This window comes from Thermobia domestica, chromosome 2 (assembly GCF_964235325.1).
Source record: "Thermobia domestica chromosome 2, izTheDome1.hap1.1, whole genome shotgun sequence".
In the NCBI taxonomy this organism is placed as follows: domain Eukaryota; kingdom Metazoa; phylum Arthropoda; class Insecta; order Zygentoma; family Lepismatidae; genus Thermobia; species Thermobia domestica.
This window is the reverse complement of record NC_137455.1, coordinates 387,036,927-387,599,099: the sequence shown is the minus strand read 5'-3', so window position 1 is coordinate 387,599,099 and position 562,173 is coordinate 387,036,927. Positions and strand designations below refer to the sequence as shown.

The 562,173-nt window shown below is 36.2% G+C and overlaps 9 protein-coding genes across 27 annotated transcripts in view; 5 read left to right on the top strand and 4 right to left on the bottom strand.

Annotated features, from left to right (window-relative positions):
- The first annotated feature begins 5,595 nt into the window (after positions 1-5,595).
- On the top strand, positions 5,596-41,674 carry LOC145678904 (carboxypeptidase B-like). The gene is made up of 10 exons (XM_081749511.1): positions 5,596-5,732; positions 14,640-14,849; positions 16,746-16,836; positions 19,667-19,814; positions 29,681-29,838; positions 31,279-31,366; positions 32,501-32,646; positions 34,085-34,141; positions 35,867-35,951; positions 41,337-41,674. The coding sequence occupies exons 1-10, from the start codon at positions 5,668-5,670 to the stop codon at positions 41,537-41,539; spliced, it is 1,251 nt and encodes a 416-aa protein (XP_081605637.1). The 5' UTR covers positions 5,596-5,667; the 3' UTR covers positions 41,540-41,674.
- Positions 41,675-44,375: 2,701 nt separating this feature from the next.
- On the bottom strand, positions 44,376-58,500 carry LOC145678903 (putative caffeoyl-CoA O-methyltransferase 2). Its single transcript, XM_081749510.1, has 5 exons — positions 58,371-58,500; positions 55,692-55,792; positions 50,133-50,371; positions 46,781-46,912; positions 44,376-45,404 (listed from the first exon to the last, which is right to left on the bottom strand). The coding sequence occupies exons 1-5, from the start codon at positions 58,440-58,442 to the stop codon at positions 45,175-45,177; spliced, it is 774 nt and encodes a 257-aa protein (XP_081605636.1). The 5' UTR covers positions 58,443-58,500; the 3' UTR covers positions 44,376-45,174.
- A 90,749-nt stretch (positions 58,501-149,249) lies between these two features.
- On the top strand, positions 149,250-228,662 carry LOC145678902 (uncharacterized). Of its 2 annotated transcripts, XM_081749508.1 has the most exons (12): positions 149,250-149,407; positions 157,433-157,575; positions 172,495-172,654; positions 181,772-181,903; positions 190,118-190,334; positions 194,680-194,841; positions 198,837-198,964; positions 202,633-202,751; positions 210,513-211,143; positions 212,433-212,577; positions 224,348-224,518; positions 228,482-228,662. In XM_081749508.1, exons 1-12 carry the CDS (start codon positions 149,279-149,281, stop codon positions 228,559-228,561), a joined length of 2,217 nt encoding a protein of 738 aa, XP_081605634.1. In that variant the 5' UTR covers positions 149,250-149,278; the 3' UTR covers positions 228,562-228,662. The 2 variants fall into 2 exon arrangements, with proteins under 2 accessions (XP_081605634.1, XP_081605635.1); XM_081749509.1 differs by lacking the exon at positions 149,250-149,407 and having other exon boundaries at positions 157,440-157,575; positions 172,500-172,654.
- Positions 228,663-235,121: 6,459 nt separating this feature from the next.
- On the bottom strand, positions 235,122-300,251 carry Nemp (Nuclear envelope integral membrane protein). Its single transcript, XM_081749507.1, has 8 exons — positions 300,092-300,251; positions 266,035-266,159; positions 264,177-264,390; positions 259,541-259,707; positions 255,021-255,236; positions 249,848-249,972; positions 245,363-245,524; positions 235,122-236,378 (listed from the first exon to the last, which is right to left on the bottom strand). Exons 1-8 carry the CDS (start codon positions 300,183-300,185, stop codon positions 236,255-236,257), a joined length of 1,227 nt encoding a protein of 408 aa, XP_081605633.1. The 5' UTR covers positions 300,186-300,251; the 3' UTR covers positions 235,122-236,254.
- A 2,365-nt stretch (positions 300,252-302,616) lies between these two features.
- Positions 302,617-357,584, top strand: LOC145678900 (tubulin epsilon chain-like). Of its 4 annotated transcripts, none has more exons than XM_081749504.1 (11): positions 302,617-302,749; positions 307,504-307,578; positions 315,276-315,514; positions 317,970-318,085; positions 323,434-323,622; positions 324,978-325,098; positions 327,117-327,268; positions 327,821-327,961; positions 336,321-336,461; positions 352,700-352,874; positions 357,057-357,584. In XM_081749504.1, the coding sequence occupies exons 2-11, from the start codon at positions 307,554-307,556 to the stop codon at positions 357,201-357,203; spliced, it is 1,446 nt and encodes a 481-aa protein (XP_081605630.1). In that variant the 5' UTR covers positions 302,617-302,749; positions 307,504-307,553; the 3' UTR covers positions 357,204-357,584. The 4 variants fall into 4 exon arrangements, with proteins under 4 accessions (XP_081605630.1, XP_081605632.1, XP_081605631.1 ...); XM_081749506.1 differs by having other exon boundaries at positions 302,629-302,698; XM_081749505.1 differs by having other exon boundaries at positions 302,667-302,783.
- Positions 357,585-359,818: 2,234 nt separating this feature from the next.
- On the bottom strand, positions 359,819-360,199 carry LOC145679641 (protein FAM200C-like). Its single transcript, XM_081750215.1, has one exon. The coding sequence runs from the start codon at positions 360,197-360,199 to the stop codon at positions 359,819-359,821; it is 381 nt and encodes a 126-aa protein (XP_081606341.1).
- Positions 360,200-365,485: 5,286 nt separating this feature from the next.
- Positions 365,486-404,323, bottom strand: ics (ras suppressor protein 1). The gene is made up of 8 exons (XM_081749502.1): positions 404,080-404,323; positions 396,654-396,704; positions 387,124-387,244; positions 381,881-381,999; positions 376,986-377,068; positions 374,035-374,149; positions 370,752-370,884; positions 365,486-367,406 (listed from the first exon to the last, which is right to left on the bottom strand). Exons 1-8 carry the CDS (start codon positions 404,225-404,227, stop codon positions 367,319-367,321), a joined length of 858 nt encoding a protein of 285 aa, XP_081605628.1. The 5' UTR covers positions 404,228-404,323; the 3' UTR covers positions 365,486-367,318.
- Positions 404,324-429,685: 25,362 nt separating this feature from the next.
- Positions 429,686-464,928, top strand: Rab27 (RAS oncogene family member Rab27). Of its 3 annotated transcripts, none has more exons than XM_081749500.1 (6): positions 429,686-429,805; positions 434,090-434,270; positions 436,963-437,048; positions 446,221-446,335; positions 451,443-451,555; positions 453,015-464,928. In XM_081749500.1, the coding sequence occupies exons 2-6, from the start codon at positions 434,127-434,129 to the stop codon at positions 453,214-453,216; spliced, it is 660 nt and encodes a 219-aa protein (XP_081605626.1). In that variant the 5' UTR covers positions 429,686-429,805; positions 434,090-434,126; the 3' UTR covers positions 453,217-464,928. The 3 variants fall into 3 exon arrangements, with proteins under 3 accessions (XP_081605626.1, XP_081605627.1, XP_081605625.1); XM_081749501.1 differs by lacking the exon at positions 429,686-429,805 and adding an exon at positions 430,031-430,154; XM_081749499.1 differs by lacking the exon at positions 429,686-429,805 and having other exon boundaries at positions 434,084-434,270.
- Positions 464,929-507,642: 42,714 nt separating this feature from the next.
- pHCl-1 (pH-sensitive chloride channel 1) overlaps positions 507,643-562,173 on the top strand; it is an 839,505-nt gene continuing 784,974 nt past the window's right edge. For 11 of the 13 annotated variants that reach the window (XM_081749495.1, XM_081749485.1, XM_081749494.1 and 8 more), the window contains exon 1: positions 507,643-508,101. The gene's annotated coding sequence lies outside the window, so the exon portion shown is untranslated. The remainder of the gene's footprint in view (positions 508,102-562,173) is intronic. The other 2 variants (XM_081749497.1, XM_081749496.1) reach the window with 1 other exon arrangement.

The window sequence follows — 562,173 nt, the reverse complement described above, 5'->3', positions numbered from 1 at the left end:
AACGATCGTGACCATTCATCATTTTCACGACAGTGTTTTGGGCATACAACAAACTTCAAAGTTTTTCCAGATCACTAGCTGACATGATGTGACCTATTGTTCCTAGAAAAGACATAAGCAAGTGAAATCTTCCCAAGCGCATCACTAGTTTTCGATAATGCATTGTCGTCGTTCGCTGCAGAACAATTTCTCCGCTTTCCAATATAGTGGTTGATCGAATGTGACAAGACAGGTGTTCTGTACTAGTTTTTCACATTCATTTAAACCATAGAGTAGAGTGAATATTGTGTTAATATTTCATGCGGTATTATTAAAGAAAGAGACTAGAAATACACTGCTTGTGTGACAACAAGTAGTTCACTCTTGTAGATAAGATGCTTAAAGCCATTTAGTGATGGTTTAGGTGACTCTCTTACCAAATATTGCGTGGGTTTTCTCGGGGTTCTCCCGTTTCCTCCCACATTCTTCACTCCACCATTTCATTCATTTCTCAACCTCACTGTCTCCTTTAGCCTAGCCTAGTTCTTGCAGAGTAAAACGGTGCCTTCTAAATTGAAATATCCTTATTGGTTTGGAAGATACAGAATGAAATAGAAAATCAGACGCGCATGGATGGCGGCCATCTTTGACCGCCATTTTGAGGATGAAGCTCACATGGGATATTTTGGGACTTTCGAGGTTTCATTGTATTTGGCACAAGGAGCAAATCCTGAAAATTTCAGCTGTTTTAGAATTATTCCACTCCAGCCCCTTTTTGGGTCTTTGTTTACTGTGCTATTCTCATCATCACTGTTTCCTTTAGCCTAGCCGGTATAATCGTGGGACGTAAACTGAAATATTTCATTTTCCAGTTTCTTTTTATTTGCATAACAGACATTTTATTCCCTACATCATGCTAGGAAATTTGTAACCTCAATTTTGTCCCGGTTACAATTTGTTCAGCATGAAATAAGTTTTTGTGTTTTTGCTATGCCAGATCGTAAAAACTGTCCACTGTGCAATGGCCTGTGAACTCAAAACCAATTTTTGAAAGAACATTGCGAAGTGAACATTTGCAGTCAGGTAATACTAGAGGCCACTTTTGATAGCACATCTTTAATGGGTTAAAGAAAACAACGTGGGTACGACAAGTCGTGTCTTCTCTACTAAAATGATTCAAGGCATCGAATGCACCGAACATATAATAAAATATTTCATAGCAATGTGGGGACGTTGGTTCAAGCTAGAGAAAGTTCTGTGAATGCATAAAGGTATTCTTCCTACCATTATTTAGATCCAATTATATAGATCAGGAAGTAATTGCCCCCATTTGGTGGAGAAACACGTGCATTTTAAGAAGTGGCAAAGCGCAAACCCTCAAGTAGGGTAGGCCCGATAAACTAATAACCCAAATAATATTTAATGTTTCATAAAATGTTTAAAATTTAAAATTATAGTCAGAATTCTATTTTCCTTATTGAGTTAAACAAAAGAAACTACCAAATATATTTTTTAAAGAACTTTCTCAGCTATATTTCTAGCACTATTACAGTTGAATTTATTTGCATGCATACATACTAGTTTTCTGTTGTTTAACAAGAAAGAATGAATATTTATATAAGCAAATGTAGACGGAAAGAGTATTATTATTATTATTATTATTATTATTATTATTAGTAGTAGTAGTAGTAGTAGTAGTAGTAGTAGTAGTAGTAGTAGTAGTAGTAATATCAATAAATATTTACATGGAGGAAAACAGAAAACACGTAATGTGTATTAAGGTTGCTTTAAAGGGACAAGCTTTGTCGATAGATGTCACTACAGTCTTCGTATCATCTTTTTTACCTTTGACGAAAATTCACGATTTCTCTTAGAAATTTCAACCTAGAGACTTTAAATTTTTAGAGAAGGAACTTCATAACCTATTGAAGGTAACAATCCGTGCCAATTTTTTATTTGGAATTTTCTTCATTGTTGAAAAGACTTGATTGTTGAAATGGATATCCGAAATGGATATCCGAACCATTAACAATATAACTGTTTCAACAATTAATAAATTGTAGATAAGAAATCGGCACGGATTGTTGCCTTCGATATATTATGAAGTTCCTTCTCCAAAAATTTGAAGTCTGTAGGTTGAAATTTGTAAGAGAAGTTATAAATTTTCGTGAAAGGTAAAAAAAATACCTAAGAGAGATACGAAGAATGTAGTGACATCTATTGGCCAAACTTGTCCCTTTACACCAACCTTATGGAATATTCCCGTTTAATTCCACCACAAATATTGTGAAGTGCAGCTCATATTTTTTTCTGTCTGCGATTTCTTTCTCACTTATTATTTTCAAAATGGAGGGAGAGAAAAATTAAGTACGTTCTTACTGGTAGTTGTCAAATTTCTTTGATAAGCGTTTGTTACTTTTATCTTCCACTTTAAAATAAGTACAATACTGCATTTAATTAATACATCACGTGATAATGACTTCACTAGAAATGTTAATGCTCAGAAGGAACTTCATTTGAATCAACGCAAGATATTTAATGTTGCATTCTATGCAATGACATATTTAAGGAGGTAACTTCCGGGCTTGAGCACTCATCGAAATTTTATCGCAACATTTTATTGTTTTATATATATATTGCAGAATATTCACATTTTCAGGAATAAAGTTAGCAAAGCCCCTCCCGAAACAAGTAAAGTACCCCGAAATAAAATCGTAAATATCCCCACTGATTCTATGAAATGGAAAACTCAACTAAAATTGCTCAGAAATATTATTTTATCCTGTACGGTAGCCTTTGGCAAATTTATATGTTTAATGTATGAGACTTACATTCTACAAGGTTTTATGGTCGAAGCCCCATGTAGGAAAAAAAACAGCTACTCTGAGTAACTCCTGAGAGTATATGTCACTAATAGAAACACATAATTCTACACAGAAACTTCTTACTCTGTGTTAAGGAAATCATTTTATAACATATTAGCATTGACAGATGCGTTCAACGCTAAAACTAAACTCGCAGAGGCGAGCCTTCGCACCTTCCCAACAATGCGTGCAATCCCAAGCGATAATAGCTTCCCTACCTGAGCAGCATAGCTCGTAAACCTGTCTAGTGAGCTGCTGAGGCTCAGACGGAAGGGTCTCCAAGTGTTTCCAACCGACTATTTTGTTACCGAAAAAAACCGAAATGTTGAAGTATTGACTATTTTATAAGAAACTAAAGATAAAGAAAATATACGGTAGAAGGAAACACTTGGAGACCCTTCCGTCTGAAGACACCCCCTCAGCAGCCTCATAGAAGGTTTACGAGCTATCTACTTACAGATAACGGGAAACTTTTATGTCGCTGGATAATCTTGCCCCCCTGGCAAAATCTGAAGTGACGCTACTGACACAGCTGTATGTAAAATTGATACATCGTGTTTATTAGGACATTCGCATTGCTCATATGTTGCAATTTCAAACTTCACGACGAATATAAATTGGACACCATCTTCCAAAGTGACAACTGCCGCGTTATCAGGTCTTAAAGCGCTTGTATATGGTTCGTAGGACATTCAGGCCTGTCCTCCCGCAAACTTCTCACAAGGGACCATTCCGATTCTGTGAATTCAATTGCTGAAAATGATGCTAGCACTGGATTCAGCATCAAAAGAAACAGAGAAAAAGAAGGTGTTTAGTGGGAGACCGAATACAGAGTTGGAGATAAATGAGGGCAAAGTGCGAGTCTAGAAATGCCAAGTTAATTTTGAAACGAGTAGAGGGATTGAGGTCAAAGGTTGAATATGAGGAATGCATGTAGAGTTCCACTGAATGGGCGTAATGTGAACAACGTTTTAACTGCCAATTGTATGTAACTGGTTTTGAGAAGAGTCACCAGTGTTACAACAGGCACGTTCTATTGGAGGGGATCTACGCCATTAATATATCAGAGCCCTGAATGAGACAGGTGTCTCTGTGTAAGGCACCACGCCAGCATTCGTCCAATAGAACTACTTCTCATTCCGTTACACGTTGCAAACATTATTCTTGATGTTCCAGGATTGGATTCTTCTCTTTCTACCCCTCGTGAATACAACGTGCTCATGGGCCGTACAACAGGGTCTCTAGTTCCTCGTTCGTGTCACCTTTCCGACAGTATTAATACATTGCCATAGTGTGGAACGCCTCCTGTTACAGAGGTCTCCAACCGTATTGGCCACCATTGATTTCAATAGACGATGTTTGTCAAGAGCCATATGGCACGTAACCCCTTTCCCGTATATTCTTCTTGCGCTAATTCCAACATGGCGGCTTTTCATATGTCCCCCACATTACGCCTATTCAATGAAGCTCTACATGTATTTCTTATATCTAACCTTTGACCTCAACCCCTCTACTTGTTTCAAAATTAACTTGGGATTTATATACATTTTCTACGTTCTATTTTCGCACGTTGCCCTCATTTACCTCCTGTCTCAGATCTGCCACTAAACACTCCCTTTTTCTCTGTTTCTTTCGGTGCTGAATCCAGTGCTAGCAATCATTTTCAGCAATTGAATTCACAAAATTGGAATGGTCCCTTGTCAGATTTAAATCCAATTACAGTGCGTAAAACTATTTGGAGAAGCGGGTGAAATACTCCTACTTTGCTGGAATTACGAGATTGATTGATGAGCTAGTGATGTGACATTTGTACCTGCAACACCTTGTAGAATCACTTTCAATCACAATCCAGGTTATCTAGGTCAGAAGCGGTGTTACCATTAAGGAAGTTTCATGGAAGGTGAGTTTATTAGACAATATCGTAATATAAATAATAGAAGGGAAATATATAACATTTTAATTAATAATCCATTAAATTCATCATGAAATTCGTTATCTGTTGTTTCAACTTCAGAGCACGATGTTCCGAGAAACAATGCATTAGGCCTACGTAAAGTTTAAATAAGAGCATGACCTAGATGTAGACAAGAAGCATGAATCACGTGCAGACATGGAATGTGTTACAGGCAACACTCTTATCATAAAAATGAGTTATAAATGTGCAAAATAGATTTTTAACAATAAATGAAAAGTAAGGCCTGATAATAGAAATACACATGTGCACTGTTTGTTATTATTTGCCTTTGTAATGTGAAATGTACGGCGTTCATGTGAGACTGTGTGTATCCAAGGACGCCGATCCTGGGGGAGTCGGGAGGCCCCGGGCTCCCCAAAGCTCATGTGGGCCCTCTGTATTTTATGAATATGTATTTTTATGTATTTTTCTTGTTATATGTATTTTTTATGAATGCTACTCCCAAATTACAGAGAAATCGGCGCCCTTTGTGTATCAAAAACAATATCTTATTCATTTACATCTTAGTTAAACCAATTATAAAATGGAGATAATGCTTGTCGTATGACAGAATTATTTCCAAACGATCTTCTAGGAGTAGTATATATTGGGACTTCCCTAGCACTTGAGATGTCTACATACGTAACGTTGTAAAAAAAAAAAATGTTTTCGTTGCTCGCAAGTGGATATAGACGTTGGCTCTTGACATAAATAATAATCATACACTTGATGAAGAATCTGGTATCGATAAATCACAATGCAATAAATTAGCGACAAAGATAAGAAAACAATGGTCATCAGAGCTAGAAAAAAAATCGTCGTTATCTTTAAAAGGGCAAGTAACAGCCTTCTCGTTCGCAATCGTGAACAATGAGGCTTCTAGTTGTTGTGTTGCTGTCCACTCTCCTCGGTGTCTTCGGCACCAACAAAGTTGGGTAAGAAAGATTTCTTTCTTGCTTGTTATTAAAATTTTGGTAGAGTATTTGCAAAGCGTATACCCATTGAAATATGTTGATGAACTTAAATGGCTTTCCGTAATCATAATATGAAATGCATAAGTGCACTTGAGGCCCAACGTGGGTGAATGTTTAGCAGATGGGGTCCAGAAGTACGTAAAAAAATACAAAATTTACGGGAGAAATGGAAGATGCAAGTGCTTAGACCTAACATAACCTAACCAAATCTAACCTAACCTAAACTAAACTAACTTAAAGTCACCTGAACTAACCGAAACTAACCTAATGTTAATAGAAATAAGCAAAAATGTATATATATTTTTGAAAATTATGCCGGACTATTACGCTAATATAATCTAACGTAAAGTAACCAAACGTAACCGAAACTAATCTAACCTAACCTGAACTAACCTAATGTGAACAGAAACTACCGAAATTCTAACATTTTTTAGAAAAAAAATAGCTGGACCCCTTCTGCTAAATATTGTCTCCAACGTGTGCTATATAAATATTTCTTTGAATAGGTAAACCTTTTCAATAGAACTGTAGGTTCCATTCTAGATACAAGTGCACGGAATTTGCAATCCCACACACAATACCCCCCTGAAATTGTTTTCCCTCCACTTGTACATATAAAGGAAAATTAAACCAGATGTTTCACTCATAAATTGGCCATAACTGATTAAATTACTTGCAGAAGCAATAGATATTCAGGTTGAACGAGAGGAACGTATATTATATACAGTGTGCGAATTGAAAATTTTTCCCAGAGGGGGATGAATTTCACCCAAATGCGCACCCAGTCCTCCCCCATATATATATATATATATATATATATATATATATATATATATATATATATATATATATATATATATATATATATATATATATATATACAGGGTGGTTCAGTAATGTTGGACAGCCCTGAATAAATCGGAAACCAGAAGAGATATTAGCAAGAGTGTGGTGGATCCAGATACTTGAGGAAGGGGGACGTCTTTTGAGGTACCACACAATGTTACCAGGTCAACAGTGTTGCCAGCTCAGTACAAAGTTTTATTTTTTTAAATGGAACATATAGAAGTTTATGCCATCAAAAGAATTAGTACGGAATGTGAATACCAACAAGCGAAACCGCACCTGTCAGTGTTGCCAAATAAGGAAGTTATAAAGCTTCAAAGGTCAAGAAATTAAAGTGTCCGTAGAGCAAAACTGGCAAAAAGGCAAGAAAAATAATACTACGGAATGAAAAGGAGTAACCGAAAGAGTAAACCAAAGAACGCACAACATCCAGTGAGTAACAGGGTTGCCACAGCAAAGGGGAAAAAATTGAAAAGTTTGCAGTTGCTATAGGAGGAAAAGTGCCCATATGACATAATGCTGGAAACACCATAGAAAGTCTATGTAAGATTCAGGAATTCTAATAGCGTTTGTTCGAAAGCGATATCTCTAACCGTTTTCGAGATACACCAAAGGTGTGCGGGGTTTGCAACACTGCATAATTGATTTGACGATTAGACCCGTGCAGTTCTTACATTTTGTTGGGCGTATCATTTTCATTACTCGTTCCTGTAGTTTGGAGGGCGAGGGAATTATTATGCAGTGTTGCAAACTCCGCACACCTTTGGTGTATCTCGGAAACGGTTAGAGATATCGCTTTCGAACAAACACTATTAGGATTCCTGAATCTTACATAGACTTTCTATGGTGTTTCCAGCATTATGTCATATGGGCACTTTTCCTCCTATAGCAACTGCAAAATTTTCAATTTTTTCCCCTTTGCTGTGGCAACCCTGTTACTCACTGGATGCTGTGCGTTCTTTGGTTTACTCTTTCGGTTACTTCTTTTCATTCCGTAGTATTATTTTTCTTGCCTTTTTGCTAGTTTTGCTCTACGGACACTTTAATTTCTTGACCTTTGAAGCTTTATAACTTCCTTATTTGGCAACACTGACAGGTGCGGTTTCGCTTGTTGGTATTCACATTCTGTACTAATTCTTTTGATGGCATAAACTTCTATATGTTCCATTTAAAAAAATAAAACTTTGTACTGAGCTGGCAACACTGTTGACCAGGTAACAATATCTGGTACCTCAAAAGACGTCCCCCTTCCACAAGTATCTGGATCCACCAAACTCTTGCTAATATCTTTTCTGGTTTCCGATTTATTCAGGGCTGTCCAACATTACTGAACCACCCTGTATATATATATATACGTTGGGGGAATAAAAATATGGAATTTTAATTTTCGATTGGAGTAAAGTTATTCATAGTTCGCTTATTATCAATTCTTTCTCGTCTTTTAAAACTCACGAAATTGCAACACCTGAATGCTCATCATTGTTTCTCAGACTGTAGATTGTAGAACAGGACGAGGCTACCCACCGAATATCAAAACTACGACCAATTTTTTTGTAATTCAAAATAAAGTTTCTCTGCAACAACTTCTAAATGTCGTTAATTCTTTGGACTTGCTGAGAAAAGGGTGTATAATGAATCCATAAAGGACTTAAAATGAAGAGAAGTTGATTGTTTGTTCATTACGTCATGAACGACGAGCTCTAACTTGTGATTTAGGCAGTGCATTACAATTAAATTATAATTAAATCTGTTCTTGAGAATTGATGCAGCGCCCCTATAGTGTCCCCAAAGATTTGCTGCACCATCAGAAACAAAAGCAACTAACTGTTTTTTTTAAAGATTTCTTCAGAAAGTCCATGTCGCCCTAAGCACAAAATGATAGCATCTGTTATTGAATTACCTGTAAGAGAGGGTAGTTCCAATATATCGAAGAAGTAATTGCATGCTTTCCCGTCAAACTGAGTACGAGCATACATTATTAGCCAAGATTTGTTCGAAATTGTAGTACTTTCGTCTATTTAAATGCTAAAAATATTGCCTGAGTGTACAATATGGTTAAAGTTTCCTGCATTTTCTTAGCTGTGAAATTAATTATATTTGCGCAAGAATGTTCTGAAATGTAGCATTTGTTCCATATTAGCCCCGTTAAGGCGTTGTAAAGTGCATACATCTTTAAAGAGTTTAAAAGATTCATTTCGCTTACACAACAAATAGGCAATGCGGAAATTATGTGAAGCCACTTCCACCTTCGATTTATTTTGCTCCTCCTACAAAGACATACTGTTAGACAACAATGATTTTAGCTTTTTTGTCTCTTTTCCAAGATACTCGCGCAATCTATGTGATAGATTTTGCATGGTTTGATATTTTATAATTTAATTTTTTACTGTTTTTTTGCAACAACTCCGTTCACAAATGCAAGTTCCACTCGCGTATTGCTGTTCTTGAGAATTCCGGGCTTTTGCACATCAGTACAATACAAACAAATCACTTCCCCACTATGTTTTGCATTCAACCAGGGTCGACTTTGCTTCCATTTGTCAAATCTTTGCTTCTCAACACAACCAGCAATAACTGTACAAGTTTCATTTTTATCTTCATTTAAATTAACACTTTCTGAATTTTCTGAATTAATCGCACACTCATCACCTTGGGTCGGCACAGCCACACTTTTCGCTTCCGTTTTCCGGTTACTACTTTCTGAATTATTTGAAAAATCGATTTTGCTTTTTTTTTTTTTTTTTTTCTCGAAACAATCTAAAATTGTTTTTTGACGCTTCATTGTTTCCCGAGCAATGACACCACGACTTCGAAACACTTGATGCTCTTATGGGTCCGATAACAATACTTCGTTACAAGCTCATCCGAGATGGTTATGAATCAGTAGCTTAACATTCATTAGAACGGGGAAGGGGATATAGATACAAACAATTATTAAGCTTCTGTGAAAGTAATTATTTCCGTAAATACAATTTCTCTTAAAGCTAGATTTATCATCCTTATAATGAAATCGTATTGGATTGTCTTAATCTATGTTATCAAACACATACACAACTTAACTAAAAACTACTCGATATTGAAATTTCTTCTTAATATAAATATGTTTGTAGGTGAAACTAGATCATCATACGTTTGACTAAACCTGGTGACACGGGTTCTTTTCCAGTAAATGCGGACTCAAATATTTGGTAAAAATCGTGTGCGTGGGTTTTCTAGGGGTTCTCCCGTTTCCTCCCACTTTTTTCATTCCACCATTTCATTCATTACTCATCATCACCGTCTCCTTTAGCCTAACCGGCATAACCGTGGGACGTAAAACTCAAAGATTTTCATTTTTTTTTTCAAATATTTGGTGACCTTTCCATCCTCTTCGAGTTTCCTTGCATACTTCGGACCCACCCCCGCCGCCCTCTTGCGCAGGAAACCATCCCTTTGCTTGGGGGAAGAAGTAATTGACCTCGGCTGTATTGCCAATTTGTCATTCAGTCGGTTGTTCTTAGCGAGTGAAGATCGTAAGATACTTAGAATGGCTAAAGTGCACAGCGAAACCCGCGAAATAATTCAATGTGACAATCTGTCTGCATCAAACTATTGAAGTATCTCAATCACAGAAACTTGTCCCTCGCCCTTTCGAGTCAGATACGGGGAAACACACATCGGCATAACACCAGTAGGGACACACTTGAAATATATATATATATATATTACTAACAAGTACAAAACAGTTGAGATGTGAAATGTTTCATAAATTTTCACTCAAGCAATATTTAGGTTAGCTACACAAAGTAAGAATTGTTCCCTTTTTCTATCTTCATGTCCATTCAAAAATACTCCAGAGGGGGGGGAAATGTTATCCCTGCCAGGGATAAAATTTTTCTTCTCTAGAGGGGGAAAGATTTTTGTCAGGGGGGAAATCCCTGGCATCCCCCCCGCCAATTCGCACCCTGATTATATATATAAATGACATATAATGGTGACAAATACTTTATTCATGATTTAACACGGCAAGTCTTAAAACGAAATAATCAATTTAACAAATAGATTTAAGAAAAGTACGTTATGGTTTGATTTCCATTCTTTCTTCTAATCGTCTGCTGTTAAATGATTTCACTTTTTTTTTTTTTATTGTTAATGAGTTAAGTTAAAATTTCTTTGTTTTTATACTTTTCAGTTAACCTTTCATTTTCCAAGCAACTCTATATAAATATCTTCAAGTAAGGGACAATTTCCCAAATATCTATATGTACTAGCTATTTTGCATTGACAATATCTTATAAAGTTTTTGAGATATTACGAGAGGCACGCCCTCAAGAATTTTTCAATAAAGGATAAGGGCAAAACACCAACACAAACACAGTCGCTAATACACACACACACACTTTGATGCACTCGTTCACATAAAACCTGTTATTCATAATCAAATATTGTGTCAAATGTTTCAGCAAAATGGAATTTGAATGTGTATGAAGTGGTATGCAACTTTTGATAGAAATGTTCTAAAATAAAACATGTTCTCCTCCTATTCAACATTGCTTCAAAGGACACAAACGGAAATCATTGTGTGGCGGCGCTAAACGTGGACGCGGGAAGCAATTGAAATGCTTATGCTACAAGCAGCATCCTGTTTTGTATAAGTTTAAATTTAAAGAAAATTACAATAAATACAAACATAAAGAAACATTGGGAAAAAATGTGGCTGAAGTTAGGCTGACAAGGCCAGAGAAAGCGTTCACATTTCACTTCACGGCTTATATTTCCAATTGTTAGTTTATTTTAAGAGTTACGATTTAAACAGCTTACTCTTAAATTACTGCTTCAAGTGAGTACAGCGTTGCTCTCTGTGCTTTCCAACAAATGTAAAAATTGAATGAAGAAATATAAACAAATAAACAACAAAATTAAGTTTTGTATTTGATCATTTATAGTGCATGTAAAAGTTTTAGCCCATTTATTCCACCAAATGACTATCAAAGGTAAGTTTGATACAACATTTGATGGAAAATTATGACCATGCATAAAAGGCTTAATGTATCATATAAAACAACAATACGCACATTTCCTTATTAACTACAATAAATAAACTATAGTGGTATAGTATCTCATAAATATGTTAAGTACTATGTAAGTAAACAAATTAGTATGTCTTGAATTGGCATGTACTTCCAAGAACTGAACACGTTTGGAGAATCCAGGGGCAACTGCTTCTGCTGCAGGCGCCCATGTATTACGACTTTCACGATAGTTTTATTAGAATCACAAAGTGGGACTTCATAATAATTTAATGTTAGTACGTTTGTCTGTTACTGCACACGTTAATTCTTCAACTGAAGAAAACGTTTACGTTCTTTTTTAAGAACAGGTAGCTAGAGTGAACATCTCGACCGAATTCATTAACAGAGCTAATCGATTTACACCTTGAGTAACGGCGACTTACGTCCTTTCATTAATCCACAGGATAAGTTACAAACGAAAGTGGTTTTTTGCAATAGACAGCTTGAGCAATTACCTCGACCCAGTTCGTTAATGAAGTCAACCCATTAATACCTCAGTGGTTAACGGTAACGTATGTCTTCCGTTGCTTCACAGAATAACTCTTGAATAAAGCAACTTTTTAAATTATTCTTTTTTGCAAAAGCAGTAACGTTACACATTTTGCCGTCCACCCAACACAAGTACATGCTAAGTATTTATAAAGAATATTCCTTGAGGTACATTGGAATACGAGTATATATGATTGGTACTTGAATAGAGAAATCACGTGAAAATCACATGAAGGCAATAAGGTTACTTCGGCCCTAAAGTACATACCTGACATATAACGAGGATGTACCTGCTATGTGCATATCATGTACCGCGTATCTACTTGACATTTACTAGCCCGTGCCAGAACTGTACTAGGCATGTGTCAGCAACTCTACTAGTTGTGACCAAAACTAGAGCGAAGACAAGCCGCAGGCTAATTATATTATAATCCATAACAATTATACATAATTTGATATTTTCTTCTATTGTAATATGCAAAAGTTTGAATGTGTAAGTAGTATGGAGAACATGGGAAATGAAAACACGTTACGTACATACATTGCCAAATATATAAAATAATAGTCGTTGGACTTTCATACGTAACTTATCTCAAAGAAACAGAAATTTTGTGGACGACGTTCTAATTTATTTTATATTAATTAAACACAATCAGTACACACTTCACGACAAACTACCGCCTTCTTTCAAACCGCCTTTTTCCTTGACTCACTGCGTCTGCGTGGGAGTAGATAAATGAATGTCGCAATGCAAAGCAACGTACGTGCGACTGGGACGTGGTACAAAAGGAATGTGCTGTTGACGTTTCTCACATCCCAGTAAAGCATGTAAAATACCTTTCAAGTGTCAGAAATTCCACGAAGAGTACTTACCAGCGACACATGCTGGGAGCATGAAATGTACATTCCTCAAGTACTGGGTACGTAGATGATTGGTATGGAAGTTAAATGGTACCTGCCTAGCATGTACACTCATATCCAAAATTATTGTCGCATGTCTATAAGTATGTTGTTGTAGGAATATAATTTGATAACAAATTCACCCGGTATTTCTTTTAATGTTAGTATGTGTATAATCAGCAAAGACATGTATGTGGCAAATTTCATGTCAAAAGAGCAGTAAATAAGAACAATAAAACGAAAATAAAACTTTCTTGTCCATTTAGCAACATTTTGTTTTACTCATTATAGTTTTCGTATTTATAATTCTTTTCCTATGAAATTTACCATAAATATACATTTCCCACTTATAGTATCAGTATTAAAAGTACTCTGCAAAATCATTATCAAATTATATTCTTACAAGAAAATAGTTATAGATATGCGACAATAATTTTGGACATGAGTGTACCTGGTTGGGTGGGTGGTAGATGGCAGCAAACGCTCTGCATGGGCTGACATCTAACAAACGAAATTGAAAATTCAGTGTATGATCAAGGTGACCAGACGTCCCGTTTTAGCCGGGACAGTCCCTTATTTTCAACCCTTGTCCCGTTTTATCTGATTCTCAAACGGGACATCTAAATGTCCCGTTTTTAAGCAAAAATGACCCAGATGTCCCGTAATTATAATTCAAAATATAAATGGTCAATGCAAATTCTACGCTCTTCCGTACCAACACTCATTGGGAAGGTTCAGCCGTGCCTAGAACTTCTGAATATTCAAATGAAAATAGAGTGCTCTGTGGTTCAAGTGGGAATTGAGTGGGAATTCTGAGTGTTCAAGTAGTTAAAAGTATTGTTTGGTAATACTTAAGTTAGAAACACTGTGTTATCATTCTTACTTGTGTATTTTGTAAATTGAAAACACTGCTGAGTCCCAAAATGCAATGTGGAAGTCACTCCCCCCACCCACCCACCGTCGCCGATTCGTATGCGTCCCGTTTTTGAAAGTAAAAGTTCTGGTCACCTTGTGTATGATCCTTTTGAATATCTACCAGAGTCAATTTTCTTAATATATTTCTTTTGATGTATTGAATTCTTTTGACATTAGGTACAGTGTTTCTTCCAGGGACACATAGGTGGTCTTTGCCTTCCCTTCCCCCCTAGAGCTAAGAAAAATAATCAGATATATCACTATATCCCATGAGAGCGTGCCAGTGCTGCCCCTTCATTTTTTGATTCTAATTCCCGGCTTAACTGGAAAAAAGCTTGATTGTGTACATAATACAATGATATGGGACATGTCATTTGCCAGTATATAGTTGTCTTTATTTGATGTTTCTAGAGCAGTTTGTGTATGTTCTCGGGTAATAGAAAAACAAATTATGTGACTTGCTTCAGTAAGAAATGTGGAACACTAAGGGATAGTTGCGACACAAGCATGCCTGCTAAACTGAAGGTTAATAATGATCTTTACCTTTTTTAAAATCTTATTTTTGTGATTAGCTTTTTTTTTATTTCCTAACCTCACGTGTTGATTTATTGAATTCTCCTCTACGAATGAAACTGGAATTAGTTGTAATATAACATTCTTCCTGCAGGTACAAAGTCCTCCGATTGCCTGTAAAAGATGAAGAAACGAAAGAGCTCCTCAAGCCCTTCTTTGGAGCCGTGGGATTCGACTTTTGGACCCTGCCACAGGTAGGCAAGGAAGCGGAGATCATGGTTGCTCCTCAAAATATGGATAGCTTCCTCACTTACCTGAAGGAATACGAGATCCCTTACAAAGTTCATATTCCTGATGTTCATAAGTAAGTAACATTTTATATCTCTTTATGCTTTTTCTTTTATGAGTTCGGTTGAAACCAATTAATTTCGGTCAATGATAATTTGCCTGACTTTTTTTTTTTTTAATATTTTCAAAGTGTACAACATTAGTATATTTTTACTTACTTCTTTCAACAACAACAACAACTTAAATTGGTTGTTCTCTTCTCAGATTCTAACGTTCATCCATAAATGCCACGGAGAACATGCACAAAAATAAATATATAAATAAACTTCATAGAAATATTTGTTTAGAAAAAAATCATGCAGAAAAATATATTATTAAACAAAAATGAAATTAAATGAAATCTTACAGTATTACGTCCCATGTTTATGCCGGCTAGCAGTGGCGGATCTAGCCCTGGGCCGGGGGGCCTAGCCCCCCTCCCCCAGTTTTCAGAGTGACGAAAATCATTTAAGCTATTATTTATATATTTTTGAAAGTTTATAGTAAACCCATGATATACCTATCATAGCCTGGACTTTGGCAGACTCCCCCAGTTCTTACCTTCTAGATCCGCCACTCCCGGCTAGGTTAAAGGAGACGGTGATAATAAGTGGTAAATGGAAAAATGTTAATTTAATTCAAGATTTATTTCAAAATTCACTAGAAGCACATGACTCTTAATAAGGAATTACCAATGAATTGTGTTAGAAAATCATGGTACTATCCTGGGTAGACCAACTTCCGTAGCGGAATTTAGAACTAGCCTAATGGAATTGTTCTTATTTACGACAATTACAAAGAATTCTTTAAGTTGCATGTAACACTAAAAAATAAAGAATGTACATTTAGAAAAATAAATGAATATGCCTATGTCTTTTCCGAATCATGAATTCGATATGTATCTAGAGGGTCGTATCCAGAAGTAGTAGGACGGATTTTTAAAAAAATATTGAACATTTTGGTACATTGACTTAATACTCTTCAAAATAGGTCCCTTGGGCATTCACACATTTCTGGTAGCGAGCCTTCCAGGTCGTGAAGGCCTTCTGGAAGTCGTTTTCCGAGATGCCGTTCAGCGCCCTCGTCGTCGCCGCTTGGACTGCTTCCACCGAGTCTAAACGATGCCCCTTGAGCTGCCTCTTGATACGGGGGAATTGGAAGAAGTCCGGCGGTGCCACATCAGGGCTATAGGGGGGTGAGGCAACGTGGAAACGCCGAATTTGGTCAGGAGATCCCTCACAATCCATGCGCTGTGCACGGCGCGTTGTCATGGTGGAGCTTCCATTTCCCCACCAGGTCTGGTCACACGCGTGTGATCCGATTTTGCAGCCGTGTGAGCACTTCTTGCATTTACACTCTGTCCAGGAGGTACAAACTCCTTATGGACAATGCCACGACGGTCAAAAAATGCAATCAACATCGATTTCACTTTCGATTTCGACATTCTGGCCTTCTTTTTACGGGGTGATTGTGCGGCTCATGGTATCTTCCTTGTAGACCAACGTAAACATGTCCTTGATTTCGGTCGCTGATTTTCCCAGTTTGACGCAAAACTTGATGGCGTACGGCTGCTCCAAATTTCGCTCCATCGCAACTGACGACGAGGCGTCAGAACAGGTCGTCACTAATACAGTGGTCCACACTCAACTAACGCATGCAGGTGACTGCCGGCGGTCGACACCTGTTCCCAAGGCTCCCCTTCATAACATCCAGCCTTGCAGCCCCCCCCTCTTACATTGCTCCGCGCGCGCAGGAAAAATCAGTCCTACTACTTCTGGATACGACCCTGTATTCAGACTGATGAGGCTGAATTAGAATTCGTTGTTTCATGAAAATGTAACTGGTCATTCCATTTCACACCTTAAATTCCAAACATATTAATACTGATCATTGCTCATAATTATTTGGTGTTAATTAATTTCTATTCTTTTAGGTGGCAAGAAACTTACCGGCGACAGTATTCATTGCGAAAGTCCGCTTCTACAAAAGCACTCTCGTTCGACCAATATTACACACACAGTGAGGTGAGAAGTTATTCTTAAGCATGTAATAAATAAAGTTATTTTACCTGTGTCTACAAAAACACGAAAGTGAACACAGTGTATTTAATATTAAGAATCCTAAATACCGTATATTTCTAAATGCAAGACGATTGCAAGCATCACTATTGTGATATAACTATTGTGATTTTCCTAAAAGGGTGGTAGGCCTATGTCCCCTTACATCTGAAAATTCAAAGAACCTTTCAACGGCCAGCCTGTGATCTAATGGTGTTCTTGGGGTAAATAGTGTTCCAAGGGGACCTGACTTCCTCCCTAATTACGCATATGCTCATTACTTTAGCAACAAACAGGAAGCAATACTTGATTTCATTGTTATACGCTAGATAGACATGATATGGCGTAACGGGAATTAAACTTTCGTAAACGTAAAAACGAGAACTTGGATACGTTGTGAATGTAAGAACATTGAAGAGGCTTTAAAAATTGAAAAAAAAAGCGGGAAAACAAATGCAGGAACGTAAAAGCGGGTAATAGTATATAGAAAAAACATATATGGAAAAGGAAGAAAGAGAATATTTTCAGTGTTATAGTATATCTCTTTGTTATGAAAAAATAATCCTTACGAATCGCGAGACTTTTGACGAATCATCAATTGACAAGAAATCTTATGGAATGGATATTTGAAAATTCAATGGAAGAGTGAAAGATTGAGAAGGAGAAAAAAATGCATACAAAAAGAGAAGACAAATCAATTGTATAAACTTTATTATCACGTAGGATAATTTTCTGGACTGTGATAAGATTTGGTGAGATAAAGAGGTTCTCATGATCTCCATAATAACTAACCCCGTTATGGAGTTTTTATTATTATCACATGTTCCCTTTGAACTGTTAGTTGTACAGATAAATTTGGTAAATATGGTAAGCTTCTGCCCAGGCCGGTAGCCAGCCCAAAAATGTTGGGGGGCCCTATCCAATCATAGTATAGTTCATTTGCAAGCCTAGCGTGAAAATTTTAGGGAGACCGGTAAAATTTTAGGGGGGCCCGGGCCCCCAGACCCCCCTTGGATACGGGCCTTCTTCTGCTCCATAATACGAATGATTTAGCCAGTTAGACAAGTTCTGAAAATTCCAACTCAAGAGGGAGAAGATCCAATCCATGTTTCTCTTGAACCATTAAATAGGTTATAAAGAATCAAAATTTCATATGTTGGAGATGTTTGCTTCGGAGGGAGTGAATAGGCCTATATAACGCTCAGGATAACACCGAGGAAAGGGGAGGGAGAATGAGGAAATGTTCCTGTTAGTATTTCCTTTGCATTGCTATAATTGGGGCCATGAAATCAGGTATAGAGGGCTCTCTCTTACACATAATATGATTATCTAATTCACTTGAAGAATTCTGGTGATCCCAACACAAGAGAAGGTAGGAAATTTTAACCATTATTCCACGTTTCTTTTAATCTATTAGAACATAACGACATGACATTTTGTATCTTTGGACCTTGCATTTCAGCGAATATGTATCTATTATTCAATGTGTATTACAGGAGGTCGCAGATGTGAAATGCAAATTAGCTTATTTTGATTAACGATTTGCATTAAATTGGGTGGATCTACATTATATAGAGTCAAAAAGCAATTTACTTAGATCTCAATTTTTAGCGGATGTTTAGGGACAAATACACATTATTTATACGGAGACGACTATTTTGCCTAAGATTGTAGCATACACATACAATTAAATATTGTGGTCCCAGTTCGTTTAATATTACTTTAATAATCACGAAAATTTACCACGATAATTATTTCAATAAATTAAACTATTTTCATTCCTTTTAAACTTTGTATTTCCTTAATACTTATCATTCATTTCGCAGAAATTAAAAGTACACTTCAATCAGCTATGGCTTCCTCATTTATTATATTTTTAACAACATAAATAAAACAAGTTTAAACAAGTCTAGACACAAGATTTGTTATCATCAGGTACCAGACTATTATCCTTGTTGTCCTATAACTAAATATACATACCCTATTTTACGGAATATAAGACGCTTTTTTCTCCGAAAAATTGCCTCCAAAATTCAGGTGTGTCTTATACTCGAAATTTATATAAAAATGTCCAGTGTTTGATTTAAAATTCCCGCCAGTCTTAAAAATAGCCATATATTCGATGCCGTGGGAAACCTATCTCTATCTGGCAACATTGGATTCAACTGGCAGCAGCAGTGCACCGATGCGACGAACAAGAGTTGCAGGGATTCACAAGCTTGCTAAACCTTGCTAATAAAAAAATGGTAAAAATGTACGGTATTTAAAAAGGTGTGTCTTACAGTCCGTAAAATACGGTAAACGTTATCGTTGTAAGATTTGAGTGAAACTGAGTGGATATAAAGTTTACTAATTGGAGAGGGTAATACAGATAATTGTCGAATAGAGGAAAAGTAATTTAGAGGCGAATTTTGGGAAGTTCATTTCTCAGGAGGATGGGGATGGTAACAAATCTGCTTAACAATTCTAATGGGAAAAGGTAGCTAGCCGTACTTTGTCGAGAGAAAACGATACAGTTGTGTTTCGACTCCGGGGGAAATGTATTTTCGCTAATTAGGAAGCTAAGAATTTTGTCTAATAACTACCAGTTTCAGGTAACAAGAAAGCAATTTACATTCATGTAAACTAAACTCATTTACGAACAGGTCCGTGAGACCTTTAGTGTCAACTTGAATCCGAGAATCATTTTGGATGTTGTTGCTAAGTAATTTCCTTCATATGCATTATAAGAAAGAAATGAAAACGAAATTATTACCGACTAATTGTCAGTCTTTCTCATTGTCTTTTCTTTTTCTAGATTAACGACTACCTGAACAGACTCGCACAATTGTACCCTGACCTTGTGTCAGTGGTGTCCATAGGGCAGACCTACGAGGGCCGTGACACAAGGCTAATTAAGATATCTTCAGGAAACGGAACAAAGCCTGGATTTTTCATTGATGCAGGTACGATCAATTTCAATGAGTTGTTCAAATTGAAAATATCAAGTGTTGGGCATTAAATAATCAGGGGTGGCCAATGGTCGACCGGTAGCCAGCCCAAAAATGTGGGAGGGGCCGGCTGAAGTAAGGGGGGACCCGACCCAACTATATTATAGTTCATTTGCAGCTTGGCATGAAAATTTTAGGGGCATGCAAAAATTTAGGGGGCGCCCCCTAGACCCTCTGGAAATGGACCTGGGTCTACTACTCGACCAGTTCGTGAGAGCTAGCCATATTGTTTGTATCTATCATTTTAATTGCTTTATGATTCACTCTAGCAGGCTAGTTCCGTGCTATTCAAGCGGGGGTACGCGTATTTCCAATCCTAAAATAAGCGTATTTCCAATATTTATCGAATGATCATTCATAGAGAAAATCAGTAGAACTGGATGTCTTGCACATGGTTTGAAATTTCCAATGTTATATTTTTATGTTCTCTTTATCCCCCGGTTGGCACACTTATTGCCCTTTTGTTCGTTTCTATTTCTCCCACTGTTTATTCAACTGAACACGTGTATTAAGTTTAATAAGTTCATTACGATTCCTTTAAACAACTTCGGGGCTACACATGTGGCTGGCGAACTGTGTCTAGGGGTACGCAAAAAGAGGTTGAATAGCACTGGGCTAGTGAATAGATAAGTAGAACGCCAGTAAAATATGGGCCACCTATGATATAAATGATTCTGAGACTTTTCAAAGATAGAAAAATGTTTATACCAATGGTTTTCTGCTTTAATATTTTTATCTACTCACTTATTACTTGTGAATAGTGTTTAGAAACAGAGAGAAAGTTTATTACGGAAAGCATGAAATAAAAGGAATAACAATTTCATGCCGAAAGGAACTTTCAGGAAGAAGAAAATGCTCCTTCGTGGACCATTGAATAAAAAATTTTCAAAATGATTTATGTACACAAATGTGTAAGTGCATAAGTATAAATTGTAATTCAAATAAAATTATAAAACACCAATAAATAAACAATAGCAAAATGTAGAAAAATAAAATTTCAAACTTAACAAAGAAATAGGCTACATAAACATCAATATCTGCTGTTTTACTAGCTTGAAGATGAAAATTATTGTGGATTTGCGTGAGCTGTCATGTAAGATACGTTAAAGGCAAGAAACACTCATAAAGGTTGAATAAATTCGATTTACTAGTTACTAAATTACGTAATGGCCCATACCTTTGGTTCGGTCTTACTTGTTAGCTCTAAACTGCATGCGTCTCGATTCGGTTTTTTGCCTTTTCTACTTGTGCTCAAGAATTAAAAATGGTTCTGCGCGGAATCGATCTGTGGACTACAAGATCTTCAGACCACCTTGCTATCGAATACTCTACGAGGGGGATGGCCAGAGCAGAGAAACTGATTTCTGTGTTCAAGAGACATACGCACATTACTTTGTCTTCGTTACCTCGATCTGTGTGCGAATTTACACAAATAAATCGGTCTTCAAATTTTACACGTGATTTCGTCAATAAGTTATTATTAAATTTAATGCTACATGCAACGTTCATAAAGAATTAAAGAAATAACACAAATTACAAATAGTGATCGAACTTACAACTCTAGTCACAAGAACGATTCTAATCAAGGTGTCACCTGACCTTCCTATCTAGAAAAAGATCCGAGTTCGATTCCCGGCAGGAGCTCATGTGTTTCAGATTCTACGTTAATCAGTAGGTCCCGTCTCATATAGCCTTGCTGCTGTAAGGGACGTTAAACTCAAAATCAACTCAACCAATCTAGAAGAAGAGTGAAACAAAATTCATTACTGCTACCAGCTAGCAAATATTTATACTCCATTTCTTGTTTTCATAAAATAATAATTCTATCTGTCAATCCATAAGTGTAATAATATTATTACATTCATGTGTAAACCTAAAAAGAATTTGATATAAAGTATATCTCTTTTGTTCCTATCAACAGCTTCGACTATTTATATTTTTCCTTCTTTTGTCATTCTAATAATAATAATAATAATAATAATAATAATAATAACTGGACACTGTTTTCCTCAGAAACTTGCGACTTTAAGGTCTACAGTGTAGAGCTCTGCCGACGACAACACACTGGACATTGTTTATAAAAAGACCGAAAAACATTATTCACTAACTTATTGTCTACGCAAGTTTGAACTGCAAGAAATGATCATATTTCTTCGTGATAATGTGAATACAAAAGTAAAATGTTGTGTTTCTACACAATTTTCTTTTCTCGGAAGACTGGATAAGTAAAAAAAAACTATTGTTGTAAAGAAAATAAAAAGTATGTCTTCAGGGGAAATCGATCTGAGGACCCCGTGAACTTGAGCCCACGGTGTTACTGATTACACCATTAAGACCTGTTTGCAAGGAAAGCGTTACATTGAGTGATTTGTCGAAAGAGTCCAAGCATTTTACATCGCATTGTATTTTTCCTTGTTTCGTTTTTATTGCGTTCACTCTTTGTGTTTTTGTGCAATGCACGAAAAGGCAAATACATTTTTCGTTACGATGCCCAGGAATACTGTTTTAACAGATCAGCAAATAGGAAGCTACTGGCAAAATGATATGGGGTAATGTGTAGTATTTTATTTTCATAGCAGCAAGGGACAAGATACTATCCCGCGGAAAACATGCATTTATTTGTTTGACAGACAACACATAATGACATAGCTCGGAGATATGTGGTTAACAAACAAGTCTTCGCCATAGGATAACAGGGTTCGAGTCCCAGTAAGAGCACGTGCGATTCAGATTCTACTTAACAGCAGGTCCTCGCCTTAGTGCTGAAAATGAATGATTGAATGAGTTATTCATTTGTTTGAGAAACGATCGAAATAGAATACATTCTTCAATTTCAATGCATTATGAAAGTATTATCGTGTCCCTATTCTGCACGTTCAAATTAATAAATATAAATATATGAGAAGTGAAGTTAGTCAACTTGTGACAATAACTTAGGGTTACGTAGATTCTATTATCAATTTCAAATTCACTCTTAAGGTCACTACCCGGAAGTCAGTACATATTTTAGCTCATTCCCTTAACTACTGCGCAATCAAGCGTTACATATTATAAATATTGTACTATAAGATAGAGTAATGTTTCAACTACAGCGCAAGACACAGATTCATTTGGTTGTATCTTCTGACATCGAAAAAGGGAACAAATAAAAGAAAATACTTGATTCGTTTCATAATGAGCACACAAGATAGCACTTGCTGTTACTAGAAGTGCTCAATTTTATGAAATGTTTATTTATATGTGTAAAGTATGTTAAAGTAACGATCTTATTACGACGGAGATATATTGTTTGACCGTTTTTCGTGTTATGTTTCAGATTTTATTTCAATATTAATTTACATTTAAGGAAATAGATTTTGAGACGAAAGTTCCGCAGAACGCCATAATGCGTTGGTGCCAAATTTGAACGTTTAATTCCTGGATTTTAGCGTTGCAGTTCGAGAAGCGGAATTTAGCCGTGAATTGCGGTAAGGGTCGAGAACTAATTTCTCCAGTAAGTATCCAAACCGAATTCCATGATTACTTATTTTATTATCTGGCACCAGTAAGCACTCGACACTACCTGGCAACGCAGCACTATTCAAGCAGCGTTTAGCATAGCACCGTGAAAACCTAGTGGCCCACCTTAATAAGTATAGGGTAGATTAAAGAATTTGTAACCGAATCATTTTTACAGAGTTGATTAAGAAGCTCAAATCGAAGAAATAGGTTGAACAGTGTTGGCGACATCAATTATTTTCCAATTCTTGAATAGTTTCAATTCTTTGTGCTGTGTGAAGTATTTAAAATTATGTTCAATAAGTCTATGTAAGACGTATACTCAATATGTGATTATACAATTCGTTATTAATAATCCTGTAATATTTGAACCTCCCATCAGAATTTAAAGAATGTCTACAAAGTGAAATATCACTAGAAGCCCCCAATCTGTAAGAAGGAGAGGAAAAGTCTATTTCGCTGTTGTTGCTGATGTGACTTCTTCCCTTTTATAGAACTGTGGAGACGCTATATTTCGCCATATTTCTTCGTAACAGTTAAACCAACACAACTATCGCTTGCGTTGCAAAATAAACGGATAATGACATTCTGTTAGGCAGGTGTTATTCTTCAACAGACAATTTGTGTATATTACAGACCAATTTGTAATGAGTTTATTCTAAATATTCCACGAAAAAAAAAACGTAATGAAGAAAGTGAATGAAGTGAAATGAAATGTTTAAGTTTTACGTCTCACGTTTATGCCGGTTAGGCTAAAAGAGACGGTGATTATGAGAAATGAATGAAACGGTGGAATGAAGAAAGTGAGAACCCCCTGAAAACCCACGAACACGGTGTTTGTCCACCACAAAACTCACTTGGCACATCGAGTGAGATCGAACCAAGAACCCCATGCACCAGAACTGAACGCTGTACCACTGAACCACCTCTGCCCGTAGATGAAGAACAGAAAAAATAGAATTTTGCAGAACATTCTAAGAACCCTGTTATTTTGGTATGTATTGGATTACTGGTGTACGCAAGTGAAATCATCTTGGAGCAAACTGTTATAGAAAAATGAACATTTTCTATTTTATGATATACAGAGTGGCCCATTCATCTTGATATGCGCTTGTAACTTTTAAACAAATGGACCAAAAAAAAAAAAACACTTAAATCCCACCCTCTGATGAAATTTTGCATACGCCACTATATTGAGCTATTAACTGCAGAAAATGTAAAAAATCAAGAGAATGATCCCTGCGACAGTAAATATCCCTCTCTTGGAAGGATGGGTGAAACAGAAATTCCTGTTTCGCCCATATTTAAGTTGAGATGTAGATAAATTATATAAATTGGCAAGCAGGGCTGTAGACAAAAGAGGAGGACACAAAAAGCCTCCAAAAACAATTATCTGCCTCGCCTCTTGTCCCCTCAATAAATTAAAGCTGACGTCGTCACTGATAGAGCCTCCTCTTTCCTTGAATAATGTTGCCCTTACATCACCTTCGAGTAAAATGTTGCTTTTATTTGTTTGCAGAGTTATATAATAGTCCTTGTCTGCATGATAATAAGAACAATACACATTGTATAGATTGTGGTTCCATTATCTAAAATAGTTCTGAATTTTCCATCAACTGACGTTAAAACAATAGTTATCCATTTATCTGACCATTAGATAAGCAAAACAAACATTTTCAAACAACTTATCATATCACTTTTGAAATTCTTATTTCTTGAAAAATCAGATTTAGCAAAAGCACAACTTTTAATTAACTAAATATAAAATGAATTTTTAACGGAGATAATATCTCTTATAAAAATTAAATAAACGATGTTGAAACTATTTGGGTTCTGTTTACTAGTTTTTACGGCAATTAGAAGCCAAAATTGATCAGTAGTATAAAAGGTCTCTGATCCTTGTAATTCTTTATGGTTAATTATTACGGCTTTAATCCCTACTCTACATGAAGAGATTACAAAAGGGAACATTTCCACTTTTTCTTCTAAATTCAGGTTTCAACGGATTTTGAATGTTTCTGATGAGTTCTGTAGGATTATGCAAAAGGGAATTTTTTAAATAGAAATCACAATGTAAAGATAGTCGTTTGTACCACAAGGGAACCAGGGGCGTCATTTGGGAGGACAGGAGGGGGCAACTGCCCCCCAAGAGTTTGAGGGATACATATGCTTTGAACGATTGTCTACTAATATACACCCTCCATTCCAAAAGAAACCGAACGTTTTAAAAAAAACAAAAAAGCAATGCACATTTTGGAACAAATCATTTTTGTTAATCAATGTATTCCCCTTCTGCATCGATACACATATTTGCACGCTCCAACAAGTTGTCAAACGACTTCTCCATGTCCTTTATTGGAATGGTCTTTAGGACGGCGGTCGTCGCCTTCTCAATGGTATCAATCGATGCGTGCCCCTTTCCTTTCATCGCCAAATGCAGTTTCGGGAACAGATAGAAATCGCACGGAGCGAGATCTGGTGAATAGGGCGGATGATGCAACCGAATAATGTGATTTTTGACCAAAAATTCAGTTACAAGTCGCGAACGATGTGATGGTGCATTATCGTCCAAAAGAGTCCAACTGCCGATTTCGAGATATCCGGGCCGAATACGACGAATTCTTGCCAGCAAACGCTTCATGACGCCCAAGTAAAACTCTCCAGTGACTGTCTGGCCGGGCTGAACAAATTCTTTGTGGATAATTCCTTTTGAATCGTAAAAACAAATCAGCATCACCTTAACTTTTGACTTCACCAAGCGACTTTTTTTGGGTGTTCCTTCATCCGGCGCTCTCCATTCAGCACTTTGCCGCTTTGTTTCGGGCTCATATTCAAAACACCACGTCTCGTCACCAGTTACAATCGATTTCAAGAAGTTTCGATCCTGCCGAGCACTTTTAACGATGTCTTTGCAATGCGCAATTCGATCAACTTTTTAGTCTTCGGTGAGTTTGTGTGGTACAAACCGCGAATTAACCTTCTTAAGGCCCAAAACTTCGGTCAAAATGCGGTATGCGGTTGTTTGAGGAATGCCTAATTCCATTTCAATAACTTTCACCGACGATTTTTTGTTATGTTTGATGAATTCACGCACTTTTTCGATGTTTTCTTCCGATAATCCGGTTCTGGGACGGCCTGATCTTTCGTCATCATCCAGCGTCTCTCTACCCGATTTCAATCGCCTGAACCACTCGTAAACTTGCGTACGGGATAGACACTCATCACCATATGCATTTTGTAGCATTTGGTGCGTTTCACTAAAAGTTTTACCCAGTTTAACACAAAACTCAATTGCAGCTCGTTGTTTGAAACTCATTTTCCGACCGATGTACACAACACACTGACAGTTGAAACGCAATAACTTTGTTGCCGTGCATCCAAATGTCATGACATTTATACCAGTTGTCAATGAGGGACTACGCCATCTACCGGTAAAATATTACAACAGATGGCACTAGTGGTACTATTTGTTTTCAAAAGTTCGGTTTTTTTCGGAATGGAGGGTGTACTAGTACAAGACGTGAAAGTCTTTTGTCGGTGGTGCTCTTGCTCCCCGCAACCGAAGCCTGAAATGACGCCCCTGAAGGGAACATAGCCACCTTGTCCATTCATTTTTTATTTGTTATTTTATTTTATTTTTATTTTTATTTTATTTATGTATTTATTTTATTTTATTTATTTATTTTTTTTACTTCTACTGTACAGTTAGTAATACTGGAAATGTTCCCTTTTGAAAGTAAGCTCCTCATATGCACGGAGAAAAACGCTTTGCCTTGACGGGCTGGAGAGAACAGTTATATACAGACATAGTAGGATTTCTGATTGTTTTCGGTACACAGATCACTACCGTATACACTTATGTGTCAAATGCTAGACATGCCTTACCCTCTTTACAGCGCCGTTTTCCCTTAGCAAGTGTTTCTTAGTCTATCTCTCGATATATAAAATGTTATCCTTAATTACTAGCTTCCTTGTTTCGCTCAGAGTGGTCCGCGGTGGCTCAGTGGTAGAATGCAAACCTCTGGCAGTTGGAGTCCTTTATTCGATCCCACCAACCAGTTTTCTTATATATAGCGTCCTACTGTACGTAGGAGAAAGTCGGACAAAACCGGGACCCAAAATGTTTTTGCTTGTTCCTCAGCATCTATGTGGATAGTATAGCTTGAATTAGTTTTCAAATGTGAAATAGATTTGTTATTGACACAAAAATGTTTATTTCAGTGGAAAAGGCTGGTAAATTTCGAGAGCAAAACCATTTTTTAAAGAGTGTGCAAAAACCCGGGTCGGACAAAACCGGGTACATATAAAATAATTATAAAAATCTTCTCTTTTACAAGAAAAATATGTAATTACTCCAAGAACTAGTACAGTAAAAATCAATACAACTGAAAAAAATGTGAACTTAAAAAGTACAGAAAATATATAGGGCTATACTATATTAGACCAATGACATAGAAAAATTAACTTTAGGTCACGATTTTGTTAAATTTAAGAACAAAAATCACAAATAAAAGTTTCATCATATTCGTCCACATTGCTACAAGCTTTGTGTGCCCATCCTTTACAGTTAAGACATTGTATCTAACCTTCTCAGATTTACACTGTACTACCCGGTTCTCTCCGACTGTTGATGTCCCGGTTTTATCCTACTATGTCATTATCCAGAACTACAGGCCTAGCACCTCTCAAAGAGCACAAAAATCCTGATTCAAGGCATGAAATAACAGCAGAAAGAGGTGTTATTATTATATGTTGTACACTTACATAAGTCAATCTTCCAGTGGTTAGGAACAACAGCATATTATCGATGGGAGACAAATCAAAACTTTTCTACACATCGCCAAAGACAAAGGAGCCACTTACTCAGCTTTCCCTTAAACTAAGAATGACATGGCGGTTGTTTGCAACTAATTCCATGCGTTGGCCGACAGATAGTGCCACTAATATAGCCAGAAAACCCAGGTCTCCGTTTTATCCGACTTTCCCCTAGAGTATACACCGTCCAGTTTCCACCAGATGGCAGTCTATTTTCTGCAGTCGTGAATACAGATGCTACGTTCGCTGCATGGTGGATGCGAAGGTCGCCCGCTTAATTCAGCAGCGCACCTCCAAATTACAGGGTATTTATTCTTTTCTTTCCATGTGTCCAGAACCTCGATCTTTTGGCCTCACCTTAGCTATAAGAACTATCCTCCTCGACGTTAAAAAGTTTTTCAATGTGTTTTATATTAAAGATTCATACAAGTTGTAAGAAATTGCCCCATGTAGCAATATATATAATATTTGAGAAATACCTTACTTGCTATGTTCAAATTCAAAACAATAGTAACAATTTCCGAAAACAAGTAATTACTTTTATCTTTACATAAGAGGACAAAACTTCAAGTCAACATCATAGTACAATATGTTTTCAATTCTAAGGTACTTGTTGGTGGATGATTCAGGTTTAAGGAGGATAATTTGTTCCCACCATGAAGTTTTAAATTATTACCACCATATTTCTTTCCACAGTTGGATGTGTATACAAGAATATTTGAAATGATCCAAAATTATGCATCAAAAGATTTTGATCTTAGTATTTGAATCAGAGCTCACAAAATATTTGAACATTCCTTATATCGAGTTTTCGTATTTTTTACGGAATAAGCACATCATACTGAGTTAAGTGACAACTTGGGTTTGGTTGCATTATATGTAGTTTTCTAGATAAGGCCTACAAGAAAATTCTTGTCGGATATATATTGGATCTTTTGATCCAAAAATGAATAATATATTTTATAATTATTGTGATTCCTTTGTGTGTATCTTTGGACATGGGCGTCCGAAGAAGGTTTTCTAGAGAAGGGGGCTCAAATCCGTGGTTGGTATATTAGGTTTGGTATTTTTATTTGTATTAAGAAAATCTTAAGAAATTTAATATATTTTCGTGAGCCGGGGCGGGGGCTCGAGCCCCACCCTGCCCTTCCCTTCAGGCGCCAATGCCTTTGAACGAGGCCCATAACTGTCCCGAGACCTTGAAGATTGAGGTAAATCTTTAAGGATAATGGAAATACCCACTACATTTTCCCTCAGTTTCATCGGGGTGTTCCTCTCACAGAACAATACTTGGGTGTTTAAACGTTGTCCTGTGATCATTCTGCACAGAAGTCCAGAAGTGTACTTCAACATGTCTAAGGAACGTCCACTGGCTTAAATGGGACATTCTGATGTCCCAAGACATAGTTATGCCATGTGCCAAGTTAGCTAATTCTAATTTTTCAACCCTGATTGTCTTGCACTCTCAGTCTTCCTCATGTGATGGCCTTTTAATACTTGTTTCTCAGGTATCCATGCAAGAGAGTGGATTGCTCCAGCGACGGCGTTGTATATCATCTCCCAATTGGTGGAGAACACAGCAGCCAATCAAGAGCTCGTAGACAACGTGGATTGGTATATTCTTCCAGTTCTGAACCCCGATGGATACGATTACACATTTACTACGGTAAGAAAAGGAAACTTGTGTTGCAATTTCTCTCATTGCAATAATAAATGCCTTACAGAGTACCAAAGGATAAACGCAAAGCAATTGTACTGAGCTTTCCAGCGAAGTCATGTACTTTACATATCAAATAACTTTGTTTAAAACTGCCTTCAATTATATGTAAACATGTAGCACATACACTACCGCTCAAAAGTTTTCGAACACGCCGTATTTTTGTAAGCATTTACTGTGATCCTGTGTTTTATTTTGGCACAGCAACTTTACCGTCTTGCAGCAGAGGTACTTCTGCCTAAAGCATGACGACAGTTGAATTGAGGTCTGCAGATGATACGTCAAATTATAATTCTTAAAATTGAAACCAAAGAAAGACAATTTGATATATATATATATATATTGCATAGTATAAACAACAGTGTGAAAATGAAATCTTTGAGTTTTACGTCCCACGGTTATGCCGGTTAGACTAAAGGAGACGGTGATGATGAGAGATAAGTGAAATGGTGGAATGAAGAAAGTGGGAGGAAACGGGAGAACCTCGAGAAAACCCACGAGCACGGTGTTTGTCCACCACAAAGTTCACTTGGCGAGGGCTGGGATCGAACCCGGAACCCCAAGCACCAGAGGTGAACGCTCTACCACTGAGCCACCGCGCCCCCCAAACCACAGTGTGGAAGGTGAGGCAAGATAGTTTTATTTCGAAAGTGTAGACATAGAGGGCCAATGTAGTGACAAAAATTTGACAGAGAAAGTAGTTTTCCAAATTTTTCCGTTATCTACACCTTATAGATATGCTGGCTTTTTAAAAAAAAAAAAAAAAAAAAGCTAAAAACGCTATTCTTTGAAAAATGTTTACGGCGGTCAATATACATCCTTCCCTGCTCAATTGTCGCTCAGTAGAAGCGTATATGTAATGTTCATCGTTACTATTTCAACGATCAACAATAAAGCATACGAAACCATCGTAAGCACTTTTCAAAGTATGGTATTTTTGGCCTTTTAAAGGTCAGCATATCAACAAGCTATAAATAACTGCAAAATTTGGAAAACTACTTTCTCTTTCAAACTTTTTCATTACATTGACCCTCTATGTCCACATTTTCCAAACAAAACTAATATCTTGCCTCATCTTCCACACTGTTGTTTATACTATGCAATATCTATATCAAATTGTCTTTTTTTTTTTTTGTTTCAATTTTAAGAATTATAATTTGACGTATCATCTGCAGTATCTTTCAGACCTCGATTCAACGTCAAATTTGATGCTATAGGCAGGAGTACCTCTGATACACGACAGTAAAGTTCGCGTGCCAAAATAGTAGAATCAAGTAGATGCTTACAAAAATCCTGAGTGTTCGAAAACTTTTGAATGGTACTGCATAATGAAAAATAAATCAATTTACGACTAGAGTTATATTACACTTACTCTGAAATTGGTTTCAGGACCGTAGCTGGAGGAAAACTCGATCCAGACAAAATATCCTCTGCCATGGAGTGGACGCCAACAGAAATTTTGACTTCCACTGGATGGGTACGTATACCTCAACCAGATCATATAGCTATATTTTAATATTAAATATTTTTTTTTAAAAAAATGATAACGAATTTTATAAGGATTCGACACAGTATTAAAATGTTATTTTTATTTACCTGGACTGGCCGTTTACTGTTCTAAATTATATCATAATAGCAAAACAAATAAGTTTTAACGTTAACAATATAGAGTGAATATACACAGGTGGATCACTTACTATGACACATCTAAGTAACAATAGCTAAAAAAAAAAAAAAAAACGCTGGAATTCTTCTACGATGCAACAGGGATATTGTCTGATATACTCCACAATAGTACTAGATTGACAGTATTACCAACCCGACATAAAGTTGCATCTTCTTCAAATCGCACTACGACCGATTATTACACATTTCAGATCTACTCTTAAACGAAAACATACAATACCACATTAATTATTCCGTCTTGTAAACTACGAACGCTAGAGTATCATAAACATCCAAACTTTGAAAGCTCCTATAACATAATAATCGAAGCGAGACCAATAGAATAGTGAACTTCCAAACTACCTTACTGTCGAATACTATGATCATGATCTGATGTATTTCGAATGAATAGGAACAAAGTTACACTATATTGAAAACTTTGACTCTTATTAAAAGGTTTTATTCCGGAAAACTTTATTTCGGCATCGCGTATTATAGATCTTCAATTTACAAGTCAATTAATATTCCTACCATCAAAAGTATCCAGATATTCAATTGTACACGTCAATTAACATTCTTACCATAAAGAGTATTCAGATATTCAGTTGTACATGTCAATTAACATTCACACCATAAAAAGTATTCAGATACTCAATTGTGTACGTCAATGAACATTTTTACCATGAAAAGTATTCAGATATTCAGTCGTACAAGTCAATTAACATCTTGCGTTAGAAAGTATATAGTCAGACTGTCTTATAATAACACTAAAAAACAAGAAGATAAAACCACATACATTTACGGAGTATGTTCACTATATAATCTATGTACCGTGCTATTTCCAACCACTCACAACTGTAATAACTCAGTGCGTAGTGATACATAGCGTACAAGCTGTTCATATCACTCAATGAAACAATCGTTAACAGTATGATTTATATTCCAGAGGGTGGAGCCAGCAGCCAGCCATGCTCTGAGACTTACGCTGGACCTGAGGCATTTTCTGAAGTCGAATCCACAAACGTTCGAGACTTCATTCTCGAGAATAGCGACAACATCCAGATGTACCTTTCCTTCCACAGTGCAGCAGAGGTAAATCAAACTGTTCTATTTATTAATAATCTCAATATATTCTAAAAATTCTGCATTGCGCATACTGTGTACCTACGTAAATTATAAAGATCTATGGTATATAAAAACTGAAAAGTACATATTACAATTATAATAACAAATTGTAGGTCTACATTATAATTCAGAGAATATAATAATCTTAAAGACATAATAAAATATCACATAAATAAAATTATTGCAGAGTTGTACAGGACCCTAAGGTTTTTAATAAAGAGTACAAGAGACCTACATAATCCCAAGGTTTAAAACACCTCTTTATAGCAATGATTAGGAGTAAGTTGGAATACTGTTGTGTTCTTTGGGATCCTATTCATAAATTACAAGCAAATAACATAGAACGAGTCCAATTTAAATTTTTGAAACATCTTTATTTCAAATTGTATCATATATTAGCAACTAAAAGTAGGATCTCTAACTCTTCTCTTTTACCTAAATTTGTTATGCACTCTCTTTTCAGTAGACGTTTTCTTGTTCAACAAATATATTTGTACAGAAGAGTAAACTCAGTGACAGATAATTGTAATTTACTTCATTATATTAATTTCAATATACCAAAACGATAATTGCTTAAGAATTTAGTATTTAACATAACGAGATCTCATATTACAATTCACCAGGAGTCATTCGTATTTAGAGCTTCTAAAAATTTCAATCAGCTGTTTCATCAGATTTGGGAAATGAAATGAAAATGAAATATTTGAGTTTTACGTCCCACGATTATGCCGGTTAGCCTAAAGGAGACGGTGATGATGAGTAATGAAGAAAATGATGGAATGAAGAAAGTGGGAGAAAACGGGAGAACCCCGAGGAAACCCTCGCACACGGTGTTTGTCCACCACAAGGTTCACTTGGGGGCTGGGATCGAACCCGGGACACCAAGCACCAGAGGTGAACGCTCTACCACTGAGCCACCGCGGCCCCCCTTCATCAGATTTGGGTCTCGACTTCTGTTATCCTATCTCAGTATATTTGCGTATTCTCAAAAATAATATTTTGAATAGAAATTATGTATGGAATAACAATTAAGTAAGAAGTGTTATCTTTATGGATTTTGAACCTATACTGGAGACTATTTTTAATTTTTCATATTTTTCTTTTTTTTTAATATTATACTACTAATATTTTAATTTTGTTTTTAGTATTTAACTTTTTTCTTCTTTACATGTATAATCTTTTCTTTTCTTTCTTACAATATATATTTATTTCATATGCAATTATATGATTATACCTGTGTTCCTCTGCAAATGGAGTTTGGCTCTGTAGAGGATTAATGTTTTGTGTGCTAGTGCATCATCATAATAATTTTATAAATTCAGAAAATAGTGAACTTACTGAAAAGAAAGAAAGAAAGAAACTGACTGCGTAGCTTTCTTTTCAATATGCGTTTCCTCCATTTCAGATGCTGTTCCATCCATGGGCATACACCTACACTCTTCCTTCGGATGTACAAGAGCTGGTAAGCTACATTTCCTAATTTAAGTTTAGACATTTGGTAAACATCTTGTATTGCCAATTCTTCCAAGTTTTTATGGGTGTACAGCCTATTTCTTTAGGAAGGAAAATATAAATGAAGATATTATGTATGGAACCCCATATCAGATCATATTGCACTATCATTTTGAGGTTCAATAAAAAAAAAAGTGCTTATTTTCTTTTCATTAATTCCTTACGTGTTTTAGTTTTTCTTTTAAAATAGGCAACTGGTTGGCTAGAGCCCTTCGGGTTACTTTAATTTTAACTGTTTTCCTGCGGAAGTGAGTTCAAATGCAACGAATATTTGAAGTAATGTAGTTCAACTGAGAAGGCGACCACTGAAATTGCACGTTTCAACACATTATTGCATTCACCTTTCCACGCAACCAGCCAGACCCAAACTATAGTTACTCTTTCCGAACTCGGATGCTGCATTAAATTATAATTCTATGATTTTGATAACTATCATATGCAGAACACTATGTTAATACACTTGCGCGAGAATGTTCATCGAATTCTACACGATAGCTTAACCTGGTCGAAAATTTTACAGGTTAAGCTATAATATTAAAAAGGTTTCATTGAAAGGAGGCGGATAAGATAAGCCTTTTTCTACCTATGATAGTCATAAAAAGAAAACTGTTTATAAAAGTCAGTATATCGTGTGAAATTCAAACATTAAACGTTACATCTATGTAAGATGCATATGTAACATATTGTAGCAATTCACACAAAGAACCCCACAGACCAAGCATGGTTGTTGATATTCTACCAGTTTAGACGTTTTTTTCGAACTTGCAACAATAAATTTAGTATGAGGCGCTTCAAGAACCATTATACTTCTTGTTTTCGTGAAGATCAGAGCATTAAACTTATCAACAAGCATTCGAATAGTGTGGTTAGTGAAAGATAAAGCACACGCCTGCAGAGGAAAGACGGTAATCCTTTATATATATATATATATATATATATATATATATATATATATATATATATAGCTCAATATCGAGCTTCGATCTCATTATATCAGTTTGCAATTGCAGTCCAACTAGCTCTTTTATCTTTATTTCTTGATTTTCCTTCCACATCTGTTAAATTTAAAATAAAATAAAATAAAAGGTTTCCTTCTTCAAAGATAAGGGTCTTGTTTGTGATAAAGATAAGACTATTTTTCATATCAAAAACTTGATAACTAATTAAATGGAACAGTTGTTCGCTACTGTCCGAGAATTGAGTTCTCGTATTTGACATCAAGCAATTCATGCTGGGATTTGTTTCACCATTTGCTTTAACACTGTCCATGTGACCTTAAATTAATGCGACCTAAACATGATTTATGAATGTTGTATTCAAATAGAAGATTAGGTTAGTAAATTTAACGACCATCATCATGAAGTCTGTTTCTAAATATTTATAATGTTTATTTTAAATAATATACTGAAGTTATGACAGATTTTGTCGCCCATCGAAAACTACCACCAGGTGCAAATGCATGTGTTTCACATATGGTAGAGTATACGTCAATTCTGGCTTCAAATGCATTGGTGATGCATTGTTTAAAAAGAAAAATAAATTCCACATTTTTAATTGATGTCTCACTGTTGAAGGGTTAAGGTAATGTCTAACTTCCAAATACAGCATATGTTCCAAGATACATTGAAAATTGTAATAAGTGTTATGTAATTCAATTGTTTTCTTTCTCAACTAGGCCAGTTTAGCCAATGAAGCCTCCGCCGCCATTTATAACGCTGGTGGAACAGATTACGTAGTTGGAACTCCACCAGACCTTCTGTGTAAGTATTGATGATCACAAATTTCGATTTTTTTAGGACAGGATTGAAGTTGTTTGCATAGACATTCTAGTTATCATGAGTAATATAAACTTCATGACTGCATCATGAAAGGAAATACTTTTAAAATTAACTTAAGACCAAACAAAAGATTTAGCAATCTTCTCGTGGGAAATTGACTTAGAACAAATTTCTTTCAAGTGATTAAGAGTACCGATGCGCATAAAGCTCAGATTTATCTTTTCTTTTTCCTCCTTACTATGTCATTGTAGTTTATTGAAAGACGACATACTCCTGTGGCCAGTGTGCGAATTAGACTATTGATATCGGGGAGGATAAAATGAAGCGATACAGGACACAAAGGTCTGAAGATACAATAACTCAAAACGAGGCAATGAACCCTCACCCCTCCTCCAACACCCAATACATATGCAACTATATTACATTATTCAACAAAGAACCTACCCGATTGCAATGATGTAAACAGACTTTGGGGGAGATGCCTGAAATTCAGCTCAAATGTAGATTCTATATTTACAAAACCAAATTGTCCTCGAGAGGAGCCAGCAAGAGGTCTCGGACAGCTCGCAGCGGCCTTGCTGCTACTCACGTGTCAAGGCCTTTTTCGGTATATTCATATTGCCAATTTAATTAGTGGTGTAAGAAAGAGTGACCGTTGTTGATAACACTAGCACCAAATAAAGGTTGCATTGTCCCTCCACATGTGGTAGGAGATTTCAGAGACCATCTCATGTTGACCCTGTTATAAAATGGATAGAACATAGTCAAAAATTGCACGAAACATTAACACTAATGTCAATGAAAATAATTCCTTCCTTATCTCAAAAACCAAAAAAGAGCGATGGCTGAAATTCAGCTTAAATATAGAACAGACTATGCAGGTTCTACACTCAAAAAAGAAATTGTCTTAAAATGGACGGAACATAGCAAAAACACACAAAACATTAATTTCAATAAAAAATCAATGAATAAAAATGAATTCGTCCACATATCTCAAAAGCTATAATAATTGAGAGCTTATTGCAAAGACATAATGAAGAGCTTAAAAACGATGTATAGCACGTAAGATAAATATGGATAGAACATTGTCAAAAGTTAAGTTCTTTGAATAAAATAAATAATAATAATAATTGACCTCCTTCGAATTACCCAGGGCACCCCACGCGATGATTACGTGCTTGATATTATATATATATATATATATATATATATATATATATATATATATATATATATATATATCAAATCTGGATTTGGAATAATCCAGACTTGATTTAGGAAGCAACTTGACTTTTGACCTGATCACGTGACACAGTCTGGTCCTTATGGCAAACCGGATAGACACTTTGATCGAAGGTGCGTTAATTCTTTAATTTTACGATTTTTACATTCATTTGAGCATGGTATGACATAATTGGGTAATAAAAGTATAGACCTTGCAAATAGCCCTTGTACGTAAGTTGCTAGTTGAAGTTCTTGACATTTACAGACAATTTAAAAAATAATATACAAGATAACAATTAACATTGCTGTAATGACAATTCAGTACTAACCTTTAGAAAAATATACATATACAAATACCTCTTTTTTTTTCTATACACAAGTACGATGACCAAGAAATAATATTGATATAGTGAAATAAGGACTCACATATGATATACATAAAACCCAGAAGTTTGACAAGAAGAAAATACAATGTAATTTAAAAGTTCATATCAGCTACGACTCATCAATCTAGGCAAAAGTTGAAACCCCTTGTACATGGTAGATTCCTGTTGGGTTCATTTTGAGCGTTTTCGCTTAGCTTGCCTTTTCTAGGTTACATCTAGGAGCAATAGTCCAACAGTAGTCAGCCAACATACTAAGATTTCACTTTCCTTCATAGCTGCAATATCTTAATGAAAACACTCGTCATGTTCATCACTTACTGCTCCACAATCCTCAGAAAAGAAATCTAGGTGTAATTGACAAAATGCAGTTTTATCGGCATACTGCAACCAAGTTTGTCGCAGTATGGCAACAACTTAGTCATAAATTCCAATTTGTTGCTCGACGTCTTCCCAAGAACTGTGAACAAATATATTAAAAACTTGCCAACGTAGTTTTCTCATTACCTTCTAGTATTTCATCGATCTGTTGATCTATGAATAACTGTCGAATCTGTGGGCCTATGAAGATGCCCTGCTTAACTTTAGCATCATTTAATCGAGGGAATTTTTCCTTAAATACTTATAAGCCTTCCCCCTAGTAGTTCACACTCTTAACTAAGCATTTCATAAGAACTAACTTCATATGTAGCGGGGAAAGCAGAATTCGTTTAGGATCTAGAAGTGGGTTATGTTGCATGTTTTTCACGCCTGGCTGAAAAGTTTCTCTAATACACCAGTCACCTCCATAATAGTGAGAGGCACGATCTCGAGTTCCATTCACAAATAAAGCTTTAATATTTTGTATAATTTAACTGCATACCTAGCAATACAGCAATTACTTTAAGGTCACCAGAAATGAGCTACTGAAAGTCATAATATTTAATGATTCGCAGTAAGCGTTTCATGTTTTCACAAGATTCCTTCATATGAACTGCATGACCAACTGAATGGAAGGCAACTCGTTTCCAATATGTAAAAGCACGGTTATTAAATTCGCTTTTGAAGAATCTATGAAAAGCCTTCACTCCGTATGATCGTAATTAATTTTGAGAGCCTTCATGAGGCCATTTATGTCTACACATACCACAAGTGTGTATGTTTTGCATGTGAAATTATTCTCCCTATTCCAATACACTCTAATATTAACTTCTCCCTGCAGTAAATTCCATTGTTGTAAACATGATGCTAAAATTTCGGCTTTGCCTTTTGAGAAGTCTAATTTCCCAAAGAGATCACTCAGTTCTTCTATGTGGTTCACTTGAAGATACGTTTACAACAAATTCATAGTCTTTCGAAGTACTTAGTTCAGGAGACTCAACTTCTTGACACCGTCATCGGACGAAAGGGCGTATTCTTTGGGTGGACGAAGGATAGGTAGTCCTCCTTGTAGAATTGGGTGCATTGCAGATGGAATGGCCGCTTCTTCCTTCTAGAAATTCCCTTCTGAACAGAAGGAACCATACAAAATGAAATCTTTAGGTTTTACGTCCCACGATTATGCTGGCTGGGCTAAAGAAGACGGTGATGATGAGAAATGAATGAAATGGTGGAATGAAGAAAGTGAAAGAAAACGGGAGAACCCCGAGAAAACCCAAGAGCACGGTGTTTGTCCACCATAAAGTTCACACAGCGCGAGCAGCGATCGAACCAGGTAACCATACAAAAGTAGCAATCACTGATGTGGTCGCTTGGTCCTATCCGAATCATGGGCACTGAAAAAGGCTTTGAACGTTTCTTCACTTAGCCAATTTCTTAGATAGCTGGCAAAATAATTTTAAATTATAACCGTTGTACTACATAATCGTTATCACTTTTGGATCACTCCTTGCATGATACTTTTACGAAGAAAATGCCACTTCTTCATACACATAGCAGAAATTGTCCGCACTGTTTACACAACGTCGCGGCATTTTTGGCTATTTAAACACTTTTCGAGAAATTTTGAGGAACTTTCACAAATATACATGTATTTTTATGTGCAGCCCTTCACGAAAACACATCGAGAACTGGTGAATGTTTAGTAAGTTCTTGTTTTGCACAGTTGCGGAACACAACTGAGATAAGGAACGGAAAGAAACCGAGTGTTGATATAGTTCTTCCAGTACTGTCACGTCAGCATTATATTGTACCCCAAACGTGACGAATATGTTTATTACTTTATTATTAGACTAGGGTGTAAAACAAAAACGAGAGCTAATTTTGGACTTTTGAAATTAGTTTTCAGTAATACAAAATCCTTAAGAATTGGGTGAGTTCAACTCTCACTTCCAAACTATTAATAGTGTTTGTTGGTTGCACCTGACGTGACGTCATTGTGTATATTGTGGTAGCTGTGAGCATAAAATTAGAAAAGACCTGTCTTTCATTTCGGAAACAGATTAAAATTACATAAAAGAATAAAAACCAGTGAAATTTGACAATATCATTAAAAATGGCTTGGAGGAAACAAACCAGCATTCCTAGCGCAGGGATACATCAATTATTTTCTTTGAAATTGATCAAAGTGAGTGTGAAGAGTAAAATCTCTCTCATTCTCCTCGCCCTGCTAATTCGCACCCTGCATGCAACACTCAAATTCCTCATCTACCTAACTCCAGAACACATAACCCATGGATCACAATTTCTGCATAAGCTTCCGGAAAATCCTGCCCCTGACTCCTCCACACCTTTCAAAAAGAGACGAGAAAAACCTTACATTACATCTGCAAACTGTTTCCCAATCTTAAACATTTATCATTCACTCCGTTCCTCATACATATATTTTCCATTATTTTTCTACAAAAAGTATTCCTACATAATATTAATACACTGTTATGTCTTCGTTACGGTTTCGCATTTTTTTTTCTCTTTCTATTCTTTACTTTGCCTTCTTTCTATTATTTTACACAAATATAAATTTCTCTTCATAAAATTTCCCCTCTTCCTCCTGTACTTCTATTGGGTAACCGTCTCATTAGTTATATCTTCATTCACTGCTCATTCAGCTTTCAACTTGTGAATTGTGCCGTGCCGTGAAAATGAACGCCCGGGGCGAGAGTATACGACGGCGCCCCCGTAGCTTATAGACGGGTGGGGCGTTTTTAGTAAGTGTCAAGGGACGCAAAAAGTATAAATCTGACCTTGGTCAAATTAAATATTATATTGAAAATTACTGCTGTTGATCAAAAATATTCCAAGTAAATTTTCCTCCCGAATTTTTCGCCCCCCTTACTTTGGCGCCCGGGGCCGTCGCCTCCTCCCCTCACAGCACGACACTGCTTGGGAATACTATTACATGATTATATTCCAATACGGTGCCCAATTACGCTTCACAACTTCAGAAAGTGAACTAGATGGTGTAATGATCGGCACACCGGCACGGCAAAGTGGATATCTGAGTTCGATCCTCGTGTCGTTTCCGGACTTCTTTTTTGAATTTTCATTGAATTCGCATTTACAATGTATGGCGTAAGGAAAAATGATTCCTCCCATTTACCTATCTACTTTTTCTGTTATTTTAATTTTATCCCCTACATCTTCCCTTCTCCATCTGATGAAGCATTTAACGAAATCGCTTACAGTATATCCTTTTGTCCTGTTCTACTGTTATGTAATTTCACTGTTCCTTTCGTATTTTGTATCAACTGTCTCGAAAATATAGACATAGAAAAGAAGAAATATACTAAAATCTTAAGTTTGTGTTTCATTATAATATAAAACTTATCTCAATTCTTTACAGACGTTGCCTCCGGCGGTACCTTCGATTGGGCCAAAGGAGTAGCTGGAATCAAATACGCGTACACATTGGAAGTGACAGGTCTTGGCTACAGCTTTTATCTGCCCGAACAATATATTGAACCTGTCGTTTCAGACGTCTACCAAGGAGTAAAAGTATTTGGAAACTTTTTGGCTCAAAATGGACGAAAGTTGAAGAAACAGTAAAAGAAATCTCACATTCTGTTAAAATATAGAAAATTTCCCAGAAATGACCAACGTGATATTAAAAGATTAGATTAGAGAACTCCAAATTTTATGTCAGATAAAAAATGTAAATAATCAATAAAAATAATAAAATAATGATACTTGTTTTTTTTATTGATGTCTTAATCCAAAATCTTAATTTAAAATCAAAAACATGGCAGCATGAAATCATGTTGTCTTTATGTGCAGTCGTTTTACGAATTTGGAAAGTAAAGCAAGTCAACGAAATTAAAGTATTAAGGTGGCCAAAGGAACTATTATGGTTACTGCGGAGGGCAAAGGATACCGAAATAATAACCAAGCTCAGGAATCGAACTTGGAATCCGTCCAGCGCCCGTGCATTGATAGCTTCGAGAACAACAACCTGAATGCATACAAAGCTATTCGCACAAAAGCGCTGTTGCCAATGCAAATTGCGATGTGATTCAAACAAAACGAAGGCTTGCTCCAACCTCATCACAAACAACCGCAACAAACCAAAATATTAGGAGCTATATTGAAAGCAATATACTTCAGCAATTCAATTCTATAATAGAGAACATAGTATAAAGAAACTTATCCTAGCCGGACAATGCATATAATGATCCCAAGGAAAATATTGAAGAGAAATTACATATATGATTCAATTCAATGTTTTGTATACTTTTATACGTAAGATTCTATATACTTACACAAAGGTTATAAAAAATAAAGAAAAATGTTCCTAAATATTTGAGCACAAAAGTTATACAGGTCTCACTGCATCGTGTCTATCTTGAACACTGCTGCGTCATTCTTCATACTTCTCAGACGAAGCCCCGCCCATGGTTCTAGGAACCCAGACGTAAAATGAAATCTCGGAACCTTCATATCATACGAACTTTTATTCATTTCGTCTACACATTAGTGATGTCAATCAGCTCAGCTCGAGCTCCGGCTCGGTAGTAGTTCCCACACAGATGTGAATAAAGTCTATTGTAATGTAAAATGAATGAAAACGCAGAAATGAAACGAAATGCACTTCTTTAAGTCCATTGCAGAAAATAAAATGAATGTTCTAAAAATTTGTTCATAGTAAAGATCACTATAAAAAAATGAAATTAAACAGTTGATCTTATCACCACTGGCTGTACTTTTCACTTTTTCCAGCATTATGTAATCTATTGGTAGACTCGATTGGAATTTAGCGTCTCTCCAGCAGTAAGGCTATATGAGAAGTACGATTTGAACCACATGCACTCCCACCGGAATTCGAACCCAGGTCTTCCACGCTAAAGGCTCGTACTCGAACTGTACAGCTACGACGAACCTCTAAGATTATCTGAGAAATGACAAAATAATACAGGTTGATTCAAAATAAATTGTACAAAAAATGAAGTTCTTTATGACTATTGTAATGAACTTTAAGGTTTTTTACGGACACAAACACTCACCTACAGATATACACATATATTAGATGTAGGCCCACTCTGTGACGCAGCAGATGTCTTTCCATACATGTTCTTGCTTGTGCCTTTTTCCTTGCACAGTACGAGGGGCGTCCAATAAGTTATCTACCTAAACAGAAAGGGAGGGGCGGAGCGTAATGACGCCTGACATGCACGCCAAGGCCAATGTGAGGAACCCCGCTGCGCAATTTGAGGTCAGTCGGAGCAACGCAGTAGCTGTGATGAGTATTTGGTTACGCCGCGTAGGGAATGTTCGTGTGATGCCATGAACAGGTTCAGGTTGCCATTGCTCACTGTGGTTTCCAAGTATTCAATCATCCTCCATACAGTGCGGACTTGGCCCCTAATGACTATTTCCTCTTCCGAGACCTGAAGAAACACCTGCGGGACAACGTTTTTCGTCAGACAATGAGGTCCAACAGATTGTTTCCCAGTGGTTTGCAGGCCATAATAAAGACTTCTCTGGGATTTCTTCGTTGCCCACAAAATGGCAACGGTGCATACACCTACATGGGGACGGCATCGAAAAACAGTGATGACCAGGTGAGCCTATCTACATTCCTTCCTGTCTAGGTAGATAACTTAATAGACGACCCTCGTATCTTCCTTCAAGCTACTTTATCCACCGCACCAAACAAGATTTATGCTGTTCTGTTGCGAATCTTGTTTACCAAATTTTGTTGTTTCCTCTGAACAACGACCATGGACCAAGTTTTAACATGTCATTAATTTCACTAATTTGTATTTCAAATAATAGGGTAGACCATTTGTTTTGAAACGACTTCTAAACTAATAGGGAACATAGGTAGCTGAAACTGCACAGTTGCCAACCCCATGTATTAAAATTACCGCACACTACTCATTCTTTTATAGCAGACGAAACTCCAGAAATATCGGCCTTGTGATCTTAGTTTCTGATCCTCCCTCGTAGAAAGTTATTGTATAAACTGAGAAAACATGAACTTTACATGATATATTACTGTTCATAATATTGTCATTAGGAACTTGTACATGAAAATGTGTTTACACGTGAACTCTTTACTCGGCAGCTCACTACAAAACTCGCTCTTTTAGCAGCATCCCATACCAAGTGTAAATATCTTTCTCTGTCTACGCAGCGGCCTACCAGCAAGTTATGTAGCAGCTATCAGCAAAAGAGAACTTTACAGTGAAAAGTTGTTTCATCAAATTAATATATTTATGTAAATATACAAACAGTAATTTAACAAAACTTCCAGATACAATCTGTCAGGCTAATAAATACTGGAATTATTAGCAATAGTAACAACAATGACAAAAGTAATTTAGTTGCCAGGGTCTTTAGAGAATACATTCCGCTTCGCCTGGTAGAACTAAAGAAAAACATTGGGAAACTTGTAAAATTTTATTTACAGTATTTTCATTTATTTACAGAATGCTCTACATCCTTATATGAAATAATTTCCACTTTAAATGAATTATAATAATAAACACACACACATATATATATATATATACATATAGAAAACCCATCCTTAGAAAAATAATGCGCCTTTCAATCAAGTGATTATATATACATTCATAAAAAACTATGTATAGTTCGTAAGAAAACACCTATTGTTTCTCACTTTAACAATGGACTATTTCAAAAATAGTACCTGTTATAAAATATTTCTCCTCCCTGTCTCTCTGTTCAAGGAAGAGATCTTTTACATTTAATTCTCTCAAAAATGAAATATAGTCTATTTTATGGCGGAGAAAATCTTCATGTGATTCACTACTTCATTGACACGTTGAAAAGCAAATCACAACTACACAAAATGTCATTCTACAAGTTTCGACCAAAGGAATGTTCTAGTGTACTTAAGCACGGCTATAGCAGTAGAGCAGAGATACAGTGGTCAGTTCATTTTCTCTGTGGCTCAAACAAGGATATGACAAACTGGAATTGAGGAATAGGCTGAGAATTAAGATTAGCGATACCAAGTATACAAGTGTTTAAATATCGCCTCATTATACAGGTAGTCACGTGCATGTACGAATCAACTAGTACTTCTCTGACACAAAGTTGCCTAATCTCGTGTAGTGCCAAGGAGCTACAACCTCCATTGTTACAATTTTGCACATCATAGTACTATATCATTACACTACTAACAATTAGATACAAAATACGTAAAGTTCACATGAAACCTACTTTTTGTAAGCAACTGTCAAACCATCTCCTATATTTAGAAAGGATACATGCACAAGTGGATCGTCGCGTAACTTTTCGTTAAGTGTCTGAAGGGCAACTGTACTGGATTCCGTGGAATGGGTGTTGAGAACACTTTCATACCACAATACGTTGTCCATAGAGATGATGCCACCAGGTCGAAGAAGCGTAAAGCATCTTTCGAAGTAGTTAACATAGTTCTGTTTGTCTGGAAAGAAGAGTAAAAATGTAATTTTCATATTGGATAGAATCATGTTGCTCCAATGTTTTTAATGTTAAGGGGTTAGAGTGAACTACCTTTCGATAACAGAATTAAGGAAGGTGACATCAAGAGCAGAAAATATTCTTAACCAGTGCTTTTGTCTGGAAGCAAAAAATGAAAAATGAAATAAAATATTTAAGTTTTATGTCCCACGGTTATGCTGGCTAGGCTAAAGGAGACGGTGATGATGAGAAATCAACAAAATGGTGGAATCAAGAGAGGAGAAAAGGAGAACCCGGAGAAAATCCACGCACACGGTGTTTGTCCACCACAAAGCTCACTTGGTGCGAGCTGGTATCGAACCGACGACCCCATGCACCAGAGGTAAACGCTGTTACCACTGAGCCACCGCGGCCCCTTTTACCTAGAAGAAAAGGTTCCGTAATCATTATGAATATCTTATTACAACTACATCAAAAATAAAGGCAACTTTTAATATATCGTCGGACACACTCTCGTCGTTTCTAGATCCTTTCTTTCTTTTGGTATCAGCTGCAGATTGATGACCTCTCAGCAGCCATCAGTCCACATATTTGTTAGGGTTAAACTGTAACAAGCGGTCCTACTATCCTGATGAATATCAGTGCAGATGACGTAGATGAAGTTAATCTGAAACATTTGGCCAAAGTGTTCTTTAGAAGAAGTAGTATGAGTAAAGAGTACTTTCCTGAAGATGCACAAGCCACGAACTGCTTCTATTTGATTAAAGCAGAATTTTAATGGCTGCGAGGCCAAACGTCAAGATCTACACAAGTCGAAGAAATTAGCAAGTGCTGCTGTAGCGATCGAGTTACCTTTTATATTCATATAATATACTGGTTTTCGTCTTTAAATAGATTTAAAACTAAAAATTTTTCATGATTACATTTTTCAAAACATGGCTAGAGAAATCGCGTTTTCTTTAACTTAAAAAAAAAAAATCGTTGTGTACAACCACAAAAGAAGCACTGAAGTAAAAAATTTAATGTATGTTCCATGCCTTTTGCATAACAAAAACTGCTTGGGAAGTAAATGATTACAGATGTGTAAGGAAACATGAGAACCCCAAACAATTCATACATACATCTTATCCACAATTATCAAGGTACCGCCCAACAACCGTGCAGGGACGTAACTTTTAATCAAGGATTTCTATTACATAGATCTGCACATATTAACGTAAAAAGGTCTATCAAAAAGTAACACACAATACAATAAAGAAAGAAAAGGTCATTTTCATTTAAGAACTCAGTTTCAACACAATTCACGGTAAGTTTATAGAGACATGACAACAACAATCTGCCTGTTTGGAAAAGGAGTACCAGCGAAGGATTAGAACTTACCAGCATCAATGAAGGCAAAATCAAAAGTTCCTTCCTGGCCATCAGCTATTAGTTCATCCAAAGTCTGTAAAGCAGGTTGAATTCTTAAGTCTAGTTTATGGTATACTTTGGCTTCTTCGAAAAATGGGCGACCTATAAATGAAATTTAAAAATAAATAAATAAATAAATAAATAAATAAATAAATAAATAAATAAATAATAATAATAATAATAATAATAATAATAATAATAATAATAATAATAATAATAATAATACATAGTACAAGACAATAAGAGAGAGAATTGCAAGATGCTTGTTACAGGAATCTACAGCATATACGAAACATTGATTTTTATTTTTGAGACCAATTCAAAGTACACACAAAAACCGAAAATTAATTTGCTTCGGGGTCCAACGGTCATATTTTTATTATGATTACTGTCAGGCATTTCGCCAGTGACGAATACTGAGAAATAATCATAACTACAGAACTATTAACAGGCGTGAATAAACTTTTAAGTGAAGTGAGACCAAGTCTTATCACTATTGCCATTGAATGAAGGATTAGCAAATCATAATTTATTGCCACCATTTTAATAAATTCTACATTATCAGCGTCCAACAAAGAGAAAGATGTCCAAAGATGATACATATATACCAATCAATAAATCTTTTGCGGAAGTCTTCGTGCATACTTTTGAGAAAAGACACACACACACACACAAAAATCATGTAAACCTAAAAATTGATAACCGTGCCACCTAATAAGATAAAACTGAGACTGAAGTCTACCCTAGTTAAGACAATAGTACACAGTTAATGAGATATATCCAAAAATCTAATGACATGTAATGCCTCCAAGCTCACTACGTTGCCAATAGTAATGCAAACATTCTGAACTATTTGCCATTAATGCACTGATGTTTAAGCTATAGAATGTCACTTGTTTCACCTTTTTATCTCTTTTTGCTCCAGAGTAATGGAGCAATCTATGGCATTCTCTGGTGACGCCTGGTTGAAGCACTAGGATGTCATTGAATTTCTGACTGAAGAAGGTTATGCGCCCAAGAACATTCATCGCCGGTGACGAGTCATGGATACAACATTACGACTAGGAAATAAAGCGTTAATCGATGGAGTACCGCCACACGTCCTCTCCTCCGCCGGAAGGTTGTCCCATCTGCTAGCAAAGTATTGCTGACATTCTTCCTTATCCGGATCTTGCGCCCTGCGACTTTTGACTTTTCCCCAAACTTCCCCAAACTTAACGGCCAACGCTACAGTTGTGACACGGAGGTAAAAGCAGCAGTTCGGCACTGGTGTCACCAGCACCCACCAGAATTCTTCGCCGGAGGTGAAAAGCCTTGCTTCACGTTGGCGCAAGTGTGTTCCCCGTAATGGGGATTATATTGCAAAATGATGCCACCATTTGTAGCTGGCAATGCAAGCTTTCCACTGCTTAGTGTATCGGTGCTATCTGCCAAACACAAATAAAGGTATCACATTGGAGGCATTTTGTTCTGAATTACACTCTTATATCTCTGAAAATTTTAACTTTCGTTTAATTGTAATATTATCCAAAAACGATATATCCATAATAATAATAATAATAATAATAATAATAATAATAATAATAATAAAGCTGAGAAGAAATTCTAATGTTTGTTTTCGAGAAAAGTTAATAGTACGTCCTTCGTTGGCAATACTTAATACTTTAGCTTGTTGAAACACTTTAATAATTTTATACTATACATAAAAAATTCCTCTATTAAATAGTGGATTCTATCTATTGTTTCTTTTCTCCTAAGAATGATAAACACATATTGTTTGTAATGTATGATATTATGATCAATTTCTGATACTGAAATCTTAAGAATTACAATTTATCCATTAATCTGAATTACTAATTGAAATTTCTTTAAAGCAATCCCTATGCCAAGAGGAATGCAAAGCATCACGCTTACAAGTGTTTGGAGGTTCGTGGTTTGCAGATTGAGCATCACTTATTGTAACTCCACCAACTTTTCCCCTTGTATTCTTATCACACTTATAATAATATAGCAGGTATTCTATTTTAAAGTCTGTATAACATTATTTTAAACAACCAGATATTGTCATAAAAGAAGAAATGAATATAGGTGAGGCAGGCAGAAAGAACATTTTTTAATTAGACGCATTGAAGGAACAATACTATTGGCTGGGTTGGATTGGAGTTTAGCATCGCATTAAGCAACGAAACTATATGAGACATGCACCTAAAGTTTAATGTGGGATCCACCACACGAGCTCCCAGCAGGAATCGAAACTGGGTCTTTCATATTGCCACGATGCAACTGAAGTATGAGAAAGGTAACTACCGAAAAATATGACAAAGACAAAATGCTGACAGAGAGAAAGAGAGAGAGAAGAGAGACAGGGTGAAAAAGCACATAAGAAAAATGTCTTACATAAAAAGGAACGGACTAGTTGAAGCTTATGCACAATCGTAAAAATCGCTTTTTTTTTTTTTTTTTTTTTTTTTTTTAATGTATACCTTGGGAACCAAAGGTCTCCACATCATAACATTTTACAAACTAGTATAGCACGTCAAGGTCAACCATCATGATTAAGTCTGATCTAGATCGAATAAGTTCCGTTGAATTCATATCACATATAGTACCCTTCTGATTGATTTTACTGGGAAAAGTCAAATATCAAAAGATTAGAAAGAAAGAGAAAAAGGAAGCAAAAAAGCATAGATAAAGCAAAAAGAATTAAAATAAGATTGATTAGGAAGTAAAATGTACGGAAAAGAAATGGACATACTAAGGATATGCAGCACGATAAAACGGAAATGAAATCTTTGACTTTTACGTCCCACGATTATGCCGGCTAGGCTAAAAAGGAGACTGTAAGGATGAGAAATGAATGAACTGGTGGAATGAAGAAAGTGGGAGGAAACGGGAGAACCCCGAGAAAACCCATACACATAGTGTTTGTCCACCACAAAGTTCACTAGAAGCGAGCTAAGATCGAACCAGGGACCCCATGCATCAGAGGTGAACGCTCTACCACTGAGCCACCGCGGCCCCAGAAGACAAAAAGAGAAAGTAGATAAGCATATGAAGATAAACACGCGAGAAGTGAAAAATAAAGCAAACGACATAAAAAAGAAAGGCTGTCTAAATGATACGGTGCATAAGGGAAGAACTACTCCTAGGTTTTCAGGAGGGAGTTCAGTCAGAGGAACGTAGTATTAAAATGTCGGAACGTAAGAAATGTTGCACATTTTTATTGTCTACAAGTCTCATCTTAGTGCAACCCAATCAGAAGGTGAAAGCAAGGCGATATACTGTATATAACTATTCTAATACTCCACAGTCAACACATTACCTATGGATTGTAGACACTCGTCTGATAGATCACAAGCAACTATTTTTCCATCTTCTGGGATACAGAACGCAGCAGCCAATGAACTGACACCTGTATATACACCAATATCCAGAACTCTCTTCGCTCCAATGGCCTGCATCAATGTCATGTTCAAATTGACAACATCCCTCCGGCTTAACATGTAATGGTACTTATGTCTCAATGAGGCTTCGTATAGTTTCTCAAGGGCTGCTGGGAATCTGAAAGGACACGAAACAAATGGTTAAAATATAGCCCATCGAAGCTGTTTTTAATTGGAAATCAACAAGAAACACACGTATTCCTAAAGGTAAGAGAAAACGATAAGGATATGATAAACGAAACAATTTACGTAAAATGTGTTCGCTTTAGAAACGTTTATGTTGTTGTTCAATTTTAAAAGAATCCATACACATTACAGGAAATCATGATAATACTACGTTTTGCATATAATATTCACCCACACCGTGAACAGCAAGAGCAGCGTTTCTTTTCTTTAATTTACTCTGAGGAGACATTCCTGCGTTATATTTTCAGCTGGCGTTACATCGATTACAGTTTGACATTGTCCCGGACAAGTTGTATAAACATTTTTTCCTTTCTTTTTACCTTAACGACCTCTAAGGAACGGTATTTTCCTACTATGCGGTGAAAACGTTAATCTACATTCTCCTTCGAATATCGTGTATTTCATGCTTCCATATTTGCTGCATTTTTTAAATTCTTTTCTTCCAGTTGATTTAGCTTCATATACCGTATTATTTTAGGACTTCTATCTTCAGCCATTCCTGTATATCTCCGAATCATTTTAATTTGTTTTTGATTATTTTTGTATTAATTGTCTTATCTCTTCTCCCTCTAGTCGTGTTCGTACTAATTACCTCTCTCAAAGTTTTACCTTCTAATAATTCATCTAACAGCTGGTGCCTTCCATTTCAATTCAGGCAAAAAAATAAAATAAAATAAAAATAAAAAGTAAAATTGAACCATCACCATCTCAGATATTGTTGAAACTTTTTTTTTTTACTGCAACTAGATTATTTTTTGTTTTGTCGAAAAAAAAAAAAAAAACTTTCCCGCCAAGTAATGGGGTATCAAAGACGGGGAGTACAATTTATGAATTGTAGAAGACATGGAAAATGGTCAACTTCGGAGCCCCACCATTCAGCTATGGAGACAGGTAGAGTTATAATTCTTATTATGGCATGTAGATAGGGATGGATATAAACAAACTATATTTTATTATAATTTGGTTTGCGCATGCGTATCTTTTTGTACATAACTTAACAAATGAACGTCAGTTTATCTGAAAAGTCGAAGTTTGCGAATTTTTTCCGAGCACTTCCGGTTCGAATTTTAAAATTCTGTTTTCACGGTTGGCAAGACCTAGTTACCCGCTTTCAGAAAAAAAAAATGTATCGCTTCTGTGTGCAACCATTTCGTCGCAAAAAATTCGAGAAATTGTAAAGTTCAAAAATCGCCATTTTCTCGAAAACACCATATTTTAAAATTCTGAAATTTTATAAGATGGTTTAACTTTACATGAATAATAAATATATCAAACATCATTCTCGACCAATGCTTCATAAATTAACTACAGATTTTTGAAGTTAGCGAAGTTTCGTTACCCTTGATGTTACAGTTGGCAACACTGGAAACAATAAAAGTGCAACGATATGATGATGTTTGTGGTTCACATCCATTAAATGAAGAATAAAAGGTTTTCCTGACTTTTTTTTTTATTATTATTTTGATCAAAAAAGCTCTCTGAAATAGTAAAATGAGTCTCCCCCTACTCCTCCGTTTTCTTCAACCGAAGTAATCTGAGATGGAAATTACGATTACGAAACACTCAAATTTTAAGTCCACTTACCTAAAATGGTCTTCGGAAACAAAATTTCACCGATTGTTTTTCCCCACATGAACCAATCATTTGCTAGCTTGGTGTCTTCTTCGCTAACAGCATGTAACCGTGCAGATGCTCCAATAGGTGTTCGTGCACTCAACTCGTAGCACACTGTCGATAGTCACAAGACACTTATTTTCACTTCTCTTATGCTCTTCTGGAAACCCGTACCCTGTTGAAGGTCCATGTGGAAGCATAAACAGCATTTCAACTTCACGTAATTCATGATTTATTCATAATATTTCCGTTACTCACTACTAGTTATCATATAAGTATGTAAAAAAAAGTTGCTTTTTGCAGCTTCTTAAATCTACACTTTGAATTGCAGAAGCTCGATCTTGGGGGAAGCATGAAGTTAATTTATGGTGACCCGTTACTGATAAAAACTTCGCCATTTTCCGAAAGCCAAAGGTGACTTCGTTGAATACTAGTCGCACACTTTCCCATTCTTTCATTTTTATTATTTCCGGAAATTGTCGAATTCAGTTCCGGGCAACAAAACGAGAGTAATACCCGGAGTTTGTACTTGCACTATATTCACGAATTCTTCTGCAGTTTTAATAATGTGTATCTGTTTTTGTCTAAGGTTATGCCGCGTTACCACATTTTTTTCAACCCCCTCCCCCTTCCCCAATACCGTCGCAGATACTCTTGCATGGCCGGTTTCACTGAAAAACCACTGTTTTATCGGACCTGTCTGCGTCTCGAACATCCGAAAGCGATTTTCAAAGTGGGATGCAGCACCATCAGAAATCATTGACACGGTTTGGGAAATTGTAGACACTTATTTTCACGTATTCGAACCTTTTTCTATAAAATTTATTTTCGCTTTTCTTCGAGTATTTTTAGAATCTTGTCTATGGCTATGAGTACATGTGCCGAATCGTGTGTTTGTCGTCGCTTATTACAACAAAACTGACAGTTATTGATAATAATAACTGCTGTAAATTTGCTCGTTTTCCCGGTGATAACTATGAATTTTACTTTGCACAATAACAGTCCAGTTTTCAACGAATTTCACATGAAGTAAAATAAAATTTGTATCTTGAAATTTTATACGATGCTTTTCGGTAGCAATTAATTCCGCTTGGATTTTCTTAATGTAGTCATGATTACAATTCTTACAGATAAACCAGTAACGTACGATACGAAAACAGAAAGTGGCACAGTTTTTTAACGAGATCATTGTTTTCCCACATGGCATACGTAACACTTTCATTTTTACCAGGATCAATAAAGATTCCACACTTATTCCTTCTACTCCAGGACATTTACCACATTCTTGAAGACAGCTATCATTTTCTACGGATCATACTACTAAAGAAAACAGGTCACTCATGACAGCTTCAATACAGGCTGCACCTTTGATTTGTTGCAACGCAGTAGCAGCTAACTTAAAATTTGCAAAATACGCACCAAAAATCCCTCGCAGGTTGCGGACTGACCCACTTTAGTAGAATACTATAAAATTCCGAGTGACCCATTTTTATGCTGAGATTGTTCTATTTAAAAAGTCCGTAAATTTCTTTCATTAAACGTGCCAGAAAAATGTTTCGATTTTTTAACTGTTTGTCCATTTTCGATCACTGTAATGACATCGCACTTAATCGAGACTTTGTGTGGAGCATTCCGAATCATCACTGAGGTAATAGTTCAGGCTTTTTACAGATCATCTGAATTTATTGGATGGCCATTTCAAGTAAACTTAAAATTTGTGTGTTTCGTAATCGTAATTTCCATTTCAATTACTTTGGTTTAAGAAAACGAAGCAGTAGGAGGAGGCTCATTTTACTATTTCAGAGCTTTTTTGATCAAAATAATAAAAAGAAGTCAGGAAATCCTTTTATTCTTCATTTAATGAATGTGAACCACAAACATCATCAAATTGTTGCACTTTTATTGTTTCCAGTGTTGCCAACTGTAACATCAAAGTTAACGAAACTTCGCTAACTTCAAAAGGCTGTAGTTAATTCATGAAGCATTGGTCGAGAATGATGTTTGATATATTTATTATTCATGTAAAGTTGAACCATCTTACAAAATTTCAGAATTTTAAAATATGGTGTTTTCGAGAAAATGTCGCCCAAAAATGGCAACTTTTGAAAATTTTACAATTTCTTGAACTTATTTGCGACGAAACGGTTGCACACAGAAGCGTTACAATTTTTTTTATATACGATTACAAACAAAATATATACCAGAAGAAATAGCGCATGTGAGTGCTTGTCAAGAGTTGAATTCAGCGGTTTAACCTCATGTAATTTGAGATAACCTTGGTTCACTCACGATTAGACAATTCTCTGTTGAAAGACCAATGCAACTTCAATAAATTCAAAAAACTTAATTTACTCTCTTTAGTGTTACATATTCGCATACTGCTGTCAACATTGTTAAGACACAGATATTCTGCTTCTGTTATGCTTGGTGACAACGTTTAAGGTGTCAATGATGTTACCCTAGCTTTTGTCCCTGTACGATCCAGTGGCTTGATCCTACAAACTAGGTTTCTTGAAGGCGAAATAATGCGATGGGGAACACCTCAAATTACAACTAGTGATGTTCTTCATCAATCTTTCTTCCAATATGTCGATTTTAACATTCGAATACTCATCTACAGGACACACAATGGCTTATTTCTTTTTCACAACACGATTTTCACATTTCTTTTTGTATTTCAGCAGTTGTAATTTATGAATATTGCGTAAATTTTATCGATACTTACGGAGACGGAACAGTCTCTATTGCCGAACAGATCCTGTTCCCTGGTTGAGCTCAGCCATCAAATAAAGCGATCTTTATTCCTTAAATGGCGTGCTACTTGCCCACCAAATTTGGTTCAGTTCCGATCAGTACATACCGAAAAATGACTCATTACATACAAGCCAAACCAAGTCTGTCCCTGGCTGAATGTGGCTTCCCAATATACTAGCGATTATTATTCCCTACACGATCGGCTATTTCTTCACCAAATTTGAATTAGATTCCCCAGTATTACTGAGAAATAAACACTTAAAAACGAAAACAAACACTCACATTCTCTCTCTCTCTCTTTGGAGTGAAACTATAAGCTCCTGCTTACACCTATATGTAATATATGCGTGTAGCCCGGATATGCGTGTAACGACAGGCTTCTCTTAACTTCTGGTATACCTTAAATAACGTAGGAAGATACTTCTGTTCCCTAACACTTTGTTTGTAGTTATAGGTTTCCAATGTGTCTTCGCAATTTATAATGAAGTTTTTTTTTTTTTTTTTTTTTTTTTTTTTTTTTTTTTTTTTTTTTTTTTTTTTAAATATATATAGATTCATATGAGGAACCATTCTTTACACGAAGAGTTTTGAATACTACTTTTTATTGGAAGAATAGTGTGTATATTTTCTCAGCAAATATGAATTTTTATTGTTCAGGATAAAATTATCCATTTTAAATACTAGAAATAAATACCATACCCACACGTTGGTTAATCACATCGAAAGTAGGTGGCTTCCATTAAGATTAATTTATAATCATTAACCAATAAGATGTAATAGACAACGTGACTTATATCCGCCCTCCACCAATTGAATGAGAAAAGACAGTTAAACAAGGAATACAGGAAATGAACCTATTTCTTACAATATTGAAAAATACGCACTTGGAACAATGTTGAATAGCATATTGCCTCGCCTTATCCCCTTCTCTGGCAGCAATCACCTCGTCAATAGAGTTTCTGCTCGCTTGGGACATCCTTTTCACCTGAAACGACAATAAGCAAGCCTCTGGTAAATATCGAGATGTTCTCATTTGTATTCTTCAGTATACCTTCGATCTATGTATCAAACTACAATTCTAAAGAAACAATTGTGTAACTTCTTTAATACTCAATCTGCTTCTACGGGTGCACCCACGAGCGGCCCTCCAACTTCGCTTTGCCCTTGCCTTTCAATATATCCAAAGCTGGCCTGTACCTAGCACAGATTGGTGCGTGGAGACATTGCATTTATGGCATATACGTTCGGACGCATATTTTAAATCTGTACAGAAGTCGTGTATAAAATCTTACCAACACACGGAAAACAGTTCTTTTAACAAAGAGTCGAATTTCGGGTGGAAAAAAGCCATAAAATTATGCTCATCTAAAATTAAGGCCTTACTACTGTATCGCCAGGCCACAGGAAAAAAAAAATATTATTTAGTTTCTCTCCCCAAATACTAGGTTGTAGCCATGGCTCACTAGGTAGCGACTATTATTCGAAATATAGAGTGGACGTATGGTATAAAAACTAGTGCATAAAACACGAATCAGCTTATGCAAGGTGGCCACTAAAAAGCACGAATGCTACCTAACCGAGTCTGGGCAGGAGAACAACAGGGAGAACCGCGCGGCAGCGAAAGGGTGTGTCCGTAAGGAGCAGATGTGTCAGCGGCGGTGGGTATACGCATAAACGAGGATACTGGAGAAACAGTTTATTTATCTTAAAATACATGGCTTTGTATGTTGCAAAGTTTCGTAAATGCCATCCAAAATGTACAAAATTAGGTTACATTAGATTACGTTTGGTTAGATGTTCCTCTTTTTTTCTATAGTCTCAATTCGTTTCTACACTTACGCCAACAAACGGTTTGTTTGTTTAGTAATCCATGCCTTTTACAAAATTTTAACAACTGACACTCCATATTTTTGTACAACTCGATAAAATTCAAACACGATACGTCACAATCTTGTCATTGACGCACCATTTCCACACTGCCTTTCCCATAAATTACAATAAGCGTACCTCTCCGCCAAATAGCCCCTTCCGCTTATATATATATAGTGCAGCTTATAACATCAAATACAAATAATAACAGCAAGCATTTTCTTAACTTCAACTAATCCCCTCACCTGACTTTCACTCACTCTTCCTCACAAACCAAAATAAATTCTGCAATTCATCTGGTAAATTTTCTAAAATTGATCCGACGATACAGAAGTTAACCCAAAATTAACCTACACCAATGTATGCCAAGTTGCCTGTAAAATACGATTGTTAGAGATACTAAGACTGGATTTTGTGAAAAAGACCAAAGTAATGTCAACATCCCACGATTATACGCCGACACAAACGGAGACTATGATAATGAGATGGATTACAATGGTTAAATGTAGAAAGGGGAGGACAAGGGAAAATCCCGAGAAAACCCGCATACACTGTATTTGTACGTCACAAAGTTCCATTTAGCTGTATATATGTAATGAGTATTTACTTAGGCCGCTATTCACAATTTGCCCCCTGAAACAATTGTGCTTATTGTATCTTATTTTGAATTCGTGTTTGGAAGTATGTGAAGTTTAGGTACACTAAATTTTGCAAAATTTAACACACTGCATTGAAATATATGTTTATAACGAACTCATTTTTGCACTTGACAAGTTTAAATTCTAAATAACACACACCTATGTATTTTATGTTTACAAGTTTAAATTTACATACATATTTTCACTACTTTTGCATACTCACCGTCGCTAACGCGCTTAGTCGGCAAGGTTCTAGAATACAGGTCCCCTTTCTCAATCAGCTACAAGATAGAAAACAATGTGCCCTCAGGGGCTCTACCCGCCATCACTCGGTAACGCTCGCTCGGCAATACTATGTGAATTAAATATTAAACTTTGGTACAGAAAGGAACCAACCTAGCAACTATTCTATACGGGAGCATGTGTTCTAGAACCTTCCCCGCTTGCTCCCTACGGACGCAACCACCTTGTTGTGTAATTTTTATGACGTATGTCCGAAAGCTGTACTTATACAAAAATCTTGAATCAATTGCCATTTTTCAACATTTTGGAAGCCCCCTTGAATGTCATTACTAAGAGGAAAATTGCCATATACCAAGTGCGAATCTCTCGGAGGACAATAAGGAAAACAGCGCAATTATAATATTTCAATAATTATTTTAGGTGCTGTACCCATATTACAAATATTTATGCACTTGCTAAGTAGACGCATGAAAGAAAAAGAGTTGTGAATGCATACGTACTATTTTGAGCAACAAAAGTGAATTATCCTAATTATCTGAATGGCACGCGTATTCTTAAACTACATTTTGAACTAAACTTCTTTTCATATACGTTACGGTTATAGTTAAGGAGCCGTACTTCCCATTTAGGGAAGGACGAGAAACGCCATACTTTCAGGAATTATTCATTGACTATCTAGGATGTTAAAAAGTAGGTAATAAACTGAGTTCTTGCCCTTGTACTTTGGGTGTTTAGGTAGTGCAACAGTAAGATGTATCCTCGTGCACGGAAGATGAGAAGTAGCTGTTCTTAACTATTACCTATGTTACTTACAATACATATTTCACTACAAGTATTCTTATTGAATATATGGGTCAAAAGACCAAGGACCGGTATTCTTTGCATAAGCTTAGCAGACGAACTCTTCAATTTAACACTACGCAATTCGTAATACTTTTGTTTCACCTATTGACCCAGTATATAAGTGCCATAGTGTTTAAGTGTACAAAATTTTGTGAATAAAATTTCAAACTTACCCTAAAATTAATTTACTTCAGAACAGATTGAACGTCACCAAGATTTTGACCTATTTTAGATTTCAATGCTCTTCAAAGTATAAAAATCACATCACATGCTTTTACCGCGATGCGTGTTTACTTTTTCCTACGGACCTGCGCAGTGCGCAGCCCGGCTCCTCCTCTCAGTGTGGCTAACCTTCTTGTTAGAAAGTCCCCGAAAAATCATGTTTGCCTAACATTCCAGTCAGATGAATTATCAGGTGAAAAAATAATCTGTTTTCGTATGTGAAAGCAACATATATCCAGCAGTCTCCTTTCGTTTGAAAAAGATCGTCCTTTCAATTACTTTCTTGTGTTTGGGTGTATAAACGTATAATAATAATAATAATAATAATAATAATAATAATAATAATAATAATAATAATAATAATAATAATAATAATAATAATAATAATAATAATAATAAGCGAGTTTCTTTTCACAATATGAAGATACTTTAGACGTCCAACCTACAGGAATTCAATACTTAAACTTGAAGTAGTAGGGGAAAGTGGGGTACAATGACGTTTTTTGAATTTGAATTCTTTGAGTTTTACGTCCCACGGTTATGCCGGCTAGGCTAAAGGAGACGGTGATATGAGAAATGAATGAAATGGTGGAATGAAGAAAGTGGGAGGAAACGGGAGAACCCCGAGAAAACCCGTGCACACGGTGTTTGTCCACCACAAAGTTCACTTGGCGGGAGCAGGGTTTGAACCCGTGACCCCATAGTGACGTTTTTCCCAAAGGTATTACGTCTTGTACAGCGGCGTGCCGTCAAGGGGACTAGGGGACTAGGCTAGTCCCCTGGAATTTTAATTAAAGTATTTTGTGATAAATATATACCAAAGAAAACGAAAACATTGTTTGTATTTCTCTATTTTTGTAAAATAACGCTATTTCAATTGTTCTGACACAACTATAGTCAGCGCCCGTGTGCTGGGTGCGACAGCGAAGTGGAGATCGGAAACGCTCGGGTTTTAATCGGCTTTTCTCGGGGAAGGGAACAGGGTCCAGTCAGCTAGTCCTCATATTATGTTGTCTAAGCTCTAAGCATGGGCGTTCTGTCGTAAGCGAATTTAATGCTCGTTTGCTTTTTACAGTTAATAGTCTTAACGCTATTAAATTTACAGTATTAACCTTGACACTTTAAGAAATCTAGTGAAGTGTGAACTTTTTAGATTATCAATATATTTTGAAAATGACTCAAAGAATAAAGTATGGAAGGGGACTCGTTTGAGAAAGCGAGTCCCTTGCAGCAAAGCGATGGCGCAAGCAGTGATATTACTTCAATTGGTATAGGGGACAGTAGGGGCGGGGATCGGCCGTTTCAGTCTTGTATTCTGGACCATTGAATTCCTTAATTTTCAAGAAATGCAGCAAATAATAACCAGTAGTAGAACAGCTCCAAGCATTTCCATTTAGACAAAAATGAAAGATTATATACATAATATCAAAACGGATTATTTTGCTTCTTCAAAATAGTTAACTGCATGTAAGACAAGAAACAAACTGTATTGCTGGCCTTGTACTCTGTTCCACATAGAAAAGAACGTGTGGAATAATGATGGCTTTTGTGACATGAACAATTTTCACAAACCCAAGTTGCGCCAAGAAAAATGTTATTCACACCTGTCCACAATAACTAAATTGAAAACTTTCGGGAAACCAGAATTGATTTTTAATTGAGTAAGCAATGCAGAAGTTGATTCAAACCGAGAACTAATGAACCGATTGATTTATTCCTCTTGTTTTATGGCTAAACAAGAGCTATCATTTAGAAGTCATAACAAACAGGAAGATTCTGTCAATTAGGGAAATTATATTGAAGTAATTCCGTTACTTTCTAAGTGCGACACGAAATGGACTTGCAGAGGCGCCTGAAGAAAATTTTCTAGGGAGGGGCCCATCTCCATGGTTGCTATGTTGCGTCTGGTATTTCTGGTATTTAATATACGTGGTTTGCTATATTACGTATACATTTTCGTGAGCCAGAGGAAGGTCCGGGCCCCACCCTACCCTCTCGTTCGGGCGCCCATGTTGACTTGTCATCTTCACAGCATGGGAGTGTTTAAAGGAACGTCAAACAGAATTCAGAATTATATTATTAAATGTGTTTGGTGAGTAATTCTGGATAAAATTAAGTCAGAAATAAACAATACACTTCTTACAGCAATAATGTTGGACAAAACTACGGACATCGCAAAGATCTCTCAACATTCAATCGGTACGTGGCAGACGGCAATTCATGAAAGACATTTGGTTTGCAGATGTTACTAGTGATTGCACTGCGACTGCTCTAAGTGAGCATGCTTTCCAAATTCTCTCTCATTTTAACTGTAAGCAAAAGCTTGTAGCACTAGGCTACGGATGGAGCTGCCACATTTTCTGGACATTTGAACGGTTTACAATCTTTTGTGAAAAGGTGTTTGAGTGCACTCACCATATACTGCTATCATCACAGACTCAATCTCGTTGTTCCACAGTATGTTAATCACATCAAGGAATGTAAAATATTTTTTTAGAATAAATGGCATTCCAAATTTCTTTTCATATTCATCGAAACGCTATAACGCGCTTGCTGAATCAGAAGTAACTAAGCGATTTCCAACGGTTGCCACTATAAGATGGAATTACAATTCCAAAATTGTGAATACAGTAAATGAGAATCAAATAGAACTCTTACGGTGTCTTGAGAACATTCTAGAAGATTCAGATAATTGCGACACCGAAGCTTTCATGGCTACAAAAAAGAAAAAAAGAAAAAAATGTGAGAGTTATCATTGAAGGATTTCGATTTTGCATTTCTCCGCACGGATATACTATTCAACATTCTTTAAAGTAAAACCTTGGATGTGAAATATTGCATCCAAAAAGTACAAAAGATGGTATCTCAACTTAGAAATGCAAGAAACGATTTTGAAGACTTATAGAAAAGTAGAATTGGATGACAACGGGAACCTTCTAATAAAAGACGTAAAGTAGATGACTCAACAGATTCAGAAATTAAATATGTGCGTATCTTCAATGACATTATTGATACTGTGATTTCAAGATCTCAGTGAGTTACAATTTCTTGAGTTGTTAGATTTAAAGAATTTTCAGTGCTTGAAATCTCGATTTCCTGATTGCTTATTTTTGACCCTTAAATCAATTTACGGGAGTTTTCTTTTTAATTTTAACAATTTGCGGAGTGAATTAATATAGGTTTACAGACTCTTAGATTTTTCAAATAAAACTGTAACTGAAATTATCCATTTCTTGAAAGAAAGAGGCTTGGTAGAAGAAGCGTTTACAGAAACATATAAATCGTGTTATTTGGTGTCAACAATACTACTCAGGACCTCCACTCTACAGCACACATTCTCTTCGAACCTAGTCCCCTGTGAGAAAAGTCACGGCACGCCACTGGTCTTGTATTATATAAGATATTAAAATGAAAGATTGGAGGGTTGGCTGTGTACAATATTGGTTATTTTGGTTTAATGTTAATCACTTCTGGCCTACTTACTCACAAACAAAACATGAGAATTTGTCTCACTGTACCTTACTATTGGGGTACAGTGAGACATACGCATACTTAATGTTTCGATCTCTATTACCAAGTTCAACGCACATCCAAAAGACGAAAGTCAACAGAAAATGATAAGTACGACATTTAACGTTTGGTTTTCCCATGTGTTAACGGTTGTGGCATGAGCATCTCTGGCATGTTAAAATGGGGGGGGGGGGCGACTAAAATACTACGAGTAAACTGAGACCAAATACCTTCAACATTGATCCATTTCATAACTACACAAAATATTGGGGTGATGCGTCCCCCTGTCCCCTCGTCAGAGACGCCAATGGGTTGTGGTAACTTCAGTTTAATGTCATTTCCATTTACAGTTGCAATACCCTGAAAAACTGGAAAAATAAATTTTTCGTAATATTTTCGATAAGTACAAGCTTTGCTTTGTACGGGAAGGTACATACTTAAACATAAACAATTTGCTGAGCAAAACAATATATCCACATTTATAAATTATATACGTGTTACAGTTTCGCCACAGACACTATCTAGATAGTATCTGATGAAGCCGAAGTGTTAGTTGGTGAAAGTGTAACACGTATATAGTTTTTAATGTGAATATATTGTTTTCCTCAGCAAATTTTTCGTACGTTTTCCCACTTTTTGGCAGAAAGCTAACTGTATAGTTATTGTTATCAGTATCCAGTTTCAGAACCTTCCCAATATAATAAACGTTCTTTTTACAGTGAAATTCCACCAGAACATAATCCTCTACATTTATGGTTCAATGGTAGTCTTCAAAATCAACTTCGGCTAATAATTCAATTTCTTCATTTGATGAGGACAATTCGATCAATTCTTCCTCTACATCTGGATCGACTTCATAGTCAAAAAGACGTCTTTTTTTTCTTTTGTATTCGTTTCCTCTATGCTGTTTTCTTGATTTTTCTTTTCTTAGCCAATAACTTCTTCTCTGGAGTATGTGTTCCTATTAAACTTCTCCCTTTCTGTCTCTTTTTTTAAAATTTTCTTTGGTCTTTGGATAAGGACGACATTCTTCTGGGGTAACTATTTGAAGATACTAAGTTATATTGTGGCGAATTGGTTTCATTGCAGGCTTCAAATTAAGTTTGCTCTGTTCTATTGTTGGAAGCCGTTTCTTCATTGCTTACACCTGAAGCGTCGATTTCTTTTGAACTCGTCTCTAATGCTACCTATCTAGGAAGGAAATTGTCATCTGAAAAAGCACGTCTATAACAATCTTTCGGAACGTTGTCACTATATTTCCAATAGTCATAGCCTCTTGACAGTAGCGTAGCCAGGATGTGTGTTTGGGGGGGGAACAAGTGCTGTTATAGGTACATATAGAATAATTACAAACAAAAAAATATATAAACATAAAAATGTATAAAAAATTACAAACATCAAAGTACCAAAGTACATTGTCGTACCTGTTTGGGGAGGCGGCACCTGTGACCCCCCTTCCCTACGCCACTGCCTCTTGATAACCAATGTCAACGCAGGAAGCGACCATATAAATGGAAAAACTTTGTCCAGGATGTTGTACCATCCAAGAATCTACGGTATAACTGTAAAATGTTTGAAATGACTTAAAAACTTCAACATCCAACGGTTGTAAACGATGAGTTGTGTGTAGGAGGATTGCAATGACAGATACTTCAGAAGCTTTGGCTAATTCCAACACTTCCAGAGATAAGCAGATAAGCTAAAACTGCAAAATATCTTGAGTATACATCAATCTAACTTTCAATTAGGCCTATAGTTAAACGGAAATATGACTAGGACAACTAAATGAGTTGTAGATCTTACAAATGCAATTAATAATCGAATAAAGGTTTACGAAAGCTGCCAATATTTATAAACACAAAACAACTCCAAAATTATGATAATTATTACAATAAGAATTCAGAAAAGAAGTATGTTGTCATCAAACAACAACTGGGGTACAGTGAGACACATCTCTATTTTGTTTGAGGGAAGTGTCTCACTGTATCCCAATAGCATATTATCAATGTCAAAGCTATTTCCTCGGAATCACAAAAAACAATAACTATTAACAATATTATGCTAAACATGGACAAATAATAAAGCATCTCATGTTCTGAAATTAATCTCCAATTATTTGATTACTTTGATTTCTTCAGACATAAAAGAAATATAGAAAATTTACTTTACTTACCAGAAAATTATTGAACTCTTTCACAGCGTGTATCCTTTGCGTCAGTCATTTGCCTACTAAGGTGACAGAGGAAGGTCAACAGCTGCATGCCTCTACATCCATCGTTTTCAACTCCTTGCAACAAATAATCAAGAAAAGCTCTTGTCTTACTGTACCCCTGTGTCTCACTATGCCCTACTTTACCCTAGATCAGTAGCGGATTCAGGGGGGCGATTGTCTCCTCAGAAGAGGAAACTTTTATTTTATATATAAATAAAACCCATTCCAGAGTCTGGAGCTCTTAAAAGTAGCTCTAAGTAGCAATATCACAACCCACCGCTTCCCCAGAAGTCCGTCCTGGATCCGCCCCTGCCCTAGATACCTCTATAACTACTGTTTGAATTAGATTAATAAGATAGAACTTTTTTCCTCGGATCTGAATTCATTGCTCGCTTTACCTTACTATTTTCGTTCTATGGCGATAAAGATTGAAACCGAAAAAAAAAAAAAAATCATTAGATTGAACAGATTGTTAAAGGAGATAGAACCTACTTTTGGGAAACTGAATCGATTGCAGAAAACTCGATATCTGTATGGAAATCAGTTGAAACTGAAGTACTGTAGTAGTAAATTTCAGCCACTTTAGTTTCTGGTAGTGTGTTGCGGATTGTGATGGTACAAGACCCTTAAATCGATTGCAGAAAACCGCTTGTCGATATCTAATACAATTTTATTTTACGGAGGTAAGGGTTGAAATTTGTACCACTTCTGGTTTGAATAGAGAGTTAACGAAGAAAATAGAAACTGCATCTCGATTCGATATCTCTTACCAGAGGCGACGGAACCGCCCGGGCTATATATTTAGGGAAGTATTAATTTAAAAAGTCACCATTTATTATTAATAATAATAGAAATCATGTAATGAATAACTATTCTCAGTTTTCTGTGGAATTAATTATTGACAATAGTGTAACAGTAAAAGAACGTTCTGCTTCCAAAGATCATGTGTGCTGCGTTTATTTTTCAGCCATCATCCCTACATTCCAATAGTTTTCTTTTTCTTTCTTCCAGTTTTATCTACGACGCAAACACTGTAGAGATAACATTCTCTCAAATAAACTAGAGTAGAATAAGAGGAACATGCACAATGTTGTTTCGTTTTCGCTTTGTCGCTTCTCTGCTTCTCCCCCAACCTCCCCAACTCAGTGACCATGCATAGATTACATAAATGAACAACAAACAAAAAACTTGATTTTTCGACATCCGATTTTTGATCTTTAAAGTAAAGTATACTCCAGAACAGAGCTGCTGCTTACTTCACAAGCTTCTGATCCTCTCTCCTGCATTTTGTGTATGTTGATCAGAGACCCTCCTGCTTTGGATTAATTAAAAGAAAAAAAGAAAAAGAAAAAAACTGGAGAACACTCAAAGCGATAAATCTATTGCTGATGAAATACTTTCTTATTATTCCTCACTCATTCATATCACAAGAACGGCCAACGAGAACGAGAAAAAAGCAATAACAAGTATGCGTGTTATTTTCGTATTTTTCTTGATAGAGCATTGTTCCAAACAATTACAGAAAAGCAATATCAGCGCTAAAGTGATAAATAAACCAGCAGAAGTAATGAAGTATCCCCTTCAGTCGAAACTTCATGATTTCGATTAAGTTTATGATCAAGGTTTGGAGAATGCAGTGAATTTAACTTTGAGCCATACATTATCACGGCAGAAAAGAATCCCTAAAAAACTTGATACGGCAAAATCCGCACTGGTCGTGTGTTCCAAAATCCGAAAGAATATTACCAAGAAAAATACTTTGAAACATACGACGTTTTTTAAACACCATAACCAGAAGATTTGAGAGCTATACTTTCTCCGTGCTGAAGAATATTGAATAGTTGCTTATTAGTAGTGCTAATGGAATATTTGTTCACATATCCGCAGTTTTTATCGAAATGTATTCAAAACACATATAGGTTTATTTTGATAACTTAAAAACAGAGTTAAAGATGCTTTCCTCGCTTCACTGGTTCTTTCAACTATTCAACATAATTCAAGTTGTTCGAGATCTGGTTGTCTTATTGAAATCTAGACCAAAAGAGAGAACTTATTATTTGTTTTCGGAAGTTAATAAGCTAACCCGCCGTTTTTGTGACATCAGTGACAGCAGAAAGATTATTTTCGGTTCTACGAAGAATGAACTCTTGTCTTCGGAGTACCATGATCTAACATATACTAAACCTCTTGATGATTCTTCACTCCCGAAAAGATCTTCCCGAAGGAAGTTAGAATTAAGCCAGTGCCATTACCGAAGAGCTCATATCAGTAAATGAGAGAAGAAAGCATATTATGGGAATTTCAGTGCAAACAACTAAGTACAACGACTGGTGTAGGGATGGCCAATTAAGAAATTTTCACTTTCCGGAATCCAGAAAGTAAAATCGGAAAAGAATTACGGAATTTAAAATATTTTGTTTACGGAAAAATTGCGGAATTTAGAAAAATCTGAAATTTAAAAAAATCCGATTTCGGAGAACTTCCGAAATTTTTCCGGCATGGAATTTTCCCGAATTCCGGAATTTTTCCGTAATCGAAATTTTTTAAATTCCGGATTTTTTCGAAAACCGGAAAGTGAAATTTCTGTTTCCGGAAAATTTTTGCCATCCCTAGACTAGTGAATGAATGTTTTTTATCTTGAGTATATTGTGATAATGGTCAATTTTAATTTGATAATGCTACGTTTTAAAAATAAGATTTCCTTTCCTGTAAATCACTAGAGATTAAAAGTTAAATCTCACACAGTGTGTGTGTGTAGAGACTGAGAGGGATTACAATGTACGATGGACTTTGCTTCCTATCCAATGAAGATTTTTTTTTTCTTTACTCCAGCCCGGGCAAAGTTTTCCATTTTCCGCTGCTACTGTCTCTTACCGTTTTTGCTCTGATATCTGTTCACAGACGGGCAAAGCTTTTCTATAAGACTTCCGATACTTATGCCTAGCTTAGTTTGGAGGTGTAATAATAATAATAAAAAACGTAAATAGGTGTCCCAATACATTATTAATCATAAAAGAATACATAGATGGAAAAAGTTACAAAGATAAGACTTCAAAAATAAATAACTAGCTGGTGTTACACGTATTAACTTGCAGTTCTTCACAGAATTAGATTTAATGATTATTACATTTATGTCCTCACGTAGAAATGAAGTATTAATAAACGTTAAAACATGTATTTAGTTATTTTAAATTAAAAATCCAAATATCAAATTTTATGTTTCTGATCTTCCATGTAATCTGGGTTCCTGTCACCACGGTAAGGCGGGTCTTCGGGTTGTGGAACGAGGAGAAGGCCTCTAGATATAGAGGTTAGCGACGAATCTATTCAATAAGTAATTGCGGACAGACAACAAGGGGTGGTCCTTCAGCTTAGGGGTTTAGCGTGAAGCTAACAACCTCATCCTGAAAAAAAAAAACAAAACGAACTTGTTGAGAAACGTTAACAGAAATCTCGCATTAGGACTGATAGCACGATCTCAGCAAAGTAAAACGGACATGAGATTTGGAGCATGAAATATAAGAAGTCTCTATAGAGCAGACGTGTTAAAATCTGTTAGAGAAATACAGAATGGACCTACTAGGAATTCAGGAAATTCAGGAATTCAGGACCCACTAGGAATTAAGTGGGAAGGAAATACAACTCTGACGTCCGGAAATTTTACGTTCTTTTACGGAGAAGGAAATAAAAATCACCAATTAGGAATAGGGTTTTTTGTTTACAAACGAATAATATCAGTAATTAAACGGGTTAAATTTGTTAATGATAGACTTGCTTTTAATACCCTTAAGGGTTGGTAGTGTGATATTATGGTTTTAAATATGCATACTCCAACAGAACTAGAGACGAGAGAATTTTCTCAGTTGGATTTAGCCTGGAGCAACGATTGAAGAGACGGGTGCGTAATCGGAAGAATGACAAATGTGTCGAGTCCACAGTTTGGGTTCATCAAGCTATTAGGTTAGAATCGTGACCACAGGCGCCGACTTGAAGAAAATATTTGGGGAGGGGACTATGAACATCATCATATTCAGCCGTTTTCTATGAACTGTTTGATGAGGCCCCTCTTCTCCCCCCTCCCGATCTCGCTCCGCTACTCCGCTTCATCCGCTCCGCTGCGAAATCACGACCTAAGTTAAATTTGCATAAAGCCAATAAAACAAATTCAAGTTCAAAATTTCTTGATTTCTTTATTCATATCAATTTGATTAAAGGGTATTTTACGGGGATAGGGTAACTTAATATTTATGCCAAAAGTAGAGTATCTTCTGTATTTCTATCATTATGCTTTTTCCCCATAAACCTATTCTCACCGTGAGAGGAAAGGGTATTTCAGGTAGTTGTAAATAAACTACTGTAAACAGTTGTTTTTTTTTTTTTTTTTTTTTTTTTTTTTTACAAACAGTTGTATTATGTCTAACATTACAAACATAACAAAGAAAATACATAAGTACAGCAAGGAACATTGAGAAAAATAGACATATTAAATACGTATTTGATGCTTGATACAAAGGTTTTTCATTATTTAACAATTATTACTATTTTAAAAACAAGATAGCGTATGTCTAAGTCATCAAAGCAATTCAAAGTCCATCGCCAATATTAAGCAGGCTGATTGTAGTTCTGTAATCGTTGCGTAACTTTTCATTAAGCGCCTTCATATGTTTACCCCAGCGAGGAGGGTCCGGCAGCGTCACATTCCCACTTGACAGCACATTGTCAAACGACAGGATTCCTTCGTGACGTAGCAGCTGCAAACATTTCTAGTAGTAGATGTAGTAATTCTCTTTATCTAAAAAGAAAAGAAACGCTAATTATCTATAGAATTTTTGACTATTACAAACGCGCATTAAACTAATACTTCACCAAACTTAAAATTACTGGATGTTTTAATTGAAGGCGGACTGGAATGGAAAGGAAGGCGGACACCTGCAATCAAGTATGGTTATTAACATTATACCTAGGTATATAGTTATTAATAGTATTAATAACTACATGTGGTTATTAATAGTATTATATATAGCAACCGTTGATAAAAGATGGAAACGTTTTAACTGTGTGATAATTAACAACCAATTAGTCACATACTGCATACAGGTCCGACAAAACTAGGAGAAGGGAGGGGAGATGCTGCTGCAGCAACGGGGTCCATAATGCTAATAGGGCCTGTGTATGGTGTTGCCCACGAGAGGAGAACTAATGTTTTCTCGTTTCGTCTCTTAAAGTTTGTAGAACTCTTGTCTCATCTCAATTCAAGAATAATTCTTTCTTGGTGCATCTCGATACCTTTCTCGTCTCATTTTCTAAATTTATATACAAAATGTATCCTCTGATTCTTTTACTTAATTTAATCTAGAAATTACCAGAATCTTTCCACTACACGAGAGACCCACGAAGGGTGTGGCATAGTAACAACTATGTCATACTTATTATCAAAATATGTCCAATAATCGCGTATCATTAAACGTTGATAAATACTCTTCACTGTGTTCGTGCAATCACTTCATCATTTTATACTTCTAATATATGGATCGTGTAACGCTAAAACAGTGTATGAGATCTAAGTCTTAGAGGAACTAATGTGAAATTTCTTGTCTCGTCTCGGAAAAGGGACGAGAATTGTCATGATTCTCGTCTCGTCTGGATTTTTAAAAAGTACTTTCTCGTCTCTTTTTTGACACGAGAGGAGGAATTTCTGTTTCGTGGACAACACTGGGCCGTATTCAGAATCGTACGTTAGTCGAACCCTTAGTAAGACACTAATCACAAGTAAGAACGCGTCTGAATATGGCTCCTTGTATGTAAGTCAGCTCCAGACTCCGCATATAGTATATATATACATATAAATGATTAATCTCATCCTGGGTCCTTTACGTTCCTCTGCTACTGGAACCATCTCAATATTTAAGATGATCATTAGCTACACAACCATTGGATATTATAACAATACATCTATTAATGTCAATGTTAGCGTTGGGGCCTACCACTATGCATATATTGTGAAGTATTGCCAATATTAAATTTTCTACAGGCCTTACTTTACTACTACTACTACTACTACTACTACTACTACTACTTTTTCTTCTTCTTCTCCTCCTCCTTCTTCTTCTTCTTCTTTAGACTAAAGGGCATAATCGTTGGACGTTAAACTGAAAGATTTCATTTCATTTGTTTTAATGAAATGATTCAATATTTTTTTGATTACTTGACCATTTGTCATTCTTTTTATTTTTTAATGTACTATTATCATATCCATTTGCAGCATAAAACTGGTTTTAAAACATTTTAATTCCAACCCGTTGGCTAACATTTTTCGTGAGCAGTGCGTCGCAATGAGTAACTTTGTGACGTTAGCGTAAACTTGTATATCTCAGGCAGCGGCGCAAATCTGTCTTCAATATTGGAGGGGACGGAAAAGACCGTTCCCATAATCTTTTTTTTTTTTTTTTTTTTTTTTATGTCCAAAACATTTATGAAGTTGAAAGACAATTTTTTGGAGGATCAGAGCAACAGACAACTACTTTCCTTCGTTGGTCATTTCATTTGATTTGCTAGTTCCTTGACCAGGTTTGAAATATTATCGCCTTATATAATGAAATATTCACATTTATCTGTAGATTCGCACAACTCAAGAAAAAAAAAACTAAGAACGAGAATTTCTCAAGTCCAGAAGGATCTTCGTCGATGAGAGCACGATTTATCAAGGTGAAAACACTGGTTGAATTTCAGGATTTGTACAGGAGGGATGGAATTAAATGTAATTCTATAATAGGATTTCAGTTTACTGAGGATCGATTTGGTAATAAATTGAGATTACGCCGACCTGCCTTAAACTCATGCTACATGCGGTTAGTGTAGTACTAATAATGTTAGTTTTTACATATGTTATTAGAGAATAAAACACAGATCGAAAAGAATATACAACATGCGGCGGTATTTGCAATAGTTACACTTCACATTTATCGGATATTTCACGACCGTGGCAACCAAGAACCGTTCGGGGTAAGGTACCAAGACCCTTTGCACATATATTCATTTACTCAATTCAATATTATACATTTTACTTCAATAATATATAGATATAAATGTAACTAAACATATTGACAATACTTTTGGGCCCAAATAACTACAACAATATGCACACTCAGAATTATCAGTGGAAACAAAAGTGGGATTAGATAATAACTTAATGAAAGATTCTAATTGGATATTGATAGAGGGAAAACACAAGTGACATTTAATCATAGATCGGACCATCGCTTGCTACCGCAATCCGTTAATATGGCGGAAACCGTTTACTTTAAACTTCACACCAATGAATACCTCTACGAAAAATGTCTTGCGACGTCTCAGCTGGTAATTTAAGTTCAAAAACTAAATATTACCTGGTCGATATTTGTAAAGTTCAAAATTCGTGGGGGGGGGGAGGTTAAAATTTTTAAAAAAATCTTGAAGAAGAGAGTAGAGGAATAGATACGGAAGAGAGAGAGAACAAAGCGGCGCCAAAGGGATAAGCTAGGACACTAAAACTACAAAAATAAGGGGTCTAATTTCAACATACAACAATCCACAGCCAAATATACTTATATATGCCGAAAAAAGTGGCCTACTCAAATGCGTGGCCCAAAATAAATGTCCCCAAAGCAACAGTAAGTCCGTGCTCACTTGTTGAATTCCATGAATAAACCTCCCCGAACTAGTTTGGTGAGACATTCCTGCCAGATGATGAAACTTCTAATTCCACGATATACAAATTTTATTTGTCCTAGAATTGTTGTTCAAGGTGCTTGGTGAACATTCAAAGTGACTGGGGGATATACAAGGTAGAGAAGTGCATTGTATAAACGAATATTCCCTAAGTATTTGTTTTCCTCGATGCACATCTCCTACGGGAAGAAATGCCAATCCGTTCATTTTCCCGCAAAATAGACGAAAATTTTCATTGCTCTTGTACCGTTCTGTGAGTCCAGGCTGTTGGACCTTCCTCCCCGTTGACAAAAAGCAATGCTGTACACAAGTTGAATTCCTAACATTCATAACATCCTAACGAGTTGTGTTTGTTTTACTAACATCCAATAACTATTTGCCAATATTTACTCAGAGTTGAAATATAATATTATTCTTTCAATGGTTCCTAAAAAACAAAGTCGCTCTCACCTGACGGAGGAAGGTCCTAGAGCTTGGGCTCAGGGAACAGTGCAAGAACGATGAAAATTTTCGTCTATTTTGTGGGAAAATGAACAAATTGACATATCTCCCTGTATTTGTTTGCTATTTTGTGGTCTGAAATTTTGATATTGGCGAAACCTAATATTTGTAAATAGTGATATATAAACCCATTAGGACCCCACGTTAAATGCACTTTTAAAATTTACTGAAGCTGGCATTATTTTCTTCTACTAGTGTTTGTTCTTGCGTTGAGTACCCGAAACTTCGATTTTGCAGAGTTCTACATCAACTTCCAAGTTTGATTAAGATAACGTAATCTGTTTTGGTCGTTTGCTTTGTCTCTATTTAGTTCAACAAAGGTGAAAAATAACTATGACAAAATTTCCTGTGATAGAACTACCGGAAACTTTTGATCTTATCTCAAATAAAATACCTAAAATATGTAAGCTTTATTTAATAATCTACGTAATATATTTATTTCGGTTATGCTACATAGTTTTGCTTCAGTTGATCAAGAAAAGCAATTTCAAAATTTATTTTTCGAGTTCATACATTGTACTTGTATTATGTTCTAAAAGACACTGGTGATGAAATTACCTACCTTCTAATATTTTGGTGACAAAATTACCGGTGACGAAATTACCGTGACAAATCTTTCGGTGACAAAATTACCGCCGCCCGTAACAAACTGCTCAGCTGACAACCATGAGTCATATCAAAATCATTAAAAAAAAGTCGCCTCAGAACAAGCATGAAGGACACTTGATTAAATAATTTACTAATTTTAAGTACAAGACTGAAATGTGAACGAATTATCATATGAGGACATTATTGATCAGCTTTCCTTGACCAGTAAACAAAAACAAAGGTTTATGTTGAAACCTAAGATTCATTAAGTTCAATGCTTTTGTTATTAATTTTTACTTGTGTAACTTAATGTAATTTTTGCACCTTAGAATTTCTGGAATTATGCATTTTTTCTGTATCTTTAAGAAAATATGTCTTTACATTTTACCATGGCCATGCTTTTCGTTAATGGTTGTCAAAATAAAAATAACATTATGCCTAAATAAAGTCTAATTTTAACATAAATATGGGTGTAAACAATAAAGCAGTAAAATACTGATTATAAGCGAATATCAAGGTGTATAGGGAATTTTACGTCAATTAAAAAGTAAAATAAAACTAATTTTTAGTTAAGTGTACCGGAGAAAGCAGAATTGCTCTGATAAAATCTAAAAGTTTAAAGTCAGAGACGAACAACATATTTCTTGATAAGGATAGTCGAGCATCATAGAAAAGTCGTCGCCAAGCGAACAACAGAAGGGGTTACATCGTTCAAAGTCGATTAGTATAATACATATTTAGCCTACCATTCTATCTATTAATCTTAGTGTCTATAGTACTCGCGCCGAGTCGTGAAGCTTGGGCTCTAAACCAATCAATGCTTGAGCTCTGATACATCGGAAAACTTCTGTACAATTCGTGCAGCCGCTTCCCGAGTGCACACTTGGGGAAAATCAAAAAGCTTAAATTCGCCAACAATGTTGCCAAATTTTAAAGACAGTGTAAAATAGTATTTCAAGAAAAACATTTAAAATTACCAATAATAACATTGCACAACATTAACCACAATAACAATTATTCTAAAACGGTAACAAAAACACGAATAGTAACAACGAGAATATAATGCAACAAAAAAAAAAAAAAAACGGAACTTGGCGCCAATCCAACAACACAGTACTCTCGGGAGATGTTTTCCGTGTAGCGCGAGAGACGACTGACAAAATGTGATGGGTGGGGGTTGACGACCGGAACACACCCTCGCGTTGTATTGGGTGGTGAAATTGGTAGATCTAGGTCAAGCATCACGACTCGGCGCGAATACTATAGTTTTAGTATTATTTTAAGTTTGTGATGTCTAGTTTTACAAATAAAAGTAATTAACATTGAAAAATCGTGTTTTTGCCTACTTTTACAAAACTGATTAAAGTGTGCAACCTCTAAAAATTATCCAATCTTCTTGAAATTTGTTATATAGCCTAAATCTTTTACATCACTGAGATTCGAGGCATAAGAAAAGTCTGCAAAAATTTTACATTTTTGTTTTTGCCTTACAAAATGGAATATCTTAAAGTGTACAATGATTATAATTTTACATTGAAATAAACTACATTTATATTTAGTTTATGTGATGAGTATTGAATCTTTTTTTTTAACCAATGATTTCATGTATTGTGATAGGAAAGATGTAAAATTAAATGTGAAGGGGATACTTTGTTAATTTGGGGAGATTGGCGTCACAGCCTTTGGGGGGAATGGCACCCCTGGTTGCCAATGAATTATTTCACGGACTTTACCGTGCACTGTCTTGTTAGAAATTCTAAGTAGCCTACGATCTTCAATTGTCAAGACCAAACGACTGAATGACAAATTGGCAACACAGCTGAGGTCATTCACTTCTTTTCCCTAAGCAAAGGGAGAATTTCCTCCGTCAGAGGATGGCGGGGGTGGAGGCGAAGTATGTTTCTCATATTTTCCGAGGGCACACCTGAGATAGACAGGCTCTACTATTTGGTCATTATTACACATATTTTGTATATAATTTTTATCACTATGATGATGATTATTATTATTATTACTAATAATAAAAGGTCAGTGATAGCTCATGCCGTCAAACCAGTACACATCGCTGAACACGGTGGATTCTGTTAAAAAGACATCTCCAACATCGCCCTCACTGGTTTATGGAAAACCTGCAAGGTGGAAGGAGATGGAATCCCTATGCCTATGGTTCAACATAGTTTGTTGCAGTGGAAATATATTGGGCGATAGTCCACAATGTGGGTGATCAGATAGAATACAAGCGATACGGATTTACGTAGGGTAAGTTCATTTTATAAATTGATTGAATATAGCCCGATCAAATTTTTGTGTAATTAATTTGTGCATTAATAGTTTCTTTGTCACTTGTAGAAAGTTCCTTCATAACTACTTCTTGCATAATTCGATATTTAAGGTGGGTCATTAGATGTTCTCGGTGCTATACTAAACGCTGCTTGAATAGTGCGGCGTTGCCAGACAGTGTCGAGTGTTTACTGATGCCAGATAATAAAGGGAGTAATCACGGAATTCTGCTTGGATACTTAATGTAAAAATTAGTTTTCTACCCTTACCACAATCTCGCTTCTCGAACTGCAACACTGGAATAAAGGAATTTTCTCACTGTGACTACTACAGTGAACGTACAAATTTGGCAACAACGCATTATGGCGTTCTGCGCAAGTTTCATCTCAAAATCGATTTCCTTAAATGTAAATAATATTTAAACAAAATATGAAACAGAACACGAGAAACGGTCAAACATTATATCCATTTCGTAATAAGATCGTTACTTTAAAATACTTTACACATACAAATAAACATTTCATAAAACGGGGCACTTCTAGTAAGATCTAACAGCAAGTGCCATCTTGTGTGCTCATCGTAAAACGAATCAAAATTTTTCTTTTATTTGTTACATTTTTCGATATCAGGAGACACAACCAAATGAACCAGTGTCTTGTGCTGTAGCTGAAACATTACTCTATCTTAAAGTACAATATTTATAATATATAAATGTTTCATTGCGTAGTAGTTAAGGGAATAAGCTAAAATATGTAGTGACTCCCGGGTGGTGATTCACCTTAAAATATGATTTTCCTATTATTTAAGATAATTTTAAAATATTATTATTTTATAAAATTAAAATGTTATTATTCCTATTATTTATAATAATAATAATAATAGTTTACAATATTTATAATAAATTTATTAAGCTTTACATTTGTTTAATAAAAATGTTAAAAATAATTGAATATAAAATAAATGTTTTAAAAATAAAGCACGATACACAATACATTCTAAGATTCCGCTATTTTGATCTCAGATCTGAAATCTCGCGTGTTAATCTCTCAAATCTCGAATTAAGTTCAGGGAAAAGAAATCGAGCACTGCGTTTAGTGGACTGTTATTTCTGAAAATTTCGCTGGTGTTTAACCTTGAGGTGTTGTTGTAACTGAATAACAGGTAATAATTCAATTTATTTACGACAACGTCAATTGAATGGACAGCAGACAGGATATGAAAACTTTGATTTGGCCTTGAATGTGACGTAACGTTGATGAATGGGAAAGTAAAAACCATTTTATGAGAGCTGCAAAACACGAACTTCTTGTGCTTCTTTCATCTTAACTAGAAATATGTTGTAACATAAAGAGATCCAGCTCTATTTTATTTTGAACTTTGTATATGTAAATGTTTGAAAGTAAAAATCTTTCATGAAGTAGATTGATTTTGAATATACAGCATATTTAAAAAAGAATTATCCGAGTTAAAAAGCAAATAGTATTCATAGTATAGAACATAGATACTTCAGATTAATTTTATATTACAAAGCTAATCATTTTTTTTTTTTTTTTTTTTTACACGGCAAATCGTGTTTGCTGAATATGCCTTGTGATGCACGAATATGACCATATTGTAGTTAAATTCATTCCAAACTTTTACGATCGCTTCCACGGCTGGTGTTGTGCGTTCCCGCTGTTGAACTACTGTAGTTGGAAGGGGTGGCACATAAACGCAGTCCACACTTTATTAGGGGGGGGGGAAATATTGAATAACTATCTAAATATAAGAATACTTTTTATTCATTATGATTTGCAAGAGAAAAGGGAGATATTAACAAATAAGAAGAGATAAGCATTGATTAAACAAAATCTGATTTGGAGGGGACAACAGAATACGTTATGGGCCATGGGAGAGGTCGGAACCGCTGGACAGTAAGTAAATAAAATAAAGAGAAAAAGACTCAATTTGAAAAATTGGTCCCCAGCAAATTTCCGTATCCAAAGGAAAGGAAAGCTTTATCTAATATGTATCCCTCCCACGCGTCCAAATTTCAAGAAATAACTTTTGAGATTTAATGCAACTTTCGAAATGAACAAAGGAAATCAGGAAAGAACCAAAGAAGAAAATAGAATGAACTGAATCCATAGTTTGTAAAATGTCAAAAAGTTGTAGATGAATGCCTATCTATCGAAAGTTACATGCATTAGTGTTATGATGTTATTATTGTGCAGAGAAGTATTGTATATTGATTCTATCATGGATGTTAGCGTGTGACTAAAGAGTTAAAATACGTATGATATCAATCATCTGATAGTCTTGAATATATATATATATATATGTCTCTGTTGAAACACTTTGTAGAAAATGCTATTGTTGTATTGTTACCGATAAGAAATAGTTTCGCTCAGAGGCGTATTTAGGAAGGGGAGGCTTCCGGGCTTAAGCCCCTCCTTACTTACTATAGTAAAGTATATGAAATATCTTGCAGAATTTTCACATTTTCAGGCAAAGTTCCCCCGAAAGTTAGCAAAGCCCCCCGAAACAAAATCGTAAATACGCCACTGGTTTCACTCAATGTTAAAAGGTGGCCTCTTTCCTGCAATTGTCTCAAAAGCAGCGGGGCACGCAGAAGTTCTTCAAATTCCCTTACCATTGGCGTAACTAGGATATTTTCCTAGGAGGGGCCATGGCCCCTTAGTTCTGAAAATTGGAAGAATCTTTTAGGAGACCTTGTTACAATGTTTTACTTCTGAGTCCCCTTACCCCGCACTCATCTCTTCAAGTTGTTTAGTTCTCTTAACACGACACTGTCATATAACAGTTCAGTGAAAATCTATTACATTGCGAATAAAGAAATACAATAATCTTTTATACATAAAACATTTTTAACAAAAAAGAAATGATATGTAAAAATACCAAATCGGAGAAATATAGTTGGCTAAACTTCCTGTATAACTTAAATATTTAAAAAAAAAATGCAATTAGAAAAGAAGCACGTCAATAATACGGGAGAAGACTTGTAGACGGACTTGAGGGACTCGTTTTTCTAAAAGAAAGATGTTTGTTTTCCATTATCTTTTCAATGAAATTACACATCTTACAATTTTAAATTTTCGGGAGGACCTATGATAAGTGGCCATCATTGACAAGCAGAAGTGATTGTAAAATTCGAAACAACAAATATTTAATGAAACAAAGATTTAACCAGCAGAATTGATTGATAATAATGTTGATCGCAATATTTTAAAAGAGAGAGAAAGAAAGCGAATAAATGGTATTAAGGCACTTTTATTTTAAATCATTAAATGAGATTTTATAAGCAATTTATTCAACGTTTTGGAGCATATATGACAACTTTTGTAATATTCCTGAATTACATATGAGCTTCTTAGCGTACTGTTGTAGTTGCATCGTTAGTATCAACCGTTGGGAAATATGCTTACAGCCAGGGGGCACCCCCCGAGGGGTCCATCGGATCCAGACCCTGAAAAAATCTTATTTTTAAAAAGTGATTGTGTTTTGTTTGTACCAGGGTGCACTCATGGAAAGTCCATCCGATCTGGACTACATGCAATGTTAGTGACTTGATAGACATCTGTGCACTTTCTTAATAAACTATACTTAGTTTAACAAATAAAATATTAATGTGCCTTAAAGATTTGATCTTACACTATATCTGCATTCTTTCCTTTCTTACAAAAACAATCTAGTTCTTTAATTTTTCCTGTAAACACAGGCGCAAACCCGGGGGGACGAGGGGGACATGCCCCCAATCTTGGACCTGGGGGGACTGTCCCCCCAATAATCTGACTTAAAAAGTGCTTTTTGGGATAAGTGTGATGATTTGTGTCCGACTGCCACAAAGAAATGTAACATGAAATTGATTTCCCTTGGCTTTTCCGTTTTTTTTAAAAAAAAAGAATCGTGTTCTGTAGTATTTCAAACTGAACTTCGTGCTGTAGTGCGTTTAGTAGTCTCATCAATATGTACTAATTCCACTTTCGCTACTTGGGCACAAATTGCAATAAATGCCAGAGGAGGATATACCCCTCTCCTCATGCTGGAAAGTTGTCTCAGCTGTAGGTACGGGCACAAATTCCGGAGAAATGGGGAGACATGTCCCCCTTAACATTGGAACTGGAGGCTCTCCCAATAATCCGATTTGAAAGGTGCTTTTTGCAGATAAGTGTGATGATTTGTGTCCGACTGCAATAAAGGAAAGTAAGATGAAATTTGTTTCTATTGGCTTTTCCATTTTTAATGAAAATGAAGGCGTGCAACTGTGCGTGACGTAACCTGATATGAAATCTTATCTCCTCCTCTCCCCTAGGCCCTAGCACACGAAGAGTATGTAGACTATCCAATGTCAGTAGAACCCATCTTTTCAGTAAATGCGCATTTACGGTAATCTATTTGTAGTATCAGCCTAGACATCTACTCATGTTTCGTAAGCTAACTCACTCTATAGCCTATGGAATCCGGAGGTTCAATGCCGTGTTCACAAAAGCTCTTCACTGACTTCTATCCTTAGCCAACTGGATCCAGTTTTTACTTTGTATTCCTATTTTTGCGAGATCCATCTTAATATTGTCTTCCCATCTGCGTCTAGGTCTTCCCAATGGTCGTTTACCGATTGGTCTTACCTTAACACTTTGAAAGCGTTTCTACTTTCTTCCATCCTGGCTATATGTCCTGCCCACGTAAGCCTCCTAGACTTGATGACCCTAACAATGTTTGATAAGCCGTATAATTTACGTAGTTCCTCGTTATGAAGTTTCCACCATTCCCCATTGCCGTTCCTCTTGGGTCCGAATATTCGTCTCAGGATCTTGTTCTCAAATACTTTCAGTCTATGTCCTTCCCTCAGAATAAGCGACCATGTTTCGAAACCATACAGAACAACAGGTATGATTATCGTTTTATATATTTTAAGCTTCAAATTCCTCGACAGAATTCGCGACGACAAGAGATTTTGAACTGAATAATAACACGAATTCCGTTTTTAGTCGACATTTAATTTCTTCGTGAACCTGATTTTCGTTTGTTAATATTGATCCTAGATATTTGAAACTATCCACTTTATCAAAAGTATTATTTAATATTTTAACGCATCCATAATTTGTTGTATTCCGGTCCCGACGCACTTCCATGTATTTAGTTTTCTCTGCATTTACTTCTAAACCCATGTCCTTGCAAGCGTTTAATAAGACCTCTGCATTTCTTTCTATTGTTCTTCTATCATCTCCTATTAAATTTACATCATCAGCATACGCATAACCTAGTGAACACCGTTCAACTCTAGGCCCTGGTTGCTATCTTTGATTTTCCTTATAGCGTATTCCAGAACAAAGTTAAATAATAATGTCGACAATGCATCTCCTTGTTTCAGGCCATTCTCAACGTGAAAGCTTGTGACCAAAAATTTTCCTACCCGGACTTTACTTTGGGATTCATTTAAACATATCTTAATTGATCTAATTAGCTTTTTCGGTATTCCAAATTCTGTAAGAACGTTGTACAATGTTTCTCTCCTAACCGAATCGTAAGCCTTTCTAAAATCAATAAATAGTTGATGTACCGGGCTACTGTATTCCCACTTCTTTTCGAGTATTTGGCGAATGGTAAATATTTGATCGATAGTTGATCGATTTCGTCTAAATCCGCACTGATAATCTCCAATAATTTCATCTGCGTATGAAGTCAATCTTGCTAATAGAATGTTTGAAAGGATTTTATAGGATGTTGACAGAAGAGAGATGCCTCGATAATTAATACAGCCAGTTTTGTCGCCTTTCTTATGGATTGGAATAATGATTGATTCTTTCCACTCTTGTGGCAATTCTTCCTTGTTGTAGATAAGGAGAATGAGTTTGTGTATCTTGTTCCACACGTTTTCGCCTCCAGCTAAAATTAACTCAGCCGGAATTTCGTCTACACCCGGAGATTTGTGTTTCTTTAATTTCTTTATAGCGATTTCTACTTCTATTCGATTGGGTTCTGGAATATACGGTTCTGCGATGAGTATCTCCCTTTCTCCACGCACATTAGTTTTTGACTGCGTGTTAAGCAAATCGTCAAAGAAATCTTTCCATCTATTTAAAATGCTATCTGTATCAGTGAAAACTGTTCCATCAGCTTTCTTTAATATAAGCACGAGGTTGATAGCCTTCCTTAAATTCGTTGATCCCTTTATAACATGTCCCGAATGTTTTTATTTTTTACTATTATCTTCAAGTTCCTAAGTTTTAGCTTTCAAAAAATCGCGTTTTTTTCGTTCTAGAAGTTTCGGAAGTTTCCTGCCTGATGTCTACGAAATTTTGTGTAGTTATTTCATTCGGATTTTGTAGCCAACGTTATTTTGCCTGTTTTCTCTTCTCTGCTAGTTCGAACCACGGTTTGTTCCTACGTATTTCCGCGTGTCCCAATTTTTCTTTTGAGAGAGGATGCTTCGTAAGCAAAGAAAAGAATTCAATTGCTGGAATATTTTTCACCATAATCTTAAGGTTACATCTGTTAACTAAAGAGTATATGACATGCGTCAGGTTTCTGTAATGATTCCTGTAATGTTATTGAGATTATCATCATTTTGCTCAAAGAGTATTGTTGCGTCATACATAATTTATATTCTATCTTTATAGTTTTGGGGAAGTCATTGTTTATATTATTATAAAATAATTTTTAACGTGGATCTTTGTGGATGCCGAATTAGAAACACCAATTATAAATATGCATATATTCAGATTTCAGAGTGTGTTCACGGCAGTGGTTTTAAATACTTATATGTACTACTACTTCATCTACATCACCTAATATATAATATACTCTACAACTAGTTCTCTCAACGGGTCGGGTCGGGTCGGGTTGAAGACCGACCCGACCCGACCTGTGACCCGAATTGACTGACCCGGCCCGTGATCCGACCTGATTGACCCGACCAGACAACCTGACCCGAGCTGATCCGACCCGAGTCGGGTTGGGTCGGGTCAACCCGAACCGTTTGAGAGCACTACGTCACGACACTGGATGAACGCCCAAAATGAACTCCCATTGGGAATTAAACCGGGACCACGTGTACCGAAGTCTTACACGTTAACCACTAGCTAGATCAAGCGGGGTATTTGTATATGCATCTTAGGGAATATTTGGCACTTTTGAGGTTTGGTTATTTCTTTTTATAACTGATACCAATGTCCGACGTGGGAGAAATTTATTTTTCTTTCTTGCTTTAGTTCTATGTGACGAAATTTTTCTTCAAGGTCAGTGTTCTCACCTGCTCGGAAGGCAGGGGGTCTTCTCGGAAGGCAGTAGCAAGAGTCTCTTGGCGGAGACTAAAGGAAATCGTTTAACTACAATGATAAGGGTTGAGGAGACGGGAGAACACCTGCGATTCTTTACAACCCTTCACCTTTCATTCCTAAATAGGTTCTTATGATTCCGGGACCCGCGCCACTTTGATTTTTCTTTCTCTGTAATTAAAACGTATTTGACAGTATATATAGTTGCAAGTAAGAAGATACATAATATGAATTTTGTAATTTAAAATTTAAAAATACAGTATGATAATTAATTATGAAGTACTAATTTTATTTAATCACTTTCAGCCTAACAAATGAAATTCAAACAATTCGCACCCTGGGTCTTTGTCATCAATACTGCGTCTTATTCTTTGTCTTGCACAGTCAAATCTTGATCCTGCATTTCGTAGTCTTGGTGGTCTTTCATGCTATACATGAGCCAAGAATGCTAGCCTTATCGGTAAAAATGAAGACCAAGTGTGATTTTGATTATAGTCTTTCATACTATACAGAAAGCAAGAAAATATGCTCATCGCTACTTGGTGATCACCAAAACAAGGCGAAGAGCAAGATTACTATGCACTTCCTCTTGTATATCCAATCTTTATCTTGTTCTTATATAGATGTTCTTGGGCTTGGTGAAATGAAATGAAATATTCAGTTTAAGGTCCCTCGATTCTGCACCGAGGCTAAGGGAGATGGTGACTATGAGAAATGAATGAAATGGTGGAATGAAGAAAGTGGGAGGAAACAGGAGAGCTCCGAGAAAACCCACTACACGGCGTTTCTCCACCACAAAGCCCACTTAGCACAAGCTGGGATCGAACCATGGACACCACGCACCAGAGATGAATTCTCTACCAGTGAGCCAACGTGGCTCCGCTTGGTCTTGGTCGTCCATATCCAATCTTTCTTTTGGCCTTGCTTAAACAACTTCTAGTTTTGTTCTAAGTCCAGACTCTATATTGGCGTAGATATTAATATTACAGTCGATTGGTAAAATCAATCTTCCACATTTAAAAATTACACACAAGTACAAAAATAAGCATTTACCATAAAAACACTAGCTGCCAGTGTTCAAAATAGATTTATGGTTTCTATAAAATCAATTGAAAATTGCTATTTTTAATTAGGCAGCTAGTGAAAAACAGCAGCTTTCGACTCCAGCCGAGTTTAAGCTCAACCTAAACTCAGTTGACCAAAGTGAACTGACCCGAGTGACCCGACCCGACAACCCGACCAAGCTGACTCGACTGATCCGACCCTGTAACCCTACCCGAGCTGACTCTACTGACCCGACCCGATAACCCGACCCGACCCGACCCGTTTGAGAGCACTATCTACAACAGTTGATCAGATTCATTTACCGTATTATGAGTTTCATCTCCCATCTCTAGAATAAGGCGTATTTAGGATTTTGTTTCGAGGGGCTATGCCCAACACAAGGAAGGAAGTGGGCAATTGCCCATCTGAGTTTGAGAATTAAATATATTTTAATTTATGCATAAATTGAAGTTATAATGGCAAGAATTGCAGACCGATAAATCCTACATGATATGATACAAAAATTTAGGAGTGAATCTAACCCTTTATTCTATTCATACAAGAAAAAGGAAGCATCCTCTTGGCCTTCCTAATTTCCCGGGCTAATTATTCCCCCGTTTTGAGTGTCTTTAATTCAAATATTTCCTTCTTTTAAAAATAACTAAACGATATAATTCTTCCTTTGTTATAATATACTAAAGTCCTGTCATGTTGATATCCGCGCAAGTTGGTGTGGAACACCAGTTTCTCTTATCAATTCCTCTTAGATTTGGTATTACTGATGACGGCCGAATTGAATCACAACTGACAACGGTCGATAAAGTATGATAGGCGAAATGAAAGAAAGTAACGTCAAGAAAAAAAATTGACAAATACAGTATTATTTCTAAACAAAAAGCATAAGAAAATTGAAAGTAAATTACATTCTTAGAAATGGTAAGAAGGATTATTGTTGTACGTGGAATGCGAAAAACTAACAAATTTATTTCGGGAGGAGGACCTTGAGCCCGATAGCCTCCTAAATACGCCACTGAAGACAATTCTGCTCCCCTGATCGATCCTTCACAGCATTGTTGTTCAGCTTCATAAATATTTTAGAACATCGCTTATATATATATATATATATATATATATATATATATATATATATATATATATATATATATATATATATATATATATATATATATATATATGTGTATATATATATATATATATATATATATATATATATATATATATATATATATATATATATATATACAGGGTGTTTCAAAACAACACCAACAACGTTTGGGGGGGTGATTCCTGACACCAAGACACCAGATACACCAGACACTAAGATAAAAAGTATAGACCAACCTGGGTGCATGTTTCAGAATACTGTGATACTTCTGCAACAAGTTTTATAGAGGTCGTTTGTGAGTACTTCAAAATATATCCCTGTAGCCAAACTCCCTCTATAAAAATTGTTGCGGAAGTATCAAAGGATTCTGAAACATTTATTTTTGGATAGGACACATAGTTCCTAGGTGAAGTCTTGACCCAACTACGGTAGATCCCATAGTTTTGGAACTATGGATCTTTAAAATTTGTTTTTTCATGTTTTCGGCAGCCCATAACTCCGAAAGGAAGCATTGTGCACCCAGGTTGATCTATACTTTTTGTTTTATCTTAGTGTCAAGAATCACCTCCCAAATGTTGTCGGTGTTGTTTTGAAACACCCTGTATATATATTCTTGATAGTCTTCAAGTCTTCAAACCTTCAAGTTGAAGAAAAGGCTTATAAAAGAAGACCTCAAGGGAAGCAACGTATTAGTTGACAGTTGGTCATTCTTTCTCCTGAGTCTGTGGAGAGTCCCTTTAATACCATCTTCTGAGGCTGCTATGAGCATAGTTGATATCCCATAATCACTTTTTTCCATGACTGCTATGAGCTACAAAGAACTTTGACTGTCTTCCGAGGCTGCCATGAGCAAAGGAGACATCCTTTAATCATCCACTCCTGAGGTTGCACTGAGCGAAGGAGTTACTCTCATTACCTGTCTGAGGATATTTCAAGCTAATGACAATTGAACCTTTCCTCAGGCCACTTTTGTGAGCCGAGGACTTTATAGAACTCTGAAAACATTTAGAGATTTACAAGAATTTTTAAAGATTGTTATAAAATTTTAATAAAAGATGAAGGGTTTAAATCCCAGACTTATTATTTAAGACTCTACCGAACAAAACATTGCAATATACTTATCTAAACAAATGACATTTGTGTCTCGAATCCCATACTGTAGGTCCATGTCTCATATAGCCCCACTGTCGAAAAAGGACACTAACTCCACTCAAATAATCAACCAACTAAACAAACAAGTTAAAGTTTCAGAGGTAGCTGCAAGTAACCGAAGAAGTCAGAGAACGTGGTTACTACGATGTATCTGGTGGACTTTGGATCTGTATCCGGTCCCACGGCTTTCGTGATTCTCATTGTGCAACAATAATGTATACTTAAGTTTGAAATTGTTTGAATGACAATATGCCAATTGGAGATGTTCCGAAAATATAGCGAAAAACATCATTTTACGAACAAAATTAAATAAAAAAGACTTTTAGGTTGTATTTAATTTGGTAATAAAAGTTGCAAGAATTTAAAGTTCGAAGCTTGGTTTTAATTTCAAAATTCTCTCCAACGTCCTGTTTGAGGTACTGGTAAAAAAAATAATTTAGAGAGGGAACTGCCGGCTCTAGCCCGTATGCATCCGTGACTACGGGCTTCTTTTAGAGTTCTCTTCCACAAAAATGTTTAGCAAAAATTTAATAATGTCATTAATAACTGTTCTACTGTTTCTTGGAGCTAAGTACATTTTATGTTGGAGGTTACGCAGTTGGCCGTATGGAGTTTATGCATAAATTAAATTTTAGTTCAATGTCTTTATTACCAAACACATTCTATGTTGGAGGTTATATAGAAATTTTTTAATCTATCTATCCACAGACCGACTGGAATTTCGACCTACTTCTTGAAGGGAGTTATTTTGCAACAGATTTGGAACAAATATGCTCCCTTCCCTTGAATCTGGGATTGCATGAAACTGAAACCCCAAACGCGTTTCGTAGTTAGGTTCAATGTATTGAGTTAACATCAGGTACTGTGAACTTTTAGTGGCCAGATGTTTTTTTGATTTTGAGGTGATAAATGTGTCATGGAGAGAGAGAGAAAGAAGGTTGAAGTTGAAGGTGCATTCTTCCGTACCTCCTGATATCTCCCAATAAAAATCTGAAATTATATTTGTGAGTGAAGCATATTTGAGTCTTGATGTAGGAATTCAGACTTAAACGTCACTCGCTTTCATAATTAGTAGAGATATTACGGTCAAGTTCGATTAAGAATCAATGAACATAATGAATTTTGAGGTTCAGTGTGAGTACCTTTGGCTAATGAGTGTCCTTTTTGAACACAAAGTGAAAGAGAATCCGAAATCTTACTTTAAATAGTAGATCTAGGCTATACCCTCGCTGCTGACAAAGGATATAAATTCAAATCCATCAATTAAACTGTAGGTCTTGTCCTGTATAGCCTCGCTGTGACAAATGATGTAAATACAAACCAATCAATTGAACTGTAGGTCTCTTGTAATATAACCTCTCTGCTGACAAAGAATGTAAATACAAGTCTATTAAACTGTAGGTCTCGTCCTATATACTCGGTGCTGGTAAAGAACGTAATAAATCAATCGAAGTTGCGCGTGTACGTAATTGCTTACCAGGAAACATAAAGGTTTACAAAGGAAGTTTTTCTCTGATATAAAACAGTTAATAAACAAAGGACTTCGAGAGTCTTCTGCGTTATGAAAATAATATACGTTGATGTTTCATAATTACATGCTTTCATGTTTATTCTATAGGAATAGTCTTAGCACATTTATTTATTCTTGGTCTGTCACCAATCATATTCTAGTTTTGTAGGCATGTATTTGCTTATCTCCTAATCAAAATGGGTAGTGGTAACATAATACTCTTAATTGCAATTCGAACTTATTTGCGTATTGATACAAATTTTGTTACTATTGTTTCGTCAATTTACTGCTTGTCTGACGATATGTATACAAGAGTTTCAGTTATTTGACATTTGATAACATCGAACTTGTTTCCAAATAGAGCAAAATTTCTTTCTTATGTTTGTTAACGCTTTTGTTGAATAAAAAAATGCGACATAAAAGTGTTTATGTGTAGTTTGCACTATTCAAGAAGACAATGGTATGAAGTAATTACTTAGTTTTTGGTAGCTGCACAAAACTTATCTTCGTCTGAATAACTTATTCAATGTATATGACTTATATTATTCCAACGATGACAAGGTTAGTACTTTCTATAAAGGAAACTGAATATTATTTCATGTTATGAAGAAGTATTAAGAGCCTGACATACTAAAAATAATACAAAATTTACCATTTTTCTTTTCCTTGTTTTTCATATGTGAAAAAAGATAATGAAATGCAACTTACCGCAATCAGATAATGTTAATCTACAACAGAAAATATGAACCTGAAGAATTTTTAGTGTTGGCATCCATAGACATTACAATGTTGCCAGAATAACATTTTCTCCCAAAATCTAAGTTAAGGCAGAGATTAGAGGAACGAACTCAACTGTATTTCTATACGTATCATGTTGTCTTGGAATCCTGTGAACTACTTCTTAAATAATAGTTGTACTTAGTTTGTAATAAACAAAATAGTTTTAACATGCAGTTATTAAAACTAAATAATAGTGTTATTTATAAAGTAGTTCACAGGATTCCAACACAACATGATACGTAGTCAAGTGAAGTTGAGTTCGTTCGTTTAGTCTCTGCCTTTACTTAGATTTTGGGAGAATTGTTATTCTGACAACACTGTAATTTCTATGCATAGCAACACTGAAAATTCTCTAGGTTCATATTTTCTGTTTTAGAATAACATTATCCATGATTCTGGTAAGTTGCATTTCATTATCTCCTTTCACTTGAGAAAAACAGCAAAAGAAAAATGGTAAATTTTGTATTATTTTTTAGTATATCAGACTCTTAACTATTAATCTGATGCTTAAAGGCCCACAAACGCTCAATGAAAAGTTTCACCAGATATTTAAATTCATAGCAATATTTGTTTCTGGTTTGTATCTCAACCCCTTTTAAACAATGAGATAATATGAGGTATGAACCAAAAGTTTAGCATGAAAAGGAAACTGAAATGAAGTTTCTTGTTTGAGGTCCAATGCTTATGCCTTACAGACTAAAGGAGTCCAATGATCAATGAAATTGAATGGTATGAAGTAATTGATGAAATTATATTGGAGAAAACGGGAAAGCCTGATTAGAATACTCGCTGACACGTTACTATCCACCAAAAGCCACGTAAGATTGGAACTAGTTTATACAGTACATTTTTTTAAATGAAAAATCGAACTCAAGAGACTTCATCAAGGAAGAGATACCTATTTTTTATGATTGATTGTGTTAATCTTCAGATTTTCCATTAGGAGCTAGTGGTGGAATTATGCATATCAATCATTAAAATTCAGAGCAAACTATATGGGACGGTGCTCAAGAAGAGAATAATTTTAGAAAGCATCGACATGTGCAGTGTATTGCATTGTGAGCTAAAGCAGAATGATGTCATATATAGGTCACACGGGATTAGATTTTAAGATTGTATAAATATGTGAAATATAGTACATTATGAGGTGAAGCAGAGTTATGCCATGAATGGATTACACGAAATTAAAAGAATGAAAACAAAACTTAATGTATAATATACAGAGTGATATTAAAAAAAAACTCGGATTTCATTTGGGTGTAGAATTTCTAACTGAAATTCGATTTTCGTGCGATTTGTAGCAAATGATCAAGGAAGGATGGGAGATTTTATGAGATTATGTTTACTGATTTAAATTCATCCGGGGTAATATTGACCACGCCTCAAGAAAAACAGCAAATATTCGCCTGTGTACCTTACAATTGAAATGAGATTTTGGATTTTTGTTATGAAATTGCAGAATACAAATTAAGTGTTAGTGATAACACCCATAAATCACATGTTTAATAGCTATAGCCGGTTTCTTGCAACAAACGACGAAGCGATTTTTTGGGCGACCAAAGGTGTCGATAACTAACATATTCCACAACACCGCCTGCGGAGTTCGACTCTTCCTAGTTTCATTCAGAAGCGGTCCTATTTCTTCCGATTTATCCACTAGTGATCATATTATGTTCCTGTCTGGGGCAGAACATGAGGCAAATTGGTTTCTAAATACCCTTTACTTTGCAACAAAAGACTCCGTTCTCTAAAAACTTCTAACGATAATCTTCCGTTGCTCCAAAGAGCACACTATTTTCACCGCGTCCTAATCATACTCACACAGTAGCACAAAACTGATCAGCACAATTCCCACTACAACGGCAAAGTTTTGTGTTTCTTATTGATCTTGGCAAAGTTGTCATCTAATGAAGAACAATCAAATCTTCACACCATACCACACCCCATTCCAACTGTAAGGTACACTGGCGAATATTTGCTGTTTTTCTTGACGCGTGGCCGATATTACCCCGAATGAATTTTAACCAGTAAACATGGTTCCACAAATTTCCCATCCTTCCTTGATTATTTGCCACAAGCCTCATGAAAATCGGAGTACAGTTAGAAATTTCAGACCCAAATGGAGTCAGTGAGTTTTTTTTAAAAAAACACCCTGTATTTCATTGTGAAGTTAATCAAAACAAAGTGATATCAAACATAGATTACGGAAGGAAACTTCTAGTGGATGTATACACAGTAGCAAAGGAGTTATAATAGAATAGTTTCAGATATTGAAATTATAGAAAACTTTTCGAGGCTTCTCGTGTAGTCGTGAGTGTTACATAACTTAAAACTTGTCAACAAAAATCGCCGTCTGGAAGTGTACAACTCTCTGAGTCACGGAATAACCGGGGAAGGTTTCTTATGTCGGGTTTCCTTCTGATGAAAAGTACATCTCTTTTGGTAATCGTAAACGGTTAGAACAGTAGTTGGTTTGTAATCAATCTTCAGGATGTTTCTCAAAACCAATCTCCTCTCACAAAAGATTATGTCGCAGGTGAGATCTATCATATTTATGGTAGGGATGATTCATGATATCTCTGTCCGTCCAGAGGAAACTGTTATTGAGGGTTGTTACAGTTCTGAACTTCATGAAATGCATTTTAAACGTGTCAGCTGGTGAACAGATGTGACGCACTCCAGTTACACGCTCACACGTTCCACAAAGGACGGTACAGGCTCCCCATGTGCTGCAGTATAAAAGCATTCCTCATCTATCGCATTCTTCTTACTTCTCTCCCACCGGCTACCATCTCTACCGGTACCTTGATCGCTTCTTGGGAAGGAGAAAATCCCTGAAGGGTTCAACGTGCAATTCAGGATCTCTTTGCATCCCAGACTACAGATTCTTCGCTGAGCGATCACAAAAGTAGATCGCTGCAGCAGCCGGGGATACTTTGACAAACAGGGTTTTGTATTTTCCATTTTTTCCATTTTTAAGAAACACTGTATTAGTAGTTAGATTCAATCGCACCAAGCAATTATATTCTTTCGGGTATTCTGAAGCATATATGACGTTGATTATGTCCTCTATACGTTTTATCGGGCTCTGATTCAATACAAAATAGGCTTGATCACTGCGATGGATATATTTAATGGGATTCGTAAATCCAAACATATGAATATTTTATTCACTTTTAAAAATACGGTACTAAACTATAAGTTCTTTTTTTGCTACGACCATGGATTCAACATTACACATTTTGTTTATACTCTGAAAACTATGATTATAGACATCCGTATTTACGTACGGGCTTTAGGTATCCGAACCAAGGGCGGCATTCCAGAGACGGTATGTTAAAAAATCGAGAATGAAATATGATATGAGGAAGAAAGAAGCTATTCAAGAGATAAAAAATTAAGTGAGATACATACTAAAATCAATGTTGACATCATAGCGTGTCCCACTTTTCTCTTTAGGACGCTACTGGCGCTAGAAGGAGCTGAGGCTATCCTTTATTTGCTGCCAGCATAATTCTTGCATTTCGTTTTCTGTACACCCCTTACCATTGGTTGTGACTTAATGTAAAAGGAAGGGACCGTATTGTTTAGGCTAGTATTGAACATGGACGATTAAAGGAGAATGGGCGCAACATTTTCTTGGATACAGGTACGTGTAAAATTCCTAAATACGGACCTGGACATTGAAAACGTAATTTTATGTAAACGGCTCTACCCTCAAGACTGAGAATGCATTCGAGACGCTATAAATGTTACTTCCTTTCAATGTTAATGGTATGTATATCTGTAACAGACCAGGGCGCATCATGGGCTCCGCCATGTAAGGGTGCTAGGAGATGCATTTCCTTTAATGGGATTTTACTTTAGTCTAAGTAAAATAAATAACTATTAACATCTTACACTGAACTTTACAATGTATTTTAGAGTCCTTTTTAAAACAATGTTTTCACATTAAATATAAGGTTATAACTGTTAACGCAACTGAAATGCAGTATTATTACAATATTTTTTTTTTTTTAAGTGCTGTGCCATTTGTTGGAAATTTTATTACTGACAAAATAAAAAGTCTAGAAAATCTTGCAGAAAACGACTTTAAGTGAAAATGATAGATGTTACAGATGTTCCCAATGGATATAAATCTAAGCATCAACAGTTGATAATATTTAAGAATTTGTATACACTTGATTTTGAAAGCAGAGATAGTGTAACAAATATGTGCAAAATTGCAGGAATATCTTAAGCAAATTTCGGTTTGGGCTTAATTAGTTTGGTATCAAAACCAAAATAAAACTGAGCTCTTGAAAAGGCTGAAAGAATAAATAACAAAATAGTATAGAAATAAACAAATCTTAAAAAAAGGATAATAGTAATTATAAAAAAGGAAAGAGTTAACATAGAAGCATTACAAAAAGTTAACTACAGTAAAAGCTCCTTATTTGCGCTTCCTTCATTCGCGTTTTCACTATTCGCGGATTTAAAAAATGCGACCCAATTCCTATATTCGCGGCTAAAGATTTCTTTATTCGCGGATCTAATCAGTACGTACATACATAATAATAAAAAGGATTCCAATAGGTATCCAACCCAATATCCTTTGTAAATACCGTCATATGGACTAATAAAATGTAAAATAGACCTTATTACAACTTTGCCTAAAGTATGTTGTTAAATGATATTGCCGCTGTATTGGTTCGGACTTTGACATAAGCCGCCTTCGCCGCGATCGGTGTTTTTGAAAATGTAAACAGAATGGAAACAACCTTATTACTCAATGAATAAGGTATATTTTTAAATGCCGCCACATTATTAGACGTTCCGTCCTTTGGTAAGAGTCGCTTTGCGTGTTTTATTGTTTCGTCTTTCCATTCGTTACAAAAATTGTGATCGAGTAATACGTCTCTACCGCTGTCTTCCTAATTTATACAGTAATGTCAACTAAAAAAATGAGAAACGAGTTTCGACACGAAAAGAATCTGTGTTACCGCTTAAAGTGAAAATAGAAATGCTTGATCGTTTACACCTTGGAGAGTCGTTTGCATCCATATCACGCTCATTCAATGTCAACAAATCAACTGTACGATCGATAAAAAAAATCCGAAGATAAAATAAGGTCGTCTGTAGCTTCAACTTCACTGTCAGCGAAAATTGTTCGTGATCCAGCAATAGAAAAAATGGAAGTGGCGTTGTCATTATGGATCGAAGACTGCAACCAAAAAAGGGCGCCCCTGAGTGGTCCAATGATCCGGGAGAAGGCAAAGCGTCTTTACGCTCATTTTAAAGAACCTGATGGTAGTTGTAGTGGTGAATGTACAGATGGAGGATTTCAAGCATCGGAAGGTTGGTTCAATAAATTTAAGGTGAGACAATCATTGGATAACATTAAAATCGTTGGAGAAGCTGCATCTGCATACACTGCTGCAGCAGAACGATATCCAGAAGAATTTGCAAACTTAGTAGCTGATGGAGGATACAAACCGGAGCAAGTACTTAATGCAGACGAAACTGCACTGTTTTGGAAGAGAATGCCAAACAAAACATTCATTTCTAAAAGCGAAAAGTCTGCTCTTGGATTTAAGGCAGCAAAGGATAGAGTTACACTGCTGCTATGTTCTAATGCATCTAGAGATTGTGTCATTAAACCACTGATGCTTTACATATTGTTAAATCCTCGGGCTTTAAAAAATCAAAACAAGGACGACCTGCCAGTGTTTTGGCGTGCTAATAAGAAAGCGTGGGTTACAAGCGCTATTTTTTGTGACTGGTTCCGGAATTGTTTTGTTTCTGAAGTTAAAACTTATTTAAAAATACAGAATTAAGACTTTAAAGCAGTTCTAGTTTTGGACAATGCACCAGGTCATGCTCGCGAACTTGAAACTACGCATCCAAATACAAAAGTGACATATTTGCCTCCCAACACGACGGCTTTGCTTCAACCTATGGACCAAGGAATAATCCAGGCCTTTAAACTCTATTACATTAGACGAACCTTCAAAATCGTATTGGATAATATGGAATGTAATCCTGATATGAATGTTATGGAATGCTGGAAGAAATTTGACATAAAAAAATGCATCGTAAACATAAAAGAATGATTGGAAGAACTGAAGCCACACACATTGAAGTCATGCTGAAAAAACTGTGGCCTGCTCTGACTGCGGAAAATGACGAAGAATGTGTGCAAATTCAAACTTTGACTGCAAACATAGCCGAAATTGCGAATGGAATAGGACAAGATGGGTTCGAACAGATAGAATCAAGTGACATTCAGGAACTGCTTGAATCGCAAGATGAAGATTTGACTGAAACCGACTTGGAGGAAATGTTAAATTCACAGCCCATTGAAGAAGAGGCTTCAACAAGCACTGGAAACGTGACATTTAATTTGAAAAATCTTAGTGAAGGTTTAAGAATGACAAATGAGCTTTGTGATTTCTTTATGAAAATTGATCCGTCTATGGAACGAAGTCTTATTTTTAAGAGGCAAATTGCTAATGCCACAGTCTGAATTGAAGGAGCTTTTAAAAACTGACAAGCAAGAAAAAATTACAAAATTCTTCAAACCATTGCCTAAGCCTGAAGATAATAATTAATCAATATGGTCAAAAACTTCAATTACAGTAAATTGATTTTTTTTATACTGTATATGTATTTCTTTTTTTATTATTATTATTTTGTCACCTAGGAACGTATCCCCTATAATCCCATATAAATTACCATTCTGTATTCACGGTTTCTGTATTCGTGGTATATTTATGGAACATGTACCCCGCGAATAAAGAGCTTTTACCGTATTTTAATTGTGCGAATAAAACAAAGAACCCTGTCACTGAAAATATAATTATTACCCAAAACCAGAATAAGATTATTATGCAGTTCTTAACATTGTTTAAGAATATGACGAATACTCTTCAGTGTAATGCAGTCTTTACATTACGAACCTTAGAGGTCACAAGCTAAATATGAATATGTGAGGTGAGGTTGTCGGGAGCACAAGCGGACCAGAAAAACTTCATCTTGGTTATTAGTACGTGAAAACGTCTGCCAATTGCCCGAAACAGGTTTTATACCGTGCTGGCCTGGACCCAATGTACTTGGCAGTGAGAGCATTTCCGTTGGACGAAATAGCTACATAAATTGAAACACCAAAGAAAGTGATTCAGTGTCTAGGTGTCAACGCGGCATGCTTGATTGCTGTGTCAGAACACTTCTTTAGCCCAATGTCAATATGTTGCGGCACCAAATAGACAAGGATGGCACAGCCCTATTGTTGTAGCAGATATCTTACAGGAATGACTTGTACAAGGTTGTATTCACTTAGAACATTCAGTAGGTTTCTAATAACGTTTAGGAGTCAATGCAGATAAGCACATGGTAAAAGATAAAGCATATAGTCGAGAGCAAGCTTAACACATAGTTAAGAAATTGTTACTAAACACAAAAGAAGCCAACAGAACCCTGAGCAGCGGCGCAAATCTGTCTTCAACATTGGGGAGTACAAGCAAGACAGTGTTTGCTTTTTTGTTTGTTTGTTTGTTAAGCGATGCTCAAGATATTTGTGAAGTTGAAAAACAATCCTATAGAGGATCAGGGAGCAGAGTTGTCTTCAACATTGAGAGGCAGATAGATTTGAGGCTTATTCTGGGGGGACATCAATTTCATCTCACTTTCCTTTGTGGCAATCGGACACAAATAATCACATTTATCCCCAAAAAACACATTTCAAATCGGATTATTGGGGGGACAGTCCACCTAGTTCCAAGACTGGAGGAGATGTGTCCTCATTCACCCAGGATTTGTGCCTGTGACCCTGAGATGTCCTCGTCCGTGCTTTTGACTATCATATATTAAAAAAAAAAAACTATGTATTTAATCTTCGGAAAATTGTTGATAGCATAATTGTTTTATTGTCCATTTCCAGTGTTCGTCTTCTAGATGTCTTTACCTACCCTACAGTCTTTAATCACTCTTATTATGGTTTCGTTTTTATGTGGCATTCTGTAATTTTCAGCTTTGAACAAATTTTCTTTTATTTTCATCATGCATTCTTCCAATCAAATACTCAAATTAAACCTGACTATGATGTAAAACAGATTCCATACGATTAGACTCGTCAGGGAGGAATGAAGTGTGTTTCAAATTGCTGTATCTAGGACATACAACAATACTTCAAAAGTGCAATCAGGAAGAGATTGACTTTCCTTAGTAGTGCTTTCTTTATTTTGTATTGTACGAAACACCAGATTAGCAAGACTGGACATTAGGGTGGATCGAAAAAAACTTTTTTTCAGTTTCCGAGTTGCTATACCGCGGAAAAGTTGTGGTTAGTGATGACTTGAAAAATAAAAAATAAAAAAAGTCTAAATCGGTTAATATCTTCCGATCGCGCAAAGCGTCTGAAAAGTTTTAAAAAGCACGAAAAATGTAATGTTTTCGTACTTCTTATGAAAACAAAATACTCTGGTATTTTTAATACTGTAGTGATTAAACGTTACAACTAGTAATATTTAATAAGGAAAACACATGTTGCATGTTTTTGGGGAGTATCTTCCGATCGCGCACGTGTGAGAAACCTGACAAGATTCCTGTCATTGAGCGAAAATTCTTATATCTTCAGAGGAAGCATGGGTTAGGAAAAATGAGTGCTTTGGATCGAAAGGAGACATCAAAGTTGAAACGTGGACTTGAAAGAAGAAGCTATACTTTAAATAGAGATGACCCTGATTGTTTACTTGAAGAAGAGCCAAGTTGTTCAGCCGAAGTGTGTTCTGAAATTCAACCTGAATACAAACCAAATGACTCTGAGAAAAAGGAATCTCCATCTCCATGGCAGATGAGAATTAAACTAGGAGCTACAGCATTAACCTGCGATCGATATGGAGACAGTGATCGTGCAGGTTCTGCTATAGCACCCAGTGTGCTAGAAGACTTTGGTATAATAATCAAAGCAGATACGTCTATGGTTATTGAAGGTGTAAAATTAGAAGGGAAAGGAGCAAAATTAGAAGTGACTTGCAAAACAACAGTGAAAATGATTTAGATAAATTGCGTGGTCTTTATTTTGATGGACGAAAGGATGACACCTTGGTTATAGATAAGATTGAATCCAAACAATTTCGTCGTACTATTAAGGTTTACCATTACTTGCTCATCAAAGAACCTGGTTCTGTATACATTGGCCATGTGTCGCCGAGCTCTGGATCTGCTAAAGACATTGTGTTGTAACGTTCCTCTTTGAGCGTTACATTTTCTCAAAGAGAATATTTGCGGAAATGTTCAATCAGCTCTCAGCTAATATTATTTCTTTTTATTTTCTCAATTCTCGACTCTCATGAAGGATTCAAGATGGTCGACAATTGGACTAGTGCATGTAGATGTAGTATGCTACTTTCCTTTGTACGTCTATGGTTTGCGTTGAGCGGCTTTTGAGAGTAGCTCGGATCGTTTGAAATAATTTAAATTTTTGTGTTTCATGTAAAACGGAAGGATTATTATGAATCTGCATATATAAATGCTTGTTTATATAATTTTTATTCTCCTTTAGTTATATTTGTTTTATTATAAAATTTGTTATTTCCATTCTACGTTCTGATGCGTAGTATGGAATGACCAATCCGGAAGCGAGAGGGCTGCGGAGAGCCCCCTCTGGTTCACCTTTTCTTTCTACTACGAACTGCGAACATGGCCGTGGTGAGGTGAAAGCACGATTGTCCATATTTTCGGATGTTAATTTACAGTGAATTATGCAATGAGTGGCCGTTCTTTAATATAAATATTTAAAGAAGCTGTTTAGTCGAACGGTATGCTAGGCCAGCAGGTATAAACAAGAATCACAAGAGAACTTACTCAAATATTCGACCTGTGCGTTTTGGAATATGGCTGGGATTGGTTAGATATTTCCTAACTGCTAATGTGATGAAAGCTGAAGTTCAGAAATCCCTTTTGTGCTGTCTCCGAGACTGAACTCGATTGATGTGTGGCTTCCTTCTCTTGACGTTGTAAATTTCCGTCCACCCTTACTACGTTTTTTCTTGGCAAGGGACTTCGTCCTATATTACTTGTTGTCAGCTCAGCCTGCCTCTCCGGAATTTAATGTGTTTAACTGTGGTCGCTGTTGAGAGGATGAACATTGCAGCAGCTTTGCAGTGATTGTTTGTCTACCTGGTGGAGATAGCAGTGGAACGTATGCTTTGCTGTTAACCGAGGAGGGGGTGTGATCAATCCACGCCGAGGTTATGGCTGTACACATGGTGAGATGTTGGAGGAGTCGTCAGGACCGGTCGCCACCCTGGAGTGCTGTTTCACAGTGTTTCCTCAGTGTCCCTATTCGTAAAGTGAAACCACGGTCGGGTGAGCTTTGGTAACTGTCTACTAGGTAAATATGTCTATTTCTTTTATTCCGTTTTGTGAAGAAACTGGTATCATCCGGGAAGTTGCGGAAGAAATTGTCCACCGTTTATAGTTGTCCAAATTGTCTTAAATATAACGTCTAACGTCATATTAATGTCTTCGTGTGTTCATTATCTTACTGCAGATTACTTATGAACAAACAATAATATACGTTCGATAATTCTGTTTTCTTGGTGTATACATATATATATATTATCCGAGTCAGTTTATAATGTCCATAATATTGTCCGAAATGAGTTTTGTCCGTAACATGTCCGAGTAAACGAGAGTGAGTCTCTATCCAGTAAGTTGAATCATACGCCGGCGGGGTAGTCTGGTATCAAAGCCGTTTCTCTCTTGCTCTGAATAAAATCATCTCTTAGAGTTGTCTAGATGTATAATATATTACTCGCTGCCATCTAGCACATGTATGTTAGCAACAGGTATTCCGTATTGTTTGTTCTCTCAGGTATTCTATTTGATAAATTGAGGATTGATTAGCGATGGCTAGTTTACGTCTGTCTAGCAGCGGGCATTCCGTATTGTTCATCAATAACTATATACATAAGTATATCTATATAATTTACAATCTAAGCATTAAGTCGCCGTACCCCAAGTTTGCATTCTTGAGTTGTCCTGTTACATTTGATTGTGATGTTGCTCACTAGATCAGTGAGGCACGTTAAGACGGTGGGTGTACGATACCACTCGTACTTCAATGCGGGAGTGTCAGAAGTCGAGTCTAATTTCATTGGCTGGTTTTGTGTTCCCCATAATGTGCTACAGAGTTTAATGTTATTACCGCCGCTGCTAATAGTAAATGTCGAGGGAAATGCCCTCTTAGCAGTTGGATGCGGGTGAAGTGGAGAAGTTATGTACTAAAAGGGGGAAGGTTAATCGACGCAGCCGTAGGTCTCTCTCTTTGCAAGGAGATGGTTACGAGTGGTAATGTAATTGGTAAATTTCCTTTGGTGAAGTAGCCTACCAAGGACTTTGTGCTATTGTCTAGAAATGTAAACAACTCTCTTACTGTTAGTACAGTGTGGCTTAATTTATATTGTTATTTACCTTTGAGTTGTGTTGGCGTTAAAAGGTTTGAGAAACTTAAACGGAATACAAAGATTTTTTTTTCTTTCTTCCTGAATCTAGCTATCCACGATCATAAATGTCAATGAGAGTCTTTTGTTATACGTTTATTACAAGGAAAGTTAAATAAACAGAGATGCAAGATATATGGTGTTATCTTAAATGATTTTTTTCTTTCCTCGTCTTTTCCTTAGCATTGACAACGCAAGTAGTGTACAAGAATCTGGAGTAAGTAGCGTTGTGTTTACTGGTCTATAAATTATAGTGTAAGAAGGAATAACGGCGACCCAATGTTTTTTTTTCTTTTCTTTTCCTTCGTTTCCTTAATGTCAGCTACGGATACAAATTCAAGGTAATATAAGACGCAAGGTAGCGCTTTTCAGGTTTGGTTCCCATAGCCAGAAATCTAATTATTGGAAAAGGTGACGCCGCAAGTTCGGCTGTCAAGCCATGGAATCGAACTAGCGTAACCAGCGCTTTTCAAGTTTGGCGAACCCAGCTGTAGGATTATTTTATTGTCTAAAATGTTACACTATTTTTGTCGTGTCATGCGGGAAGAAACGAGTGATACGGACTGTCGCGTTGGTGTTGATGAGATATACTGGATAGAGCTCACATATGTTTATGTTTATTAGACTTATAAGTCAGTAAGTAAGAATGTCGGCTGAGTCGAGGAATCTTCCTCCTAATGGAGATGATATTATTTGTGTTTGTTGTAGTGAACCTCTTGCTGCCGCGGAACAAATTGATTCTGATAAGAAACGTGCTATATCTTGTGACAAGTGTCACGAATGGTCACATTTTGTTTGTGTTAAGTTAAAAGATACTTCTAGTGTTTTTGAAGCTGTTAGCTCAGATTCTTTTGTTTGGGTTTGTCCTAAATGCGACGTGCATGTTTCTCCTGAAATGTCGGAGCGTGAGAACGAATCACCTCCCAAGCATTTTTCTTCGCCTAAGTCCCCGCAAGGTAGCGAAAAAGGGACGGAGCACGTTAGTGAACTTGCTGAAATGTTCGCTCTTGTATTGAGCAAGATAGAAGAAAGTAATGCTAATACTAATAGAAAGATAGAAGAAAGTAATGCTAATACTAATAGTAAAATAGAAAGTATAAAAGAAAGTAACGACGCTAACAATGCTAGAATTCAGGAATGCATTGTTGAAAATGTACATAGCCTTTCCACTACTATGCAAAAGATAGATGAAAGAATAGGTAGTGTAGAAAATCTTTGCGGTTCTTTAACTGTTAATCAAAAAGATTTGCAAGTGCAGTTAGATAACATTAAATTAGAAGTTGATAGTAATAAGTCGTATATTGAAGATAATAAGTCATGTATTGAAAGTAATAAGTTACAGATTGAGTCTGTGAAAACGGAAGTTGAAAATAATAAGTTGTGTATTGACTCCGTGGAATCTCGTGTTGATTCTATTGAAAATGAGGCTGAATCTCATCATAAAGCATTAAAGGTTGTTTTTGATAGAATAAAGAAACTTGAAAATGAGAATGAGGAAGTGAAAATTGAACTAGAAGGATGTAATACTAGTCAATCTAAGCTTTTCTCTGAAGTGTTGACTCTAACTAATAAAGTGGATAAATTGCAGAAACCTAAATTTACGTCAGTTGAGTGTGGGAGCCTGAGTAAAGAAGGTGTTCCCTGTAAACGTCCTTGTACTAGTGAAAATTCTCTTGTGTCGTTTTCTGAGTCAAGGGATAATTTGCCTGTTAATACTATTGTTAGTACGTCTGCTGAATGCAATGCGTCTGTTACTAGTTCTGTTAGTTATTTAAGTAAACCTGTGTTTGTGCAATCAGAACCTGATATTAGATATGAGTTTCCAGCTAGTCCTAGTGAAACCAAAGTAATTGCTAGTGCTTTAAATGTTTTTCCAAATGTTAATTCCTCTGTTTATTACGGCAATAATGTAAGTAATAGTACTCGTACTACTGACACTGTCACATGGTCAATGTCGAGAGGGATCACTTCTCATGTTGGGAATAGCCCACCAGTGTTTAATACTAGTTATTTAAAGCCTAGTTATGATTCTAGTATTTTTCACACTACTATTGTGCCGAATAATCCGGTACCGCGAAACAGTGTTGCCACCTTTAGTGGTATAGCACCGCATTCATTGCCTTTTGCGATTAAGCAGAAAGATTTACAATCTTTTCCTTCGTATTCTGGGGATATCAAACCTGGAGCCCCAAGGAAGTTTTTGAGGGATCTTGAGAAATGTTTAAGTATGTATTCACTTACTGATGGAGATAAACTACGGGTCGTAGAACATTGTATGGTGCGAGCCGCGTTTGCTTGGTATAGTTCAGTAGCTCCTGAAATCAAAACTTATCAAGATTTTGTGCGTCTTTTTAAGAATCAGTATTGTTCGCCTCAGATAGAGCGTGCACAGAAGAAGTCGTTGCAATCTTTGCGCTATGATAAGACGAAATTTGCTTCATTGTTAGATTACGTTTGGTTTGTAGTTGAAAGTTACTACAATATATGCGAAACCCCGAGTACTTCGGAACTTGTGGAATTAATTTTGAATTGTTTACCGCCTAGGGACATGCGTTTGTTGTCCGTTCAGCAGTATAATAGTGTTGATGAATTAATGAGCAAAGTAGCGTTATTATCTGGGATTGAGGATACTTCTATGCATGAAGTTAGGCCTCCGACAAAGAAAGTATTCGCTAAGCAAGCTAAAATCATTAATCGTAATTCAGAACATGTTGACAGTAGCTGTCAAACTGAATTTTTAAGCTATGCTCAGACTGAAAATAGGAATAACAATAACAGTAACAATAATGGTAATAATTATCAGTATAATAATCGATATCGAGGAAATGGTAGAAACCGTTATCGTGGAAGAAATCGAGGACGTAACGGAAGATATCAAAATAATGATAGGAGACGAGATGAAGCATCTTCCAATCCAAGGGAAGATCAACCTTCATCTACTTCGGAAAACTAAGGTTGCAGTCTTTTCCGAACACGGGGGGAAACGACTGCTGTATTTCTCCGGTCCCCGTAGATAATGATTCAGAAACTAATGTCAAAACTTATAATGTCTTGGTGGAGTCATTATCTGGAGATGTAAATAATAACGAGAGTAATAATGTCATATCATTTAACGTAAACTTTGTAGTTGAGGAGGATGAAGAAAAAGAAAAGCCCGACTATTATTTTTCTTCTTCCCCCGTTGTCAAAGGAAACATTGGCGGAGTCCAATTAACCTGTACTATTGACTGTGGATCAGATTTATGCCTTTTGGACTGGAATATTTGGAAGCAGTTAAAATTAAAATTTTCATCTGCTAAATTGCGACCATATACTGGTTTGTCGTTAGGTGCCTTTGCTGGTACAGAGAAGTTTTCGGTTCAAGGTGTCCAGATATTTAGTTTAAATATTCAGGGTCATTTATTTGATATTCCGTTGTTTGTTATAAAATATCTTCGAACAGATCTTATTTTGGGTTGTCCATTTTTAGACAAATTCAAAGCTGTTATTGACAGGGAGAGAAAAGAAATCCGATTGCGTGATAATGCTGGTAGTCATGTCGTAATTCCGACTAATCAACCTAGTATTCTTATGGTAGCTTTGTCTTCGAACAAGGTTGAGATCGGGAGGACTGAATGGCCGTCCGATGAGCAGGAATCGCTTCCTTCCGAACTTTTGTGTTCTGATGTCAACATTTTAGAGGTTCCTCCTTCAGTAGAAAATCCAGTTACCTTTTCTGTGTCAGATGTGCATATAGTTCCTGAATCTAACCTTTCAGATACTAAAATTCAGAATTATATCTCATCTCGAGAAGATTTAGATACTAACGTTAAGCAACGTTTATATAATTTGTTACTCCGATATCGTAATATTTTCTGCGAGTATCCTCGTAGGATACGAACGCCTTTGTACAAGATAGAATTAACTGACGAAGAACCTGTCGTAGGACCGTGTTATTCTGTGCCAAAATCCATGGAAATGGAATTTGAGGCAGAATTACAAAAATGGATTGAATTAGGCATAGCTCGTGAACAGACCTCACCGTACCGGAACCCCATGCATTGTGTTCGCAAGGCGTCTGGTGCTGTTAGACCTGTAATTGATTTTCGCCTACTGAAGCACCGTGTCCGAGCTCCTAAGGCTCAGGTGGAACCAATAGGTGATATATTGAACCGTGTAGCGAAAGCGCAATACTTTTCGAAGTTTGACTGTTCGTCAGGATATTATGGCGTAGGTCTTCATCCTTCGTCATACCCCTGTACGAGTTTTGTTTATAAAGGGCGACAATACGTAATGATGGTCTTACCTCAAGGAATCAAGAGTGCGCCCGCTATTTTCCAGAGCGTCATGCATAGTTACTTCGATCAAAGTACTAAAGATTTTGTCACTTTGTTTCTGGACGATATTTTAATATCCAGCATTTCTCTAGACGAACACTTCGCCCATCTGGAGCGTGTGTTCGAAATTTTTGAACGTGGGAATTTTCCCCTGAATTTCCGGAAGTGTCGTTTCCTTCTGACGGAAGTGAACTTCTTGGGACATATCATTAGTGGTCAGACTGTTAAAGTTGACCCACGTCATAATGAGCCAATCCGTTGCTATCCCATCCCGAAAACCAAGAAAAAGATGCGTCAGTTTCTAGGATTATTGGGATGGCGACAGCGGTTCATTCCTAATTATTCGACTCTTACTTCTCCATTATACGATCTTATTAAGAAAGATGTTAAGTACAAACTCACTCCTGAAGTTTTGGATCTCTTTTATAAATTGCGGGAAATCGTCAGTAATCCACCTGCGTTGGGACAACCAGATTTCAATTTGCCATTTCACATCCATTCGGATGCTTGTTCTGAGAATTTGGCTGGTTTTCTGGCACAGTACCCTGATGGGTCCGATCATCCAAATGTCATCGCCTACGCTAGTCGTAGAGTTAAACCTCACGAACTTTCATTGTCTTCTTTTCAGTTGGAATTGCTCTCTGTTTTATTTTTGTGTGAACGTTTTTCACAGTATATTCTTGGGAGAACTGCGTATATCCATACGGATAATGCTGCAGTCACTCATTCTTTTTCTATGAAGAACTTAGATACTAGGACGACTCGTATGCTTCTTAAATTACAAAGGTTTGACCTTGTCTTCGAGCATTGTCCTGGGAGTTTGAATTTTGTCGCGGATACATTGAGTAGAAATCCACCGGAAGTGCCTTCGAAGTTAGAAGAGTATCATGTCAATTTCTTGTCTGTTCAAGATTCGTCTCTTTTTAACCTGGAGAAAGTCAGGGAAAAGCAGAAGTATGACGACTTCTGTATTAAGTTAAGGTCTTTATTGGATAGTTCCTCGGAACATGTCACTTGTTATCAAGGTTTGTTATATTTCAAGCATAGGAATTCGAACCAATGGCTTTTGGTTATTCCTCAAGAGTTAATAAAAGAAATAATTGGAATAGTCCATTCACGTGGTCATTTTGGAGCTAGGAAATGTATGTCTTTATGTCGTTCTTTATTTTATTGGAAGAAACAAAGACTGTCAATTCGACAGTATATTAGAGATTGTCTTGATTGTGCTGAGACAAAGTTCGCCAATCAGGTAATACTTAAAGAAGAAATTCATATAGAAGCTAGTCGACCTCACGACCGCCTAGCGGTGGATCTCGTTGGGAGGCTCCCAGTTAGTAATGGTTATTATTATATTTTATCTATTATTGATGTTTATTCTAGGTTTGTTTGTTTCTTTCCTTTAAAGACTGCTCATGTTAAAGGTATAATTTCAGTGTTGGAAAAGAATTATTTTTATTTGTTCCCTTATCCTAATGCCATTGTCTCGGATAAAGGTTCACAGTTTATTTCGCGCCTCTGGCAGGACTATTGTAAGGAGCATAATATGAAATCCGTATTAACGTCTAGTTATTCCCCGTCTTCGAATGGTTTGGCAGAAAGGAGCCATAAAGAACTCAACCGAATTATTCGTTTAGAGTGTCATAGTAATCATTCTAAGTGGAGTACTGTACTGAAGCGATGTCAGGAACTCCTAAATTATTCATTATGTAGTAGTATTGATTGTACGCCTGCAGAGATATTTTTATCTTATTCTGCTATTGAAGCATTTAAAAAGAATTTTCCTTGGCCTGGTGTTCTAGAGAAGACACCTACCCAAGATCGTCATATTACATTGTATCCTAAAGTTACTAATAAAACTAAGAAATCTTTAAAACGAACAGGAAGGGAGGTTAAGTTAGAAGAAGGAGACCTAGTAATGGTTAAACTTCACCATCTTTCCTCTTCAGTTAAAGGAGAATTTGCTAAATATATGAAATGTTTCTCGGGCCCTTTCTTGGCTAGAAGGGTTCTGAAAAACTCAGTGATTTTGCATACCCTCACTGGGGAAAGTGTGGGAACGCAGAATTTTCATAATTTGAAGAAATTCAACTGTTCCAAAGAACGAAGAGATGAACTTCTTCGAAATTATCCATATAAATAACTTCTAATTAATATATATAGGGTAAAAAAAAAGAGAATTTTTTTTTCTTGTCCTCTGGGTGGATGTAACGTTCCTCTTTGAGCGTTACATTTTCTCAAAGAGAATATTTGCGGAAATGTTCAATCAGCTTTCAGCTAATATTATTTCTTTTTATTTTCTCAATTCTCGACTCTCATGAAGGATTCAAGATGGTCGACAATTGGACTAGTGCATGTAGATGTAGTATGCTACTTTCCTTTGTACGTCTATGGTTTGCGTTGAGCGGCTTTTGAGAGTAGCTCGGATCGTTTGAAATAATTTAAATTTTTGTGTTTCATGTAAAACGGAAGGATTATTATGAATCTGCATATATAAATGCTTGTTTATATAATTTTTATTCTCCTTTAGTTATATTTGTTTTATTATAAAATTTGTTATTTCCATTCTACGTTCTGATGCGTAGTATGGAATGACCAATCCGGAAGCGAGAGGGCTGCGGAGAGCCCCCTCTGGTTCACCTTTTCTTTCTACTACGAACTGCGAACATGGCCGTGGTGAGGTGAAAGCACGATTGTCCATATTTTCGGATGTTAATTTACAGTGAATTATGCAATGAGTGGCCGTTCTTTAATATAAATATTTAAAGAAGCTGTTTAGTTGAACGGTATGCTAGGCCAGCAGGTATAAACAAGAATCACAAGAGAACTTACTCAAATATTCGACCTGTGCGTTTTGGAATATGGCTGGGATTGGTTAGATATTTCCTAACTGCTAATGTGATGAAAGCTGAAGTTCAGAAATCCCTTTTGTGCTGTCTCCGAGACTGAACTCGATTGATGTGTGGCTTCCTTCTCTTGACGTTGTAAATTTCCGTCCACCCTTACTACGTTTTTTCTTGGCAAGGGACTTCGTCCTATATTACTTGTTGTCAGCTCAGCCTGCCTCTCCGGAATTTAATGTGTTTAACTGTGGTCGCTGTTGTGAGGATGAACATTGCAGCAGCTTTGCAGTGATTGTTTGTCTACCTGGTGGAGATAGCAGTGGAACGTATGCTTTGCTGTTAACCAAGGAGGGGGTGTGATCAATCCACGCCGAGGTTATGGCTGTACACATGGTGAGATGTTGGAGGAGTCGTCAGGACCGGTCGCCACCCTGGAGTGCTGTTTCACAGTGTTTCCTCAGTGTCCCTATTCGTAAAGTGAAACCACGGTCGGGTGAGCTTTGGTAACTGTCTACTAGGTAAATATGTCTATTTCTTTTATTCCGTTTTGTGAAGAAACTGGTATCATCCGGGAAGTTGCGGAAGAAATTGTCCACCGTTTATAGTTGTCCAAATTGTCTTAAATATAACGTCTAACGTCATATTAATGTCTTCGTGTGTTCATTATCTTACTGCAGATTACTTATGAACAAACAATAATATACGTTCGATAATTCTGTTTTCTTGGTGTATACATATATATATATTATCCGAGTCAGTTTATAATGTCCATAATATTGTCCGAAATGAGTTTTGTCCGTAACATGTCCGAGTAAACGAGAGTGAGTCTCTATCCAGTAAGTTGAATCATACGCCGGCGGGGTAGTCTGGTATCAAAGCCGTTTCTCTCTTGCTCTGAATAAAATCATCTCTTAGAGTTGTCTAGATGTATAATATATTACTCGCTGCCATCTAGCACATGTATGTTAGCAACAGGTATTCCGTATTGTTTGTTCTCTCAGGTATTCTATTTGATAAATTGAGGATTGATTAGCGATGGCTAGTTTACGTCTGTCTAGCAGCGGGCATTCCGTATTGTTCATCAATAACTATATACATAAGTATATCTATATAATTTACAATCTAAGCATTAAGTCGCCGTACCCCAAGTTTGCATTCTTGAGTTGTCCTGTTACATTTGATTGTGATGTTGCTCACTAGATCAGTGAGGCACGTTAAGACGGTGGGTGTACGATACCACTCGTACTTCAATGCGGGAGTGTCAGAAGTCGAGTCTAATTTCATTGGCTGGTTTTGTGTTCCCCATAATGTGCTACAGAGTTTAATGTTATTACCGCCGCTGCTAATAGTAAATGTCGAGGGAAATGCCCTCTTAGCAGTTGGATGCGGGTGAAGTGGAGAAGTTATGTACTAAAAGGGGGAAGGTTAATCGACGCAGCCGTAGGTCTCTCTCTTTGCAAGGAGATGGTTACGAGTGGTAATGTAATTGGTAAATTTCCTTTGGTGAAGTAGCCTACCAAGGACTTTGTGCTATTGTCTAGAAATGTAAACAACTCTCTTACTGTTAGTACAGTGTGGCTTAATTTATATTGTTATTTACCTTTGAGTTGTGTTGGCGTTAAAAGGTTTGAGAAACTTAAACGGAATACAAAGATTTTTTTCTTTCTTCCTGAATCTAGCTATCCACGATCATAAATGTCAATGAGAGTCTTTTGTTATACGTTTATTACAAGGAAAGTTAAATAAACAGAGATGCAAGATATATGGTGTTATCTTAAATGATTTTTTTTTCTTTCCTCGTCTTTTCCTTAGCATTGACAACGCAAGTAGTGTACAAGAATCTGGAGTAAGTAGCGTTGTGTTTACTGGTCTATAAATTATAGTGTAAGAAGGAATAACGGCGACCCAATGTTTTTTTTTCTTTTCTTTTCCTTCGTTTCCTTAATGTCAGCTACGGATACAAATTCAAGGTAATATAAGACGCAAGGTAGCGCTTTTCAGGTTTGGTTCCCATAGCCAGAAATCTAATTATTGGAAAAGGTGACGCCGCAAGTTCGGCTGTCAAGCCATGGAATCGAACTAGCGTAACCAGCGCTTTTCAGTGTCTTGCCTTAATGAACAAGGAATTTCAGTGGAAGACTTTGATATCATCGGTTGTGATGGTACTAATACAAATACTGGCTGAAAAAATGGTGTTATTCGTCATCTTGAGATCCATGTTGGGCGACCTCTGCAATGGCCTATTTGCCTACTCGATTTCAATGAATTACCTTTCCGTCATCTTTTTCAACATTTGGATAGAGGAACAGTTGGCCCCACATTTTCTGGACCAATTGGAAAGAATCTAAGCGGGTGTGAGAAACTGGCAGTGATAGATTTTCAACCAATAAATTGTGTAATTCCAGAAGTTGACAGAAATTCTTTGAGTAAAGACCAGAGATGTCTTTTAGATATGTGTCAGGCGGTCAAAAGTGGCATATGTGCAAGTGATTTATCAATTCGTGATCCCGGACCACTTTCACATTCCAGATGGCTCACTTGTGCAAATAGAGTTCTCAGACTATACATAAGTAAAGCAAATCCTTCAAATGAGTTAAAAACCATAGTGACTTTCATTTTGAAATCTTACATGCCAGTGTGGTTTGAAATTAAAAACAGCAATACCTTCATAAGTGGACCCATTCATGTATATAGAACAATTGAAACATCTCGATACTTGCCTGACAATTTGAAGCAAGTTGTTTTCCCCGTCATTGAAAGGAATTCGTTCTTTGCCCACCCCGAAAATCTTTTAATAGCCATGATTTTTTATGAGAGGAAGCACATTAGAGAACTAGGGCTTAGAAGAGTGTTGAAAGCCAAGCAGTCTGATTCGAAAGGAAAAACCATCAGAACCTTTCTTACTCCAACTGTAGATTTTGAAGCCCCAGATTACATTGACATGATTGACTGGAGTGAAGCCAAGTATTCTTCTCCACCTCTTCTTCGAAAAGTTTCAAACGACGACATCAACTCTTTCATTCAACGAGGTGAAATACCAGATTTGGATATCAAGAAGTTCCCCTGCCATACGCAAGCCGTGGAGCGATGCGTGAAGCTAGTTACAGAAGCTTCGCTCAAAGTATGCGGATCCACATCAAGAGATGGCTACATCAGAGCAACGTTGAAATCCAGATCTTTGATGCCTGAGTTCAGAACAAAATCTGACTATAAAGTCGCTTCAATTTTGTAAGTCTTTCAAAAAAGAAAAACAAATGTAAATATGTAAATATTGTAAATAGTACACACCTTTTATAGCTGGGTGGATGGGAAGAGTGTGGTTGGAACTCGAAGTGCGAGGCTATATGAGACGTGGACCTACTGATTAACGTGGAATCCGAACCACATGAGCTCCCGCCGAGAGACCCGGGTTCCATTCCCGGCGGGAGCTCATGTAGTTCGGATTCCACGTTAATCAGTAGGTCCACGTCTCATATAGCCTCGCTGCTGAACGGGACGTTAAACTCAAAATCAACTTAACTCGAAGTGCAGCCTCCTCCTCTGGGTTGTTTTTATATATAAAAACAAGCGAAGAGCTGCACATTTGTGTTAGCTTTGAAAATTATATGTCATAACCTTGCAACTCTCTCATTAAAACATTAAACATTATAAAACATATTAGAACGCATGTTATTACACACCACTATAAGGCATTAAAAATATCGCAGTTTATAATTTTTGATTTAAAAAAAAATACGAACAACAGACAATTTTCTTAAACTTCATGGGCTTTGTGCGATTGGAAGATATTCTCTAAAATCAAAAAACAACTGTTTTTATTATTAAATAAGGCATGTTGTAACGTTTTATCATTATAGCGTAAAAATACGAGTGTATTTTATTTTAATAAAGAGTACGAGAAAATAAAGTTTTTCGTGTTTTTAAAAATTTTTCAGACGCTTTGCGCGATCGGAAGATATGAACCGATTTAGACACTTTTCTTTTTTATTATTCAAGTCATCACTAACCACAACTTTTCCGCGGTATAGCAACTCGGAATCTAAAAAGAAAGTTTTTTTCGATCCACCCTACTGGACATATTGATATCTACTGCAATTAATTCTTTCTCGACATGCGAGGAACATATCCGTTATGACGAGTGATAGGGATATTTGACATTCGATGTTCTTTCTCTTTTTATGAAGCGCAGGTATATTTAAACTGAATTTCAAGTTTTAAAATCTATTTTCTCATGATTAAAAAAATATCGAACTGACTTAATTTACAAGGTAAATTAATGCATTATCAAGTCAGTTCGGAAAGTGTTATAAATGAATCTCTATGTATTAATATTTACCTACTGTATATACACTATTATAATATTCTTATTTGTATTACAGGAAACAAGCTACGGGATGAAGACATTACTCATTCTTATTCTGTGCCTCACCTCAAAGTTTGGTTATGCGTTGCAGGTCTTGGAACTCCGTACTCACAACACCTTTCTTCATGCTTTAAAAAATATACTATTTCATCAATTATACCACAAAACCTGTACAATTATCCTCAAGGAGACAAGTTCACCAGAAGGGTTATTCTACTTAACAGACAAGAAATATTTACCTTACGTAGTATACGAAACAATAAATGGAACAATTAAATCCCAAACTGCAAAAGAAGATCTAATTAGGATACTAAATCTCAGTTGCGATAAAGTGATTCTACCATCTATAAATATTTGCAATGCATTTCTTTCTATCTATGAAGCAAGGAAAGTAGCTATTCAGAAGAAGGTTAGGAAGTTTATTATACTTCTATCGAAAAGTAAAAAGAACCAATGTGAATGGTTGTTGAGTTGCCCAATAATGAAGTACTTCCCAAACACATATATTTTAAATCCTGGAATTAATACAAACACATCTCAAGAATATTACTTGTTTACAGTTAAATTTGGAGATGACTTAATTCCTAAAGGGTTAGAGAAAATTGATACATTGATGGATAATAGTTTGATTGGTAAAGTTCAGAAAAAACGCTTATCAAATTTGAAAGGAATAAAAATCACTGTAATATTTCATCCGTACAGACCTTTCACTATTGTGAATGAGTATTCATATGATGGATTAGGATACCGAATAATGATGGAATTTTCAAAGAAATTGAACTTTTCCTTGTCAGTACTCTTGGTTGATACAACTTGGGGGGAAGTGACAGACAACGAAACATCAGACTCATACCTTGGTGTTTTGCAAAGACCTAAGTACCATGTAGGTATACCAGGAATGTTTCTAATTGAATATCATTCTAAATTTTTTGATTTATCTATTCCACATATCTATTCTCAAATTATATTTCTGACACCACGTCCTAAGAGGAAAAAATATCTATGGTCAATATTTTCACCTTTATCATACGAAGTATGGATAACTGTATTTGCATACATTATATTAACATCAGTTCTATTGTATTCTTGCTCGAAGATGGAAAATCGTCTTCTTTTTAAGGTTGGCAATCCGTACGTAAATTATAGCTATTCTCTTATTTATGCAATTGGCATATATGTTAATGCCGGTGTCCATAACTTTGGGCACACTGCTGTCAGACACTTAATAATATGGTCCTTTGTTACATCAATCTTGATTATCACTGCCTACAATTCCAACCTTGTTTCTTATCTAACACGTCCTTTGTATGAAACACCTATAGACACATTGGAACAATTTGAAGAAGCGAAATTGGTTTGGGGCACTCATCATTTGGACTGGAAAGACAGTATATTTACTTCTCCAAACTCTATAATTAGAGCTATAGGTGAGAGGTACTTCTTCACTCGTAACCTTGAAGAACTTGATACTTTGGCAAAGGAGGAAAAGATAGCACTCATGTCGGAACACTTTTCTTCTGGCTACTTTGGTAACTTAGACTACATTTCAAAAGATACATTGAAAAATTATCGACCTTTAGAAGAGTATGTTCTGAGTGCATATACATCCATTTTATTCCACCAAAATTCACCTCTTGTAGAAACATTTAACATTGTTCTCATGTACATTCGAGATTCAGGTATAATTAATCAGTGGGAAGCTGAAATTTGTCGTGAACTAAAGATGCCGAGGGAAAATTTGGTGCCAAGCTACGAATCAGTTTCGGCTCTCAAAATGGACGATATTGTTGGTTCATTCATTGTTTTAATGGCTGGTTTAGGTTTGTCATTATTTACATTTCTTGCTGAAAATGCTATCCAAGAACGCGTATATGGATCAAAGAATTTTAGAATAACATGTTAATTAATATGATTCTTATTCTATGAGAGGATGTCCGTATCTTAGTGACTAATTTCTAATCTGTCTTTTCAAACCTTCCTTTAATTCTAAAAGTAAGGAGATTGATAGTAGAACATACATATTCTCTGCCCTGGTTTTGGTGCATATATTCATCGTGTGAAGCGAAGACTCCGTTTTGACTTCCGAGACCTGATAGCAGAGATGCTGTCAGCATCTCTATGGACGCATTTTCTCTCCATTTTATTTGAGATCCATATGAACAGAAGTTTGCATTACCTTGAGTAACAGTAGGCTGAAAATGAAGCTCATCTTCATCGGAAATAGAGTATAATCCGTCTGCATAGCAATTAGCGTCTTAACAACTATACAGGGTGTCCCAGGAGGAAAGGGCAATATTTTGCGAAGTGATAGTATGGGTGATTCTAAGCAAAAAAATTTCATATGAACATAGGTTCTAATTTCAACGGTTTCAGAGGTACAAGTTGTGAACCATTTTTTACTTTATATTGCGTATTGCTAGTCCTGTAGCTATTCCATAGAAGTGGTACATTGCGGATTTGAAAGGTGACGGAATGACCTTTCCAACGATATGCAATATGTGGCAGTGGTTTATTTGAAAGAGAAGTTATTGGGGGATGTTTTGGAATCAGTGTTGCCAACCAATTTATTTAAATAACCTCAAATTTCTCAAATTCCCCTCAATTGCTTACCTTCGAAAGACAACATTGCCACATGCTGCATACCGCTGAAAAGGTCATTCTATCACCTTTCAACTTCGCTATGTCTTACTTCTGTAAAATAGATACAGGGTGAACAATACGCATCAAAGTAAAAAATGGCTCACAACCTGTAGCTCTCAAACCGTTGAGATTGGACCTATGTTTATATAAACTTTTTTGGTTATAATCACTCATACTACCATTTCTCAAAATATTGCACCTTTCTCCTGGAACACCCTGTACATGGAAAAGTTATATATGGTGAGATTGACTTATTTGAGAAGTACAGTATGATTTCTGAACAATAAAGAAAATCTGGCTGGAAGAAATTATATGAGTGGACACCTTATATCTCAATCTCTTAATTCAGGTACATTATTCGGAGGGGGTTGTCATTGTCTAGGTTAAGGTAGTGTGTAGAGATGGACGCAAGACAAAAAGTGAACACTTCTCATCTCGTCTCACAGTTTCAAAAGTAGTTATCGTCTCGTCTCAAATCCTTCAATTTTCGTCTCGCGTCTTGCTCGAAATTTCTCGCATTGGTTTCACAGTCTCACAAATTCAAGATGGGATATTTCCAATTCTTTTAATATTACGTTTAACTTTGAAAACTTATGTATAAATAAAGCATTTGGAGATATGTTTGTCACGCTTTATTAAACCAATTAATAAATTCTGAGTAAAATAAAAGATAAATTAAAAGACAAAACAGTAAAAGCTTATTTATTTTTCTATTACATGTAGGAAGAATATTAAATGTGACCTATCTGTTCTTAACCAATTTCCATAACAAAATGGACCACATTCTGTAACGGTTTATGTCAACGTAACGCAGAATCTGCGTTGTAATTTTGCAATAATAAGTATAGTAATTATAATTTACTTTTGCTTGTTTTACGTTGCGTTACGCTCTACAATTATTGTGAAGGTTAATAAGGAATAAAGTCCGCTGATAATTTACTAGTATCTAGCAGATATCTCGTAAAAGATGTAGCAAGAATAGTTCAGCATTTCGTTAAGAACTTCAAATTAAAAAATAGTCACCATGTTATAGGCATGCAATACATGAAATAGACATAACTCAAGAAATATAAAACACAAAACTACATCAACAAAAATAGCACATAAGGACCATAAAAATATGTATACAAATGACAGAAAAAGAAATTAATTAATCAAAATTAATCATCTAAGATATCACAAGTCCCTCCTTCTCAAATCATTATTTTCTTCGTACGCGATAACAGCCTCCTTTTGCACTATGGCGTCTTTTACAAAGAATGCGGTTTGCACCGGACCTAGACCCTGCTACCTACTAAGATATTGGCACATTACTACTTTCCATTATTCAATTTTGTCACACGTTGGAACGTTAGGCACAAATAGTTATAAATTCAATGTTAATTTCTAATCTTTCCACCTAATACTCCCCCTTTAACCCTCTTACACCCTTCGTTTTATCTTAATATAATCAAATTGCTAAAAAATAATTTTAAAAGTAAAAAATCGGGTCTTGATTTTGTTATACATACTAAAATATCAAAATGAAACCAAATAATGAAATCAAACAGAATCCAACTATAACTGTTAAGGCCCTTAAAAGAACAAGTAAAAAGAGAAAGAGCAAAGCAAAGGAAAGTCTAGTAAAGAGAGTAAACTTAAGAAGAGACAGAAGAGTTTGCCAATAAATCGTGAAGTAAGGTGCCAAGGCAGGGGGCGAGTGGAGGGCTTAACAACAACAACAAAAGAAACATTAGTACAATCCTTGGACATAATATCTCCACAAGTTAATGTTCAGTGAAAAATTAGTTTAGTCTCATGTGACAACAGGAGGTACAAAAGTGTCCGTTAATGAGGGAAGTTAAAATTGTGAGAAATATTTGAGTTTTACATCCCACGATTATGTCGGCTAAGCTAAAGAAGACGGTTATGATGAGATTTGAATGAAATGGTGGAATGAAAAAAGTGAGTGGAAACGGGAGAGCACCGAGGACACTCACGTATAAAGTGTCTACCAAAAAATCCACTTGGCGCAAGCTGGGATCGAACCACAGACCCTAATAAATTTATAATTTCTAATTAAAATTGTGAGGTTTAGTGAACTTGGATAACTTGACTTTGAGAAAATTGTGTTAAAGTATGTGTAGTATAAAATGATGCAATGCACACCTGTCTGTGGAAGAATCTCACCAGTAAAAGTATGGAAGTAAAGAAACAATCGGTAATATTTACCTTAGCATAAGATGCTTTCAAATTTTATCCAAGCTTATAATCAAGAATTTATGCACAAATGACTCATAACTGAGCCTATGTTTTCTGTGTTTCCTCATCAGAAATCCAAATTAAGCGAACAACCTCTCAGCGGGAACTGTTGTAGGTGTTACGCTGTGACCATTGAACTTAGTACTGGAACATCATTTTTATGTGCTTGTTACCATTATAATGCATCTTCCTGGCTATCACATAGCGGAAGTACAAGGTAGCTCTTTAGCTAATCATCAATATTATTATCTTTCCTTTGCCTTCTTTTTCGAAATAACTTAATGATATCAAATTATTCTTCTTGATTGGTAGTAATAAAACTTGACCCGAATAAAGAAATGAAATGAAATCTTTTAAGTTCCACGATTGTGCCATTTAGACTAATGAAAACGAATGATTAATGTCACTGAATAATTATATAAAGAAGTTGGTAGAACGGGAATGTCACAGAAAATTAGGAATCCAAAGAAAACCCACAGACACAATGCTTTTCACCATAAACTCAGTTTGACTACAAACAACTTGAACTAGTGATTCTTTTCACCAGAGGTGAGTGCTATAACAACTGAACCATTGTGCTCAACCTGTCCCTGGATTATATTCCCAAAAGTTACGAGATAGCATGTGTTTGTTTCCTTGCAATTCTCAAGCAGTGTATTATTTACCTTAATAATATGTTATAACGAAATTACGTTAGAAAATCTAAAACCCATTATCAACTAGAATTTTACTGAATTACATTCAATAATATCCATGTCCATTCATATTGGCGTTATTTATATGACTAGCTCAGGAGAGTAATGCTCCCGGAAGTAGGAACGAAAAACACAGTTCTGATTGGTTGGAGTTATCTATGTCTCCCCACGTCGTATTCAAATAGCAAAATTCAGACGATTGTTATTGTCGGTCCTCGTGGTCGAGTGGACTAGCGCTATGCTAGTAACGAAAATCTCTTTTGGCGTGAGTTCAAACCTGGCCCGAGGAAAGTTTTTTTTTTTACATTTTTATAACACTTTTTAAATTAAAATAATACGAAAATAATACTAAAAAATGTGATTTACTTACTTTTGTGCAAATAAGTAGTAGTAGTAGTTTTAACGGGTTAGAAGCCCCGCAGGGCTCGTTTTGTTGCCCTTCTACTCCATGATATAAGGCTCGTTTTGTTCCCCTTGTACTAAATGATACAGATTTTGTGACCAACTTAAAACAACTGACTAGGATAGCGCGTAAAACAGCTGGCTAGAGTAGCGCACGAAAAAACGTACTTCCAGGAGTATTACTCTCCCGAGCGGGTCGTTTATTTATCCATAAAACTGGAAGAAAATGTTGTAATCAATAACACTTTTGAGCTCAGGAACCTACTTTTTCCAAACACATTAACTGAATAAATGAATTTGACGTTATTTCAAATATATTTTAACTTATTTTATTCGTACATCTCTAACAACACACACCATATACAATCGGAAAACTCGTTATAGCTAGAACGTTATTCAAGTCTAATATAGTTACAAGAAAGGATACTATTTCGGTTCACATCAGAATAATTTATTCATACACTATATTTGAAATAATGAAATATAGTTATCAATAATACATTCATAATAAAGAATAATACTTACGGAGAACCACAGTAAGTATGCTGTATAAAAGTTAGTTGTTATATTTTCATGTATGTGATTGTTAGAAAATTTGTCTGTATGCGTATGTAAAGGGCATACATAGGGCTAAGAAACACTCTCACACAAAATGAAAACGATATTGATCTTAGTAATTGCGTTTTCAAATTAGGAAATTCAAAGAGTTACTAACAAAGAAACCGTTATTACAAAGATACTATCTTACGGTTTTAGACAGCCATATGCCTACATTTTGATTACTTGTAATTTATTGGTCGATATTTGTGAAGATACATGTTCACTAGTATTGAAAAGAGAAAAGCATAACCATTGAACGAATGAAGTCAACAGTTTATCTTTTCGAATTCTGAAACACAGTAACTGCGAAAAAGCAGTCCGCGAAAATATGATTTTGCTGCTTTTGTGAAAACTTCATATGTAACAGGATGAGAGTGTAACTAGTTATCATAAATTACCGGAACTGAGACTTGGCAATTAACTGTGAAATTATTTTCTGTAATCTTTTGGTTTCAAAAGTCATGTTGTAAGGTAAATTGTTGTCATCAAGCCTAGTCGGGAAAAATACAATTTTATTTATTTATTTATTTCGGAAAAACAACAGGCAAATGCCTAATTACAGTTTTCCATCATTGTATGGTAATGCACTTTAAAATATAAAAAAAAAACAATAATATAATAGAAAATATTTGTTTTATATGTTAAAATACACATAGCAAGATATACAGCTAATTTTATAGAATCAAAATTTTGTTTATAACTAAAAAAAAAGTATTTCTCTCGGTACCCCTGTGACATCTTATTATACAATAAACACATTTTTTTCTGAAATGCTATACATGCAATGCATTAGTCCATAGCGCTGGGAGATGGAATATGCCATTATGGGGTCTCGTTGCTTTATGTAGGACGTAAAATTTGATTTCTGATAACAAATATTCAGAATCTATTGCACTATGTAGCTATTATTTTATGTAAGAAAGATAACATGAAATGAGTTCTCCTGCTTTCAAGTTACCGTAATAAATATTTGTTTCGAAGATCTTTGTAGGTCTCAAATTTTGGATATATTCCTGTTACTTTATATGTCAAAAAGCGCTCAAATTTATTTTGAATGTTTCCGATTTTGTTTATATATTTCTTACTATTAGAACCCCATATTGCCGCTGTATATTCTACCTTATACTATACATAGGCAGTGTTTAATCATTTCAAGACATTAGTGTTAGAAAAATCGCTTCCTAATCTCATCACAAAGCCAAGGTACCTAAAGGCCTCACCAACTATTCTGTTGACATGAATATCGAATGATAGGTTTGACAGCAGAGTGACTCCGGGAAGATGAGTACCATAATCCACTCTCTCAATTGGCGTTTAACCCTTAACTCTCGACACCAGAATTTTTCACGTAAACCCCGACGTGGAGTCCCACGGACTCCGAAATATAATCTATATATTTGCCTATGTAAAAATTACTGTTTTTAAAATTTCACTTCCTTTGCTTATTTCTTAATGCTTTATGGATATATAATGTATTATTACATACTTGAGTTAAAAAACAAAGGATATACACTGCATCAATAAATCAATTAGGCTAACAACATGACCATATTACATTGTTCGCATTTTTCATAGCTGCAAAGTTTATTTATTGTTTCTAACACAAAATGCTGTTTTTTGTTGTTGTTGTTAGAAAAGGATATCAGAATACACTGAAATCACCGCATCTTTAACAAACACAATAGTTTATAAACCTGCAGGGCACGAATATCACCAATGTTCCTGCACTCTACTCCTTGCCTTTTCGTCCGTAATAAAATTCACTCGTAGCACATTTAGCTTTATCAGGTTGAACTGTCACTGTATTTTGTGCTGGGGGTCGCGGTGGCTCAGTGGTAGAGCGTTCACCTCTGGTGCTTGGGGTCCCGCGTTCGATCCCAGTCCCCGCCAAGTGAACTTTGTGGTGAACAAACACCGTGCTCGTGGGTTTTCTCGGGGTTCTCCCGTTTCCTCCCACTTTCTTCATTTCACTCATCTCTCATTATCACCGTCTCCTTTAGCCTAACCGGCATAAGCGTGGGACGTAAAACTTAAAGATTTCATTTTTGTATTTTGTGCTATCTTTGACCTGCTTTCATGGTCACTTTGACATAGCCTTTTCATCATCCACCTCCGAAAACAATACATGAGACAAATCCCTACCCATATCGTTCATTATTCCTGTGACTTTCTCTGCAAATTTTGGTTCAGAAGCGTTAATTGTAGACGGCAGAGACATTTTCTAAGTATTAATTCAATTTCGACAAATATCATAATTTAAGTCCACCTTATCAGCTGGAAACAGTAAATAAGATATAACACAGAAATGTTACATAAACTCCGATATAGAGTCCCACGGACTCCGCGTAAACGCTCGACCAGCACTGAAATGAATTTTCAGCACGCCTGCCACAGAGATGCGATCAAACTCAACTGACTAGAAGGTACTCAGAAGGGCGTGGCGCTACTCAATAAATAAAAGGGCATAATAGTATTACATTACTCGCGGAGTCCGTTGGACTCCACGTCGTGGGTTAAGGGTTAACTAATAGTATACACATTGCATACATGCTTCATTTTCCTGGTGTATGATACTACTTTGCATTTTTTAAGATTTAGCACAATTTTATTTAAAATATTCCTGCTTCAGACTTTAATTTGTGTAAACACAAATTACATGGTATGCAGCATAAAATAAACATTTATATACCTATACATATATCTATCTGTATCTATTCCTATATCCATGACTAATTCACAAAAATATAAAAAAATCAAATCTAAATTTCAGAGGTATGTTTTTTACATGCAAATAAAAAATTCCAAGAACGGAAAACTGTTATTCACTAAATGGAACTTTTAAGCATTAACCTTTAATGAAGGAAATGCATTTCGTGACATGGTATTCTTGTATAAAACACGTAATAGTAAACTAAACTGCAGCGAACTACTTTTGAGCTTTCAAATGAACGTACGAAATAGACACTCTTAGAAAACTATAGTTTCTTTTATTGTAGATAGGTACGGGCAATATCCAAAGCCACCAAAATGGCGCATGAGTGCAATTTATAATAGATTCATAAAAAGAACAAGTAATATGGATATTCAAAAAAATGAAATGAAATCTTTGAGTTTTACGTCCCACGGTTATGCCGGTTAGGCTAAAGGAGACGGTGATGATGAGTAATGAATGAAAAATGGTGGAATGAAGAAAGTGGGAGGAAACGGGAGAACTCCGAGAAAACCCACGCACACGGCGTTTGTACACCACAAAGTTCACTTGGCGGAAGCTGGGATCGAACTCGGAACCCCACACACAAGAGGTGAACGCTCTACCACTTTTTTTTAACCTTCTTTATTGAGAAGAACAAACAAAGTACATGAACATATTAAAAATTAAAAAAAAAAGTGAATTAATACATTTGTAAAAAAAATATGGTAAAATAAAAAAAACGAAAAGAAGAAAAGAAAAAAAACTGACATAATGAACAAAGACAATGCAAATATACATAGGTGTCTGCACGGGGCAGGCAGGTTACATTATTATTAGTAGATTTACCACGATTTATTCCTACATTATCATGAGCTGATGTGATAAAAGTGTATTACGGATTTGTCATCTTTTTTTTTTTTTTTTATAACATTACATACATGGACAAAGACTCTGTAAGAACAGTTAAATAGTTAGCAAAAAATTTCCTTTTTCGTGCAGGTGAGAGAAGGCTGGCCTGATATTGCAAATATTGCTTGTATAATTCTATATGATAAGGCCGATTAGTATGCACAAGAAACATAATTGTCTGTATAGTTATCCAGATAACAGCATTGTTTTTAAATGTCGGAAAATAATTAAAAGCAGGCCACAAAATAAGTTCTGTTACAGTAAAGCTATGAGGTGAAAGACGACAAATTTTGCTAATTAAAATACAAAAATACGTCCAAATGATTGGTACGTTGGAACAGGCATGAAACTTATGTGCTAGTGTATCAAGATTGTTGCAGTATGGGCATATATTACTATTGACAATACCTATATTGTGAAGTTTTTCCAATGTTTCGTATACATTATTGACTATGAAATACCAGGTTGTACGTTGGTGGTGGGTGAGAAAGGAAGCGTTGATGTTTTTCCATATAGCATTCCAATTTTTATGCGGGTGCTTTAAGACAACAGTCGGTATACTAGTAACCCACAAGCGAACATAGCGCCAGTAAAGGTTGTTGACCGAACCAGTTTCAATTGGATCTTTTGCTATCAAGGCGTATATCATATCAAGTATGACATCACGTAAATGAGGAAATTTGTAGCTCCAAGGAAACACGTGTACTGGCGCCTGAAGGTCTAAACAGTGGAAGCAGACATTGATAACAGCAGCCGTAATCGAAGTCTCGTGTTCACAGACCAGCTTACAACTTCTGTGCATAAGAAGGGCACGTGCCTGTGCTTCTATGTGCAAAAAGCCTATGCCTCCTTCACGTGAGGGGAGGTAGAGTTGATTCTTAGCCACGCGTAAGATTTTGGAATGCCATAAGAAAAACAAAGCGTGACTGGTTAACTGGTTAGATATTTTAACTGGCATTGGTAAAATCTGTGCAATGTGGCTGAAAATACTAAAAACAGACGTTTTGAGAAATAAGTTTCTACTAAAAATGTTCATGTTTCGCTGTCTATGAGTTATAAGAAGACTTCGGATTTTATTTGCTGTAAGAGTATATGACTGTTCTACTGTTTGATTGATATTATTGTACCACCATACACCAAGTATTTTGACACTTTGAACCGTATCATAGTACGAGGGCTATCCAGAAAGTAGATTACATTTTGGAATAAAAAATCAACAAAGTATAGGAAACAAATTTTATTATATACAGATGAAAGCCACACACAAATACTACTTTTCGACATAGTCACCATTCAAATTAAGGCATTTATCGTAGCGATGTACGAGCTTGGAAATTCCTTCGTCGAAAAATTCGGCCGCCTGCGACTTCAACCACTTCGTTACCTCTTCTTGCAGCTGTTCGTCGTCATCAAAACGGTGCATAGCCAGCCACTTCTTCATTGCTGGGAATAGGTGGAAGTCGCTCGGTGCCAGGTCGGGACTGTACGGCGGATGAGGAAACAACTCCCACTGAAAAGATTCAAGAACTTCACGCGTGACATTTGCCGTGTGGGGCCGGGCGTTGTCGTGAATCAACAAGATCTTAGAGCTCAACATTCCTCTGCGCTTGTTTTGAATTGCTCTTCTGAGGTTTTGCAGAGTTTGGCATTACCTTTGAGCGTTTATTGTAGTGCCTCTTTCCAGGAAGTCCACCAAAATCACACCTTTTCTGTCCCAAAAAACAGTCGCCATCATCTTCCTTGCCGACATTGTTTGCATGCATTTCTTGGGTTTTTGGGGAGAACCTGTGTGCCCCCACTGCATTGATTGCAATTTCGTTTCACAGTTCACGTGTTTCACCCATGTTTCGTCACCAGTAACGATGCGATCGAGTAAAGAGTCACCATCCTTATTGTAGGCGTCCAAAAAGTGCAACGCTGCAGCCATTCGCTGATTTTTGTGGTTCTCTGTCAAGATTTTTGGAATCCATCTTGCACAAAACTTGTGGTAACCAAGCTTTTCGCTGATGATTTCGTGCAACAAACTTCGCGAAATTTGTGGAAAACTCAAAGAAAGTTCCGTTATTGTGAACTTTCGATTTTCACGGACTTTAACATCGACTTTTTCGACAAGTTCGGCAGTCACTTTGCTGGGTCTCCCACTTCGATCTTCGTCGTGAACATTGGTTCGGCCATTTTTAAATCTTATGACCCACTGTCGCACTCCACCTTCAGTGATAATGTTGTCCCCATACACTTCACACAGCTGCCGATAGATTTCTATCGGTTTACAGTTTTTTGCTGTCAGAAACCTTATTACTGCACGCACCTCGCAGCTCGCGGGATTTTCAATTAACGCAGACATTTCAAACCGTCACAGTATCTTAACGGAGCACAGCACGAACCTCTCACTAGCACGGCTAGATGCCGACTGAGCTGCGCAACGCTCTGACCCCAAGATGGCCGCGCTAGCCCCGCCCCTAGCGGACACAGACGAAAACGTAATCTACTTTCTGGATAGCCCTCGTAGTTGCTATATGAAGCATTGTATTCTGGATGAATACATAATATTTTTGTTTTTCTGTGATTGAGTTGCGCTCCAGAAGCCTGTTGATATAAGGTTAATAACCGTTGTAGGCAATTCATGTCGGCCGGATTTTGTAAACAATAATGGGAATCATCTATATAACTTTGTACAGTTAGTTTGGTATTGTAGACAGACACACCAGGGAGTAAACGTTCAGTCGCGTATATAAGTGGTGCAAGGGACAAACTGAATAATAAACTTGACATTGGGTCACCTTGCAAAATACCATTATTAATGTTTATTGGGTTACTTAAGCCACCATTAACTTTAATTTTTGACAATCTATGCGTATAAATTCCTCGTACAAGAGAAATAAAGGAGGACCCAAAACCATATTTCTCAAGGACTTTGAATAAGTAGTCATGGTTAATCCTATCAAAAGCTTGAGAATAATCCGTGGCTAAAACAGCAACGGGTGAAGGAGCAGTTGATTCGTGGTAGGAAATGAAATCTCTAAGATTTGATAAAGCCTTATAGATCGGGTTCTGTTGGCCTATTCCATATTGATGTGCACTTAGCAGTTTGTCACTAAACACTTTTATTCGTGCAGTAAGACAGCGTGTTAAAATTTTTAAATCCGTACACAGAAGGGAAATAGGTCTTAAATCATTAACACTGGAAGTGCGAGAATGTTTAGGTACTAAAACTGTAACACCTGTGCGAAGAGATTCACCTAGAACTAGAGTCTGCCTATATTCATTGAAAAGGTTCGTAAGAAAGGGTGCTAAAATATCTATAAAGGTTATATAGAATTCTAGAGGTAGGGAATCAATCCCCGTAGATTTTCCTCGACGGCCGGAAGCAATGGCTGATTTAACCTCTTCTACTGTAAATGGACTAGATAGATATTCTTGATCCTGTTTCTGTAAGACTGTAGGAAGATAGTTGAGAAGTTCGGGACTGTCACAGAAGGAAGTAGGCTTAGCATACAGCTGTTTATAATGATTTGTGACACAATGTATTACTTGCTCACCTACATACACGTGACCGGTGGCATCTTTAAGCTGAGATATAAATTTCTGCTTTCCACGCATGAGTTCTTTGTTGATTTGTACAACTCCGGGAGTTTCTAAGTCGTCATATTGATGTATTTTACTGCGAGTTGTGAAACCTTGGATGTGGCGTTTGTGCATGGCTTATAGGTGGGCTTTAATTTCTTGAATTTGAGGTCGAAAATTGCTACCTTGAAGTTGTTCTTTCATGTAGTCTCTTAAGAGAGTGGTGTAATATTGATACTGAGTACAATATGAAGCATTTCGATTCCGACAATATTGTTGAGTAATCACTCGAAACTTCGGTTTGACTCTCTGTTCCCAGAAATGCATAAGGGATCCTTTGTAATATTGATGACGGTGTAAAAGATCTGCCCATTCTTGGTGAATAAGATGGATGTAGTCAGGTCCCTGTAGGATGGAGGTATTAAAATACCACAAGCCGCTTCGTTTTAAAAATTTTGAGACGGGTAGATCAATGGTCATTATAACTGCCAGGTGGTCACTAAAGCAGATGGGTGTAATTTGTACATCTCGAACCCCATGAAGAAGAGATTTACTGATATAGAATCTGTCCAATCGAGAGGAAGACGATCCAGACGTGAAGAATGTATGTCCTGGTTCATTAGGATGAAAATGGCGCCACACATCCACTAAGTCATAAGTTGTTATTAGTTGACGGAGAGCAGACGAATCACTGAAATGAGGATAAGCATCGAGGGGAGAAAGTGTGCAGTTATAATCCCCGGCAAGAATGCATGGGGACTGACCATTATACAAAGCCGGGGGGAGTTCAGTAGCAAAGAAATTATTTCGTTCTCTTTTATACGAAGAACCAGATTTAGCATAGACACTGCACAAACGAATATTTTGTAAATCTCCGGTGGTAATACGCTCACTGGGATGTTGTAAAGGTGCCAAAAAATTGAGATCACTGCGGTAAATAATGGCGGTTCCTGAAGCTGTTTCACTAACACTGGTAACATGAGAATGATTCGGTAGGTAATGGAATTCCGGGACTGCGACTTCCTGAGCGAACAAAACATCGATTTCTTCTTGGTGTATAAAGTCACTTAGGGCATGGTGCTTAACTAAAGAAGTGAACTTATTGAGATTAACAGTCGCTAAACGGAACGTAAACATAAAAACGAGGAGAGACAAGAAATATAAGCGAGCGTTACAACACATGATAAATAGTAGGTAATATCACTGCAGAAAGAATAAAGAAAAGTACCACAATGCAGTATTATGATGCCACTACAATTTTAGGTACCCCCTTTTTCGGAATTAACCACTGATTTCAACTTTTTTGTGGAAGCTCGCGTTTGGCGTGCATGAATGATAGAAAGATCGTGTATAGGACGCAAGTCCTTACTACATACACTACTGAGTACTTTTTCTTTACTGAGTTTGCGTTTATCACTATGAGTAATTTCTGTATCTGAGTCACTTGTGGAGTCACTACCGCGAGAGCGTGATGTTAAGTTGAGAGTGAATTCTGGTGGAACAGCTAAAGGTACGGTCTGAGTGACGGAACAAGTCTCTTCGACTAAACCAGTATCACTTACCGTAGAAACTGATGTGACGACTGTTGAAACAGCTGGTGCGGTGCTGGGTGTTATGGGTGCTGGAATAATTTTAGTATCCTGAGTTTCTTCTACTTCCATGGTATTAGATGGTACAGGTTCTGCAGGAGCCGATTCGGAGTGAATGGGGGGATCTGCAGGCTGGTTGTCTGATTCGTTCGGTGGATTTGAAGAAGGTGATTCCAGAACATTCTTACGAAGCACGGGAAAAACACTGTAACTACCTGTATCAGGAGCTGATGGATCCACTGGTAAATTATGAGGTATTCGCACAATGGGAGAAACGGAACTGGTTGATGAAGATGGCACAGTAAGACGTGAATTCCTCTTCTTAGGACATCCCTGAACAAAATGGTCGGGGGAGTTGCAGATGGCGCAAGTTTGAATTTGACCAGGAAAGCTGGTAAACAAACGTAAACCACAGACCGTGATAAACGAAGGAATGTTTCGTTTAATAGTCATTTTAACAAGCTTACGACCCGTTCGGGTAGCATAAACATGTTCCTTTGAATATTGTTCGTCGACAATACTAGTAACATCGCCATATTGGGAGAGCACACGCGTTAATTGCATGTCACTAAGTTCCATGGGGCATAAGGACACCTTGACTATCACCACAGAATTATCCGCCAAATCAATAGGCAACACATGTTCCTCATTATTATCTGAGTAGGTCACTACTCCATTAGTACTAGCTAGGATTTGTTCACATAACACTTTGTTAATTAATTTCAGATATAAGTTCTTACGTAGAAAGTCCATTTCAATGGACAACACCTGATCAATGGTTAACTTAAATACCTTACGTATCCATTCATGAACAGCAATAGACGTGGGCTTTTGACTCACTGTAACAAAGTTGATACGCAATGTATTAGCTCGTATGCAACTCATGGCAGTAATTCGACGATAAACGTCACCAAACTATGAACAAAATAAATATGCACTGAAAATGCTTATAAAGTTAGAACGGTTAAACTGAAAATAAGTCACACTGAAACTTCAAGTTCTCACAAAAAAAAATAGCGATGTAAACAAACACTCGAAACTAGAGCGACGGCAGAGACGATGTTACTCGCCTCGTTGCGAGCGCTGAACTGACCACTGAGCCACTGCGGCTCCCCACCACCTCTTCTTATATCGGTTTCAAAGTTTCACATTTCTAGAGGTGGCCACGGAGTTTTCAATGAAGGATTTATTACAATCTTGAACGCTGGCTATTTTGCACAAGTTTTGCATAGAGACTCGAGTCTCTTACAATCTTCTATCTTTTAGCAATGCTTTTAAATGATATACTACTTGATTCTCCTTGATGTGCATCAACACAAAAAGATCTTGTTAAGACCAGTAAAATTGTATTGTGTTTCTTTGCCTAACATAACATCCCTTTCCGATTATAAAGAAGAAACATGGTGTTCGTTAAGGAAAAGTTCACAGTGTTTCTGAAATTATTTTTAAATATTGTACTAGCGTCTTGGGCAATCCCCATCATGCGTTAGAGTGTGCTTAGAGTAGAGGTCTGCACGGGCTCGGGCTTAAGAAGGACTTGGCCCGCGGGCCGGACTCGGGACTACAAAACAGATGTCACTTCGGGCCCGGGCTGTACATTCTTAAATATACAACTATATTTTTCAGGCCATTTGAGAGCTAGCTTCGTAAGTATATTATATATACAAACTCTTCCACTGGTTCCGTTGACGAGGCATAGCTAACACGAGGCAACCGAAGCCAGAAAAGGGGGCGTGTCCCTCACACATTCCCGTCTTCTCGTGCTATGTCATTCGAACACACAACTAACGAAAAGAAAAGGTGTTTCGCTTGCAACTTCAAGCTTTTACAAGAAATGTGAGCAAAAGAGAGAAAAACAAAAACGAATTCCTTCCTACATATTGCAATCCTTTAAAAAAAAAAACTACTCAATTTCTTTCTCTGCCCTTTTTTTAAACAGTAGGGTCTAATAATTTATTTCACAACAACAGTATTTACTATATATATAATAAAAATAGTGTAGCGTATTAGAAATTGCTACTATATATATATATATATATATATATATATATATATAGAAAGAGAGAGAGAGAGAGACGTAGCCAGGTGGCGATCGGGGCGGTTGCCCGAGACGATGATAGCAAGGGGGCGCCAAATGAGCAAGAAGAAAGAAAAGGTGTCGGAAAAGAGTAAACGACGCGGCGCCTCGTAAAAGAACTGGCGCCCCTATTAAATCAGTATTGTAGTCGGTTTGCAAAGAAATACATTTGCTAAAAATTTTCTTGGTCACTCCGCTCGCAACCCAAAATGTTCAACAAGGGTCTCTACAAGTTTTACTTATTACTTAAAGAAATTTATTATATACGATATGTTAATAACGATATGATATACAAGTTGTCGATTGATTGTATGGAGGAGCATTTTCAAAATCGGAAACGGTCAAAGTCTGAAATACGTGTTCGGCGTTGTGATGGTGATGAGTTTGCTTACTCAATCACGGTTTTCTACCCAATCGAATTAATAACGATGATGAGAATAAAGGTATGAAAATGAGAGGAGTGAAGAGACACGCAAGCTGCTGTTTGCGCGGGAATATTAAAAATGAAGGTAAGCAAGGGGAATAATAACATATTCGAAATGGACCCAAAGAATTTCGTCTTTTTCAAAAACTATTTCTGCGAGATCCCTCTTAATGTTGTCCTCCCATCCGCGTCTAGGTCTTCCTAATGGCCATTTTCCGATTGGATTTTCAGTCAAAACTTTGAAAGAATTCATATTTTCTTTCATTCTCGCTATACGACCTGCCCATCTGAGTCTCCTAGATTTCATGACTCGAACAATGTTTGGTAAATGTGTAAATTAAGCACTCCCTCGTTATGAAGTTTCCGCCATCCCCTCTGGGATCCGAATATTCGCCATAGGATTTTATTCTCAAATACTTTCTGTTTATGTTTCACATCAATGTAAAGATTATCGTTCTATATATTTTGCGCTTCAAATTCCTCGACAGGATTCGCAACGACAAAAGATTTTGAACTGAATAATAACACGAATTCTCTGCTTTAAGTAGACATTTAATTTCTTCTTGGTATGATTTTGGTTTGTTAATATTGATTCTAGATACTTGAGTGTCCACTTTATCGAAAATATTATTTGATACTTTGACGCATATATAATTTGCAGTATTACGACCCCAGAAATCTTCCATCTATTTAGTTTCTTTTCTGCATTTACTACCAAACCTGCAAGTATTTAATAATGTCTCTGCATTCCTTTCTATTTGGTTTCTTTACGTACACCACCATTCGGTTTCTTTACGCAGTGCATTGAGTTTCGGTAAGGACTTGGCATCTCTACTATTATGCCCCAATCCAACCACTTCTGGATATGAGCCTCTAATTCTTTTCTCATGCTACACGGCACTGTGTAAATTTTTCCTACTACAGGTTTGTCGTCACTCAACTGGGTCTTGTACGGAGAAACATTGAGTAGACGAGGTTTCTCTGAAAACAAAGTTCGATATGTTAATAACAGCTTCAGTAGACGTTCTCTGACATCAGGATCCAAATCTGACCTAGCATTTACAGTCATGAATTTCTGTCTCAGAAATTAAATATTTTTCATCAATATCAGCTGAAGAGCTATTAATTTGCAAACCTGCAAGGCAAACATTAACCTGAGATAAATTTATTTTTACTTGACAACCATGCTTATCTTCAACTTCTAAAATATTCTCTCTTAAATTTAAAATAGCCTTGTATTCCTGAAAGAAAGGCATACCTAAAAGCATGTCAGTTTTTAAATTTTTAATTACATATACAAGCACTTCAAACAATGTTCCATTAATGTTTAAATGTAATATCTGCATTCCCTTTACACAATAGTTAGTAGGACCAACAAAACCTGAAAGTGAAATATTAGTAGCAGGCAAAAGCTTTGCCGAAGGAAATTTATCTTTAATTTTTAACCACACTTCGTAGTTTAACAAGTTTATCTCACTGCCTGAATCTATAGTACATTTCAGTTCCATGCCTGCAATGCAACCTCCTATAGTCGGGGACCTATAGGTAACAGAATTTAAATCGCAGGTATTAGGCAAATCTTCTTCTACCACGAACCTTACTTGTATGGCTACTGGCCTATCAAATTGCTTGCTATTAGACCGAAATTCCAAATTCTCATTAGTGGGATTAACTGAAATAGTTTCCTTAACACCTAAAAGATTATCATCAACTATACTTGAACTATTCACCAAAACAGACCGACTTACTCCTGTTACTTCACTGCAGCCAATCAGCGGCCTGAATGATGACTGCGTGAGAAGTTTCCTTCATTACTAGCCCTTACTGGCGCAGATGGGTAACTTCGACCGTGGTTTGTAATATTACCTGAATCGTCTTCAGCATTCAGTTGGTTCAGTGTTATTAATCTGATCACTTATTTCTTGATTATTTTTCTCTGTATTGGTATTATAATACGAACGACGATTTTTCTTAAAATACCAATTTTTCTTCTGAATATGGTATTCACAATTACAGTTACATTTTCCTTGCCTAGCCGTACTACTCTGACTGAAAATTTTCTTGTCAGCAACAGTATTAGCATGTTTATCTGGATAATTAATCACTTGTTTATCAATAGTACCATTATTCATTTCATTATTGTTATCACTCCTATCCTGCTTTCTACTAGACTCAAATTGTACATTCCTTACATTAAATTTCCTTTTATTATCTCTTTCGTAATTTACCTTATGTGTTTTACCAAAACCGTAACTCAACTCTATTCCCAACTTACTCTTTTCTTCAAGAACATTCGAATCTAATTCCATTTCAGTAATGCACTCTACTAATTTTCCTACTGTACGACAATGTAGTAATCTTAGATATTTAGCATACGAGGAAGTAATAGCGTCTAAACAAAGATTTGCAACTTCTTCCTCGTCCGGGTTTTCTATTAAGTTGGAATATTGGTAATATAACGACCACACAAAGTCTGCTATGGATGAATATTCCGTACTGTTGTATCTGAAAGACTGTAAGTGCTTCAACTGAGCTCTAATGATTCGAGGATTGGTATACTGCTTGAGAAACAGGATGCGAAAATCTTGATAACTTTGTATCTGCAATTTCACGCTATTAAACCAAGCTAAAGCAGACTCACGAAGTCTCTTTTCAACAATTATTAGCTTATCTGTTTCATTTTTTCTTGATATTTCAAAATCCTGTTCCATTTCTTTCAAGAACTTTTTGGCACTATAGTTTAAAATTTGACCTGTAAATTCAGGAAAATTAGGCAAATCAGAAAGCTTCAATGCTTTACCAACATTTGTGTGGCTGACATTGTGATTTTGCCCTAAAGGACTTTCTGTTTCTACCATTTCAAATGGTCTGATCGAACTTTGGAATTGCGGCTGTCCATTAATTAAATTATTCAAAGAAATAGGTGATGAGTGCTTACATACAGGCAAAAACTCACTGTGAGCGGCATCATCAAAACTAACAATAGGTTTGCTTGTGCTACTGAACGTAAGACCTGTATTACTGGTTTTATTGACCGAAAAGTTCGAATTATAAGACAAATTACTGGGAAATGGGAAAGATATTGATTGATTGGAAACCGATGTCCCAGCTATAGTAGTAACCACGCTACTAGTAACTACGGAACAACAGCTAACTGTTACCGGTATGGTTCCTAGGTAAGTATTAGCCGAAGAATTGGCTAAAATTTCTCTTTTATTAGTTTCTTTAACTACCGAATTCTGTTCCCGAATGCTTTCTACGACTGAACTTAATTCGGAACGAATTGACTTAACTTCACTTACAAGAGAATTCTCTCTACTCTTACACAAATGAATTTCATTCTCTATCTCCACGAATCGACCATTCAACCCTGACATTCTTTGTTCTACATCAGTCTCTACATTATTTATCTCTTCTCTTAAACTAACATTCATCTCATCAGTTTTATTCTTAAGTGAATCTACTTTTGATATTATTTCACTTAATGCCTGTTTAGTTGCTCCAACAACCTGTTTAACCTGATCCTTAAGTTCAGCACTTTCTTTAGTAACCTCGTTAAATCTTTGATTCATATTTTGATCCAAACTATCTAAATTTCCTTGCATATTCTTATTCATATCAGTTAACCTTCCCTGCATAGTATTCTCAAAACTAGCTAATTTCTCTAGGATCAACATTATATTAGTAGTTTCGCTTCCAGCATCTTTAAGCACTGAAGACACTGACGCCTGACGACATTCCTTACACACAAAAACTACAGAAGGTTCGGTAAGCGTAGGATAAGCACTTGCTGCTAACCCTTCACATTTTAAGTGCCTCCAAAATTTACACTTACTACACTACAGCTCCACCTGTAGATTTATCACAACATGAGAATTTACCATCTACTAGGTCAACCGTTTCTTCTATGTCTGACATTTTTTTAAACTAAACTAAAAGTTATGCTAAACTAATGAAATATGGATTTTACTCCGAAATAAAATTACTCAAAACAGAGAATAGCTCAACTTTCTCACGCTCACCTTACGGATTTGGACCGCAATGTACATATTCGATCTCCCTTTTTTTATTTATTATTTTTTTTTACTTCCGATCAATTTATATCATACAAGACAAAATCCGGTTGGCTACGTCGCCATTAAAATCTGTAGCTCCTAATCTCTCTACGTATCTATTTTATCTACAGATAATCAGAAGAAAATAGTTCAAGCTCGTTTAGCCGAGTATGAAATTCCTTGAACGGAGTACAGCAAGAAATATTTGATATTCAACTATAGAAATAAACTTCTGATTTGAACTGTTTATTAGTCTGAAGCAACTACTGTTTTTCAAGAGATAGATATGAACATACATAAATTTACGTTTAATGTTTTCAGAAGACTAGTATATTTACTCACCTTCTTTGAGATTACGCAGAATTACAATGAAATACTTCTCAGTCTAGAATTACGAGTGTCGTCCACAAAAAGCAATATATGATTTCTTTTACAACTGCTTTCATATTTATTTGTCGTAAATGTCTTTGCTTTGAGAAAAAAATCCACATATTCACAATAATACTAAGATTACAAACTTGAAATGTTGAACACTGATAATATTATTGTCTTCTTTCTTTCCTTCTAGTGAAGATCAACAATGAAATAATTATCAGTACTATTTCACTTCACCAAATAAAATAATGACAAAATAAAATGTTGCTAGTTAAAAGAGATTGTAAATGCTTTGTACAGTTCAAATTCGAGAATTCTGTTGAGCTACTCCCGAAACATTACATTTACATAATAAAACTAAAATAACTATATACATGCAAAGATTATCGTTCTTGTACATAACTATTCAGGAAATTATGAAAGGAAAAGAAAGGAACATGACTAAATATGACCAATGAATATACGGTAATCAAAAAGGCAGTTACTAAACTATTAAAATAGTTGGCTACGAAAAGCTTTCCTTTTAACAATACGACACTCTTGTTTACTTAGTATGTTATTTGTTTAATCAGAAAGGACTTCGATGTTCCAATCAAAAGATAGCTTCATAATTAACTAATATATTAAATGGGAGATACCACAAAGTAGGAACTGTTCCACTATCTCAACGTTGACAGTAAATCATGCACTAGCAAACCTGTACGATACGAAGGTTATCTGCATTTAGTCCTCTTATACAAAACATGCTCCACTATACTTCATCTGTGCCAGAATTTACCATTGGCAAGTTGTAGATAATACCACTACGAACCTCTGTTCAAGGGAGGAAATTTGTATTATTTAATTGTCAAGTTATTTTGGATAATAGCCAGTATTTCTTTATGTCATTCAGCCTATTCAGCTCCACAATTTGACTTACAAAATCAAACTGTTCACCAACAATCTCCTTTGTTCATCGAACGTACACTGCAGCTTGTATAAACTAGTTCGGGATGATCCCATTTGAGAATTAAAATACATCACTTTCACTTTATCTGATGCAATACTAGCAATACTTTGTACTACAGTAATTCGTACAAATTATCAATGTTACTTTTCTCAATGAGTAATAATATTCCTTTTATCCCAAAATATATAATGCACACGTGACCAAGTTGTGAACTATGTCAACGGAATATTTGTATAATACGTCGCAGCAATTTCAACTTTACCATTTTTTCACCACTACTACAGCTCAAAAACAGACTGTATATAACAATTCTATAATGGTCATTCACAAAAAAACTTTCATAATCAAAATTAAAAATTGCAATTGAATAACAACTTCCTTTTGTGTTCATTTTCTTCCCATCAGTGCACAGAATAACGTGCGTCTATTACCCATTACTAGACTTCGGATTTTTGCATATTTGCATGTTTTGTTCCTGATGTGATACCGATATGCTCTTGAAACGGAAATTCGTTTCAGCTGTTTTGGGGTAAAATAGCAGAGTTTAATAGTGCATATATTTGCATATTTCGGACGTCAGTGCATGTTTATGTCGTTACTGCATATAAATGCATATTTAAAGGAACGACCAAATTGATCATTTTTAACGTCCAACAACTTTCTTCATAAATGGAATTTCAAGTTTCTAATACAAATAGACTCAAGATCTTTAAATGGTTCATTGTTGTCAGTTTAGAATATCTTCCAAGATTATGTGAAAGGAGAATAACAAAAGGGTGAGTGATTCATCATCCTCCCTGCAATGATGCATGAATGTCAGCTTTTTGGAAGAAGATATAAATAATGTCAAATCATCTGCAACAAAATTTCCACGTCACTCACCTCAGTAGTTAAAGTACCTACTGTTATGTGTGTGGGGGTTTGAAATTGTGTGGCAGTATAAGAATGCCAAAAGAAAAGTTTTGGTCCATTTAGTTGTAGTGCAACTTAGAATTTTGTACAATTTTTGTCCACCCAAGAAAAAAAAAATTATATCATTTAAATAAAGGAGGGAGTGCCATTTCAAAACTTGTCCACATTGATCACCTGTACTGTGACAACTTCAAACTTGAATTTTAACTAGCTCAGAATCTTGTCCAATTTTTTGTTCATTTCTGTCCACTCCTCAAAAAATTTGTACCATTCAAATAAACGAGGGACAGGCATTTCAAAATTTCGGCCACTTTGATCACCTGTACCACGACATCTTCAAATTCGAATTTTAATTCGCACAGAATTGTGTCGAATTTTTGAATATTTTTTTACCACGAAGAATAAATTCTGTACTATTGAAATAAACCAGGGACGGTCATTTAAAAATTTGACCACTTGCATCACCTGTAGTGAGACAGTTTCAAATTTGAATTTCAACTATCTTGGTGGTACAAAAGTCTACACAAAATAGGGAAAATTCTAAGCTAGTTAGAATTCGAATTTAAAGATATCACACTCCTGGTGATCGAAGTGGCCAAAATTTTGAAATGGCCCTCCTTTTGTTAATTTGAATAGTACAATTTTTTGATGGTACAGTCACGAACATATATAAATGGAGGTTGGAGCCATTATTTCTTATGACTCAAACCTCCATTTATTTATGTTTGTGACTGTACAAAAATGTACAGAAATTGGACGAATTCTGAGCTAATTAAAGTTTGAATTTGAAGATATCGCACTACAGGTAATCGAAGTGGCCAATTTTTGAAATGACCCTCCCTCGTTTATTTTAATGGTACACAATGTTTTGTTGGTGGTACATGAATGCACAAAAATTGAACAAAATTTGAAGCTTGTTAAAATTCGAATTTAAAGATGTCGTACTACAGGTGATTAGTGATGAGCGCAAGAGTCTTGGTCTTGCAGTTTTTGCAAGAGTCTTGCATGCAAGACCAAGACCAAGACCAAGACCAAGACCAGGAATCCCGATGCAAGACCAAGACCAAGACCAAGGGGTGCAAGACCAAGACCAAGACCAAGACCATACCTGCAAGACCAAGACCAAGACCAAGACTCTTGCGCAAGAGTCTTGCACAAGTATGGTACTACTTGATTTTTTATAGAATGTAAAAAGGAAGGGGGAAAATCATTACATCTTTCACGTGAACTTCTTGGCTTCAGTAAAAATACCGCCGGAGTGAATGTGTTCCCAGTAGTTTATGCAATGCACGTGAGTCGATCTGCTCCTGTAACATATAGCTACATTATGTCGTTTTTTGAATCGGTTGTTCACGAGACGACCGACAGCATAATTCTATGAATTGTTACAAGATATAAGAACTTCAGTGTCTGATTTACTTTGGTCATCATTTGATCATTCACGACGGTCCATGATTGGATTTTGGGAAATCATACGAAGAATAGTTGTGTCCATAAGAAGTGGATAAGCAAAAATAAACTAGAGCATGTTATGGACACGGTAGCTCAGTGGCAGAGCATTCACCTCTAGTACATGGGGCCCTGGTTCGATCGCAGCTTGCACTATGTGAGCTTCTTTGGGGAACAAACACCCTGTGCGTGGGTTTTCCCGTTTCCTCGTACTTTCTGCATTCCACCATTTCTCATCATCACTGTTTCCCTTAGCCTCAGTGTAATAATCGTGGGACGTTAAAGTAGATATTTCATTTCATTTCAAAACATATTAGTGGTGTTCTTCTTCCAAAACTAAAGAAATGTAGTATTGAACATCGGCAATTCCATACACCATAGGTGCCGACTACATGGGTATGGCCTTGGCTCTGAGGTTCAAGCATCCGTTGGAAATTTTTAATGTGTACTTATAAAATTAATATTGAAATAACATTTTCATAACATTGACAAAAATTTAGCGCATGTGACCGCAAGTTTGATTTCATAGGTGGATGCTTATACGTTGAATAATTGTTTATCAATATAACTTATAGCCTCCTTAGGTATACGGCATATCTAGGATTCAACGATATAACATTATACAACAATAAATAATCTATATTCACAACTGAGAGTGATTTCGTACTTATTTCAAATAACGAAGTTTGATGCCGTTATTATGTATTTCTAATGTAGGTCAAAAGTATTTATATAAATTGAGTTTACACAAAAGACGTAGACAGTTTAGTCATTTTCAGTTTTCACTCAAATTATTCTAAAATATTTTGGCCGCGGTGGCTCAGTGGTAGAGCTTTCACCTCTGGTGTTTGGGGTCCCGCATTCGATCCCAGCCCCCGCCAAATGAACTTTGTGGTGGACAAACACCGTGTGCGTGGGTTTCCTCGGGGTTCTCCCGTTTCCTCCCACTTTCTTCTTTCCACCATTTTCACCATCACCGTCTCCTTTAGCCTAGCCGGCATAATCGTGGGACTAAAACTCACAAATTCATTTCATATTCTAAAATATTAAGAGGTTTAATTATTATTATTTTAATTTTTTTTCTCTTTTTTGGTCAATATAGCAAAACATTATCGTCATAATAATAGCTATTCTGTCATTATTGGCAGGTCACTTGCTGCAGCTGAGAAGCTTCGATGACTGTGGTCCTCAGCTAGTCTCTTCGTCTTAACGTAGCAATTTTCTGTCTTAATATCTTTCTTCAACTACAATCTCCTTCGTCCCCTCCCTCTAGCACGTCCCTTATAATACAGTTCCTCCTCAGGCAATGTCCTCCTCTTAATTACATCTAAAATTCTTCTTTTCTCCCCTACTGCTACTATCTCTAAAATCTTCGCATTCGTTTTCCGTTCAACCCAGCTGATTCTCTCCTTTTTTCTCCATGCCCACATTTCGAAAGTCTAATTGTTTAATCGTTTTTGCGTAATGTCCTTGTTTCTGCCCCATACAGTACATATTAGAATCCGTAAAACGAAATTTCAATATTTAATTGGGAGTTTATTCAATACAAAGATGAGCTAATCGTGGTTGGAAAGAAAAAAATCTGACGCCTTTATAGTGTAAAAATAATTTTGCAATTTATGGTATTTCAGTAATCTGTGCTGTCTTGGTTTTCTTTCATGCGTCTCACTGTCAGGGGTAGCCTCCCCAGTTTGGGAACCAGTGGAGTATTGGATCTGTTAAAACATATAAAAATAATACGAAATGTTGTGATTTATCTTATAAATAGTGAAGCGTGATCACCCATTGAAAAAAAAAAAGTAAAGGTCATAGCCTATGTTGTACAGTATCATCACACTTGCACGAAGGTAAAATATATTACATTTAGAAACATACATTGTATTTCCCTCATTATTGACGCAATGTAGGATTTATTATCCCTTATATCCAGACTAAAATTTACTTATGAAAATCATAGATTTCTTAAACGCAAAACTTGCAAGACTCTTGCAAGCAAGACCAAGACTGGGTGTGCAAGACCAAGACCAAGACCAAGACTAGGTGTGCAAGACCAAGACCAAGACCAAGACCGAGGGTTCCAGTGCAAGACCAAGACCAAGACCGCATGTGCAAGACCAAGACCAAGACCAAGACCACCCGGGTCTTGGTCTTGGTCTTGCATTTGCTCATCACTACAGGTGATCGATGTGGCGAAATTTTGAAATTACCTTCCCTCGTTTATTTGAATTTACAATTTTTTTCTGAGGTGGACAAAAATGGACAGGAATTGGGCAAACTCCTAAGCTAGTTAAAATTCAAATTTGAAGATGTCGCACTACAGGTGATAGAAGTGCCCAAGTTTTTAAATGTCCCTCTCTGTTAATTTGAATGGTGCAAAATTTGTTCTTGGGTGGGCAAAAATGGACAAAAATTGGACAAAATTCTGAGCCAGTTAAAACTCGCATTTAGAGATGTCGCCTTACAGGTGATCGAATTGGACGAAATTTTGAAATGGCCCTCTTTTGTTAATTTGAATGATAATTCTTTTTCTTGGGTGGACAAAAAGGGACAAAATTCTGAGCTGGTAAAATTCAAATTTGAAAATGTCGCAGTACAGGTGATCGAAGTGGCTGAAATTTTGAAATGGCTCTCCTTTGTTAACTTGAATGGCACATTTTTTCTTTGGTAGACAAAAATTGGACAAAGATGCCACACTACAACTAAATGGGCCCGAAAAATCTTCTAAAAAGTTATCTTCTGAAACAATGGATTGAAGTTGAGAGACGTTAACAATTCAAGAAGAAAATATATTATGCAAAATGTATGCTAAAAAAAATAATATTTTCAAAATAAGTAAGCTTGATTTCAGAAGAGGACATTTCTATTTTTTTCGACAGCAAAAGCTGAAACTTCAGCAGCACTTAATTGTTTATCCTTCTTATATTTTCATAGCAGTTTCAAGTCTAATAAGGAGTTTATACATCTATGAAACAACTCAGATGTGGCTTTTTTTATATTCGACAGAGTTCATCGCAAAGAAACCATTGAAAAATGTATTTCGGGAAGGAATGAACAATACTTTGGCAATGAGCTCTAAATTAATTAAAATATTTGCTTTACAAAATCTAAAACTCGTCACAGCAGTTACTTTCTGAGATAAGTTTCCAAGTTTTCCTTTAAGGAGCTCATGAGAGTATTTAAATATAAGCTTGTGTTGCTTTGATACGCACCCAGGTCTCGCGAAACGTAACTTTCCTACTAAGTCTTCTGTTATGTTTTCGATAAATTTACCTTCTTTCCATTCATGCTCCATGTCTCGCTCAAATCACTTTATTCCATTGTAAAGTATTTATATTATACATTGTAAATTATTACTATTTGAAACGGACAATGTTACGCTAGAAGAAAATATTCTAGGATTTACACATAATTGGATACAAAAAGTAATTTCAAGTGGATTTATTTTCTTTTAAACAAGAACCTAAGGTTTTTGAATACAGGCTTTTAATACAGTAAAAACTGCCTTCAACAGGTCCCTTATTACACGGAAAATTATTTTAAACGGAAATATTTCACGGTCCCATGAATTTAAAGGTAAAAAAAAAAAAAAAAAAAAAAAAAACATGGTTAAATTCTCTTGATTAGGCGGATCCTGTGTTGCAAAGAACGGATGTTAACATATATATTTTAACAGAAATTTTCAAGTTCCGGAATGTAGCATTTAGAAAATTCTTCGACATTTTGTAAGAGGTTAGATATATGAACTACGTTGTAAAGGTCTTCGTTTACTTGTTACCCTACATATTTAACATTTAGTTCAGCGCCACATAAGGCCCTTGACTTTTTAAACGAAGTGCAATTTACCGTGCGACTTTTTAAACGAAGTGCAATTTACATAGTAGTTTCCAAATACCAATAACTCGTTCTCTAGCTGGTTTAGAGACATGGAACAAGGAGCATAATATACACAATTGTTCAAAAGGGAGTCAACAGTAGGGGGAGGAGCGCTGAAAAGAGCATATCATCTACTTTTTGTCTTGGCCTTTGAAACCGTATGTAGGCTTTTTTTTGTTCACTGTAAGTTTTATGTGTATTAATTCGTAGCACAAATAAATACTGTAATTGAATACGGAACACCTATGTACAACATTTTATTTTATCTCGCTATGTCCATTATACGTATGTGCAGTCCGCAGCAAAAAACCTGCAACATGAGCATGTAAGTTTATTGTGAAACTACGCCTAACAGTCCAGGGAATCAACATAACGTCTAAGCACGAATCACGCCTGGATAAACCTCGGCGTCCTCCCCTGAACACTTATTTTGGAGCAAAGACTTCGTCGTTTCATAATAAATTTACATGCTCATGTTGCAGTTTTTTTTTTTTTTTTTTTGCTGCAGACTGTACATTACTATTTTTTTAAAACATACATCTATCTTCGTTAACTTTAAAACTTTTAACGGAAATTTTTGTGAGTCCTGTTCAATTTCGCTAGGTAGCTTTTATTATATGTTTATGCCAGAAATGTTTCTCCGAATATATTTATTCTTTATTCACAGATACTACACGCATTCTTTTTTATTTGTAAATTATATATATATATATATATATATATATATATATATATATATATATATATATATATATATATATATATATATATATATATATATATATATATATATATATAAAATGTTCAAGAAGCTTTGGAGGCTTACGGAGCAGAAAATATTAAAAGCGACCTTACCTTTATCAATACTCATTTCAGTTCATAGGAGCCGCAGTGGCTCAGTGTTAGAGCTTTCACCTCTGGTGTTTGGAGTCCTGGGTTCAAATCCTGCTCCCGCCAAGTGAACTTTGTGGTGGATAAACACCGTGTGCGTGGGTTTTCTCGAGGTTCTCTCGTTTCCTCTAACTTTCTTCATTCCACGATTTCATTCATTTTTCATTATCACCGTCTCCTTTAGCCTAACCGGCATAACCATGGGACGTAAAACTCAAAAATTTCATTTCATTTTCATTTTAGTGCAATTTCAAAAATCATAACGAGATTAGAAAAGCGATGATTAGGACTTTGTAGTGCATTTGAGCAGTTTGATTCAATAACGAAACCAACGCCACCAAAACTAATCGGACAAGAATTTCTTCGAAATGCATAGTCAATAGACGCGAAAAATTCTGACATAAAATTCTTGTCTAATGCAAATAAGATGTTCCTGGGAACAACGACTCACGAATTTGATTTATAGGCAAGTAACATTGCTTTTTTGATTTCAGACTTTGAAACCCCCCTTGAGCTCTTAACGACCCGTGACAAGGAAAGAACATTTTCCATATACAGTAATGTTTTGACAGATAAATACAGGCTTTTGCCAGAAACATCGAAAAGTACATAGTTGTATATTGTATACATCAAGTATATGTAGTTCATGTAATACACCTTTTTCCTCTACAGATAATAAAATTCCTCATTTAACTTTAGCTTTTGGATGGTGCATATTTACACTTTTTAGTGCATATTTGCATATTTTCAGTGCATATTTTCTTAATTTTTAGCGCATATTTGCATGCATATTTTGCCGTTTTTTTAGTGCATATCGATCCGAAGTCTACCCATTACCAAGTAGAAGAAGAAGACAACGAAAGCTAAATAACTAGCAGCAACAAAGAATGCTGAAATGTCCTTATTTAAGGATTAATATAAGTACATAAACTTACTGTTATTTTTGCATCATATTTACTTACAACTAAAATTTAAACATAAAATGAATGTGACAAGTAAATAAATATACATACATGGAGTAACCAAAATAGGGTTACTACACCTTAGAGCATACACCAGAATAAGGATGAATAATAATGTCGACAACCAGAAGCCATTTTCGACGTGAAAGCTCGTGGACAAAACTTTTCCTACTCGGACTTTACTTTGGGATTCGTTTAAACACATCTTAATTAATCTAACTAGCTTTTTGGTATTCGAAGTTCTGCAAGAATGTTGTATAATATTTATCTTCTAATAGAATCGTAAGCCTTTTTAAAACGAATAAATAATTTATGTTCCGTGGTTATATCTCCACTTCTTTTCGAATATTTGTCGAATGGTAAATATTTGGTCCATAATTGATTGATTTCGTCTAAATCCATACTGATAATCTCCAATAATTTTATCTGCGTATGGGATTAATCTTGTTAATAAAATGTTTGAGAGGATTTTATAGGATGTTGACACAAGAGAAATGTCTCCATAATTATTACAATCCGCTTTGTCACCTTTCTTGTGAATTGGCACAAAGATTCATTCTTTGCACTCTTGTGGGAGTTCGTCCTTGTTCCAAATAAGGATGAGTTTGTGTATTATGTTCCACAATTTTCCTCTCTAGCTAAATTTAACTGCGCCGGAATTTCGTCTACACCCGGAGATTTGTGTTTCTTTAATTTCTATATAGCAGTTTCTACTTCTGTTCGGCTAGGCTCTGAAATTTATGGTTCTGCAGTGCATTTTCCTTTCTCCACAATCATTAGTTTACGGCTGCATGTTAAGCAAATCGTCAAATATATCTTTCCATCTATTCAAGATGCTATCTGTATCAGTAAGAATTATTCGTCTCTCTTTAATATATACATGCAAGGTTGATACCCTTTCTTAAATTCATTGATGGCCTTGAATGTGTCTAATTTTTTTTCTTTTACTATTTTTTTCAAGTTCATAAATTTAAGCCTTCAAAAAATCGAGTTTCTCTCTTCTACACATTTTGGAAGTTTCCCATCTGATGTCAACGAAATTTAGTGTAGTTATTTCGTTCGGATTTTGTAGCCAACCCAGTTTTGCCTATTCTCCTTTCTCTGTTCGTTTGGTGCATTCCTGGTCGAATTATGATTTCGCACACCCGGTGGAAGACTGTTACAAGTCAAAATTACATATTTGTGGAAACATGACTTTTAAACTTTGTTATTGTACCAAAATCGCTCCCTAGAACACTGTTATTTCTACCACCTAGGCGTTAATTTGTTTAGTTACGTTTATGCAAAAATACCACCAAGTAGAGGTAGTATTTTCTTCTTTATCCTCTTTTGAGCGATGATAAGTCAAAATTTCCATTTTTTGAGTTGTAACACTCTTCCACCGGATGTGCGATTTCTTTCTACGTATTTCCGAGTGCTCCAATTTTTCTCTTGCTGAAATTTTAATGCTATCCATAATTTGAACCCAAAGATCCTCAACATTAGTGCTCTCAAAACCTTCTAGAAACGAGAACCTATTACATTCAATCCGGTATGCCCCTCTCGCCTGGTTCTCCTCTAATTTCTTTAAACGATATCTTTCCGTTTTCAGATGTTGAGTATTCTCTTTGTTTAACGATAATTTCTCTCTCTCTCTCTCTCTCTCTTATTATCGCTGCTGCCAGATAGTGATCAGTGTCACAGTCGGATCTTCTGAACGACCGAACTTCAATTATGCTAGAGTGCCTTCTTCTATCTACTAAAACGTAATCAATTTGATTGCGTGTTCTTCCATCTAACGAGGTCCATGTGTATTTATGAACGTCGCGATGTGGGAATTTTGTATTCTTCACAGTAAGAATTTTGGATTTTCCAAAGTTCATGAAACTAACGCCGTTGTCATTACTTTCCTTATGTAGACTTTCTTTCCCTATAACCGGTTTGAAAATATCCTGTCCCTCTACTTTTGCATTGGAATCCTCTAATAGAATTTTCATATAATATTGCGGACTTGGTCAAATACCCGTGATATTTCTTCTTAAAAAGTGTATTTTATATCATCGTCCTCATTTTCTGTTGGGGTATGACATTTAAAACAATAAGACCACACCACCGACCTTAAAAAGTAATAAAAGAAGATCTATCATTAACAAATTCAGCCTGTTTTATTTCTGATATTAAAAGAATCTAAATTAAAATGCTACGTATTTGTGTGGTCACATAAAGTTTACAATAAATTATTACTGGAAATTAATGATGTCACCCATTTCGAAAATTTTGAAACCACATACCTTCTAATGAAATTTTAATACATGAAATGTTTTTTTTCTTATCTATAGTATGAAACGTTACATATAGTTGTACTGTAAATTTCCATAACTGATCTTCAAGTGGATCTGTATACCAACCAAAGGTAGTTTTGTCAAGTTGAACAAAAAGTCTAAAATACGCCTCTTGAAAACAGATCTTGTTTGTAAGAGAGTACATAATGATCGCTTCTGGCTGTTGCAATGGTCTGTTCAAGCAACTTGATAAAATAAAGCAACATAGCATAACAACAAATGTTGCTTCTATTATATGAAAAAGAAGGAAAACTTGGTGTGGTGTATGTAGGGGGGGGCGACGAATTCTACTTCACCCCGAGCGCTGAAATCTCTGGCTACGACTCTCAACCCTACGTACACCTTGAAAAATTATTAACAACAAAGATTCACAAGATACGCTAATAATTATGTATATTATTCCAAAAAAATAGTGTAAATATTTTAGTTATATTAAATAGTATTTTGGAGGAACGCTTTCAAAATTATAAGATCAATCGGGAAAATATCATTAGGAAGAACTAAGCACAGATGGAAGGACAAATTAAGGTGGATCTCGCCAAAGAAAGAATACAAACTAAAAACTGGATCCAGTTGGTTAAAGACAGAAGTCAATATGGAGAGCTTTCGTTAATGCGGTAGTTCCACTGACATTAGAGCTCTTTGATCTGCACCCAGAATAAATAAAATATCAGACTATATAAAGTTATTATTATTATTATTATTATTATTATTATTATTATTATTATTATTATTATTATTATTATTATTATTTTGGTTTTGGTTTTGGAGATTTGTTTTGGTTCTCCTGAATATGTACTGCTTCTCAGTTACTTTTTTTCTAAGTCTCTGACCACATTAAAGAACTGTTCTCTACAATTATCCTATTGCGTTATGCAACCAAAAATGCTCTGGAGTTGCCATGTACAGCATAACAACCAGGAGGTCTTCGTGATTTAGTTTTATTTCACCTTGTGAAACTGACATGAGAGAGACTTCAAGAACTTATTGAATATGATAGCAAAAGGTAAAAATAAATGAATATATACATAAATAAAATAGCTATAAGAAGATAAAAAATGAAATGAAATATTTTCGTTTAAGGTCTCGTGATTATGTAAGACAGATGATTAAGGCAAATGAATAGTTATGGAAGAATTGGTGGAATGAAATGTGGGAAGAAACGAGAAAATCCATGAACACGATGTTGTCCGCCACAAACTTACTTGTTGGGGGATCGAATCAGGGATCCCATGCACCAGAGATAAACGCTCTACCACTGAGCTACCGTGCCCCCCCATAAGAAAATAAAAACAATGCTTTTATAAAATACACAAATTAGGAAAACATATTCTTTTGGTGGGGTAAAACGAAATAGGACTGAGACCATAAAATCATTGGGCACGATCATGAGTGCCGGCCTCTACGGAGATTCAAAATAAATAAGATTGATAATCAAATAACAGCATTTTAGGTTATCTTTGAACAATTTCTCATAGGTAGCTAATTCATTTACTTCGTAAAAAAAGGAAAAAAGGAAAAAAATTAGTTTATCGTCTCATGGTTACGCCCTTTAGGCTCTTTGAGGTAACAAGAAATAAACCATCACCTCCTCAGCAACAATACTTCTAGTAAATGAAAAAAATAATCCGAATCAATTACTAAGCAAGTACAGTGAAACCTCTACTAACGGACACCTCTGTAAAGCGGACACCTCTCATAACGGACATATTTTGTAATCCCCAAACACTGTAATAGGATAAACCATGTTGACAAACCTCTCTAAGGCGGACACTCTCTAGTACGGACACGGACAGTCTTTTCTGTCTTTTATAGGTATTATTTACCTCCATATTACGGACACTTTCTCTAGAAGTAAGTTGAAAAGTACAGAAAAAGTACATTTTCAATAATACATACATGTATCACGAAGGAAGAATTGTAATATTTTTCCTCGCCAAATGGCTGTTCAGAAACTCAGATGAAGCGTCTTAGTTTAATAACACCCTCATATCCTTTGCTTGCATTCCACTCCCACCCAACCTGTTTTAAAATCAAAAGTGATTGACAGTTGCCTACTATTTGGGAAGACACGTCATTCTACTGTTCCGCCGGAATCAAGTAGAAGACATGTTTGGTATTTTTTGTCCGCGTATTCGCATATTGTCTTAGTGTCTCTATTTGTAGAAGGAAATCTCTTTAAGTCATTCTGCATCAAATAAGCAATAAGGTGTAAGTTGTTGTGAGCCTTCGAAATGCCACGAGAAGCGCTAATGTTAAAATCGAATTGATTGAATTTTCGAAGAATACTGAGGTGTGCGAAGGATAGCTGAAAATTTTTGCATCGGTATGACACAAGCACCTGAGATAATATAAACCAAGACAAGTTAATAAAGTTGTGGTGTGAAAATGACAATGAAAATAGTGTCTCGTTGCTTTGAACAAAGTTGGTGTGCAAGTGAATGGTTTTGTAGAGTGTGGAATGGAAAAAAAAAATGTGTTAGGAACGTTGTTAAAAGCTAAGGATTTGGAAGTAGCAACAGAAATGGATGTTTCAGATTTCAAGGTCTCGAACGAGTGGTTGGAGAAGTTTCGAATTAGACACAATTTTTTTTCAAAGCGATTTGTGGAGAATTCGCAGATTTCGACAAGCCCACAGTCATAGAATGATTTGATAAATTACCTTCAATAGTTTGTAATTATATATAACCTTGTATACCGTACTAATTTACGTAAGAAAATATCGAAACCTCTCTAAGACGGACACCTCTCTATAGCGGACAATTTTTGATTCCCCGCGACTGTCCGCTTTAGAGAGGTTTCACTGTATGTCGTTATATTATTTATTGTATTTAACAATGATTTATAATAATGAGCTGAGTACAAATAGATGTGTCAACTTCCTAACAAGTGAATAATTGACGACTGCTTGTACTAATTGGAACTACAATTCCTCCAGAGACCCCTTAAGGTTTGGAATTCGACCTTGTAGGGTGTTAGACTGTTAGTTTAATTTTGCTGGGGAAAAGGCAGGCCGGCTTCGCCATCCCTATATAGAACACTCGGGCAATGGAAATTTTTCTATAATTTTTAGATTATTTAGTTGAAACATTCAAAATTCCAGCAGGATCTTAGTGTCATTTCAGATTTTGACAGAGGGAGAGGGCAAGATTATTCAATGGATGGGTTTCACGTTGTTTTATTATTATTATTATTATTATTATTATTATTATTATTATTATTATTATTATTATTATTATTATTATTATTATTATTATTATTATTATTATTATTAGTGTGCAATTTATTAAAAAGCATGTGTTCCTCAAACTCGGGAGGGCAAATTTTCCCCTGTCCTCAAATGACACCCCTGGACCTCTAGACTCTCTGAATAAATTCCTTTAATTTTCGGTGAGACAGTCGTCAGTGGTCTATACGGTAGAAATTTGTAATTCCAAGTAGTCCAAACAACTCTAATAAAATTTCTAAACAACAATAAAATGATCATTATCATTTCTCAGTAGCGATCAATTTTGGGAAAATTTCAAAACAAATGCATAAAATATCCTTGGATGAAATCTTACATAGGCCTACCTTCAATATCTGGTCCATCTTATCAATCAGAAAAACGAAACAAGTAACAACAGAATTTAAAAGGATGCCAGGAAGATCATAAGGTTCAGACGCGCTACAATTCAAATCAAAACACAGAATGGCAAATTAGAAAACAAGCAGCACAGATGAGATATCGTCTGTGCAGCTCAACTGGGCGTGCTAATCACATGACCTCTTATTGGTTATACTACACACACATTGTTGCTAACTCCAACAGAAATTCTCTAAGCTCTTTACCCACGAATTTCACAATTTTGTTCTGTAAGTTAATGAGGGACGTCTTTTGGGGAAGGTAAGGGGAAAATTGTCTCTGAATTTGAGAAACATGCCGTTTAATAAATTGTATACTAATTTACAAATTAAAAAAAAAAATGTGAAACTTTAGGTCGATGGATTATCTTGCTCCTTCCCTTGGCAAAATTTGAAATGACGGTACAGAAGTTAACGTGGATAACGAGAAATTTAAATGAAATGTACTGTAATAATTTCTTGAATAATAAAGTATGAGGTACTATAACTCCCGGCAACTATAAAGTATAATCCAGTTAGATTGTTGATCACATGTTCCTATGCTCTTAGAAACGAACCACCGCATTCACTTCATTTTTGAATATTACCACAGGAAAAAATAACTTATTTTCTTTGTGCTATTACTGTCTATCTAAAGTGATTATATATAAATCGGATTATTCAAAACTATTTCACCTATAATGCAAGTGCAGGGAAAAAGAAAAAAATAATGCATTTGGATAAATGGCAACCTTTCACGCATCGCTTCCTTCAGTTGTTCGTGACAGTTACCATGGCAACTACAGAACCCAGCGTGTTTACGAACTGTATGCTGGAGCCGGAGCGCAATGTTCCTGTACATTAGATAGGAAGGTAAGAAAGAAAATACTTCTGATTTTTCACAAATAGTAAATATTTTCTGTATGCATTTTATTTGTAATATGATGTTATTGTAAATCGACTAAGCTCGTTTTCCTTTTGGCTGTCGTGTTATTAACACGAAAACAAGTTATACACTGATAATTGTTAATGCATATAGCTTTTTATAGGCCATCATAGATCTTTGCTGACTATTTGCGTATTTATATTTCATACACACTCCTATTTGCGTATTTATCTTTTTTGTAAATACATAACGTTATTTCTAATGATACATTAAATTGATCAGAAATCTATGAACTACACATTCAAAAAAGTAGTCGGCCCGGCAAGGTTCTAGAACACAGGTCCCCATTCCCATTTAGCTGTATTAAAAACAGAAAACAATGTGCCCGGCGGGGCTCTAACCCGCCTTCACTCGTTGACGCTCGCTCGGCAATACTATATAAATTTAATATTAAACTGATAGATAGGAACAAACCTAGCTACTAACCTATGTGGGGGGACCGTGTTCTAGAACCTTCCCGTAGGCCCTACATATTAAATCTGCACGACAATATATAAATAGTAAGGTCCTATATTACAATAAGATTATGTAATAAGGTCCTATATTACAATATTAAGATAAGTGTATTGATTTATTTACATAATTAATGAACTGAAATTTATGGTGTATGACTGTAAGTTAAGTTTAGGCGCATCGGAATTGGGAGAATTTGCAGACAAAATTCTACTCTACACCGAAAGACACAGTTATTGGAATGAGTAGGAGAAAATAATTTGTAAACTTTAATTGATATCTCCCACAACAATAAGCAGCGCTTATTATAACAGATGTCAAAACATTTTTTTTTTTTTTCATTAATTATCGCATACCATTTTACAAAGGATTTACACTAAATAGCACGATATTACATCCGTTTGGCACAAGTAATATTCATGGGCATATCACAATCGTCTATAACTACAACGTTTCTTTTCCTCCGTAGCCCTCGTCGCTGGCCTAATAGCTAGCGCCTGCACCTCCTTTGGTTAGTACATGTGTTTCCGGGTTCGATTGCCGATGGGAGAGCACACAAATATGATCACAATCATGAAACAGGGTTGGCTGGTTTAAACTACAAAACGAAAAATGTTCCTAAAAGTGTAAGTGTTCGTAAAATCTTGATGAACACACATTTGTGGGTTATCACGTTTCACTCCCGTATATTATTCGCATTATTTTCAGACCTAAATGTCCATTCATTACTCAAAGAGATTATATTACAAAAGCAAATTTCTTTTATATAAGTTTGTGAATGTTTTGTGATTTTTTATAGTTTGTTATTATTGTTATGCAATTGCAATCAAAGGAAAATTCTAAATATTTTTTTCATTTTAATAATGTTTACTATTGATAAAATAGATTGAAATGCCGTACTTTTTTTTGAGGGGTGTCATACAAACCCCACGAGACATTTATTGAAATCAGAAGTATCTTTGGTATCTATTTATGTAAATGTGTCAGAGCCAAGATGGACTCAAATAATTCGTATCTTATTCACTTTTCTTACTGATATGCAAATTAAGTCGTTGTATTTCTTTAACTTGGACTAATAAAAGTCGTAGTGAACTAATTTGAACTAAATTAGTTCTTGTGTACTCTGCAGTACTTTGAACTTGTCGATATGTAATTCTGTATAATGGTTTCACTTGTGCAACTGTTTATTTTTTTGTCCTTCTGAAATGATCCTTGACAATTATAGATCAGTACAACGTATTTTTAGCAGGAGTCCTTTGTAAGTGAGTCGGCAGATGTATCGCATTTGTGGCCAATTAGTCCCGGTTTCGAGTTCAAGTGGAGGACAATTTCTCTCGGTTGTAAGCCGAGAAGCGGTTTGGATTCCTCTTTATGCTTATGTGACCCCTTCCAGCGTAACCCGGTTGTTGCATAATAACACCAAGGCGAAACAAATTTATTTTTGTCCATATGTGATATAAATACATAAAGCAAATTATTTTTACCAAAAAAATGTTTAAACCAAAAAACCAGGTTTAAACCAAAAAACGAGTGTTTTGGTTTTTCAATAAAAAACATGATTTTTGCCAACCCTGTCATGAAACATTTAACTAGAAAATAATTTATATTTTTCTCTATTTTCCTTTTTTGCTCACCTGATACCACTGATACCAACCATACAAACTTGCATTCTGTTCACAATTTTCCACGTTACTAGGTATAGATAAAATTGAGGAGACAATCACAAAATCATGTCGTCCGTGCAAATCTTGCAAAAGGTAGAGAATGTTCATAATTATGGAACTAAAAATTAAATGTTTTGCGCATACCTTCACGTAAAACGATGATGTTTGGAACTCATCTTCGTATACAGGAATAATGCCCAACTACAGATCACAAACAATAGTGGGAAAGGAGACATGGTGACTCCAGACCGTATTTATATATTGTGCGCCCATGTGCTCTAAATAATTTGCCGTCTCCCCCCCCCCCCTTCCCCTACACACACACACATAAACTTATGTCTCAAACAAGGAAACGAATCATGATTTTGCAAAGATATCAGCTCTTGTTGCTTAGCAGTGTAGATATTACAAGTTACAAAGTGACAACGTAATTTTAAATGGCCTAATTATCTCAATTATGATTATGATGTGGCGTTCTGTCTGGAGGTAGGTGTTCGACCCGAAGCTTCTTGGGGAAGATGAACTCATGGTAGTTTGCCATTGTCTTCCATGGGATGATGATGACGTACTAAGGACGGGACCTACAGCTTGCGTAAATTGGGATCCGAACCACTTGCGTCTCCACAGGGAATCGAACACTGGACCCCTTATAAGGCAACGAACTTAACCACTCATCTATTGGAGACATATTTTCTCAATACTGGCGTCTAATTTATTCATAGTAATGTAGGTTTTAATTTACTGTCCGGAGAAAATGCATTCTATTAATTCTTAATCAACCGTTATGTCATTTTTATATTTCATAATTTCACTTCAATTATGATTGAATTTCATGGGATTGGCTGACAGACATTGGTGGACGTCACTGTAAGACACTAATAATTATTGGTGATAACTGATAAGAAAAAGAATTGTTTACATTATTCACCGTCAGTACTGGTTTAATTGCATCTATATTAATAATATAATAAGCTGTCTGTCTGTCTATCTAGCGCTTTTCAACTCGAGAACCATAATAGATAGAAACATGAAATTCTAATATGTTTTAAAGCTCTAAGAGAAATGGTCCGAATGACGTGTTCCAGGTCGCTAGGTCACACCTGAGCTGAGATATGGGGGTGCAAAGTCCCCATAAGAATAACATGGGGCATTTTAAAAAGCAATCGAAAACGACCAATATTAAGAGTTGAATTCATAGTTTTTGGGGTCGTTGAGATGAATAGTGACAGTTTTAACCCAATTCAACTTCAAGGTCATACTCCATTCTCCAGGGAGAGGGATCTATTTTAAAAGTAATCGAAAACGACAGATATTAGTGTTGAATTCATAGTTTTCGAGATTGTGGAGTTTGACGGTATCAGTTTCATGATATTCAAGTGTAACCTCACCTCTTGGTGTGGGAGAGGATGACTTTTCAAAATTAATCAGATAAGCTAGCTAATTAGCAACTACTGTAATTAGAGCAAATTAACAACATAAACATATTTTCTCGCGCTTGCGTGGGACTCTGTGGGTTGCTAGTTTTAAATATTACTTTATTTTGAATCTTAAAAAGAAAATCTAAAATTTTGCCTCCTCCTAAATTATGCCCCTCTGAATAGCACAGAATAGCACTTACCTAAATACGGGCCTGGGTGGCTCACTGGTAGAGCGCTTCCTCTAGTTGGATCCTATAGTAGAGCCAACAAGAGATGGTCCGTGAAGTTTCTTTCCACATGTGGAGGGAAAATGCAGCCTAACGGGGACATATAATCATTAACCTACGGGGCATAATCGTGGGACGTAAAATTTGAAATTTAGTTTCAATAGTTAAAAACATTATTTTTCTTTCTAATGTTTTGTTTTCACTCAGAATCAAAAGAATGTTCTAAAGTAGACCTAATTACAAATTGAACAGAATTTAATAACAATCAAATTTAGTAAAATAATTTATGATGAAAGTTTTATTGTTTTTTTTAAATGTATATTCATGTACACTCAAATAATTTAAGATACTGTACACAATTTATACCGTATACATAAATGGATTTGTGGTGGACAGTTTTTTTATATATTTTCTCGGAAGTTTTCCGTTTCCTTCCACATATCATCCCACAAATTCATTCTTTTTGATTAATCATCCATCTCCTTGAGCTTAAAAGTACCACCGTGGGACGTTACACTGAAGGAGTCTTTCTATTTTATATCCAGTCATGTTTGTCAATAATGTAGTTGTTCTACGTAAGCAGTAAATCTAAACTGAAATATTTCAGTTACTGTTATTTGAGTTACATGCTTGCTATAAAATAGTGAGAGTTGAGGTGGACCGTGAATGGAATCTGGATCTCCTGGTCGTGACGGCACGTTAATCACTACACTATCCTGTCTTTTCCTGGGCAGCTACACATTTTTCAATCTTGAGATCGGCGCTCAGCCACAGAGACTGGGCTATCCAAGCACAATAAGAATTGCGGTACACTCCATGTAGTCTGAACAGCTGAGCATCAGCCATTGTCATAGGTATTGTGCTATTATTGGTAGGTGTCTTGCCGAAAGTTAGAAGCTTTCTCAGCTGACTCTTTCGTCTTACCATACCTCTTACTACAACTCTCATGATATAATGCCTTCTCAGCCAATGTCCCAACCAGCTTTTCTTACTCGTTTGTGTGGCTGATCAGAAAGGGTAGCGTAGTGGTTAACACACAAAGACGATTCGCCGGAGAGTTGGGTTTGGGTTGATTTGAGTTTGGGTTTACTGCTGCATTTTTCACTCTTGGAATTTCATTAAATTCTTAACTACAGAGAAGAACTCTCTCGTGCCTGTATGTTAGCGTACACGTCTTCGGAGCGAGAGACCCAGGTTTGATTCCCGGTGGAGAACGTGGTTTGGATTCCACGTCATGCTGTAGGTTCACGTCTCACATAGCCTCGGTACTAAGCGGAACCTAAACCCAAACTCATTATTATTAACAGCAGTAACTACAGAGAATATGGTGTAAGGAAAGAATTGGTTCTTCCTTCACTTTATCACAAATGCTTACAGTTACGTATCATTTGAATATCGATAACAGACGATTTTGTTGGTGGGACTCTTTCGAAGCATACACTGTTCGGAAGGTGCATAAAATTTATCGATCATAAATGAGGTAAATTAGATATTGTATTTTGTTTGTTGTTAGCTAATTTTTACTTTCAGTGAAATTACATTTAATTTCAAAGAAAATGTTTATCTTGGGCTGAGATCGAACCCAGGTCTCCGGCTTACCGTTCCGATGTTTTACTTACTTCGTCGATGTGGGCACTGCCACCACTGAACAATAGTAGAGTATTGACTGACTTCTGACGCGTGGATTATTTCAGTCCCGGCCCATGTGAGTTGTTGGTGGACAACTTTATATTTGTAGGTTTTACGGGGTTCTCGTGTTCCCCCCTGGAGGCGCGGTGGCTCAGTGGTAGAGCGTTCACCTCTGGTGCTTGGGGTCCCTGGTTCGATCCCAGCTCGCGCCATGTGGACTTTGTGGTGGACAAACACCGTGCTCGTGGGTTTTCTCGGGATTCTCTCGTTTCCTCCCACTTTCTTCATTCCACCATTTCACTCATCTCTCATCATCACCGTCTCCTTTAGCCTAACCGGCATAATCATGAGACGTAAAACTCAAAGATTTTTTTCATGTTTCTTCCTATATATATTAATTCCACCAATACTCCTGTAATCATTAACTGTCTTGTTCAACCGTCTCGCTTAGTCTAAAACGTATATCTGACCTCATCCCTAGTTAGTGGTTAGCGCCATGCCTTTCATACATGAGCTCCTGGGGTGGATTGCTTCTAAAGGAGATGGATGATTAGTGAAAGTGAATGAATATATATAAATATATGAATATAGCTATATTCCCAGTATGTATGATTTCGCCTAACAATCGTATTGACCTCAGGATGAAGAGTTTTAGCTTCACAATAATGAAGAACGGAAGAGCTACCGCCAAGTTGTGAGTTAGTGTATGTATTGATCTGTAATATTTCCGTTTTTACTACATCGTGTGGAAAAGGGGCTAAGTTGAATAAAATCTAAAAAGTAGTTGTGAAACCGAAATTCTTTATTACTGTATACTTGTTAAAGACAACGGGGTTGGTTGCAGAAATTATACTAGGGATATAAGTAGATCTGTACGGATGCACATATTCAAGGGCATCTGTATCAATACAGAGTTATGCAGATTTACTTTTACTTTCTTAGGGCCGCGGTGGGTCAGTGGCAGAGCATTTACCTCTGGCATGTGAGACCTCTGGTTCGATCCCAGCTCCCGCCAAGTAATTTTTGTGGTGGACAAATACCTTATGCGTGGGTTTTCATGAGAATTCTCTCGTTTTCTCACTCATTCGTCATTGTCCCATTATCATTTATATCATCGTCACCGTCACGCTTAGACTTCGTGCATAATCGTGGGATGTTTTATTTAAAATATAATAATAATAATAACTTTCTTTTCAGATGGCGGATAAAATTGCGGATGCTCGTGAAAAGACCAGATAATTTTTTCGAATCACTATTAAATATTCATTTCTTTTATTAATGTGTGTGTCGTATCATTGAAGCACAAGAGCTAAGTGTTCCGTTGCCTTTTTAAATGAGTTGTGATGAGGTACTCACTCTCTCTCAGTGACGTTCTACATTTATTTCACCTTTGTGTTCGGAACAAAGACGTTCATGTTTTATGTAGGCTATAACGAAATGATTATATGAAAAAGGCAATGTCTTTCTGAAATTATGTGACGGGTACGCTATTATCAACTTGACAATTTCCTATAACAATGTTTTTATCTTTGTACCTGTGGTTCTCTTCGTTTCTAGTTTATGTTCGTATTTCGACTCACAACTATTTCCTTTGTCAGATATCTGTATTTGAGAGGACCTTAGTAACTACACTTTTTTTTTTTTAATTAATCATGTAATTTATATCTGCATGGATTTTATTGCATTTTGGTTAGTATAGCTACTAACAATCAGAAGAGCGAAATCGTTAACTTGAATTTAGTCAATATTATATCAGTCTTTTACAATTATTACGTTAAAAACTATTTTTTGGAATCCTAATTGTTGTAGAACAAGTAAGTTACATATATCTTATTTCATTATCTACGGATGGGGTAGATGTTGCGGATACGATATTTTGCATCTACGCAGACCTATAAATATAACAATAGTTTTAGGATTCTCAGAGTATACTATAGGTGGAAGTTAGTGATCTTAACCCTACAATGGTCGGATTAGAAAGAGTTTCACACAAGGACGGACGTGATCTAGGAGATCCAAGTCATATTTTTTCAATTAACGCACATGTGAAACGTTATTTCTTTCAGTTTACAATAACAATGTAATTATTTTTTTAAAATGATTATAAATTACCTTGGCATTTTACATTTACGAAAAACGCAAACGAAATTAGACGAATAGACACAAGAAATCCAAGAATACGAAAGGGAATTGGCTAAGTCTCAGAGACCAAAAGCAAATTAAACGCTTCATTGTGCATAGATTAACAGCGACTGAATTGCACGTATACATACTATCCTGTGCTATCATTGTCTGAAAAGTAATGATCACTGTAATCATTTTCTGAGCCCCTGGTGGAGCAATTTAAAAACTATGAATAAATACCAACTTTCCCCACGTCGGTGGGTCTGACAGACCCAGCACGTCCATTTTATTTCATGTTTCTACCTCAATTAAAATATGTTATGATCGGTACAGTAAACAAGAGACCCAGGTTGATCCTTCATAATTTCACTCACTTTGAAATTCATTAGTAAATATTAATTGTACATGTGATAAACGTGTTGACAATACCTTTTCAGTTGGTGATGGAAGAAGATTCGAGGAGACAAAAGAAACAAACGCTTCTGGAGAAATACGAGCTACGAGCAGAAGATTTGGATTACAAGTACATTGAAAAGTGCAAAGACATTAAGACATTGGAAAGAATTATCAGGATATTAAGGTAATACTTAACTGTACGCAACTGCCACATGGTTTTATTAAATAAAAGAAATATTTACTTATAAACTATATTTCCAATATTATGAAGAAAAGCTTATTATTTCAATGACTATCTGAGGATGACAGGAGAGAGACAGTTGAAATATAATTGGTTCAGCGTAGTACGAAGGGAAGTCTGAAAATAAGTTTCCCCAGGCGACTGTGGACAGAGATGGGGATGCAAAACCAAAAATAGCATGTGACACTCAAGATCAGACGTACCTTTATTTTTCCACATAAGTACCACGTACATTGAGACATTTGTCATACTGGTGTATAAGCTTCAAAAACCCTTTCAAGAGAAATTCCGGGCTCTGCATGCGAACAGCTTCTGTGACTTCAGCATTGCTCTCAAAGCGCCTGCTGCCGACGGTCTTCTTCAAAGCCAGAAACAGATGGAAGTCACTGGGTGCGAGATCAGGACTGTATGGTGGATGGGCAAAGCGCTCCCACCCAAGAGTTGTGATATGGAAAACTTATTTTCTGACTTCCTCTCGTAGTATTTGGTGGCCTAGATGGTAAACTCTTAATAAAGATATTAAGGTAACTTATTTTGTACTGACATAAGAAAATAAAGCATTTATTGAATGAATTTGTAATCTAAACTTTTTTAATTCGTGCATTAAGGCGTGGATAATTATGCCTCGTAATTTCTTTGCTAATATATAACAATTTGGAGAGCTCGTATTACGTTCTATTGTATGTAATTTCAATGAACTTCACATATACATACGAATAAACCAAATTCTACACTAAATTCACACGTACACCAATACAACACTAGAATATTATTAATCATATTCATACAAATTCTTAGACAATATCAAGTTAACAAAAACACAAAACTCGTTACACCACACCGGAGTAAAAGTATATAATGTACTTTCAAATTCTGGAATAATTAACTTTTGACCAGAGTATATACACTTATTTATTAAAACTAAAATACAGTGTAACGGTTTCAACAACTTAACGTTATCTTCATCAGACATTAACTGAAAGAGATATCTTCAGAGCATAGAAATATATACTAAAAGTGAAAGTACTAAGATTCCTTGTTTGTATGGGAAGCCACGTGAGTCTTCCTCGGGTCTCATCTGTCGGCCACCTGTCTACATGTGCTTATCTTTTCCAAACATCTGTTGTTTATAATTGGCCAATTGCCTTAAAAACTTTCTCTTAATCCTCCCTTGATGCCTATTAGATATAATTTAAAAGTATCAAAACCAGGGTTGGCTGGTTTAAACCAAACAAAAGAAGAACGAAAAATGCTTTTAAATCGTGTGAACTTTATGGTGAGTCTCCACATATGAAACCATCTGCATTACGTTTATGTACTTTTCACCTTTTAATCAAGGAGTCCCGTGTTCAATTCTCGGTCGAACCACAACCCATCTTTCAAGTGTAAACCAGGTAGCGATTCGAGGTGTCCCTTTAAGCGAAAGTCTTCTCCGTGATAACCTTGGTATTTCATAAGGATGTTAATCCTAAACATACGAAACGAAACCAAATTATGTATTTCTACTTGTCTGAATGCCTGTTGTTTTATAAAAAAGCCAAGGTTGCTTAAATATATTGATAGAAATTGGCAAAATTTATCAACTGCCTACGCAGCTTCCAACATCAGCTTGGATTTGACTTTGTTTTAATTTTATTGAATGATATCTACATACCAAATTTGTAATTTAATACCTCAGTTTTAGCGTAGTGATTATGATACGTTGACCTTAAAATTTTATATACAAATACATTTAAAGTAATAACAGGGTTTTCCCAATGGCTAAGGCGGGAATTTACCGATTTATATATAGTTGTATAATGTATTTACTTGTGTAACTGTTTATCTTTTTGTCCTTCTGAAATGACTCTTGACAATTATATTAACAACTAGGCCTATGTAAAGATCAGTACAACGTATTTTTATCAGGAGTCCTTCGTGAGTGAGTCGGCAATCGCATTTGTGACCAATTAGTCCCGGTTTCGTGTCGAAATGGACAATTTTTTCTTGGATGAAGCCGAGAAGCGATTTGGATTCCGCTTTAAGCTTATGTGGCCCCTTCCAGCATAACCTTGTTGTTGCATAATAACACCAAGGCGAAACAAACTAATTTCTGTCCATATCTAATATAAATACATAGAGTATATTATTTAAACCAAAAAAACCTGGTTTAAACCAAAAAATACCGGGTTTAAACAAAAAAAACTGTTTTTTTTTTGTTTTTTCAATAAAAACCATGGTTTTTGCCAACCCTGATCAAAACTGTACTAGTTACAACTGATTATAAATATAACAATAAAAAAAGTACATATAGAAGTAACAAAAAATGTAACAATATATAAAACTACAGATATAAGTACAACAACATTAAATATATGGATATAAATTACATGTAAATCTGTCTAATGTTGCTCTTTTTCAATTTGTTCCAATAATTTATCTCATATCTCATGTATTAACAGTGCACTTGTGCAGTTCGTCAATTTGTCACTTTTTCTTTCTTTATCCTTTGTGCTTCCTTCCATTTCCTTATTATTGCTCTATTTTCCCTTTCTAGCCCCTGTACGCCTTGTAACACGGTGGGTTCGATTCCCGTTGGTCCCTGTTCGGGATAAGCCATTTTTGTAACACGATTGGTTCGTGTTGGGTTCGGTTCCAGTTCGGGACAGCCATTCTTGTGACCTGCGTGGGTCCGTATCTTGTTCGGTACGCCTTTTATTATTATTATGGTACTGGGTTCGATCCTAATGTGTGCGTTGCCAGAGTAAAGACTTTAATTACAATACATAGATCCTACAGATCCCTAGGTGGGGTCGGACATCTACCATAGTCCGGGATTCGATCCTTTGCTACTAATATGTCTCCTTGAATATGTCATAACAATTGCATCATTCATTTCAGCTTACCATATAGCCACTGGACACACAACTTAAGAATTCGAACCGGAACGTTTTAGAAAACCAACATAAAATAAATTCTAATTGTACATTTAGCGCAGATGCAATTTATTAATGTATGTATTACTAAGTTGCATAGGCGCTATTCACTCGTGCTATAAAAAAAAGAAAATGAATTAAGTTATTCCTTAAAATTAACACATGTAAATTTAAATCATTGTTATTATTTTCAAAGGATACTCAATTATTGGATTTTGCTTTTAATTCACAACACTAAAACTTTACGAACATATAATACATAAATAGTGGCACTTCACTTTTAATAACCAATAATATAAGCCCATTTAATACGAAAGACGCGGATGTCGCGGTAGACACGAATTATTCGTTATATTTCACCACATGGTTGATTCTGTTATTCACTAGCACTGTTTACTCACTGTGACAATTGGAAAGGAATTGTCATTGGCGGCTCCTGAGGATATGTCCAGAAGGTTGCGGGTTGGTTTCTTTACATCTTTTTTTGATGAACAAGTGGTTTGGCTGCTGGCTTACTCCATCTCGCTGTAATGACTTTGTATTTATTTGTAAACGAATACTTTAAAATTTGTGATCATCTTCGTTCTCACTACATTGTTTCCAAAGTTATGTTTTACACTAACAAAAAATTTGACGTTATTTCAAATTGTTTCTTCATTTTAGTTGAGCGCACCATACTCAACGTGGTTGCTTCTTCGTAAGTGTAAGTCAGACTACCGCACCTTTTCTTTCCGTCTCGTCGTGTTGCTAGGCAAAAGAATCGGTTTGCTACGCAGTTTGGTGATGTCAAGAGCTAAAAATAGCCATGACAGCCCATAGACAGGAATGTTTTGAGACGACGTTTGTCCATTGTGCTGAATTTTAGGTCCTTATAAGGGAAGGAGAGAGGAACTCTGTGATTTCCGTTGGAGTCGAGACGTACATACATATATGCACATTCGTTTGTTGGCTGAGAGAAAAATTCTTGGAAACACTTTTATGCGAGGTTCATTTAAAAGGTTAAAATTTTCTTCTTAAAAATTGACTGAGCTGAAGTGTATGGTTACAAAGGCGCTCGACAGGACGTTTGTTTTTGATCGAAGAGGAAAAACAAACAGAACCCTGCAACACTGATCACTTCACTAGTGTCACCAAATTTCATTCATTGGTCTTCAAAGGGTTAACATCACTTAACTCTTCTCGTGACGATATAACGAAAAATTTTCAAAGTCCTTTCGGAAAAACGGTAACGAACACGTGGGCCATACGAAACGAAATTCGGATTACGGTTGGGCAATAATTTCAATAAAGTCTATCAATGTCTTTCATTTTATTATTGTATGTTGTCGTTTTAAAATATTTAAGTGCCACAATTTCCAACTCAACAAAATATAAACAAAATTATTGTTATTTTCTTTCGAAATATCACATTTAATAATTGAACAACTAATTACTGGCATTGTTTACCATTAAACATAAAAACATTACAAGTATATTAAATAATCATTGTAACCTAAAATATTTACTAATGTAGTGCCTTGTACTTCTATATATAACATAAATTAATTTTCTTATTACTATCAAAAAACATTCATTTTCAATATTTGCTTTCATTGAAAACAACTTCTAATATTCTTGAAGCTAACCCAATAACTGTATATTCATTTCGTATATTTTTATTAGTAGTAGTCTTATTTCAATTCTTATTGCTACTATGAATCAAATATATAGCATACAAATTGAATTCAAATATCAGCACATGTAAATATTTTCAAAATATTGGTTACGATATAAAAAATTTTTTACTTAATTCTACAACAATACTAATTTATCATAATATTTTACATTTATTACATTCTGGTTAAAACTTGACCAAGAATGGACTGAGCAGTGGATGGTTTGTCAAACCATTACACTTTTTAAAGTGTCTGCCCTCCGAAATTTCGAAGATACCTACCCACATTAAAATGTCATTTATTTCCATCCCCGAAGCAAAGTGAAAAGATAGGATATTCGAGTAAAATTTAAAAAATAATATAGAAGGGACTAATAAGAAAATTGCCTACTCCGGGCATTACATAATATGAATAACCCAAAATATTGGAGGAACCTTTGCTTCAATGTCTTCAAGTTAAGACTTGAAATATTTTCGTATTCAACGAAAAGATTAATGCATAGTAAATGCAACAATGGTTGCTAACAATTATCACATACACAACTTACTTGATACTTATTTATAGTAAGATGTCTCATTGTATATTCTTTTCAACTTAACAACGCGCCATAAAGGTGGGTACATGTGTAAAACCATACTACTACAATAACTTACTACACCAAAATTCAAGTATCCTCAGCTGATTAGTAATCCCAGAGGCATACTGATTGGTTAAAACAAATAAATTGATATAACACATCGTAAGTATACATTACTATTAATTGACGCATAGTTGTTATTTAGAAATTGAGAAATTTCACTAATTAATTTAAAATGTGCTTATTCAGGTTTATTACCGAATGATTTCTCACCAAAATATTTAAATTTGTGGTTCGAAACATTTTTAATTTTGTAAAATTGCAACACTGTGATGAAATATTTAATATAAATTTTCTACATCTTCACAATTCAAATTTATTTCCTTTCACTATATTTGAAAATTTTCGCTGCGCAAATTCACTCTTGCACTTTGAAAAGAAACACTATATTTTCTATGATTCGAAAAATGAAATTTCATCGTGAATGCATTAACGAAAAAAAATATGCTATTACAAGTAATTTCGTAGAACATATATTTCAAATATCAAGATTTTTTTTTTTTTTTTTTTTTGTTGAAATATTAAAACCATTGCAAGTGTCGGTTTCATACAGTACAAGCAGTCCGGCTTAACGAAGTTTCGTTTATCCTACACCTACTCGAGGCTTTTTCAACACAAAAACAATTTTCAAAGGTTTCATTTGCCAATAATCAACTAGCATGAATGGTTTCTCAGCATGTATGACTGCTGCATAGCACAAGAAATTGACTAACTTATCACTACTTGAGTTGCAATTACTTTTCATTTGTGATAATTTTCGACGTGCACCAATTTTACTATATTTAGGTTGAACACTAGATTGCTTTTTTCTTTTCACTAGGTTTTTCCATTTACCTGTATGCTTAGCTTTTGTTATGACGTCACGATCAGCTGATAGCACATCGCTGACAGTAGCTGGTGATTGACATTTAATTTTACTGTCACTTTCACTCTCAAATCGATTAAACGTAAAGGATTTATTCACCCAGTTACCACATTCTTCCTGAAAAGGTTCGTGATATTTATTTGTAGGTGATGAGTGGTCAGCACCTGACCTATTTACTACGCCATGAATCGCTAAGTTACTAATGTGATTCAATTTTAAACTTCGGTCACTTGTCTGAGCATTGGTGCGACTGTTACGTTTATTCCTCAAAGAACATTTACGAACATACTTGGAAAATTTTGAAAAACAATACAGCATGCGTTTAACTCTTTTTAGTTTTCGTCTGACTTTACGTACTTTCCTTTTATTTTGCCGGTGCTTTTTGCCACATTGAACCTGTGAACTATATTTTCTTGCCCTTTGACAAACAACATTTCGTAATTTACTAAAATATTCTTGACAGGTTTTTAGTTTCTTTTCCCACGTTATTGAGTTATGTTCATTACCATTAGGCCTATCTGGCATAAAGCCGTTTGTACTATATTCTGAATACACAATTAAAGTGCAAGTAACTATGCAAAAGGTGACATAATTCATTTGTCCTATCTGTATACTTTTAACTTTCAACTCACAGCTTAAAGAACTACTGTTCTCTTGACAAATCTCTACAACCCTAACAGACACAAAAAATAAACAAGTTTTGTGAAACGGAACGCATTCCAATTTACTGGTTAGCGAGGTGCCATAAAAACAATTTTCCTCTAAGAAATACATCACACTACAAAGTTGCGCATATGGGCTACTTTCATTCCCCTTTTCAACGCAATTTATTACTACTTTAGTAAACCTTTCTGTAGTGAAGCACGCATCGCATTCCTGAATGCCTTTTGTCCCCTTACAAAACAAACAAATGACAGCTGGGACAGCTGATCGCTCGCTCACACACGGAGCTACGCTAGACGTGATCGACTTGATTGGTAGGGTTTGCAAGACAGCTGGGTTGTTATTCTTTTTTCTTCCTGTTTCTTTTCTTCCTGAAACGCTATTCGACAGAGACAAAACAAATTCTTTGGCTTGGCCTAACTCAATGTTAACGTGATCGACAACAAGAATGATTTGTTTTTCTACCTTTAATTCACTGTCAGATATTTCTTCAACCTGTTCAAATTCATTGTCAACAAATTCAATATTAGCTTGATTTACTATAATAGGTGGTGACTGAGACTTAACACATGGCAAAATAGTACAACTTTTAACACATTCATTTTTCACTGTTCGTGCGTATGCTTTCTTAGCTACGGGGGCAATGTCCCACAAAGTACCTACAGACTCATATTCAACAAATTCTAAGCTATTTTTAGCAAATTTTCTTTCTAATGGTACTGTTTTCCTTCTACAACTTTCATAATTTTGAACATTTTCTAACTTATTAACATTTACAGGAGAATCAGCAAACCTAACCCGTTTTTGTGATGTTGTTTTACAGTTTACCTTCTTTTCCTCGCTGGAATCCTTATTACAACTAATCTTATGATGTCTTAAGTACTTTTTATATATCCTTTCGGCTACCCTTTCTTTCGCAATACGTACTATCTCTGAAATTTCAAAGTCAATGTTTAACTTACGTTTGATGTCTGACAAAGAAACAGATTTTGATTTATAGACACATTCATCTTTAACTCTTCGATAAAGCTCAGATTCACGTATTTCATGCATTTGAGACACAATTTTATCTTCAACTCCTGCTCTATATTCTCTATTGCTTTCTAAAAGAAATTTTGCAGCTTCCTGTTTAGCTCTTTTACGAATTTTGGATGCTTCCTGATCTATCTTCAAAGCATTTTCAACATCTCGCAATGTAAATGGTTCTATTCTATATCTAAATTGCATTTCTACCATTACATACTCTCTTTCTTTTAGAAATTTTCGCATTTCCTTCATGACAGGTACCATTTCTCCATTCACATACATGATGACTGATTTACGAAATTTAAACAACAAAATTAAAAAGTACTAAGAAGGCACTACAATTTACCTTGATCAAAAATACAATTAGCGTCACTTCTATGTGGTTTTATCAAACGTTCCAGTACATAAATTACTAGTTTCGATTTAACGGTTCAGGAGTTCTGTCTCTGTTTCGGAGCGCCATTTTTGTAACATGCAGGGTTCGATTCTCGCTGGTCCCTGTTCGGGATAAGCCATTTTTGTAACACGATTGGTTCGTGTTGGGTTCGGTTCCAGTTCGGGACAGCCATTCTTGTGACCTGCGTGGGTCCGTATCTTGTTCGGTACGCCTTTTATTATTATTATGGTACTGGGTTCGATCCTAATGTGTGCGTTGCCAGAGTAAAGACTTTAATTACAATACATAGATCCTACAGATCCCTAGGTGGGGTCGGACATCTACCATAGTCCGGGATTCGATCCTTTGCTACTAATATGTCTCCTTGAATATGTCATAACAATTGCATCATTCATTTCAGCTTACCATATAGCCACTGGACACACAACTTAAGAATTCGAACCGGAACGTTTTAGAAAACCAACATAAAATAAATTCTAATTGTACATTTAGCGCAGATGCAATTTATTAATGTATGTATTACTAAGTTGCATAGGCGCTATTCACTCGTGCTATAAAAAAAAGAAAATGAATTAAGTTATTCCTTAAAATTAACACATGTAAATTTAAATCATTGTTATTATTTTCAAAGGATACTCAATTATTGGATTTTGCTTTTAATTCACAACACTAAAACTTTACGAACATATAATACATAAATAGTGGCACTTCACTTTTAATAACCAATAATATAAGCCCATTTAATACGAAAGACGCGGATGTCGCGGTAGACACGAATTATTCGTTATATTTCACCACATGGTTGATTCTGTTATTCACTAGCACTGTTTACTCACTGTGACAATTGGAAAGGAATTGTCATTGGCGGCTCCTGAGGATATGTCCAGAAGGTTGCGGGTTGGTTTCTTTACATCTTTTTTTGATGAACAAGTGGTTTGGCTGCTGGCTTACTCCATCTCGCTGTAATGACTTTGTATTTATTTGTAAACGAATACTTTAAAATTTGTGATCATCTTCGTTCTCACTACATTGTTTCCAAAGTTATGTTTTACACTAACAAAAAATTTGACGTTATTTCAAATTGTTTCTTCATTTTAGTTGAGCGCACCATACTCAACGTGGTTGCTTCTTCGTAAGTGTAAGTCAGACTACCGCACCTTTTCTTTCCGTCTCGTCGTGTTGCTAGGCAAAAGAATCGGTTTGCTACGCAGTTTGGTGATGTCAAGAGCTAAAAATAGCCATGACAGCCCATAGACAGGAATGTTTTGAGACGACGTTTGTCCATTGTGCTGAATTTTAGGTCCTTATAAGGGAAGGAGAGAGGAACTCTGTGATTTCCGTTGGAGTCGAGACGTACATACATATATGCACATTCGTTTGTTGGCTGAGAGAAAAATTCTTGGAAACACTTTTATGCGAGGTTCATTTAAAAGGTTAAAATTTTCTTCTTAAAAATTGACTGAGCTGAACTGTATGGTTACAGCCTTCCCAATCTATATCATGCCTCGTTTATTTTGGCATGTTCTTTGGAATATCGCATTATTTTCTCTCCTAAGTATCACATCATCTCTATGTTGTTTTATTCTCTCCTTAAGTTTTTCTCTGTTTCCCCAATGCATATCATGTCACAATCTTTACACTCCACATTATACACTACACCTTCATTATCCTCATGTATTCCACTGTATTTTAGTTTCAATAAATAAATATATATACTCTGGTCAGAAATGTTAATTATTCCTGTAATGAGTTCCAGAGATGTTATGGATAGAGTTGAAAATTCTGTTAAACAAATGCCAGATTTGCAGTTTAAATGACAGGGGTTAAAATACTGGTACTAACATTAGTTCTAGGCTACATATTTCAAAATAGAAAATATTACTGTGCACCTATTTTTTTATAAGCTCTTACTGAAAGGATTTAAAATTCAAGGAAGTGATTTGATTTTGTACCTAATTAAATTGTTGAGCTTGTTGACAAGCATGGTTTCCACAATATTTTGGGCTTTTTAAATTTTAAGGACAAGGAACAGACTATATAACGGAATCAGAATGATAATTTCTCATTATATCGAGGTGCGAAGTAAGATTTTGTTTTTTAGGTTAAATTATTGTGAAATAATCTCATGCTGTGCTAATTGAATAATACTTCGTCAGATCTTTCTAAGTAAGACCAGGATACCAAGTTACTTAGTGAGACCATGCAATATATTATAAGGGGATCCCGGTGGCTCAGTGGTATAACGTTCATCTCTGGTGCATGGGGTCCTTGGTTCGATCCCAGCTCGCGCTAAGTAGACGTTCTAGTGAACAAACACCGTGTGCGTGGGTTTTCTCGGGCTTCTCCCGTTTTCTCCCCGTTTCTTCATTCCACCATTTGCATTCATTTCTCATTATCACGGTCTCCTTTAACCTGGTCGGCATAATCGTGGGACGTAAAACTGAAACATTTAATTCCATTTCAGTATATTATAAACAGGAATTAATGTTTAAAAGTTACATGCGTTATATTATAAATTACATGAACATGTACTATTTTACCATTTTTGTTATACTTTTCCATCATTTAAATGTTTAGCATCTGTAAAGTGTTGATTGTAAGTAATTTGTATATTCTGACGAAGCCATGAGCTCACAGTTCCTAAGGCCTAAAAATAGGCATGTATTAGGGCAGAATTATTTTAACGCCTGTGATAATTATGTACAACCATGTTCAATAGTTGATAACATTTCCTTTCGACCGTAACTTTTGAATACACCAAAATTATTCTGGGACACAAACAATATAAACAAAAAATAATAATAATAATAATAATAATAATAATAAGAAGAAGAAGAAGAAGAAAAATTCCAGAATCTTGTACATTTTTTTCAAAGATTTTGAAATAATGACCGTCCCATCCATCCTAAACTACCTTATGTATGCCAAAGAAAATTGAAGTAGTGTTCACTCACACAACACAAGACCCACAAATGAATGAGATATTCCTTATATCAAACTAAGCAAAACGCAAAACAATTAGTAGTTGGATTGAAATTATATAGCCTAACGTACTGCCACATAGAATTAGAGAAATGAAGATTAAAAAATTAGAGTATTTTTGTTAAAAAAAATCTAATAGACAAATGTGTATATATATGTATATATAGTAGTGTAACACGCTAAAAATTTAACATAAATTAATATTTATTTTTGTAATTAAAATAAATTGCGAAATTGTATTATTTTAAGTTTTAAAATAAATTGTTTTCTTTCACTGCTGTTGTGGGTTAGTCATACGAACCTTTGTTAACAAGGAAAGACAGTAACTATCACACACATTTTTTTTTTTAAATATAAAACATTTTTTAACTAAGAAATAAACTATTTGATGTAAACGTTGTTAAATTAGTAAGACAACCATTTTTTTAATGAATGGCTTTTTTTATTTTTTTCCGCCTAAATAGCATTATTTTTTAGACAGCTTCGTTTTGCTGATTTGGCGATGTTTACATAATATAATTTTATTTCCTGGTTGAGAAATGTTTTATGTTATTATCTTTCCTTGTTGACAAGAGCTTGTGTGATTGACCCGCAGCACAAGTGAAAAACAACGATTTATTTGAAAATTTAAAATAACTTTACAATTTACTTTCATTACAAAAATAAAAAAAAAAAATATAAATTAAATTCAATCTTTAAGTTTTACGTCCCACAGTTATGCCGGCTAGGCTAAAGGAGACGGTGTTGATTAGAAAAAAATGAAATATTTAAGCTTAACGTCCCACGGTTATGCCGGTTAGGCTAAAGGAGACGGTGATAATGAGAAACGAGTGAAATGGTGGAATGAAGAAAGTGGGAGGAAACGGGAGAACCCCGAGAAAACCCACGAGCACGGTGTTTGTCCACCACAAAGTCCACACGGCGCGAGCTGGGATCGAACCAGGGACCCCAAGCACCGGAGGTGAACGCTCTACCACTGAGCCACCGCGCCCCCTAGTGTTGATTAGAAATGAATGAAGTAGTGAAATGAAGAAAGTGGGAGGAAACGGGAGAGCCCCAAGAACACCCACGCACATGGGTTTGTTCACCACAAAGTTCACTTGGCGTGGGCTGAGATCGAACCAAGGACCTGATGCACCAGAGGTGAACGCTCTACCACTGAGCCACCGCGGCCCCCTCATTACAAAAATAAATATTAGTGTATGTTGAATTTTTAGCATCTTACAGTATTATAGAATTTCAGGAAGTATTATAGAATTAATAGAATTCAGTAGTATTATATTATAGAATTCAGTAGTACTATAGAATTTTAGGAATTTCAGTTAGTGTAGGAATCATCTTGTATTTTTTCTCCATTGGTTTTATACTATACAAAATATAAATGTGGTGTAGGTGAACTATAATTGTAATCATTGATTCATGTCAACTAATCACAAGATATTATTGTTAAACAACAGTAAATAATTCTTGTCTTATCAATTAGAACACATATTTTCTTATCTGTAATTTAATCCCTCTTTCCTTATTGAGGTTGTCTGTGAGTGCTGGGGAAAAAGGGAAGAACTGATTCATAGCTCTTTAAACGAAAAAGCATTCCACATGTCTGTCATCATTCTCGATACTTTATCAAAAACGTTTCAGGTATTTCTTTGATCTTTTTTAGTATGTGATGATGGAGAGTCCATACAATGGATATTTCTCCCTGAAATCATAAAGATTCTAGAATTTAACAATATACACTTCAGATTTCAAAATCCTCCAGTCAATGCGTCTTCCATTTTTTATCATCATCATCAATTCCTGATTCCAACATTTTGTTGGTCTGTATGTATATAAGATCTTTTCAACAGGTACTTTCACTTTCCTCATTCCTTACTCTTACTCTTAGACATATTTCCATCTTATTCTTTTTTCCATTCTGCTAACTGTTCCGTTGTCATCCTAGTGGCTGTTTTCATGTCATTTCTACGTGTAGAAACTTCTTGGGTAATGATACTTCTTTAATTTTTTGAACATATTCATACGAGCGTAGTCTAGATTTTTTTCTTTTTTTTCGGAAACATTCTTGGTTGTTTGTCTTCTGATGATCGAATTTCTTATTCGGTCTTTGTTGTCTTTCCCAGAGTGTTTCTACACTATTACTTGATTCTGTTTTCTTTTCATCATTGTCTATTTCAACAGCTCACCTCACCTCTGGTCTAGGAGGTCCCTGGTCCGATCCTGGCTCCCGACAAATGGGCTTTGCGGTGGACAAACACCTTATGCGTGGATTCTCCCGTTTACTCCCACTTTCTTCAACCATCTAATAAAAAATGAAATGAAATCTTTGAGTTTTACGTCCCACGGATATACCGGCTAGCCTGAAGGAGACTGTGATGATGAGAAATGAATGAAATGGTGGAATAAAGGAAGAGGAAGGAAACGAGAAAAGCCACGCATACGGTGTTTGTCCACCACAAAGTTGACTTGGCTTGAGCTGGGATCGAACTAGGGACCCCACTCTAGAGGTGAACGCTCTACCACTGAGCCACCGTACCATCTTCCATAGTATCGGTGCATAAATATATGTTAAACTAAAAGAAGAAAAAACACAGCTTAGGGTATTACGGGTACAAAGTATGTATTGTATTACCATTTTAATTTTCTTATTTGATTCCATATTAGATCAATTGAGTTGCAGTTTAACCTCCCTTTCAGCACTGAAGCTGTATGAGACGTGGACCTAAGAGCTTAAGGTGAAATCCGGACCGGCGTAATATATGCAAATTTCAATACTTCTACCGAGAACCAAACCCGGGATTTTATGCACCAAAGCCGCGAGCGCTAGCCATTAGACCAGCGGAAGGTTATTTTCGCTTCAGTAATATGTCATTCTTGCTGTAATTTCTTCATTCGGCCATTTTTCGTCACATCTAACTCTGGTTTTGGTCTCTCCAATGGTTTCCCTTTTTTTCGTAAAAGAACATTTCTCTCTATTCGGTCTTCTTTCGCCTATGGCACAGTTCAGAAAGTGAGCTTCAGATTTTGTAGTCATTCTGTACCAATATTATAGGAAATCATGTTGCAGGAAACTTATTTATAGGTAAAGAAAATAGATCAGAGTAAACAACTTCTGAGTGGTATAACCTAAGGAAAGAGGAAAAATCCATTTGAAAAACACTAAATTAAATAATGTGTTACGAATGAAAAAATTGGGGAAATATAGATGATTTCGATAGTCACTCCTGCTCTCTTTCTCTATATTCTTTGAAAAATGAATACAACCATTGAGTTATGTATAATATAGCTTAATTGTGTTATATTAATAAACTGTGCCATGCACTTTTTCCCATTTTAGCGTTTACCTTGTTTGCCTCAGATTATACCATAAATGACCCAAATTAAATAAACTAAAGTCTGTAATTTAGGAAAAGGTACGGTGGCTCAGTGGTAGGGTGCTTACCTCTGGTGCGTGGGGTTCCCGGTTCGGTCCCCGGCCTACTAACTTTGTAGTGAACATCATCATGTCCGTGGGTTTTCTCGGAGTACTCCCGTTTCCTAACGCATTCTCATTTCACCAATTCTTCCATCATCATCCACTTGTCTTACTCATCGTCTCCCTTAGTCTAACGGGCATAATCGTGGGACGTTAAACTGAAATATTTCATTTCACTTAGGCAGAATCAAGGCATTGTCTTTGTATTAATTTCACAATGACAGTCTAATAACTTATTATTTTGCAGATCAGGTGAAGAAGGTATATTTCCCCATTTAATTGAGTTTGCAGAAGAGCATTTGAGGAAATTGAATCCTAAGAGCCGATTACTTAGGAAAGAAGAGCCAGTTCTCACAAAAGCATCCTTAGACTCTGAAGAATGGAAGAAAATATCAGAAGAGATGGAGGTAAATTCTTTTATTTCTTTTCTCTTTTACATGTTAACCACTTGTGTTATATTGGGTGGTAAAAAAACTTCTTTTAGCTTTAATTATGTTATGTAAAATAGCTGGAAATAATTAACGAATTACTTTTACGTTTAACAAAAAATTGGTTACTTAAATATGTCCTCTCGTGGGAAAACTAAATATTCTCCAAACGTATCGAAACAATAAGCTAATTCTGTCTTCGATGGTAAGATAACAAGGATAAAAATGGGTGAGGGAAATGTGGTATGGGAAAAGGAATATACACCACCAAATAAATATAACGTAAGAGATGGATACTAAAAACAACGACCAGAACATAGTGGACGAAAGAAAGAATGAACTGAGTTGAAAGAAATGCGCGTCTATGTTAGGCCATTATTGCCAGATCCAAAATATACATCAAAGGTAGGTAACCAGATTATCTATGTTGCCAAAATCCAGATTTAAAGTCGGTTTATATTTATGAATAAAGAATGATTCTTTAATCTCTTTTTCCCTGAACCTATCACATAAACATGTTTTATGTTATGTTGTATGTTGTTTTAGGTGAAGTGACAATTCCGACATACCCTCTTCTTGTGACTTTTTTGATTGTCTACTGTATTCTTTAATTCGGGTGTTGATGTTACGCTTGGTTTGACTTGTACATGAGAAGCCACATTCACATTGAGCACGATAAAGACCTGATCTATTTAGTGGAACAACAAAACAACTTTTAAAACCAGTTAGATGCTTTTTTAAACTTTTCGGGGGATACTGGAACCAGATATGTTATGCTTTGCAAGAATACGTTGATTTTTTGTCGATAATTGTGGAAAGAAAGAAATTCCTATCCAAGTTTTTTGCTTCTTTGGGAATAACTGTTTTAGAGATTTGCACCAATCTGCGTGTTTGATTAAACTGTTTTTGTAAGATACGCAACTTATAACCGTTCTTTCGTCCTGTTTGGTATAAAATCTATATTTCATCATTGAGATCACTTGGACGATCACAAATTAGTAATGCCCTAATTTTAATTTGTATTTGTATTTTATTTTCATCCTTTTTTGTACATTAAATATAAAAATATGTTCTATACGAATGGTTCGGATACGTCATAAAGTTACAAACTATCTCAATCTCTACTGTGTGTATCTACAACATTGCTAAAAGTACAAATGATTAACAGTACCTTCATATACTATACAAATTAATAATCTTCGTCGCATTATATATATTCTTTAATTGAGATATTCAGTTGCCCAATAAAACCAATGGGAAAGCAGAAATTCTTTGATCAGTTTTCTAAATTTTCCCATACTTTCCACTGCGTTAATTTTGTAGGGTAATTTATTATACAGGGCGTTTGAAATCAACACCAACAACGTGTGGGAATATCATAGATATTCAGCAAGTATAGATCAACTTGGATGCACAAATGCTTCCTGTTTGGAGTTATAGGCTGCCGAGAACATGAAAAAATGAACTTTAAAGGTCCATAGCTCCAATACTATGGGACCTCCCGTAGTCGGGTCAAGACTTTACTTAACAACTAGTTTGTGTCCTATCCAAATATCCATGTTTCAGAATCCTGTGGTACTTCCGCAACAATTTTTATAGAGAAAGTTGGTAAATATTTCAAATTATATGCCTGTAGCCAAACTCCCTCTATTTTGTTGCGTGAGTACCACAGGATTCTAAAACATGGATGTTCGAATAGGACACATACTACTAGTTCCTAAGTGAAGTCTTGACCCGACCACGTTAGATCCCACAGTATTGGACTTATTAACCTCAAAGTTCATTTTTTTTCTTGTTTTCGGCAGCCTATAACTCTGAAATGACGGATTTCTGCACCTAGGTTGGTCTATACTTTTCGTCTTATTTTGTGTCAGGAATCACTTCCCAAACGTTATCGGTTTTGTTTTGAAACACCCTGTATATTCTAATTGCCGTATATCTCGAATCTTGCTGATATATACGGAAGTATTATGAGGAAGCATATGGAAATCTATTTTTGTTTTTAGTGTTATATTAATACTTATTTTCATTTTAATTCTGAAATATGACCCAAGTTTTCTTTTGGCAAAGATTAAAATGTGAGAAATATATGGTAAAATACTGTTTTTTTAATTTTTATTTATTTATTTATTTATTTTTTTTTAAATATTCCTTTACACGAATCCCTTGGCTTTGCATCTAGTGCTCTTCTTTGTAATAAAAATATACGCGTAATTTACTAGCTGTATTTTCCCCAAAAATATTATTCCATATGTAATATGTCGCTCGAATAGACTTGAGCAGACTTTTATTTAATTACGTTTGTAGCAAAGCAAATACTTCTAAGCTTGTTGGCTAGTAATTGGATTTTAGATTGTAATTTGTTGACAAACCTAAAAATTATAAGTTATATTGATAATTAACAATACTATTTCCAATTTTAATTTTCTGTCTGTTTACTGGTTTTCTTCTTAACATGACGAAAGTTTATTGCTATGGTTTTGTTAGTATTTACTTTGAGTTTATTGTGTTGAATTATTGTTGTATCCTTAATTTTAATGATTATTTCCCTTCATTAATGGCTGTAATAACCAAGCTCAGGGCTCATAGCGGGTCACTTTTTTAACTAAAAGTTACTTTTTTTCAAGTTAGTCACTAAAAGTTACTTTTTTCAAATTTGTCACTAAAAGTTACTTTTTTGGGAGGTGTAGTGACTTTTTCGTGTGATTTATGTTTGGCATTGGCAGTTTTCTAAGAAAAATATTATAAAAATAAATGTAAAAAGGCAGAAACTCATTACTCTTCTGAAAATTTCAGTAATTGCTGCCACATGTGAAACAGCTCATTCTCACTTAAGCTTTTATTCTTTCTAAAGCACAGTGGATGGTTGCTGGAAGCTTAAGCTCTCAAGGTGGGGTTGAGAACCCTTCTGTGTCTATTCTGTCATAATAGTCTTTTAATTTTCTCTCGTAATAGTTAACGCTCCGCTCAACGTTGTGTGTATGTATTTGTGTGGTTCATGTTCGTCTTGTGTTATGCTTCTTGTATGTTCTTCTTAAGAGTAGGTGATGAATTTGAATATTTCATGTCTTTGAGAACTCTCAATGCTAAGGTAAATATAATGTCTGGGATGAAGAAATTCAGAAATAGGCCAGAACTGGTTCCACTTACTCAGGAGTTTCTTACATCTGCTAAGTCTGCTTACCATAACTACAAAGCATACTTAGAAAACCTAAGAAGGAAGCTCAAAAAGAAGAAGTAAAGAAGAAAAGGTGAAACAAAACAAACAAAGAGAGAGGTAATGAAGAAATTGACAAAGGAAAAAAGGGGCATGATGAGACTTTGGTCACTTTTTTGTCACTTTTTCGTGTGCTTTTGGTCACTTTTCAACTATTTACAAGAGACCAGACCACTATGACCCCTGAAAGCTTGTATCGTCAGCGAAAAGAATTGTTTTTATTAATAGTAGCGCTAGAGATAAATCATTAATAAATATTATGAAAAGAAGTAGTCCTAATCACGGGCGTCTCTGGCCTAGGCCTGACGCGTCCCTTCCTCAAATATTTTGAGTACGAGATAAATGAATCAGTGCTGAAAGTATTTACATCTGTATTGAAGAAGTAAAAACATAGAGCAAATTAAAGTTATGTCTGTTCTTAAACATTAGATTAATGTGACTAGAATGTCCGCCTGACGTGTGTCACTTTCAAGGAACGTTTTTTTTTTTTTTTTTTTTTTTTTTTTTTTTTTTTTTTTTTAGTTACGCTTTTTGGTTAGTCAAAGTAGTCTCGGCTGTAGACACACAATTTTTTCATTGCTTAACAAGCAACAATTGGTTTCCATGACGAAGGGAGACTGGAGAAAGGGAGGATGTATAGAAAGTTTATCTGCGAATTAAGAAAGGAAATCTACAAAGACAGGGAAATATACAATAGAAGCGAAGGTGACAAGAGGAATTTAAAAAGATAGAAAAATTTAAACGTTATATATGAGAGTAAATTTCATGCGAATACTGTAGACGGGCAGCAAGGGACAACTACTATGATAATATAGAAACTAAAGATAGCAGTGAGTGTTTAATGAGCGAATTGAGTTTGAGGAAGATGGAAAGAATACATTGAGGAGCCAGATAACAGCAAGAATAAACTGTACATTTTAGACATTAAAACGGAAAACGAAGTAAACGAGGATGGTTCATTGAACAAGTTTAAAAACATACTGCGAGATGAAGAACAAAAAGGTAGATAATATACTTTTTGAGTTTATTAAGAATACAGAAGAAGAATGAAAATCAAAAATTCGAAATTCGCAGTCAAATCAAGTGTCATTGTAAGACTCCTTTGAGAGAGTTAAGATTTTGATAGCTAAAAAATCGAAATATATGAGAAGATTTTGATAGCTAAAAAATCGAAATATATGAGGACTAAAACTAAACTGCTGCAAATGCGTTTAAGAACACTGAGTGGGAATTCCCCCATAGAACTGTCAAGATAAAGAAATTACCTAAGAACTGTGTTATATATAAACTTATTTTTTTTTCCGACAAGTAGTTAATCAATGATGGAAGAAAATTATGATGAATTGTGTTCCTAAAGGTAGAAAGAGTGGATGCTATTAGTAAAGTAGATTTCAGTTTACTCATAATTTTGACGTAACTTTAGTTGGGGTCTACTAGCATTCTAGTCGCCCCCCCCCCCCCCCCACAAATTTTAACATGCCAGAGACGCCCATGGTCGTAATACTGACCCTTGTGATACTCCAGAAGATACAGTATTATTCTTTGTCACATATGTTCTTCCTATTTCATTTGAACTGTAAATCGTATCTCAACTGCTTTGTTGCCGTCGACAGCCAGACACTAATGGGTTCACAAATTGGATTACACTTTATTCAGTTTAGTCCTTTTTTCATCGAATACACTAAAAATCATAAACAATAAGTTCTTGAATATCGGTAATTACTATTCACACTAACTTAGAGCTTAGCGGTACCGATATAAAAACAATCTAAGGCAGTACCATTTATACATGTTTCATGCAATTTGAAGTGTTTCACTCCAGTTGTTTTCTTCTTCTTCTTCAATCCGTAGACATTGCGTTGACTTATACAAATCTAAAAAAAAAGATGTTATCTAAACAATTTACAGGTGGTTACGTTTTGAATAAACCTGTTTATAACTCAATCCCAATCGTTGCACAAACGTTTCTTTCCCAGACGTTTGTTTCGTCCAAATTTAACATTGAATGTTTTATTGTAATGAAATGCAATGCAATGAGTTACTCGAACACACTTGGGGGCAGGGTGGCTCACTGGTAGATTCTCATCTCTGGTTCGTGGGACCCGTGAATTGATCTCCGGTAGGTTTGCTATTCGTCCCGGAATCGAGACCTCCAAAAATATTTTTCGGTACGCTTAAATGTCCCGGATTTCAGCGAAGAAGAAAGGAAGGGATTATTATAATTTGCTTTTTTCACAGAATTAGGTATATAAACTTCTGAGTATGACAATTCAAAAGTTGAAAAAAAAAAAACATGAATTTAATTAAGTCCGTGATTTAACTACTTTGATTTTGAATGAAGTATTCGTTTCATTGGCCCAGGGACAAAAGGTTTTAGGCCCTTCGCAGACTACGACACTTCGTGTGTCGAAGACGCGCGACCGGCTGTGTCGTCGCGTCGCTGATATTCGACACACACCCGCGACGCGACAAGACGCTAGATCTTACTTCACATGTCGCGGGAATGTGACACTTTTTTTTAAGCCAAAACAAGGAGACAATGCACTTTATATAGTTTGTAATATGCAATTTTAAAATTACGTAATACTAATCAATCTGTTATATTCTTTAACGACAAAGTGCAAGCACATCCATAGGAGTACGTATGTAGCCTGGAGTTGGCGGTCCCCTTGATCCGTGTACTAAATCTGGGGTCTAGTCAGTATATTGCTAAATCCGCCATTGACTACATGAGGTATTGAGCTCATCCGTGGCTAAGCGGTTAGCGTTTAGCCAAAGGCGCGGGAGACCCGGGTTCGATTCCCGGCGGGAGCTCATGTGGTTTGGATTCCACGTTAATCAGTAGGTCCATGTCTCATATAGCCTCGCTGCTGAACGGGACGTACAATCAATTTTACATGAAGTATTATCTTCATGCCTCACGGCCTCTCCTTATAAATTCCATTATGGAGTGTCACGAGGCATCAGCATTATGCCTAAGTACTTGTAAAACATTATTTTTCATATTTTCGTACAGTATACTTATTAAATGCACAGAATATATACAAAAATAACGAAATGTTATAAAATTACATATTGGCCTGGGGTATCGCAGTTTGTGAATGTGTAAAATATATTTGGGAATATCTGGTCATTTGTGCTATTTTTTAGTCTAATTTGAAATCGTCAAGTGAAGCGATAAACAGTGTAATTTTATGTTGCAATTTCCACCAAACAATTTATTGGCTTGGTATCGAATTTTGGAAAATGTAAGAAAGAACAAAATGGCAACATCGAATGTACTTACCGATACGATACTTCTCTTTCGATGGCATATCCATGAATCCACTATGGAATGCACAACACCATGCTGTCGTCTTTTCAATTTTGTTGCTATAGGAATCACTGCTGGAGTTCCGCATACTAGGTTGTGCCAGAATTTCTGCAATGAAATCGTCTGTATCGAAAGCTTCCATTGAGCTCATCTTTCAGAATAAATATCTGGTTGCTGAAAAGATAAATTGTGGCGCGTCTTCGACACACGAACTCGCGTAGTATGCGAAGGTCTTAGTTTGTGTCAGGTGGCAGGTTTCCGCGACAAGCCTGCGACAGTGTGACGCTTGTCGCGTAATGTGCGAAGAGCCTGCGCCACATCCATTGTAACAAATGGAAATTCATTACCCTGCTACAGCCTGCCACGAAAAAAAAAAAAAAAAAAAAAAGTCGCGCATCTTCGACACACGAAGTGACGTAGTTTGCGAAGGGCCTTACTGCTCAATCTTATTGTTATCTTTAGTTCTCTGTTTCAATCTACATCTTGCTTCTGAAATATTTTAATCAATATCCCTGACAGATATTTTTGGAAATTTTCCGCTGAGCATTCAAGAAGTAAAACATGTTTTAATTAATAAAACTGAACAGACAGCAATGGGAAAATGTTTTTTTAAATAGAAGCTTATGAGGTGGGGGGAACCTATTTTTTTTAATTATTTGCTACAGATTTCTTTTTCCTTTTTTTACGCAACAATGGTTATGCGTTTCTGTTACCCGTTCCCGAGAATTTTTTTTAAAAAAATGCTTACCAGGGGAGAGGGGAAATCATCTGCTTACGTTTGATTAACTAGGGAGGAGTAGCTCTACTATAATGACTAAAACATGTTATTACGTAATACTTGAACAACTCTATCTAATGGAAGAAAGTAAATTAGTATATACCACTTTTTTCATTTTAAGCATTTCAAAGGTTCTCGTAATTTAGTAGCGTCCCGGATTTTATTTTTGAAATATGGCAACCCTAATCACCGATCAAGCAAGTTCGTAGTGGACAACATTGTGTCCGCGGGTTTTCTCGTGGTACTCGCCTTTCCTTCCACCTTCTCATTCTACCAATTCTTCCATTATTATTATTATTATTATTATTATTATTATTATTATTATTATTATTATTATTATTATTATTATTATTATTATTATTATTCACTTGCTATATCCGTCTCCCTTAGCCTAAAGGACATGATTGTGGCCGTTAAACTGAAAGATTTCATTTCATTTTGAACACATTTCTTTCCACTAGTGATGACGTTTTCTTAATAACTTTTACCTTCTTTAAGTTTTGTTTGGTTATACCTTGATATTTTTGCAAAGCCAGAAACTTATGAAAGTTTTGCGCTCCGTATGTCCAAGATTGTTTCTATGTTACAGTATCGAGATGCATCGATGCAGAACTATCGAGATGCATTGTTGACAAAGCAAATGAGCCTGTTATCTTGCCTAAGTTTTCTGCTAGAAGATAGATGGGAATAATTTCTAAATATGGCACATTCATTTAACTTATCAATTACAATAAACGAACCTACATCGTCTACTGTTGTTCGTTGGCCCTGACTAGAGAGCGTATTTCTGTTTTGGCTAAATAAGTCTTATTTATATTTATATATATACACTCATGTCCAAAATTATTGTCGCATGTCTATAAATATATTGTTGTAGGAATATAATTTGACAACGAATTCGCCCGGTATTTCTTAGAACGTTAGTATGTGTATAATCGGCAAAGCCATGTATGTGGCAAATTTCATGTCAAAAGAACTGTAAATAAGAACAATAATACGAAAATAAAACTTTCTTATCCATTTAGCAACATTTTCTTTTACTCATTCTAATTTTCGTATTTATAATTCTTTTCCTATGAAATTTACCACAAGTACACATTTCCCGATTATACACATAATATCAGTATTAAAAGTACCCTGCAAAATCATTATGAAATTATATTCTTACAAGAAGACAGTTATAGATATGCGACAATGATTTTGGACATGAGTGTACATATGTATAGATTGCAATGCTCTAAGCCTGACAGTTTCGGAGATCTGGTGAATATCAAAAACATTATTATTCCTACTACTTCATCCCCCTTAGGGGCTATTTTGCAAAAGCCTGTTTTATCTGTAGCATACGGTACAAGAAGAACTTTTATACAAAATGTCAATGTTCTATGCATAATAGTTTCGGATGTAGGAGAACGAAAAAAAAAAAAAAAAAATCAGGTCCCCATATCCCTCATTAGAAGTCATATTTTGCTAAACTCCGTCTTGTTTAGGGTACGAGGAGAACATTTATATAAAATTTCAATATTCTACGCTAATAGTTCAAGAGATATGTTGTTCAGTGAGTCTGTCGATTTACTCTTTTATACATATATACTTTTTATAATTTAATTGTTGCACAGAAGTTTAGAGTTAAGTGTGTAAGTTACGTCAAGAAGAAACAACACCCAAAAGAAACTTACATTGTTAGCATACACAGAAGAATTGTTAAAGTTTCAGTTCTTTTATGAAGAGTATAATCACTTGTGTCCCATAGCAGTAACAAAATGCATGCTGCTCTGTTTATTCCAGGAATGGACGAATGAGGTGAAGAATCTTGAGAACAAACTGAAATTTGATGATGAGGAAATTCATTCTGAAGAAATAAGTATGCCCAGCGTTCGTTGCATTCAACCGAAAAAGGAAGGCGGGAAGAATCAGAAGGTGATCTTATTACTCCGTTATTATATCGCTAGATTATCTATGCAAAATACTCGGTTTTCTTATATACTTTCCAATTATTGCACACAAACATACAGCAATAAGATCAGTTTTGCTTAACGTAGTGTGCTATTCATTGTGTTAAATTATTCAACAGAGTAAAAGTATGTATTCTACCTAATAAATTTTAGATTGATTGTAGTTAATGTTTCTATTTCTGCATTGCTTGGTGATATAGTGTACAGTCATGTAGTATATAACATCATTTTGACAGTGTGTACACAAGTTCTGTACATAGGTCTGTAAAAGTTGTGTCTTGGTTACATTTGTTTGTTTATTTATAATCAAGTATTTCGGTTTTGTTTTTATATATAACATTTGAACGCGGAACACCGTACTCTAGTGGTTGGACTCTTCAGTGTCCACCCAGCGTCATGAGACAAACTGAGGAGTCACGTGAATAAAAGACGTGACGGCCACTAGGTCTAGAAAGCTCCCGATATTCTGACCACGCGTTCGTCGTTAGGCTGTACGTAGTTCAACCGATCGCTAACAGATGTCGTTGGAGCGGCTCATGCCCACAAGAAGGGCTAAAGGCGTTTTTATATATAACATTTGAACGCGGAACACCGTACTCTAGTGGTTGGACTCTTCAGTGTCCACCCAGCGTCATGAGACAAACTGAGGAGTCACGTGAATAAAAGACGTGACGGCCACTAGGTCTAGAAAGCTCCCGATATTCTGACCACGCGTTCGTCGTTAGGCTGTACGTAGTTCAACCGATCGCTAACAGATGTCGTTGGAGCGGCTCATGCCCACAAGAAGGGCTAAAGGCGTTTTTATATATAACATTTGAACGCGGAACACCGTACTCTAGTGGTTGGACTCTTCAGTGTCCACCCAGCGTCATGAGACAAACTGAGGAGTCACGTGAATAAAAGACGTGACGGCCACTAGGTCTAGAAAGCTCCCGATATTCTGACCACGCGTTCGTCGTTAGGCTGTACGTAGTTCAACCGATCGCTAACAGATGTCGTTGGAGCGGCTCATGCCCACAAGAAGGGCTAAAGGCGTTTTTATATATAACATTTGAACGCGGAACACCGTACTCTAGTGGTTGGACTCTTCAGTGTCCACCCAGCGTCATGAGACAAACTGAGGAGTCACGTGAATAAAAGACGTGACGGCCACTAGGTCTAGAAAGCTCCCGACACGCCGGTTAGCGATATTCTGACCACGCGTTCGTCGTTAGGCTGTACGTAGTTCAACCGATCGCTAACAGATGTCGTTGGAGCGGCTCATGCCCACAAGAAGGGCTAAAGGCGTTTTTTTATATAACATTTGAACGCGGAACACCGTACTCTAGTGGTTGGACTCTTCGGCGTCCACCCAGCTTCGTGAGGCAAACTGAGGTGTCACGTGAATAAAAGACGTGACGGCCACTAGGTCTAGAAAGCTCCCGATATTCTGACCACGCGTTCGTCGTTAGGCTGTACGTAGTTCAACCGATCGCTAACAGATGTCGTTGGAGCGGCTCATGCCCACAAGAAGGGCTAAAGGCGTTTTTATATATAACATTTGAACGCGGAACACCGTACTCTAGTGGTTGGACTCTTCAGTGTCCACCCAGCGTCATGAGACAAACTGAGGAGTCACGTGAATAAAAGACGTGACGGCCACTAGGTCTAGAAAGCTCCCGATATTCTGACCACGCGTTCGTCGTTAGGCTGTACGTAGTTCAACCGATCGCTAACAGATGTCGTTGGAGCGGCTCATGCCCACAAGAAGGGCTAAAGGCGTTTTTATATATAACATTTGAACGCGGAACACCGTACTCTAGTGGTTGGACTCTTCAGTGTCCACCCAGCGTCATGAGACAAACTGAGGAGTCACGTGAATAAAAGACGTGACGGCCACTAGGTCTAGAAAGCTCCCGATATTCTGACCACGCGTTCGTCGTTAGGCTGTACGTAGTTCAACCGATCGCTAACAGATGTCGTTGGAGCGGCTCATGCCCACAAGAAGGGCTAAAGGCGTTTTTATATATAACATTTGAACGCGGAACACCGTACTCTAGTGGTTGGACTCTTCAGTGTCCACCCAGCGTCATGAGACAAACTGAGGAGTCACGTGAATAAAAGACGTGACGGCCACTAGGTCTAGAAAGCTCCCGATATTCTGACCACGCGTTCGTCGTTAGGCTGTACGTAGTTCAACCGATCGCTAACAGATGTCGTTGGAGCGGCTCATGCCCACAAGAAGGGCTAAAGGCGTTTTTATATATAACATTTGAACGCGGAACACCGTACTCTAGTGGTTGGACTCTTCGGCGTCCACCCAGCTTCGTGAGGCAAACTGAGGTGTCACGTGAATAAAAGACGTGACGGCCACTAGGTCTAGAAAGCTCCCGATATTCTGACCACGCGTTCGTCGTTAGGCTGTACGTAGTTCAACCGATCGCTAACAGATGTCGTTGGAGCGGCTCATGCCCACAAGAAGGGCTAAAGGCGTTTTTATATATAACATTTGAACGCGGAACACCGTACTCTAGTGGTTGGACTCTTCAGTGTCCACCCAGCGTCATGAGACAAACTGAGGAGTCACGTGAATAAAAGACGTGACGGCCACTAGGTCTAGAAAGCTCCCGATATTCTGACCACGCGTTCGTCGTTAGGCTGTACGTAGTTCAACCGATCGCTAACAGATGTCGTTGGAGCGGCTCATGCCCACAAGAAGGGCTAAAGGCGTTTTTATATATAACATTTGAACGCGGAACACCGTACTCTAGTGGTTGGACTCTTCAGTGTCCACCCAGCGTCATGAGACAAACTGAGGAGTCACGTGAATAAAAGACGTGACGGCCACTAGGTCTAGAAAGCTCCCGACACGCCGGTTAGCGATATTCTGACCACGCGTTCGTCGTTAGGCTGTACGTAGTTCAACCGATCGCTAACAGATGTCGTTGGAGCGGCTCATGCCCACAAGAAGGGCTAAAGGCGTTTTTTTATATAACATTTGAACGCGGAACACCGTACTCTAGTGGTTGGACTCTTCGGCGTCCACCCAGCTTCGTGAGGCAAACTGAGGTGTCACGTGAATAAAAGACGTGACGGCCACTAGGTCTAGAAAGCTCCCGATATTCTGACCACGCGTTCGTCGTTAGGCTGTACGTAGTTCAACCGATCGCTAACAGATGTCGTTGGAGCGGCTCATGCCCACAAGAAGGGCTAAAGGCGTTTTTATATATAACATTTGAACGCGGAACACCGTACTCTAGTGGTTGGACTCTTCAGTGTCCACCCAGCGTCATGAGACAAACTGAGGAGTCACGTGAATAAAAGACGTGACGGCCACTAGGTCTAGAAAGCTCCCGATATTCTGACCACGCGTTCGTCGTTAGGCTGTACGTAGTTCAACCGATCGCTAACAGATGTCGTTGGAGCGGCTCATGCCCACAAGAAGGGCTAAAGGCGTTTTTATATATAACATTTGAACGCGGAACACCGTACTCTAGTGGTTGGACTCTTCAGTGTCCACCCAGCGTCATGAGACAAACTGAGGAGTCACGTGAATAAAAGACGTGACGGCCACTAGGTCTAGAAAGCTCCCGATATTCTGACCACGCGTTCGTCGTTAGGCTGTACGTAGTTCAACCGATCGCTAACAGATGTCGTTGGAGCGGCTCATGCCCACAAGAAGGGCTAAAGGCGTTTTTATATATAACATTTGAAGATTTCAGTTAATAGACTGAAATAGTAATGTCGTCATTTCCTCCTCGTTACCATGGTGATCGCCATGTTTTTTTTCTAAACAAATACATGAATCGAAAGGAATACTGTTAAGTCGGCTGTTAATAATCACAGACTGTTAATTAGACAATTGTATAATATTTGGAAGATAAAGTAAAGTTAGTAAGAAAAGGTACAGATTAAGAATATGGGGCCACTATTTAGAAAATTTACGAGTCAAATTCAGTAATTCATGATGTAACATCAAAGGAATCTTCTTCAGGGATCACATTTGTACGTAAAATCATAAGATAGAAATTGCATAAGAAACGCTAGCGTCATTACCACGTAATCCATAATGAACAGAAGCAATTATACGCAATGTAGAAACTGTAAGGTAGAGAATGACAAGCTGTCGGCACAATAAAACTAGAACAAAATACGATTTGTCTACAAGGAAAAATCACTGTCTACTTTGAAAATAATGTTAATTATATTGGCGCATTCAGATTTCTTACACCCACGCTTTAAAATATGAATGCATAGTTACAGTGGCTACAAAATAAACAAACAATCGAAACAAAAGAGGACACTAGGCTTGTAGCCATATTCGTGCTGAGAATTTTCAGTCTGGACCGATTTCTGATTGGTTAAGTTTTAAACACTAATGCTGTAGCCCTACACATGTGCAATGTAATGTGTGATACTGATGGTACTAAATAAAGATTTTCCAGAATTATTTAAGCTTAATATCCGATAATAAACAAGTTAAATATTCTGACACTTAATGTAACCTCTAAATGTATAGATAAATACACAAAATCTACTGTTTCAAAGGAAACATTTCACTTTCAACGCTTGTCATATTTTACCATATTATTTACCAAATTGTTGCTTTTCCTATCTTTTCGTAGTTTCATTCATTGGAAATCTTTTCTTACATATACAAGTTTTCCTTTTAATCTAATGTTTGCGGTCCAAAAGTTTATACGTCACTGTTTTCGCTTTGTACTTAGGTTCTTAGGCCATGTTGTTTAAAAAATAAAACTGCGATCACCATGGCAACGAGAAGGATGTAACGTTTACTAACCTTTTTAATATTTATATGTAGACAGTATTATTCGATATTTCGAATACATCATTCAGGGATCTTTCATCAGGAACAAACAGTAGCTGTTTTTTTTTTTTTTTTGTTTTGTTTTTTTTCCTTACATACTAAGCTCTAGCAACAATTACCGTGTATATTTCTGAACCCAAGAAAAGGTTTTTTGCCAGAATTTCTTGCTAAAAAATATGAAGCCATCTGGCTTTCGCGATATGTTATGTGAGACTGAAGGCGATCTTCTGTGGAAAGAAAACCAAGGTCACAGTGACATTGAAAATTCAATGGACCCTTTCAGTGAGGAAGACTAAGGGACGTCTGTATCCGATTTCATTTTTAGTGCAGTTTTATTGTTTTGAAAATATACCTAGTATGTGTAGTATCTTTTCTGTAATGTTGTTAGTAAATGAAGGCTTGTCTCGGATTAGGAAATATACGATGTAAGTAAATAATTTTTCATTACATTCATCAAGAAAAATAAATGTTTTTACGTACCTTGCGTCTTTTATTTGTTTCCGGTTATAGACTTTATTTTCTTTGTGAACATAATTTGCGTAAATAACATGAAAACCTTAACGCTTTATTCCATTATTTATTGACAAAAGATAAAGTATATGTACAGTAACCACTGCATGTTCAAATACAAATAACATTGTAGTATGGATGAATGCTCCAACATGGATAATATTGTGGTATTTATTTATTTATTTATTGAACAAATTCCCAGATACAGCATAATTGTGCCATTTTACACAGGGAAATGTCAACAAGCGGAAAAAAAGAAAAATAGAAAAAGAATTAAAAAAACAAACAACAACAATAACATCAATAGTATTAACAAAGAGTGCACAAGTAATATTATTTAGCCAGCACGCGTTTTATTGCTCTTTCAAACACCGGGTAGCTCGAAAAAATGTCCACCTCACTTGTTAGATTATTATAATAGTTGGTTACTCGGTGAAAAAGAGACCTCTGTATAATTGTCAACCTAGGGCGTGCAAGATGGAATAGGTGGGTATTCCGGGTTTTGCGGGAAGGGACATATAAGGATAGTTGTTGAATTAGGGTTTCTGATCTTAGGTTCCCATTTACAATCTTACGAAGAAACTTCAAATCAGAGTTCTTTCTGCATACTTCCGGCGTCTGGATATTAAGATATCGCAAAATTTCCTCCTTAGGTAATATTCGAAGTGCGGGAACACGAAAACGTACTATTGCAATAAATAAATTGAGAACAGACTCAAGTCTAGAGAGATGTGTAGGTGCGGCCATGGCCCATATGGGAGAGCAGTATTCGATCTTGGGTGCTATTAGAGTTTTATAGAATGTTCTTAATGATGCCACAGTACGTAGTTCAGTGAATCGGTAAAGAAGCCCCAGCATACGCATTGATTTCTTAACTATTGAGGAGATGTGGTAAGAGAACGAGAGTTTCGAATCAAAGATGACACCAAGATCATTATGACTGGCAGAATGTGTTATAGGGGAATCATTAATATGGTATTTGGAGGGCACAGGAGACTTTTTCAGAGTAATTGTAATAGCGTCACATTTCTTACTGTTAAGTTTCAATTGCCATATTTCACACCAGTCTACAAGATAATTTATGTCTTCCTGTAGGGCAATTGTGTCATGGAAACATGATATTTCTCTATATAATTTGCAATCGTCAGCAAAAAGCAAAAGGCCACTAGGATTAACTGATAGGTGAGAGTAGAGATCATCTATATACAGGACAAATAGCAGGGGCCCTAGTACGCTTCCCTGAGGCACCCCCAAGATCACAGGTTGAGGGTTAGAAGTCGCCCCTGAAATAACAACTTTCTGTTTACGGCCCTTTAGATAGCTGGTAATTAAAGAGAGAAATTTACCATGTACATTAAACCTATTGGAAAGCTTGTGGAGAAGAATAATGTGACTGACAGAATCAAAGGCCTTTGAGAGATCAAAATAAATGACATCTAATTGAGTATTGTTATTTATACATTGAACTGCACAGGAAAGAAGAGTACTTAAGTTTGTGAGACGAGCTTTTCGGTAGAAAACCATGCTGAGAGGTGTGAATGTAAGGCGACGTGAATTTGAGAAGCCTGTCTTTGATTATTTTTTCGCAGATAATAGATATTACAGAAAGAAGAGATATTGGCCTATAGGAGGATACTTGATCTTTAAGTCCTGATTTATATATTGGCGTCACATGAGCTAGTTTCCAGTTGGTGGTATGGTTAGAATTGCATTTTAATCAATTTAATATCATAAGATCCTTCGTACGCGAAAGGTTGATGCTTATGCCAAGTTTTATTTTAATTGGTTTATTAGTTATTGTGTAATGCGATCAGACAGAAACTCATATTCGCTTTTCATAATAGATAAAAGTTAAAATGGCAAAATACAATTTTGGATATTTCTATATCTTTGTTTAGCTTTACCTTCAAATATAGCACAATTTTCTTTATAATATACCTTCACTTTGACATTAATTTTCGTAGAGCAAACTTATTTCTCGTACATCATATCCTCAGTGCATGCGAATTCGGACTGGATTGAAATCGAGCTCAGATCTCCGACTTATCGTGCCGGCTCTCTAACCACTACGCTACACAGTGCCTTTATGGTATGAATGAACTGTCATAATGTAGGTGTTCAATAAGATAGACATGGTTTGTCCAAACACAACAGGACTTGTGGAACAATCTATGTAATCTAACTGGCTGAAAACCGACTTCAAGAGTAAAACTACGTGGATGTTCGGAAGGCGTAGTAGTAAGTGGACCGGTCGATAAGCAAGAGATATGAAAAATATTTAAGTTTTATGTCCCACGGCTATGTCGGCTAGGCTAAAGAAGACGGTGATGATGAGAAATGAATGAAGGAAGTGGGAGGAAACGGGTGAATTCCGAGGAAACCCACACACATAGTGTTTGTCCACCACAAAGTTCACTTGGCGCGAGCTGGGATCGAACCAAGGACTCTATGCATCAGAGGTCAGAGGTGAACACTCTGCCACTGAGCCACCGCGGCCCCTAATCCAGAGATTTGAGTTATATTTCCGGGTTAGTCTCTATTTTTCGCTCTTTGAATTTAATCAAGTGCCAGAAAGAGTGCCAGTTTTCGGCATCTTATTGTTAAATTACAAGAAATAGGAAAATAATTAAACATGTAAATGGATTATGAGTTACAATATTTTCTTACTTTTTCTTTTTCTTTTTTGAAATCTTAGAACTGTTTATCTTATTTCAAATCATATTGTATACTTTGATACAGTTTGTTATTGACAAAAACTGGTTCAGCAACCTGTTAAAACAATACCCATAACATTAGTTGACTCTTTTAACAATCATCTAACTTAAAAGACCATATTTACATGTATTATTTAATGTTTTGTAGAATAAATCAGAAAATGAGAAGAAATCCGAGCGTATCCGTTCGTTTGATTACGCTGCTTGGGATAAGTACGACGCCGATAGAGAATGTCTGAAAATGGATTTAGAAGAACAGCAGAAGAAAGAAGAAGCTGAGAGAAATAATAAACAGAAGGGGAAGCAGCTAAAGAATAAAAAGACAGTGAAAAAGGGAGAAATGCAAGAACTTATGCAAAGGATGAGTAAGTATACCATCAACGGTATCTTTCTAGGTCGGAAACTATCAACTGTATAATGCAGGAATTTCTACCACTATGTTGCCACAAGCAAACTTACATTCTGTTGATTCTAAAGCTAGTATGGTAGTGATAGTATCAGTTTGTATGCGTTTATTTATAAGGGAACCAACGTTGTACTTCGTTCGTAGAAATTTTTGAACAGAAGCACACATTCTTCGCACGGAAACAGATCGGAACCAATATGTTTGCTACTGACGCCCCCATTACACCAAAATCATTCATTCACAGAAAGAGATAAGATTATTAAGAAATATGGAGGAGTAAAATTTATCCTACTTTCAGGATACTCGATACTCCTCGTTGATTCAAATTCAAATTCGTTCTGCAAATCCCTCGTAAGTTCCTTTAGTGACCTTTCGAGACCTATTCAAATCTCTTTCTTGCACCCAAAAATAATAGATTCACTGCATTCCATCCAAATCTTCAGGCATCCTTTCACCGAAATAACTTCCGTAACTTTATATTAAGTCACGTTCACCAAAGCCAAGACTTCCTTAAATCGCTTTCTCACACCCGAAAATGGTATTGTCCATTCCATGAAAGTAGTTTGCCTTTACAATTTCCTTCCTAACACGTGCGTTAAAAGTATTATAAAAAAATCTCTGAAATCTGTAGAAAAGTAAACCCATATATTCATTCACTTATAATCTGCGACACCATTGGGCCTAAGAAATTTAAATTTTGAGCAAATGTTCTCCTTATCTCCGGACTATAAATAAGAAAATATTCCATAAGTCAACATCTCAGGACTGACGGACTATGAGACGGAAGATGTTTCCTCGTCCATCATCAGATCTCTGAATCCATTAGGTCTAGAAACTTGAAATTTTGTAAGAATCACTTTGTTGGAGCCATACTGGAACAAAATAAGTTTTTGTGAAATTCTATCCCTAAGCGGGGAAATATTATAATTTTATTAATCAAATGGGAAAACTTTAGTTTTTAAAAAGCAGCATAATACAACAATCTAAGCATGAACCAAGGCCTGTTTTGGCAAGTTCATGTAACGGAGAGGAAAGGTACTGTAGAGTTGGAAAGAGTTTGTAAACACATACATCTCTCCAAAGAGGCCAACAGGCCATAGCCAAAATATTATTGAACTGAAAGTGTGTACGTGTATTGCAGTACAAGTTAAAAATAGTTGTGATCCACTAAAGGGTCAGAAAACGGACTACCTAGGTATATAAGCAGAAGTTTTCACAACGGGATTTTTCTGCTTCTGGTTCTTGAACAGGACGAGTCCCAGCATTGAAACCAGCCTTAATGTTGCACTTTGAAAAGCGAGAATAGGTCTTCGAGTATTATTGGTCAGTAAAGATGGTTAATTGCAATGTTTTACCTTCTCTTACAATGAAAATCTTCGATTACCAATCACAGGATACTGATTTAAGGCACCTATTACTTATATTTAAATGTATTATTGACACGTCAAGATGTTATCTTTCGTTTAGGGAAATTTGCATATTAATTTAATATGTACTAGCTACTCCCCAATAAATTACAGTTCCTGTTTTTGATTCAGTAATTTCTTTTAGTAATTTTTGTAATGCAAATTTAGAGCAAATAAAAGAAGAATAATAAATTGTAATTAAATGTTGTAATATTTACTTCTTTAATGTGTTTCTCTCGACGAAGCTGCTGATGATGGTGTCCCATGTCTTGTCGTGGTTTCCCTGTCCAAATTTAACGTTCGATTTTCAGTTCTGATGAAAACAAAATGAAATTTGTTGCTTTTAATTAGTGAAAAACTTCAGTTTCCTTGATTTTATGATTTAAAGTTTGAAGGTACCTCAACAGCCCCGAAGAAAAAGGATCATCCCCTTAATGTCTCTCAAATGTTCTTTGATCTTTGTGAAAGTGTTTCTCTAATCAGTTCTGAATTGGTTTGTAAACTCCAGATATTAATAAATTATACTTAAAATACTTTTTTTGTAAACTGAAAGTGACTTATTAGTGTTGTTGGAAAAATGAAATGAAATTCTTAAGTTTTACGTCCCACGATTATGCCGGTTAGGCTAAAGGAGACGGTAATGATGAGTGAAATGGTGGAATGAAGAAAGTGGGAGGAAACAGGAGAACCCCGAGAAAACCCACGAGCACGGTGTTTGTCCACCACAAAGTCCACACGGCGCGAGCTGGGATCGAACCAGGGACCCCAAGCACCTTGACCGCAAAGTTGTAACCTGCTTTTCTGGCTATTTTTTGTAGTCATTGATCTCAAAGTTAGGATGTAAATAAATATAAGTAGTACAATAACATACAAAGGGTGAAAAATGATTCACTGGACCGTGACTCGAACCCGGGATCTCTGGCATACCGTGCCGATGTGTTAACCACTACACCACGCAGTCCGCCTCCCAGAACAGTTAAACACCCTTCTACTCCTGTAGTTGGTGCTCTCCACCCACTGGGTCCCGTTCCAGTCAATCACTTTTTCACTCTTTGTATGTTATTGAATTCGCACCTAGAGAGGGTTTGTTGTGTAAAAATAAGCTTAAATTGATCGTTTCCTGCTTTCATTAATATACAGGCTGTCTCAAAAGTCTCCTGACATAGGATAACTGTTATTAACAGAGTTACAATAAAATATAAGAAGAAAAAGCGTCTCCAAATACAATGTTTTCAATCTGAGTGAATGAGTTTTTTCAGTTTCATTTAACATTGGGCGCATAAAGAGTGTACAGTCCAAACGACTCGTCCGATTTAAAAAAATTCTTTCACTTTAGATTGAAAATGTCATATTTGGAGACGGTTTCCCCGCTTACATTTTGTTGCAGCTCTGATAATAACTGAGTTACCCTGTCAGGGGAGTTTTGAGACACCCTGCGTAAATAGTCCAAATTTACGGTCATTTTCTCGTGATCTCATGAACGCGTATGTTTATAAATAATCCCATTGAATTTCCCGGCCTCAGATTTTAGTATAAAAAGCGCAATTCGAAATTTAGCCAAGCGTGTACACTTTACCATCAGCATGAACGGTAGAAACTTACACAGAAAACAAGACACCTTGATAAGAGATGAAATACTATCAGCAGCAGCTCCATCGAACACTTATTATCAGAAACATAGCAAGAAGTAAATATTACAACATGTATCATTTATTATTCTTCATTTATTTGTTCTAAATTTGGAGTACATAAATTACGAAAAATTTTATTTGAATCAATAATGGAAACTGTAGTTTTTGGAAAGCAAATAGTGTATTTATCAAAAATCGAATATTTATCGAGTTACAAAGAAAAGTTACATGGCCACGGATACATGTATTAGGCCAAAGGAGACGAATAGTTATCTAAAGTGAATGATTATGAAAAATAGGTGGAATGATAAATGGGAGAATTCCAAGAAAACCTCACGGATACGACGCTGTCTATCTCAAATTCTTGTCACGTTTGTTGACTGAGTTCGCCTGTTTTTAGTTCACAATTAATGTGCTTTGGTTAATGCATTGTTTCATTCGAATTCCGAATTTAGCAAGAGTCAATAAATGTGAAGATTTTCCCATCTATGATCTACGAAATACAGTGTTGCATATCGTAAGAAGATTTAATTGACTACAAGTTTTTCTACCATCATTTCGTGTATTTTCATGGAACAAGATCTGTCTAAGAGAAAAAGAGCTTGAAGTTAAGTTATCAGCTGATTAAAAGCTCTTCAAAATCTGCAGTGTATATGCATTAAACGCTCATCTAAATATTTCGTATAGTCATGATTCTTAAAGGGGTGTTAATGTATGTTCATCCAAAGAGGAATCAATACGGGAAGAAATAAATCTATTATAATAATTATCAGTTTTCATTGTCATCCATGTGTGTTGGAAGTCAGTAAAATCTGAGGTGTCTAAGAATCTGAGGTATCTGACGTAAGCCATTTTATCATTTCGCTTATAAAGACTTTCATTCTATTTAATTATATTAAGATGTCTGATTATTTTTATTATTATTATTATTTTATTATGTTTCAGTGTAATGTTTTATATGTACAGGAAATTGTTATTGGATTTATATATGTTATTTCCTGATGAATAAATAAATAAATATTATTTACAATAGTTCTCTCTCAACTGTAAGTAAATTATCTACTCAACCAGGAAAGAGGGAAGGACATGATCGAGTAGTACCTCAGAATGAAAGAATTGTAAATTATTAACGTGTATCTCATTCTTGCAGGATTGTTTTTCACATGTTTCTTATTGTTTTAGGACTTTTTTTTAACGTTTTGTGTATTGTATTGTTTGTTATTAGTTTTAACTACTCAGTGTTATTTCTATTACTTTTTGTTGTAAGGCAATTGTAATGAGGCTGAGAGGGAAGTGTTTGCTAACCAGGAAAGGGAGAAAGGAAACGAGTATTTCAGAGCTGGGGAATACGAAGAAGCGGCTCGCTACTACACTCGCAGTATTACCATACATCCGACAGCAGCTGCCTACAATAACAGAGCACAGACGTGTACGTACATGCAAAAATTTAAATTTTTATATATAATGCAGGGTTGTCAATTTAACGGAACTGAAAATGTTTTGGGTCCCGATGCGGAGTCTAAACGTTTTAATTCGGGAAGAGAACCGAAATACATTTTGATATTATTTGGAAGTTGTTGGTTAAAGATTGTTACAAGCCGCAAATGATGTTGAGGAATTGTGAAATGGTAAGTCGAGAAAGTCACCTACAGCGGTTGTTACAAAAATTATTTCTCTTTTCTCTGTAATTTCACTTCCACTTAACATCGTTTTCGATTTCAGAACCGAACCCGATTTTCTCAGAAAATTGGTTTTGGCACCGAATCTAAAACTGTTTTTATCAGAAGATCTGTTTAAATTCCGCGACAGTAATCTTTTTCTGGAGAATCGATTCCAGTGGAACCTGTTTACGTCTATCAGTTCCCTTACCATTAACAATCCTGACATAATGCCAGTAGGAATCAATGTTGAAATCATAGAAGAGGTTTGATCGCTGGACTGACAGGGACTCGAATTCGGTTGCGTCACTAGTAACTTAATTAGTTGAACATCCACTTATAAGTTGGAGATCGGGTTCGTCTTCCCGCCAGTCCAGTGATATTTCTGTTATTCCAATAAGTGCATGTATACTTTCAGTACTCATCTGTATGTTCCTTATTCACAGATTTATTGGGAATTGTTATCTGTGATGTATTTCAAGGAAAACTCGTTTCTCATCCTCTGGCAGCGACAATTTGCACCTTTACATGCTCCTATTTCTTATTCCAAATATTTCATAGCTAACCCTTAAAAATACATTTTCCTATCAAATCTGAAAAGTAAATAGATACGTGAATACACTTGAAACAAAAGAAAACGCGTAGTGTTTAAAGAAGCATAATACTGTACCTAAGTAACAAAACATTGGATATTTATCAATGAATGCACCCTATCTGGGCACATGAGAGGATAATTCAAATTAACAAAAAAATGGCTATTTACCAATAAATCCTCCCTTGAGAAGCCTAAATATTTTCCGTACATTTCGGAACTCCAAGCTAATTCCGTCTTCAGTGGCAAGGTAACAAGGATAAAAATGGATAGGAGATAAAAGGTGTAAAACAAGGAATACATACCACTAAATAAATGTAACGAAAGAATATACATATAATATAAAACAGGTTAATGTAATAGGTTCAGCAAAAACAAAGAAACAACGGGAGATTAAAGAATCATTCTTTATTCTTAAATACTGTATAAACCGTCTTTAAATCTGCATGTTGGCAAGACTGATAGAATCTGGTTACCTATCTTTGATGCTTATTTTGAATCTGGCAATAGTGACGTAACATAGACATCGCGCCTCCTTCGATTCAGCTCACTCTTTTGCGCTGTGTTCTGCTCGTGACATTTCAGTATCCATTCTTTACGTTACATTTATTTAGTGGTACAGTATGTGTTCCTTTTATCTCCTATCCGTTTTTATCCTCGTTACCTTGCCAGTGAAGACGGAAGTATCTTGGCGTTCCGAAACGTATAGAAAATAATATTTAGGCTTCCTAAAGGAGGATTTATTGGTAAGTAACCAATTTTTTGTTAATTTAAATTATCCTCTCATGCGTCCATATAATTTTAAAACTTAAAATCTACTCAACCTCATTAGTTCCATGGTGACTGATAAGCTAGCTTATTAACCACAGATTAGTACTTTTATTATTCAGTTACTTTTATTAATAACATTATTTAGCTTAACTACATAAACCATTTGTACACAATAAAACAATTATTTACAGAACTTATTAATTAATCCACATTGAAGTTTCACTTAATTAAATGCATCAGTTAAAATTAAAGAGGAACGATGGATGCAGTGAATATATAATCTATCATTTGCTTTTACTTTTTCTGTTTTGTTTATAAATATATATAATCAAATATCATACTTGCCAATTCACAAGTAGATTTTATTTGTATATGATGATTTTTATGTATAGGGATTTCTTGTAATCAAGTTCGTATTATAATCATTAATAAATAGTATATGTAATTTTAACAAGATAAACTAAAAAAAAATAATTTTTTCGATTTTTTCTCTACTTTTTTTTCTAATGCAATACCCTTCAAACATATTTTTTCTATTGGCGACGGAAACCGATGCAGAATCTGAGTTGAGTTTCAAATTACACAGATCCTTAGCACTACGTAGACATTGCATGTTCCTGTGGATTCCTGTTAACTTTAGAGGCCCATACCTCCCTGACGCTGGGAATCCATCTGCATCTTAATTAGGACTGCCTCTTTCAGGATATGTGTCGCATTCAAAGGAGGAAAGTGTTACTTATTGGTCTGTCGTTTTATTTCCTTCCTTTACGAGCTGATGAAATGACGTGAATGATTTAACAAATACTTTGACTGACTTAGTACAGCAAAGATAAAAAAGTTTTCAGAATTTGAATAAGTTAAGTGAATCCTAATAAAGCCTTTTACATTTCTGAATTTTAGTAATAATTTATGTAGGTAATTGAGGATCTAATCCGGATTGCTGCACAATATTGAAGAATGACCTAAATAAATAAGCGCCAGGTTACGTTGTCTCAAATGATCAATATAGATTCATCAGTATATTCTTATACAGTATAATATTGTGGCTCCGCGTGGCGTAGTCGATAACGCTCTCGCCTTTAGTGCGAGCGGTCCCAGGTTCGATTCCCGGTGGGGGCACTCGGTTAAAAAGTGTAACAGCTTTTTCAGGTCAGTCATCTTGAGTGAGGTTTTTCCTGGATTTCCCTCATTGATACCAGGCAAATGCCGGGATGGTATCAATGGTGCCATGGTTCGCCGAGGGACGTCATCCCTCATATATGTGATGAGCAAAATGGCCATCCATACCGACAGCCCAGAAATCGAATTCCTAATTCCTAATTCCTTATATAACATTCTTGTCCCTAAAGCTACACAAGCTATAATGACAAATAACATCTTTCATTGAGTACCGTAATACTTTAATAATTTAACATTCATCAAGCTAATGTTGTTGCTGTTGGAGAACAGGAACCAATCTTTGAAGCTCTATTATATGTCAAAGTATTCAACACATCAAGATAATACAGGATGTATCTAAAAGAACTTTACAACTTTAAAAACTTATACTGATATCTTTATTTAGCTTGTTTTGTTGTCATTTTGCAGCAAAATACATCAAGATTATTATTATTATTATTATTATTATTATTATTATTATTATTATTATTATTATTATTATTATTTTAAACCTTATACCTAAAGAGGTTCAATGTGGCTTCCATTGGTGATACGCTACACATCCCATCTGAAGTCGATTTCTTGCTAAACCTGCTGCAGCATTTCAAGTGTGACTTGTTCAATTGCGAGGTAGATCCTAGCTCTGAGCTTTGGTACATGAGCTAGTAAGGGTGGAACAAACATAGTATCCTTGATGAACCCCCCGAAAGAAGAAATCAAGAGGTATCAGGTTCGGCGAACATGGGGGCCATACAATTGGCTCATCTCGGCCGATCTATTTATCTAGACTAGTAAATGCAGCCATCTTTGCTTCAACTGCCGCTAGCGCTTGCGGTGGTTTGTTTCTGAACTAGTGTACTACGTGAGTCAAAACTTCATGTATTTTGCTACAAAATGACACCAAATTTGTGTCTGTAACATAAATGAATAAATCAATATGAGTTTTCAAAGTTGTAAAGTTCTTTTTGATACACCCTGTATATAAATTATACATTTCTCCACAATATATCCACTACCTCAAAGCTATACAGGATTCTTATACTGTTCCATTTCCTATGAAAACACTTTCAAATAACTATAAACAATCCATGTCTCTTGAACTCCAGGTTCCACCTCTATTATAACAAATGCATCTTTCGCCTAATAAAATTATTAAGTGGAAGTCACTTTTCATCCTCAACACTAGCAAACATTTATCCTTATAATTGTGTATGGCAAGTAATGATTCCTAATTTCCATTGATAGATATAAAACTGAAGAAATATGGACCAGCTTTACTTGATTGCAACCAAGTTTTACGAACAGAACCTGATAATGTGAAAGCTTTACTTCGAAGAGCGGTGGCATACCAACAGAAGAGTCAATTTACACAGGTAACATTTACATTTTTAGGTTATTTCTATCTACTCTAGTTGATACGAGAGACGTCCAAGTTTTAACCGGAATTTGTTGTTTTCGGTTACATAGAGGACACAACATGGGAATCAATTACTGTTCGTTGTCAGGGTACTCCCCATGTACACACACACGCAGGTGATTGATTATCTTTGCAAGGAAGCGCTCGCCTTCTCTCTGAAATCGCTGCAGGTGCTGAGACGAGACGTTTTCCCTACACTGCTTCTGGTCGAAAGTTATCATTTTTGGGACTTATCTGGGCGATCTGGCTATGATTTTCCGGAAGTGCAGGTATTCGTGGATGATCCTTTCCACATTTCCCACTCTGATGTTTGTTTTCGCACTCAAACCTCTGACACGCATGCGTCAATTACTCAGAATGAGCTGCTTCACCTATCCAATGTTGATTTCGTTGACTGCAGTAGCTCAGCGTGGAGTACGGGCCACGTTGAGAATGGATTCTCTTCTTGCCTTGAATTTTGAACACCACTCGACACTTGCGACTGAGAAAGAGTTTCTTCGCCATATTGGGAACTTAACCTTCGAAAGATTTCAGCTGATTTCGGGCCTTCCTTTAGGAGGAACTTGATGATGCAGCGCTGCTCCACCAGGGTCGCCAGCTTCACACTGCCAGGCTTCTTACTATCGTCCATTGCTGCGCTCTGAGACTCTATCTTCTAAACGGCTCGTTGTTGCAGAAAAATGTCAGGACTACCCTATCACTAGTTGGAACACTGATGCCAAGCTGCGCTCAGCAGCATCTGGTAAACAAGAAATACCGGTTTTAAATTGAACGTCCCTCGTATATTACTGGTATCAGCATATTTACGGAGCGTGATACAGCAGCACACCAAACTTTTATCTGGCACCAATTCGTAGACAAGATTTTCCTTTTATGAATCTGTAGTCAGCTAGCACTAGGACTACTTCTGTAGTCTGTAAATGACAAGCGAAATTCACTTGACCGTTTTCTTATTATAGATATGGAGATTACGCCTGGGAATGGATGTCTCGAGACTGATGTACACATCACTTACCAACATTGTACAATACCTCCCTTTCTTCCCTTCCTTCAAGTGGTTCATCAGCCGTTCAAATGATTTATTGAAGTAATAAATTGAGACTTATGTCTTTCTATTGTTAACCAAGTATAATAGAGTTTTTTTTTTTGGGGGGGGGGGGGACGAAACTACCATTATGTGAGTTCGCGAACAAATGGGAAAATTCCTTAACAGTTACATATCGATGATGATGACAGGGAGTCATCGTAACATATACAATCAAATTAACAAGATGAGTGCTTAAGCCGATTTCAAAAGGTTAGTGTTTCATTCTAATGAAAGTTGGTGACTTTCTTCACTATGTTCGATTGTATGTTGATTGCGGGCACGACGGAGAGCAAAATTAAGGAAAATGGAAATTTTTCATGATTTTTTTAAAAAATTCCTTTACATTTTCATTGGTACCCATTTGCTCCGAGCGAATATTATTCGAAAAGTTTCATTACGAGTAAAACGAACTATGATTTGTGTTCCTTATGTAGTATGAAACGAATATGTTTATTTCACGCATTTTATGCAGATATATATATATATATATATATATATATATATATATATATATATATATATATATATATACATCAAAGTCCGTCGCAAATACAATTCTTTATTTCCGAAAAGGTAGATACTATTGAGCTGATACTTGAGTATGATATTCTATGTCAATCAGTGCTTTTTGAGATTACTTGATGCAGAGATGAATTGTATGGGAACTTCTGAAATTCAAGTAGAGAAATTTCAGTGAGTTTTCTCGCTGTTACGTATTCTACATAGTATGTGATACCGATGAACAGGTATCGACGTTTGAAAACATGTTTAATTATTTAAAAAAGCAAGGTATTATTTGTTCTTCTGGCGCAGTCACATTGGAGTCTACGGCTGCTTAGATAAACTTAAGGAAAATCACAAGAAAAGTAGCCATTCTCCAGAGATTATAAAGTTTTAGAAAAGAGTGCGGACAACAAAGCATTAGCCTGGAGCCCCAATTTCATCTCCCCATGAATTTGCCCGAACTTGAGTGCAAGCGATAGGTTCCGATGCGTAGAACACGCCTGTGAAGGAACCAGAGTGGTCAGATGCACAGTTCCTGCGTTATCGCGTTTCTAGGTGTGGGATGCCACGAGATGACGCCAGTATCGAAACGTAGCTGCAAAATCGCCTCTTTTTTCACGCCCCGAGGTAAGTGTGAAGCTAACACGCTATAGTGGTCACATACATCACTCTGTATCGTATTAAACTCGTTGATCAAGCTCGTTGTTTCTATCTTTTCTTCTCTCAACTGATTGTAGGATATTGTTCACACGTGGCCATCATTATTTGATACTTCTCTTATGGCCACAACCATGAGTTTGTTGTGCTCGGTCATTGATTATCCAACGTTTCTCTTCGCATTGAAAATGCTTCTGATGATGAGGATGTTTCTGATTGAGTTTCATAAACTAAAGTGCCGCGTCGATCTTAGCTTCGATGCTGGCGCCATCTCGTGTCATCCCACACCTTTGGGAAGCGATATCTGAGGAACGATGCACCTGACCACTCTGGTTCCTTCACAGCCGTGTTCTACGCATCGAAAGCTATTGATTGCAATCACGTTCGGGCAAATTTATGAGGAGATGAAATTGGGGCTAAACTTGGTCGCACTCTTTTGTTACAGTCAGCACATTGACTTGCAAGTGAGTTGTGTTTCGCATTGTTAAATTACGGTAGACGTCCAGACTTTGGAGACTTAATATTGAAACTGCACATGGTAGTAGATTTCTACAACTTCCGGTTTTAGTAGAGAGTTAAAGGTGAATATGGAGCCTATCCTTGGAATCCAAATCTATCTGAAGATACCGCGCCTTGCTGTTTATTATCGTTTTTATTCTATAATGATGAACATTCGAAACGGAAATGATTGATTTCTACCACTTCTGGTTTGAATAGAGGGAGCGAATAGAACACCTCTTATTGAGACACAGTCATATCAAAACACCACTTCTCACTATCTGTTATTGTCTTCGGCTTATTGCAACGAATGACAAAACCGGAAATCGTAAATTTTTATCACTTACGGTTTGAAAATAAAAATAGATGGATAGGAGTGGAGTGGAGGTATCCTTCGGATGTCGAAAAAAATGTTTTTTACCATTTTTGTTGTATGAAGATCAATATTGAAGTTGGAAATCGTACTAGATTTGAATCATTTCCGGTTTTGGTAGATAGATAAGGATGGAGGTGAAACATATTCTCGGGATACTGAATCCATTTCAAACAGCCATTGTCGCTATCTAGTACCGTTTATCCTCAATGATCAATATTGAAACCACTTTCAGTTTAAATAGAAGGTCAAGACAGAAGACGGAACCTATTTTTCGGATCAAAAAGGCTTTTCTTGCTATCTGTCATTATTTTCGCTCTGATACCTGTCGACAGTTTGACAAATAGACAGATGGACTTAGCCATCTTGTAAGAATTCTCATACTTATGCGTGAAAGAGTTTGGAAGTTAAAAAAATGATTGTAAAAAGGTAAAAAGAATTTATGTTTAAATGTCACCTTACATGTTTTAATATACATTTATTATTCAGTTAATTTGTTTTCAAGGCCCTCGCTGACTTTGAAAGAGTTCTGGAACTAGACCCGAATAACAAAATAGCGCAAAGTTCAATAAGCGAGCTTCGTAAGAAATGTGATATTGAAGAAGATCCAACGAAAAAGAAAAGGTAAGTTTGTAATGTTCAAAAAACACAATTTCCAATATCTTGTTTACTACTCAGAAATAAAACACAAAAAAGTAGGTGAATTTTGGTAAGATGAAGCAACAAATGCATCTACTACTATTTCCTCTTTCATCTTCAGATCTTGGAGGAATACGAAATTATAACATATTAAACGACATTACATGATAATAGCAGGAATCGAATTTGTTAATTTATTATAGTCCCTATAAGGTTTTATCTTGACTTTGTAATTGAGAAAGAGAAAACAATATTTTGCATCTAAGCAGGATTTTTTTTTTTTTTTTTTTTTTTTTGCCAATATATGTACAATAAATAGTAAAGATATTTTTGATGTTTCTAGTTATTATAAGCATAGAGTAAGGATGTACTATAAAGAGGTTTCAGCTGCTCTTCCCGCTGAAACTAAATCATGCGAGTGGAGACTGTTGCTTTCCATTTATTTCTTATCTGTGTCTTTTTCTTAAGAAATGCCTACAATATCGAAATTTTCAATTTTTAAATTAGTTTTCAACACTGTTTGATTTACGGGGACTCAGTGGTAGAGTGCTTACTTCTCGTGCGTGGGATCCCTGGTTCAATCCCCAGCCAAGTTAGTTTATGGTGGACTACATCGTGTTTGTGGGTTTTCTCGGGGTACTCCAGTTTCCTCCCACTTTCTCATTTCATCATCATTTACTTGCTTTAGTCATCGTCTCCCTTAGCCGAAAGAGCATAAACGAGGGACGTTAAACTGGAATTTTCTTTTACTGCTTCATTTAGCTAAAGTATGTGAATTGAATAATACAATAGTAGGAGTATTGTAATACAGAGTAGGGTGACTGCAAGGGTTGCCAGGGCCTTTGTTTAATAAATTTTCTGTTTTTTCGTCTTTTACTACTACAAATAGGGTGGGAATTGCACAGATATTACCTCGTTGGAATCTGTGTTCCATATAAACCATTACCTCGTGGTAAGTAGAGGATTTACCAGGGGCCCTAACGTGAAAGTCTACGATTTTGTTCAAATCCCTGTCGGGCGTAGAAAGGTTAAAAGAGGATTAAAGGTGAAACATACTCTTAGGTTGTTGAATCAATATAAAAAAAAAAAAAAAAAATCCCATTGTCTTTTGCTTTATAGTCACCAATATTGAAACCGAAAATAATTGATACCACTTCCGTCTCCAATGGAGGATTAAGGGAGGAGATGGAACCTCTTCCTGAGACCTTAGTTCATATCAAACCTCTCTGAACCCTATAGACCCAAGGTTATAGCTGTTTTATAGGATTTCCCATATTTATAGTTGCAAAGTGTAATAATAAGGTCCCTTAGACCGTTTGATTAAATATAAACATTTCTGAAATAAAATAATCTAACTAGTGCGTAGTGAACATTTTGAAAATTATGTATTTCATTTACTTTTCTCCAAGCAAAGCAAAATAAATTCGTTGATTGCATTCTCTATTTACGAGTGTCATCTTAGCTGATTTAAAACGATTAGAAGAGAACAGTTACTTTCTGAGGGGACTTTTTTTAAAAAAAGATAATAAGTCCAAAGAAGAATCTGTCACTTGAAAAGGCAATCTTCTTCATAACTTCTTCCTTTGATATAAGTGGTGCAATACCAAACACTCCATGTGATAGCATTGTAGACAGGACTTTAGGAAAAGTACAGAATAACTAAAGAAAAAAAATAATAATAAACGGTGTTCCATATAAGAATCGAGTGCATTTTTTTCTCCAAGTTGGCAGACTTTTTCTTACCATTATTGTTATCTGTTGTTACTCCTTATTAGGGTCGCTTCAATTCTTTGGACTCATTTCTTTCATTTTCAGCCATAAGTAGTTTACGAATTAGTGACGTGTTCTTATTCTGATTACGTCTGTGAGAAATGGCCGGCAGTCACGCGATCGTATATAGTATGATTTCTTCGTATGGAAGTTCGTAAATCACAAGTGTATCCTTTTGGTACCGAAGGCGGAAATCATACGTGCGATGGAAGGCATTGGGAAGACACCTGCGAAAGGGTTAGCAATAATTTTGTGGAACATATAAATGCATGTAAACTCAACGAAAGTTGGAGGACAATATAATTAATACATAAATGGGAGATCTTCTGATTACATGTATGTAAAATATAATGATTTTCAAGAAGCTTTGCGTCTTTTTTTAATTTCAAATTTGTAAGGGAGATCCTCTATGGAAGATCCTCTATTAGGGTAACATAAATATTAAATTGATTTGACATACAATCATAGTCATACGTCTTGCAAATCAAATCAGAAAAATAAAGACACTGCTGAACAAGACTGCACTTATTTAATATAAAAAACACATTTTTTATATTAAATATAAAATGTGTTTGTTATGTTTTTTATATTAATAAATGTGTTTTTTAATATTAAATAAGTGCAGTCTTGTTCAGCAGTATGTTTATTTTTCTAAATTGATTTATTGATTGATTTGTATTTACGTCCTGTCAACAGTAAGACTATATAGAACTAGACCTAAGTGTAAAGTAAAAGCTGAACCATCCACTGGGAATCGAACACAGGACCTTGTGCTCCAAGTCACTAGACTAGTTTATAATGATTGCTATAGAATAGCTTCCAATCAGAAATTGCATGGATTCGTACGAATGGCGTGTATTTCAGCATCAACTACGACTAATCCTATTATTAAAAGTTGCATCTCAATATTCAGACGCGAACGATTCTTTATTTCATTAACTCCCTAGTATAGGAAGTACATCAGCAACACACATTCTTTTTTAGATCGAATACTAATAAACCACAAATAATAAAAATTGTATGTAAGAACCTACTACATAATTGGCACGAATCTTTATCAATAACTCGTTAATAACCAGTTTTTATTTCTTTCATAGAATTTATCTAGGATATATTAGGTTGATGTCCATGAAATGTCCGCCCCAAGTGCGTCATTTCCAAAGGCCAAATTTGGTTAACGAAAATAATTGCCGTCTGCAACCACACATTTTTACCATCGCTCAGCCAATGTTTGGAGTCCGTAGCGAAACCGGTCCTGGACCTGCGATGTGAAGAACCCCTCAACCATACATTCCATCGCCCGACCATCAAGGAAACCTTCCCTCCCAAGCAGTGCTCGAGATTAGAGATGCAAGGGCTCGGAAAAAAACCGGCTTTTTTGGAAAAAAAACTCGGTTTTTTCTGCTTCGCTTTTTTGCTTGGGAAATTTTGGGCTTTTTTGAAAATTCTGCTTTAAATTGATAAACCAGATTTTGTTTCGCTTCTCTATAACACAAAAAGTCATTTAATTAGTGGTTGATGCCGATAATAATATAAAACCTCGAAAATAAACCATGAATTTCGAAAAGATATTCAAACAGTTTTACTTCTTAACATATTTACATTATGAATTCCAAAGAATTAACCAATGTATATAATAAGATTTTTTTTAACCTCCTACATAGAAAAGTAAGCAGGGTTGGCAAGAACCATGGTTGTTTTTGAAAAGGCCAAAAACCCGTTTTTTGGGAGGATTTAAACTAGTTTTTTTTTTTTTTTTTTTTTTTTTGTTTAAATCAGGTATTTTGGGTTTAGATATTTTGCTTTATGTATTTTTATTACATATTGACAGAAATAAGTTCGTTTCGCCTTGGTGTTATTATGCAACAACGAGGTTGTGCTGGAAGAAGTCACATAAGCTTAAAGAAGTCCGGTCAGTAAATTTCTTAAATTGAGAAACTCCCGCCCTAGCCATCGGGAAAATCCCGTCATTATTCTAAATGTAAAACAATAACGGAAAAATCCTGTTATTGCTTTGCATGTAAAATTTAAAGGTCAACGTATCATAATCAGAACGCTAAAACTGAGGTATTAAATTACAAATTTAGTACGTACATATCATTGAAAGTACAACCCAAGCTAATGTTGGAAGCTACGTAGGCAATCAATAAATTTTGCCAATTTATATCAATATATTTAAGCAACCTTGGCTTCTTTGTAAAACAACAGGCATTCAGGCATGCGGAAATATACAATTTAGTTTCGTTTCGTATGTTCAGGCTTAACATCCTTACGTAATACCGAGGTTATCAAGGAGAAGACTTTCGCTTAAAGTTACATCCGAACCGCTACTTTGTTTACGTATGAAAGAAGGGTTGTGGTTCGACTTGAACATGGGACACCTTGATTAAAAGGTGAAAAGGAAATAAAACTAATGCAGATGGTTTGATGTGTGGATTCGCATTTTTCGTTCTTTTTATTTTATTTTTTGGTTTAAACCAGTTGTTTATTAAAAAAAAAAAAACAAAGAAAAAACAGCTGGTGTAAACCAGCCAACCCTAAAAGTAAATACTTCTTTTAAAAAATACTCAAATAAGTAGCAAAATTCTATGTAGTATTTTTACTTCAAAATATTCCATACCCTCCTTTTGGACTGACACACAATCATAGTCATACGTCTTGCAAATAAAATCAGAAAAATAAACACACTGCTGAACAAGACTGCACTTATTTAATATAAAAACACATTTACACGTGACGTTTCGATCTTCTAGCCAAGATCCTCATCAGACGTACACTCTGAGGAGAACGTCTGATGTATCCTCTGATGAGGATGTCATCAGAGTGTACGTCTGATGAGGATCTTGGCTAGAAGATCGAAACGTCACGTGTAAATGTGTTTTTATATTAAATAAGTGCAGTCTTGTTCAGCAGTGTTTATTTCTCTTTTTGGAATCAAATAAAATTAAAATAAAACATAAGAAAAATACTTAGATTTATATGATACACTTAAAGGCTGCATATCTAGAGCTTTTGGTTTTGTATATTCTTGAAATTCTACAGTTTTATATAAGCACCATCACGGTTTACTCATTCCTCAAGTTTTCTGTAATTTTAACAAGAGGGATTCAACATATGAAGGGTGTGAGATAAGAACATGGTAATCCACAATTTTACTATTTTAAGAAATTAGAAATTTTCTGCTGCACAATCCATTTTGAAAGTCAGAAAGCTGATTTTTCACATAAGACTATACATGAAGGATTAAACGAAATGGTATGCGTTGCTATCTATCTGGTGCTGCATAACTCAGCAATTGAAAATTTGTTAGTTACCATGTTCTTGGCTCACACCCTTCATATCATTATGGAACTCTCCCCACCCCCCACCACCAAAAAAAGGACTACGGAATATATTTAAGTTAAGATAAATACAACTGCACAACAAACATGACTGAATGGAGCTTTTGCGCTTCTATCGGGAAGTCCGGGATTCAACTCAGCATTCGACCATTCTGACAAAACTTTTCTCATTCCATCTATGAAGTAGAAATAGTGCATGTACTGTGAGTTGGCTGACTTCATTTCTTATTGTTTTTAAATCGTTATTATTACTAATTACCAGCAGTGACGGTTTTGCGAAGGTTAGGGGGACAGTCTTTCGGACTGAAGCCTGTTCTCCAAAATTACGGAATGTCTAAAACAAACGAAATATCTATTAGTTATGCCTTTACTCATAAACTTTAAGCTCCCGTCAAATAAAAATTACGAATGTTTAGAAAAACTAAACATTAGTAAGAAAAAAAGCCCTCCCAAAATACTTTTCTAAATCCGCCACTGATTCTCAGTATAAAATGATCTTCAAGGTTGTATCCGGAAGATTATCTCTAAATATATAAACGAAACGAAGTACAGTATTAGTTATGCCTGTACTCATAAACTTCAAGCTCCTCCCAAATAAAATTAGGACATTTTAGAAAACGAAACAATCAGAGAAACCCGCCCCAAAGTACGTTTCTAAAGCCGCTACTGATTATTTGTATAAATTAGTATTCAAGGTTGTATCCGGAAAATTATTGCTAAATCGTTGCACAGCTACAGTATAACAGAAATGTGGAAGTACGGTTAGACGGATATATTGAAAAACGTACGCTTTGATGGATATATAGCAAAACGTAAGTTTAACTTTTGCGCTAGAAGCTAGAGTACTAAGCTCTTAGAAATGAAACACGGATGACAAACTAGAGAAGAAAAAAATGTCGATAACTCAAAAGTTAAAATAAAGTTAAATAGCCTCTAAAATTGCCCTCAAATACTACATTCTTCATGTTAGCTTTAATTCGTAAAACATGTGCTCCATCCATCTTGATGGTGAATTTCAGAGCGAAATATGGCATTTAGGTCATGGAATTCTTATCTAACTATAGAATATACTATAAGAAAGCTATTTAGATAGAAAAATCATGAAAATGAAAAAAGCCAAAATTTCCAAAATTCTCGTTTTTTTTCCAAAAAAGCCGGCTTTTTATGTGCAAAAAACCGTCGATTCAAAAAAGCCGGCTTTTTTGCATCTCTACTCGAGATGTCCGAAGAGATAGCAGTCGATGGAAGAGAAGTAAGAAAAATTCGGTCGATGAGGAAGGATTTCATACTACAACTCATGGAGGGTCTGCAACGTTTTTCGGCCGACGTTTACGTATGCATTGTCGTGCAATATGAGGAGATCATGTCTTATGAACATTGCTATACTAATGCCACATTGACTTGATCCTTAGTCTTCCGTTGCAAGAGCTGCTATCGGCTGAAGGAATTCCACTCGCTTTGTTTCGCTTAGCAACAGCTGAACCCTTATTGGCTCAACGCGTAGGTGTGTGAGGGTGTGAGCTTTAGTTCGCATTTTTGCCGCGGCTCAAGACATTTTGGCAGCACAATAGATGCTTGCAGTGCATTTCAGGGAATTCAGCATCGTAACAACAGTGATGGACTTGCCTGAACGGAGAAAGTCATGATGGGTCAACACTCCATAAATCATAGCAACAACATCTTCTAAGGGTTTTGAAATCATTCTACACTTTGATCAAGATTCAACCTGACAGAGTCGTTTATGGACTGTACAAGATTAATATTTAATTACTTTTTCGAAAATTCTTGTCAAAAAAAAAAAAAAAAAAAAAACCGTCCCTCTTCGCCGCCCTCCTTATCTTGTAAAATTCTAAATCCAGTTCTTGTAGACTCTTGGTGGCGAGATAGTGTGGTGGGGAACAGCCTATATTATCACTAACTGCATCAGATTCAAATCCCTATCGTGGTTCTAAGCTTACGTTGACATGGTTGTCCTTCATAATGTAGGTGTTGCATAAGGACGTAAAACATTAAAACTTCTAAAATCTACCGAAGAAGCCAATCGTGACTGTCGAGTCCAATTTTGATAAAATTGATTCCCCTTGACAGAAAAGTGAATAACGGAAATCTATTATTTGTACATATCAAGCAATTATACATGAAGTTTCTTTCGAAATACATGTACAGGTTACGTTCTTGTAAACTGAAGAATTGTACTGCATGCCATCTGTATACTTGAAATTCTGAATTTTCGCCTTTATTGTTCATTAATATATTCCTCTTGTGTTTATCATTATTTACTTTAGCATAAGAGCATAACAGACCCATAGTGTTCAGGCCCTCTTAACTTTGTATAATCAACGAACATACTTGCAATGCATAAAGTTTTTGCAAAGGAATAAATTTTGTTTTGTGTTGTTTCCTAAGATCTGTTGCTTTCTCCGAGAGTTAAAGTTAAAATTTAATATTATTTCTTCCTCTTCAAGTTAGTTTTATGTAGCAGGCGTTGGATGTATTTCTTGTATTATACATGTTTGTTACGTGATCGTTCAAAAGCATCTTTCAATATTCCTTTTATAAATGATTGAAATTGTAAACACAATGATGGGAATTTTTTCACGCATATTATACATTTTTATCGCTCTGTTGTTTCCAGAATGATCATTGAAGATACAGAAGACGTGGGTGCTGAACCAACGCAACAGAGCTCAGAGAAAGAAACAAAGGCTAGCGACGAGAAACCAGAACAAAGCAACCATCCACAGACGTCACAAGAACAGAGACCTCGGCCAGTGATTCCAAAATTAACCAAAAAAGATGATCCTGATAAGAAGATCTCAATTGCAAATAAATATCAAAACAAGACGGTGAAGGAGAAGCATTCGCAGCCGTCGGAGGAAGAAAACTGGGAGAAGGCTTACCGTGGAGAGCCTAAGAAACAACCTCAACCGAAGAGCAAATACACAATATCGAAACCACCAACTGAGATCGAGCTAATTCCGCACACGAGCAAAGATGAAAGTATAACACGAATTTATAGGAAGGAAGACGCAGCTCTGTTCGAAACCAAAGCAACTAAGGAAAAGAAAAAGATCGAGATTGAGGTGGGAGGAGAAAGTGATGAGGATGAATTGGCTGGAAAAGAGCAGCCTCCGTGTAAATCACAGGGAGATTCACTCAAAAGTTCTAACCCATTATCTGCAAAGGAAAGTGACTCTAGTGGTACAAAGAAAGAGGTCTCCAATCAGATGAAAAAAGGAGGAGGAGATGCAGGATTTATTAAGAAGGTAGGCGGCTTATCTTACATAATGATAATTTAAGATACCATTTTCCTCCATAGAAAGAGCTAATGATATTTCTAAACGAGTGAACGTAGATCAATAAGTAAGATTCTCCGGATTGCAACCAAATAATGGCGTTCTTTTTCGTTCTCAATCAAAGATTTGTGGATAATACAGGAGGATTGAATTTTCTGTTTATTCTGTTCTAGTTGTGTTATCTGCTTATATGGCTGTTTTTCCTTCATATAATCCAAGAAACTCGTGCCAAAACATATTGCATAATATCACACCATTTATTGACAGCACTATGAACTCCATCTAAGGAGCGAGAGGTCTATATGCTAACTATTTACGAAACAGCAGCAAGATCGTTCAGTGCAATGACCACTCAACTAATGCATTGAATTCACTGTTGTGAAGCCTTTAGTGTAGTGTTTACGTCACTTACAGATTAATCCGAAGTTTCGTATGATAATTATTCATTTTATGTTGTTTTGTACAAAGGCCGATTCCATTCAAGTTAGAAATGAGTGGAATTTGTAGTTTAACATTACTTTAAATGTATAGAAGAATTAATATGCGTCATCAGGCGTTTGCATCTGTTCAAAAGAATTTAATATGATCGGTCAAGAAAGTAAGATGCCACCTGGCGCCAGAGACTTTGCGCAATCCCTTGTATGTGTCTCGAGTAGTATAATTCAGAATGTATATTTAAAACGACGAAAACTGTTCCAAAACGATATTTTGTTGTTTAAATAGACAGAATCGTAGGAAGAATTGAAGTAAAAGGAAGCTTAAATGCTTCCTGAATATTGTATTTATATCTGAGAAGTGTTACGAGTTAGTTACACTTTGGCTATATTCAGAAATAATCCACAGTTTCCTAATTAATATAAAGCCTCTCCTTCCCACATGTTTGTGCTTCCCATATAACAGATGAAGGAAGAAATATATACGTTTCTTTCGTTATTCGTTTGATGAGATTAACAAATCAACACTGGTGAAGTTGTGAATATTCGAACTAGTTATGTGCAAGTCTATAGACAGATATCCCGAGTCTATAGTGAAATCTTGAGCATTCGGAGTTGAAACCTCACATACCTTAGGTGACCATACTAAAATTCAAGTATCATCTATTCCTTTGTAAATATAATATTACGACTATTTTATATCATCATTTGATAAGTAATTTTGAAACTTAAGGACTAATATCAGAAAATTTATATGCTTAGTTTATTTCATTTACTATCAGATAAAATCACTTTTATAAGATTTTTTTCTTTGTTTCTTTTTAGGAGATAAAAGATGTGGAATTAGATAATACTGATATTAAAACTCCATATGAATTTATTCAGTCTTGGCAGCTTCTAAGAAATAACTCAACTCTTGAACAACATGCTCGTTTATTACGTTGTATAGAACCTAATGAACTGTTAACACGTAAGTATACAGCTGTTCATTTAATGCTTACAAAACTAGATACTAGTTTAACTTCAAAGTAATAGCTCCTAATCTTGCGTATAAGTTAATAGTTCCCTTCGTTTATATGACGAAAAGGCTAAGCGTCAAAATGAAAAATTTCAGTTTAGTGTCCCACGATTATGTCCTTTAGACTAAGGGAGACGATGATTAAAGCAAGTGAGTGATGATGGAAGAATTGGTGGAATAAGAAAGTGGGAGGAAACAGGAATATTTCAAGAAAAACCACGAACACGATGTTGTCCACCACAAACTTACTTGGACGGAGATCGAACCAGGGACCCCACGCATGAGAGGTAAGCTCCCTGCCACTGGGCCACCGTGCACCCCAGCATCAAAACGAGACGATTAAGGTATTCCACTTACAGACGGTTTTTAGTTATAGATTCACTGTCTGACGAAGCGGTTCTCTCTATTTTGAACGGTTTCTTTGAAATTAAAAGTTTTCAGTAACACTTTTCATTGAGTTCATGCAGGGGCGGATCCAGGACCGACTTCTGGGGGGGGGGGGTTGTTATACTGATACTTTTAAGGCCTCCAAACTTTGGGATGGGGTTTATTTATATATATAAAATAAGAAAGTTTCCTTTTCTGAAGGGGGCAATCGCCCCGATCGGCCCCCCTTCTGGATCCGCCCCTGAGTTCATGTGGGTTAAAATGTTGTAATTATTTTCGAATGTGAGAAAATTATATTTGGTATTAGACCCTTTCCTCTTACAACCGATGATATAATTCCCTTATACAGCTGTCTTTAAAAAGTGCATATCTCGTGAAAGGCTCTGTCATTAATATTTTCTGAGTGCGTCTGTCTGTCTGTTACAATATAATACCCATTGCCTTAAAATAACATCTCTCCCCTCTTGAATTTGCAGAAAAACCGCATTCTAAATACAGATTATGTTGTATCCCAGCCTTTTACTTTTATTTTCGTTTTGCTAAATCTGCCATAGGGAATATCTATTCCATTTTTGTACCTAGTATTGTGTGATTGAACAGTACTTCGAGTAACATAACTTACACAATTTTCTTTGACATACATAAAACAGATTAGTATAGAATAAGAGTAACTCCATTGAGAAAGTGAAAATATGTCCTGAGGTTTAACTGTTGTCAGTGCGTGCAAAAGAAATAAAGTATAAATCGATATGGAATGCGCTTCGTATATATGTATATGTATATTGTTATTTTATCGTCACTATGAACCGATATGTTTTCTAATTGTTACAATAATTAATCTGTTACCATAGAAATATATTGTTATGAAACTCTATGATGTGTGGTATAGTAGAAGAAAATGCATCATTTCGGCGTAGTTTCATAACGTAAGTACTCATAATGTTTTTATATGTAGTTAAATTAGCATAATAAGAATTCTGCATAAAGAACTATGAATATTTCAAGTAAGTGTGTAGTTTGAAATAAGCGACTTCTCGTTGTGACATTCATACAACATTCGTCTCATCACTGAATTATCATCTTTGATTTCGTATTATGTGCAAAGTTGGGAGAAAGAAAACCTGGAAAGAGGGCGAAAACAAATGGCCAAAAATTTATTAAAAACACGATCATAAAAGCAGGGGTAAAAGTGGATCTGAAAAGGTAGGGGAACGGTAGGTAGCGTCATGACGTCACACCGTCCCCGTGCATATCTTTGCCCACTGTAATTTCTTAGGAACTGGGGGACGACGTACATATTTTTGAAGGTGGGGGACGACGTCCCCCCGCGTTTCCCCGCACTTTTACCGCTGCATAAGAGAAGTAAAAATAGGAAGCTATAATATAAGCTATTCTGTATCATGGTAGTAAAAATGAGTGGTGTTCTCTTGTCAATACATTTCAAGTTCGAAAGAAATCATTGGAAAGAATGCTAGTATTTATAGAAGGTCATTAAGATATAACGGATGTCAGTCAAGAAAGAAGAAATAAACGGTGTCATGCGCTAACTGGGCTACTACAACCTTTTGTGGGCTTCAGAGGAAAAAATTACATGAATTGGATCTTTCAGGGACAGTGAAAATATTTGTTAGAGGTGACTGTAGTTATTCTGACTTACAGTATAAAAGTTCATGTGGATATATAAGCTGATACAAATATATGGTAGAAAAGGCAAATATAACTCATTGACTAGCAACCATTTAAATCAGCCTCTGTTACGGCCAGGATACCATTGTACTTTAAAGCACATGCTCTTAATCCTTTACTGCCATTCAATTAAAATCACCACTGCTATCTTCGAAATACGCAGCGCGCACTTTGTAGAGTAACATGTGTAGAAGTTTCCTCTATTCATTTTCCCGACTGGGTTAAGATTGGTTAATTCCGTATTCGTCTTCCATAGCCTATATAGAGGAAAATATTATTATTGTTGATAGAGATTCCTTGGTGTAATGTAGATAAACAAGCAGGCGAATCAGTTATATCATGCAAAATTCATATTATTGAATCTCTCACAGATAATACGTTCGAGACAAGTCGTTTGAATGGAGAACATACGCGAGGTATATAGAGTTCTGGGAAACAGATATTTGGATAGGCGAAGAATATAATAAATCAGGTCCTTAGGAGGAGGGTTACAACAATCCTAAGTAGGCACGAAATAAGGTCTAATCAAAAAGAATAGAAACAAATGGGACGAAATAAAACATATGTACATAACGAGAAATGTGACACACAAAAATTTAGAAATTGCAGCAACGAGTAAATCTATAACTCAATATCAAACATATACAGAGCTCCGAAGATCTATAATGAACTCCCACTCCGAATCAAAGAGGAAAGTAATTTCAAAGTATAGAAAAGGTTAGTTTTACAGTGGTTAAAGAATCAAAAAGTATTTTAAAAGAACTAATGTTAATTAAAAGTAAGAATTATAAACATTATATGTTACGGTAAGAAAACAAATAAATAAATAAATAAAATACAAGAATCAGGCTCACGCGTGCATTTTCTATTTTTAATTTATTCTTTGCATAAGAAATACAAAAATTTTCGCAATACAGAAATCAGTGGATTGAATTAATCTACCCGACACCAGAAGATTGACATGAGTTCTAGAGGACCGATGTTTTGTCATCTTTGAATGTCGGGTACGTTAAGCTCTATTAATAAAGGGACTCTAGGAAGTCCGATTTTCTTTAGAGAAGTAATAGCACATAAAATACAAATAGGAAATTAGATTTGTCAATTTCTGTAACAGTTAACTTTTACTTATTCTTTTATTTTATTCCATTAATATTTTATATATTGTTATCTAAATAAAATAAATAAATAAATAAAATCAAGAGCTTCTTTCTTTCGATGAACCCATTTTCTTCCTTAATTTCTTAAGTTGTAGAGTAAGTAATTGAGACGTTTAATTTGGCTTTGGTTACACAGTGTTTTGGGTAAGTTTCGGCGAGAATGTCTTTACGCAGTTTTAAGCATCTGTTTAACCGAAACTATTGATAATTGACCACATGTTAATACGAAAAATAGTAAAATATTTATTTCTTCCGAAACACGCAATACATATATTATCTAATACCATAGTTTGTTTCCTTGATCCATTTTATTTTACATTCAATTACCATCGCAGGTTTTCTTTTCTTCTTTTTAATAGCGAGCTTTCGGCATGGTTGATACTCAGCTTTTTCGCGTAGAATTCAACCATTAGTCCATTATTATTCGTCCACTTTTGGTGCTTTTCATTTTCCTTTATTGTACCTTTTTTCTTAGCCATTGGACACTACTTTCGGTTACCTCATATTTGGAGGTAGCGACATTGTATCAACTGATGTAATTTTTACTTCAATCGCTCCTAAGTTTTAATGTTTTGTCAAAATAATATTGCAGGGAAATACGAGTAGTCCCAGAAGTACCCGACCTGACGTATAGATGGCAGTGTTATTTAAAAAACATTACTCTGATCGAAAGTACCAACCTTACAAACTTTAAAGTTTGAAATTTGAAGGCGGTACGTTGTTTAGTATTTGTTGGGCAGCCATCAATAGTGAACGTTCTCAGTGAATTTGTCAACATGGAAAAATGGGTCATTATTATGTGATAGAATACTTTCATGTGAAAAGTCTCAGTCCAACCAATATCAAAGCCGGGCTAGATTCTACTCTGGGAGAGTCTATCCCTTCACTTACAACAGTAAAATATTGTGTTGCAGAATTTTAACAAGGACGTACGAGCTGCAAAGACGAACATCGCAGTGGTCGACCAAATAAGGAGATCACATCAAACATGGTGAAGAAAATCCCACAAATCGATATTGGATGACCGTCGACTGAAAGTGCGAGAACTAGCAGACATAGTAGGCATTAAAAAAAAGTGTTGTACATCGCATATTGACTGAAAATTTGGACATCAGAAAGCTGTGCACGAGATGAGTGCCGTGTTTGCACACAATGGAACAAAATCAGTGCCGTGAGGATGTTTCAATGGAGTGTTTGGCGATATTTCACACCAATAAAGCAGTGTTTTTGCGTCGATTCATAACCATGGATGAAAGATAGGTCCATCACTTCACACCTGAGATGAAGGAACAGACAAAACAATGGACTGAAAGAAGAGAATCAGCTGCAAAGAAGGCGATACAGTTCCATCTGCTGGCAAGGTTATGGCGGCAGCTTTTTGTGATGCATTCATTATCTTCAAAAAAGTAAAAACAGTAAACAGCGAGTATTATGCAAACTTATTGCAGCGTTTGAGTGATAAAGTCAAGAAAAAACGGTTGTATTTGGCGAAAAAGGAAGTGTTGTAATGCACCAGTTCACACGTTCGTTACCAAGTTGGAATCGCTTCCTCACCCACCCTATTCTCCAGATTTAGCCTCCTAAGAAGAAGTAGGGAGATTGTGTTAAAAACTATGGTAATTGTGGATGTCAAGCGAATATGATACAAGATAGAAAGAGGTGGAGGAGAACGATCCGAAAAACCGAACCAAGCTAACTAGGAAAAAAGGCTTAGAAGAAAAAGAAGAAACTTGAAAAAATAGCTCGGCGGTAAAAGATTTGCCACCAATGAAGAGGTGGAGTCTGCTGTTAGTTGCTAGTTTGAGGAGCTCGACGGTTCACAGTATAAACAGCGCATCAAAACTATTGAACATCGATGAAAAGGAGACTTGCTGAGAATCCCCCCCCCCCCTGTCCTTTTTTTTTTTTTTTTTTTTTAAGTCGAGTACTTTGGGGACAATCCTCATAAACATTGTGAAGCTGCTCCATACGGTCGGGGAAAAAAAAAAGACTGCAAAGAAGCGCATTTAATTTATTAATTTTTTCTAACAACAAGTTTTCTCTTGAAATGTAACGAATTGTTTTATTTATGTAACAGAATACTTAAAATTCAGTGCTTGCTTTTCGAGCGAAGTTTAACAAGGTTATCAGTGAATATTTCGTTACTATAAGACTCGGAATATAAAAAAAATAATTTTGCATATTGTGTATAGGATATGGAGGAACTCGAAACACATGACATTTTATGTAGCAGGGAATCTTTGTAAAGTGCATAGATGAAGGATTGAGTAATGCTTCGAAACAGTACGCAGGAATAAATTTCACTTGATGCTTGGAGGTAGAAAAGTTTTTTCATAATTAAACCAGTTGAAAATACTCCAAGAGTATTGCCAGAACGAACTTAAAAAGAACGGAGAGATGAAGCATGAAGGATAACTGTGATTGTTCCTACATATAAAAGTATCTTTTTTTCCCGCACCTTCTGTTTCTCGCAAAATATCTCTATGACTTACGGTTCCCGACATATGGCTCCTTAAATCTTCCGAAATTCGAAGTTTTTTAGCCAATATCTGACAAGTAAAGGGTCCAAATGGATGAATCGAGTTGCGGGATGAGACATAGTGTGCCTGATAGAGGATGTGAAAATATGTGTATGTGCAGTTACAGCGGCTGAGCGCCATAAAAAACGGAGGGGATCAAATTGGTGGGACAAGGAATATGCTATATTATAGAAATACTTCAAATAACCTGTTAAATCGTAAAAATAGTGAAAGATAGACAACGCAAACGGGGTAGTTTCACATATCGGCAAAAGAAGAATGGACAGATAGACCATGAACCTCCATCACCATCTTGAAATCCGCCAATTTGAAATATGTGATATTTTTTGAAATGGAAAGGTAGTCATGTGATATATCAATTAGGACCAGCATGTTCTCGAAAAGTCAATTATGAACTTTAGTGATCATTATCTTCACTTACTTGGAAGATATAAGATCATCTTTATAGTTATCTACGAAAATCTAGAAGACTGATATTTGTATGTTGAAAGTTTGGATTATCACGAAAACATATGTAAGCTAAACATATCTACAAGCCAAGAAAGCTAACAGCGACATTTGATATCCAGGTTGTATATTATTACATTATTATTTATGACGTTACTTCCAATTTGCTTCATATAGTGCTGAAGAGAACTGTTCCGGTCTGGAAGAACCGCTTCCGCTTGATTTTTTGTTTTTGTTTTGTTTCCTGCGCTTTTGGTCGAAAACAATGTGGAATTTATAAAGTTACCTTTTGTTAAATGACACTTGTTAATATAGACCATAACACAATAAAATCTGATAGATTGGAATGAAATTATTGCGTACTGTACGAAAACCACAATAGTTTTCACCACTTGCTATATTTTTCACTCAACTTTCTTTGTCCACCTTCATAAGCAATAGTAAATTGGGATAAGTGTCTCGAGTGTCTATCGGGTCGCATTATGTTTGATCGGTTTGTTTGAAATATGGAGCCTTCGATTATTGTGACAATATTAGCACAGGACACGATTATTGTGTCCTCCAACGATGGATCATTATTGTAAGTTCCAAACTCGCGAACCAACATTGTCACAATAATCGAAAGCGAATCAATCGCGAACCAAAACTTTCAACATCAGTCTCCCAGATTTTCGTAAATAACTATAAAAATGATCTTAAATCTTCCTCATAAATACAGATAATGATCACTAAAGTTCATAATTGACTTTTCGAGAACATGCTGGCCGTAATTGATATATCACATGACTATCTTTCCATTTCAAAAAATATCACATATTCCAAAATGGATTTCAAAATGGCGGCAGAGGTTCGTGATATACTCTGCCCATTCTTCTTTAGCCGATATGTGAAACTACTCCATTTCCATAGTCTATCTTTCACTATTTTTACGATTCAACAGTTTATTTCATGTATTTCTATAACGTAGTATATCCTTTGTCCCACCAACTTTGACCTCCTCCGTTTCTTATGGCGCTCAAACGCTATAACTTTGCACATACGCATCCTCTATCAAGTGCATTAGGTCTCATCCCTCAACTCGATTCATCCATTTTGACCCTTTACTTGTGAGGAACGGTGGTCAGTGGTCAGCAGTTACTATTTGGCACCAAAATGTTCAACATTCTCTTAGGTATTGACCAACACTAATATGGGCAGCCAAGATATGGCTCCTTAAATTTCCCGAAATCGGAACTATTTTTTGACCAAATCTCGGGAACGGTAAGTCAGAAAGAAATGACATTGGTGTTAATCAATACTAAGAGGATGGTAAACATTTTGGTGCCGATGTTAACTGGTGGCAACTGGCCAAACCAGTGGCCAGTTGGACAGTGAGCACCGGTTATTATTTGGTACCAAAATATTCACCATCCTCTTAGGTATTGATTAACATCAATATTATGTCTCTATAGCTTATGGTTCCCGAGATATGCCTCCTTAAATCTCTGGAAATCGGCCATTTTTTAGCCAATATCTCGGAAACGGTAAGAGTGATTAGAAAAATTACATCACTTTCTCAGATAGTTTTTGATGCTCTATCGAATAGAGGATTCAAAATTGAAAAACAAAAGAAAAAACTGAAATAACACACACACACACACACACATACAGAGAGAGAGAGAGACATAGAGAATTCAGTAACGAACTTTTTAAGTTTGTTGAATATGCATCCTATTGTATCGTTATGTAATTATAGATCATGTTTTATGTATTTTAATATTTTTAAGCATGTCTATTAAAATTACAGCTTCAATGTACAATTGTTGGAAGTTGGACATCCAAATTTAAATTTGTAATGCACGGAGTGTGTCACTGTTAGTACAGAATATGATACTTTGAATAATTCTTCTGTTCTACGTGTTAATCATGATTGCCGTTTATATACACTAATACAGTTCATCAACAGATTATTAATGAGTTACGGAGTGTACTTTTTCATTCTAACCTTTTGCAACAGAAATGTAAATTTGTTTTTGGGGCCAGAAAAGGAATTATGGTGCTCGATTGCTTGATGTTATTCAAGATTATCCGATTTCAGTCGTAAACAGTTCTTTGCCCTATGTGGAGTTTAGAAGGGTAGAATATCAATATCCAGGTACAAAAATTCGGACACCACACTGTTATTTGAGGCATATATATATATATATATATATATATATATATATAATGATTACTGCCTCGATTCTTATTTCGGATTGATTTTTGGTTGACAACTGAATACATTAATTGTACCTCAAAGATCTATATATCTACAGGGTTTGTCCGGGAAGTAATAGGACTGATTTTATTCCGCCATGATTGTACTTCGGAGCGTGCGCGCATCGATTGGATCCGGTAGAGGGCGTTCCTAGCTAACGAACGAGCGGCTGGTCAGTTGTCTCCGAGCACACGGAGAGTCAGGACAGGCTTTTTCGCGCGACGTGTTTCTGTGAGTGGTGCAAGCCGAAAATGCAGCGTTCGTTAGAGCAGATGTACGCGATTAAATTGTGTGTTAAACTCGGTAAATCTGCGACAGAGACGTTTGATATGATCAAGCAGGCTTACCCAGATGATGCTTTAGCAAGAAGTGGTGTGTTTCGGTGGCACAAGGTCTTTTCGGAGGGCCGGGAAGAGGTCGCCGATGAAGACTGTGCTGGAAGACCTTCGACTTCGACAAACACCGACAATGTGACTCGTGTGCGCGAAGTTTTGAACTCAGACCGTCGACTAAGTATTCGTTTAATTGCCCAGATGTTAAATTTACCAAAAACTGTGGTTCATGAAATTGTGACGGAGCATTTAAACATGCGCAAGGTGTGCGCGAAGATTGTCCCAAAAGTGCTCACTGACGACCAGAAATTGCGGCGAGTGGAATTGTGCCAAGAAAATTTGAACATGTGTGAAAGTGACCCCCAATTTTTGAATAACGTAATCACAGGTGACGAATCATGTATCTTTGAGTATGATCCCGAGACAAAGAGGCAATCTTCCGAGTGGCACACGCCGGCGTCTCCTCGCCCAAAAAAGGGAAGAATGAGCAAATCCAAAGTGAAAACGATGCTCATTGTCTTTTTTGACATCAAAGGCATCGTCCACCATGAATTTGTTCCTCTTGGACAAACCGTCAACGCCAAGTTTTACGTGGAAGTACTCAAGAGACTCAAACGAGAGGTCAATCGGGTCCGACCAGACATCGGAGCCGACTGGAAGCTGCATCACGACAACGCCCCGGCTCACACCGCCTTTCTTGTGAACAGCTACCTGACCAAGGCCGGCATCCCAACGCTTCCGCAGCCGCCCTACAGCCCAGATGTGCCCCCCGGACTTCTTTTTGTTTCCTCGCCTGAAACGCCCGATGAAAGGCAAGCATTTTGAGACGACAGAGGGGATCCAAGCAGCTTGCACCGCGGCTCTCAAGGCTATTCCGGAGAATGACTTCCGTGACGCCTTCAATGCTTGGAAATCGCGCTGGCAGCGCTGCATCGACGCAGAAGGAGCCTATTTTGAAAGTTTTTAAAGAATTGTAACGATTGGCTCAATATTTTTTTTAAAAAATCGACTCAGTCCTATTACTTCCCGGACAAACCCTGTATATATATATAATTCTTAATCACTAGGTCCGAATTTTTTCAAAATGCATGTACAAATATGTAAATGCATTTCTGAAGGTTTGTGCATATTCTAAGGGTATTTCCATATTTCTGGATAAGTTACGAATCATTTTTATATTCTTAACGCTCTAAATCGGTAGTTTGTGTGTATTGGAAATCCTTTTACAAAATTATACCGTCTATCAAGATATTAATTTATTAATGCACACTTCTCGACAATTAGTATTAAGCGTCTGGAAGATTAAGGTACACACACGTCCAGAATGATTGTCACATATCTATAACTGTCTTCTTGTAAGAATATAATTTGATAATAATTTTGCAGGGTACTTTTAATACTGATACTACGTGCATAATCGGAAAATGTATATTTCTGGTAAATTTCATAGGAAAAGAATTATAAACACAAAAATTAGAATGAGTAAAAGAAAATGTTGCTAAATGGACAAGAAAGGTTTATTTTCGTTTTATTGTTCTTATTTACTGCTCTTTTGACATGAAATATGCCACATACATTTCTTTGCCGATTATACAGACTCTAACATTGTAAGAAATACCGGTCGAATTCGTTATCAAATTATATTCCTACAACAACATATTTATAGAGACGCGACAATAATTTTGGACATGAGTGTACATCCCTCTACGAGTTATTACAGCTTGTTAAGAAAACAACTTCTTTAACTTCTGCTCTAAGAGAAATTGGAAAAACCATTAAAGTGCAGTTGGATTAGGTGCTTAGCTCAAATACAAGAGTGGATAGATCGAGTCAGTCAACCAGTGAATGTATGAGATGAGTAAATCTTTGCCAGATGAGTATTCCGTACTTTCTGTATCATTGTACAGTCAGCGACAAAAATTCTTTTCGTTTGTTAAAATTTGTGAGATTTACGGTGGTATGGCTGGAAACTACATAAAATTACATTTCTTTTAATTTACTTTAAAATTGTACTCAAATTGCTCTTCCATTCTGAAGTTATTTACGAAACTAATTTCATGAAACGGAAAGAACTTTTGTCGCTGACTGTACAAATATTGTTCAGTCACTTTAGTTGATATTCGGATTATAAACTTATTTTCACAGAAAAGACAAAGTTTGACACCAGAGAATCTTGAAAAACTCTTAGTAGTGTATCGTTGAAATTCACTCTGCACATAGTAAACGTGAAATGAATAAGTGTTTCTTAAGTTTATATTATTGTATTTAAAGTGCATATTTTCAGGTTTTTTAATGCATATAAATGTAGTCCTATTAACCACATAACTATTTTAAGTGATAATTACAGCCCGGATTTATATGCAAAACGCATATTCATAGTAACTTGCAGAAACATATGAAAAGTATTTTCTCCTTTCTGACATACTTTTAGGGATTCGTTTGAGACGCATTTTGATGGCGCATAAGAGTGCATATTTTTTGTGAATTTCGATGTGCGTAAATTTTGCAGGATATTCCCTATTTTCGAATTTTATTGTTGCATATAGCATATCAGAGAGAATATCTCAAAAAAGTAGGTTATATTGAAAGTGAACTGAAGAGAATCTAACACAGGAAGACATTTGGTGTTTTTCACATGCATCAGTAACTTCTGCTGATCTAGAAACGAACTTTTCAATCTACAAATGTTTCTCACTCGTAAACACAGAGGGTTTACAGAAGAAAACGTAAGGAAGACGTTTATAGTTCATTGCGGCAGAGGTCATTAAAGAAGTTATTTGGGTAAGAAACTGAAGTTTTATTTTCTTAGTATATTTTTCAGTGCATTTATTAAAATTTTAATGCATATTTTTTATATTTTTCGTGCATATTTGGAAGTTTGTTTGTGCATAGAAGTCCGGGTTCTAGTGATAACTGTTCGATTCCTCTTTTTTGCAGTTTTGGGTAATAAGTTGGATGGCGAGATGCTAGTGACGATGCTAAAATGTATGAAGGAGTACTTCTGCAGCCAGAAAGATTTTAACCATGCTTTAGAATTGTTAACGAATCTTACAAAAATCCCGCGATTCAACATAGCTGCTATGCTTTTATCATCTGAAGAAAAACAGAGTGAGTACATAAAGCTAAGAGAGAACTGTGTGGAGTTCAAATGTTCAAAAATCAAAATGTTCCACGCCATTTGCCAATAGAGAAAATAGGTGCTTTTAACTAACTCTATGGCCAATGGAACCCGAAGATTCAATGCCGCGCTTACAAAAGCTCTACACTGACTTCCATCCTTAGTCAATTGGATCCAATTTCTACTTTGCATTCCGATTTCTGCGAAATCCATCTTAATATTGTTCTCCTATCTGCGCCTAGGTCTCCCTAATGCTCGTTTTCCGATTGGACTTCTAGTTAAGATTTTGAAAGCGTTCCTACTTTCTTACATCCTGGCTACATGACCTGCCCAACTAAGCCTCCTAGATTTGATGACCCTAACAATGTTTAGTAAATGATATAAATTATGTAGTTTGTCGTTATGAAGTTTCCTCCATTCCCCATTCCCGTTTCTCTTGGATCCGAAAATTCGTCTCAAATACTTTCAGTCCACGTTCTTCCCTTAGAGTAAGCGACCAGTTTTACAACCATACATAACAACAGGCATGATTAACGTATTTTAAGCTTCAAATTCCTCGACGGAATTGGCGACGACAAAAGATGTTGAACTGAATAATAACACGAATTCCCTGCTTTTACCGTAATCGACATTTACTTTCTTCATGAACGTGGTTTTTGTCTGTTAATATTGATCTAAATATTTAAAAGTATCTACTTTATCAAAAGTATTATTTGATATTTTGACGTATCCATAATTTGCTCTATTACAATCCTGACGAACTTCCATATTTTTAGTTTTCTCTGTATTTACTTCTAAACCCATCTACCTGCAAGCATTTAATAAGAGTGCATTTCTTTCTATTGTTCTCCTATCATCTCCTATTAGATTTACATAATCAGCATGGGTGCTTTTAACGATCTGTTGCAAAGCATTTAATAAGGTTCAACTGAAGAAAACATTAAAGATGAGTGAAAATGGTTTTATTTTAGAGTTGCAGGTCTTTTTCGAAAATGATTAATTTCTCACATTATTTCTCGTGCACAACTTCTATTGGAGGTGAGGGGTGGGTACGTAGCACTCATCACTATTACTAAAACACAAACTAATCTCAGCTGTTTATACACAGTGCGTCACCACTACTATAAAAACACTTAATATATTTCTTTAGTTGTATTCTGCAAATAGATAGATCTTATGTTTCATTTCTTGGAAATAGTATTTAAAATAGATGTTAACAAAAGTGATGGCAGTCTAATATAATCAATTTGTATGTGTCCAAATGAACTTTAAAATTACTGAATACGAACACTAATGACTTAGTCTTTTTCAGCTTAAAGGGCAACATTATCGGGTCTTTAGTTATGATAATTAATTAAGGGCCCAATAATTAAAACTTAATTAAAATGAAATAAAATATCTATGAGAAAAGAATGATGAAAGAGCAATGCATAACACTCATGTCTGATAGATCTTGTGATCATTACCCTAATGCCTTAGACTATTTGGCCTCTGCTGATCTTAGAGAGAGAGAGCTGTGTAGAAAATTAAGTATAATTTCCGTATGGACTATAGCACGGCCAACAAGAGATGGTCTCTGACGTTTCTTACCACGTGCGGTGGGACATTGCAGCCCCTACTTTGATACCAGTGTTACCAACCACGATCACTCTGTCTTATACCATTAATTAAATTGCCACTACAGTTGCATCGAAAAAAACCGACACGCGAGTAGTGGCAATGTCACTGCGAGCTGTCAGAGACGTTCTCTTACTGGACGCACTATAGTCAATACTAATAAACTCAGTACATGGATGAGATTCAAGGGACTTTTCACATTGAGGTATCTCTGCTGGACAGATTAGTGTTATGGACGCTTTATGGCAATATTAGATAAAAAGAAAAGGGAAAATGCACTTATCTATAATTTGTTATATAGTTTTCTTATAACTTAGCTACATAGTTTGGATACTATTTATGTGAGCCTAAGTTTACTGTTATACGAGGGTAAGCTAGTATGTAAATTGGGAAATGGTTGGGAAAAGTGTCAAAAGTTACCGGATGAAATTGTGTTTATTTCTGCACGTTATCTCCATGATTCTGAGTTACTCCAGAAACAGGCCGATTGTTGCAGGCGTACTTCATTGAGAAGTAGCATCTTCCAAGTCTTTGTGTAGTTCAGTAATCCTCGTATTAATAGAATAACCGGTGATTGACCTGGCAGCCTTGTTTTGCGCCACCTGGAGGTATTTCATGTAGGTAGCAGCAGCATGCTGCCATTCGTAGATGTTCTTTCTTATTGCATGAATAAACTTATTACTCGGAAGAATGGACAACAGAGTCCGGAGTCTCTTCGTTACCTTTGCTGTTGTTTCTGTAATGTGGAGTTGAAGATTAGTCTTCTGTCCAGGAGGACCGCAAGGTATTTTGCATCGTTTCGCAGCTTAAGTGGTGGTCCTTTCTTTCAACGTTTGGTTGTATTTCACCAATGTTTGGTTACGTTTATTGATATTTTCCATTTCCGTTCATCCAGCTTAGTGATATGGCGCCCTATAGCTACTGGAGCGTAGCGGTTGCCGGCGAAGATATTTTATCGATGATAAGATAGTCTACCATCATTGCTGATCTTGTTGGTATGTTTACCATGAAGTGTGTACGGTACTGTAGTGAAAAGAGGCAAGATTCCTGTGGTACTCCTGCTTCCATTGGCAGGAGATCTATTAGGTATCACGCGTACGAGATCCTAGAAAAAAAAGTCCTCCCTTGAAAGAACTCTGCACTATTACCTGGTATTTGGGGAAATCCGCTTGGATGAGCTTGTATAAGATGCCGCGCCGTAGTGTCACACCGTCGAAGGCCTTCTGCATGTCGAGATAGTCTCAGGATGACCCATGACGTCGAACTGTTGCGGATACGGTCCACTACCCGGACGATCTGGAGTTTGTGCTGTGGTAGTGTATCCTTTCGTGTGTTTTATGATTTCGTGTAATACCATTTCACCATCTTGCTTAAATGGTATAGAAGACTCATGGCTCTGTAAGGTTTGGAGGTCTATACCCTGTCTACTAGCCTTTGGATTCATAGTTAAGCGGGCGTCTTCTAACCTGCAGAACAGTCCTGTTGCCCATTTTGAATATTCTATTTGTTATTTTGCAAACGAGTACTACTTTGGGCGCGTTTCTCAACGCGAGAAGTGGGCTGCTGTGCGATTTTGGAGATGTGATAATTTTCTGTAGTTCTCTCGGCGTGATGAAGCCTTTGCTGTTGTTGTATCCTCTGTTCTACAGCTTCTTCCTTCTCTGCATCCGAGTTGTTTTCCTTTGAAGAGTGAAACATGTTCCTCTTGTCAGTACGTGAGTTCATGTTGACTTCTGAATGACGATGCGTTGTGAACCCTGTGGTCGTCCCAGCGTTTGCACCAGTTTCCATAACTCCAGCAATGGCACATCCATTGCATGGAATTTGTTGTTCTATTTATTGTTTTCTACCCTTTGAAGGCTTTTATTCATCCGTATAGTTAATACTGCACAAAGTTTTGTACTGCGGGTGGCGTGTTTCGATGCGCCCAACGATTTAGGTAAATTTAGCTGTGGTGCGGATATCCTCTGGCTGTGCTGGGTGTTTTATGGTTGAATTTTTACGGTAAGCGTTTGTAGTGTGGCATGTATTTCTTCTGGTGTGCTGACTGGAGGTCCTGGAATCCATCAAGTCTATCGTCTGCATTCATTCCAGTTGGTTTGAAGAATTTTGGGTAGCTGTTTTATGGGTATATAGTGTCTAGTTGTTTCTTCTAAGGTGACTCTTTGATCTGTCTGAGTGCCTAGTGCTAAATGGTGCCATTTTGATTGGACACCTTATCTAAATATTCTACCGTATCTTTTGGTTCAACATGTACTTTTCTTATGTATGTAGTGAACAAAATATGAAGTATGTACATTTTTTCATAATTACTAGTGTTTTTATTGTGATTTCAGCTGCAAGAGATCTTTTCACGCTTCTCCACAATGAAGGTTTTCCACAAATTTCTGATCTCAAAGAAGTTTACCAGTTGTAATGGATTAAATTGATCAGCGTTCAGCAGTCAAATTCCTATTGATATTTCAATAGAAACAAGTTTCATTTGGAACAGAATCAAATATATTTTATGAAAATATTGATTGTGGTTATTTATTTGTCGTATGAAACCATATATTAATATATATATTTAGTATGATTAAGGCAGTTCACGATATAGAAACAAGTACAGGAAATCATATTTGTAGTTTTAAAATATATCGACGAAAGAGCCTCGAAGACATATTGCATGGCACACTTATAATCGCGGGGTTGGGCGATGATTGTCTCAATAGGCTATTCCAGGTACTGATTTGTGTTCCGCAGTTACTTTTACTTTATTCGCTCTACGATTCTTAGTAACAATCAGCGAACCCTGTCACTGAGGATTCTCTTCCTGTTTCCTCGTGACGCACCCAACTAACCACTCTAGATATACTTGCGGCAATTAACCTCTTTGAAACTCAGTGCTCTCTCTTTTCGCATCCCATCGTCTACCCTGCAAGACTTATCGCTAAGAACGACCAGGTGCTGCGCATTTTCAAACAGGTTTCCAGTATTTTGATAACCCATCTGTATATTCATTTCTGAACCCTGAATGAATATTGTGATCAGTAATCATAAATGTGTATCTCATTCTACATAAAGAAGCAACTGACTTTTTAAAACCTATAACCAAATATACAAATTCTGAATAAATGAACGAATGAAGGCAATACACGTATGGATCCTATAATCCCTTCATCTACGTTACTGTACAAGCACATTTATGGTTCGTTCGTTCTATAGTATATAAGCCTAGTCTACAAAATAATTTTAAAAGACCTCCTTCCTATATTTGTTCTGTGAACAGTAAGTGTTAACGTCAAACTATGTGTGATGTGTCTGCAAAAATAGAAGACATATATATAGTCTTCAGAATATATATTCGAGAATTGGTCGCTAAACATATGAAGGTTCTGAGCTACCGTACCGTTTATAAATCCTACTGTAAGCTATTAACCAAAACAACTACCAACTTATTTTTAAAAAAATCTTAAATTTGTTTATTGCCTATACACTTACAATTCTAGTAAATAAGAAGTCCAACTCCAAGTTAGTAAATGTCTAATATACATGAAAAACGTAACGTGCACAACCCCGTGCATATACAGTCAACTGTGAGATAAGGCTGATAATGGCAGTTGCACAGGAGAAACAAGCAGTTGTCAGCGCCCCCTGTCGTTACCGTCAGCTCAGTGAAGTTAACCAACCAAAGCGTTAACGCAATCTACTGAAAATGTCCCCGCGAGTGAATCACTGTTCCGGAGCAAAGCGTATTATAGAAACTTAGGAAATATTCAATCACTTACGAGAATTTGAAAAATGGACAGTTCTTAATCGTTTACATGAGCACTGTGTTCCAGACAAGACAAACCTATCAGTGAATTATGATAAAATATGAAGTTTTCGCAAATTGGGATTACACAATTACTAAAAATATATCCTCTGACAAGTAACAGAACAGCATGAGATTGATTTTTGACAATCTTCTGCTTCGGAAGATACTTCTAGGATATCGTAGCTAAGCATTCAACATAATCTAGGTATTAGCAGCATCGTTGTGCTTCCTATTATTTAAAAATTAACAACTGAAAGTTGTAACCTTTCAGCAGGACGAAAATGTTAGTTCTTACTAAGATCCCCATCTATGCTTCTGTTTTACTATCAACATAACCTGACTTCACGTGGCATTTCTTTTTTGTAAAGCTTATTCACGAAACGGACAGAAACGAATGTCCGAGAAAGTAAGCTAAATGACACATCGACTGCGATTACGAGTAACAATCTGTTCGTAGATCCTTGGTATTAGGGTCGGGCAGGTGGGCCTGCATCGGCTACCATCACCTAAACACGAGATTCGGTTTTTGTAAATATCGAAAATAGAACATGATCACATACAGTAAATAAATGCGCACACAGTATTTGGATACACAACAACTTTCGTCTAAAAACAAACATAGGAGCCGATTAAATATTGACGTATGCGATCGCGACGCATCTTTGCTATCAATTTAAGACAAACAACGAAGCCGATAAAACATCTTTCTTCCAAAACCTTTGCAATCACAGTGTCTTGCAAAACTTCTGTCTTCATTTACGAGTTTCCGATTTTACTTTGCGTGGAATTAACATACCTATGTTGGTTAAATCCCAAATGAAAGCTTATGATTTTGTATGATTTTGATAGCACAAGCTTCATGTAGGAAGGATTAGATATCTACAGGCTATACATATATGCTGATGTGAAATTTCCGAGGTAAGTGTGCATTTTATTTCATTTAATTGATAAAGAATTAGTAGTAAAATGCATTTATAGCATGGTTGAATGAAGGCTTGCGATATTACTGTGTACTGTTTCATGTACTCCAGTATCTGCTTTATTATTATTATTCAGAAATTGTTCTATTCAGAATTCGTTTATTCAGAAATTTTGTTCTAAAATTCGGATTCAAGATTTTCAATGTGATAAATTTAGTTTCAAGATCGCAAAATCTTACGACTGACGTCATGACACAAATTCCGAAACAAATACATTTAACCTTGTCAGAAATTGGCCACAAAGATGCATTGCTATCACGCAAGTGGATATTTAATCGGCCCCATAGTAGACTGAAAAAGTGGTGACAAAACTGCAGATTTTTAATAGCCATTTTATTTAATTTATATGGTAATCAGCTCTACTCATGGTAAAGAAGCACAAACTATATATCACATTCACAGGCGCTGTTCAGAATTATCATCCAGAAGGGAAACCTGTTACAAGATTCACATCAACGCTGGCCACTAAAGACTATGGAGAAGTACGCAGCTAGTCAAATGGATAGCCAGCTCAAGATTCAATTTCTCATTTAGCTCAGGAATACACGAACGATGGGAACAAAAACATTGGTGACGTCGATTTTTTTCTTTTTTAAATAGAATAAATGTAAAATTGTTCTCCCACTTCTCAAAGTTTCCCTTTTTAAAAAAATTATTTATGTCATATAATCAGATAAACAACTTTACTGACAGATTCTGCCAATAAGAAAGCAAAAGCATTAATGGTCCAAGTCAGATTGATTCTTCCTCCTGTGTTAAAAGTTTATGGAAATCAATTTAATCGCACAACTTTCAGCTGATCTTGAGGAGTAGATTTTAATATAGTTTTTCCTTTAGTTGTAAGATTACCTCCAAATGGTATCTGAAGCACAATCCGTAATGTCATAAAATAAATGCAGTGTTCTGTCATGGATGTTTTTATTATTTTGTTAAAAAATTGTTAAAAAAAAACATTTCATAAGTACAAAAATAAACCTCAACAGAAGGTTTTTCATTACACAATTCAAGCAAACATTTGACAATAAGACTTCAACATTACAGTTTCGCATTCTTTAAAAGGTAACTTTCAATGTCATTTACACTTTTACAGTCACCAACAAGTGTGTAATTATTTTATTTTATTCTGAAATAGAATTCAGTGAAATGTTTACATGTATTTTTACTCACATACTGAATTCTCTATCAACTCCCTATCCTCGAATGACGAAAGATTTATTATCTATTATACACCATCAATCTCGGCAGTGGCAAGATCTCATTTGTTTCATATACAGAAGAGAATTCACTATTTATGAAGGTCCTTACTTTGCTACTATGTACAAAAGAAATCACAACAAAACTAAGGGTATACAACTTTTACACACTATATGCATTCATACCAAAACGACACTAATTTCCTTTTTATTTTATTTATTTAGTTTATCATATAAGAAAAACAATATAGCAATCCACTATGGTAGTTTTAATACGCTACATGTATTGTTTGTGAGCTTCGTTCATTGAAACAGTTTGCAACTGAAGATAAAATTATGGCCACGGAATGGTAAATCCGTAATCATCTAAATAAACTAATCAAACTATCATGAATGAAATGATCTTCACACTTTAAAACATTACTCATTGTATTTTTACTCGATGATCAAAAATTCTAAAACACTTCATAAGACTGGATGAAATGGATTCACTGTGCTTTTGGAGAACCATATTGCAAGTTTTATCTTCAAAAGCATCTGGAATATTGTAGGAAACGTGTTCCCATTGTTTCTTGAAGTCAGTAGTGTTCCACATTACCACCCTCCCCCTTTGCTACTCTTTTTCGTCTATGATTCCACAACAGTTTCTGGTGAATATGCCCAAGTTTCCAACATACTCTTACCTGTCGTGTATATTTTAATACGAGTACTCATGTTCTGGGAAACAACCAAAATCCAGCACCTGTGACGTAAACAGTGTAACACAATTTCAACCGACGTGTTTCCTAATGCGCCTGAAACGCATACGGCTGTTGTATTTATGAAAACTGAACAGACATTGACCATGCTATAACAAATGTTGTAATGAACCAGCAATGATTTAACATACAACTAAATTAACGCCAAGGCATTTTTTTTCTTTCTTTTTAAATTGACTAATTTTCTTTTACGTCCTTATGAAAAACGAAAGCATATATGGGCTCGGAGCCATGTCAGTGACTTGGATGTACTTGATGGTTGCACAATCATGCAACATTACATTGCACACAACAGATCTTTCCCTGCTCCTTAGTCTTCAAGAAAAAACTAGAGAACTACTTCATACTTTCTATATCACGATCCTAAGATAGTAGCAACGACAACTACGCACGTCAAAACTATCGTTCGTTCTGTCACACAACGAAAAATGGTGTTCTCTGACTTCTTATTCCCATTCATTAATAAGAAGAGATACATGATGAATTCTATTACGTTTGTCAAATATGTCGCTCATATTTATCTGTTTCAAGCAATATTCTTAACGACCGCTTCAAAGATAGCAATCGTGAAAATCATACATGTTGTAGGTACGAAATTCATGTATAGTGACTTCAAATTCATGTCATTTGAAATAAATCAGGTTACGGAAAATAATGAGAGCAATATTTTGTTTCTGAACAAAAATTCAGTGAGGACCCATTCCCACTTAATCAAAATTCAACATGGCCAGACACTGCAGTACATATCAGCCAAGTGATGTCCTGACAAATATTTCAAAGTTGGAAGGTGTTTTGGAATCCTAAGGTTATACAGTTACATGCAATTAGATATTTTTGCAGGTTTATAGGCAAGTAGTTGCCAAGCAAACAAAGCTACCCACTATTCAGTAGTAAGCTTTATTTTCGACCGTATATTGAATAGACTAATAGAATGTTCCCTAGCAGACAGATCACAAATAATAGAAAACATCAGTTCACTGTGTATACCAATATTCTACTGTATGGAAGCCTACTCAAAGTATAAAAAGTCTTTTAAATTTCCTTCTCTTGCTAGAATGGGATCATTTCATAACCGAAATTTAAATCCCGATCATCCCAATTTTAATCTTAACTCTACCCTCGTATGAAAAATTCCAACAAAAATAGCGGGAAGCACGCGCTACTCTAATTTCGTAAATTTCATTCATATTACATTGTATACTCATTCTCTACGTAAGGCACTTATCACTCCAAGATATTACTTCATTGAAAGAAGCACATGTGGAGCAGAATTTTGTATCTTAAGATAATAACCAGTGGTAGAGATTTTGATCGAGATCCAATTTAAAGAAACAGTTTCAAAGAATCTCTACGAACTATGGAAACTTCAAGCATATCTTCATCTACGTATATAAATTTACTTTTGTGTTAATACACCAATATATATTTAGACTCAATAGGCCTTATGCAGAGTCGTTTTGACATATTGGCGTCATATTAAGGCCTGACTACTGCAAGAAACATATGTTAGTCGAACTCCTTAGTATGGGACTAATCGCGTGTCACAACTATTCTGCATAAGACCCAATATTATTAGTCGAGAAACCTTTGTACTTGTTCTGGTTTGGAAAACAGTATTGATATAGGAACAATATAGCTTATACAGAATTGTTAAGTTTGGCACATACATCATTCAATTTTCAATACATGAACTTTCGTTATTCATGTTTTCCAATATGAGAACCGAATCACTTAGTTTTCGTTTTCTACTGGTACTGAGAAAGAAAACTACTTCCGAAATCTATAAGGAGTTAAAATTTGATTTAAAAATACAAATGAAAATATCTCCCCAAATAGTTTGAAAATCGACGATTTATCATTCTATTCGACGCCACACTTTTAAAAACATTTAAAATTACTCAAGCTGCTTTAAAATATCCCTGCAAAACTGTGAACCCATTAAATATACATAGAGACACACAAGTATTTCAGATTCGACATGACGTTCCGGTTGTTTGCTTCCCACTGGGAATCCAGATCCTTTTAATAACTACAAACTATTTGACAAGTTGTGTTATTTTATACATATGCTGCTGCTTCTTTCTCTTATTATTTTTCATCCTAGAAACAATCTTATATTTCAGAGATCAAATATCCTTAGTTCATGCAAACAAACCTTGAGAAATTATCTTCGTTATATTAATACCCGTTGTGCATACCTTTCTCTATTCCGCTAGGATGATTAATTAAAAAAAGAAAAAGTAGTGTAAATTAATTGAAAAGTATCCGGACCACAGAACTAAAGAGTTAACAGGATTTATCCATCTGAAAAGATATTAATAGATAAACATGACTTACTATCACCAGGAACATTTCTTTCCCCATAATCCATGCCTGATCTATTTCCGAGTTACCTTAAGATTTATATCACTGTCATTACAACATGTACACTTTTATTATGACATCAACGTCATTCACTATCACCCAGTCTTTCAATATCCACTTACAGTGAAGTATCTCTTCTGAAGATTTAAAAAACACTACGCTATTTCTAAACTTTCTACACTACTTTTATCTTTGGTAATAAATTAGGCGTAACCAAAAGTCTATGTACATACTTGATGAGAATAATATTTAATATTAAACAAATATACAAGTATTAAAAAACTTGAAAAAAAAAAAGTTTTATTAACACGTTAAGTGCCACCAAACGAACCAACGCTCCTAAGCTTTCTCGCTTCAAGCCGTTATCTTTTTCATTAAGTTTCTCTTTACAACAAAATGCTGTGTTACATTTTATTTTATTCAAAAACGTTGAAAATGAAGAGAAGGAAATATAGGTCCAATCGAACACCAACAGAACTTAGCACATTAACGATCTTCAGATCTTTGACAGCTAAAATGCGAGATACTGTAGAATAATAATAATTTTCACCCTATATTTAACTAATAATTGCAAAAAGAATCTTACTTCACTTCCTGAACAGTCTATACGTCTGAATACTGAAATCCCATTTTCTAAAATAAATCAAATGAAAAGAATATTCACGAAAAGTTTTGGCTTTCTCTATTATTATTATTTACAGCAGGTAACAGAAAATTTTTCATATGAACTTTTACTTTGGAAGCAGAACATTCCGTTGGAGACGCTAAAAATTCAGTGAACTCACGACTCCCTTTGCAATTATGCGTCATGCATAACCAACAACACAAAATCATTTCTACTCCAAACTAATACAACTCTCTTAAAAGGTATTGAATTTTGAGGCAGTCCTGGTTTTAGTCAACAGACCCCTAAGACCTTTCTATTCCCCTTAGCTTATATGGCTACTTAAGCTAGTTTTTTTTTCTCATTCGCTCAGAAACTATGCATAAATTAATAGGAATGACACAGATTGAGATGTCACGTTCCGTATTCAGAATCCGATTCATCGTCCGTATACAGATAATTTCCTGTGGGGCATTCCTCATAATCCAACAGCTCATCGTCACTCAAATGAGAGGAGCCTTCCATAAATTTTGCAAATCTACGAGAGAGAAAAAAATAATATAAGTTTCCACGACATATAACAATTCAATAAAAATATTCAACTATTAGAAAAACAAGAAAACTGGTCACTACATTCATTACCCACGATTATTAACTTCCTTTGTGTGTCACTTATTCTTGAGTTCAATTACCGGAGATTTCTAGGCATTACCTTACTCTTTAAAACAATTTACTGTCAATATTTTGAATGTGAATTAGGAGTATTACATCGTACTGGAAAAACTAGTTTCCACATGTTTGCGGTGTGCCTGAAACAATGAATACCAGGTTCTTTACGATCTAAAGTGACAATATTTACAAGTAGTAGATGAATCGCATCGCCAATTAATATGAAATGAATCGCATCATCAGCCGTATATATACATTTGACCTGTTTGTCCGTGACATGTTAGGTAAACTTCGTGAAGAATCCCATCGACGACTGACTCCTACTGCGAAGTACATAACGGCGCTTTCTGATACCAAATACAGTTTTGGTACTATAAGCCAGATGCGAAAAAGGTGGACTCACCATGTCGAAGAAGGGTAATGTGTTAAAAGAACAAAAGGCGACGAGGGCACTTCCTGGGGGAAGGGGTCATGTTACGTACTACTATCCGGCAAATGCAGGCTTGGAACATTCCCCATGGCAATACACCATAACTCATCATGGTCTGGGGATGGAGAAGCACCTAAAGGTGCTCAAAAAGTGTTGTTCAGAAACTCTTGCTAAAACGGTGAAAACGCTGCACCAAATGCCGACAGCCCTACAACCATCTAAGATTGACACGTGGAAAATACGTTGTCACACCGAATGAAGCATATGTGTATTTAAAATATAAATGTAATAGGATGAGTGTAATTTTCTACAGATACTGTGGTATAAAAAGACTTCCAAAGATAGTCCTGTTAATGTAGGAAAAGCTTTAAGAAGGGGTTTATTATCGTTGCTAGTTTACTGGTTAGATAGTTATTGGTCATTATTAGAGTTTATCGTCCCTTTTCGCAACGAGGCTATGTGAGACGTGGGCCTACAGCTAAACGAGATTGGAACTACGAGCTCCCATGGGGAATGAACCCGGATCTTTTGCGCCTAAGACGAGTACGCTAACCTATAGCCACAAGAGAGCTCTATAGTGGTTTATCATAGAATGGGAAGATATACACTGTGTCGCCGAAAATACCAACGTGAATTCCAGTTATTACCAAACCGACGTCCTGAAATTAATTTATCGCTATGACATTCCTTGTCTCTATAGGAGGCAGACAAATCGAGTATAGCTGTATTAAGAAAGCTCTGCATTCGACGGTCCTCTTCCTTCAACGAATGGCAAAAAACCGACATCCCCGTCATTCCGTTTTCCCCACATACCAGTGAAATCTCCCAATGCCTCATCGTTGAAATATTGCGTTTTCGGTATTCTCTCGAGAACCTGCATTGTTGATGGTTTCTGGAAAGATTGTGAAGAGCTGTGGCTGGAACTGGATGTGACTCACTGCGTGCCAACCTCAACCACTGGAATCCCGAAACCGGGCAATAGCCAGAATGCAGGGCCATCAAATACAGCATCATGGAATTTCCTTAGATGCATCTCGAAACCGTCACTACAGATCGGAAACAATCTTTACAATAGTTCATTTCACTATGAGAATTACTTGTCGATATATAAGTGTAAGGACTTATTTGCACGTTAAATATTTCCCCTATTTCAGATCTTTTGGTTATGAAATCAACAATGTAGAAAAAAAAATCACGAGAAAAACTTTGTGAACAAACTATAGTTAACTCTGAAGTAGTTTGATATGGAGAATTTTTCGATACCGTACGTCTTCTTTTCTTTATTTACACTTTTGTTATATTTTTTCAACATAACAGTATCCTACGCAGGAATTTTGTAAAGACGAATGCTTGTAGAGAATGGGTGAGAGACAAGAAATGTATTAATCATTACTTAAATACGGTGCTTTCGTCTTGCAACCTAAACAAGCCAGTTACTTTATTCTTCCTATATCAGAAACGGTGTATGAGTTTCGAGATCCTTGCCTTCAACACTGTCATACACACAAAAAAAGAGAGTATTTGACAGTTCACAAATTTTCTTTTGCCAATAACTCGGAAACAAATGAATTAATTTGGATCTTTTTTGTTATCCTTTGAATAGTTATAACTTGACAACTTGCCAAAGTCAGAACTCTAATAGGTTAATTTATTGTTGAGCTATTAGGAAAAAACTTTTTCAACTGAAGAATATTTTCTTTCGTGACTGTACATGTTATAGAAGACTTGGATCTACACGTTCATGAGATCTTAGAACCACTTCCTACGAATCGAACTTCTCGAGAATTCATTTTCATGGTAATCTTACAACTATTAATACTTGGAATTCAAAATACTAGAACAATTGCATTTTTGTAACTTTGCTGGAAGAAGTTAATGGGTAGCGCTTGTAAGTACGTGACAGCATTATCTTAACTAGCAGCTCTGAACTCGTCGTTCTGAAGTCAGTCAGCAAGGTGACAGTACTTTATTAGTGAGTTATATTCTCGTCCCGTCAGCTGTACATGCGCATTTGTCTGAAAAGAAATCCAGAACTAGCACTGATTAGTAACCACAGAATCAAATCATCTGCTCTAAAGGTGTTGCCTTAATTATGATACACTACTGGTCCTGTTGGGTAAAACTCTCCCTACTTATCTAGGCTAACGGCTTGACAGTTTTGGATTTGGTTCTGGGTGGAAGGGCAGCATTGAAGCATTACGCTGGTTTGGATTTCACTTTAAACTAAGTCCACGCTTATATAACCTCGATGCTGAAAAGAAATGCCGAAGACGAAAGAATGCTTAGTAGACCTAACGGAAAGCATCAAATCGAAGTTGAATTCGAAGTGTCATAAAGGAATTTACTCTGCCAAAATAGTTTATATTCAAAGGATAGAACTTAATTACATTGAATATGTTTTCTTAACACACAGCAACACGAATAGTTTCTTTAAAGTACTGAGTTGCGAATCAAACTAAACGCACCCAGATACTTGTGAACTCCATACTGTCGCAATGCGAAGCGGTCTTTCAAGCAAAAAATGGTGAATTTATGTCTGAAAATGTCTTACTTTCAGGTGCATCTGAAAAACTATTCTCACATTAGTTTGAAAGAAATTGCATCATTATTAACCATCATTTATCTCAACTCATAGATATGATTCTCGAAACCAGTATTGATTTCATGGTGGAAAAATAAATTTTGTTTTTTCGTACGATGTAACTTCTTTTTCTATCTTCAATCAACTTCTGTTATTACTCGTCATTAAATACTTACAAACGCTACCGTACATGTATTTTTACTGCTATAACATTGTTAATATCTGTACAATATACGTCATTTGAAGGCATATTAGATGAAAGCATATTAAAGAAAAAATGTAATAGACTGTCTATATACGTATGTAGGTCGTACAAATATGAACAGAAACACATATGTATAGAAATATGTCCTGTACATTATTTAATATAACTTAATACAATAACTTACACATTAGTTTTTTTCTACATAATCATCTCCCTCTGCAATGAATTTGTTGTAGAATTATCTGAATATATGGAGGATGATATAGCATATTTCATAGGAGCTCTCGCAACATTACTATTGTATTTCTTTGTAATCATGTCTCAAAAGGGTGTGAATCACTTAATACTCACTTTGTTAAATTTAAGATGCCTTTTACAACTGTTTTTTCATTTCGAGTTTATCGAATAAGTATTGCAACTTACAGAGTGTTTGAAAAGTCTTTTACAATTAATTTTTAAATCCGTGCAGATGTATTTATATTGAATTTGATATAGGAAATACACAGTAGGGCTAGGGTCTTTATTTCATGACCTTAGGCTAGAATTCACTCAGGAAGTGAAATCTGAAATCACCCAAATAAAGAGGAATAACTTCATCAAATAAAGATACATGAAATCTGATTTCAGATTTACATCCTGAGCAAATCCTAGCCTAAGGTCATGTATCACATGACCCACCTATCGTTTGAAATAAAAAAAAAAAAACTGAAATTTAAGATGGCGGCCGTCCGCGAAACATCATCCAAAGTCCTGTTGTATATTTCCTACATCAAGTTCAATATAAATACATCCGTACGGATTTTAAAAGGGGTGGTAAAGGACTTTTGAAACACCCTGTAGTTTGAGTTAATTTTGAGTTTAACGTCCCTTTCAGCAGCGAGGCTATGAGTCGGGACCTACGTGGAATCCGAATCACGAGCTCCCGCCGAGAATCGAACCTGGGTCTCTCACGCCAAAGGCGCGAACGTTAAGCCACGAAGAAGCTCTCCTGTACAACTTAAGTGCTTCAAATAGTCTCCATCTTCATTGTTGAGGGTTTTTTTTTTTTCATTTTTAGTTTATATATATATATAAAAAGGAACGTGGCGATAGGGATGTGTTTAATTTTCAATTCTTTTAAAATATTCTCTGAATGACTTGCATCAATTCTACATTTTTGGACAAAGATCTCCCCAACAGCTTCTTAAGTCTTGTATAAATTTACGTGGACTGATACCTTTTTCATTAAAAAAAAAAAAATGTATAATACTACTCTGTACATCCTGTTCCTACACGAAAGGAAAACGGAACATGTAGGAACACCGAAAAGTTAAAACATGCATTTGACTAACACACCATGTCTACCACGCACTTCTTATAAAATTCCTGTTCATATTTGAGCGCCTCAGTGTAAGTAAGTTCCCGCCTCGGGATTTCTATACTTCAGTTTATTACTCCAACAAACGTATGTACATGCATGCATAAAATATGAGAACATTAGCAAAACACACACAAAAAGAAGCATATAATATGAACATTTTCAAAAGATATACAAAACAGCTCTTTAACTTCTCGTGCATACTTATCAAAATGACCATTGTTTCAAACTAACAGGATCAGGTTCCTTAAAATTACCTATGACGAAGGAAACAGCAGAGCTTTCAAAAGAAAAAGTAATAGATACAGTCTGTTGAAACTACACATCCATTTTGCATTGCATATATATAATGTTCTCTAAATTCTGTGGCATTTACATTCCATTAAGGGATACGGCCGCCCAAATATCTTCCAGTATTTCAGCAAATCTGCTCCCATTGCAGTCATTTCTTACTTTTTACAGAAGGTTTGTCCACATTTATGGAAACTATTTTGTGTTCCCTAGGCTAGTCGTATTCCACCAGCGGTTGTGCTCGATATGACGACCCTGACTATAAACTATAGCCCGACACCGAAGTTTCCATTGGAGTAGGCTTTTGTTCAGAGAAATCTGATCAAGTTAGGACCACTCCTCCTTGCAAACTTCCCACAAGTCAGTAAATGTGCGTGGGTGACGTAAGGAAATCGCTCGTTTCAAATACTCGAAAGCACAAAAGTCCATTGGTGCAGCGTCGGGAGACTTGACAGGGATGTCTGAATATGGGATAGCATGGATTAGTTTCACGCGCTTTGCGGGCCATGTACGCCACAGTTGTTCGAGCCGTGTGGCTGGTTGCTTTGTCTTGATGAATAATGACTTTCGACACATCAGCACCATACAACGACGGAATATGCTGCCGGTTTAATGGCTCCAAAACGTGTTGTTGGGAGTATGCTGCGTTAATTTTCACATTTCGTGCAACTCTATGCAGGGGAAGTTTCCCTTTATGGCAAAAACCTGCAACCACCATGAAGCCACGGGGAAACCTGTCGCGCAAGTGCGGACCCAACTGGCATGGTTCTTGGCATCCTTTGGATGATAGTATGATAGATGGCTCGAACCCGCCTCGAGTTAAATAGATCCAGGCCTCGTCTAACATGACCACATATTTCTATTTGTCACCCGCTAAATACCGTGCATAGAGCCGTTTGCAATGGACCCTGCGTTCCCGGATGTGTGAACACGCGGCTTACGCTTCACTTGCGGCGTAAATCCTGGCTGATTATCGTCTGCACAGTTGATTTGGATCTTCTAACACTCCTGGCAATGTCTCTTTGTGACGGCGGATTCTCCTGGGTCACCAACTTCTACACTCGTCGAACCGTGTATGTTTGGGACAGGGGTGTTGTTTTCGTGCCACTGTGCGCACACCCGCTTCCTCTGGATGTGCGTTTGAGTACATTAGCAATACCCTTCTTGGAAATGGTGAAACCCTTACACGAACACTGTTTCACAATTGCACTGTAGCTGTATTCGATGTCGGAAAGAGTGGTGATGTGCCCCTCCCAGAAAGGGGTCACTTTTGGAGGCAGTTAACACTCGGAGTACTTCACTTCCTGCTACCGAATTCTCCACACAACTGGTTTCTGATTGCTCTGCTGTCCTTACTGTCTGTGAGATTCTAGCGCCCCTGGCGGACGTTCCATTTCGTTTCCATAAATGTGGACAGACCTTCTGTAGACCAGGAGTCAATTATTATTGAAGTAGCTCTTGAATGGCTCATTATGCTGGGACATCAAAAATTGTATGCCCTCACCGGGAAAGAATTCGGGAGTACAAGCATTGAAGGCACATTGGGATATGCCTTGAATTTTATAATGTCCACACTTTTGTGATTCTCTGGCAAAGTTACCTATCCTAATCAGGAATGTATGTATTATAAAACAAAAATATAATTCCATCTTTTCGTACTAATATTTTTAACTGTACGTATTTGCAATATTGTAGTATGTTGTGTGTCCAAGATCGGATTCTGTAATGTTAATCCTGATACGTAAAACAAGTCGAAGTAACAGAATAACAGCTCTCCCCGAGTCTTCAGCAATGGCAGGTACAATTTTCCTTGCATCGTTTAACTACTTAATACTTCCAACTTTGTTTGGAAATAATAATTCTCTCATATTTAGTATAAACAACTACCAACAACACTTACTTTACCCAAGAGTGATGACGTTATCTATCAATACTCTTGTATATTGTTTTTCAGGTTTCTCTGTATTCTTTCTTTAGTAGTACGATAAGTTCTGTATGGGTCTAATATACAGGTATTTCAAAAAGAATGATCTGATTTTAAAAGTCCATATGTATTAATAAAAACACACTACAAACATGGAATAAATTGCAAAATACTCACAAAATCTTCAAGTTTTAGCTATGCTAGTACAAATGCTGTATGTGTCCACGAACTTTCGCGGACTCCGCTCAAACGCTTGTCCAACTGTTTCCACCATTTCATCGGAAGTGCAAGGCCGACCTGGACTCTTACCTTTGCATAAGCATCCTGTCTCTTCAAGTTGGCGATAACAACGAATGTTTTTGGATGCAGGGGGATCAATGCCAAAATGCCGACCAAAATCACTGGACCGAAATCACTGACTCAGTCTTTGCAAATTGTAGCACACAAAATGCCTTCTTTTGAGCGGGCGTCATCTTACTTCTGATGGACTGTAAACTAAGAAAACGCATTGACTGACATCTAACGTCGGTTTCTGAAACTAGGCCACGCTCATTCAAACAACACTCATTTCCTTGTCGGCACGTTCCATGTTCCATAATTATTATCGTTCAAAATCAGATCATTCTTTTTGAAACATGGTGTATTAAGAGAGATGGTTACTATAACAATCGGATGATTCGACTTATGGCACACTGACCCCAATGTTTTTTTTTTTTTTTTTTTTTTTTTTTTTTTTTCATTCATTCATTAATTCTCTGTATTTAAAGAGTTGCTAAGTCTTTGTTGGGTCAACGCCTGGAGGTTTTGGATACCCGCCGATAATCAATCCTGGAATACACGTTGAATGCGAATATTTAAACTACGCTGAAATGTCGGAAGCAATACTGTTCATCATATTTTACAAAGAGACTTGATTCTTAAGACTACAAGAAATAAATTGCCTTTTCTTAATTTACATCTCTAAGCTAACCTGGATAAAAACAACAGTGTATCCCAGAAAGTACACTAATGAACAAAATTATTGTCGCATGTCTATAAATATGTTGTTGTAGGAATATAATTTGATAAGTAATTCGCCCGAATAATGTTGCTGAATTTCTTATAACGTTAGTACGTGCATAATCGGCAAAGACATGTATGTGGCAAATTTCATGTCAAAAGAGCAGTAAATAAGAACAATAAAACGAAAATAAAACTTTCTTGTCCATTTAGGAACATTTTGTTTTGCTCATTCTAATTTTCGTATTTATAATTCTCTTCCTGTGAAATTTACCACAGATATACATTTCTCGATTATACACATAGTATCAGTATTTAAAGTATCCTGCAAAATCATTTTCAAATTATTTTCTTACAAGAAGACAATTATAGATATGCGACAATCATTTTGGACATGAGTACGTAAGACCTGTTAAAAGGATAGGGCATATATCCTAGTTCGCTAAATTCGCTCTGTATAAAGCATCAAAGCGTTGTTTGTGCTTGCAAATATGAAAGAAAGAAAAGAAGATCCTATGCAGAAAGTAAGAAAAGAAACTTAAAAGAATATCATCATGATCCAGGTAAATAGTATGTATTGACTGAATCGGTGGCCTAAGTAAGCCTCAAACAAAATGGTGATATAACCTAGACTCGCACTAGTAAAATTCCCATGCTAAACTAGCAATCAGGCATCTAGTTAAAATCGAGAATGAATGTAAACATTTGATCTGGGGTAGAAATTAAGATCTCCGCATTAGACGAAGATTATGGGTGAAAGACTAGTAAATGATCAATTGCGTGCTTACAAAATATGTAATATTAAAACATATACTGGACCCTACACACTCAACACAACAATCATTTAACATTTAAAAAACCACAGATAAAAGTGTGGTGTAATGAGAGGGTTCTGTGTAAAACATTTTCAAGATAGTAACGTTATTAAGCAAAACAAGACATCTGAGCATGCTCATTTGCTTGAGGCATGTCTGAAATCTTTCCAATGCGGAAGAGACAATAAAACATGTATCAACCAAATAAATCGTGCGATTAAGTGTACACACTATATTTGAGTAATTGTTACCGTATAGGATCCTTGAGTTTTATCATTAACTTCCACGCATTGCAGTCGGGGCTATTGCAGTATTCTCGTAAATGTTTTAAGGCTTTGCATGTTTCCTGTACTCCTTGCTCATAATATTCTTCTTCGGTCAACAGACGAACTTTTGGCGGGAATCTTCTTTTCCTGCACACAAGAAACACTCCAGCTAACGTCACAACACTCTTTTGAGGATCTACAGTAAATGCTTCATCATTCACAAGGAATTAGGAGTGGAATGAAATGGAATGGTAAATACTGAGGAACATTAACAGACTGAACTTCAATCACAATGTTGAGGGATAACAGTTTTCATTCCTTAACCAGTGTGAATTACATTCTCAATACTTAATATAATGCGATTTTGTTTAAAGATTTCTTATGTTTCATATCCAATCCAGTAGCTGATGTAATTAATACAATATAAACAGCTTGGATTTAATTTAAACTAATATAAATTTTGAAATAATCCATTTCAGTCCATCATAGTTAATGCACTTCAAGTGACTGAGGTATGCAAGCAGATGTAGCTTTTCCTGGTTACAAGTACAAATTTCTGTTGGTAATACGAGGACTGTCCACAAAGTAACAGGCGTTTTGAAATAATAAATAAATAAATAAAAAGTAACAGAATGAACAAACCAAATTGTATTATATACACTTAAAAGGTACATTCTTAAGCTAATTTTTCCACATAATCGCCATGCAAATTAAGGCACTTATACCGTGGCATACATTTTTCAATACCGTCGCGGTAGAAATCTACCGCATGCGATTTCAAGCACTGGCTTATACGACATGCAGTTTAAAGCGTTGTGTAGCGAACCATGTCTTCATGCCTGCGAAGAGTTGGCAGTCGCTCGGCGCCAAATCCAGGCTGTATGGTGGGTGTACGAACACCTCCCATCCAAATCCATTCAAGAGCTCTCGGGTACACTTAGTCATGTTTAGATCGTGAAAAACGTGGAAAATATTCAATGTTGGTGCATTTCACATAGTTGGCGATGGATTTCAATTGGCTTTTTCTTTTTTTTTTTTTAACAAAAAACTAATCACAGAACGCACCTCACAAGAGGCGGGATTTTCTAATTTAGTGCACATTGTAACACGCCACAAAAAACACAGTTAAGTGTGTCACTTTCCTCATGCTACCACAGCTGGATGCGTACTGAGTGTGGCAACGTTCTGACAGCAAGAAGGCAACTCGAGCCCCGCCCACTGCCGCGATAGGCCAAAACATCAGGTACACTCTGGACAGTCCTCGTATAGTAATTTATCATAGTAATGGCATTAAGCTTCAGGGTAATTTTCAGCTTTAACGAAAAATGCTAACGGTCACTATTAAACAATAATTTGATTATAGGTTACCAACGTAATCCAAAACTTAAAACTCTCCGCCCTTAAGACTGATATAGGGAAAGGCTGGGTGGTGTGATGGTTAACACAGATACAATAAATTATACTCAGTTCGAGTTAGATTCCTAACCCAATCTAACAGTATCACTATTTGAAATCTTTGTATTCACTTTATTTACAACATATGCAATAAAGTACCAAAAGCCCTGCACTATTCTCTACTCCACACAAAGGAATTATAATTACTAGGAAGATATACAGCAGAAAAAAGTATTTATGACACACTGACCTCACTGTTGGTTTATGTTATTCTTTATCTATATTGAAACTCATTTCTCTAAATAATAAATCAACACTGTCGCAAATTTAAGCTTACACTTAAAGAGCCCAGAGGGGAAAAAGAAACAACTCCCATTTTTACAAAATGTTCCATCGGACAGTATCACCTCAAAGCTTTTTGCGTATGGAATGTAGCTTGGTTATTGCTAATAAATGACTGGCATATACATTTTGACACAATGAGACCAAAAATTAATTTAAAGAGATCAGATTGCATCAGCAGAGTTGCCCCCTTTGTTACTCTGGACTCTTGTACAACATGTATCCTAAGACTCAGAAGATATATATTCTTTCTAACTATTCGAAGCTGATTACTGTAAATTTTCAAAATACAAAAACAACACTACGCTAGTGCAGTTATAGCACTAATTCCGGAAAACTTTTTTTATTTAGGATGCGCTTTTCAAGTCTACGGTGTAAAACAGTGGGTCAACTCAGAAGATAGGATTTATTGGAGGATATAATATAAGGAAAATCGATTGATTCCTCCGATTTCTCCTATAGTACAGGAATACTCGAAGTTACGAAAAAGTGAGCAAACATGAATCTTAATTTACTGAATGAGCAATGGATCGTTAGTATTAATTGCATTCACTTTTATTTTTCCTTCCTCTAAACACGGTTAATATTAATTCTAACATGCTCTCTGCGTGCAACAATTACTTAGCAATGATTACAGAGTGAAAAAATACATAACTGGACTAAGAAATTAACCCGGGTCTACGGCTTACCGTGCCGATACGGAACCAACCTAGTCCACTCCCTGAACAGCCATGCCCCATTCTATCCCTCTTCTAGTCAGTGCTCATCCACTCAGACAATATGGACTACCACACCACCTCTTACGTCTGGACAACCCATTGTCTACATTACTGTATACTTCTAACGGTTTAATTCATTTTTAATTATCATATAAATGTAGGAAATAACTGATTTCATATCACTCCAATTCCTCTATAGGTGAATTCCACCAATTAAGTTCTACACAGAATGAAAAAAAAAAAATTTAAAAAAAAAAATGGATGATTGGTCTGAGAATGAAAGCCGGGTTTCCGACTTAACGTGAATATGGGTTAAGCACTACACTATTCTAGTCCGCTTCTTTAACAGTCATCGCACCTACAGAGAAACTGCTGGGATATGAAATCGGTTATTGCTCCATTTCCAATTAAATGTACAATTCAGCCGTCAGAAGTGTTCAATATGAAGACACTGGGTTGTCCACTTCATGCATTCTGAGTGCATTTCATGCATTCTGAGTGACTGAGCACTATCTTCAAGAGTGATAATATATATATGGATATTCACGGAATGGACTGGTAGCGTAGTATTTACCGCATCGCAACAGTTACCCGGAGACCTGGATTGGATTCTTATTCCACTTATGTCTATCATTTCACTCTGTATATCATTGAACTTTCACCTACAGAGGAATTTCTGAGACATAATATCAGCTATTTCTCCATTTATCGTAATCTGTGAGAATTTTTCTTGATTCATTCATCGCCTTCCATTTTTTCTTCTTCCTTAAAACAAAAATTTTCAGCAGAATGACGTGAATAATTTTCCTTATACTACAAATCCCGAAATTTAAAAAAAAAAAAACAATTACAGTACCCTATAATAAATTCAAGAAAAATATATATAATCAAAATAAAATGTACTTACATAATAGTGAGCCAAATGTGTCCCTTCTACGTTAATTGGATTACAGTTTCACTTTGCCCTCCTTTCATGAAAGTTATGACCGAAAGCTCATAAAAGAAACTATATATACTCACTGAAGTTTCAAGACAACGTCAAGTCATCAAAATGTAGCAAAAAGTGAAGGTTAGTTTGCCAGCGGAAGACAATTTTGGGATGCTTCAGAAATTTTTTTATCAATATCTGACGACGAACTAAATACGGAGAGAGGTTCTGCAAAGAAAAGAGGCTAAGGTGGTATCGGTGACGAGTGAGAAGCGGTTAAAGAATGAGGAATGTCAGATACTTTACAAGGAATAATGTAATAGTGGAGGAAAAAAATGAAATGAAATCTTTAAGTTTAACGTCCCACGGTTATGCCGGTTAGGCTAAAGGAGACAGTGATAATGAGAAATGAGTGAAAAATAGTGGAATGAAGAAAGTGGGAGGAAACGGGAGAACCCCGAGAAAACCCACGAGCACGGTGTTTGTCCACCACAAAGTCCACATGGCGCGAGCTGGGATCGAACCAGGGACCCCAAGCACCGGAGGTGAACGCTCTACCACTGAGCCACCGCGGCCCCACAGTGACTAGCTGTCCATGGGGTCTATTTATCTAGCTTTCATCCATGAATCTTAACCACAGAAAATAATAGCAGTGAAAACTTGAGAAGTTCTTGTATCACCTCATTTCTATAGAAACGAATCGCGTAGAATGGAGTTGTATGTCTTCTTATGGATGTGTCTTTGATTTAGAGACAGTATTCTTTACATTCTTATTACAGATAGAATGGTCAGAGAGTAGTAATAAGATTTCGGAACGGTAAGCATCACTGTCTATGGTCAGTGCGATGAATCCTTACCGGCGGTACCAATTATGAATAGTAAAGTACAAGGCCGAAATAGCTTTTCGTTCAGTGAAAATAATTGTAAATCAACATAAAAGGTACTTACGGATAGAAATGAATTAAAACATACTGCAAAACCTGAGCAAGCACCAAGTGAAACATCACTACTTTCAACAAATCCTGGTAGAACTAGGGATACAGAAATTGACACGATATATTCTTTTCCTGCATTTAGAATACTTACCAAAGAACGACTATTGTGGTAATCCATTTCTGAGGGAAATTATACACAGTAAGTAGAAAAATAATAAATGCTACAGCAGCTTCTTCAAAGTAGGTACTGAAAAAAATCATTCCCAGACCGAACACCTGAAACAAATAACGACAATTAATTTTACAGACATTACGCATCAACTACAAAATACGCTGCACTTTTATTGTTTTCTAGAAGACTGTACAAAGAGCCTGTGAGCTGACGAGTCTATTGCTTACTCTAAACAGACTGTCAAGACAGAGGGAAACAACAAATAACAGCAAACAGTATTAGATCACATGAATAACTAAGTGAAAAGGTATATTTCATTTTAAGTTGAAAATTGTATTGTATGCATTACATAATAAATTAATCCAAGCTGCGAATAGATTCCTATCTGGGTTACCAACTTCAACCACCTTCTTAATGCTATTTCCCACATATTCATGAAAACAACTGCTCTTAGTTTGTTATAAATCTATCTGAAAATTTTGCATCTCCTAATTTATGAGAGATATAGAAATAATTATTTACATAAACAACCAACCTTGCTATACTGAAATGAGTGGATGCAAAATTTTCAGTGGTAAATAAACAATACAAAAAAATCTACTATATATACTGACTAAAATGTCCGCTCTTCGCACGGGGAGAATAGGTTAGTGAAATCCGTGTAAACTGCTTTAATTCGTCCCCGAACTCGTACCCACTTGAATTGTAGGATCTGCCACTTGAATTTGAGCTAATCACCAAAAATCTTTACGTTCTTTACAGATGAGACGCAAATATAATGGCACTCCAAGGAAGACGGTACTGGCTTATTTTCTTGACTCAAAGACAATAACAGTTTCTAATTTTGAGATGGACGCGGCCAGCTGCATACGCTTTTTACCTTTCATGTGACTTGTTACCGCTTGCCTTCCGATATTATTCAGCAAAAAGATTCTCCGGCAAATGTTGCAGAAAGCAGAAAATTTGTCATTTGATGCTTCCAGAATCCATGATAAAATACCTGACAACCAGAAGATTGAACACGGTCACGGAATATTTGGAAATTGACATGCTTGTCATCTACACAGAAACACTGGATACACTGAACACCATAACAACAATCTCTCTTCACTTTCAATCCTGGCTTTGCAACTTGATCAATCACGCTAAAGTAGCAAAAAACTTACTATGCCTCCCCCTTCCTCCCTGCTTCTCGATCGCCTTTCTACACAACAATATACTGTCGTAAATAAAGACCTGTTATTGTTGTGTTTAGTTTGGGCATTTAAGCATTGTTAAGTTTCTAAGATAAAAATGTAAACAATTAACTAAAACAAACAATGCAACACGATCACTCTCTTAATACATGATAAAGCGTATATACTCAACTTCAGATTGCTATTCATTAATTTGTTATTTCATGTAATATCTTCATTATTTGTATTAACTTTTCCATTCGCAGATTTGTGTATTTACAAAATTGTATTTTCTTGTAACGAATATTATTTCGAAAATAAACTAAATTCCCATGCGTGCAAGCGAGCAAAGACCAGCCTATCCCTGACAAAAATAAAATCTTGTCCCGGATGAAAAAAAGTCAATCATTGCAAATTCGTAGTTTCACAATTCCCGAAGGCGCTTACGGTTATTGAAAGCTCGCTGCTTAACATTTCTATTTCACATTAAATCATTAGTTGGAAGCAGGTACTAATTACTGAGTTAATGATATTAGAACGAAAGAAAATGAAATGAAATTAAATCTAAGTTTTGCGTTCCACGGTTATGTCGACTAGGCTAACGGAGACGGTGATGATGAGAAATGAATAAAACGGTGGAATGAAGAAACTGGAAGGAAACGGGGGAACCAAGAGAAAACCCACGCACAGTTTTGTCCACCACAGTTCACTTGGTGCAAGCTGAGATCGAACCAGGAACCCCACGCACCAGAGATGAACGCTCTACCACTGACCCACCGTGGCCGCTAGAACGAAAGAAATGCGAATAAGAAAGGAAACGAGAGAACTTCGACTGCTCCCCCTCACAGATACACTCGGTATTTACTTACCAGAAAAATGAATATCGCGCACCCACGATTTGAACGTAAGAACTTTGGGACCGGAAGTAAACGCTCTACCAACACTACCATCGAATTTTGTTTCAATATCAACATACGAAATATTACAAATCCATATAACTTCTGAAACAGGATTAATCCGTTGGATTAACTTCCTTCACTCCATGTAACACGTGATATGAACCGTCAACAAGAAGGAACCCGTTTGCTTCCCTAGTCCCAAAACCTAAATATTTTGGTGAAAAAAACAGTAATATATGAACATGGAGATCCAACATTATGAGTAGGAAGATGTCAATATTAACACGAATTGTACATCATAAAACTTCATTACTTCCACAATGTATTGAAAACTATTATTATTACGTAACTTGAATCACAAATTCTGACCGTCCCTTTTTCTTTCATTTCACTGCGAACTGCAAGGAGACACCCTTCAATCCCCAGAGGAGATTTTGTGCAAACCTCGTAAAAGCTGTATTCCAGTTATATATCGGATTTTTACATATCTTGTCTGAAAGAATCTTGTTTTATAAAACACTGAACATTTCATATTGGGATTAAAAAGAGACAGAAATTCTGCTCAAAGAATGATTAAACAGATGGAACCTCATTTGAACTCATACCATAAATATTGTTCGCAAATAGCTGCATCATTTTTAATGTCAGAATAATTTTTAAATAAGAATAAACAATATGTATTTTCAGAACTTATAAAACGAATTGCTATTAATGTATCAATACAAATGTATAATTATTGATGAACAATGATTAAATATGTAGCTATAAATTTATTATGATAAATATTGCACTACAAACACAAAGGAGAAAGTACACTTTGGTGTCTATACACGTATCCCATATTTGAAGATAAGAGTTCGATGAAATTAGTCCGTTGACGTGCAACTTTATCAGCAGTTTTTGTAAACTCATCAGCACTTCGGAGATAAACTTTGTAAATTAAAATACACTGCAATGAAAATACAGAAGCTGAAATATGAGTACCTGTATTCCAAAATTCTTTCATTTGCATGATAGTTACCTTTACTCAACACAAGACAAAAAACTTCGATAAAGTCGACACTAGTGGTAACGAAAAATAAATCAATAGAAAGGTTAGAATTATGCGTGCATCAAAAATGACACAACTACAGAAAATCTTATTCTTAACAAATCGAAATTCCTTCACTTTAAAACAAAATTCTTGGTCTTCTCAAATTCCCTGACACTTGCCAGTTTTCCAGTTTGTCGCTACCATGAATATATTCCTTGGCGCCTTCAACGGTTACTCAAAGCTTCAACCCATCTTATTCTTTCAGTGTAAAGGAACACTAACTCTACACATTTATTTCAACATATTTTTCACTCTGTAGTTTATGCTACAACCGTAATATATCTATTGCTTTAAAAAAATACATCATGTAGCACATCCATATACAACCTCTGACAAAGTTCGGTGAGTGAAGTCGCTGTGCTCGACCTGGCAACACTCGCGCAACGAAACACTGCACACGAATAGCGACAGGTGCCGCTATTGTGGATCCACCGTTGTTCAGTTGTGAGTCAACTATGGTCTGTGTGAGACGCGTTATACTAAGTAAGTGTTATTGTATCCGGTTCCAAACTGGTAACAGTAAAATGAACGAACAAAGGATCAATTTGAAGTTTTGTTTTAAGCTTGGCAAGACAAACGAAAGAAACCCATGATATGCTGGTACAGGTTTACGAAGATCAAGCAGTGTCCTTGAAGTGTGTTTACGAGTGGTTCGGCCGTTTTCGAGAAGGGCGGGATAGTGTTTGATAACCCCCGTAGCGGAAGGCCGTCAAGCTCTCGCTCACACGAAAACATTGAAAAGGTGAAGACATTAATCACGAACGATCGCCGATTAACTGTGTGAATGATTGCTGAGGAATTAGCCGTGAACTGCGAGACTCACCAACGACTTAGGGAAAAGGAAAACGTGTTGTCGACTCGTGCCACATTACTTGACTGATGACCAGAAGCACGCACGTGTTCTTGCCTCTCAGGATTTTACCGCTATGGTAGATGAAAATCCAAATTTCTTGAACTGTATTGTTACTGGATAAATTTTGGTGTGTAAGATACAATCCGGAAGCAAAACGCCAAAGCATGAAATGGCGTTCTCCTGCATCACCTAGTCGGAAAAAAGTCAAAATCACGCATCAAAACGATGCTAATCACCTTTTTTCACAGTAATGGCATAATCCACAACGAATTTCTACCTGAGGGAACAACATTGAATGCTCCTACGTACGTTCAAATTTTGAGACGTTACAAGAAATGTGTACAAAGAGTACGACCCAGTACTCAGACCAAGGTTCATGGTTTCTGGTTCACGACAATACTCGCCCTCACACAGCTAATATCGTCAGACAATTCCTGGCCTAAAAGGGGGTGGTGTAAATTGACCATCCACCATACTTGCCAGATCTGAATCCTCCCGACTTCTTTCTGTTCCCACACCTCAAATTCACGTTGAAAGGAAAGAGATTTGACGATATTCCAGACATCAACGAAACGTGACGAGGTTCCTGAGCAAAATCCCGAAAGAAGGCTTCTCAAAAAGTTTCCAGGACATGTACAGCCGTGCTCAGCGTTGCATAGCTGCGGGAGGGGAATACTTCGAAGAACAGTAAGAAAGTTTCATTCATATTATATCTACTTTCTATTTACGGGATCATTCAGCGAACTTTATCAGAGGTTGATTATTGTAAGTGACGTGTACTACTGAAGATTCTCCCTTGGAAAGGGCAGGGAGTAACGATTGGCAAGCGTAACCTAAATATTATAAAATAAAATAAAATATTATAATTCTACGTCCTACGATTACGCCGGTTAGTCTAAAGGAGAGGTGATAAGAAATGAATGCAATGGTGGAATGAATGAAGTGGGAGGAAACGGGAGAACCCCGAGAAAACCCACGAACAGTGTTTGTCCACCACAAAGCCCACTTTGTGCGAGCTGGTATCGAACCAGGGGCCCCATGCACCAGAGGTGAAGCTATTTCAAGAGACATCAAAATATATTTAGCATACACAACAAGCTATGTTAACCCAAGTAGTCTGATCTCTACATACCTGTAGCGTCCATCTGATGAGATTTTTACTTCTTTTATCAGTGACAGGGCCAAAGCGATAACAAATAACGAAGCTGACTAGTCCCGTAATAGCAATGTACGAAAGCAATGCTCCTTTGTAATACAGTACCACATGCCTGAAATGGTGATACAGCTGCTGAAGTAAATATACTCCTACGGTCCATCCTCCAACCAGGAATGCATACATTGTTGGTCTCTGGAGAAAGATCACACTTTATTAATTAAAGCTATAGGACATGTATCGCATAAATAAATGGTGAATTCGCCTCTATTTTGTGGAAATTTTTGTGCATAGTATTGGTTCTTCCTGAAACCATTTTCGACAGCACTTCTTATTGGTTCCTTATATATCCACCTTAAAGATTTGTTTGCGTAGAAAGGAAACACGATCACCCAAGAAACACCTGAATTAACGTATCACTTGTTACCACTCACCCTTATTCACTTTTGGTTCCCAATTAAGAATATCACTGTTTTTATTCCTTGAAAATACTGCCATTATTATCTGTTGCTACCAATGTTAACTGGTCCTAAGCAGACTGGGTAGCGTAGTAGTTAAGGCATCGGCACAGTATACCGAAGATTCCGGGTTCGAGTCCCAATCCAGTCATGCACTTTTCCACTCTATAACAATGATCCTAATACTACACATTCCAACAGGCGCTCACTTGAACGTTTCATAGCTACTTCTGTTTTCCTCATTCTATTTTTCATTTCATTCCTCTCTACTTCTTCCCTTCCCTGTCCTATGAAAAGTTTAGAGAAGTATTTGGTCTAGGAATTAATTCGTGCGGTTGGTACGCACACATTGAAGCTGTAGTACAAACACAAAATACATAAATACCTTAAGAAAAATATTGTCCATCGCTAGCCACCACTTTCGCCCATCTGTCAGGCAATGCACGGATTCCGTGGCGAAAGAAGTCCTCATCCTTGGAAGCGATCCAGTCAGAGACCCATGTTTCGATATCTTCTGAAGTAAACCGCTGTCCAATCAAATCGTTGTTCATGCAATCGAACAAGTAGTAGTCCGAAGGAGCAACGTCTGGTGAATACGGCGGGTGTGGTAAAACTTCCCATCCGACATTTTTTAAATAGGTTTTGACCGGTTTTGCGACATGTGGGCGAGCGTTATCATGTTGAACAATAAGTTTATCATGTCTGTTCTCCCATTCTGGTGGTGTTCTGGCCAGAGCTTGCTTCAAACGCATTAATTGTCGTCGATAACGTTCTCCATTCATAGTTTCACCCGGTTGCAGCAGCTCATAGTACACCACACCTTTCATATCCCACCATATGCACAGCATAACCTTTGCACAGTGAATATCTCGTTTTGGTTGTGATGGACCTGGTTCACCTGGTTTCACCCAGGCCTTTTTTCGTTTAGGGTTCTCGTAATGGATCCACTTCTCATCACCCGTAATAATTCGATGCAGAAACCCCTTTCTGCTCTGTCGTTGAAGCAGCAATTCGCAAATGGTTTTTCGTCTTTCAACGTCTCTGTCTTTCAATTCATGTGGAACCCAATGTGACATCTTTTGAATCATTCCCATGGCTTTCAAGCGTTTGGAGACTGTTGTTTGATCAACGCCTAATGCTGCTGCAAGTTGTTCCTGCGTTTGACACGAATCCTGCTCGAGCAATGCTGTCAATTCTTCGTCTTGAAATTTTTTTGGTTGTCCAGCTCGCTCTTGGTCTGCCAAGCCGAAATCACCACTTCTAAACCGTGCAAACCACTTCTGACACGTTCGCTCAGCTAGAGCATGGTCACCATACACTTCCCCCAAAATACGATGACTTTCAGTCGCACTTTTCTGCATGTTAAAGTAATGCAGCAGGACACTCCGCAAAAACACTTTATCAGGCACAAATTGCGCCATGTTCACTTAACTACAAACTGGTGTTGTTGACGCTTTAATCCACTGCCCTATACTGCGAACGATACGCGATGACAGGGGTTTGCAACACGTGTGGATACACGGAACTGTGGGACGCTCCGTTCGTTGCACCATCTCTTGTCCACCCGCACGAATTAATTCCTAGACCAAATAACATATAGAGTACTTTTTTGGTATTTGTCATTAAGTCTTCACTGTTTTCTGTTAAGAAAATGAACTTTAGGGACGAATACCTCCAAAACTATTAGTCATTGAACTGAAGCGGCATATTATTGTTTTAGACTTGTAATCTCTTCTATCCAAAGATGTATAATTCTGAATTGTTCAGTGGCGGTGTAAGGAAGTTTCCCCACAGGAAGTGGATGGTCCCGCATATTGCATTAGAACAGATGAATCCGATTTATGACAGATGGAATGACATTCCAGCAAGTAATAAAATGTCGTTGACAGACCATCGATATTTTGAACAGAATCAAGATCGGGAAGGATTTTTGGCGGGTAGTGTGTGCTTTCATAACTACAGCAGGAACTTAATATAACGGATAAAATGAAATTAAAATAAAATAATTACATCTGCAAGTTCATTATCCACAGTTATGACCTGTGTGCTACAGGAGACAGACATTAATAATACGTAATGATTTTAGAAGAATTCATGTTATGAGGATTTAAAAAAAAAAAAAAAATGTATCCCCCCCCCGAAAAGAAATCACAAACTCACTTGGTCGTAGATATAAAGCGGAATCCTTTGTCATATAGGTGCATTCTACCATATGCACCACTGAGTTACCATGTACACCTTTCTCCCCCTCCCACGTGACGAACAGATCGTTGACAACATATAGGAGGTGATGACAAAAGCAACAACAATCCTGGTTATATATATAAAGTCGTGTTAAGAACGTAAATATCTCTAGAAGAGTTGGTAACTTGTCCTCCAGATTTAAACAAATTAACATTCCACAGTTTTGTCTCTTAGGTTAAAGGAGGCATATATATATATATATATATATATATATATATAAAAGGAGTTGAGGGAATAGGAATATGCTAGAGAATGGGAGAACCGCGAGGATATCTACGAACACTTCTGGAAAGACACCTGTGCATGTTGGTCTGGTCATGTGGCCACGTGGTAGGTAGTAATAGGAAATAAGACATGGTATTGCCAGGCAGTCGTAATGGTGAGATAGTAGTTGGCCTCTTCCGTCACCATATTGGTCATGTTGAATGCAACTATCATGAGGATACATAAACGACAGATGATAAGTGTCAAATCTCTGATAAGTGACACACCTTTTGCATTTCAGTGTTGTCTCAATATGTAGCAGCCATGCACATGAACATACACATAGCCACACAGAGTATTTCAAGAGAAAGAGGAGTACTTTTGCTGGCTGTCACGTTTCTTCTTTTCTATCATGCAGCGGCGTCATATGGTATCTTGGTCAGGAAAGATGGAGGGGACAACACTCCAGCGACATAAGTGTTTACGCTTGTGATTGGTATATTAGTAGCCAACTGATGAATGTATTTCTAAAACTCAGGAAAGGGAAGCTGTCATCCCCAAATGACGTCCTGCTATCGTGCTGTAAGGCACAAGAGTGATAGTCATATGGCATTGAAGAGTATTGTCAAGAGTGATATGGCATTGAATTCGTATGCTCAACATCCGACAGATGTCTGCCGCGTGTTTGTGGATTTTGAATTCCTCTCTTCCATTCCATTAGCCAAGCTAGCCGAAAGAATACATTGCTGGTATACCCAGTTTCAATCAAATCATAAGACCAGGAATCATCAAGAAAAATGATAATCACAACATGAATGATTTCAGATCGTAAGAAGTGTTTGTACATATGGCATTTTATATTGATTTATCTGTGTGTAACGGTCGTTTTGAAATCTTTAGGTACCGTGTACATATAATTTCTAATTGTTAAAACAGTGAATTTGGTATTAGATTTTTTGGGGAAAAGAACTACATTGAATAACTTGTCAAAATCTTTCAAAGTAAACATTCTTCCATTCAATGTCTGGAGATGAAAGTGGCAGAATTGGTTGCTGAAATTAACCCTCTAAAGTAATCACCAGAAAAGGAATCAGAGGACACACGAAAAGGTAAGTGATTGTAAATCTAAACGAAAATTGCCCGATTTTATCTGTGTAAACGTTTTAAGTGCATGAAATTTAGATGCGCTATGCGAATATAATCTAGATATTACAGGTACAATACTAATTTATCAGAAAACAATGTACTATTATATTGCATTTATTATTATTATACTGCATTATATCTAGATTTTGAAAAGCAGTACTGAATAAAAATTTAAAAGTTAATACCTTACCCTAACTTCGCAACACTACCATGCACATTTGCTAATTATTTCAGCCAAAGAACGTAGCAAAAAATTTAGATGTTATTTTGATCCATTATTTTCATTGCATTTTATTCTTAAAATATACACCTTAAAATAAATATAATTCATATCTGTTTAATTTAAGTAGAATTTATGTTGTTAAATTTTAAAAGTAGCAAAAACAGACAGTAACGAGGTGCTAGGAAAAAATTAAGACATGTAAAAACTTTTGAAATCAAAATTACCTTCGGTAACAATTTGGAGAAAAGATAAACCACGATAAGAACAGACGCAGAAATGCCAAGAGCAACTCCACAAATGTAATAAAACAATGGATTACTGCTTAGTTGTGAAGCAGAAAACAGCAGCATGATCCCCACAAGAAGCTGCAACAGCTTCCAATAGTCAACTCCTGCAAAGAAATCATAAAATTACGTTGAACCTTTGCGTGTATTCTTTCGCTGTGGAAATTAACCCGGCGGCACTGGCACAAAGTCTCACAGACCCGTGCTACCTGTTTTTGTAGCCTGTTACTATTATAGTGGCTGGCCGTTGGTTCTGACTGGTGTTCAAATTCAAAATTTTATTTTTTAATGGACATTTCTGAACGTGATTTATTACCTTGTGATAACACAAACTTTTGAACGTTTTGCTAAATAATAATTGTAATTCTACCAAATTTAACAAATGGGTCCGTGAAACTAGGCGCCAGTACTCAAGTCACATTAACAGGCGCCAGTGCCGCCGGGTTAAACATTAAACGAGCTTCTCTATTAATTAATACTAAAAGTAGTTTATTTCTAACCAAAGAAAAACTTGAATTAGCAGAAATGAATGATATATTCCTATTCTTTCACCTCCCGCTCCCCCTACATGTCGTGTTCAATGTTCAGCTGCTCAAAAGAAACAAGCAATAATTCTCCACTGCTAATATTCCCCCTCCCATGTATCACATTGAATTCGGACAAGCAATGAAAAGTAAATGAAACTTTTGTTTTACGTCCCACGTTTATGCCGTGTAAACCACAAGAGACTGTGATGATGTGAATGAATGAAATGGTGAGATGAAGAAAGTGGGAGGAAACGTGAAAACCCACGTACACGGTATTTGTCCATCAGAATTCGGGTAAGAGAAAGACATGTAAGTAGCCTGCATGTGTATAACGAGAAGTTCTCATACTAAATTACGTACCTGTACGTCCAGCGGTTCCAAGAACACGTAATAGTAGTGAAAGGACCCGCAGAATCCTTATGGAAATTGGATTTCGGTGGAATTGCTTGAAACCGTGATATGTTGTAGTACTGTGATCCTGAGAAAGTCTCAATGGGCATAACCACCAACTACCGACCGTTTGGCCACTATCGGTCCACATTTTTGGAAACAGACGAGTATAACGATATTTTGGATTTCGCTGAAAATGAATGAAGATGTGATATGTTATAGATGTCGTGATCCGGAGAAAAGTTTTAATTTTTGGTTACCGAGCAACTCTAGGTCAATTGCTAGAGCATTTGTTTGCATTTGGGAGATTCGCCCTAGGCCTGTTTTCCTATCGACGGTCTTCCGGGGCTTTTTTCCTTTGTCCCGCAAGATGAATATCGGGATGTTACCTATGCTAAATTAATGTTGGTCGCTACTCTCCCCATCCATTTTCCGAATCGTGGGATAGGGCGAGAAGATTTAAACCTTTCCACGGTTTCATACAATTCCACCGAAATCCAGAATATCGTTAACCTCTGCTGTTTTCAGAAGACTGGTTTCGTAGTGGCCAAACTGTTAGTGATTTGTGGTTGTGCCTATTAAGACCTTTTCTCGGGGTCGATATCTACAACGTATCACGGTTGGAAGCAATTTCACCGAAATCCAATTTCCATGAGGATTGTGCGGGGTCCTTTCCCGCTTACACCCCTTTTCTCACCTTTCGGGGTGAAATTTCGAAAAAATTGAATCGTAAAACCTTGCCATTACTGGTGATCTATCACATTAATCATTGCGATCTGGAAAGTAATCTTTCTATGATGCACTTTAAAAAAATAATTTTTATGAAGAAAATTCCCCTGCATCCGTTACATTAAACTGCACAAGTGGATGATGTAGTGTGTGTATCATAAAGTTCTCATCAGTCTGTGCCTCTACATAAAGCAATTAGAATCGTTATAGAAGTAAAATCTTCCCTGCTTCCCAACACATTGGAGTGAATTTTTTTAAAATTCAATATCATAAAATCACTGTATCAAAGTCTAACCCTGCTATCATAATAGTTTTTGCGTATTAAAATTTGGACATCTAAAAATTTTATTTTCACATTATGAAATATTCATTCCTGTTACTTTCCTAGATAGTAATATTAATAGTGCTCGCTGGTAACTTTGTCAAAACTATAGAAAGGGACAAAAACTAAATTCTCAGCAAAGTACTTCATGACCTTTTGTCTTAACCAAAGGTTTTATGAATTCATACGTATCTTCTAGACTATTTTATCAATGAGTTTGCGCCGTAACAAATTGGCTTTCTTTGTAGGTAGGCATGTTCTGATGATTGTACTAAAGAACTGGCAGAATCTTACAAACCTTAGTGGGTGGTAATCGGAACTGTCCGAACAATCATATCCTCTTACTGGTGACATTGTAACTTATGTTCAACGACATTGCTATAGCTTTGGTCCCCATTACACTGTGATTAATGGCTTACACATGTGTGTTCTTTATTTCTATATAGAGAAGGGGGAAATAAACACTGACCAACTTGCCTGTATATATAATTCCTTCTCAATCTAAAAAGAAATATTCTGTTGAAAGCAGGTTGAAAGTGTCAAATAACAAAGCAACATCAAGCACTCGGAGTTTCCAGACTACTTTTTTCTTCGTCAAAACATTTGAGACATTCCATTCCATATTCATATGACTGAGAAGATCAGCTTTTGCTCACTCCCTATTTTCGCCGAGAGCTGCCGTCCAGTTCGAATTTTGTTCCTCTCCACAGGAAGAAGGAAGATGTTTCCACTCAAAGTGTCAAATAACAAAACACAAATCATTTGGAGTTTCTACGCTACTTTTTTTTTTTTTTTTTCCTTTTTCGCCAAAACCTTTCTCAAGTGGCAGAGAGGAATACGCACTCCTCTGGTCGAGAATTGTCAGCTAGCTAGAATTTCTTGGCAACACCGGATTTCGGAGAAAATATCTGTTCCACTACCATGTAGCAGAAGAAGAAGGTTAATAGGTCAATTTTCCATACCTCCCCCAAGGTTTTTAAGATGTTTCAAAAAGTATACCTAAAATTTTCTAACTCATCCCTACTATGAGCCCCGACAAGGATTACAGTGTAAGCATTTTAAATTATTTATTAGCCAGTCATAAATCTGAAGTCTTAGTGCATGGAAAGCTTAATCATATTAAATGTGTGTTCCATGTGCTTGGTTGCTGATCACCCTCTGAAGTTTGAAGGCTCGTTTCCCCCTTCCCTGACGAGGTCCCATGACTATACAATTATCCTCATAGTTTTCTAATACACAGCGGAGGCACGATATACAATTCCAGAAACAAAAATAGAGAATGAAGCAACTAGTCACTAAGGTAATGTCAATAGATTTGGAATTGTTATATCAATGTGAATCCAGTTTCTTAAGTGTATAAAGAATTTGATTCCCTATGCATTAAAAAAGACTATTCAATGGATCAATTCATCTCCTCTTCGTGGTAATGACAATTTCGATAGGGAAATAACATTTTTACTTGCTACTGAACTTATCTTGACTTCAGTCTAGACAGGATTAACGAACCAAATTCACCCCTAAAAGCTAGTCAAGAATCATCAGATGCATCTACTAATTCTGTTAACAGTTCTACAGAAACTCCAACAGTTCTACACTCTTCTACAAGGTGTCTACTAAAATTCCAAAATGAAATTTCGTGACCTTTCCTTCACCAAACCATAAAGTTTCTAACATTCTCAAGAACAAATATGGGTGCGAATCAGGCCGAATTTTCATGCATGCGATAGAAGCGTGCTTTGCTTGCGATTTGGTAGCGTCTAAAGCTAACAGACATTTCTGGTGGTGAATTTTCACGTTTTATAGAACAAAATGTTCTAGTCTATACTTATATTTGTATAGATAAAAAAATCGTGACCCAAAAGCTAAATTTCGTGACTTTCTTGACTTTCATGACCGTTTTCTAATTTCGTGACTTTTACGGGGCTTTCGTGACTGATAGACACCCTGTTCTACGAGAAGAAGTATCCCCACTACGACCCATTGAGAATTTTCCAGTATATGCGTACGTTACCAGATCCTGTTTCTTAGTATGATGGGGAATCCCTGCTATCTTTTGACAATAAAGCTTGACTAATTTAGGATTTAGATTTCTGGTCTTTTGGCTCTATGGCCATTTGCCCACCACGTATGAGGGATGATGTCCCTCGGCGAGCACACTATTCGGGGAAAAGGAAGGAAGGAAGCGGCCTGGAACCCTATATATTAGGAACCACCCCGGCATTTGCCTGGTGTGAATGAGGAAAAACTCATTCAGGATGGCTGGACTGAAAAAGCTTTTTACAATATTTTGACTGAGTGCCTACACCGGAAATCAAACCCGGAACCGCTCGCATCGAAGACGAGAGCGTTAGTGGCTTGGCTACGAGGTGCCACAAAGCTTGACTAATATCTGTGCACGTACCTCGATCTTATCCCCCCCCCCCTAAAAAAAAAGTTTGTCCGTAACAATTGTAAGGTAATGTACATAGAAGTATATTTGCACCCTTTCTTTTTTCAGTGAACCAATAGAGCTACTTGTTCAAATACAACGAAGCTAGCATAACAAATCGAGCAAATTCAAGAAGAATTTATAATGACTAAAGAAGTCAAAGACACGTTCTATACTCACTTAAAAAAATTCGCTTCGCAGTGTAAGCTTCCGGTTTGAAAGTAACAAAGCCAAAACAGGTGTTGTTGAAAGGGTTATGCTTGATCTCTTTAGTCTTCCATGACATCAGTCCAAAGCTCCACGATGAACGATGCTCTTCCCATCGAGCTATCACCTCCTGCACTGACGATCCATCAAACTGTTCGTAGTTTTCGGACGAAATATCAAGTCGAAACTACAAGAAACAAAGTAAAGAGTCTGCTTGACTTCATTATCTAATCAACGCTGCTTAATATTCAAATAAATAAATAAATAAATAAATATAAATTATCTACACTTCATTCTACAGTTTATTTACATGAAGCTAGGATTATACTATGCACATCATTTTTCTACGTAATCTCCCTCCTGACCAATGCACTTGGCCCAACGGTCAACGAACTTACGTATTTCTTCCAAATAAAAGGTTTTCTGTTGGTCGTGAAGCCACTTTTGCACAGCATTTTGCACGTCTAAATCTGAGGCAAATCTGCGACCACGCGTGGATTATTTGATGGGCAGAACCATGACTGATGTTCAAAGTAGCTGCTACTTCATCGGTAGTGATTCGCCTATTCATCAGAACCATCTCTTGAGCTTGCTGAATGTTGTCATCTGTAGTGGAGGTTGATGGCCGCCATGCTCCCTCTTCATGCGTTACACTTGTTCGACCACTTTTAAACTTCTCGAGCCACAAAAACACAGTTTTACGTGATAGTTCACTTCTCCTATCTTGCGATTATAGTCTGACCCGTTGACACCCTCCAACCAGAGGAATCGGATCACTGCTCTTGTTCCTCTTTGGTGCAAACTTCTAATGGAGCAGCCATGATATATTTGCAACAGAAGGAAGAAAAATGGAGGAATTAGGATCACGCTTAACAGCATTGTCACAACAGTATAACAAAATATGCGAGGATAGAAGACAAAGTGCGCAATGTAAGAAACGTTGACAGAAGTGTAGATAATTTTTGAATCGCCCTCGTATTCTGAGGCAGGTCAACGTGAGAACGCACTGCTGAACAAAAAACTTACATTATACATATTAAGCATATTAATTAATTGGGGATTCACGCCGCTTTTCAGAACAAAAACTATAGAACAGGTTTTTGCTTCAAGTGAGATCTGAACCACTGCTCGGATAATTTGTGCCCATCACAAATACAGAACGCTCTACGCTAGACCCCACTTACAGATATCGAGCAAAACTATCAGAAGTCGACTTAAGTGTTCTTTATGGTCACTGCTTACCGATCCCCTTACAAAGACATGGAACTTGGTCCCATTATGTTAACAGATTATAAATTACATGTCTTTTAAGAAAGAAAGAAAAAAACTATTACCATACTTAAATATTACCATATCAATATAAAATAAAGTAGTTGCTTTATGTGAGTTATCAATTTAAAATAATAACTGTTAGATGGTCTTAATGTGTGAACAACAGAATTCTGATTTTGATTGACTCATCCTTTTCAGCAATGAGGCTACTACTGCTTAAAGACAATCAAACCACTACTCTGATCGTATGGTCAACGTAAACTCCCGTAACTGGGAACTGAGCCCAGGACCCGTGTGTTTGCAAGAAATAAAGGTAAAAGCTGACCTTTTCCCAATTAGTACACTTTACTATCGGTAAAAGTACCGGTACCTAGACTTTGAGATAGGAAATTTACGACTAGGTCGAATAATGAACTTAGGTCGCCGACTTACTACTAATACGTTGACCATTACATTGGTCAGTTTCCAACCAGACCAACTAAACACTTTCTTCGTTAACATAGTGGAATCCAAACACACAATCTCAACTTCAAAGACACAAAGTTGTCTTTATACTCACCACCACAGAACTAAGAAGAGAGGAGAAAGTCTTCTTTTCAGCTGCGTAACAAAACACGTTAAGCGCCATGCTCTCGTTGTCCTTGATCTGCACCTCATCGCCTTTCCTCACGTAATAACCCTCACCTAAAAATATACATATGCATGCATGCGTGTAAATAAGAAACAAGTGAAAATACACATTCGTTTTAGGATAAAAAGTGATACTATACTAAAAATCTGAAAATAGTAATCTTCTCATCCACCTATCCTAATTAGTTAATTCTAGGATACATTTCTTGACCTCTGCCGAGAAGAAGGGGAAGCAATCAAGCCCAGAGAAAGTGAGTGTTGAAATCAGGGAGGGCATCTGGCTGTAAAAGCTACTCCAAAAACAACATCGACGGATCCCTTAAATAAAGCATCGGAAAATGTCAGGACGTACACCGCAGACTACGCATAGAGGCTTCGCCCAACTTCTGTGAGAAATGGTGCAACAGACCATTCTACCGTTATGGTCGTTTGCATATATTATTGAAAAATATATTAACTAATCTGAAGGTATTGTTTTAATATGCTAACACATATTAGAGAAATCATCTTACCTTCTTCAGCTATTTTCTAGCTGTTAGCAACATTGTTAGTCAACCACTGTACTAGATAATATACTTTCTGAGGAGAGTGAGAAGGGGGAGGATAACGTACTGATTCGAATTTTTCAGTTTCGTTGTTGGCTATAGTTCCAAAATATTTTACTCCACGACACCAGTGTGCCATTCTGCACGGTAGTTATGTATATATGAAGAATAAAAAAGCACCGGAAAACACTTGATCAGAGGTCATGGACACTTCTGGTGCCATCAAAATGGCTCGACACATAGGTTTCTTTAAATGATCACATCATTACCAATCACAATATTGTAATGTTTCAATATACCATTTAAAAGATCTTGAATTAAGTTACACAAACGGCTCAGTGACTTTCTTTTAACACGAACGGTTAAGCTATAGCGACGGAAACTTGGAAATGGGTGATCATTTCAGAAAAATTCTAAAATGATTAACGTTTCTAATTGATTTTTTATTTATTTATTTTTGCGATATTTAGAAAACGTATTACGAGGGTCGTTCAGTCAAGTTTTAAAAAAATCCCAAACAGCACACTCGTGGTATCGAAAAAGGTTTGCTTTTACCAAGCGTCATTCCTCACTACACTGTTGTTAAAATTTCAGCTATTTCGATTTCACCAAATTTCATGTGGTTTCACTGTCACAGTCGATTTAAGAAAAACTCGTTTATTTAGAAAAATGGAACGAAATGAGTTTGGTGCACTTCAAAGATTTAACACCGAAGAGATCAAAGCCGAGTTGTATGAAGTTCATGGCACATCTGCGACTGTTTACAATTGGCTAAAATGAATTTAAACGTGGCTGTACACCCTCAAAGGATGAATATTGTTCAGGACGTCCAGTGGAAGCGACTTCCTTTGAAATGATTGACAAAATCCACGATATGGTTTTGAGTGATTGACGAATCAAAGTGCGTGAAAAAGTTGAGGCATATCACAAGGTACAGTGTTTTCAATTCTGCACGAAAAATTGGTTTTGAAAACTGTTTAGTCCTAACTTGTTCATTTAAATTGTTTAGTTTTGTTTAAAGATGTTTGTATAATGTAACTTGTTAGCTGTAGAAGAAGAAGCAAGATGTAGATGCTTGTTGATACAATGTATAGCAACAGTGTGAGAGAGTGCGCTTAGCTTATAGCTGCATCATCGTAGTGTTCAATGTACATTTTATTTAACTCGGGAATTGTAAGAAACAGTCATTGTATTATTAAACCAAACTATTACAGAACGAACCAGCATTTGTGTCATACAGTCCGTCATAAAGAATTGGTCCTCCGGGCCGGTTGTTAATACATGATTATGTGTTTTATGTGACCTACGTGCTAAGACTCGTGGGCGACAATGGAAGCTTACGATTCCCGAAGCGTGTTTTAAAAGGTAAGGTCACTCGTGCTGAAAACTGCATACACAATGTCACAGAACAGGAAGATATTAGTGTAGTTCAGGTCTACGAAAACAAAGTGAGTGAAACAAATGAGCTTTTGTTGCTAGCCAGTAACTTATGTGCCGAAGAACTTGCTACTATTGAAGATAGATTTACAAAGCTTAACGTGAAATTAATGGCAGTGCAGGGTAAAATATCACGCTTCTTCTAGTGATGTGAATAATAAAAAAAAACAACAGAAATTCGAATTCCAAAATTGCAGTTGCCATGCTTTAGCGGGAACTTAAATGATTGGCTTTCGTTTCGTGATTTGTTTATCGCAGCAGTGCATAATAATGAAAATTTGACGGGTGCACAAAACCTCCAGTACTTAAAAACTAATCTGCAAGGTGAAGCAGCAACACTTATTCAATCTATACAAATAAATAACGATAACTATAAAGAAGCTTGGGACCTGTTAAATTTAAGGTATCAAAATAAACGAGAATTAGTCACGTCTATCTTGCGGCGCTTTGTAAGTCAAGGTCAAGTGCAGCAAGAATCAGCTGGCGCGTTACGTCAGCTCTTGGATACAAGTGTTGTGTGTGTTCGAACATTATCAGTGTTGGACATAAAAGTAAACTAATGGGATCCTTTCCTTGTATTTTATATAACAGAGAAGCTAGACAGTGAAACCAGACAGTGAACTACCAACATTCGACCAATTGGTAAAGTTCATAGATCATAGGTGTCGTGCATAGCGCATCATGCTTCAGATCAATTTTCGTGTTGCCAGTGCAAAAGCAAAAATCATCCTTTGCATAAATGTGATGACTTTCTTTCGCTGTCAGTTGACGAACGTCATTCCTTAGTAAAAAAGCAAAGCACTATGCTTTAATTGTTTACAATCTAATCAAACTGTCCAGTTGCAAATCAGCATCGTGTCGTGAGTGTGGCAAACGTCATCATACATTACTTCATTTTCCAAATAAACAGAATTCAGGTGTTTCATTGGGGACTCATTTTTCAAGTGAAACTAATGTGCAACATGTAGTGTTATTACAAACTGCAGTAGTGATGGTAAAGGATTCATATGGTAATTTACAACCTGTGAGAGCCTTATTCGATTCAGCCACTGAAAAATGCTTTGTATCAAAAAACCACAACGGCTCGGTTTATAAAAACAGCCTGTGTATGTACATATTTCGGGACTGAGTTCCAGTAATGTTGCTCGGGCAAAAGGCGTTGTCAATATTGTGTTTACATCAAGTTATAGTGTTAAATCAGAATTTTCTGTAAAAGCGTTAGTATAGCCAAAGGTAACAGGCATGCTACCAAAACGGTATATTCATAAAAGCAAGCAGTGGTCGAATGTCAACACGTTAACATTAGCAGATCCGATTTTTAATATTCCTAACAGATTTAATCTATTATTGGGTGCAGATATTTAACCTCAATTGCTATTGGTGGGTATGTGTAGTGGTGTTATTGGTTCTCCCGTAGCAGTAAATACCAAAGTAGGATGGATGTTGTTTGGTTCTATTGGTCACGATCAAGTGCGACGTAAAGAATTCACAGCGTCAACATATCACATCCATTGCCACAGTGAAAGAATTTTGCAACAGTTTTGGTAATTGGAAAATATTACTACACAAAATATAATGTCGTCAAAAGAAAAAAGGTGCAAAATGTATTTCGAGAAGACTCAAAGAGATGAGACAGGTAGGTTTCATGTGCAGTTACCGTTTCGTGACAACAATACAAGACTTGGCGAGTCATGTGAAGCGGCAATTAAACGCCTTAAGCAAGTAGCAAGTCGGCTGAAAAAGTGACCTAAATGCGTCAATTGTATGTAGATTTTATACATGAGTATAAGGTACTTGGGCATATGAAGATTATTCCAGAAAGTAAAATACTGAAACCAAACAGTGAAGTGTGTTATTTACCTCATCACGCAGTGTTGAAAGATTCCAGTTCTACAACAAAACTGAGAGTAGTTTTTGATGGTAGTTGTAAAACTTCACCTAATGTGTTATTGAATGATAAGTTACTTGTCGGACCTCGGTTGCAGTGTGACTTAATTCCATTACTTGTGTGTTTTAGACAATATAATGTGGCATTAACTGCTGATATCGAAAAAATGTATAGACAGGTGAAAATCCAAACAGAGCACAGAGACTTCCAGAGAATTGTGTGGCCTGAAACACCCAATCTTCCAGTTACGGATTACAGACTTGTGACGGTAACTTACGGTACAGCTTCAGCACCATATTTAAAAGTGAAAAATTTGCAACAACTTGCGAAATATATATATCATTTCCTATTGCAGCGGCTGTAGTAATGCAAGACTTTTTTGTTAATAACAATCAGTAGTGCCAACTCAGTAAAACAATTAAGTTACGAGAAGAACTCGGTGCATTATTGCAGAAAGGAGGTTTTAAACTGAGAAAATGGGCATGCAACAGTCCCAACGTTTTGGACTCCGTACCCTCTCATTTAAAACAAGTGACAAGTAGTTTAAATTTTAATAGTAGTAATTCAATAAAAACTAGAAATTCAGTGGTATCCATCAAATGATGTATTTTCGTATAATGTCAATCTTGTGTCAATTAAGTTAGTTGTAACTAACCGTAATATTTCATCAGAAAGTGCAAAAGTGTTCGATCCATTAGGTTTGATTTTTCCAACTACTATTATTGCGAAAATATTATTGCAAGAAATTTAAAAACAATTTAGAATGGGATAGTCCAGTTCCTCAATGGATTTTGAGGAAATGGAGAAATTACTACTGAGAGCTTTCTTACATCAACATCAAAATCAAAATCAACAGGTGTATCAGTGTCACTCAAGCCACGAGAAGGAAGTTAATAGAATTTTGTAATTCTTCCAAAAAGGCTTCTCAAAACAGCCAAGTGAGTGCGAACATTGTGATATAAAAAACAAAGATTGCTCCAATCAAACAAGTATATTTGCCACAATTAAAGCTCTGTGGTGCATTGCTATTAGCTAAAATAATAAATCTCATATTAAATTCATTTCGTTTAAAAGTGCATGATGTAATTGTCTATTCTGACTACTATTGTGTTATCGTGGCTAAATTCAAATTCAAGCAGATGGAAAGTGTTTATCGCGAATCGTGTAGCAAAGATTCAAATACTTTTGCTCTCCGTGAAGTGGCTCAAAAGTGAATTCAAAGAATAATCCAGCAGACTGTAGTTCTCGAGGTTTATTACCTTCTGCTTTACCTTCCACATCACTTATGGTCCTCAGATTCCAATGATTTGTGTAGCCAAACTCCAGGACATTTTCTCACTGGGGTTCCAATGTTGGCAATACCTGAACCAGATTACACAGAAAAGAAATTTAATCGACTGTCAAGATGGTAATTAATGAAACGACTTCAGCAGAACTTCTGGAAGAGGTGGAGTGTAAAATATATATCTCTATGTTACAACAGCGTCCAAAGTTGTGAGAAAAAAAAAAAATACAACGTGAAGAAAAGTAATTTAATTTTACTTATAAAAAATAACTTACCTCCTTTAAAATGAAAGTTAAAACGTATTGTAAATATTCATCCTAAAAGTTGATAACGTTGTTCATCCAATAACTGTAAAAACCTCAAATAAAGTTTACAAAACAATTGTAAAAGTATTTCCATTGTCATTTAATTGAAAAAAAAAAAATTTCATTTACAGTTTTGTTTTACTTTCTATTTTTCATTTCCAATATATTACTAATTCATCTTTTACGTGTATCTTGAACTAGATCGTTCAAGGGTGGGGACTATGTTTAGTCCTTACTTGTTTGTTTAAATTGTTTAGTTTTGTTTAAAGATGATTGTTTAATGTAACTTGTTAGCTGTAGAAGGAGAAGAAGCAAAATGTAGATGTTTGTTGAAACTGTGTACAGCAGTAGTGTGAGTGCGCGTAGCTTATAGCTGCATCATCGTAGTGTTCAATGTGCATTTTATTTTAACTTGGGAATTGTAAGAAACAGTCATTGTATTATTAAACCAAACTATTACAGAACGAACCAGCGTTTGTGTTATACAGTCCATCAAAAACAATCTTGGCAAGATAGGACCAGGGTTTGCCCAAGTGGGCGGGTTGGACCCACCTGAAAAAAATCTTAAAACCCACCTGGGTTTTTAAGCTTTTTGTTAATACATTGTTGGTACAACTAAGGTAATTACATTGAAAGTGATTTTTATCAGATTTTGGCCTTTCCTGGGCAAATTAGATGCTTTCACGTTAAGGTATACAAGAACATACGACTTTTATAAACTTTTGAATGCACTGAATGAATTAAAAAAATAATTTTAAAAAACTTAGCTTGAGGTAATTATAGAACAAATTAATGTATAGATTATGCTTATAGCCTGTTTGAAGTAAGATGTGCAATTTTATATTTTAGAAAATACTTTCTGTGAGAACTGTGCTCGCTGACTCGGCGACGCCGAGGGACGTTATCCCTCATCGGGTTTAAGGCCATAGGTGCCGGTACTACCAGTAAATATGTAGTGCATTAGTAAAATTATTAGTATTATTGTTATATTACCTTTGATGGTAACACAAGTATTCTTCAGTAAAATTTGGTTTTCCAACAAAAACAGTTGAGTTCAGTCATTTGTTGCTACTCTTCAAATAAGTATTCTGCAGAATCAACGCCAGAAATAGCGTAAAAATTCTTGCCAAATTTAAGAAGCTTAATGCTCGGAGTTCCGAACATTACGGAACTCTTACTATTGCAAATGCTGAATTCAAACTTCCTTACTAGTGGAAGTTTCGATGTACACCAAGAAAAAGTTCCAGTTTCGAAAAATCGCGAAAGACGTGCTCGGGAAATTCCCGCAATTCAACGCACAAAGCGTCGCAACTGAATAATTCAACAATAACACTTTATTTTACGCTGGAAGATATTGAATTTCATTTAAGACATGTTGAAACATTTACTTTATAAAATATGAATTATGTCTGTGTTAATTTTTTTTTAAATTAATTTTTTGGAAAGAGCCGTCTTGCAACAAGTGCTCGGGAAATGCCCTCTAATTGAACGCACGAAGTATCGGCAGTGAACTCCACCCAGTGGCGGCGGTTGGACGTTAAAAGCAGGGGGGGGGGGGGAAAGACATGATCTGAATATTTTATATCAATGGTAGTTTTCCTGGTTGCTTGTAACAGTATGTTTGACGAAAGGTTGTATAACTATTAGGATACTGTCTTTTTTCAGTTAAAATACCGTATATCTTGTTTTATATTTTACTACGTAAATTGACAAGAGCAACTCAAGTAGATAGATACTTGCCCTTTGGATTCTTAAAAAACAAACGTCTAAGGAGAGAATTGATTCCTTGCTCATGAATATCTGTCTGGATAATTGTGTGATAAGATTAGGAGCCTATTTAATAACAAATTTGCAAAACATAAACAGAAAGGATAATCATAGTAATGAATAATGAGGCTTATTTTGCAAAAGTTATATTGAAACTGGGAATTAATGAACAACTTATATTTTTAATTCCACGCATGCTATTATATGTGTTATTACTCTTAGGATGACAGTGAATACTACAAGCATATGCTACGACATTTAAAGAAATACTTTGGCAGCTTCCCAAAACATGTCCGCTGCCATTAAGTACAGTTTTCACTTTCTTGGAATATATCAAATCTCAGCAATACTTAAAAGTCACTTCACATTTCAGTTATACAAAATAATCGTAAAACCTAGAATTATGCTAAATTTACTAAATTTAATTTCATATACAAAACTGTATATGTACACCTCTAAACTCCTATATTACACTGCAAAATTAATATTCATTACTGAGCTCATGTGTGGCTAAGCGGTTAGTGTACACGCCTTTGAAGCGGGAGACCCGGGCTTGATTGTTGGGGGGAGCTCACGTGGTTCGGACTTCACGTTGATCATTAAGTCCACGTCTCACATAACTTCGCTGCTGAACAGGATGTTAAACTGAAAAAAAAAATAAAATCAAAATATTCCTTATTATTAGAAAGAAGAAAATACATTTTAGGAACTGTTGATTTTTGTGCAATTAAAGAATAACTTGTAAAGAACTTCTTTTCTTGCGAAATGTTATCTCAATTAGTTCCAGAGCGACTGACTAACATATCGAGCCCTTGCAAGAAGAAATTAAAGTACGCTCGAATTGTGGCGCTCCAATAGGTTAATTTTTAGGCCCTTTTTAGTGGCAGTTCAAACCATAGGTGTCCAAACTCGCGAGCCCGGCGCTCATGAGCTCGGCACTCGCGCTCAACCGGGCTCGGGCTCAATAATTGAGCGCGAGCCCGAGTGAGCCCGAGCCCCAAAGAAATAAGTGAGCGCGAGCCCAGCTCACTTCGCACTCACTTGGACTCATTTGGTACAGAGCCAAAAAGATAGGAAACACATTCCATGTGCAGAATTGAAAAGGAAGATTGAAACAACTTACAAAAAGAAAAAGCACATTCTTGAGGTCTGAGCTGTCATTTTATTGTTCAAAGGACTTCAAACATCTTCGATGACTATATATATATATATATATATATATATATATATATATATATATTTTTCATGATTATTATGAGGAGATGGTATTTGTTTGAGGCAGGTGTTTATTTTTGCTGTTTTAGTAGCAACTTCCATGACCGAAGGTTTTTTTTTTTTTTTTTTTTTTTTTTTTTTTTTTTTTTTTTTTTTTTTTTTTTAAAGATTATAAAGTAAGGAAACTGCTTGACCTTGCAAAGTAGGAAATTTATATACTAGCAACTAATGAAGCTGTGGCTTCGTAGAAAAGTCGAGCGAAATATGTATTATCTAATTATAGCTTCTTTAAATCGAAATAAACAAGAGTAGCTCTTAAGAATGTTGAATACCTGCACCATAATGGTTCGTTGAAATTTAACTACTGTATTATATAATTCTAATATTTATAAATAAAAACTAAAACAAAATTACATTTATACACTGGCGCAAATCCCGGGGGGATGAAGAGGGTTATGTTCCCATCAATCTTAGAATTGGGGTGCTGTCCCCCCAATAATCTAATTTGAAAAGTGTTTTTTTGGGGATAAGTGAGATTTGTGTCAGACTGCCGCAAAAGAAAGTGAAATGAAATTGATTTCTCTTGGCTTTCCATTTCACCTTAATGATGTAAATATTTGAAACTTCATTAAATTAAATTTGTCATTAATTAGTTACTTTATTTCCAACTATTTGTTTAATTCCTGTAACGATTGCTATAATGCTATTGAGATCACCATCATATTGTTGTGTCATACATAATTGATTTTCTTTCTTCATAGTTTCGGGGAAGTCATTATTTATATTATTATAAAACAAGTGTAATAAAATGTTAATGTGGATCATTGTGGATGCCTCAGTAGAAACATATCAATTATAAATATGCATATATTCAGATTTCAGAATGTGTTCACGGCACTGATATGTACCACTACTTCATCTAGATCGCCTGATATATAATAAAACAGAGTTATTAGATTCATCTACTGTAATATGAGTCTCATCTCCCCCTCTCCCCATTCCCAGAATAAGTATCAAATCTGCCCGCCTTCCAATGTTGACGACAACTGTGCTCCCTTCATCTTCATTTGTGCATTGTTTTTCAACTTCATAAATATTTTGAACATTGCTATATATATATATATATATATATATATATATATATATATATATATATATATATATATATATATATATATATATATATATATATATATATATAACGTTATGAGAACATTCTTACCCGTCCCCCCCGAAAGTTGAAGACAGATTTGCGCCGCTGCGTTTATATATAAGAATATTTTTAAAGCAAGGAATATTTATAGAAATATTAAATGTAATGCGGAGTGAGTATTTAAATAGATCATTGCAACCTTTCACAACATAAGGAGGAATGTTATCAGGACCACAATATGCTTTTGGTTTCAACGCTCGTATAGAATTTTCTATTTCTTCGAGGTTTATTTCATTTCATTCAAAATTATTTAATATATTACATTCGGTCCGATTAGAAAGCTGAGTCAACGTTTTATGTGGCGGGTACATTGTTGTAAACAGTATGAAAATAATGTGCAAATGTCTGTGCTATTTCATTGGCACGTTGGATATAACGGCTATTGTACGTAAGGGTGCTTGATGACAAGTGTGTTTTGCGTTTAAGAAAACAACAGATCTGGTTTGGGTCTTTTTCGATAGAGCATTCTGAGTTTAAAATAAAAGTATTGTAGGTTAATTTTGTCAGATTTTATTTGTTTAGGCAGTACAGTATTTCAAAATGATCGCGATGATAAAGTGCATTTATTGATCCCTTTTTCCACTTGTTAGGGTGGTACGTCTTGAATGTTATTTTCCTAATTAGGCCTATAAGTAAACCAACATATGGATAACTTCCGCTGATATGTCTTTTGATTGGAACACATACAGAAAATATGTTGTTAATCATTTGATAGAAGTTTGTTACTGCAATATTTACATCATCCGATTGCAAAAGGCAATCCCAGTTTACTTTAGAGTTCTATGCACATCTTTTCGAAATCTGCTTTTCTGAAATTAAAACCCGATTCCTTAACTTATTTCTTATGTTCCTGGAGGTGTTTAAATGGGAAAGAGATAAGTAAAGCTGGGAGATGAATTCATTAGTAACAAGAGAACACACTTTTATTATAGAAACGTCGTTAAGATTTAAGAGTACTAAGTCTAAGATTCGACCATTACTATTATGAATGTCATTATGGGACATTTAGTCACACAGGGACATGAAGTTATTTAATTCTTTATATTTATTTGTTGAAAGTAGGCCAAAATTATAACACGTTATTTGATTTATATTAAAGTCCCCTATGCAAAGAACGTTGCTTCCTATTGGAACATTACTCTCAATAATTCATGAAACAATTCATATGTCGTTACAGTTGTATTCGGAGGAATGTATACTGCACAAATAAACATCTTTAGTGAGTGACTGGAGAGCTTGACAATTACATATTCAAAATTTAGATCACAAGAATTTATATAGGATACATTGTAATTTTGATACTGTTATTATTACAACCTTCCTTTGTAATTATTTGATAGTTCAAGATTTCTGTCTTGACGAAAAACTAAATATCTTTTATCAAAGAATTACCTATCAATATGACAGTCTGTTGAAAAAACTTTCGATGATTGTGATTACATCATAATTATTTGATAAGGCTTTGGCCCGTAAGCCAAAATTAGTTTGATAAAAGACTGACAATTTACAGGTATGATTTTGAAGCATGGTTTCGGATACATTGCTATTATCTACAGAGCACGACAATGAACATGCCTCGAGGCATGGCAATACAATAAAACTTGAAGTTGAAGGTCTGCTTTAACACATCTGGGATTTACTAGTTTTGTTGTATACTTACTAATTGATGCAGTTCCTGACCACAAAATCCGCATCCGTTGTAGGTCGATTTCCGCTTCACCGACTCGGGGTTGGATAGTTGGTTTCTTAACAATGGGGATGGGACGAAGGAGGGTTAACATTCTTCAGAGAACTACACTTTCACTTGGAATGCCTTAGGCTAATTTGGTGACAGGGTTCAGAGCGAGGCTGACAAGAAAGGTGTAATAAGTGGATTGTCGACCACATAATGGTTCAATACTTGCACTAATGCGGCCCAAACACGTAAACACATGCCTGAAGAAACAGCCCGACTTGCATGAAAAATGATAAAACCACAGGCAAGTTGATCGTGTATGGGCTCGTTCATTCATGTTGAAAGTTTTTAAAATCTTCTGAAAACATGCTTGATGTTTTTGCCGTTCTGCATGCATGTTTACCGTGTATGGGCTCGTTCATGCAAGGTGGCTGTTTTGTATTTAGGTCCGCCAATAACGACAGCGAAAGAAATCACGTGACTCTCTCCTCCGTCGCATGCCAAGGTCGTTTAAGTTTGGGTGATCTTCGTTATTCATGGAGCATCAAAACATAGAGATAGAGATAGAGAGATAGAGATAGAGAGAGAGAGATAGAGAGAGAGAGAGAGAGAGAGAGAGAGAGAGAGAGGGAGATGCGTTACATGACAAGGGATTCTGTGCATGCATTTATTCAGGTATACAAAGAAGTACCATGTTTTTGGAAGGTAAAATAAAAATTAAAAAAACTACTGTGTGGGAAATGACGTAAAGAATTCTACATTTGAAAATCTAGAAAAGCTGAGAGAATTTCAACCTCACTCCACATTTGATAGTTGTTAAAAGGAGGATAAATACGTTGCGCTCCAACTACAGAAGAGAGCACATCAAAGTGAGAAAAAGGAAATTAAGTGGTTCTGCCGCTCATGAAGTTTACATGTCAAAGTTATGGTACTACAGGGGTGTAGCCAGCAGGTTTATCTAGGGGGGTCGTTTTTGAGGGGAGAGAGCTACAATGTACAAAACCCCAAAAAAATGTGTTACAGCTAGAGATTTTGAGGGCTGAAAAAACGGAATTTTTTTGTTTCCGTCCGAAAATCTAAACACACTGTTTTTTAAGCTTTTTTCTTCAAAAATATTATGTACCAGGTAGTTTTTATTATACTTAACCAAGAACTATTGCCCCGAAGCAAACGTTATACCTTTGTGCAAAACTATTTCAATCCAAGTCCTTGTACACAGAACTTATCTACATAAGACTGATTTTTTAAATTTTATTTAATTTCTTTAAAATTTTCTGACAAAAATATTTATTTATTATTCGTGACTAAAAAACATTATACAGTGAAACCTGTCTTTAGCGGAATCGAGCGGGACTTGCAAAAATTTCCGTTAAAGTCAGGTTTCCGCTTAGTGGAGGTAGACCTTTCCTTTCTTAAAATAAAAAAAATGCTTATAAAGGGGCATACTGAGAAAATATATTGCTGTACGTACATTGTTCGATTACAGTACTTCTTTCTTCTACGAATAAATACACAAAAAAATTAAAATGAATACAAAATATCCTATGCACACGTTTACTTTATTTTTCTAATAGCCAAGCAGGGTTTTCTGTGTACATTGCTGCTTGGTTTTCCGCATACACTTTAGCCTGAGAAATTATACTAAGTGAATCAGAATTATTTTTTCGTAAGGCAAATTTTTGCAGTTCCTTTAAACTTCTGAGAGAATCTTGATATGTATTTATTCTACACTCTTCTTGCAACTCGGTATCGTAATCCTCTTCTTCCTTTATCTCGTTTTCTTCTTTCCGACATTACGTACGATTCTTGGTTAAGTTGCGGGGATTTTTGTGGGGGTGAATATGAGTAGTGGTTGGGGAAAGTCAACACTGTCCAGAAATATTTAACAAAAGAACGAACATTTTATCGCAGACAGTGTAATGTATATGTCTCACAGAATGTCTAAACATCTTCTAAACGCTGTAGTCCGGAACTCAGAATTTTCCGTTAAATGTTTATTTTTCTTTCCGTTGTCCGCGTAACACAGTTTCCGCTTAATGAAGGGAGTTTTACAAGTTTTGTACTCCAAAATTCATGGGACCGTGAAATATTTCCGTTTAAGACAGTTTTCCGTTTAATAAAGGGTCCGTTCAAGACAGGTTTTACTGTAATTATTTTATTAACAGCTATATATCACTTCCTGTTTTACACCAAGTGGAAAAAAAAGCGAATAAAATTCAAACTGAAAAACTGAATTCAAACGTTGTTTTTCACCATATTTTCCAACTGATAAAAAATGTGTTTTTTAAAACAACTCAGTTTACTGCGATAGTTTTGTAGCAGTATTTATAGTACCTTGTTGAAACGTTTGTCTTCAAACTGTCAAATATAAAACACGGGCGGATCCAGGTCGGACTTCTGGGGGTCGGTGGGTTATAATACTGCTACTTAGAGCTACCTTTAAGAGCTCCAAACTCTGGGATGGGTTTTATTTATATATAAAATAAGAAATCATCATCTTCTGGGGGTTATCGCCCCTCTGGATCCGACTCTTATATAAAATCACAGTAAATCGTGTAATCTGCTGTTACAAATAAGTATATATCGGGTGTTGCAAAATAAGTGTTACAACTCTTGGGAGGTGACTCCTGCCACTGAGACAAGAAAAAAAGTTCTCTTCAACTTTCTGCTATCGGACATAGTTTCAGATCTACAAGGTGCCGAAAGCGTGGGAAAATGACTTTCGGACGCCAATAGTTCGGAAACTATCCAACATAAAGAGGGCGGGTAAAAAATTCACTGAAGAAGTCATACCTGCTCTATTGAATTTTGCATGTTTCACAATCCTGCCGTGCACGCGCAAGGGATTCCCCAAAGGAACGTAGGGAGTCCCGGATAATCTGCCAAATGAAATTTGGTCTAAATGGATATGAATTGATAGGCTTTCTATCAGGTAACAATAATTAGTTTGTCTTAAGTCGATATCTGGAACAAATACAAAATGGTGGACACCTTCATGCCCGTTGTGTGTGGTTGCATAATCGCCAGGTACGGATGCTGGCCAACAGTAACGTTCTGAGTATTAATTGTAGCGAATTTGTACTCAAATGCTCTAGAAAGACATCTGGAGTGTCGGTAGAGCATAACAGATGAATCAGGGTGATTCACATGTGTGGAAAGACTTAACGAAAAATGCCCAGAAATGCACTCATACTCAGTAAACGTGAGTTCAAAGCGTCGGAAATGTAAGGATTAGCGTCAAGAACATGAAAGCCATTGCCAATTAACCAATAATATTCTCTCAAACCGATGCAATATGATATGCACGGTTGCATACCAATAAGGATGCAACAACTGAGGCCAAGTTCAAATTGTGCAATGGACTCAGTAAGAAACTGGTTAAACTAAATGAATGTCACTAGTGGGATTGCATGATCGATATTGAAATGTGGCCAATGTGTGTGTTGATATCAACATGTAGCTAATGAACAAATGTCAACATGTCCCACTACTGCTGGGACATCGTCCCACGTGCGAAAAATAGGAAAATAGCTACTCGGGTCTTGAATCTGAGGCCGTGGGCTCCCAGTAGGATTGGAAACTGCGACCACGCGAGCAAAAGCGAGCGCTCTAGCCCTGAGGTTCGAAGGAGCCTCACTTTCTCTGTATTCATTTCTTTGAGGAGTACCCACTTTGTTTGGCAAGCCATCTTGTACAGCCTCCCGACGTACTTGTGTGTTTTATTTTCTTACTCCTACTGCACAGTTGTAAACAATCAAAGCTTTAAGACGTTTCTTCCTATTTCACATGTCGTTTTATTTTCCATATGTATGGTGTTCCAGCTATAGTGTTAAATGTGCCAAATCGGTTCGTTTTCTGTTTGTCTTGGCATGTGCACTGTGTGTAAGATATGAATTTCTGAAGGTATTTTCCTATATTTCGAGTACGTCATATGTCTCAGAAGACGTGGGACATGATACAAGTTTGTTATTTTCACGCCCTATCAGAATTTGAACCATGCATTAATACATTTCTTTTCATATGTGTCGACTGTGGGACGATGTCCCAAACAAAGTTGGACATTGATACAATAGTGTTCTAGTTACGTTCAACCAAAAGGTGCACCAGATGTAATAGCAGAATGTGCAACGTTATTTTCCTAGTTTTCGCACGTGAGATGGTGTCCCAACGGTAGTGCGACATGTTGACATTTGTCCATTAGCTACATGTTGATATCAACACACACATTGGCCACATTTCAATATCGATCATGCAATCCCACTAGTGACATTCATTTAGTTTGCCCAGTTTCTTTGTGAGTCCAATTGCATAATTTGAACTTGGCCTCAGTTGTTGCATCCTTATTGGTATGCAACCGTGCATATCATATTACATCGGTTTGAGACAATATTATTGGTGAATTGGCAATGGCTTTCATGTTCTTGCTAATCCTTACATTTCCGACGCTTTGAACTTACCTTTACTGAGTATGAGTGCATTTCTGGGCATTTTTCGTTAAGTCTTTCCACACATGTGAATCACCCTGCTTCATCTGTTATGCTCTACCGACACTCCAGATGCCTTTCTAGAGCATTTGAGTACAAATTCGCTACAATTAATACTCAGAACGTCACTGTTGGCCAGCATCCGTACCTGGCGATTATGCAACCACACACAACGGGCATGAAGGTGTCCACCATTTTGTATTTGTTCCAGATATCGACTCAATACAAACTAATTATTGTTACCCGGTAGAAAGCGTATTAATTCATCTCCATTTAGACCAAGTTTCATTTGGCAGATTATCCGGGACTCCCTACGTTCCTTTGGGGAATCCCTTGCGCGTGCGCGGCAGGATTGTGAAACATGCAAAATTCAATAGAGCAGGTATGACTTCTTCAGTGAATTTTTTACCCGCCCTCTTTATGTTGGATAGTTTCCGAACTATTAGCGTCCGAAAGTCATTTTCCCACGCTTTCGGCACCTTGTAGATCTGAAACTATGCCCGATAGCAGAAAGTTGAAGAGAACTTTTCTTCTTGTCTCAGTGGCAGGAGTCACCTCCCAAGAGTTGTAACACTTATTTTGCAACACCCGATATATATATATATATATATATATATATATATATATATATATATATATATATATATATATATATATATATTTCGAAGTCCATTTGTTTGTTATCAGTTTATATTGACACAAATCTAAAGAAAAATTACACAAAATATTATAATTTGTGTGGAATAATTTAGTTCCATTATCTAAACCATTTCCATCCAATTTGGACATGTTGGCGTGGGAGACCCGGGTTCGATTCCCAGCGGGAACTAATGTGGTTCGGATTCCACGTTAATCAGTAGGTCCACGTCTCATATAGCCTCGCTGCTGAACGGGACGTTAAACTCAAAATCAACTCAACCAATTTGGAAATGATCCGCACAGGAGCACTAGAGCAATCGATTGTAGTAGATGTGGTAGCAACCTGTGAATTTGGTCATTCCTTACACAAAAGATACACCATATTATTTTTCAATCGGTAAATAATTTAACGTAAATTATTAATTATATGTAAACTTTGTTATATTTAAATAACTGGAGCGATATAATTTTACGATGATGTTTTAGAAACTGGTCGTTTAGGGGGTCCAGGAAATCATTTGGGGGGACTGGCCTCGACGCCCTCCTCCCCATGGCTACACCCCTGTGGTATTACGATTAACTTTAATTTTTATCGGATTAGGAAGAAACACGTGTAAGCAAAAGCAACCTAGATGAATACAGCAGTGATGAATAGCCTGATGAGTCATCTCCACAGGTAATTAAAATATAATATTATTGCAACTAGTTTTATTTTCACACTTATTCCTGTGTACTGACATGTAGAATTAAGAGACCTCGATGGTCACTACTAGTTGGTAGCAATCATATTGTCTTACCATTCGACTCTTCACGGTGTCCGTCCTCCACATTTCTCAAACAACTTCTAGTAAGTTGAACAGCGTGTTGGTGCGTGTGTGGGCAAAAAATTCTTCCAACATACATGATGAGACAAATCTTTCATACATGTTGGTCATGCAAGTGTGTACATGTATGGGCCGCTTACTGTAATTTGGACATCTTCGTTACGGAGCTCCTTCGTGGCTAAGCGGTTAGCGTACGCGCCTTTGGTGTGGGAGACCCGGGTTCAATTCCCGGCGGGAGCTCATGTGGTTCGGATTCCACGTTAATCAGTAGGTCCACGTCTCATATAGTCTCGCTGCTTAAAGGGACGCTAAACTAAAATCAATCAATCAATCTTCGTTATGTTGACTAAACGATAATAAATAAAATCACCTGTAATTTATTCCTAATAAAAAATGAACAACATTATTACAAGCCTTCCTCACTGGTCTAGTGGCTACTAGTAAGCGTGCCTTTGGTGATCGATTCCCGCTGAGGGAGCTTTGGATTACAGTGGTTCGGATTCCACGTCAAAACTGTGTACCACGTCCACGTCTCATATAGCCTCGCTGATGAAAGAAAACGCTAAACGATAATCAACCAATCAATTAATCAGTCAGCAGTAGGCCTATTTCAAATTTCAGCTGCATAAACAACATATCTTGTTGGACTGGTTAAATTCATTTTGGTGAAGCAAGTGTTTTAACAAAATGCTCCGGATATTTAAATGTTCTTTGGTTACTAGACTAGGGCCATCGTAACCTGAGCTCTGACAGATCTAACATCGTGTAAGTTGACGACAGTGTTGCGAACCGTCATAGCAAGAAGAATCAAAGCGATCACATGACAGAACGATAAAGGAATCGAATTACTTTATCACTGATTGAATCAGATTATAAGTGGAAATATTTACAAAGTAGATATTTAAAAAAATAATCTTACTTCACTTTACTCCTCAACATTCCAGCACAACGTAGTTCCACTAAGCCTAAAGTTATTGCCACAATAATGAATACTTTTTTTCTTTTTCCACTTATTGACACAACTCTGTCCTTTTGACAAATTTGCTACGTAAATAGAAGTGGGGTTACATGGAACAACAACCGGTCCACCTCCCTATCGCCGCAGGGAGTAGGTTTTCGTGGAATTGAAAGCGAAGAGGGTAGTGAGTCTGTACGGCTCTTCTAAAGTTCAAGGGCAATGAACCATTATTTGGAATGTCAGGCTGAAATGAGTATAATTTCTAATGATCTTTGTAGGAAATTTGTTGACATAAGGAAAAAAATGTACCTACATACTCTATATATTACAGAGATTGTTATAATGAGCTTTTCATAAGGACTGATTTAAAAATTGAGTGGTTGGAAAGTAACGAACGTGATCCAGCTATGTTTGTCTTTTCGTAGAAGACATTTTTTCACCAATATGTGAAGGGAGGATAGGTTTAGACCCACAAAAATACATTTGGAAACACTAGGTTGTTTCCATGGTAACCGAACAGTGTTGTCGCATTTATACCTACTCATTACTGTGAAAGTTTTTGTGTTGTCAGGTTGTTTTGATTTTTTGTGCTATCATCTCAGTGCATTGGTGTGAATATTGTGTTATTATTTTCATTCTTCAGTGGAACATAGTTTGTATTCGTATTATTCACATAGACCTAAAATATAAATTTAGTATGTGTATGTGTGTGTGTGTGTGTTTATGAACACAATGCCTGAAGTGCGTAAGAAGTGCGGAAAGGGGGTGCACTTGACAAGTCAGGCACGTGAATTTGTTTGAGTTTTACGTCCCACGGTTATGCCGGTTAGGCTAAAGGAGAACGGGAATTTGTGTTTAATCTTAGGGAATATTTGGAGAAAGAACGTAACGACGGTCCTTTATTGCCATTGAATAAAGTGATTGAAAGAGTAGATTCAGCTTTATACATTAGCCCTACAACTGTGAACAGAATCACAAAAGAGAAGTGCCTGAAAGACCTCGCTGAACCGACGGAAATTTTATCCACCCTAGGAAAAAAGCGTAAGATTTCTACAGTAAATGGAATTAAATTATCTACAATTGAAAGCCATTCTCTAACGTAAGTAATTTTCATTAAAAAAAAAAAAAAAAAGATATAACATTATGGGTCTTAGCAGAGTCGTTCTGACGCGTGTTTAGTGTCATACTAAAGAGTTGAACTGATTTTGAGTTTAACGTCTCTTTCAACAGCGAGGCTATATGAGACGTGGACCTACTGATTAACGTGGAATCCGAACCACATGTGCTCCCGCCGGGAATAGAACCGGGGTCTCCCATGCCAAAGGCGTACGCTAACCGCTTAGCTACGAAGAAGCCCGATCTCATACTAAAGAGTTCGACTAACATATGTTTCCATGCAATAGTCAGGCATTTAGTATGACGCTAATCATATGTCAAAACGACTCTGCATAAGGCCCTATGTGTTTAGAAGTAACGGTTGTTTTCTTAACGCAATACTAATTTGTTTGTTTCTTTTGTCTAATACTTTTGTCAGACATAATGTTAAATAATATTTTTGTTGTAATACATATATGATTCATTTCCACAAAATGTACCCCTTGTTATATTTATATTGTTACAGAAGATAAATGTGGCAACCGCGCTTGATCGCACGTGAGAGTTGTCAGAGCTCTTCTTAGCGCGGCCTTACTCTAGTAGGCTAGTTCCTCAATAGAAAATAGGCTATATGACTAATGTCATATAGGAGATATCAGAATAAAATATTAATAATGTTGCAGACTTCAAGTCTTAAGACTGTTGTCATACTTGCAGACCAATACTCAAATGAATCTCTTTCTTATTTACTAAGAACAAAACAACAACTTATGAGCCAAAAAAAGCTTAGTGTTAGTAAATAAGAAATATATTTCTTTGAGTGTTGGTCTGTAAGCACGACGGCAGCACTAAGAAGCAAGGCCTAAGTACAATGAATTCGAAAAAAAAAAAAAATCAGAATTCCCAATCCTGTTAGCAAGCAAGCAAATTCTATTATGTAAGTATTCATGCCTAATCATGAAATTATTTTAATGCAGCAATGAATTGTCCGGCCTATAAGAAAAATTTGGTTCCAAAATTTCCAGGGCCTAAATTAGGCCTACTGTCGCCCATGCTTAACACATTAAACTTACAACATCCCTATTTTTTCTGGTATCCGGTAATTGCTATACGACATTAATAGCTCTACTTTCTACTAAGTTATTAGGTCTATTTACAATTACAGTCAAAGGATAGATTTTAATATCCAGGGCATATTATTAGAAGTTCCTCAAAGTCTGCCCTGTTTTAATACAACGCAACGCCGCAACATCCTTATTTTTCTTTATATATATATCTGATAAGTGATCTAAGATAGTTCCATTTTCCGTTTAGGAAGTAGCCAAAGCCTAGATTTCAATATTCGGTGAATTTTATTACAAGTCCGTGAAGGGAGTTCATGTTTGCTAGCGGTAAGCTTTTGTCCGCCCTGTAATATAAAACTGCCAGTGAGCTTATGTCCGGTGAGGTTTTTTCCACTGAGCTTATGTCTGACACCCCATTTCGTAGATGTCCAAACTCCCGAACCCGATGCTCGCGAGCTCGAAACTCGAGCTACACCGGACTTGGACTCAATAATTGAGCCCAAGCCCGAGTAAGCCCTAGCCCCAATGAAATAAGTCGGTGCGAACCCAACTGAGAAAAGTGAGCCCAAGTGCGAGAGCGCGAGCCCAATTGAGAGAAATGAGCCCGAGCGCGAGCCCACTCGACAGAAGGAAGCGTGAGCCCGAGTGAGCTCAAGCCTAATCGAGAGAAGGAAACGTGAGCTCCAGTGAGCGCGAGCTCAGTTGAAAGAAAATATCGCGAGCTCGAGCTCAGTTAAGAGAAGTGATCGCGAGCGCTAGTGAGCGCGAGTCCAATTGAGACAGGTGAGCGCGAGCCCGAGTGAGTGCAAGCTCAGTTGAGAGAAGTGATCGCGAGCGCTAGTGAGCGCGAGCCCAGTTGAGACAGTTGAGTGCGAGCCCAGTCAAAAGAGATGAGCGCGAGCCCGAGTGAGTGCGAGCTCAGTTGAGAGAAGTGATCGCGAGTGCTAGTGAGCGCGAGCCCAGTTGAGACAGTTGAGCGCGAGCGCAAGTGAGTGCGAGCCCAGTCAAAAGAGATGAGCGCGAGCTCAGTTGAGAGAAGTGATCGCGAGTGCTAGTGAGCGCGAGCCCAGTTGAGACAGTTGAGCGCGAGTGAGTGCGAGCCCAGTAGAGACAGGTGAGCGCGAGCGAGCCCAGTGGAAAATGGCCATCTATGGTTCAAACGCAATTCCTGTAGTTTTCTTAATTCCACGGAAAGACAATCAATAGTACTCATGGAACGACAAATATTTTATGGCACCATTTTTATTCTATGAACCAATAATACATACAAAACTTTATATTTCCAAATTAAACTATATACATTAATGGGTAATTTCAAAAAAGTGGGAGCATCTGCCCCCTTTGCCCCCGCTAATCGCCGCCCATGACTCCAACAATAAAACTATTTATTTTAAACTGGAAAATATTTATGTCGCATAAGACATTTTGAAACATTTATTTTATAAAACACGAATTATATATCTTTGTTTTAAATTAATATATTTGGTGTTCATATTTGGCGAACGTCACTGAGGCTCCTGGGATCATTCGATCTACATTTGTTCGTTTGTCTGCCTGTACCACATATACTACAGGGTACCACTTTTAAGTTTAAATTTTCAAAGTACAAGCAAGAGACACACTAAATTTCCTGTTCAGATTTTAGATTTCCTGTACAGAATACACTACTATACTGTTAAAACAAAGGAACAATCGAAACCGTGAGTTTTTAAAGGTGATCCAGCTCCGAAGACGAAGATGGTGAAATCGGCCCACAAGGTGACGGCCACAGTTTTTTGGGATGCACGCGGAATTATCTACATCGATTACTTGTAAAAAGGACAAACGATAAATGGAGAATATTATGCATTGTTACTGCACCGGTTGTAGTGTTTAGTATTTTCTAAAGATTAGCTGAATTAATTTGTATGCATAAAAAAAGAAAAAAAATTGAATTAGTGGTATTATATTGTAGTTGGATACACTGAGTGAAAAGTTAGTTCAATAAGTTAGTTGGAGAGGTACGATCCTAGTGTTAAGACGTCCGTGCGACATTGTAGCAATTGTAATATCTAACGCCAAAATATAAGTATATAATATATTAATGAGGACTCATTTAACATACAAACGAATTAACCCGTCCATGCGAGCTTTTATTATAGTGTGCTATCGAAAGAGATTTATATAAAAGAAGTTTAGTGGAGTCAGATTACAGAAGACATTATCCTTTCGATGAAGAAGAAAAACGGAACATTGCACGGTTATGATGATGAAATCAAGAAATGGTCAATTCCCCCCCCCCCCAAAAAAAAACTTATTTTCGATGGCGAACATTATGGAATTAAAATTCGAATGCTTACAACATCCACCGCATTTACCAGATTTGGCCCAATGACTTATTATTATTATTATTATTATTTCGAAACTTGAAAGTTGAGCAAGGTCATCATCACCCAAGCAGATACCTACTTTGGGAACCTTTCGAAATCCTACATTTTGGACGCCTTAATGTGTCGATCTAAAGGGTTATGTTGTAAAATAATTATTTTTTTTTTTTTTAATCTTTTCCTAAGGACTTATTGAATGACTCGTACTAGGAATAAGACCCTATTGAACATGATTTTGAATGTTTCCCAGTTGAACTTCGCTGCCTTATGGCCAAAATCCAAGATGGCGGAGAAAATGGCTGTTCCATAAATTTGTTTTTGAAATTAGCTACAAATATTGTGAGATATCCTACTCCCAGGTTTGCGGGACCACCTCCGAATTAGAAACTGCCTACTACTCGAAGAGGCTCAAACCACCATTAAGGCCAAGATGCTGGCCGAGAAATAAATAAATAAAACTACTGCAGATTAGACTATGAGACATTCAGCGACAAGGATCTCATTACTGTTACTTAAAATCTGATTGTGACACCAGAAGTGCTTAACAACTCAAAATGCCTGAATTTATAGAAAAATTGACTAAAGATTGACCACAGCTTCCTTGTAGGAATGAGCTGATATCAATCTACCCTAACAACTCTTCCCGTACATTCAGTGAATTCACCCCCAGCACAAATTCCAAAGATCTTCCTTTACGTTACGGCCAGGATATTGTAATGTTTTCACATAACATTTAAAAGATCTTACATTAAACTACAGAACAGACACCTAACACTTTTTGTCAGATGAAGGCTTTTGAGTTATTGCGGCACCAATTTGAAAAGTAGTAAAAATCAAGGAACACACTTTCTGTGGTTGTTTTAGTACCAGGTCAGAATTTAAACGTCGACAACGACTGAGGTAGAGATAAACAGCACTGCATCATATTTGGGGAACTAGACGACTTCCCCCTTAAGTGTGGAAACTGGTTTTTGTTTTCTTTCTCCTTATTTATTTATTTCAGGGTGTCCACTATTTCAGACAAACAAAATTCCCTGACTTTTACAGATTTTCCAGACCATAACAAAATTTTCCAGATTATATTTCAGTGAAGTTAAATAACCGCTATTCTCTAAACACACAGTTTTATAATATCTTTTCTCTTAGGTGCGACAATGTTACAAAAATATGAACAACATTTAAATACATAACTATTTATTTCTGACAAGAACACTATTGTTAAATACTAATGTATTTTTTGATGGTCTCCTATCTCACCTTCTAGTCCCCTTTCTCCTCTTGTGTCAATACATCTAATATGTATATATTTAAAAAATACAGAATACAAAAAATACATAATAATAATACACAAAAATACGTGTAAAGATTTTACATTTCATACCACGTACTTGCGAGGTACATTCACTTACATAAACTGGACTATTCATGTGGTCTATTAGATTTTATATTAGAACTTCTATTAGATTTTATATTATTCCAGGATATGAAGTAGGGCTAATACATACACGATAATACACGCAGATATATGGATACTAACAAGAATGTCGCTGCGAGACACACATACTTTGTGGATTTTAGTATTCTACACTATAAAAGTATTCTATATGTAGTATAAAGGTAACCAAGAAAGTTCTGTCGCTTTTTGTGGAGGTCTGTGTTTAATGACCTTCACACCGTGAGTTGAATGCGAATGGAGATACGGCGAAGGTCAATTGTTGGTACTGTTGGTGTGGGTATATTCAACATACTACCTGGCTGCGGCAGTTCAGTTACACCGTGAACTTACGTAAGGACAGAGTGAATATGGGACCTCCACAGAGCGTCATAAGGGCGTGTATGCTGTACGAGTTCAAACTGGGGTTAAGCGCCACTGCAGCCGGGCAGAAGATATGCCAGATCTTTGGTAAGGGTGTTGTGACTACGTGGACAGTGCAGCGGTGGTTTAACAAGTTTAAGAACGGTCACGAAACACTCGAAGACGCAGCAGGTGCCACAAGACCAACACATGTTCAAAATCAAGATGTTCAGGCAGCAATTGAGGCAAACCGTGGCCAGACATGTGAGGAATTGGGACTACAATTCAGTGTGAGTGAAGAAACCATCAACTTGGGAAACATTACAAGTTGGGTCGATGGGTCCCACATGAATTGACTCCGGGCCAGAAGGCAACACGAGCAGACACCTGTGTTTCTTTGCCGTCTGATCTGAGGAAGAAGTCATTTCTGACAGGGTGTTGACATGTGATGAGAAGTGGATCCTATACGAAGCTTCATGGTGTCATTATCACTGGTTAGCATGTCATGAACCGGTTCCAAAACAGTCGAAGCCAGCACTACACCAGAAGACTGACCTCCTATGTGTTTGGTGGACTACTCGCGGCATCGTGCACTGGGAACTGCTACCAGCTCGTCAGAGCATCAATACAACTCAGTACTGCCGGTAATTGAGCCATGTTTAAAAATCAAAAAAACTCTGGAGCCAGCACTTCTAAATCTCAAAGGAGTCCTCCTGTTACAGAACAACGCTAAGCACAACGTGGCTAGGATAACCTGGGACACCATTCTACGCCTTGGATGGGAAACACTATTACATCCGACCTACTACCCGGACATTGAACCGTCCAATTATTACCTGTTCCATTCCTTGGACAATCACTTTAGAGGACGCCAGTTCAAATCCCTAGTAGAGGTGCAAAATGCACTTGATACCTTCTTCGTTTCACAGCCCAGCAAGTTCTACCGCGATGGAATCCATGGCCTTTCAGAACGCTGCCAGAAGGTCGTTGATGCTGATGAACTATTTTTGATCTTTCAGGTACGTCTTCGGTGACATATCGATATTCGAAGGTGATGAGTGAAAAAGCGATAGAACTTTCTTGGTTACCTTTATATTTCTATGTGGAGTACTAAATACAGAATATTTTTATAATCTACAATACTAAAATCTACATGAGATTTCCATTAATGACCACTGTACTGGAACATGTGCTCATTAACTTCGTTGATTTCTTTTACTGCCTTCTCAAAGATGTTTTCCTTCTTTTACTTAAGTTCTTCCAACTCTTCCGCTGCTCTCTCTTTTTTTCTTTCGAACGATTTTTCTCCGCCTCAGTTGTATGCTTCCTTCTGAGAGCCTTTTTTCCATTTGGCATTTGCATTTCTTGCTGTATGAATTAACTGTTTTGACATTGCCATTGCCTGAATACCTCCGTGGAACGTGACAACTCGTACTATTCTCTGCGAAACTAAAGACTCTTCGTGTAGATTATCCACAAGAAACTCCTCTTTCAATGAGAAACTGTGTTGAACAAAAACATTTCCGTGTGATAGGATTTTCTTAACGAACGATGAAAAATTGTTGCCTAGAATGAAGAACCACAAGTGATCTAAACGATCCTTAGTCACATCAAAATTCTTCATTCTTGTGATAACTGAATCTTAAGTTCAAATTTCACTATAGAGTCATTTTACTTCATCAGTAGCAGGACCAGACAAATGATGATTCTCTACAAGCACTTCCAATGCTATGGTTATTTGTTCCTCCCCAAGTCTCTTGTTTAAAACTCAATCGGTAGAGAGGCATGCATCACCATAAGTAAATTTGTATGTGAATGGCAATTTACACAGAATCTTCTTACAAAAACCTGTTCAAGTGTGCGAATAATTCCTCCGAAAACTAAGGATATCCAGTTCAGATAATTTCTCTGATTTTAGTGATGTAAGTGTTGCAAATCCGACATCAACCTGCTTAGCCGAACACAGATCCTCACTACCATCTTCTAGGCAAACTTCTAGGCATCAGGTCTACACAACTTGCTGTTTCAATTACAACAACTCTAACATAAGGGACTTAAGAAGTAAGTATTTCACCATAAAGAAAAGGAAGCATTGGTGAGTGACTGAAATTTCGTAAGAAAAGGTTGAATGTCTGCAGGAACGGTTTGGAAGAAAGTTAATTTAGCTCCAAGCAAAGAACCTTTTAGACATGATTTAACAATTTTAAAGCTGTCACAAGATGATTCTCGATTACCATCTAAAAGTGAATCGACATAACTTCAAGTGTGGTAATAATCGCTAAACTCTGTCTACTACATTTATGTTTTCTATAAAAATAAGATGATCTTATTAAAAAGTTATAAGCATACCAAAATTATTCACAAAAATTACCTGCAAAATAATAATAAAAATCACAAAAGACACGGAGAACGCCAAACTGCACTGAAAATGGAATATGGCGGAAATGAAATAAGAGTTAATTTAAATATTGTAGGTACGGATTATATTATAAATTAGAGTTAACCATGCATAGTTAAGCTCTAACTTTACCGCTACATTAAAACCAACAAGACCAGAATAAGCGTTATTTAGGACTTAACTGGGGGTCACTTATTTCAATAGCCTAGCTACACCCCTGGATGTGAGGATCATTTTTTAACGTGGAGGTTAGAAACCACGAGCTCCAGACGCAAAGGCTGCCAACTCCTTTCAGAAGTCCTTTATTTGTATGAGTACTTCTGCTGTAGCGAAAAGTTGTTTTCCAAATATTGTGCAGATAAAATGTAAAAGCAATGAAATAAACCTAATTTTACCAAAAATTTCCAGAAGGTAGAGAAAATTCCCTGACTTTTCCAAAAATTATAAAATTCCCTGACTTACAGGTTTTCCAGACTAGTAGACACCCTGTTATTTATTTAGATCTCCTTCGTGGCTAGAGCCTTTCTATTTCAAGCGTGTCTTCAGAAAATAAGTGTGACACATACAGCTCCACCCCCACCATCCTCTTGCAGAGGAAACCATCCCTTTGCTTTGGGGAAAGAAGTGAATGACCTCGACTGTGTTGTCAATTTGTCATTCACTCGTGTTGTTTTTGTGAGGGAAAATCGTAGGAAACTTAGAATGGCTAACAAGATAGTGCACAACGAAGCTCGTGAAATAATTCAATCTGGCAACCCTGTCAGCAGCCAACCATCGAAAGATCTCGCGGCCACAGCAACTTGTCCTTCCTCTTTCAAGGGAGATACGGGAAAACACACATCAACAGCAGCGCCACACTTGAAATACAAAGGCTCTAAGCGGTTAGCGTACGTCCCTTGAGCTTGGGAGACCCGGGTTCGATTCCTGGCGGAAGCTCATGTGATTCAGATTCCTCGTTAATAAGTACGTCCACGTCTCATATAGCCTCACTGCTGAACGGAACGTTGAACTCAAATTCATAAAATATGAAGGAAAAAAATCTAAGTTCTACGTCCCACGATTACGCCGGCTAGGCTAAAGGAGACGGTGATAATGAGAAATGAGTGAAATGGTGGAATGAAGAAAGTGGGAGGAAACGGAGTACCCCGAGAAAACCCACGAGCACTGTGTTTGTTCACCACAAAGTCCACACGGCACGACTGGGATCGAATCAGGGACCCCAAGCATCGGAGGTGAACGCTCTACCACTGAGCCACCGCGCGTTTGTTCCATGGACTGCCTCAGCTGATAACGTTCATTAGTTCTGACAGATTCCGAAGGCTTTTTAAGACGAATTTTGTATATGATTTTAATTAAGTCAGACATGTTCCTTTCACTACTTGAATGAGATAAAGCTAGATAATCCTAAAACCGTCAAACAGTTAGAAGCCAGTAGAAAGCTACGCCTTGTTAGGGAAGAAACCGCTAAGGAAAACTGACCTATCTCTCACGGCTTTCTTCAAATCCTACTAAATATCATGTGATCCGCGTTGATTCCCAACTCCAAACTCAACGGTTAGTTATGTTTTCCACAAAAGTAATATCTGGAGTTATAATTTCGCAGTTTATGCTTGTGGCTCGGACGTTGGCTTCATGTTTCTGTGGGGTGAAAATACAGCGAAGCGCGGTTACTCTGAAATGTGCAGTTGCATACTGAAATATGTTAAATATAAACTAATTATTTGCTTAGTAAAACTATATATTTTCATTAAAATTCAACGTGTTGAATTTTAATGAAAATATATAGTTTTGCTCAGCAAATAATTAGTTTGTATTTAATTATAACAAAGCAAAGCTTCTACTTATGAAATATGTTATGGAATATATAATGTGCAGTGTGGATATTATTAGTGGCAATTGCGAAGGGCAAAATAAGAACTGAACATTGATTGCCTTATACGATGCCCTGGTTAGGTGTGGACGATTTAAGAGTATCAATTCCTAGTCTAGGCCATACACAACTGCCATGGAATCGTGATTTTGTCCGCATAGAGCTGTACACACGTAAGCATAACCTCATCGTGTATACAGCATATCAATGGGCAGATGTAATCAGTAGTGCAAACAGAAAATAAATAAATAAATAAATAAATAAATAAATAAATAAAAAATAAGCAAACCGACTTCAAGGATCTCACACTACTTGTGTCATCAATTACCAAGGAAACAACCACAGACATCAAGGAACCTCTAAAGTTTTCAGAGGCAGCCGTGTTTAAGATGGAATCAGCTACTCCCCATGTTTTGCGTGTGAGATATGGGTATCAGAAGGAAGCACCTATATGGACTACGTGCAATTTAATGAAACGAGGCCGCCCACTGCCAGAAGTGAACCTCACTGATTTGCCAAGTCAAATACCAGGAAGAAATTCCATCAATGTAAGGAAATACTCTTACTTAGTGTCCCTGTTTAAAATAGACCCCCCCCCCTCCCCAATATAGCGTAATTTTTATTGCAGCCTTGTTCCGACGGAAGTAGCTGGAAAGGAGAGTCAAAAAAAAAATTGGATGGACTTGATGACTGATGCATAAGTGTCTGCCTCGATTGAATTTAAGATAATTTGTAACCTGCATTAATATGCCACTATTTGGTGTCAGTGCCTAAAATATTCTAATGCATGACACTACATATGCATTAAACTTGTAAACTATTTTGTTTTCCTTACATACTTAAGTTTGATTTTGTTATTTTATAACTGTTTTTGTTCACAATATAATTGTCATGTATTTCTGTTAGTTGTTATTCAACATTCTGATGCAATAAGGAACTAACCAACAATGAGTAATATTGAACTGCTACAAGGACAAATTTAATCCACTTAAATTTTAACTGTGCACAATTGTACGTGCCTCTTTAAACTAGAAACTTCAGTGATGCTTTTCGAATGAAATGCATGACATTGCAAACAAAATTCCGATTTATGGATTATTTTCAAACTTTCAAATGCGAACATTTCGAAAACAACTTTTTGAGGATTAGCTCCTTATTACACCGAGCCCTTCAAATAAGCAAGAGATGGTTGTAGTAACTATCGGTTCAAAATGTCAATGCAATACGCCGCATTAACTTGTGTATTCCAGATTTTAATTCATCACACTGCATCTGAAGTAATGCATCCCCAACAACATGACAATTTCATCAAATTTCCTTCCTTTGGGAACTAACTTCGGCCTCACAGTTTCTCTTTTTCTCATCCAAAACTTCATTCCACTGTCATTTCCAACAATCACAAACTTCTCATCCAAGAAAATTGCATGCCACCACTGTTCATCATTCCATGCACCGTGTCTACTCACGAACTCTTCTACCGTTTACATGTTTATTAGTTAAAAGTGGGTTCGTTCTTAGAGTATTCTTATGTGACCCTATTTCATTAAATTGTCTGACAGTCATCCGGCTTATGTTATAACCTTATTTAGAATAAACAGCCGCTGCATTTCATGTTCCTGGAAACTGTCTGATACAGCCAAGCGAAAAACCTCTCGATCCAATCTTGAAGTTGTTTTCATTTTCTGCTACACCGTTCTAATCAGAGGACATACCACGCTTTTGTATTATTCTACCAAAGATAGTATGATGTATACCTAGATATTTTCTCAGTTTTACGTCCCACAGTTATGCCGGTTAGGCTAAAGGAGACTGTGATGATGAGAGATGAATGAAATGGTGGAATGAAGAAAGTGGGAGGAAACGGGAGAACCCGAGAAAACCAATGCACACGGTGTTTGTCCACCACAAAGTTCACTTGGCAGAAGCAGGGTTTGAACACGGGACCCCACGCACCAGAGGTGAACGCTCTACCACTGAGCCACCGCGGCCCGCAATGTATACCTAGAAATTTGTCTATTTGAGTAGCCCTCACTTCGCAGTGTCAGAATTCGTCTTTGTTTACAAACACTTGTGTGACACACTTCTCATATTTCGAGATTCTAGGGAATAATGAGGTTCAACGTCTTAAACTGCACTTGAAGCACTTTCGTCTACAACGTAAACAAACGAAACGTTCAATAATAAGTATTTTTTTTAATTAAAATTTCAATGCGTGGTTTCCTTTACACTGATAAGGACCACCACCCAAAGTTTCTGGAATTCGAAATATGGCCTGTTGAAATTTGGCTTTTTCCCGATTTTGGACAGCCCTAGCTCTGAAACTATGCACTTTTCGCCATAGGTCCATCTGAACTTTTTATCTTATTTCGATGTGAGGAATCACTTCTTACAGTTTGTCGGTATAATTCATTAACACCCTGTATATTAGGGTTTTCAATGGTAACGAAAAAAAAAATAGGAAATCACGACGAAAAAATATGAGGTTTCGTGAAGCTGTGAAAAAGAACATTTCAATTATATCCTGGAACATTTGTGCGTTTGGAACATTTTGAAAGAACAAGGAACGAAGAAACTTATATAACTATATTTCTACCTATTGAAAAAAACAACTCAATTATCCAATAGGTAGAAATAAAAAAAAAAAATCACATGGAAATTACACGTATTGTTATATGAACATACATTATACTCTAAATATAACTAAATAGGTAATTATCTCGTTGCAAAATTTTATACGAGTTTCTTAGTGTTTTCGTACGTAGCTCACTAGTACTAAGCAACGAAGGAAAGTGTAAAAAGGTTCTGCATCAGAAAGTGTTTGTAAGTACACGTCGCCAATATGTGAATAATTTTATCACTAAATAAAATCTAAAATGTAAACATTCTGCAGCTGGCGCTTTTAAGAGTCTTCATCGCGGCGAAATTAAAATACCGCTAATTTTACAGTAATTATGAGATATCTTCAAATAGATAAAAGATAATTGAAATATGGAACAAGAGCGCCCTAGACAATATTATTTTGCATGAGGTACCGTTACTACAAGTCACCTAGTAGCTTTCCGTTTTCAGCAGTTTAGAAACGCGAAAATAAATGCCTATTTTCAAAATGGCTCGAAATCGAAAGCAGATAAGTGAGTCGTGATAACGGTTTCTCATGTAAAATAATATTGTCTAGGGCGCTCTTGTTCCACATTTCGATTACCTTTTACCTATTTGAAGATATCACATAATTACTGTAAAATTAGCGGTATTTTAATTTCGCCGGGATGAAGACTCTTAAGGTAAGATTTGACTATGTGTAAGATAGTCTGCAATCATTTGCCTAGTTAGTGCAAACAAGTATAGATACACCTAAATAAATTATTTATAAGTCTTTAAAATCACTACTCCGTAGAACTTTTTAATGAATATGACGAAACTAGTTTATATTTTGTTCCATTTTGCAAATGTATGAATAATTTTTGCGCTAACTGTATATTGTTTGGTGTAATTATCTTTAGACAATAAGCAGGAAAGGACGAAATACAGAAAAGTCTCCATTCAATCACCTTACAGTGGAGATAAAAAGCCCTCCAACCACCATTCCCTTACGTTATTTTTACAAGTAGCAAAGCCACAAAAATATAGGTGGTTTCGTTAAAATGTAGGAAATATAAGAGTTTATAGGAAGAGATGCAAATATATTAAAAAGAATAGGAACATTGGAAAGCATACACATAGTTCTAACGTCACACGCACGGTGCTTGTTTATTACAAAGCACATTTTACGTGAGCTAGAATCGAATCAAGGATTCTACGCACTAGAATGAGCGCCTGACACGTCCGTACATGACGTCCACCACAAACTTACATGACCTGTAATCGAACCAAAGATCCTTGGCACCAGAGAGCGCTCTACCACTGTGCCAGTTTCCTTCTTATTTCCTATTCGTGAAAAATCCCATGATTTCCAACATGTTCAAAAAATAATTTAAGTGCAACAACGCTTAGTTGAGGGGTCAGCCTATTTTCGTGTTACATTTGACTTGTTTCAGTTAATATTAGGTCAGGTTAGGTTTGGTGTTCTCAATTAGCATGGCTCTTTCATCTAAACATTAACACATGAGTGCCTTAGCGGTTTTCATTTTTTAAGATGCATCTGTAGAAATGAAGGGGTATGTTTAGTACAAGGGGTCCAGAAGCACGTAAGAAATACAAAATTTACAGGAGAAATGAGTGATACAAGTACTTAGACGTATCATAACGTAACCAAATCTAACCTAACCTAACATTAACTAACGTTAGCTAACCTGAACTAACCTAAACTAACGTAATATTAGTAGAAATAAGCGAAATTATATCATTTTTTTGGAAAATTATGCGAGACTCCTACACTAGTATAACAAACTAAACTAACCTAACGTAACCTAAACTAGCCTAACCTAATTTAAACTAACCAACCCTACCCTAAACTAACCGAATATGAGCAGAAATTACCAAAATTGTAACATTTTTTAGAGAAAAGAGCTGGACCCCTTCTGCTAAACATAGGCCGAAATGAATTACCGGTATATGAATAGTGAAACTGAAATTTAGTTTTATTTCTAAAATAAAAACGCTGAAAGTGGAAGTAGAAATATTGTGGAACCCCATTTTCACTCGTTGCTTATTCTACAAATTGGAATGAGTTCCTTTTTATCTTTCCTTCCTCCTTCCACTACATATTTTATTTCACAAACATGATTAAGCACAATTGTTTGACAGTTTAAATAACTTATTTCAACTTTCGGCTATAAATGCACTTATTATTATTATTTTTAATATTATGTATGAATACCCATGCTTGTTGTGGATTTTCACAGCTTAAACTACTCCAGTACAAGTGGGAATTAGTTAATAATATAGAGTTTATGGAACTATTTACTGCAATGCTTATAACAACCCTTTTCAACTTCACTTGTGCTTATAAATCACCAAGTGCAAATTTTCTTGATTAGCAAATACTAGCTGTAGATTCAATGCTATAGTTTTATTTAAAATTTAGTCATTCTTGAAAACTCAGCAACACCTCCCACGACCTATGCAAGCTGCTGCTTGTTACCGGCTTAAATATACAAATGAGATAAACAGCAAATTTATGCTAAAGAGCAAGTTCTAAAAAAAAACGGAAATTTTCATTCTCACCTCCACCTGAAAATAACGCTGATGTAGAAACAACTGCAAACTGACATATTATAAAAATTCTAAAACAGACAACAATCTTTGCGTCAGCCGCCATCTTCAGCTTCTGCGTCTGCGTCTACGAGCTGTATTTCACTTCCCAATTGGTGGCACTCGACCAACTCAACTTCGGGAATTTGTTAAAATAGGAATACAAAGCTATTCAGACCCAACGTTGCCAACCAATTCGCGGGATATTATACTGATTATGGCCCAGAATTATGCTATTTAGCAGGGTTATGCTAGGCATAATAATTTCAGATAATATAGTTTTATTATCGAGTTAAATTCTTTTAATAAACTAAATTTATTCATTCTACGAAAACAAAATATTTTACTTTTTCAACAATGAAAAGCTTGATTGAAGTCTAGGTAAGCAGTGAAAAGCTCTACATTACAAGCAACGTGGAATGCTTTACATGGGTTTCCTGAACGGGACGTTAAACTCAAAATAAACTCAACTCAACTTTACTTGCGTCTTATTATTCAATAAGTAACCAGCCCTTGAATTTAAGATCATCTTCCTATTTCGATTTGTATTTTTGATCCCAATTTGAATCTCCACTTTGCTTCGCGCTTCTATGAGTACCATCACACATTTTCTGTTTATGTGCGCCGCTTATTGTTTAATTTTATGGTTAAATATCAATTTACACTACAAATAGAAGAACGATAATTCCAAAATGGAAAGAAAACTCAACATTCAAATCGCTAGCACAATAACGCGCACATGAATCTCTTCTCAGTACTACACAAACCAGTGGCGTAACTAAAGGCTTGGGGGCCCTCCCGCAGACAGCATACAGAGGGGCACCTTCTCTATGTCCCACTTCACGATTTGGGGGCCTCCTGATGGCTTGAGGCCCTCCGCAATGTGGGGTCTGCGGGGCCCTTATTTACACCCCTGACACAAACTCAAGGTTAGAAATTAAGTTTATCATCTCGCATATTAAAGGAAGAGAGAGAAGAAAGAGAGAAGAGGTATTTGAAACAGTGAATTAGGGTGAAAGCAGGGGTAAAAGTTGATCTGAAAAGGTAGGAGGACGCATGACGTGAAACCGTCCCCAGTGCTTACCTTTGCCCATTGTATTTTTTTTTTTTAAAGAAAAAGGGAGGACACCACAGATATTTTCTGGAAGTGGGAGGACAACGTCCACCGCGTTTCCCGAACTTTTACCCCTAGGTGAAAGCTATTTCAACCAACAACCGGGTGTAATCTAGTGGTCGTAAGCACGTGTTTTGAGTTACTCGCAACCGACAAATTGAAAAATAACAGAATACAAGTCTTTACCAAAAAAAAAAAAAAAAAAAAAAATCTCTTCTAATTAACAAACCGGATTATCGTATAAAGTCGAAGTTAAATAAAAACTTGGAAACTAGATACAGACGCACGCAAACGCTTGCGCTTTACGTTACTTAGGGCAAAATGGTAATATGTTGGTTATTGCAACCGACTAGACCAGCGTTTCCCAACCTTTTTCAACTTGCGGCACACTACAGGTGTAACTTGAATTCTCGCGGCACACTCATATAGATATTATTATTATTTGTAAATATAAAATATAGAGGCATTTTTTATTACTGATCTCCTCACATTGGTGTAAATTTCAATCCGGTGAAAAAAAATAAAAAATAAAAGTAATCATTTTGCAATATATACATATATGTATAAAATATAATACCTTAACCACAAATCTATGGTGACAATCCTATAATTAGGTATAACAATATAATGTAATTATTTCACCGGATACTTAAGTGTGGAAATTTTGATCAACTTAGTGGAAGCAACTATCTAGTGTTGTTGGCGAGACGGATTTAACATCTGCGCCAGTATAAAACACCTCTTTGGAGGTGAACTTCAAGACTTCAAAAGTAACAGTGTGAAACTCGTAATTCATAGTAGAGGTTCATGTTAATGTTAAATACAAATATACAATTTTCCCTGTCTTGAAATTTGATTGCTATAGAATTAATAATTTTGTTTCGTTTTCCTCGCGGCACACTAGTGGCCCATTCGCGGCACACCGGTTGGGAAACGCTGGACTAGACAACAACCGACAGATTCCTGCTGCTCTACTGCAATCTAGGACAGAGTTCCCCCTTAAACATTTATTGTCACCCCTTATTCAAAAGTCTAAATTCAGCACTGGGTTTTAGGTGTCGGAGAGACGCAGAAAATGACCGAAGGCCCGAAATTTTACACAAGACTTACTGCGACGCTAGCAAGAGAGGGACATTTTTGGCTGGAATAAAAACGTGTGGGTTTTATATTTTTATTGCGTTGCCTCCTTCAGATTCACTTCTGAACTTTGGTGTAAGAAGTTTTCACAGTAATGCACCTTAAATCAATCAACTACCTATGTCCTTATACGAGGAATTCAACATCACGGAAGCAGAAAGTATACTAGATTTTTACAATAACTATGCTAATATGAAGTAGTTAGGTGCTAGTGTATCAAAAGATGATGGAAATGGCAACGCTGTTCAGACCGTAAAGACACAATTCCGTAAAATTTAGTTCTCTGCCGTGATTGGTTAGAAGGAATAGTGATCTAACAGCTGACTGCAGTATGTTGCGCACGTTGTTGTTGGTGTTTGTGAATAATAGACTGACACGAGGCAATTTCAAAATCAGTTTTGTTTTGATATTTGGGTAATATTCTTTACATTGTGCAGAATATGTAAAATTATGAGATATACTATTTAAGGAGGTAAATAATAGGTGTAGATTTACATACCATCCTAAAATAGTAATTTTGCGATTAAAGCGAGTGAGTGTATATTGAAAAAGGGTTTCCCTAACGTGTCATTAACATTGGCAAGACATTTCTGCACAATGTAAGAAACCAGTATTTTATGCTTACATTGCGATAGTAACATTAAAATAAGTGGCTGTATTTGAAAAATGACTTTGTAATATTAATTTCCACCGCCGGACTTTTCTGCGTAATGTATGGAACATGTATTTCATTTTTACAAGTATAGAGTTATGTTTCCTTAGAGAAAAGATGCATTAATGGATGCAGATTGACTTCAAGAAGGCTGAATTTAAATACAGCGTGTGGACATATGGTATAAAAACTACAATGCATAAAACATACACCAACTTTTGCTAGGTGGTCATTGAAAAGCATGAATGGTATCTAACGGAGTCAGGGGAGTAGAGCAAAAAAGGGATCCACGCGGGGGTGCGTCCGAATGGAGAAGGCGCGTTAGTGGTGGTGGTATTACGCATAAAAGAGTGAAGAAACATTTCTATGGTTACACATGATCACTGTACATTGCCTTCGCATAGCAATTCACTTTATCAGCTTGCAGGTTAAGTGCCGAAGGTGGGTCGTCCGTTTCTAGCAAAATTTTAAAAATTTACCGGGGAAAGCGGAAGTGGTTTTAATTTTTTTATATAGACGCATATAAAAATGGAATTATTTGGGAAGCTTATTGAACTACTTAGCGCAAGGTTACCGCATAGTTAAATTGCGAGAAAGTAACTGGTATATGTATTCTTAATATGGTTGCAGATGTACAGAGACGCTCAAGTTGGGCAGGGTTTTAGAACACTGGTCTCCTTCTCCATTGAGTTATAATAAAGATAGTTACAGGTCAATGTTCCGTTAAGGGGTCCAGTAATTTCTTCCACACGAAATTTGCAATTTCTCCATTTCTTTCCATTGATTTTCGTTTGATTACATAATATAACGTTATATTAGGTTAGGTTAGTTTTGGATCCCTTTAACGGAACATAGACCAAAATAGAAAATAACGTGCCCTGCGAGGCTTCTAATGCGCCTTCATTCGCTGTCGCTCGCTCGGCAATACTGTGTGAATTAAGTGTTTAGCTGTTTTACAGTAAGCTGTTACCCTATATGGGGGACCTGTGTTCTTGAACCTTCCCCTCCAGCTCCAGTTGGTATCCTCACCAGAGACTAGATTTCACTCCAATTATTTTAACAAAATAGATCCAAACTTACCCAACCCTATTTATCTCTACCTTACTCTACTGTACTCTATTATATCCTTTTAAAGCAGTCCTAAAATTGATGGTTTTTAAATTTCCATGTTAAACGCTTTTTGTCGAAAACGAGGCGGAACTTGGGAATAAAAGCGTAGCATGTTAAGGTGTACTGTTTCCATTTCGTATCTTATGACATATGTCGGTAAAAAGAAGCCAGCATTTTTTATCAATATAAAATTAAATTAAATATTGCCTAATTTTGATTAGGTAGGGTTAGTTTAGGTTACGTTAGGTCAGCTTTGGTATTTCAACGTAAATTATGTCTGTACTTACCTTGCTCCCCCTGTTCCGACACACACACACATATATATATAGATAGATAGATAGATAGATAAGGGGGGGCTAAGGGGCTATAGTTTCCCCCCTTGACGTTCAGGTTTACACTGGATAAAACGGCAAATTATGGTTAAGCCCCTCCCTTGGTCGTATCCTGGATCCTTGAGATTCTAAAATCTATCCTTTCCAACTTCTGGTAGTTCAAGCCTCAATTTTCTCTGATATTTGAATACATCATCATCACCATCATTGCCAATACGTTACTTCAGACTGGTAACTGGAACAAGTCAGACACCTTTTGGATACCTTTCTGATACTTCTGATAATGTGTCTGATGAAGGCAAAGTTAATTTGCCGAAACTGTAACGCTATTATTTATTAATTAATATATGTTTTGGTCAGAATTTGTCTGTTATTTTATACAAGAAGTTCCAAAGCTAGAATAAGTGGTATTCAGTTAATTTTTTTACCTATCTATTTGGAAGTAAGACCACTGGAAAGAGTAATTACGACTGCTTGTCAAGAAAACATATCATATGAGAAATGAGAAGTGTTGTTTTGAAATTTTCATTTTTAATTTATAAACAATGAGTCTTTCAGAATTTCTTAAGAATTGACATAAAAATAGTGCAGTAGTTATACCCAATTATCACCAAGTGTCAAGATGGGCATTCAATGAGATTTAAAAAAAATCTTTTGTCGGAATGTGGCCAACACAAAATTACATAAGTTTGTACTTTTTCTTTTAAAAAACTTTATCCTAGCTGTGAGGTTATGACAAAGAGGATTCAGATTACGAAATGTAAAGAACCACTAATTTAAACAATTTTAAAACCTCATTGTTGCCAAGTCTTATTTAGAGAAACTCACTGAATTGTGTAAGTTTGTGTTGCACACATTTCGACATAAGATCGTTTTTTATTTATAATCTCATTGAGTGCCCATCTTGGGACTTGGTGATGGTTGGGTATAGGTATTGCACTATGTTTGTGGCAGTTTCGAAGAAATTAAGGATTATTTTTTTATATTCAAAACATAGTTTCACTATTTATTTCTCATGTTGACATATTTTCTTATCAAAGGCAATCATGTCGAGCTGTTATTCCTCTTTGCAATAGTCTTACTTTCACATCAATAGGTTTAAAAAAAAAAAAGTTTTTTGAAAGTACTTCGTCGCAAACCATTTTTGAAACACCATGTATATTTTCTGTGTACGTGTTTAGGATATTTTATTTGCCGTTTTCGTAACACCACCCCAAAACCATTGCTGCATGTAAAATTTCAGAAAAAACACTAATGGTCATTATTGGTAGTTATTTGGGCAAGCGCTAAGGAAATAAGGATGCAGATGTAGGAAATCATTTAAAGCAGAGAAAAAAAATAAATATTGTTTCTTAATGTGACTGTTTGTTGTAAATCTGCAAGAATGAATATATTCTTTACGTTAAAATATACATGATAAATATTGTATTATACCTTGGCAGTCGATTCAGAATGAAAGGTAGGTCTGTCACAGTCGTCTTCATGCATACTGAAAATACCCCCAACTTTATATGTTTTGGCTACAAATATTCTGATTTCCATCCCACTAGGTACTAGGAGATATGTCTCGTAACCCAATGGGAAGTTTGAAGGCAGAGCAAAATTCACGTTTAAACTTGTCTCTCTCTCCAAGTAGTTCGCAAATGCATTTACGAGTGTTTTATTTAGGTCTACTCGCCAACTGCATACAGATTTAGAATCCGGGTGCAAGCATGGAATGGCAAAAAATGACATGAAAAGTTTGTGTCAATGTCAGATGTTCCTTTTATTAGGTAGGTATGCCTGTACGAGAAGATTTGTTTCGAAATCTACTAGGGGAGTATAAGTACCGGAAAGAGTAAAGGAAGACAAGTAGTTTTATGGGGGAATGACTGTGTAATCAGAGTATCTACATATACTTATTCATCTATCTGTATAATGACTTCCAAACTGGTTGAACTAAACGGCGTGACAAACATCTTGGCATTTGAAGGCGGTGCTCCAAGTTCCCTTTAAATGCTGCTAGCAATTGAGAGGCCAGCGGTATTGCCACGTTTATTTTGCTCACATCCACGTCTATCCCCTGTCACCTGATCGCGCTATAGTTTATCTGCTTACCCATAGCCACACCCCTTTACCACTTGGCAACGTGATGCCAGAGATTGCGTTTTATTCGTTTAGGTGAAATGCCAATATGTTTGTCGCAGGCCTTAGAAATTTGAAACTTGGTGCTTATGAGTAGTTTTTTGGAGCAAAAAAAATTGACTTTAAACGCAATTAGACTTAAGAAAATCAAAAGGGTGGGGACAAGGCTCCAAAATTCAAATCTTCTGTAAGTTTGAAATTTCGTTCCATTCTCTTCTGAAAATTAATCTTCTAATGAAATAATGTAGCACTAGTAATCGAAGTTATCTTATTATATAGGTTAGTATAGGTTGAAGCTTCTGTGAACGTTTCTGAACAAGTGGTGTTTTCTACAAGTTGGAGTTGTTAGTCCCACGCCAAACCTCCAAGCTCGAGCATCACCCCTTATCATGTATCCGCGACTGCTTATTCAATATATTCGCAACTAGCCTTCATATCTAGAGGCCTTTTCATTTATCCGCAACGTGGGGACACGCGTCGTGGTGACAGAAACTCACGCTTTCAAAATTTTAACTGGAAACCAAATCGGAAAAAGGCAATTAGGAAGGCGTAGGAGGAGATGAGAGAACAGTGTTAAGATGGATCTGGCAGAAATAAAAATACAAAGTAGAAACTCAATCAAGTTAGCTAAGAACAGAAATCAATCGAGAGCTTTTGTAAATGGGACATTGAACCCTCGGGTTCCGTAGACCATTGAATTATTATAGGTTCAGAATTTTTGTTTTCTTGAAACTTTTTATTTTGTATTTATTTATTTATTTTTATGGAAAATGTAGACATGATAGTAGAAGTATTTTTCAACTAAATCTTGGAAACGGATTAAATGTTTGCAAACAATTATGCCATACAAGATACTGACTCTTGTTCCATTTCTCAAATTAGTTTGTGAAAAATTACTTTTGATTCTTTTTTTCAGATTAATTATGGAGTAGACGTTCGTGGATAACATCCACTTTTACATCTTCCATGAGTGAATTTATTGTTATTCAAGGTAAGTACAACAATTTTAATTTGTAGGGGCTATTGAATGCATAATAATAATAATATTAATAATAATAATAATAACAAAGAATTTTATTGTCGTTAAGCTATATGCATAGCAATAGACAACGTTAAAATGAAAAGATGAAATGAAATCTTTCAGTTTTACGTACCACTGGTATGCCGGGTAGGCTAAAGGAGACAGTGATTATGAGAAATGAATGAAATGGTGGAATGAAAACAGTGGGGGAAACGGGAAAACCCCAAGAAAACCCACGAGCACGGTGTTTGTCCACCACAAAGTTCACACGGCGCGAGCTGGGACCGAACCAGGGACCCCAAGCACCGGAGATGAACGCTCTATCACTGAGCCACCGCGCCCCCCACGTCAAAATAAGATATAATATTGATACATAAGTATAAATGTATAATAATTTAAAACTAGATTAATGATGAAATTACATTAAAAATAAATGATAATAACGATATGCATTTTGAATACTACTTCAACACGAGATTGGAAAATACGTTACATTTCTATTGAACAATTAAAATACCACTGAAAAGAATAACGCATTGCAACTAACCAATTGTATAATTTACTTTTAAATCTATTTATATGCTAACTTGTTATTGTTGCAGGCAACTTGTTATACAGATTTATTCCAAGTGTCTCATAACTATTTAACGATTTGGACAGTCGTTGATATGGGACATTTATGAGTTTATTGCTTCTAGTATTGTACGAATGGATGTCTTGGTGATTACTTTATATAGAGGATTACTGTGTAAATGTATAGATTGATTATTATCATATTTTTATATTGTCATATAAGATTGATAAACAAAGGTCTGCAATGAGCTAATTTATCTGCGTTTGACATAATTCTGATAGCCTTTTTCTGTATTAGAAGAATACTATTTACAGGACAGTTGTTACCCCAAAATAATATACCATACAAAATTATACTCTGAAAAAACGCTAAGTACGCTGATCTGACGTAGTTATCAGGAACATGATTTTTTAGTTGTTTCAACAGATACGTTACTCTTGAGAGTCTCCCAGAAATATAAAGGTAACCAAGAAAGTTCTGTTGTTTTTTCACCCACCACTTTCGAACATCGATATGTTACTTAAGACGAACCTGGAAGATCAAAAATAGTCCATCAGCATCAACGACCTTCTGCCAGCATTCTGGAAGGCCATGGATTCCATTACGGTAAAACTTGGTAGACCGTGAAATGAAGAAGGTATCAAGTGCATTTTGCACCTCTACTAGGGATTTGAACTGGCGTCCTCGAAGTTGATTGTCTAAGAAGTGGAATAGATGATAATCGGAGGATGCAATGTCCGGGCAGTATGGCGGATGCAACAGTGTTTCCCATCCAAGGCGTAGAATGGTGTCCCGGGTTATCCTAGCCACGTGAGGCTTAGCATTGTCCTCTAACAGGAGTACCCTTTTGTGATTCAGAAGTGCTGGCTTCAAAGTTTTGAGTTTTTCTTGAACACGGCTCAACTGCTGACAGTGCACAGTTGGATTGATGCTCTAATCAGCTGGTATCAGTTCCCGATGCAAGATGCCACGAGCAGTTCACCAAACACACAGAGGATCTTTTTCTGGTGCAGTGCTGGTTTCGGCTGTTTTGGAACCGGTTCATGGGATGCAGGCCAATAATGATGGCGCCGTAGAGCTTTGTACAGGACCCACTTCTCATCATATGTCAACTCCAGAAATGGCTTCTTCCTCAGACGAGACAGCAAAGAAACACAGGTGTCTGCTCGCGTTGCCTTCTGGCCCGGAATCAACTCATGTGGGACCCATCGACCTAACCTTTAGTGCTTCCCAAGTTGATGGAGGTGCTGCCGAATGGTTTCTCCACTCACACTGAATTGTAGTCCCACATGACATGTCTGGCCAATATTCGCCTCGATTGCTGCCTGAACATCTTAATTTTGTACATGTGTTGGTCTTGTGGCACGTGGTGCGTCTTCGAGTGTTTCGCCATCGTTCTTAAACTTGTTAAACGATCGCTGTACTGTCCGCGTAGCCACAACACCCTCACCAAAGGCCTGGTATATCTTCCGCCTCGCTGCAGCGGCGTTTAACCTCAGTTTGAACTCGTACAGCATACACGTCCTTATGACGCTTTGTGGAGGTCTCATGCTCACTCTGTCCTTAAGCAAGTTCACAGTGTAATTATACTGGCACAACCAGGTAGTATGTTGGATATACCCACATCAACAACTGACCTTCGCCTTATCTCCATTCGCATTCAACTCACGGTGTGAGGGTCAATGGAACACAGACCTCCACTAAAAGCGACAGAACTTTCTTGGTTACCTTTATGTAATTAATATGCTGTTCCCACGATAACTTGTCGATATAAATGCCTAGAAACTTTACACATGTTGAGTTATTTTCTCATTAAGTAAAAAACTATTAGCCTTAAACCATGTCACTATCTGATCCCATGTATTTTCAGTTATACCATTAAGTGCACTAAGATCAGGACTAGTATTTAGGAAGGTGGTATCGTCAGCATATAGAAAGTAAGATAGATCATTTATCGTTAGTAAAAATAAAAGTGGCCCAAGTACTGAACTTTGGGGTACTCTGTACTTAACTGATGCAATACCAGTTTTATTGTTATTTACAAAACCAATTTTATTACGGTTTTCTAAGTAAGACTTGAATAATCTAAAATTTACCCTTGATACCGTAGTACGCTAATTTTTTTTAAGAAGAATTGTGTGTTCAACACAATCAAAGGCTTTGCTTAAATCACAAAATGTTGCCTGAACAAAATCCTTATTTTTAAAGCCTCTAATAACCTTCCTTACTAACGAATCGATCGCTCCAACAATAGATCTACCCTTTACAAAACCAAACTGTCAATCATTAATCACGTTATGCTTATCAAGGTAATCACATAACTGCATATGTACCACAGTTTCAAGAATTTTTAAATAGACTGGTACCAGAGAAATTGGTCGATAACTAGATGGACAATTTTCGGGTCTTTTTATAAACAGGCACAACTCGTGCTAATTTTAAACCTTCTAGGAAGATTCCCTGTTAGACATTGGTTAATGCAATAGATAAGCGGCAGAACAATACAATCAATAACTTTTTTAGTTACATTACTCGATAATCCATAAACATCAACAGTGTTTGAACACTTTAAGTAATTTACAATGTTGAAAACTATTTGTGGAAATTTATTTCTGAATACAAAATTATCCTGTATAGGATTTACAGATTGTTCCCTGAGATTGACTGCCGTTACATCAGATTTGTCAATGCTATTGTGTACCTCACCTACAGAGTTCACGAAGTAATTACTAAACTCTTTTGAATAGGAGTAAACGCAGTCCGATTACTCTTAACTATAGTATTAATTACATCCCAAACTTGTTTACACTTATTACCAGACGAGTCGATTTTTGCCGAAGTATGCTGCTTTCTCGCTTCATTAACAGCTTGCTTATGTGCTTTCCTAGCTTTGAGATAGACTGACCTAGTCACTTCATTTTTCTCTCGCTTATATGTGCTTAAATGTAAAATCACCTCACACTTCATTGGGTAAAGTTGAAAGGTATACTAGCTGGAATTATTTTCTTTATGTGGCTTTTTAAGTAAACTCTTATTACACACTTACCTCTAAGCATCCTGAAAATTAGTAGAAAGATACATTCGTCCACCATTGTCGACTTTTTCAGTGCAAATGAAACTGAAGCTGGTGACCTCGGGTGAGGTAGTCGATAACACTCTCACCTTCGGACGGTACGAGCGGTCACGGGTTCGATTCCCGGTGGAGGCACTTGGTCGAAAAAGTGACAGCTTTTTCAGGTCAATCATCTTGAGTGAGGTTTTCCGCATTTACACGTGGCAAATGCCAGGATGGTACAGTCCGCAGCAAAAAACCTGCAACATGAGCATGTAAGTTTATTGTGAAGCGACGAAATCTTTTGCTCCAAAATAAGTGTGCAGGGGAGGACACTGAGGTTTCTCCTGGCGTGATTCGTGCCACTTAGACGTTATGTTGATTCCCTGCGCTGTTAGGCGTAGTTTCACTATAAACTTACATGCTCATGTTGCAGGTTTTTTGCTGCGGACTGTACCATCCTGGCATTTGTTGGTTATTAATCCGCGTGAGGTGACATTCTTGAACCATTAAAATTAAAAATTATAAAGAAAAATCTGTAATTTTTTGTATAGCTTGTAGAACCTCACATCTTTATTTTAAGACTTCATTCTTGAAAGAAAAATCATAAGCATTTAAATTGTAAAATAATATGTACAAGGCATGCCACTAATAACGACAGAAAATTTGTACAGTGTTAAAACACACATCCTTCCAACGAAACTTCCAAATTATATATATAAAGACTTTTCCACTATCCACAATCTTCTTGCAGAAATAACTAAAGAGGAAGAGGAGTTAGTGATGGAAATCCCAGAAATGGTTGAAATAATTTAATGTAACACAACTTTTCTTGTATATATATATATATATATATATATCACAAGGTTGGTACTTAATTGTAATTTTCTTCTTTGGGACTGTCAAGATATCTTCATGCTTCAAATCAAAAAAATAAATGAGTTCAAATATAACACAATTCAAATACTGCTACAAGTGACCTGCCAGTAAGGGCACAATACCTATGATGATGAATATTACACATGAATTCTTTAGTTGTTGACAGGAGCGTATTTGAGTTCTTTTTTCTATCAAAACTAAAAATTTAACGTTAAATTTGGAAAGGGTAAGTTTGACAAGATATGGGACACCATCAGCAGCAGCCTCGTCGAGAGAAACACACCAGAGAAGTAAATAGTACAACATATATAATTTATTATTATGCATTTATTTGTTCTAAATTTGGATTGTATCAAATACTAAATATTTCATTGAATCAAAAACAAATTTATTGGAGAGCAGTTAGTATATCCGTCAAAAATCGATACTTATCGACTTCGAGTTCGACTTTTTGTAAAATTCAGAATTGAAGCTGTTTGACTGTCGATGTAACCTGTTTTATTTTGCGTAACATTATCGAACGTATTTATTACAGATTCATTATATTTGATTGCTCATTTTTTGACAATGGACGTGTGGCTGTGTATTTTTCATGAGAAACAACCGCTTCTCAACGTTTGATGGCGCTAGCAGACGAAGTAATACATGATCGAATTGTGTTTACACAATCATAGTTGTTTAGTGTGTAATGCGTTTCTGGTAATTGAAGGTGGAGAATTACACTTCACTCGCGTGTGCAGACATCAGGGTTGTTGGAATGTTCCCTAACCTAAAAGTATCCCGTGAATTTTATTTCTAAAACCCACAGTCGAAGCTCCCCCTCAAAAAAGAACTCTAAAAATATACTTCAAAACATGGATTGAAAAGACAACCTTAATGTGATTATTCTTACTTTTTTTTTCAATAGTTTCTCAGTTCACGACTAGTTTCAGAATTAAACTAAAACATTATTTATGAAAAGAAAATCTCCAGACCAGGATACCATGGGTGGGAACCATACATAACGAATTTTATTCGCATTCGATCGAATTTTGCTGCAACCATGTTCAACTATAATCTGGAACAAATAAAATAAAAATGAATACTTTTTAGTACATACTCGCATACTAGTATAAGCGAATAATAAATTATCTTTCTCCACGTGTCAGTTTATTACAAATTGAAAACGTTACGCTTACAAAAGCAAATTACTAACGATTTACGTCTATTTTCTCAATACTATATTTGGATAATCATATCGTGAAACTCCCGAATTCTTCTTTGTGTATCTGGTAGAATATGTCACGTATAATATGATTATCTTACGTTACAAAGGTCTTTCAATCGTAAAATCTTGTAAGAAAGCTAAGGTTGGCAGCTGGAAATAAGATTTTTTTTTTAAAGTAGTTTTCAACATTCCAGTTCTTCCAAAAAAACGACTTTTTTATTTTATTTTTTTTCAAAAAATGTTCATTTCATCTGTGGCACCGGACCCTGAAATACTGTCCCAGTATTTGCTTGGCGTGTTTTAGGGAAAACTAAAGTAATCTTTAGTCTGAGCGCAGCTGGCTTATTTCCCAGGAATTTGAACCCCTTTGTGCGAGTAGGGAATTCCATAGTTTCTTGATAATAGGAACATGAATGCTTAAATGGTATTTTAAGTAGAATAGAGCTTTAAATGTTCGTACAAAATTTAATAAAACCCACTGGGATTTTATATATATATATATATATATATATATATATTTAAAAAAAAAAAAAAAAAAAAAAAAAACTTGGATGTTTCATAAACCTGGCAGTATACATTTAATGTACGATGCAGCAGCACAAATATAATTGTCCGAACAGAACGATTCGGAAGATATTTCTCGCCGTTAATAGGAAATAAATTAGAGAGAGTGGATCTTTCGAGCGAAATGGTTAAGGTGCTGCACGGCGAAGTGTTCGCGCACCAGAGTTTGGAAAGATGATGGTGGGTTGTTGTAAGAATATCCATAACCAAACATCGTGCAATTGCCCGTCAAGTATACGTTTTGAAACACAGTGTAAGAGACTGGCAATTACATCCCCATCACACACAAGGATGCAAAAATGAGGCCAAAGGATTTCGCGCCCAGACTGGAGTTCTGTCAGTGGTTTATCCAGCAATGTGATATTGTACCAAATTTTCTAGTGTGTTTTGTCCGTGGATGATGGTGATGACGTTCTAGTCCTCTTTTTACATGTGATGATATTTTTAATAGCCTTATCCACATGCCATTTGCTTGTCTCATCGGCTGCAGCAATTCTATATCAACTTGTGGGCTGGGATTTACGTGATCAACTAGTAGGGCTTGATCTTTTCCCGCGCCGCTTGAATCCGACAACAATATATTTGCTGTTCCTTTGAGATGTGAAATATTTTGCGTTCTTCCTTTGGCGTCTTTCATAAAGAAATCGTCATGTGCTTCAAATTCCACGTTAAGCTGTCGGTCAATGTCTCATATAGCCTCGTTGCTGAAAGGGGCCTTAATTCAATCAACAGGGTGTCTGTCACGAAGTCAGAAAACGGTCATGAAAGTCACGAAATTTAGCTTTTTTTTTACTGTGCAAATGTAAGTACAGATTGGAAAATTTTGTTCTATAAAATGTCAAAATTCACCACCAAAATGTTTACGGTCGGCTTTAGATGCTACCAAATCGCAAGCAAAATACGTTTCTATCGCATGCATGAAAATTCGGCCTAATTCGCACCCAAATTCGCTCTTGAAAATGTTAGGAAATTTTATGATTGGTTAGAGCATAGGTCACGAAAAAGTCACGAAATTTCATTTTGGAATTTTTGTAGACACCCTGATCAATCAATCAAGATCAAATATCAAAAAATGCCAAAGCGCATGTGTAGTTATTATAAGTGAGAAATCCATATACCAAATTTCATGTCTCTAACCTTAAGAGATTCCGAGATATGAACATTTTAATATAATAATTGCCACCTCTTCCACATCGAATTTCCAAAAATCCTTCCTTAGAGAAACCTTATGTCACAAATCCTATGTACTGTCCAAATTTCAAAGTTTCTAGCTTAAGCGATTTGGCCTATGTGTTGATCAGTGAGTCAGTCATTCAGGACTACTTTTATGTATATATAGATGAGAAAAATACGCTTATATGCGAGTTTCTAAATGTACTTTTTGCTTCCAGTGGGACAATGTGGGAATCAAATAGGGAACCAATTTTGGTTGCGCGCCCTGGAAGAGCATGACATTTGCCCCAGTTCAAAAGGTATAAAGAAAAAGGTGAGCTCAACGTCTCTCACGAAAAAGGAATATGACAATGGTGTTAGAAAGGCTTTCTCCAGTTTCTTCTGGAAGGAAAATGGTCTCAGCGGAAGGAAGATTAAATCTCTCCGAGAAATGGAGGACGAGAAGATAAAAGCAAGAGTAAGTATTAAAGAGCAGGGGCGTCATTTAGGGGGGGCAGGGAGGGGCGATTGCCTCCCCTGAGTTTAAGATTTATATAGATTTTATTAGTGGAATAGTAGTAAATCAGTGAAAAACGAGAAATTTTACTTATATCAAGTGGTCTTCCCCCCCCCCCCAAAGCAAAATCTGAAATGACGCTATTGTTAAAGAGGTCTCCTGTTGTCGTTTTATAGGTAATGAGGCATCTTAGTTTATCCGTTGGTTTTGAAAAGTGAAATGAAAACTTCTCTAAGTGTTTCCGAAATCAGTTTAAACTCATTTATGCTAACAGCTAGGCGGAGCCATTAACCTAGTAGAGCAGGAGTTTTCCCCTTGGTTGTAAAAGACTTATAGAAAACTTGAATTTTTAAGAGCTAAAGAATTAGGCGAGATTATGGCTTCATTACATAGTAGTCGCTTGTACAGTAAGGGGCACTTGTGGATGATACACTTTTGCCGTAAATTTCCATATGGGTGTAACATCCAGAAGTGTCCCTTACTATACACGATAATTACTATTCTTTAACATAAAGAACTCTGACTGCCTACTCTGTTAAGGAGGCAGAATCTTCACAAGGAGTACTCTCACAAACAAAAAAAAAAAAAAAAAAAAAAAAAAAAAAAAAAAAAAAAAAACCTCCAAACAGAGAAACAGGCTGAGAATGAGGGTAGCATGTATACAAGAACTGAGTAATTATGGCTTTTTTACACAGCTAGTCACTTCTATATGTCAATTAATATTTTTCCGACATATAAGAAAAACGAATATTTCTGTAGTGTAATGGAAAATGAAATGAAATCTTTGTTTTACGTCCCACGGTATGCTAACTAGGCTAAAGGAGACGGTGATGAGAAATGAATGGAGTGGAATGAAGAAAGTGACAGGAAACGGGAGAACTCCGAGAAAATCCACGCACATGGTGTTTGTCTACCATAAAATCCACTTGTTGCGAGCTGGGATCGAACTGAGGACCCCATGCACCAGAGGTGAACGCTCTACCACTGAGCCACCGCGGCCTCTTGTACTATAATGGAGTTTTCACAAAGGGTCCTCGTATATTATACTCAGTAAATCATTTTTGTCATTTGCTGCGTGTAGCCATCACCTGTCGTCTATATAGGGTCGTCACTTCTCTTGTTTAATTCCATATTTTTACTCTTCCAAGTGCTACCACTGTTTCGTTCTGATAGTGCTTAGTTCTACCAATTATTAGAACTCTTCTTCTTCATTGGTACTTTAGGGCTTCTGCTCTAGCTAAAAGGAAATCTTGCTCCTTTCATGAGAACATCTTACAGTAGTTATATCTTGTTCTAGTGCAAGCCAGGGGTCCCCGATGGTCTAGTAGCTAATGTGTATGCCTTGGTTTCGGGTTCGATTTCGGATTCCGATGTGAGAGTACAAAAATTACCTCCATTAATCATCCGGCAACTTTAGTTTAAAGAGCATAAACGTAGAATGTTAAGCTTTTTTTTTTTCCCTAAGTACAAGACGTGAAATTTGCAATTTCTGTACCAATATACACTTTATAAACTCTTAGATTTTCGTAGTGGGTTTATTGCTAGCATAAGGAGACCTAGCTCTATTTCTGGTAGGAAGTCGTATAGTTCCTATCGTCATGGAGCACACGTTGGTGTGTAGGTCCACAACTCTTATAGCCTTGGTGCAGAAAAAGGTATTAAATTTGAAATTAACCCACAAACCAAGCTGTTATCAACTGCTACAACGCCAGTCAATAACTGTGATTGTAAGTAATTACAAACATCTTAAGTGTTTTAAGTAACTTTTAGCCTTCGTAGCTGTCGAATGAACAGGAACACCTAAGACCTATATGGCTGACATCTTGTATTATTATTATTACAGGGCCGCGGTGGCTCAGTGGTAGAGGGTTCACCTCTGGTGCATGGAATCTGTGGTTCGATCGCAGCTAGCACCAGGTGCACTTTGTAGTGAACAAACACCGTGTGCGTGGTTTTCTCGGCATTCTGCTGTTTCTTCTCACTTTTTTCATTCCTCCATTTCATTCATTTCTCATCACCGTCTCCCTTAGCCTAGCCGACATAACTGTGGGACGTAAAACTAAAATATTTCATTATTACTATTATTATTACATCATCATCATCATCATCGTCGTCGTCATCCAGCAGTTGGATCGCAGTTGAAATGTCCCAAAGGTTCTTTTATTAGGAAGCAGCAGCTACTTTTTGTTAAACGTTTATATCTTAACTCTATTCTTTTGCTATTTCAAGTTCAGTTTCTGCAACTTGGGAAAAGCACACATTTTCTTTTAAAAGGGACGTTGGCAAACATAGGTAGATTTCAATGTATTATCTTTGATATAGTAATTTGTATACATAAGCCTTCCATAAGTAAGCATTTTAATCTGTATTAAAGATAAATAGAGATAATTAATGTTATTGTGATCTTTACCTCAAGGCAATATTGATTGATATGGAAGATGGAGTTGTTTCTCGGCTGAAGAATGGTCCGTTGGGTGAAATATTTGATGACAAATTTGTGTTTACCAGCTACTCTGGGTCTGGAAATAATTGGTAAGTTTTTTTTAGGTATATTTTGTCTGTCACAAAAACTCAAAGTATTTTCATTTAAAGAACACTGCTTTTATGTACTCTTGAAGTTCTAACAAATGATTATATTCCTGGTATGACTTCGGCAGTCAATCCTGTTGCTTTGGGTACCCAGACACTAAGTGAAGAGTTTCGGCTTCCCAAATATTTTTCTCGAAGCTAAGCAATTTAACCTGGGGTCAAAGACAACAGAATTGGTTGCCGGAATATAATTATCTGATTAGGATTTTCAGGGCACATAAAAGGTAAATGTTAGTTAATCCTAACCAAATGTACTAAATTGTATTTGTGTTATTCCATTGGTATATAAGTTTTCTGGAAATAAAAATGAGTTCATGCAAGATTTTATAGTGATTTTTCAGAACAATTTGACACACTATATATTATATTTTATAGTCATTAGTGGATACGTTAACCATATTCCCGTAGTGTTTCCTGAACATAAATATCAGACTACTACGACAATACTCGACAACAATATAATAGTTCAATAATCAAGAATTGTGTGGTATTTTTTGAAAACATTCCTTTAAATCAGCGTTTCCCAACCTTTTTCAACTTGCGGCACACTACAGATGTAACTTGAATTCTTGCGGCACACTCATATAGATATTATTATTATTATTATTATTATTATTATTATTATTATTATTATTATTATTATTATTATTATTATTATTATTATTATTATTATTATTATTATTTGTAAATATAAAATACAGTGGTATTTTTTCTCTGTGATTACTGATCTCACAGAGAAGAAAGCTCGATCACTGGTGTTTCCCCGTGATAAATCATTATGCATATTTTCCATTCTAATTTAAAACTTGACAACAAGCGCAATGAAATATAGGACTCAGGTTTCTAAAAGTACAATTCTTTTTTCGAAAACTGTATCTAACCTTTCACAAAGAAGGAAGATCACTAAATAATGAACGAACAAACAAATCTCTTTTACTTTTAAAACACAAATGTAGGTAATTTGTATGCACGTTTGCTTTGTCGAAATTATTGAATGATATTTTAAAATTTCAAGTAACGAAATTGTCTGCAACAATAAAGAAGCAATGATGGTCATAACAATGATAACAAATACTTTTTTTCAACATTAAAAATGTACAGAAAAGTAAGTCAGTGTGAAACTTAAAATTGTAGATTCATAGTAGAGGTTCATAGTAATGTGAAATGCAAATATACATTTTTCCCTATGTCTTGCAGTTTGATTGCTATATAATTAATAATTTTATTTCAATTTCCTCGCGGCACACCAGCGGCCCACTCGCGGCACACCGGTTGGGAAACGCTGCTTTAAATCTAAAGGAACCTAGAGCTTTACAGAGTTATCTAGTTTCCCCTTTCTTCTTGTGCTTTTTGCTCACCTTACATGGCCTGGATGGATACTGCTTGGATTTTGTTCGTGGAACTTGATCAGGGAAAGGGGCACGGTGGCTCAGTGGTAGAGCGCTTACCTCTGGTGCGTGAGGTCCCTGGTTCGATCCCCGGCCAAGTAAGTTTGTGATAGACAACATCGTGTCCGTGGGTTTTCTCGGGGTACTCCCTTTTCCTCCCACAATTTTATTCCACCAATTGTTCCATCATCATTCATTTGTCTCTCTTAGTCTAACAGGGCATAATCGTGAAACGTTAAACTGAAAAATTTTAAAAGATTTGAACAGGGAAATGTCCTCATACTTCTGTTCGAAGTCACAAGGGATAGTCTGTAAGAATAGACCTTCCACTTATCTTGCGTTCTGGAAGTGAAACACTTCCAAGTATGCTTTCAGCAACATCAGTTCAAAAGTCCACAAATACTCAGTCTAAAGCTCTAAAGACTAACAAGTAGACCTCAGCAGTTCGCCGTTGCGTTACCAAAAGGAAACAACTACTGTCCTAGTGTAAGGTTGAATATAAGACACTGGCAAAAATTTTAGGTGCTAATGAGCACTAGAAACATGGGAAAACGAAATAGAAACATAAATGTGAGGAAGCCATGTACACTATAATTTGATAGTTGCAAGACCGATTTTTTTTTCGAAATAGATGGAGGAACAATAGTTATGACTTCAACTATGTAAATCGAGTTAAGAGGGATGTTTTTATGGCATTCCGGATCATGACCGCCATCTTGAAATCCACCACATTGGATCGAAGTCAACTTTTTCAAAGAGGGCCATGTGAGGTATCAAACAACAATGATTTTTTTCCACCCAATCTCATACACTAATTAGTTTGTTCATATCTAGAACAGTTTACAACTTACAGTTCTTTGAATGTTGAAAAATTCGTTGTTTGTAGCAGATAACAGATAACTATAGTGACAATAAACATAGCTCCAGAGATAGCGTTCTTACAGGAAAAAGTTACGGCAATGAGAGATATGCAAGTCCTCAGCATTCATAAAATGGTCAAAACAAAATCTTGCAGAGCACCTAATATAAATTGAAGCGTCACAAATATCACAAAAGTTAATGCCGGGAATATTGAAAGCGTACTTCTTCAGTACCTGGAACCATTCGATCGGATCATCAATATCCTGTGAAGTGAAGAGACTGAAATTAATTGTACACAATGGAATGCAGACTGACAATAGTATATCTGTCATGCAGTTTTGAATGGAAATGTTCGTCCTTTATTGCATAATCACATATGGTACACCAATATGTTTTGTATTGTCTAAAAAAAATACATCCAAAGGTTGAATTATGTCGGTGGTGCCTTTTGGAATTTGTCGCACTTCCACTGATTTCCCAGGTAGAACTGTTGTACGTCGCACTTCTTCATTATTAAATGATGCCCAGCTATTCACCATAAGTAAATTCCTGCTACCTGCATTCGACCTATAGCAATTCACATACCATTCTCGCAGTTCATGTAATCCCATTTTACCAGATGTTGATGCTGTCACATGTATATTGCCAAATTTCTGCACTAACCTATTAAATCCAGTCTGCAATATTACAGGCACTATTCCGTTCTTTTCGTGGAGAACAATGAACAGCTTACCTACTAACTCTCCCTTTAAATTAATTAAGGACATGATTGTGTAGGAATATGTCGAAGCATTTACATTTATTGTAAGGATGTCAATTTTCCTTGTGCCTTTTATATCCAAAGTTCTCGGGCGATGCATTTCAAATTGAAAGCCAGTTTGTTCAGCATTACAGACATATTTAAACTCAAAATTTAGGCAACGTCTATTTTATGCTGTGAACATAGTCTTTAACAGTCTGTGGCTGGCGCTTATGGTGAAGTCTTGTTTTAAAGGTTGTCACTTTCCGTAACCCGATATTATAATGTCGTTTGAAGTTCAGTAGCCAGGCCTCCGAGGCTTTAAACTGTTCATACCCAATATCACGCGCAACGTGGCATGCCATTCGCTGAAGATCACTGTCTGATACCGTTTGCAAAAGTACTTCACGTGTGTGTATAAACTGCATGTACAATGCCTCCCGTAAAAGGGAACTCTTGTCTTCGCGTGATAGTCCTTTATTTCTTTTCTTAAGAACACGATCGTAGGTCCACTCGCTAATGCGAAATTGGTTACATATTGTCTTTTTTACCGTGGTTTGAATGTTGTGTCATGTAGTTAATAATTTGTTTCGTCTTCTCAACCAAGAGTGAAGCACCTTCCTTGCGTTTCGCTGGTGATGGAAGTGATGCGTCTGACATACTCTCTTGGACACTTGCTGTTCTGCCGGCATCGTCGGAATCTATTGTGTGATTACCCCCTTCCGCTTCTACACTAGCTTCTTGATTGTTTATTTAATGATGTTCCTCCTCTAGAACATTCAGAGTGTATTTCATTTCGAATTCCAGTTCTTCATCCGCTAGGAATCCAGTTTTGTCATCTGCGTTTGCTCTTTCCTGTTCTAATATATTTGTTGCTTTGTGCTGGAACCGTAATGTCTGCACTGGTTCGATCCCAGCTCGCGCCGTGTGGACTTTGTGGTGGACAAACACCGTGATTGTGGGCTTTCTTGGGGTTCTCCCGTTTCCTTTCACTTTCTTCATTCCACCATTTCATTCATTTCTAATCGTAACCGTCTCCTTTAGCCTAACCGGCATAACCGTGGGACGTAAAACTCAAAGATTTCCTATTTCGTAATGTCTGCAACTGCTGCAAGAGGTAATTTGTTTGGCTTATTTAACGCTATGGCGTGTCTTTTAGTCTATATTTGTTTGCACACACTTTCCCTAACTTACACACACACACACACACACACACACACATGCACCTCACAGAATTACAAACACAATACAATAAACGAAATAACTATTTCTCAAACAATTCAGAGTTCACGGATAGAACTGACGGTGAGAATAAATATTTCCTGCACTTGTCTCCTTACAAAAGAGTTTGTAGCTGTAGAATGGCACACGAAGCACGTAAGCTCCTACCATATACCGTAGCTGCTACGACCAGGAATGCCATTGGCAGCCAATATTTCTATTCTCTTCATCGAGCTGCCCCTACTGTTTATAGTTTCAGTTTGAATGTACAAACGTACATACCAAGTGGCGTAATTTCCTTTTCAATTATCTTTGTATTCAGTTGCTGAGTTTTCGGTAATCAAGGTTTCGACCGTTTTCAGAGTCTTTTAACTAGGAATAGATTAAGAGTTTGGTAAGTTCAAGGTAAATAATGAGAAAGAAATGCTCTAAACTGGACAAGAAATACAAATTTTATCGGATGGTAATCACTTGTTGAGTGAGATATATAGTCACGTAGAAAAATACAGTAATTAAACTTTCAAGAGTTATGTTTTTCCATAATTTACCTACCTGGTTCTTTGTCTCTTTTAAATACCGTATTTATTTCCTTTTTTGAAAGGTGTTTCGTATCCTGTGGTTAGAGTACAGAAGGGATAAATATTAGATTATTTTTGAACATTACTTGAATGAAATGAATTTAGGATCTACATAAGCTAATGTGAAAGCATTAAGGAAAAGGAAAAGATTTGCATTTAGCTAGAACATGCTACAATGTTTCAGAAAAGACCTGGACATATATCACTGTTATTCACTGAAATGCATTTGTTGTTGGAATATGCCACATTGATTTAGATTGATACATAAAAAAAAAAAAAAAAAAAAAATCCTTTCTAAATAATTATTAAAAATAAAACAAACTATCCAAATTTTTGTTCAGATAAAGAAGTTACTTTTAAGCTAAAAAGATTTGCGTAGTACAAAGAAAACTGTTTGATAAGAACTGTTTCTTGCCACATTAACTAATATTTATTCAAATATGTAAAAGTATTATTTTTGAAATTTTCTTATAAAGAAAGAATATCTTTTATTTTTTCGTACAGGGCTGTTGGCAATAAAACGCATGGAAATCACTACCATGATTCTTTACTTCAAGTGATTCGTAAGTCCGTGGAGCGCTGTGATAGCCTTCAGGGTTTTCTTTTATTAAGTTCTTTAGGCGGAGGAACTGGTTCTGGTGTTGGAACTGCTACACTTAAAATTTTGGAAGATGAATACCCACACATTGAAAGGTACGGTAAACATACTTTATACAGAAATTCTGTTTCATAAGTCTATGTATTTGTAGCATATTACAATATGGAGATAGACCCTCCCTCCTCCCAGTAAAAGAACCAAAAGCATTTAACTAAGATAATTGAATCGTGTACTAGTTATTTGTATTTGTCCTCTATTGGACTACTGAACACTGAATTAGCTTGTCTTTAGCGTTCATAGTCATTTGTTAGATTCTCAATGTAAGCCATGTTTCCATTTATATGTAACTAGCATCAATTACCCGCTTCGATGGGTTAAATTTTAAAATAATAGTAATATGTTTCGTTAGTCAGTCGCTTTTTCTTATTAGTAAAACACTCACTGATATCTGTAGTTTTCGATCATTTTTATATTTTTCGTCCTTCTCCTCCCTCCTGTTGCGTGGCTAAATTTATATTTAAACGGCATCGGAAGTATCAAATGTTCCGTCGACCCCGAAACTATAGATTCGACACTTATATCGGTCGTTTTCAATGTTATATATTATATAATGATATATAAATCTCCCTCCTCCCCCTCCCCAATGTTGCAGTGCACGGGATCGGAAGTGTCACTGTTCATCTCACAGACCCCGAAAACTATGGATTCGACATTGATATTGGTAATTTTCGATCATTTTTATATATTCCCCCCTCCACCTCCCCTAAGTTGCTGAGTGACTTTGGATTTAAACAGAATCGGAAGTGTCACTGTTCATCTCAGCGACTCTGAAAACTATGAATTCGACACCAATATTGGTAACTTTTTATCATTTTTAAATATATATCTCCTCTTCCCCCTCCCCTAAGTTGCACTGTCAAAATGATATGATAAAAACTATCCCAGGTCCGAACCTCATCTATGTTGAAAATGTTATCGAGGTCAGTCAGCTGGCTCAAGAGATTAAAGAGTCACAAACATAGTCACTTTCAATTTTATAATATAGATTATGTGTGTCAACAGTATTATTGAGTGTTTGTTGATGTGGTAATGAGTTGGGCGGAAAGTCCTCAAAATGTAGTATAAACTTAAAAACAGATAAACAAATACAGTATTATATGTTATGTTAATACACAGAGTATTGTAATTATTGAAAATAATGTAAAACGAGAGTACATCATTTAGTATTATTAAATGTGAGCGTCATATGATAAAGTGTTGGTTAAAGGTAATTAAATGAAGGATATTGATAGTTGCTGGATTTAACATCTCATAGTATATGTTGGTTGTAGATGTCTGGGTGGTATCGTTTATTAGGCCTAACATGGAATTTGTTCTGTACCTTATCCTTAAAATTACACTGATTCATAAGCTATTGTAATAAACAACAGTGTTACTATTTTACTTCCAGGTTTGTTACTTGCGTGTATCCTTCAACGAATGACGATGTTATTACCTCTCCTTACAACGCCCTCTTAGCCACCAGAGAGCTAATTGAACATGCAAGTTGTGTTTTTCCCATTGAAAATGAGGTACGTAACTTGGTACTTGGTGTACTCTAATTATAAAGACAGGAATTTGACTGTATTCTGTTGACAATAACTGAACACGTAAACAAAAAAGCCAATAATAAGGTAACTGTGTAAACATGGAGTATAGGGAAAGAGTGTGGTACATTTTGTTCATGTAATATAATAATAATAGAATCAACGAAGACCAAATCTTGACTCGATTCGGAACTAATTGCAACATAAATTATTTTTGTGTCAAGTTATGCACTACAGTCTAGAGAGTTATGCACTACATATCCTTTTTTTTTTTTTTTTTTTTTTTTTTTTTTTTTTTTTTTTTTTTTTTTTTTTTTTTTTTTTGCAGGAACCGTCTTAAGGAAAATTTTTAAAAGAATACTATTTTCAACCTCAAATCGTCGTATCATAACATGTTATACCTCGTTTGAAAGTTTATGAACCATAAATTTAGTATATATACATGTATATAATGCACGTGTCTGAGGTGTCAAATGTATTCAATATTTTTAATCAAAAAATACTCTTTTGACTATTAACCTTTGGCAACACTGTCGTTATGGTTACATTATGTTCAGATCGATTGAAGGTCATTTCCGTATTATACTTCTCTGAAATACATACAAAATTGTTTGTTATGCGGTAAACAGTTAGATGGAGGAGGCGGTGGCTCAGTAGTAGAGCGCTGACCTCTGGTGCATAGGGTCCTCAGTTCGATCCCAGCTCGCGCCAAGTGAGCTTTGGAGTGAACAAACACCGTGTGCATGAGTTTTTTCGGGGTTCTCCTGTTTCCTCCCACTGTCTTCCTTCCACCATTTCATTCATTTCTCATCATCACAGTCTTGTTTTGCCTAGCCGGCATAACCGTGGGACGTAAAATTTTAAAGATTTCATTTCATTTCGAATAGTTAGATGGGAAAGATTCCGTTGAATTTTTTGTCGTTGTTGGTTTTATGTGCGATTTAAATGTTGACAACGTTCGATTCCGTCCATAATTCTTAGACTAATTGCAATGTAAACTGTTTTCGTATCAAACTACATACACTATATAGAATAGTGTAGAGAGTAACTTACAAAAAACTGGTCCCCAAATGTTTGGGGAAAAGCCACCTTACAGAATTTTGAATTTTTACAAAAACCTTCTAACCACTGAATGAATTGCAAGAAAATACACCATTTTTACATTTATCGTTTTTACTTTTCAAAAGCCAGTATTGAAGCTGGAAGTAATAGTTAATTTGAACTACTTTTGGTTTAGCTACACTGTTGTAGATAGTCATGGTATATTGTCTTGAAAAGCTAAATCATTTGCAGAAAACCGCTTCTCGCTATTACTGTTTTGTTTTATTGCGATAAACATTGAATCCGAAAATGGCTAATTTAAACCTCTTCCGCTTTGAATAGAGGGTTAACAGAGGAGATGGAACCTATTCTTTGGATACTGAATCGATTGCAAAAAACCGCATCTCAATATTGATTACCATTTTTGTTCTGATACCTGTCAACTGATGGACGGACAAAGCCGTTCCATAAGACTTCCGACAATTATACGTGGCATAGTTTGGGAGTCTAATAATTTGACAATACCCTTTACTTTTTACTCAGACAGTGTACTTGTCGGTGTAGATATATCTGACACATCTGCTATGCTATTGTTTTAAGGAAATATAAACTAAACAAATATATATAGAAGTAAATATCCTTTGTGATTAAAAAGCAAGTTTAGTGGCATTGGGATCTAACTAAAGCCTTTAAAAATAATTGAAGGTTTTCAATTTGAAAAATAGCATCAACTGCCTTGCGTAATACCAATACAATAGATATACTAACTAACTAACTCTATGGCCTATGGAACCCGGAGGTTCAATGCCGCGTTCACAAAATCCCTCAATTGACTTCTGTCCTTAGAAATTGGATTCAATTTCTACTTTGTATTCCTATTTACAAAACCTAAACTGTTGTCCATATTTTTATGTCAAATATTTATTTAATTTATGTATTTGTTGTTCTTTTCATTGTTTTAGGCTCTGTTTGACATTTGTACTAAAACCTACAAGCAATTATTAATGGCCAACGATGCAGAGTCTGTGTATAATTTGGTTCCAGGGAGGAATATGGACAAGCCTTATGAGGATATGAATTGTATTGTCGCTAATATGTTGCTACACTTGACGAGGTACAATTATTTGTTATATTATCTTTCCATAGCTAAATTAAATATATATGTAAAAATTACAATAATATTACTTCTTATATTTGTATGAAACAAAATTAAATGAAGTATTAACTTTAAATTGTAAGCATAAATGAGATAGCATATTGTGTATCCAATCGTTCAACAGAAATACATTTTAACTAATGGTTTGCTCGATATATATATAAATGCATTGTTTAATATTTAAAAAGGAAGTGGGCTGCGGTGACTCAGTGGTGGAGCGTTCACCTCTGGTGTGTAGGGTTCCTAGTTCGATCTCAACTTGCGCAAAGTAGGCTTTGTAGTGGATAAACATTGTGTGTGTGTGTGGGGGGGGGGTTCTCGGGGTTTCCACACATTTTCCACCATTTCATTCATACTCATCATCACCGTCTCCTTTAGCCTACAGGGATTAACCGTGAAACGTAAAACTGAAAGGTTTCATTTTTTTTTTTTAATGTTTAAAACAAAAAGAAAAATGAAGAAGAAAAGATTACAAAATTAAACTGTCAAATTTCCCATTGTTATTTCCAGTTCAGCGAGATTTCCAGGAACATTAAATGTGGATATGAATGAAATCTACACCAATCTAGTGCCTTATCCTCGTTTGCACTTTTTAACAACTAGTTTAAGTCCTTTAATCGCCATAAAAGACAAACGGCCGCTATTATTCAGGTAAGATATTTTGTTTTTTAATTGTGACCGCATGATATTCTGTTAAGAATAATCATATGTAAATTATTTCCCTGTATCAAGCACTATTAGTTTTAGGAAGTGAAAAAATTAATAAGAAAAAGATTTGTATAAGAAAATAAATAGTTCTCCTAAGGATATGCTATAAAAGTCACAGACAATAAGAAAGAAATTGAGAGTGAAAAAGTGCGACTGAATGGGCAATTGAGTACCATTCCGGTGCTTTGGTTAGCACGCTTCGTACTTTTTCAATCTGAATTTTCATTCAATTCTTCTTGGATATGGAAGACACGATTTAAGGAATTGAGTCCTCTCACTTGTCAAGCACCTGCGTTCACCTCTGGTGCTTGGGGTCCCTGGTTCGATCCCAGCTCGCGCCAAGTGAACTTTGTGGTGGACAAACATCGTGTGCGTGGGTCTTCTTGGGGTTCTCCCGTTTCCTCCCACTTTCTTCATTCCACCATTTCATTCATTCATCATCACCGTCTCCTTTAGCTTAACCGGCATAATTCTGGGACGTAAAGCTCAAAAATTTCATTTCATTTACTTGTCATGTAATAAGAAGCAAAGAAGTTAATAAATTGAGGAAAAAGTAGAAGGGGCAAAAATGGAATCCGGTATGCAAAGAGGGAAAGGTGGATCTTCCATAATTTTTTAGAGTGATAATTACATTAAAGAGCATTTCCAAAAGATACAATTTAAAAATGAACATAAAGCTTCTTTTTAGTATTATTAAAATTTCAGGCTACAAAAATACATTCAATATATAGAAGCAATATGTGGGTGTAATGGATGCTATAGACATAATAAAAAGAAACAAAACACACAAGAGACGTGAAATAAAAGAAAGCATATTTCAGGATTGTGACGACATTTGCACGAACATAAATATATTTCCAATAAAAAAGTTTCCACAAATCAAAGCTAAAGTAAAAAGGGATTTATACCACTGATTGTATACCCATGCAGGATAACTTTGTCTTAGTACAAAGCTGATTTATACGAACCCTTTGATAAAGTTATAAATAGGTTTACAATTTATTTATTTAACCAACTTTCGAATCAACGTGTGACGCCAATGTATTCTGGAATCATTAACAACAACAGTATCAAAGGGAGTGGAAAACAGTCAGTCATGGCCTATATTCAAAGATACCATCCCGGTTTTCCGTTATTCGCCTCGTAGAATTTGGGAAACTGTCATGATGGCCGGCCACCGTATTCGACCGCGGGACTTCCCGATTGCGAAGCAAGAACGGTAATCATTAACCTACGTCCACTTAATAAATAACGAAAATTAAGACTACAAACGTGTATTCTTTATTCCCACAAACAATTACAATGCTACAGTATGACAACAAAGGTTATTCAGCTTTCTTTTTCTCAGAAAGTTAGTTAATTGCAAATGTTACTGGTTCCAAAACAATAACTGATCTGGTGAAGTAGAAAGCAATGAATAACATTGTAATTATATGTTGGAAACTTACCTTGCTAAAGCACACGGGATTTTTAATTGTTTCCTACAACTTTTTATTATAAAAAAGACTCGTTATATACAAATATATAACATAGAAAATCACTCTAATTGTGATCAGACCAATAAAATGTTCTCTGAGTAGTTTTTATGGTAAAATAAGTGTCCCAAGGACCAGGCATCCAAAGGAAGGATCCACAGAGCACCACCAAGGTTATGGTTAGGAATTTTCAATGCTCCATGCAATCAAAGAGAGGTTAAGCTCCCAAAGAACTCCAGGCAAGCTAGGTAGTTGTGGTTAGAAACTCTTAGTACCCAGGCAAGCAGAGAGAGAGAGAGAGTGTGTGTTTAAGGTTCCCCAGAGCTCCAGGCAAGCTAAGTGAGCAGGAGACCTCAGATCTCCAGAGAAGCTAAGAGGCTTGGGTTGGTTAGATTTGTCAGAGCGCCAGACAAGCTGAAAGAAGGGGTGATCAGCCAAAACTGGTGCCGATGAAGGCCGTGCAGTGTGTTGTGTACCCTCTTCGTGGACAACGGCGGTGTTAGTGTTCCTCTTCTGTCACGTATCTTGGCGATTATGAAAAAAAAAACTATAAAACCTCGAGATTCTGATTTTTAGTTATTCTATAGAAAGTCAGGGCTGTGGACTGGATACTTTTCATGCATTCGTGAACAAGCAGCTCAGCCCAGTCTTAATTTACAAAGGACTGTTAGGAGGCAGACCAAACTTAATACTAAAAGTTGAGACTCTCAGGCAATCGTACCCACATATGAAAAGTTCGATACCCAAAATAAAAATCTCACTACTACTTCCTATACAGACTAGAATTTCGTTAATCCGTACACAAATTACCCTTTCCTGCAGCCTGACAAAGGTGCCATACAACATAATCAAAATCCAGTATTCGTTCACAGAGTAGGATTGCAACAACGTCTTTAAAAGACCTTACTAAATTCTTATATCAAAAGGATAAAAGCCTAATTTCCTATTCAGAAATAAAGAAATATATGAGACTAACTTCACATACTCTTACGTGAAGCGCTAGGAATAGTACAGAAGAAAAGTTGTGTGAATCTCCTAAACAGGGGAACCTACTTCAAGGTGGTTGATCCAAGAGACCCAGAAGCAGGAGGCAGTTGCTTGACCATTTGGTTCATTGATATTGAATAACAACCGCTGGAGTGATTAACAGTACTTATATGAGATTCTGATTCTGTCAACACATTGCAGAACCCAAAGACTAAAAATGCTTCAAGAGACAAAAAGGAAAAATACGTTTATTTTTAAAATTCGTGGAAAGCTACCATCTTCCTCCCTTCCTCTCCTTTCTTTTACTCCATTACTTCATTTGAAAAATTAACTGCTAACTGACCAGTCTAGCTATCTAGAGAAGGAATTGGTAAGGAATTAAATCCCTATATAAAGGTTCGCTTCTCTAAATAGAATGCATAACATACAATTTATATAAATAATATAAATAATCAAATTATGGAATTTAACCACACACATGTGTATATATTTAGATCCAAGCCTTGAGAAAATAATTAAACCCAATTAATACACACATTTATATGTAAATAATTAATACATATGCAAATTCCCTCCCTCAATATCTCCACCTTGCCGCGGTGGGAGGGCTTGCGTACTCTAATGATCCCAAGAGCTATGCCGGAGATAGCTTCGCTATCAGAGGGCTTCCTATGCCGGACAGGTCTTTAGGGGTAGGAGTCAGACGAAGAGAGATGGGCAGCAGCTCTACCATTACCACACTGAGACTGAAGATGATTGACATCGGCAAGGCTCAGATGTGGACAGAAACAGGCAGCGACAGGACGTCCTCTATGGCTGTTTCACTGCGAGGTGGAAGGACCTGGGACACCACCACTTTACTCAGTCCCTAGAAAAAACATGGAAAGAGAAATAAGAGAATGTAATGTTAGGGAATACGACACTACTGTTTCACAGAGGGTCGTCCCCGGCAGTGGAGGGAAACACAGCAGGGCCTCTTCGGTCGTCATCAAACAAACCCCTGCAGGATAGGAACCTGGAATGTGCGATCGCTGTTACAGTGTGGAAAACTGGAAAATCGAAGAAAGAAATGGAACGCATGAAGATAGATACCTTGGGAATCAGCGAAGTTAGGTGGCCTAATAAAGGAGACATGTGGAGCGGAGACTTCAGAATGATTTACTCAGGAGCGGTAAACGGTAGAGCAGGAGTCGGTTTTGTCTTGAATAAGTAGATAGGACAGAAAGTTATAGGCAGTTGGAAATACAATGAAAGGATAATAATGTTGAAGATAGCAACCGAATCGAGAAATATGACGATAATCCAAGTATATATGCCTATATCAAGCTATACAGATGAGGAAGTAGTAGAAACCTATGAGCTAATAAAAGAAGTATTGATGAAAGTCCAAGACCAGGACAATTTAATCATCATGGGTGATTGGAACGCAGTAGTCGGCGAAGGCAAAGAAAAGAATGTAACTGGGAATTTCGGCCTAGGAAAACAGAATGCCAGAGGTACACGATTAATTGAGTTCTGCAAAAGCCACAATCTAACTGTAACGAACACACTCTCTTCGAACAACCACTAAGAACAAGATACACATGGACAAGACCAGTAGACAAAGAAAGATATCAAATAGACTATTAATTCTTTAGCAAGCGCTTAAAAATCAAGTGAAGAAACAGTAAGAGTTGCCTAGGAGCAGACATTGACTCAGACCATAATTTAGTTTTGATGAAAAGTGAACTCCTAGGTAGCACCAAACAGAAGATGGAAAAAATCAAGCTAAGAAGAAATGAAAACATGAAAAGGGAACTTGCAAATGCGACAGACAAAGAGACGTCTACAGTGGCTTTAGCAGGTGATGACATCGACTCGAAATGGGAAGCTATAAAAGCAGGGATTACAAAAGCTGCCGACGAGCACATAGGAAGAGAAACAAGAAGCCAATATAAACTATGGAAAACAGCAGCAATATTGGAAATGACGGAGCAAAGAAGACAGTTCAAGATAATAAACAAAGAAGAGGAATGCAGAAGGTGCAGAAATCACATAAACAGAGAAATAAAGAAGGCCAGAGAAAACTGGATAAACAATTTATGCAAAGAAATTCAGGAAAATGTAGTCAAAGGCAATACAGAAACTGCATATAGAAAGATTAGAAAACAGTTCGGCGAGAAAAAGAAACGCACAGACATTATCATAAACAAAGACGGAACAACGCTAATAGAAAACGGGCAGATAACAAGACGGAAGGAATACATTGAAGAACTCTACAAAGGAGATAGAGTGAACGAAGAAGAGATAGAGAAGGAAGAAGACGTCGATGAAAATAAATTAGTACCATCAATTTTGCAATGCGAATTTGACAATGCATTGGAGAAAATGCAACATGGTAAAACCCAGGAATAGATCAAACGCCAACGGAAGTGATTAAGAATCTCAGAATAGCAACAAAGAAGAAACTATTTAATCTTATTAATGAAATATACATCTCGGGAAAAATGCCAAGAGACTTCGACAAAAGTATATTGGTACCTATGCTGAAGAGGAAAGGCGCACGGAAATGCGAAGAACACAGAACGTTAAGTTTGCTTTCCCATGCATCAAAAATACTGTGCAAAATTATCACACAACGAATAGAAGGAAAAATCGAAGAACGGCTGTCGAAGGACCAGTTTGGATTCAGGAGGAAAAGAGGAAGAAGGGAAGCAATACTGAATCTACGGCTGATCATAGAACAGCACATCAGAATAAACAAACCAATTGTGATAGCATTTGTAGATATAGAGAAAACTTTTGACAACGTAGATTGGAATATGTTCAGAGCATTGAAAAATCTGAAAGTGGAAGACAGAAGAATAATATACCACTTTATAGAAACCAGACAGCTGTTATAGGAAGAGATCAGAAAGAAGTAAGAATAAGTAAAGGAGTGAGGCAAGGATGTGGACTTCTATATAGAAGAGGCTATGAAAGAATTCTTGGATAAAAACGAGAAAGGCGTAAGTAAATGGTCAGGTTTTCAGCACAATAAGGTTTGTTGATATAGCATTGATAGCGGAGAACGATGAGGACATGGAGGAAGCACTTTCAAACTTGAACGATCAACTGGAAAAAACATGCAAAATGAAGATAAATAAGAAGAAAACGAAAGTGATAAAGTGCACAAGAGCAGGACAGGAAGGGGCAAACGTATGGCTAGATGGAGAGAAAATCGAAGACATTAAGACGTTTCCCTATTTAGGAAGTCTAATATCCTCGGACGGAAGAAGTGAAAAAGACGTAAGTTCCAGAATAGCGCAGGTTAAACAAGCATTCAATAGGAAAAGAGGATTATTAACATCAAGAAATGTGTCGCTGGACGTTCGTAAACGATTTATTAAGACACGGGTATGGAGCGTGGCGCTGTACGGATCACAGACGTGGACATTAAGAAAAGCTGAAATATCCAAGCTGGAAGCATTTGAAATGTGGTGTTGGCGCAGAATACTGCGCATATCATGAACCAAAAGAAAAAGGAATGAAGACATACTAAAGGAAGCTAATGAAGGACGACATATCATGAAAGTAATAGGAAAAAGAAGAAACAGCATGTTTGGCCATCTTATTCGACACTCCGATTGGATCACCGTGCTGATAGAGGGAAAGGTAGAAGGAAAACCAGGAAGAGGAAGACCAAGGATAGAATATCTAGATGCAGTTACGAAGAAGAGGCCTTATCAAAGTATAAAACAGCTCTCCCAAGAGAGAAACAAGTTTTAAAATTTCCGTGTTGCCCACCAACCTATGGTTAAGGTGAACAAGAAGAAGAAGATGATATGCAAATTAATATCTGTAACATAGGAACTAGTAAGAGGGCATCAAAAATGACCACAGTATATAAGAACAAAATTGTGTACGATCGGCTCACAAGAGAACTGTGTAGAAAACTTTTGGGTGACCAAGCCTACCCAGTGGTGCCAACTTTACTTCCAGACGAGAAAGCCATATTCCAGGATCATAATCCCCCTATTCACACCGCTGGTCCTGTTTACGATTGGTTTCAAGAACATGCTGATGGGGTTCAACATCTTCCCTGTAACCAATCCTTAGAGTTGAATATTATCGAGCCTCTGTGGACTGTTTTGGTTAACAGGATTCGTCGTCGATTTCCACCTCTTTCGTCTCTATCTAAGCTAGAGGCTGTGCTACAAGAAGAATGGCTTCAATGTATAAGCTGTATATAAATATATGTTGAAGATTTTATAATATTTTTTTCTTCTCAGCCAAACAAGTAAAAAGAGTTCATACGAACATGTGTCGAAATATGTGTAAATTTAAAGGTATAGGAGTCGGAGTCGTGCCGCAATTACGTTATGGTAATAGTATAGGAAGTGAGCATATCGTAGGAAAGCTCAAATGCATGGAAGTTAAAATATATTAGCGGGCTTTAAGTATGTGTAGAATTAGTGGATGTAATATTACATGAAAATGCAAACTGTATATAGAAAATTGTAGATCAAATGGAACTATCAGTGTATTGTGTGTTGAGTGTCATAAAGTCATATTCAACAGAGTACATATCTACAATTCATATTTCGGTATTGAAAATTAAGTACAATTTGTAGAGTAACAGCCCCGGAATTAATGTCATTTGCACGTATGGATAATTACAGTTCTTGGTTAACTGAGAGAGAAACAAATTACAAATTAATATTCTCGTAATATACCACACTTTCATTAAACTTAAGCAGTTCCATACCATCAATAATTTTCTATTCATAGTTTTCAATATGGTCAACTGTAACCCAATGAATAGTTTTACCTGGGGACATTATATGCAACTAATATCTGTAGCAAATATGGGCATGTTAGGCAACTTACAAGTCAATGTCTGTGAGAATATACGTAACTCTTCAGTGTATTCCAGACAGTGCGAAAAGGATGAATCGTAATGGGAACGTAATTTCCAGCAACTTTTATAAACTAACTTTATATATACATGGTGCACCATGGCTTCAGCCACCTACCAAGGCTCCATTGCTTCCATGCCAAACGGCATTGCTATTGTCTTTTGAGCCAAAGGTAGGCATACCAATATTAACTAGGTGTCCATAATGTTTCGGCTGGTCAGTGTATATAAAATACACTTTTATTTTTCAAATTGGACATGGCATTTACAGAAAATGTTTTGGTATGATCATACTACTGTCTGCCGGGACGCACTTGTATTTGTTATGTCCCGTTCTCCTAAATATTGGCCCATTCGTTTCGTTTTCGGAGGTAGTCCGTATGATATTGATTATTTGTGACAGTTTATGAAACAATTCCACATTTCAAAATCTAAGTGTTTTTCAACTTACGTTCATTTGAACAATTTTTAATTATTTGGTCAGGACAAACACATCCCTGAAATTTTCGGCATATATTTGTACAGACACTATAATTTTTATTACAGTCATAAACTTACTTTCTGGAGCCGCGGTGGGTCAGTGATAAAACCCGCACCCCTGGCTCGTTGAGTCTCTGGTTTGATCCGAGCTCGTGTCAGGTGTGTGTGCGTGGGTTTTTTCAGCGTTTTTTCCATTTCTTTCCATTCCACTTTCTTCATTCCACCATTTCGTTCATTAACCATATATGCGTGGGACATTTAAAAAATTAAAAAATTAAAAAAAAGAGAGAGAACTGAAAACTTCTTTCCTATATTGAAACTGTATGACATTTATCTTATGTCTTGTTCCGTTTCCAATTGTGCATTTCATAATAATTCGTTGACCTTCTCATATAAAAAAAAAGGGCTTCCTTCTAGCTTCTTGAGAAAATAATTTTGTATTTTGCATAGTGTATTGGCTGACGTTTGTTTATAAATTTCATAGACAGGATGAAGTATTCAGTGGCGTATGGTCAAGGGAGAATCAGCTGATCAAAGTGGATCCAATGTCGGGAATAGCTGTTGGAACAGCCTTCATGGGTAGAGGAGACCTCTCCCTATCAGACATCAGGAGAAACATTGCCAGGTACGTGATTTACTTTAAATCAATTACTATTATATGCAAGCAAATCATCCTATTAGATTTGATTACTAACATTTCACGTTTTTCCGTCCCTTTCCTGTTCTTTTGACAGTCAATTCGGAATTGTTGGGTCAATTTCGGTGCAGTTTTCATGGATGTAGAAAATATATATAGTTAAACCTTTCTATGTTGGCCTACATCAGTTCCATTGAAAAATGACCAACTTAGACAGGTGGCCAACTTACAGAAAATAAGTGTGATTTGTGTATTTTTAGAATAGGATTTCTAGTATTACTTGTAACATTTTAATAAGTAATGGCACGACTGCTGCTTTTAAATAATGTATATAGAGTAATTATAACTAGTATCATAGGATGCATAATCATAACTAGGGCTTTAAAGGGACCTTTAAAAAGACCTAGAAATATCTTTTTTAAAAAAAGGACCTAAACCTGGAGAAAAGGACGTAAAAATAAGACCCAATTTAATTAGAATTACATTTTTAATGAATATAATGCTCAAAAAATACAGGCTTCTGGTAGTATACAATATACTGTTGAAAGACGATCAATGAAATGATTTGCTTTGTCGTTCAATTTGCATTTTTGTTATATTGTTTCTGCTTCCCAAGTTAAATCCTACATTTTCAACACTTTTGGAGGACAACTAGAAGCCGGACACTTTTGGAGATACACATTGACCCGTAACACTTTGAAATGATCTGTGTATCAGTTGGCACGTAATAAAATAATATTTAAATATTTTATGCTTTAAATTGCACGTAAAGAACAAAATTACTTCCCCGCTGGGCGTGGATTTGGCAGCCTTGAGCAGCAAGACGTACGAAAATAAATTTTTATTAGGTCTTTTCTAGGAACGGCTCAAGGGAAAAATGTTCATCTGGACAAAGAGATTTTTTGCTCCTTTCCTAGTCCTATCATATGGGTTTACATTGTATTACAGTGATTTTAATCATTTAAAAGCCATTTTTCAGGAGAAGATAGGCATGGTTCTAATGCGATTCTGAGTTACAATACAGTAGCATATTTAAAATTTTGTTTCGGGGGTATATGCACTACAAGGTCACAAAATCTCCATTTGCAGATGCGAGAAAATTAAAAAAAAAAAGTAATTCGCGGATGGCTTCAGCCCAATAGTCGCCCTAAATACGCCACTCCAAACAGCGTTACGGTCTGCGCGAAGTTCCCGCCATTCAGCTCTAAACATACAACACATACCGTAGTGCTACGATATTCCCTTTTTTTCCGTGGTGGAAAAAGATCAGCATCTGGTCAAAAAAATGTACAAAACTTTTTATTTATTTTCTTTATTTTTATTTTTGTTCCTTCCCCCTTGACGAGGGCGTCCCAGGCAACCGCCCACGCTTGGGCCGCCCTGACCTTTCCGTACAAGACATTATATAAATTCAGATACAAGTAGACGCAAAAAGGAAATTTTACTAGGCTTAATTTTAGGCATGTTAACGGTCTGTCCTTCTTCCACAAACTGAAGTCCAAACTAAAATAAGAAACCCCCCCCCCCTCACCTTCCCTGCTGTTACGCCTCCTTATCTGACTTGTAATTGTTGCAGATCTGGTCTTATCAATCCAGTCATTGAAAAATGTCTTATCTTTTGAATTTTCTGTACTAAAGAAAATATGTTTAAGAGGTCGTGGTGATTAAAGCTAACGGCTAGTTAAATTATTGTCGAAAGATGAAGTGCCAAAAAAGATGTTAAGACCTATAAAAAGCTTTAAAAAAGACCAATAAACAAACAAACAAAAAAAAAAACGCCGAAAAAGGTTAAAAAAAAAAAAGACAAATAAAATTCACCATTTTCTGGCCTACAATGACCCAAAATGAACATATGTTAAGCTTCGTCTTCGGGCACTCGTGAGAAATAGGAATTTTCCTCAACTTCCGGGTCCTAATCATAACATACACACCGAAATCGCAGATCGCTCTTTTGATGTCTGTAGAGTAAGAAACAGGAGAGAAGCATTATAGAAACATTATGGTTAGGAGAGAAACATTAGGTTATTAGAAACAGGTTAGGAGAGAAACATTATACAACGTTCTTACAGAGCTTGGAATACCGAGAAAGCTAATTAGATTAATTAAGATATGTGTAAGTGAATCCCAAAGTAAGGTCCGGGTAGGAAAATTTTTGTCCACGAGCTTCCACGTCGAAAATGGCCTGAAACAAGGAGATGCGTTGTCGCCATTATTATTTAACTTTGTGCTGGAATACGCCATAAGGAAAATCAAAGATAGCAACCAGGGCCTAGAGTTGAACGGCATTCACCAGGTTATGGCATATGCTGATGATGTAAATTTAATAGGGGATGATAGGAGAACGGTAGAAATAAATGCAGAGATATTATTAAACGCTTGCAGGGACATGGGTTTAGAAGTAAATGCAGAGAAAAGTAAATACATGGAAGTGCGTCGGGACCGTAATACGGCAAATTGTGGAGGCGTTGAAATATTAAATAATACTTTTGATAAAGTGGATACTTTCAAATATTTAGGATCAATATTAACAGACGAAAATCATATTCACGAAGAAATTAAATGTCGACTAAAAGCAGGGAATTTGTGTTACTATTCGGTTCAAAATCTCTTGTCGTCGCGAATTCTGTCGAGGAATTTGAAGCTTAAAATATATAAAACGATAATCATGCCTGTTGTTCTGTATGGTTGCGAAACATGGTCGCTTACTCTGAGGGAAGAACATAGACTGAAAGTATTTGAGAACAGGATCCTGAGAAGAATATTCGGACTCAAGAGGAACGAGAATGGGGAATGGCGGAAGCTTCATAACGAGGAACTACATAGTTTATACGGTTTACCCAACATTGTTAGGGTCGTCAAGTCTAGGAGGCTTAGGTGGGCAGGTCATGTAGCTAGAATGGAAGAAAGTAGAAACGCTTTCAAAGTCTTGACTGGTAGACCCATAGGAAAACGACCATTAGGAAGACCTAGGCGCAGATGGGAGGATAATATTAAGATGGATCTCGCAGAGATAGGAATACAAAGTAGAAACTGGATGCAATTAGCTAAGGATAGAAGTCAGTGGAGAGCTTTTGTGAACGCGGCACTGAACCTCCGGGTTCCATAGGCCACAGAGTTAGTTAGTTTAGAGTAAGAAACTTTAATCTGAACTGATTAAACAGTGACAAATATTTTATGGTGGTTCATTCTAGACATATTTCTTTTTTTCTTTTCGACACACATGGACATTCTAATTTTGTAGTTCTTGTATAGTATAGTCTACCTCTTGTTAATGAGCTACAAGTGTTTCCCTCGGAGCAAAAGATGTTTTGAGAAAATCTAAAGGGAATCCATATCTCAAAACCTCCGCTACCTTTCAACAAGCCGTCAGGTACCAATAGTTGATAATTGAGATAGTTAGCTTTAACCTTGAGAATTTTCCGGAATTACTAAAGCTCCCCACTGATGAAAGGAGTCGATGTAGCTAATGCTTTTACCAAACCAAAAAGGGTAAACAAATACGTACAACTATTTCCTGAATTCCTATACGTGCTTTTTTGTTCATATCTTCCTTCACCACCCCTCTATCAGGGTAGTGTTATGGCCATTGACCTCCAAGAACAAATCGTAGCCAAGTTGACAGATTTGACTGTATATTGTAAACATCAACCCGGAACAGGAACACAATTTTAAATATGTCTGTGTTTTACCAGTGAGGGAGAGTGTATGTGAATTTGAACATACTGTAGTATACCAAAATTATAATCCCAAAATAATTATTTCTAAATATTCAAATTTTGTATTTAATAAATTTGTGTAATTTTTTTAGTCTTGTTTCAATACAAAAACACCAATATCTGAATTTCTTTTAAATAAAGAATATTAAGACAAGCCCAAAACTTATTTTATTCTAGCAGACCGACACGTGAAACTGAGGTAAGGTGATATAAAACGCATACGGAACACATTCCAACATTTCATAAAAAAGGAACATATAGATTAAGCGTGGCATCATTCGCTTCATCTCTACGCAAGAAGATTTCAAAGACTTGTTTACTATTCATTTGACAGTGTGGAAAGTCTCAGTTGCTCCGCCTTAGCAAGTACTACAAATTACAATGTAAGTTCCTTTCTGAGAGTTTCACGTGTCTGTATGATAGATTAAAATAAGTTTCGGAAATATCTCAATAATAATTCAGGCTTTTTTTAAATATTCAAGCCAGACTTAAAGTGCTTACACACATTTATGAAATACAAAACTTGATTATTTACTAATAATAATTTTGGAGTTATATTTTCGGAATACTGTAATATCTTTTGTTTGATATCGTTATTTCAAACAGTTTAATTCTATGCGATACTCAAAGCCACAATGGAAGCATAGTGGCTCAGTGGTAGAGCATTCACCTCTGGTGCGAGGGGTTCCTGGTTCGATTACAGCTCGCGCCAAGTGGACTTTGTATTGGACAAACACCGTGTGCGTGGGTTTCCTCGGGGTTCTCCCGTTTCCTCCCACTTTATTTATTCCATCAATGCATTCACTTCTCATCACCGTCTCCTTTAGCTTAGTCGACATAATCGTGGGACGTAAAACTGAAAGATTTCATTTCATTTCATTTCAGTTTCAAAGCCACTATATAAATTCAAAATCATACGTGTCAAAAAGTTCCGGAATTTTAATGTAGCTCTTTATTATCAAAAAATAAATTCACATTTACCCTAGACTCCTTCGGAACACACATACTTGCTCCACCTCTTCCGCGATTGGTGGAAACACCAACGAAAGTATGACTAACTCTCGTATATCATACATTAAGGATAGGTGCTTTGCAAGAAATGGAGTAAACATTGTGGGTTACAATCAGTTTCTGACAAGTAAACCTTACGTTTGGGTGAATCGAGTTGCTGACTGAGACACATATGAGAAAGTAGTAGTAAATGTGGTCAGTATTTCAGTGAAGTTGTAGGTGCGAATCTCCAGGGGTTTAGGAGATACAGCTACCAGAACATCACATGCAAGTACAGAATAGTCTTCATACAGTTGGAGGTAAAAGCCCTGTAAGACCTCTTGTAACGACACAAGGTGAATAACAAATATATGGGTAAATATTAGGACTAGGGGGAAGTCATATAGTAAGGGTATATCTTACGGCGGCCATCTTGAAATCCGCCATTTTGAATTAACGTTAAGTTTTAAAAATAGGAATAGGGTCATGCGATACATTATTTAAGGCGTAAATTTAATCAGAAGAACAATGGTGACGTTAGTTTTGATTTACGCGCAATTGGTAAAAAGTTACAGGGAAATTAAATATTGTTGCAGCATATGTATTAGTCCTTTACACCACCTTGTAAATTTTGTGTTAATGATAATAATTAAATAAAAAGCAGGTGGATAAATATTAGGTCTATGGTAAGAGTTGCCTTGATAGCGACCATGTTCAAATCCGCCATTTTGAATCAGACAAAAGTTTTAAACAAAACGCATAACAGTGACATCTTATTGATAGCAAATTTTACCATAAATCCAACGGTATGACAATTTTTGCTTTATTATTAACCAGCACAAAATAAAATGGGAATAGAGTAATGCAATAGATGACTTCGGGCTAGAAGTTAATCAGAAATATAATGGTGGCGTTACAGTGTTAGTTGTTTGATGCTAGACTTGCACGCCATTTCGTTTTTTTTTTTTTTTCTTTCTTGTATCTTGTTCACATCTATTTATCGCTGCAACAATATTTAATTTCCTTGTAACTTTTTACCAATTGCGCGTAAATCAAAACTAACGTCACCATTGTTCTTCTGATTAAATTTACGCCTTAAATAATGTATCACATGACCCTATTCCTATTTTAGAAACTTAACCTTAATTCAAAATGGCGGATTTCGAGATGGCCGCCGTAAGGTATACCCTTACTATATGACTTCCCCCTAGTCCTAATATGTACCCGTATATTTGTTATTCATCTTTTGTAGTTACAAAAGGTCTTACAGGGCTTTTACCTCCAACTGTATGAAGACTATTCTGTACTTCCATGTGATATTCTGGTAGCTGTATCTCCTAAACCCCTGGAGCTTCGCACCTACAACTTCACTGAAATACTGACCACATATAGTACTACTTTCTCATATGTGTCTCAGTCAGCAACTCGATTCACCCAAACGTAAGGTTTACTTGTGAGTAGAACCTGCAGCTAGGCAACTGAAATCATCGTCTTGAAGAAAGTAAGTTACTGCGCACATAGCTTAATAATTTATTTCATTTTTCATGTATTAAAATGTAACATGATAATTAATACAGAAGAGTAAATCAGGCAGTAGAATGATGATTGCGTGGAAATACTTTAGCAAAATATAACATCGAAGAATTTTAGCTTTATATTATTATGTATTTATTTTTAATGAAGAATAGAAATTAATTGTAACAAAATAGTTAACAATGTTGTGACTTAAAATCGTTGACACTTTCGTAGATTTTAGTTTTATAATGTAACAACACTGTGTTCAACCAAATATATTCAAAAGTTCGATAAATCGAAAGCTCAAAGACTAGTTCTCGCACTAGGTAACGTGATGCTTGTTCTAGTCACATGTTAACACTTCTTTGTAACTATTTTTTTTTTCACTAAACTTAAACATTTCCAACATCTGAAATATTATAATACAAGTAAAATCATTTTTAAGGAATAATATAAAATGTATGAAATGCTTCGAATAACTCATATGCACACATTAATCTTACTACTTAATAGGCACTTACCAGCCACTGGTAAATGCTATGGCAATGGGTGATATGCATAAAAGTGAGATCTTACTCTTTGCTCAAGATTTTTAGATTAATCTCAAGGTTGTATGCATAAAAAGCGAGACAACGTGACGTCATTTGAGTTTAATCTTAGATACCTGACTAAATGCTCGGAACTGATGAATCGAACTGTGATTTCTCACTTTTCGTATGCATAAAGTTGAGTATAATCTCAACTAGCTGAGATTAATCTCCAAATTTTGTGAACCACCTCAGTACCTAGTTCACTTGTCTCACAGTGTTAGAGTGTGTCGAACTGGCTGAATTTATGGATGTGTAGCCAAGAAGAAAAGTGTACAAGTTCGAAGAGACTCTGATGCATGACTATAAAAGTCTATATAGATTTGAAAAACAAAATGTACAATGGATGGCGCAGCGTTTGCTTGAGAATTTACTGGAAACCAGAGGTGGAGCTCTGAATAACGAGAAGAAGAAGTTTTTTGCTCTTATGTTGCACTCTCAGTGATTTAAAAAAAATAAATAAATAAAAATAAAAAAACTTTGCAAGCGGTCTCGGGTTCGATTCCCGGTGGAAGCACTCGGTGAAAAAAGTGGAAAAGCTTTTTCAGGCCAGCCATCATCAATGAGGTTTTCCTGGGTTTTCTTCATTCACACCAAGAAAATGCCAGGATGGTACCTAACTTCTAGGTCCCAGGCCGCTTCCTTCCTTCCCCAATCCTTTCTTTATTCTCTTTCCCCGAATAGTGTGCTCGCCGAGGGACAGGCTAAATGGCCTTCGTTGCAAAAAGCTCAAAAATGTAAAATCCTAAATTTTAAAACATAAATATAATAAATAAATATGGTGATGTAAGGAGGAACCACTTCTTCTTCTTTAGTAATTCATAGTGGACTCCATTTTAAGTCACTGGTGCCTCGTCTATTTCCAATTTCAACATGTGCGCTCTAATATTCGCTATGTGTGATTACATGTAACCTTTTATGAGGAACAAGATTGCACTTGATCATTTTCTTCTATTTCTTATAATTTGTGAGCTAATCGAATTTTTTCTGCTTATTTTAAAACCTTATCCTTTCAAATATTCTGTTAGTAAGACTGACCCCATACGCAGATGAAATTATTGGAGATTATCAGTGCGGATTTAGACGAAATCGATCAACTATCGACCAAATATTTACCATTCGCCAAATACTCGAAAAAAAGTGGGAATACAATACCCCGGTACATCAACTATTTATTGATTTTAGAAAGGCGTACGACTCGGTTAGGAGAGAAACATTATACAACGTTCTTGCAGAACTTGGAATACCGAGAAAGCTAATTAGATTAATTAAGATATGTTTAAATGAATCCCAAAGTAAAGTCCGGGTAGGAAAATTTTTGTCCACGAGCTTTCACGTCGAAAATGGCCTGAAACAAGGAGATGCGTTGTCGCCGTTATTATTTAACTTCGTTTTGGAATACGCTATAAGGAAAATCAAAGATAGCAACCAGGGCTTACAGTTGAACGGTATTCACCAGGTTATGGCATATGCTGATGATGTAAATTTAATAGGAGATGATAGGAGAACAATAGAAAGAAATGCAGAGATCTTATTAAACGCTTGCAGGGACATTTGTTTAGAAGTAAATGCAGAGAAAACTAAATACATGGAAGTGCGTCGGGACCGGAATACAGCAAATTATGGATGCGTTAAAATACTAAATAATACTTTTGATAAAGTGGATACTTTCAAATATCTAGGATCAATATTAACAGAGGAAAATCATATTCACGGAGAAATTAAATGTCGACTAAAAGCAGGGAATTCGTGTTACTATTCGGTTCAAAATCTCTTGTCGTCGCGAATTCTGTCGAGGAATTTGAAACTTAAAATATACAAAACGATAATCATGCCTGTAGTTCTGTGTGGCTGCGAAACATGGTCACTTACTCTGAGGGAAGAACATAGACTGAAAGTATTTGAAAACAAGATCCTGAGACGAATATTCGGACCCAAGAGGAACGGGAATGGGGAATGGCGGAAACTTCATAACGAGGAACTACTTAATTTATATGGTTTACCCAACATTGTTAGGGTCGTCAAGTCTAGGAGGCTTAAATGGGCGGGTCATGTAGCTAGAATGGAAGAAAGTAGAGACGCTTTCAAAGTCTTGACTGGAAGACCAATCGGAAAACGACCATTAGGAAGACCTAGGCGCAGATGGGAGGACAATATTAAGATGGATCTCGCAGAGATTGGAATACAGAGTAGAAACTGGATGCAGTTAGCTAAGAATAGAAGTCAGTGGAGAGCTTTTGTGAACGCGGCATTGAACCTCCGGGTTCCATAGGCCATAGAGTTAGTTAGTTAGTTATTTTAAAACCTTGATTCCCGTTCTTTAACCTCTTCTAGAAGTTTTCGGGAAACCGATATTGCCATTTCTTTTTCAAAATCCGCGGAAACCCCAAAGGCCGTTGCATGAGATAGGGTCACGGTGTCTCAGTGGTGCCCTCCCCGCTGGTCTAGTGGCTAGCACATGAGTCTTTGGTGTACGGGGTCCCGGGTTCGATTACCGGCGAGACAGCCTTTGAAATTTTAACAGTCCTCGATGTTTCTGAGTATGTGTCCATGTCGTTAAGGAAGTTACTGGAAAACCTGTAGATTGTACAGTGAAGCAAAAATATAGTAAAATAAGAAAAATAAGTTACTGCTACTTGTACGGTGAATCAGTTAACTTTAAAAAAAAAAAGCGGTGGAGCGCTTACCTCTAGTGTGTAGGGCAGAGATGTTCACCCTCGCGAGGGTGGCCCTCTCGAGGGCATCCTCACCCTCAAGTTCCCTCGCCCACAGTGACGCGAGGGCGAGGACAAGTTTTGGCCGCGAGGGCGAGGGTGCGCGAGGGCGAGGACAAGCTTCGATGGCGAGGGTGAGGGTGCGCGAGGGCGAGGAAAAGTGTTGGCCGCGAGGGCGAGGGTGCGCGAGGGCGAGGACAAGCTTCGATGGCGAGAGTGAGGGTGCGCGAGGGCGAGGACAAGTGTTGGCCGCGAGGACGAGGGTGCGCGAGGGCGAGGACAAGCTTCGATGGCGAGGGTGAGGGTGCGCGAGGGCGAGGACAAGCTTCGATGGCGAGGGCGAGGGTGCGCGAGGGCGAGGAAAAGCTTCGACGAAGAGGGTGAGGGTGCGCGAGGGCGAGGACAAGTTTCGGCAGCGAGGGCGAGGGTGCGCGAGGGCGAGGACAAGCTTCGATGACGAGGGCGAGGACAAGCTTCGATGGCGGGGGTGAGGGTGCGCGAGGGCGAGGAAAAGCTTCGACGAAGAGGGCGAGGGTGAACGAGGGTGAGGGCCAAGTGTTACTGCGGGAGCGAGGGACTCGGGATTTTCCCGTTTCCTCCCGTTTTCTCATTCCACCTATTCTTTCATCATCATTCACTTGCAATTCCATCAGTTTCCTTTAGCCATCGATGGCATAACCGTTGGATGTTAAACTAAATATTTATTTATTTTATTTTATTTCATTTATTATTATTATTTTTTTTTTAAGATTGGTATCTTTGAAAGCGTTTTTAATATAGGTAAGAATATGCAGCGCACAGTCTTGAAAAGGGAAACTATTTTGGGCGTCCAGTAGGCTTCTTTCTGTGATTTGTTACCCTTGATTATCGACGTTTTTATTATTTTTTTTCGCTAAATAGGATATTAAAATAGAATGATTTGGTTCTATATCGCTTAGAAAAACTTAGAAATAAAGAAAACTTAGAAATAAAGAAGCAAAACTATCTGAAGTATTCGGCTATGGTTCATCTAATCATGGGCGTCGTAACGAGGGGCTTGGGTGGTCGCGTTCCTCACAGATTTTCGTCACACGTATGTAAGCAAACTAAGAAACTAAAAGCATATATTCAGGGGTGTAGTCGAGAGTATACGAAGGTGTATTGCTCAATCTTAGTCATTTGCGCATACTTTCTGCTTCAAGGTGTGTAGTACTATATTCAAAACTGGCATATATAACCTGTGAAATTTTTAAGACTAGCGTATACTCTGTGAAAATTTTAAGACTATGGTGTACGCCGTGTGAAATTTTAGGACTTGAGCAGGAAGTTTTTGATAGTCTATTATTGCAACACAGCCCCTGCCCGCTGCAGCCCCTAGTTATTCGCCTCTACTTTCTAAACATTTTCTATATATTTTACATCCCTGGAGTTGGTGGCCCCGCATCGTGGAGGTTGTGGGGACATTATCTAAGCCTTTGGTCAAGTGACCTTACATTTGGACCTGTCAAGTGACGTTACATTTACATAGATTACTATTGAGATAAGTGGGTAAAACTGCATTTAGGTTTACACCTATAATTTCATGATTCTTAGTGTTCATCCTCCCGAAGGGGAATTTTCGAAGATGTCCTCAATTCTAACTATAGAGAAACGTTCTCACACAACAGAATAAACATAATTTCAAACCGTTCATGATCTATATTTAGAAAAAAATAGCACTCTACTAACGTAATTTGCTGTTTTGGAAAATATAAGTTTTACTTATGAACATCTGGGAATCAGTCGATCTGTCTGTATTCTGACGTATTAGAGTTAATGTCCCTTTATAATTCATCACCGATGCCGATGCTAAATGGTACGTGAATCTATAGTTTATGGTAGGATCGGAACCACCATAATGCGTTCAAACTTCACTCAAGGGAATCGAACCTGAGACTTGCTGCAAAGCAGACATGCTTGCTAGACACTATACTAACTTCCTTTGTATATTTCAATATCATTAACTTTCAGTAATCACCGGTAATCGACCTATAACCAGAGTCGAAGTCTAAGAGGGAGTTATTGAAAATGTTTAATTATCCTAATTTTTATGTAAATATTTCACTTTAGAATATTAGCGTTTAAATACTCATCTCCCCCATACAACCATTACACACGCTAATGCTATGTAACAAGCAGTAACGACTACATATTATCAGGTGCAACATTTAATCAATCAGCATATAACATATAAAGCTTATAAAATTTTAATTAGTCAGCTGGATTACATCTTATGAAAAAAGTTGAATAATTTCCACCTTATATGTTAGTTGTTTGACGTAACGTAAGCATGAAAGTAAGCTTAGATCTTTGTTCGAAATTCACATTGAAAGGATATTCGCAAAGAATCTTCAGTGGGCTGAATCTCTTTCGTTCCAGGTTGGCTACAAGACTGCGATAATTGTAGGACGTAAAAATGAAGATTTTATTCCCCAGTCAGAATTTCTAAACTATCCTATCTCTTCAAGTCAATAATTGTCTGTTTTGCATTACTTTTCAACCACAGAGCAAAATAATTCAGTCACTCTACTCCTGTTTTAATGATGTATGGCAGCGTGTAACAAATTGTTGCGAGGTCCTGGGCAAGAAAAGTTTGTGATCGTCCTTTCAGTTTTTAATTATAATAAAATTTCTGGAAATCAATTAATCTACACATTTAATTATTTGTGCTAAAGAAAATAAAGGTTTGTTCTCTTACTTTCCCGTTCCACCATTTCTTTCATCATCATTCACTTGCAATTTCATCCATCTCCTTTAGCAGTTACATAACTCTGGGGCGCTAAACTAAAGATTTCATCTTTTCTTTCATTACTACAATCTTAAAGTTTGCACGACATTATTAATTGTTGAATTGGTGGATTTATAAAAGTCAGTGCTAAATCATTTTAGGCTCGATAATCTTTCCAAGGCCCCTGGAGGCACTAAGCTCTGAGCGTGCCATTTAGGGAGGAACGGTGGCTCAGCGATAGAGAAATTACCTTTGTTCGAAGGGTCGCATGTTCAATTCCCGTCCAAGTAAGTTCGTGGTGGAGGACATCGTGTTCGTGAGTTTTCTGGGGATTCTCCAGTTTCCTACCACATTCTCATTCAACTATTTCTTCCATCATTCACTTCTGTCTCCTTTAGCATTTAGCTTGCATAATCGTGGAATCTTAAACTAAAGATTTCATTTTTCATTTGCCTTTACGTATTTGTAGTGTAAGGAATCCTTGAGACAACGTTTGAAAGATATCATTTCATAATTGTGGGAATTACTGAAAATAAACTTTCCAACAATGATAGCTGCCAAAAATGAACCAAGACCAAAGTGATAAAGTGCACAAATTGGCCCCTAGGGTATTTTCTTAAGACAAAGTTTCATATTTAAGGCAATTATTGAAAAAAAAAAATAAAATTTTAACATTGTTAAGGTAGGACAAATGTATCTCTATTAGTGGTGAATATTAACAATATTTGAGCATCGAAATTAACCTTACAAGCACATTGACACATTTCAGTTTATATTTTAAAATACCAATTAGCTTAGATTCACATTCAAATCAATGAAGTCATTCATGTTATAGGTTAGAGTGGGTATATATTTCCGAGTGATAATTCAACAATAGTGTTCTGAAGTATTTTATTTGTTTGCTGACGGAGTTTCAAAATTAAGCTCTTTAGATTTTTCCCTTTGAATTTGTTCAAATTCCTCAGTTACGCTACATACATCAAGGATGGCCAACGTGTTGACTGTCAAATTCTGACAGATAGTCCGCGGCAGTCACTCTACCGCCACTCATCAAACCTTGATTTCACCCTCACCCTCATGAGAGCCGCCCTTGTGTGGTTGAATACTTATGCTTGCATAGTAGTTCAAGGAACATTTTGAAGTAAAGGCATTGGATACTGTTGAGAAATGATGTAAACGTTACTATCGACCGAGATCTCCATTGTAACAGTTGTTCCATTTTAGGAGTTCCACAGTAAGTTATACGATGATATGTTTAGTTTCCTTTCTTTAGGACGTATGTTAAGCAAGGGCGGATCCAGGACGGACTTCTGGTAGGGGTGGTGGGTTGTAATACTGCTACTTAGAGCTACTTTTAAGAGCTCCAAACTCTGGGATATATATTTTATTGTATATATAAAATAAAGAAGTTTCCTCTTCTGGGGGGGAGCGATCGCCCCGATCGCCCCCCTGGATACGCCACTGACGATAAGGAAATAATTCAACAAATAGGTTGAATAATTGATGCTCTGATCCTCACGAAGGAGGCCCTCTCGAGGCCTCCTCACCCTCAATTACCCTCGCCCTCAATGATATGAGGGCGAGGGTGCGCGAGGGCGAGGAAAAGTTTTGAGCACGAAGGCGAGGGCGAGTGAGGATAATGGACAACTCCTATCGCGAGTGCGAGGGTGCGCGAGGGCGAGGACAAGCTTCGATGGCGAGGGTGAGGGTGCGCGAGGGCGAGGAAAAGCTTCGACGAAAAGGGCGAGGGTGTGCGAGGGCGAGGGCAAGCTTCGATGGCGAGGGCGAGGGTGCGCGAGGGCGAGGACAAGCTTCGATGGCGAGGGTGAGGGTGCGCGAGGGCGAGGACAGGCTTCGACGGCGAGGGCGAGGGTGCGCGAGGGCGAGGACAAGTTTCGACAGCGAGGGTGAGGGCGCGCGAGGGCGATGGACAATTCCATTCGCGAGGGCGAGGGCCAACTGCTACTGCGAGGGCGAGGGTGAGTGAGGTCGAAGTAAAATGAACATCTATGGTGTAGGGTCCTTGGTTTGATCCCCGGCCAAGTGAGGTTGTGGTGGACAACATCGTGTCCATGGATTTTCTCAAGGTATTCTCATTTTCTTCCACTTTCTCATTCCACTTATTCTTCCATAATAATTCATTTGCTTTAACCATCGTGTCCTTTAGTCTAAATAGTATAATAGTGAGACGTTAAACTATAAAATTGCATTTCATTTTTTTACTGTTGCATCAGTTATCACTTCCATTTTGCTTCCCTATCACAAATACAAAAAAGTGTTGCCAAATTGGTTCCTCAAGAGTTGTGGCCGTATAGTTCAAGGAACTTGGTCGTCACTGTTTTATATGCTCGAATATCCAAACGAAAGTAGCCGTACTTTAATCAATCTAATCCGGTAGTTCTCAAAGTGGGGTCCGTGGACCCCTGAGGGTTCGTGGGACCTAGCGAGGAGGTCCGCGACGCCTAAACAGTGAAATGTGTTTTAATAAAATACTCAGCTGTTATGCAAGAAGTATTTTTTCAGAAAGCAATTAAATATTATACCTACGTTAAAGAAAGCAATTAAATATTATACCTACATTTGTAGATTTAAATATTCTACTTTCCTAAATTTCTGCCCTGAAGCTGGTCAACCGTTATACAGGACTACTTCAAGTGAGAGAAGCTCCTTCTTTGTTAGGGCATTTTTTCAAAAGCAGTAACTGCACGACGCCTCGGAATTTCATGGATTTCATCTTCAAGTGGCGGAAAGCTCCCACCATACCACCAATTTCAGATCTTTTTAAAAGAAAAAGAAGTAAATGTTAGTCATTCCTATGCTTATAAATACCAAACCTCCCTCCAATTCTGGAATTTCTAAAGAAAAAAAATCAAGTTTAGTCGTGAAAATACTCTAGTATTTTCAATTGAAATTTCCTTTACTAGGAAACAATCATGTATCTATAGAATAAATTATTTATTGCATTATATTTCTCGATCTTTATCTTGTCGGTGGTAATTCTAATTAGTATAATTTAAATACAATGTGAAATTTCAGATAGCATTCCAAGGAAGTCCGCAGATCACTTCCCGGATGAACAGGGGTCCGCGCTGTCGAAAAGTTTGAGAACCACTATTGATCTAATCCAACAGAAGAAAAAGTCGTGCTTTTGTGCTGGATAAATAACGCTACTGATTTTAATTTTATTAACATGCTTTCACTTGCTAGATACTGTGAATTCCTGATTTAGAAAAGGGAAGGAAATAAACATCGTATTCATTACGTCATTTCTGTATGAAACGTCATCAAAGCCATGTTCACATGAGACGGAACTGCTTGGCACAGTGAGAACAATCTCATTCGTTCTTTTTATGCATACGAATTACGACTAAGAACTCACTTGTAGATAAATCTCGTTCAAGAGGTGGGATTATACTCACTAATACTTAGTCATCTTTATGCATATCTTCCAATATCTTTAAGTTCTTCCTTCCCAAATTACACAAATAAACTTACGTGCTCCGAAATATTTTCAACATCAATTATAAGGTCTGTGGTTATATAATAGCCCTGAGTTCGTTATATTAAAATTATGGAAATATTTCAAAAATTATTCATATACCAACTATTCAAATGATAACACAAGAAATCGAATTTATTTGAACTACTGTATTTTTCGTGGATTTTCTGCATTTAACTTATTATTTTTATAATTAATATTCTTTATAAACGAACTTACATACATCTACTATGGCTTCGTCTTGCCAGACAGGCACGGAGAGACTTGAGTTACAAGAACTGGCACTAGGCAGTTAGAATGCCTAGTCTTATTTAAATACATAAAATAACAAATGTTTATTCCATTCATGTGTCGATTACGTTACAAAATGATGTGCACTGCTGTACAAAAAGACATATTTTTTTTTTTATTTTCTCGTAGTCCTTTTTCTCTTTAGTATAATTTCCCACTTTGTTACAGATATCAAAAGAAAGCGCACTTTCTTCCATGGACAGAAAGCTCTCTGAAGGTTGGGTTATGTTCCGTGCCATCTCATAACGTTCCGTATTCTGTTATGGGAATATTCAATACTACAGCTGTAGCAAGGATGTTAGACACAGTAGTGGAAAGATTCAATGTACTTTATCAGTATAAGGTAAGTTTCTTCAGTTAGCTTTTTACTCGTATATAGTTAAGAAAATAGTTAAAGAAAGTGGAAACTTATTTCCTTAAATTTTAACTTAGAAAACTGCAACTCATTTTTCTTATTTTATTTTAGAATTCAGTTTCTGCTTTTCATTCTAGTATATTAATAAAGAGTTCAGGGTTCACACTGAAATGATAATATTGATTTCACTGAATTTCCCATAGTACCGCGAACATAATTATTTATGATTAAACAAAGAAATCCATTTTTTTTTTAAATCGGCCTCCACCATCCCCATGGGCGTCCAAGGTTGTTTTGAATACTTTTTATGAGTCAAACTTCTGGTATTTGGGATACGATAGAACACTAGACCAAACACAATTATACAAGATGTTTCAAAACAGTACCAACAACGTTTGGAAGATGATTCCTGACTCCAAGATAAGACAGAAAGTATAGACCAACCTGGGTGCACAAATCCTTCCTTTCGGAGTTACAGGCTGACGAAAACATGAAAATATGAACTTTAAAGGCCCATAGCTCCAGTTCTACGGTAGTCGATTCAAAACTTCACTTAGGAACTAATATGTTCTCTATCCAAAAATGCGTTTCAGAATCCTGCGATACTCACGCAACAATTTTTGTAGACGGAGTTTGGCTACAGGCATATAATTTGAAGTACTCACCTCTATAAAAATTGTTGCGTGAGTACCACATAATTCTGAAACTTGGAAATTTGGATAGAACATATATTAGTTCCTAAGTGAAGTACTGACCCGACTACGGTAGGTCCCATGGTTTCGAAGCTATGGGTCTTTAAAGTTCATTTTTTCATATTTTCGACAGCCTCTAACTTCGAAAGGAAGCATTTGTGCACCCAGGTTGGTCTATACTTTTTGTCTTATCTTGTTGTCAGGAATCACCTCCCAAACGTTGTCGGTGTTGTTTTGAAACATCCTGTGTACTAACCTTACTTTTAATACCTCGTCATTCTGAATACATTCATACAGATATATCATATATCATAATTTGGACTATTTCTTTGATTTTTACATCCAACAAATTTATTTGCTTCCTTAACGTTTGATTGTTTTTCTTTAATTTATTCAAAGCTTCAAGTTTTAACTTTAAACTTGTTTATTTCTAAAAGTAAGTTCCTTTTTTTTTCCCTTTAGAACGCCTTTTTCTTATCATCATTTAGAATCTGCCGTGATTCTTTCAGATGTTCGTCACATTTTCTGTAGCCAACTATTCTGTCCGCTTAAGGGGACAGACTACTAAATATTTTTCAAAAGCTAACAATTTTTCTTTTGCCAGTTTTTCGTAAATTAAAAGAGATAATGAGATATAACTTACCTCAGTAATAGATAATGTTATTTTACACACGAAAATACGAATCAGAAGAGTTTTCAATGTTGCCATCTATAGAAATTACAGTGTGACCAGAATTTGAATTACCCAAAAATTTAGGTTATGGCAGCTACTAAGAAAATGAACTCAACGGCAATTGATGACTTATCATGCTGTGTGTGTTCCTTGTTAACAACTTTTTAAATAATATTTGTATTTATTTTGTAATAAAGAGTAAAAAAAAATAATTTTTAATTATCAGTAGAATTAAAATTTGTTAACAAGGAACACACACAGCATGATAAGTCATTAATTGAGTTAATTTTACTAGTCGCTGCTATAACCTAGATGGCAACACTGAAAATTCTTCTGATTCGTATTTTCGGGTGTAGAATCACATTATCTATTACTAAGGTAAGTTACATTTCATTATCTCTTTTCACTTACGAAAAACTGTCAAAAGAAAAATTGTTAGCTTTTGAAAAATATTTAGTAGTCTGCCCCCTTAAGTAGTAGAAACTTTCTGAATATTTTTGTGGCCTTTGATTCCGTTTTCCACAATCTTCTAAGGAACTAGACTATGTTCATGTATATTTTCTGCAATTTTTTTTTTTTTTTTTTTTTATTATTATTTATAGAAAAATCGCTTTTCACTGCAGCGTTCCCACTTCAAAATTATGAAGCTTAATTTAAACGTCTTGTAAGAATTCCGAATAAGGTACATTTCCTTGCATTATAGAATAAAAACGGTCAATTTTTGAAGATGGACACATATTTTCTAAAAATATTTCGAAGTTCAATTCTAAGATGGAATGTGCTTCATTACAAAGCAGTTTCTCATTGCATATTAAATTTTCATTATGAATACTGATTTTTGCAGAAGTGAAATAAAGAAAAAAGGCTCTTCTGTAAAATATAGCAGACTCCTGATTGTTGGCATATTTTGAAGCCTTTTCCTGTTCATTTTAATTTCCTTAGCTTTCCAGACAGTGTGAACACTGGAGTTATATTCTCCATTGAGAAGAAATCTTGAATTATGATATCCAATCATATTGTTCTAGAAATCAAGTGTATTTGTAGTTATCTTCTTATTACATATTTCTCTGATTTTACAAGAATAATAGATTATGTTTTGAGTTTCTAAAAAGTGCGAAAAATGGTTGAGTTTAAGTTATAACACTTATTTTACTTTGAATTGGAATAAAAACGCCATTTTTAACATTAAGTCACGATAGTTTTCGTTCATATAGTAAATTGAAGGAAACAATACAATGTTAATAGAACAAATATTCAATATTGTTATCCCCTTCAGATGACAAAACTAACCTTTTAGTGCAGGAAATTCGCAACTATTCTGGAACTGTATCAAGAGCTCTTGTTACTTTTTTTTTTAAAATCCTCATACGTTCTTTTTATTTTCAACTTTCGTGAAAATTTTGTTTCTCAAAGTTTCCGCTCTACGAGGATTGTTTTAAGTAAGGACTGTTCGTGAATATCATTTCACGTACATTTAAGGGTAAGTGCGCGCGCAGGCTTCAGGTATCCCTTGCTTACAGTCGGAAGCGTTTCATGGCGTCAATTTGTGCGCTTCGAAGTGTGAGGTTAATATGGTTTAGAATACCTATCGACCTGCCGACTAAAATACGGTTAGTCATCCGATTCTCACCAGCAAGAAATATGACAGCTGCGAAAATTCATCACTAGATATGTGAGGTGTATCGTGTCAACGCAAGTAAAGTAGGTCATAATCGTTTAAGTAAGTTCCGGAGCAATGTCCTTGACGAATCGTGCTCTGGTCGGCCTCTATAATGATTGACGATGCAGGTTGTTGAAGACAAAATTCACGAAAACAGGAGATTCAAAGTTGTGAAGACGACAACTGACTGTCATCACAGGCGGCAGAGTCCTATGACGAGGGTATCCAAAAATTCGTTCGTTACGATAATGTTTACACTGGCAAGGAAATTACGTGGAAAAGTAGAAAATTGTATGTAAATTTAATGTTTTTTCTTTTAACAGCATTTATTTGTTTTGTTTTTAATGCAAGACGGGCCTTACTTAAGAACCTGCCTTACTAAAAATAACACAAAATTTACAATTTTTGTTTTGCTTGTTTTCATAAGTGAAAGGAGATAATGTAATGCAACTTACCACAATCATAGATAATATTATTCTACAACAGAAAATTTGAACCTGAAGAATTTTCCGTGTTGCCAGAATAACATTTCCCCCAAAATGTAAGTTAAGGCAACAACTAGAGGAACGAACTCATCTGCATTTGATTACGCATCATGTTCTTTTCGTACCCTGTGAACTACTTTTTAAATGAATGGTCGTTTTCCAATTGGTCTTCCAGTTAAGACTTTGAAAGCGTTTCTAGTTTCTTCCATCCTGCCTACCTGAGCCTCCTAGACTTGATGACTCTAACAATGTTGGTAACAACATCATTATCTCCTTTCACTTATGAAAAACAAGCTAAAGAAAAATTGTAATTTTTTTGTTATTTTTAGTAAGCAGGCTCTTAAAAATAATCCTCCTATTTAATTGAAGAGATAAGTGTTAAAACTTTGCTCAAACAGATTAAACCAATAAGCAAAGGATTATTGTATTTATTTCCTTTATTTTTGTTAAGTTTTTTGCTTTGGTGTGAAATGCTCTCAAAACAATGAAACAAATTAGTAAGTGCACCATTAACCTCTGACAGTTGATTCAATTTATGTCAACACCTATCGCTTGAATTATTGTAAATGTGGTTGTTTCGTTTAAAATACTTTTGTGTTCTACGCACCATAACAATCAAACAATAAATTTTTATTTTCCTGAAATGGTTTGTTTTATTAGGCTCACCTCCATCATTACCTGCAAGTGGAAGGAATGGAGAGGAGTGATTTCGTGGATAGCAGAGAGACTTTGTGTCAGGTGATTGAACAATATCGAACGTTGGAAAGGACGGAACAGTCAAGCATACCTCGTCTGCAAGTTCTCTAATCAACGTGGTAAAATGAAGGAATCAAGAAATGCTACGGAAGCAGAACGATGGCCTTGTGGAAAGGCTGTCAACGGTGAACTTCTTGGAAGCACGAAAGATAGAACACGACGCTATCATGACGCAGTGAGATTTCATTGCTAATACAGATTAAGATTTTTAGTATCGATTTATGAAGTCAACTTACCGGAGATATTCCAAAGGTCCATTGCCGAACTTTTCGGAGTGAATTTCTTATTTTTCTCTATATCATGGACAATGTACTGATTTCTAAGCAGTATACTTTTCTGTATGTATATAATGTACTTTTATATATTGAATTTAAAGACCCATTTTATCTCAATACAAGATGAAGTAAAGTATGATAGTATAGTTTAACTAAATATTCTTTCATTTATAGTTATTGTTACACCTGTAAAACTGGTTTGTGGTGACTGCTGCTTTATACATTTAGCTGTAACGTTTACTTATAACGTTAGGCTTACAAGTTAAGCCTAACGACATATACATTTTTCCACATACATAACATCCCATTAAAATCAATCATTGTCAAAATGTAAATATGAATGTATACTTTTATACAATCTATAATTCCATGTAAAAGATGATATAAACAAAACCATATTTATAAAATATAGAACCATAAACAAATACGTAATACATCATAGCAAAAACTATATAATCTGAATCTAAACAATCCACATAATACACTATTCTTTTTTCTTCTTTTAAACATCTTTACACTTTTGCTATGTGCAGGTATTTATTACGGTACTTATATCCCAACAGTTATCAACATTGAATTGCTCTGTCCTTATGTTCCTTTCTTTGAAGTCTTCTTGTAGATGTAATTTTCAGTTTACCGTCCCTTTCAGCAGCGAGGCTATATGATAGTGGACCTGGACCTACACCTTAACGTCGCACCCGAACCACCAAGAAAGTATTTTTGTAGAACATAGTCCATGGTTAGATAGCAAACCATAAAACCATTCTGATGTTGTATCGCAGAAATTCAATCGACCGGAATCTAAAGAACTCAGAAGATACTTCCTTTGCTCTTCTGTATCCTCACATGGTTTCACTCAAAGAATTTTCATTGAATATACAGAAGGTCGTTTCATTATACGAGTCAGGTAGGCCAGTGGTTCTCAACCTTTTCGAGCCTAGCTCCCCTTGAGTGAATGTGATTGTTCTTAGCGCCCATCGTCATCTTAACCCAATCTACCAAGGAACAAGGTCGAATTTAAGACTTGGAAGAAGCATGCATATACTGGCGGATCCCGGATATGATCAAGGGAGGGGATAAACCGTAATTTGCCGCTTTATAAAGTGTAAAGCAGGATTGAAACCCATTTTGTCCAGTGCATACCTAAGCGTCAAGGCGGGAGGGCTATAGCCCCTATAGTCCCCTTTGGATCCGCGCCTGTAGAGAGAGATAGATTACATTTCTCTCCGAGAAAAACAACGAGTTTAGTCTCCGTAATGCAAAAAAGCAAGCAGAAGGTCACGAATCTAATCTTAAAAACAGACAGGAATACAAAGTCCGCTGTAAAACAATGGCTTGAACAACTAACCTCTGTTCTGATAGAGCCAGAAAAAGTTACCATGTTTAAAAATATATAATTCGTATTATTGCTTCTAGATGATTTTTCTTAACGAAAAGAAATTTAAAAAATCTGCCCTGAATGTTCACTGTATCAAAAATTCGACGCTTTTGACTTATTTCCTGTGAAATTACGAACTAAAGTTACAACAAATTACAGTAAGATTATTTTTCCGGAATGTTAATATTCCGTCACTTCATAAATGGCTACTTTGAGCTTGATGGGCTGAAGCCAATTTAACAATATTTGGTGTCAGCTTCGTTTGCCGTAGTGTCAAGTCACTTCTTTCACATATTTGCAGTTTGTTTCTTGCTTTCGTGAGGATCTGTTGTACAGCGCTGAAACCCTTGTACACTAAGCAGAAGAAAAACGTAAAAGAAGTAACTTGAGTTCCTGCCATAGGAAAGGATAGGATTTCTTCATTTTCACCAAAAACACTCATAACCAGACTGTTCCAAGAGTGATTTGGCTTCACAGTCGCGTTTCAAATCGGTGAGTTGCTCCTGCAAACTTGGATGGACTTCTGTGGCACATACTGAAAAAGGATTGAAGATCCAATTTGGTACTTGAAGAGTGCCTTTGAGCCGTTTGAGATTGAAGTAAAAAAAAAAAAAAAAAAAAAAAAAACACTAAATCTCTTCAAATTCTCTTTCGTTTTCAAGTGCTTGAACACTAGGATTTATAGAACTCCTAAGTTATGTTACTTGCAAAAGAGTCCAGTTTAGCAATGATCGAAGAGAAGATTCCCTTAGCCTTAACGAAACGCATTGTGTCCCCTTTTGACTTCGATCAATCGTCTGCAGAAACTCAACCACTGTATCAAAATGTTCATAAACAGTTCACTTTTCTTTTGACAATCATCTCCCTTCCGTGTGCACAAGAAGACGTTCAAATTCTTCGTCATTTTCTTTACAGAGGTTACGAAAAAGACGTTCTTTCAAAGAACGGAACTTCATTTTGTTAACAGCATTTACAATATAACTCAGACTCGTGCAATCTGTCACTCGAATTTTTTAAGCAACAAGATGCTGTCGATGAATGACACAATGAACAGTCATAACACGAGATATAGCTCTTTTTAAATGAGCTATAAACTCGCGATTTCGTCCAATCATGGATGCGGCTCTATCGATTACACAAGGTACAATGTTTTCTAGAGGGATATTTTGCTCTTTTAGAAAATCTTTCACCTTGTATGTTGAAGAACCCTTCGTGTCGGTGGTTAAGTTTTCGGCAAATAATGGTTCCTCCATAACCTCGTTAGTTTGATTAATGAAACGGACGTGACATAGCAGCAATGCTTTGCCATCACGAACCGTTGATTCATCAATCTGCATTACAAATTCTGTATTTTTCGGCATGTTGATAAGTGTCTCCTCAACATCAGCATCCATTTCATCAATTATTCTGGAAATATTATCATTACTCAAGGGAATGGATTGGATAGACGTATTTGAGCCGGGCCTTAACTATTTCTTTAACGGCGGGCAATATTAATGTTTCCCCGATAGTGTGAGGTTATCCACATTTTGCTATTAATAGATACTTTACAAGAATAAACGAATCCTTTTCCGGTATTCTGTACAGCTTCCCCATAGTGTTTCGGCTTTCCAATTTTAACTTCTGATTTTGAAACAACGAGTTTTATCGGCTTTGTCTAGGTCGATTCTTAGCAGGTGATTTTTCAGTAGCGAAGGCTTTATGGCTTCATTTGAAAATGTCTTTTCACAAAGAAGGCAGGAGGGAAGTTGTACGTTTGTAGGAGACGAGATGAATCCAAATTTCAAGTATTCAGTCGAATATTGATGGCACTTCTTTTCACGCATGTTGACGAGTGTTCTTTAAAATGTACAAACTAGATAACACACTAAAACTAATCGATTGTGAATCAACTGTAAATTACTCACATTATTAAATTAATAAAATTCCACGGAATTCAATGCTAAAGCACAAACGATTTCACTCAACAATACTATTCCTTTGTTCACTTCATAGCACACCGCTCCACTACCTAACCACTTTCCAGTTGTTCGGAAGGAAACATTTTTTTGCTTCGTAATGTATTAATTCTTCCAATGAGTAAAGAGCCACACTGCAAAATAGAACCGAACCGAAAAGAAAAAGAACAGAATACTGCTAGTTGCTGACTGGAATGAGAGTCGGACGAATTCAGAGTTGATTGGCAAATGCTCCACCCCTGTAAGCTTAATGGATGTGAAATTGGTCACTCAACGTTCTTGTGGAGCGTTGCCAGTCCGCTGTCAAAAATTTGTAAAATGAAGGTTCATAAAGGGTATTATTGCACAAAATCGTTACGATACCACTGCCGAACTGACAGAAGCTGTGGAACAAGCTTTCACTCAAGTTATACCTGCAATGCTTCGCAAAATGTCGCACAGAACCTGGCGGCGTATTATCCTATGTTATGAGAATGACGGTCTACAGACTGATCCTTTGGACACTTAATATTTCCTATCTCAATAAAACTTCTCGAAAGTATTATTGCTTATGTTATTCAGTTATTTACGAACGTTTAGTGGTTTATGTTACTTATTTTCAGGGATAACGGGACTTTGTGGCCGCGCTGTATATTAAGCAGCCTCTACCTTCGCATTAAATGCCAATCCGTGTATCGGAAGCTTCCTCTGGTAAAGAAACCCGCCACTATCATAAACCCTTTGGGAAAACTTTCCTTGCAAGTGTGAAGCCAATCTGCATGCTCCTTTCCATCGACAGGGTGTCTACTGATACTGGAAATAGTTGAATTCTACTGGAATTAAGTTTGATACTGGAAATATACTGGAATTTTTATCCACACACTGGAAAAATCATGAAACATAGTTTGTCAACAATACTTTTTTGTAATTATTTTAATAGTCTTAGAAACATTTTTTATCCATTGAGATTGTAATTTTTTTTCAAAGCAAGAGTTGTATACATTTTGTAATTAGACATTTAAAGCAATGGGTGGAATGGAGGGCTGAGAGGGGAGTTGGGAGGCCCTTTAAAAAAATGTTAAGAAATCATTGTATTTCAAAAAAAAAATCAAGGTTAAATAAATTTATTAAAAATAAAATATTCTTTTCATGGCAAAACAATTACAAACCTGAAATCATTAAGAGTGTGATTATTCCTAAAGAACTTTTTTTTAAAAATCATTGTATTAGGTACAGCAATTTTGCTCATAGTTATACTGAATATACTGGAATTTTGAAAATGAAACCCAGTAGACACCCTGATCGACAGGATGACAATAAATCGCACGCATCTGCTTTAACTTGGTCAAATATACTCGCGCCATTTATCAGCCGCTAGACATTTGTAGAGACTTTTGTGCTTTTGACATACTAAAACGGAACATCACAACACTTCAGGGACTCGGGAAAGTATGCAAAGACGAATGTGCTAAACTGGATCAGGTGTGTTGAATAAAACGCTGCTTTAACGGAAGCTCGCCAGGGCTATCATATTGAACATGATCGGTGGTGGAAAAAGGGTTTTACAGCCTAAGGCAGGCGGATGCAATTCACTAACATAAGGATGAAACGACCTTGTGGCTTCCAGTGTGAGTTTACACGGTGAGGTAGAGTTTAAGATCTTGTGCTTGTGTTGTGGTTGATGACAGCGGTGTTATTCCAACCTTCGTACAGAGTGCCCATGACGGAGTTTGATTTTTGAATGAAAAGGTCTCTTATATCTGTCCTATGAGCTATCACTTCCACTTTATTATTATCATCGTTAGGTATTTTAAAGGACTTGATGATGCAGCATCGTTTATTTGGCAACACGTTTTTATGCTTATGTAAGCATCTTGGCACGTGCATAAGATTTGACAGACACCAGACATGCCTTTCACTTCATTCAGTTTCAAATAAAATAAAGTGTTCTCCGGAAGCAGAAGAAAGATACTTTTAACATAGCATTAGTGGCCCCAAAGAACATGGAGAAACAGGAAATAGATAAAAAGCTTCATTATCCGCTGAATCCCGCATGTGTCTATCAAGTCTCCTCCACGTATCAAAACACCTATATAAGCGAGACAAACGGACACACACACCAGATCAAATGGACATATTCGTGATGCCAATGTTGCAGCGTCAGGACTTCAAAACAGAACACCCAGTTTATCATTTTGTTTATTACGAATATTATTATGTAATGTGAAGAGATGGACGGTAATTAGTTACAGATGTACGTAAAAACTAAGTGCACTGTCACTATTTCACTTTCGAGAAACAATATGAATAAATATGATGACCATAAGGAAAAAAAAAAAAAAAAAAAAAAAAAAACAGAGTTCGAGATTTTACAATAACGATATTACACGTTTCATGATCCCTATGTGGCGGTGACTTTTGAATCTCCGTCCCTATACAGGGTATGTCTAGAGGCTACACCGTTCAACGCATCTTCACCAAATTTTAGACTAAAGTTTTCTATAAGATTCTCACTTTTTTCTTTCTTCAATTTTTTTCCTATTCACAAAAATAATGGTAATTTACTGACTGAGAGATGAAATTATTTTCTTAAGAAATGAATCAAGAGATTTTGTCCATATTTCGTTAATAATCGTACCATATGGCCCAACTTATTTGTCCTCAAAGAAACCCACAAGTAGTTTACTACTATATTACATACTAGCAGCGTTCACCCCGCTTCGCTGTGGTCACCCCGGAACGCAATAAACTTTGTTACTTAGATAATTTTTACTTTTTCGCTTTCAAATTGCAGTAAATGTTAACATTATAGCGCCTGTCATTTATGTTAACCCGCCGAGTGACACGGTCATGCGGGTTGCATATAAATACGTTTATTTTTATACCTATGATGAACTAACAAAGGATTTGTACGTTATGGACACTTGAATGGTCAATTATCTCAAGACACTGGTAATTAAAAATTAAAGTGATATGATAAAAACCATCTAGGGTCCAAATCCTAATAACCCCCCAAAAATGAAAGAAATTGGTTCAGCCGTATTAGCGTGATGAGCTAACAAAGGATTTGTGCGTTCTCTTTTATATAATAGATATATATAATACGACTCATGCGATGTTCTCCCACCAAACTTAGGTCATTTTATATTTCAAAATCCAGAAGAGGTAGAGTTTAAAGTGATCTTTATTCGTTGTTTTTTTTTCTTTTTTTTTTCGAAAACTCCCTGTAATTTTGTTCGTATTTCACAAATAAATGTCTCAGTAAAAAGTGCAGTGTAGCATAACATGATTTTATTTAAGAAAATTGGAGCGAGAACGTTTATTGCGTTGTCTCGTACCTTTCATTTCTTGTTTTCATAATACTGACCGCATGAGTAGTGAAGAATACGACACACATAAGAAAGGTAAGTACCTTATGAGAGTTCTTTAAAAAAGATTTAGCACTCTTTGAAGGAGTTTAGTTTACCAAAACTATTTCATATATTTAGTGGAAGACAAAATCTCAAGAACTCTTTATTGGCTAGGATATAAAGGGTCAAAGCCAGAAATCGAGTTTGTTAATGGAGATTATATATTCAATTGATCCCAGGATATGGACAGGTTTCCCATATATTCCTGTGGGAGTAATTATGGATATCATCCTTGCTTGATAGACTACACGCAGTGCTCTTGAGACAAGCGTGTTAGTGTCATGCTCAGGATACAAATATTTTGAAATATTCAGTCATCTTCCTATTTTTGAGTGAGGAACGAGGGCTGGGGGGGGGGTGAGGGAAATGCAAAAAATTCAAACTTCAATTTTCACGTTGTGTATACTGGAACATTGCCACCTGTTCCATACACCACGTTTCAGAAAGAATGACATGGTTTTGGACGGTAATAATTACGGAACATAGACATACCGGCAAGGAAATGATTGTTGTTTAAATAGGTGTGGCCTAGAGTTTCAGAAAATCGTCGTTAGATATCAGTCAGTGCGTCTTCGAAGTTTGCAGTCAGTCAGAAGTAAGATGGCGTCCGCTCAACAGAACGCGTTTTATGTGCTGCAATTTGCAAAGACTGAGCCAGTAATTTCTTTCAGCGTGTTTTCGTCGGCGTTCTGGCATTGATCCACCTGCTCCCCAAAAACATTCGTCATTGGTATCGCCAACTTGAAGAGACAGGATGCTTGTGTAAGAGTAAGCGTTCAGGTCGGCCTCGCACTTCCAATGAAATGGGGGAAACAGTTGGACAAACGTTTGAGCGGAGTCCGCGAAAGTCTACTCGCTGCATAAACGGAGAATTGCATAGCTAAAACTTGAAGATTTTGTGAGTATTTTGCAATTTATTCCATGTTTGTAGTGTTTTTATTAATAGATATGGACTTTTAAAATCAGGTCATTCTTTTTGAAACATCTTGTACAATGAGTAATTGTTAATAGAACTGCTATATACAGGGCCGGATTAAGGGGGCTATAGCCCCGGACCTCCACTCTAATCAAAATCTCAACGGCTATCTAAAAAAAAGAATCATGATGATACAATCATCATCATAAGATAAAACATGACCAAAAACATGAAACATATTCCCTTAACTTTCCTACTGTACTTTCACAAAAATGTATTAGGTGAAGTCAGCAGGGGACACATATTTTTTCTATCCCGGGTCTCCAGATGGGTTAATCCAGTCCTGGCTATATAGAAACTTAGTAGAACTCTCCAGTGCGACTGCCATTATAGGGAAGTTTAAATTAAATCACTCTCTTCGTTATTAAAATTTATTACAATCAATTACACTTGGGTTGCTATGTACATAAATTTTGTACATTTCATATACAAAGGAAACTTTTTAACCATAAAAAAGCAAATCATTCACAGTTTATTTTCAATGGATTCAGACCCGTAATGTATAATAATAACGGATAACATCTAAAGTTGTTTGCTTCCAAGCTATTAAAAAGTTCGTTGAACACATGCAGAGGAATAATTTACTGAGATTTCATTGTTTCTAATTTTACATAATTTATTTTTCTAAGTTAGTATTTTAAATATTATCTTAATGACAATAAAAATATACATTATGTTCGTAAGGTTATAAAAATATATGCTTTTATTTTATATCAACGTACTTTTAGAACAGCAACATTATAATACAATGGCAGTTTTATATAAAGTATTTCTGTAAAAACACATTAGTATACACTAGAAATATAAAGGATATAAAAGGCTTTTTAAACGTCCTTATTGCATTGTTCTAACTAGAAATATAACCCAAGGAACATTTGGATTTGGATCTAGCGTCTTTTCCCATAGTTATGCAGCTATAAAATGTCTTTTATTAAGGGTACGCATCGTAACTATGATTAGTTTTGTATTCGGTATATAACCAGTCCTCGGGATTTCGCTCCTGATTTAATTTATATCTTTTCTTGTATGATCACCAGCAACATGGAACATGGGTATCCAGCGGACTCTCATTTATTTGAACAAAAATCTATTCCCCTTGAAAACTGTATTAAAAAATCGTGGATAAATCGGACTTTTCAACCTCGCGTTTGGATAATTTCAAGTAATATTGTACAAGAAGTTTTTTACAATTGGTTTTCAGTTATGCAATTGCAGTAGTAGGAAAGAAAAAGAAAAAAATGACGACAATAAAGACGGGATCGGCGATGATGTAAAGAAACGGCGTGTGCCAATTTCATCTGAACCTTCCGAAATAATCATAACGTATTACACACAAGAAATGAAATTTAAGGTTTTGTTGGTAATGTAAAAACAATCAATTCAAACCAAACGAAGATCCCGATTCTTTAAGTGAAAGATAATTAAGGTTATTACTCGTTTATATGGATTTGTATATTAATTAAGTGTATGTGGTACTGTACTTTTTCACCATGGAACATATGGCTTAATTTATACACGAGTAAATGTAGTTTGATTGTGATATTGTTTCACGCAAATACGTTTCCTTAAAGCTAAGGGCTACTGCATATTGCTTTTGTACAAAGGTACAGTAGTTTTGTTCGCTTAGGTATTTAGCAGTGCATACTTTTTGGATAATTCGAAGTTTTTTCGTGCCCTCTTGGATTTCGAATTGAAAATATTCCGCTGTATATACACCTTAAATGTTCATTCGTCAATGACTTCTGAACGGAGTGAACAATTGAGACTACGTTTTCAGTACTGTACATAGAATTATATTCTCTTCGCGGAAGAAAACCACATTAAAATTGGTAAACTCATTCCGAAGTTATTGACGGAACATATACCCCATTTTTGTTCATGGAATTGCACATATAGTATGGAAGCACTCGTAAATAACAATTTGATGTTTTCACTGTTTTTATAAATCACGATACAAATTTATTTAATACTAAGCTTTTAAACTGTACTTAACTAATTAGTTAGAAATTTCCTTCCTTTTTACAATCTTACTATTATCTGATAACGACTTAGTTGCTACGTATTTCTAGCCTAAGAGCAAATCGTGAATTACAAATGAATTTCAGGAAAACGCAGATCCTATTCTGAACAATGCAACAAGTGCGACGTCAGTATCATATAAAATACTTTGGTTTCAGTATATTACAAAAATTAAGCTCTCTTCATCCGTGAAATCTTTTTGCTTTTGTCGTTCTTTGGAGGTAGAGATGTCCTAGCAGCAATATGGCGACTGTACAAACTAAAAGAAAAGAAATTACATTTTTTAGTCAATTTATGTCTGCTATTTATGTGGTGGTTTGTACTAAAGGATTCTATTAGTTAAAAAAAAAAAAATGATTTACAGAGCGGGGAGTTGTTAGTGAGTAAATAAAATAGAAATTATTACTTTACATTTGTGTTATGGAAATTACCTAACCAAATTTTCAACAATTATCCTTCGTCAGTGTGAAACATCTACCCTGTTAGACCTTTGTATTTACCTCTTCGTCTCTTGTGGAAATCAATTAATATTTCAATTTACATGAAAACGACTAAAATAAAATTCTAATCACCATCCCTGACCATGCTGCTCTTTTTACAATATGCGAGAATCGGTATGTGGTAAGCAATGCAAGGGTAGTGATTATAATTTTATTTTAGTAAATTGAAATATTCACTAGTTTCCACAAGAAATGATCTAACAGAATAGAAGTTTTCACAAATTATACTATAATATAAAATTTTTATATACACACCATGTTCGCTACGTGACACTATGTGAAGACTGGCAGAAAAACTCTAAGCCTAGGCTCTAAAGATAAGTGCACTTGAAATATCGGAAACACATAGAAGGATAAGTTACGATATACATGCAAACTTATGCTCGAGTGTAATCCATATTACTTCCATTTCATATTCGCTCTTTATTGTTTCACTGTGCGTTCGTCTGTATTTTGTATGTACTGTCAAATGCACCTTCCTTCAAACCAAATTATCAAAAAATTTATATTTATATATGGAGAATACTGAATTATTGCCAAATAAAAATACATTGCACGAAGCGGAGAAATTATGCATTTAGAAACTAATCGATTTCCCTTCAGACATCGACACTCTCCCTATTAATATCTTTGAAGAAGGTTGTCTCGTAAATTAGTCTGACCAAAAACTTACAAAAATAATTTGGAGAATCCATAATATGCTTATATATTAATTTCTATTACTAAATAAGGTTCCATATCTTCTTTACAAAGGGTACCATGGTACTAATATAATGTAAAGGGTGAGGCATAAGTCGGTTAACACCCCTGTAGTACATGAACGGCTTGGCGTTCACACTCGGTTCATGGTATATGTTGTTCGGGTGGGTAATGGACCACATTGCACGACATGATTGCCATGGCGGCCATCTTGGATTCAACTTTAGATTTTTAAACGGAAAGGTCATTTGACACGAGCTCGATCTCAGGGAAACAGTGATGTAGCATTTTCACCTTCCGTTATTGATTAAGAAGTTATTGCGTCACACAGAGTGAACATTTGGCATTACAACATGTTTTTCTCTGTTGTCCTAGGTGATATAAGATGTCGCTAACAATCCCAGAACGAATCAAGATCATGAAGAACAGTGGTGGACGATCTGCCAGGGTGATTGCGGCTGAGTTTAATGCATCCCACTCAGAGAGGGAGAACGTCTCACACGTTGCAGTGTTCAAGTTGTTGAAAAAGTTCCATGAGACGGGCTCGGTGCACGACAAGGATCGACCGGGGTGCCCACGGATCGCTACTGCCGACAACAAAACGACAGAAGTATTGGCTGCTTTTGTAAAAAGTCCAAAACGCAGTTCTCGCCGTGTGGCATCCATAACAGGAATCAGTCAGCGATCAGTGCTACGGGAGCCGCATGTGAACAAGTGGCACCCATATAAGCTGCAACTCCAGTAGCGGTTAACAGAGGATGATCCAGAAAGGCGATTGTAGTTTGCTGAATGGGCCACAAAAAGGTGTGAGAAGGATCCCATGTTCCCACAACGTGTTCTTTTCAGAGATGAGGAATTATTTTTCGTCCACGGAGAGGTCAATAAACAAAATCACAGATACCGGACTGATACAAACCCAGATTGGCGCCAAAACAGCAAAGAGGTGGGTAGAGAAAAGGTGATGGTGTGGTGTAGAATCTGAGGGACGCGCATTATTGGACCGTACTTCATCCACGGTACCTGACTCGTGAGAAATATCGTGATCTGCTCGAATATGATGTGTTCCCTGCTCTCTTGAATGAGGACGGTGATTTCCCATACTTTTTCCAGCAAGACGGGGCTCCACCTCACTATGCGTTATATTCACACCAGTTGCTCGATAGACAGTTTCCGAGACATTGAATAGAACGACGGGAACCGATCTACCATCTGATAGAGTGAATGCTGCAATGTTGTGAAACTGTCGACCTGGACATGCTGTTGTGAGTCCATGCGGATTGGCAGAGGCGCCTTGCTCAAGAAGGACAGCACATAGAGCACATGCTATAATACCAAATTTTAACCCTTTGTGATCCAATAACTTCTTAATCAATAACGGTAGATGAAAATGGACTGCGCCACTGTTTTCCTGAGATCGAGCTGTGTCAAATGATACCCAACATAGCTCCCTTCCCATTTAAAAATCCAAAGTTGGATCCAAGATGGCCGCCATGGCAACAATGTCGTGCAATATGGTCCATTACCCACCCGAACAACATATATCATGAACCAAGTGTGAACGCCAAGCCGTTCGTGTGCTGCAGGGGTGTTAACCGACTTATGTGTCATCCTGTAGTATCTGAAAATGGAAAAGAAGCAGCTGAGAACAGTCATTGAGTATCAGTATTTCTTTTCAGGGAGAATGTTACAATCCAAGAACATCCATGAATATATGGTGATAACATTGAAGGTCGCTGTCATTCTCTATGCCATAATGGACGAATGCCGACACAGATGATTACAATCCCACTCCGACAAGCGTTGAAGGTGTACAAGAAAATATGAATGAACTAATACATAGCACAAGACAATTGTGGAAGACTAATATATGACCTTCAGAGACATTATAAAGGTTTCTAGAAGTCCACGCTTAAACGAATTGTTTATGACTATTGGTAACGGAGAGTTCCACTTCGACTGCCAAAACTTCACTAAATCTGCGGTTGATCCGGCATACGATGTCGGACTGGAATCTATAGATGTCTAAGGCCAATTAGAAATACTTCTGTTTATCGACGAAACTTGGGGTTTTCCACAATCGGACTAAACATTTTAAAAAAAAAAAAAAAAAAAAAAAGCCTAAAAAAGACGTTGGTTGGGAAGCATTTGGTCTGTGATATGAGAAACCTTGAGAAGCATTCTGCACAAGATCGGGGCTAGGGGACTGGCAAGGTATGCATAGCTGACGAGAAGAATTAAAGTATGCCACGCATTTGACCCGAGGAGCTTTCCTTCTGTGAATTGCTCACGACTTCGGAACAATCCTGGAACATAAATATGAGATTTTGCCAGTGTTGAATGGAACGAAATTTTTTATCTTAAAGGCTTCACTAATTCAATTTTAATTGACATGAAATAGTACTTACTATCTGTACGTTTCCGATCGAATGTAATCTAAAACATGTGAAATACCAACTTGAAACTGGTCTGCAATGGGCGTGACCCATGGATTATATTCCATCCTCAAGACAGACTTATTGCCGGCCAGATCCAAATTTCCTGTCAAGTAAAAGATACATTTATCTCAAAGAAGAATACAAAGAATTGTTATACATATCTAAGAAATAAGCTTACTTTTTAAGAAGCACATCCTTTTCATATAATTTAAAATACTGAAATAATTCAGTATACGAGAAACACTCGTAACTCTTAACTGACACAATTAAGTACACATTTACTTAATCGCTTTTCAAAGTAGTCACCTTCCGAACACACACAGTTGCTTCACTGCTGCCATTGCTGGCTACACTGACGAAAGTCTTCTTTTGATCTTTTTGCGTTAGTTTTGATCTCTTCGACGGAGACGAAACTGGTATCTTTCAGGGACCATTTCTATCTTCGAAAAGAATAAAAATGGTGCTAAACTGATGTTAAGGCTAACAAAGTCTCTGAAGAAGATTTCTCCAATTTGAATATTAAGTTGATGTTTCCACGTTGCTCGAATTTCGACATTGCGCCAACTGATTACCACATACACCTCATATCCTGCCTGTTATGACCAATTGTCATTTGTCAAATTCATAACTGGGCAATCTAAGGACCGTACTGTACAAAATTCATTGCGATTGCACCACAAATGCCAAAACTACAACAACATATTGCCTTTCTTAATTATATTACATACAACTTTAGGTCATAGGAAAAAAGCTACTTCTGGAAAATTTTAACTTTTCATAAAAGTAGCACAAATTTTGTTTGTTGAAGTTTTGCGTCCCTTTTCAATTCATCAGACGTGGATCTGCGTTCAATGCTAAGTCGAGAGCATGTGCACCAAAGGCGCGCGCTAGCCACTACACCTGCAGAGAATGTGGTAACAGAATTTTGAAAAGCGATACCTGACAAACTTTATTCATGAAATTACATGTATGCATGCGTATTTTGTTTCTATAAATCTGCCTACTCATTCTATACACTTCAGTATACACTACTCAAAATCACCAGCCATTTTTGAGGAATATTAATTTTATAAGCTTCTTTACATTTTCTATTTTATATCTGTTTAAATTTCTATTTGTTAACACAACTACTTAACAGATTAATTAGTGAGCAAAATGATAATCTAAAAACAGTTAACAGCAATAATAAAAATATATTTTTATTATTATTAAATTGGAAATTACAGACTTATCTGTTCAATTACAATTTCCGTAGAGTAAAAATAAGAACATACAAATAGTGAAAATAAACCTAATATAAAATTGAATAAAATTAACGCATGCACACACACAGCTGCTTATCAAATAAATATACAAATGCCCTTGAATAACACTGAAATTCTGTTCAAAAATAATAATAGTAGCAAGACCATTCACCGTTGACAGTTTTATATATGGGTACATCGTTGGGTATACGGACAAAATCTCGCGGCCGAAACATCGCCGCCCAAAATCTCGCCGGCCAAAACCTCGCGGGACAAAATCTCGCCGAGCCAAAACCTCGCTTCCCAAAACCTCGCGGGACAAAATCTCGCCGGGCCAAAACCTCGCGTGGCCAAAACCTCGCCGCCCAAAACCTCGCGGGACAAAATCTCGCCGGGCCAGAACCTCGCGTGGCCAAAACCTCGCCTCCCAAAACCTCGCGTGGCCAAAACCTCGCCGCCCAAAACCTCGCGGGACAAAATCTCGCCGTGCCAAAACCTCGCCGCGAATGAAACTTTTCTTTAAAATTTACCCAATGTGTTTCCTAATATGCAATTCCACATTACAAATAATAATAATAATAATAAGATACAAAAGATCGTGTGCGTGGGCTTTCTCGGGTTATTCCCGTTTCCTCCCACTTTCTTTATTCGATCATTTCCTTCATCCTGGTCATCTACGTCTCCTTTAACCTATAGGACATAATCAACGGACGTCGTAAAAACTCATATATTGTTTCATATTTTCATAAGTATTATTAGATTTTTGTTAAAATTTTAAGTTTTTGGATGTTCCAAAGTTCACGAAACTAACCTCGTTAGTTGTCATTACTTTCCTTATGCAGACTTTCTTTCCCTATAACCAGTTTAAAAACATCCTGTCGCCCTACCTTCACATTGAAATCCTCTAATACAGAAATAGAATTTTCATATGGTATCGCGGGACTTGGTCAAATACCCGTGATACTTCTTCTGAAACAGCGTCTTTTATACCGTCATCCTTATCATCTGTTGGTACATTTACATTTTAGTCAGGCGAGATTTTGGGTATGGCGATATTTTGGGGCGCGAGGTTTTGGCCCGGCGAGATTTTGGCCCGCGAGGTTTTGGGTGGCGAGGTTTTGGCCCCGCGAGATTCTGGCCCGCGACGTTTTGGGCGGCGAGGTTTTGGCCAGGCGGGGTTTTGGCCCCGCGAGGTTTTGGGTGGCGAGGTTTTGGCCAGGCGAGGTTTTGGCCCCGCGAGATTCTGGCCCGCGACGTTTTGGGCGGCGAGGTTTTGGCCAGGCGGGGTTTTGGCCCGGCGAGATTTTGTCCCGCGAGGTTTTGGGCGGCGAGGTATTGGCCACGCGAGGTTTCGGCCTGGCGAGATTTTGGGCCGCGAGGTTTTGGGAGGCGAGGTTTTGGTCCGCGAGGTTGTCGCCGCGAGGTTTTGTACCCAAACCCATCGTTGAGCCAGTAAGTAGGTCTAAAAACTGGAATTTGTAGTATAATAACTAGTTTCATGGAAAGTTACCATTGACAATAAATTCAAATTACCACGAATAATTGAGTGCAACATTTTGACATCAACAATAATCCTCCTTTCAAACAACTTGAACATACCCAATGATAATCTAACTTCATCCAAAGGCATACTTTTTATAAGACTTGAATTCCAACGCAACCAGACGAGAAAAAGATTTTGAATTGTTTCTAAGGTATTTGATATATAATATGTACTTCTGTTCTATATATTTGAACAATATTCCAGATGACTTCTGACATTAGAATAATAGAGAATAAGGCATGTTTTAACAGAATTGAAGTGTTTGGGCATGCCAAGATACCTTCTCGCTTCATAATATTAATAATATGAAAATAACAGCGCTATTACCTGTATATCTTCGGATGTAATTCAGTTCATTTGAAGGAATTATTGTTTTAATGTTAATTGATTTAATATATACCAAGTAAATTAGAAGACAAGAATGAATTACTTAATATTTAAGAAGTGAAATTTTGGATAACGTTACCTATTTCTGAAGGCAATACAGTCAATCTGTTCCCTTGAATATGCAGCTCTCTTAATCGGCTGAGATCCCCAATTTCCTTCGGTAATTCAATTAGATCATTATCTCGTAACACAAGCTGTAAAACAAAAACAGTACAAATTGATTCGATGATTCTCAAATTCCTGCACTAGAGTCTTGTGTGTGTATATTGTACGATTGATTCAATACAGACGCTCGAAAGTTACTGCAATAAAATGATCAAGAACATTGTTTAAGATGAAGGTAGAATTCAATAATTTCTCTGGCCCTAAATTAATATAAATTTTATTTTCTCTTTGTTTATTATTATTTCAACCTGTTAGGAAGACATACTCAGCGTCAATATTACGTAACTTGAACTGAACTCTCTACTGAAACTTAAGAGTAATAATAAATATTTCTTATTTGAACAACGCACTTATTACTTTTTTTTTTTATTACTTCATTGCGGTTGCCTTCCAACCATCCAAAAGCCATACCAATTGTATGCAATTATTCAAAAATTTCATTATACACATCAATAGTCAAATTGCTTGGACAATTAACACCTATTAGCGTTTCCTGTTTATGATGATATTTAATAGACCCTTTTTAATAGACTTTCTAACTACCCTCATAGCTCTCCAGCCCACCATTTTTTTAAGTACCTAGTCTAGCCATAAATACTGTTACCAAAAACATCAACAATAAAAGAAAAGTGAATTTAATATGTATATCATATGTGAAGCATACATGGTCTGGAAACAGTCTGCATCAATCATTTCAAAATGTCCGCCGTTAGCACGCACTGTCTCCAGGGAAATGGACGCCACTGCAGACACTAAAGAGCGCTTCAAACTGGCAACTGTGGGATGACGCTTCTTGCAGGCATTATCCTCAAGCACTGTCCACAGTTTGCAATTCAGGGGATTAAGGTCAGGGCTACTAGAGGGCCAGTCCTCAATGGATATGAAGTCAGGCACATTGTGCTCCTGCCACTCCTAGGTTGATTTTGCCTTGTGAGCAGGAGCCGAGTCTTGCTGGAAAGTCCATGTGGGTGTTCGGAAGAGAGTAGTGGTCCTTCACTATAGGCTCCGACACAATGTTCTGGTACACCCGGTCACTAGTTTTCACTCCTTTTTCATGGAAATGAAGACGTGTGGTGCCAGCATAGCTCGCTCCCTATCACACCATGAAGGACGCGGGATGATGGGCTCTCTGGATTTTCGGAACTCTGTCCCTGTATTCCTGAGCTGATGACGCATACACCTTATCATTTTGGCGATTGAAACACTCTTCGATAGTGAACAACTTTTCATCGGTGAACAGAATCTATCTGTGCCGAATTTGCGCGTACCGCTGAAGCAAGCGTTTACTTTTACGTTGCCTTTGCTTCATCAAACGCGGCGTCAGAAAGTGTCCTGTTGACCGTCGATAGGCTCCCCTGAGTAGGCTGGACATTGTTCGCTTGGAGATGTTCATCTCACGGGCCATTACTGTCTGCTTCCGTACGGGATTTCTCTTCACACGCGCCGCCACTGCTTTCACAGCTTCTGGAGTCCTTGTATTTCGTGGCCGGCAGCTCTCGGGCGGTCCTGAACAGACCAGTATTAAGAACGCTGGATGGTGCGGTACACAAACATGCGACTCATGTTAAGCTTTTTTAGTGTGTTAAAAATTTCACTTGCTGGTTTTACAACTTAGGGCAGCAGTGATAGCGCTACATGATTTTCGTACTCACCCCATTCCATCCCGTCTATACGTCTTACGTGTGTCCCTTTCTACAGCAGACTTCTCAATGCATGATCACACTTTCCATCGCCAGGTTTGTTCTTTCTACTCACAGCAAACAGTGTTCAGCCTCTGGTACTTCTGTAACAGTATTTATGGCTAGACTAGGTATTATCACTTCAGTTTTTCTAGTGTGACTACTCTGAAAAAATCCCTATGAAATATGTCATTGCATAAAGAATGAAACCCTTTAATTTATAAAATACAATAAAACTTACTATTACTAGATTTGATAGACTATAATGAATTAATACTTCAAGCAAGGAGAGTGTCACAGCTGAATATGTAATTATTTCAAACTAATATTGTATCTCAATATGGAATGATGTCACTGTTATTAGCTCTCAGAGAAATGTGTTAAACAGTGAGGTATGGTAACTTTATGGGACAAAATGTTGAATTCCATTGTGCATTTATAAACCATCGTAACATTTTTAAAAATGTCATCAACTACCACCAAGGAAAAAAAAAATACATCAAATAGCATTAATGGGAAGATTTGTTACATGATACCTTGAAGCATATTCGATTTACGCAAAAACCATGGAAGTATTACTCAAAACCTAGTAGATGTGGATCTACATTTTAACGTGCGGCCGAATCACACGAACCCCTACCAGAAATCGAACTAGGGTCTCCCGCGCCGAAGACTCCTACGTTAACCATATAGCCATAAAAAGAGCTCTCAAAAGCTAGTATATGCATGTTCTTGTTACATATCCCAATGTAATTATTTGCATAGCCTTATCCGACTTCTTAGATTAACCATGTCGGTCCCGGTGTCCCCCACAGGGTACATAAAATATAACGACATTATTATTTCTTTACAACTTTAAAATCAGACTGGCAACATTGAAAACTGTTTACAAGGAATGATCCATCTATGATTATCCTCTGTAAACAGTTTTCAATGTTGCCAGTCCGATTTTAAAGTTGTAAAGAAATAATAATGTCGTTATATTTTATGTCCCCTGTGGAGGATGCCGGGACCGACATAGTTAACCTTGTCAACTGTACATTAAATTACAAATCTAGACACGATACTAGTCCACTTATACACTATAAAATCTACATATATGAGAAAAATTGAACAAAGCAAACCCTTTTCATTTTTATTTTATTTTATTATTATTATCTTTTTTTTAATTTAAGAAACTACTTACGATTTGAAGATTCTTCAACTGTCCTACTTCAGGTGGAAGAGTTTCAAAATCATTATCTCCTAGGTAGAGAGCACGGAGAGTTTCTGCAATGGAAATTATGCAACATTTAACTATGGATATTCATTAGATCAGAACAAGCTCAGCTCAGCAATCCAATTTATTACATTAGTCAAAAAAAAAAATTCGGAGTCACTGAATTAGTTAATTGGTTTTAGCCACAGACATTTTGCAATGATAATCGTCATAAAAAGCACATGAACTTCCCTCTATTAGACTTCCAAACTACGCTATGCATAAGTTTCGGTAGAACGGCTATATCTGCCCGTCTATCTATCGACAGGCATCAGAGCAAAACCAGTGAGATATTTGGTCTAGGAATTAATTCGTGCGGGTGGACAAGAGATGGCGCAACGAACGGAGCGTCCCACAGTTCCGTGTATCCACACATGTGTTGCAAACCCCTGTCATCGCGTATCGTTCGTAGTATAGGGCAGTGGATTAAAGCGTCAACAACACCAGTTTGTAGTTAAGTGAACATGGCGCAATTTGTGCCTGATAAAGTGTTTTTGCGGGGTGTCCTGCTGCATTACTTTAACATGCAGAAAAGTGCGACTGAAAGTCATCGTATTTTGGTGGAAGTGTATGGTGACCATGCTCTAGCTGAGCGAACGTGTCAGAAGTGGTTTGCACGGTTTAGAAGTGGTGATTTCGGCTTGGCAGACCAAGAGCGAGCTGGACAGCCAAAAAAAATTTCAAGACGAAGAATTGACAGCATTGCTAGAGCAGGATTCGTGTCAAACGCAGGAACAACTTGCAGCAGCATTAGGCGTTGATCAAACAACAGTCTCCAAACGCTTGAAAGCCATGGGAATGATTCAAAAGATGTCACATTGGGTTCCACATGAATTGAAAGACAGAGACGTTGAAAGACGAAAAACCATTTGCGAATTGCTGCTTCAACGACAGAGCAGAAAGGGGTTTCTGCATCGAATTATTACGGGTGATGAGAAGTGGATCCATTACGAGAACCCTAAACGAAAAAAGGCCTGGGTGAAACCAGGTCCATCACAACCAAAACGAGATATTCACTGTGCATATGGTGGGATATGAAAGGTGTGGTGCAACCGCTACTATGAGCTGCTGCAACCGGGTGAAACTATGAATGGAGAACGTTATCGACGACAATTAATGCGTTTGAAGCAAGCTCTGGCCAGAACACGACCAGAATGGGAGAACAGACATGATAAACTTATTGTTCAACATGATAACGCTCGCCCACATGTCGCAAAACCGGTCAAAACCTATTTAGAAAATGTCGGATGGGAAGTTTTACCCCACCCGCCGTATTCACCAGACGTTGCTCCTTCGGACTACTACTTGTTCGATTCCATGAACAACGATTTGATTGGACAGCGGTTTACTTCTTCAGAAGATATCGAAACATGGGTCTCTAACTGGATCGCTTCCAAGGATGAGGACTTCTTTCGCCACGGAATCCGTACATTGCCTGACAGATGGGCGAAAGTGGTGGCTAGCGATGGACAATATTTTTCTTAAGGTATTTATGTATTTTGTGTTTGTACTACAGCTTCAATGTGTGCGTACCAACCGCACGAATTAATTCCTAGACCAAATACATCGGTAAGCAATTCTTTGTTGCAATCGATTCAGCAGCCCAATAACAAGTTCCATTTCCTCTGTTAACCCTCGGACTACCAACAGTGGGGTACTTTGTGCCCACACAGTATATTTTTTGTACTCTTCTAATTGTTCCTTTAAATTGTAAGAGTAATCCAATTTCCTCGTTATTGCTCAACATGTTTAGTTAAAGCGAATACCTTACTTGAACGTTAGTGTGTCTCATAAAATTTGCTATTTTAAGTTACTGGGCACAAGTTCCCCCCCCCCCCCTTCTTCATTGATAGGAGATGTGACTGAGATTTAGTAGTCACTCCTAGATGGCAGTACAATAAATAGCTATTTCCCGCCTTTTCTGAATTTGGCAGTTAGTCTTATGCCGTGTACTGTTCATTTGAGAGTTTCACGTTGGTGTGTCATAAATTCGCTATTTTAAGTTGGTGGGCACTAAAGTACCCTCCCCCTCGTTGGTAAGAGATGTGATTGACATTTACAAGTCTCACTCCTAGATGATAGCATAATAAATACCTGTTAGTCTTACCCTGTATACTGTTCACTTCAATCTCTGTAGATTTTTGTGAGAGTTTCTAATTTGTTCCTTTGAGAGATATATTTAATCTTAACAGGTGGGAACAAAATACCCCCACTTGGTAGTCCACGTTACAAAAAAAAAAAATACCCAGATAGTGCGAGGGTTAACCCTCTATTCAAACCGGAAGTGGCTGAAATTAATCATTTCCGGTTTAAACGTTTATTGCCATAGAAGAAACATAATAATAGAAAGCAAGAAGTAGTCTTTTTTGCAATCTATTCAACGTCTCAAGAGAACATATCGTCACCATCCGGAACATTCTACCGAAACCAGAAATGGTTAATCTAAGGTAAAGAGAGACACTGAGAAGCGATTTTATGCAATGGATTCAACATTTCAAGAAAGGCTTTCATCTCCTGCGTTAACCCCTTGTTCAAACCGGACGAGATAGAAATTGACCATTTCCGATTTCAACGTTCCTCCCTATAGAACAAAAAGGTAAAGGTAATAGATATCGACAAGCGGTTTTCTGCAATCGATTACGGGTCTCAAGAGAACAAACCATCACTACTCAATAACACTCTACGATCACCGGTAGTGGCTGAAATTAATAATCTTTGGTTTATCGCCACACAACAAAAACGGTAATACATATAGCGACAATTTGCTTCTTTTTTTTTTTATCTCTTTAGAGTCGCAAGAGAGCACATAGTCACCACCCCAAAACTCTACCTACACCGGAAGCGGTTCAAATTTACTACCACTGAATGGAACAGAACATAAGTACTTAGTAGTACTTTCCGTTTCAATATTGATTTCCATAGAGCTAAAATGGTAAGCGATATCGAGTAGAGGTTTTCTGCAAACGATTCATAGTCCCAAGCATAGGTTCCACCTCCTTCGTTACCCTCTATTCCAACCGGAAGAGTAAAAATCAACCATTTTCGGTTTCATAGAATAAGAACGGGAATAAATAGTGACAAGTGTTCTTTAACAATCGATTCAGCGTCAAAATAACATACCATCACTATCCGCAACATTATCAAGAGCAGAAGTGGTTGAATGGGCCTATCTGGTTTGCCGTAAGAACCAGATTGTGTCACGTGATCAGGTAAAAGGTCACGGTGCGTACTAAATCGAGTCTGGATTTTCCAAATCCAGATGTGAGATATTTCAAGCACGTAACTTTCGCGTGAAGCACCCTGGGTAATTTGCAGAAGATGTATATATTTTATCATTATTATTGATTTTACTCAGCTTGCCTTTTGACAATGTTATATCTATATTTACCTTATGTGTTATACATCATTTTTAAGCTCTTCAGTATGTATTTGCAATAAGCTTCTCCATAAGCCATCTCTTTATAGTTTTTAAGATAAGTGAACGACTTCATTTCTTTCATTGATTTTCCACTGACTTTAATATTCCTGTTTCGTGATTTTGCGTTATGTTCCATCTATTTTAGAACAATTTGCTTTTGGAATATAGAATTTACATATCTACAAATTTAAATAAAAACTTATGTAGCCTTAAAAAAAAAATACGTATCTTCTACATTTGAGCTAAACTCTAGCCATCTATACTAAATTCGCATTTCGAAAGTCTACCGTAGTTTGACACTATGAAACGAAACTCACTTGTTCAATCATGACTTAATTATACACACTGTTAATGCAGAAACAATAGAACAAGTCACACTCCCTGCCCACATACGAAGCATATAGTGAGAAAAGACTTGTCTTACCCTTAGAATCATAAGTGCGAAAATAATCCACGTGAGCTAATTTGTTTCACTGACTGACATAAAATTGCAACATCCTAGAGTGAAGTGTATCCTATAAAGCAGTTTGTGTGTATATCGAAATATTCATTTATTATTCAGATTAAAGCCCAGATATCCTGAATATTTAGATCCTACTACATTATTAAACTTTTATTTAATTATTTATTTATTTTACGTGCAACGCATGTGTTCCATCATGCAGTAGATGCCAATTGCATTTTTGCATCACAGCGGAGGGAGGAAAGATATATATCTAATCCCTTCTTTCGATTAGGATCATTCTTAGGTAAATGGAAAATAGTTACTAACTCCGACGTTCTGGGCTCTGCATGAACAAAGGGAAAACCAGATAGGAGACTCACAAAAAAGATTAGATACCCAATTACAAATTTAATATCACGTCAAAACCCAGATTCAACATTTGTAATCAAACCTTTCAAGATCTGCCAACACTATTTTTTACAATTCAAACTTACAACACACACTACCAGAACGAAGATGTGAGAAAATACAATTTCAGCTGGTAATCCAATCCTTACCTAAAACACCCTCTTTAGCTTACTTTTCCTGACAAAAGTAGCTATGTCTATCGAATGTCTGGGAAAACAAGCAGTCTGCAACGAAAAAACTGAAGTCGATGTTGAAATGAAATCTTTAAGTTTTATGTCCCACGATTATACCAGCTAGGCTAAAGGAGACGGTGATGATGAGAAATGAATGAAATGGTGGAATGAAAAAATGGTCGAACCCCCAGAAAACCTACGCGCATGGTGTTTGTCCACCACAAAGCTTACTTAGCGCGAGGCAGGATCGAACCAAGAACCCCATGCACCAGAGGTGATCGTTCTACCACTGAGCTACCGCAGCCCCTGAAGTTGATGTTGTTTCATACAATTGGATTTAGCGTTATATATACAGTAGATTAGAACAGTTTATACTTACCCATCATGAAAAAGTTTCCAGGTAAACTGCTTTCATTCAAGTTATTGTACGTTAAATCCAGCACCTCCAACACTGGAAAGGCACCAAAACCTCGAGGTAGTGCGTTCAATCTATTCATGCTGGAAATCAGAAATGGAAAATAACATTATAAAAACTCATCAATATTCACAAAATTAAATCTAGCGGTTAGGTATTAAATATTTGCATAATTGCTAATACATGCTATAGGGTACATTTTATTAGAAAATGAAATCTAGTTTAGTAATTGGTACTTCTTTTCATTGCGAGTTCATTTTCCTTTATATTTCAATCCTCTCTTGGGGGGGGGGTCTTGAACGCGAACACATTTACTGCTACCCGGAAAACACTAATTCTATAACCTGTTAACGTTTTCTTGTCTTTTAAAATAAATGAAATCCTTAAGTTTTACGTCCCATGGTTATGCCGGCTAGGCTAAAGGAGACCGTGATGATGAGAAATGAATGTAATGGTGGAATGAAGAAAGAGGGAGGAAACAGGAGAACCCCGAGGAAACTCACGCACATGGTGTTTGTCCACCACAAAGCTCACTTGACGGGGACTGGAATCGAACTCGGGACCCCAAGCACCAGAGGTGAACGCTCTACCACTGATCCACTGCGGCCCCTTCTTTTAAAAGAGAAAAGATATCAAATATTCCGAAAAAGCAATTTATATTTTTAATACGTTACAGCTTGTATCTTGCCGATCCACCTCTAAGAAAATTGAGGTAGTTTTATCAGATAAACTTCTTATTAAGTTCTTATTATGCTGTCTCATTGGTGATCTAAATCCCTCCAGTCTAAGTTGAGTTTTGGTTTTAATAAATGAGGATTCAAAATCGTTCCTCTCCGTAATATTGGAGCATGCGTGTAGAATGTCATGTGCCTGGATTTCATGACCCGAGTCTTCTAAGTGTTTTGATCAGGGTTGGCAGAAACCATGGTTTTTATTGAAAAAAAAAGTTTTTTTTTTGTTTAAACCAGGTTTTTTTGGTTTAAACCAGATTTATTTGGTTTAAATAATTTGCTTTATATATTCATATCATATATGGACAGAAATAAGTTTGCTTCGCCTTGATGTTATTATGCAACAGCCGGGTTATGCTGGAAGGGGTCACATGCTTAAGGCGGAATAAAAACTGCTTCTCGAGTTACATCCGAGAGAAATTGTTCTCCATTTAAACTCGGAACTAGGACTAATTGGCCACAAATGAGATACGTCTGCCGACTCACTCACGAAGGAATCCTGATAAAAATACGTTGTGCTGATCTTTACATGCTTCTTAATATAGCTCTCAAGAGTCATTTCAGAAGGACAAAAAGATAAACAGTGCACAAGTGAAACCATTATACTGAATTACATACGGACAATTTCAAAGTACTACGGAGTACAGAAGAACTAATTTAATTCAAGTTAGTTAACAACGACTTTTATTGGTCCAAATTAAAGAAATACAACGACTTAATTTGCATATCACAAAGATACGAATTACTTGAGTCCACTTTGGCTCAGACTCATTTATACATAAATAGATACCGTAGATACTCATTTCACTAAATGCCTCTCGTGGGGTCTGTATGACATACCCCCCACACACAAAGTACCGCATTTCGATGTATTTTATCAATAGTAAACAATAACTACAAAAAAATCACAAAACAAACATTTATAAACTTATATATAAAAAAGTTGATTTCGTAGTATAATCTTTTTGAGTAATGAATGGGGAATTTAGGTCTGAATATAATACGAATAATATACGGGAGTGAAACGTGATAACCCACAAATGTGTGTTCATCAAGATTTTACAAACACTTACACTTTTACGAACATTTTCGTTTTTTGGTTTAAACCAGCCAACCCTGGTTTTGATAGATCTGACGTGGGAGGGACAGCTCTGCCGTTTTTTTAATATCCGTGTCGAGATGCTTCTTGTCCTTCTTATGTAGAATTCAGTGCATGTACAAGAAATGGGGTAAATTCCAACTGAAAATACTTTTTCTCTGTAGTAATTTCTGTATTCTGATAAGGGATTTTCAAAACTTGTTTCGGAAATAACTTAAAATGTAAATCCTCGAGCAAAGTGGTACAGAAACCCACTTTTTATGCATTTTGACTGGTATGATATGATATTCTCAAGCCGACTTTTTCATTTTTTCCAATGTGTAGGAATTTAAGCCACTTTTCTTTCCTAGAATAATTACTTTTTGAAGGCATCCCGGTACACTACTGAAGAAAAAGATCTTCAAAAACGATTCACGGATGTTTCTCGCTAAAAAAAAAAAAAAAAAAAAAAAAAAAAAAAAAAAAAACGATTCCTACGCATTGGAAAAATGAAAAAAAAAAATCTGCTTGGCAATATTACATTAGATTAGTCAACAAAATCAAAATGGAGAAAAAAGTGGGTTCCGTTACCGCTTTGCCCAAGGATTTCGGAAACGGAAAATTGCTAACAATTTTGGAAATAAATTTTCAGCAAAACCAGGAACAAGTTTTGAAAATTCCTTATCAGAATACAGAAACTATGAGAGAAACTTTGTCTTCGCCTGGAATTTACTCCGCTTCTTATACGTGCACTGAATTTTACATAGGAATCATAAGAAGAAATATCTTTATCTGGTTATTACAAAAAAAAAAAAAAAAAAAAAAAAAAAAAAAAAGTAGGAGACTCAAGAGGATAACGAATCTCACTCACTTCAAGCTTTTCTACACTCGTGGTTCAATATCACGGAAAGGAACGTTTCTGAATTATTCTGTACTAGGACCAAAAATCAATTTCGACAAAGGGAATTCAAATCATCGATGGGACAGCACAATAACTAAAGTAGACCCCCCGACTATACGGTCTATGTGCTGGAAGGACAAGGGAAGGGATAGATTGGAGTTCTATAATTACTCACTTCCTGTCCCACTCCAAAACACATTTTACATCAAAATCCGCCCTTATTTACATTTTCTGACCCATTAGTGGTCAGTACTTCACAAATGATTGTTATGTACTATACTGCACGGTTTAAAAATTTATCACAGAAAAAGGGAGTTCAAGAATAAAAAATAATATTTTACACACTTTAAAATAAATTTTGAAATGTCTAACTTAACCAACGGAAACAAAAAAAAAAAAAGTACACTGTACATACACACAATTTTAAAAAATATCATTGTAAAACAGGTTAATTCTTAAGTACACGAGTAAAATTTGTTTTACTGTTTTTTGGGCAAAGGGGTAACGAAATCCACTATTTACATCTCCTTCAGCACTGAGGTTAGATGAGCCGTTGACCTACAGCTTAAGGTGCGTTACAAACCAAATGAGCTCCTACTAACTAACTAACTAACTAACTCTATGGCCTATGGAACCCGGAGGTTCAATGCCGTGTTCACAAAAGCTCTCCACTGACTTCTATCCTTAGCTAATTGCATCCAGTTTCTACTTTGTATTCCAATCTCTGCGAGATCCATCTTAATATTGTCCTCCCATCTACGCCTAGGTCTTCCCAATGGTCGTTTTCCGATTGGTCTTCCTGTCAAGATTTTGAAAGCGTTTCTACTTTCTTCCATTCTAGCTACAAAATGAGCTCCTACTGGGTATCAAATTCGCATTTACCGCACCGAAGGCGAGTAGCCCAACCTTATAGCCATGAGAATGATTTCATTTGAGTTTTGTGGTGGACAATGTTTCGTCGCTGGCTTCTCCCACATTTTCATTCCACCAATTCTATTTAAGTACTTGAGCTCATGTTGTAGAAAATGAATGCCACAGTTTAGTCGAGTTATTCTCACATCCTCTCACTTTCCGACTCTCTAACTTCAATTGGTCATTTCCCTTAACCTGAGCAAAATAACCACGCGGTCACTAAATGTAAGGCTTCACAGGCATTTGCTACACGCTAGTGTTAATCTCGAAATTCGTTACACTTTCGCTCCTGGCGGTATTATTTTGTACTACATGGTGCAGAGAAGATATTTACCTAACCTTACTGTATATAACAATACACACAAAATAAACTGGTATAAAGGAATTAAAGAAAACACATGTAAACAGGGCTAATACCAAAGCAACAAATTAGCATAAACTATGGTTGATTATGAATTCTGCAAATTGCAATATAAATAGCCTTAATACAGTTTGAAACTTTACTATTAATATAACATCACTTCAACAGCCTTTTAACTTAAAATAACGGATATCTTATTACTGTATTTAAAAATACACTAAACTTCTTGTTTTGTATTTTACTGAATAAAATTACACTATATATATATAATCTTTATGAAGTTTAAGTGCTAACGCTGTGAACCTTTAAATTCAGTGAGAAAATATGCTAACAGCAGCGTACACTAAGAACAAACACAACGTCCCATACTGATCTTGGGACGTTAAAATCATATGTAGACTGGCTTTAAAATCCGTAAGTGCCGAAGTGCCAAAATGAAAATGTTGAGTAAAAAGTTCAGATTTTACTTCAGAACTGGTGGGATATAGACCCACGCGCATTCTTCTGGCGATTATTTGAACTGCTTCCACAGTGAACACTAAGTAGCTCGTTGTTCACTGAGCAGTGTCAGGTACACTCATGTCCAAAATGATTGTCGCATGTCTATAACTGTCTTCTTGTAAGAATATAATTTGATCATGATTTTGCAGAGTACTTTTAATACTGATACTACGTGTATAATCGGGAAATGTATGTTTGTGGTAAATTTCATAGGAAAAAGAATTATAAATACGAAAATTAGAATGAGTAAAACAAAATGTTGCTGAATGGACAAGAAAATCTTATTTTCGATTTAATGTTCTTATTTGCTGCTCTTCTGACATGAAATTTGCCACATACATGTCTTTGCCGATTATACACATACTAACATTTAAGAAATACCGCACGAATTCGTTATAAATTTATATTCCTACAACAACACATTTATAGACATGCGACATTAATTTTGGGCATGAGTGTACATAGACGACATCTTGACATTAAACCAAACTTTTTCATTTTAGTACTCAGCATGGATTTTATTTTCAGTCTACATATCATAAAGCACTGAAATTAGGTGAATTGTAATTCATTGTACTCTCTGTTAACAAGTTACGTATTTAAATATGAGTATAATTAGAACAAATTTGGTTTCCTTAAGCCTTACTATTGCTACTGAATCACGTAGCATACAATATGAGAGGAGTAGCATACAATATGAGAGGAGAGTCAGCCAATACTTACCCTACGTTTAATATCCTTAATTTTGGCATGGAAGATAACGACGTAGGCAGTTCCTCTATTTGGTTATTAAAAAAATTCAAAATCTCCAAATTTACAAGGTTGGCAAGACCAGGAGGAACAACTAAAATAGGAAAGATAACATTATATATATCGTCAAAAAGAAACATACAAGATTAATTCATACATTGTAATTTTCATTTGCTACGCTTCACACATTCTCAATGCTTACATGACTTAATCAATAAAGCCATCCCGAACAATTACAATGTAACATTGCAACTACATATTCATTCGAACTTTATGACTTTTATTTAGTGTTATTTTATCCTGCAATTGACGCAAATATAACATATGCAACAATTTTAATAAGAAAAATCAAGTTATATATTTGTTAATAACATATTACCACAAATCATACCGCAATGTGAAATTAGTGAATTTTTAATCTAAGAATGGTACTAAGACGACCTAAGAACACTACATAAATAGAATGGATGAATATCTGAAAAGGAATAACTGAGAATATAAACACTCTTTCTAAGTTTAAACTATCTATCACCATATTGATAAAAGGTCATTCCACCGAAAATCGAATGATAGTGATTGCACGACCATTTTCAAAATTATGATAATATGCACATTTCCAGTGCAAATATGCAATTACTTTGTTTTGCAGTTGGTACACTTGTTCTTACCTTTGTTGTTGCTCTAATAAATATATTTTCAATTCTTTTGGTTTTTAGTGGTGTTTCAGTCATGGAGCAGTTTACTACTGAGCAACGTGTTCTCTTGTGAAAAGTCATTTGATCTTACACTCTGTGGTTTCTTCTTATGGGGTTCGTGATATCACAAAAGAAACGATCCACTTTTTTGGAACTGACGGCCGAAATAACAATCGGTAGGGGGTGAAGTGGACATGCGCCTGGCATTGTAATTCATACGTAAATGGGACATGTTACTGATTATGTAAACTGTAACCGTTTCAATGAAGCTCTACTTTCTTTCGGTGTCTTAAATAGGACACATACGAAGCTTGGATGAAGATGATACCACGACCATCGAAGATCCAGTAGCAACTGCAAGGGAAAAAGCCTTCAACCAAATACAACGCTCTCTAGGTTCTTCTCCCAGTTATATGCAACTATTAAGAATGCAACAATTAACCCCACTAGACACATCATTCTGTAACGTTACCTGTTTCTATCGTTATAGACAGCTTTGATTGTTGTGGAGTTGAGTACCCCTTTTCAGCACCAAAGCTATACGACATATCTACGTAGTTTAAAGTGGAATCCGAGTCATCGTAATGTTTCCCAATTTCATGGCGTATCTATTAGAATTGTGGGGACGGCATGTTACAGACAGCGTTTCACTAGAGTGGGTCTGCCAATCGACTGTATGGAAACAGCTCAAGACAGGTGAGAGCAAAGACGTAAGAGAACGGCAAAAATACACTGGACGTATTCATAGACATATAACAAATAAACAATCTGTCAACGAGAAATGGTCCAACATGCATGTGAACACAAAACGACGTCAGAATTGTGGTCACAGGAAGATCCTAACCCAGACGGACGCCTGGTCAAGGAAGAGAGATTTTACATCCGACAAGAAATGCTGCAGCTCCATCGCAGCCAATTTTCCGAAGAACACTGAATGGAACTTGATGCAATGCTTATTTAGAGTCGCTTCTTTGTGCGACACACAAAGCTACGTGTGTTCAAAGATTCCAATAACATAGACACTGGATTGTAGCGGACTGAATATAGCAGTGCAGTTCGATGAATCGTGATTTTATCTATTTTCATGATGCAACGAAAGTCCAATCAAGCACTTTACAAATAGTGTGAAAGCTGAAGTTCAAGCTGGAAGGTATTTTGTGTTACTGAATTTAATGCAGTTTTTTGTACCATGGCGAGTTATACAGGTAAAAGTGAAACATGAACTAGCACGTTTATTTGGAATTTCTCAATAATTTCTCCATCTTCATAATGTATAATGCACAATCTCATCTCCCAATATCATAAACGCCGTATCCACAGGGCCCAAAGCGTTTATTCATGGTCTGATGAATATTCAGGCACTCACAAAGTCTTTTTAAAATCTTTTTTATTATTATTGTTTATTGAAGTTTACCGTCCCTTTTCACCACCGAGGCTATATGAGGCGTGGACCTACAGTTTAAGGTGGAATACGAACCACCGTAGTGAGTGTAAAATGTTCAAACTTTCCTACCGGAAATCGAACTCGAGACCCCGTGCACCAAAAGTGCGCGCGCTAGCCCACTGAAGGCTTTAAATCAAATTTAAAACCTGTTCCGAGAATATTTGGAGCAGCAGGTGAAATACAGAAATAGGCACGTGATCTACTGAAGAGCAAGTGGATAGATACTACCAATATCTCATGGAATCTCTTCCGAACAGAATGCCGGACAGAGGTGGTGTTACTCGTTAAGTAAGTTCTACGAGAGTGACTAATTTTTTGTCGGTGTAGTTATACTTTGGTAGCAATCCAAGTTCGCAAGTGATTGTTCCCTTCGGAAAGAACGACTACAAGGCAAGATGTTAAACAGTTGTTGCTATATTTAGTAACATATTCAGATGTATATTAACTGATTTTATACTTCTTCTTCCTTCTGCAAGTACAGTGAGTTGATTAACAATGCAATATTAAAACAAAATGGTTTTCTAGCAATGTTGGTGTAAGAGAAAGTAATTGGTTGATTGATGGCACAAAATCATCTTTAAAGGAGCAGTTCGACTTAGAAATGCATTTTTTACAATTTATTTCCATTTGTAGAGTTTAAAATTCTAAAAGGAATGGTATTTGTTTGATCGCGATACGTTCAGTCCTTAGCGAGTAACAGAGGAAGAAAGATTTTGTAATGACGTCATTGGTGGTCAAGGAGCGAGAGCAGGCTTACATACTACACAGTGCCAAGCATTTCGTTTGTGAGAGGTGCGGTGGCACGTTCTAAGTGCGGTTTCCTTTTCCAGAACTGATTGCAAAGACTTACAAATATCATCTGCATGTAGAAAATGATATCTGATGGTGTGCTGTACAAACGCTTTTATAATATTATAAAACGTATCCTATAAAGCATAAGTTCAGCGTTTCAAAAAAAAAAAAAAAAAATCATGTAAGCAGATGGCGGACGAGATTGCTGCAACACCTAAGTACCTTTTCTTTAATCATTCTTCCGATTCCCAAACATAAGCATGTTCATTTTCACGTTTTGTTGCAATTTTTAACGCTGACCCTATAATTTTGTGCTTCAAGGTATGTACAGGAGCGCAACATATGAGGCAAAAATGAAATAACATCTGTAAAGTTTGCCAGAATACGAAAAACACTTCACCGGTTAAATTTCTTTTATTCGCATAGCTGTCCGCGGAACAACTCTTATCACCCGTTACATCATTATTGTCACATGATACAGAGAAATTAAACGATGGATCAATGTCTTGACGAACAGTCATCGTCACTGAGTCCTTCTACAAGCCGATATATTTCACTACCTAATTCACATTGTATAGCTTATTTCTAAAGCAGTATCTTCAGAATCATGAGTGACATCGTCTCTATTACCCTCTAATGCCTCGTCTTGACTACAACCGTCAATTGCATCTTGTACGATATTTGTACGTTGGTAACTGGACATAGATCGGTGCTTGTTCAATGGCTTGGATTTTAAACCTTTCAATAATATACTTGGAACAGCATTCTTTCTCAGTTTGCGTGTAAATAATTCTCCTGGCATTAGCCAGAAGTGGATCTAGACGGTAAAACTCAGGGGGGGGGGGGGTCGGAACCCAGACTATGATAGGTATATCATATTTACTAAAAACTTTCAAAAATATCTAAATAATAGGTTAAATCAATTTTGTCACTCAAAAACTGAGGGCCTAGGTCTCCGGCCCCACCCTAGATCCGCGATTGGCATTAACTTTTCTTTCAGTAAACTTGACTTCTCGAAGGCAGGCTCTTCAAGACGTTTGGAACACGAGTGATTTTATTTGGTACATTTTTTTCCCATTGATTTTCTTGAGCCATAATTTATCATGTTTACTACATCTGGTGATTACTACTACACCAGGTTTTACATCTGGTGATTTCTCACGACTTGGAAACGTAAAAAAGGATACTTTATGACCTCAGATTTAATTGCACAAGAATTACAACCGAAAACACAGCACGTGTTAGGCATTTCTACTTCACTTCACAGACACAGCACGCGCTGTACTAACACGTGTTTTCTACTTCACACTAGTGTTTCTTTCAGAAAAAAAATACGAGGGGGGGGACACTTCGTATTCGGAGAGGCACATTATTTTTACACAGTACTATTATATTTATTGTCTTATAGACGTATTATTTTCGTCTCCTCCGGGGGAATCTCTCAGAGCTCCGGGAGACAGTGCCACCCTAAAAACATGTCTGGAAGAAACACTTTTCGCACAACAAACGTAATTACTGCTCTCTCTCTACTCTTTTTTATACTAATGCTGTAGGAAAAACAACTAACTAAAACGTCCCTCAAGAATTAAACACAAACAAGACTGCTAACAAATCCAAAACATAATCTATTAAATCCAATGCACTATTAAAGGTTTATCTGCTGCGTACAAGGGAGTGATTGCTGACTCACATTGAGTTTCTCGCGTATCCCACCCATGACGTCAGCATTTACGATACATAAAAAAAAAATGCCTCTAGAAGCTGAACGAGGCGGCCTATCAAGATATAAAAAAATACGGGTCTCTTATTTTTTGTTACTCTTTCTATTGCACCAAACTTGTTTTTAACTCGAACTGCTCCTTTAAATTTGTTTCCAAGCAATGTGATATTTACGGTTATCTATCCAGTTTTAGTCAATGGTGTTTTTATTTTTACGTTGAGACATCAGCAAACTTTTACTCTGAGTCAAACAGTGACTTCAACCGATTCATCTGATCCGGTTTCCGGAGCAGTTTAGGAATCATTCCTCAAGTGCTCCCGGAACCTGATCAGATGAATCGCTTACAGTTACTATCACAGTCAAAGTAATGTACGATGTTAAGAATTATACTATAAGTACAAGTGCCAAAATGTTACTAAATACCATTCCTAGTCTTCCGAGAAATCGATTCAAGTGAAGCGGTGACTATCAATTTTGAGATCTAAATGGGGGGCTACCGCCCCCCAAACCCCCCTTTCAAGTACCATAAAAACATCCAAACAACAATAAATAATCACACCACTACTATAGAGCTAACATAAGAAGAGAAAAAATAATAATAATAATAAAAAACACTCGTCACTAATCATAAATCAGTGCATGACAAAGAAAAATAAATTACATCTCAATAAGACAATAGGACAACCAGCAGCAAACCAAATACTTTGCCTAATACTCAAATGCAAAACAAATCAAGAATAAAAATAATATGAATTAAAAAAAGAAGACACTCACCATTTCGCCACAGGAAGACACTCATGAATAATGAACTCATAATTACTGATTCCACACACGAAAAAATAAGATAGCACGAACACATACGCTACGCAATACTTAACATTACTGAAAAATGTTCCTTTCCGCACACACGTCGTTTTATTAAACCGAGCACACTTGCTATTACTACAAACAAGAAAAACCAATAAACGCCCACTTTTACTATACGTCGGAAATATCTTCAACCTTAGACCACAACCATGATAGGTTTTCTCTAACTCAATTAAACCAAAACCAGAAGGTGCTGCAAAGCGATATGAGTTAATATCCGAATCTAATACAAACTTATTTAAAAACGACAAGTTCAAATTCGTTGTATTAAATTCATGAAACGGTTTCTCAATCGCATTTGCTAACTCGATCGTCGCCGGGCCGCGGTGGCTCAGTGGTAGAGCGTTCACCTCTGGTGCTTGGAGTCCCGGGTTCGATCCCAGCCCCCGCCAAGTGAACTTTGTGGTGGACAAACACCGTGTGCGTGGGTTTTCTCGGGGTTCTCCTGTTTTCTCCCACTTTCTTCATTACTCATCATCACCGTCTCCTTTAGCCTAACCGGCATAACCGTGGGACGTAAAACTCAAAGATTTCATTTCATTTTTCGATCGTCGCCATGAAACGAAAATTCAATTACGCGCTCCCCACATGCCACCAACAACAGCACACACATACAAGTACACAGAACATGTGACATCACACTAACAACCTACCATATGACTGTACATAGACACCTAGTGGGAAAAATATGAACTAAGACGTCACACCAAAGGCACGAACAGTTCCAACAAGTGACTCACGCGCAAACAGTTCCAGGAAGTGACTAAACCTATAAGAACCGATTAAAGTCACTGTTTGAGTCAAAGTAAAGATTTGCCGAGACATTTTCCTATCTGAAGCAAACAAAATTTAATTGGTTGGTATACTGTTCTTTTTCTATATAATGCTCTCCATGTTACTTATAGAACTATACAATAGCGTTTCGAACAATGAACAGCAACAGTTGTGTCCTGGTAATTTCATTATGTATCCCGAACAATAATTGTTCTCGCAGATATGGGTCTATATTCTTGCAAGTTGCAGTGAAAAGGTTTGTTCCTTAACTGAAACACGAACTGTATTCTGTGAAACTAGTATTGACCTGATAGGAATCTAACCTTGGTTCTGCTGCTGGAACGTGTATTTCTCCCGAATTGGGAGGTTTTCGCTCTTGGTGAGTCACCAGCACAGGCCTCTTTACTGTTAGCTAAGATGTTGAAAGGACATATTGAAGAAACTAATAAGGAAAGGATATATTGAAGAAACTGTGTGGAGACTTTTCAAGTTCCTATATTTATTGATCTATATGCACACCTACATATTTCTTAAATTCTCGAAAACAAGATATAGTAACTGTGATCACTCATACAAGAGAAGGAAGTAGCTTGGTTGTAGGTACAGTAATGGTTTCAAATAATTGTTTGAAATACAATCATCCCGGATATTACTATCATTAACGTTCTTAAATACAGGTAAATGTGCCATTTTTGTACGACCAAAGAAATTACCCCATCGACTGTGCTACTGTAAGAGCATTAAAAAATTCCTTCAGTTCCACTTAAGAACTGTTAGATCTAAAGAGGTTTTCCTCGAAGCATTATTGTATGCTTTTAACACTCTAAATTGTTTACTCCAAGCAAAGAAATGTCTCAACCAAAGACTAGTAGAAACTCCATTGGCTAAAACTGAATAGATAGTCATAAATAGTGAAATTATTTAGGAATAAAATTAAACATACATTTATATTAGCTCTCTACTAATCTTACACCAACACTGGTTAATGCTCAACCTTCCCAAAACATAACGCGAAACTCTACATCTTAAAATCCAGGGTTCGCTGGTTTAAACCAACTTTTTTTTTTTTAACCAACTGGTTTAAACCAGAAAAAAAAAACGTAAAATGCTTTAAATCGTGTGAATTTCATGGTGGCGTTTCCACATATCAAACCATCTGCATTAGTTTTATCTTCTTTTTACCTTTTAATCGAAGAAGCCTTTGTTTAGTTCTCAGTCGAACCACAACCGTTCTTTCAAGTGTAAACTATGTAGCGGATCGGGTATCACTTTAAGCGAGACTTCTTGATATCCTCGGTATTGCATAACGATGTTAAACCTAAACATACGAAACGACACCGAATTATATATTTCTGCTTGCCTGAATACCCACTTGTTTTATACAGAAGCCAAGGTTGCTTAAATATATTGATAGAAATTGGCAAAATTTATCAACTGCCTACGTAGCTTCCAACATTAGCTTGGATTGGATTTTTAGTTTTAATTTAATTGATATCTACATACTAAATTTGTAATTTAATACCTCAGTTTTAGTGTACTGATTATGATACGTTGACAATAAAATTTTACATCCCAAGCAATAATGGGATTTTCCCGTTATTGATTTTCATTTAAAGTAATAACAGGATTTTTCCGATGGCTAAGGCGGGAGTTTCCCGATTCATACATATAATTCGGTATAATGGTTTCACTTGTGCAACTGTTTTATCTTTTTGTCCTTCTGAAATGATTCTTGACAAGTATATTACAAGTATCTAAACATCAGTACAACTTATTTTTATCAGGAGTGCTTCGTGAGTGAGTCGGCAGACTCATTGTATTTGTGGCCAATCAGTCTCGGTTTCGAGTTCAAATGGAGGAGAATTTCTCTCGAATGTAAGCCGAGAAGCGGTTTGGATTCCGCTTTAAGCTCATGTGACCCCTTCCAGTATAAGCCATGTGTTGCATAATAATAGCAAAGCGAAACAAATTTATTTCTGTCCATATCTAATATAAATACATATAGAGCAAATTATTTAAACAAAAAAAAAAGGGTTTAAACCAAAAAACCCAGGTTTTTTATCTTTTTCGAAAAAAAAAAAACGGATTTTGCCAACCCTGCTGCAATCTTTGAAAATTTTGAGATTAGGTAGATGATGTCCAGGACGGTAGTACAAGTAGGTAGCAGAGGAAGAGATACACTATGGGAGCATTGTATTCATTGCGAAGTGTCCGTGAAAACACTTTTGGGTAGTCAGGCGAAAGAATATACAGTTGAGCACCGCTGCTACATCTTTTTAAGGAAACTCCCTTGGACAGTTTTATACGTTCCTATGCTTTTGATCGACCATATATAGTAGCTCTTTAAAAGTTTTCATGACAATTTCCCTGAAAATAAGATCTAGCTAGTAATCGTGACTACGTCATCACAACACAACAAAAAATATTGAGGCAGAATTACTTCAAGTTCTATAATTATATACAACTGAATTTTCGTAATTTTCAACCAACACTTCAGTGTCAACAGCTCCTTCAATTTTCCTTTCTAATCTTTTCCTCACATTCTAGCCCCAGTACTGTCCAAATGGCAGCCCGCCAAACCATTTTTTGCGGCCCACAAACCTCTCACGATTTACAATTGTTATTACTGATACTATTTTCATTTATATTTATTCATTCTTTTAAATGTTTCCACTCTTCTTTCGAAACAAGGCATCCACTTAGCGATTCTGTACAACAAAAAGGCGCGGGAATCCACGGCAAGACCTTTCCCTAAAACTTGGAGATTGGTCGGAAAAGAGTATCAGTGTTTGATAGCACTTATTTGTATGAAAGTGCATTTTCCACCATGAAAATTGTGAAGAATCGCTTCAGAAGTTGTCTTGGAGATTCTTGTCTTTTACATCTCCTGTGGCTCACAACGACAGAAATGAATGTAGATATCCCAACCCTTGTAAACGCTGCTAGTCACCCTCATTTTTCACATTGAATTAAATAGGTATATAATATTTCAATTACATTTTTTATATTTTTCTCTTCTAACGTATTATTATTATTATTAGCTGCGGTCATCCACTTTACTAGTAAAGACGGTTATGGCCCTCAGGCTCATTATAAGTGTACACCACTGATCTAGCCCTACAGCACTATTATTAAACTGACATAATATCAAGTGGTTTGGGAGAAAACTGAGATATTTGTAGAATAATTTTGTATAAAAAGATGTACTTACTGTGAATCTTGTTATGGCTTAAGGTTAGTCTTGTGATATTCAGCATATTAACTGTAAGAGAAAGAAAATTTATCTTAATATCCTTCACTTTCAAAATATTGATAATCACAATGAAGGGGGGAAGGAGTTTGAAGGGAAATTTGACCCACAAATCAAAATCCAATATGCGTTATTACTTTATAAAACAGTAATAAATATTTCGATGGCTAGGCTATCATCTTATTCATACTGATATAGAAATTAGTGAAAAAATTACAGTAGTATTGAAAGGAAATCCTCAGCAGTTCTATTCAAGCATACTGTTTTAAACTAACAATCCGGAAAGTTTCCCAATACACATTTTACATAAAAGTTTATCCACGCATCGGATTTTTTATCAATATAATGAACATTTGAAGGGTAAGGGGAAAAAACAAGGAATGTCCATGTATGTGCTTTTTCGGATGCTTTGTCCTATCTGTTGGTTACTCTTGGTACTATTTGACTGTATATGCCATGCATACGTAGATGTAAAAATGTCCATGTAAAAAGGGGCAAAATATGTAACTAACCCTATTGTTCTTACGCTGTTTTCAATATTAAATCGCAGTTTTCTCGAAAATGCAGTTTTGTGACATTCCTTCTTTTTTTCCCTTACCCTTCATTTGTACTCAGCTTTCTGTATAACTTCTTTTTAAGTGTATATAGTGGTTAGCTCAAGGCATCAACAGCCAATTATTTTTTCAATAACCAGGGAAGAAAAATGGTCATGAGATAGATATTTTGGAGAATGGAGAAAACAATATAACATCGGAAGTCTGTTCATATGTGGAATTCCTTCCATTTACGGCCCAGTCCATCATTCGGATCGAACAAGGCAGTTAAAACATACGAATTCAGTGTGTTGAAATATTACTAACAAGTTTTTCAAGAACTATTTTAGCAATAATTTATTTCATTCTTGAATATACGACATAAGATGTGTACGTGATGGTCCACAAATAATCTCAAAGAGAAAAACCATAACCAGCATCCAGGAACATACTCGGAATACGAAAGATGGTGATGCGGCAGTGTCAAGGAAGTCCATCTTATACATGAAACAACTTTTTCTATTGAAAGAAATACTTAAGCCGTTCCATAATAGAACAAAACAAATCCTTCATATACAAAGAGTGAAAAAAGCACAACTAGACCAAGAATCGAACTAGGGTCTTTGATTTACCATGCGGATGTGTTAACCACTACGTTACCCAGTCCTTTCATGAACAGCCATACATACTATATCTCTTGAAGTCAGTGGTTAACGCTAGTGTTGCCAACACTTGACGAGAAAAAGAAGCTAAAATCAAACATTTTACAAACAGCCAGAAATGGCTAGAAAAAAACAAGCTTCCGCGTTGAGACAAACCAAATAAATTCGTTTCATTTAATAGAATAAAATTAAAGCAACTCCCCCCTCCCCAACAGAAATAAATGTCATCATCATAGTCTTCTTTTTCAGGTTAAGGCGAGGTTCTTTTCTCTCGGTTGCTGGTACCGAGCTGATTTTGTTTCAACTACTTGCAAAAGTGTGGCTGAAATTTCTACTGGAAAATAACCCTTTTCCACACGGCACAACCCAAATCTCAATCTTAAAATTAAAGAAAGCATTTATTTTCAACCTATTCCTGATCCTGTTTTGACTATATTCAACTAATTGAACACATGCTTCACTTGCGCGTTCGAATGTGGAAGCACGAGTATGATAATATTAATAACAACAACAATAAAGCTAACGAAACTAATCTTGAAAGTGGCCCTCGGCATCTGTGTACTGATTTACTTCTTTCAAAAATTCTTTAGTTGAAGACTTATTTACCCATTTCATGCAATTTGTGTTCGTCACTGATTTTCAACTTTATCGATATTAGGCCTATCTTTAAATCCCACAGCTAAGTCAGTAAAAGACTGGTTTAAAATCCTCATTGACATTCTGAAGGATGAGTATATTATCAGGAAGTCTATTCTGAATTTCTTTAAAAGAGTTTTATTAAAACTTACACGTCTTTTCTGAAGACTTTTCTCAATCTCTGCTGGTAGCTTATAGGTTTGGAGCTCATTCTCTACTTTATAACCAAGATATGGAAAAGGGTCAATATAACCATCATCAATGCTATCTTTTAGGAGGTGAGTTCTAGTAGTGAAGTTCAGAGTGCTACCACTTACAGAACGAATGACACACAGAATATATATATATATATATATATATATATATATATATATATATATATATATATATATATATATATATAAAAATGGCTAAACTCAGAAAAATGACTAGAAATGGCTAAAATGCTAAAAGCATATCGCTAGAAAAGCCACTAGTGGCTTTTTAGAAAATTTGTGCCTAGCCAGGTTCTCCAAATGACCACATGTAGCCACAAAGTGGCTAAATTGGCAACCCTTGTTATCGCACTGCCAGGGCAAGCCGCAATCTTGTTTGAATTCCCAGTCCAGTTCGTCCATTTTTTAACTCATCTAAAATAAATTACTTCAATAACGCATATAAGTGTCTTTGAATGTGCTAGTATATAGTCACGCAGAACCCACAACGGGAAGAGGGGAAATGATATGAAATTTCTACTTTAACATCTCACGCTAAAGGAGACGGATGATTTATTGAAGCGAATAAATAATTTATGAAATGAGACGATGTTGTCCATTACAAACCCATTTGGCCTGGGACAGAACCACAGACTCTTACCAAAGAGGTGAGCGCTCTACCACAGAGAGATCCCGTACCTCAAGAACCCAACATGGAAGTTTGTGGGTAAAACTGAAATATTTCAGAAGACAGATGTGCGTAGAAACTTAATTTTTACAAACAGCTTGCAATACAACCCATAGCGGAGATATTACAAAATACTACAAAGTGCCCTGGGAATTAGTATGTAAACCGTCAGAATCAAATAACTATATTCTGTAAGCTTAGGAAAGGTACTACAAGTAATATGGCATCACTCACGTGGCTCCACGTTCTTCGGCTCGACCACTTTCACAGTCATGAAACCACATGAGATTTTATTTACCAAAGAGCTCGCAATATACAAAGAAAATGAAAAGATTTTCGGTAACGTATATCAAAACAGTTTTATTCAATTTGGTAATGTTATTCCGAAATTATTGGTTAAAATATAGTGGTAGGAAAGCACTCTCCAATTATACCACATCAAAAATAAAGCTGGGAGCAGAATGTTTTTAACGTATTAGGAATGAATGAATAATTATGATGTATGGGAAGTCAGCAGCGAGGCTATATTTGTTCACGTCTGCCAATTGTCTAGAAGAGGTTTTACTAAATGGGGCTTATCTTCATCGGCCTCATTTCAATCTGCATGGCGGTGAGAGCACATCCGTTGCAGGAAGTTTTAAAGCATTAGGAATCTATGCATTCCGACCTATTTATTATATGTACAGTAATGGCCCTCCCGATGCAGATATAATCGAACACCTGGTTGGTGTTTGATGATTGGTTTTCGATTCTTGTCTTAACACAAAAAAGGTTAAAGTACGCATTAGTGCCTATCAAACCATTTGAACGTCAACATAATTCAGGAAGGCCAATATATATCAAATTCATTTGTGTACCACCAAACTCATCACATCTAACAGCCACTAAATGTATCTTTTTTCGCTCTATGAGGTGTATAATAAGGGACTACGAACTCAAAACTGGTAAGTCTCGTGAACCTAAAAGTGATTTCCTTAAGTTGTTAAAAGAAGTAATGACAATCTGAAGACAGATGAAAATACATCGGTAGTAAATGAATTTTTAAAAGCTGGGATATACACCTCCAACTGAGATGAAATGATTAACAGACCACCAACTCTAGATCATCTTCCCAATCAATCCAAAAATACTGCTGATGGAGAAGATCTAGCATCAAGAATTAGTGATACAGTGTTAGAATTTCTGCACAATAAGCGTTATGGTGAGGTCAACAGTGCAAAGATGGGATGGCAAACGAAAGTGAATACCTTGGAAAAAGTGTAAGCACATGAGATTTTTGAACGAAAGTGTGAACAAACCTTCTACATCACGAACTTCTAAACTTGAATAGAACAGAAGACTAATTCGCACAGATATGATGAATTAGACTCTGACTTCTCTGGTTATAGTGAATTAAACGAGGATTTCGTAGATGAAGTGAAAGAAAGATGACGACGAGAAGAGAGAAGGGATAAAGGAAGCTAAACGTACGATTAAGAGGTAGGATACTTTGTCATGTGGATTATAAAGGAGAATTCTTCCCTGGATCCAGTTCATTTCAAATCATACAAATGATTGTCAAATGTGTACAATGACCACTTTGGATTTGTATGAAAAATACATATGTTAACGATGTGCATGGCCATAGTACCGCAAGAAAATCTTTTTGCCTCGCGTGATTTGCAATAGTGCGACATGCCCTTGAAATATCACTAGATGGAGATACTTTTGCAACAAAGTGAGGAAATTTCAAGGTGTTATAAAGAAAGAACAAAAGGTTTTATTGTATACTAGGCTTTTAAAGGTTTCAAACCATGCCAAATATAAACATAAGAGAAACACTGTTGTTTAAAAAAATGTCAAACCTGGAGAAAATCTTTACATTGACTCTAACAGTGACTTCAATCGGTTCTTATAGGTTCAGTCACTCCCTGGAAATGTTTGTTCCTCAGTCACTTGTTAGAACTATTTGTGCCTTTGGTGCGACATCCTTGGTTGTAAGATAGATTGGTGGTAGTACATATTTTTCCACTAGGAGTCTGTCTATAGTCATGTGGTAGTTTGCTACTGTCACTTGTTCTATTCTATCTACTTGTAGTCGGTGTGTGTCAACTGTTAGGTTTGTGCGATTGTACAATACGTGGAAGCGCGTAGTTCAAGTTTTCTTTCATGGCTAATGAACAGTTAGCAAATGCGACTAAAAAACCGTTTAATGAATTTCATACAAATAATTTGAACTTGTCTTTTTTGAATAAATTTGTGTTAGATCCGGATATTGTTCTCGCTTTGCAGCGTTGTATGGTTTGAGTTAGATGGTTGTGATCGACGGCTCAAGCTATTTTCGACGTATAGTACAAGTGAGCGTTTATTGTTTTTTCTTGTTCGTAATAACAGGAACTGTGCTCGCTTTAATAAAATGATGTCTGCGGAAAGGAACATTTTTCAGTAATGTGAACTTGAGTATTGGGCAACTGTTCTTATTGTTTTATTTTCTTGCGTGTGGAATCAGTAATTGACTTTTTTTATTCATGAGTATTCTGGTACAACGAAACCGTTAAGTACTAAAACTGTCTCCGATTGGCTAACATTTTGTCGGGAGGTCTGCTTAGAAACTCTAGTTAAAGAATCAGGTGGTAATAGGTGAGGCTGGTTTGCATGTAGAAGTCGACGAGCATGCTGGATCTCTGTATCATTAGCGGTGAGTGTTTTTTTATTTGTTAATTGATATTATTTTTATTCTTGATTTGTTTTGCATTTTTTAAAAATTACGAAATGTGTTTTTATAGTGTTTATTTTATCCAGCTATATTTTAAGGGGGTTTTGGGGGACGGTAGCCTCCCCCCCCCCATCTACTTCCCATTAGAAGCTGTCCACATGTTACTTTTTTTTTTCTTTTTGAAATTTTTAGCTGAAATAAATATCGTAGCTTAAGGTTATGGATAGTTTGGATTAGGTTAGTTTAAAAACTGGTTTTCACTTCATTTAAAGTATGTTAGTTTTATTCGTGGCTGTTTTTGATCAACATTTTGGAGAACTTGTGAATTACGGTTGTTTAAGAATCGATTTATCTGAACCGGTTTCCAGATTCTCCGGAGTAGTCTAGGAGTGAGTTCTGGGGGAGAGTAACAGGTTGTCTGTTCTGCGGAACTGATTCCTAAACTGCTCCGGGAACCGGGTCAGATGAATCGGTTGCAGTCACTGTCCAAGTCAAAGTAAAGACTTGCCAAAAACAGAAGAGGTCCGAGCTGTAGGGAGAAGGGCACGTCCGTAGAAAGAAAGCGCGTCAGCAATGGTGGGCATATATATATCTTAATGGAGTAACATTTTATACCACATAAAATATATGCCTTGTGTGTGGTACAGCTTTGCGACATTACTATGATCACTTTGTACAGTTAGAAACAATATCAAGTATAGGTTGGAGGGTATACGAAATGATAGGTCCAACCTATACTTGTTTCTGACTTACACTGCCTCCACATAGCACTGCACTTTATCATGTCTTTCTTATGGAGTACTACGCGGTAAAGAGCACACTTTACTTTTCGTATTTCTACCTTATTACAGGTACGAGGTAAGGTTCCGATATATTTTGTTTACTTTTACAATCCTATTGTAAAATCCAACAGTATATTTTCTTCCGTGCATTTTACAAATTTACTATCCCATAAAATGAAATAGCACCCAAAATTTTGTCCTATTTCACCACATTTCGTTCAGGGTTAATCTTCCGCAGATCGTGCCTCCGGATTAGATCCACATGAACCTGCTCTCGACATTTTATTACTATTTATTTGTTATTTTAATCAGCACTATAAACAACATTCTACTGCAGTATTATGTAAATAAACGTTTAGAGGAAGTAATCATGTGTGTTTAATCCCGGGTGGCCATCTGCGGTAGATTACCCATACTTTTTAATGTTTACTATTTCGTTTTATTCTCAAACGAATTTGAAAACTACTGAAAATTTACTATTACTACTACAATTGAAGTCTAAAAGAAATTATTCTATCGAGATCACAAGTTAAACTTAAATTCGAAGCCGTTACAGATTTCGGGATCATCTCCACTGCAAAAATAAAAGTGCGAAAAACTAGGTGCAGAATAATCAATTGTGGGAGAACATTACAATGTTCACTTCAGTTAGTATCCTTACGTAGCTACAAGAATTAATTTCAACAAAATGGGTCCAAACGTCCCTAAACCCTAAGCTAACCCCACCCTACTCTATCCTATTTTACTATACCCTTTTAAATCGGTTCTACTTATCGATGCGCAGCTGGAGCATGTACTGTAAAATTTACCTTCAACAGACCTCGACCTAATGTCAAGTTGTAAACTGAAAAAAAAAAAAAAAAAAAACTAATGCTCCATCGATAAGATGTATTTCGTAATGCTTTCTGGGCGGGAAGCTCGTATTTTATTATTCTTATTCTTATTATGATTATTATTAACTACTTTAAAGATGTTACAATCCCTTCTGACGTTGCATTATTCAACTTGCCATATATTGAACGCACGAAACTACTTTCAAACATACTGCTTAAAAATCAACCAAGAAAAAACATCAATTGGAGAAACGCCCACTTATGTACTGATATGGTCACAGCACAAAACCAGTTTCATAAAGTTTTCCAAATTAGGGCATAGCTCAAGTTTCTCTCAAAATGAAACGATTTGCAAGATACTTACATAATCCTGGCATCTCTTCAAACGAAGCAATGCCTTTGTCCGCTAAATCCAGCTCTGGATTTTGCGTTTCTTTGGCTTCATCAATTACTTTCTTTGCCTTTGACATCTTTGTTTGTGTCGGTATACAGGAAACGGGTGCTTGCTCCATTGCGCGCGCAGATTTTTACAGACGTGAAAAACAATATTGCCGGTCCACAATCTTCCAGCCCCAACTTACACACCGCGTAGTTCCAAGTTAACTGAGCGCAGAACTGAGATTTCTCCGCTAGGTGTCTCCTCATATGAACGTGGGCTACGATTTAGGTCATTGTTTACATAAAAAGAAGCACCTGTTCCAAACATTGCAAAAAATACTCCACCAAGTGCTTCCTCGAAGTTTATATTTACTTTGTAAGATACTGGAAAGAGTATATTATAAAATACACGCTCACCATGAATCATGTTATAGCTATATCATTGACGATAACACCAATACATATAATTCTCTGTCTTCCCCATCTTTTTCTTCATCTCAACATTCAAGGTTTCTAGGTAGTATCAGCATTTAATTTTCCTTTTCAGTTTGGCATTCTTGCTTGCTTTTCTTCTCTCCTAGAGTGATCACTTGAACATAAGGGCATCATTTGAGAAGAGCAACAGGGGCAATTATCCTTTTCCAGAAGTTTGAGAATCACATATATTTTAATCAATTTAATGCTAATAAAGAGCTTGAAACCTTTGTGTCTGTTGCGAACTTTGCTCTCTTCAACCAAAATCTGAACTGATGTTGCTGCTTGAATACCAGTTATTAATCTGTTTAGAGGCCTTGATATTATAGTAAGTGTCTTTCAGAGGGTTTCGATCCCGTCATCCCGCTCTCAATTATCCCGAGATCATATTCTCCCATAAATACATTTCAGTTCAGTAATCATTCATCATACAATAAATTTATACAAATAGTATTAAATAAATCCATGTACAGGAGTGGTTAACGCACATGCTTTCTATCCGCAGAGCCCTGAATTCATTCCAGGTAAAAATATTCGCCACAGATACAAACCTGACAAAGTAACATTCCGATTTGGTGAATTCAGTTGCTGGAAATGATTTCTAGCATTGGATTCAGCACCAAAAGAAACAGAAAAAGAGGGTATTTAGTGGCAAACCGTATACAGGGTGGGAAATAAATGTGGGCAAAGTGTGAATATAGAAAGTAGAAAATGTATAGAAATGTTATGTTAATTTTGAAACGAGTAGAAGGATTGAGGTCAAATGTTGGATATAAGGAATGCAAGTAGAGCTGTATTGAATAGGCGTACTGCGAATCATGGGGGACATCTGAAAAGCCGATATCTTGGAACTAGCGCAAGAAAGTATATTTTCCCGTATATTCTTGCGCTATTTCCAACATAGTGGCTTTTCAAATGTCCCCCATGATTCACATTACGCCTATTCAATGCAACTCTACTTGCATTCTTCATATCCAACATTTGATCTCAATCCCTCTACGTGTTTCAAAATTAACATAGCATTTCTATACATTTTCTATGTTCTATCTTCGCAATTTGCCCTCACTTATCTCCCACCCTATATACGGCCTGCCCCTACGGAATGCCAACATTGTGACAACAAAATAGAATATCGTTTTTCAATGCGTTGCCGAAACAAAGATGTACCTACGTTGAACCACTGTTTTGTTTTCGCTTGTTGGGATCGAAGGTTGACGGATTGTCGAATTTGCCGTTGGTATTTTGATAGTGGCTTTGCCAATGATGCCTACAAGTAGACAACAGTTGGCACACCGTTTGACAACGAAAATATTACTTGGACAATTGGTCAAACAAATCCCAGTCTGAATTGCTTCATTGCTGTCAAATAAAGAACTTATAACCGTCACCAGGTTATATAAGTATTTTTGTGGACGCTGTGTATATTTTGGGAAGACTGAAATCATTCTTCAATTTATACTTTATTTTTCCAACGCAAATAACATTTTTCTTCGGTGGGAGCTGCCAGTAAGTAATTTCTTTCCCACGCATTAAAACAAGAGTCTTTCACCGTTCACTCAGATATATATATCTGAAACGTTTTTTCACCGTGAGAGAATTTTAGTGAGTAACAAAGACCACATTCATTATCTGAACTACATGTATGAAAATAGTGTTTCTATTACTTGGATCCTCAGTGTTTCTTCCTTACTCATTAATATGCAAATACTACGTTCTATAGTTATTTGGGACTGAATTAAGTGCTTTCTTTCAGACCAGACCAGATGTGGGAACGACTTTCCGGCGCCAACCATACCGCTCAGCCACTTTTTATCTCCATGTCCCATGAAAGTCATCGTGTTTTCCTGCATCGTGACCAGTGAACTGTGAATTAACGCAAATTCTTTTAACATTTAATTTGCATATCCATACAGATGGCTTAATCTAATTACATTTTAAAATGAATTGCCAACATTGAGCAGTTGGTCAACCCGGCTCATAACCAGAACACTTGAACTCTAGAAATTTTCTCCACGCGTCGATTTAGCAAATACATTCGTGAAATTCGCCATACAATTAAGTAAAGGAGCACACGTTTAGTGACCGCTCAAGGGTTGATATAGCGGCCAGCCCCCGTTTAGTGAAGTTCCGGGTCCGCTGACCCTGTGCGTATAAGTGGTAAACGGGTCCTCCAATGTCCTAATTTACATAGTACCACTGTCTGCGTTCATCCTGCTGGATACGGATTTTTCCCGCAGCAGCCAGGAACTTACGTCGTGGGATTACTTTAGTGTTATCCCACAGTGTTAACCCCCACGTGCATTTGTGAGTGGTGTGAGTAAAGTGTTTGTGGAGAACCCCGAAATACGATAATCTTTCATTCATCCATATACGTGATACAAAGGGCTATTACCCCGCGAAATGTGAACTCTAATTTTGTTTGTGGAAATAGTCAAGTGTCTATACCCATATTAGTGTTTAGTGTTGTGACTGTTTTTCTCCTAATATTTTTTTTAACACATAATGCGTTTAATAAATAAGCATGGCATTGTTCTATTTAATGTGTTTTCGCTGCATGTGTGAATGATATTTTTGTGTGTCGTGGTCTGAGCAATCATCTGGATGTCCGTGAGGATTTCGAGACGAGACATCCGAACCTCTCGGTGCTTGATGCTCATCTCATTGTTGAGGCGTGAGGGTGATCCGGCAAAAGTTCTATAATTCCTTTTTGGAAATGTTCTTTGACGTCTTAGCAAGGAAGTTCAGGTCTCCTGAAAGTACTCGTTGGTGGAACAGCAGGGAGACAGGTCCGGAACGCAGTTATAAACTCAATTCTCGAACAGTAGCTAACACCTGTTCCATTTAGCCACTTATCATAGTTGTGATATGAAAACTTGACACAAACAAGTTCTTTATCACTGAAAGTGGAAACAAGTTTCTTTTTTAAAAAAATGTGAACAGATGTAGAAGGAAAATCATGATATTAAGTTAAAAAGAGCTAGTTGTTCTGGATTTGCAAACTGACATACTGAGATTGAAACTTGATATTGAATTATGTAAAAAGGATTACCATATTTCCTCTGCAGCTGTGTTTAACTTTCACTAACAAAAATGAAATGAAATATTTCAGTTTTACGTCCCACGCTTATGCTGGCTAGGCTAAAGGAGATTGTGATGATGAGAAGTGAATGAAATGGTGGAATGAAGAAACTCGGAGGAAACGGGAAAACCCCGAGGAAACCCACGGATACGGTGTTTGTCCACCACAAAGTTCACTTGGCGGGAGCAGGGTTTGAACCCGGAATCCTATGGACCAGAGGTGAACTACTTTCACTAACATAATAGATTATTATTTAAAGAAAAAAACAGACACAACGAGGTTATATTTGAAGTTTTTAGGCCTTTCTGAGTGTGAGTGTCAGTGCATTTTTCCTCTCCTTCGTTGTTCATGATAGGATAGTGTTAGTACCGTAATTTAAATTTGGGGGGGCAAGTATATTTGGCCCCACAAAATTCGAAAATAGGACCCTTCTTTCCATCTTCCTACTACTATTTGGGGACGCCGGAACCTGTGGGTTCTCCCGCACGACAAGGTTTGCGGGGCCGTCAGTTACGCCCCTGTGCCCATTGTATAGATAACAAATTAATTAAGGGGTCAATGTTGACAAATCTCAAAGCCATACGAATAGACCTCTAAATATTATTTCTAGAGCCCCTAATAGTAAACATTTTTTTTATTATTGAAATGAGCCCACGACTTATTTTTGTTTTATTTACCTTTTATGTGCTGTCTTGTTTATGCAATGTATTGAACCTGTTTGATACTTCATTTATAACTTCATGTTCGTATTGCATACGTAATAAGAAAATTTTCTTAAAGTGGATCCTCCACAAACAGCGAGGAGTTTCTCTGGGGGACAGTTGCCATTTCTGCCCCCCACAAGTTACGGCCCTGAGTAGTATACTTAAAATCGTTGATTTTAAGATTTGTTCTTTCTGGAGAAAGGGGGCCGGCAAATGATGCCATTGCACAGGGCAGCAAATTGCCTAGGGCCGACTCTATCTATCTCACATTTGCATATACAGTAGACTCGATTATCCGGCTTCCGTACTACCCGGCATAGTTCCAGAGAACGAAATGAAAAAAGGAAATAAAAAGTGTAATAAAACTAGGAATATATTTTTCGAACGATCTACTCTAGTAGTAATGCCATCATAAAAAAGCGACTCTGTCAAGGAACAGTAGGGGAGACCGGGGCTGGTTGACGAACTGCATATAACTCCTTCATTAATTAACATAATGAGGTGTTGCTGCTGTCATAAAAGAGCGACCTATGGATGCAGCTGTCACCTTCATATGAAAATTGTAACTTACGGATTATGGCGTCTATTAGATAAAGAGTGTTTTTGTCAGTCTGAAGTATTTTTTTCAATTCTCCCTTACAACATCACAGAATCGTCACTACTTGGAGTACAGAGATAAGTAATATAGCATTTGTTAAATCTTAACTTTGTTTTTATGGATATTCAAACAATAAAACGTAAATGCCAAACAATTGCTGAGTAATTATGACTTTGTTGCACAACATGGGCTCGGGGTTAGTTGGCGTATAGCATTTGAGGTTGGTTCGCAAGTGCGCCAACCAACCCGTCTGGAATTTTATTTTATTTTACTTTTATTGTTACACTGTTTGTTTTATTGCAATGTTGTTTATAGTACTATCAATCTTTTACTTCTATGTTATAGAATAGCATGCACGTATGGGATTACTGTACTGTCAAAATTTAGAAACAGAGACAAGACTGGATGTCGGACTCTGAATTTTCTGAATAGGCCTAATTCTCAGAATCAAGAATATTTTGCATGTGCTCTTTTGTTACAAAAATATAGGCCTAGCCATTGCTTTTTCTTTCCTTGTGAAAAGTAGGAAATGAACTGCGTTTCTTGATAGTTCAGTTATTTTAATTACATTTTGAAATAATATGAAGAATTAACCTACACCAAATCCTATTAAAACTGATGTGGTTTGATAATCTTGTAGCTTTCAACGTCATGACAACCAAGCTAGAATGAAAGAAAGAAGTTTTCATATTTCATAATGCTGATTTTTTTTTTAATGTGAATAAAAGTAATTTCAAATTTCAAATAGCCTACTTCATTGCAATATACATAATAGAATTTACAAACATCACGTTTATTACTAATAAATCCAGATTTTGTTTGTGTTTTGCTACATTTAAAAAATACCAACTAGCCCCACAATATCAGCCAACCAGTCCCTTACTAGGGGTCGGTTAGCATACTCCATTTTAAAAGAAAGAAAAAATGATTTCTCGAAAACTATAAGCAACAAAACAAAAACAAAAATTGAATTTATTAGAGGAAACATTGGTCTGTCCGTACACATCCATTACATTGCAATACAATGCACTATCTGCTCATAAAAAAAATAAAGAATGAAAAGTTCGCCAACCAGCCCCGGCCTTCCCTACACTTTAATAGAACCCAATCCGCCTTATGCAGAGTCGTTTTGACATACGATTATAGCATTCTACTAAAGGTCAGACTACTGCACACTGGACGAAATGCACAATCTAGCTGTGCAAAAGTCTAGATGGTCATAAGTATTTTAGAAATATGATTTAATTATCATGGAAAAGTATTCCAGTCATGTGTTTTCTTATTCTATTCATTTAATGAAAAGTAAAGGATACTCTTCTTGTGTGAATCCACACGTTAGTCATCGGGACACTTCCAGAATCCGAAGTTATCCTTCTTACTTCAATCTTCATAACATTAATTCTTTTTAATATTTTAATATACACTACACTACACCATGACACCACATTCAGAACGCACTAACAAAAAAAGGGGGGTTAAAACGGGGACAGAGGAAACACACAAACAATTCCTGATTTCCATTCCTTCACATCACAGGGATTTTACGCTGTTCAACTGATCGGTAGCAGGTCGAAAGACCGACGGATTGGTTCATGAAAGAATAGAATAAGAAGTCGCATAACAAAAGCTTTCCCTTAATAGAGTTATGGCAGTGCTCAGGCTCAGTTCCTTCTTGTTTCAAGAGAGTTTATTATCCTAGTAATAGATTCCACAACTTCGTAGTCCGTTTCGAGGTGCCCATCTCATAATCACGATTCAAGTTCATCGCTGAGATAAGCTCTTTAAGTCCACAAGGAATATCACACATTATTGGCTCGTATTGCCCTTTCCCATTAACAGTCAATCCCAGTCAGTCATTGTAGGTAGAAACTATGTTCCGAAATATTCCGGAATTAGGAACAGACCTAGCCTGTGGCTAGGCGTTGATAGGGGTATAGCTTACGCTAGATGTGGTCCAATCCAATGACAGTCTGCCAATAGACTGAAATACTGATGTCGTCATTTCCTTTCCGTTACCATGGTGATCGCCATGTTTTTTTTCTATACAAACGCGTGAAACGAATAGTGTATTTAGTCTAGTAGAAACAAGGACAACCGATGTAAATTTATTTAAAATTATAAAATGTTTTAACGACTAAATAATGTTGGTGGGAAAAGGTACAGATTTAGAATATGGAAATGTGCTTAGAAAACTACGAATAAAATCAAGAAAATTCACAAAGACTTACATTTAAGAAACTTATTTGTAAAAGCGCCACATCTCTAAGTGATAAGGTAGGAATCAAATAATTAATGTAAACCTCATTATCATGTAATCCACCTTAAGAAGCATTTATACACAATAGAAACTCCCTAACGTGCAGATTGACAAATTGTTGGCACTAGGAAGATTGTAAAAATATACGACTTTTAAAGAGAAAAAAAAAACTTTTAGAACAATATTAATTCTATTGGGATATTTGCTTCTCTTATGTCCACTCTTGGTGATGGAAGTGAACAATATTAATGTCTAGAATATTACAAAAGAAAAAGGGGAATAAAGCAAGCCTTTGGAATTTTTCAGTACAGACCATCAGTGGATATAGGTCAATCGTTTCTTATTTTCCGTATCAACTTTTTTCTTAAACATTTGGAAACAGTACAATAAGAAAACATCCAATTATGAATGGTTCAGCATATATTCTAAACAACTGTTAATCATTAATCCTGTTCATGTATGCAATGTTATGATATTTATATTAATGAATCATAAATTTTCCAGAATAATTTGATTAATATCTGATTATGAATGAGTACATTTTTTCTTTGTCTTTTTCTATATCTCTGTTATTTTAGTTTCATTGATTGGAAATTAAAAAAAAGAAACACAAATATTTCATTCAGTCTAATGTTTGCAATTCCGAAATATTTCATCACTGTTTTCGCTTTGCATTTAGGTCCTTTAGGTACTTAGGCTACTTGTTGTTTAGAAAACAAAATGGCGAGAACCATGGGAACGAAAAGGATGTTACGTCACACTATTTCAGTCTATTCCATACTCCTGTGGTGAATACATAAGCTCGTAAGCGTCTATAATTCGGAAAAGTACCGATTCACATAGGCCTACCAAACATTAAAAACAAGCCAAGCTTTGGTTTTCGCGCGATAAATTCGATGCTTTGGGTACTTCATGTAAATTCGCTTTTTTTCCCTTGTAGGGTATTATTTCAGATTGTTTAATACAAAAGCGTTTTATTTCCAAAAGAACACTGCTTCATAGCGTATGCTATGCTATGGCATACTGAAATGCCACGAAAACTATACGCTAGTGTTCACGTCATGTAACATATGCACATCTAGCTTTAGTCAATGAAGGGATCTATTTGTTCACAAAGCGGAAACACCTGACTTAGCAAAATAATATTCTGTGCAGTATTGCAGATTATCACAAATTAAATTACCAAGCCATCTACCATCAAGAAAAAATCTACCAACAAAGCACGGACGTCGGTGGGTTGGGAATCATGTTCCTCTTTAGATTAATGACAAATAATGGCCATTTCCCTCCCAGTAAGCAGGGGTGTGGGGCCACCAGAAATAGTGGTCAGATTTTTTTCAAGTATTTCAGACTGCCCTATCTCTTTAATTACTGAAAATCGTATTTTCTTTAAAATGATTCTCTGCCCTGCTTCAGGTACTTATACCTAACAATGGCCATACATCAAAGGATATGCAGTTGAATTTCTTGTTAGGGTTCCTTCGTATAGGGCCTAAATGGAAAAAGTACTGTCGGTATTCATTTTTTAAAAAAAAATATACAAAATGGTTTATAAAAAGGGTACTTTTTGAAAGATTAATCAAACTAAAGGGAAGAACTAGCTCGAATTTCTAGGTTCCAATTTCTGCACCAAAATCACGGGATTTACACTGAATCACTTATGATTGAGGCTTTAAGGATAACCACGGATCTAGAGAATGAAACAAACCAGTTGCGTGGACCAAAGCTCCTTCCTTCAGCACAGCGGAATCAATATCCCGTTTCAAAGCTAAGTTTTGCGCATATCTCTCAGTTCAGGGTAACAGCAACAATTATTTTTTCAATAAGAAGTTTCACAATGTTTCGAAATTCCGAAACGTCTTGAAACTGTGTTTCGATTCCAGAATTGAAATTTCCGTTCCGAAAAATTCCGGAATTAGGATCAGCCCTAAGTAGGCCTAACATTGACTCCACATTTTACTGCAACTTAGGCTTCATTAGCAGAATTATCTACGTTCATGATCAAGTACGTCCACAAGCAAAAGGACTACTCCAAAGAATAATTATTTTGGATTGAAATTACACCTCACTGGCGTATTATCAACTACACAAATTACATTAGCCATCAGTCTCAAAGACCCGACATCACCACAGTATAGCAGAAAATCTGATCGCCAAATTTCGTTGTTCTTTTGTTATTAGTTAAGAGTATAATTTTAAGAGTTCTTTAGTTAAGAGTGATCGGGACTGACTTTACCCCAATCCAGAAGATTTTAGTAATTATTTCGTGAACTCTGTAGATGAAGTACACAATAATATTGACAAACCTGATGTATCAGCAGTCAATCTAATGGAACAAGCTGTAAATCCTACTATACAGGATAATTTTGTATTCAGAACTAAATCTCCCCAAGTAGTTCTCAACGTTGTAAATAACGTGAAGTGTTCAAACAGTGTTGATGTTTATGGATTGTCGAATAATCTAATTAAAAAAAAATATTGATTGTATTGTTCTGCCGCTTACCCATTGCATTAACCAATGTCTAACACAGAAAATCTTCCCCGAAGTTTTAAAATTATCACGAGTTGTGCCTGTATATAAAAAGGGACCCGAAAATTGTCCATCTAGTTATTGACCAATTTCTCTGGTACCAGTCTTCTCAAAAATTCTTGAAACTGTGATACTGTAGCGCCCCAGAGGGCCCAATCCCTGGCAGGCTACAGCTAAGCTTGATTGCCCAGTGCCGGAGCACTGAGATGATAAATATATGGTAAGGGTCGCCACCTGTGAGCATGCTATGACACAGGAGAAGAATAGCAACAGATGCTAACACTGTATAAGATTGCGCTAAATCAATGCGTTAATAAAAGAACGAGAAAAGAAAAAAAAACAAACTTTTAGTACAACGGTAAAACGAATCCAACATGTGCGAGACTGCCCCCTGTACACTCTACGAATGCACAGAACACAGCCCTTCCCTTGTGCTGTGATTTCCTTACCTATTTGAAGCTTATGAGAATGCCAAAGCTGAAATACAAGGCTGCAGAGTTAATTTCGCAAAACATAACACTTATGGTAGGGTGTTGCAACATTTTATTTGACTTAAAAACATTCACAGATTTAGAATAAGGGATCTCACCAATTATTACACCAAAATCATACTGAAGTTACCATTGTGACTGCTTTCTGAGATAACCCTGCAATGTTATACTTAGTGACTTGCTCAGTTACTTAACTGAATAAACTCACACCCATCATATTGCTATACTGTAATTGAAAATAATGATATGGGATTCAACAATCATATGAAACAAAATATTGGAACATGTACCTATATATATATAGTTTTATAAAATTGCATAAAGAGTAATATGACACTAACAGATAATAGGATAAATGGCTCGAGCAAACGTAGATTTACTTACCACGACTAGTCGGGTTTACACTAATTATGTAATACTCAGAAGTATAATATGATGCACTTACTAGTAACCACTAGTAACCCCAAAGAAACATCATGCTAGATAGGTTCTCGCTACATAGTATGTAAACATAAGACAAGTGACTCGTCCCAAATGAATAAGGACATGAATGTAAATAAAAAGGTGGACAAATTAGACAAGTGTAAATATTAGACATTATAAGTAAAACAGACAATGTATTACTGAACGCCAGTGCTGATCAGGATGTTAGGTACAAGTGAGCATCATGATTACACAGACGTAATGCTCTGACTAATAAAACCCATGTAACCGTCAAGTAGTGGCGTATTTGGACAGAACTTAAAAGGAAGCGACGGTAACGTGATCCATATAGGCTGACAACAGTAAAAGTCACACTAGCTTTAAGTGGAGAAACAAAAGGACAACATATCGAATCAACCTGTGCTAGACGGCCAGGTGTCTCCTAAATACTGAAAGCACACTTCTGCTTCCGACAGTGATACATTCAATATACAGCAGTTAACTAGACAATCATATAGGTAGTGGTGTTCCTATAGTTTACTTCAGCATTGATAAGTGCAAACAGACAATCGTCGAAATTACATTCTTAAGGCGGGCATCAGCAAATCCACATACGGGCGCTATGCAATTACGATTCCAATGAATCGGCAACAGAAAAGATAATTCTGTACAAAGCAGAATTATGGTCAGCCTGCTACGAAGGCGGGCACTCACAACACAGGGTACTTACCCTTCTGACAGGTGTAAACAAGCAGAGACTGCTATACCTTTCATAAATGCACTTGCACTATTAACGGAACACATTTCCAACTGGACACAAAAGAAATACACACTAACTGCTATTCAAAACGCATACGATGCACAGAAACTGAGACAGAATAACTGATCACTGTTGTGGAGAACTTCCCTTAAGCTATAACGTCTAGAAGATAGGACATGAAGAGAATTCTTCGTCTTGCACACAACCCGATCTGGGCAGGCGAGAGCTGGGGGGCACCGTCGCCAAAAGTAAACACACCGATCCTGATGCTGACAATCCATGACGTTCACTGGACAATATAACAGACAATAAAGATGCAGTATATATTATGAATGTCAACGGAGATTTGACTAATAAGTGGCGCTATTATAACATCGTACTGAGGACATATTAATTGAACGCTTCGTAAGAGACGCAAATAGGGTATTGATGGAACTTAAAAGTGTAGACATTAACTCTTATGGATAGACACTTCAAACTGTAAGCCTATGTACAAAGTTCCCTTCCAACTTCTTGGGAGAATGCTGAATTCTCGACTTCTTAAATCGTCACTCGGGAGAACTGGATCACATAAGTCACCAGGTTACGTACTATCAAATGGCTAAACAGCACAAGCAAAATTAGCAGGAACAAGTGATAAACCTGTATCCGTACTTGCCACTCGAATAAATCACAATGATGACAATGTTCTGGATTCCACTTCTGGAATGTCATATTTTCACTGGCAAATTTACCATAAACTCCTGATGCTTCCATACTACATAAAGGCACGGATATTTCTGAATGGGACTGATGAGGAAAGTACTTACTTCTGATACGCTTCACGGACATTGCGAATGAGTTGGGAGGCCCCGCTGCTAAAAATTTAGTTGGACATTAGATACATCATTTCTGACTGCAAGTAAAAATATAGTTCACTGAAAAACATGATGAGCAGTCCACTCTGAGAATGTTATTCACTAGATATTTGAATATGCAGAAGCAACCAAACAGAGCCAACTTAAAACATACATCTACACAAAGATGACTCACGTGGCAGCCTGGGCTAATAAGTACTTCCCAACTACATTCGGAATTTCATACTGTGCTAAATAGTGGCACACTTGCCAAAACCTGTGAAACAGTTCCTTGAGGCATAAAGTGAAGCACACACACTATTAAACTTAACGATGGCGGCTGTAAATTAGATTTGACATAGTTTATCAACGCGCACCAAATTAATCATGCCATGATGTCTTCATGTTCGACTTCAAGTACCCAGAATCCCTTGCGCGAACCCGCGAACATGATGCTTCGGCAGGGTTGCCAAATACAAGAGGATTACAAGAGGTAAGTAATAACTTGTACTAATAATACAATTGTAGAATCGTTTACAATGGGGCGTTACAACCTCGCCCTGGTTGAAGAAAAAAAAAACTTTGACCAAATAGTTTTTTTTATAAGTACGTATTCACCAACAATTCCTGGCGCTTCTCCAGAGAACAGTTGAACAACTTAACATTATCTAAATTATAAGTGCCAATCCATTCATTGTTTAAATTAACCAAACTTACTGCGTTATTTTCTACACCTATGACCAAAAATGGACCCAAATACTTCAAGAAAAACTTGCTAATGGTCTTATCCATCATAGAGCTATGCTTCTGATTTTTTACGAAAACAAGATCACCAATTTTAATTTCGACACCTTTAGTTTTCACTTTAGAATCATTTTTCTTGAGACTTTTCTTTGTATTTAACAATACTGACTGATGTCTAAACTTATAGTCTACTTCACCAAACTCTGAAGGCCAATCTAATTCTTTCTTGAAATTATCTAGAGCTGAGAAATTAAGAAAAAGCTCTGAAGGAGCGTAACCAGTAGTAAGAGATATAGAATTATTTAACAGTGACTGAATCTCTGATAATTTTTGACTCCATTGAGTATGGTCTTTGTTAATAAATACTCTTAACAAACGAGAAACTTCTGAATGATATCTTTCTACAGGATTAGATTTTGGATTATACGGGCTCAACAACAAATGTTGAATGCCATTTCTGCGACAGAAACGACGCCACAGGCAACAAACAAACTGTGCTCCCCTGTCCGTAATGAGTTCCTGGGGAATAGGATAATGGTAGAAATACCTTTTAGTAAAAATGGAAGTGATCTCTTTAGCATTAGCATTCCTTACTGGATACAACACAAGAAATTTACTATAGACATCTAAGACAGATAATATGTAAGAATAAGAGTTACTCTTTGGTAAACGCCCTATAAGATCTACACTTAATTTACAATGTGGGCGGTCAGCCTCCACATGGCAAATTTGATGTACCTTGGCCTGTGAACATGGTTTAGTTGTTGCACAAATTTCACAATCATTTATAAATTTAGCAATGTCACGTTTCATATTCGGCCAATAGAAAAGTTTTCTACAATGTAAATAACATTTCCTGGAACCAAAATGGGCTTCCTTATGAATTTCGTCTATTACTACATGAACTAAACTTTTAGGAATAATTAATTTCCAAACATTAGATTGCTTAACATACACTAAGTTTAAACGTTTACAATAATTTAAATTGCCTTCTTCCAGTTTAGTTAAACATTTACTAACAAAAGCATCATTCTGTTGTTCTTTAGACATTAGCTGTAAGAAAGAAGATTGAGTTAAATTTCTAAACACAACATTCACCATGTACATAGCACTACCAGACTCATCCTCCTCAGGGGGATTACGTGAAATAACATCAGCAATATAATTCTCACCAGAAGACAGGTGTTCAAATTGCAAGTTATAATCCTGAAGCTTTAGTAATAACCTAGTGGTTCTAGCATCTAGATTACGTATAGTTTTAAGATGCGTTATGGCCTTGTTGTCTGTATGGACAACCGTTTCTCTACCAAGAATATAATCTGCGAATCTCTCACACAGAAATACTACTGCTAATAATTCTGTCTGGAAAATAGACAATGACATTTCAGTGGGCTTAATACGTCTACTGGCATAAGAGATAACTCTAAATTCGTCACCTTCGTACTGACCAATATATCCTCCAATAGCTATAGCAGAGGAATCTGAGAAGATGTGAAAAGTTTGACTCATGTCAGGCAATGCTAAGGCAGGAGGAGAAATTAACTCTTGCTTTAATAGTTCAAAAGCTTTCAGCTGTCTTGGGCCGAACTGAAATTTCACTTCCTTGCGTAGAAGATGCACTAAATCTTCGGTTAATTCGGCGTAATTGTTAATGAATTTGCGACGCCAATTGGCTATGCCCAAAAATTGACGTAACTGCTTACGAGTTCTTGGCACAGGAAAATTTCTAATAGTTTCATTCAGCTTGGAGTTGACTTTAACTTCTCGGCCAGATATGATATGTCCTAGAAATAACAGTTCGGGAAACAGAAATCTACATTTACGAAAATTTAAAGAGAAATTTAACTTGTTCAGCGTATACAGAATAAATTCTAAATGCTTAAGATGCTGTTCTATAGAAGGTGAAAAACAAAGAAGGTCTTCTAAATAACAAGAGACAAAATGTTTTGTGGACAGGTCGAAGATACTGTTCATAACGAACTTAAACAGACTTGTAGCAGATTTCAGTCCCATCACTAGGTAACGAAAACAATATTGTCTTCCTTCAAATGAGAAAGCTGTCTTCTCATAAGATTCTTCTTCTAAGGGTAGACAATAATATCCATCTTTACAATCAAATGAAGAAAACACCATAGAACCTTTGAGACGAGCTAATATATCTTGTATGGGCTCCACTCGCACATTAGCAGATATTACCTTTCTATTCAGGTGCCTTAAATCCAATGTGGGTCTAATAGACTGCTTGTCTGCCTTATATACACAGTGCACCGGATTTAAATACGGTGACAATCTCTCTTCAATGACTCCCCATTCTAACCATTTTTGCAAGAGTTTTCTAAATGGTTCTCGCATTGAGTAGGCTATCGGGTATGGCTTGCACACCACTGGCTCATTATCTGTAAGTTCGATCTTCAGCGGCTTTATCTTTACTGGCCTAGGCCCCTCAGAGAATAATTCTCGGTACCGAATTAATAAATCTACTAATCTTGACTTAACATCCTCTGTTAAATCAGCTCTGGACAAAATAGTATCTTGAATTTCGCTCACGGGCACCAAATAATCATCTTCTTGGTTCACTTCTTGTATTAAAGGTTCTGGTTCCATTGAACTTATCCATAAGGAGTTCAGGTTCAATTTGGCTGGCTTGCCATCTAAGTCTTTGAAGGAAAGAATGCGGTTAGCAAAGTCCACAACACAGCTGTATTTACTCAAGAAAGGAGTTCCTAAGAGAACATCTGACTTCATACCTTCCACAATGAAGAAAGAAACTTCAAGAACATGACCAGAGAATTCTAGATATAAAGTCTTTTGGCCTTTAACTCGGTGTTTATTATCACCCACGAAGGCTTGCAGAGTTACATGCTTGGCTGGCACTAGCTTGGCGGTGGGTAACACTTCTACAATCCTTTTCCAATTATCATAACTCAAAAGGTTAGCTTCGCACCCACTATCAATTATACAGGATAGGGATAAACCTGCTATCTGGCCTGACAAATAAGGTGACTTTACGAAAGTACTATTTTCATTGACACTGTCAAGAGAATTTTCATTTAAAATAAAATAAACTTGAAGAGGAGACTGAGTGAACCACGTACCGTTAGTTCGGTTAGATAATATAGCTTCTGGTCGCTTACTACAATCTTGGCGGGCTCCAGGCGACCAATCAGGAGTCTGCCCTGTTAATTTAAAGTTGCATTACATTGAGCATAAGGCTCAGAGACAGTTTGTGAATTTACACCCATACTTTCATGATTATTCCTAAAATTAGGACAATGATTACAATTACAACAAGATAAAATAGGTTCAGCCTGTTCACAAGAGTTTCCTGATTGACTATTAGCATTTCTACTAGCATTTCTATTTCTAACATTTACTCTTCTTACGTTACGATTAGCCTGTCTGTTGTTAAAATTACCATTATTCTGTCTATTGTTAAAATTATTACTACTATTGTTATTATTACGGTTACCAAAACCAAACCTTCTTCGGTTATTACGCCTAAAATTGACATTATTGTTATTGCTATTACCAGGAGGATTATTGCCTAGGTAATCCTTTACGTTAGCATATCCCACTTGAGCCCATTTCTCTTTAGTAGTTACCTTATTGTCAGAACTGGAATTTACACTAGAGCTACCTTGTTCATTATTGTTTTCATTGATCATAGTAGTGGCGAGATTAACATCAAAATGCACATTGCGCTTCTTACTCTTACTAGGAGGATCGTTATCATTACCTGCTTTACGTTTAAAACTAAATGACTCTAAAGACACTAGAGGACTGTTTAATAGCTTAGTTTTATCAGGCACTTCTAGCCGCATTAGGCGCTCCGCGAGTTCAGAAACCGAAGTGATTTCTACTTGACTTAAAGTAAATTGATACTCTGGAGGTAGTGTATCAATTAAATAATCCACTAATTCTATTTGTGACATGTTATTCTTGAGCATTCTTAAACCTTTAGAGAGTTTCCACACAAACTCAGAAGCTTTTCCGTGAATGCTGGGGTTATACTTGGTGGACAGCAAATATCTCCACTGAGCCCTACAAACTTTTGGATTGAGATACTGCGACAAGAAGAGACGTTTAAAGTCATGATATGAATGAATTTGATCTGAGACCTGTGAGATCCAACAAGCAGCAGAATCTTTCATAGCTCTCATAGCAACTAACACTTGATATTCGGGATCAAGATTCAACAACTTGAAATTCTGTTCTAATTGTTGTAAGAAATCAAGTGGGGAAATCTCCAACACATTACCTGTAAACTCAGGGAAATGACTTAAGTCAGACAAACGTAATGATTTTAAACCGTGACCATTATTATTATTATTACCGTTAATGTTAGACAGTGAATAACCATTGGACAAGAAAGAGGGGACATCTGGCTCCAAGGTGGAAGTTCTTGGGTAGGCAGAGTCACCTCGACCAACACTAACCGATGAAACACAAGGCAAATCATTCCTATCTTTAGCGTGCTGAGAGAGAAAAGGGTTAAATAAATTATTTCGCTCATAACTAGGAAAACCATCAGCTTTCCGACCGTTCAAACCTTTGTCATGACCAGGCTGGGAATGAGTGCAATGACTATGCGGCATACCATGAGCAGAAGCAGTGGAAACACAACTAGTATTGTTAAAGAAATGCTGTACCTGGGACAGATTGACTTTGGCAGGGCGAAGACAAGAGGTAGTGGTTACTGAAGTAGTTCCAATCAAAGGACTAGAAACAACCACTGGAATATCAGACTGACTACTGCCCTCACAAGTACTAGGATTAACAAGACCTAAAAATCTTTCAAAGTCTGTGAAGTGTCTACGCTCCACGTTAACAACATCAGAATTGAGCTGGTTACTTTGCTCTTCCACTTCTTCGTCATAATCTTGATCAAAAAGGCTATCGACCTTCTCCTTCAAGGCTTCAAGTTCGTCCCGTAGTCCCAGACAAGAGTTGCTGGTCTGGTGGATTTCTTTCACTTGGGTAGACAACGCTTCCAATTGACGCTTACACATACTATTGTCTCTCAAGCAATTAAGCAGGGTTTCTTCCTGAGAGGCTAAATTTTCATTCACCACTTCCAACTGATGATTTAATTCCGCCGTATTATTTTCCAATTGGTTACTCAAGGCTGCTATACGAGCGTCCTGCTCTTTGATGTGACGATCCACGGTGTCCTTCAGCTCAGACATTTCCTTTCCTACGACTTCGGAAATTTCAGTAATCACTGTCGCTTTAACCTGCGAGACTTCTTCTGTTACTGCTGATTTTAATTGGGAATTTTCGTTGGCTACATCCAACCTTAACCTTTCGGCAGTCGCGCTGTTGTAAAAAGTACAACAGTGTTGTTGTTTTTGTTGTAAGTCACTAACTGATTGAACTGACTGAATTGTAACTGACCGAATTTATTGCATGTGTCGTTTGTATTTTTATTTATTTTTACTATTTTGAATGTGACAATGGGATCACAATGTGAATATAAGTCAATAACATCTTTTCTGTTAAGTGTTCTAAAAAGTACAACGCGCGACTGCCCGTGTTACATAAACAGACGCGACTACCGAAAGGTTAACTGTGTGGTTTCTTCAATCACCTTTGACTTCAGCTGCACGGCTTCTTCTGTCACAACCACTTTAATGGAATCTATTTGGGCAGCGAGTTGCGCTAGCAGCTCAGAAAAATTGGAAGCAACACCAACTTCACTACTACTTCCACTTTGACACTTTTCTACTAAAGATCCAGTGTTTACATCATTTATTTCAATAGTATTATCTGCTAAATCAGGAGATTGTACCAAACATGAATTACAATCCCACGAAACATTAGGCTTGCCCTTTTCGGCAAAAGCTTCTTCACTTAAACCTGCACACTGTCTACAGTACCAAGTATTACAGGATGTACACTCTAATAAAGTGCCTGAATGGCCACACTGACGAGTTTTCCTCTTAGACTTGTTCATTCTGGCACTAACAGTTTAACACATGCACTAAGATCAAAAGGATACACTGAAAAAAAATAGTTTATTCGACGTTAAACACTCAATTGACTTTTACTTCACTGATATATAATGCGGGTCCCCAACCCAATTCGACAATGTCAATAAAGAGCGCTGCACCTCACCTACGATGAAAGTTAACTTAAGATAGTAAGACTTTTTTTTTCGGAAAATTCGAAGATGACGGTATCCAACTTCGGAAGCTAAGGAATATACAAAATGTACAAGATACTGATAAACAAGATTGCAATACGATGCCAACAAAATTCTATATAGAGAAATAAAAATAGAAATCACTAGAACACAAGAAAAATCAAAAGGTACCAGCTGATATCCTGGCGATCAGGTCGCCAAAAACAAACAAACCCGTATCCTGATGCTGGGTCGCCAAAAACAAACAAAACCGCTGTAGCGCCCCAGAGGGCCCAATCCCTGGCAGGCTACAGCTAAGCTTGATTGCCCAGTGCCGGAGCACTGAGATGATAAATATATGGTAAGGGTCGCCACCTGTGAGCATGCTATGACACAGGAGAAGAATAGCAACAGATGCTAACACTGTATAAGATTGCGCTAAATCAATGCGTTAATAAAAGAACGAGAAAAGAAAAAAAAACAAACTTTTAGTACAACGGTAAAACGAATCCAACATGTGCGAGACTGCCCCCTGTACACTCTACGAATGCACAGAACACAGCCCTTCCCTTGTGCTGTGATTTCCTTACCTATTTGAAGCTTATGAGAATGCCAAAGCTGAAATACAAGGCTGCAGAGTTAATTTCGCAAAACATAACACTTATGGTAGGGTGTTGCAACATTTTATTTGACTTAAAAACATTCACAGATTTAGAATAAGGGATCTCACCAATTATTACACCAAAATCATACTGAAGTTACCATTGTGACTGCTTTCTGAGATAACCCTGCAATGTTATACTTAGTGACTTGCTCAGTTACTTAACTGAATAAACTCACACCCATCATATTGCTATACTGTAATTGAAAATAATGATATGGGATTCAACAATCATATGAAACAAAATATTGGAACATGTACCTATATATATATAGTTTTATAAAATTGCATAAAGAGTAATATGACACTAACAGATAATAGGATAAATGGCTCGAGCAAACGTAGATTTACTTACCACGACTAGTCGGGTTTACACTAATTATGTAATACTCAGAAGTATAATATGATGCACTTACTAGTAACCACTAGTAACCCCAAAGAAACATCATGCTAGATAGGTTCTCGCTACATAGTATGTAAACATAAGACAAGTGACTCGTCCCAAATGAATAAGGACATGAATGTAAATAAAAAGGTGGACAAATTAGACAAGTGTAAATATTAGACATTATAAGTAAAACAGACAATGTATTACTGAACGCCAGTGCTGATCAGGATGTTAGGTACAAGTGAGCATCATGATTACACAGACGTAATGCTCTGACTAATAAAACCCATGTAACCGTCAAGTAGTGGCGTATTTGGACAGAACTTAAAAGGAAGCGACGGTAACGTGATCCATATAGGCTGACAACAGTAAAAGTCACACTAGCTTTAAGTGGAGAAACAAAAGGACAACATATCGAATCAACCTGTGCTAGACGGCCAGGTGTCTCCTAAATACTGAAAGCACACTTCTGCTTCCGACAGTGATAAATTCAATACACAGCAGTTAACTAGACAATCATATAGGTAGTGGTGTTCCTATAGTTTACTTCAGCATTGATAAGTGCAAACAGACAATCGTCGAAATTACATTCTTAAGGCGGGCATCAGCAAATCCACATACGGGCGCTATGCAATTACGATTCCAATGAATCGGCAACAGAAAAGATAATTCTGTACAAAGCAGAATTATGGTCAGCCTGCTACGAAGGCGGGCACTCACAACACAGGGTACTTACCCTTCTGACAGGTGTAAACAAGCAGAGACTGCTATACCTTTCATAAATGCACTTGCACTATTAACGGAACACATTTCCAACTGGACACAAAAGAAATACACACTAACTGCTATTCAAAACGCATACGATGCACAGAAACTGAGACAGAATAACTGATCACTGTTGTGGAGAACTTCCCTTAAGCTATAACGTCTAGAAGATAGGACATGAAGAGAATTCTTCGTCTTGCACACAACCCGATCTGGGCAGGCGAGAGCTGGGGGGCACCGTCGCCAAAAGTAAACACACCGATCCTGATGCTGACAATCCATGACGTTCACTGGACAATATAACAGACAATAAAGATGCAGTATATATTATGAATGTCAACGGAGATTTGACTAATAAGTGGCGCTATTATAACATCGTACTGAGGACATATTAATTGAACGCTTCGTAAGAGACGCAAATAGGGTATTGATGGAACTTAAAAGTGTAGACATTAACTCTTATGGATAGACACTTCAAACTGTAAGCCTATGTACAAAGTTCCCTTCCAACTTCTTGGGAGAATGCTGAATTCTCGACTTCTTAAATCGTCACTCGGGAGAACTGGATCACATAAGTCACCAGGTTACGTACTATCAAATGGCAAATTTACCATAAACTCCTGATGCTTCCATACTACATAAAGGCACGGATATTTCTGAATGGGACTGATGAGGAAAGTACTTACTTCTGATACGCTTCACGGACATTGCGAATGAGTTGGGAGGCCCCGCTGCTAAAAATTTAGTTGGACATTAGATACATCATTTCTGACTGCAAGTAAAAATATAGTTCACTGAAAAACATGATGAGCAGTCCACTCTGAGAATGTTATTCACTAGATATTTGAATATGCAGAAGCAACCAAACAGAGCCAACTTAAAACATACATCTACACAAAGATGACTCACGTGGCAGCCTGGGCTAATAAGTACTTCCCAACTACATTCGGAATTTCATACTGTGCTAAATAGTGGCACACTTGCCAAAACCTGTGAAGCAGTTCCTTGAGGCATAAAGTGAAGCACACACACTATTAAACTTAACGATGGCGGCTGTAAATTAGAGATTTGACATAGTTTATCAACGCGCACCAAATTAATCATGCCATGATGTCTTCATGTTCGACTTCAAGTACCCAGAATCCCTTGCGCGAACCCGCGAACATGATGCTTCGGCAGGGTTGCCAAATACAAGAGGATTACAAGAGGTAAGTAATAACTTGTACTAATAATACAATTGTAGAATCGTTTACAATGGGGCGTTACAATACATATGCAGCTATGTGATTATCTTGATAAGTATAACGTAATTAGTGATTCACAGTTTGGTTTTGTAAAGGGTAGATCTACTGTTGGAGCGATTGATTCGTTAGTAAAGAATGTTATTAGAGGCTTTGAAAACAAGGATTTTGTTCAGGCAACATTTTGCGATTTAAGCAAAGCCTTTGATTGTGTTGAACACACAATTCTCCTTAAACAGTTAGAGTACTACGGTATCAAGCGTTTAAGTTTTAGATTATTCAAGTCTTACTTAGAAAACCGTAAACAAATTGTTTTTGTAAATAACAATAAATCTGGTATTGCATCAGTTAAATACGGAGTACCCTAAGGTTCAGTACTTGGGCCACTTCTATTTTTACTAATGGTAAATGATCTGCCTTACTTTTGATCTGCTTACTCTATACTAAATACTGACGATACGACATTCTTAGATACTAGTCCTGATTTTAGTAGACTTAATTCTATAACTGAAAATACATGGAATCAGGTTGTGATTTGGTTTAAGGCTAATGGTTTTTTACTTAATGAGAATAAAACTCAACATATGACTTTTAGTCTAAAAGAAGTGCCTGTTGAGAATAACTCAACATGTGTGAAGTTTCTAGGTATAAATATTGACAAGAAGTTATCGTGGAAACAGCATATTAATTATATTTCTGGAAGACTCTCAAGAGTAATATATCTGCTAAAACAACTAAAAAAACATGTTCCTGATAACTATGTCAGATCGGCTTACTTTGCTTTTTTTCAGAGTATAATTTCGTATGGTATATTATTTTGGGGTAACAATTATCATGTAAATAGCATTCTTTTAATACAGAAAAAGGCCACCAGAATTATTTCAAACGTAGACAAATTAGCTCACTGCAGACCTTTGTTTATCAATCTTAAAATTATGATAATAATCAATCTATACATTTACACATTGCTCATCTATATAAAAGGTAATCACCAAAATTTACAACTCAGGCAAGACATCCATTCGTATAATACTAGAAGCAGTAGATTCATAAATGTCCCATATCAACGACTGTCGAAATCATTAAATAGTTATGAGACAATTGGAATAAAACTGTACAACAAGTTGCCTGCATCACTAAAAGATGAACATATAGATAGATTTAAAAGTAAGTTACACAATTGGTTGGTTGCAACGCCCTTTTATTCTTTACAGGAGTATTTTAATTCTTCAATAGAAGTGTAACGTATTTTGTAATCTCGTGTTAAGCTTGTATTTAAAATGTATATTGTTATTGTAATTTATTTTGTAATGTCATTTCATCATTAATTTAGTTATAGATCATTATTTATTTATACTTACGTATCGATATTGTATCACATTTTGACGTTGTCTATTGCTATGTATAGCTTAACGACAATAACATTCCTTATTATTATTATTATTATTATTATTATTATTATTATTATTATTATTATTATTATTATTATTATTATTATTATTATTATTATTATTATTATTATTATTATTATAAAAGCATTCTTGTCAATCCATATAATAATAATTTATTATGCAATGCAAAATGAATGCATTTTTAGAAATCAATTACGATGGGTACTTCTTTTTTAACGAAACAATGGACAAAAACCGCTTTGGAAAATGGGCACATTCATTTGTTGGTAGAGTTCACTGGACAAAGGTCATTTTGATTCTGCAGAACACAACTGTAAAAGAACGCACCATATTTAATGGACAAGATTCCCTTTGGTACTGGACCAAAGTTTTATTTTTATTTTTAGTGTCTTTAGAATCATTTTATTCGAGTAACAAGTATATATGCAGTGCAGTGGTGTCAAGATCGCGTTCGCAAAAAGACAGAGTTATAAGGAATGCTAGTTGTGCGAAATGCTACAAAATAGTTAGAAACGGAATTATATGTGATTTGAAGCTGGATCGTGGTTTAAGACGAATGTTTTTTTCCTTAATGAAGGTAAAACGAAACATTTAAACTTCAGTTTAAGAGGTATGGCAACCGAGAACAATTTGGACAGTGTAAAATTTTTGGGCATTATTATTGATAACAAATTATCATGGGACTCTCATATTCAATATATTACAGGAAGACTTTCAAGAGTTATATATTTGATTAAAAAATTTGAGGAATCAGGTACCACAAAACTATGTAAGATCCGCATATTTTGCCTTTTTTCAAAGTATCTTACTATATGGTATACTGTTATGGGGAAATGGTAGGCATGTGAATGACGTTCTGTTGTTACAAAAAAAGTTGTGAGAATAATGATGAATGCAGAGAATACGTGTCATTGTAAACCATTATTCATAAGATTAAAAATAATGACGGTAATCAATTTATGTATATACAATGTGTTGATGCACATAAAGGGCAAAACGTCAGAAATACACTATAGGCATGACATACACTCATACAACACTGAAAATAATAGACGTGTCAACGTACCATATTTGACATTAAAAAAATCACAAAATAGCTATGAAGCCATGAGTTTGAGGTTGTATAATAAATTACCTATAGAACTGACACAACTACCTATGAGTAACTTCAAAAATAGATTATATTCTTGGTTAGTAAAAACACCATTTTATACAATAGATGAGTTTTTTGAATACGATATTTAATTTTTGTAAGGTAATAATATTTAAGATATGTGATTGTGGTGAACTTTAGTACTTTAGCACTTATTGTAGATAATGAACAATCACTATTGCTGTACATTATTGTAGTAAGTTATAATTTGACGTTGTCTATGGCTATGAAGCTGATTCGACAATAAAATTTATTATTATTATTATTATATAATTCCGTGCAGATTTACGGGAGGAATCCAACGGTACCAATAATTCTATTTCCAAAATTTTGTTATAAAGACAAGTTTGGAAATGCGCTACTCAATTAGAACATTAAATACATATTGTTTCTTTATGAAACAATAAAACTTTGATTTTACCTATGTGACCTCTTTCACGAAACGTCCCTAAGTATTTCTATGGATTAATACATCTTAAAATTTTTCATTGTCATATTTATAGCTTGCATTGTCATACAATCATTAAGAGATTTCACGAATGTTGAAAACGAAATTATTGTTATATTGGCACATAATTTAATACAAAATAAAAATATGACGGAATATTTAAGATGATTCACAGGTATATCTGGACATCAAATGGTCATTCTGTGTGCAGCAACGCAACACACACAAAAGAAATTAATGCAAAAGTTATTATGACTGCTATTCAAATTATCGCAAAGTTTGCATGTTTACCTTTGCGTTGACGCTAACACTGTGCTAACTTGTTGAAATATATATATATATATATATATATATATATATATATATATATATATATATATATATATATATATATATATATATATATATATATATTATTATTATTATTATTATTATTATTAAAAAAAATGATTGTTACAGTTTCTTGTTTTATCAAGAGGTAGAAGCACTGCATATGACATGTGAAAGGCGTGATAGCAGAAGAAATTTTACGTTGATGGTTGTAATAGGGCAGGCAACAGGTTGCACAGTTGATTTGTTATTGTATTTTTAAAATTATTATTGCGAAAGCAGGTGATTTTGTTTAAGGTAAGAGAAAGAAGAAGATGAAACATTAGTATTAAATCGTTAAAAAATATCCTTGAAATACTGGTTATTTGAGTACAACTAAAAATTATTATCACCATAATTCTTCACGCTTAATAATTGTTATCAGAGACAGATAAATGTTTTAAATATTGTAAACGTGGTCTGAGATGAAACAGAATTGTTCACTACAGACATTTCACGCTATAGAAAATAGCGTGCAGTCCTAGTTTAGGGACACAGAGTCATGAGATATTGACTTATCAGAATATTACTCGTTACGTTTAAAAGAGTTCCTTAAGGGAGGAGTTAAATTATTGGATGCAGGTTCTCGTTAGGAAGTGTTTCGTTTGTGAGTATAAATACAGCATGTATGCATGCCTTGAAAACTAGTGTAAAACAATTAACAACTTGTGTTACGTATTCAATGAAAGCAAGAAGCCTATCTACCGAATCAGTGCAGGAGAGCAGCAGAGGGGCCCACGCGGTGTTGAGGTCGGAGGGAACAAGCGCATGCGCCACGGCAAGTATTCCACCACTTTACATGTGGAAACGCGCTGTTTCTCATATTACTAATACATTAAGTGTCGTTCATCTTTATCGTCACTGATCACGACGTAACACGCTATATTGACAGGCCTTGTGGACTATAATGTTGTGACAACCATAAATTTCGGATTACGGTTTTCTACATTACGTATTATGAATGTCATAGATTAGATCACCATATATTGATTACTTACACGTTGTTCCTCTGAAATGAAACAACATTCTGGGTTCACTCGAGCAAGCGATTCTGCCAAATAGGAAATTTATAGGTAAAATACGATGTGAAAAATTTTTCGTGAAGGAATGAGGGTGCGAATTAATTACTCTCATTGCACGGATACTGAAATGAATTTTGAGTGATAGTGAAATTATTGTATGTGTGTGTTCTTCCACTAAATTCCTTTATGCGTTAACCCTCCGTCGCTGATGCGCCTGGTCCCTGCGGACGCACGCGCTCGCTGCCACTCGGGTTTTTCTGCTGCGCTCCTTCGCTGAGTCGGTTAGATAGCATTCATGTCTCTTAGTGAGCATCTAGCACAAGTTGGTTCGTGGGCTTGTGTATAGCCCGCTCCCCCCCAGTTCTTTGTCACCGGAACTGGAAGTCACTACTACTACTACTGCTGCCACTACTACTACTGCTGCTGCTACTACTACTACTGCTATTACTACTTCTAGTACTACTACTACTACTACTACTACTACTTATATCGAGAACACAACCCAGCCAACCCCTGCGGGGCTTCTAACCCGTTCCTCCTCCTACGACTACTACTACCACTACTACTATACTACGTATTGCTACTAACTACTACTACTACTACTACTACTACTACTACTACTTATACTAAAGCTTCCTTACCGCAAGATTTACATCTTAAATCTTTATAACATGCGATTCCGATTCATTATGAACTAGTATGAATCGTTAGAATCACTATGATTCATTAAAAATCACTGGGGGGAGCGGGCTATACTCAATCCGGTTCGTGTTTTATGCATTGTGTTTTATACCATGTTTCCAAACTATTTATTAAGCCCTCCTGAAGTCAATCTGGAAGTAGTAATGGAGCTCCTGATTTAGTGCGTGCCCTGCTAAAAGGAATACAAAGCTAATGTAGGAGTGTGGCCAAATTTGATGGAACAGTGTGCTTGAGTAATGCCAACATTCCTTCCGTATATTCTAAATTTGTCTGTCCCTAAACTAGGACTGCACCGAATTTAATTTATATATATATATATATATATATATATATATATATTTGTTGATGTTAAATTCATTTTCTATAAAGGTGACTTGCCAGTAGCAAGTGGGCAGTGACTAGGTCTATATATGAAGAGTAACAATGCATCTTCTCAATCCTACGGGAGATACCTCCAACAAAAGAGCATGTCGGAATTGTTTTTTTTTTTTATATGTATATATATAAATAGGCCTACTTCGCGTAAGGTCCCTTGTTCGATCCCTTGCCTAGTAAGTTTGTGGTGGACAATATCGTGTCCGTGGATTTTCTTGAGATACTCCTGTTTCATCCCACTATGGTGCAACTCTTCATTTAATTTTTATACAAATACTTCAGTAGTTTTTATGTCAATTTTTCCCTTTCATCATCACCTCTGTACGGTTTTCTAAGAGAATGTGAATAAATGGCATCTGAACTCTCTTTGGTGTGAATGCAAATGAACACTGTAATATACCTTCAAGAGAGGGCTAAAAACGATGCAAGATATTTACGTTACCTAATATAACTCACTGGTTCATTTGCATGTAGACTAACATTCCTCGATACGAATACCAAGTAAAAAACTAAGCGCTAGAAAACTATACCATAGGATTGCTCGACTGTACAACGGTACCTGAAGTAATTGATTGTAAAAGATATGACTCTTGTTTTTGTTCATCTTGTATGTTAAATAGTGTGGGTGTGTTGGTTGCTAAGTTAGTTTCGTTAGGAAATTTCATCAGATTTTAAAGTTCATCCAATATCGTGAAAATAATTTAGGGAAGGTTCTAGAATGCACATATAAGTGAAGATGGATTAGTAACTAGGTTGGTTTCTTTCTTTATCAAAGTTCAGTACTCAATTTACCTAGTAATGCTAAGCGAGCTAGTGTTCTAGAACCTTACCACTAATTTTTCTTGCTTTATAGTACGCTCTTCTCTTACACTAAGAGTTGCCAAATCAAATTAGATAAGATAGTTTACTTAGGATTCGTTTATTTTAAGTTTTGATTTTTTCATGTGATTGAGGAAATTGTCAATCTCCAGTTATCGCCAATGTAATAGGCCTATACTAAATTTAAAAAAAAAAAAAAATCTTACACGTCATACCGTCTACAAGTGTGAATTTAATAAGTGCCGAAGGATAATAATTAAAAAAAAAAAAAAAAAAATGTGTAACTAGACCAAAAGAAAAACCCTGACAGTTTGCCGCATCGGCGCATTGACTGATGAGCCACAAATTGTCACTCTTGAGGTTTCTTGCCCACCCATTCAGACCAAATAGACTGTACCACCACTTCACTTGCAACGGTTGGACTGGATATCTGATAAATGGAGGAAACGACCTTTCTTTTTTCTCACGCCGTATCCTCTGTGGTGAGAAAATTTGTGATTCGGCAGGTAGTGTAGAGCAGTACTATTCAACCGGGGGTACGTAATGCTGCTTCTGAGGTTCTGCTGGAAATGTCTGATGACAGTCCACTGTAAATGAAATTCGATAACTTGTTAGTTTGTAACTTTGGTATTTATGCTCGAAAAGAGTACAATGAAATTAGTGATAGTGCTATTCTACAACTTCTTCCATTTCCATCAACATATTTGTGTGAAGAAGGTTTCTTTGCATTAACTTCAATAAAAACGAAGCACAGAAATTGCTTGAATCAGCTATGATTCTCGGACTCGTAGATTCGACCAAGAATCGAGGAGTTGACGTCCCGGAAACACGCTCAGTTATCTCATTAACAGGTTAATTCTAAAGTTACTTTTAGTTTTTGAATTTTTAAAATTGTCCTCAGTATACGAATTATCAAGGAGGATGAGGGGAAAATCTTCCCCAGTAGAACTGGGTGTCTTCCGTATGTTTTGAAATCTCCGGTGTTAATTTTTTCGGATGTACACTTTATCCTCTGTAAATAGTCTTTTGATTAGCACACTGATTGTCCTTTTATTGGGTCTCTATTTGCCCCCCCCCCCTTTAATCATGTGTATTAAATTTAATAAGTTCATTTCGATTTCATTTCTTTTAAATAGCTTCAGGGGTTAACAATTGGATGGGTTAACTGTGTCTAGGGATATGCGGAAAAAAAGGTTGAATAGCACTGGTGTAGAGTATTCCTACCACCAGGATAAGCCCGAAGCACTGGTTCGATTTTCGGCCCATCTCCCTCTCTGCTAACCTAGTAGCTAGCGGAGGTGCACGGTTCTTGGGTTCGATTCTCGGTGGTAGAGCATTGAAATTTGAACGCATTACGACGTTTCAGATTTCACTTTAAACTGTAGGTCCACATCTCACAGGTACAGTCTCACATTTTTCAATGTTTTAATTTATTTATTGGATCCCAATTTGTTGACTCTGAGAAAATCGGCATTAACACCCTTTCTTCCTCTTTATAAAGAAAGAAAAAAGTGCACAAGAAAATATTACACATTATTCAAAATCTAGATTCAAATCTTCTCTCTTTGTGTATGTTCATTTATGTATCGGAAATTTCACTGCTGTTTTCTCTTTTTCTTTCCAGATTTTTTGCATTTCATCTTTATTAATTGTAGAATAGAATGGAGTACGATTACCTTATAAAATTCTTGGCTCTCGGAGATTCTGGAGTTGGGAAGACTAGTTTTTTATATCAATATACAGACGGCACTTTTAATCAAAGGTTTATATCTACAGTGGGAATAGACTTCAGGGAAAAGAGACTGGTATGTAGCAATTTTAAAATGTCAATGTTTCTGACTCCTTTCTATTACATTTGCATACTCAGGAACCTTATCAAGTTTGGGGTGAATCTTAATAATAAGAGTTACCAATGAGATTTCATTCTTGTAAGTTAACAACTCTTTTTAATCCAATCATTGTCAATCTGCTATTGAATTAAAGTCTCTCAAACTCTTCTCCACAACCATCTATCGTGGTCAATTTTTTCCACGGTAGTCTTTAATTCTACAGGCCCCGCTGAATTACTTTAGTAAATAAGTCTGTGCCACTTACTACTTGATGGTAATGGATACATATTTACATATCAAAAATTAGCACTGACATTTTTAAGTTTGTATTACATTAAATTTTAAAGGTACGATCTACTTATATTTTATCTAGTCATCTGTCTATCGGATTTCAGTCCCGAAGCTTGCAGTAGCACCAACTTTGGAAATAGGCTACAATATACTATACACTCATGTCCCAAAAGTAAAGGGATGTGTGGAGCAGATGTCTGTGAATGAAACAAACTCTTGTAATGATACATGAACACTGAAGAATCTGAATGAATAACTTATATCATATGGGCACCATCTGTTGGCCGTCGCAAGACCGTGTTTTTGTTGGCAGAAATATTCGATACGGGATGTAGTTAACACGAATAGCTAAGCAGACTGCACAGTGTGCACCCATACTACAGATTAGATCAAGCAGTTCATGTGGTAAAAAAACATCCTACTCTTGCACGAGCACCTTGTGCAGTTCATCAGTTGACCGTGGTCTAGGTGTTAACTGCAATCGGTCGTCCGAGGGCATCCCTGCATGCTCAGTGGGATTGAGCTCCGGTGACCGTGATGGTCACTCGACACCCATAGTGTTTTCATGTTGTAGGTAATCCTCCACCAACTATGTGGATTTGCATTATCATCCATAAAACAAGATTGAGGACCGTATGAACCACATACTATTCAAGTGTGACATTCCTGTATATCTCAGTTGTCCGCTGCTAGAACAAATGAAGTGGTGACCCCTATTATGATGCTGTCCCATACTATGACATCAAGGCCTCCACTGTCCCTTTCAACATTTCCACCAAGCCTTCCAAACAAACATACAGTGAGAGTCACTTCAAACTGAATCGTGACTCATCACTAAGAGTACACTATTCTACCAATCTGAGGTCAGCTCACTGTCTGAGGTCAACTCACTGTGAGCTATACAGCACTTTAGGCGTGCCTGGCGCTGCTGTTTTGTGAAGTGAATGCACGTGGTGGATCGGCGTGCATTTGTGTAACCGGCGGTGTACAATTTGACGTGATACATGGGTCCCAGATACATTGCGTGGTTTCGTGCTAGTATACTTGGTGTGCGTGTTGATCGTCGTCGGACATTTAAGATCAGATAACGATCCTCACGGGCGGTGTTAAACATCGACTGCTCCATCATACTCCCAATGTTTTCACCACCCAGAAAACTATTTCGATGTTGCGGCACGTCAATGCGAGGAGCATTAAAGTCCGTAACCAAATACTGTTGACTTTCCCCCATTTCTAATCTCCGATTTTTCGACCGCGTCTCCTTCATTCCCTCCCCTAACATCATTCCCTTTATGTTCTCTAGGGGTCGTGTATTCTAGGACACGTTCACTATAACCGATATGCACTTCACACTCCGAAAATCACAACATAGTGATTACGTACTTCTCCCGTTGCAAACGTTTTTTGTGGTATTGCAGCCATAAAGGGCACTTGTGTCGCCGAACGGACTGGTACCTTCGTCCTTCGACTCAGGCGTGGCAACTCGATGTTTGGCATTGACAGAATCAACATGAGATAAGGGCTACTTTTTGAAATTAATGTTCCCTTAAGTTTAGAAGATGAGTGTACATTACAATAGGCATCTAGGTGATTTAAACCAAGGCTATAAAATGCTAGAATATGTTATTTTTTGTTATTCGTTTGTAATTATCTTGTGGATCCTTGTAGTCATCTATTACATAATGCCAGGTATGCGTGGGAAGACTATTAAATCAAGAAGGCAAACATGGTACCAAAATTTTTGACAGATTCAATTTACTAAATTACTAACAAAGGAGAAAAATCATCTGTTTTAGTAGATCAGTTACTTGCTTCGTATTTCAGTAGTAAGTAGCGTACTGTATGTAACTTCGAGTAAATAAAAAACAGTTCGTGTGTTTTATGAAATAAAACATTGTACATGTCGAGGTAGCTGCAGTGCTTACAATAACGATAGTTTATATAAGTTTAAGAGGTTGCAATGAAATTATAGTTGTTTTTTGAACATGAGAAAGTATAAATGAAGGGTAAGGGGAAAAAACAAGGAATGTCTATGTATGTGCTTTTTCTGGTGCTTTGCCCTATCTGTTGGTGACTCTTGGTACTATTTGACTGTCTATGCTATGCATGAGTAAATGTAGAAATGTCCATGTAAAATGGGCAAAAGATATAACTAACCCTATACTTCTTACGCGGTTTTCAATATTAAAACCCCGTTTTCTCGAAAATGCAGTTTTGTGACATTCCTTCTTTTTTTCCCTTACCCTTCAAATAGCATCAACCAAATTAATAAAATAATGTATCGCCAATATAAAAGTACAGTTGGTAGTTCTTCATTGAAACGTAATTTTATGAACAGGTTTCCGTGTGCTATAATTTTGTTTTTCTCATTATAAAGGTATATAGAGCACAGAATCCAGATGGATTTCAGGGAAGGAGTCAGAGGATTCACCTACAACTGTGGGACACCGCGGGACAGGAAAGGTAAACTCTGTTGCATCTTCCAAATAAATTCACTACAAAATATTTAGACTTTTGACTATTTAGGTGTTGTCCTTGGACTTTCACCATACACTAGCTTCTTATTCGAAGTATTATATTCAAATACAACACATGCATGGGGTCCTTGGTTCGATCCCAGCTCGCGCCAAGTGGTGGACAAACATTGTATGCGTAGGTTTTCTCGAGGTTTTCCTGTTTCCTCCCACTTTCTTCATTCCATCATTTCATTAATTTCTCATCATCACCGTCTCCTTTAGCCTAACCGGCATAAGGAGCATGTGGGACGTAAAGCTTAAAGATTTAATTTTATTTGATGTCAAATACAACGCGACAAATTAACTTTTTTTTTATCTGTCTCTCTCCCTCTTAATTGTTGATATTTCTAAAACTTATAGCGTATATTCACTCAGTAACTGAACCAGTACAACTGTTCTGGCAGTGCACATTACCAGGGCTATCATGAAGGAAGGATTTGAGTTCATAATAGGTCCAAAGGTACAAACTAAGATTTCGGAAACTTCGGCAATTAAAGATGAAATTCGGATAAAATAATAATAATAATAATAATAATAATAATAATAATAATAATAATAATAATAATAATAATAATAATAATAATAATAATAATAATAATAATAATAATAAAAGGATGCCACTTATTCGAATAACTGCTTGCTAAGACTTTCTGGTTCAAGTTATAAATTTGGCAATTTACATGTGTGAACCTTGGAATATTTTAGCACTCTGCGACAAAATTAAGAAAGATTCTAAGGTAGCAATATTGTGAAGTAGCTGTACGTAAATTTCGGTGTAGTTAATTCATTCTTCATAAGCTAAATATTTCATGTCTTAACTCGTGATACAACACGAATTTCAAAAATTTGTAACTTGAAATGAATTCTGCTGTATTGATATGTGTTACTCAGCAAATGATAGACTACGAAGGAAGAAGTTTTCAGTTGATTTTCCGGTTAAATTAGTTAAAGTGTGGCAATCTATGAGTAGCTGCTATGACATCGGCAGATACAAGTTTATAGCCGTTTCATTTAATACAAAGGTGAAGCTGAAAATATTTAACATCATTCATTTGTTATTCGTGCATGAAACAATGTTTTGTGAGAAATATATTGATATTTTAAAGTTTATTTCTATTTAAATCATGTCTTGTAGATAAGGAATGCTTAACGTGAAGATTCTTACTGAAAAAAAAAAAGTGCTAACAAAGAAGAAAGTGTGCTTCACTTTATAATAATAATAATAACCACAGAACTTTAGGTGCCGTGGGAATCCTAATTAAATAATGAATTTCCTAATAACTAAATCTCAACCTCGATAATAATCGGGATCTAGTTATCATCTTTATTGAAAACTAGAAATCTCAGAAGTAATGCCTTTAAATTAAATAGGAAACGCAATTTTTAAAATATTGTACAGACTACAAGCTGAAGCAATTTGTCTATGGGTTGGAGAACAAGAAGAAACCAACTGAAGTGAAGTGAAATATTGAGATTGTAAATAGCATGTGTAGATAATTTCCTCCAAGATAGTTTTCAGTTAGTGAGTGTAGGTGATCACAAACAATAATAATAAAAAAAAAAAAAAAATACTGGTTTTAGTGTTTTCTTTGAAAAAGTGCTATTAAATAGAGACATGCACGGGCCGAATATTTCAGCCCGAGCCCAATCCAATCCGAATGTACCAAGGCCCGGCACAGCCCGGGCCCGAAAAGTTTTGGAGATTTTCGGCCCGGCCCAATAAGATTTTTGAAATTCTTGGCCCAAGTCCGGCCCGGGCCCGATAAATTTTAAGTTTCATTTTCTAACATTTTTCACAGGCACACTTCTTCAACGTTTGCCTTTATTCTAATTATCGTTTAACGAAAGTCAATAATTGTTAAAGAATTGCAATTAATCGGCCCCAGCCCAGCCCGACCTGAAGAGAAATCAGTGTCGGCCCGCCCAAGCCCGACCCGTGCAGGTCTCTACTGTTAAACGATATATGAAATATTGGCGAAGCAGAAACCCGTCATTGAGTGTCTGGCAGTCGATGGAAACAGGATTCATTGCCGAAATCATTCCAAAAACATAGTCATGCGATTAGGGTTTTCAGGGAACATATAAAGTGCTGGTTATTGTCCATTGTTTGCTGACGTAGCTGTGACGTCAAGGGACATGATTTTAAGAACATTCTGATTTCCCTCTTAGTACATGCCTCTCCAGAACAAAACTTAATTACAAAGTTCTTTCGAGGGAGACTCTCTGTCAAAGTGAAATGAAGTATTTTTTAGTTTAATGTCCCATGGCTAAAGGAGACGGCTGATTAATGAAAGTGAAGGATTGTGAAATTGAATTTTCTGCTCTCCCACCGAGAATCGAGCCTGATATCACGTGTATCAAAGGCATTTGCGCTAGCCACTACGCCAGCCCATCTATCAAAATAGATAATTTTCGGATTTAAATATTCTATTATATTGGACCTACTGAAGTATGTATTCAGCGTGGTAGACCTAGGTTCAATTCCCAATGGGAGCTAGTTGTTCAGGTCTCTTGTTAAACTGTAGATCCACGTCTCATATAGCCTAGCTGCTGAACGGGACGTTAAACTTGAAATTAGCTAAATAACAGAAATGTTTTTAAATTCCTACCTGATATTTGTAATTCTGTTTCTGCTTTCCTCTTTTTCGATTGTTGAGATGCTAATGGGCATATTGATGTGTAGCTATTTGTCCCCCCCCCCCGCCAAAAAAAAAAAAAAAACTAAACATGCTATATTCAGTATATAGGAATAGACGCGTATAACTCATTTTAAAATATAATTTTGGTATAGTTTCAATATGAAATCGTCATTGTAATTTTAGTATATAGATTAGATCTGCATCAATTTTAGAGAAGTTACCGAGAGAAAATTCTGTAATCACGTATTGCAATTGCTTTTAGTATGTAAAGTTTATTTATGAATTAATTTAAATCGTAAATCTGTTTTCTCTCTCTCTCTCTCACACACACACACCACAGATATATATAAATTTGCATGGCAATTTATAATTTCTGTATCGCATTTTTAGAAGCGAAGGAAATCATTATTTGTGTATTTTAGTTCTATGTGGATATGAAATTAAAAACAAACCATTTTTTGTATATAACAAACGCACGGGAAAAGCAAAATAGAGGAGAAATAATGACAATCATGAAAAGTATCAACTTTGTCATTCTACAGAGTTGGTTAACATGGTAGGTAGTTTTGATTGTGTTCATATATGGAGGTGGTTTTAAGTGTCAAATTCGTAGTGTCAAGAAATGGAAAATTGGAATTACGCAGCCCACGAAGTGAACCGTCATTTTTATAGCAAAAACACGATAGCTTAATGTCAAACAAGTGTTAAAATGCTAAATGATATTGCTGCCAAATGTGACCGGGTCCAGTTTTTAGAAGTTGTAAACCAAATATTATTTTCAATGAGAAATAAGAAGACGTAGCAAAAGAATTGTTCTGAGTCAGTGCTTTGTAATAATTAAGTAAACCTGGTACGAGTTACTCAACAGAACTTCAAAGATGACAGAAAGAGGTACTACTAAAACGTTTTAGCTAGTTATCTCATTTCCAAAAAGTATTCTGAGATCTGGGATTTCGAAAGGTCATAAAGACTCGTTATTTACGTATGTTATAAAATGTCGAAGTGTATGTTGTCTCTTTGTCGTCAGTTTTACCTAGTCTTATCATAAACACTGTCCTAAAGTTTTAAGTACATTGACACAAAATGGTTATACATATTTTAATATCCTAATAACATGAGTTACATGATTTCTTTAGGAACCAAAATCAAAAACAATTATTCAAAATGGACACCATTAGCATGCATACAGTCCTTAAGTCTTTGTGGCCACTCATCAATTGCATTACGTAACATATCAACTGGAAAATCTGTAGCTGCCTTTAGAGACCTCTTTAAACTTTCAATATTGGCATGTCTCTTCTTGCAAGCCATCTCCTGAAGCTTGGACCACAATTTGTTATCTAAAAGAGTTTAGGTACGGACTTGCAAAAGGCAAATCTGAAATAGAAATAAAGTCCGGAACATTTGCCTTTAGCCGCTGCTGGGTTGCCCGTTCCTTATGTGCTGGGGCTGAGTCCTGCTGGAAGCTTTACTTCTGTCCATGGAAGAGGGTATTGGTGAAATTCTTGACTAGTCTCTCAAGCACTATCTCCTGGTACACCTTGGGTGACGTGTTTTCAACCCCTTTTCACAGAAATGGAACTCCGTTGTGCCCTCTTAGCTCACAGCGCATCGCACCATGACTCAGGCAGGATACTGACTCTGAATCCTTGGAGCCTTTTCACCAGTTTCTCTAGAGGCTGTCATTTTGAGCATTGAAACTCTCCTCAATACTGAAAATCTTTTCATCAGAGAGGAATTCGATGGTCCCCATTCGCTACGTAACGCGTAAGTAATCGATTTGCTTTTAGGAGCCTCTGCCATGTCAGTTATTTGTCAGAAAATGTCCTTTGTGTTGTTCGTAAATATGGAGTCCTAGGTCACTGTTTAACATGCAAGACATAGACATTTTTTATATCCTTAGCTCACGAGTCATAACTTGACTGTTTCCTAAATGGATTTCGTTCGGACAGGCGCCGCCATTTCTTTCACAAGTTCCGGTGTTCGTACTGTGCGTGGTCTTCCTTGTCATGGGTGATCTTTCACAGTTTGTCTCAACAAAGCGCTGGATAGTGTGATAATAGATTTTTTTTTTTAACTAATTTGCAGCTTCTGGACGGTTTTGAAAGTCTCCCCTGATAATTTGCCTACCTTGTGCAACGCTACCACGGCCACACGATCTTCATACTTGCCTCATTCCATCTTGAACACTTCTTTAGCTCATCTAACAATCATTCACGCTTCACGCTACCACTCTTGACGAGCAGAAGTAAGCCACTTTCAAAAGTTAGGACAGCATTTATGATAAGACTAGGTACAACAACCTAAAAGAAAACGTCTGGTTTTCGAGGGGAAATTTTATTACAGCTATCAAAATGGATAATGAAGTAATCGCAAAGAACATTATAGTATAAAACTTATTTTTCTTGTTAGTTGTTTTATACGAATAAACAAAATCTGAGCATAGGTGAGAAATCCCCTGAAAATACTAAATGAAGGTTGTTTATGGTGGCAATCGATTTGCTCAGATTTCGTAATATGGTGGTTAATTGATCAATTTGGTTGATTTTAACCGTATAACTAGCATGATATAAGTCAGAATGACTCAATTATTTACCTACATTTTTGTTTGTTTTGTGTTTTTAATCAATTTAGCGTTGTTCACTTTATTGTATGTTATTTTAACTCTTAAAGCATAGTTCTGAGACATTTCTTTCTATTATTATTATTATTATTATTATTATTATTATTATTATTATTAGTGTTATATGTTAGATTGAATATAATAATAATTAAATATTTGGCGAAATTCTTGCACAAAGATACGTCGAAATTACCTCTTATGTTATAAATGTTTCACATCTCTGCTAGAATAAACATACGAAACTGTTTATTAGGTCTGTATATGTAAACAATATCTGAGTAATAATATACAAGATGGTTCTGCAGATGCAACGAAAAATATTTTCGCCGCATTTCTTGCTGTACACTTGTCAAAACCGACACCAGTATCGGGTCGTCTGTTCAAGTAGAATTTGAAATATGTATTAGAGTTAATTTGTGTAACTACTGTTACATCTAATCTAACATATTCCAGATGAATCTGTGGTTGTGACCAATCCATTTCCCCGGATACAGATTACGTAGGAGGATCAATAATTGTTCCTGCAATGAGTATATATTTTTGTCATCAAAGTTTTCACATTTAGATAGCAATGCACTGGGAATGAAATGAACCAGTTGCTGCATGATATATATACATACGGTTAATGTAATATACTTCACGAACTAAGCAAGAATATGTATTAGTATTCTCTAAATGCTCTTTCCTAGGTTTTGCTGATACAATGATGCGAGCGGGAATACGCACTCACTTAAAGACGTTAGATTTGACTTGGTAACTGCATGAGGACAATTGAAGAGAGAAGGCAGTTATTTCGTTATAATGTAACAAATGCTTGGTCAGTTTGCGGATTGATATAGCATGTCTATAGGGGACAGAGTAGACTAACAGAATGCTAACGTAGCTCACAGCCGAAGTAGTAACTTAGCTAGTGGAGCGTTATTTTGAAATACAATTTAATATTTTGTTTAGCGGAACTTATCAGAGAGGAGGGCAATGCATTGCATGTCTAATATAAATATGGAGAGGCATTAACTCTGTTGCTTGGTTCTAAAAGGACTTCGTCAAAATTCTAAAGACTTAACTTACACTTGAGAGTTTTTATTTTTAAAAAAATGTCTGTATCAGACAATTGTCCAAATTGTATCAGAAATTATTATTAATTTATATATATATATTACTGTACTTTAGATTTCATGCTTATTCACAGTTGTAGCTAAATTCGAAGCTAGTATGGGCAGTACAAAAGAGATAGTGTTAGTTAATTCATCTGAAATATAATTTGTCAAAATTTGATGTTGATCCTTTTAGAACCAATCTTCAGATCTATATACATACTAATAGATGATATAGGGTACATATTAATAATCTTACCCTGTGGTCTGAACCGGTGCTCCGTTTTAGATTTCATCTTTTACCGTATTTCGGGCCTCTCTATGGCAATGTACGCGTGCCTGTGAAATGTAAGTCGGAATGTCACGTTCCTTTTATAGAGCAAGGAACAAAACAACAAAAAGTAATGCAGTCATATTCCGATTTACATTGGCGCCCGAACAGGGACACCATGGTTCGAACTCTGATTGTTATACCAGGCACGCGTAATGGCTACAGAGAGGGCCGAAATATAGAGAGACAAAATTCCAGATAGTAGCACCGGTTCAGGATAGAAGGTAAGATTTTAACTTCAGATCTGTTCTTCATATGCTTTAAGCTTGTACAAGAGCTTCCATGTTAAAAGTAGTTGCAACATGTATTCAACTTCTTATATGTTTCATTACATGGTAAGAAGACTAAAGTTCATCATACAGTTAGTGTTCGAAGTTAACAAGACAGAGTTGCCGAAACAATCATTTACAGCCGAATGTTTTTCAAACAAAATTATGACAGAAGCATTCTGAGTACTTTCATAAAGATGTCAATGTTAGGATATTTGAAAAGCCTTTGCTAGTAAATTTTGTTCGACTTAGAATACTAAAGTCACCAATGTCACCAAGTATTGTAAGTTTTCGTGGGGTATTAGAAAAAATTGTGAGTTCCAAACTAACCAAATGATCGGTAATATCCCTTGTTTTTTTCGTTGTCAGGGATTGTGACATTATGTAGATACAATCTACATATAACCTTTGAGAAGTGTAAAATCCGGTCAGATAAAGAGGCACCGAAAAAAGTAAAAGTGGAAGATCTTGGGGCTTGTCGATGTCTCCTATCCCCGAGATATCAGACATAATTACAAGATATAAAAGAAAGAAGTAATGAATTAGCATAAAATGATTAATTTTTCTATCACTGTAGAGATAAATGTTTGTGCAAGCTTACAGCAAATGAAATATGTATATCATGTATATAGATTATTTATAAGGAGCAGCAAGACGATAAGTGAACTAAATTAGAATAAAAGAAATAAACCTTCCAAATTGTAAGTCATAGATGATGCTGAAAGTTCAAACCTTCGAAAACATAAACATGTAAGACAGTTTACATTTTTCGTTGAATTTGTCATGTTAACTCATTTGAAAGTAAGTGATAAGTAAATATATAAAGCTAATAGCTAGATTTGATGCACACATACTTTGAATAAGTGATACAACACTTAAATATGTTCGTTATTTAGATCTATACACATAGTTAATGAATGCTTTTGCTCAGATGTAGTTTTCCTTGTAAATGCGTTTTGAATAAACCAGTGACAGTGCTAAGATGCAATTTGCCTTGTAAACCCACAGAAAAATGTTTACAGACACTATGAATCGACACTGTAGTTTCACGCCTATTGTATTGTAAATTTGCTATGAATGCGAAATGTGAATTTGATCGTTAGTACCGTTGTAGGGTGCATTACACACACATGATAAAAATAATGGTTATTATATTATAGAAATGAAAATACGTTTAAAGGATAATCCAGTAGATTAAATCCCTTGCGAATGGTATGGTTAATTGTAACTCGAGAAGATTCATAATGAAGCACCATAGCTAGTAGGAGAGCTATTGCCTCTGGTGTATACAGATAATCCTAAATAGTTAAAACTGTTCCCTTTTTCAATCCAGGTCATGTAATTTCATGACGGAAGTTTTTCCGTGGGTTTTCTCATTGTTTCCCGTTCTTTCCAATTCTTATTATTATTCACTTGCATTTCGTATCCATTCCTTAATTTGCAGAACGTCGAACTCAGAATCTCATTTCATTTCCTAGAAAGTTCATGTGTATTGCATAGATGTCCTTGGTTGATATTTAAATTCTGTTTTAAGAGGTGAACTGTCTGTATGCATAAAATACGAAATCATTGACACCAGGAACTGTCAAAAGAGATACATTAAGATGAATGTACATAACAAATCTGCATTCGTGGGAAGAATTAAGTTACCAGACGTGTGATATTTCTGTATTAAGAAGTTGAATGTATAAATTGAATACAACAAAATAAGAGAAACGTCTCTTAATATTCACAATGCTCTTCTGCAAGTAATTGAAACAATACCAGACAATATTACAAAAACGGGAATAAGTTAAGAAAATATTGAATTTTCTTTCCCGTATTAACTGTAGTTTCAATATTTGGTAGAAATTAGAGGGAGTGGTATAAAGTAGTATTGAAAAACAATTTATAATTCTAATTTTCTAACGTTCCTATTTTATATTTGAATGAAATAAACACTTAACAAACGTATTAAGAAATCAACTATTGATGAATCCTAATGTAGAGTACTAACTAAGCATGCTTTACTTTTTAACAGGTTTGTATAAATGAAGAGCTTCAGTAGTAACAACATATAACTGCTTGTTGTAGTGCTAGTATATTAATTAGTACTAATTCAATTCACAAATTTAACTAATATTTTTTCTATGAATGTTACTAATATGCAAGATTTTTCCTTAGGTTTCGTAGTCTAACAACCACTTTCTACAGAGACGCAATGGGATTTCTTCTTCTTTTTGATTTAACCAGTGAACAGTCTTTCTTGGATGTGAGGAACTGGCTAATCCAATTACGGGTATAGTGCCTTTTTATTTCTTCATCTACTATTTTATATGTGGCTTGCGGTCGTCAGAAATTAGAAACGGGCCATGAAAGATTTCTTAACAGTTCTTTTCATTTTACGTCAACGTAGGCTATTTCTCCACGTAACTATATATATATAGTAGACTTTTGCTAATCCGCCCTCTCAGTAATCCTGTCTCACATCTGGTGTCTGCCGCATAACGTAGTAAACGATATTTGTTTATACCGTAGCTGCAGAAAAATACAATACTATTGTGGGGTCCCTTTAAAAGTTGCTGCTTGTAAAGCAGTTGCGTGATAATAGATGTCGCCGTCGAGCATCTTCATTGCTTCAACTAAAAATGTGGGACAGGTTTCATAGTGAGTGATAATCTACTACAGTCTCAAGCATTAAGTTTCTCTATTTTTTCTGTGATAATGTGTATAACCTTACAATTTAATTAAATATAGCACTGTATGTGTTAAATTCAATTTCAGACACACTCAATAATCCAGTACTTTGCAAGAAATGGCCGGATTAGCGAGAGTCTAACAGTTACCTTACTTTAAGGGAAGCTTCTGTATTCTCTTCTTATACATTTTTCTGTAGGGCAATTAGCAACCACTTGCACCAAGCAGTTGGATTGCTGACAGTTCCGCAGCTGAACTTGTAAAGTCGTTAAGAAATATGGTAAGAAATTTCCTTACTTCATATGCGCTTTTTGTCACTGTTCTAAAGATTTCGAATTTTCGAAATATTTCGAGTTTCATCATCAGCGAAGATTAAAACATGAAAGCGAAGATAATGCCGTACTGCACTTCACTATGATTTATCATGTTTGATGAAGGCAGGACTACCAAAAAGGAAGCTTCATTTACATTCTATTATACCTAGTTTAATATTCTAACATTCACTTTACTCTTCATGCGCCCAATTCCTTTCCGTATAGGGCCGCGGTGGCTCAGTGGTAGAGCGTTCACCTCTGGTGCTTGGGGTCCCGGGTTCGATCCCAGCCCCCACCAAGTGAACTTTGTGGTGGACAAACACCGTGTGCGTGGGTTTTCTCGGGGTTCTCCCGTTTCCTCCCACTTTCTTCATTCCACCATTTCATTCATCACTCATCATCACCGTCTCCTTTAGCCTAACCGGCATAAGCGTGGGACGTAAAACTTAAAGATTTCATTTTTTTCCTTTCCGTATATTTTGGAGGACGGTGGCTCAATGGTAGAGTGCTTACCTCTGGTGTATGGAGTCCCTGGTTCGATCCCTGGTTAGTAAGTTTGTGATGGACGACATCGTGTCCGTGGATTTTCTCAGAGTACTCCCGTTTCCTCCATCTTTCTCATTCCACCAGTTCTTCCATCATCATTCATTTGCCTTAATCATAATCTCCTTTAGCCTAAAGGGCATAATCATTGGACGTTCATTTCATTTTCCTTATATTTTTAACTGTCGCCTTCATATTCCCTGGGGCGAAACATGCAGCTGTGTTAAAAATTTAAATCGTTGGTCAGTAAGTTCCTTTTCTTACTTTTATTTTGTAGTAATCATTTCTTTTCTGTTGATGAAACATGAGGTGTGTCTATGATATATGTTTTAAGGACAGTAAGAAAAAAGAAAAATGAGATATATTCGTCTCATAATTAGTTACGCATTTCATGGGACATGTACTTTTAAAAAACATAAATAAAACTTTCTTATTTTATTCCGTAGAAAATATTAAATATATCAACTTTTACTGGATTTTCACCGACCTGGAAAATCTGAAAATGTCAGGAAATTCAGGATACTCGTAGAAAGTCCTGGAAGAATAATTGAATTTTTTCGAAAATCAGACAAAAGCCTGGAAAAGTCAAGAAGTAAGCAGGGAACTTAGAACCTATTTTTCTTTCTGCCTTACCAGGCTGTTTGATGAGAATAATTTATAAAATACATTAGTTTTGCAAAGTTCTCTACCTACGCATGCACTAAACATTTATATACATAGTAAGTGGAGAAAAATATAACTGAACTTTTACATTATATATAGATCTCGAAATTTGGAGATCCTCACCTGGAAAACTTGCAAATGTCAGGGATTTCGTGCTCGCCAAGTAAGTGAAAACTGTTTTATTTTCTGTTTTTCTTGTCAGTTTTCCTAAAGAGGAACAGTTGTAGGAGGCAGTGGATTTTTTTTTTTTTTTTAATTTTAAATTGCAAAATGCGTTTTCAACGATTGTTTGTAATATATGTAACTTCGATGAATGATGAATGTGAGGACAGGATGTTTCAAAAACAATCACCTCATTTTAGAAGTTCATATGTATTGATAAAAACATCGTACACAAATGGGATAAATTGCAAAACGCGTACAATGTCTTAAAGTTTTAGCTATGCTATTACAAATGCCCTATGTGTCTACCACCAGCAGCACGAACATCATTTAGACAATAGCTAAATTCGTCATAAACTTTACACAAAGACGTAACTATAAAATGGTTATTTCTGCGGCAATTTTGACTGTGGCAGCTGTGGAATATAAAATAAAAACAACGTGAAGTAAGATTTGGAACTTTTTTTTGGTCTTTATTGTTTCTTTATACTGTCACTTACAGATTCGGGTATTTAAAAAATTCTGATTTGTGAATGATCCTTTCACTTTCAAGCTTCCGGCTCTCCCCGTAATCCTTGTTCACAGAAAATTAAAATACAAAGGTTGTCCCATCTGCTGGGAAAGTGTTGTTGACATTTTGCCTCATCCTGCCTATAGTCCGGATCTTGCGTCCTGCTACTTTTGGCCCTTCCCCAAACTTAAGGATTACCATAAGGGCCAACGCTACAGTTGCGACGCGGAGGTGAAAGCAGGAGTTCGATAATGGTGTCGCCAGCAGGTACCACAATTATTCGCCGACGGCATGAAAAACCTTGTTTCGCGTTGGCGCAGCTGTATTGCCCGTAATGGGGACTATGTTGAAAAATGATGCCACCATTTATATTTGACATTGCAAGCTTTCCACTGATGCCTGTGTCGGTGCTATCTGTCAAACAAATAAATGTATCATCTTGGAGGCATTACTTCCTGAATCACCCTCCTAAGTATCTTACGAGTTTTATAATTACAATATTACTAAAATGTGTATCGTAAGGGGGGAGAAGGTTTCTATAAATTTATTGTTCCCGTGTGAAGAACGGGCATTTCAACTAGTTTTCTATATATTTCTTCAAGTCAAGGAAAATGAACTTCTTATACATAAAACTTGGCAACTCTAAAATTACAAATACGTGAGATTGCATCTCTTTCATCCGTTCGAGATTAGAATCTAGTAAAACAAGTAGGTGACCGGACAGTAATTGACTCAGTTTACTTATTACAGTACGGACACGTAACTTAATTTAAAAACAAGTGAAATTTTGAAAAAAAAAAGAAAAAAAAATGTGCACGTTAATATAATATTCCAACATATGGTATTTTGTGGATCGTTTGTATAAAGTGCATAGTCCTATGCAACTTGTGATCAAAACAGCGCACAGAACCATCCCCACTACAAACATGCCAGGTTCGTGGAATTTTTTTACTCGTTCTGCACGAGTAGTGTTGTTATATCCCACTTTCACCACAGTGTAGAAGGGTTAATTACAAATCATATTTTAGGTTCTGGTGTTGATTGAGACTTCCACAGTAACGAATACTATATCAGAAGGTCAACTAGCAGCCTATAATTCCTTGTGATGTCAAATTGATGATGCATTATTCAATAAACAACATATTAACAGTTTTAGTTGAAGATCAATTCCGAACTCTCTTTTAACAGCCTGTTCATCAATTTATATTTATAATTAGCATACACTCATCACATATTATTATATTTATATCTACTATATATTCATTTACCGTATTTCACTATTATTAAAAATCATCTTTATACCATAGTAATTCGTAGAAAGCTGTTTTAATAAGAGAAATTAGAATCTTCATTTCAATGTATCTACATATAGGCATCATACAATAATCTATCGGACACTGTTTCATAAAGACTGCACATTATGTTATCTGATATATTAATTTTACACAAAATATGAAAGTACAAACTACAATTGGTAAAGCTTCGACGATCCGAGGCACACATATTTTAACGACACATTTTACTATAATCCATATAAACTTACTCACAAAATGTCTCCTTTACTATATATTTATATGTTTGTTTATCCAAAAACGATTCGATTTTTTTTTCTTTCTTTTTAGATTTGGTAAATTTTAAATCATCTGATACAAACCAGTAACCCTTAAAACATTCTCAAGAACATTTTGTAATGCGTCGCTCAGCTATACAATAGCTACGCATTAGAGTGTGAACTGCTTTTTATTCCATCGTGTCTAAAACAACGCATTGGGTTTGAATTTTGAATAAAAAAAAAATTGTGAAATTAATAATTTACAACAAATTCATCTATTTATTACCAAGGTTTCTCAGCTGCCATATACAGTGAATAACAACTGCGAGGTTCATCCTCAATAGTCACTCTGTCCTTTTCCTAGCTCAAAATTTTGCTTCCTACCTATTTCTCGTACTTCGATCGACAGTTTTCCCTCTAAAAGTGGCTGGTAAATGATGATTCACTTTTTCGTTAAAATGCAAACATTTCTCGTCAACCGGGGCCGCGGTAGCTCAGTGGTACAGCATTTTCGTCTGGTGACGGGGTCCTTGGTTCGATCCCAGCTTGCACCAAGTGGACAAAAAACGTGTGCGTAGATTTTTTCGAGTTTCCCCCGTTTCCTCCCACTTTCTTTATTTCACCATTTCATTCACTTATTATCACCGTCTCCTTTAGCCTAGCCGGCATAACCGTGGGACGTAAAACTTAGATTTCATTTCTCGTTAATGTAGCAGATATTGATTCTATTTCACAAAACGACGTAGCAGGCAATCTTGATTATTTCACAAAAGGATGTAGCAGACGATCTTGACTGTTTCACAGAACTAGTGAATAGTTATTTGTAGTGGAGACATGTAGCTAACAGATGGTAAATGATACTGCTGTTGTCTTCTCCGTTACGGAAGATGTAGTAATTTTTGTCTGTGTTTATTAGTGTTGATATTCTGAGGAGTTCTTTTTAATTTCTTTCTTCCCCCTCTAGACCCATGCTTACTGCGAAAACCCTGACGTAGTTTTGTGCGGAAACAAAGTGGATTTAGAAAATCAAAGGCAGGTTAGCGAGGAGAGAGCGAAGGAAATGGCCAAAGAGTATGGGTAAGTTCTTTTTCTTTGTTGAGGGATTATTTGTGTATAATTGAAATCTGTTGAAACAGATGATGCATGTATAATTATTTTATTGTGAAAATAGTACTTATACAGGGTGATTCAGGAGGAGTATCACATAATTTGTGAGGTGATTTTAAGTGTGAAAATAAACCAAAAAAGTCCTATGAAGATGTGTTCGATTTTCGATCGTTACGTAAGACAAGTGAGAATATTACTTACCGAAATGCTGTGTAAGCACTGTGGTGGATAGAATAATGGTGAGACAGATGACTGATCCATCCTACAAGAGATATTCAGAAAGTTCCCCACCCATCTCAATGTACATGTCAACGTGTGTTGCACATCGAACATTATCTCGGCGGGCTTTAATGCGGGCAACAGCGTCGGTAATGCGAGCGACAAGTTTTTTTTTTTTTTTTTTTTCGTATATTCACCTTCGTAGCGTATACATCCGCCTTTAACCAAGCCCATAAACAGAAGTCTAATGGGGTTAGGTCGGGTGATCTGGGAGGCCAATTAATGGGTCCACCACGGCCAATCCACCGTTGAGGAAATATGCTATTTAGATACTGGGATAATTGGTAGAATGAATTGGTGCAGCACTCAAGCGCGACACGCACACGGTCTCACAACTGCTCACTGATCCAACCTACGATTGCACATTGGGTACGCTTGCAGCTATTGCCTCGGTGTGACGTCACAGTGCTGTCATCTGTTGGAGAACCCCAACACATCTTGTATGATGGATCAGTCATTTGTCCCGCCACTATTCTATCCAGCACAGTGCCTACACAGCATTTCGGAAAGTAATATTCACACTTGTCTTCATAATCATTCATGGATGTATGTGGTCTTCAACCCACTCCAGTTCCGTAACGATTGAAAATCGGACACATGTTCATAGGACTTTTTCGGTTTATTTTCACCTCACAAATTATGTGACATTTCTCCTGAATCACCCTGTATAAACACAGATTGGTAAATTGACATTTTTAGATAGTGTTGTTATATAATAATTGAATCATTCAAATTTTATTTCATACCTATGTATTAAGCGATCTACAGGTAGTTTTCATTTTCATAAAGATTTTGTTGGAAGCTTTGCCACTGAATATAAGATAAGTTGTTTCTGCAATCTGTACATTCAGCAACTACCTAACCACTTTTGGTAAATTTTTCAGACTTTATATTGCTCTCTGCAGTTGTGGAAAGGAATCAAATTCCCTCCCGGTTGCCAAAAGTTATTTCGATATTTTCATCACTCAATTGGACTCTTGCTGCGAGGGGAAAATGGGGTGGTTAAGTAGTTCGCTTCGAGGGTACGTATTTGTGCCCAGTGTATTGAAAAGAACGATCACATCATATCAAAAAATCCCGTGAGTTATGAGTTGAAGTAAAATATTTTGAAAGAAATAATGAAATATTTATTCTACTTATTTGCTTATAGTTTGGTGTATTTGGAAACGAGTGCAGCAACAGGGCAAAACGTGGCCCGTGCAGTGGAGGTGCTGTTGGACAAAGTGATGCACCGCATGGAGACTGCTGTAGACCGAGCGATGGTCCCAGGAAGAAGAGGACGCCCGCGACCGGAGGACGATGACCTCCTTATGACATCAGAGCCTCAGCCCTCATCATCTTGTAATTGTTGATCAGGCACACAGGTCGTAAGTGATGACATTCTAAAGCAACAAATATCACGACAAGTGGTACATTGACATCAGCAGCATAAAAAGTATTTATTAGGGTGAATGTGAATCATTGATTACTAACAACTTCTGCAGGAGGTGGTGAGTCCTTGGACATAGGATTGCTTCGATCAAATCAGTGCAGTGAACTGTATCGTTGAGACGGACTGTATTGTGTTGTTTGAGAGGATTTTTTTTCCTAATCGAGAAAGAATTAAAACTTATCTGATAAGCTTCCAAAACTAGAATTGTCATTGTTAGAGCCTTGCTATTTCGTTTTCAGATGTAAAACTTCCTGAAAGGATGGTAAAAGTAAAAGAAATAAAATAGAATCGGTTTAATTGTATGGCTGCTGATTACACACTATAAAGGACGGCATCGTATAATTTGTTGATGTCAGTCGACTGTATCTGTTTTACTTCTTTCTACGAACCCACGTCTGTCATCCTTTCAGAGTGTTTTACGCCTCAGAACAATATAGTATGACTCTAAGAGTAGCAGTTCTATTCTGGGAGCTTAGCAGGTAAGAGTTTCAAGTATTACTAATGGCTCCATTACAATGTGTTAAACATGGATCATTTATCCCTTATCATACTCGTTATTCGTGATTCCATTTGTTTGTCTGGTTTGAAAATTCGCTTTGTGAAGTCAGTTGCTTCCATGCTATTTCCTATGTTATCTTTTTTTGTTCGTAATTCATGATAGTTTCGTAATATATTTACGATTAATGATTTTTTACCTTTTTTTTTTTAAAAAAAAATAAAAGCATTAGTTGGGCGATCAATAGCTTAAGCATAAGTCTTCAACTAGTTTTCTTTATACAATTTTATTCTGTTAGTCTACATGTTCCATTTCGGTATTAGCTGATATACTTAATAATAGAATTCCTACTTTCCAGAAATATGAGCTTATACCCTTTCTATGGATTGAAACTATTTTAACATTTAGATATACCATTCGTCCGATATCGTAAATCAAATCTCACTTGGTATCCGCTGATATTTAACTTTATCATATTCTCTTTTTTGTTTTCTTTTCATTTTTAAAATTCTATCTGGCAATGAAGACAAATATTATAAATGAGCATTTTGAATAAAGTAGATAAAAACAATAACATACTGAGCAAGGCTATGTGATAATATGTTTAAAAAAGTCACAACAGTTTCAACTTTCATAACTGTGTCTTCGTCAAACTTTCATTCCTGGCAGTTTGGCAGATGAAGTGGAAGTATGATGAAGACATAGGTATTGTGTTGAAACTGTTATATGATTGTGTGTTTTATATAAATTATCACATAACCTTGCTGTTTGATATTGTTTTAGTACAATAGGGGAAACAAGGCTTGATAGAATAGTTAAAGTAGATTAATTTGCACATACTATCTGTTAGTATATCACTATGTAATTGTGCGTGTAGAGCCATATGCAGGTGAATTCTAGGAGTTCAAATTTCCGTTTTCGTCTTAAAGACATTACCTTGATGCCTAATGTTAATCAGCATATTTCGTGACTTGCAAAAAACTTGATCCTCTGGTGTGCCCTTTTTTTCTTTGTTCCGCCAAAGTTTGGTACCAGTTTAGAGCTGCCAACAAATATATAAGAAAAACAACGAAATTATTTATGTATTATATTTAAATCAAGTCCGAAAGGGTCCCTAGTAGCCAAGTGATACTACAAGTAGTGAAGAGGGCGTTCTTAGCGGAGTTTAGATCTCACGTTTAACTTTAGATTTACATCACATATGACTTCGGTGCCAAAAAATGCAAAGAATCAAAGGAAATGCGTAATATGAATATGTGCTCTTGCTCACAATTTGAACACTTTTGTATCTGTATATTTTGTTCTTATTGAAAGAAGACTTTATGTTAATGTCGTATATACTTTCATTCTATTTAATTGCTAGTTTTTAAATTACTTTTTAAAAAACACTCTATTCCATCGGTGTTTCGTTGAAATTTTGTGCAAAGCAAATTACATAAATATCTTGATCGTCATTCAGTTACGAAGTGTTCGTAATTTTGGATAATGTATAACGTAGTAGAATAATTCCTAGTTTAGAATTTGATGGACCCGATACTGATCTTTAAAGAAATAATATAGTGTGAAGATTGCCCTATGTCCAAAGACTTCTCGCTTATCCTGCTTGTAGAAGAAATTTAGTTCGCCTTTTTCATAGTGACGATTGTTCTGTAAGGGCCTAACTGTGAATCTGCAGGGATATTTCATATTTTCTATTTTCAAACGTTAAAATTCGTTAAATAAAATACTCCTCTTGCTTTTACAACGTATGAGGATCTCTAATAATTTGATCAGTGCATAAAAACGAATAGTAATAAATAATAAACGTGAGGTTGAATTTAGCATTATCACGTCTTAGGTATTTGTATATTTAAAAGAACGAGAATGTAGTTTCCGTCATTAAAATTCAGTCCGGTAGGAACCTAATGGAAACGACTGTACTCAACGAGAAATTAACAATGTGTAGAATTATGTGCCCATCATCTGCAACTACGGGAAAAATGCGGCGGATCACTAATCAACATATCTCAATGTAAATATATCTGGTGCGTGAGGTCCCGGGTTCGATTCCAGCTTTTGCCAAGTGTGTTGTTGACAAACACCATATGCGTGGGTTTTCTCGGAGTTCTCTCGTTTTCTCTAAATTATTTCGTTCATCATCATCATCATCATCATCATCATCGCCGTCTCCCATAGCCTTGGAGCATAGCCGTGGAATGTTAAACAAATAATAATAGAAAATTGTAAACATCATATCAGAACCGTTTCCTGCCTGATCAGGAGTTATAGTTAAAACATATTATTCTTGTAATGTTTCAACCTTCCTCAAACTGTTCGCCTGAGGAATGATTTCGCCGCATAGAAAATCTCTTTAGCCACTTTTTACTTCTTCCCCCTTTACCGCATATGAATTTGTTTACATAATTTTATGCCTGGCCACTTTTTCACTGGTGTCGCCTTTATCGCAGGACGATTTGTTTGCATAATTGTATTCTACATAGTTATTTGAGCAATATTCCTTAAAATTTCCCTGAGACACCATATTTGGAGATATACCACTTATTTATTTGGATGTTTGAATATGATTGCAAAGTTGGAAGAAATGTTGTTTGCTATGGCACTCATGTTTCTTGTTATTTGGACCCTCTCTCGTATGAGGGATGTGCTCTTCTTTGTTAGACGAAGAATGAGAATCTGTACCACTCAATGCACAAGATGAAATGTAAATGTGTTTTCGTGAGTAATTGATTGATTCCTGTTTCAAATCAAGAAAATACACAACGCCACCGAACAATTTTTGAGCCCGTAATACAATTTTATTTCCTCCTATACTCTTCTTAACGCGCCAAGTGAACTTTGGACACATATCGTGTGGATGGGCTTTCTCGTTGTTTTCCTGTTTCCTCCCACTTTCTTCATTCATTTCTCATCATCACCGTACTCTTTAGTCTAGCCGGCATAACCGTGAGACGTGAAACTTAAAGATTTCTTTCTTCTTAACGTGATATGTTTATTTTCTAAGAAAAACATCGCAAAATTAGTAGGTTTTTTTTTTTTTTTTTTCATTTCATTCATTCCCAGTAGATGAAGGTCGGGCACTTAATATTTTATCCCGAATCTGTCGTTGAGTATTGTCTATTTCAGTAGATTTCACCCTGACTAAGTTTTGCTGTTGTAAATTTACATTTCTTTTAAAATATTCAACTAAACTTCAAAAACTAAACAGCTTTGCAAATTTAGATAATATTTGTTGAGAACTCGATTGAGGTACTACGGGTGTATGTAACTTTGTTATGTAGTTATTTTTCATCGATATTTTTAAGTAGACGCATTCGCTCGTCATTGGGTTGAGTTGCTGATAAGTACGTTTGAAGATTCTGGTAGACAACTAAACTCTCTTAATTCCTTGTGTTTACTAAACATATTCATCTTTTTATTGCCTTTCATATCAATTTTTCACGTTCACCATTTCTTAACGTGGCACAAATTCCATTTGCCTTCTAAAGTATTATATTAATGATAATCGATAAATATGATATATGTATATTCGTTGACGTATTTTTGGAAGAGAAAATTGCAATTAGATATATATAGAAATATAAAACAGCATTGTTAATTATACGTGAGTCTTGGGTATTGATGTAAAAACATTGTTTTTAAATGTGAAGATATTCTAAGACATGTGTTCAAAAGTGAAAAGTATTTAACATAAGTTTCATTGATTAAAATTGTTGCGAAGTTAAGAGTATTATTTATGTTACAATTCATGGTGCTCAACCTAGGACAAGTGGGCCCAAACTGTGACCCGTTGTGGCTGTAAGTAGGGTAGGCACCTTAGCATTATATTCTAAGCTTAAATTATTAAGATCGCATTTAGTATATTTTGTACGTAAGATTTAAGGTATTTTGACATAAGAATGTATGACCACTAGGATAGATCTGGTACATATATATTTTTTCTAAATATAAAAGTTTCTTCCATCAGGGACGTACCCAGGATTCGCTTTCGGGTAAAGTAATAAAGCGTAGGGCTATAGTCCCATATTATCTAGCAACTCAAAACAGAACTTGAAACAACACTGCAGATTTGTTGATATTTTGGGGAGATTTTAAGCATTTATGTGTACAGCATATATCATTGCAAAAATAGTGATAAGTGAAAGCAGTAGTTAATTGTTATTTCTTAGTTAACAGTTCTTAAAGTAACTTAAAAACGAATCCTTAAGATCACAATTGTTGATTTATAAGGGTATATTAATTGTTAACAAAAGACAGTTGCTCATGAAGTGTCAGTTTGAAATTCAGAGAAATTTTAGTGTTCTATATTCTATAGTTTTTTAAAGAAATCGTATTGCTTTTATAATTATAACTAAAACTTCTATTTTCGACCGCTTACTTTAGAATAAAATATCCCTTGATTGACATCTCTTTCACGCAAGTAAAATAGCATATTGGAAAGTAGCTATGCTTTTATTAAAATGTTGTAGTTCTATTTTATTAGGATGCTCTTTTGACACGTGTGTGGTCATTTTCATGCGTATTATCCAGATTGATTTTATGTGGGTGTAAGATAGACGTTTTGGAGAGGTGGCTCAAAAGGATTATAATAATTCTCCTGTTTGCAAAAGCATAAATTCGTTTAAAAGTGGTGCCCAATGAGTCGAAATGCAATGAAATAGAGCGCTTTCAGACTTGTATGAATAGTAGTCAATGACACATAAATGTTGTAGGCTAGTAGACTCCCCTTTTCGTTCTATAACTCACCCTTGAGTGTTATGATAAGTGCATTGGCAGCATTACCCATAGATTCAAGTTCATTACCCATCATGTGTTTCATCCTGCTTTCACCATCTTTTAGGGCAATTTCTATTTTGTTACTATCTAAACTTAAGATAGCCTTCACACTAGGATCTTGTGAGTCGCTCGCGTGAGCTGCAGTTGCTAGCTTTACATTGTCTTAAATATGCGCCTTCACACATGCGCTTCGGTGCAAGTGAGCCGCGGCTCTGAGCTGCTATGAAGATCAACCCACCAGTAGCTGGGTCGAGCGGGCTGCTGGCGGGGAAGAAAATAACGCAATCTTATGAGAGCCCTTCACACGTGAGCGTAAACTCAGTTGGAATGGAGAAAGTATATGAATATTTGATATTGAAAAATTTTCTCATTTTGGTGTTACTCTGATAAAATTCACATTTTATACTATTCTACAGTTCGTCAGACGAAAATATAGACATTCTGAAGTAACTGAAAAATTTTCTTTCATCTTCTTTCAGTTTAGGAAACAGACTTGGAAAAGAACATTCTTCTTGATCGATTTATAGGATGAATCCACATTGCTCTATATCCTCTTTTCCTTTTTTTCTTTCAATTTACAGCCAAGATTAAAGCTGTAGCTTCTTCTGGCTCTAGCATGGCTGCCATTTTGGTATCACGATCTTTTTAGCGGCTCAGAAGAATTCAATGCCTTCACACTACAGTTTCACATGAACGGCTCACGCGAGTAGCTCACAAGATCCTAGTGTGAAGGCAGCCTGAGTGTTTTGAATTTATTATAATGGGTTGCAAATTTGAAAGATAGCTAAGAACTGTTGCTTATTATTGATAAATCTAAGAGGCTACGTTCCCATCCTACTATATAAGCATGACTCCTGCGTGCCTCAGAACAACGAGCTTGTTCTGGGTGCCATAATGTAGGATATCATTTAAATGTCTAAACAGGACGTTTGTTGAGTAATCTTGACGTCTTTGTATTGAGCAGAAGAGAAGAGAAGAGAAGAAATGTATTACAAATTTGCTGAAAGTGAAACGCGAAAAGAAATTCCAATGGTTAGAAAAGTGTTCATTTTATTTATTTATTTATTTATTTGTTACAAAAATCTTTGTATTCCTTTCCTAAACTACTCGTATCTTGTACTTATGGAAATATTGGCTAATACTAGTGCATCTGACTGCAAATGGCATCTGCAGTTGGTGAAGTCATTTTCTTTATTCTTGTGTAATAGCGTTAAGTGTTCAATTTCCCACACAATATTAAATAAAAGATCGAATTGAATTTCGCTCAAAGTTAAACCTAAGACTTAACGTCAAACATTCATAAGTTTTTATCATGTCGTTGGTGACAGACGTTTACATTCTTTTAAACATAAAGTGCCTCTTATTATCCTGCATGCTGAATAAACCATCGGGGTGGGATCTGGTGAACGCGAAGGACAGAACATTCGACGATACCGTTTTTGGCAATTGATTCAAGTTTAAGATATCAAAAATATTTTTAACTGCTACATTTGAGCAACATTTAACCAATTAAGTACTCACGATGTTTCCGTTAAATAGCTACTATGGTAGTGAATGAATTAGAATAGGTTGACTTCTAGTGTCAAGAGCCAGTAGTAATCTGGTAGCCTCGCCACACAGAAAACACGAATAGAATCATTGATTTTTTTTTTAAAAAAGCTTTGCAATAACTAACGCTGTAGCTGAATCGATCTAAGCTGCCATAGAATCACCAAAGTCAGGCATGAGTGGGTCTTGGTAGTATTCAGAGGATGAGCGTTGTGGAAGACCATCTATATGGCGTTCACCCAGTTGTAAGAATAATTGGGGAATTGACTAAAATAAAGAAAAGAAAACGAGCAGTGATAGCAATGTGCTGATAACACGTTTTCCAGTTTCAAATCACTCTCTGATTGGTTTAAACCCTTTGAGGTTTTATGGCAAGGAGATGAATTGTTTAGAAATCAACTTCCAGAAAAAGAATATTAAAACAACAACAACTTAAATTTGTGTGAATTTCTAATTGGCAGTTGATGATAGTTCATTGTAAGTACGAGGCACGTCCAGAAAATAAGTGTACTAGATTCTTGTAGGTTTCAATAATAATAATAAAAATAAAAATAAAAAAACTTTTACATGGCTACTCGATACACTTAGTGAGACGAGGGATTAATTTTTTATGCCTTGGTCAAAGAAGTCGGCCGCCATGTCTTTTGCCCAATTCTTATCTCCACCTGCACTTCCTCGTCAGTTGAATTTTTTCCCACCCATGTGCATCTTCAGGGAGATGAACAGATAATAGTCTGAAGGCATTAAGTCAGGGGAATAAGCGAATCAGTCAAAGTCGACGGTCTTCCACTTTTTGCTCATCGTGCACATCTGTACAACCGTTTTTAAATTCACGACATCAAATAAAAACACTCGTACGATTCATGATTCCTTCGCTATAAACTGATTAGATCTCGTTAGAAACTTCATAGCTTACGAAGATTTTTCCCTTCACAACGAGATAACGGATAACGCTGCGAATTTCGCACTTGATGGCAGATGTTATCGACATATTTCACGGGAGACGTTACTGTGGCCACAGTTTTGAACGTATTGACGCGTGATTGGGCTCGCTGGAAAGGGGAGGAGCTAAGCTACAGTAGCTTCCTCTTGGTGCTCTCTGTAGCTTCGTGGCAGTGTCATCAACATAGCTATAACGAATTCCCTCTTCCTGCAAAGGTCCTAGTACACTTATTTTGTGGACGTCCCTCGTACTATGAAAAGAAAACGTGTTGAAATACTTTTATCCGTTGTAAATGCTGCGTCTTATTTCATTACATAGTGCTTTGCAAGGGCAAACAGCTATTAACCAAAATTAATAATGCAGGGAAAATGCAAGACTAACTATTTCTTCCCTTAACAAACTACATCTGTTTATTGCATCGGCATAATACTTGCTGTTTATGTGTCTGTCATAGCCAGACCCATAACTAGATGTCATGTTTACTTCCTTATGTGATTTTTTTCTTTTTTAACCCTGTATTGATTGTTCTTTGATTTTCCATTGGGTAAACCAAAACGATTTAAAAATACATGAAAAATGTTAGAATCTCCTCCTATTATAATAGAACATTTGTTATTTTGATGAACGATAAAACAAAGATGTGCGACAATAGCAAATTTGTAGGTTAGCGTATTCTTTTCGTATGCAGATAAAAAAAAATACAATTTTTATTTATTAGTATATTTGTATTTTTTTAAATCTTATTTTTTAATTACCGTGAATCTTTTAACCCAGACTCTGGATACGTCTCTGTCTTCCAATTAAAAGAAGAAAAAAAAAACCGAAAGATTATGCATCTTACTTATTAAGTAGTGTAGGAGTGAATTGGGATATGCGTTTGCTCTTTTTCTAAGTCATTTCAATGTGGGCAACTCAGTGTTGTTTAAAATTGTATCAATAATAAAAGAAAATTTAAACTAGTTTCTTTAAGATAAGTAAAAGAAGAGAAAATTACATTTGATGTCAAAATCAATCAACCGGAACACGATATTTATGAAGCACAAATCGAATGCTCCAGTGGAATTTTTAATATACATCTAAGTATCATGTATTGTTGTTTAATGTGTACAATTATACGTAATAGCAAAATTATTAATTCTGTTCAATTCTTACATCTTACCTACTAAAACAATTAAGTTAATACAAATTTACAGTGGACAGTTGAATTAACGTTAGATTTTGGGTTAATGACAATGTATATTAAACTCAGGACTATAAAATCAAAAGAAATTTTAGTCGTCCCAATTTAAGACGTAGAAAGTGAAAATTGTTGAACATAAAGAGATTTCACTGGAGAAATTAAATATATAAGATTGCATTCAAAACTAAATACGAGGTGCATTCAGTAAGTAACTTTCCGATGCGTCCCACAACTAGGAAACCGTAGTTGCGCGAAGCGACTGCCTGCACGTGAGAGAGTAAGGTTCTAGCAAGGCGCGTGCGCGAGCGGAACTTCCTTAGTGCTCACAGTAGCGTCGTGGCAATAGTTGAAGATGGATGTTCCTGTTCCAGCTCCCGTCTCATTCTGAAAATGATGATGCTGACCTGACAGGAATCTCGAGGTATAAGAACATATGGTAATCGCTCGCAGCGAGGTCCGGGCTATACTGTGGATGATCCAAAATGTCCCAGCCGTACTGCTGCAGGAGATTGTTGTCTGGCGAGCTCTGTGTGGGCGGACATTATCGTGATGGGCATTAGCTGCTTGCTCATGACGTTAGGTCCATAGACCTGGCACAGCTGACGATGTATTTCAATCGGCGCTGTGCCCTGTGCATTCAAAAACTTTATCACTGCTCGCACTTGATACGTGGCGGGAGCTGGAATGGGAACGTCCGTCTTCAATCACTGCCACGAAGCTACTGAGAACACTAGGGAAGTTTCGGCACATGCGTCTTGCCAGGACCTTACTCTTTCAAGTGCACGCAGTCGCTTTGGACAACATACGGTTTCCTAGCAATGGGACGCAGAAGTTTTCATCTTTTACTGCTGCTATTAATATTACTAATAATAACAAGAAATTTTATATTAGAATATAATTGATATTATAATATTAAGGAAATAAATGTTAACTTTTGGATCTGTAAGTTTTAATACATTTTAAAGGTACTAAATAATCTCATATGTCTTACATGCACTAAGAAAGTATTAATTAAAAGAACATATCTTTCCTGAAGAAGTAGAGTTAGACAGTTTTTCTCAAGCACCTTCTGCCATATTGTATTCATACTAATTAAACTAGACTGCTTCAATCATAAAATAACTGAGCACAACTTATATTGTCTTAGCTAGAAGCGGAATACATAAGATCGTCAAAATAGTATCCATTTTCATACATAAGGTTAAATAAATTAGATGAAATATAAGAACAAAAAATGTTAAAGCAACAAAATTCGTGAAGTGATCCATGTCTAGAACCAATGTTGAGTAAACGTGTAACGGGTTACAAATTACTGTACTTTCCTCTAAAATGTAACGCGTTACTTTTAGGTTTGAAACTTTGAATATGTAAAATAAATAATTAAAAAAAAAAACTCATTATTTCAATTTTCCGTACTACTACTATCACCAACACCACTATTATTATTATTATTATTATTATTATTATTATTATTATTATTATTATTATTATTATTATTATTATTATTGTACATTTTGATTTCCCCAATTTTCATATATTTCACAAATAACGAGAATACCAAGTGAAGTGGTGCAATGAAAGCGTTCCTCCTATTCAGAATGTCTTGTTCCTGTCACGGAGTTGGCCGTCCCAGTTGAAATTTCCTTCTTTCTCCTGACTTTTACTAGGTGAATGCCATGATAGTATCTCTGTAGTCGTAAAGTTAGATGCAAGCAGAGCTTCCCAATCCCTGTTTAATTCTCCTGATAAATAGATGTTAGTTTTTGGATTGAAGAATACATTAATATATTATTATGAAAAGCACAAGTGACCAAGTTGTTAACATTATATAATCCCAAATGTTTGTGTATATTCTGTTTCGGTTTAACTACTAAAAAAAACTTACCTTTAGGTGCTTCCTCAAATTTGTGGACGGACTCCTGGCTGTTGATATATACAGAATTTCCCGCAGGGCCACCATTATCCTCAGCTTTTAAGAAAAAAGTATTTTTTCAAATGTTCGAACGGTAAAATATTTTCGTTCTCCATCTTTATAAAAACAACATTAACCAAAGTAAACTAGACAACCATTGCATTCGTAGTTTACTCATTGAATGTATTGATTTGGAGCTGTCAAAATCTATGACAAAATCTTCGAGGTGCTTGCAATCAGTACACGTCATTTCCCTGAAGCTGTACTCATCTTCCAAAAATAGCAAGTGGCTCCAAGATCTCATCTGTTTCCCTGTTTGTTGGTGAGACTGACTATCGCTCACTGATATAGTTCATGCTTCATTGTTCCATTCTGAGAAGTTCACTTAAAGGAAAGAAACATATGTTTCCGAAAAAATAAATACATATATTGTAAGTAGTTACTCATCTGAAATGTAACACAAAGTAGATCCGTTACTTAAAAATGTTTAACGCGTTACTAGGAAACGTTACTTAAAAAGTAACGCGTTACTTCCGTTACGGTACTTTCCAAGACTATCTAGAACTAAATGAATACCAACGTGCGCTAGATCTAGGATTTCGAGCATCTAAGTTGACACTTTAATTACGTTCACTTGTTCGTAGTTTGACATGGAGGCAGTTCATAAATTTTGTTAGCTGTTACTTGTATAATATTCGTTAATTATGTGGATATGTTCCCTTTTTACTCATATTCCCTTCTTAATTTTTAACCAAATTTGAGGTGAAAGTTACTTCACAGATACTTCACAGTATTGAAAAAAAAAATGGTCTGTACGGTAAATAAGCTATTGTAAGAAATACTAAAGGCCTGTACGGTAAATGATTTTTATCGGTTTCTGATTAAAACCCTTTTCCCCTTAGGACGATAAAATGTAAACATGAACCCGCTTCGTTTAGCCTTGATTGTGGCTGTTAACTTCCACTTTGAGAATATAAAACGTTATTTCAAAATGGAATTTAGAACAAAGGAATGTGGCTGACGAAATAATGTTATTCATTCTTCAGCTTGGGAGATAAATTTGTCACGATATGTTAAGACATTATTAATATATAGTTCTGATAAACAGAAGGAAATTATGTAAAGTGCGGGATATTAAAATATATTTATTTTGCTTATTTTGGTATTTATTTTTAAGCTGCACTGCGAAAGGAAAGAACCCAGCAAGACTATTGTCATTTGTTAACATTAAGCAGTAGATCTGAAAGTATGTATTATGTATTGAAAATAACGCAACAAAACTAAAAGCACTGTAATCAACATATCGTAATGAGCGTTAAAGAAGTATGTATATTTCTTTTGTATGTTTGTCACTAAATGAGAACTATTTTCTATAACAAATTGTGTAGGTTTATACTGTTACAATATGTATAATTTATATGGATCTGATAATGCTGTAATAATAAAAATAATAATAATAATATAGTCGTTGGAATGTGTTTCGTTTCTTGGCTTTGTGCTAGCGAAGCATGAGGAAATATCAGTAAATACCGTATTTCCTTTATTCTTCAGCTACATAACACAACCCATCACTTTATAATGGTAACACTATGAAATTAAGACATGCGTATTACATGTACGTACAAGGTATGATATATATATATATATAAAGCAGCAACTGCTGATGCTACGACCATTTCATGTAATTTGTCCAATAGCCTGATCCGTTGAGATAGGCAGCATCAAGATGGAACACGTTCTGATTTGTCAGTCAGCGTCCAGAACCGCTAGAGTAAGATTGTATTTACGGTGTCTGTCGCACATGATGGATTTCGAACAACGCGTCAACATTAAGTTCTGTTTCAAGTTGCAAACAAGTGCCAAAGAAATTCATGAAATGTTGAAATTGATGTCTGGCGATAATGCTGTAACTCTGAAGACTATTTACAAGAGGTGTGAGCGACTTAAAAGCTAAAAATCAGTCTGTAGAAGACGAGCAACGTTCGGGACGTTCATTAACCTAAAAACAGAAGAAAACGTGCAAAAAATTGGCAAAAATTGTTCGTTGAAACAGACGAATAACTATTTGAGAGCTTTCCAAAGAACTTAGCATATGATACAGGCCACTACAAAGCATTTTAACCGATACTTCGCAAATGAGACGAGTGGAATGAAATGAATTGAAGTTTTACGTCCCACATTTACGCCGGCCAAGACAAAGGAGACTGTGATGATAAGAAATGAAGGAAATAGTGGAATGAAGACCATGAGAGGAGACGGGAGAACCCTGAGAAAACCCACGCGCACAGTGTTTGTCCACAAAGCTCACTTGGCGTTAGCTGAGATGGAACCAAGGATCCCAGGCACCAGAGGTGAACGCTTTACCACTGAGCCACCGCAGCTCCACGAGACGAGTGAGTGCAAGATTTGTTCCCAGACTTTTGAGTGATAAAGAAGTAAAATGGAGATTTGTCCGGAAAAAAGTGTTCCTGTCTGTCCGGATCCGCCTGCCTTATTCACCAGATTTAGCACCATGAACTTCCGGCTCTTCCCCAAAATTAAAACGGTGCTTCAAGGAAACGTTTTGACACCATTCCTGACATTGAGGGGGCCATAACAGAGCAGCCGAATGCCTTTCCGAAAAGAAGCCTTCCAGAAATGCTTCCAGTCATGAATTTAACGTTGGGATAAGTGCATTACTGACTAAAAACAGTGTTTTGAAGGAGATTAAACCAAATCCTATGTAAGCTTATTAGTTTGTTTTTAATAAAATTATTGTAGTTTTTGATCATATCTCGTACATTTGGTCAAACAAAATGCAATTTTCTACAAATTATTAGCGTTTAGAGGAAACGGAAGTATCCAAGGATGAGACATATGTCAAAACATATCTACAATAAAATATGTGTCAGAGTAAATGGTCATGCGTAGTTTTTGAGAAAAGAAAAATAACATCTTGTAAACGTAAAAATTGATGCTGAACGAAAACCGCTTAATGTGAGACTGGTACTGTAACTCGTTCATTATGACACGAGCAAGATGATAGTCCATAGCATGGTTAATAAGATAGACTATAGTCCAGACTTATGATTAACTCAAACTTCAATTTCTGTTTCACCAAAGATAAGACATATATCAGTTGATAGATCAGATCAAGCTTAACAAAATGACATATTTAAGGATAAATTTTGATGTGTAGTTTCGGAGAAAATCTACAAAAAAGAACTTTCATTATAATTGTGTATATATAGGTTGATTATAGCTATAGTTATATAGTGCAACAAAAAATATCAGATAGTTTCCCCTTCTAACAGTGTGAGAGAGAGACTGACTCACTCACGTAGAGAGGGTGAGAACTACTGTTTAGGTTAATTATGAAAAAATATATAAGTTGAGTGGATAGCGTATCAAGACATCAAGCAGATTCGATTTATTAATCTTAAACATTATTAATCGTATTATGAACAACGAAGTCATTTAGACAGTTTTCTAACAGTGGAGGGAGAGGAAAACAATTCCACGATCACGAAGTAAAGAGAAGTTCATAGGCAAATGGTAGAAATATGTTGAGTGACAGGAGACTGTGTCGAGGTAACTTCAATTTATATCAATAAACTAGTCTGTGTAAGAATATTTACTGAGTGAGGCACGTAGCCAGTATTTCGTAATGGAGGAGGGGGGGAGGTCCGTGACGAAATACTGTGATTATCACCAGTGTTTGAAGTGGAAATAAAGTGGAGGCGTTATATTTTTTTAGATTTTGACTCGACATACCGGATTTCTAAATGTGGAAATGCAGTGAAGGTGTTACCTAAAAGGTTACATTTCTATTTACATAATGACTAAAAACCATTGGAGAGCTTCTTTGTAGTGACGGGGATATTGAGAGATTCTGATCTGCTGCCAACAACTTTCTGAAAAAAAAAAAAAAAATACCCTTATGTTGTATTATAGAGAATTATACACGAAAATGCTCAAAAACCGAATGAAGATATTAACAATTTCCTGCTGGAAAATTCCAAGTCCTCCATTTGACTGTGGGTTATTAAAAAGCCCCGGAAGGTCCGCCCCCCCACAGCAGACAATCCCTAAATCTAACCATACTCAAAACACAATATTTAGATGGAATAAGGCAAGAAGACACATGTACATAAAAAAAAAAATCAATATGGCACATCAAAATATAAACTAGATGAACTACTTTGAAGACATTTCATTGTAAAAACAAAAGATAGGAAAAAGATAACAAAAATATCGGTGTTGTCAACTTAGAAATTGTTTTTACATAAGGAATAAAATATTTTTACATGCAAAGCTATTGGTCAATTAATGTGTATAAAAACAGATTTATTAAAAGTATTTAGCATCTACTTTCCAGTGACGGTATGTTTTAATCATTGAGAAACCAGAGACGGTATACCTTCATCATTTGAAACCCAGAGACGATATGGCATACCACCGCATACGGTACCGTCTCACTTCGACTACTGGTTATCACAGCAGGGGCTCGATCAATCTAAACTATTTTACTGGCAACTTACCCATATTGGTTTCTTAGGACAATGAAATGAGGATATGTTATTAAATAGTAAGTATTTTAATAAACTATGAAGAATTCTTGAGTAAAAGAATATTTAAAAAAGTATTGAAAAATATAGTTTTTCGAGGTCATTCGAAGTCAGTTCTTCTTGTCGTCTTCTTTCTGCTTTTTCTTATCTTCGTTTAATGCCGTCAAGGATACGAATGAGATCTCTTTCGGCTGTAAACACATCCTAGAAAATGGAATAGTGCGCGGCGAAATCGGAAATTTCTAACAAGTGTAATCGGAATCTATGTTGCCAGGCTCATATTGTTGGTAATTACCAGCTGGTAATTGGCTGGTAATCATATTGTTGGTAATTGGCTCATATTATAATCAGTGTTAAATTCAGGTATGCTCAAGGGGGGAGGGCTGAACCCCCTCTAGAATATATATGTACCCCCCTTGAATGTCCATACACATGCATTGAAATATTTGCTTTTTTCTGTTTATTTTTTTTTTCGGAAATAAGTCTTAAAAGCAAAGATTTTTGTGTTTTTACAGAAAATTAGTTTCTTCTTTTGCCCAACCTAATTGTTCTGATTAACAAACCGCAATCTCATATAAAGTCGAAGTTAAAAACTTGGAAATTAGATACAGACGCACACAAACGCTTTACAACATTAGTTTGAGAAAATGGTAATATTTTGGTTATAGCAACCAACCAGACAATAAGTCGCCAGTTTTGTTGCGACTGATTCCTGCTGATCTATTGCCAGTGACATAACTAAGGGGGGACAAACAGGGCTTGTGCCCCGGGCGCCGGATTGGGGCGTAAAACTGGGTAAATATTTATTTTCACTATAAGGCGAGGAAAGAGTTTTAGCAAACTACATATCATTAAAAAAAAAACAGAAATTATAATAGGGCAAGGACTCACCAACCGTAGCATCATATCCATAGAGCATAAATTAGCTTCAAAGCTATCTTTTGAGGACATTGTATAAACCTTTGCAGCCAAAAGAGTCCGCAAAGTTAAATTTTACTTCCAGCTTTTTATGTTTTAATTTAAGTTACATCGATTTAAGAGATTGGCAAAATGACCGAGTATAATATTCGAGATAACTTGATTGTTTGTCATAATTAAATATTCTATTCTAAAGCAACAGACGATTGATTCATTCTACACAAATGCACATTCCAATAATTCCACATATAATTCCAAAAGCATCTGTTTTGCAGGTATTATGATAAGAATATATCAAGCATCTACTCTTACAAGGTCCATTCGCTAACTGTCCCCTTGTGATTTTTGTAAAATTGATTCAAATGCAAAGTTCTCCGCAGCCTAATGTATTGTACTAATTTTAGCGGCCCATACCACTAATTTGCATATTTATGGGCCTTCATATATCCGGAATTCAATCGCACACTACTATAACGCTCGGACACAAAATTGTTCTTAGTTTCTTTAAATGTAACTGAACATGAATGTAGGAATATGCAAAACAAATAGGATCAAGTACTGCTTCTCTGACACATGTTACCCACCCCAGCCGCCATCTTGGATGAGCCATCTTGGATTCAATTTCGGTCTTTCAAATAGGAATCGGTGCAAGTGATACATCAAATTCATGTATAATTTTCTTGGAAATCCACTGGTGTAGTGAATTTTACCGTATTTTGTACCGTTTGAAAGGTTTTGCATGTTAAATCCCTCCAGGCACTTCGTGAATAGACATTGCAGAGTTATCAGTTACGCTTACGTTTATGATGTTGAGAAATCAAAACAATTTCTAACTGGAAAAGTACTGTAGGTATAAATAAACTCCCTACAACATTGGTGTCATAATCTTACATTTCTGTGAGTGATTGTTATTATTTTCATGTTATATTATAACAAATATTGTATTACAGTCAAAATGTCCAATGTAAATCCAGATACGACCAGATTTGGCTGAAAACCTACCATTTCCGTATTGATGTATGTGTGTCTGTATGTATGTATGTTCAGAGAATATTTCGTCAACGATAAATCACGTAAAAGGTTACATATACACACGGGGCCCTGCACAACTTTCTTTTTGGTTCAATATTCGTGAAGTGTCTGACATTTAACAGGCAATACCTTGCAAACTGTACAAGCTACGGTTAAACTAATTACACCAATGAATTTCCGAGAAAATTGTAAATGAATTTGATGTATCACTTACACCTATTCCCATTTGAAAAACCGAAAGTTGAATCCAAAATGGCGGATACAAGTTGGCGGCCGGGGTTGATAACATGTGTCAGAGAAGCAATACTTGATCCTATTCGTTTTACATATGTCCACATTCATGTCCACTTACATCTAAAGAAACTAAAAGCAATTTTGTGTCCAAGCGTTATAGTAGTGTACGATTGCATTCTGGATATATGAGGTCGATAAATATGCAAAGTACCGGTATGGGCCGCTAAGATTAGTACAATACGTATTGGGCCGTGGAGAACTTTGCATTTGAATCAATTTTACACGAATCCCGATTGGACACTTCACGAATGTACCTTGTTAGATTATTTGGCAATCAAATGCTAATTAGTTTGGTGTTTTATCTTGTACTAAAAATTAAATTCTGTACTGCAATTTTGAAATCAAGCTTTACCACTTGAAGAAAAAATGGAATAGGAGATAACTATTTGATGCCAATTTTAGGTGTAGTCGGGGAGCGTTTTGGTAAGGTTTGTTAAGGGGGGGGGGGCGCTAAGGCGAGTTATTGGCCCGGGCAACAACTAGCCTAGTTGCGTCGCTATCTATTGCAATCTACAACAGAGCCCCTTTAAATTTTTATTGCTCCTCTTGTACAGAAGTCTGAATTCATCACTGTTGGTGATTGTGGGAATTTCGTAAGTTCTACCTGAGAGTCTATCTGATCGAACCGGTTTATTGATCGTCAGTTGTAATCTACAGGATTAGCATGGAGCTCACTAGCGTGCGCAGGACATTGGGAAGGTGGGTGCCAGATCTAAAGTACCACCATATGGAATGTCGTCCTCCCCCTTTACCCCTAAGAAAAGATAACGTAATTGCACCCGACGCTGCGTCGGCGATGCACGGCACACATGCAGACGGGGAATAATTTACATGTAATCTCTTCTCAGTTTGTAATAATTCTACATAAAAAAAAGTTTGTCTAATGGGAGTGCCAAGGCTCCCATGGCACCCACGTTGCGCACGCCTGTGATGAAGCTAGATGGAATTCGGAATGCTCTGTTACAATAATATCTATTTTTAACTTGCTCCTCTCCCGTTTTTTCCACACAAGGCTCATAAGAAAGAGTAACCAAACATTTGCTGTAGCTTCATATTTTAAATGCTGAATCTTTTTTGCTCGTTCTTTTTGTTCATCCTTCCCTAATATTTTTCATTTCTGGTTCCGAAGGGAGGGGGTACAGAGCCCCTGGACCCACCCTTTGGCTACGTGCCTGGCGGTGCACTTCGCCTTAGCGTATTTCGCATTACGATATACAGCATTTGGCAGGCGTTTTAAGATCAACTCTGCAAGACTTACGTAGTCAACGATAGTGAACTAACTTGTATAGATTGTTTCATGAGTCACAATAACTATAAAAGTAACCAAGAAAGTTCTGTCGCTTTTTAACCCACCACCTTCGAACATCGATATCTCACCTAAGACGTACCTGGAAGATCAAAAATAGTCCCCAACAGCATCGACGACCTTCTGCCATCGTTCTAGAATGCCATGGATCCCAACGCGGTAGAACTTGGTGGCCCGTCAAGCGAAGAAGGTATCAAGTGCATTTTGCACCTCTACTAGGAATTTGAACTGGCGTCCTCTAAGGTGATTGTCCAAGGAATGGAACAGATGAAAATCAGACTGTGCAATATCCGGGGAGTATGGCGGATACAATAGTGTTTCCCATCCAAGGCGTAGAATGGTGCCCCGAGTCATCCTAGCCACGTGGGGCTTAGCGTTGTCTTGTGGTAGGAGGACCCCTTTGCTGTCTCCATAGTTTTGAGTTTTTCTTGAACACGGCTCAACTGCTGACAGTACACAGTTGCATTCATGCTCTGACCACCTGGTAGCAGTTCCCGATGCACGATTCCGTGAGCAGTCCACCTAACACACAAGAGGAACCTCACAACAGTTGAGTAAAATCAAGGCAGCGGATCTAAAAATAAAAATTATGGACACTTATATTTTTTACTCTACCCATGTGAAAAGCTTAGGACTGATATTGGATAAGGAACTAAACTATAATAATCATATATCTACTCAGTGTAATAAAGCTATTACTTTATTACGTCGACTTTACAAAGCCAAAGACTTTCTATCTCAGTCTATGAAATTATATCTCATACAAGTTCTTGTTTTACCGTTATTAGACTACTGTGACGCTGTATATGGACCATCTCTCTCTGTTTACAATTCTAAAACTATACAGAAAATACAGAACTCGTGCATTAGGTTTGCCTTTAACTTAAAGAAATTGGAACATATCCTACCAGTGCTAAATAGAAACGACATTTTAACAATGTCAAGAAGAAGATACCTACGCTATAGTTGTCTGATATATAAAATCCTTAAAACTCAATCCCCACAATATTTATATTGTAAATTTACAAAGGGGTCACAAATTCACTCTCACGTTACGCGTAACAGTGAGAAATTCAATGTACAAAGACTTGAACTGAAGATAGTGCAAGGATCATTTTCTAGAGCAGGTCCGAGAGTATGGAATGCGATACCAAAAGCTCTCACGGAAATAAAGTCATTTAATTCATTTCGAAATTCATTAAAATCACATTTGATGAAATCCCAGCGACTGGCCTCTGGCACTTACGACATGTACAGTTTTATGTAACAGCTTAGCTAAATCCAACAATATCGATACTTTTTATTGCATATGTCACTTGTTTATTTTCTGATTTATTCTTTTACTTGTATTTTTTTAGTTTTTTTTCTGTTCCTTTTGATGTGTAATGTTTAATAATGTATTCTTTTGACAAGGGTTAGGTGGTAGAGCAGTCATGGCTGAACCTCGCCCGCTTCAATAAAGACATTTTCATTTCATTCATTCATTTTGGTCCAGTGTAGTTTCGGCTGTTTTGGAACAGGCGAACCAATGATGATGGCGTCGTAGAGCTTCGTACAGGACCCACTTCTCATCACATGTCAACACCCTGTCCAGAAATGGTTCCTTCCTCAGACGAGATAGCAAAGAAACACAGGTGTCTGCTCGTATTGTCTTCTGACCCGGAGTAAAATCATGTGGGACCCATCGACACAACTTGTAGTCCTTCCCAAGTTGATGGAGGTGATGCCGAATGGTTTCTCCACTCACACTGAATTGTAGTCGCAGTTCCTCATATGTCGCCTCAATTGCTGCCTGAAGATCTTCATTTTGTACATGTGTTGGTATTCCGGCACGTGGTGCGTCTTCGAGTGTTTCGTCACCGTCCATAAACTTGTTAAACAACTGCTGCACTGACCGCGTAGTCACGATACTTTCACCAAAGACCTGGCATATTTTCCGCCCCGCTGCAGCGGCGTTTGACCCCAGTTTGAATTCGTACAGCATACACGCCCTTATGACTCTCTCCATGTTCATTCTGTCCTTTCGCAAGTTCACGGTGTAACTGAACTGCCACAACCAGGTAGAATCAGGGCTGGCCTTAGGTGGTGCGGGGCCCCAGGTTTACAAATAACTTCTGTACCGAAGTCTGTAGAACCTATATATATATATATATATATATATATATATATATATATATATATATATATATATATATATATATATATATATATATATATATATCTGCAAAATATTCTGATGAAAATAATCACCCTGTTCATTGCTTATAGCAGCTAGTTTTTCAGATAAATAACTCAAATAGTGAGTGAATGACCTTGCCTCCCAATTTTTCCAGAAGGTTCTGTACCAGTATTTCAGTTTTCTTCTGTTACAAGTAAACTTATCGATGTCGAAATCTAGTTTCTTGACCAAACTTGGCAGAGCAATGTGGAATATCAAGAAACGAGCGTAAGCTAAATTTAAAGTGCTTCCGTCTACAAAGACGGCCGCAGTGGCCAAAATCCTGATTGATCAGAATAAGCCATAACAATGTGTTTCAAATTTCATTTTATTGGTAAAACGGGTAAAGGTATTAAAAACAAACAAACAACAACAACAAAAAAGACATTAACCGACACCGGGAGGAAGTAGACATCTATTTGAGGGTATGCTTATTACGACCGCCATCTTGAAATCGGCCATCTTATATCTCGCTCGCCTTTTTTAGATAGGAAGGGGGTTATATAATATACCAAATTGAGTTGGAATTTTACGAGAAATACAAATGGTGAAGTCTATATTTCCATAAGTTTATATTTGTAAGACATAACGAAACTCACATTGAGATGAATTCGTTGGCTCAAAGGTTTCTTAACAGCTGTATCTTTTTAAAAATAATTCAAGTCAGGAAAACCTAATGTACGCTAATGAGAACATCGTAAAGTTAGTTATGAAAGATATAATCAGATTGAAATCGTTATCGACTCAGACAAAATGAAATGGTGATCAGAGCCGTAGCTAGAGACTTCGGCACCCCTCCGCCTACCTTACTAAATTTTGTTTTGTTTTGTTTTGTTTTGTTTTATTACATATAAGAGGAGCATCTTCTGTTCTTATACTACGCTGAATAGCTGCTTGGACAGATCATTGCAACAACCAACAGCGATTATTACGTATTCTCTTACAAATAAGAGCTGTTTTAAAGAAGCTTATTTTAGACTCTTTTTCTTGTTAAACTTCACTAAACTACCTTTGGTTGTAAACAAATCCATTTGGAGAAAAGATGGAAATTTACAACTATTTGCAACGTTTCATATTATTGATAAGAAATAAAATTTCAATACATTAGAAACTATATCCTTTTAAAATGTTCGAAATGAATGACAGATTTAATTTCTAGTAATAATTGTAAACTTTTGTAATTTTATTCTGTATGTGACTACACAAATAGCGTTTTAATTTCGATTCTTTAACGATAAGAAAATATTTTGTAAAATGTAACGGAAATTCAGAAGGAGCCTTATTTATGAATTTATCAATATTGATCGATAGAGGTGAAGAATATGTTTAATGTTTGTATTTAAAATTCAACATATACCGGTAGTTTGCCTACTACATATGTTTGAAATATAGTAATTACTTAATTTCTTAACGAATTAAAGTTCTGAATTTAACTTTAGTTATTATTAATTAACATATTAAAAATACACTAACATCTACACTCCCATACATGAGACGATCACAAACCTTAAGGAAATGATATATATAATGTGTGTGTGTGTGTTGTATGTATGTAGAGAGATAAAAGTCGTAGATAGATACGTATGCACAAAAGGAAATCTGGTACTGATCAGTCTTTAAAAAAGACGAAATTCATTCGATTAAGTTCTGACCCTTAAGCCCCTGTTCTACAACTGCTTCAAGTTCCATAATGTTATTATTCCCCTTGTTTAATTTAATTTTTAATATTCCCACACAAACAGTAGCTTGTGTGTGTGTGTCTTTACTCCTTTCATTTCCATACCTTCATTCTCATCGTCGCGTTGTGATTAATCCGATTGAGTAGAAAAGAGTGACGAACTCATCACCATCAAAACGCCGAACGCGTATTTGAGACTTTGACCGTTTCTGATTTTCAAAACACTCCTGCGTACACCATGTCACTACTCGGCACCTTATATATCACATCGTCATTAAGAAATCACATATAATAACTTTTTATTATATATAATATAAAGTTATTATTTATAACTTTATATCATATATCATAAATCATAATAAGTAAAAACTTGTTGTCACTTATTAAAATGTTTGAATTGCGAGCGACGCGAGCAAGAAAATTTTTTACCAAATCTATTTCTTTGCAAACCGAAAGAGAGCGCAAATACTTTTTCGGGGTGACGCATCGTTTACTCATTTCCAACACTTTTCCTTTCTTCATATTCGTTCGGCGCCCTCTTTCTATCAGCGCCTGGGGAGACAGCCCCACCCTCCCCCCAGGCTACGGCTCTGATGGTGATGAGACGATCACAAATCCTAAGGAACTGATGGAAGATGGATGACATATTTGTCATTGGATTAATCGAGTTAGAAGACAAGCCTTCATAAGCAGCATTTTTGGATTTGGATATTTCTAGAGAAATCGAGTTTATTCGCATTCTGGCACTGATTTAGAACAACAAGAGTTTCAAAAGGGGTAAGCTGAAGTCCAAAGAAGATGTTTCAAAGCTTGATCACAAATAATATGTCCCTGCTCTTTTAGGTATGCAGCCACTTCGAATCTATAGTCAACGAAGGAGAGAACTTCTTTGCATCGTCGACACTAGCGAACTTCAAATATATGAAACATCCTGAATCCCGGAAAAAGAGATCGATGTCAGTTCTTTAGATCCCGTTTCACCTGCATCTCTCGGCAGTATTTCCTCCTTGCCAATCATTGGTGAAATGAAAGAATGGGTGGGGTCTCCTTGGGAAACCAACAGTATGCAGTTTTGAAGAATTATGACTGGTTAATCAAATAACCTTATGGGGTTAAAATATTATTACGGTATTTCCATTTTCTAATATTTTGATTTGTTGGGGGAGGGGGGCACCACAAATATATTCAGAATACATGCATTTTCTAATTAAGAAGTACTACAATTAAAAATAGTTTTTATTGTAATAACCCCTAAATAAGCAAAAATGATGGGAAAAACACAAATCAAATAGTGCTGCGTAACAAAGGGGGAAAGGGGTTGATCTTGGGTTACGAAGTGTGACAAGGGGTGGGAGGAGTAAACATCTGTCAAAAATAGTGTTACGTAATATGTGAACAGCCCCTTAGAACTGAAAGTGCTTGACAACTGATGGACAGACTGAATGCAGCAAAAATCACTAAATCGTCATTCAAAAATCACCAAAAGAGTCACTAATCGGAAAATGATTTTTTCACTATGTTGGACGTGGCTAGCCCTGCAGGTTAGCAAGAAAAAACCTAGCTGTCGTCTCGTAACGAAAAATGTTGTACAGTTAACACTTAGATTTAGCGACTTTTCTCCCAAATTGGTAACACTGATGCCAACCTAGCTGAGTAGAAGTTTCCTCTTACCGGTATAGATTTTCCCCTCATTCATCAAAAAATCCTACATTCTCAAAATCGATTAAAATACACTTATAGTATATCCGTCACCTGGTTATATAAGTAATTTTTGCGGACGCTCTGTATATTTTGGAAAGACAGAAACAATTCTTCCATTTATACTTTATTTTTGCGACGCAAATAATTTCTTTCTTCAACGGGAATTACTAGTAACCCGATTTTTCTACCACGACTTAGAACAATAGAGTTTTTCATCGTTCACCAATACATATATGTGAAACGTTTTTTCAGGGTGATAAGATTTTAGTGAGTAACAAAGACTATATTCATTTCCTGAACTATATGATTCAAAATCGTATTTCTATTACTTGGATATTTCAGTGTTTCTTCCTTACTCATTAATATGCAAAGACTACGTTATATGATTGCTTGGAACTAAATCGTTTTCTTCAATTGTTTATGGTAATACTGATCATGACAGGTGTAATTTAACGAGACTGTCGCCTAGCAATATTGTTCAGCCAGTTTTTATCTTGAAGTTCTCACAATCGACTATCGTCATCTTCTACATTCTGGCCAGTGAACTGTGAATTAACGCAAATTCTTTCAACATCTAATTTGCATATCCATAAGGTGGTTTAACCTGACCACATTTTAAAATGAACTATCAACATTGACCAGTTGGTCAACCCAGCTCGTACCTGGAGCACCTGAACTCTAGGGATGTTTTCCGTGTGTCGATGCAGCCAACATGTCCGTTTAACACGCTATAGAGGAGCATAAGCCAAGTAGCCGCCCAATGACTTACTTAGCGGCTACCTTCCATTTAGTAAAGTCCCGAGTCTGACGTTCGAATCAGTAAACGGTTCCCAGTAACTTTTCGATTTTTTATACCGTGCTGGCAGACATTCATTCCATGGATACACCACCTTGGATTTTTGGTAAATTCTTAGCGTAGCAGTAAGGAACCTACGTCGTGGGATTACTTTTAGTGTTACCCCACAGTGCTAAGTGCTAACCGCAATGTGCATTATTTAGTGGTGTGAGAAAAGTGCTTGTGGTGAACCCCAAAATATAATATTCATATATGACACAATTTTAAAGGACTATTATATCGTGAAATGTGAAGTGTAATTTTATGTTTATCGTAATAGTTAAGTGTTTACATTCACATCAGTGTTTAGTGTTGTGATTATTTTTCTTCTTAATATTTTTTTCTACACATAGTGCATTTAATAAATAAGCATAGTGTTATTTTATTTAATGTGTTTTCGTTGCATGTGTGAATGGTGTTTTGTGTGTCGCGGTCTGAGCGATCATCTGGATGTCCGTGAGGATTTCGAGACGAGACATCCGAACGTCTCGGTACTTTATGCTCGTTTCATTATTGAGACCTGAGAGTGATCCGGGAAAAGTTCTGTAATCCCTGTCTAGAAATGTTCTTTAATGTCTTAACCAGCTAAGTTCAGATCTCTTGAAAATACTCGTTGATGGAACGTCAGGAACAGATCCGGAAAGCGGTTACAATAGCACCATAGGCAAATTTTACTGTATACATTCATAAAAATAAGCCACAAGCTCAAATACCGTAATAATTACATGTCTAATTAATTTAAATACAAGTAAAATTATAAACTATGCGAATGCGAAGACTTCATTTTCCAATAAAATTCCACCAATTACACTCCTTGCATCCGCAACTTACAATTTGTATAAATCTTTTTTGTTCTGTAGATTTAGGTGCCGTTTCGTAACACAAAATGTTGTACAGGTAATACTTTTTGCCTGAAATGAAGGTCTAACCATACAGACTGCGGTTAGGCAGTCATAGCTAATTTTCTTTCTTTTGTATATTTTAATGACATTCAAAGCAGAAAATTTATAATATATGGTAGAGAAGAGTTACACTTGTTTTATTTCCCCTCACCTTTTATTATAGAAAATTTATGTATACACTACCATAAATGAGTAGATTCTCTAACAATAATTCTGTCTCTATGAGTTTGGATCTTCTGCCCACAACAGCGCGGAGGTGGCATGAAGTCTTCTGTTCAGTGCATTGCGGAGACGCATAGGGACCAAGGGCGCCGATTTCTCTGTAAATTTGGGGGAGCCCATTCAGATGCAGAAGGTATATATATGAGGATTTTAAGAGAAATTGCATTCAAATTATGTAAAATATTGTATATTCATAAATACAATAGGGGGCCCACATGAGCTTTGGGGAGGGGGCGGGACCCCCAGAAAAACGCCCTTGATAGGGACCTCTTCCTATAACAGCACAGAGGTGGATTAATATCTCCTGCGCAATGCAGCGCGGAGATTAGTGAGATTCGTGAGTCTCTCCTGCCCAGAGCAGCTTGGAGAGAAAGGTATGAGGTGGAACTGATGTTTCCTGCCTCTCGATATGCTCTTTTATAGCCTGTGGAGGGGCAAGACCGGCTCTACCATGTGCAACACGTGCATTTGCACAGGGCGGCAAAATCTGTTATAACTATAGGCTATTATTAAAATAAATATTTTTCGTTGGAAACAGACTTCATGATAATGGTAGTCAAGTTTACTAAGCTGACCTTCTGTTTTAATACTAGATTCAGAAACTTGTTTAGGTCGCTTTCTTTTAAGATCCGATGGACAGTAGCAAACACCTGTTCCACTTCGTTATCACAGTTTTGATATGAAAACAAGTCTTTGATTGTCACAAACAAGTTCCTTATCATTGAAGGTGGAAACATTTTTTCAGATGCAGATGAAAAATCAAGAAATAAAGATAAAAGAGCTAGTTGCACAGGAATTGCAAACTGATATGTTGAGATTGAAGCTCGATATTGAATTTTATATAAAAAGGATTACCATTTTTCTTCTGCAGGTGTATTTGGTTTATCTTTCACTAATAGATTATTATTTAAAGGGAAAAAAAAACATACACAGGGAGATTGTATTTGTAGTGCTTAGGCCTTTCCCTCTCCTTCGTTGTTTAATAGTGAAGTGATCATTAATTTTCTGTGACAAACCGACAATTAATAGTTGTAAATGTTTAACCTTGTAATATGTTGCGGGAAAAAAACTACCAGGTGCCGAGAATGGTTCTTCATTCCACAAGATGAGAAGTCAACATGAGAATGTAAGTAACTTGTAACTATTTCTATTTGTTTCAATTTGCAGTGTCGGAAAGTGTCGTGCTGTGGAAAATCAGGCCCCGGGGCGAAAGTATACGACGGCGCTCTCATACATATATTCGAGGTAATTTTTCCTCTCTTTTTCCATTTTCTCCGGAATTTTGCGCCCCTCTTACTTCGGCGCCCGGGACAGTCTCCCCGCTCGCCCTCTCCAAGGCAAGGTACTAGTGTCGGCGAGAATTTGATGAGTTGCCAACATTCTCATAAGTTTTTATTATTTCACTCTGTATGGTGATACATTAAAAAAACAGTTTATCTATCTATCTATCTATCTATCTATCTATCTATATATATATATATATATATATATATATATATATATATATATATATATACACTGAGAAAAAAAGGACTAGGATTTCCGTGTGGATACATCGTATTTACGCGGGTGCGCTCCTTAAGTAATGTAATTTCATGTATAAAAGTACAGCAAGTGGGAACACCATGCCAAGTCTGGAGTTCGGCGTCGAACTAGACTTGCTGTGATTGGATAATTTTATTCACATGATTGGTTTCGTGTTGAAAACTATTACTCTCGTAAGGTAGGGAGTCACAGATTTAGAAAGAAGCAGGAGGGAACAATCGTAGGAAGGTGGTAACAACATTATATACGTAAGTTACCACCGTCGGAATGGGTATGGCGTTAATTCTAGATTTGAAATGGTGGTCCTACAATACAAAATTTTCGCTGGACGGTGGTGTAGACAGTACTACGGATGAAACAACATTACTTAATGAGGTGACGCGCGTAACCTGGTAAAAACAGCATTTACATGCCGACTGGAGTATGCATTTCTCTCAGTGTATATATATATATATATATATATATATATATATATATATATATATATATATATATACGTTCTTACCGACGTACAGTGGGGCCAAAGCACTGAATTCTTGACAAAAAGTAGGAATGCACAATATGAAGCACATAAAATAGTAAGAAAACCATTTAGTTCGGTGTGTGCAGTAGCTACAATAATGTATTCAATATGTAGAAGAAAGATTTAGACATAAAATAAATTTACAAGCAAAATAATAATAATAATAATAATAATAATAATAATAATAATAATAATAATAATAATAATAATAGTTTTTAAGTGGCACGCACCAAGATGCACTATATGAACATGTCTTTAAAAGTGTAAAAGAAGTTCCGTGGACTGAAATGTTTATTTATTTCGACATTATTTCATAAGAACATTTACATCACAAAAGGAAATATTCCTTATATTTTCGCCTAAATTAGATTATACGATTAGGATAAAGACGCGCGTGGGCAATATGTTTTCATTTGGCAATTTACTATTTTGGCTTACATTCTTGCGCGTGAAAGGAAAAAGTGTAATTATACAATTCACTAATGAAGAACAATAAAATTAAGTTAAAGAAAAGTTCTTGCTTTTCAAAATTATTTGAAAGTTGTGAAGGATTTGTTATGACAATGAAGATGCAAGGACGCTTCAATACATAAAATTATGTCATCACAAGTTCTCGATATGAATATAATATCAGATATATTAAACATATTACGATTTAAACGCATCGGTAACCTGTTCAGGTTGTTTCATATAGGCCTATTGCATTGTGCAATACGTGGGCTCAATTCAGGGCTTTGATTGGAACACTCTGAGCTGGAGCGAGCGGAGGTTCATTACAGTTGATTCGAATGTCACTTCTGTGCACGCATCACACACACACACACAAAAAAAAAAAAAAACACTGAATTGATCAACATCATTTTTAATATGGTGCTACCTTATGGTCTGTAGATTGTTTAGCAAACATTGGCGTTTCAAAATGTCGCCACCATTAATCAAATATGGTTGACTATAGTTTAATTCTGTTGGTGAATGCCACAGAAGTATGACTAGATGTTGGGAACAAGATGGGATCTGGGGTGAAGCCCCCAACGAGGTCTGGGAGCAAAATTTCCAGAATCGACTTATATTCAACTTTGTCAGTGCATGCATGGGGATCACACGTCTAATAACCTAACACTTGCTCTCACATACATCCCAACTCAATGCAAAAGCAACACTACAATCAGAATACATTATTCCTAAAATATTTTCATGTCCTATATTTCCCAAAAGTGCAAATATGTGCAGATTTTGTCTTTGCATACAGTAAGAACAATGTTTCAGCTACGACATATTAAAAATCATAGACATATTATGCCATATTTTCTACTAAAATGCCATTCTATTGTATGACCGTAGTTTATATGCTTTCAGTACCACAGCATTTTCCAAATATGATATTAAATAGTACTACTACACATCACATCAACATTCTAAATACACAAAATGATTAGAGGTCTGCACGGGCTGGGGCAGTAATTTTTTAAATATACAACCATATTTCTCTGGCCTAACTTTGTAAATATAGTGTACAACTGCAGACATATTCAAATTATTAGACTCAACATTCAGTTTCTGAATATTTTACTGTTCTTACAATATTACGTGAGAAAATCAGTGGCGAAGCGTAATCCCACAAGTAGGGTAGGCCCGATAAACTAATATTCCCATTTAGCTCCACTACAAATATTTTGAAGTGCAATTCATATTTTCTTCTGTCTTGGATTTGCAGAGGAGAATTTCCTCCTCACTTGCTGTTTTCACTTCCTGCATATTTGATTAGGATTACGATTAGGAATTAATTTCTGGGCTTTCGGCATCTAAGGCCATTTAGCCCATCGCGTTTGAGGGATGACGTCCCTCTGAGAGCACAGTATCCGGGGAAAGGGAAGGAATAAAGGATTGGGTAAGGAAGGAAGCAGCCTGGGGCCTATAAGTTAGGTACCAGCCCGGCATTTGCCTGGTGTAAATTACGAAAACCCAGGAAAACCTCATTCAGGATGGTTGGCCTGAAAAAACGTTTCACACTTTTTCGACCCAGTGTCCCTACCGGGAATCGAACCCGGGACCGCTCGCAGCGAAGGCGAGAGCGTTAACGACTACGCTACACGGGGGTACTCCTGCATATTTGAAAATGAAGGGAGAGAAAGAGAAAGTACATTCTTACAGTTAGCTGTCAAATTTCTTGGATAAGCGTTTGTTACTTGCATCTCCCACTTTGAAGTGAGTACAATACTACATTTAATTTATGCATCACGTAATAACAACTTCAATAGAAATGTTAATGATCAGAAGGAACTTCATTTGATCAACGCAAGATATTTAATACTGTATTTTATGTAGTGGCATATTTAAGGGAGTGGCTTCGGGGCTTAAGCACTCACCGAAACACGTCACGATCAGTTTAAACTGGCCCATTTGAACTGTTGAACGCTTAGAATGTCAACTTCTTACGACAGCAACCACAACACTTCAGACTGTAACTTGTTGATAGGAAGCACAATAGCTATCTACAACTGAAACACCAATTTCAGAATTTCCCCCCCCCCCCTCACTAATACCATCTGCTGTTCAACGGTGATATCACCACTTCAACTGTACAGTAAACAAATGAAGGATCGTATATTGGTGATTTAACCATTAAATCAAATGTTCTAGAACTCTGAAATTAGGACTCCTACATCAATTTTGCATTTTTCGAGCGTGAGTCTAATACTTTGAACACGTCTGTATATTTATCGCACCGTTCTTTCTTGAGAACCATTAAAGTACAACTGCACAATTAAATCTCTTATTGCTGTAAATAAAAATACAATTTTTTGTTAATTATTAAGTTTCAGTATTTTCGGGCTTATTTGATTATTACAAGAGCTCGGACCAGGCTCGGGTCTAAATGCTAAAACATATTTCGGACTCGGGTCGGGCCTCACATAAATTCACGGGCCGGGCTGGGCCAGAGTTAAAAATTCGGCCCGTGCAGACCCCTAAAAACGATACATAAATGTGGGTCGTGTCACCATGTTTACCAGCTACTGAATATCTATAAGCAATATGGAGATAGTCGCATTCAAAGTCAACTTTCTATTTTCTGTCACTAACCAGCGTCTCGTCGGCGGATAACCAAGTTTGCACGGGTGACATCCAGAAGTCCTAAAGTGCAGAAGTCCTAAAGTGCAGAAGTCCTAAAAATATGGGCACTAGACCTAAATTTTAGGACTTCTGCACTTTAGGACTTCTGCCTCGGTATGATTTTTAGGACTTCTGCCTTTTAGGACTTCTGCCGTTTAGGACTTCTGCCGCGATATGATTTTTAGGACTTGTGCGTTTTAGGACTTCTGCCTTTTAGGACTTCTGCCATTTAGGACTTGTGCCTTTTTCATTCACTTGCTTTAGTTCTGAAATTCGCCACCACCACACGAAATTGGGACGATGTAGCAACTAGTTGGCAATAATGTTACGAACGTATCTAATTCCAACAGTAACAGCTATATTTGTACTACTAAGATTATTATTATCACTATCTGTTCTGCACTTATACATGAATTACATAATACAACCTATTTCATTCTAAGAATTAATTACATAATTAGTTAAGAAATTCGTTTCTTTCGAATGGAGATACGAGAATCCCAAGACAAATTCCTAAAACAAAAATAAATAAATTCCGTAAAATGAAAACTACACTATTTTATATTTACTGCTTTACAGTTAAGATCATTGAGTAGTTATGTTTCTTGTATTAGAATAGGGAAATTTAATGGCAATAAATATATTTACACCATTCCTTTAAAGTTAGCACCGTGATAGAATGGAGTTATGGCTACAAAAAATTCTGAAATATAATCGAAGTTAGATTAAATAATATAGACGCATTTAAATTATCTTAAGTAATCTTATAAAGTTACCGTTTCATGGCAGGGAAGTGTTAAAATAACAGGGCCAGAATCATTTTAGTTAATACCAGTATGTTAAAATCAAATATCTATTTTATGGATATACGTATCTTCCTTGTGCTGTGTAATTTTTTGTAAATTTTGAACCCATTAGAAAAAAAATCTTTTGTTCGGAAATATTGGCAAAACCCGGATAATGTAATTTAAAAACTATTTATTCGCCTGATGCTAATCTTATTTGCTGTAACGTGTCTGCAGCATCTATACATACAACGTATTTCGCTAGCAGGAAAAATAGTTAAAGCAACATCTTTTAATTTTACTTTTTAGTTTTCTGATAAAAAAAAATACATCTTTATTATTTGTATACTTTTCGAAGAACTCAAAAAGAGAAAGGATTTTTTTTTTACATATACACACATATACCGCATAAGTGCGTAAATTTGAGCAGCGACAAATATATTAAAGAATTTAACATGTGAAACTTCCGTTCGTTATTCTTAAAGACTAGCAGAATACCCGTTCTTCATACGGGGAGAATAGTTTCATTTTCGGTATAAGGAGCATCAAAACTGTCACCAGTGAACTTAGGGACCCCAAAACTATGAGTTTGACACTAGTATCAGTCATTTTCACTTACTATTACATGTCATCCTCTCCCTTTAGGAGTAATAATGGGGGCTGAATTTAGATTTAAACGGCATCGGAAGTGTCACTGTTCATCTCAGCCACCCAGAAAAGTATGGATTCGACACTAATATCGACAATTTTCGACCATTTTTATATACCCACATCTTCTCCTCCCACAAGTTGCGGTGCTGAATTTGGATTTAAATGTCATCGGAAGTGTCATTGTTCATCTCAGGAACCCAAAAACCATGAATTCAACACTAGTATCAATCATTTTGGATCATATATATATCCGCCTCCAAGTTGCGGGAATGCATTTGGATTTAAAGTGCATCGGAAGTGTTACTGTTCATTTCACCGACTCTAAAAACTATGGATTCGACACTAATATCGGTCATTTTCGATCATTTTTATATATATATATCTCCGCCTCCAAGTTGCGGAGATGAATTTGGATGTAAACGGCATCGGAAGTGTTACTGTTCATCAAAGCAACCCCAAAAACGATCGGTCACACACACACATTATATATATATATATATATATATATATATATATATATATATATATATATATATATATATATATATATAATTAGTCCCAGAAGCGACGGTCCTATTAGTGACAGGAACTGTTATCTGTCCTATGAGCGACCGATTCATTTACATTGAGATGATGGAAGATGATATGATTCCATCTCGTAAAATATGTTTGCCTCTGGCGTTATTAGCACCCGAACAACCTTGGTATGAAATATACACGTGCCAGTGATACTGTTCGTCAAATATATTTTCCTCTACTGTGAGTGCAAATAAAACTGATTTTAATTTTGAGTTAGATTTGACATAAACATATCAAATAACTTAACGAGACAACAGGGATATTTCCATGAAAAGTATATTCCTAAAGGTAAAACAATCCAAAAGGTACACAAACTCCTTAAACTACCGTCCCCCTATTGTAAGCTACTAAAACGTAAACTAATCGATTAATTTGCCTTCCTCCCTTGTTTTGACTTATACATAAAAGCTTGTCGTGAAGCAATGCGAAATAATCCCTTATAACTAGACGAATTGTTAAGTCCTGCGAGAGTTTTGTGACTTGTGTAATAATTTCTTCGAATACACCGTGTTTTTAGATTTCTTTGATATCCTCAAATGGTGAACACCTTTTTTCCATGGGCACCCGATGGGAAGGCAGGGGTCGCCCCCTGGCTCACAAAAATGTATACATAATATAGCAAACCACGTATATTAAATACCAGATATACCAGACATGATACAGCAACCATGGAGATGCCCCTCCCTAGAAAATTTTCTTCGGGCGCCCATACCTCTTTCTGATTTCTTTCTTATGCCATAAACATATTCAATCTAAACTTATGTTCCGTATCATTTTAACATGACATTTTTAATTATATTAGAATCATAGACAAAGGCGGAGCTACTCTAAATATTTAGTTAGTTTTCCCCTTGATAGAGTCAATGTATTCATATAAATTAATTCAAAAATATAATATTAGGAAAAACGTATAAAAGATTGTTAATATAATGAGAGCATTCTCACGTATTAAATTCAGATAGAGTGAAATTTTTCATAGTACATTTTCTAAATCACATTAGCATAAAACAAGTTAAAGAAGTGAGAACCTTATCTTCTTCTATTATCTTAGTATGAACAAATCGGTTACTCATAGGGCAGTTAATAGATCGAATCGGTCGCTCATAGGACAGTTAACAGTTCCTGTCGCTTATAGGACTGTCGCAAGTGGGAAAACACCTATATATATACTATTTCATATATATACATACATATATATACCCCTCTCCTCTGTCCCCAGATCACGGCGCTTAATTTGGGTTTAAACGGCATTAGAAGCGTCACTGCTGATCTCAGCAACCCCAAAAACTATAGATTCAACACTAATATCAGTCATTTTCGATCATTTTTTTATATATCACCCCCTTCCCCCTCCCTAAAGTTTCGGCGTTGAATTTGGATTTAAACTGCATCGGAAATGTTACTGTTTATCTCAGTGGCCCTGAAAACTATGGATTCACACTAATATCGATTTATTTTCCAACATTTTAATATACCTCCCCCTCCCTCAATTTGCGGGGACAAATTTAAATTTTTTAAACAGCATCGAAAGTGTCACTGTTCACCTCAGCGACCTCGAAAACTATGGATTCATACTAATATGGATTATTTTTCATCATTTTTATATACCTCCCTCAATTTGTGGGAGTAAATTTGAATTTAAACGGCATCGAAAGTGTAACTGTTCACCTCAGCGACCCCAAAAACTATGGGTTCACACTAATATCAATTATTTTGCATCATTTTTATGTACCTCCCTCAATTTGCGGGAGTAAATTTGAATTTAAATGGCATCGAAAGTGTAACTGTTCATTTCAGCGACCGCAAAAACTATGGATTCGACACTTATAGCGGTCATTTTCGATTATTTTATACATCTTCCTCTCCTTCCCCCAAGTTGCAGTACTGAATTAGAATTTAAGCTTCATCGGAGATGTCAGTGTTCATCTCAGCAACCCCGAAAACTATGGGTTCGACACTAAGATCGATAATTTCCGCACTTCCTTCCTCCAAGTTGCACCTTCAAAGTGAAATGATAAAACCATCTCAGGCCCGAACCTCATCTATGTTGAAAGTTTTTGTCGAGATCAGTCTGGTGGTTCAAGTGTTGTTAAGTTACAAATACAGTTACTTTCATTTATATATATATATATATATATATATATATATATATATATATATATATATATATATATATATATATATATATATATATATATATATATATATATATATATATAGTTACATTCTTTCATTTCTAGTCTAGTTAGTTATAGTTACATTCTAGTATACTTTCATCTATATATATGTTTATAAAAAAAACTCAGCTATTGCTTCTGCACTATTTCAATGGTTCGTACTTTAATACATCCCTTCCTTAACCATGGTTGCGGAATTGATTAAACGTAATGTTCTTGTATTAAATAAATGTATTTTAAATATATATTACTCATTAATTTCAATTAAGTTGCTTTTCAAAGATCCTCTAAAATTTCAGTGACGCACTATGGGCTATAAGCCATTAACTTCTATGGCCACCCTGCTACAAACTACAGACTTAAATATTCGATAAAGCATTTCAGTACTAAGTAGTTGCCACAATACCAATATGAACGTATTTAATTCCAACGGTAACAACTATGTTAGTAACACTAAAATTATTATTAATAATGATAACGAGTAAGGGTTTAGGATGTTTCGGTGTAAGGACGCTTGCTGTAAAGGACGTTTCGGTGTATATCCTAATATTTGATTGCGCTTGTAATGAATAGGCATGAAGTGTCATAGGGTAGCCACTCTGGAATAGTGTAAACTGATTAACATTGTTATTGAGTCTCATTGTTATTGAGACAGGATGATAATACAACACCAATCCATTCGCAACAATAATTTTTATTCAGAGATGTCCATAGGCGAGTTTTATAGAATAATAATCAAATTTACTGCAAAATATTCAGCATTATTTCTAAATTGAAATAAATATGTTGTACAAAGTTCCTGAGACACAGTAATAATATATACAAACTGAATAATACCTCAAAGGAATTTTTGGCGTGGGAGACCCGGGTTCGATTTCCGGTGAGAGCTCATGTGGTTCGGATTCCACGTTAATCAGTATGTGGACGTCTCATATAGCCTCACTCCTGAACGGGACGTTAAACTCAGAATCAACTCATCTCAACTCAAAGGAATTTTGTTGAAAAAAATATAATTACATAGAATCACTCAACTAAGAATCTAAAATTGTACACAATTCCTTTTAAGACTGTAATCACATCGTCAGATTTGTAATTTTCACAAACGTTGTTCAGTCTCTTCGTAACTTCGGCGTATTTTTTCTTTGTTCTGACTTCATATCCGCCAATTAACTTATTTTTTCCATTTGAACAGCACTAACAAGGAGACTTACGGAAGTGTAATTTACTGATTTGAATGAAACTTTGCATACTTGTAGAATATCAAAAAATAATCGTCACTTTTTTTAAAATTTTATTTTTGGCAATGGTGCGGGTTTAAGGGTAGAAACCATTCTTTAAACGTTAGAGGTGGCCTCCAAGCATAAACAGAAAGCAATCATTAAAATAGAAGATTAAATGATATGACCAGCTTACTGTCAAGGAGGTTTTAGGACAAGTGATTCAGAACCTGACGTTGAAATTACAAAATTCAAATTGGCGGATCCAATATGATGATTACAATTACAAATAGTCTTCTGGTTTGAAATGTTTTGCAGTTAGCCAAGAACAATTATAATTGGCAGGGGCTACTGAGAGAAGGTGCAGACTGATTTGAAACCCCTTTTTGTACTTATTTTAACAGGACATTTGATTAAATCTATAGCCAAAAAGTTAGAAGCCAATGCCAATGCATTTGTCGCGAATGTGAAGCAACACATATTGGAAAATTAAATATTTATAACTCTGATCAATAGATTTAATTTGCAGACGGGACGTACTCTAGTGTTTACAGGGACACAAACAGTAGAAAGTGTGGTACAGTCAGTAAATTCTATGACTCGTAGCTACATCATACAGCCTTTAATTTCTGCAAATAGTGTTTTGTTATCACCACTTTTAATTGTTTTGTAGGAAAACAATGGAACATTTGGTCTTATAGTCCAACACAACCTCTTTAAATTTGAAGATATCCTTGTAAAAGCATCAAATCCGGAAAAATTAACATCAAGTCTTGTGAGATCATGGTTCCAAGAGATTTTTCTTCAAGCGTCTAATGCAAAGTCCATTTTGTTATTAGTTTCGTGGAGTGGTCACAATTCAACTTTGACCTATTTTAAGAACAAAAGAGTAACTCATAATAGAAACAATTTCTGCAGGAACAACTGGTAGGATTCAGCCTCTTGTTGTGTTCTTTAGGCCGTTAAAAATTTTCTTGAGACATTTTTCTGACACTGTCCTTCTCTACAACTATAACATGAATTTACATCTCCGTAATAATATAATTAAGATCTCATCACTGATTCATAATCAGTTTTCTTTTCCTAGATTTGCTAATCTTATTGGGTATGCATGATATAAAAGCGGTTATTGCAAGAAAAACCACCTGTGTTTGAAAATTTTCTTTCAAAGATTGTGAAGCATTTTGCGATTTGTGCACAGTTATTGCCGTAATAAGGTGTGTGTGGTGTACACAATGTTTATGCATCACACACTTTTTTTTACTATATATCATTACCGTAAAACGTTTTCCCAATCAATTAATAATTATAACATTTGAGGATATAAGAAGTTCTGACATAGAGTGAAGCGAGGGGACTCACTATAAATAAGTAACCCTTGCCAATTACAGAAACAGTTAATTTTTATTTTATTTATTAATTTATATATTCTACTTCGTGAATTTATTTCTCCCTAACGAATAATTTTCATTTTGAAGAGTGGACGTTTCGGTGTAAACATTAGAACTTTTACACCGAACCAGCCTCACACCTAACCCTTTCCGGCACCTGGTTTTTTTGGGCTATTTTTTAGGCTTTCAGTCAAGCAGCTACTGCATCGTCCCTATTTGTCCTAGGATAATGGTTCATACCTCATTCTCTTCAGAATGGAGCTGGCTTTCAAATGATACCACTTGCATGCTCATACCATATACCAGGAGCGGGAAAAATGATGTCAAAGGGAAAATTTCGGAGGGAATTTTTTTCTCGCATTTTTGGGCACCTCTGGAGCGGCCCTGTTTGAACGTAGCCATATAAAAAAATCTGATAAATAGTACTTGGTATGCTGAATGTGTGTGCCAAATTTCAAGTTTCTATCTTGAATGCCGAGGGCGGGAGAAATTTTATCAGGAATTCCCACCATGCCCCAAATTACCGTAAAACACCATGATCTCAGGTAAAAAATTTCCTGAGACATCCCTAATTACCCTAGATTCATGTTTCGCCCATCATCCTCTTCAGAATAGAACTGCCTTTCAGGCGGTATGACTCAAGTGTCTCCATCATGTATCTAAGGCGGGAAAATGAGGAAAAACGGGATTTTTTGAGTCTAAATATCCTTTTTTCAACTTTTAGCCCCCCCTGGACCCCCCTGTTTTAACGCAGAGATCTTAAAAAAATCTGGTAAATACTACTCGGTGGGCTGAATGTTTATGCACAATTCCAATTTTCCAGGTGCAAAAGTAAGCCCGCCAAAAAAAAAAATATACCGACAATGTCCCATATTCCCGTATACAGAGGGAAATTTTTAAAAAATCCCTGAGACACCCCTAATTACCCTAGGGTCATGTTTCGCCCATGATTATCTTCAGAATAGAACTGCCTTTCAGTCAATACTATTCTCTTGTCCCCATCATGTATCTAAGGCGGGAAAATCCAGTGAAAGGGATTTTTTGGTAAAAATTTCCCTTTTTCAAAGTTTAGCCCCTCTGTACCCCCCGTTTTAACGCAGAAATCTGAAAAAATCTGGTAGATACTACTCGGTGGACTGAATGTTTGTGCACAATTTCAATCTTCTACGTGCAAAAATAAGCCCGCAAAAAAAATAATACCGAAAATGTCAAAAATTCCCCTATACAGAAGTATATTTTGGTAAAAATTCCCTGACACTTCCCTAATTACCCTAGGGCCATGTGTCGCACATCATTCTCTTCAGAATAGAACTGCCTTTCAGGCGGTACCATTCACTTGTCTCCATCATGTATCTAAGGCGGGAAAATGAGGAAAAACGGGATTTTTTGGTAAAAATATCCCTTTTTCCAACTTTTTGACCCTCTGGATCCCCCCTGTTTTAACGCAGAAATCTGAAAAAAATCTGGTAAATACTACTCGGTGGACTGCATGTTTGTGCAAAATTTCAATCTTCTACGTGCAAAAATAAGCCAGCCAAAAATACTTTACATAAACCCCCCCCAAAAAGTATTACACGAAAATATAAATTTTGGACTTATGACGTCATCACCTCCTATGTCTCGACGCAGGAAGGTGTGAAACCATACGTAATGTCTTCTACAATGCTTCTGGACTTGAAAAACAAACAAACAAACAAACAAACAAACAAACAAAACCGGACGAAAAAGCTCAAATAGGAGAGTTATAACGTAATGTACCATGAAACACCCGTATGGTACAAATTGTACAGCGGGGGACACTTCTAAATGGTACAGCCATATGGAGATTTACGGCTAAGGTGTACCATTTAGAAGTGTCCCCCGCTGTACCATGGACCCCAAAGGGCTAAACGTCCTTACACCGAGCAATCCGTACACCGAAACGCCCTGCACCAAAACGTCCTACACCGAAACAGCCGTATCCCAGGAGTAGTTAATTACGAGTATGACAATTATTTGCTACAGAAATACTTCTGTACAAGAAATATATGTGTAAAAATAATTTACTTCAAAACAACAAAGGAAAGCAAAATTTATGACGTACATAACTAAAACACAATATTATGTTACTAATATGAAGTCAATGGTGTGGAAATAGAGAAAAACAGACATTATGAAAGATCTGGGAATCACATTTGGTAGAAAGTTAAAATTTTGTCAACATAGAAATATATCATGGAAAGAGTAAGAAAGGACAATAGGCTTTATTTATTTATTTATTTATTTATTTATTTATTTATTTATTATTTCAGAACGATAGAATATGTATTTATATAAATAACTTGTAAGAACTAAGGCTCTGTAATATGAAACAGTATATCTAAAACTTTGATTAACAGATCGACAGTATTCTTCTTACGGACGCGATGGTAGCGCCATAAGAGATTTTTAGGACTTCTGCAGTTTAGGACTTCTGCCGTTTAGGACTTCTGCCTTTTAGGACTTCTGCCTCGGTATGATTTTTAGGACTTCTGCCGTTTAGGACTTCTGCCTTTTAGGACTTCTGCAGTTTAGGACTTGTGCCGCGAAATAATTTTTAGGACTTGTGCATTTTAGGTCTAATGCCGTTTAGGACTTCTGCCTTTTAGAACTTCTGCCGTTTAGGACTTCTGCCGCGTCCCCGTTTGCACGTATCATAAGCTCATTGTAAGCTGCTATCACTTCTTTTCCTGCACACTATCTTATGCGTACACTATTAAGGTTTTATTATAACAAATTATATCGAGTTAATCTTTTACTTCATTTTTCGAGTTTTTGCCAAGAATTGCCTGGTTTGGCCCCACTGTGCGACGATGTAACTCACTTTATTAATGGTTTACTATTTTATTATTATTCAGTGAATTCTATATTTTCATTAACACTATAGTGAATAAAATTATGATGGGAAAACATACTTAAAATCGTGGATTTTAATATTTGTTCTTTGTGGGGTAATGGGGCCGGCAAATTGCCTAAAGCTGGCCCTGAGTAGGGGCACTTCGTGACTCTTCGTTCCTCCTCACATTTCTTCGTAGACGGCATTTTTCGGCTGATTGTGATCATTATGTTGTTGTTTGTAAATATGAGGCGATATTGCAATACGCTTTAAGCGGTAGAAAGGGCAAAAGGGGCATTTGACCCCTAAGTTTGGGATATATACGTACACTTTAACCAGTAGCGTAATAATTAACTAGTGGAAAACGTGGAATTCTATGTAGTCTATATCGGAGAGTCTTGTCGCTCACCCCCAACAGAATAGTTTGTAACAATAGACTAATTATTACGTGGTTATGCCAATCAAAAATATTTCTTTCTTCCAAAACATTGAAAATTCCCGTTTTTCAGCTTCTTATTTTTTTTTTCCTTTTCCTTACATAAGTAAAATTGTGGTATGATTTCCCTTTGATATGGAAAATTTCCCTTGAGTTCGCATCACCACACTTTCTTCTTTTCAATGTTACCAGGTGCTTATATTGAAATATAACTAATTCAAACAAAAATTATAAACGTAATAGTTGTAAAGTACACAAGTTTACGAGACGAGACGATACAATTTGTTTCTAGACGAAGATAATTTATTGTTTATCTCGCCCTATTTTTGGGGCAACATTAGTAACCTAACAAACTTAATTCAAATAACCTAACAACCTTTATGTAACTTTAAATTAAATATTGCGGCCGCGGTGGCTCTGTGGTAGATTGTTCACCTTTGGTGGATGGGGTCTCTGGTTCGATTCCAGCTTGCGGCAAGTAAACTTTGAGGTAGGCAAACACCGTGTGCGTGGCTTTCCTCGGGGTTCTTCCGTTTTTTCCCGCTTTCTTCATTCCCCCCTTTCATTCATTTCTCATTATCAATTACCATCTCCTTTAGCCTAGCCGGCATACGCGTGGGACTAAAACTCAATGATTTCATTTCATTTTACATTAAATATTATCAGAGCAAATAAAGGTTTTGAGTTACGTGTTCACAGATGGTTTAAAAGAAGAAGGAAACAGTCGATGTTTCTTTCATGTAGTTAGAGAAGCAGACAAAAATCTCAGATTATAGTTTTGATTTGATTTTCAGTTTAGCGTCCCTTTCAGTAGCCAGGCTATATGAGACGTGGACCTACAGTTTAATGTGGGATCAGAGACACATGAACTTCCACCGGAAATTGAATCTGAGTCTCCTACCTCAAAGGCAAGTATGCTAAGCGTTTAGCCAGGAGGAAGCTCAGATTACAGTTTTCACTTATTTATTTAACTTATAAATCGTTGTTTCAGTGTAAGAAGCCATCCACATATTACGTAACGCTATTTTTGACCAATTTTTACCCCCTCTTTCCCCCTTGTTACAGTTCGTAACACAAGGCCAAACCCCTCCCCCCCCTTTGTCACGTAACGTCTTTTTATTTTTGTTTTTTCATCAAGTTTGCTTATTTTGCGGGTTATTACAACAAAACACTATTTTTAATGGTATAACTTTTTACTACAAAATGCTTGTATTCTGAATATATTTGCAGTGTTTTTCGCCAACAAATCAAAGTATTAGAAAGTAGTAGTGTCGTAATAATATTTTAACCCCATAAGCCCTAACAGCACAAGATGTGCTAGGCATGTGACATTTAGGTGTCCCAGCTACTTTTTAGGACCCGACACGTGGCACATATGATATTCATGTGCTAAGTATGTACTTCAGCTACCTACAGTTTTAGGTACTTGTTACACCTAATTGATATTTGCAACTATGTACCACAAATATAGCATTTATATACCTGGCTCAGTTTCGCACTCTAACAGTTCTTTGTTTTTATGTCGTCACTTGGGACATATATCCGTCATGTTTTAGGTACTTCCTTTAGGTACATACTGTTTCAGATATCTAACAGTACAAGATGTGGTAGGCATTAGCCATTTAGGTGATCTAAATTCATCTCCCACATTTGATGTATTTGTTGCTTCTTTTTCTAAGCGATTGTGTACTACAAGCAACAAACGCATCAACTTTATTAGATGACAACTATTGCCGATCGTTTGAAAGTGAATATGGAAGAACCATGATATAAAGTAAATAGACACTCGTCAATTTGTTATAAAATTACATGGCGAGTAGATTTTATCTGATCCCAAACGGTTATAGTCGAATATATGCGGTTAAAGAAACACTCTAATTAGCGAATACAAAAGACCTCAATAATTTATCCCTCTACAAGCAATTTATCCCTCTATTCGTCGCCGCTGTGGCCAAGTCGGAAGCGCAGGTGGCTAGTATTCCAAAGGTTGGTGGGTCGCGCCCACCCTAGGCTAGCGCTACGTTTTTTTTTTTTTGCTTAAAGTATTGTTTAGACTCACCTTAATGTAAACACATTACGCATATAGGCGATTAAATATTTTGGGGGAGTAATTTTGTGGTTCATTGACGCTTACGGCATGGGGAACATATTAGGCACGTTCCTCAGGTACATGTTAGGCATGTGCCTAGGGGCGGACATAAACTGTGACTATCACTTACCATCCATGTGATTTCTTTCTCACAAGTAAACCTTACGTTTGGGTGAATCGAGTTGCTGACTGAGACACATATGAGAAAGTAGTACTAAATGTGGTTAGTATTTCAGTGAAGTTGTAGGTGCGAAGCTCCAGGGGTTTAGGAGATACAGCTACCAGAACATCACATGGAAGTACAGAATAGTCTTCATATAGTTGGAGGTAAAAGCTCTGTAAGACCTCTTGTAACGACAAAAGGTGAATAACAAATATATGGGTATATATTAGGACTAGAGGGAAGTCATATAGTAAGGGTATACCTGACTATATGACTTCCCATCTTGAAATCCGCCATTTTGAATTAAGGTTAAGTTTTTAAAATAGGAATAGGGTCATGTGATGCATGATTTAAGGCGCAAATTTAATCAGAAGAACAATGGTCACGTTAATTTTGAGTTACGCACAATTGGTGAAAAGTTACAGGGAAATTAAATATTGTTGCAGCATATGTATTAGTCCTTTACCCCACCTTGTAAATTTTGTTTTAATGATAATAATTAAATAAAAAGCAGGTGGATAAATATTAGGTCTATGGTAAGAGTTGCCTTGATGGCGGCCATGTTCAAATCCGACTTTTTGAAGCAGACAAAATTTTTAAACAAAACGCATAACAGTGATAGCTTATTAATAGCAAATTTTACCATAACTCCAACGGTATAACCATTTTTGCTTTATCATTAACCAGCACAAAATTAAATGGATCGCTCCTTACGACTACTGCTTTGACGGAATTGTTAACGACAGATGTGTCAAGTGTAACTCGATTGCCTTTGTCATGTGTGCTCACTGTGAGCAGAGCATTTGTGCAAGTCATGCACTCTTTTCTGAACTACATATTGATTCTATTAATTGATGACTTTTCTGGAAAAAAGACCCAAGTTCAATTATGAATCAATTCCTCTTTGGTCATTTTTCCTTAAATTAGCAACTTGTTTATGCGATAACAAATGCTGGTTCATGATTAAGCAAAAATGATTATACCGTTGGAGTTATGGTAAAATTTGCTATTAATAAGGTGTCAATATTATGAGTTTTGTTTAAAACTTTTGTCTGCTTCTAAATGGCGGATTTGAACATGACCGCCATCAAGGCAACTCTTACCATAGACCTAATACTTATCCACCTGCTTTTTATTTAATTATTATCATTGAAACAAAATTTACAAGGTGGGGTAAAGGACTAATACATATGCTGCAACAATATTTAATTTCCCTGTAACTTTTTACCAATTGTGCGTAACTCAAAATTAACGTGACCATTGTTCTTCTGATTAAATTTGCGCCTTAAATCATGCATCACATGACCCTATTCCTATTTTAAAAACTTAACCTTAATTCAAAATGGCGGATTTCAAGATGGGAAGTCATATAGTCAGGTATACCCTTACTATATGACTTCCCTCTAGTCCTAATATATACCCATATATTTGTTATTCACCTTTTGTCGTTACAAGAGGTCTTACAGAGCTTTTACCTCCAACTGTATGAAGACTATTCTGTACATCCATGTAATGTTCTGGTAGCTGTATCTCCTAAACCCCTGGAGCTTCGCACCTACAACTTCACTGAAATACTAACCACATTTAGTACTACTTTCTCATATGTGTCTCAGTCAGCAACTCGATTCACCCAAACGTAAGGTTTACTTGTCAGAAGTATATAAGGCACATACTGGACACATTCCCATGTACCTGAGGGAATATGATAGGCTTATGCCTGCTATGTAATTGTGCTGTTAGGGAGGTCGTTTAATTAACCAGTTTTAATTCGAAATTGTATACTGTCGTTTTCCCAAGGAGATCCCACCCATCCTTTCATTTCACCGATGGTTTGCAAGAAGAAAATACTACCGGAAAATGCAAGTGAAACAGGATTTAAATAACTGGCATTTTGCGGCATTCAGGACGTTTCATGTAGGCTATTTGTAGTTCGTCAGTGTTGCCGATGCAAAGAAATTTTCTTCTTCGTCGACCACAGATTCGAAGTGGCTGCACACATGAAGGACCAGGGACATCTTTGAGAACAAGCTTTCGAATATCTTCTTTGTACTTTGGACTTCAGTTTACCCCTTTTTTAAATTCTTCTTGTCCTAAAGCAGTACCAGAATCCGAATAAACTAATTTCACCAGAAATATTCAAATCAAAAAGTAAAAAATTCAGTACAAGATGAATATCCCACGACTTTGATATTTAATATCTAATTTTGCTTCAAATCGTGGATCGTTCCGTCGCGGAAAATATTATTTAACGAAAAACAATTTCTTCTGTTTGACATGCGAAACCCCTTGAAGAATAGAATCGGTAATGATTCAAATCAAAAATTTTAAATAATATTGTCAGAAATACCGATATGAGTGGGAACACGAGGGTATTTTCAAGTGGTGGTTACGATCACTAACAACTAAGTCCAGAAAGGCGAGTGCTGTAAATGCTGTGCTGCGATAGCCACAAAACGGAGTTTTGTTGTATTGTAATACACAAAGTGTTCATCAGTAAGGCCCGGATTTTTATGTAAAAACATTTTTTTCAAGCACGTACAAGTCCATAAAGAAGTTTATTATCCCAATTAAGAGTTTGCAAATGTAAATAACAAATTTTATTTCACATAAAAATACATATTTTCTGAAAAAAGTTATGTAAATAAATATTTTGGACATTTTTGTAATAAATACATATTTTTTCATAATTTCTGTTATTTTTTTTCTAAATTTCACAACGAAATGTTTTTTTTTCTCTCGAAAGAAATTAACATTGGGAAAAGAATAGACTACATAAATCTATCCATCGTATTTACAAGCAACTTCTCATCTGCAGAAACAGCGTCGTCATAAATTCTGCTTGTCAGCGCTGGGGTAGCTTGTGAAAAACAAATAGCTTTCAAAGGAGCACTTTGTACTTTGAAGCACATCCTCATCTTTCAGCGCCACAACAAATACACAGCACTATTTATATTTATGTAAAGCGTTCGTTTCTGCTACATTTATTTATTTATTTATTTCATAAGGACAACACAACAGGCTTAATGCCCAGTTATAGTGTCGTATACAGAATTATTTAACATACACTATTATACATACACGAATATACGTTATCTAGTTATACATAAGTTATTGCATGATAATTCTTTTGAACTTGTTCTCTGACATACTAAACACATCTATTACCTGAAGTCTAATCATTTCATTATATGAAGCACACATTCTCCACAGAGGAGAATTATGTCATATTTTTGTTCTTGCTTTTCTACAATAGAATGTCCCAGCGTTTGCTATTCTAGTCTTACCTGTTGGGACACGTAATAATACTTCTGAAACTAATTCTGGACAATCAATTTTACCATTTAATAATTTATGTAAGAACAACAAATCAAAAACACACCTCCTTTTTTCTAATGTTTGAAAATTAAAATTCCTTGCCAAGTCTTCATAGGGGACATACTTTGGGCAGAAACCGGTTTTCTTGTATGCAAGCATTTTTAAGAATTTATATTGTATATTTATATTGCATCAGTGTATTTAGTGACATTTGGTGTCCAAACAGTACAACAGTATTCTAATTTTGACCTCACATATGAAAAATATAACCTTATAAATGTTGATTGTTTGCAGAAATCCTGTCCTATCCTATAAATTAAACCTAGGTTTCTATATGCACTACTCGTTATCGCGTCAATGTGTTGAGTAAAGGTTAATTTGCTATCAAATATAACTCCCAGATCTTTGATAGTATTTGGGGTAGACAAGGAAGTGCCACTTATTGTATACGTAAAGTTAATTTGATTTTCTTTTCTCGTGAAAGATACAGATTTACATTTGGAAACATTCAGGACTAATTTATTCTTCCTACATACCTACATACCCCTTATAAGGTAAACGATCCCGAGCTCCGAAATTTTCTTACCAAATATACGAACTTAAGTTTTCCATATGAGTCAACGCTTCGGAAAAACTGTCTTCCTAAGTGCTATGAAGAAACGTTAACACACATTAGATCTGTAAGTGAAAACGAAAAAAATTGGGTGAGCATTGAAACTAGTGATTCTGTTAGTGTTAGAAAAATGGGAAATGTTACAGTAGGTGTACTCAAAAAGGATGAATTAATTTACAAACAATATTTCTTGCTAGCCTCTAAAGAACTTTCAGTTACGAATCACGTGACAATTGCCAGGATTTCAACGAATCTTTGCACAGTTTTTGGCCGAATGGTGTGAAATATGACGGTGTTTTGCTTTTTTCTAACTGATGGTGCTCCTTATATAAGGAAAGCTGCTAAAGCTCTTTCCGCATGCTACCTTAATATGATTCACGTGACATGTGTCATACACGCCCTACATAGATTGTGTGAAAAAATCCGAATCCTTTATCCTAAAGTGGACAAGGTAATGTCAAATGGGGCAAAAATTTCGTGAAATCGCCAACTAGAATTGAATTTTCAAAGAAACAAATTCCAATCTTTTCACTTCCAACACTCTTAATCACGCGGTGGAGTACCTGGCTTAATGCAGTACTATATTATGGCGGAGAACTTTGAAACATTTGTATCGGTAGTAATGAAAACAAATCTAGACAATGCTTCATCCATTGAAATTGTTCAAAATTTAGTAAGTGACAGTTGCTTAAATGTGATTTGGCTTTCATATATGGTAATTTCGGTTTCTTTACTCAGTCAATAAAGAAACTAGAAACTATCATTGAGTGCTTCGGTTAAAGAAGTACAGTGCGTTGAAAGAAAGCTGAATGTTCTTCTGCTTCGAAAGTTGAAGTCATAAGAAAAAAAATAAGGATTTGTTTGAGAAAAACATTGACTATAAAACCCTATGTAAAATATCTGAAGTATTGGAAGGCCAAAACACGAGTGAAGTTGATTGTGTGAATATTCGTGATATGCCACTTTTCAAATACGTGAGGTTAATATCGTGTGATGTAAAACGTTCCTTTTCTTCATACAAGGCATTAGTCCGTGACAATAGGCATAGCTTTAGATGGACAATTTGGAAAAGACGTTAGCTATTCAGTGCAATGCCCATGAATTTCGACATCAGATGAATAGGAGCTTTTGGTGAGTATCAGTAATTATTTTTCTTATATTGGGCGTTTTCACATACTTCTCCTTATTTTTTGTTAATTTTTTTTTAATTTTTAGCAAATATTTTTTTTTTCATTTTTTAGCACAGAAAATAAATAGTTTACAGTTTTTAACACATAAATATCCGGGCTCTAGTCATCAGTCATACTGATTTGTACTAGCGTTTTCGAATCCCTTCTGCACGATTCAATTTATATAGGCTATTATGTTTGCAATTTCCCAAAGTCAGAAATTCTTATTTATTTATAAAATAGAAAAGAACTGAACAATGCCTTTTGCTTAAAAGATTACATATAAACTTGAGAATAAAAATAAAAGTTACAGGAAAGAAAGCATGCGTTACGTAACGAGGACGTAACCCCCCTCCTCCCCCTTGTCACACTTCGTAACGCACAGCTGAACCCCCTCCCCCTTTCCTGCGTTACGTACTATGTGGACGACCCCTAATGAACATTACGTTTGTATTAGTTGAATCAGTAGTTTTGGATAGGTCATGACTCAGAAAAGTAAAGTTATGGGAACATCGAAAAAAACTATTTATTTTTTGAAAATTCTGATATGAAACGATCGACCTCTGTTTGTAGAAAGTATAATTTTCTTGTTACTGTACGAAATGAGCAACTTGTGAGCAATTGTTGTTACAAAACAAATAAATAAAATGTTGGGCTAAAGCAAAATCACCATTTTCTGACTCGTGACCGTTTCAAAACTACTGATTTAGTTGTTCTAAAGTCTAGCAATGAAAATTAGCGTCAATAAATTCGAGAACTTCTCGTGCTGACAGTAGTTCAAAATGCGACTTCCAAGTTCCAAACACCAGCCAAATGAAACTAATCTTTCATGAGAAGTTTATGTAGTTGGCGCTTTTGCCGATAGATGTCAGAGGCAGCACCTTTTTTATCAAAGGAAAAACTTCGCGAAGTTCTCAACGCCGCAATGGTGTTCAGTTCGCTACATATACGCATGGATCAGTGGCGGCTCGTGGGTAGTGCATATTAACATCAACTTACAAGAGGAATTTACTGCATAATATAATCACAATACGAACTATACAACTAACAAGTTCGAAATTCTATAAAAGTGCAGTCTGACGATTTACTTACTTACTTACTTATTTATTTCAATTTTATTTACTTTTTTGTTATTGAAATCTTTAAGTTTTACGTCTCACGATTATGCCAGCTATAGGAGATGGTGATGATGAGAAATCAATGAAATGGAGGAATGAATAAAGTGGAAGGAAACGCGAGAACCCCGAGAAAACTAACGAACACGGTGTTTGTCCACCACAAAGCTCTCTTGGTGCGAGGTGGGATCGAACGAGGATCCCACGCAGCAGAGGTGAACGCTGTACCACTGAGCCACGGTACCCTTCTTTTGTTATTGAAGTTTTACTTCGTGTGATAGATCATGTTTGTTACAAGATAGAATTAAAGATGAACTATTAAGATGACATGTTTAGAACTAAACATTTAGTTCTAGGTTTGAATCGGAGCCCGAACTGGTTTACCGTATGCTGAGCAATTTAGTACTGTAAATCACTTGACTATGCCAGGCCAGATAGCCTTGTCATTAGGATTTTATTTTTCCTCTGCGCTCCTACTATATAGCCTATAAAACGTTTTATAAGATGACTAGCCTTTGGCCAGCCGGGGGGCCCCGCCATCAGACCCCCGTGTTTGCTGCGCCTACGGGCTCGCATCTCTTATGTATCAGCCTTTGTGTCAAGAGTGAATTTCGTGCATTTCCTCTTAATATTTCCTTAACTTAGCTAGCTGGGGGTTTCGCTCCTAGATCCCGCATTTACCTGGCCTAGGAGCCCTCACACCTCTGAAACCATCAATTCTACCAAATTTCATATTTGTTTTCCTATTTTTAACTACCTAAAAGATAAAATTTTATATCGCAAGAAAACGCCTATTTAAATAACATGACAGATTTCTTAATCCTCTATTTAGACCCCCTAAAACCTAACAATATTCATTTTTGGCAATTTTTCTGTTGATTAGTTCCAAAAAGCTACAATCATGCCAAATTTCAACTTTCCACGTCGACCAGAAGTACTCGTTATTCTATGTAAGTGAGTTCATGTAGTTTTATATAGCCCCTATTTTATAATATGATTTATTTGTTCACGTCATTGAAACATCTGTGTTGAAAGACGTTGCAACTCTAATCAACGACTCCGTGATAGAGGACTCGCCTCTGGGGCGAGGGGTCCTTATTTGATCTCAGACCAAGTGAGTTTCTCGTGGATAACATCGTGTCCGTAGGTTTTCTCGGGATTTTTCTTTTGCTCCTACATTTTCATTCCACCAATTATATCAAATGATTCGTTCTCATTAAAAGGCATAAACGTAGAACGTAAATCTGGAAATTTTATTTCATTTCATTTTCTAATCGCCGATTGATTTACTTGATTTCAAACAGAGGGTATTTCACTGAAACTACTGACAGCAATATGGTTACAATATCTGTATCGTGCCCTCGCGTGGAGTAGTCGCTAAAGCTCTCGACTTCGGTGCAAGCGGTCCCGGGTTCGATTCCCGGTGGGGGCACTCGGTTGTAAAAGTGTAAAAAGCTTTTTAGGACCATGTTGAATGAGGTTTTCCTGAGTTTTCCTCATTCACACTAGGCAAATGCCGGGGTGGTTCCTAATATATAGGTGGTAGGCTGCTTTCTTCCTTCGCTTTTCTCGGATAGTATGATCGCCGAGGGACGTCATTCCTCAAACGGGATGAGCTAACATGGCAATAGATGCCGAAAACCCAGAAATCTAAATCCTAAATATCTCTAATTGGAAACAATCAAACCAGTCAGGAATTCTCAACCATTCCGGTGGGAACTTTTAGCAAAATAACTAAGTAGTACCTCAAAGTGGTATAGAAATCGCTGTGATTATCTTTTCCCAAAATATCCGGGAATACATTTTTTGAAATGTGAAATAAGTTACTTAATTCCTTGAAATAACAAAATTCTCGGTAATCGCAGACATTTTTAAAAATGATTACAACAAAGGGCTTTTTGTATATCCAAATTTGCCGTGGCCTTCATATGGTTATTGGGTTTAGTATATCTGTTACATTCCACGGGGAACATACAGTAGACAATTTCCTTTTGGGCGGAAGCGAAATCAATTATGTCTCATTGGGAATGATGTAAGCACCCATCGCATTGAACGCGTAATAAGCTCCTTGTTACTAACTAAGAACTGCTTCTGATCGCTACAATTTTTGGAATCTATTTAGAAATACCTCAGGCATAAATATTTTTGTAGAGGCTAACTGCCCTTTTCACGAGATTTTCCCGAAATCCATAACGGCAAATAACAGTGCAACAAACTGTAACTAGGGTTTCATACAGAAAATTTTGTCGGGCAGGATAAGAGGTGGGTAGAGCAAACCAAACTGTGACGGAGTTGCCCTTTGACACCAAATATTTAATATATCTCAAATCGCAATTTATCAAGCTCCGGATTCCCAACCTCCCCGAAAAGTATGCCTGAGAAAAGCACAGACTGTTACTTCGACGCTGTGATAACTCCCAATCCCAAAAGCTGACACCAGATTGCTTTATTTATTACAGTTTGAAGTCCCTTTCCAAAACTGAGGCTAGATGAGACACAGACTAGTGTTTAAATGGGATCCAGAGTACTATTGGGATTGGTATCCGAGAAAAGAACTCCCACCGGAAATCGAATGCGATCCACGCGCACTAAAAGTACGAGTGGTAGCCATTTGTCCACGAACGGACATCCAGAATCAGAGTTACAGCCTCTGTAAGCTATGAGAATGTACGCTTCCTGTTTATCTACGCAAGGCAAAATCGGCATCAATGGATGAGTATGGCCCTAAATGCAGGGATAAAAGTAAGAGGGACGCGGGCGGACGCCGTCCCCCCACTACTAGAAAATATATGTGGCGTCCCCTTACTTTCTAAAAAAAAAATACAATGGGCAAAGATAGGCACGGGGGACGGCGTGATATCATACGTACATCCCCTACCTTTTCAGATCCACTTTTACCCCTGCCTGAATGCATTGAGATTTTTATCGAATATTTTGTATACGCGTGTTGGGAATAATGTAGAATACCATAAAAACATATTAAGAATGTTATACAAGGATGAATCTCCTTACACTACAATGATTAGTTGTCATTTTCAGAGTAGTTTTCCGGTGTCAAGTCAACTATGAAAAGTCATTAGAAAAGTTCGCTGTTAATGTAAGCAGAACTCCAATAACTCGAACGAATTTTCTGAAACGACATGTGAAATTAGTTATAGCACAATAGAACACTTGAATTTTGTCCATATTGAGAATAAAACCTTAAGGCACTGATTATAGAATAGGAATTTCCAGTTAAAAAAAAAAAAAATGACAGAAAGCAGAATGACTAGAGAATTTAAAATGAGTTGTGAATTAAAAGTTCTTGGTTATGTTGCACTGGGTTGGATAGTGGTATACCCAGAAGTTCCATTCAGACGGGTCTATATGACTTGAATTACATGGACCAAATATATGAATGTTATAGAATGAAGAACGCTGAAATTGAAATAAATTTGGAGACTACGGGAAAACCAGATAGCATAATCCAGATAGCATATTATGCATCGTATACAGTTCTCTTCCCTGGATTGAGTAGTCAAGTAGGCGACAAACTAAATGCAAACTGTCCACATCCTATGAACAGCTTTGAATTACTCACACGGAAACTAAAGAATGGGGAACACACAAGTACTGAACAAATGAATAGAAAATGTTGACAAATCTTTAATGTCATTGAACGATGAGCTTTCAGTGAGCGAAAATGAAATCAAGGCCATCATATATGCAGTACACTGCAGATGCGAGCTCATGTTGATGCAGTAAGTTTGTGAAAAAGTTACTTTTTTCTTCATCTGAGGAGGAGAAATGTCCTCCATAATTTTAATTATTTTTTATTTGAAATGGTTTTCTTTTAATGTAATGATATATTGACGACTTTCTTTATTTTACATTTCATTTTTTTTTTTCTCTATATCTCACGATTCAAACTGCACACACTCACACACTTATATATGATGCGAAGCCCGACTGCTTTTCGCTTCGTTCGTAGCCGTTTCGTGAACATTGCTTTCGCCTTTGGTTTTCTGCTGCCGTTGGCGAAATGCCCTGCAAAATTGTTGCCAAAATTTCCCGCATGGAGGCGCACTGGGCCGGGTGTGTGTGACGCAGACCCGAGAACTAGTCCGCATTAAGTTGCGAATTTATCCAACTGCTGGTATAGCCAATCACGGGATCCTTGCCGATTAGCTTTTGTTTCTCTTCTTTACTTGATATCATTTTCCCCCTCCAAACTTTGATTTTCGCGGGAATATTGTAGACCGTCCTGTGCCGCGGCGGTGAGAGGAGATTTTTTAACAGAAGAAATTAGAAACAAACACGAAGTTTTAGCGACACATTTCTCTCGTGTTTTTCTGTGACTTCTTCGGAAGAGAAGAAAAAAAGAAACTATAGGATAAACTGTTTTTGGTGAGAAGTGCGCTTTTGTGGAAATAAGATGAAAAATTTCTCCTTCAAATTTCTAGACTACATTTAATTCGTGTGTCCAAGGATGAATGTCATGCTGTGTGCCTGACCTATAACGAAGAAACTGTTTGGTGTGACGGAGAAATTGCACCAGTGTTTTCGCTTCCAATTGGGACCACTGCAGGTAAGTTTTAGGTTGGCTTAGATCGATAAAACAGTGGAGTCACAAACGAAAAGTTCCTTTGCTCTTCTCAGCCACAGACAGGTTGCTTTATTTAGCCCTCTCTCAAATACAGGACTTGGGGATCCTAGCGGTAAAATTAGGTCCCAGCAGTTGTTTCTCTCTGCTTTATTTTCTTTTTGTGTTTGTACGAAATCCAATTACTCTAGAGACATATTCTGTTTCATTTTTTTCTTCTTAATCTACTGACAACGTGACGAACAGTTGAAACTCGCGTGAGCGCTTACCGACTGACCCATCACGAAGGAATTTATGGAGCAATAATGACTGTATTTGTCATAAACCAATTCTCTCGTCAGATGATCATGAACGATAAAAATGAACATGGCAAACATGCAAAATACGTAAATAATTTATTTAATTGCAAAATAGGAAGATTACTTATCTTCTCATAACAATCAGCAGAAAGTTAGTTAGATGATACAAAAATGCGGATAACAATAAAAATAAAACAACGATGGCGGAAAATTGTAGCCTTATTAATATATTCAACATTATGAAATTTAGCCTATTCAAAACTATGGATGGACCATTATATATAACAATTTCACCTGGACTGCATGATTTACTGGTTAACTAATAGATCAACTGTAACTAGTTAAGACAGCGTTATTAACCACGTTAATAGTTAAGTCCAAAGTTAAGAGATCGAACGGATTCAGCTAGACTATCTCGAGTTTTCCATCTAAGAATTTGCTGAAAAAATCTGAAAGGACAGAGGTGGGTCTACAAAGTAAAAACTGAAGGTGCAACCAGAACCTAGACTATATCATGAACATACTACAAACTGTCAAAAATATATAAGTAATAGTTTAAATTATATTTGTGATTTTAAAAAACTGGGGGCCTAGGACCCTCGGCCTCGGGCAAGATCTGCCTCTTTAAAAGGACAAACATAATAACCAAAAGCTTAAATTTCGAATTTCAACTCAAATTTTAATAAGACTCATCTTTAGTAATTTAATCAAGTTTAATATAGGACAAAAACAGGGTAATATCTTCAAAATAATTCATCTTTAGCTTTTGCTTTTAAAGAATTCCAAGGTAAGCTTTTAAGCCTGTTTAGAAGATGACATAAAATAGGAAACATTAACACTATATGCAATCCTCTTTAAGTTACTGTAATTAAGTAAATGATTGTTTTCAAATAACACACTCAGAACTCCCTTTCTAAAACATAAAACATTTTCGGAATGAGATACTCTTCTTTCCGACTTGGAAAGCGAAATTAATTAATTGTACACTCATGTCCAAAATTATTGTCGCATGTCTATAAATATGTTGTTCCAGGAATATAATTTGATAACGAATTCGCTCGTTATTTCTTATAATGTCAGTAAGTGTATAATAGGCAAAGACATGTATGTGGCAAATTTCATGTCAAAAGAGCAGTAAATAAGAACAATAAAACGAAAATAAAACTTTCTTATCCATTTAGCAACATTTTGTTTTACTCATCCTAATTTTCGTATTTATAATTCTTTTCCTATGAAATTTACCATAAATATACATTTTCCGATTATACACATAGTATCAGTATTAAAAGTACCCTGCAACAACATTATCAAATTATATTCTTACAAGAAGACAGCTATAGATATCCGACAATCATTTTGGACATGAGTGTACATATTATCTTAAACAAAAGCGAGAAAACATAATGTTATCTCGACTGTGAGAGACATTTCATAAGTAACAAGATTCAGACTCCAAACATGAAATTTGCAGAATATCACACTGTAAAAAATAAAACACCATTAAAACAGTTTTAGTACAGATGTTGAGGGGAAAATTGATGAAATAGTGTTCATAATGTGTGCTTTGCGTGTTCAAAAGCGTTATTTCTCTAAATCAGTATCTTGTATGACGTATTTAAAACACTTCTCAGCAAACAGTTTGAAAACAAAGTGATAACGCATTTTGCAAATACATCTGGGACATAACTTGTAAAACAGAATATCTAAAAGGGGTGAATATATGTAATCTGGAGTTGTTCAAAGAATGTCGGTAATGTGTAAAGTGCCCTACTTTGTCGAAAAGTAGTTTCTTTCTTTCTTTATTTTATTATTATTATTATTATTATTATTATTATTATTATTATTATTATTATTATTATTATTATTATTATTATTATTATTATTATTATTATTATTATTATTATATTTTATTTTTTTTTATTTTTTTGCTGTGCATATTAGCTCATATCTTATATCTAAAAACAAGCGAATGTATGAATTTTCACTTTACTATTCTATTTCTTTACAAAATAATCCTTATCATGTTTCTGTGCACAGATCTTCAGCAACACAGATTTTCTTCAAACGAAATATCTTCATCAGCACAAGTATAAAATTAAATTTTTAGTTCAACATCCTATGATTCTATCCTATAGGCCAGCCTTTTCCAACCTTTTCATACTGCCGCCTCCTTTAAAGTCTACAATACACGTTAAGGACCCCTTGCAATATATACGGTTAGTATTTGTATTTCTTCCCCATGTTAATATATAGGCCTATACATACAGTATATGGGGGTGTGTGTGTGAGTGTTTTTGTTTTCTCTTTGCAGAGTTATAATCATGTTAGTGTTATGATGCCTACTCTGTAATGGAGTGGTTCTGTTTCAAACCTGGGGCCGGACACCTTGACTAAGATGATGCAATTATATAAATAAATCAAGTACGTAAACAAAACTAAACCAAAATAGCCTACGCATCAGGTATAAAAAATAAAATATGTTAACTTGTTGAAGTTAATACGAAAATGCTGTTGGAATATACGCAATTTCTTGTAGGTCGAATATCACTTCCTACTCAAATTGACTTCTCATTATTAATTCGACCATTTAACTTAAAATGGTGTATTTCTCACCATTGTGTGTGCCTTTCTCATATTGGCTCGCGGACCCGCTGAGATCGTCTTGCGGACCCTAGGTTAGGAAAGGCTGTTATACGCTAAAGTAGTAGATTGCAAGTAGTGTGCAAATGAGTTTCGTGAAATGATGAAGTGTGAGGAAAGAAGGAAACACATTGATATATACTGTTCGGCATAAGCTCCATGGCAACCAATCATGCAAAAGAAGAAGTAAAACAAATTCGAAACACGAATTTATATTGTTCTTCTTTCCTGAACTTTTTGGTTGATGGTGAGATCGATGCCCCTTGCTTGAAAGAGACGTTCTACTCATTAATACGGTTTCACTTAAATATTCTCATTGAGGTCTTCCTCGTTCAAAATACAATGTTGTATTAGATGGACAATCGTTTCTCTTTCCTTTAGTTGCCAGAATCTGCCTTCTTTTACTTATCTATAGACTCTATCAAAATACCGAACTCCCTCTTCTTTTCAGTTTAAAATACTCTCAGTGTTCTCTGGCAACATAACTCAAAAGTTTATACAATTTCTGCTTTCTCCTTCTTCACTTCTCACTTCATATCCTCAGGATAGTTTAGAAGTCGGGAAGTCGGTATATATATATTTCGTACAACTATGATCATAACTCAAGGAAATTTGTGAATAGAACAAAATTGTTTAATAAAAAAGTATACAGCAGCATTTCAAAAATAAAACTACTAATTAATAAATTAGAACAAAATTCTTTTTTTTTTTCTATTTCAAAGAATACCAGTGTAACCATTTCACAAATGCCTAATTAGTTCGTCCAACCTTGACTACTGCCTACACCATCTGTCATTCTTTCTAGCATAGGACTAGATGATTTCTTAAAAAGGTGTCCTTTCTGCTTGGTAGAACTGGTATGGTGATGTAAACAGTTTTGAATATTCCAAGGGGAATAATTCGCCTTGCAGTAGCATTATTCTATGGGACAAATGCTGTCATGGAAACGAACAGCGCTTGATGCTTATAAGCTGATGCTAATGTGTATTTTAAAAGCGACAGAAATGGTGGAGCACCTTCTAAAATGACCGGGGGTTTGTCAGAATTGTATCTGATAACATGCGACTCATATAATTATATCATATATCATACAATCATATTATGACATGTGAATCATATTAGAAGACGTTTACTGTCGCAATTATCCTGTTTCTGTTTCTGATGAACTTCCCCAGTCGTTGTTGAAAAAAGCTTCGTATCGTTCATGTAATATATTAGACTTTCTTCAAATTAAATGTTGCCATATGTGTCATATAGTCCATTTTGTCTTCCTTTCCACACACTAAATAGTGCTTACTATAAGGCACTTTTTGATCATCTTTACACTGAAGTGTTTTTATGCTGTTGTCAATGTCATACGCTATTTCTTTCAAGCAAAAAAAAAAAAAAACAAAAAAAAACTGTTAACGTTGCAGGCAGATAATCTCTTTTCCAAGAATTTTCGTAGCAGAGAACATATTTTTTTCTTGAATTATGTTCATTCGTTGCTGAAGATAGTACACAGGATTTCTTTGTGCTTCATGTAGGACCACATGCTTTCAATAAAAGATTTAGGAATGATGTTGACCAACACATCATCGTAGTGACATTTTTCCCTTTCCGTTCATTGCATTGACAGTTACTGTGTTTCGGCTCAAGTAGATATCTCCTTGAAACGACCTCTACGTAGGTTTACTACCCAATATGGTTGACACTCCCTGTTTCGGAAGAAATATCTCGCGTTCCGACGTAGTTCTGTTGGTGCGACTTTTATGTTTGTTAATGAAGGTGTTGATTATTAGTGTTAGTGCAATTTAGTTTCTACATTATTATACAGAGCCTTCAAATACGAGGAAACTTACAACAGCGGCACAGGTACGTAACACATAGAACTCTACATAGGCTACATACTATAGACCATATATGTATAAACATATACATATATAATTATTATATGATATAGGGTTTATATGACGTTCTCTTCAATAGAAATGCTTACATTACAATATTATGGTAAAAGGACCATTGATACATCCTTCCGCATTTACCGGTAGTTGCGTTAAGTATCTCTACATTTTGCTTTGGAAAGATGGGATGGAAGGCATATCGTCGCCCTCTTCCCTCCAAAGTCTCATGAAGCAAGTTATTATAAAGAAATATTGACATTCAAATTGTCGACAAACAGGCTGCCAAAATTATATTCACAGAAGCATCCACAAACAAGAAAATTTATCTAGTGTTTAATGGAAAATGAACAACCATATTATTCGGAGTTTTATCATGTTATGAGGAAAGGGATGCACAGAATCAGGTTCTATCCGTTGTCCCAATTGCAACCCAGATTCTCACGTGATGACGCCGATTCTGTTTCGTCACCTCTTTCATAAAAGAGTTTTTGAATTAGGGATCTTCTGTGAAACATGCCTTCTATCACGCCATAAAAATTAATGTTTCACTTAAGTAGTTGGCAATAATGCGGAACTGTATTAAAACAAATCATCTTTCCCAACTTGCTAACAACGTAATATTTTTCCCTTTCAATCGACTACTGATAGTAATTATTCTCTCGTTACAGAGTACAGTTTGAGGATATCATGTTAGATTGGTTCTTTGTTCATAAAGCGGAAAGACTCAAGTTGAACTCTCTTTTTGGTGACGACATCCATGTTCCTGTTCCTTTCAAACAGTTCAACAGCTTTTTAATCGATTTCGCAGCTGCTGAAACTGGTAATTTAGAGTTCCATCGAAAGAGTAATAGGGAACAGTGCTTCATAATAACGTTCTTTGTGTTCATTTGAAAAAAGGAGATTCCAACAACGTAAGGGTTAAGCCTGTCACTCAAACTGATACTGTGCAAAAGACCATACTTCAAAATTTTAAAGGGCCTGAAATATTCAGAAAGAATGCATCATTAAAAAAAATGAAATGAAATCTTTGAGTTTTACGTCCCACGATTATGCCGGTTAGGCTAAAGGAGACGGTGATGATGGGTAATGAATGAAGTGGTGGAATGAAGAAAGTGGGAGGAAACGAGAGAACCCCGAGAAAACCCACGCACACGGTGTTTGCCCACTACAAAGTTCACTTGGCGGGGGCTGGGATTGAACCCGGGACCCCAAGCACCAGAGGTGAACGCTCTACCACTGAGCCAACGCGGCCCCATGCATCATTTAAATTTTAAGTGCTGGAGAATAAATTTAGATAAAAAGTGCATAAAATTTATACAAGAGAAACATGTTTCGACCAATGCCATATGTAGTGAAGGGGCATTGATGGTTGGAACCTTTGGGTAAAAGGGTGCGACATGACAGCAGCTAAATTTGTGCTGGTGCTTCATGAACAATGCGGATGGAGACATTTGAAAGATGGTAATTGCTCCCTTCCTGGGTTTTCGAAAAAGGTTCGATACTTCGAAACGTATGTCAAAACATGCTAGATTTGAATATTCACCCACCTCAGTATTTAACATATTTACTGTAGTTAATAACGTTCTGCAATGTGCGTAAATAAATATTGTTTTACATGAAGTATTATCAGAGGCGGATCTAGAAAGTAAAAACTGGGAGACCAGTCAGAACCTAGCCTATAATAGGTATATCATGAGTTTACTATAAACTTTGAAAATATATAAATAATACCTTAAGTTATTTTTGTTACTCAAAAAACAGAAGGGACCTAGGCCCCGGGATAGATCCACCACTGAGTATTATGTACGTCATTGAGTGTGTATTTGTGCCTCACTCTTTTATCCCTCTCTGGAAAATAACCTGCGAACATTTCTATTCTTTACTTTTTATTTCATTTTATTTTTGTTAAGTGAAAGTTAAGTCAACACAAACTTAATTTTTCTAGAGGTGAGGTGATTTTGAGTTTAACGTCCCGTTCAGCAGCGAGGCTATATGAGACGTGGACCTACTGATTAATGTGGAATCCGAACCACATGAGCTCCCGCCGGAAATTGAACCCGAGTCTCCCACGCCAAAGGCGCGTACGCTAACCGCTTAGGCACGGAGGAGCTCTTCATTTTTCTAGAGAGGGGGCGCGGTGGCTCAATGGTGGAGCGTTCACCTCCGGTGCTTGGGGTCCCTGGTTCGATCCCAACTCGCGCCGTGTGGACTTTGTGGTGGACAAACACCATGCTCGTGGGTTTTCTCGGGGTTCTCCCGTTTCCTCCCACTTTCTTCATTCCACCATTTCATTCATTTCTCATCATCATCGTCTCCTTTAGCCTAACTGGCATATTGCTATTGATGAAACATACATTGCTATTCATGTAATGTGAACACTGGCTTTCCTTGCTTTTTATGATTTTTTTTTGTTACGTGGTTATTTCTGTTGTTCTTAGGCAAACTCGTCTGCTATTTCCCCCCTTACTTTTGATTTTCTTTACTTTTTTCGTGAAACTTGTTGTCCGCTTAAATAGTACAAAACTCTTGTTCTCTTACTTTCGAGAAAGTAGCCTTCACCACTTATATTTCATAAAATTCTCAAATGGATGGCTCAGAATATTTTACTTTGAGTTCTAAGTCACTCTCGAGCTCTTTAAACTCCTTCGGAAGACTCCCGGAGAATCGGCCACGTTTATAGAGAGTGTTGTTGGTCAAAATCCGCATGTTCTTTTCCAGAGTACAGAAATCTTGGAATTGTCTTGAATTTAGCTTGTAATTGGGCGCTGCCTGTTCTTTCTCCGTGGTTTTGAAATTCATCAGACTATGCTTTTCTAGCACTGATTTAAATCGTCCCAGTTACATTCGGAAACTGTTATGAATTTCAACAGAATGTGCACCCGTTGATTTTCTTCACGTTCGTTAAAGGAACATAAAGTACATAATTCACTCTGGATCATCGAACGTGGTTCTGTCTTATCTTTTGCTTTCATAAACTCTTCGATAAAATCTTTAGTTTACAAATACGTATTCAACTTTTTCTTAGCGCAGCTCACTCATAGCATATCACGAAAGCAGCGACTACGCTGTCATCCATATCGCATTCTGTTTGTAGAAAATATTGGACTTGCCGATGACTCAAAACTACACAATCTCACATTACTTTTTGCCTGTCCTACTTTTTTGCTTTAATATAGGTGTAGAGTGAACTCCATGGTTTTCATATTTCACTGAAATTGTGCAAAGGCCTCATATTTCTTGACCTTTGGTTGGAGAGTGGATTAAGATGGTGTACATCCAGGAAAGAATTTATCAGTGCTGAAGAATTTTAAAATTTTATATCTATGAGTATAATTTTGATTGATTGAATTAGTTCAATGTAATTTAATATAAACACTTAATAAAATTATAACTAATTACAGTTACTTAGTGTGAAACAATGATTATCCAATAAAAAAATCATGAGAGATTGTTTCAGATGATTCGATTCATTAATACGTTGAAACAACGTTCAACCATGAAGAACAGTGTTTATCTTATTTAGGTCTGTTAGAGCAAGAAATGATGAATATTTATATAGAATGAAACAGTCTTTATTATAAGATTTCTGAAGATTATGACGAAGTGGGATTTTAGGATTAATTACCAATACGTAAGAGATTCAAATAATTATATTAGTATAAGTATTAAGTTATCCTTAGGAAACCCAAAGGGGTGCTCCTTGAGCTCACAAAATACGGTATTTTTTGTTAAAACAAATGAGTTTCGTTTCATAGTATGAAACTCCAGTACATTTTCAAACTGTGGGAATTTAATACTAAAATTTGAAGTAGTACATCTATAACTACTGGTTGCAATAAATTGATAAGATCAAAGATCGAACCTGTTTCTCGGACCAAATCCATTTCACAAAGCCTTACTGTTTTTGTTTTATAGTGATAAATATTGAAACCGGAAATGGTTAATTTGAACCACTTCCAGATTCAATAGAGCCTTAAAGGGATAGATAAAACCTACTCTTAGGAAACAGAATCGTTTGCAAACTACTACATTTTGATATATGGAAACCAGCATTGAAACCGGAAATAGTAGTAAATTTCAAGCACTTATGCTTTTGGTAGAGTGTTGCAGGTGTAAGGATATGATCTTTTGAGGCAATGAATTGATTGAGGAAACCGCTTGCCGCTGTTTATTATCATTGTCGTTCTACAGCGTTAAGTGTTAAAACTGGAAATATTTAATTTGAACCACTTCCGGTTTGAAGAGTGTCTCGAAAGTTCCCTGACATTGGGTAACTGTTATTATCGGAGTTAAAACAAAATGTAAGAGGGAAAAACGTATCCAAATAAGATATTTTCAATCTAACGTGAAGGATTTTATAAAAATCGGACGGAATTTACTGTTTCAAATGGGGGCTGACCATCGACACGTTAGCGTAAAAAACAGTGAGTTCATTCACTTATGTTGGGTCCAGGTAAATGGCAACGTTGCATTTTCATTTAATATTGGGCGCATAAAAAGTTTAAGGACCAAACGGCTCATCCAATTTTAAAAAATCCTTCACTCTAAATTGAAAGCATCATATTTGGAGACGTTTTAACTTCGATAATAACAGAGTCAGGGAACTTTTGAGACACCCTGTATATTAGGGTGCCCCTTATATAAGGTAATTTCGTGTTACGCACACCCGCGAAACGTATTCTATGTGACCTAAATACGCATTAGTGAAATAGCAGCTCCCTACGAGAACGTTTACCCGTGTCGACTTGACGACACACTAATGAAATGAAGTTTCCACATTACAATATAATTTAGAATGTCCAACCGTGATAACAGAGAAACCAAAAGAGACAGAGAAACGAAACTTTGCACGAAGCAGCTATAGAAAGGACACCTGCCCGTGTATTGAAGAACATCAGATGAACAGTGTTGCCAACCCAAGAGAAAATATTATTATTATTATTATTATTATTATTATTATTATTATTATTATTATTATCATTATTATTATTATTATTATTTTGTAATCAAATGACCTAAATTGGATATTATCATTGGAAGCAACAATGAAAATAAAGACAAAATAGATGGTAATCGCTGGTCAATGTTGCATACGTTTCGAGAAATAACGTGAAACATGAGTTAATTAATAATTAAAATATTAATAATGACATTAATAGCGGCGAACTTGTGCCTAGTCTGTGTAGAGGCCCAAACTCAGAGCGGTATCCGACTAGAGAACGAAATGGTTCATATTGAGGGCACAGGAGCAGGAAAATAATGTACTATGTGGACTATAATGAAATCATCCTTCACTTGAAGGGAAGAAAGTTGTCGCGTGACAATGTAACCTTGTACTGCACAGATTATAAAGTCCGGACCTGGACAGGAAGATATTTTTATGTGCTTGAGTCGCAATCATGGGCGCCCATGTTGTGGTTTCCAAGAGGGGCAAGTATAAGCGACATTTCAAATATAGTTTCAAATTTTGCTGTAACTATTGTAAAAATTCAATTGAATTTTCAATATTCCGAAGTACAATTTCTTCAAGGGAGGGGGCGAGAGCCCCACCTTGCCCCCCTAATGGCGCCCTTGGTCGCATTAATAGTTTTAAATACTATGTTATTGAGATACATTATTATTAATTGTAATTATTCCAAATTGTAGATGTTCTATTTAAATAATAAAATATATCCATCATCTTCTGACGGCTTAGAGGCCACGAAGTTATGAAGGTTCACAAGATGGCGTGAAAACTTATGTGGATTTAGTGTTGTGTAATGTTTAGTTGTTGTACACAGTTTTTGAATTATTTATTCCTTAAATCTACTATATTTCAACGTACCATAGATCATATCTGATATAAAAGTGAACAATATAATAATATACAATAAAAATTTACTTCAAAACAAGGGAAACCTACATCTATAAAACAAGAAAGAAGAGAAATCCTCTAGAAGACAGAATATCCGTCATTTGCAAACAAGGCTTTCTTTCCTTTTTTTTTTTTTTTTTTAATCCAATGTTAAATGCAATTAAATTACTTTTCATATTTGTTAATAATTATTTAAATGTTTCAGTTATATATTTAAGAAGATGTAATGTTATAATAGTAAGATCTTTACCATCCTGAGTTGCGTTTAAAAGCGTGTTTCCAATATAATCTTATGCAATTTAAAACCTTGCGCTAATAATAATTGAATAAAGGAACTTTATTACTGAATCACTTAGGTAATCGGGGAACAGTTAGTTTACTAAGAATACTGCCATAAAAAGATAACACGTCATAATTTGATACAAAACTAAAATAATTACGTAGTCGAAATGGATCTATATCGGCCACCTTAAAATAACACCTTATATGTCAATGAGAATGGAACCACGAAATAGCAATGCACATTCATTCATAAAATTAGCCATTTGAATTTGATTCGTATACTCCAAGGATGTTATAAATAGAGGATCTGCCCATATGTATCTTCATTCTATTAAATCGGTGAAACCAAAAAGCAACCGAGCATCGCCACGTCTGATTGGTTACTCTCGTTTCTACCATCGTCTGATTGGCTACTTTTGTTTCCGCCATGATTGTTGGCTCAAAACATTGCGATCCTATTGGGCGGAGTGGGCAGAGTAGGGATGGCGAAACTGTGACGTATGGCTTCAAGATTTTGTTGTGAGGGCAGATCCTCTATTTTATAAGATCCTTGGTATACTCAAATTACATTTTATTAAAATAAGCTTCTTTGAGCTTTCTTAAAATACAATTACAAATGACACTCTACTGTTCGTCGACATTTAAAAATGAATTATGTTAAAGAGAATTATCTCTACCAGTGAATGTGTTACTCGTCAACTACAGCCTCTATAGATATGCACTTTTCTTTATTCGTTTAAGACATACGTTAGCTTCGTAAGATGCTCCGCCTTTCAGGATACTAACTTTGAAAGTAAACTGTCTACATGCTATGATTTTCAACCAGTTCAAGTCAGCTAAGTACAAGGGAAGGATTAAAGATCTCTCCTACAAGTTGGAACACATCTCCAGATTTGAAGCACATATTTTTCTTTTGACCTCATTGGAAACAATATTTTAATATCTGTATACAATAATTTTTATTATGTGGTTCTGGTGCCAAACAAAGTTTCTTCCCAGCATTTTGTTTATTGTTCTGATCATTTTATTAAATGTAATAATTACAAACTATAGTAGTGATGATATCACGCTACGTCATACACAATTTGATTGTGAGATGCGACTTAGCTCTGTATGATCCACCAACAGCTACTATTCCTCATAATGTCTTGTTGCTTTCATTCCTGGTTTAGCGGCTGACGCGCATGTCTTTGCTACGGGAGATATTGGGTTCGAGTTTTTTTTGTAAGAGCATAGAAGGCACTACAATATTTCTGATCCCACTTTAAAATGTAGATCTCGTCCTATATTCCCACATTGCACATTTATTCATAAAACACAAATCAATCAATAGCTCTTCTGCTGGTATCTTCATTTACTGGAAACTTCGGCCCGATGTAGGGACGTTTCCTTGTTACCTGCTTTTCAGATTCACAATTTAAACACTTACTAACCATTTTTTTACTTTGAAGGTAGGATTAGCTGAAGTCCTTCAAAATGTGAGTTTACTCAACCCTAGTCAGTCAGGTCAGGTTTTGAGTACGCGTAGTGTGTTGTAATCTTTTCAACCCAGTTGAGTAATCTCTAGTTTTCAATATATACATGTCAACCACGATGACTATACTATTTACCGGGTTAATGATCTCACTTAGTTGAGATATAAGCAGATGGGCTAGCACTTTTTTCGGGACAAGGCTCAAACAATTTTATATAATTGGAGCTGCATTTTTAAAACGACAGGTTGGGACGCTAATAAAAATGTTTACCGACAAAGAGCGAAATATCGACTTCGTTTTACTCGAGTGGGAACAGTTGTATTCAATGATGCCATATACGAAACTTATATCAAATAAATATCAGGGACTATTCATTTGAAAAGACTAGTAAAGGATATCAAAAATGTTTTTAGTTGGTATCCAATTCTCATGTAGGGTTTAGCGCAATCTGTCGACAAACTCAAATGTGCTCTGCGATTTTCAAAATGAATAAAAATATCGAAGAGAGAGTTTGCCATAAATTTTGTGTTGTCAACTAAATTCCTTGTGTTTAATCATTGAAAATGATGGAGAAGGCTGAAGGTGATTCAACTTTATCGAAAACACGAGAATACGAGTGGTATAAAGCAATCAGAAGGCCTTGAAGTGGTTGAGGACTTGCGTCTTTCTGCCGATATTCAACATCTTCGACTGACGAAACTGTTGACAAAGTAATAAAAATGGTGATGCCAAATTGTCCTTCAAGCTTAGGAGAGATGGCTTAAGATCTGTGGATATCTCACGAATGCATCTGCACAATTTTAGAAGACCTCTTTTTGGAATGAAACATTTTTTGTGAAGAAACATTTCTTGATGAAGAGTATCGCAAATAGGTTGCCAAAAATACGCTTGTGACAGCCAATTCGAATTTTACATTCATAACAGGTGACAGGAGGTGGGTTTTTGAGTTTATCACACAAATCACGCAACAAGATTCGGGATGGAGCTTTGATAACGAGTCTAAACCGAAAAGATCGCTTCAAAGTCCCTTCGTTCGAGTTTTACTTGTGTTTTACGTCTTTATGCAACATTCGGACCACGACCGGAACTTGAATTCGGTGAAGTTCGTAGGTGCACAGACTATCTTGTGATATTCTATAGGAAGTTCTTCACCTGTTCAACTGGATTACAAAGGCACAATATCGGTCACAATTCAAAGTTGTTCGAAAATCAGTCATGTTGAATTTCATTGCCGTCAATGCGTTCTGTACTCGGAATTCCTTCCAGAAGGCCAAATAGGCCTACTCAACACACAAAAACAACATCTGGGCATTGAGAGAGAGAGAATGTTCACCGAAAAAGATCAGATTTGTGGGAAACAATTCTTGGATTTTATACCGCAATGATCCGTATACGTCAATTTTTGACTCAAAGCTCAGAGAGTGTTATCGACCAAGCACTGCTTTTGCCAGAAATATCCATGTGTAACTTAATTTTTGTTGCTAAAAATAATAATCACTTCATGATAAAAGTTTTGATTCCATTAAAGCCATAACAGAAAATTCGAAAACTGAAGGCCATACTGAAAAGCATCTAAAAAATAGTGCTTCAATGACTGAATTATTCATTGACATATGTGGACCGTATGAAATGGAACCTACTTTGAAGGCAACAAATTAAACTGAGATGATTAAACGAATATTTTAAGCTTTATTGAACAACTTCTAGTATTTATTTCATAATTTAACATGTATCAATTCTAAAAAGTATATTCGAGATTGTTATGCACGTAGAGTATCTCTCTTTTCACGTCAGAGGGAAACCTACCAAGTTTTCTTTATTTTTAGAAATTAAATCAGTTTAATTATCTTCCTTTTATCTGGTCTCATTAATTAAGAGAGATAACATCGTAATGACTCCAACTTTGTAAGAAGAAAAAAAAGATAATTTTTACTTCGTATCGCGTAGGAGGAGGTAGTTGTTAATGAGCGATACATTGGGTTGTTCTTACCGCCTCTGCGGTTAGTTACGGATAGAGAAGCAAAACTACCAATTCTGATCCACTAATTATGGCTCATTTCGTTCTGTAAAGTTGCTACTACAACAGTTGTAACCATAATCCAGTTAAAGAAAGGTGAAGCGTACTCCAAAGTGATTTTATTTCCGTCTGTGTGGCTTTTGTTGTCATTATGAGTCATTTTCTGTTCTAATTCAGTTCCCTTCGCTTGTCTTGAGTACGCATCTCCCAGTTTCATTCTCAGTAGAAATCAATCACCAATAAACTACAAAGATTTGGAGTACAATTGCAAAATATAAAGTATGATACATACTGACAGTGGTGTTCACAGAATTTCAAGGGGTATTACGCAAACAAGATCATAATAGTGATATTTTGAATAATAATAATAATAATAATAATAATAATAATAATAATAATAATAATAATAATAATAATAATAATAATAATAATAATAGGTATTCAGCCATTTTGAGCAGGAGAAACTTGCATCTGCAGGATCGTCCGCTAACCTCTTCGTCTTCACGTACGATTTTTCTGTTTTAATATCATCCATTAATTGTAGTTCCCGTCACCCCTTTCTTCTCTTTTCTTCCACCAGAGTCTCTAGCATATCCCTCATGAGGCAGTTCCTTTTTAGCCAATCTCCCAACCAGTTTCTTTTCCTCTTCTTAATAATATCTAAAAGTGTTCTTTAGGGATGCGTACGAGACAAGATTTATGGCTGTCTCGTCTCGAAAATGTGCTGTAGAAGTTATGTCTCGACTCGAAAAATGTATATTTCTCTATTGGAAGAGCCGTGTCTCGACTCGAATTTTGTCAAGAAAATCCTGTCTCGACTCGTCTCGTGCGCATCCCTAGTGTTCTTTCCTACCCCACCATTTCTAACACCTTCTCATTCGTTTTCCGCTTGATCCAGCAAATTCTCTCCATTCTTCCCCACACTTGCATTTCGAAAGCTTCGAGTTGTTTTTCATCATTTTTGCTTAAATGTTCCGCATCATGTTTCGCATAAAGCATTTTATGAGTCTTTGTTTCTTAACCCTTTATTCAAGGTCCTTCAAAAGAGAATTTTCTTCCTCCTAAAGGCTTCTTTCGCCATTCCTATCCTTGCTTTTATTTTACGTTCATACTTCATATCATCACTAATAATACTATTCAAGTCGAAAAGTGTTCACTCCCCCCTCCTACTTCTATATTAGACACTGATCGCTTCGTTCCAATCACCGTGGCTTTTGTCTTTCTAACATTGTCATCCAATATTCCCCACAGCCCTTCCTCAAATTTTCTAATATCTAATTGATTTTAAATTTTAAATTATTTCCATCCCTCCGTGGACAGTTCTGCAACGAAGTGCATCTTGTAAACGCTAATTTCTCAGGCAGTAGCGTCTATGGAAGCTGTCGAAGCGGTGCTTCCCCTAACTAGACACAATACTGCATTGAAACAAATAATGAAATCATCATTCAAGAATAATGCAGAAATTAAGAATAAATAATGTATTGAACATTCAGAATTCTATAATATTTTTAGCGCCGAACGAAAGAAAATGCCCCAAAGTGAGACATATACTAATCGATAGATGTGATTGAGCTGAACAAATGATGTAAGTGAGTGTAAATCCTCATGCGCAGTTTTTCAAAAAAAAAGAGAACAACAATTTTTTATGACCGAACGAAGTATGTCATTCATAGTTAATAATAATAATTGATCCTGTTATCAGTTTATTTATTTATATCAGAGCACAAGGGAACTAAATCCAATGACTAAAGTTCTAAGAAAGAGAGGCTACGGAAATTTTGAAAGATACCATTAAGTACATGAAAGTTAACACTATTTTTACATTACAAGAGGTATTTACAATATTTAAACGTGAATCTTTTAAGGTGCTTAGGATCTAGTGGTCTTCTACTACTACGATTTAGCGCACGTAGGACGGAGTGACCGCGGCCTTTCGGCCTATTTAATGGATCGGTACCTCCTAATTAGGCACCTGGCCAGTACTTGCTCCTATTTGGACGTATGTCTTCGTGCACGTACTGCACTGTCAAGATCTGTCCGTTAATCTTGACTTGCCTTGACGATATAACTCCTATTCTCCAAGGGAGTAGAATACGTCCACTGCACGGCCAGACCGAAGTCCTGAGTCCTTACCAGATACCTACTGGTAGAGAAGGACTGTTAGCGAGACAGTCCTCCCATGCTCTGCAGGCATGGTGCCCGAGCGTTTCGAGACAAGCTCACCTTCCGCCCATACTCGCCGTTACTCAGATTCCTGGGATTGGCTCCGATGAGCTACCGAATCCCACGGTATGACCACAGCCCGGAAGAGTCCCAGGCGATGCCGGAGAGGGCTTGATCAATCCTGGCCCTGCTTCGGCAACTTCCTTCGCGTGTAAGAGGTACAACGCATACGTTCAGATATTCTTGTATCTCATCTCGGACTCAATGGTACGTCTTCGATGAGTTTGATGCCAACCCTTACACCACAGACAGAGCTTCCTCCCTTTTGTTGTAATCAGAAACCGTTACTCAAATTCCTGGAATTGGCACTTTTCCTCAGTCGCCGTTCAGTTCTCTTATAAGCTCTGGCAGAGGCTTCAGAAACAGACCTTAAACATGAAACTGTAGAAAGTGACCAAAAGTGGATTTGATTCTCTTCTGCACTGAACGCGCCAATGTAATATATATATATATATATATATATATATATATATATATATATATATATATATATATATATATATATATAATTAAGTAGGAGACTATTGAGTATTGTTCCTATTTTCTTAACGATGACACACACTTAGGTAAAGTTTTATACTATATCACTTATTAATAAAATCTCGTGAATAATTCTAATTATTGTATAAGAAAGCTAAATCATTAAGTGAAGTTTCTCCCTCTTAGCTTCAGAATTAAAATTTTAACTTTTATTAATGTGATTTGCCTTAAGAGCCACCACTGGTGGTAGATAAATTCATCGATTAGAAAGAAAATTCAGATTCCAACTAGAAAAGGGAAAAAAAATCATGTTGAATAGCTCCTAGACTTAAAATATTCCATATATTGTATATCTTTGGTTGTCAAATGACAAATTATATGTTCAATAAGTATCTCCACATCTTCTGTTTATATAGCTATTTGCATGATGTTACGGACGCACGTGAGCAGATCAAATCAATGATATTGCTACGCTTTTCACTGAGCTTCTCAGTAATATTGGTGGCAAGTGGTCGCCCCTGTTTTTGCATAATATCTCTTTCCAAGAGTTCTAATTTCTGGTTGTTATTTATAACTTGTTGTTTTCAGCTTTTGTGTAGGACAGGAGCTTTTGCAATTGCGTTTCTCGTCTACAAGGGCTCCATCAACATTCACGGTTTCCTACAACACTCTTGCTATTAATGAAAGCCCAGCGTTGTTCATGCTATGTGACTGGCACAAATAAGAATAATGCAATTTAATCTTTGGCAATTAATGCAATGTAATGGCCGCAGTTGGAACAAACAGCTCAATTTCATTCAAGTAGGTAACACTGCTCAATTCCCATCTGCTGTTCCGCAATGACACTAAGGGCAAAATATCTTCTTATATATATATATATATATATATATATATATATATATATATATATATATATATATATATATATATATATATCCATTAGTGTATGTCATAGCTTTTGAGAGATGCTTTTACTACCAAGTTCGTATTTCACAAAAACACCGTTACGCGGCGCTGCCATCAGCACTAATGTAATCTGTCATTGAAAGCAAGCAGTAAGCTTGTCGACCTATCATCAAAGGGCTTTGTCACCAAACATTTTTTAAGCGGCTTAGAAACAAGTCTAAAGTTACGGCGGTTTTTGTGGACATTTTTCACCTTGATGTGTGCCATCTGCGAATTCGTGTAAGCTTATTCGGGGGCCCAGTCTATACCAAATACATATATTATATGGGCAGAGACAAACAGAAGTTTGCTTTTCAGGTGAAACAAAATGTATGCAATAGACTTAATCTTAAATTTACATTCCAAGACTATAATAATCTATCGAAAACTAACTTAAAGGATTTTTTAAAATCCTGTTTTTTCTCGCAACATTATTCAAAAAAGCAAAACAAATTTTCTTAACAATTTGCCTTTTAGCTCTTACACGACGGGGTCTTTGTTCCTGATTCGTTGACACAATCGTGATTCACAGTATAATTACACTAAAGCAGGACGATTTTTGATTTTTGATTTTTGCCGCCCCGGGCCATTAAAAAAATTGCCGTCTCCCAATACCAATAAGTTCCAATGTAGAAAATTTGAGACGTCTAAGTAAATAATTAACATTGAAATTGAAGTGAAAAACAATATATACAATAAATAAAAATATATATAACTTTTAGTCTGTTAATAAAATCATGGTTGACTTCGCTACTCACCAATATGAGGCCACTGGTGAAGAGGTTTTCTTCGCGCTTCCTCTTGGGCGAAGGTGTTGATAACATCATCATCATATTTTTCGGTGCAAAGAAGAGAATAGTCCTGTAAATGTTTCTTAGATAGAGAAGAACGAAGATCTGTTTTGATTAGTCGTAGTAAGAATTACTGTCAATACGAATAAAACAGAAAACATATTAATTATTATTTTATTTTCAGACGGCGATTATGTCAACTCCTTGAAAGAGCACACACAGAGAAACATATGTTCTCCGGACAGCGGTATATTGTACAAATATACGGTACCCTCTTGCTTACTATAGAAACCAGTACGGAGCATACATTATCCGTATGCTACGTAGGCACTGCCCTTAGATGTTACATCATGCCGTTGCAGGATGTCTGACATCTAACAGTTTTCCGAATATCACATGTATATACTTATGTTACCATGGTCAGCTATATGTTATATACGTCCATTTGTATGTGAGTTTCTGACCTCCTGCATTGTTTCATACGAAAAGTACATATAGATGGAACACTTATACAGAAAGTATTATAAAACATGCGTTTTCAGTTATACGTCTGCTGTACGTTAAGTCCAAAAACTACAGGAATTACGCATGTAACCTATTTTTTTAAGTGCGCCACCTACAATTTTTTTTCTAAGTTTAGTCTTTTGAATCCACTAAAATGCATTTACCCCATCGCTTCCTGTGAAATTAAAACACTTCAAAAACTTTATGAAGTCTATGTTCGTTCTGCAAACTGGAATATGCGAATACTATTTGGAATCCGCTCTTCAAAAGTAATATTGCCAAACTAGAAAAAAATCAATCAAAATTTTTAAGTCATCTAACGTACAAAGCAATACACGTATATGCACAGACAGATAGCAGTGATCCTCTGAATAGTAATTTTGGTATCATGAGTTTACAACAAAGAAAAGCACTATTTGATATGGTATTCCTTTATAAAATATTTAATGATAAAGTTGACTGTAACGAGCTTATTTCGTCTTTACATATTCATGTTCAACCTCAAAACACACGACTAGATAACTTTGATATATTTAATTCCAGAAAACCAAGGACAAATATACTCCAGAAGTCGCCGTGCAACTTATAATAGTGTGGTGTTTGGTTTGGTGTTGATGATTTATAATTAAGGTTAATTATTGGCCGCTAATATTATTATAATTGGGTTAATTTGGGTTTGATGATAGCGAACAAGGTAACCAATTAAATAATTATACTTAATGTATGCTATTATATAGTTTATTTTTAATTTTTATAACAATTTAATTAATAATGACTTAGGGCCTTGCATGGGCAGTATGGCTATTAGGTATATTTTTATTTTTTTTATAAAGTTTTGAATTTACAGTTTGAACTCAAGTTAATTTAATTGGTTTTAGTTGAAGCTAATGATGGTTTGGTTTTGTTAATAACTGCTTAACTTGGACATTTCAAGAGAAATTACTAACCTGGTTGCTGTTGATGTGTTTTAGTTTTGGTTTAGAAGTGTTGAAATTACAATTACTAGAGATATAAAAACTTAGGCGCCAAATTTCGGGATTTTTCCGAAACGATAATTTAATTGAGACTGCTTTTTTGTGTTTTATATACAGATTGAAAACTATTCTCGTGGTTTTTGCAATACTTTAAATTTTTACCGTTAGGATTACTTTGCAGGTTAATTGTTTTCCTTGTACAAATACTTTTTTATATTTGACTTTAGACTTTTACAAATGTTTTTATATATTTTTTGATTGTAAAGTTTATGGAGTAATGTGCATATACATTTTTTTTACACAAAAGTCTGGCTTTAAACAATACAAACAAATCTTAAATTAATTTCCGTATACACTTATACTGTCTAACCTGCCAATTATTAATGTATCCGCCACAATAGTATAAGTAAAAAAGTTAAAGAAATTGATTTAAGTTGTAAGAATAAACTTGTAAGAAAACTATAGTAAAAGGAATTTGTAACAATGTATAGTATCTGTAAAATAGTGTAAACAATGTATGAACACAGTAAATGGGTTCTAACCTGTTATGTTCAAATCCAATAAAATAAAATAAAAATGTTATGTGATACGCAGTTTTTGGTGTAGTGTCCAAACGAGTCTAAAATAAAAAAAAAAATAATTAGTCAAGATGGGAAATTAGTCCCTTCTCACTTTCTATTTTTTTTAAAGATATGAGAGCTCAAAGAAGCAAATGAAAGAAAAATCTGCATAATTTTCTGGGAAGAAATAAATAGCCTAATGCTGAGGATTAGACTAATCAGATCTTGAAAATGGTGTTCGTTCTTACCGAAGCCCATGACGACATTATCATTTCAAGAGACATTCTTTGACTATCAGAAATGTCCAAATTATTTGAATAAAATGCGTGAAAAATGAGGGCGGCAGTGATCGGTCATTCTAATTGAAATTTAATGCTTTCTTATCCACTAGTTAAATATAGGTTCGTCTATTGTAGAGTTATTTTCATTATTATTATTATTATTATTATTATTATTATTATTATTATTATTATTATTATTATTATTATTATTATTATTATTATTAAGGTATTTGCACTAACTTCAAAACGCGAAATATTGAAAAGAGCGGCAATATCTTATAACAATTTAAAATGAACATATGTTGGGAGAAATAACAGAAGAATTCATACAGGAATTAAACTGTTTTAACTTTATGACAAGGGATCTAACTGCAAATCTTGATTTTATTGTTATTATGTATCTTCAGTATATCTTTAGTTATAATCTTTTGTTCAAAGAACCAATATTTTACATTGGAATATGACAATAAGTGACCAGGATCTTTTGCGTGCCGAATGTGCAATTTTAAGCAAGATTGACTCAAGTCTTTTAAATGATAGTTAAATGAAGCTATAATTTGCATAGTTCTGCAAATGTTATTTTACGAAATTGGTGATTTTGTTGTTTCGTCTCGTCTTGTCTTATAAATTAGTTAGGGCCTTATAATTTGAATATATTAACCTTCTGACAAGGGCTTTAACCTGCTTTAATATCTATTCTATACTACAAGTTTTGTGGTCTCTTTAAAATGATTATATAATGGTTTTAACATACTGTTGTATTTTTGCATATGAGCTGTTCACAGCACTTAAAAATAAATTATTATTATTATTATTATTATTATTATTATTATTATTATTATTATTATTATTATTATTATTATTATTATTATTATTATTATTATTATTATTATTATTATTACTGAATATATAATTCACGCAGAAAATTCGTTTTGTAACTTTTTCAAAAAAGAGTTCATAAGGAATTATGTGTCCCGTTGAGAGATATATCTTCTTGCTTTCGTCACATTCATGCAATAAAGTTATCCGAAAAAGAAACACAAAATGAGCTGTCTGGACTTTTTAAACCTTATTTTTACACATTGCATTTATGCACAAGGTATCTAAATTTTTCACTTCAGTAGTTTGTAGTGCACCAGTGCCGTGACGTTGGAAAATCAGCGCCCGGGGCGAGAGTATACGACGGTGCTTTTGTACATAAGAGTGAGGTCGAAAGACTAGCCGCGAAGCGCCATCATGGTTGGCGCGAAGTGTAAGAAAATTTTGAAAAATAAACTCTGCTTTTCTTTGATTTTGAGCACTTTGTATTACTTTTTTACCCTTCCATTATATATATATATATACATGCACAAGTACAAATCTGACCCCGGTCAAATTAAATATTAGAATGAAAAATTCTGCTGCTGATCTAAAATGTTCCAAGTAATTCTTTCTCTCTTTTTTTTCTTTCCTTCTTGTCTTTTCTTCCCGAATTTTGCGTCCCCTTACTTCGGCCCCCGAGGTCGTTTCCCCGCACATTCCCCTACGGCAAGGACTGTAGTGTACTGTATAATGTTGATAGCTTCACGCAAATACACTCTATTCACTTTTACTGCAGTTGGGGTAACTATGGAAAATCTCAGTTTATGACGATTGCAGAGGCTTGTTTGATCAAGCGATAATAGAAACGAGTCTGGTGTCCGACAGGTGCAAATATACGATCACTAAATGCGAGGGAACAGCACATCAAATCCATTTAATGTTTCTAACGTGTAAAAATGCAGAACATATATCATGTGTATAGAATACATACAGAGGACTAAGTTACCTGTGTTTGGCAAATGTTTAATAATTGTACTGTAAGTCCTTTCCGTGCATTAAATATTATACTCTGCAAATTTCTCTAATATTTGTGAATTTTATTTCTATAACCTATTTAAAGTTGGTTATAAGCACAGACTTGTATTCATTTCGCCTATGACATTAAAAATTGTACTAGTACATATTACTATTGTACATATTCTGTTTAATAGTATAAAATATTCATAGTTTCTTGAGTGATCAATTTAAAAGTGACTGACCGATATAATAAAAAATCATTAAAAACCCCACTCATAAACCAGTCCAAAAATTTCAATAATTGTTTTTAATATATAATTGTAATGTTATTAGGAACACACAGTGGGCCTTTAAAGATTGTAATGTTACTAGAATCACGCTAGTGGATTTTATAAGGTTGTAATGATAGTACGTCCGTCCGTTACTTCACACGATAACTCTTGAACGAAAGTGACTTTGTGAATGGTGTTTCTTGCAATAGATAAGAGAGCGATTATCTTGGTTGAGCTCGTTAATGGGATCAATCCATGACATTCCCTAACTTCTATGCAACCTGTATAGCAGCAAAGCATTATTGATTGTCTACGATAGATCGATATGTAGCTTTTCTAACTGCAAAACGTTCATTATTTCGCATGGTTCTCTTCATTTTCTTTAACAGAGTTTATGAAAAGCAATGCTCTATTATTATTTTTTTTTCTGTTGGTGAAACATCGTAATAATTAATTGTATATAAACAAATATAAAAATGCTAAATATACAACCAAGATATGAGTATTTGGCACTCGAAGGGTCAGTTCAGAATACGAAAGTTCAATATAGATTATATTATACTGAGGTTATATATTTACAGTTGCTAGCAATATTTAATAGTATAGTGTTATAATTAATCATTACAAAATTAAATGAAAAAAGTACAGTTAATATACAAGAAACAATTTATATAATTTTGTATTACGAACATTGTAATACAATTTATTTAAATAGGAACTTTCTGACCTTTCTTTTAAAACATAAAATATTTTTTTTTCATTCCAAAAGTCTGCAGCAAGGTGATTATAGTATACCTAGGTAAATATTAATTCCTATGTTTCATGGACCTTTATGTACTAAAGTACACCGGCAAAAAGTAGCTGTTAGTAAATTTGTATTACTTTATATTTGAGTGGGCCAATGGCAAAACCCGTTAAATTCACTTTTTAAAAAAATGAGATAGTAGTTGTTGTGGAAACCTTAGTTGGAAAGCTTTTATTTGCAACTAGTATAAAATAGCAAAGGCTACTTTAACTAGTTGAAAATTGACATTAAAATAGGTGCGAGTTTCCAAAACTTGTTAAGTCCACCAGGCTACAGATGCAAAACCAGTTACATCCATCTTCCATATTCAGTTTTATAAACTGTTAAATTCCATACATGGATATAACTTAATGAGAAAAGCAGAATCAAACCCAGTTAATTCCATATTTCAAACAATTTGAGGTTTCGTACTGAATAAGATTAGTTTAATAGTCTGACCACTTATTGCAATTCTTGGTAAATCATTCGAAATTTTATTTTTCAATATTTGCAGTCTGAACTTTCGTCATTTTTGTGTTTTTAGACTGAGAATTGAGGCAATAAACGTCTTGACCTAACTGTTCGTGACGTGCTTCTGTGCTAATCGTTTTTTCTTTAATACTTACGAGACAAATGGACGCAAAATCGAAAGAAATTAATTCTGAAGATAGCGATGATCATAATTTTGTTGTTCAGACAACACCAAAAGTATCTAGAAAACGTGCACGACGCCTGATGTGGAACGAAACGAAAACGAAATGTAGCCATAAAGACAAGTTAAGTGCGTTATCCTATGGTTTGAAGTCGTCTGTGGTGTTTTGCAGGGTAACTTTTTAGTTTGAGCAGAACATTATTGGATGAGGTTCTTCTGTAAACAGCCTCTTCACCTCGAGCAGAACCTCTTTCACACACACACACACACACACACACACAAAAGGCTCTTGTCAATTAATGTTCGAAATTAGCCTATAACATGAGTCCTGGTACAACATGTTCAAAGATTCAAAGATGCAAAATATAAAGAATATTTGAAAATTTTAGTACTATTGTACATTTAGGAAAAGACTGTGAGATCATGGAATGGAAACGCCTTTGACGAAATCTTAAAAAAAAAAAATGGTAATTGGCACTTTCAATTCCAGAAATCTCGCAGAATTATTCTATATATATATATATATATATATATATATATATATATATATATATATATATATATATATATATATTATACAACAGTTCTGGTCCAAGGAGAACCATTTTTCAATTTCCAAACAGGCACCCTGAAACCAATTAGTAAGCTAGGAAAGAATATAAGAAATGTCCCAATCGACACGGTTCCGACGGCACATAGTGTCAAAGAAGAGAAACTACTGACATTAAGTGGCTTTTGTTGTTACTTTTTGGTGCAAATTGGGAAAGCAACCCAAAGTTTACGTTTTACAAAGAAGTTTCTGCGGAAATACGAAACCGAGGGAATGGTACTGCACCAGAGGACGACGAAGATATGAATTTCCCTTTGGTAAAAGATGATGAAAAGGAGCTTATATAACTCGATTTTTGCTAATTTGGATCACTTGTTTTTAATTCAGAACAAAATTAATGAAGCATTATGTATAATGTATAATCTGTATAATGTATAATAATTGATAATACATATTTCCAATATTTTAGTAGGCATAATACTGATTTCTGACTCTAATTCCCTTACTTTTAACAGGTTTTGTATCCTGAGCGTCAACAAAAATAGAAGCTCATTCAGATGCAAAAGCTGTTATTTCCATTTACATACGCAAAACCTGTTAAATCGAAACTATTTTCTTCAATGACTCAATGACTAGTGTGATTATACAGCTGTTGACAGACCAACATTCACATTAGTCCTCCTTTAAAAAAAGTTTCTAATGCTATTTTACAATTATGACGTATTTAAACAGTTTCTCTCGATTTGCCACAAATTTAAAAATGTGGATTTAACGGGTTTTGCTATTGGCCCCCTCATTTGTGCTGGGTAGTTTTGGTGTTGTATAAAGCAATTTTTAGGATGTATAATGATGGAACAGTGAGGATTTCTTTCTCTTTTTTTTTTTCCGAGTAATCATTTACATGAGTGTGCGCTGTTTATGTCAACGATTATACGCAAGTTTGCTTTCGTTTTCCGAAGATGACTATCCTGTTATTCTTTTGCCAGAAGACTATTCCATACATTAATAACAAATAAATTAGGCTACAATAACCTTGTATTTTTGTATTTTAACTTTCTTTTAGAACTCTAACAGCATATAATTTACTTCTTATATTATGCGTTGTTGATTATATATGCGTCAATCAGTCTAAGTTTTCGTTTATTTTCAAACCCAAGAGTGTAGTTTCTGAAATGACTTACGTTATATTAAATCTTCTTTGACATTTCTGTTTTGTTTGGTTCGGAAAAGTGCATTTTCAAATAGAATAAATAACATTTACCGAACTCTTCAAATTAAGGGCCTAATTTTATTAGAGTTTAGTTGAGTTGATTTTGAGTTTATTTATTTATTTATAATAGTCCTCTACAGAGCCAAACTCCATTTACAGAGGAACATATGTATACACACATAATTACATATGAAATACATATATATCTATATATTGAAAGAAATAAAAATACATGTAAACAAGGGAAAATACGTTAAATAATAAAAACAAATCAAAATATTAGTAGTATAAATTTAAAAGAAAATGAAAAATATGAAAAATAAAAAATAAAAAAGTCTCCAGCATAGGTTCAACATTCATAGAGATAACACTCCTTAATTATTTAATTATTTCATACATAATGTCTTTTCAAAATATTATTTTTGAGTATACGCAAATATACAGTGGTAGGATAAGAGAAGTCAAGATCCAAATCTGATTAAACCAGCTGATTGAAATTCTTACAAGCTCTAATTAAGAATGACTCCTGATGGATTGTAATGTGAGATCTCGTTATGTTAAGTACTAAATTCTTACGCAATGATCGGTTTGGTATATTGAAATTAATATATTGGAGTAAATTACAATTATCTGTCACTGAGTTTACTGTCTTGCACAAATATGTTTGTTGAATAAGGAAACGTCTACTGTAAAGAGAGTGCATATCAAATTTAAGTAAAAGAGAAGATATCTTATTTTTAGTTGCTGATATATGATACAATTTGAACCTCCCTTTCTGTAGCGAGGCTATATGAGACGTGGACCTACTGATTAACGTGGAATCCGAAACACATGAGTTTCCGCTGGGAATCGAACCCGGGTCTCCCATGCCAAGGCGCATACGCTAACCGCTTAGCAACAAAGGAGCTCTCATAATTTTATTGGCGTTGGCATGCATAGCCACGTAAAGAGAATATAAATTAAATAAAACTTCAAGTTTAGTGACCTGTGTTTATCTCCTTAGGCTAAAGGAAACAGATGATTAATGAAAGTGAATTGATTAGTGGAAGGAGAATGTGGGAGGAAATGGGAGAAAAAAGAGAAAACCCACGGATACAATGATGACCATCACATACTCACATGGCCTGAAATCGAACCAAGAACCCTCTCACTAAAGTAAGTGTTCTACCACTGAGCTCCGGTGGCTCCCGTAAAGAGAATACAATGAAAAAAGGCCATATTGAAAAAAAACCTCTAATTTATCCATCCTTGTAGCACCGAGAATTTGAATTCTGTAGCTGTCTCTTAATTTTCATTCACTCTGGTCTTTCATCTAGCTTGAAAGGAAGAAAGAGTATCCGCTTCTATTTTATGTTAGTCCTTCGTGCATTTTCTCTGAAAAATCAAGGATCGTACAGGTTGAGCCAAAATCATACAATCTAGATGAAGCTTGAGGTGGTGGTAGACCTTTGTTTGCTATTCAAATCAGATTATATTATGGTGTTTCATTCCCGAGTTACAATCCATTAAATACGAGTGGTCTTCGCAAACAATTTTAATAGACTTACAAAGATCAATGAATATTTTCTGCAATTGGAAAACACATTTATTTCAGTATTTCGATTTAATGAAATTATTACTTGCACAGAAGTATTGTATTATAATGAATTTCATATTTAAATCAATAATTTTTATAACTATTTTCTTCAGTGTTACTTAGAGGCATGTCATGTATTATAGAAGTTCCAACAACATTTCTATCATTACAATATTTATCACGTTAGAAGGAATGTAGTCGAACTCATTAACGCAGTGGATTAGTCTGTACTTCCAGTTTTTTTTTTTTTTTTTTTTTTAATGTAATGAAACATTCTGAATCTCAAAGGAAGAAGGAAGAAGCCATAATATTTGGTTATTGTGTCAGCAGCAGTTGATTTTTCATTATTGTTTATGATTATTTTCCAGAAAATTGTATTATTTTCCTGAATATATGATGAAATATTGTGTCTCGTTTTCTTTCTTGTGGCACTGCGTAGCGTACTCGCTAACACTCTCGCCTTCGGTGCCAGCGGTCTCGGGTTCGATTCCCGGTGGGGACATTCGGTCGAAAAAATGTAAAACGCTTTTGCAGAACAGCCACCCTGAATGAGGTTCTCCTGGGTTTTCCTCATTCACACCAGGCAAATGCCGGGGTGGTACCTAACTTAAAGATCTCAGATCGCTTCCTTCCTTCCTCAATCCCTTCTTCCTTCCCTTTTCCCGGATTGTGTGCTCGCCGAGGGACGCCTCCCTCTAAACGTGACGGGCTAAATGGCCTTAGATGCCGAAAGCCCAAAAATCTAAAATCCTAAATCCTCTTTTTCTTTCTCTTAAAATTCCTTACTTTTTTTTATCTACTTTTAATTTTGATACTATTTCAAGACAAAATATTGTATCTTAAAATTGATTTTATATTTCAGAGTAATTATTTGATAATTACACAGAGGAAAATCATATGTGGCGTACGTAAAAACGTAGGTTGCATGCGTAAATCCTGCAGTTTTTGGTTTTAACGTACGACTATATGTAACATCCTGAACCAAACGTATAACTGAAAACGTATGACTTAACGTACGACTATATGTAACATCCTGAACCAAACGTATAACTGAAAACGTATGACTTAACGTACGACTATATGTAACATCCTGAACCAAACGTATAACTGAAAACGTATGACTTAACGTACGACTATATGTAACATCCTGAACCAAACGTATAACTGAAAACGTATGACTTAACGTACGACAATATGTAACATCCTGAACCAAACGTATAACTGAAAACGTATGACTTAACGTACGACTATATGTAACATCTGAACCAAACGTATAACTGAAAACGTATGACTTAACGTACGACTATATGTAACATCCTGAACCAAATGTATAACTGAAAACGTATGACTTAACGTACGACTATATGTAACATCCTGAACCAAACGTATAACTGAAAACGTATGACTTAACGTACGACTATATGTAACATCCTGAACCAAACGTATAACTGAAAACGTATGACTTAACGTACGACTATATGTAACATCCTGAACCAAACGTATAACTGAAAACGCATGACTTAACGTATGACTATATGTAACATCCTGAACCAAACGTATAACTGAAAACGCATGACTTAACGTATGACTATATGTAACATCCTGAACCAAACGTATAACTGAAAACGTATGTTTTATAATACTTTCCGTACAAGTGTTTCATCTATACGCACTTTTCATATGAAACAAAGAACTGTATATAGCTGGTAAGGGTTTCACATACAGATGGGCGTATATAATATATAGCTGTCGTATGTAACATATGTATATGTATGTAATATACGGAAGACTGTCAGATGTAAGGCATCCTGCAGCAGCATGATGTAACATGTTATTGGAAAAAAGGCAGTACGTATGTAGCATATGCGTAAGGTATGATCCTTACAGATTTCCGCAGTAAACTTATGGATTCTGTATATTTATGCAATATACCGCTGTCCGGATTACATATATTTCTCAGTGTGGACTCTATAAGAATTATTATAATTATTTTATATAGTGTTGTGAACAGAGCCAGTGAGACGAAATTTCGACTTCTTGTATTGGTACTTGTAAAGGTTCTTTTACGAATTTTTAATCCATTGGCCTATTGGTGATTTTTATTACGCCCTGGTAGCTCATCCTTCTTTTGAGAGGAGAGAAACGACCGTGCGTAACGGGTGACATATCTATAGACTTTATGAGATAAAATGAAGTGGAAACGAGTGATATGTTATATGTGTTTGTTGTGGAAACTACATAACGATCAATACAAGAAAGGGAGACAGCCTGCAAGTTGTGCTTACAGCAACACACGTGGAAGGGATTGAGGTGTCCGCGTCACAATGACGTCACAAATTCCCAACCGTGTCAGCGAATCCCAAAATGCTTGATGTGACATCCAAGTTTAATGACTTTAAAAGAATATCTGGAGAAAGAAAACAAAAGAATAATCAAAAAAACTTCGTCGTTTACCCTTGTTCTTATACTGGAGGCTCCAAGTCCACAGGGTGTCTGGTCAGAGAAAGTGTGTGAAGGAAACTGCTAATTGGCCGTGTAAGTAGGAAATAATCTAGATAAAAGTGACTGAACAACGTCCGCGCGTGAGTGGGACCTTTAACCAAAGCGTACTGGTCATCTTACATGCAATTAGAAAGGATATCTATTAGAACATGGAAGGATATTTATCAGTAGAAGAAGGAAGGGGAAACAGAGCATACGGGAAAGCAAAATAAGAATTTTGAGTTTGAAAAATGTACAGAGGAAGGGATAACAATCCATATTAGAACATCACCTATCCCTAAGTCTAATAAAATTTTCAGTGGTCCGAATTACGCCTAAAGTTGACACATTATGTGGCGGAACGCCAAATTATCCAAAACATTTAAAATATACAGCAGAAATTGTTAGGAACATTTGTAAATTTCATCCCAAGATGTGTACGTACTTATGACTAACGGGATATTAATATGGTCCTATAGCTAATTTTGTGAGTGCATATGTTTGTGTGTGTGTTGGTAGCAGTGAAATCAACGCCAATTATTTTATCGTTTGACCGATTCAAAGATTCATAACCAGGGGCGTCATTTGGGGTGGCCAAGGAAGTAGTTTGCGCCCCCCAGAATTTCGAAACACATGCTTTTCAATAAAGTGTATACTAGTATACAAATAAAAACCGAAAACTCTTATGTTGATGGTCAAGTTCGCCCTCTCCCTCACCCCGTCTCCCAAACCTTGAAATATCTCTACTGTTGATAACTTCTTGTTCAACTCACGGCCAAAAAATTGACGCTTCGAATTTTCTATTTCATGTGTTTTTGTTTTAAATTTTCATTTATCTCATTAAATTGTTCCATGTATAAATATAGGTCTGAGGAACCGGTTCGATAAGTGAGTCCTCTTTAGGTTTAGCAAAAAGTGGCAACTCCACTTAAGAACTCCTAAAATTCCAAAGAAAAGAGAGGAAACCCAGATGTGTCTTTTGTGATGATCATGTAGAGCAGCATGTTACTCATAAGTAAGTAAGAAAAATGGGAGTGAATTTTCATGTAACATGCAAAAGTTTTTTTTTTTTTTTTGCTTGGTGGGAATATAATTATATTATTGCTAATTATAAGAATCTGTATATCTCCCTGCGGAGTTGTCCTATTTTATATTATAGCTAAATTTACACTAGAATGTTATTTCTAAACAGTGTATTATATATCACCTTCCTCTTCAGAATTTTCGTTATTTTTATCAGTGGCGGCTCCTGCCTTAGGCCGCTAGTTACAAAGCTCCAAAAAATATTTTTGAAATTTTAGGGTAGTATTTGTCCTCAAGTAAAACGTTGCTTTTCAGCGCAAAACGATATTTGATGCATCTTTCAAAAATTTACATGAAAAAGCGTAAAGAAAAAGAGCAATTTGCGTCTGTTGTGGTACGAGTCCTACAGCAACATCCATCAGCATTAAGCAAATAGCAGGAGTTTCTATTTCTTAATATGGAAAAAAACACATTTCTATCTATATTGCTCCTATCTTCTCGTATTGTCTATAAGTGGTTTAAGTCAATTGATAATCACCAGAATTCTATTTCGATAGTAATTACAACTTCAGCAGCGCTTGACTCAACTATATATATATATACGGCATAGGGTTAGGGATACCGCGTATGCAAGATTTGTGCAATTATTTGCTCAGAATAGAACAGCCATTTTCACTTCCAATTGGTATTCCTGCGACAGAAGGAATCCTGATTTCTTATAATACCAGGACCCAGATCCTTCACAGAAGAATTAAGTTAAAGGGAATTTTGAATAATATATATCTTGTCGGCATGCGGTGGAGGAGTGAGAAAGATTCAGTTGTAATGAAAAACTAACATAAAATTTAAACGATACGTTGTTCAAAATTCCCTTTAATTTCATTCTTCTGTGAAGGATCTGGGTCCTGGTATTATAAGAAGTCAGGATTCCTTCTGTCGCAGGAATACCAATTGGAAGTGAAAATGGCTGCTCTATTCTGAGCAAATAATTGCACAAATCTTGCATACCCGGTATCACTAACTCTAATTTTCAATCTGTTCATCCACTCTAGAATTTATTTAAATTTCCCATATCTCTCTTACTTCATAGGGAAAAGAAAAAGGCTATTCTGCTACCTCTTTTGTGCTGAATTATTTATATTATGGTACGAGCTAGCTAGCTAGAACTGAAGAAAGCCTACAAGAGAGGATTGACAAAATAGTTACGATTGGGAAACTATATGGAATGGAAATCAATATCGAAAAATCGAGTCATGAGAAACGCGCTCTTACGGGTCAGAGTAGAACAAAGAGTACTTGAAGAGATTGACTATTTCAAATATCTAGAAAGAATTTTGACGAAACACGTGTACTGTACCAAAGAGATCAGATCAAGAATTGCCATAGCCAAAGAAGCATTCAACAAGAAAACGTCACTCTTAACTAGCAGCCTTAATATTGGACTAAAGAAGAAATTGGTTAAGTGCTATATATATAGAGCATTGGACTTTATGATTCAGAGACTTGGACATTACGGAAGCTAGAGAAGAAATATTTAGAGAGCTTCGAAGTGTGGAGTTGGAGGAAAATGGAGAAGATAAAATGGACAGAAAGAGAAAGAAACGAAGATGTTTTAAAACGGATAGGAGAGAAGAGGACACTTCTAGCCACCATACTTCGTAGAAAGGCCAATTGGATTGGACACATCTTGTGAAGAAATTATCATAGAAGGAAAGATGGAAGGGAAGCGAGTAATAGGAAGAAGAACAGACCTGACCGATGATTTGAAAAATAGAAGAAAATATTCGGATTTAAAAGAGAAAACTGAAAATCGAGAAATGTGGAAGAAATATTTCCAGGCCAAAACTGAAAATTAAGAAAAAAAGTCATTAGTCCCAGGACCTGGTAAAAGGCAGCATACTTAATAATAATAATAATAATAATAATAATAATAATAATAATAATAATAATAATAATAATAATAATAATAATAATAATAATAATAATAATAATAATAATAATAATAATAGGGTTAGAGCATCCCTGCACGCAGAACATACAGCTAATACTTACTGTTATGCTAGTCAATAAAATTACAACTCGAAATCCCGTTTTATTATGAACTAAGTCAAAATTCGGATACATTGTTAACCATGGCTTTAACGGAAAAACTTTTTCTCCCTAACTGTACTATGGAAATAGGAGACCTCTAATGCTGGTTACTTTCTGAAAATAATTAGTAAACCGGAATATGTACGAGTTGTGGACTGAGGGATTAGCGACGCACATGTGTTCATTGAACAAAATTCAAAGTACTATGATTCCTTTCGAAAGAATATTCGCACAGAGCGTGTTGGCGCGACAATGCTATGTGCGATTGCTATTTTCAGATCGGAGCGTTGCATGTGTCAAGTGTTTATCTGCTTTTGTTTTCAGAGATCTCGAACAAACGAAAACATTCCGTCCCTCTCTCATCAGCTGACCAGGTTGAGCAATTCACTCAACTCCCCTCCCATGTCTTTAGGTATGTCTGCGTCCTGTTCGAGAGAGAGATTTACACACTAACTACTGATACTGTACAGTCACGAGCAAAACAAATCAAACACACTCTTTGTTTGTGATAGTGGTTCTCAACCTAATTCTTATCATAACCTCCATTTTATCATATTATCTTGGCAGCGACCCCCTTACACAGAGAAAAATCCGTTCTCCGGACAGCGGTATATTGTACAATCCGCGGCAAAAAACCTGCAACATGAGCATATAAGTTTATTGTGAAATGACGAAGTCCTTTGCTCCAAAATAAGTGTGCACGGGAGGAGGCCGAGGTTTATCCTGGCTTGATTCGTTCCACTTAGACGTTGTGTTCATTCCCTGTGCTGTTAGCCGTAGTTTCACAATAAACTTACATCCTTATGTTGCAGGTTTTTTGCCGCGGTTTGTACAAATATACGATATCCTCTTGCTTACTATAGAAATCAGTACGGAGCACGTTATCCGTATGCTACATAGGCACTGCCCTTAGATGTTACATCATGCCGTTGCAGGATGTCTGACATCTAACAGTTTTCCGTATATTACATTCATATACTTATGTTACCTTCGTCAGCTATATGTTATATACGTCCATTTGTATGTGAGATCCTGACCGCCTATATTGTTTCATACGGAAAGTACGTATAGATGGAACACTTATACAGAAAGTATTATAAAACATGCGTTTTCAGTTATACTTCTGCTGTACGTTAAGTCCAAAAACTACAGGAATTAAGCATGTAACCTATCTTTTTAAGTAAACCACCTACAATTTTTTTCTCAGTGTTTAATTCCTGGTTTGTAATAAGCTTGTGTGGTATTTTTAATATACCTATTGCGATATCCATCTATTTCTATAATAGTATAATCTATTTCTTCTACTTAGTGGATACAGTAACTTCCCTAAAAGCGAATGGATTAAAACCAAATTTGGTCAGTTCATTCATATTACAAATATCGAATCCGATCCGTTATATTGTTTCAAAATGGAGTCCGTTTGAAAATTTTCAAACTTCATAACTCCCTTAATTTTGGGTCATATGATTTAAAAAATTAAGTGATTTCTAATTTTTGTTGAAAAAACTTGGACAGTTGTTAAAAAAGTTATTGAGTATTTTAATTTACAAGAGGCTGCCACTTTGTGTTACCTCATATTGTTGTGAATTTTGTACATTGTTGTGTATGTGTTCAGTATCACCAAAAGCTGTTGAAAGCAATTTGTTTTTCTTCCATTGTAAGCATTAAAACAAAGAGAAGAAATCGCTTATAAGTTGGAAATGACTTGATAATGTGCGTCATGAAGATTTAACCGGACATTGCTGCACTAGTGAAATCACATCATTCTTAGGTATCTCATTAGACTTCAATTTTAATTGTCTTTCAATATGTAGACTTTGGTGCATTTGTATTTTTCTGGTATTCAATATGTAGTTCTCATTATTTTCATATCGTACCTCTTTCATTTAAATTGATTTTTAAACAACTCTGCACTTGTTGAAAATGTTTAGCAGATCTATTTTTGTTGTTATTAACAGCATATGTAAAAATAAAAATATGCGTATCAGAACAAAATTCAAAATAATATTTAAAAATATTTTCCGGTATTATATTCTAATTATATTTATCTCTTCCTCTTATCTTCGCGACCTCAGGTTGGGAAACCCTGGTTTAAGGAAAAGTTGAGAGGAAACAAAGCAAACGATTCAATTTGAGTACGGTTATTAGTGATTCGGCCTTGATTACTTTCTGTTATAGGTAAAAAAAATGTACGCATATTGAACCATTTGTTGTAAATTTATTTCGAGAGAGATCTCTTATGGCTACATTGTTATCGTACGCGTGTTTGGCGAAGATGTCCGAGATTTCGTTTCTGGTAGTAACTCCACGTTAAGCTTTAGGTCTGCCTAATTAGAGCTTCATTATTATTATTATTTGTCCCTATGGACTGTACCATTTCCTTTGGAATACTTCTTAAAATGAAAACTTTCGGCACAGCGTAGAGTCCATGAAAGTTGTGCAACCACTATAACTTTTCTTATTTTGTTAGAAAAAAAGTTTTAATAGTGACGTCAGTTCAGAACGTTAATGCAGTTTGAGGATGTCTACTAAAGATATGTGTTTCAGTGGAAACTGTTGTACAGTCAGCGACAAAAATTCTTTCCGTTTGATGAAATTAGTTTCGGAAGTAACTTCAGAATGGAAGAGCAATTTGAGTGGAATTTTAAAGTAAATTAATAATAACAGGGCCGGATTTAGAGGGGTGCACCAGAGCACGTGCACCCCCTCCCCTCCGTTGTGAATATACACTATCTAAAGTGAGAAACTGGCAGTGGAAATAGCAATACTTTCCTAAAATTTCATATCATGTTTCCGTTTGGGCTTAAAAGAACTATTCGGTTTTGCTAAACACAATAGTTTAAGTCAGTTCCTCATACACATCACAGAAGTTTAAATTTGATTCAAATGTACTGATAGTTTATTGGTGCACCCCCTCAGAAAATCCTGGATCCGGTCCTAAATAATAATGTAATTTTCTATATGTTCCAACCCTACCACCGTTATTCCCAAAATACATTTTAAAAAAACGGAAAGAACTTTTGTTGCTGACTGTACAAAGTAATGTTGAAACTTTATTAATGCTTAATAAAATACTGTGGAATGAGATAAAAGAAGACATGTTATTTATCTATGAGGAATTGAAGTAATTTCTCTTATGACAAAAATGAAGGGTTGATGATTTGGATAACTCAGTGATAGAGCACTTAGGCCTACTTCTAGTGTGGGCAATCCTTGACCAAGTAAGTTTGTTAAAAAAAAAAAAAAAAAAAAAATTGTAAGTTTTACGTTTCACGGTTATGCCAGCTAGACGAAAGGGTACGGTGATGATGAGAAATGAATGAAGAAAGTGGGAGGAAACAGAAGAACCCCGAAGAAACTCACGCACACGGTATCTGGCCACCACATAGTTCACTTGACGCGAGATCAGATTGAATCATCAAGCGCAACCTTTGTATATACGTTACTTCAGGAAGGTTAGGAACTCCAAGAAAATCTACATAAAAAAAAAAAAACAGAGGTGAACTTTTTACTTACTTATAGTGCTAAATGGCGAATCTTCGTCTTTTGTGTGATTAATTGCTTGAAATGAAATGAAAAATGAAATCTTTGAGTTTTACGTCCCAGGATTATGCGGCTAGGCTAAAGGAGACGGTGATGATGAGAAATGAATGAAATGGGGGAATGAAAAAAGTGGGAGGAAACCGGAGAACCCCGAGAAAACCTACGCACACCATGTTTGTCCACCACAAAGTTCACTTGGCGTAAGCTGGGATTGAACCAAGGAGCGCATGCAGCAGAGGTGAACGCTCTACCACTGAGCCACCGCGGCCCCCAACTAAGTTTGTAGTGGACAGCATCGTGTTCCACATTCTCATTCCACAAATTCTTCCATCATTATTCACTTGCCTTAATCATTCGTCTCTGTTAGCCTAAAGAGCTTAATCGTTAGGCGTTAAACTGAAAGTAAGATTTCCGGAAGTTTAGTGAATTAATATCACTTGTGGTTTTAGTAAAGAGTTAAGGATACAGATGAAATACATTCTTGGGACGCTTAATCGATTGTAGGAAGCGGCCTCTCCATACACAGAGAAAAAATAAACTATATGGCGCACGTAAAACGTAGGTTACATGCGTAAATCCTGTAACTTTTGGACTTAAGGTACGATTATACAAACTTGTATGCAACATCCTTCTGAAAACGTATAACTGAAAACATATATTTCATAATAGTTTCCTTATAAGTGTTCCATCTATACGTACTTCCCGTATGAAACAAAGAACTATATATACGTGTTAAGAGTCTCACTTAACAGATGGACGTATATAACATATAGCTAACGTATGTAACAGGTCAGACATCCTGCAGCAGCATGATCTAACATCTAAGCAAGAAAAAGGCAGTACGTCGATAACATACGCTTCGTACAGATTTCCGTAGTACATATATGGATTCCGTTTATTTGTAGAATATACCGCTACCCGTATAACGGATTTTTCTGCGTGCATATTATAATTTTTCTTTATAGTGATCAACGTTAAAACCGGAAATTATGATTTATTGCTTCCGGTTTGAATATTTCTTCCGCTACACTCGATTCCTAACTTTGGCCCTCTAAATTCTAGCCAAAATTGATGGTGATCCATCAAATAGCTCTTAAGATATTTTCTCTCCCGTATTGTCGGGCACACGAACAGAATAAATATATTTTGTTAAACTGCAAACTCTTTTAAAAAAGGCTACTTAAGCCCTTACCCAAATCAATCCATCAAACGTACGCATATACCTTTGATCTTTTATTAACTCATAAGCGCACGTGAAAGAAAACAGAAATTTAATCAAAATCTCTGTGTTAGATTCTATTCTGCACAAGTCAATCACATTAGTGCTTTACATAGTTTTCCCCATCCATTTATGTACCTAAAGTTCTCTCTTTTATGAGAAGCATTCAAAAAATTCCCGGAATTTTATTGTAGCTCTTTATTATCAAAAAAATGAATTCACATTTACCCTATCGCCTTCAAAGTAGGTACCTTCGGAACACACACACTTGCGGACCGCGGTGGCTTAGTGGTAGAGCGTTAACCTCTGGTGCTTGGGGTCCCGGGTTCGATCCCAGCTCCCGCCAAGTGAACCTTGTGGTGGACAAACACCGTGTGCGTGGATTTTCTCGGGGTTCTCCCGTTTCCTTCCACTTTCTTCATTCCACCATTTCATTCATTTCTCATCTTCACCGTGTCCTTTAGCCTAGCCGGTATAACCGTGAGACGTAAAACTCTAAGATTTCATTTCACACATACTTGCTCCACCTCTCCCGCGATTGGAGGAAATACCGATAAAAGTATCTTTGGTATCTTCCGACGTTCAGCCGTCGCGTTGGTTTTGATGGCTTCTGTGGTGACGAAATGGCTACCGATGCTGTTTTGCTTAAAGTATTGTCATCGTATACTGACCTTAAGGCTATTAAAATATGTATCTGAAGCAGATTTCTTCAATTTTTATAAAACATTTGACGTTGGAGCGTTGCTCGAACTGCAACAATGCACCAACTGATCCTCACATACTCCTCTGTTTAGGTACACTTCTCGTAAACTGACTGTTATGAACTGTTCACATTATCATATCCATAATTTGGGAACCTAAGAACTGTACTGCAAAAGATTGCATTACAAATGCCAAAACCATTGCAACATTCGGGGAAATTTTTGATTGTTCCTCGTATGAGCTTTCTAATTTCCATGTACAAGTGTGTTTAATGTATTTAAGTTATAGAAACATCTAGTGGGAAACAAGATGTTCATAATCGACTTGTAAGAACCTAATGACTCAATTTGTTGAGCTAAACTGATTAATCCATCTTATGTAGTTCAAAGTGTCATAAATTTAACTTCATTTGAGATGCATCGCAAACCAAACCGTGCATAAGACATTAATCACAGATATTTTGTGAAGCCGCATCTGTTTCTCATTTTATTAGATTTAACAGAGAGTGTTCTGCAACTTACTACTTTTCGTATGTTGTGTCATCACCACATTAATACGATCAAATATACGTTTTCTAAAATGGATGAATCATTTTACTCAGAACTATCAAACAACTGAATGCAAGAAGAGAAAAAGAAATACCTTAAATCTTAAATGTACTAGAAACACATTTATCAAGTCAAAATTGCCAGATACGTTAATCACAATAAAACATGCCAATAGTTAGTAGCACGATAGTGCTGGTTAGTGCTACGTCACAATATTAGTGCTCTTATACACAGGAAGATATTAGCAAATTAAAGTCGCCGTTTAGAATTGACTTCAAGCCAAATAGATAAAATATAATCGAAAAGTAGAACAAGACCTCCCTAGACAATATTATTTTGCGTGAGATACATTTACCATGATTCATTTATTTGCTTTCGATTTCCAGCCATTTAGAATTCGGCATTTATTTTCGCGTTTCTAAATAACTTCAAACGGAAAGCTACTAGGTAACTCGTGATAACGAACCTCATGCAGAATAACATCGTCTAGGGAGGTCTTGATCCACTTTTCGATTATCTTTTATCTATTTGAATATATCACATAATTACTGTAAAATTAGCGGTATTTTAATTTCACAGTGATAGGGACTCTTAATGTTACGCTAGAGTTGATGCTACATGCTACAAGCATAATGTTACTACATACTGAAAGTAATTAAAAAATGAAAGGGAATTTAGCTTGATGTCAAGACCAAATCGCCAATTTTATTAATGTTTTTTTTTCGGAAAACGGAAAAGGAGTGTCAGTCGTTAGTGCTATATTAGTCTTAGAACTACTAGTGTTACAAACACATCATTAGTGTTTCTACTTGCGGAAAGTTGGTAATAAATTAAATTTGCGAATCTGGCTTGACTTGAAGCCAAAATCGACACTTTTACAAATAAGGTTTCGGGAAAACAAAAAGGTTGTCATTCGTTAGTGCTATATTAGTACTGATTAGTGCTATAAGCACAATGTTTTGCTCCTACGTACGAAAAGTGATTTACAAATAAATGTACGGTCCTGGCTTGACATCAACCCAAACTGGCCATTGAAAAAAAGCTTAAGGAAAAACAAAGACTGTATCAATCGTTTGTGCTACGTTAGTGCTGGTTATTTGTGCTCCTGACATCAAGTCGGAATCACCACTTTAATTTGTTAATAACGATTCATACATAGAGTACTAATATTATACTCAGTGGCGTATTTACGATTTTGTTTCGGGGGGCTTCGCTAACTTTAGTTCTGGAAATTGAAAATTCTGCAAGATATTTCATTTACTTTAATATAGTAAATAAAATTTGGGGGGCTTAAGCCCGAAAGCCCCTCCCTTTAAGTACACTACTGATTATACTTATAACATTAATGATTGATGTAGTGCTAGTTAGTTGATAGCTAGTTAGTATAATATTATACTATTAACGAGCACTAATGATTGATGTTATTTTTGATTTCCCCAAAGTTTATTTCTTCTTAAAGCAGTAACTGTGGCATGACATCAAGCCTGAATCATCATATTATATTTCAGATAGCTGTCTTCACTAACATTTTGCTTGTAGCACTAACCAGCACTAACGTACTACTAACGGTTGACACTTTTTATGTCTTTTCCAAAGCTTGTTTGTAAAAGTGTCCATTTTAGTTTGATGTTTCTTTAATTCGTTAATAGCCTCTCGTAAGTGGAAGCACTAACGTTGTGCTTATAATACTAACTCACTCTTGATTTTACGAAAAATTATTTTCTGCATGGCATGAACCATAATCGATACATTAATATTCATATAACTTTCCGTACGTAGGAGCACTACTGTTGAACTTGAAGTACTAAATAACACTAACATAGGATTAATGATTGATGTTCGTTTTGATCTTACCAAAAATACTTGTAGAAGTAGTAATTTCGGCTTGACATGAAGCTTGAATCGCCACATTAATATTTCAATAAGTTTCCGTATGTAGGAACACTGACGTTGTGTGCTTGTAGCAAACTAGCACTAACGTAGCATTAGCGATTGGCACGTTTATTGTTCTTTTCAAAGCAAATCTGTAAAAGTGATAATCAAAAGCCAGAATCACAAATTTAAATTATTAAAGTTTTCTTCAAACCTTATTTGTAAACGTGGCGATTGTGAATTGATGTCAAGCCAGAATCGCCACATAACTTGTAAATAACTTTATCTACGTAACAACATTAACTTCGAGCTTATAGGACTAACCAACACTAATAATACAATAATAATTGACAACATTTTGTTTTCCTGCACTTTATTTGTAAAAGTGGAAATTTGGGGTTGACTTCAAGCCATAATCGGAACTTTTATTTTTTATTAACTTTCCGTACATAGGAGCACTAACGTACCACAAAGGACTGCATTCTTTTTGTTTTCCGCAAAGCTTATTTATGAAAGTTGCGATTTTGGCCTGACGTTTCTTTAATTTGTTAATAATTCCCAGTACATTGGAGTACTTACGTTGTGCTTCTAACATTAACAAGCACTAATCTAGCACAAACGATTGACACTCTTGTTTCAGAACTGACTATTTTGGCTTGACGCCAATCTAGAATCGCCACATTAATTTGTTAGTAACTTTCCTTATGTAGAAACACTAACATTATGCTTTTAATACTAGCTACCATTAACATACTATTACTAACGATTGGTGTTCTTTATTACTTTCCTGAAGGTTATTTGTAAAAGTAATAATTTTGACTTTACATGATGCCAAATTAATATTTCAATAGCTTTCCGTACGTAGAGGCAGCAACATTGTGCTTATAGCACTAACGATATACAGCCTTTTCGTTTTTTGCAACGCTTATTTCTAAAAATGTCAATTTGGCTTGACGTCAAGGCAAAATCGCACAATAATTTTAAAAATAAATTTCCGTACGTAGAAGTATTAACGTTGTGTTTGTAGCACTGCTCAGCATAAACGTGGCACTAAAAAATTTCACTCTTTGTGATTTTCCCAGAAATTCTTTGTAAAATTGGACATTTTGGCTTGAGGTCAGAAGTGTAACGTTAAATTGTTAATAACTTTCCGTATACGTTATACTTATAGCACTAACCACCACTAATGTAACTGAACCAGAATGTGCCGGGAAAGGTATGACACCCGTGGCACATTCAAAGGACTTCTCATAGACTTATGTTATGAAAGACTTCTTCCTCTGCTTGTGTGTAAAATGAAGTCATTTCGTCCGTTTAATTTTAGTTCAAATAACATGATTGATATGGATTAAACCAAGATATGAAAACTTTTGAATGCGTGCAATTGTGCCAGTTCAAAACACTAATCAATAGAATAAATAGGTAATGCATTAAACGATATTCGTAACACTTTTCCATTTGTATTGCCTGTTTTAATGCCTCGTTGCTCGCCTTCTGAAACATTTGCATGGATTAATTCGTGGTTTCACACAGATCATCACTTTCAGTTGAGTTTTTAAAAAAATGTATTGTGTATGTAGAGGCTTGACAGCTCATAGCGTTTTCTGTGTTCTTTTGAAATATGTATGAAGGTATTTATACATTTCATGTATAGTATTAAAAGCTTTGTTTGATGGGAATACCTTGTGAAGGCTCTAACGTCAGTAACGTGTTATTTTTTTCCCCTACTACGGGTTGCATTTATTCGGAAATAACGTGTTTCGTAGAAATAGTACCTGGTAACAATGTGATACGTTTTTCAGTGCTTTCCTTGTTCTTTGTGAAGCAATTGTCTTTATTGAATTTCTTTTAAAGTAAAGAGTAATAATAAAAGAAAAGAAAGACGACTGATTTGGAGAGCTTATCTGCATCAAACTCAGTTGTCGCAGAGTCGTTCCTCGTGCAGGGCGCGTATTATTGATCCAGTCTTGTCTTCCTCCGTTCGCTCTGCTTCAGTATTTGGCTTTGGCCTTCCAGTTCTTGTGCATACGCAAACAGAGATGTCTCCACTGTGTAAACAAGATTTTCACTTATTTTCGTTGCTCCTATCGTTTTGTTCCACAAGAATTCTTTTCTCTCTCTCTCTCTTTTTTTTTTTTTTTTTTTTTTTTTTTTTTTTGTTATATCTGCGTTGGGTTAGGAAGCCTCAACAGAGAAGTCGCGGAAACAGGGCTTTGAAAGGCAACACGCATTGCGTACCGTGCTACAAATAAACGAGCGCTTCTAGAGGAGAAATGACTACAAAAAGAAAAGCAAATTTTCCTGATCAGATTAGATTTGGCTTTGCTGATAATGATTGTAACGGACCAATTTGATGAATGTTACAGTAAGATAACTTTAACTATCAAGAACATATCAACGCTGATGAATGTTACGTCTTTTTCTCACTATTTATTGACTTAATTCTATTAATATTTATAATAATATTATTTCAATTTTATTTATTATACAGGGGACTCTTGATTCAGCCTTTCTGTTCTCATTTTTCCCAGGATACTTTGCGGTCGGTGACGTCACGTGGAGGTATCGCCAAGGATGTTATAAAATAGAGGATCTGCCCATACTACAAAATCATAAAGCCATACGTCACAGCTATACGTACCCTATGATTAGTGATTTCTTACTCGTGAAATGTTATTTCGGGTAATTTCTTCTCACTCTTATTAGTATACCCATACGTACAGCATGTAACTATTGTATAATATAAATCTGAAGTAACGGCTTAAATAAAAATAAACGACAGACATATTACATGTCTACATATGAAGATTGCAATGTTTTGAGCCAACATACATTGCGGTCATTCAGTTACCTAATAGAATGAAGATACATATGGCAAGATCCTCTATTTTATAACATCCGGTTTTTGTTCACAGTTTTATAATTATTTTCAATATAGTTCCTATAATCCGAATTAAGAATAAATTAGCTCTGGGGATACACACTTGAATGGAAGAGTATCGTTAGGGACACGAGAAAAAAACTTGAATATCAGTGGTATGGTTTATGAATGGAGAAAGTGTTGCTCTGTAAATATAGAAAACTAAATTTTTTTCTGCTGATAATTTTGTCTCTTGATCTATATAAAAATTAAACTCAAGGGGGCGCAGTGCCTCAGTGGTAGAGCGTTCACCTCCGGTGGTTGGGGTCCCTGAACCGATCACAGCTCGCGCCGTGTTTACTTTGTGGTGGACAAGTACCATGCTCGTGGGTTTTCTCGAGGTTCTCCCGTTTCCTCCCATTTTCTTCATTCCACCATTTCATTCATTTCTGATAATCACCGTCTTCTTTAGCCTAACCGGCATAACCGTAGGACGTACAACTAAAGATTTCATTTCATCTCATTTCAAAAATTGAACTCTACCAAAGAATGAGCTTTCTAAAAGTAATGTATACGATAACATGGATTTTCAAAAAGGCCCTTTAGAGGAAAACTCGATTTTGGCTAAGAATCAGAAAAGAATGCATTGCGTAAAAATATGTGGTTTTCACTATCCGTTTCGAAACCTGTGCCACGTGTTTTTGCAGGATTCGTTGCCAGATTCTAACACATGTTGACTGATTCCATATTTCTTATTTTTGCTTTTTCTCCTCCAGTTGAAGAACTGAGTGCAGGTGCGGCAAATCGCCAATCGACTGCATTTGTTCTGGACTCAGTACTTATAGTCAGGGGAATGAACCATGTATTACGAGAAATAGAGAGAATTCTGTTCCATACTATTGTACTGCTTTTCGGAGGCTTTGTTCCTCGACTGGAAAAACAATAACAATAATCTTAAAAGGATTCCATCACGTACAGCCTTGTTTGAAAGTGAGTTTCTATGTGCTTTTTGGAAAACGTAATATTATATTGTTATTCTTTTTATTTTCTTTAAATGAACACATTTGTTTCCTTTGTCTTTTCAGATCTGTCTAAAGAAATGAAACGAAATGGAATCTTTCAGTTTAAAGTCCCACGATTTTGACCTTTAGGCTAAAGGAAACGATGATTACGGCAAGTGAATGATAATGGAAGAATTGATGACATGATATTATGGTAGAAAACGGGAGTATCCCGAGAAAACTTACGGACACGATGTTGTTCATCACAAACTTAATTACCTGGGATCGAACTAGTGACCTCACCCACCAAAGGATAGCGCTCTACCACTGAGTCACCGTGACTCCTCTCTCTAAAAAAGTCAACAATGTTGTCAGTATATTCAGCGATTGAATTCTCTCTCTCTCTCTCTCTCTCTCTCTCTCTGTGTGTGTATGTGTTTGTGTAGGTGTAGGTGTGTATGTGTGTGTATGTGTGTCTGTTATTTGTGAATTTTTCAATTTTAAGCTCCCCCCATTTAATAGAGCATCAAAAACTATGTGAAAGAAGTGATGGAATTTTTCGCGTCACTCTTATCGTTCCCCAGATATTGGCCAAAAATTCAAATTTCGGAAAATCTAAGTAGCCATATCTCGGGAACCCTAAGTCATAGAGAGACGATATTTTGCAAATTTTTCAATTTTGAGCTCTCCATTTTGAGCATGTGTCTTCGTAAAAGAACATACCGTAGAACGTTTTAACAGAACTCTTCAACAAAACATGTGGAAAAAAATTTAGTACTCAAGGAAATTATAAATGGATAAATATATTACAAGAATTGTTTAATAAGTATAATAATAAAGTACAGAGAACAATTGATATAAAGCCTGTAGAAATTAATGAGAAAAATTAATTCTTTTTAAGTTCGTCCTGGCAATGTTCTTGGAATATTCTCAACTATTTTTTTTATTGTGGAAAGAATATAATTGTCCTTCAATAAAAACTGTGTGTTACTTCTAGTAGTTTGTGTACCACCTACTGAATATCAGATTAATAGGTAAGGGCATGCAATTACTGGAAAACTGTCAATTTGAAAATACTGTATACTAGATACATGGACGAGCAACGACTTAGAGCAGTTCAATTAATTTAAGCTGAAATCGTCGGTGACTTAAAGTTACATTGAAACTTACAGGGCCGGTAAAATGATGGTTCAATTAAATTTTAGAAAGTTGCGCGAACAACAACAAGAACAAGAATTTTAGGAATGATAAAAAAAAATGAATCAAAACATTACGATTTTGGCCAAGAATTTTAGGAATGATCCAAAAAGCATCAAAAGATTGCGATCTTGGCTAATTATTAGTTTCTGGATCAGGGGCCACAACTTTTTGAACGGTCCCTAAAACTAGTTTTCATATTTTCTACTGAATAAGCACATCATAGTTAAGTGATAGTTTGGGTGTAGACACACTGCATGTAGTTCTCCAGGTATAAGGTTACAAGAAAATTTTGTATTGAAATATATTGGAACTTTTGATCCAATGATCCAAAAATAGGGATTTATTTGAAGGGGAGGCCAACTCTTCTAGAACTCTTTTTCCATGTCCCTACATTCAATTCTGTCTTCACATCTTAGCCCAGGGAAAGTAAACGAACCGTGCGATTTTGAGAACGATGCGAAATGGCGAATTATGGACAACATTTGGTTGTCGACTTTCGACCTCTCTTGCAAATATCTCTATACGCCACTGAATCTTTTTCTGCTGTTTGCCTTAAGAGATTATCTGCTGAAAGCTCTTCCCCTTCGTTTCGATATCATGTACTTAGACTCTTCATTTTACCATATCTTTTCTTTTGTCTGTCATAGAAACAGGGTATTTATGCTAATTTTAACCATTGTAGTACCACCAGGATAATGTAAAGTTTTCAGCCGTGATAGCAAAATGTGTTATGAGAAGTTCTTATTTGAAACTTGATGTCAAGAATTTAGAGAAGTTAAACTTTTAGAAATTCCCTCCGAGTGCGGCTGGCTATATTTCACGAAGTTGTTCCAGCAAAGTGATCGTTGACTCGGAGCTCGCTCAGTCAATTGGCTCTTTAACATTGATGGAATGTTTCGAAGTGCTTGAAAGACCCCTGCCGACTCCACACGTAAAAAAGAGATAAAGCGACCGCGGATGAAACGTTCAGTACAGCACCTAATTCGAATCCAACCCTTTGCAGCGGAGAGAGAAGAAGAACGTTTTTTTTTCTTTTGTTAGACTTGACACTCTGAAACGTAAGAAAGAGTTCCTGAATGGATACGTAATTTGATATCAGGATAGGGCATTAGAAGTACGTACTCGAATCTCGCCTGTAATAAAATCTGAGTCTGTCGATTTCGCACATGCAGTACATACGAATGAAAGAGAGAGAAAACGAGAGACAGAAACTGCGATCAGGTCACGAGTTCACCTGGGGTCACACTGCTTCTGTACGGAGAGTCACTACCTATTGATCGTTTTCATGCCCTGCAGTGTTTCCAATCACACACGTATTGTCCAAATAATTACCATATTGATTAAACTCTTCTGCATCCCTGCGTTCTTTTGCGTACTGCACATGAAAAACTTAAGTGCATACGCAGTTCTATAGCGTCAGTCAGAACGTCATAACTAGATATTGTTTCCCCACTGGGTTCGGCGATGAACAGACTAATGTAATAATTTAAATGATGCTACATCTGACTTAATAAAGGCATACTTTGAGAAATAATTTCCTTTCTTAATATCTTACCGAAGAATTGACCTATTACTGATTATATATATACAGGAGAGGCGATTATTGGGCAAGAGGGACACTTGCCCCCACTTTCTTCAAACGAACCCATAATGTATAAAGTCTTATTTGGAAATGTAAAGTTTTTGTATGTATTACTGGTTCATAGAAAAAATGGTTCTATATAATGTTTCCCGTTGTGTGAGTCTGTATTTGTTATTTATCTTCCCGCGGATATAAGAAAGCTACAGGAATTGCGTTTTAATTGCAATTCAAAGCAATTAATACTGCAACTGCGTATTTCATTAAATGTCTTAGCATATGCTTGTAGTATTTACTGTGTTTCATATTCTAAGAGTAATAACATTTATATAATAGCATGCTGTAATTAAAAATATAAGCTGTTCATTAATCCCCAATTTCAATATAACTTCTACAAAATAAGCCTTATTATTCATTGCTTCTTTAATATAAAAACATGTTTACACGTGACGTTTCGATCTTCTAGCCAAGATTCTCATCTGATGAGTGTACGTCTGATGAGGATCTTGCTAGAAGATCGAAACGTCACATGTACGTTCAAAGTAAACATGTTTTTATATTAAATATGTGCAGTCTTGTTCAGCAGTGTGTTTATTTTTCAGATTTTATTTGCAAGACGTATGACTATGATTGTGTGTCAGATTCATTACTATGATTAATATTATCCTTTCTATTTATTTACTTTGCAAATTTGTTATTAAATAATCTGATCACACAATTTTCCAGACAGAATTTTAAGATGTTCATGAGCAAGGAATCAAATCTCTTCTTACACGTTCGTTGTTTAAGAGTACAAAGGGCTACTACCTACTGGCGTTGCTCTTGTCAATTTACTTAATAAACTATTATATACGATATACGGTATTTTAAGTAAAAAAGATAGTATCTATTAGTTATACAACCTTTCGTCAAACGAAGTGTTAGAAAAACCAGGAAAACTAACATTGATATACAAAATCATGTGTTGCCCTCCACTTTTAATGTCCAATATATTACAAAGAACACAACTTTATTTCTTTAGGTTAACAAAAATATTCAATCTGTATATATCTTCTAATAATTCACGTGGTTTGAAGTTACTGCAGTAAACAGTTCCTTCTAAGTAATGACCTACATTATTCCAAATAAGCCTGTTAACCAGGGCTATAAGCGCCTAGACTTGGTAGGCTGTAGCCTGAGGCTGTATATTTGGTTCCCCTCTTCCTTCACTGAGAAAAAAAATGTAGCTGGCGTATGTAAAAAGATACGTTACATGCGTAATTCCTGTAGTTTTTGGACTTAACGTACAGCAGACGTATAACTGAAAACGCATGTTTTATAATACTTTCTCTATAAGTGTTCCATCTATACGTACTTTCCGTATGAAACAATGTAGGCGGTCAGGATCTCACATACAAATGGACGTATATAACATATAGCTGACGAAGGTAACATAAGTATATGCATGTGATATACGGAAAACTGTTAGATGTCAGACATCCTGCAACGGCATGATGTAACATCTAAGGGCAGTGCCTATGTAGCATATGGATAACGTATGCTCCGTACTGATTTCTGTCGTAAGCAAGAGGATACCATATATTTGTACAATATACCGCTGTCCGGAGAACGGATTTTTCTCTGTTCTCATTTTCTAATATAAATAAAATACAAAGTTTGTTTGTGTGTCTGTCTATCTGTGTGCGGCCTGGGGACCAGACGGGTGGACAGATAATTACCAAAATTTGGTCTCGGGTACCTTGGTCCAGGCTCCAGACCAAGGTGAAGCGTTTTTTTTTTGTTTTTTTTTTTTGCAAAATTCGAACCAGGGGATCTCAGGGTGGCGTTTACCGGGACATATAAAAGTAGTAGAAAATGACCGATATTAGTGTCGAATTCATGGTTTTCGCGGTCGCTGAGATCATTGGTGAAATTCTGATCGCATTAACTTCCAAATTCATCTATTGGGCTGTGGCCTGGGATCACCGGTGGGGGTGGGGGGACCGAGACATGTAAAAGCAATCCAAAATGACCGATATTAGTATCAAATCCATAGTTTTCTCGGTCGCTGAAATTAATGGTGATACTCCCACAGGCGTTGACTTCCAAATACAGCCCCCATGCGAAAAATGGGTATATTCAGCTAGTTACAGAATAAATAATTATATTGCACTAGAACTTTTTTCAGCAGACCTTTTCTGCATTACATATTATAATATCATTTTCTCTTTTCGAGTGATGCTGCTATATAAACGTGTGTTGAGCAATGAGATTTGTGTAGCTGGGACCAGGATTTAGGATTTAGATTTCTGGGCTTTCGGCTACTATGACTATTTAGCCAGTCACGTATGAGGCATGACGTTCCTTGATGATCACACTATCCGGGGAAGGGGAAGGAACCAGCCTGGGACCTAGGTACCACCCCGCCATTTGCTTGGTGTGAATGAGGAAAACCCAGGAAAACCTCATTCAGGATGAGTGGTCTGAGAAAGCGTTTTACACTTTTTCGACCGATCGCTCCCGCCGGGAATCGAAGCCAGGACCGCTCGCACCGAAGGCGAGAGCGTTAGACGCGGGGCCACGAGCACTTAATCGTGTATGAAGAATAATATTCTCGTTGTAACTTATGACAAAATCTAAAAATTCGACCAAAATATATAATTTTTTTCATGCATCAAAATGAAATGACAACAGCACCTTTATGTTCAGTAGGGAGAAAAATATTTGAATTGAAATTACATTACTTTGGGAGGAGTCTAATCTAGGGCCAAGGCACCCGAAGGGGGTCGGTCCCCCGGCTCAGAAAAATGTATACGTAATATAGCAAACCACGTATATTAAATACCAGAAATACCAGACGTAATATTAAAGCAACCATGGAGATGGGCCCCTAGAAAATTTTCTTCGTACGTCCCTGCCTAGGGCGTAAGAGTATAATCCGATCCTGTAGTTAATATAGCCTTATTATAGCCCTAATTAAAACTGCTTACCAACATATTGTCTGTAAACATTTACTATAAAAGCTTCTACATATAAATACATAATGCTAGTAAGTATAAATTTAAGCCATATACAGGGTGTTAATGAGCTATACCAACAAACTGTAAAAATAGATTCGTTACATCAAAATAAAACAAAGTTTATATGGACCTGTGGGGAAAGGTGTATAGTTTCCGAGCTAGGCCTGTTGTAAAGGAAGTCATACATATGAAATCCAAAAGTGCACATTCCATGAATGTGCAATCGGTGTGCAAGGGATTCCCTACAGGGTATAATTCCTAAACATGCTCTCAACAGTATTCTCAGATAAGCTCTGATTTCAAGTTGCGTCCAAAGTAAGCAAAAGATAAGCCTTGACAACAGTGGATACCGAAGTCCGAAGTGTTCAAAAATAACGCGTACTGCACTGAGAAAAAAAATGTAGGTGGCGTACGTAAAAAGGTAGGTTACATGCGTAATTCCTGTAGTTTTTGACTTAACGTACAGCAAAAGTATAACTGAAAATGCATGTTTTATAATACTTTCTGTATAAGTGTTCTATCTATACGTACTTTTCGTATGGAACAATGTAGGCGGTCAGGATCTCACATACAAATGGACGTATATAACATATACCTGACGAAGGTAACATAAGTATATCTATGTGATATACGAAAAACTGTTGGATGTCAGACATCCTGCAACGTCATGGTGTAACATCTAAGGGCAATGCGTATGTAGCATATGGATGATGTATGCTCCATACTGATTTCTGTCGAAAGCAAGAGGATTCCGTATGTTTGTACCAAGGATGTTATAAAATAGAGAATCTGCCCATACGTATCTTCATCATATGAACTCAATGAAGCCAAAAAACAACCGAGCATCGTCTAAACCTGCACGTCTGATTGGCTACTCTTGCTTCCGCCATGATTGTTGGCTTGGAACATTGCGATCTTAGTGGCTCGGAGTGGGCAGAGTAGGTGTGGCGAAGCTGTGACGTATGGCTTCACGATTTTGTTGTATGGGCAGATCCTCTATTTTATAACATCCTTGGTTTGTACAATATACCGCTGTCCGGGGAATGGATTTTTCTCAGTGTGCGATGTATTTTGTCAGAGTATACTTCACGTTTTTTTTAACGTATAAGCTAGAACGAAACATCACAACACGCGTTATTCCGAACAGGAGGGACCATGGTGCTGCCGTTCCCTAACACTTTTGACTTTCCGCTGAAGCATTTTGTGTTCAATGCTGTCAAAGAGTTACTTTTTCCTACTTCAAACCTACCTTGAAATCAGAGCATATCTGAAAATTCTGTTAAGCACATGTCTGTGAATTATACCCTGTAGAGAATCCCTTGCACGCCCATTGCACATTGATGAAATTTGCATTTATGGATTGCGTATGCATGGCTTCGTTTATGCTAATATGAACTGCCACTCCTCATTTTCTCGAATTCGAAATAGCGTTTATTGAAATTTAGCTTTTCGACGATTTTGGACAGCCCTAGGTCTGAAACTATGTACTTTTCCCCACAGGTCCAAATGAACATTTTTTTTTTTAAATTTTGATGCAAGGAATTGCATCTCACGATTTGTCGATATAGTTAATTAACATCCTGTATAATAAAAATATAAAAACATTGGAGGTATCAATAAATATTCAAATATAACAGAAAATTCGATCCACATAAATTATATTGAAATTGAATATCAGAAGGTACGAGTTATTCGTTATTAGTATTAGTTATTCGACTTCTTCTTTTCATCAACTGTCACCTTTCATTTCACCCTTATTACTTAGAAAAGTAACCTTATTCAGAAACAGCTATACCATGAGCTAACACGAGACCTGCATTTTAAAGTAGTTGCGATCCATTCAACATACTCCCATCCAGAACGAACCTGAAACCAGTAGGACAGAAATTAGCAGTGAGACTAATCTTTCCATTTCAAATATATTGGCTATGAAAGTGGGTTAAACTTTTAACAGAGCTCTTCAAGTATTGTGGGCCATATCGTAGAATCCCTAATGAGAACATTCACCATCAAAAGTGGGTGATCAACTTCTTAAACATTTAGCAGTGCGTAAACCGATTTTAATCTACTTTAACATAAGTTAACGAAAAAATACCTTTTCCTAAATTACGGAAATACAAGAGTATAGCTATAGACCCAAAGAGTTCTCGAGCTGTCTCCTGAATATATGGTTGACATAAATGCATTTATCTGGATTCTGTTCCTGATGGGGCCTTGATTTAAATTCTACGTTAAGCTGTTGTCGCCCACATTTTATATTGTCTCGAACGGTGCTCAAAGAAATTTTATACTCCAAAATCACCCAACCAATCAAAAGCTCGTCATCGGCAAAATAATCCTACAGGATACCCATTTTCGTTAGCGAGTGTACAAGTTAGTCTTTATTGTAATTTTACTTTGTGTGATTGATTCTGAACCACTGTCACAACTAGCGTTACGCAGAAAGTTATAACATTTATGTTAATGCTTTGAGTTTTCTCAGGATCTTTAAATGCTTTTCTGCATTGTGTTTGCTTATTTATGTTTTAGTAAGGGGTTGGTATGGTAAATACATTTCATTAGCGTCGGTGCCAATACAACACTACTGGTTGGAAAATATTATTGTAGAAGCCAGAGTGGTAGATTCCACTTTAATAGAGGTTTTAGTGCTAGTATTTAGTGCTTTAACATAAAGGACAAAGCTTAAATCACACATCTTATTCTACTTGAAAAACCTCAGTGTAAACGACTGTAAGACTTCTATCAAATTGGTTGCGAACCTTCTACATAAAAGCGTTCCAGCAGGCACTCGAGCTGACGGCATGGCGCATCGGGAACTGCCACCAGCTGGCCAGAACATCAATGCAACTGTGTACTATCAGCAGTT

Excerpts from the sequence above, each read along its gene's own strand:
- LOC145678904 (XM_081749511.1), top strand. The coding sequence starts at position 5,668 with ATGAGGCTTCTAGTTGTTGTGTTGCTGTCCACTCTCCTCGGTGTCTTC. Across the intron at positions 5,733-14,639 it reads TTCGGCACCAACAAAGTTGG|GTACAAAGTCCTCCGATTGC; the intron begins GTAAGAAAGATT and ends TTCTTCCTGCAG. Across the intron at positions 31,367-32,500 it reads TTTTGACTTCCACTGGATGG|AGGGTGGAGCCAGCAGCCAG; the intron begins GTACGTATACCT and ends TTTATATTCCAG.
- LOC145678903 (XM_081749510.1), bottom strand. The coding sequence starts at position 58,442 with ATGCAAAGAATACCGGTCCTTGGTCTTTTGACCCATATATTCAATAAG. Across the intron at positions 50,372-55,691 it reads GCTATTCAACATTGTTCCAA|ATTCCCAGCAGCCCTTGAGA; the intron begins GTGCGTATTTTT and ends GTGTCCTTTCAG. Across the intron at positions 45,405-46,780 it reads TTTTGCCTTCATTGATGCTG|ACAAACAGAACTATGTTAAC; the intron begins GTAAGTTCTAAT and ends TCTTCTTTCCAG.
- LOC145678902 (XM_081749508.1), top strand. The coding sequence starts at position 149,279 with ATGGCAACCTTTCACGCATCGCTTCCTTCAGTTGTTCGTGACAGTTAC. Across the intron at positions 172,655-181,771 it reads AAATATCAGAAGAGATGGAG|GAATGGACGAATGAGGTGAA; the intron begins GTAAATTCTTTT and ends TGTTTATTCCAG. Across the intron at positions 202,752-210,512 it reads GATCCAACGAAAAAGAAAAG|AATGATCATTGAAGATACAG; the intron begins GTAAGTTTGTAA and ends TGTTGTTTCCAG.
- Nemp (XM_081749507.1), bottom strand. The coding sequence starts at position 300,185 with ATGGCGGCTGACGCAAAGATTGTTGTCTGTTTTAGAATTTTTATAATA. Across the intron at positions 255,237-259,540 it reads TCTCCAAATTGTTACCGAAG|AGACCAACAATGTATGCATT; the intron begins GTAATTTTGATT and ends ATCTTTCTCCAG. Across the intron at positions 245,525-249,847 it reads ACCACAATAGTCGTTCTTTG|GAAAAGAAGATTCCCGCCAA; the intron begins GTAAGTATTCTA and ends TCTTGTGTGCAG.
- LOC145678900 (XM_081749504.1), top strand. The coding sequence starts at position 307,554 with ATGAGTGAATTTATTGTTATTCAAG. Across the intron at positions 315,515-317,969 it reads ACGAGAAGATAAAAGCAAGA|GCAATATTGATTGATATGGA; the intron begins GTAAGTATTAAA and ends CTTTACCTCAAG. Across the intron at positions 327,269-327,820 it reads ATGTTGCTACACTTGACGAG|TTCAGCGAGATTTCCAGGAA; the intron begins GTACAATTATTT and ends TGTTATTTCCAG.
- LOC145679641 (XM_081750215.1), bottom strand. The coding sequence starts at position 360,199 with ATGGATGCTGATGTTGAGGAGACACTTATCAACATGCCGAAAAATACA.
- ics (XM_081749502.1), bottom strand. The coding sequence starts at position 404,227 with ATGGAGCAAGCACCCGTTTCCTGTATACCGACACAAACAAAGATGTCA. Across the intron at positions 374,150-376,985 it reads AGTTGAAGAATCTTCAAATC|CTTGTGTTACGAGATAATGA; the intron begins GTAAGTAGTTTC and ends TTTGTTTTACAG. Across the intron at positions 367,407-370,751 it reads CGATCGGAAACGTACAGATA|TTTGTACAGTCGCCATATTG; the intron begins GTAAGTACTATT and ends CTTTTCTTTTAG.
- Rab27 (XM_081749500.1), top strand. The coding sequence starts at position 434,127 with ATGGAGTACGATTACCTTATAAAATTCTTGGCTCTCGGAGATTCTGGA. Across the intron at positions 434,271-436,962 it reads ACTTCAGGGAAAAGAGACTG|GTATATAGAGCACAGAATCC; the intron begins GTATGTAGCAAT and ends CTCATTATAAAG. Across the intron at positions 446,336-451,442 it reads ACTGGCTAATCCAATTACGG|ACCCATGCTTACTGCGAAAA; the intron begins GTATAGTGCCTT and ends TTCCCCCTCTAG.